Consider the following 576,716-nt stretch of genomic DNA (forward strand, 5'->3'; position numbering starts at 1 on the left):
TAGGTTACAATGGATTGCAACAGGTTACGGTAAGTTACAATGGATTGCGGTAGGTTATAATGGGTTATGATAGTAGATTACAATGAATTACAGTAGGTTACAATGGGTTGCAACAGGTTACAATGGGTTGTGGTAGGTTACACAACAGGTTACAGTAGGTTACGGTAGATTACAATGGGTTGCAGTAGGTTACAATTGGTTACAATAGGGTACAGTGTGCTACAGTGGGTTGCAACAGGTTATGAATTATGATGCAGATTGCAACAGGTTACAATGCGTTACAGTAGTTAGCTTATCTAAAATACCTATTCGATGGTAAAGTGTACCAAATCAAAATAAGATAGCTATATAGTATTATTATAATTGCAACATTGTTAGTGCGACTGTTCTATTAGGGTATCTTGATCTTGGCACAAATATTCAAACTTATTTATCTCACTTTCTTCATAGTGCACAGTTTCAAGCTGTATACTTCTATTTGCCCATTGGCTTTCTGTACTTCTGAATACAGTGTGAATGCATGATTGCTGTTTCTGGTGTAAATAAATTATAGTACAGTAGGTTGTGGACTCCAAATGGGCAAGTTTTAGTCAACAATGATGTATATGCTGAGCCTCAAATAATAATGATAGTGGTATCAAGATTAACACAACAATAGTAGAGATTAACTTTTCAGGGCACCATTGATAGTATCAATTCATACAGTACAATAGTACTGTATAGTAGGGACAATGAATGTGTGGGTGTGGTCCACAAAGAAAAATCTACCCAAAATTATCTTCAGAAATCCTTCACGGCCATTCCACAGTATTGGTCAGGTCTTCAGAATGACCCGAAACGTTTCTGACAAGGTGCTACAAAATAAAAAAAATTATATTAGGGAATTTTCTACTGCATCACTGCCTCACTACCTGCCTCACTGACGTGTTCAGTCAAGCATAGTGGAAAACTGGCTACAGCTACACCCTTGCTTCTTTGGCAGAAACGCTTCGAATTTTGTGGAGAAAAAACCTTTCACAATATTAAATACCTACGATGTGTGCGCTACTATCTTACTGTTTTATCTTTGATCCTTCTTTATCGTGGCCATCTCTCAAGGGTACGGCTTCCATCAAAGCACGTACACCACAGCACCCCAACATATTGGAATAAACGTGTAGCATCATTGTAGCAAGCACGTGATTTTAATGTTGGGATACACCTCGGGATATGCTGATGCCTGTTCAACATCGCAGGTCTGTTGGTAGCAGCCAACAGCCATAACGACCAGAGTTGGGGGTAGCTAGTTACTTTTGTAACTAAGTTACATAACTGATTGCTTTTAAAGTAACTAGTATAAAGTAACTAGTAATATAACTAGTTACTTGCTTTGTAACTAGTAACTTGTAACTGGGAGTAATTGTCTGGAAAGTAACTAAGTTACAATAGTAACTAATTACAATACATTGTAACTATAACTAATTATGCTTTAAAAGCAAGAGCACTTCAATTTTTGTGCCATATATGCTACAGCCACATTAAGTAGACAGATTCTGTGTACTGTTCCCTATGATCAACTTCAGCAACAGGTGTAGCAATACTTAAAACTGACCTGAAACACTGCTTGAAGGTTCTTAGTTTACTAATTTGTTAAGATGCCTTACTGTAGACATACTGATAGTAAAGTGTCAGTAGACTTAAGTATATGGAACATAATTATTTTACTAAGTTTTAAACTCTCAGTAAAACATCAGTGAATGCGGGTTTACTGAAAAACTACTAAAATAACAAACAATTAACTGTTCCATGTACTGGGGATATACCACTGTAGTAAACTAAGATACTTCAAGCAGTGAAATAGCCACAGAATTGTTATTTTAAGTGCACATATGAGTTGCATCCCTTAATGATGCATATCTGAACAAAATTCATGTTACAAAAGCTAAAAGCTAAAAACAAGTCATAATTTATACTACAAAAGTAACTAGTAACTAGAGTACTTAGTTACCTTTTGAAAAGTAACTGTAACTATGTTACATGGGATAAATGTAACATGTAACTAGTAACTAGTTACTTTTCTGAAGTAACTACCCCAACTCTGAGTAAGAGTGTTTTCATCTGATATTCGAATGGAGTTTTGGGTTTGATAAATGTTCATCAATGATAATTAAGAGAGGTAATGTGGTGGAGAGTGAAGGAATTGTGTTACCTATATACTTGAACCATCAAAGAGCTACCAATCGGCACATCTTATAAGTATCTTGGTGTATTGGAAGCAGAAGGATTCCAACATGATGAGGTGAAAAGTAAAGATAAGGAGGTATTGAAATCAAACAGAGGTTATGCTTAGTATTGAAATTAAGCTTAGTGGATGTAATCAGATCAGAACTTTAAATAGTTTTGCAGTGCCTGTAATTCGATACACTACTGGTATCATAGATTGGACAATAAATGAATGTACTGAGTTGGATAGACTGATCAAAAAGCAAATGACTTTATATAATGCACTACACCCACGAGCTGATGTGGACCATCTGTATGTAACACGTAAGAGTGGTGGAAGAGGATTACTCTCTGTTTCTGATGTTGTAACTCTGAAGAAACATTCACTGACTTCATATGTCAGTAAAAGCAAAGAACCTATCATGGTCAAAATAAGGGAATTCTCCTTACTTCATGATAAGTCCCTTGCCAATATGTCAAGATCAGCTGTGCTTGCAAGCCGCTGTGATCAGTGGAATAGTAAATCTATTCATGCCAACGGCCAAGATTAATGGATCAGTTGATAGCAGACTCTTTTAGTTGGCTTCAGCATGTACGTCTTAAACCCGTATCTGAAGCATTGATCAATACAGCCCAGGACCAGGCACTGACAACTCACAGGCTGGGTTCCACATTCTGGGTACAAGTAGCACTGATCTTTGTAGGAGATGCCAACAGTGGCTGGGTGCCCATCAGTATATAGCACAGACTATTTATTTATAGAGACACAATGCGCTGTACATTGGAACTTGTGTGGTGTGTATGGCTTTGCACATTCAGATCAGTGGTGGTGCCACCAGCCAGAACCTGTTTTAGACAATTCCAGCTAAGCTGCTCTACAATTTTAATATTTTTAATGATCATGGTATTGCTGCTAGATGACCTGATTTAGTTTTAATAGATAAGGTGTCCAAGTGTACCAAAATTATTGACATAGCTTGTGTGATGGATCGTCACATGGTTGACAAGCATGAAGAAAAAATTTAGAAGTATTTGGACTTGGCAATTGAGCTTCAGCTATTGTGGAACATCAAAGTTGAGATAGTGCCATTGGTTTTTGGTGCTTTGGATTCCTTACATGAAAAAACTTTTTCGAATTTTGAACTCCTCCAGTTAACTGAAATCAGCGTTCATCAATTACGGAAGACAGTGTTGTTAAGAACTAATAAGGTGTTAAGGAGACATCTTTCACTCTAAAGTTTGAGTTGAACTTGAGTGACTTTAATTCGAATCTCCTGTATGTATGTTTTAAAGGATATATTATGGTGTTAAATAAACATAATAATAATAATTGCAAACAGAAGCTTATTGAGAAGTCTCAAAATTATGTTTGTTAACAATCATAGGCAATTGAATTCTTCAAAAACTGATGATTTACAAAGAGAATTTAATGGGAAAAGCATTATTAAGTAGTTTTGGGAACAACTGTGGTCAAATGATGTGTATCACAACAAGGATGCTGAATGGCTTCTCACATTAAAGCAACTATTTGCTCAGTCAGTCCATCAACAAACTGAATTTACAATCATGTCTGTATCTGTGTCCCAAGCAATTAAAAAGTTTGTAACCACCCAATTTCGAGGCAAATACAAACAGTCAACATCAGATTTAGGGTGTAATCCCCGAAACAGAGTAAGCAGTTTTCTAGTTTGTCTGTCCAGGGCTCTAAGAGTATGAACTGGCCAATGCACAATTGCAGCCAAATATCTAAGAACAGGAAGGGCAAAGGAATTAGTTGCTCTGAATTTGTAGTGACCAAAAAGCTGTGAAGATAGAATCAGCTTTAAACAATGCTTATATTCAGACACTACTTTCTCTCAAACCAATCCATGATTAATATTGTGGTATACTTGTAGGTTTCACCATAAGTAAGACTTCTTATAATATCTCCAGAAGGAAGTTCCACTCCTAAGCATTACCCCCCTTAATTCCAATGTGTGCACATTTGCCTATTCCAAATAACATTCCTATGTCTGCACTAAATATATCCACAGTATTTAACAGTAACTTACTGTAATCTCTTCCTCAGTTTTAGCATATTATAGCAGATGGTTTATACCATAACCACTGGATAGCTTAATTGCATTCTAATGTACTCCTACGAAGTAACAAACTAAGTGGTTTATAAACATGTATATACATGCTCATGTAAATGAATTTACACATAATTTTGTGACTGGATTCAGATTGGGAAAATTTATTGCCTTGAAATTCGGTCAGTAGTGAGAACTAAGGAATGGAAAATTTTTCAGATTGAGATCTTAGTTGAACACCACGTTCATATATGTGTGTGTAAGACCCCTTTTCGCAAATCCAGTCACACTGGTTGTTTGCTATTATGATTGTATTTGCATGATTAATTACTGTATAAACTGTTGTAAATAAGTCTACCGGTAGAGATTGCCAAACACTGGAACCATATAGATGTAATTTTGGTACAAATTTTCACCTCTGTCAATGGTAATAATATATACTCCCGTTGATCAGAAATAATATTCAGGACAGCAGAACCAACCCATTTAGGCCTGACAGAGGAGCACCCCTTATGCTGTGATTATTAGACTTGCCATGGAAAACAAGAGTTGACTCAAAACCAAGGAAGCAAGATTATCATCACAAGCTAGCCCACTATAAGGTTCACCAGACCAAAAGGATGGCTCAGTTCTTAGACTAGCTAACAATTTTTTTTACTTTTTGCATGCATATAATATTATATATCCTGTGATGCATATACATGATATGTGACTGGGCCTGCGAAATAGGGCATGTGGGCACAAACTACACCCAATCACATAACAGGTTTTATATCTCAATGCTAGAATAAAATAGCTATATGGATTCTGTAACCTGTATTATAACAAGTTGATGTTGTGCTACTTCTAAAAACCAGTCACCATGCAGCTAGCTAACTCATCTGGAATTAACTATAGACAGTATATGCTGCTATGAATTAACCAACTATGTATTACTATTTTACAATAGGGTAGTTTTGGGTTGTACAATAATAGCTATTATTAACTAATTCTCGTATTTCGTAATTCATGAAATATTCTTAATTCGTTCAATTACGTTGCTATGCACTGCTAAGGAAGCGTTTGGTAAACAAACCGCTTTTACCAACATATTACGCACAGAAGTATCTTCTAAAGTGTGACTAACGTGTTTTTTCCATAAATTCTCTCGACAAAGCCTCAAAGCTGCTCTCCATTTCCGTTCACGTACGTTAGAGATACGCCCCCTTTCAACTCGAAGCGATAGGATATTCCTGATAGTGTACGAGGCCTGCACCGTTGTTTTTCAGTTGCTAAACGCCTGAAAACCTCAAGGGGAAGGTAGTCTGAGGAAAGTCGCCACATCCGTATTTCAGTCCTCCTAAAAGAAACCACCTCAGAACAAAGTTCACTTGTGCAGGAGTTTAATACAGGCTTCATTTCACTTTTATTTCTTACGTAAAAGCTGCTTTTACCATTATATAACGATTTTGCTCACGTGAGTGCGTACGGACAAACATAGATAGGTAGATAGGTAGGTAGATAGGCCTTTGGCCGGCTGTGGTCACGCACCTAGTTTAAAAAGTCTAATAAACATTAATTTAAATAAGTGTTGGAAATTGTGGGGCTATATGTGATGACAAAAAGGTATGAATCATGAAGTTTGAAAATGTAGGCATATTTTATGTACCCACATGCCCTGTTTATGCAGGCCCAGTCACATTTGTATATTACTGATCATGATCACTATTCCCATACACTGTCACATTTGTATAATACTGATCACTATTCCCGTACAATGTCACATTTGTATAATACTGATCACTATTCCCGTACACTGCCACATTTGTATAATACTGATCACTATTCCCATACACTGTCACATTTGTATAATACTGATCACTATTCCCGTACACTGTCACATTTGTATAATACTGATCACTATTCCCGTACACTGTCACATTTGTATAATACTGATCACTATTCTCGTACACTGTCACATTTGTATAATACTGAACACTATTCCCATACACTGTCACATTTGTATAATACTGATCACTATTCTCGTACACTGTCACATTTGTATAATACTGATCACTATTCCCATACACTGTCACATTTGTATATTACTGATCACTATTCCCATACACTGTCACATTTGTATAATACTGATCACTATTCCCGTACACTGTCACATTTGTATAATACTGATCACTATTCCCATACACTGTCACATTTGTATAATACTAATCACTATTCCCTTACACTGTCACATTTGTATAATACTGATCACTATTCCCATACACTGTCACATTTGTATAATACTAATCACTATTCCCTTACACTGTCACATTTGTATAATACTGATCACTATTCCCATACACTGTCACATTTGTATAATACTGATCAATATTCCCATACACTGTCACATTTGTATAATACTGATCACTATTCTCGTACACTGTCACATTTGTATAATACTAATCACTATTCCCTTACACTGTCACATTTGTATAATACTGATCACTATTCCCTTACACTGTCACATTTGTATAATACTGATCAATATTCCCATACACTGTCACATTTGTATAATACTGATCACTATTCTCGTACACTGTCACATTTGTATAATACTGATCACTATTCCCATACACTGTCACATTTGTATAATACTGATCACTATTCCCATACACTGTCACATTTGTATAATACTGATCACTATTCCCATACACTGTCACATTTGTATAATACTGATCACTATTCTCGTACACTGTCACATTTGTATAATACTGATCACTATTCCCATACACTGTCACATTTGTATATTACTCATCACCATTCCCATACACTGTCACATTTGTATAATACTGATCACTATTCTCGTACACTGTCACATTTGTATAATACTGATCAATATTCCCGTACACTGTCACATTTGTAATACTGATCACTATTCTCGTACACTGTCACATTTGTACAATACTCATCACTATTCCCATACACTGTCACATTTGTATAATACTGATCACTATTCCCGTACACTGTCACATTTGTATATTACTGATCACTATTCTCATACACTGTCACATTTGTATAATACTCATCACTATTCCCATACACTGTCACATTTGTATAATACTGATCACCATTCTCGTACACTGTCACATTTGTATAATACTGATCACTATTCCCATACACTGTCACATTTGTATAATACTGATCACTATTCCCATACACTGTCACATTTGTATAATACTGATCACTATTCCCGTACACTGTCACATTTGTATATTACTGATCACTATTCCCATACACTGTCACATTTGTATATTACTGATCACTATTCCCATACACTGTCACATTTGTATAATACTGATCACTATTCCCATACACTGTCACATTTGTATATTACTGATCACTATTCCCATACACTGTCATATTTGTATATTACTGATCACTATTCTTGTACACTGTCACATTTGTATAATACTGATCACTATTCTCGTACACTGTCACATTTGTATGTTACTGATCACTATTCCCTTACACTGTCACATTTGTATATTACTGATCACTATTCCCATACACTGTCACATTTGTATAATACTGATCACTATTCCCATACACTGTCACATTTGTATAATACTGATCACTATTCCCATACGCTGTCACATTTGTATATTACTGATCACTATTCCCATACACTGTCATATTTGTATATTACTGATCACTATTCTCGTACACTGTCACATTTGTATAATACTGATCACTATTCTCGTACACTGTCACATTTGTATGTTACTGATCACTATTCCCTTACACTGTCACATTTGTATATTACTGATCACTATTCCCATACACTGTCACATTTGTATAATACTGATCACTATTCCCATACACTGTCACATTTGTATAATACTGATCACTATTCCCATACACTGTCACATTTGTATATTACTGATCACTATTCCCATACACTGTCACATTTGTATAATACTGATCACTATTCCCATACACTGTCACATTTGTATATTACTGATCACTATTCCCGTACACTGTCACATTTGTATATTACTGATCACTATTCCCCTACACTGTCACATTAGTATATTACTGATCACTATTCCCATACACTGTCACATTTGTATATTACTGATCACTATTCCCTTACACTGTCACATTTGTATATTACTGATCACTATTCCCATACACTGTCACATTAGTATATTACTGATCACTATTCCCTTACACTGTCACATTTGTATATTACTGATCACTATTCCCATACACGGTCACATTTGTATATTACTGATCACTATTCCCATACACTGTCACATTTGTATATTACTCATCACTATTCTAGTACACTGTCACATTTGTATATTACTGATCACTATTCTCGTACACTGTCACATTTGTATATTACTGATCACTATTCTCGTACACTATCACATTTGTATATTACTGATCACTATTCCCATACACGGTCACATTTGTATATTACTGATCACTATTCTCGTACACTGTCACATTTGTATATTACTGATCACTATTCCCATACACTGTCACATTTGTATATTACTGATCACTATTCCCATACACTGTCACATTTGTATAATACTGATCACTATTCCCATACACTGTCACATTTGTATATTACTGATCACTATTCCCGTACACTGTCACATTTGTATATTACTGATTACTATTCCCGTACACTGTAACATTTGTATAATACTGATCACTATTCCCATACACTGTCACATTTGTATATTACTGATCACTATTCCCATACACTGTCACATTAGTATATTACTGATCACTATTCCCATACACTGTCACATTTGTATAATACTGATCACTATTCCCATACACTGTCACATTTGTATATTACTGATCACTATTCCCATACACTGTCACATTTGTATATTACTGATCACTATTCCCTTACACTGTCACATTTGTATATTACTGATCACTATTCTCATACACTGTCTCATTAGTATATTACTGATCACTATTCCCTTACACTGTCACATTTGTATATTACTGATCACTATTCCCATACACTGTCACATTTGTATATTACTGATCACTATTCCCGTACACTGTCACATTTGTATATTACTGATCACTATTCTCGTACACTGTCACATTTGTATATTACTGATCACTATTCTCGTACACTGTCACATTTGTATATTACTGATCACTATTCTCGTACACTGTCACATTTGTATATTACTGATCACTATTCTCGTACACTGTCACATTTGTATATTACTGATCACTATTCTGGTACACTGTCATATTTGTATGTGACAGTGTACGAGAATAGTGATCAGTATTCTACAAATGTGACAGTGTACGGGAATAGTGATCAGTAATATACAAATGTGACAGTGTACGAGAATAGTGATCAGTATTATACAAATGTGACAGTGTACGAGAATAGTGATCAGTAATATACAAATGTGACAGTGTACGAGAATAGTGATCAGTATTATACAAATGTGACAGTGTACGAGAATAGTGATCAGTAATATACAAATGTGACAGTGTAAGGGAATAGTGATCAGTAATATACAAATGTGAGTGTACGGGAATAGTGATCAGTAATATACAAATGTGACAGTGTATGAGAATAGTGATCAGTAATATACAAATGTGACAGTGTACGGGAATAGTGATCAGTAATATACAAATGTGACAGTGTACGAGAATAGTGATCAGTAATATACAAATGTGACAGTGTATGGGAATAGTGATCAGTATTATACAAATGTGACAGTGTACGAGAATAGTGATCAGTAATATACAAATGTGACAGTGTACGGTAATAGTGATCAGTAATATACAAATGTGATAGTGTATGACAATAGTGATCAGTAATATACAAAAGTGGCAGTGTACGGGAATAGTGATCAGTAATATACAAATGTGACAGTGTACGAGAATAGTGATCAGTAATATACAAATGTGACGGTGTACGGGAATAGTGATCAGTATTATACAAATGTGACAGTGTACGGGAATAGTGATCAGTTATATACAAATGTGATAGTGTATGACAATAGTGATCAGTAATATACAAATGTGACAGTGTATGACAATAGTGATCAGTAATATACAAATGTGGCAGTGTACGGGAATAGTGATCAGTAATATACAAATGTGACAGTGTACGAGAATGCGTGGAGATGAAATATGGATGATATTCGTGGGCTCTGCATGGAAGGGTTTGTCCACAAAATTTTTATTATATGTTAATGAAAACTCAAGTTTAAACAATCTCAATATGTATATAAATTAAGTAGTTACATACAGCTTTTAAAAGCAAATGCGATATTGACTATTTTATTAGAGTGATTGTTCTATTAGAGTGGTCGACTGCTCTATTAGAGTATCTCGATCTTGCATTGCATTTAATACAAGCACTGAATGAGCTACTCAGAGCACTTTATTTAGCTTCTTATTAGTGGTATTTAGTAAAATGTATAGCTAATGGACTTTTGCTACTGAAAATTTGGACTTGTATACTAAAATTGTGGACATTTTTACTGAATTGTGGGCCTTTTTCCAAGAGGGAGGTTCTTCAGAACCCACCGAACCCCCCTGGCTACGGGCCTGTTCTTGCATAAATACTTCTTCAAGTGATCCAATTTTAGATTGCCATGCATTATATTTTATGTTGTAATCATATCACCACTGCCTATATTTTAGTGATGGAAAATTAAGAATTCTGGGCCATTCTTCATGATAGGGATGTAACTGGTACCATACCACTAACTACTGGTACCACTGTACAATGCGCTTACCACTAGCCCAGGGAACCTAAGCAATCCTTGCCATGATTTTTGCTGTGACTGAGGAGTCGTATAAAAATATACATAGATGCTTAATTTAACTTCAAAATTATATACTCTTCTATTCTTTTTAGCTGGTTGCTATATTTGTGAATGATTGTGTATTTGTGTGACTGCTCTATTAGAGTATAGGTATCACTCTTTTTTAGAAGATTGTATGATTTTTCCTATAGCAACTCATAGCTTCTCAAATGCTTGTACATTCCTCCTTAGATCTATACTCTCTCTAATAAAACAGTCACTTTATAACCTATATATTACATGGTGGCCATCTGGATGAGATTTTGAGTTTAAATCACTCCATCTTCAACTGCCTACTTGTTCTGTTGAGATACTGAGCATGCACACTCAATATGATGGTCTCATGACTGTCCACCAGTATATTTACGTGATGATACGTTCACTTCATTACATACAAACTAGTGATGTGCGATATATCAAAAAATTATCGATTTCACGATAATTTTGTCGATATCGTTATCGTATTGATTTTCGATACTGCTTTAGCAGATTTCGATATTTATCGAAAAGGTAATATTTTGTGATAATTATCGAAATATCGAAGAACATTTCGATAAATCTACAGCATTTAGTGTGTGATTGCGCAATCACGCTAGAAATGAAGGTTGGTTCTGTACTATCTAGCCACTTTAAAAACTTGTGTGCCAGTTTTCTAGGCTTATTATTAGTTTTATGCAATAGTTTGTGTGTAAATTGTATTTCAAGCATATTTATAAATATCGGCCGCCCACGAAATTACACCACCCACACAATTAATAATTATCGAAAATCGTATCGAAATTTCGATATTTACTCCAATATCGTATCGATATAATATCGATACGATATTGGAGTAAATATCGAAATTTCGATATTTGCTTCGCCATTTTAGTCTGAAGAACAACAGATAGTATACTTATGTACCTAGTTAGCAGTGAAATATCACTAAAATGGCATATCTGAATGTCTCAATTTCACTCTGTGGGGTATGCCCCAGACCCCCTAAAATGCTTGTGCTTTGCACTTCGCAGAGTGTGCGAAGCAACTCCTCTCATTGGCAGAATCATGTATATAGTAGCAATTTCAACATATGTATGGCCTGACCAACTCAATTTTCCCTCCTCTGGCCCTGTGAAGGATCAAGGCTACAGGGAGTTAAAACTCCTAATTTTAGATATTTTGATAAATTTCCACCCCAAAAAGGCAATGGAATTTAATGCCTCTGCAGCTATATTCAAGTGAGAGTTAGTCCAACAAGTAACAGCAGTTAACAAATTATTCTGAAGGTGTTGATTGTTACATTGGTAGCTACCCTATAAATGGTGTGGATAGTCTGGTACTAGTCAGCTGGACCTATAATGAATATACAAACTATCCATGAGCAAGAGTTTATAATGTGTTAGGGAGAGTATCAAACTTCACTATTAATACCCTATGAAAAATGAGCCGTAAAGTAGCTCGCATAACTTTGTGTCCTATCGTAAATCTGACTGCTGTTGATTGCCCAGATTTAACGCCATCTTAGTTTGGTCTGCATGGAATCCCTATGGCTAAATTCCATCCAGACATGTTACTTTTACTATCAGAACTGTCATGAATTAAGACTTTAGCAATGTTACGCACAAATAGAGAAAGAGGCACTAGCAACAACCTGGGCCTGCGAGAAGTTTGTGGATTACCTGCTGGGAGCCAAGTTCACTATTGAAACAGACCACAAACCACTGGTGCCACTACTCAGTACCACATATTTTAAAGTCTTCCACCCAGAGTGCTCAGATTTCAACTGAGAATGAATCGGATTGATTATGACATTTGCCATGTCCCTGGTAAAAACTTGTACACAGCTGATGCCTTGTCATGAGCACCTACTTCAGAGCCTGAAAAGAACAGCAACGCATTTCAAGATGAACTAGAATCATTAGTGGAAGCAGTTACTGCTGCCCTCCCGGCAAGCGAGTCCAGACTAAAGGAATGCTCTGAACACCAGAAATCTGATCCAATCTTCTCTCTCATTCGCAGTTATTGTGCAGAAGGCTGGCCAGCAACATCACCAGCAACATCACCAACATACAACCGTTTTGGGAAGTCCATAGTGAGTTAACTGTTTGTAATGACTTATTGCTACGTGGTAGTTGTATTGTTGTACCAGTTTCACTGCAGGAACAGACCCTATGCAAGATACACCATGGTTACCAGGGTATTCAGAAATGCAGGGCAAGAGCCAATGGTGCTGTTTGGTGGCCAAGAATGTCGGAACAAATTTCTAACATTGTCTTCACTTGTCCTGAGTGTGTGAAACGATCCAGCCAAAGCCGAGAGCCAATGATCGCCACTGCCTTGCCAGACTACCTTTGGCAGATTGTAGGCTCAGACCTACTCCACCACAAAGGTACCACTTACCTCCTCATTGTAGACTATTTCTCCAGATATCCGGAGATTGTGAAGTTAACTGACACTACAGTTGAAGTTGATATCTATGGCTTTCCAGATCAGTTGGCTGTGTCTTTCTCTTGTACTGAGTTCCTCAGTGCATTGTGCCATACTATTCTGAGTACACTGTTCTTTCACTCTGTAGCTTCAGTCTCTCAATGTATATACATGCGCCCACTGTACTTATAATTAGTCACCAATCAACACAAATCACCGCGTTGTTTGAATGATGCCATAGGACTTAACAGGCTCATTTTTCACAGGGTATAGAGTAGTTCGATACTCTCCCTACACCATTATAAACTCTAGCTATGAGGGAGTCTGTATTTAGCGAATCACGGATCAACGGATCACGGATCGGCGGATCACGTGATATGCATGCTCAACTCGATTTTGAGCACTGGGAAATATTTATACCCTAGTGTAACATACAGCATACTGTAGAATTTATATTTTATCCACAGGTAGGAAGCCTGAAGAGATTTCAATCGATACTATATAACTATAATAATTAGAGCGCGCGCGTATTAAAAATTTAACACACGTAGCTACAGAGTAAGATTATTTTAATTCACCTTAAAACTGAATCACTGATGTATTCTTTACACCAACACAATACTCAATAGACTAGCTCTGTATTGCAAAAACAAACGACAAAGGATACGCTAGCGCACTCACGTGTGAATAGACGGGTTGCCTATTTAGGGCGTGTCCCTTGTGTAACGCGAGAAAACGCGACTTTCCGTTTTACGCATGATTACAATGTTGGTCAAGAAGTCAACAAAAAACCCATTTTTTAAAATAGTTTGACAAACGTTTTTGATTCTTCAAAGGTACAAGGTGAGTTAAAATCAGCCAGTCTATCATTCTAAGTAGTAGCAAAGTCTTACAAAGAATGTTTTCAGCGAGTTTTATCGCTTTCCAAAAACCCGAGATTGAGAGAAAATCATCTTCTCGCTCAGCCTTCACCTTACACGCTGGATATGTTATAGCTCGATCTTTTCTCTATAACATACTTTCTGTTCTGAAGGCTGGCTAACTCTTGCTTGCTAAAGTTAACCGAAACGTTCATTTTCTCCAATAGCCGTAATACATTTTTGACTTAGCAAACTCGGAAAGTATGTGGAAAATTTACGGCAAAACGACCACGCCTTAAAAAGGCAACCCGTCTATAGGCTTCTAATATGTTGGCGTGTATCCTTTGTCGTTTGTTTTTGCAATACAGAGCTAGTCTATTGAGTATTGTGTTGGTGTAAAGAATACATCAGTGATTCAGTTTTAAGGTGAATTAAAATAATCTTACTCTGTAGCTACGTGTGTTAAAATTTTAATACGCGCGCGCTCTAATTATTATAGTTATATAGTATCGATTGAAATCTTTTCAGGCTTCCTACCTGTGGATAAAATATAAATTCTACAGTATGCTGTATGTTACACTAGGGTATAAATATTTCCCAGTGCTCAAAATCGAGTTGAGCATGCATATCACGTGATCCGCCGATCCGTGATCCGTTGATCCGTGATCCGCTAAATACAGACTCCCTAGCTATGAAGGATAAATTTTTTTTGTCATGATTTCAGTTACCATATACCACCACACGGTCCAAATGTGTGACATACGTGACCACTCAGTGAAACAAAACTAAACAAAAAGCCGGCTAATGAAGGGGAGTTTGTAAAAGACGGAATAAGGAATAGCGGAATAACGGAATAACTCGCATCACAACGAACGGGCATTTATATGGCTTATGCAATGTTAGGGTGATTGTACTGTTACAGCTGTGAACTCATCCCTCGTAGATATCCTTACAATGTAGGGCGATTGCGTGTACTGTTACAGTTAAATAGACCTTGGAGAAGGAATCATAGGGACAGTATAACTGAAATGTTAGTGGAATTAAAATGGCCAACACTGGAAGATCGTAGGAAACAGGCACGTCTGATGCTGTTGTTTAAGTTTGTAAACAAATTAATTTATGTTCCAAATCAGTATCTGCCAGTGTTATCTCCTGCAACAAGTACCAGGGCAAACCATCCCTTGAAGCTATTACAGTTGTATGCCAGAACAAATCGATATAGTAACTCTTTCTTACCAAGATCAATACCAGACTGGAACAATTTAGATATGGAAGATCTTGACAATATAGACTTACTTACTTTCAAAAACCATTTGCAAAATGCATAGACACTAAAATTTTGTTTTTGTACATTAGCGATTTACCCAATGGGTTTTGCTAATCAATAATAATAAATAATAAATAAATAAATACAGCTGTGAACTACACTGCTTCGTCACTCATATATGTCCTAGCGAAATGATTACCATACGCTCTTACTACTACTGTATGTAGCTAAGCTAGAATATACAGTAGTTATCTATTAGTTTCGTTTTCGAGTCTTAATCCTTCCAGTGAGAGGGATGAAACAAAACGACTGCCACGCCCCCTTTGCTCATGACGTTGGTACCATACTTAACATACAGTACCCGCTTACGAAGTGCAAAATTACATTTGATTATGCTCTTACTAGCTACTACTGTATGTAAAGTATAGTACCAATGTCGCAAGCAAAAGGGGGTGTGACAGCCGTTTCGTTTCATCCCTCCACTGGAAGAATGAAGACTTAAAACGAAACTAATAGCTAACTACTGTATATTCTAGCTGTGCTAGCGCAATGATACTTAGCTACATACAGTAGTAGTAGTAGTAAGAGCGTATAGTAATCTCTTCGCTAGGACGGCTATGAGCGACGAAGCAATGTAGTTCACAACTGTAACAGTACACGCAATCGCCCTAACATTGCAAGGATATCTACGACGGATGAGTTCACAGCTGTAACAGTACAATCACCCTAACATTGCATAAGAAGCCACATCGTAACTTAAAAGTTATTCCGCTATTCCTTATTCCGCCTTTTACAAACTCCCATCCATTACATACCCATCTTATAACTACCAAATACTACTTAATTATAGTATAATCGTCACAGCGCAAGTGTAAGAAGAAAATGGCTTCGCCAATCAGCACCCAGTGTAGAGCTGGTGGAACACTACACAGAAACTATCGGAAATGTACTTGATCACTTTTTTTCCCACTCAACCACAAAAGAAAAGTCATTCTGGTCTACGTCAGTCATGTTCTTAATCTTTACAACTTAAATTACCGTATAGCGCAAAACATTGGTGGCGTAAAACTTTGGCGAATCGTCAAAACATGGTATTGGCGAAAAAAACTTTGGCGAAATGCTCCACTGACTATCCAAGTGGAAAACATTAGCGAAACTCGAGCCCGGCCAAATTCTCCGTAACATTCACTACACCGAACGGAGAACCTGAACTCCAACGCATATTATAATTTATAGTGTGGTATAGCCACACCCTCGCTCCGCGAGCCGCGAGGTCTAGTCTGTATCAAAACTATAACAGCTGTGTACAACCTTTGTGCCTCTATGAATATAACTATAGCTATATTAAATTCATATCCTTACAGGTCATGTAGCTGGGACTGTAACGTGACGGTGGGAAGTAAATAGAGTGTGTGATTGGCTCAACTGATCCTGCAGCATCCACATGGCGGGTTTCGACTTCATATTTTCTGTGGAATCTATGATACGCGGATACCATGAATACCAACTAATATGGAATGATCCAATAATTGGCGAGGAACTTGGATGTGAGCGTGAGCCTGGCAACAGTCATGATCCGTATGCTGTGGCCGAGAAGAAAGCAATAGGAGGAAGTGACCGAATTGTAGGTCATGTGCCAAGACGATTTGCTCGTTATTTATTAGGAGAGGCGGATTGCTCGTTTTTATAATTAATGGAGTTCGAAGGTACTCCTCGGATTTGCCTCAGGGTGGTCTAGAAATACCTTGTAAATTAATCTTCAAGTCCGTTAACGCCGATGAATGCCAGAAAGCTAAGAAACTGATCCAGTCCACACTGTCAGTGGAAGTGTTTGAAGTTTGTGCACCTACTCAACCTACCAATCAACAAGCATTGCCTGCAGCTGCAAATCAAGGACAGGAACGTGTGGTTTCCTCAGAGCAACCTTGCGAATTACCTGTTGTAATTGTACCTGAGCAGCATAATGAAGGTCCAGAAGAAGCGCCACCTCTGAGGAAAAGAGTTAAGTGTATTGACACACAAAGAATCACAATGGGAGAAGAGTTGTGTGATATTGAGATTAACTTTGCACAGCAACTATTGAAAGAACAGTTTTCGGGAACTGAATGGTTTAGTGTCGACATTATACCAAGACAGACGGTTACAAATGACAGAAAGTTTAGTCAGGAACAAAGTCCAGATCATACATTGTAAAGGCAGATGCCATTGGATAGTTGCCACAACATTGAATTGTCAGCTTGGTGAAGTCAGAGTTTATGATTCATTATTTCAATACTGTGACAAGGAAACAGAACATGTGATTGCTAATCTGTTCCAGGTATAGGGTCAGAGAAGCTCAAGATAACAGTCCCGCAGTCCCAAAAACAGAAGGGAGGGACTGACTGTGGGATTTTTGCCATAGCTTTTGCAACAGTTCTTGCATTTGGGATAAATTTAAGCAAATTACAGCTGAAGCAAGAATCAATGAGAGCACATTTGATCAACTGCTTTAACAAGCATCACATTTCCCCATTCCCACATACGTAATGTTGGCAGAACACTTTAGATACTGAGTTGTAGTATATTGTAAATAATTTCAGCCTTAATCTATTTACACTGTGACCAAACTACACTAGTTATACATGTCAATTGATTGTCATTAGTATATAATCAAATTGAAACTAATCAGATTAAAGTTACAGCAGAATGTCATTATATGCTAGGCACTATAAGCAGTGTTTGGTGCAACAGAATCTGCAGACGTCAAGCAGTTAGTGATCCCAGCTTCTTTGAACCCATTCTTTATTATTTCAGGCTTAGTCTAGAAGTAATTGTACATGGACTCAATCCATCCAGCACTTAATGGCTTAACTGTGGATAGTTTCAAATCTACTGCTTGCATTTCTGACTCTTCCTGTAGCTGAAAACACAGCTGCTTAGCATACCAATCTTGGAACCTGGAGCGCAAGAAATCCTTTGCTGCCTTATTGACACTTAAATCAAGTGGTTGTAATCTGTCCGTGCAATTTGCAGGGAGCAAAGCAACATTGATTGTGTAACTGTCAAGCAGTTTAAGCATAGAAGTGGTCTGTGCTTTGAAATTATCAAAAATGAGCAATGCAGATTGGTTGGATGATAAATTCAGTTCAGCTCGTTTTCTGTTAATATAAGGTACCAAAATCTTCTCAACATACTCTTTCATTGTGAATTCATTGGACCAATGGTTATCTGAATGGGTTATGTGCCACGAGGAAGGAAATTTATATTGAGGCAGACATCGAGTCGTTTTACCTTCATAAATTAATTGAGGTGGCAAGAAATCTCCTGACATTGACCCAGCAAATACTGCAGTAATCTGCCGTTTATCATCCTTAGCCACTACCTCAACTCTTCTTGCTCCTTGCTTTTCCATTGTCCAGGGAGTAACTGGTACATAATTAAGAGCAGTCTGATCAAAGTTAATCACAAGCTCTGCAGGAATGTCATCCATGGCAATGATGTTCTTAACGTCTAACAGGAAATCCTCTTTCACTTCTTTGAACCGTTCAACATCAACTTTAGCTTTACTGCAGGCTTTTCTCTTCACAAACCCCATCCGCTTCAGTAAATATTTTGCCCAGTCCTTTGATAACTCAATTTCATCTCCTTTTTCATTATCTGCAAGAAGATTTGCATCTTTGTACAACAAAATACCTTGTGCACTGCCGATGACTACAGAAGTATTAACGGCTAAGCACCGCCTCCTTACATCTTTGATGTATTCCTGTACTTGGGTATCTATATCAGCCCCTAGCAGCAAAGGCCGCCCTGTTTTCTTACGAGGCAACTCTTTTACCTCTTCTGGTTCTGTCTCTTTCGTGGGCTCTTCATCAGAATTTTCCGAGGCTACATCGGAGCCCTCATCTTTCGGCTTGGCCTTCTTTGATTTCGCCTTAGGTTTCAATGTGTCCTTGTACAAATCTTTCAAGCGTCTTGCTGTGGTTTCTTTGAGAGGAAGTTTCGGATATTTCTCAGCATAATACCTTAAAGTAGCTGTTACGCCATGTTCTGCAGCTCGCTTGCCTACTTCGTATCGTTGACCTGGTGTGAGATAAAAATATGGCGAACGATCACGTGGCACTTTGGTCGCCTCTGTAACTTTTGCATTAGCCAATTCTATAGCTTTAGCTGGAATTTTTCTATTGAGCGGCCCATCTGGATCAGGAAGATTCGGAGAAGACGATGATGGAGTCGGCACAGGTTTAAAGTATTTCAGAATACCAGCCATTCTAACGTTAACTCACGCAACACCTATACTATAGCTAGTCTGCATGGCGACTGGCGCGGTCACCCATCCACATAGAGTGGACTCGAGCCGGGTTCCTCTTTATGCGAAGGGGCGGCCGCACCAGACACAATTAAGGCTAAAACTTTGGAGGGTAAAACTTTGGCGAATGGAAAAATTATTCGCCAATGTTTTCCACCGCCAAAATTTTTCGCTATACGGTATGCAGTTAAGGCCTAATAAGGTAATGATCGATATCATAATCCATCCACACTCCTACACAAACAATTCCACTACTCACCACAACTTCCGCCAATTGTTCACCTCCTCCTTCACCGTAACCCTTCTTGTAGAACGATAAAGTTAGTACTCGTTAAGTCCACTACTTTGTTTAATGAATGCATGCCACGTATAGCGAACCGGACGATACGACCTCAGTAACTGCCTTGTCAACAGCAATTACATTTTGGGCACAACCAGCCTGCGACCGGTGATAATGGCGTCAACCTCATCTTCAACGGATACAGTTCCCAGCGGAAAAACCAGTAAGATATATATTCAACCACAGCGTAGGGAAAAGAAGCCTCATAACTGGAGAATTAATTTCCAAATTAGCGCCTACAGGCGCTTATTACCATGGCACAAAATTTTCGTAGCGCTTCGTGCCCGCGGACGCCGCATATTATTATACCACAATTGGTTCCAAAGATAGTATACCTGATTTTTAAAGGGTAACATATTTTACAATTTAGAGATATAGTAAATATTTGTCCACTGGCTGCTGGGCTCAGGTCTGGTTTGTAAACCCATGAAAACTTTATAACACAAACTACACTGTTGTTTGTTGAAAAATATTACCTACATGTAATCCAATCTGCATTGTACAAAATGATGATGTAATAGTGTAATAACATTCAATACTATAGGGGAGGACAGGCCTGAGGCACATGACATGTCCAAGTTTGTTGTTCAAAACTGTGCACCAAATTGGAGGGAACTAGGTGAAGCCCTAGGAATGTCACCAGAGATACTCAACATCATCTATACAGACCATCCTAACAGTTGTGAGGAAAGATGTAAAATGATGTTAAGGAAATGGTTACAAAAAGATCCCTCAGCAACATGGGGTAAACTGGTTGATGCTATCCATTCCTCTACTCCATCATCACCCATCACTACTGGAGGTACTAAACTATTAGAGTTGTCACAATTGTAGTGTGTATTGTATAGGTACAGTGATCTCCCAGTTGTCTCATCATGTGAAGGGAGTCTACAAGCAGACAAGGTTGGATGTTGGGAAGGACACTTGGCCTCCTGAACAACCTAAAGATTTCACTCCAGTAGTGTTAGTACATTATGAAGAACAACGTACCATGAAAGATGTCAACGTCATCACCGAAGCAGTCCACACTGGTCACATCAGTGATGTCATCTCTGCTGCTAATAGTCAACCAGTAACCAAACGTCATCAACTAGACAGTCATCAATCATTGAGAGAGGCTCTTCAAACTAGCAAGGTGACAAGAAATGTTGCTGACATACTGGAGCCTTTTGATCAGTGCGATGATCCACAAACAATCCTAATAGAAGGTGCTCCAGGTATTGGGAAATCAATACTCATGAAACACATTTCTTACTGTTGGGCAGAGGGAGAAGTGATGAAGAAGATTCAACTGGTGTTGTTGGTCTGTCTCAGGGATCCTGGTGTTCAAAAGATGGCTTCACTCCAAGATCTCATTCAGTCTTTCTGTGAACGCAACAATGATCCTGCTAAAATTATACAGTGTGTTGAATCTGTCTCTCAGGACAATGGCAGGACAGTTGGTATCCTCCTTGATGGCTATGATGAACTCCCTGAAGGTCTGAGAGAGAGCAGTTTAATAGCTGACATCATAAATCGTAAAGTGTTACCTGAGTGTGGGTTGATAGTATCATCTCGTCCTCATGCTTCACAACACCTCCATAACAAGGCCACTCTCAAAGTTGACATTCTGGGTTTTACTGAAACAGAACGAGAACACTTCATTCAACAATCACTGAAGACACAACCTCATAAAATACCACAACTCACCAACTATCTCCATCAACACACCACCATCAATAGCCTTTGCTTCACGCCGTTTCATCTTCTTGTTCTACTGTTCCTCTTTAAGAAGGGATATCCCCTACCAAACAATTCTACTGAACTGTACAAGCTATTCATTAGCCTTACCATCTGCCGACACCTTGCCAAATATGGTAACACTGTCACTCAGCCTATCACAGATCTCAACAATCTTCCAGATCCCTGTGGCAAGATAATGCAACAATTATCAAAGCTTTCCCTACAGGCATTAAATAACAATCAACTAATAATCACCTTGGAGCAAATCAAGTCTGTCTGTCCACAGCTGGAGGCTATACCAGGAGCCATCAATGGTTTTGGTCTCTTACAAGTCGTAGAACACATAGACATCTTCAATGCAACAAAAACGTTCAATTTTATCCACTTTTCAGTACAAGAATACCTCGCGGCTCACTATGTCGCCAACCTCCCACTCGACGAAGAGCGATCCATCCTCGAAGAGCATTTCTGGAGCGATATCCATTACAACATGTTCAACCACTACGTTACACTTACCAAAGGACAACGTCCATCATTCAAGCTGTTCCTTCGTAGTGGAAACGAGGCGATCACCATCGACGATAAATTCCTCGAAGATAAACTACAGCGTCTTCGCTTCTACAGAATCTTCTACGAGGCTGGCGATATTTCAACTTGTAAAACTATCGAAGAAAAGTTTACTGATAAAATAATCAGCCTACCAGGCACTACTCTATCACCTAATAACTTAGAAGATCTAACAACATTACTAACCTGCTCGTCCTGTAGAAACTGGAAGAAGCTTGATTTGTACAGCTGCCATGTTCAAGATTACGGACTCCGATTACTACACCGTAGTCTACACCATTCAAACATCACAATAGATGACCTCAGGTTGGGCATCAATGACCTTTCTTCATCCTCAGGCAGCTCCCTCAGTGATATCGTCATCACCTGTAAGGTGAAAGTGTTGAATATTAGCAGTAACAAAGCTGTTGGGGAAACACCACACTTCTTCACCACCCTACTAACACATCCTTCATGTGTGATAGAGGGACTGTACATGCACAATAACAACTACTCCACCACAAGATGGGCCATGGAGTTGTTCTCTTCACTGAGGGAGAACAAGACAGTGAAGGAGCTGAGGATTGATGGCAACAACATTTCTGATGATGTGTGTGGTGTGATCTGTGATGTGCTGCATGTCAACAATACTCTGAGGGGGCTGGATATGTGGCGTAACCCAATTACTGGACAAGCCTCACAACTGATCCTGGATGCCCTCAAAAACAATAATACATTAAAACAGCTACGACTACCCTCCTACCCTGAGGACATCAAGAAGGAGATTACATCACTACAACAAGTTGTTAATGAGAAGAGAAGAAGACGAGGTAGTGACGTAAAGCTGGAAATTGTGATTTGGTAGAAAATTTCTCGTGTTATTACTAAATTGTATTTACCCGCCATTTTTGTTATTATTTGATTAGTTGATTAGATGTTTTGTGGTTAATGAGACATGTTCACTACACCCACAGGGTATTTCCTTCATTATTAACGATTAGCTGGTTGGTAATGAAACTATTAACTTTGCATTGGGTTAGTTGTATTTTAGTGATCAAGATGCTGAACTGTGATCAAGTTGATAATCAACAAGATCAATACGATGATCAACGAGATAAAGATGACAATTGATCTAATATAATACGAGCCAATGGCTAGCTTGATTAGTTTAAAGTACTACTAACTAGTTGGGTATTATTTAAACTAAGTAGTTGTCATGGTAACACTCAACAGATGTAATCCTCTAAAGACAACACTACCAAATACCGCTCTGCTGGTTATTGCTGAGTTGCAAATTTTTGCGGAACAGCTAAAATAGCCTCCATCATAATTATGTGTTTGAAATGATACACAATTGATTTCTCCATATTTCTTTGGATACTACAGCAATGTTACCAAAGTTTAAAATGCAGAATGTTTATACCAAAACTCATAGCTAAATGTTCTTGTCTGATATATTGGAATTTCAGTATTTTTGAGAATTTGCAAAAATTAATTTGGACTAAAATTGAACCATTGCACTACTCATCCTAAATCATTGTTCATTATACGGGTTGTTCTAAAGACCTGTTCAGTAAATAAAGAATATTGATATTTTATTGACAGCAATATCAGTAATTAGAAGTAACAAAAAATTGTCAATTTAGTCCAATCTTCTTCTAGCTGCTGTATCTTCAGCCTGGCTGTACTGAGTCCTATCCTCTATTCTGCAACAACAACAAAAGCCTTTTACTCAAAGAACTATTCAAACAACACTCTTACCACTGGCTATAGACAGACTGAATTCCTGTTAAAAAGATCCTTTTATCCTATCTGTTGACCTGTCATATGACATCACTTTTGTAGATTCTAGGTCATTTTATAAGGTTTCATCTACACATGTTGATGACTCAGTTTCTGTAAACAAATTAATGTTACCATTTTCTTCATCCTCCCCCTCATTGTCATGATCCACATGACAAGTTTTTAGGTTAAATTACAACTTTAAAGTTAATTGACACATACTGAATTTATCGATTAATGTTCCATAATTTTGGTCACTTTAGTACTTATGTATACGTAAATATTCTTAATCCATCTCTAGTGGGCAGACCTTTACAATAGGCCTTATGTACTGTTTGTCCCCAACCTGTAGCTTGAGTGATTGAACATGCTGGTCTTTACTACGATACACTTCCAATACTCTTCCAAGAGGCCACTGACCACGAGGGGTATCTGAGGACACTAGCAACACTGTATCTCCAGGCTTGACATCTGCTTTTAACCTGAACCACTTCTGTCTAGGACTTAAGCTGGGTATCCACTCTTGGAGCCACCTATTCCAAAAATGTCTCACTAATTCTTGTATCCGCCGCCAACGTTTCTTAGGATTAAATCCCACTTCATCAATTACCTCTGGAGCAAATTGCCCTCCAACTTGGCCATGTAAGAAATGGTTTGGTGTGAGGGAAATGTTGTCCTTAACACTGGCTGACTGATAGGTCAGTGGTCGTGAATTGATTAGTGCTTCTGCTCCACAAAATGCTGTCATCAGCTCTTCATCATTTACCTCAGCATTTTTCAAAATTGCTGTGATGGCTCTCTTTGCTGATTTTATCATAATTTCAAAGACACCTCCAAAATGTGGAGCATAAGGTGGATTAAATGTCCACTTAATTCCCCTATCAGCTACAGCTGCTTTAGTTTTTGGATCCTTGTACAACTCACACAATTCCTTATTTGCTTCCACAAAATTTGTTCCATTATCCGACAGCATTTCCTCTGGGATACCTCTTCTATTAACCATTCTGCTTAAAGCATTTACAAAGGAGTCCACATCTAAACCATATGCCATTTCTAAATGTATGGCTCTGGAAGCCAAACAAGTAAACAAACACAAATACCTCTTTTGTCGTGGCCTTCCTCTTCCTTGCATTGTCATGAATGGTCCCCCAAAATCAACAGCTGTCTTGGTAAAGGCTCGTAACGATGTAGTAAGTCTGTTTTGTGGTAACGGTGCCATAATCTGTTGAGCTACCTTAGCTTCTCTTCTTTTACAAATGGCACACTTTCTTTCCCACTCTATAATTTCTTCTCGTGCAGAAATGATCCATAATCTAGTGGACAATAAAGATAAAGTTTGATTTGTACCAGCACAATGATTCCCTAGTTCATGATGGTGCTTGACTATGAGCTTCGTTACCCGATTCTTGCGAGGCAGAATTATGGGATACCTTATAGCATATGGAAGGAACTCTGCATATGTCAATTGTCCATCTGACCTCATCACACCTTCACTACCCAGTTTTGGGCAGAGTCCTAGTAACTTGCTGCTTGTGGGCAATTGTTTATGATTCGCCAAAGACAAATACTCTTCCTTAAACACTTTCCTTTGCATCTCTTTGATTATGTAATGCTCAGCATCTGACATCTCTTCTGCACTTAACTCTACTTGATCTAACTTACTCTCTTTTCTACAGTTGTTTATAAATCTCAAAATCCAAGACACAACTCTAGTCAGCCTTCTCCAACTTGAGAATCTGTTTGGCTGTAGCCTCCCAGTGCACACACCATCATTCAATAGTGTAGCAGTAGACGATAAATGCGTAGCAATATATGTACTTGGATTCTTACGTATAACATATTTTCTCTTCAATTCTGTCGTATCATTATCTGAATTGAATACCATGTTAAGCTGCGGCCAATTGCTCTGACTGTCGGACAAAAATGCTGGTCCTTCCCACCAGGTTCTCAACTCTGATATCTCTTCCAATGTAGTACCTCTTGTTAAATAGTCAGCAGGATTTTCTTTTGTGAGTACATATCTCCACTTATCTGGACTAACAGATGCTTGAATTTCTCCAATCCTGTTTGCTACAAATGGCTTAAATTGTCGGCTGTGCCCTTTTATCCACCACAACACACTGGTACTGCCTGTCCAGAACGTTATAAACTGTTTGTCAATATTCAATGCTTCTGACACAGATAAAGCCAATCTCTTCCCTGTCACTGCCCCCATTAATTCTAAATGGGGAATGCTTGTTGACTGTAAAGGAGCTACTTTGGTTTTAGATGTTACAAATGAGACTGATACCTTTCCATCACTGTATTCTGATTTCATGTAAACAACTGCTCCATAAGCATCCTGAGATGCATCAACAAACACATGTAATGAAACAGATACAACATTTCTACTTAACTGAAGGCTTCTAGGAACCTTGATCTTAGTCAACATAGTTAACTCACTAAACCACGATATCACCTTGGATGACAACTCATCAGGTAGGGTGTCGTCCCAATCTAAACCATAAATCCAAATTTCCTGTATCAAAATCTTGGCTCTGATAATACATGGCGACAAAAATCCAAGGGGATCAAACAGGGTCGCTATTAACTTTAGAAAACTTCTTTTAGTTGGTGTAATTACCCTTTCATTGACCTGTGACTTAAAAGTAAACACATCATCATTAGCTAGCCACAAAACACCCAAAGTTTTTACTGGTAAAGATTTATCACTGTCCAAATTCATTTCAGATGCTCTGCACTGTGTAGGAATACTTTCCAACACCTTCGGAGAATTTGACAACCATTTGTGAGTGTGCATGCCTGCCTTATCCCACAAGTCAGACAATTCCTTATATATAAAGCTCAATCCCTTCTGTTTCACTACTTACTGAGTCCATACTATCATCCATGTATGTTGATTTTAATATAACTTCTGCCGCTCTAGGATACAGTTTTTCATAAACCCTTGCATGATGTTGAGAGACAATTTGGGCTTAAAAAGGTGATGAGTTTATCCCAAACACTAAGCGATTAAATTGATATTCAGTTGGTTTCTTCTTAACATCCATGTCTCTCCATAAAAATTGATGATATTAGTGCAGCGGCATACCAAAACTATTGTGCACTTTTTGATAAAGCACCAAAATTGGTACACATGTAGATTCTTACCTAACAATTGTTTTTTGATATGGAGGCACTCACTCATGGTAGTCATAGCAACAATTTACAAAATGGCTGCCATGCAAATGATTTCAAACATACTATTAGGTGTTTCAGTGCTACCAATAAAAGTTCATGGCAGCAATTCTGTACAAAAGTGACTGTATTTCCTCTAGTAGAACCATACTAAATCTTTACTAATGTAAATAATGCAAATATTGGTCATTTTATCTTATTTTTATTGGACTACTACTGTACGATTGATTATTGTAGTTACAAATAATAATATTATAAACTCTCTGAGTGTGTAATACAAAATTGAACTTTGCTCAGTTTATTGGATATTCTCCCTCACACTTGCAGAGAGCAGTGCATTGAACTTACAACAGGTCAGCTCATAACAGGTTTTCAGTGCATCTTGAAGAGTGCGGTCCAGTGTGGTCCATATAGGCCACCATCTGTACCCCCAACTACTTGGAGAAAGAAGCACAGGGTCGGGGCAACCCCTTGGAAGGCAACGTGTTTGACATGCTGCTCCAGAGCAGCGCATGTTGGTGGAATCCTCTTCCCAGATGCTGTATTTGCAAAGAGCTTCTTCCTAGCCTAGTTAACATCAGTGCAGGTGCTTGTTCGGTCATAGATAAGAATGACAAACCTCTCAATTACATGCATAGTCTGTTCTGTAATCTCAGTTGGTGCATGTGCTAGCTCCAGCAGTGTATTAGTAAGTTCCAGGAAAGAATTCCACATAGGTTTTCTTGCCAACAAATACTGACATGGTGTCACATCCAGCTAGTGCACGAAACAGAGAAAGAGCACACGTTCTCTGATCCCAGACGAGCTTCAATTTGATTGGTTGCGCCTGATCCAAATGCTACCCAAAGTTCATGTTTAGCTGGTAGAGTTTCAGCTACCATCACTGCCAACACCACAACATCTGTATCAACAGTACATACTAGTATTTGATGATAGCCATGTTGTTTTCTTGTGTAGAACTGTGACAGTAAGATGAATGGCATCTATCTGTTACGCATGTGTTTAACACTGTTATACTTCAAATTCTGGGCAATGGAAAGTACTGCTGGTGTTGAAAATTCACACAAAGTTGGTCCTTGATACTTGGGCCTTCCAACACCATACTTACTAGTGAAAGCAGCGAGTGTGCATGGTACAGACCTTTCCTGACAAAATGATCCAGTGATGGTGCAGTGGGAGTTAAACATGTGTCTGTGCAGATGTGCTAGATGAACAGCTTCGCTGTTACTGTCTTGGTCACAGACTCTGTCAAGTGCAGCACCAATATCGTTATCAAATACAAGCATAACATCTCTCCTCTTACTATGAGCTTGCATATCTGGAAAATGTGCAAACAGTCTTTACTTCAATTGGGTTGTACATGTCTGCATTCCTTTGTCACTCATGACTCCAAACTATTGTATTTTAGACATGTAGAGTTGTGCTAGATCAGTGAGTTTGAAAACTAGTGAAATGCTTGCTTCCAAACAAACTTCTTCTATATACATTACAAGCTCAGCATACACGATTCCTAATACTTCATCATCTTTGCTACTTATTTGTTGCTGAGCAGCCTGCACCTTGCTTGCACAGTTGTACAGATCCAATAAACACTTGGTGTGGTACTTAGCTTCCAAGGCTACCATGTCACCTAAACTCAGAGAAAACTGTCTCCAGTGAGTTTAGCACACTTGTATACATATTGGTCCACTTGAAAGTTGTCACCTCATGTAGGTCATCAATACTTGGTCCACCTTCTTCACCACAGAAAAAAAACACAATTCCCCACCAGACTTAAGTAAAGACTGTAATATACTACACTAGTGTGGAGCATCATCTATTTCTGGGCTTTGATGCTCCCTATTTCCTGCTCTTTGTAGTATTTGGTTGTTTTAATGGAGCCTACATGTCTTATGTCATTTAGCCTTATTGTAATCATAGCTGCTTCAATACCTTGTCCTTCATTCAGTCTGTTTAATGGCAAGGTCCTTGGTAACTTTTCCAATTCATCAAACTCGACCAGGTTTTCAGCAAGTGATTGATATCCCTTTCAAATGTCATTCCTTTTTGAAATCGAAAGAGAAGTTCTGCTGTCACTTCCTGACATATAACACAAAACTCCTGGTTTGTACCAGCTGGCCGTTGAGCAATATATAAGTTTAAACTTCTTGGAGGATGAAATGGTTGTGTTGACAAGCTAAGCAACACTGGGTCCAATGGAACTAAGAATGGCCTAATACACAATGGTGCAATGATATAATATTGGGTGCATACTTATACATATGCACACAAACCTGCTAACTTTTGAACTTTCAAACTGAACTAAAACACTGCTGAGCTGTTCAATTAGAAAAGGTACCATGTGCTTTGACAGTGCTCCATTTAGCATAGATGCCATCTGTTCTCTATGCATATATGATAATTTATGTTTGCTTGTTATCAGGGGTGGCTCCAGTGGGGTTTCTGAGGTTTCCAGAAACCTGTCACTTTCAGATTGAGATGCTCTAATCGAGCAGTCGATCACTCTAATCGAGCAGTCGATCACTCTAATAAAGCAGTCACGGTACTTAGAACAGCAGTGTAGCAAGCTTTATAGCTACAAATAAGCTTTATGTACTTTATTAGTGATATTTTATATAGTTAGTGGAGGGCAGTTATTCTCAGCAGCTGATTACCTTTTTTTTGGTCTTTACCCAAACATCTAACTGTGCTCTTGATCAGAAACCAGTCACCTAAAATCTTGGAGCTGTCTATGGTTATTGTGTAGTTGTTTACATGTTTATTTGGTTATTGTGTACTGATGTGGCAAAGTTTTTAGCTGTTTCAACAAAAAATAGTGTTTTCATAGCAGCCATTTTGTAAACAGTTGCTATGGCCACCATGAGTACATTTGTGGGTGCCTCCATATCCAAAACTGATTATTAGGTATTAACCTACCTATGTACCAAATTTGGTGCTTTTATCAAAAAATGCACAATAGGCTTGATATGTTGGATTATGCCGCTGCACTATATGGCCTATCCTTAGGATACAATTCTACTCTTAAATACATTTCTGTGATGTCGCAAGCTAAAGCAATGGGATACCTTCTGGACCGGAGTAAAACATTAAACAAGTCATTCTGTAATTTGGGACCTTGGTGTATAACATCATTTTAGGGCAACATTATTGTACTTAGCTGAAGCATCAAATACTATTCGTACCTCTGTGGTTGATCGATCCTTCTTCACAACAGGAAAGTGAGGTAAGTACAATCTCACTGCTTGGTTATCCTCCATTAAAGGTACCTTTGTTACATATCCCTTTTCAAGATGTTTACCAATTATCTTCTTGTATTCTTCAGCAATTTCTGGTTCTCTAAACAATCGTCTCTCCAAATTGTATAGTCTCTTCTCTGCCATCTCGTAATGGTTTGGTAAGTTAATAAATTCTTCCTTCCAAGGAATAGCGACTCTATAACAACCACTGTTGTAGGCTATAGATGTTTCTGTCATATTTAAAACCAGATTATCCTCAGCTTTCAATATTGAAAATTCTTCTGTCTCACTAGTATCAACTTCCCAAAACTTTTGTAACATCAAATTTACCTTTTCAGTATCTGTCTGACCTACAGAAAAGAAGGTACAAGCAAAGTTATTACTCAGTTTTGTTTGTTTATTGTCATCCATGGCACCGATACATGTCCAACCTAATGGGGTAAGACGTGCCACTGGCTGGCCAGGTGCTCCACGAATATCTTTGAATGAAAAATGGAGGTCTGCACAATCAAGGCCAATCAACACATCCACTGTTGGTCGTGATCCTAGTTTAGGAAATTCCAAATGTTGTAAATGAGCCCATTTTGCAGCACATGTTTTCCAATCAATGGCCTTCAACTCCCCAATAACTCTGTCTGCTGTAAGGGCAGTAATTGTCACAGCAGCTCTTCCATCCAAACTTTCAATAGTACATTCCACAGGAGATGTTTCAAAAGCTTCAACATGACCATTTAATACGCTAACATTAACCTTTTGTAACTGTCCTTGTAGGCCAAGTTCTGCTGCAACATCTGAGTTGATGTAAGTTTTTGTACTAGCATCATCCAATAATGCGTTCACCTTAATCTTTCTATTACCATTTCTCAAATACACTGGAATTGTCCTCAGAGCAATGGTACCTGGGTTTGTTGCAATTGTGGTGTATGATTCGTTTTGACCTGGGTCACTAGTAGCTTTTGGCTCCCCCTCATTTGGAGCACAAATCGTCTTCTCACTGGCCACATCATGTTTACTCAGTAACTGTAGTTCTTCCTTCCCATGTACCACTCCTTTATTTTGACTACTGGAACGAGGACCTCGATCTTTGTGTAGTAATCTATGATGAACTTCTTTGCAGTTGTCAATTCCACATATTCTTGTTCGGTTACAATACTGTCCCAAGTGACCATCGCCTAAACAACGGAAGCACAATTTACACTGTTTAGCACAGTCCCACCTGTTCTGTAAATCCATCTGTTTAAAGTCAGGACATGCCCATGCTCCATGGGGTTTACTGCACACCCTGCAGACTCTTGAACTCTGTCTGTCTTCACTAGTAACCTGCTTGACATTGGATTTACCAAAGAAACTATACGGTACATCTTTCTTAAATTTCTTAACTTCATACCTTCCTGATTTAACTGTGGAAAATCCATGGACTGCTTCCAGGGCTTTTGTTTGAAACTCTACTTCCTGGATAACCCACTCTCAAACCTTCAACTGACTCTCGTTTGTGGTTTTCAAATATCCACCTATGATAACCTGATAACATTGTTGTGGGTAGCTTCTTCTGTAATTTCAAATATAACAGGCCATCATTAAGTTCTTCAAAGCGATTGGCTTCCTTTAGGTTAACAATGGTAACATCTAATAAATCTGCAAACTTTTCTATATCTCTGTGACTGCCTGGATTAATAGGCCTTTAGTTATCCACTTCTTCCAAATACAAAACTATTTGGCGACGCTGTCCTCCGAACTTTCTTTCTAGCCTCTCGATCCTTAGCAGTGTGGTATGCTGTTGCCGAATGTCCCAAACTATCAATGGCTTTTAGTGCCTCCCTGCCAGACACTGCCTCAACTGTAGCAGTTTGTACTCTGGTGTAGCAGGAGCATTGTCCACACAAGCTGTAAATGCAGCTTTCCAATTTTGATAAGTCTTTTGTTACCTGAAAAAACTGGGATTGTTACTCTTTTTAGCTGTTTCCACAAATCTAACCCAATAAGCCCGGGGTCTGTACAATTATTCTGACTAGCATTACTCACGGAAACTGACTCAGGACAGCTTCTCTCTTGTGGTGGCTGGTGATCTGGAGGAGCTTCTTGTTGAGGCAGCCCAGGTTCCTTTCTATTTGACTGTTGTCTATCTTCTTTCTGTTGTTGTAATCTGTTTAGGAACTTGTCATACCTCCTAGGTGTGCTTAGTGAATCAAAGACTTCCTGCGCTCGATTCTGCACATTGCTATATTCTATTTCAATCTTTTCAATTTCATCACTAAGCTTGTCTGCACTCTTACTATCTTTGTCTAACTTGTACTTGTCATATAACCTCTCCATAACACTCATAGCACATCCTAAAGCTACATCTAACTCCTCACAAATACCTTTTATTTCTACACTGTCTGTATCCTCTCTCTGAATTACTGTCAATAAACACCTTCTAACCTTTGTAAACCCTGTCTTTGCTGTTGCCTTTTCCCTCTTTAAGTCACTTACTGTTTGTTCAAGCTGTGTGGTCTGAAATCCTCCATCAGAAAGGCCATTCTCTGGCAGTAAAGAAGCTTCTTCTTCTTGACCTTTTTCCTGACCTTCACTCATCCTTAACCATCCTCTGCTACCAGAAAGTTCCTTGTTCTAAAGACCTGTTCAATAAATAAAGAATATTGATATTTTATTGATAGCAATATCAGTAATTAGAAGTAACAAAAAATAGTCAATTTAGTCCAACCTTCGGCTAGCTGCTGTATCTTCAGCCTGCCTGTACTGAGTCCTATCCTCTATTCTGCAACAACAACAAAAGCCTTTTACTCAAAGAACTATTCAAACAACACTCTTACCACTGGCTATAGACAGACTGAATTCCTGTTAAAAAGGTCCTTTTATCCTATCTGTTGACCTGTCATATGACATCACTTTTGTAGATTCTAGGTCATTTTATAAGGTTTCATCTACACATGTTGATGACTCAGTTTCTGTAAACAAATTAATGTTACCCTTTTCTTCACGGGTATTAGTTCTATTTGTCCTATGGCAACTCTCAAACACATCCTTTAAAAAATGCTTAAACACATTAAGAAATAATTTTTTTTTAAATAAGTTAGCTACAACTTTCAGCTTCTTCACCCTCTTGTTACACAATAAGATATTGTTAACTGTGTTACCTCTGAGACACAATTCCAAACTTAAACAAGAAATTGTTTCATTACCAACTGACTAACACCCTTCACCCTCAAAGTGTAGTACTAAACAATTAGCTACTCACCTTAATGTATTCAAACAAACAACAATTAAACTATCACTACTAACACTAGTCTAACTACTAGACCTAATAGTAATAATGAACAATAACTCCAACAAGTATTAGTGTAGTAAAACTCCACAAACTTGTACAATACTACCTAACTATACACTTTAGAAAGTTTCTAGAACAAATTTTCAATTTTTTATCCTCTTAACCACTTGCTATGTCACTAGACTAAACTAAACACTCAACCAAGGGGTAGCCAATGTATTGGGACTCTCGTACACTATCTGAGAAATCCAATTAGAAATCCATTAAATATTTAGAAATCCCAAACCCCGATTCACGTACAAAATAGGTTATTCTCCTTTTCATCCGTTTATGAGTTCAATTAGGGTTGCCGCTTTATACAACGTTTCAAATTGACAGTGCAAAGTACACCTGTGTCTCATCTGAAGTTCCCAGTAACTCTCTCAGGAGTTTCTTTGCAAAAACCCGAGGAAAAAACGTTACCGAAAATAGAATTAACAAATATATTTTAAATAAAGAAATATTTTTGAAATACTTAAATATTTGGACTCTCGTACACCATGTTGGGCTTTTGCGTGGGCGCTGGCTACCCCTTGCACTCAACTTTTACCAACGTAGTAACGAAAATGAAATCCAGCTGGTTTGTGTTGCTAAGCCCGCTCAAATAAAACTAGTATGACCGGTTAGGCTAGTTTAAGTAAATTACGTCATGAACATATACGGCTATGCGTACATGCGTGTGCTCGTCCAATAATGAAGTATTTAGTCACACATTTTAAAACACTCTAATAGAACGTTCACCAATCTGTCGGTATATGAGAGAGAAAACCATCAATTATGAAGTGATGAAAGTACATAAATTACAGAGTATACAAATTACAGAAAGTGTGATAGTCCTCGGTCACATGCGACCGTGTGTATGGTCCTACGGAAGAACGTGCATGGGCATGGCAAGGGTGTGAATATAAAAATAAAATAAAAAGAAGCTATATAAATTAGCTAATACTAGTCACATCCAGCCACTCTTTATTATTCCTAGCCAAAAATATCCTCTCAGAGGCTAGAATACTTTGGTAGGCAGCATCATCTAAACATTTCCTTACAGTAGATTTGTGGTAGGGTTGGAAAATTTGATGAAATTCAGGTAGTCTAACGTTAGTATGCAATTGGAGGGGAACGGGAGATTGCTTGGTAAGTCTAGACCTAGGTCTGTGGTAGGAAACTAGGAGATCACGTGATACTGTGAGAGATTGTCTTCATGGTCTCGAAAGAGAACCCATGCAGGCAGTGGCGTAGCCAAACCCGGGCAAGCCAGGGCATTGCCCGGGCATCAGACTTCTTTGCCCCACCATCAGCTCCTAGAGTAATTATAAAAACGTGGGCTGGATAGCTCGAGATTTTGCTAAAGTTACTTAACTAAGCAACCAGAATGATTCCATCTATCAACCATTTATCATACTACGACAGATTAAGACATCTAAACATACCATCTTTACAACACCGTAGACGAAGGGGTGATTTGATATATTTGTACCAAATTCTCAAAGGCAGTTATGATATAGAAAATCATTTATTTACCCCATCCACTTCTACTGTAACAAGAGGTCACACAAGGAAATTATTCAAACATCACACTAATTCATATACAAGATCTAATTTTTATAGTAACAGAGTAATCAATGACTGGAATTCATTACCCCAATCTATTGTTGATTCTCCCTCTGTCAATGATTTTAAAACACTGCTGGACAGACACTACAGTAATTGCTTATTTGATTTTGTATAGTAATTAGAATAGCTAAGTACATAATAATTATTAATTTTGTTATGGATGTACAGGCATAAGCCTTTATCCTTAAAATACAAATACAAATACAACTAGTCACTGTACAAGAATAAGTATAGCACAACTTATACAACACTCACCGTGCCATTTTCGCTGATGGTTTCCTTCTTTTTGGCTAAACAGAGATGGGGTTATCCAAGGAACTAAATTGGCCATCTTTACAAGAACGCAAAAAGCAAGCACGCCTCATTCTATTGTACAAGATAGTTAATCATTTATTATTGGTCCCAAATCGCTGTCTGCCATCATTAAATCAAACTGCTACCAGAGCCCATCATGATCAGAAATTTAATCATATACAATCTTCAGTAAACACGTATCTCTATTCATTCCTACCCAGAACTATTTCCCATTGGAATGATCTATGTATCCCAAATCTATCTACCATTAATCTTGAAACATTTAAACAAGCAACTACTCCTACTTTATAACTGTAACTTAGCACTTATTGTATTTATTGTAGCTTAGCACTCACTGTAATTTAGTACTCATTGTAATTCTAGCACTTATTGTAACTTACCACTTACTGTAATTTAGCACTAGTTGTAATCTAGCACCTATTGTAACTTAGCACTTATTGTAACTTAGTACTAATCATTATTGTAACTTAAATTATAGGCACTTATGTTATTGTAACTTAAACTAGGCACTTATGTGTACGTACCTTGTACATTAGCGTAAAAATCCTGTTGGGTGTTTGCTAATCAATAAATAAATAAATAAAAATAAATAAACTATCATAGTCTCCACATATTAGTAATATAGCTGCTAAGGCCAATAGAACATTAAACTTCTTGAAACGCAATCTGAGTTACTGTTCATCTAACATCAAAGCAACAGCCTACCTTACGATAGTACGACCGTCAATGGAATATGCTGCAGTCATCTGGGACCCATACCACCATAACAATATTCAACAGCTAGAGAAAGTACAGCGTAGGGCAGCTAGATGGGTCCTAAATGATTTCAATCAATTCAGCTCAGTCACAGCTATGTTACAGCATCTTTCTTGGCCAAGCCTTCAGCTGAGACGTAAAATATCCAGATTACAAGCACTTTTTAAAATTATACATCAAGATTATTCACTGTCAATTCCTCCTTATTTTATTTCAATGACAAGATCCACCAGACTATATCACCCACATCGTTTTATTCTACCAAACTCATCCACCTATTCATACCAACAGAGCTTTTTCTCCAGATCAATTAGGGATTGGAACAACTCACCATCTTCCATCATTGAGAGCAACAATATTGACTCTTTTTCAGCGGAACTGCAAACATTGTATGGAACTCAATAACTGCAATCTTTGTAACTACGTAGCTAAATTCATTTTATGATTGCTTTTTTTTCCTGAGCATATCAGCTGTGCTGTCTGCTCAGTAACAATAATAATAATAATAATAAAAGCAGAAACAGTATACATCATTACACTTCGAAACTGAACGTAGGGAAACACGAACCCCTAGGGATATGTGTGTGGGGAACGCCTACCGGGGAAACATATATCACTGTGTGACTTGTAGATCGATGGCCAGTTAGTGATTGTGTGCGGGGAAACACGAATCCCTAGACTGCTCTATTAGAGTAGTTACATGACTGCTCTATTAGAGTATCTCGATCGTTTTTTGATGCAGTGGGAGATGAAAGTGAACTGTTGCTGAGGGTTTAATAGCTATAGATGGTGTTAGTTAAGTGCAACTGCATGCATGCTACTGAAATATGGCGGTATATAGTTGTTTGCTATGACAAATTGTCAGTGCAACAATGTTTATGTATTTGCTCTTCTCCTCTCTAGTGTATACTACATGATCTCATCTGTCGAAACCCCAGAAACCCATCTAGATCCGCTGTCACAGTGATATGTGTTTCCCCGAGTTTTGTGTTTCCCGCACACATATCACTAGGCCCTAGTGATATGTGTGCGGGAAACACAAAACTCGGACACAAATCCCGCACACATATAAAGAAATGTTTAAATGTTGTAGAAGAACCATCGCTGGATACAGAAGCTGAACTAATTTGGGCCAAAATTACACTGTTGAACCGATGTCCTATTCATGTATGTATATTCTATCGCCCACCAAATACTGATTCATATCCCATAGAACAACTCCGTTTATCTATAACCAACTTACTGAACCGATCAAACTCTCCACCGAACATCCTACTAATAGGAGATTTTAATTTTCCAGGTATTTCCTGGAGTACTGGTTATGGCCAAGTTAGTGTACCAACTTATGGAAGTGGACTGAATAACTTGTTCATAGATGTAATTAATGACGCTGGTCTTGAGCAGTTTGTACAGCTTCCAACACGTCAGAATAGTGTATTGGACTTAGTATTTTCTTCTTACCCAAGAATTTCTGATCTTGACATTGTACCTGGTATTTCTGATCATGATGCTATAATATTTGATTTTGACATAATTAATAAACCAACATCAAGTAGAAACCAACACAAAGTTGCTTTATACCATAAAGGAGATATTCAATCAATAAAAGATGATCTCATAACCTTTAGAAATGCTTTCCTGCTCAGTAACCCTCAGTCTAGATCTGTTGATCAGCTATGGCAAGAGTTTAAGCAAACAGTTCACAAGGCTGTTCTTGATCATGTTCCACACAAAGTAAATAAATCAAGTAATAGACTGCCATGGATAAATAGACAAATGAAAAAGGATATGAAAGTTCGAAAACGTTTGTACAACAAAGCTAAAAGAACCGCTTTACAATCTGATTGGGATGCTTATCGTAAATTAAAGAATTCTATAAATTTGAAAGTGAGAGCAGCACACAATAACTATTACAGCAGATTATTTAATAACTCCTTCAGTGGAAATCGTCGACAATTTTGGAAATACATCAGAGCCAAAAAACAAGATAAACATGATATTCCGACATTACTTATAGGTGACCAAACAATCCATCATGCAAAAGACAAAGCAAATGCTTTGAATAATCACTTTAAATCTGTGTTTACAAAGGAAAACTTGTTAACAATGCCTACTATGGATAGTAATACTGAAGTACCCAACATGACTGATATATCTATCTCACAATCTGGAATACACAAGTTACTTATAACACTTGATACAAATAAAGCTAGTGGTCCAGACCGTATATCCCCTTACATCTTGAAGTATTGTGCAGATGAAATAACACCAATATTACACATAATTTTCAATCATTCTCTGTCAACTAACTCATTGCCATCTGATTGGTTAAAAGCCAATATATGTCCAGTATTCAAGAAAGGTAACCACAATAGTGTTAGTAATTATCGCCCCATATCTTTGACCTCCATTTGTGCAAAGGTTATGGAACACATTATATATCATTCCATCATCAACCATCTAAACGAAAACAACATATTAATTGAAAATCAACATGGGTTCAGATCTAATCATTCATGCATAACTCAACTAATTACTCTTACAGAAGACATATCCTTCGCTCTAGACCATCAGAAACAAATAGATATCATCCTATTGGATTTTTCTAAAGCATTCAATACAGTACCACACCAACGCTTAATGACCAAACTAAGATATTATGGAATTAATGGCAGTACTTATAACTGGATCCAAACTTGGCTTACCCAACGTACTCAGTGTGTTGTTTTAAATAGTGAATCCTCTAGTCCAGTGTCGGTGATATCTGGGGTACCACAAGGCACAGTTCTTGGACCTCTAATGTTCTTATTGTATATAAATGACATAACTAAAGACATCAACTCACCACTCCGCCTGTTCGCTGATGATTGCTTGCTTTATAGAGTTATCAATAGTGTAGAAGACATCAACAGACTTCAAGAAGATTTAAATAAACTGTCAGAATGGGCCGATACTTGGCAACTTAAGTTCAATATTAGTAAATGTACAGTTATACGTTGCACGAGATCCTTATCACCACTCACTTACGACTACACACTTCACAGTCACATACTAGATATATCTGATCAACATATGTACCTAGGAGTCTTAATTCATAAATCACTGTCTTGGTCACCTCACATATCAAATGTTGTCAATAAAGCATCTAGAACACTCAATTTCTTAAAACGCAATCTAAACAAATGTTCAAAACAAGTTAAAGAATCAGCTTACCTAACAATGGTGAGACCACAACTAGAGTATGCATCTGCTGTCTGGGATCCCTACCACGTTGGAGATATTTCAGAGTTAGAGAAAGTACAATGAAGAGCAGCGCACTGGGTGTTGAATGACTATGGCAGATTCAGTTCAGTTTCTCTAATGTTGGATCAGCTGAAATGGCCTACATTACAAATTCGTCGGAAATTATCTAGGTTACAAATATTGCATAAGATACACTACCAACAGTTATCACTCCAAATTCCTCATTATTACTTACCAAAAACACGACCAACAAGACAATACCACCATCTTCACTATATTTTACCTACCTCATCCACCATGGCATACCAAAACAGCTATTTCTCAAGAACAATAAACGAGTGGAACATACTACCAACTGACACAATTGAAATTGCAGATACTGATCTATTTACAGCTAGACTCCAATCATATTATTGTACCTAATGTATTTGTTTATGTGATTCCTGAGCACACCAGCAGGGCTGACTGCTCAGTAAACAATAATAATAATAATAATAACACAAATCCCGTACACTGTCACATTTGTATAATACTGATCACTATTCCCGTACACTGTCACATTTGTATAATACTGATCACTATTCCCATACACTGTCACATTTGTATAATACTGATCACTATTCCCTTACACTGTCACATTTGTATATTACTGATCACTATTCCCGTACACTGTCACATTTGTATAATACTGATCACTGTTCCCGTACACTGTCACGTTTGTATAATACTGATCACTATTCCCGTACACTGTCACTTTTGTATAATACTGATCACTATTCCCGTACACTGTCACATTTGTATAATACTGATCACTATTCCCGTACACTGTCACATTTGTATAATACTGATCACTATTCCCGTACACTGTCACATTTGTATAATACTGATCACTATTCCCGTACACTGTCACATTTGTATAATACTGATCACTATTCTCGTACACTGTCACATTTGTATAATACTGATCACTGTTCCCGTACACTGTCACATTTGTATATTACTGATCACTATTCCCATACACTGTCACATTTGTATATTACTGATCACTATTCCCGTACACTGTCACATTTGTATATTACTGATCACTATTCCCGTACACTGTCACATTTGTATAATACTGATCACTATTCCCGTACACTGTCACATTTGTATAATACTGATCACTATTCCCGTACACTGTCACATTTGTATAATACTGATCACTATTCCCTTACACTGTCACATTTGTATATTACTGATCACTATTCCCATACACTGTCACATTTGTATAATACTGATCACTATTCCCATACACTGTCACATTTGTATAATACTGATCACTATTCCCATACACTGTCACATTTGTATATTACTGATCACCATTCCCATACACTGTCACATTTGTATATTACTGATCACTATTCCCATACACTGTCACATTTGTATAATACTGATCACTATTCCCATACACTGTCACATTTGTATAATACTGATCACTATTCCCATACACTGTCACATTTGTATAATACTGATCACTATTCCCGTACACTGTCACATTTGTATAATACTGATCACTGTTCCCGTACACTGTCACATTTGTATAATACTGATCACTATTCTCGTACACTGTCACATTTGTATAATACTGATCACTGTTCCCATACACTGTCACATTTGTATATTACTAATCACTATTCCCATGCACTGTCACATTTGTATAATACTGATCACTATTTCCGTACACTGTCACATTTGTATATTACTGATCACTATTCCCGTACACTGTCACATTTGTATAATACTGATCACTATTCCCGTACACTGTCACATTTGTATATTACTGATCACCATTCCCGTACACTGTCACATTTGTATAATACTGATCACTATTCTCGTACACTGTCACATTTGTATAATACTGATCACTATTCCCGTACACTGTCACATTTGTATAATACTGATCACTATTCTCGTACACTGTCACATTTGTATAATACTGATCACTGTTCCCATACACTGTCCCATTTGTATATTACTGATCACTGTTCCCATACACTGTCACATTTGTATATTACTGATCACTATTCCCATACACTGTCACATTTGTATATTACTGATCACTATTCTCGTACACTGTCACATTTGTATAATACTGATCACTGTTCCCGTACACTGTCACATTTGTATAATACTGATCACTATTCTCATACACTGTCACATTTGTATATTACTGATCACTATTCCCGTACACTGTCACATTTATATAATACTGATCACTATTCTCGTACACTGTCACATTTGTATAATACTGATCACTGTTCCCATACACTGTCACATTTGTATATTACTGATCACTGTTCCCATACACTGTCACATTTGTATATTACTGATCACTATTCCCGTACACTGTCACATTTGTATAATACTGATCACTATTCCCGTACACTGTCACATTTGTATAATACTGATCACTATTCTCGTACACTGTCACATTTGTATAATACTGATCACTGTTCCCATACACTGTCACATTTGTATATTACTGATCACTATTCCCATACACTGTCACATTTGTATATTACTGATCACTATTCCCGTACACTGTCACATTTGTATAATACTGATCACTATTCCCGTACACTGTCACATTTGTATAATACTGATCACTATTCCCGTACACTGTCACATTTGTATAATACTGATCACTATTCCCTTACACTGTCACATTTGTATATTACTGATCACTATTCCCATACACTGTCACATTTGTATATTACTGATCACTATTCCCTTACACTGTCACATTTGTATATTACTGATCACTATTCCCATACTCTGTCACATTTGTATAATACTGATCACTATTCCCATACACTGTCACATTTGTATAATACTGATCACTATTCCCATACACTGTCACATTTGTATATTACTGATCACTATTCCCATACACTGTCACATTTGTATATTACTGATCACTATTCCCATACACTGTCACATTTGTATAATACTGATCACTATTCCCATACACTGTCACATTTGTATATTACTGATCACTATTCCCATACACTGTCACATTTGTATATTACTGATCACTATTCCCATACACTGTCACATTTGTATAATACTGATCACTATTCCCATACACTGTCACATTTGTATAATACTGATCACTATTCCCATACACTGTCACATTTGTATATTACTGATCACTATTCCCATACACTGTCACATTTGTATAATACTGATCACTATTCCCATACACTGTCACATTTGTATATTACTGATCACTATTCCCATACACTGTCACATTTGTATAATACTGATCACTATTCTCGTACACTGTCACATTTGTATATTACTGATCACTATTCCCGTACACTGTCACATTTGTATAATACTGATCACTATTCCCATACACTGTCACATTTGTATATTACTGATCACTATTCCCATACACTGTCACATTTGTATAATACTAATCACTATTCCCATACACTGACTTATTCATACTTTGAGATAACAAATTGTAGCTATTTTAAGTTCATACCAAATTTGTAAAAGTTTAACTGTCCTATATACTACGAGTACTCATGAAACCCATGAAAACTGTTCTGCTAAACTAGACATTTCAAGTAGCATGTTTTGCGTTAGCTACCTACCTCTTCATAGTTTATTGTTGATTATTAATACCATACAGTGACATATTCATAACTTGAGGTGAAAAAATTGTGTTCAATTAAGTTTGAATAAAGCATGTGGAAGTTGCAAGTTTAACTGTCCTATATACATCTTTCCACGAAACTCATACACTGATTTAAAACAAGAAGACTTAGAGGCTTTGTAATTTCATATTGCTGTGATTAATTATAATAACTCAAAACATGTTATTTAAAATGTCAAACTTTAAATATTTTATATCAGTTTCTGATGCTATATATGATTGTTTATACCGCTACTTCTAATAAGAGAGCTTACATGTCAATATATAAGAATAAGCTATATATGACCGGATCTGCAAAGAAGGATCTTATAGCCTTTCTAAATTCCTACGTTTGACTACTCATAACTCCTTGAGTATTTATCCTGTCACATTCATATTATGCAATGAAATATCGTTAGAGTATTATGTGACAACATTTCAGGGTGGCACAATTCATACACACAATTGGAAAGGCTATAACACCCCTTTCGCAGATCTGTCTTTGTTAGGCTCATCAACTACAGTTTAAATTCATTTATTGATCTTGCCTTCACTACTCTGCAGGGAAGTACATTCCAATCTTTAGTAATTCTTTGAGAATGAGAATGTTGTCTCACTATGCTGTTTGAAAAGGGTTTGAATAACTTGTAGGGATGTCCTCTTCAGGGCCATAGCCAGACTTTTATCTGGGTAGGTTCTTTTTGAAGAAAAGTGAGCTTTTTATATGGCATGATTCAGATTATATTATGGTGTGTGCATCCAGTATGCAAAGCATGCTAAATCTATGGGGTCTGTGGGGCATGCCCCAGGAACCTTTTGAATATAGATACTAAAAGGTTGAATTTAGTGGCATTTTAGTCAGTAAAATATAATTTTTAGGTAAGTTCAAGACCAGCTATATGGATGACATTTGGAAACATATCTCTATTGCTACACTGTCTGTACATGCATGTATCTAAATATAATATATTGGAATGTCACAGTGAATAAGAATGAGAAAGATTGAACATTCTGTCATGATAATTAGGGGCAGTGGAGCAGAACAAAGAGTGTCTTAAACAATGAAATTTACACATTGCATGGAGTTGAAATATGGATGATATTCGTGGGCTCTGCGTGGAGAGGCTTGTCCACCAAATTTTTATTGTATTTTAATGAAAACTCAAGTTTAAACAATCTCAATATGTTTTTGTAAATAAATTAAGTAGTTACATACAGCTTTTAAAAGCAAATGTAATTGAGACTATTTTATTAGAGTGATTGTTCTATTAGAGTAGTTGATTGCTCTATTAGAGTATCTCGATCTTGCATTGCATTTAATACAAGCACTGAATGAGCTACTCAGAGCACTTAATTTAGCTTCTTATTAGTGGTATTTAGTAAAATGTAGCTAATGGACTTTTGCTACTGAAAATTTGGACTTGTATACTAAAATTGTGGATTTTTTACTGAATTGTGGGCTGAGGGCGGTTCTTCAGAACCCCCCCCCCCCCAAACCCTCCTGGCTACGGGCCTGCTCTTGCATAAATACTACTTCTTGTGATCCAATTTTAGATTGCCATGCATTATATTTTATGTTGTAATCATATCACCACTGCCTATACTTTAGTGATGGAAAATTAAGAATTCTGGGCCATTCTTCATGATAGATGTAACTGGTACCATACCACTAACTACTGGTACCACTGTACGATGTGCTTACCACTAGCCCAGGGAACCTAAGCAATCCTTGCCATGATTTTTGTTGTGACTGAGGAGTTGTACAATAAATACATAGATGCTTAATTTAACTTCAAAATTATATGTGACCATAATATTTTGGAAAACCATAGCTACATCTTGGCACATTCTAAATTTGTGGGAATACTCAATTGAAGATCTCAGCAATTTTTTTAAAATTAACGTTTTTGCATATTCTGATAAAACAACTATTAAGCCTTCTTACTGTGAAATTTCACATCCATAGCTTCTTTATTCTAGGAGATATACTCAATTATATCAGGCCATGTAGTAGTTTCACAATGCGTGGGACAGCAATTATCTTACAAATTGGGTGATTTGTTCATTCCCAAAACCAAACATTTTCTTGTCTTTAGACAATAATACATGTGATTTAATTGTGGAAAAGCACAAGGAAAACATGATTAAACTCTCAAAGATCTCTTTTCATCCATTTTAAATTGTGAGAAAGAAGATATTTGTCAACAAAGTGATTGCCATAATTTGTAACACCTAATTACTATGCAGTACTATAAACTGATAATGAAAAGTTAGTTTGTTCTGTATTAGATAGTAAATTAGCCATATCTCTGGAATGCTTCAATGTATCATCACAAAATTTCACGCAAGGTAGATAACCACTCAGTGCTTCATTGTAGCTATAAAAACGAAAATTGATCTATGTGCCCAAATGTATGGTTTTCCAAAATAGGGTCACATATATACTCTTCTATTCTTTTTAGCTGGTTACTATATTAGCGAATGATTGTGTATTTGTGTGACTGCTCTATTAGAGTATAGGTATCACTCTTTTTTAAAAGATTGTATGATTTTTCCTATAGCAACTCATAGCCTCTCAAATGCTTGTACATTGCTCCTTAGATCTATACTCTCTCTAATAAAACAATCACTTTATAGTGAAATACTCTAATAGAGCATTCACTGATTGAATGTTCCAAGCATAATGCAAGCATTCAAAAGTTATTGAAATTTTCGTTTGAGTTTTCCCAAAAAAATTGCATGTGGCTAAAACAGTGTCAACAACATACATTGTAGTTTGACTCCAGTAATAGTTTGGGAGTAATTGTAACAAATACTGCACTTTATGCATGGCTTCCCTATAAGACTATGGCAAAAAAAATTGATTGGCTATAAATGTTGTGTCAAGCATTTGAACAAAGATTTAGAAATTTTTTTAGCAGGTGCAAGCAGTAGTGCTACAAATTTCAGGATAGTGTGTAATTGCTATTAAATGTTTTCAACGTGTACATAATATATGTTATAGTTTCAGCACCTCCCATCTTCCTAAGCAATGCAATGACTTTTAATATACATCATATAACTAATTTCATTACATAAAACATAATAATAATTATACATTAACCATGATAGTTACAGAAATACATAAACATATTTATTCATAATTTACAATGCAATTAGAATAACTAGATTCAGCTGACCACAATGAAAAAATGTTTGTGCGACGTTCAATAAAAAAATTGTCTATTTTAAATGATATACCATCTGTACTCTTGGACAACATGAAACTTCCACAAGTAAATAAGTTTCTGTTAGCAAATTTCTTCTTCAGTATCATTTCCATATCCTTCAATATAATGTCTTTGTTTGGAGATTTGATCCTGATAGCATAAATGTGAAATGTCAGAAGTTTAGGAGAATTACCTATCAGAGTGATAATGCCACCACTAGAAAATGTACCAGCACACAGAACTACATGTACCAGTCCACCATGAGTTGATACTGACTGCATGAAGATGTCAGGGATTGATAGAGTATCTAGGTGAAATGACTTAATGCACAACTCTTCCAAGTTGTTATTTTTGGTGGATAATTTGTGTGAGAATTTTGAATTCCAGCCTGCATGCACAAAATACTTGAGCTTTGAACAACTATTAATCATGACTTCAACATTATTAGACATATTCCCTACAATGCAATGAACTAGTGAGGGAAAGTTGGAAAATACTGACAACTCTCGTTTCTTAACCCTACCGTCAAAATGTATTTCCAATGCTTTCAAATTTATGCATTCTTGAAACAAGTGAATCATTTTTTCTTTACCTTGTTTATCTTCTACCCAACGGATATTTGTTATCATATAGTGTTCAATAGCCAGGTAGGTCAACCTCATATCAACCAGGATTTCCCACAACTGTAGAGCTTGTGTTGCATCATCTACTGGAAGTGTCAGTAAATTCAGTCCTTGAAGGTTTTTACAATGAGTAGATATTGCATACAATCCTTGCAATCTATCCAAACAGGCATCATTCCCTAGTAAGTTAAGATGTTCTAAATTAGGACAAGCAATCGCTAGTTGTTCAAGGTGACCAGGACATAATAATAGTGATCGTGAAGCATCAAAATGTGTAACAAAACTAAGACCAGTAATATCACGGCTAAAATGATCACATAAAATATAATCTTTGAGGCCGATCATCACTGCCTTATGAATCACCTTACCACCATGATCAGAATCAATGAATATAATATCCATTTCTTCCAATCCCAACAACCCATACTTACTGGGTTTCACACGTGGCAAGGAACATGATTGACCAAACTGTAACTTAAAGTCTGGTAGTGCTGGATAAAGATCCATGGGAACTTTCACATTACTAAAGAGTTTAAGACAACCAGTGTGGCCAGTGGGTGAACAAGGATTCAAAAGGTGCCAAAGTTCTACTAACTTTACTAGTGGAATACACTGTATGACAACTACGTTCAATGTCTGTGGCTGAAACCCATGCACTCATTATCCACTTCTCTATCCATAAATCTAGATCTTTTTCAAATGGAGAATTTTTCCCTCGACTTTTCCTAAAACATGATTCTTCTGGTAATCTGACTGTAAGTTCTTTCAGTCCATTACAAATCTGTAATAGTAGGTGAATCTCACTTGTCCACAGAATATCTAGGCTCCATAATATTTCCATATTTTTCATAACCTTTCTCAATTGGTTGCAGTTCAATGTACTAGTTGGAATACTAAGTTCTACGAGGTTATTACTAGTGTTGCACCGATAATCGGTTCAATAATCGGTATCGGGCCGATATTGGTTACTAGCCGATTAATCGGTTTTGATTAAATCAAGGCCGATGTTAATCTCCACTGTGCTGTGTAGTATAATGATGTGGGGGAGGCTAGACATAAGTTATTTGGCATTTTAATTAAGTTATGTGTGAATGGTTTAGCGGTGACTACAAGCCATGCCCATAATAAACTGTCAGGGTTTAGGCCATGCCCAACAATAAATTGAGGTTTTTAGGTTTCTATGTAGTACCAGCCACTTGTCTCAACTGTATATAGCAGTAGTAAAATGTACTTAAAACCTGTTTACCATGAGTAACTTTTACTTGTGGTATACATCTAACTTTACATTTTAGCCTAGAATGAGCTGTATATCAATGGTTATGTCACTAATATGAGCCATTTAATAATGATGAGGATGAGTGTTAGTGTTATTGGTGTACATCGGATCGGTTATCGGTATCGGCTAATTCTGTTGCTTAATATCGGTTATCGGAATAATTGGCTAATTTGGATATCGGTGCAACACTAGTTATTACAATGTCGTAAACTTTTTAATAGGGTGGGCACCACGTGATCAGGAAAAGACAACCTCTTGACGTATTTTCCACAAGACTTTAGAACGTTCTTCACACAATGTTTCTCGCGAATGTCAAAATGTGGCCAAATTAGCTCCCTCCACAATAACGGGGTTTCGCAAATACTTAGAAATCTTCTTGAAACATATCTCAATTTCACCACGTCACGGACACAAGTCAAAAACGAAATAATATGAACTAGTAACTCATTGGGAAGAGTTACAATGTTCAGAAGGGCTCCTTTCGACTCTACGTTCTGATCCATCATGTCCATGGTAGCTACTAAGTCTACGTGTTTCCCCAACACCTTGCTGAATCTTGTTATAAAGAAATCTTGCTACACTTAAACTTCCGGTATATGCCCATGACTTCAACATTATTAGACATATTCCCTACAATGCAATGAACTAGTGAGGGAAAGTTGGAAAATACTGACAACTCGCGTTTCTTAACCCTACCGTCAAAATGTATTTCCAATGCTTTCAAATTTATGCATTCTTGAAATAAGTAAATCAGTTTTTCTTTATCTTCTACCCTTCTTGTTATACATAGTTCAATAGCCAGGTAGGTTAACCTCATATCGACCAGGATTTCCCACAACTGTAGAGCTTGTGTTGCATCATCTACCGTAAGCGTCAGTAAATTCAGTCCTTGAAGGTTTTTACAATGAGTAGATATTGCATACAATCCTTGCAATCTATCCATACAAGCTTCATTGCCTAGTAAGTTAAGATGTTCTAAGTTAGGACAAGCAATCGCTAGTTGTTCAAGGTGACCAGGACATAATAATTGCAACCGTGAAGCATCAAAATGTGTAACAAAACTAAGACCAGTAATATCACGGCTAAAATGATCACGTAAAATACAATCTTTGAGGCTGATCATCACTGTCTTGTGAATCACCTTACCACCATGATCAGAATCAATGAATATAATATCCATTTCTTCCAATCCCAACAACCCATACTTACTGGGTTTCACGAGTGGCAAGGAACATGATTGACCAAACTGTAACTTAAAGTCTGGTAGTACTAGATAAAGATCCATGGGAACTTTCACACTACTAAACAGTTTAAGACAACCATGCAGTATGGCCAGTGGGTGAATGAGGATTCAAAAGGTGCCAAAGGTCTACCAACTTTACTAGTGGAATATACTGTCCACCAACTACGTTCAATGTCTGCGGCTGAAACCCACTCATTACCCACTTCTCTATCCATAAATTTAGGTCTTTTTTAAATGGAGTTTTACTAAAACATGATTCTGCTGGTAATCTGACTGTAAGCTCTTTCAATCCATTACAAATCTGTAATAGTAGGTGAATCTCACTTGTCCACAGAATATCTAGGCTCCGCAATATTTCCATATTTTTCATAACCTTACTCAATTGGTTGCAGTCCAATGTACTAGTTGGAATACTAAGTTCTACGAGGTTATTACAATGTCGTAAAATTTTTAACTGGGTGGGCGCCACGCGATCAGGAAAAGACAATCGCTTGACGTATTTTCCACAAGACTTTAGCACGCTCTTCACACAATGTTTCTCGCGAATATCAAAATGTGGCCAAATAAGCTCCCTCCACATAGACGGGGTTTCACAAATACTTAGAAATCTTCTTGAAACTTATCTCAATTTCACCATGTCACGGACACAAGTCAAAAACAAAATAATATGAACTAGTAACTCATTGGGAAGAGTTACAATGCTCAGAAGCGCTCCTTTCGACTCTACGTTCTGATCCATCATGTTACTGAATCTTGTTCAGCACAGAAATCCTGCAACACTTGAACTTCCGGTACAGAAATCACGTGATCACCTCACAACTGTTGTGAGTGATCACAGGAGTTACTAAAACGATTTATTACTCTATTCTTCACTTTAAGTTTGGGTAGTATAATATTGGGATTTAGTGCGATAGGGCCTTTAATGTCCGGGCAGTTGTTGAGTTTTGCAACTATGTTTGAAAAGAGTTTACCTCTTGTCTTTGTTGTGGTAGGTGGGATTTGTGATTGGTTATTAGGAGTTAGTCGTTTAGTATTCCGCGGGGTTTATATATTTTTATATGAAGCTTGGCATTTTAATTTGGTTATAAATAATTTTATGAGTATGTGATTAGGATATCATTTATATAAGTTCTTGGATTGTGGAGGATTTGAAGTATTGGGTTCGGAGGGTGGTAAGAAAGTATTTATTAAATTAACACAAGTTAATAGTTATATACAATCTGGTCGAGTGTACCATTATTTGTTCCTGATGGGCCTGGGTGGTCTTATTGTTGGAACATTGTTTTTAAATAAGTAAAATGCCAAATATGAATGGCAAATGAATGACTGCTTTATTACTCTATTCTTCATGTTATTGAATATCACACTTTCTGATGGGAATGTTGAGCATCAGTTAACGGCTTAATATATAAGCTCATGTGACGACTTCTCTACTAGCTGTAACTGCATGAATTAAAATATTATAGCTACGTAAAATGTACATAATGTACAGAACTGATGACTTTGATGAAGATTTTTACAGAAAGTTAGTTAATTGTATGATCTGTTAATAAATGGATGTAGTATGTATACGCTTCTTATAAATTGCTCCATACAAAGTGCAAAGTCTATACTGTATAGCCCTGAGTATTATTGTTAATACTGTTACTACAAAGTCTGTAACCATGGGATTAGTGTGAGTATATTTTTAAATCTGTGACCATGAGGCAAAAAATTGTACTTCAGGAGCTTGCACCAAGATGCATCTAAAGTTATTGTTTGTCACTCCTGAAACATAATTATGGTACTGATTTGATAAAGGCACATTTATTGAATATTTGCATGTACTCAGTAAATAATGCCACAGCTGGTACATTCAATAAGGAAACCTTATAGGCATCACAAAACGTTTCCATAATAATTATTTTGTGCTTATGAAAATTTATTTATACAGTTTTTGCTGATTGCATGTTATATGATTGTATTTGCTTTATTAATACTGTATAAAAAACTGATGTAAACTAGTCTACTAGTAGAGATTTCCACACACTGGAACCATGCATACATGTAAAAAGTACAAATTTTCTCTGCCACATTGTCATGGTAATTACCTATACTGTAGTTGATCGGAAATAAAATTTAGGAAGTGGAATCCTCCCATGAAGGCCAGACAGAGAAGAACCACTTATGCAATGATTATTAGACTTGCCATGGCCACCAAGGGTTTGGCTCAAAACTAAAGTTATCATCACAAGCCGCATAATATAAACCTTTTATTTGATTCACCAAAATAGAAAAAATGGTTGAACTAGTATGTGTTTAGTAGGCGTAGCTCAGTACTGGTGTAGTTCAGTGCTGAAGTAGCTCAGTACTGGTGTAGCTCAGTACTGGAGTAGCTAGCTGCTATTCACAGCACAAAATTAATGTTTGCTAACAAAATAACAATATACTTCAATTTATTATAACTGTGTAAGCTACTTTTATTAGCTGTTATCTTACTATTTTTGCATGCATATAATATAATTGGAATATCAAACATGATTAGTATATTATTGATCACTTATCCCATACACTGACATGTTCATAACAAATTGTAGCCATTTTAAGTTTGAATAAAACAAGCCAAAATTGTAAAAAGTTAACTGTCCTATGTACTATATATAACGTCTGCTCATGAAACTCATAACAACTGTAACATAAGGTTTGACATTTTAAGTAACATGTTTTAAGTTAGCTACCTCTTCATAGTTTGTTATTGGTCACTAATCCCATTCAGTGACATATTCATAACTTGAGGTGACAAAACTGTAGCTGCATTTAAGTTTGGATAAAACATGTAGAAGTTGCAAGTTTAACTGTCCTACATCTGCTCATGAAAATCATGTAGTGATTTGAAACAATAAAATATGTAAAGTTTGACATTTAAAGAACATATTACAGGATTATGAAAAAGCAAAAAGCCTATATAATTATAAGTGGTGATACTTTGAATGCTAATACAAATACTTTTAGTAAAATAGCTTCAAGTCAATATAAAATATAAAAATAAGTTATCTTTGTTGTGCATACTCATCAAGGCAAATGTAGGCTGACATAATTTTTCATTGCAATCAACATCTTGATATAATTAATTTACTGAATGCAAGGAGTGTCTTGTATATTCTATTATTTATTATTTTATTTACCTATACTGTACAACTTCAGAAATGAAGAAAAATGTACAGACAAATCACACAAAAAAATAATAATAATTCAATACAATAAGTAAATTATAATTTAATTATAGATTTAAATACTTCAAGTGAATTAGAGTCTTTAGCTAGGTTAGGTAAATCATTCCAAAGTGAAATTGTTGCTGGAAAAAATGAGGACTGATATGAGGTCTTTGATGCTTGCAATGATAGGAGGTTAAAAGGATGATAATTTCTTGTACTGGAATATGTTGCAAAGTTAGTATACAAATCAAATGGGATATCAATTTCATTGTGGATAATTTTGTACATCATGGATAATCTTAATTTTAATCGTCTGCTTTCAAGTGATTCCCAGTCCAGCTGGTCCATAAGGTTAGTTACGCTAACAGTAGGGTCACGTGTGTATGTATTGGTCACAAACCAGGCTGCTCTTCGTTGTATCTGCTCTAACCGGGATATTAAGGTAGACTGCAAGGGTGCCCACACTGTTGCAGCATATTCGAGTTGGGAATGAATAAATACGGTGTATGCTAATTTCTTAGCATGGATTGAGGCACATGAGATATTACGTTTGAGAAATCCCAATGTTTTGTTGGCTTTAGCTGTTATGTAGTTGACATGCATGTTCCATTTTAGGTCTGATTGGATGATGACACCTAAGTACTTGCAACTGTCAACTTGGGACAAGGGAGAGTTATCCATGTAATAGGTTCTTGAGATAGTATAAAGCTTACTTAGGGTTACACTCATGCTGTGACATTTATCTACGTTGAGTTTCATTTGCCATATCAAGGCCCATTCCATAAAGGAGTTAATGTCGCTTTGGAGTAAAATAGCATCTTCTGTACATTTAATTTGTCTGTAAAATAATATTAGACAACTCAATAACTTAACATTAGCAGTTACCATCAACACTCATGCAGTATATATTCTCATACTATTATAATAAAATCACTTGCCAATAGCATAAAATGTAACTGGGCCTGCTAAAACAGATGAACACACGGGAACATAAAATTTGCCAAAATTTTAAACCTTCATGACTTACGTATGGCTTTATGCCATTGTGTTATGGCCATGTTATTTTCAACGTCACATACAGTACATATTAATTATGTAATAATATTTTTCTGATAGCAAAATGCATAATAAATAATATTGTGACTGCAGCTGCATGTAGAAAAGGAGGTCTTTTTAATTGCACTGAGTTGGTAGCACATAGCTACATATACAACTTGGTTTGTGAATAAGTACTGTCTTGAAATTAAATTTTGGTTATAGTACGTATATGGTACATCACTACCTTTTGTCGCAGTTAACTCTGCTTTACTTGGACATGCAACTATTAACTTTTTTTGATGGGATATCATTTAGGGCAATGCATTCCATAGTGTCAGATGTGTGTAGTACAGTGGGTCAATAAAATAATTATATTGCTAGCATTGTCTACCAGGGTTAGTGTGAGAAACAAACATATACATGGAAATGTTTGAATAGAACATGAAGTATAGCACTACAAGAATATTCTTGACTGTTTGCTAGAGGTATGATAGTTATCCCAGTAGTACATAATAAATCTTATATAGGACATGTCTGAATACAAGACTTTGAGTTAACACAATAGCTTTAACGATTCATATCGTGCTGCCTAGTAACGTTTTCAAAATGGTGATTACATGTACATACAGTAACCACTTGGACTATCATAATTATTGTAATAAAGATCCACTAGTGTTGGTAGTTGCTCACATAACATTAATTCATATTAAAGATACAACAAAACATTGTTAATAAGTAACATGCATCAAGTTTCAAAACAAGACTATTACTGGTATACGTACGTAGCTATTTAAATTGTTCAGTGTTCATACAATACATTACTCTTTTAATACACACATGTGTTCAGATTGATTAGTAGGTCAAACATGTCTTCTAACTGCAAGTTCAGGAGTTGGAGTTGTTCTTTTCTTGCATGAAAACTTAGCACGGACATTGCGGGATGTTAGAAACAAAAGAAACAAGATCACTTGTTCTGCTATTACTCCAACAGGGATAAAATAATATACTGCTTCGAATGAAGCCTGAACTGCTATAAAGATGGTTAAACCAATAGCATTGATCATACCAGCTATTAATGCTAGAGTGATAACAACACGTATGTTGACTAGTTTGCAGCAAATTTTGCTCAGTTTAAAATAAAACACAATTCCTATAAGTAATGTGATGATCACAAATGCTTTTGGCACTGCAAGTACAATTAGAAAGTAACTTATGTTGTACGCTGAACAAGAATGTGATACAAATTCAAATGACTTGGGATTAGACACTATTATTCCCAGCACAAGGCACACAGCTGCTGTGCAGAATACAAATATGACATACATGATCAAAATGCAATGCCTCTTCATTGTTCCTTGTGATTGTAGTTGATAACTTTTATACATGATGTAAACAAAGTGAACAAAGTAAGCAATCTTGGCAGCCTCATAAGCATAGAGTAGATAGACTGTTAGCAATAAAAATGCTGGACAAGCTTTTTCAATAGTGCTGTAACCACGGTTGTTAAAAGTTACAACATCATGAATGTTCCATGTTACATAAACAGCTGTATATGCTATTACAATAATAGATATCATCATGACCAATAATCCAGGTATGGCACGCAACTCCCTCACAACTGAGTGTAGACACACATTAGCAATTGTTATTGGTATAACGAGTATGTACATTACTATGAATAATATGTTTATCTGTAAATGAAAATGAAAATAGCAGAAGTTAATATTACGTATTGATGGAAGAATAAATGCCACTGAGATGTTACTTATAACTGTAGTACATGTTATGAGGCCATGATCACTGCTGTCATTAACATCCAAGATTAAATAAGTGTCATTATAGTAAATGTGGTATCCATTGAAATACCAATCATAACAAACATAAGACTCATTTATTGCTATTAACTCAACACTGTCATCATCCTGCATCATCATCATGACACAGTCATTGCCATTCACAGAAACAATGAATGATACAATCACTAAATAAACTCTCAATAATGCAGCTGCCATTGATTCTACAGTCAAACACAATAATTGATTATAATAATATTTGTGTGTTTGCGTATACAATGTCAATGTACTGCACTGTAAAATAAATGTCACAACATTTCGTGGTGTATCCTAGTGAAGCTCACTGATTGGTCAGTGACCATTACTGGGAAATGCCGCTAAATTAATACCACTAATATTGCGCAGTTAAGGATGCATTAAGGATATTTATTTAAGCTACACCCCACTGTATAATACTGTATTTGTATGAAGGGACATAGCCAGGATTTTCTGAAATGGGGTTCGGATTTGAAGTACATGAGGAGGGGCTGGGTGCTTTTCCTGAACCATACTTGAACTAAAATGACCCATATACAAAATGTGCCCTTGGGCAATAACATAAAAGGTGGTGTTCTTGCATCTAACTAGCTAAACCCTACACAGTGCTGTTTATGCAGCTTATACTGTAGAAACTATAAACCTATTGTAATACTAACTAATCATCACTTCCAGATGGAAACATACTGACAGCCAACTTCACTAAACTTTCTTAACACTCCACAACTGAGTCCCTTAGTTGGCAATACTTTCTTCCGGATACTACATTATTCTTGGCCAGGTTGATGAATGAGCTACACGCATGTTGTTGTTTTATTCCAGGGTTTTATACAGAGAATTTTCATTTAACCGTTAATATTTAGCTGGTCATTACTATTTAAAAAGCAAAACACTAAGAAAAAATTGTGAAACAAAAACTTATAAGAAAAGAAGGAAAAAATTTTGACACAACCGAGGTTCAAACCAACACATACAGGTTTGGAGTACCTACCCTATATACCACTGATGCTTGTTAGCTACTCCTCTTGTTTTGTACTATTTAAATGTTACAAATATAAAATACTATATAGTCTAAGCCCCTAACCTAATGGCTAAATACTGTGCCCCAATCCTAGATGCGCGTCTTCCTATTCCGAAGAGCACTGTTCCTAATCCTAGGAGCACTTTACTAATCCTAGGAGCACTTTTCCTAATCCCAAGGGTGCCGTTCCTAATCCAGGGGGCACTGTTCCTAATCCAAGGGGGCACAGTTCCTAATCATACAACCATATTTCTTAACTACAGAATCGAATTCCTAATGAGGGAAGATGTTTTGCGTTGATTTCCCTTTAGCAAACATTTTTGTCTAAGCTTCACTGTCAGTTCAATCTTGGGTCAATAGACCAGTACGTTATTTAATGAACTTTCGGTTTAGTATCCACTGCCAAAACATAGACCTTGGAAATGGCTTTGATGATAATATCATCATGAAAGTATGACAACATACAAGAGAAAATGAGGGCCCAGACTGAGGGGTACCAAGTTGAAATAACAAGGGCCCTGGCAAGGCATAAATACACAAAAAAAACACACACACACACATTACAACAACACCAAGACACAATAAATTAGTCCAACAGATCAGTAACATTCCATGACATTGAGGATCTGGCAGTGAAGATCCTGTAAGAACAAGCTTTTGCTGCTTGCTGAAAGATACCACGAATAGATTGTTTTGATTGATGGTACACTTCTGACAATTTTGCTACTGTTGCTGGCATAAAATGGCCTAAACAGCTAACTTCAACCATCACAAGCTCAACGGAAGAGTTGTAGCTACGTATCTTGTAGCAGTGGGCCATGGCGATCTTGTTTTCTATGCTAGAGTTTCCAATGTAAAAATTCAACTTCTTCAAAATAATTTGCTAACTGCTGTTACATGTTGGACTAACTCTCACTTGAATACAGCTGCAGTGGCAATAAATTCCATTGCCTTCTTGGAATAGAAATCAATCGAAATATCTGCAAAATCCGACATTTAGAGCTGTAACTCTCAGAAACCTTGATCCTTTATCGCAATACTGGACTCGGTTCAACCTTCCTCTGTGAGTAAACTTTCACCTAAAAACATTGGTAGTTTGATTGGTGAGGTAGGTTTCCTGTCGCTGCATCATTTGAGTACGATTTTGGACTCCAAAAACGGGTTTTCATCTACGGACACCAAACGACTGATAGCCTAAACTTCCTTATTAGGCCCCTATTTGGTGATTATTAGTTTCTCATCCACTGCCCACATCCTTCTTAAGCTACCGCATGGTAAGCCATTATTTACTCTGTGCATGCTCAGAAGAACACGTGATACCAAACTGATATAATTTTTTTTGTTGATGAACGCTACAATGCGCTATATATCACCAGGAGAACCGTTGTTTTCCTTAGCAAATTGCTGCAGTGCCAGTTGCAATCGTACTCTATCGACTTTATCACAGCAGGCTTTCAGTTGGCTGTCGAAAAACAGTTGACTATCACAAATAGTAGAATCAGCTGGTGAAGGAAATGTAAGAAATACAATTTGGACAAGGTCTGTACATCAGTGTGTTAATAATATAAAATAATGGCAAAATGGTAATACCCTCCCGCCCGCATCATAATAATTAGAAAGGCTGGATGAGAAACTAATAATCACCGAATAGGGGCCTTATTGTTATTGTTATTGTACTGCTTTACAGTAACCAGCACTGAAGGTCTGACAGCAACATGTGCTGCAGCCTTTAGAATTCTCCTAACCTAATAAAGTGATACCTGAGCCTAAGACTTAAAATTACTGACCAAATAAAGTGTAACAGAAAACAGCCTCACACCACAGTAGTAATCAGCCATCAACAAAGAAGTCACATACAAAGTTTGGTTAAGTTATGACGTCTCTAACCATCTGGGTGAACGTGATATAGGGCAAAATTTGCCGGTAATCACACCTTCACTACATAACTTGTCCACTCAACTGTTTAAAAATAGATATCTCGGTGTAAAACAACTGTATGACCCATAAAGTATAACTAATAGCAAAGTTATCGTGGCTGCAGTTCAGCTACAAACGCACTTAGCCTATTCCGGCAATCAGGCTCATGTGACTATCTAGGCTTGGGTGTGGTCAGTAATGATACACTGCCTACATTTATTTGTTTATTATTACTGGGCAGGCAATATTTGTATTGAGGGATAAAATCACAGTGGTCGTAGCACTGCATAAGACATCAAGTGTTGAAATGGCAGAAATCACGCGAGCTTAATTTGTAATTTCCTTAGCGCCATTAAATTTTATTTTACGATTCCTGACGAAGATAACCTCACTTCTAGCTGTACTTTAGGGATCATACTGTTGTTTTACGTCAAGATTTAAGCAGTTGAGTGGGCAAGTTATGTAGTCAAGGTGTGATTTGCGGCTAATTTTGCCCTATATCACGCTCATCCAGATGGTAGAGATATCACAACTTAACGAAACTTCGTATGTGACTTTTTTGTCGATGGATGATTACTACTGTGGTGTGAGGAAGTTAGGACTATCAGTCGTTTGATGTCCGTAGAAGAAAACTCGTTTTTGGAGCCAAAAATCGTGCTCAAATGATGCAGTGACAGGAAACCTACCTCACCAATCAAACTACCAATGCTTTTAGGTGAAGGTTTACTCACAGAGGAAGGTTGAACTCAGGGCCGCCCAGAGAAATTAAGGGGCCCAGGGCAAAGAGTTAAAGTGGGGCCCTTGACCCAAGTTGTAAGGTGGAGACCAAAAAAAAAAAGAAGGTCACAACCTGCTGGCAATGACAATAACTACCCATCACCAACCATATCAAGACACACGATAGTGTGTCGTGCGGCCCAAGAAGCCGACGCGCCACACCGTGAGTATATTAACAGGAAGAAAGAAATCGCAATTTTCACACCTATGTAGCTCTGTGATCCCTTAACCGATTGGAACCAAAGTTGCTAGAGACGTGCCGCCCAGTTAGGGGAGTCTACATACCAAATTTGAAGAAAATCGCTCCTGCCATTTCCGAGATACGAGCGAACAAAATTTCGTTTTAATTTCTTCGTTTTTTTCTTCTACTTCATTTCGCACACTTCGCAAAATCCGCCATAAAACACGAATGCGTGCTCGGATTGGGCTGAAATTTGGCACACTTAAAGGGCTCATTAAGGCGGATCTGTGTACCAACTTTGGTAGGAATCCGATGAACATTCATGGAGTTATGACCGATTATTTGCGTAAAATAAGGTCGACGGTCTGTCACGCCTACAGGGTAAACCCCTTGGAGGAATCAGTTGAAAATTGATATGTAGATGGAGCAACCATCGTAGGAGTGCCTTTTTGTGGTTTGAAAGGAATCGGAATAAAGACCATGGAGATATGACACAAAACCCAACCTGTGTCAAAATTACGCGATCGATTTTTATGAATAAAAAAACTATTAGTTTTCGTGTCTACCAGGCAAACCGCTTAGAGCAACGAGCTGAAAATCAGTATGTAGCTGGAATAATCATCATGGAAAGTTCTTGCAGTAGTACAGAAGAATCGGATTACAATTCACTGAGTTATGATTCGAAAGGCAACTATGTGCAGCAAATGCGAGATCGAGATACTCTAATAGAACAGTCACCCTAATAAAGCATTCAGCTGCATTTATAATTTACTCAGTTATATTACATTGCAAGTTATTCTGTAGGGAATTCAGCTACAAACAAGTCACTCTGTAGTCAGACCAGGTAGAGGAAGGTACCTAATAGAGAGTTCAGCTACAAAGAAGCCATCATGTAGAGAGTTCAGCTGAAATAAATCACCCTGTAGAGAATTCAGCTACAAACAAATTGCCCTGTAGAGAGATCAGCTAGAAGAAGTTACCTTGTAGAGAGTTCAGTTACAAAGAAACAATCATGCAAAGAGTTTAGATGCAAACAAATCACCCAGTACTCAGAAAGTTCCGCTATGAACAGATCACACTATAGAGAGTTCAGTTAGAAACAAGTCATCCTGTAGAGAGATCAGCTAGAAGAAGTCACATTGTAGAGAGTTCAGTTACAAAGAAACAATCATGCAAAGAGTTTAGCTGCAAACAAATCACCCAGTAAAAAGTTCCGCTATGAACAGATCACACTGTAGAGAGTTCAGTTAGCAACAAGTCATCCTGTAGATAGATCAGCTAGAAGAAGTCACTTTGTAGAGAGTTCAGCTACAAACAAATCACCCTGTAGATAGTTCAGCTAGAAACAAGTCACCCTGTAGAGAGATCAGCTAGAAACAAGTCACCCGTAGAGAGTTCAGCTAGAAGAAGTTACATTGTAGAGAGTTCAGCTACAAAGAAACTACCATGTAGAGAGTTCAGCAGCAAACAAATTGCCCTGTAGAGAATTCAGCTACAAACAAATCACCCTGTAGAAAGATCAGCTAGAAGAAGTTACCTTGTAGAGAGTTCAGCTAGAAACAAATCACCCTGTAGAGAGTTCAGCTACAAACAAGTCACCCTGTAGAAAGATCAGCTAGAAGAAGTTACCTTGTAGAGAGTTCAGCTAGAAACAAATCACCCTGTAGAGGGTTCAGCTACAAACAAGTCACCCTGTAGAGAGTTCAGCTAGAAGAAGTTACATTGTAGAGAGTTCAGCTACAAGAAACTACCATGTAGAGAGTTCAGCAGCAAACAAATTGCCCTGTAGAAAATTCAGCTACAGACAAATCACCTTGTAGAAAGATCAGCTAGAAGAAGTTACCTTGTAGAGAGTTCAGCTACAAACAAATCATCCTGTAGAGAGTTCAGCTAGAAACAAGTCACCCTGTAGAGAGATCAGCTAGAAACAAGTCACCCTGTAGAGAGTTCAGCTAGAAGAAGTTACATTGTAGAGAGTTCAGCTACAAAGAAACTACCATGTACACAGTTCAGCTGCAAACAAATTGGCCTGTAGAGAATTCAGCTACAAACAAATCACCTTGTAGAAAGATCAGCTAGAAGAAGTTACCTTGTAGAGAATTCAGCTACAAACAAATCACCCTGTAGAGAGTTCAGCTAGAAACAAGTTACACTGTAGACAGATCAGCTAGAAACAAGTCACCCAGTAGAGAGTTCAGCTAGAAGAAGTCACATTGTAGAGAGTTCAGCTACAAAGAAACTACCATGTAGTAGAGAGTTCAGCTGCAAACAAATTGCCTTGTAGAGAATTCAGCTACAAACAAATCACCCTGTAGAAAGATCAGCTAGAAGAAGTTACCTTGTAGAGAGTTCAGCTACAAACAAATCACCCTGTAAAGAGTTCAGCTACAAACAAACCACCCTGTAGAGAGTTCAGTTACAAACAAGTCACCCTGTAGAGAGATCAGCTAGAAACAAGCCACCCATAGAGAGTTCAGCTAGAAGAAGTTACATTGTAGAGAGTTCAGCAGTTTAGCTGCAAACAAATCGCCCTGTAGAGAATCCAGCTACAAACAAATCACCCTGTAGAAAGATCAGCTAGAAGAAGTTACCTTGTAGAGAGTTCAGCTACGAACAAACCACCCTGTAGAGAGTTCATCTACAAACAAGTCATCCGGTAGAGAGATCAGCTAGAAGGGTCACCTTGCAGAGAGGTCAGCTACAAAGAAATCACCCTGCTTCATCTTTTCTTCTTCCTGTAGTAAAGAAAAAATGACAGGTTAAAAAGCCCTAAAGCTGGCCATAGGCCGGTTTTGGGGTATACAAATACAAAAAGAATTGAAATCTAATCCAAAACAGCCAAGCTGTAAAAAAAGAGTGCGGCCCTGAGAAAGGCTATGGTGAAAAAAGATGTGAAATCCAAGGTGGCGGCCAAGAAATGGCTGTGATGGTAGGTTAATGGTAAAAATTTTAATAACAACAATTCAGGTGAATTTGGTGCCGCTTGGTCTTGGCACAAAATTCACCTGAATTGTCGTTATTAAAATTTTTACCATTAACCTACCATCAAAGCCATTTCTTGGCCGCCACCTTGGATTTCACATCTTTTTTCACCATAGCCTTTCTCAGGGCCGCACTCTTTTTTTACAGCTTGGCTGTTTTGGATTAGATCTCCTTATCTATAAGCTTGCTACACTGCTCCTCTGAAGAATACTGTGACTGCTCTATTAGAGTATTTAGATCTGACTGCTCTATTAGAGTATATCGATCTTTTAAACAGGTATTCAGGCCCCTCCTGGGGCCCCTTTCAGGCTGGGGCCCGGGGCAAAATGCCCCAGTTGCCCCCCCCCTGTGGACGGCCCTGGTTGAACTTCAATATTGCGATAAAGGATGAAGGCTACTGAGAGTTACAGCTCGTAATGTCGGATTTTCAGATATTTCGATCGATTTCTACCCCAAGAAGGCAATAGCCGCTGCAGCTGTATTCAAGTGAGAGTTAGTCCAACATGTAACAACAGTTAGCAAATTATTTTGAAGAAGTCGAATTTTTACATTGGAAACCCTATCTATGCCATAGAAAACAAGATCGCTGTGGCACTGCTACAAGATAGCTACAACTGTTCCATCACATTATTATAACTTCTGTAGTTACTAATACCAAGCACCACTTTTTAGCTGCTAGCCATAGACTATGGCTAGCAGTTAAAAAGTGGTGCTTGGTATTAGTAACTACAGAAAGTAGTTATTATTATTATTTATCTAATTTGTCAAAATGACTGGGTGGCACCAAAAGGCATAGCCGGTACAAGGGTGCTTCCCTAAACACATACAATAATGTCGGGTGAGACTAACAGCTTATTATAATAACTAACTTGCACACAAGACACTACACTAACCGTATTTGGCTTCCTGCTCCTAGATGTATGTAGTTAGTTGACGAAACTTCAAAGTCACCGAGCCAACGTGAAAGTAAGAAATACTTGTAACTCTCAAATTTATTAAACTGTGAGAATACTGGGCCGCACTGGTATGGCTGCGAATCAAAAAGATGGGCTGGTCTGAGATTTCCAGAAACTCATCGAACAAGTCGATCGTATACAGTGGCGGATCTAGATGGGTTTCTGGGGTTTCGATAGATGAGATCATGTAGTATACACTAGAGAGGAGAAGAGCAAATGCATAAACATTGTTGCACTGACATTTTGTCATAGCAAACAACTATATACCACCATATTTCAGTAGCATGCATGCAGTTGCACTTAACTGACACCAACTATAGCTATTAAATCCTCAGCAACAGTTCACTTTCATCTCCCACTGCATTAAAAACGATCGAGATACTCTAATAGAACAGTCATGTAACTACTCTAATAGAGGTATCAAAGCTACAGCTTGTAGTCACCATATTCGCCCTATATTTAGCTATAGCATTTACAGTTTAAAGCATTGGATTTACTGTAATTGGTAACTAAAAGTAGTCTAAATCCGATCTCAGAGCTTCTAAAATCTCAAAAATTTCCGGAGAAATGTCATCAGATGTCTTATTCAGCTATACCAACTTTCAGAAACCCTCTTTTAAAAATCCTAGATCCACCACTGGTATAGCTAGCTACCGGTCAATCAGCTATGTAACTGGAGCAAAATTGTTCTTGATTTTATATAGACTAGCTAGCTACACAATTGTACATGTTGCACAACCCGAGGCTCAACTGCATGCCTAGACCTCGGCCTAAATAGCTATGGATGGCGCAATGGATTAAACAGCTCTAAGAAATCACATACCATTGGACAGCAATTTGCTAACATAGACAAATAAGGATTGACATATTTAAACAATGATAAAATTATTATACTAAGAATTGTCACAGTCCATCACACAAAAATCAACCACCAGCTGCTGACACACTGTAGACATCATCATCCGTTTCACTTGATTGTACCACCAACAAACACCACCACCTACATGACATTCAAGTTACTTTCCAAGAACCATCCGGGAATGGAATTCACTGCCACTGCAATTAATTGAAGTTTATACTTTAGCCACATTTTCAGACTTGATTGTGCAGCTATAATTTATAATTATTTGGGCTTAATCAGCTTTGCTGTCTGTCCTTCCCCCAAATAATAATAATAATAATAAAACAAACAAGTGGGGCCTGAAGTGGTGACAAACTACAGACCAATTACCTGCCTCTAAAGTTTTTGGAAATTAGCTACCTCTATGTTGTCTATTGCAATTGTAAACCATCTGAATAGAAATCAAGTTTGGCCTTGGGAACAAAAGGGATGTAGATGGAGAAGTAAAGGAACAAAAGATCATTTATTAGTGGACAAATTAGAGATGTTTTTGACTAAAACATGACACTGAAATTTACGGATGACATGGATTGACTATCGTAAAGTATATGACTCTGTACCCCATTCATGGATTGTTGAAATTCTTGCTACGTACAAAGTTGCTACTAACATTCAGCACTTTTTGAAGATTAGTAAATTAATGGTATGTTGTCACGGAGGACTACACTTTAAATAGGTATGCTCTTGGCCAGGTGGAAATAAAGAAGAGGATTTTCCAGGGCGATGCACTGTCTCCTCTTATCTTTGTGATGTGCTTGTTTCCTTTAACTGATTTGCTGCACACACTTAATAAGGAATTTGTTATCGATGGTATTGTTGTCTCACACTTATTGAGATGATTTGAAGTTGTATACTAAGTTAACAGATGAGATGTTGGCTTTGATAAATACACTAAGAGTGTTTTCATCTGATATTCAAATGGAGTTTGGGTTCGATAAATGTTCATCACTGATAATTAAGAGAGGTAATGTGGTGGAGAGTGAAGGAATAATTATTGTGTTACCTATATACTGGAACCATCAAAGAACTACCAATCGCCACATCTTATAAGTATCTTGGTGTATTGGAAGCAGAAGGATTCCAACATGATGAGGTGAAAAGTAAAGGTAAGGAAGTATTGAAATCAAACAGAGGTTACGCTTTGTATTGGAATATAAGCTTAGTGGATGTAATCAGATCAGAACTTTAAAAGTGCCTGTAATTCGATACACTACTGGTATCATAGATTGGACAATAAATGAATGTACTGAGTTGGATAGACTGATCCGAAAGCAAATGACATTATATAATGCACTACACCCACGAGATGATGTGGACCGTCTGTATGTAACACGTAAGAGTGGTGGCAGAGGATTACTCTCTGTTTCTGATGTTGTAACTCTGGAGAAACATTCACTGACTTCATGTGTCAGTAAAAGTAAAGAACCTATCATGGTCAAAATAAGGGAATTCTCCTTACTTCATGATAAGTCCCTTGCCAATATGTCAAGATCAACTGTGCTTGCAAGCCACTGTGATCAGTAGTATAGTAAATCTATTCATGGCCAATGGCCAAAATTAATGGATCAGTTTATAGCAGACTCTTTTAGTTGGCTTCAGCATGTATGCCTTAAGCCAGTATCTGAAGCATTGATTAGTACAGCCCAGGACCAGGCACTGATGACTCACAGGCTGGGTTTCCACATTCTGGGTACAGGTAGCACTGATCTTTGTAGGAGATGTCAACAGTGGCTGGGTGCCCATCAGTATATAGCACAGACTATTTATTTATAGAGACACAATGCAATGGCTTCAGCTGTACATTGGAACTTGTGTGGTGTGTATGGCTTTACACATTCAGATCAGTAGTGGTGCCACCAGCCAGAACCTGTTTTAGACAATTCCAGCTATAAGCTGGTCTACAATTTTAATATTTTTACTGACCATGGTATTGCTGCTAGATGACCAGATTTAGTTTTGATAGATAAGGTGTCCAGGTGTACCACAATTATTGACATGGCTCGTGTGATGGATCGTCACATGGTTGACAAGCATGAAGAAAAAATTGAGAAGTATTTGGACTTGGCAATTGAGCTTCAGCTATTGTGGAATACCAAAGTTCAGATAGTGCCATTGGTCTTTGGTTCCTTACATGAAAGTGTTTCGAATTTTGAACTCCTCCAGTTAACTGAAATCAGTGTTCATCAATTACGGAAGACAGTGTTGTTAAGAACTGATAAGATGTTAAGGAGACATCTTTCACTCTAAAGTTTGAGTTGAACTTGAGTGACTTTAATTCAAATCTCCTGTATGTATGTTTTAATGTATATATGCACTGTTAAAAAAAGGTGTTTGCAAAACACCTTTTGGGGTGCTATTGTGTTAATTTTATTAACTAAACCAGGTGTACATAAACACCAAAGGGTGTTGAGAAACACCAAGAAGTGTTAAAAATTGAATTAGTGCAGCTGCAGTGCAAACACCCAAGGGTGTTCCTACTACATCAAAGCAGGTGTGGGTGTTTAGGTAACACAGCAACATGGGTGTTTGAGAACGCCCAGCTTTAACAGTGTGGTGTTTGATAAACATAATAATAATAATTGCAAACAGAAGCTTAAGAAGTCTCAAAATTATGTTTGTTAGCAATCATAGGCAATTGAACTCTTCAAAAACTGATGATTCACAAAGAGAATTTAATGGGGAAAGCATTAAGCAGTTTTGGGAACAACTGTGGTCAAGTGATGTGTATCACAACAAGGATGCTGAATAGCTTCTCACATTAAAGCAACTATTTCAAGTCAGTCCATCAACAATTAAGCTGAATTTACAATCAAATCTGTATCTGTGTCCCAAGCAATTAAAAAGTTTGCAAACTGGAAGGCACCAGGTAGTGATGCTGTCTATGTTATTTGGCTGAAGCATCTGCCAAGTTTACATCAATGAATTGCTACCCAGCTCCAGCAGGTTTTTGTTGAGGGTCCCTGAATTGGTAAATTCATTAACAGTTTGACTCTCAATTAACAGTTTGACACTTGGTAAATTCATTAACAGTTTGCCACTCACGAAGCTATCCAGATTTCTTCACTTCAATGGTTGGTTCATCACTGCTTTGCTGAACAAAGTGAAACAAGCTGCAGTGTTCTTCATACGCAATATCTTCACAAGAAAGAAGCCTGCGACCACTCGATTTGTGTGGCAAATACAAACGGTCAACATCAGATTTAGGGTGTAATCCCAAAACAGAGTAAGCAGTTTTCTAGTTTGTCTGTCCAGGACTCTAAGAGTATGAACTGGCCACTGGGATCAACTGTGGTCAAGTGATGTGTATCACAACAAGGATGCTGAATGGCTTCTCACATTAAAGCAACTATTTGCTGAGTCAGTCCATCAACAAGCTGAATTTACAATCATATCTGTATCTGTGTCCCAAGCAATTAAAAAGTTTGCAACCACCCAATTGCGTGGCAAAGACAAACAGTCAACACCAGATTTAGGGTGTAATCCCCGAAACAGAGTAGCAGTTTTCTAGTTTGTCTGTCCAGGGCTCTAAGAGTATATGAACTGGCCACTGACGACGCTTATATTCAGACGCTACTTTCTCTCGAACCAATCCATGATTAATATTGCGGTTTTCCATGACACCAAAATACTTGTAGGTTTCACCATAAGTAAGACTTCTTATAATATCCCCAGAAGGAAGTTCCACTCTTAAGGATTACCCCTCTTAATTCCAATGTGTGCACATTTGCCTAATCCAAATCACATTCCTATGTCTGCACTAAATATATCCATAGTATTTAAAGTAACTGTCACATTTGTATATTACTGATCACTATTCCTGTACACTGTCACATTTGTATAATACTGATCACTATTCCCATACACTGTCACATTTGCACATTTGTATATTACTGATCACTATTCCCGTACACTGTCACATTTGTATAATACTGATCACTATTCCCTTACACTGTCACATTTGTATAATACTGATCACTATTCCCGTACACTGTCACATTTGTATATTACTGATCACTATTCCCATACACTGTCACATTTGTATATTACTGATCAATATTCCCATACACTGTCACATTTGTATATTACTGATCAATATTCCCATACACTGTCACATTTGTATAATACTGATCAATATTCCCGTACACTGTCACATTTGTATATTACTGATCACTATTCCCATACATTGTCACATTTGTATAATACTGATCACTATTCCCGTACACTGTCACATTTGTATAATACTGATCACTATTCACATACACTGTCACATTTGTATATTATTGATCACTATTCTCGTACACTGTCACATTTGTATATTACTGATCAATATTCCCATACACTGTCACATTTGTATAATACTGATCAATATTCCCATACACTGTCACATTTGTATAATACTGATCACTATTCCCGTACACTGTCACATTTGTATAATACTGATCAATATTCCCTTACACTGTCACATTTGTATATTACTGATCAATATTCCCTTACACTGTCACATTTGTATAATACTGATCACTATTCTCGTACACTGTCACATTTGTATAATACTGATCACTATTCCCTTACACTGTCACATTTGTATATTACTGATCAATATTCCCGTACACTGTCACATTTGTATAATACTGATCACTATTCCCTTACACTGTCACATTTGTATAATACTGATCACTATTCCCATACACTGTCACATTTGTATAATACTGATCACTATTCCCTTACACTGTCACATTTGTATATTACTGATCATTATTCCCATACACTGTCACATTTGTATATTACTGATCACTATCCCGTACACTGTCACATTTGTATATTACTGATCAATATTCCCATACACTGTCACATTTGTATATTACTGATCACTATTCCCATACACTGTCACATTTGTATATTACTGATCACTATTCCCATACACTGTCACATTTGTATAATACTGATCACTATTCCCTTACACTGTCACATTTGTATATTACTGATCACTATTCCCGTACACTGTCACATTTGTATAATACTGATCACTATTCCCGTACACTGTCACATTTGTATATTACTGATCACTATTCCCATACACTGTCATGTTTGTATATTACTGATCACTATTCCCGTACACTGTCACATTTGTATATTACTGATCACTATTCCCATACACTGTCACATTTGTATAATACTGATCACTATTCCCTTACACTGTCACATTTGTATATTACTGATCATTATTCCCATACACTGTCACATTTGTATATTACTGATCACTATTCCCTTACACTGTCACATTTGTATAATACTGATCACTATTCTCGTACACTGTCACATTTGTATAATACTGATCACTATTCCCTTACACTGTCACATTTGTATATTACTGATCAATATTCCCTTACACTGTCACATTTGTATAATACTGATCACTATTCCCGTACACTGTCACATTTGTATAATACTGATCACTATTCCCTTACACTGTCACATTTGTATAATACTGATCAATATTCCCATACACTGTCACATTTGTATAATACTGATCAATATTCCCTTACACTGTCACATTTGTATAACACTGATCACTATTCCCGTACACTGTCACATTTGTATAATACTGATCACTATTCCCGTACACTGTCACATTTGTATAATACTGATCAATATTCCCATACACTGTCACATTTGTATAATACTGATCACTATTCCCGTACACTGTCACATTTGTATAATACTGATCACTATTCTCGTACACTGTCACGTTTGTATAATACTGATCACTATTTCCTTACACTGTCACATTTGTATAATACTGATCACTATTCCCATACACTGTCACAATTGTATAATACTGATCACTATTCCCTTACACTGTCACATTTGTATAATACTGATCACTATTCCCGTACACTGTCACATTTGTATAATACTGATCACTGTTCCCATACACTGTCACATTTGTATAATACTGATCACTATTCCCATACACTGTCACATTTGTATAATACTGATCACTATTCCCTTACACTGTCACATTTGTATAATACTGATCACTATTCCCGTACACTGTCACATTTGTATATTACTGATCAATATTCCCTTACACCGTCACATTTGTATAATTCTGATCACTATTCCCGTACACTGTCACATTTGTATAATACTGATCAATATTCCCTTACACTGTCACATTTGTATAATACTGATCACTATTCCCGTACACTGTCACATTTGTATAATACTGATCAATATTCCCATACACTGTCACATTTGTATAATACTGATCACTATTCCTTTACACTGTCACATTTGTATAATACTGATCACTATTCCCTTACACTGTCACATTTGTATATTACTGATCAATATTCCCTTACACTGTCACATTTGTATAATACTGATCACTATTCCCGTACACTGTCACATTTGTATAATACTGATCAATATTCCCATACACTGTCACATTTGTATAATACTGATCACTATTCCCGTACACTGTCACATTTGTATAATACTGATCACTATTCCCGTACACTGTCACATTTGTATAATACTGATCAATATTCCCATACACTGTCACATTTGTATAATACTGATCACTATTCTCGTACACTGTCACATTTGTATAATACTGATCACTATTCTCGTACACTGTCACATTTGTATAATACTGATCACTATTCCCATACACTGTCACATTTGTATAATACTGATCACTATTCCCTTACACTGTCACATTTGTATAATACTGATCACTATTCCCTTACACTGTCACATTTGTATAATACTGATCACTATTCCCTTACACTGTCACATTTGTATAATACTGATCACTATTCCCTTACACTGTCACATTTGTATAATACTGATCACTATTCCCGTACACTGTCACATTTGTATAATACTGATCAATATTCCCATACACTGTCACATTTGTATATTACTGATCAATATTCCCATACACTGTCACATTTGTATAATACTGATCAATATACCCTTACACTGTCACATTTGTATAATACTGATCAATATTCCCTTACACTGTCACATTTGTATAATACTGATCACTATTCCCATACACTGTCACATTTGTATAATACTGATCAATATTCCCTTACACTGTCACATTTGTATAATACTGATCAATATTCCCTTACACTGTCACATTTGTATATTACTGATCACTATTCCCGTACACTGTCACATTTGTATAATACTGATCACTATTCCCGTACACTGTCACATTTGTATAATACTGATCACTATTCCCGTACACTGTCACATTTGTATATTACTGATCACTATTCCCGTACACTGTCACATTTGTGTAATACTGATCACTATTCCCGTACACTGTCACATTTGTATAATACTGATCAATATTCCCTTACACTGTCACATTTGTATATTACTGATCACTATTCCCATACACTGTCACATTTGTATATTACTGATCACTATTCCCATACACTGTCACATTTGTATAATACTGATCACTATTCCCATACACTGTCACATTTGTATAATACTGATCACTATTCCCATACACTGTCACATTTGTATAATACTGATCAATATTCCCTTACACTGTCACATTTGTATATTACTGATCACTATTCCCATACACTGTCACATTTGTATATTAATACTGATCACTATTCCCATACACTGTCACATTTGTATAATACTGATCAATATTCCCGTACACTGTCACATTTGTATAATACTGATCACTATTCCCTTACACTGTCACATTTGTATAATACTGATCACTATTCCCGTACACTGTCACTTTTGTATAATACTGATCACTATTCCCATACACTGTCACTTTTGTATAATACTGATCACTATTCCCATACACTGTCACATTTGTATATTACTGATCACTATTCCCATACGCTGTCACATTTGTATAATACTGATCACTATTCCCGTACACTGTCACATTTGTATAATACTGATCACTATTCCCGTACACTGTCACATTTGTATAATACTGATCACTATTCCCGTACACTGTCACATTTGTATAATACTGATCACTATTCCCGTACACTGACTTATTCATATCTTGAGGTGACAAATTGTAGCTATTTTAAGTTCATACCAAAGTTGTAGAAGTTTAACTGTCCTATATACTACGAGTGCTCATGAAACCCATGAAATCTGTTCTGCTAAACTAGAAATTTCAAGTAACGTGGTTTGTGCTAGCTACCTACCTCTTCATAGTTTATTGTTGATCACTAATACCATATAGTGACATATTCATAACTTGAGGTGAAAAAATTGTGTTCAATTAAGTTTGAATAAAACATGTGGAAGTTGCAAATTTAACTGTCCTATATACATCTTTCCACGAAACCCATACACTGATTTAAAAACAAGGAGACTTAGAGCCTTTATAATTTCATATTGCTGTAATTAATTATAATAACTCAAAACATGTTATTTAAAATGTCAAACTTTACATATTTTATATTTCTGATACTATATATGATTGTTTATACCAATACTTCTAATAAGAGAGCTTACATGTCAATATATAAGAATAAGCTATATTTGCAAAGAAGGATCTTATAGCCTTTCCAAATTCCTAAGTTTGACTACTCATAACTCCTTGAGTATTTATCCTGTCACATCCATATTATGCAATGAAATATTGCTAGAGTATTATGTGACAACATTTCAGGGTGGTACCATATTCACAATTCATACACACAATTGGAAAGGCTATAACACCCCTTTTTGCAGATCTGGTCACATTTCTCTTTGTTAGGCTCATCAACTACAGTTTAAATTCATTTATTGATCTTGCCTCCACTACTCTGCAGGGAAGTGCATTCCAATCTTTAGTAATTCTTTGAGAATGAGAATGTTGTCTCACTATGCTGTTTGAAAAGGGTTTGAATAACTTGTAGGGATGTCCTCTTCAGGGCCATAGCCAGACTTTTATCTGGGTAGGTTCTTTTTGAAGAAAAGTGGACCTTTTATATGGCATGATTCAGATTATATTATGGTGTGTGCATCCAGTATGCAAAGCATGCTAAATCTATGGGGTCTGTGGGGCATGCCCCAGGAACCTTTTGAATATAGATACTAAAAGGTTGAATTTAGTGGCATTTTAGTCAGTAAAATAACAATTTTTAGGTAAGTTCAAGACCAGCTATATGGATGACATTTGGAAACATATATCTATTGCTACTGTAATTATACTGTCTGCACATGTATGTGTGTAAATATAATATATTGGAATGTCACAGTGAATAAGAATAGGAAAGATTGAGCGTTCTGTCATGATTAACAGGGGCAGTGGAGCAGAACAAAAGGTGTCTTAAACAATGAAATTTACACATTGCATGGAGTTGAAATATGGATGATATTCGTGGGCTCTGCGTGGAGAGGTTTGTCCACCAAATTTGTATTATATTTTAATGAAAAAACTCAAGTTTAAACAATCTCAATATGTTTTTGTAAATAAATTAAGTAGCTTTTAAAAGCAAATGTAATTGAGACTATTTTATTAGAGTGATTGTTCTATTAGAGTAGTTGATTGCTCTATTAGAGTATCTCGATCTTGCATTGCATTTAATACAAGCACTGAATTAGCTACTCAGAGCACTTAATTTAGCTTCTTATTAGTGGTATTTAGTAAAATGTAGCTAATGGACTTTTGCTACTGAAAATTTGGACTTGTATACTAAAACTGTGGATTTTTTACTGAATTGTGGGCTGAGGGCAGTTCTTCAGAACCCCCCCAAAAACTCCTGGCTACAGGCCTGCTCTTGCATAAATACTACTTATTGTGATCCAATTTTAGATTGCCATGCATTATATTTTATGTTGTAATCATATCACCACTGCCTATACTTTAGTGATGGAAAATTAAGAATTCTGGGCCATTCTTCATGATAGATGTAACTGGTACCGTACCACTAACTACTGGTACCACTGTACGATGTGCTTACCACTAGCCCAGGGAACCTAAGCAATCCTTGCCATGATTTTTGTTGTGACTGAGGAGTCGTACAAATAAATACATAGATGCTTAATTTAACTTCAAAATTATATGTGACCATAATATTTTGGAAAACCATAGCTACATCTTGGCACATTCTAAATTTGTGGGAATACTCAATTGAAGATTTCAGCAATTTTTTTTAAAATTAACGTTTTTGCATATTCTGATAAAACAACTATTAAGCCTTCTTACTGTGAAATTTCACATCCATAGCTTCCTTATTCTAGGAGATATACTCAATTATATCAGGCCATGTAGTAGTTTCACAATGCGTGGGACAGCAATTATCTTACAAATTGGGTGATTTGTTCATTCCCAAAACCAAACATTTTCTTGTCTTTAGACAATAATACATGTGATTTAATTGAGAAAAAGCACAAAGAACACATGATTAAACTCTCAAGAATCTCTTTTCATCCATTTTAAATTGTGAGAAAGAAGATATTTGTCAACAAAGTGATTGTCATCAATTTGTAACACCTAATTACTATGCAGTACTATAAACTGATAGTGAAAAGTTAGTTTGTTATGTATTAGATAATAAATTAGCCATATCTCTGGAATGCTTCAATGTATCAACACAAAATTTTCACACAAGGTACATAACCACACAGTAGCTATAAAAAATAAAATTGATCTATGTGCCCAAATGTATGGTTTTCCAAAATAGGGTCACATATATACTCTTCTATTCTTTTTAGCTGGTTGCTATATTAGCGAATGATTGTGTATTTGTGTGACTGCTCTATTAGAGTATATGTATCACTCTTTTTTTAAAAGATTATATGATTTTTCCTATAGCAACTCATAGCCTCTCAAATGCTTGTACATTGCTCCTTAGATCTATACTCTCTCTAATAAAACAATCACTTTATAGTGAAATACTCTAATAGAGCATTCACTGATTGAATGTTCCAAGCATAATGCAAGCGTTCAAAAGTTATTGAAATTTTCGTTTGATTTTTCCCAAAAAAATTGCATGTGGCTAAAACAGTGTCAACAACATACATTGTAGTTTGACTCCAGTAATAGTTTGGGACTAATTGTAACAAATACTGCACTATATGCATGGCTTCCCTATAAGACTATGGCACAAAAAATTGATTGGCTATAAATGTTGTGTCAAGCATTTGAACAAAAAGATTTTGAAATTTTTTTAGCAGGTGCAAGCAGTAGTGCTACAAATTTCAGGATAGTGTGTAATTGCTATTAAATGTTTTCAACGTGTACATAATATATGTTATAGTTTCAGCACCTCCCATCTTCCTAAGCAATGCAATGACTTTTAATATACATCATATAACTAATTTCATTACATAAAACATAATAATAATAATTATACATTAACCATGATAGTTACAGAAATGTATATACATATTTATTCATAATTTACAATGCAATTAGAATAACTAGATTCAGCTGACCACAATGAAAAAATGTTTGTGCGACGTTCAATAAAAAAATTGTCTATTTTAAATGATATACCATCTGTACTCTTGGACAACATGAAACTTCCACAAGTAAATAAGTTTCTGTTAGCAAATTTCTTCTTTAGTATCATTTCCATATCCTTCAATGTAATGTCTTTGTTTGAAGATTTGATCCTGATAGCATAAATGTGAAATGTCAGAAGTTTAGGAGAATTACCTATCAGAGTGATAATGCCACCACTAGAAAATGTACCAGCACACAGAACTACATGTACCAGTCCACCGTGAGCTGATACCGACTGCATGAAGATGTCAGGGATTGATAGAGTATCTACGTGATATGACTTAATGCACAACTCTTCCAAGTTGTTATTTTTGGTGGATAATTTGTGTGAGAATTTTGAATTCCAGCCTGCATGCACAAAATACTTGAGCTTTGAACTATTAATCATGACTTCAACATTATTAGACATATTCCCTACAATGCAATGAACTAGTGAGGGAAAGTTGGAAAATACTGACAACTCGCGTTTCTTAACCCTACCGTCAAAATGTATTTCCAATGCTTTCAAATTTATGCATTCTTGAAACAAGTGAATCAGTTTTTCTTTAGCTTGTTTATCTTCTACCCAACGGATATTCGTTATCATATAGTGTTCAATAGCCAGGTAGGTTAACCTCATATCAACCAGGATTTCCCACAACTGTAGAGCTTGTGTTGCATCATCTACTGGAAGTGTCAGTAAATTCAGTCCTTGAAGGTTTTTACAATGAGTAGATATTGCATACAATCCTTGAAATCTATCCAAACAAGCGTCGTTCCCTTGCAAGTTAAGATGTTCTAAATTAGGACAAGCAATCGCTAGTTGTTCAAGGTGACCAGGACATAATAATAGTGATCGTGAAGCATCAAAATGTGTAACAAAACTAAGACCAGTAATATCACGGCTAAAATGATCACATAAAATATAATCATTGAGGCTGATCATCACTGCCTTGTGAATCACCTTACCACCATGATCAGAATCAATGAATATAATATCCATTTCTTCCAATCCCAACAACCCATACTTACTGGGTTTCACGCGTGGCAAGGAACATGATTGACCAAACTGTAACTTAAAGTCTGGTAGTGCTGGATAAAGATCCATGGGAACCTTTACACTACTAAAGAGTTCAGACAACCAGTATGGCCAGTGGGTGAATGAGGATTCAAAAGGTGCCAAAACTCTACTAACTTTTTTAGTGGAATACACTGTACGACAACTACATTCAATGTCTGTGGCTGAAACCCACTCATTACCCACTTGTCTATCCATAAATCTAGATCTTTTTCAAATGGAGAAGTTTTGCTAAAACATGATTCTGCTGGTAATCTGACTGTAAGCTTTTTCAGTCCATCACAAATCTGTAATAGTAGGTGAATCTCACTTGTCCACAGAATATCTAGGCTCCGCAATATTTCCATATTTTTCATAACCTTACTCAATTGGTTGCAGTTCAATGTACTAGTTGGAATACTAAGTTCTACGAGGTTATTACAATGTCGTAAACTTTTTAACTGGGTGGGCGCCACGTGATCAGGAAAAGACAACCGCTTGACGTATTTTCCACAAGACTTTAGAACGCTCTTCACACAATGTTTCTCGCGAATATCAAAATGTGGCCAAATTAGCTCCCTCCACAATAACGGGGTTTCGCAAATACTTAGAAATCTTCTTGAAACATATCTCAATTACATCACGTCACGGACACAAGTCAAAAACGAAAAAATATGAACTAGTAATTCATTGGGAAGAGTTACAATGCTCAGAAGCGCTCCTTTCGACTCCACGTTGTGACCCATCATATTATTATTATTATTATTAGCACTTTACAGTGACCAGCACTGAAGGTCTGACAGCAACATGTGCTGCAGCCTTAGGATTACCTAACCTACAAGGACCTTAGACCTAGTGACTTAACTATGGTAGCTACTTAGTCTACGCGTTGCCCAAATTACTGAATCTTGTTATAAAGAAATTCTTGCGACACTTGAACTTCTGGGGATCAACTGCCCGTCAGTACCTAAAGTCGTCTTGAGACTCAAGACGACTTGAGTTTCTTAAGACGACTTGAGTGAATCTTATATTCGCGATCTAAAATTTTGCGATTGACTACCTTGCGCGTTTTATCGATATAATCAATAATTTTCTCTGAGCACTTCTAAAGCCTCAATACAATATCGTAAGTATTTTATGGCTTCAATTTTTCAGTTTCTCAAGACGACTTCAGTTTCTCAAGACGACTTCAGCTTCTCAAGACGACTTCAGCTTCTCAAGACGATTTCAGCTTCTCAATACGTCCAAGACGACTTCAGCTTCTCAAGACGACTTCCGCTTCTCACTGAGCTTCTGAAGGTGACTCGAGTTTCTATAGATGGATTTTAATGGTGGATGTTTTATTAGAGTATTTGACTGTTCTGTGAGATAGAATATTTAGACTTTGAGCAGTTTCTTGTGCCCCCTACACCATCTTTGAGTCCATTAATGAGTTGCTTTGGTTGAAAAGCATTAAACCATGCATTATTTAGCATGTTCAAGTATTGGGAATCATACCATTACTGGAGAACTTAGCAAATACTGGACTGCTAGAAATGACCTAACTGTTTGTGATTCTTTACTTCTTTTCAGAGCTCGTATTGTTGTCCCTGCAAATCTGCAACATGACACCTTATGCAAAATCCATCAAGGCCAATAAGGGATAGAGAGATGCCGTCAACTAGTAGCAACCTCAGTGTGGTGGCCAGTAGTATCTTCACAATTGGAACAATTTATAAAGCAATGTCCTACTTGCGTGAAACTTACACCACCAGCCAGAGAACCAATGCTCAGCTCAGTGCTACCTAAGTACCCCCGGCAAAAAGTGGCTACTGACTTATTTGAACTGAACAAACAATCCTATCTCTTAGTAGTAGATTACTACTCACGCTTTCTGGAGGTGATCAAGCTAAGCTCTACCACTTCATCAAGTATTGAAAGTGCAATAAAGAGTATTTTTGCTTGACATGGTATCCCCCAAACCGTCATAAACGATAATGGTCCTCAATATGACTCGACTGAAATGAAAGAGTTTTCGTCAGCTTATGGCTTTAAGCATGTAACATCAAGCCCCTACTATCTGCAAAGTAACGGTTTAGCAGAACGCGTGGTGAAGACAGTTAAGGGCCTCCTACACGACACTTCAGATATGGCACTCAGTGTCCTAAGCTACAGAGCTACTCCACTACCATGGTGCCATTTGAGTCCTGCTGAACTCCTGATGGGCAGGCGGCTTAGGACAGAACTACCGCAAGTTGCCAACTAGCTAGTTCCTAACTGGCCACATTTTCAAGGCTTTGTGGAGAAAGATAGACTGCACAAAGAACAACAAAAAGAGAATTATGACCACAGTCACAGGGTGAAAACAGCAGCTATCCTTCCTGAAAACACTGATGTGTGGGTAAACACACAAGGCAGAAATGTTCCAGGAACTGTTGTTACCACTGCCACCACCCCTAGATCTTATATTGTTACTATGCCATCTGGGGCGATTTGACGAAACCGCATAGAGCAACGTTCAGAAGAAGCAATGACCCAATCACACCAACCAGACAATGACAACAGAAGAGTTACCAGATCTCAAACTGGAACACAGATAAGACCACCTAACAGACTCACATATTCTTGAGACTTTTGAAAGGGAGATGTGGTGTGAACTATGTATTACTGAACGACATGCACATAGACTTTGTATGTAACCTTTCAAGTGTATGTATTAGCTAGCTATAATTGACTTATACTGTAATGATGTATGACATCATTTGTAGCTGTATGGTTGCCTCTATATATATTGTGTGTTGTACTTCTATATATCATTCTCATTAGTAACTATCTATTGGCGACAACTGCGAGTTACACTACGTTAGCATCACACTACATATGGTATGCATCCAAGGGTTCTTAAAGAAGCTGTAGCTCAGTTATGTTTCCCATTTACAGTTTTATTTTAACGATCATTAGATGAGGGTTTCTTACCTGAAGACTGGAAAGCAGCAAAAGTAATTCCTATTTTCGAAAAAGGAGAAAAGTCTAATCCCGGAAACTATCATCGAATAAATTTAACATCTGTATAATTATAGTATGTAAGGTTTTGAGTCTATTATTAGAGAAGAAATTATTAATGTCATGTCAGCCTACAATCTTCTCTCAAACACACAGTATGGCTTTTTACCAAAGAGATCATGTATGTCTCAACTTCTAATAGTAATGAAATTCTGGACAGATGAAATTCAAAAGGATAACCCAGTTGATGTTATTTATATCAACTTATAATAAACTTCGATAAAGTACCCCACGAGAGACTCCTCATTACGTTAAAGGCATATGGGATTACAGAAAACTATTAACATGGATACGATCATTTCTCAAGCAGCGGAAACAACAAGTATCAGTAAATTTTTAATGGTATTGAATCTGACTGCATTAATGTAAAGTGTGGAGTCCCACAGGGATCTGTTTTAGGCCCTATTTTCATTATCATGTATATTAATGACTTACCCAGTGTTCTAACAAATCCTTGTTTACTTTTTGCTGATGACACCAAAGTGTATAGCTGTATTACAAATGATAATGCCATTGAAAGACTACAACATTACATTGTTACGCTAGAAAAATGGTCAGAGGTGTGGAAGATGCCTATTAACATCTTAAAATGTAAAATTTGGGATATTCTAACCCAAATCATAATCTATTCTATGGGTGGTAGACATATCAAACAAACCACTTGTAGTACACATTCCTCAATTATGCTTAGCCATGCAGCATATTTTATCAACATTTAGTGGCAAATTAAATCCTTGCATTGCAGTAAAACTTTCAAATGCAATTGTGTTCATTTTCAGCTGGAGTTAACTGGACATCATAACACAGATGCCAACAATTTGCTGACTACAAGTTCATTTAGCTATATAGCTACCAATATTATGGCATGTCACTTTCCAGTGCTGGTTCTTTAGCTACAGTGCTCACTACAAGTGGCCAGCACAGCATTTAACTAAACCACTTCCAGATTCAATCCTGGGAGGGAAAATTTTCATTTTTTCTGGGAGTGGGGGCATGCTCTCAAACAGACTAGAGCATGGTACAGTACTAAGCAAAAAATCCCTACTTCATATCTTTAAATTTTACTGTTATATATGGTAACGCTCAAAATATTTGAAAGACCCAAACCTGAAATCTCAACCAGCAACCCCCCTTGATTTATTTCTGTACCAGTATCTGCCACTATGGATTTGCAATTTGTTTTATTAATTAATGAAGATTGTTGGGGATAGAACAATTTTGTATTCTACGTACAGGCCACCTTCGGTATACGCAAGAGACTGATTGAATTGCAATGTGAAATATGTGTATACAAAGTCTCCTAATATGTGCTAGAATTTATATAATTATTTTAATAACTGTCAATTTTATACACTTCGTTGCTTTATTAGAGTATCTACGTGACTGCGCATTTTGACAAGAAGAAACAGCCCGGTTGGGCTGTTTTAATTCAAAAATAACATCAAGAATAAGTCACAGACACACACATGTACACTTATCCATTCAGCAAGCCTTGCTACTTTTTATCCTGGGATTCTCCTTGTAAACTTCACTATGCCTGTGAAACACAATAATATAACAACAATATGAACAAAATGGCAAATTTCAGTTTTGTCTGAAATATACTTACTGTTTCCTCTCTACTCGATACTCACTAGTGGACCTATACTCCTTGCAAAGAATCACCAGATGGTTGTTTTGAGTTGAAGAATGTGCTTTCCAAGGTGGTTTTTGGTGCGTGTTCTATTAGGGTTTTTGCAAAAAAAACATGGGTGATCCCTATTATTAACCACTATCGTGGTCCTTGATAGTATTTTCATTTAAATGTAAAATGGCTTTAAAAATGCAAATTTAAATGCTAAAACCAATAATACTGCAACTTTTATCCAAGATTTTTCCAAACTTATTTTCAACAGGAGGGGCTGTGCTCCCCCAGGCCCCACCTTTGAATTGCTTACGTATGCATGTTAGACTGAGACTGCACAAGAAGTTATCGACCATTCAACGAAGCATATGATTAAGAGTTCATAATTTTAGTAGTAGGAGAGAGTGTCTGGTCTAACTGAAATACATTCACCAAACACACTGCATTAAATAACTCAGTCTTTTCTCAAAATTAATAAAGGCTTGACCTTATCAACACCAATCAACAGTTCTCTATCACCAGTAGAGGTATTAATCTGAACTTAACACAGTGTGTTTGTACAGGTCATACTCCCATACAAATACCTATTATGAACTCTTGGTATGATGACCCACCAACAATATATCTAAGTTAATTGACTGGATGTGGTTATTGCAGCAATATATATATACTATTAGTACTCGACTTTGAAGATCATCTCACCTCAGCATTACATAATGAATAAATTTGGCAACCCTTATAACCATACCTGCTAGTTTTGGCTGGATACCTTCTTCCTTCATTACATGCAGAGTTTATCAATTTTTATTAAGCAGCGATAGAGCTCAGGCTCAGAAATGTTAATAGTCCACTAAAATAGAACCTGGGAGTAACTTCAATAAGGCATATTGCAAAAAAATACTGATGTACAAGTTATATCAAGACACACGGTAGTGTGTTGTGCGGCCCAAGAAGCCGGCGCGCAACACCTGTGAGTATATTGACAGGAAGAAAGAAAACGCAATTTTCGCACCTCCGTAGCTCTGTGGTGCCTTGATGAAACAATACGATTTTTGCTGTGGACACTCCCTCCACCTTCAGCACTCCACATTCAAAATTTGAGCGAAATCGCTTCAAGCGTTCCCGAGATATGCGACTTCAAAAATTGGCTTAGTTTCTTCGTTTTTTTCTTCTTATTTTTCTTCCTCTTTTCGCACACTTACAAAAACTGCTATAAAACGCGAACGCAATATCCGATTGCCTTGAAATTTGGCACACTGAAGGAGGGTATAACGGCGCATCACTGTACCAACTTTGGCTGAAATACGATAAACAGCAAAAGAGTTATGAGCGATTATTCACGAAAAATAACACCAATATGTTGTCACGCCTACAGGGTAAACCGCGTATGGGAAGAAGCTGAAAATCGGTGGGTGAATAGGTTAACTATTGAACCTCAAACCTTTTGTGGTTTGAAAGAAATCGAGCTAAAAACCAGGAAGATACCACGAAAAAACCAACAGTGTGTAACAATTACGCAATTGAGATTAGCTAATAAAAAACTACTACTTGCCACGCCTACCAGATAAACCGCTTGGGGTAATGCTTTGAAAATCGCTGTATAGATGGAGCAATCATCTTAGAAAGGCTCTTCAATGGCGTAGAAGAATCAGACTTAAAGCCACGGAGTTATAACACGAAATCCAACTTGGTGCAGCAAGTGCGAGATCGAGATACTCTAATAGAGCAGTCACCCTAATAGAGCAGTCACCCTGAAGAGAATTCAAGAGATCAGCAAGAAACAAGTAACCTGTATAGAGATCAGCTACAAACAAGTTACCCTGTAGAGAGATCAGCTACAAACAATTCACCCTGTAGAGAGATCAGCTAAAAGAAGTTACCTTGTAGGGAGTTCATGCAACTATGGAAAGAGATAGTTCAGCTAGAAGAAATCACCTTGTAGAGTTCAGCTACAAAGAAACTACCATGTAGAGAGTTCAGTTACAAACAAATCGCCCTGTAGAGAGATCAATAGAAGAAATTACCTTGTAGATAGTTCAGCTACAAAGAAACCATCATGTAGAGAGTTCAGCTACAAACAAATCTCCCTGTAGAGAGATCAGCTAGAAGAAGTTTCCTTGTAGAGAGTTCAGCTACAAACAAATCACCCTCTAGAAAAATCAGCTAGAAGAAGTCACCTTGTAGAGACTTCAGTTACAAAGAAACCATCATGTAGAGAGTTCAGCTACAAACTAGTGACCTTGTAGAGACATCAGCTAAAAGAAGTTACCTTATAGAGAGATCAGCTACAGAGAAACCATCATGTAGAGAGTTCAGCTGCAAACAAATCTCCCTCTAGAGAGATCAGCTAGAAGAAGTTTCCTTGTAGAGAGTTCAGCTACAAACAAATCACCTAGTAGAAAGATCAGCTAGAAGAAGTTACCTTGTAGAGAGTTCAGCTACAAAGAAACCATCATGTAGAGAGTTCAGCTGCAAACAAATCACCTGTAGAGAGTTCAGCTACAAACAAATCTCCCTGTAGAGAGATCAGCTAGAAGAAATTACCTTGTAGAGAGTTCAGTTACAAAGAAACCACCATGTAGAGAGTTCAGCTTCAAAGAAATCACCCTGTAGAAAATTCATCCACAAACAAATTGCCCTGTAGAAAGACCAGTTAGAATAAGTTACTTTGTAGAGAGTTCAGCTACAAAGAAACCATTCTGTAAAGAGCTCAGCTGCAAACAAATCACCTGCACAGAATTCAGCTACAAACAAATCACCCTGTAGAGAGATCATCTAGAAGAAGTTACCTTGTAGATAGTTCAGCTACAAACAAATCACCCTATAGAGAGATCAGCTAGAAAAAGTTACCTTGTAGATTATTCAGCTACAAACAATTCACCCTGTAGAGAGAGCAGCAAGAAGAAGTCACCTTGTAGAGTGTTCAGTTACAAAGAAACCACCATGGAGAGTTCTGTAATAAATATATGTATTATATATATATAATTTGTACATTTACTGATAAAATCAGAAATATTTAAGTACATCTGCTTCATCTTTTCTTCTTCCTGTGGTAAAGAAAAAAAGACAGGTTAAAAAAGTCCCAAAGCCGCTATGGCCACCTTTGGGGTATAGAAATACAAAAAGAAATGAAATCTAATCCAAAACAGCCAAGCTGTAAAAAAAACAGTGCGGCCCTCAAAAAGGCTATGGTGAAAAAAGTTGTGAAATCCAAGGTGGCGGCCAAGAAATGGCTGTGATGGTAGATTAATGGTAAAAATTTTAATAACGGCAATTTAGGTGAATTTTTTGCCAAGACCAAGCGGCACAAAAATTCACCTGAAATGTCGTTATTAAAATTTTTACCATTAATCTACCATCACAGCCATTTCTTGGCCGCCACCTTGGATTTCACAACTTTTTTCACCGTAGCCTTTTTGAGGGCCGCACTGTTTTTTTACAGCTTGGCTGTTTTGGATTAGATATTGATTACTCTAAATGTCTATAGTCATGCCTATTACAATTTGCAGGGATATGTTAGAACTAGTCAGATGGCAACTGATAATGCTGATTCACTGCAGATAAGTTGTGGAAGGTCAGAGCTAAGCAAGATACTTTTTGCTTTTTCCCGTTAGCAATATTAAAGCTGTTGTCTTTTTTATATGTTATCAATGAACTTTGCTCTGTAGTCTAAGAGTATTATTGTGCTATGCTAAACTGTTTAGCCTAATTTCAGAAGACCTATACAATTTTGATATTTTCATTATGCAGAACCAAAGATGATGCAATAGTTATCACTGATATTGAAGAATGCGACAACCAGTGCTCTTCATCAACTGGCATTCCTGGATCACTCACAGGTAGAACATACTTTGACCTCTTCTACAACAACTTTGACCTCTTCTACAATTTCCTGTGAGGTCGTGCCCCCACACCCCATCCTAGATAGAGCACGCATGCTTTGCATGTACCCAAGCTGTATCAAACAGTTACCATGCCTCTCAGCCCCCTCACTTAAAATTTGTTGCTACGCCCCTGGTGGAGGGCATTTCCATTGCAAAAATCTTCTTGTTTCATAAAAGCAAGATGCATAGATTATGTATGCGTGATAATTGCATTATCGTTCTTCCTGTTAATAACACACTGGTGTGGCGTGCCGGCTTCTTGGGCCGTGCGACGCACCATCGTGTAACTTGATAGATACTTTGTATTATGATTCAGAAGCTAAAAAATGTATTAGCTATGTATCTTAAATAGGTACTTACTCTGAATGTATGCTTATGCACACATACATAGTGCATGCACAATAGCCTCAAGTTTCGCTATAATGTTGCGATTTAGAGCTAGCCCCATTACTATTTACAATTAGCCCAAAGTCTCTTTCAACTCGTCTTTTGGTCACTACTAGCTAGCCCCCTTTAGCATCTGGTTTGCATAACATATACCTTGAAGCCTCTTGTATGCATACTATAATATCTTATGTGTCAATGTATATATAAATAATTTATTACAGGACTAAAGGAATTCATGGAATGCATAACAGGGAGTGCTAGCACCTACAACAAGAAAGTCATGATAAAATTTGATGAACCTGATGAGTATGGTGCAATAGCCATTGGTACATGCGGCTCGGAGTTGTCACTTCCAAAGGGAGTGTTCACAGCTGAAGACTACACCATTTTAAAATGGCACTGGATGCTGCAATAGCTGGTCATGAAAATTTAAAATTTAATATGGCATAAGCATCTGAACATTGCCTGCAATAATTCTTGTACAATCCGCTAAGCGTACTATTATTTTGCAAACATAATGGTCACCATGATTTGTAAATACATAGCTATATAACATGTTTAGTAAAATTGTGCTGCAAGTAAGAAATTATCACATTAAAATTATACTACACTTTTTATCTTGTCATTATGAGGGAATAAATGCATATGGTTTCCTACAATTAGTGGTTGCAGGTTTCAAAGGAAGCATCATACTTGTAGCAGCTATATACATCTATAATTGTACGTAGGTCAATGACATGGTTAAATCACAAATTATAGATGGAAAATCAAGACAAATAGTAATATGTTGTGTGTTGAGCAGCCAAGAATTCCAGTGTACTGATGCACTGGACCTTTGTTCATACACATTAGAACCATTCCCAATACTTGAACATGTTAAATATTGCATGGTTTAATGCTGTTCAACCAAAGCAACTCATTAATGGACTCAAAGATGGTGTAGGGGGCACAAGGAGAATGTGTCTACTCACCATCCTCAAACTAAAGAAATATTTCATTCAAATTCGAGATACTCTAATACATAGAACAATCAAGTATTCTAATAGAACTAAAACAGGTTATCACCTGCAATTATAGAGAATCAACTAAGTGCAAAAATTATGAGGCCAAGTGTGCCTATAACATGGTGCTGCAAATGATAGTATATATCGAGCATTGGCTGTCCTTTGGATACCATAACTATACGACACAAAACACTTTATAGTCATACTGTAAACTACTCATGGAAACCACCACTGTGTAACTTGTCCCTACACTAAACTCATGTTTAACAAATACCAGTCAGAAAGCATAATTTACTACTACAGATATTTGTACACAAAAACTACTCTGTACAAGAATTTCAGTATTATAAATTATAGCCCATAGCTTATGGGGACACAGCCCCCCGCTGCTTCTCCCATAGATACCCTGTTCATATATACCTACTACCCTTGTGCACCCCCTCTTTCTAAGCTCTGGATCCGTCCCTGTCCTCTATGTACTATTTCTTTAGGGTGACTCCCTAGAAAAAATTCTAAAATGTTCATAAAAAGTAGTGGCAACGCTACCAGGTTGGAGGGCCCTGGCTTTTGTGTGGTTTAATGGCTTGCTTAAGACTAAATCGAGAACATGGTAAACAGTGCCCTTCACAATGTTTTAAAGGAGCTTATACTCAATATGATACAGGTGCGTTTTTAGATCCAGGCTAGGTCTGAGGCAAGTTGGTCAAAATTTATGGTGATGTCTACTGACAGTATGTATGTACTTCTTTAGAGAAGTCTGGGTGTATCAGTAATAATCAATTTGGATTTTGTGATAACCATTCTACTGTTACCCTGCTGTTGTCTGTTATACATGTCTAGAGTTCATATTTAGAATGTCACAGCACCACTCATTGTGTCTTTTTGGACTTTGCTACAGCTTGCAACTCAGTGCCTCATGTCTTAAACTTCATTAGGCATCACTGGCCATGCAGTTGTTGCAATGGATTCGATCTTTTCTAACTTGCCAATACCAATGAGTGGTCATCAATGGTAGCTATTCCGACTGGCTCCCTGTTATATCAGGAGTGCCACAAGGCTCTGTACTTGGCCCTCTTTTGCTCATATTATACATAGATGATTTACAGAATGTTGTAAGCCACTTCATTGGCTTTAAAACTATTTGCAGATGATGTTGTGTTGTATATATAGAGAGTCATCTATTTCTGGCTGTTAGCAAATTTTCAGATGTAAATACACTAGTTTAATTGTTCAGCTTTTTGGAGAGGAGATATAGCCTTGTTACAATTTGAATAAGCGATGGCATCCACTCATATTTTAATGTTTAGAGCACAGTTAACAAATAATGATACAACTCAACTGTCTATTGTATGATGTGTAGCAAAATTTCTGGTATATAGTTGCCAGGCTGATGCAAGGTAGCAAATTCAGCCATTACTGGTTACTGATATTAACACTTATTCCCTGGCCTACAAAGAAATATAATTATGTGAACTTTTAGGGGACAAAATCTAGCATTAATAATTTCATGGCAAATTAGACATGCAATGGTACGCACTTAGAGAATGCTTGTATATTGGCAAGGTGTGTATATTATAATATTCAAGGTTCTATTCTGCTAAGACCACCCTCCCCCTAAATTTTACTATGTGCAAGCTAGTAGATGTTTAGTACAGGTGCAATTCATACAAGGGCAGTGGAAAGAGTAAGGGGAATAGCCAATCTCTTTATTGAAGAATCAATGAGAGGAAATAAAAATTATATTAGAAACTGCTCAAAGTCTAAATATTCTATCTCACAGAACAGTCAAATACTCTAATAAAACATCCACCATTAAAATCCATCTATAGAAACTCGAGTAGCCTTGAGAAGCGGAAGTCGACTTGAGAAGCTGAAGTCGTCTTGAGAAGCTGAAGTCGTCTTGAGAAGCTAAAGTCGTCTTGAAAAACTCAAGACGTATTGAGAAGCTGAAGTCGTCTTGAGAAACTCAAGACGTCTTGAGAAACTGAAGTCGTCTTGAGAAACCGGAAAATTGAAGCCATAGTATACTTACGATATTGTATTGAGGCTTTAGAAGTGCTCAGAGAAAACTATAGATTATATCGATAAAACGCGCGAGGTAGTCAATCGCAAAATTTTAGATCGCGAATATAAGATTCACTCAAGTCGTCTTAAGAAACTCAAGTCGTCTTGAGTCTCAAGACGACTTTAGGTACTGACGGGCAGTTGATCCAACTTCTGGTACATGCCCATGTCTGTCTGTATAGCGAATACGCGAAAGATCGTGCCAAACAATATATAAACCAGAATGAACAGGCCCAACAATTACTGTAACCGCTAGTCTGGCGGCGCCCGCCCCTTTTCATAGAGTAAGGGTCTGGTATGCTTAGTATAGTGGAGTTGTACCGGATTACCAAAAACTGGTGCAACCAATCAGAACGCTCCACGTTTAATCAGCGCATTTTTGTGTATGTTACGTCAAAAGAAGGAATCAAATGCCCTAACAGTACTGAAGAAACAAAAGGAGTTAGCTAATAAAGAACAAAGAGAAGAAAGTGTTATATCGGGAAGGGCTTTTCGCCTTGTTTGATAAGCGAAAAAACCATGTTACGCTCTGATTTCCTAGGTAGGGAGACATGTGTCTTTTATAAAAGTAGACCAATCCACTTTCGCCTGTGTAAAGGCGAAGAAAGTTCAATATCTCTGCCACAGTTTTGGGTGAGGCACTTCCGTTAAGGCCATTTTCGTTACGTCATTACATTCAAATTAAATTCCTCCAGAACAACTCGGTGATACTAAGCATACCAGACCCTTACTCTATGCGAAGGGGCGGGCGCCGCCAGACTATGTAACCGCAACCTCGACCACATCATGCTTAGCAACAGTCAGCAGTAGATAGTAGCATAGATTATAGACACACCCCAATCTATGATAGTAGCTAGTAAAATAGTGACAATTCTGTATTTCTTGTAAACAATGTATGGTATAGCTGACTTACTAAATACTGGTATTGGTATGCTCTGCCTAATGGTCAGAGTATAGGTTATGGTCAGGCTGTCGTATGTATAATACAACTAGTCATAGCTGAGGAACACTTTTCTTACTTGCTCCAGTTACATGATTCGTGTTGACCTTAACTGATTTGTTTAGTTTACGATAGAGGTTATGTTATTTCAGGGCCGCCAAGGGGGGGTACTGAGGCATTTTGCCCCGGGGACCCTGCCTGAATGGGGCTCCATTAATGTCTATACATTATTTTCAAAACAAAGCCGAAAAATTGAATTAATGATTTTGATATTAAACACATAAACTCATTAATAACACTACCTCATTATAATGGCCACTTACAAAGACTACCTCTTTACATAGAGCTCAACATTGCTGCTTATTACTGTATGCAGTTAGTTCACTAGCGGGATGACCTAATTGTTTTCCTTCATCTTTTTGTATTTACACTTTACAAAATCCAGTATAATCCCATAATTCCCATTTCATCTATCAATTGCTCTGAAATGTGGCATAATTTAAGAGTGAACTTTCATACCAAATCTGGTGCAAATCTGATTACAGTTATGGAAAATTATCTGTACAGAAAGACCTATTTTGTCATGCTTGCTATGGGAATAGCTTGTTGTGTATAACTCAATCATCATAGCTCAACACTAACGGAAGTTGCAAGGAAAAGCCAACACAATGTTAAGTTGAAATATTCTAAAAGAACAGTCACTGAGTAGCAAAAAGCACAAAATATTTTTCCAGATTCCAACATTCATAATTATCTAACTCCTGAGCCCACTAAACCGTTGTTGTCATCTGTTAATGTCAGTCACTTTAACATTGATCAGGGGTATATTTATGACTGCTCTATTAGAGTATTTTGTCTGAGATGTATGTTCTATTGGAGTATTTGAACAGGGCTCTGTATATAAATGAATGGGCTTTGATTATCAGTGGTGGTGGTTCAAGGGGTTGCAATGGTTTTAGCTAAACCCCCCTCTGAAAATAGTGCGTCTTAAATTTATTTACGATTTGTCGTGTGGGTGATAAAATCACCAAGAGTTATACACAGTGTATTATTAGGACCTTTTCTACTGGCAAAACGTCACACTTCTGCCTTTGAAATCACCATTACGGCATTGAAAAGCAGGTAGTAGTGACCTTTTCTTTTTTGGATCACCGCTGACCTCCTAGATGCTTATCTTTTACCATAATGGAATACAGAACTTCAACTGTTCAGTTGCTACATCCAAGATCATGGGACTTGTTTAATGTATGCATGTCATAAGCTAAAAAAACAGCACCTTGACATCCTCCTTGGACACGTATACATCAGTGGTCATTACACATTGTGAAGTAAAGTGGCTGGACATTTCAACTGCTAGTAAAACAGAATTTTTGTTGTCATCCCTATTGACTACATGCTAAATGCACTAATCAAGCTAAAGAACAGCTAGTCTCTACAAAGATGTTGTTCGCTAGCCATAGTAATCATATACAGAGATAACTAGGCCTGCATCAAATATATTGCCAGCATGTATGAAAAGCACAATACACTAGAGTGCTATGCCAAGCATATTAGGTGGATATTTCAAATTATAGAGCTTAATACCATGAAAAACAGATCACTACTTCCTAATAGATCACTTTGTAGTGAAATACTCTAATAGAGCATTCACTGATTAAGATATAAGTAAAAATTTTGGGAAATTCCTCAAAGCAATTTGGGCAAAAGTTTGAGCACATTTCACTATCCTATACACTTCAATAATACACATACACTATTTTTTACTTCTTCTTTAGCGTAATTGTGTGTCTTGTGCCATTTTTGACTATTAATGTGTTCTTACAAAATTATGATCATGCATGGATAAAAGGGAATACATACAATTAATACTTACAACTCTACAGAATTCCAGCAACAAAGAATTTTAACTGTGTAGCTTTATTACGTTACTGTATAGGCTAGGGCTACCATCACACTTATTGATACCTACACAAAACTGAATTATAAATATAACATAATCAACACCACACTGTCATTAACCCATAGTAGTAGGTTGCAGTCGGTACTATATGAGCACCATGATCAACAAAACCTAGATCAATGTAAGCAATATCATAACAAAATCAATATCAACACAATCAACATAATACACAGATCAATATAAGTGATATAGTGGTAGTCCAATATAATAATTATTTGATATACATTATAGCAGTAGTAGTCAATGGATTAGTGTGGTCATGTAAGTGATGTAGCCGGCTGTGTAGGCGTATCATGTCCGTTTAGTGCCCCTCCCACCTGATGATAGTGGCTTTCGTTTACTGGTACTAGGTGCACTAAAATATAAAGATATAATTATTATGAATTAGTGAGTGGGTATTACAATACACGATATATACTGGTGTTGTATCAGCTATACTGTGCTCCCTCGGTTATCTGACCCCCTTGGGACCAAGATGTGTTCAGATAATCAAAGCCCATTCTTTTTTATATACAGAGTCCAGTTCAAATACCCAAGTGTTCAGATAATCGAGGGAGCACTATAATACCAAATCAGGACACAGTGAAATCAAAGAAATAAAAGTAGTGAAACGAGGGAGGTCACCTACACCTGAAGATATACCAGTGGACAGTGTTGGGAGTAACGCGCTACTTATGTAACGCGTTACATAATATTATTACTTTTGTGGTAACTTAAGTAATATAACGAAATACGCTATAAAAAAACAGGTAATATAACTCAAGTTACTTTACTAGCAAATGTAACGCGTTACCTAAGTAATATAGTCAGTGTAATGAGTCTAATATTACGTAATATTATTACTACAAGTAACGAAGTTACTAATCTCATAAGTAATCCACTGAGTAACGCCTAGCCACAACAAAGTAATGAAGCCTACTGAATGAAGCTTCTTCACCAGCTTCTTACTTATAACCAAGATTTGCACATTGTCCAACAACGCCATCATGGCACGTGATAAGGTGGTAGTTTCACACGTGATAGCTTAAAGCTGTGGACACAAAGTAATGTAATATGTAATATTATTATAGTTACTTTATTTTATGGGTAATATGTAACTGTAACTAAATAGTTCAGTTGCAAGTAATATGTAATATGTAACTAGTTACTTTTACAAAGTAACTTGCCCAACACTGCTAGTGGACATCACATGAATAGCAGGGATTGAATGTCCTTCAGTGTAGGCAATTTGAACCCATACATATGTAGCCTGTTCCCAGCATTACAAATCAAGAACACAATGAGAAGGACCTCTGTAATAAATCCAGTCACAACGAAACTCCAGTTACATATGTAGGGAAGCCATCGCAGGGCCTGTTTTGGAAATGATCTGACAAATTGGTTGAACATACTCAATAGTACTGTACAAAATCTTTCAAAGACATTGGTCAGTAACGGTACATCTGACCATGATTTCAGGCTCTGCATACCCTGAATTGACACCTTGCACTGCCAAGCAAAGTTATTGTACTTTGGGTGAAAAGATCAAAGTGAAAAGTGTACTTTTGTTTCCATATTGTACACCTGGCTGCACACTTCAAAGCTGGCAGGGTGCTGTATTTGTTTCAACTGTGCTGTATTTGCCCAAGTGTGCTGTATTTGCCCAAGTGTGCTGTATTTTCCCTTTGATCCCAATACAGCACTGTTGAAACAGTAAACAAGTTGACCAAAGTATGACCAATGCCAGACACATTATTGCATTCCTTTCACCAAACCACTGCAATGTTATGAAGCCATTCAACAATTATGACATATAAAACACATAGAACACCTAAATACAAGTGGGCGAATTACCCTGAAAGCCATTCTTAGCAAATGCAGTTAGGGAAGGAACAGAGCACATGGCATTATCAACACTACAAAATGACTCCTGTCCACGTTGTAAAGCCAGTTGGAACACAATAAAAGTTAATTCGCTTCCAGTTGCCTTTGTGGTATCGTTCCCAGCACCACACCATGGCTTCTATAATGCACTCTCACCAGCTAAACACGATAGCAAGCCCCCCTTTTACAAAGTTACAGACTTACTCATGGGCATTAACCTAGGCCTCAACTGAGAAAGAAGCAGTTGGCCACTTCCTGTCGTTCTTGGCAGCTCAAATTCGCCGTACTGAGCTAGCTAGCTTCATCACACTGGTGCAGGCGAGTATGAATGAACTTACGCAGATAGGCACTGACCTCCTGCTACTTGGCGTCTCCCCCACTCTTCGCAGCCACTACTTTAGTACAATAAACCAGTTAAAGCACCACCACTGCTCGTGCAATATGGAAAAATAGCACTCGGGCACGGTCTCGAATCTAATACAGCACTCGGCTTCGCCTTGTGCTGTATTAGTCTCTCGCCCACAACCTCGTGGTATTTTTTTCCATATTGCAGTGCTTTAACTAGTATATAAATAGGACACAAAGGAGGACACAGGTAAGTCCATAAAGCATGTAATACATACTGTGGCATGCCAAAAGATACCTGTTGGGCTGAAGTGTCGAACAGTGATAAAATCAAATACATAGCCTTAGTTATGCTTGGCATCAGAAAATTCCACTGAATATAAAATTTTCAGCAAATCTATTGGAAGCGTTTCACTGTACTAAAGGCATTAGTTATACAGTGCCTAACCAATACTGCCAAGCCACCATGAAGATATTGAAAGGTGGTTTCTGGTAAATATTTTTTGTATGAAAAAGTGAAACTTCCATTATCCTCAATACACAGCACTACCATATTGTATGAGAACTACTTTATGATAAAAATCAAAGGGGATTTCCTAACATAACTGTTCTGTACATCTTATAGCTTTGTATCTATACCTTCTAGTAGAGACTTTGTCATCCTTGGGTTTAGTTTTCCTCAATTCTGATGGAGAACTTCTAGGAGAAGATGTTAAACCTTTTGTATCAAGTGATGGTTGGGACTTTGTCTCTGATGGAACTGGTGTCTTGGTTCCTCTAGTAGAACCTACACAATGTATATAAGATGTACAACAATACCATATAGGGGTGTCAGAATAAAAGTGATAAGGTTTAGTCCAGGCAATTTTAAGTGTTTAGACAAATGAAATGAGGCCATACACTTTAATACAAAGTACAGTTGAAATACTCTAATAGAACATACACTTGTACTCAAAATACTCCAACAGTAAAGAAATTTCCAATTTTGGATAAACGAGGGTACAGATAAACAATGCTCAGATAACTGATGAGTGTCTACCATATTATCACACCACAACATCCACACTTGACAATTAATAACAAAATTACTAGGCACAATTATTTACAGTACACTACTACAAAGTACAAACCATGAAACGTTTCCCTCTTCTGTAATCCAGGACTACCTGACACAGGTGTGACAATCTTTGGTATAGTAACAGCCTTCTTGATCACAGCAGGACTAGTACCACCACTGCCACTGGACCCTCCAGCACTAGTAGAGGGGCCGGTGGTACTAGGTGATGGCAGGGTGGAGGTGAGGGAGTTGGATAGACCACTAGCTGGTGGAGACATTGCTCGTCTGGTAGAGGTTGGAGTAGTGTTTGCCGATGAAGTCGTCCTCAATGGAGCTGTGTATAGATAGTACATTTCAATGTAAATGTGATCCTCTATTGTATAGTACCAGGAGCTCATCGAGTCCGTAGGACGAGGGAGCATGTAACTCCGTAAACGGCGAAATTCAAACATGGCGTCGCAATTTATTAATAGTAATTTAAACAGTAACCGTATAAGGATAAACACATACCGCGCATGCTCGCTAAATCCATTACTACTGGCACAATACTGTAGTCTTCTTGCTCCAGCAGTGAGCGATGAAACTCGATTCCTTCAGTATTTACTGCAGATACTCTGTGCTGCCGCCATGGACTGATAGCCGGCCCACTTACATTACACGGTAAGCAAGAATGTTTCCTAACAGTCTCCAAAACATCTTGTCACTATTTCACTCCGTTAGTTAAGCCCTTTCCTCGATGTTTCCTTCCTTGCCATCTCTTTCACGAATTAATCCAGGCGCTGCATATTTGTGGCATGATTATTACGTAATTCTTTACCCTACGATACAACTTTTACTATATAAGGAATATACTATGTTAAGATATGTCCGCCATGTTTGAATTTTGCTGTTTACGTTGTGAGTATGCGGAGTTACATGCTCCCTCGTCCTACGGACTCGATGAGCTCCTGATAGTACATATACAGAAATCTCTATGGTACATAAATTTCACAGTTAATAAAGCTACCATGAAATTTTACCATGTGAAATTTTATGAGTGTTACACATGTAGTGAAGAAATGACCACAACATCTAGTCTGATATTAAAGTAGGTGTGGCTCACAAAAGAAGCTAGCCTACTGAAACGCTAGACTATCCCTTACACAGAGACTACCACTACTGTGCTACTTAGTTCAGACGAGCTTTAGCAATCTGTAAGACATGTGTAAGACTCTCCGTAGCCATGTGGTAGAGTATTAAAGTCATTGAATTTTGCAGCAGCGGCCTGTGACTGTTAAGTGAAATTTAAAAAGTACAAATCCTGGGCAAAAACATGAAAATCCTGACTAAATGCATAACTGTAAAATATAAATACCACAAACATTTTTGGATATATGGTGTTTCAGTTGAGGTCTTACTAAATATACATTGTAGTACCAATTGAGCCTTATTAACCAAAAACCTTTTGTGGGATTAAGAATCAGTCAGTGGCCGTACCAATGATATACAGTAAACTTTAGCACTGTATGATATCAACCAGCAGGGAAACAAGATAGTCTGGCTAAAGAAGTACCCCCTTACTTTTCCACAGAATTAAAATTTCCTTTTTCATAATGCGTGATCAGGTTACATGTAACCTGCAGGAGGACCATCCGGGTATCTCTCTAAAGTTCCACGGTGACCCCAATATAGAGCTGGGCAGTATTTCAATATATTGGTAATATTGTGATATTGAACTACACAATATATTGTATAGAGGTAAATTATAGAGCCACAATATTACCATCTAGACAATATAATCGCCAATATCGCCTATATCACCTAATTAAATCTGGCTAGTGGTTGTGTTTCTTGCACTTGCTATATACCTACGGGAAAGGCAATTCAATTATGGGCAAATTCCAGCTGTTGTCTGGTACCATTTCACATTCTATGATATAATATGATGCAATGATGTGTTATGTAATGTTACTAGTCTCGCTGCTTGACAAATTTAATTATACTCAATATTTAATCATATCATGAATATAAGCTTGTCAATATATCGAATAGCATTATTTTCAGTAACGTCCAGGACTACGGCCCAATACCGCTAAGCAATACAAGGACAATTAAGCATTTGCTTCCCCAGATAACATCAGGTACCCATTAAAGTTACAGCTGAGTGAGCTGCTTTCCCAGTCAGCATCAAGTCCCCAATATACAGCTGGCTAGACTGGAGCAACGCGAGTGAAGTTTCTTGTTCAAGAAAACTACAATACCAAACCAGGCATCTATCTTGGAACCTTTCAATTACTAGGCCGATGCTCTAGCTACTTATGCAGTTTCACACAAGCAAACTTGACATAGTATGTACTCATTGAGCTAAAAACATTTAATAACTCATTGATGCAATTACACATGATCTTGAAATTTGGCTCATTTGTACATAGTACTGCTTGACCTCCTAAAATCTTTTCATTTAAATGTCTGACATAATATTTGAAACCAAACTTTTTTTTTTGCCATACATTGCCTATATGGAAGCCATAAAACTGCAGTGTCCATTACAGCCCTTTCCCGAACTTGTAATGGAGCCATGTCTTTTATTGACTCCTTTGCTGTCACCATTAATCATCTGGTTGGCTGAAATGTATACTCTCTTGAGAAAAAATCCACTTTTAATTTTTAGCTGTTTTTCAGGATCCAGCTCAACTTATATATGTGACCGTCTCAGCAAAAACCCGACTTGTTCGCACAATTAAAAAAAAGTTTTTTATTCACTCAGCATTATTGGCAGTGTCCACGGAATGGATCACCAAAGTTTCAGCCTTCTGTGGTGTGTAGTTTTGAAATTATAGCACTAGACAGTAGGTAGATAATCGATTTGTACAACGACTATACTGAAAATAAACTACAGGTGCTTACATTCGCAGTCTTAACTTCCGTTTGAATTAGTCTACAACATTGCAATTTGGCTTAAAATGTTCACCATGGATCAGCACATCAACCAAGGTATAGTATTAGCCCTGTAGATACTTGCGCATATGGATATGAAGGCGGTTTGGTAGAAGAAACAACGTCGATCTTATTACGTTTACCGCATCATAAACAAACGCACGTGACACACATACTGTTGAAGTTACAGAAACAAAACAAAGATTTTCAAACTCTCCATGAGCAGGCGAATAAGATGGTATATAGTTTTAATCAATTTGAGTCTTCCTTCTTTAAATACTGGCCCGATAAAAACTTGTGTATTTTTCTTTGTAGCATGCGTAATTTTACGAAATATTTTTAAATTTCGTTTTTCTCAATAAGCATGCCTGTGCGAACAAGTCGGGTTTTTGCTGAGACGGTCACATATACTAGGCATATTAAAAATAAGAAATAGGGATCGTTGAAAAGCCATGAAACAAGAAAGGATCGCTGGGGTGGTAATGTAAACCACAAATCCCTATTTTGACTCTAAATAAATGCTCCATTTGAGTATAAAGAGTCAAAATAGGGATTTGTGGTTTACATTACCACCCCAGTGATCCCTTCTTGTTTTGTGGCTTTTCTATTTCTTATTTTAAATTTTAATTTTTAATATGTCTAGTTTGTGTAATTTTTTCCAAATCCATTTATGGATTATAAGTTAATTGACACATTAGTATAGTAAGCTAACAGAGATTCCTCAGTTTAAAAGGTTAACTCATTAGATATGTTAATGCAATATTAATTTTGTAATCTATGATAAGGACTGTATTTTCATCCTGATTTGTACACACACAAAATATAAGGCAGGATATATTAATTCCTAGTCAACTCAGTGTTTCAGTAATCATCGTCATACTTTGTGCCATTGCTGAAAACACAAGCTAGCTACCTGTCAGAAGAATTACTGATTGTGCACCTATCATACAGGAGACTTGAAGAACAAGAAGATGTCTTAGGTGTTTATTCTAACAGAAGGACAAGAATGAAGCTCTATGATACAAGATATAAGAATGCTAACTGTTAGTGTTTTAATTCCAGTAGAGTCCTATTTTTTTTTTCAAAAGAGAAGATAAATTTTCATGTGTTATAACGATGTATACATCAAGCACGTGCATTATAGGTGTAGAGTTGTCTAGCAGAATAGGTAGTGAAGAGATAGCTATACATTGTAGCTGTAGTGCTATTATTGTAGCTATGACACTTTACAACACCTTTGTGTAAATGCACATATGAACAAGGCTGCATGCAGCAGTAACCATGTGAGTTGGTGTTAATCAAGCTAAATAGGAGGAGATGGCTAGACTTGGCCGAAAAGTCTTCCTATGCAGGTGTCTGCATGTACAAATCACAATGTCACTACTAGTGGCCAGTCTTACATGATTACCAGGGATTTGGCAGTCATACCCATGCAAGACTACTTTAAACTGGCATATTGAGTTCCAATTGCCAGGACTTAGACTGGGCTCTAGCCCTGGAAAGCCTAGGTGTAGCCTGCTAGCAGCAGTGCATCATAAAGTGGAACACCATAGGTATAGTCAGCAAAGTCTGGTTAGCATGTGGTCATAAATGTTTGCAACTGTCAATGTCACTAGCTGATCAGAGAATGTGTTAGAGTAAGCACACAGTAGCCAGTTACAATGACATAAGCACAGTAGCACACAATCCTCCCATATAAGACTGTCAGGCTTCACACTCTGTAAGTTGTTTATGACATGGATACCATATGGGAGGGTAGTTGATGATATGTGGTTAGACCACAAAACATTCTTAAATGGTAGGGTTGTAATAAACACCCCACCCAACCTTTTTTGTTGTGAAAAGCAGCCATGATATCAGCGCTACCATTTACTTCCACCTATAATGGACAAACAAAGCACTCACTGTGATGGCTAGGAAGAACAAACTGGATACCTTAATTGATTTTGTTAATTGTTATTAACAAAATTAAGTTAATTTCTTGAATTGACTTAATTTTGCTAATAAAATCTATTTAACATTGCACAATTCTCCCCACTGCTGCCCTTATTTTAAAAAATAAAGAGTTCTTTTATCGAATGTGGCTCTCGCTACGCATCTTTGGCTGGTACTGAATTTTTGTATTCTGAATCCACAAATTGATAATTTAAATTAGCAATTTATGGATTCAATGAATACAAAATGGACAATCAAAGATTATCCATTTTGTATTCTGATTTAATAAATTAGCCAAATTTAGTTTAATTTAATAATTAAACTAAATTTGGGTAACTGACTTGAAAAATGTATTTCAATCATGCACACTTGAACGGCTTCTCATTGCGAAGACTGGAAGCTCACTAGAGACCCTATCATGGCAATCTTGTAAGGTGAAAGAGTGCTGCACAACCTCAATCTGCCATCTATTAACGTTATAAAGACTATAGGGTCATTCCATACCAAATCAACCAAAAAAAATCCGGACCCCTTCGGATTTTCGTGAAATTTGGTATAGACATGGACTCTACTAAGAAACTTTCTCACACCAAAATTTGGCCAATTCTATTGATCTCCCTTTAAGATATGACCGCTCAAAGTTTATTAGAAAATATTACAGCAGCTTATACAGGTTTAATAAAATGGCCATAACTTTGTCAGTGATTTCCACAGAACCTTTCTGTTTAGAGTTTTGGAATGCTTATTAAATTCTCTTTCCAGTGGTATATAATTCATTATAATTACTCAAAGGAAAAGGTCAAACCACAAAAATGTGACTTTTTCCTTTGGTCTTAATTATTTCAAAAACGGATATTTTAATTGCTTTTATTTTTTGTTGAAATATTCTTCTAATAGCTTTCTTTCATGGCGGTAAGTTAGAAGTTGGGATGACAAGTAGATCATGAGTTATGGCTACATACATAATTCTTATTGATGTTTACATGCTACAGGGAGTATAACTATGAACACTACTATAACAATACAAACCTTTTAAATTCAATTGTAGTATGGAATGATTGGAATCTCATCGGAATGTGGTCAAGTTATATGACACATACAGTTGGAAGCATAGTACACAGGTATAATCACGAGATTAAACAGAAGTATTAATACTCTCCATTGCTGAAGTACCCATTTTATGGCAATTTTGATAACTGGTGAAAATACCGTCAAAAGTCCATAGCTAATAGAGATTTTGTACCATATATTGGGAAGGTTTGGTACCCCGACTAAGTTTGGTGAAGAAAATATTTCGACAAAATTGTGAAACTTCATAATAGGAGGGTTTTAAAGTAACCAAATTTGCCGAACAATTTCTCCGCTAAGCTTTTCTGTTATTATTTTGTATAGTGCTTGTCTGACATGCATAGGCTAGGCATAGTAACCGGGGGAGGGGGGTGGGAGGAAAAGGGGAGCTAGAGCCCCCTAATGATTTTCTATGTTTATTGTGCAAAAAGATCGAAGACTCTAATAGAATAGTCAGTTGTTGTTTTAGAGCAGTCATTGTATCAAATTGCCCTCAGAATTGATATCAGAAGGCAAAATTTTCCTGTGGGGGCATGCTCCCAGGCCCCCCTAGAGGGGTTGTGTTCGCATGTTTATACTGTCCTTTACAACCACCTGGAAAAGAGCCCCCCCATCGAAAAATATTCAGCTACGCCTATGACATGTATAATTTCTTTTGCGGGATCTGTTTGTAATGTTTTTTGATGTAATAACTATACTTCATAAAGTCACAAGGAAAACTCCAGATGGGGAACAACACAGACTATAGCATTGCCTTGTCGTCAGAGATACTATAGCAATTTAGGTGGTAGAGTACAGACTGTCTGTGGGATCAAGACCTCTATATATTTACTCTGTATATCGACATGAATTTTCAAAAATGTATTGCACCAGTAACACTTAGAAGCTGTACCACTGGAAAACTTCATATATGGACATCAACATAGACAAAGCATTATTGCATATTTCAAAACCAAAAGATAAACTTGTAAAAGAATATTTTCTTTGTCTGAAATTTGAGTATCAGTGGGTTATATTTATTGCTGGACATATGTACAGTAGTTCACCTTCAGACACTGTATTCTGATCAGTCTTTATTGACTGTAAAACACCAGTGATGGTACTATATATGTCCAGCAATGAATGGAATCCATGCTCTGATATACTGGAATACTTAACAACAAATCCTACCGTTTCACTGTGTTGCTTTTCATGAACTAATGAATGAAATTTAGACCACTTACCTTAGATTATCATATTTTTATATATATTTACTGAAAAGAAGTTGGATCTCTATGCAAGTATGTAGTTTTTGATGTGTATTTAGCTTTTCACATAACTGCTTGCATAACTTATTCTAAAGCGGTAATCAAAATGCCCTGTAACTTTTTTTTTGCTGTACCAGTGGTGAACACTAAATGTTGTAAGTGTACTGTAGGATAACTTAAACTGTCACTGACTTGATGCATTTTTCATGAAAAATCAGGAGCTGTAGGTGCACCTCATACTCAATTTGCAAAAATTCAAGAAATTGGTTTATGTACATTATCAGTGTCCAATTGTGTGTAACTACTCCAAATTTCATGGTCATACCACATTCTATTACTGAGTTACAAAATTTTAAACACATTACCAGATTTTGGAACAGTACACTAATCCCCTCTGAAGTTTTCTTTGCACTGGCACTTTCTTGTGATTTTATGAAATGTAGCTGTTATGTCAAAAAAAACTTTGCATACAGATCTTACAAAACAAATTATACATGTAAAAGACGCTATACGAGAAGTTTGGCATGGGAGTTGTTTGGCAAAGAAATGAAAACTAAAACCCTTTTCCTTACCAAACTTACAGTACCATAAGATAATTTACCACCAAACCTCCCCAATATAATTATGGTATACAACCTCTATTATGGACGATATTTGCACCAGTTGTCATAACTGCATGATATATGTAACATGGGTATAATATTGGTGTGCCTCAGCAATGGAGAGTGTTAATACTTCTGTTTAATGTTGTGATTATACCTGTGTACTATGCCTCCAACTGTATGTGTCATACAACTTGACCACATTCCGACGAGATTCCAATCATTCCATACTACAATTGAATTTAAAAGGTTTGTATTGTTATAGTAGTGTTCATAGTTATACCCCCTGTAGCATGTAAACATCAATAAGAATTATGTATGTAGCCATAACTCATGATCTACTTGTCATCCCAACTTCTAACTTACCGCCATGAAAGAAAGCTATTAGAAGAATATTTCAACAAAAAATAAAAGCAATTAAAATATCCGTTTTTGAAATAATTAAGATCAAAGGAAAAAGTCACTTTTTTGTGGTTAGACCTTTTCCTTTGAGTAATTATAATGAATTATATACCACTGGAAAGAGAATTTAATAAGCATTCCAAAACTCTAAACAGAAAGGTTCTGTGGAAATCACTGACAAAGTTATGGCCATTTTATTAAACCTCTGTAAGCTGCTGTAATATTTTCTAATAAACTTTGAGCGGTCATATCTTAAAGGGAGATCAATAGAATTGGCTAAATTTTGGTGTGAGAAAGTTTCTTAGTAGAGTCCATGTCTATGCCAAATTTCATGAAAATCCGAAGGGGTCTGGATTTTTTTTGGTTGATTTGGCATGGAATGACCCTATAGTAGAACAATACACATCCCTGAGCACACAAGATCCCGTAATTTTGTTCTTCTACGGCTTCTTCCGTCAGGCAATGGCAAAGAAGAATTAGAAATTTATCGAGGTGGAGGCCGGTTAGTGGTCTGTGGAGTATGGGTTAATAATTAATGGGTCATGGACACGCGGAAAGACTCTGAGTAAGGCTGTGTAGTTTTTTATCGCGAAAAAATGGAAGCCTTGAGCTGTACACGAGTGAAACAAAATAATAATATTATGAATAATAATATGAACCAATTCGCATAAAATTTGCAATTTTTGAATGCTTCCAAAATTTCGTCTAGATCATTTTACTACTATGTCACCATTTGTCTGAGTTCAGTGTTTGATAATAAGCCTTCTGAATGTTGTTTTATGCTCGAGTCCACTTTCTAAGGCTGGTGTTAGGTGACTGCTCTATTAGGATTTTCAAAATTCCACTGCGATCCGTATTATGAACCCACTATCGTGGTTCGTGATACTATACTACACTCACACCACACATAATAGACCAGCTAGTATACCTGATGTAGTAGACACAATTGGTGAGCCAGGTAGTGAATGGTTAGAAGGTTTCCTATTAAATGCTGGGCTGGTCTTGATCGGCTTCACTGTACAAGTGATAACATACATATACACTTATTGCACATAGCCTCATATAAGGTAGTCCTATAAACAATGTCATTATATACAATAAATAGCTAGAACAAGCCGACAAGGTTTCTATAACACTTAGAGAGACCCAAGCCCACATCATCTGAAGTACTCTAAATACCATAGAAACCAATGTTGGCTCATTCTTAAAAAAGGAAGCGGAAAACTGACTGCTAGTATTGACATTCATCCCTCAAGTTTATTGTGTGTTACAGCATGACACAGGTGTAACAATGACTAGATCAACACTAATGATGCCTGCCTTGTGCAGAAAGTAAGCTGACAGTAAGGGCATTTCATGAATGTAGTGAACAAGACCACAAGGCTAATAACCCCACCACAGGTTTCCATTGTATTTAGTAATCTCAAACATCAAAAGAAACACTGAATAAAATGTTCAAACTATGATATTTAATTGAACAATGCACACTCTATTAGAGATTATAGAACTTTGCGTGGGCAAGATCAAAGGAAAAAGTGTACTTTAAATTTCACAAAGTACACTCTCAGCCAGCCAACAGTACTTCATGACCACAAAGAGTGCTTTATTCGTTCAATAAAGCACTCTTTGCGGTGCAATAAAGCACAGTTGCCTACATGCCTTAGTGCAGGCTAATAGCCTGCGGGGCTCATGCCAGTACGACTAATCACCCACGCCGGTGAAGGCTGATAGCCTCGCCACGTTGAGTGATCAATCACCCCCAGCCAATACAAATTCTACCACTGGATTGCTTTATAGATGTACCTAAATACTTCGATGATGGGTTGGAGAAGGTAACATTGCTGTTACGTTTGTTAATGTAAACGGACAAGTCCTGGAGATATCACAGAAATATTTCGCCATGTGACTCACAATAGAATCGATTGTGGGTTGATCATTTAGAGCATTTGCCTTGCTCATGCTATACGTATGAAAAATAAAGCACTCGGTGCTTGGCCTCGATGCTAATAAAACACTCAGCTTTGCCTTGCGTTTTATTAGCAGCTCGGCTGTGCACCTCGTACTTTATTTTTCATATAGCACTCGAGGCAATGCTTTAACATATACATGCAGGACCCACTGAGCAAAAATCTGACTTGTATGCATTTTCCTCGAATTTTATTCTTTAAGACTTTTTGCTGCCTAGAGAGAAAAACTGATGAGCTGTTATGTTAAAGTTTTAGCCTTATCTGGTAAGTGATAGACAACAAGAAAAGCAAAACAATTGATTTGCACAGTGTGCATATGAGAAAAATTATTGGCATTTATTCAATCGATCATAAGTCTCAGGTTCAATGGGCTACAGAGTTGGGACTTGTGTTATTACAAACTGAGGCATAGTTTTTGGAGCAAGAAGGTTTTTCAAGCTCTTAGAAACAGAGATGATAAAGATACATTTTACAGCAACATAATCAAACACACGTAACTCGCGTTTGCTTTGTGGTGCAGAAGAGAAAAAAAGATATTCTTACTCACCATGAAGAGGCAAGTTCATTGGCATATTATATATATTTTAGTTTTCCTTCACTGTTTACTGAAGTGATTAAAACATGCGTAAAATTATTTATGTAGCATACGTCTATTACCCAATGTATTTCAATGGCATTTACCTCAAAAACAGAATTACACAACCAAGTCAAGTTTTTGTTCAGCAGGTAACATATTGCATCATTAACAAGTTTTAGGAAGTTTAAGTTCCATTAGGGATCATAGAAAGAATTAGAGAAATAAGGGAGATCACCTACACATGCAGATATACTAGTGAACACCAATCCCTACTTCAGCCTATACCCATGACCAACGACTGACTTAGGGATTAAATGTCCACTAGTATATCTGCAGGTGTAGGCAACCTCCCTGTGTTTCCCTAATTCTTTCTGTGATCCCTAATCGAACATAATAATAGTGCTTGTTTACTGTTATGGCTGGTGAACCCACGCATACCGCACCAGAAGAAAGGATGGTACCAGAATTAACGTTTCATCTGAATAAAACTATCAATTACTAACTTGAGTGAAGTAGCCATTACTCTTCACCTTCAACTATGCTCAGCCCAGTACACAGTGCTACAAATGAAGAACAGTTAGAGAAGTGCTTCTGCAGTCAATCCAATCTCCATGGATAATTTTCGTTTATAAGTGTAGGGAAACTATCGAGCTACTGTGAATCAACACCTAGGACTGTCAGCAAAAACAAATGGGACACAAAGGAGGACAAAGGTACGTAATTAAGTCCATAATGCATGCATTGTACGTACTGTGGTATGCCAAATGGCACCTCTCGGGATGAAGTGACATTGAACAGTGAAACAATTAAGCCCGCATCCTTAGCCACGCTTATGTGAAGGCATTATTAGTCATGCAGTGAGTTAGTCAGTAGACAATTCCACTTCAACTACTAAATTTTTAAAACTTCTGTAGCAACATTTAGGAAGTGTTTCAGGTTATACTGAAGGCACTTTTGGGCTTAATGATACCTAACCAATATTGTCAAGGCACCATGAAGGTAATGTGAGGCTGGGGATATTTCTGGCCAGAAAAGCTCAAACCTTCATGATCCCATAATACACACATACACAAACTTACTCAAGACACTTACATGTGAAACGTTTGGTAGGAGGATTTTTCTGCTTGTCCTTACTAGTGGCAGATTGTTTACCCTTCGATGAGTTATCTGGTTCCTTTGCTTCTTGTTCCTCCTATAACACAGAATCTAGTATCAGTACCATATACATGTGTGTGTATGTTGTGCGTGTGTGTTGTGTGTCTGTGTGTGCCAGAGTTCTGCCCACACTGGTCAACAGTGGTTCAAAGCGACCAGTACCTCTAAAAACCGACTAGTACCTTCTTAAATCCGACCAGTACAGTTCATACATATATCACTGATACACATACAATATACCCTAATATAACACACAGCATATCAGTTCATGTTAACTTTAGGCCACCACTCAGGAACTTCTGGGCAAAACCCTGGTGTGTGTCTGTGTGTGTGTACGTGCGCATGTATGTGTATGTGTGCGTGTGTGTACAATGTGGAGTTTGAAGTATACAACGGATGCCACTCTGGGATATCTCAGGGGAAAAAATCGTTAGCAACATCTATAAATATGTACGAAGTCATGTTTCAGGCCTGGTTCTATGCATACAATCTAAAGGACTACACTACAGCACATCTTTACACAACACTTACTGCTAAGAGTAATAATTTCTCCTCTTGTTCTTTCTTCTGATCCAAAAGATCCTCCTCCATAAATGTTGTCTTACGTGATAACTACAATAATACACAATGACATATGATACACTGTAAATAGACTGAGCCTGTCATAACAAGGAATAGAACATCAATTATCAATGGCCACATATGATAATATTATACAATGAACAAAACTTTCTTGTCAGTTATCTGGTAGGAACATGTCCACAATAACCATCATCAAATAAAATATCCACCACTACGGATTCTTACACAAGTTAAAGACCCACAATTCTGTCCACCACTATTCTATACCACAGCACATCCCTAAATCAGATGAAGTAGTGCACACAGTGGCAATACAGCAAAATTAAAAAGCCTTCAGACAAACCCCCAGATGTGTGTGCGTTTGCACGCGCGCGTGTGAGTGCGTACATGTGTGTGGTCACTGTGGTGTTTGAGTGAAGCAACACAATATTCAAATTGTAATAAAACAATCTCATTACCCTTCATTGTTTCAGTTCAGCATAACTTCTTTATTACCGGTAACATTATAGGAGAAATGTACACAAATTGTTTACATAACATGTACACAACACTATTATACACACTAACAGTTTCAACAGCCACTTCAATCCTGTTCAACTCGGGCAGTGTTAGTCGTACAGTATGAGACACATCAGTGTCATGTTCCAGAGAGTAGAGTTTCCTGACAGTTTGGTCAAGTTGTTGTAGCAGCACTCTGTCTGATGGTAACTTCAGTGATCTCTTAACATTAGGCAGTAGATAACTAACAGATAATCTCACATTGGGTACTGGATCCTGTAGAAACATGTAGTGTTGAGTTATAATTATTTCACAGCAATCGTAGAATGTCTTCGTCATTGACACGAGTTCTACATACAACTGCTAGTTTAGTATGACTGGCTTATATCCAAGTGAATTTGATGTCTACTGGGCAATAACTACCGTACGGTTCCAAACTCCAGTAAATTCTTTGAAGTATGGCTTCATTGGGATACAGTGCAACGTATTTCTTCAGTACAGTAAGTAAATGTCTACCCAATGATTATTTACAGTTCTACCATATTGTTACAGTTACTAAATATTACTACAAAACCTGGTGTACTTACTATTATTATTAGATACTACAACTTACCCCAGCTAGTTCTAGTAGTGATTCACAAAAGTGTTGTTTGAAGAAGCTCTTGGAGAATAGCTCCAATACAAACTTACAGATGTCCACATACAACAATCTCAACTTGTGTTTATTGGAGTGAGCACACTCTACAAGAATAACATAGTCATGAATGATAAACATCATATAGTGATGTGTGATACATAAAGTGTTCCCCCCATTATATGAACTCATTGGGCTCTGGGTGAGTTCAGATAATCCAAAAGTACAGATAATAGAAGCCCATTCATTTGTATACACAACTCTGTTCAAATACTCTAATAGAACAGTCACTTCCACCATAGATAATGTATGCGTTCCTAATGGATTGGGAACACCTGTTAAATTATTTTACTATCCTAGTATGGTGCGCCAATACATTAGGAAATGTACTGAGTGGCTGTTTGGCTTTCTCTGGCTTGTTTGAAGGCCAACTTGAAGGTGTGGATATTCCTATTACGTAGTTTATTGTGTTGTGTACTGATCAAGAACACAGCGTGTCTGTGGACATTGGGAGAAACATTGTTAGCGACAGGTGACAATGGCAGGTATGCACCAGCTAATGTTTCAGTAGCAGTACTATTAGCCAACTTCTCGTCACCGCATTTACACAACCAAAGAAAAGTGTGATACATTTTATGCTACAGTACTGCTCAGCTTGAGCTAAAGAATTGTACAAAGTAGTACATGGTTTTTGAAGTTTTATCGAAACAGTGGAAATATACAGCAAAGCAGTGAATATCTAGCTAGCCTGCCTGCTACAAGTGGTGTAAACAGCAGCAAAGAAACAATGCTGCACTTTCTATTTTTTCAGGAAATTTGCACAACAGTTTTGAAACACCATATTTCACCTGAATTATTTCTTATGCTGTTGTTTACTACTCTCCGGCATCCCTACCCAGTCCAGCCTCCAATTAGTGTAGGTGGTAACTAACCCAGCTGTAAACAACAAACACTAATTTGCTGGTTACAAGAACAGCGAAATCTTCCACCTGTCGAGGCCATAAAGTTTACCCGCAACAGCGTAATGAGGATGGCTTGTGATGTCACTATGTAAATAATACAGGCATTTCCAATCCATATGACATACATTATCTGTGCTTCCACAGTTCGGATAACAGAAAGTAAACGATGGCCAGATAATAAAGGGACTATTGTATTATACTCTGGCTGTAATGCAATATTGATATGCTCATGTATCTATCTTTTGATTGTGCAATGATGGAAACATGAAGATCTGCAATTTAACAGTGTAGCTTAGTTGTATACCAGCTTCCTGAGCTAGTTAGACAATGGTGTAGTGGAGTAATAGCTGGTAATAAACCATGAAAACTTATTGGCCAACCACGCATTTAATAACCACGCATTTAATATAAACTTCTGTATTTTGCACTATAACACAATAGCTGGGTTGTTTACCACTTTCCTGTTCTCCTTTAATTGTTTGATTGCAGTGGAGTATAGCTGATGCTTGGATATGAAAACATATTTATTAGCAGCCGTGAATGTTTAATTAGTTTTAGAAAAATGTACCACATCATGTAACCTATTGGTGACTACACAGCTGATAGATACAGATAAGCTCTTGATCTGTGCTCGTGTAATATAATTATATTTATTTGCAAATGACAGGAACTGGTGGTCAACCCTGAGATGATTATGGTAATGACTATATTTAAGCTTCACTGCTAGTTTCCTTCCACCAAAGCTTCCTTCTATATATACGGTATGTACATATGAACACACACACACGCACGCACGCACGCACGCACGCACGCACGCACGCACGCACGCACGCACGCACACACACACACAACAACAACAAACCTTCAATGATCCGATGACACAGCTCTTCTCTCTGTTCTTGTTTACGATTGTTTCTGATGATCATACACAATGTCTGTGAGGCTGCGTGTTTCACTGGCAGAACACACTACACAATGAAGAGTATTAACTGTCATGTACAGTAGGATCCACCTTAAAATCAGGTCACTGTACGACATGTGTACACTAATACAAATGGGAGCATGGACAAGTGTCCTGATTATCAAGATGTTCTGATTTCAGAGGTATAATTGTGTGTACAAAACAGATAAGTGTCAAAATATCAAGGTGTCGTTATTAGTGAGGTTCCCAGATATCAGAGTGTTATGTCATCTGGAAGAAGTCCATTGCTGTACAAACATATATACATATGTACATTTATATACATCACAGAATCAAGACGCCCACATATCTAAACTTCAGAATGCTAGTGATGACAAAACACTGTACTATACTTGTCCATCTAGTACCACACAGTACAGAGGTAAACTTACAGTACAGAGGTAAACTTACACTAGAGCAAACATATCTGAATAGGAGAGGTACAAATTTGGAGTAGATCTGGTCTGAGGTCAAACAGTGTACTAGACAACTAAACTGTTTCAACAAGTCACTGTGTAGCCTCCACTTGCAGTTGTTCTTAGCACAAGTCTGCTCCATAGCTAATAGTCCTGGTATGAACTCTGTGAGACCTGGGGCCTGTAAGGAAATGTGATACTTGTGATAATGAGTGTATGTTTACCAATGACAGTGGAACCTGAATAATGTGGACACCTTTTGTTGTGTCTTTGAGTGTCCACATTAACAGGTTCAAGTGGAATATGGACCAACCAATAGTGTCCTGAATATCAAGGTGACCAGGCTAGTGAGACTTCAACTATGGATTACTTCTATGCTCATGTACACACTACACACACTACGCTACACACACAACACACACACACGTACGCACACACACACTACACACAAACACACACTACACACAAACACACACTATGCTACACACACGCGCACTATACACAAACACACACACACTACACACACACACGCACTATACACAAACACACACACTACACACACACACATTACAAGCATACACACTCTACACACACACACACACATACGCACACGCAAACACACACACGCACACATTGCGCGCACGCACACACTGCATGCACGAACGAACACACACACGCACACTGCACGCATGCACGCACACACACACTACACACACCTTTGTAGTTACAGACAAATTGGCTGCATTAGCAAACTCAAGCATAGCTTGTGGAAGATGTTCAATCAGTCCTTCTAGGGTAGTCAGTGACTTATCCTTCATCAACTTGATATAAAGTGAAGCAATCTTCATAGCATCACAACGGAGAATTGCAGCTACCTACAATGAGACAGACAATATAACAAGTGTTACAGTCCCGTAGGTAACATCCCTAACACTCCTACCAACAACACGAAAAATGTTACTTAACCTTTTTGACTACCTCAAAATAGTGACCATGTTATATAATGTAAACATTGCTACTACAGGACAGTGTATTTTTTAAGAATGCATTTTTTTCCAGATGCAGGAATTGGTACATTCTTGTACAACACAGCGAAAAACTTAGTCTTAACATGATATTATTAAAGATGGTGTACAAATTACTATGTACGTATGAGTCTATTTGTAAATGTTAAGTGATCAAGCGTACCTCATGTATACCATGAGCTATTGATTGTCGAACACTAAGATTATCATCTGCTGCAAGTTTGTTAAGAATTCCCAATAAATCACGTGAAAATTTTTCTTTCCCATGAAACATCACCATAGCCTGTCAAGGAAAAGAAAAATGTCTACACACATAATAAATATTATTGCAACACACATGTTTTGTATGAACATGTTAGTACATAACTTACAGGTATGTTATAGGCACAGTAATGTCTCAGTTCAGACTCCATGTCATCATTAGTTGGTGATAATGATACACATGACACCTACACAATACACACATACAAACAGAAGGTAAAACACATAATATTAACCACGATGTATGTAGTACGTCAGTCCAATGTAAACTTGGAAGATCATGTGCGTTGTATATGTTCTGATGGAAAAATTTAATAGCGAATCGAACATAACTTGTTGTAAGATGATAGGAGCAACCACTATCGAGCTATGGATCATTTTATAAAATGTTTGCATGTTTCCTTACCGAAAAGTTACTAACATGGATGGCTAGTTTTAGCCTCACCGTTTAGCGTTAGGGTAAAACCCTAGGTATCATTTTAAATCTTTGTTTCATCACAAGTAGAATGATATAAATTACGTAGCAATAGAACAGGTTCTTCAATAGTTACAGTTCTTTGTGCAAGGCATGCGTATTAAGGTTAAATCCAGTTTTCTGGATTTAGCGGGTTTAAGGGTTAAAGTGTGAAAGTATCCCTTAATACAAACTGACCTGGAATATCAGGACACCTTGATCATCAGGACAATTGGACACTTTTGATCAGTAAATCCACAATCGAAATTAAAACATGCGGTTAGAATTTGAAACACGGGGACGTGACTTGCTGGTGTTCATTTACAGTGTTCATTTAACATCCTCCTAGTAGCCCAGTGAACAGACTTTAATAAATGCATTATTGCAGGCTGTAAGAAGTTATCCCACCTAGTGTTGCCATGCTTACCAATACCGTACACACATTTCTCAAGGTTAAAGTAAGTGTCAAGATTAAGTAGGTGACCTCAAGTGTCCACATTAACAAGTTCAAGTGTAAAATGGACACCTTTGCAGTAGGTCCTGATTATCAAGGTGTCCTGATTATCAAGGTGTCCTGATTATCAAGGTGTCCTGATTTTCCAAGTTAGTTTAATAGCGCCTTGCTTGTCTACATCGAAAATGACTGTTCAATTAGAGTATTTGGATATATTCTATTAAAGTATTTAAACGAAATGAAATGGTCTTCTAACAATACACTAATCTGAACACTGCTATTGTCTGCTGGAGGTTATCTACACCTAATTCAATCACAGCTATGGAGATTAAATGATAGCTGATGACCTCGTTGCTTTTTTTTATTTCTATAATCCTACTCAAATATAAAATTTCTCTTGTTTACTTTTTCTAACAACTGGTGAACCAACATATACCACATCAAAGGAGCTAGCAAGACATATAATAAAAATCAATTACATGACTTAATGCACACCCCAAAATATTGTTATTGGAAGTATTGTGTCCATCTGATTTGTTCTGCCCGTTGTAGGGTATTACAATCAATCCAGTCACTACAGAAACGTGTTTCCCAACCATCAATTACTGAGAACTGAAGTGGCTATTTTACTTTGATCTCAAGTATGTTTTACCCATTACAAATGAAGACAAATGAAGAACAGTACGAGAAGCATCACCACTGGTCACTACGGAAATTACGGACAATTTTTGTGATAGCCAGCTGCACAGAATCCATTTTGCATACCACAAATCCACATCTACACAGTAGTGGAGAAAGAAATGGGACACAAAGGAGGACAAAGGTAAGTCCATGATACAAGCACTGTAGCTGCTGTGGCTAACAAAAAAACACATCTCAGGCCGAAGCAATGTCAAACAATGAAGAAATTAATAATGTAGCATTAACCATAGTTGAGTTAAGGCATCAGTTAAATATTCAGTCAGTAGGAAATTCAATAAATATCCATAGAAACTCACTCTGAAGGCTGTTATTAGATTATGTATAATCAATACTACCAAGCTGGAATTATGAAGATGTGAGGTTGTTGAAAACTCAAACCTCCTTGATCCCTACCACCAGGAGCTCATAAACTACTACTATTACACACTACTAAGATATTGTATGATTACACTAAACAATATTATAGTCACTTACAGGAGTTGATGTAGCTAGTGCAGTAGATTCCTTATTATCAGATAAAGTAGCATTAACAGTTTTACAATAGAAGTGTATAAACCATAACTTCTCATTATCATCAAGGTGACCTGTAACAATGGACACATGTGTTGAATTGGTGAAAACTAAACTGTATTTCATGACCTTGTTAAAACATAATAAAGAGGTCTTATTGAGGTGCTAAGGGTTTGTAGGACATGACTAAAACATAGCACACACTGGAAAGCAGACTTGTAAATGGACTGGCCTAAAGCCACAGTATAGCAAACCAAAAACCTATCAACAAACATCTTACACAAACCATGTTCTAATATACATTTAGTTAGAGGTGTACTGATATGGATTTTTGGCATGTACCGATATCCGATATTGATGCCACCAAAAGAAGCCGATAACTGATAGTCGATCCGATATTTGCATTACAGTTTTAAGCAAGCAAAAGTGTACATTTACCTACCCTACAACAACATGTACATGTATTCATTGCTATACTCTGCCTATGGTGGTAGCTTGTGTTTCTATTGTGCAATCCAGACAATTAGGACCCACAAACATTTTTATGTATACTCCCATGAAGCTTTAAACAGATATTTCTACATTACTCCACATTCTAATGGCTTGTGAGAAAGCTGGTACAGCAAGTTTCCTTGGTTATCTGTGACCCTTCTTTTTATTACAAGGTACTCTTTATGTGTAAAGACTGTAATAAGCTTTGCAACAACAAACACTAGAATCTTGTGTATTTATATGGCTTCTCGTAGCATAGCATAGCGCTTATTGCAGAATGAACAATAAGCCACTGGCACTAAAGAGCCACATGAATAACATAGAAAACCAATGCATAATCCGTTTATGTACAAACTATTACTAGTGTATAAATATCGGTAGCGATGTTGGTTCTCTTCCTGTTCTGAAAAATAACCATATCAGTGGCTGATATTTTAGCTGATCTGATTATCGGTACACCTCTACATTTAGTTATATGTGTATGTCTAGTGTACACAGAGCTAAAATGAATGTGTGTGGGCACCATCAAACCTAAAGGTAACCAGTGGTAAAGAGAACAAAGAGCCCCCAAGTACATACTGTTATCTAATCACAACAATTATTATAGGTAATTCACCTAGTAATCTATACCACTTCATTATATCCCATATATGGTAATGTTATTGTATCATGTGGTTAACGCAATTATTAACTTAAAATTTCACACATTCATACAGTACACAGTTAAGGATGGTCAAAATGTACTGAGTGCTACTATGTACAGTAAATGTCATCATCTGAAGTCCATTTCATATGACAGTTCCGTAAAACTGTACTGAAAATGGCTCCATTATTTTTGACTTCTTGTTGCTGCACTACACACACACGCACAATGCCATAACACACATTCTACAACTGAGACACACACACAGACACACATAGTAATAACAAAGGGGTTACTGATTAGTATTAATTGCAAGTTATTTCAGTTGACACAACTTAATAGCACCTCAAAGACACACTAGCTTTCATGCTTAACTTCAAACTATCAACACATAAGGTGATTAATGGCTGTTTAAAGCTACTTAATCTAACAAAAATCTGTTACATAATTATGATAGATGTGATTATTATAACCAACTGATATGGCCTTGGGGCCTGAGAGAATAAACAACATTTTCACTACCAACAAGTATTGTCTGGTAAAATCTTTCCACGAACCACAGGCAGTAGCCTACTACACATTCAGGTATTTTGTGGATGTACACATGAATGCATACACACAGCTACAAGTCACATACACAATACAGGCACGCACACTATACCTTTCAGTAGATCACAGATTCTGCCGATTTGAAAAGCTACAGCTTTAAAACAATCATCTTGATTGGTGAAGGACTGATCAAAGAACTTGTGAAACAATGGAACAATAGTATCCTTAATGTAATCTGTGTTGAGAGTACAATAATAACAAAACCTCTGACAGTGCTACACATGTACATTCACACAGGTATATACAGTATGTCAAAGCAGCACTATAAATTTTTGATAATATGGGCGTCCAAAAACGTCTGCGAATATTTTAGAAACAGTCTTTAAAAAAGGTTTTAAGAAAGTAATTAAAGACTACTTGTTGAAAAACCTTAAAAGAAAGTTGATAAGAAGGTACGCTAAAATAACTTTAATTCACGAGAAACTTTGGTTCAAGAGCTGTGATTTGTTCTGTAAGTCGTAATTTCACAACTACAATCTGGAAATTCCTTACACAGTACCCCTATGAACCTGTCAACAATATATGTGTGTTTCGGCCCATTCGCACTGCTCACTTTCGAGATGTTAACGCTACACCCCATAATTTAACCGGGATTGGTCATGGGGAGTTTGTTCCATTACATCCTTAACTTAAATTTTGAGAAGGCTCAGCCCCACTCTAGCCACCATCATAATATGTTACACTATTCACTTACTTTTATCAAAGAAGTCTAGTAGATCTACCATGGTCTCTAGTGATGCTATCCTAACTGAGCTCTCCTCGTCTCGGGATAGTTCAATCAGCTCATGAAGGATACATGACTTGGACAAACTGAAACTACAACAACAAATAAAACATGTGATATACATGTGCCACTGATGGTATATTCCACGTGTAGACAAAAAGTACCGTATTGCCTCGAATTATACCTGGTCTCGTATAAACGCCTGTTCCCGTTTAGTCGCCGGGAATATACAGCATCATAACAAATAAACGCCTGGGTCTCAGAATAAATGCTGGGTCTCAAATAAACATCTAGTGCAGTCATTATATTTAGCAATTCCGGGTAGTGTTATAAACTATGAAGTGAAGAACGTTTTATAGAATTCATTTTCAGCTTGAATCTGTGAAATATGCTGAGGGAAACATCAAGGAGAGTCCAGGAGAGTACAACACCAAGGTGTGAAGTGGACTCGTGAACGCTGATCAGGTATATAAACACCGGTCTCATATAGTCACCAGGGTAAAAAGTTTCTTGAAAGAAATAAATGCCCGGGCTGTATTTCAAGACAATACAGTAAGTAATAAGGAAAACTATTACACACTTACCCTAAGCTCCTTGCTATAGGGTCTAATTGATGACACATACAAGATCGTACTTCAAAGTCAACATCTTGACATAGTGAAGTAGCCAATGGTAACAGGTCCTGTTTGATCCTGTGATAAGTGAGTAGAGGAGACACGAGTAAATGACATACACACATACCCACGTACTCTAATGGACATACACAAAGACAGACTCACTCACCAATAAACATCAACCTTCTTTGATGCACAGACTTGTCCTATAATCCTACAACTTGCTAATCGTGAAGCAACGGTTTGTGATAGTTGTCCTTTAGCCAGTGCTATACTGACCACCTGATGGGTAAGTTATATTGTAATACAAAATTACACATTTAGCATAATACAACATTTTTACGGTGTAAAGGTTGAGCGGTAAGGTCAAAATCATAACCAATGTTTACACAGTAGATGTAAATGTTTCTATTTTACCGGTGCTTCATTCAGTTGGGAACGGTGACAAAATGCTACTGAAACAGTGCAAAATGCGAAAGGAATGCTACACAAACTACTAAGAATCATTGCCTGTACTTTGGTAGTTAGCTTTACTTTATGTACACTTATGATATAACCATTTTCTGTCTTACAGGTCAACTAGAAAGACGTCTTCACGAGTCTAGGAATGTAACTTGCATCTTTTTACCAACTGTTCAGTATAACAATCCTACATGTGATACTACACACACTACACACAAGGACACACTCACATCGCCCTTGATAATCTCCTTAGTAAGACAACTGATAGACTCTAACAGTACCATCATCCAGATCTTGTTGATGGCTACAGTATTTACATACAATAATTGCACACATGGCATATTATAGCATTCCAATCCCATGCAAGTTAACTGCTATAAACTATGTCTGATTATAATGTGGGCTAGCTGAAAATATCATTAACGAGACTTTGTGATCTATATATGAGATCACCAGTTATAATGTAAGGGTGAGAGAAGCTGCACACTTCAAAGTATGCAGGTCTGACCAGGCCACCGTATTAATTCTGTCTTGTCCAAAATATGTCTTTTGATGTAGTACAAGAGCTCACCAAAGCAGTCACAATACAACAAGGTATTTAACAATGTCTAATAGCAGACAATATTAGAGGATATGTCATATGTAAGATAATCACACAAGCAAGCAAGGAACCAGGTGTCAAGGCTATCTATGTGTTGTGCTGAGAAAGTTTGTAACAGCCAGAAAATACAATATTATTCTTAGAATATGACATCCCACCATGCTTCATACTGCGAGTCACTGGACAAATTGATCACAGCTATCTTAGCACCACTTTACACAGCAATTACACTGACTGATAACAAGACTTAATAATAGTGTATGAATTGATCATGTTGTATATAATGGCTAAATAGCAGATAGCTCTCACAAAACATCGTCTCACATATACTTGATGTCAGTTACAGCTGTTGGTTTTCCTCAGTCACCATGGCTATGCTAGCGAGGCCAGGGTTCAGTACAAAGGACAAACAAATAAAGAATTCAGATAAAATATGTCTACTTACTGTGACACAGTCAGCGACTGTACAAGCAGTTTACCATCATACATTTGCAGTATACTTAGCTCCATGCTGGAGAACTTAGTAAATACTTGTAACCTTTATACTGGACACTACTTGTAAAGAAATAAGGAAATTTAGTAAACATTTATAACACTGTACCAGACATTGTTGACTGTAGGCCTCTCTTGCTATGTGGGGCTCACTCAGGCTCGTCCCAACTACCATATCCTAGTCCTGTCACACTTATTGTATTGCTATAACTAGCATAATACTATGATTGGTCAGAGTGGTCAGGAATGTGCCAAATTTATTTTGTGAAATATGTCGATTGTTTTTGGACAAACACACATCAACAGGTTCACTTACACACATCTCTGCTTTCAATTCCCTTCAATATTGATGGTAGGAATGAGGTGATATATAAATGACTAGGAACTAATTCCTTCTTCACTGCTGTTACAAAACTGTTAGCAGCTGCCTCATTCACTGCACTACTAGCACTCTTGAGAATGTCCTGTATGTAATCAAACAATTAGTATATGTACCTCAAACATGGTATATAATGTACTTCTCAGGGAAACAATTTCAAAGAATACAATAAATGTTACATGGGATATATACAGCAAGACCTCTACATCATAAAGAAAAAAAACCACCTAACTACATACTTTTTCACCTGTGAAGTAAACAACCTCTTCATTAGTAGAGAATTTTGGTATACATTTGGTCCAATGTATGCAGATTTTTTCATTTAAATATAATAATATGTTTTTATCTGAACATTTGTGACAATAGTGCGATAGAATTATCCTAATACAATAAGACCCCTCTACAATGGACACTTGGAACTTTGGGCTTGTTTTTGTAGTGTAGGAATTTCAAGTCAATGTTATAATGTTGAAATACAATACTAAATCAATATTTCTACTACAAAATACTTACCATTAATTGTGGCACCACTCGACACATGGCATCAACATTGTAGTGTTCCAGTAGACAAGGTAGCTGGTTAATAGCACAGATCTGCTGCACTTCTTGGCCAGTAGTTATCAACAGTTGTGCCCTATCAATGTCTGAAAGGCTCTCATCAATTGTTAGCTTTGCTATTTCCTCTGGTGACTGCATTTAAAAAAAAAAAAAACAAGACAGTTTAAAACGCACTGTATGCAACACTACACCACAACAAGGCTGTGAAAATAATCAAAAACATTCTGTCAATTCTCGAGTACTGGCTTCACGCCGCTTTTAGCACTAATAAACAAAGCAGTACACCGCTCACCTTCGTAAGAGTCTTAACGGTCTTCTCAAGACGAACGTCTTCATCTTCAAAGTTGAAATTTGTGTCAGGGAAAGCTTTATTCCAATCCATTCTTTTTAGTGCGCACCTAGAGACCAAAGTAATAGTTCATAATAGGAACGTAACACCACTCTGCTAAACCATAAACGTACAAAACGTCACATTACAATAACGGAAAACACTTTACACTCACAAACGACATCATTAAATAAAATTCGAGCTAAAACTCTGACAATGAAAACTGCGTTTTACACAAATGCTTTGTTGCACTTACTTCTACACCCGAACCAGTGAAACAACATCTCTATAAACCCACAACACGAGTTCTACTCTCAAACTGAGTCAAACAACACAAGATAAGTTACGCCTACTTGGTAAATAAATTCTTTATGCGCGTATCACAGTAGCAATTACCCGGTAATAGGCGCAACTAATTTATTACCGCTCAACGCTCACACACTTCCGCACACACTCGTTCACACATTTGCTACGCGTGAGGCAATCGCATTGCATTGTTATCTAGCTATAAGAACTGCAGGGGTGGATCAGCCTCTGAGTGCAGGTGGTTTCAAATGCAGTATAGCTAGCTAGCAATTTTATGGGAATCCCTTGAACACAGAAGAACAAAGTCCACCATTATCATGTTCTACAAAATCATTGTTTCAGCTGACTTTCCCAATCATCTTCATTGAAGCTTGTACCATGCAGGACAAGAGGTCACACTGATCAAATGAGATTTAATATGTATATTCCTGCTATCTTCTATCACTCCTTCTTACAGCTATTCCACTATGGAACTCTCTGCCAGAAGAAACAGTTAACTCTCCTAGCTTATATATATATGTTCATCTGTTAACTAATTAAGTGTACGCTACGGTTAACTTGATATGCATGGCACTCATTGAGTCTTGCATATAACAATACTATTATTTATTGAGATTTGCAAAGGTATGAGATCAAATACTTCATATAGCTCCACCTCTTTAGCCTGCAGAAGCAAGCCGGCATAAACAGCCTATATATATCACTATCTAACATAGCAGATTGCTATTAAATTGTCAAAAGATTGCTTTAGGTGAAAATTGCTACCAGATTTGATCTCTAGCCCTCAAAACTTTCTGAGGGGAGCATGCCCCCAGGCCCCCTAGATTTAAGTGCACATGCAACAGAAAAATTAATTTGAAAACCTGTCAGAAAAAAAATCCAGTGAGAGGGGATCTCATTCATAAGTAAGCTTTGAAATCTCATTCATTTTAGCCTGACGGTGTCACTCCAAGCCCGCTCCAAGTGTAGCTCTTTTCTAAATAATAATATAATAATCTGCATACATCCATCAAGTATAGGAAAAACTTTTAAATAGAACATCTTAACTACCACTATCCCACTAGGAACTCGCAAGGAATGCTACTGCATGAAAGCCTCTATATCAGGGAGTCAGAAACATGTTACCAAAACTCTAGATCTGTGGAATGCAAAAAATAATTAATCCAGACCAGGTGGTGACTTGATCCACAGACAGCTTGCAGTCTAACCACACAGCCTGGGATTCAGGATTTCATCCCAGAACTTAAACAAAATTGACTTCTCGTGTGTCATTAGGGTGGTTTCATATCCCACCGAAGACATGCAAGATAGTTATCGAAAGCATAGGAGTCAGAAACATGTCACTAAAACTCTGCTGAAATAAAATCCCAGTCTGAGATCAAGTGGTGAGACTGGTGACTTGATCCAGCTTATATAGTTATGGATATGTGTGCACTTGATCATGCATGCAATTGCATGAATAAAGATAATAAGGAAAAATACCCCTGACGGGTTGGCAGATCTAAGGAACACCTCCTTCCAAAAGTTTTCGGACAAGGATTCAATATTTTATAAATAGTAGAAAACACACCAGTTCTACGATTCCGGCTATATATGTATAGTGGCAATATGTTTAGGTTTGGGTTCCATTACTATACAAGCTATATATAATATAGCTAGCTATAGCTACACTATTTGTGTTGTATTTAAAATGGTAGTTAAACTATATAGCAGCACTAGCATAGCAGATACCACCCTGACAAATTGCAAAACATGATCTGACCCTCAGAATTCTGCATGCAGAATTTCTTTTGATTTCCACTGTATTATAGCTACATAGCTGGTTCTCAAATTTTGTCCATATAGTTATTAGATTACATGTATTACCACAGTACATCATCATGATCACATCATTGTACAACACCTTATAATTACATTATCTACTTTCGTTACAGAAAACACAGCAACAAGTTTGGCTTCCACATGCACACGTCCAATTCTTTGGCTTTAACCAACTGTAACTTAAATAATTAATAGTATGCTGTTGACCTAAAATTTTCACAAAGTAAGTAATGTGTAGTTATATTACTAGTTACTTGTAAAGTAACTAGTTACAAAGTAACAAAGTTACCCCCAACTGTTTTCTCGTATATGTTACAGTTATATCATGTGACTGGATCTGCGAAAAAGAGTCTTATAGCTTTTCCAAATTTCTAAGTTTGACGTTTCATAGCAGAGCTCATCATGTATTTAACCTATATTGTCTTAAAACATCCTGGAATATATAGTGCTATATTAGGAGTGTAAAGTGACCAAATTTCAGGCTGGTACCATACTCACAAGTCAAGTTATGGATTGCCAAGTACATGCAATACGAAAGACTATAAGACCCCTTTTTGCAGATCTGGTCACATATTACAACAGGAGTATATATTATATAGAATATCATTATTATTAATATTCGCATAAGAGCCAATTGCAACAGTCTCAGCTATCTGAGCAATCCCGTCTAATGAGACCTCTTCCAAATGTGTTGGGGGTCTCAGGGGAAACAATGGTGGCATTGTCGTCTAGCCCTTCCATCTCCTTTTCTAATCCTGGAGAGTCTGACATTGCTTATAAGTGGGTAAAAATGTGTATATTGTATTCAAACAAACAATTATAACGGATGCTAATTTAGTCTGTAAATGTGTTAATATTATTGATTGTTGTTGTGTGTAAAAAAATAAAGATTAACACTCAGCAATAATAAACTGTTCATCTGAGTGGAAGTGTATGATTCATATAGAAAAGTTTTAGTCAGCCACTATAATATAACGTAATTTGCTTTTTTTTCGTTGTAAAATAATTATTTTTTCATATGCAAAATTTGTACGAAGATTTCTTGCAAGAAAATTTTTTTACCAGATTGAACTACTCTAATAGAGCAGTTATTTATGTAAATCATACGAAAATAATTTTACATGAAAACTTTTATCACAAAAATAAAGTGAATTACGGTATATGAAATTAAGAGGCGAAGCAGAGGACAAGTGTAGCTAAAAGATATTTTATAACTGGTATGATAGCTATGGCTTCAATTGCACATTAATTTTAGTGCTAACAATTAATTTGCTGTGTAATATTATATGACATTTATGCTGTTTGCAATTAATACTTGTTTTTTGTCAAAGCTAGAAAAAGGCCATTAATTAATTAATAACAATTTAGCTACTAGAGTGTGTGGCAATTATTTTCCCAAGCAATAATATTATTTTATTGCAGGTATAATTCTGTTAAAGTATGGCTTCACTATAATAAGCTAGTGTTTGATGCATAATATATATTATTAAGCTATACTACCATTATACGTAAAAAGTTTCAAGGTGGAAAACTTTCATGGATGAGCTATATACTATGGCAAGATTCGTAGGAAAATTTGTGTAGCTAGGCAGTCACAATAGTTAATTATATGCATAATTTGGAGGAAATTTTCATAGGTGAAAGGTGATCTACTACGTATACGGTATAATATAACTCCTACTGTGGGCAAGAATAACAATTGTGTTATAAAAATCTTGGAATTACTTTATCTTAATTGCTCCCATCAGGTCTCCAATATGTCCTAACAGTATCCGTTAGATCTGCCCTACAGTGCAGTAAACATGTAGTATTTACAAAATCTATTCATTCAACCAAATTAAAAGTAGAGATATCTACACAATAATTTAGATAGTAATAACAGAAGAAGTGCTGCTTTACCAGGTGCTAAATTCAATTTCTAAGTTTATGTCACATCCTTGCCTTTTTCGTTTTTCAATAACAACTTGTTGCAATGCTGTAATCTTCTTAGTAATATCTTCAGGGTATTTGGAAATTTCTAAGTATTCTAGTGTATTATTGTCTTTAAGAGCATCCAGGATCAGTTGTGAGGCATGTCCACTAATTGGGTTACCACTGATATCAAGTTTCTTCATCGTACTGTTGACAGCTAATGCTCCACACAAGACATCACACACACCATCAGAAATGTTATTCATACCAATCCACAGCCACTTCACTGTCTTATTTTCCTTCAGTGAAGAGAATAAGTTGATGACCCACATTGTGGAGGAGTAGTTCATGTTGTACATGTACAAAGTTTCTAGTACAGTTAGAGAATCTGATAGTACTTTTGCAAAGAATTGTGTTTCCCCAACTGTTTGATTATAGCTTATATCTAACCATTTCACCTTATAGGGAATGATGATATCACTGAGGGAACTGTCAGAGGATGAAGAAAGGTCGTTGTTTTGCAGCCAAAGCCATCCTATTGTAATGTCACTGTGTTGTAGATATCGGTGCAGTAACTGCAGTCCATAGTCTTGAATATGAGATCCATTAAAGTCAAGCAACTTCCAGTTACTACAGGATGAGCCAGTTAGTAACGTTGTTATATCTTCTAAGTTATTAGGTGATAGGGTATACATTGTGTATGAAAAGCTTATTACTGGTAGAGTAAAAGTCTTCTCAATAGAGCAACACATTACAATGTCGCCAGCCTCATAAAAGCATTTGTATAGGCGAAGACATTGCAGTTTGTCCTCAAGGAATTTATCATCAATAATGATTGTATCTTTTCCACTACGAAGGAAATACTTGAATGCAAGGTGTTGACCTTCAGTAAGCGAAACATAAAAGTTAAACATATTATAATGGGTATCACTCCAAAAATACTCTTCAAGAATGGAGAGCTCTACACCTGGTGAAAGGCTGGCAACATAGTGAGCGGCAAGGAACTCCTGCACTGAGAAATGAATGAAGTTGAAGGAGTGAGTTTTACTCATCAAACCAAAATATTCCACAGCTTGAAGAAGACCAAATCCATTAGGGTAGTCAGCAATTGCTGGACAGTGTTCCTTGATCTCAGCCAGTGAGAAAACTAGTTGGTTTTTGTCTAAAGCTTTGAAGGAAAACTTTGAGAACTGCTTGATGATGCCATCATAAGGTTGTGGTAAGCTGTCAAGATCTCTGATGTCTTCTTGCAGAGTCAGTCGCAACTTCGCAAGATGTCTACAAATGGTGAGGCAGACAAATAATTTATACAGATCACTGGAACGAGTTGGAAGAGTAGCTTGCTGTTTATAGAGGAACAGAAGGATGGTTAAGCTGAAAGGGACAAAACACAGACTAGCAATGGTGGGGTGAGTTATGAGGTATTTGTTAAGATGTGAGATTTTCTCTTCTTGTCCCTCTAGTGATTGTTGAATAAAGTGGGCTTGGTCTTCTTCAGAGAAGCCTAATATCTCTACTCGATAAATGACATTGTCACGAAGATGTGTTGAGGCATGAGGACGAGAGGAGACCACTACGGCACTAGCTGGTAATACCTTGTGTTGCAGTATCTCAAAAACAAAACTGTTCTGTCTCAAGTCAGCTGGAAACTCATCGTAACCATCAAGGAGAACAGTGACAGATTTTCCACCATCTTGTAGCAGGTTAGCAGCGAAAGTTGAAGCAAGGTGCTTAGCTTCCTTCCTGTATCTGTAGAAATGGTGGACAAGACATTCAAGTGATTTCATTTGTTGTACAGCAGGGTCTCGAAGGCAAAGAAGAAATAAAAAGTCACTCTTAGATAATAACACATTACTAGCCCACAGGTATGAGATTTGTTTCAGTAACACTGACTTGCCTATGCCAGGAGATCCTTCTACTAAAATTGTACGTGGATGTCCACTATTGAAAGACTGTTCTAACTGGGAGAGAACCTCCTGTAGATCTTTACTAGTTTTACTACTAGTTTTTGAAATATATTGGTCAATGTTACCCTTTGCTATTTCAGCTGTCTCCTTCTTAGATCGTTGACCCTCTTGATGGACCAGGACAAGTGGAGTGAAGTGTTTAGGTTGTTCAGGTGGCCACTGATCATGTTCACTGATAAACCTTGTATTGATGTAGTAGGTCTTCAGGTAAGAAGAGAGTACACTGCCTCCTATGGTGATGTATGTGTGATGTCACTGATTCTAATATATTAATACAGCCTACCTACGACATTAAGACAATCATCAGTTAGAGATGGTCTGAGGAGGTTGACGGCATCATCCAGTTTACCCCAAGTTGCTGAGAGGTCCTTTTGCAGCCATTTCATCAGCATTGCTATACAACCTTCCATTGCTCGATTAACATAGTCTTTAGAAATGACACCAATTTCATAATCTTTCAACCCAAGGATTACACCAAGAGCCTCCCAGTGAACTGCATATTGTGGGATGATTTTGATGAAGAGGTCACCCAGCTCTGGTCTATCATTGCCTGGGGGATACAAGGATTGATGGCTAAAGAGTATCGCTATATAAATTCACATGTGGCTAGCTAAGCTAACTCACTTGATTTTCCATCTGGTATAACAGTAAAGCTGACAGCCATCACTGATGTTATATGTTAATTCAGCAAGATGAAATCTATACAAGAGTGGTCAGCATTACTGATCAGTTTGTTGTTTTCAGTTGTAAAATTAATACACATCAGCTTTCATTAAATGTTTTTATATTCTAGATGTGTTACCCATAGAAAAAAAAACTTTAAAAAAGATGTGTAAAACTCAATTAATTAATATCCAAATACAGTGGTTGCTCTATTATCCAAACTCATTGGGCCCTGAGTGTATTCAGATAATTGAAAAGTTCAGATAATAGAAGTCCATTCATTTATATACAGATCCTTGTTCAATTACTCTAATAGAACATACACCTTTGTCAAAATGCTCTAATAGAACAGTCACCTCCACAGTTTGGATAATTGAATAGTTTGATAATTGATGGCCGGATAATCAAGGAACCAATCTACAATCATAAAAGTTATTAATCATTGCAGCAAAAGGCTCAAGTGTGCACATAAAAAAAATTATGATTTCAACTAATAATGCTTCCCACATTAAACCTTTATGTGCTATATCAAGACACACGGTAGTGTGTCGTGCGGCCAAGAAAGCTGGCGACCACACTGTGAGTATATTTACAGGAAGAAAAAAAACAGCTTCCTCATGCGTGCATAGCTCCATGGCCCCTTCTCCAAAGCACACTATTTTTGCATTATAGCTGTCCCCCAAGTAGGGTACACCACACAGCAAATTTGATTAAATTCGTAATAGCCATTTGCGAAATGCAAACATGCAACTCGATTGCCTTGACCTTTGGCACAAATGAAGAGCGTGTAATGGTGGATTCATGTACCAAGTCTGTTGTGAATCTGAGTAATATTCAAGGAGTTATGAACATTTATTCACCTAAAAAAGATCAAACTTCTGTCACGGCTACAGGGTAAACCAAGTATAGAAATAACTTGAAAATCGATGTGTAGATAGGCTGATCATCGTAGCAGTGCCTTTTCAATAGAGCTACAATGACAAAGTTATAAAGCAAAAACTAAGCAAGTGTAAAATCGTGAGATTGAGATACTCTAATAGAGTAGTCACTGCAGGGTAAAAAAGGTGTGCAAAAAATGTCTAAAAAAACTTACCAGAGTTCGAACCAGGGACCTCCATACCTAACACCTGCATCCTTAACCATTGAACTGCTGCTACCTTGGCTGATCACCTCACTGAAATTTCTAGTTGAAATCTGCTTATAATCAGACATTTGTAATTTCATAGATCTACCAATAGAAGTACTAGATTGTTCTAGAACATTCTATGTATGTGAAGTCCTCAAAAAAATGTGCACTCTATTAGAGTATTACAACAATATTATCAAATATTGAATTAAAAATCATGCAATGAAATACATTTATAAGTCTGTTCAATAATCATCATTGTATCTACATAGAAAAAAAGAAATGTGAGTAAAAAACAAACCTCTAAGTCAGCCATAGGCTGGCTTTGGGGCCTTATAAAGTACAAAAAGAAATGAAATCCACACAAAACAGCCAAGCTATGAAAAAACGGTGCGCCCTTAAAAAGCCAGGGTGAAAAAAGTTGTGAAATCAAAAGTAGCGGCCAAGAAATGGCTGCAATGATGTTAATGCTAATAAATTTTAACAATGCACACAGCCATTATTTAAATTTCTTTTAGCATTAACATCATTGCAGCCATTTCTTGGCCGCTACCTTTGATTTCACAACTTTTTCACCCTGGCTTTTTAGGCTGCATCATTTTTTCACAGCTTGGCTGTTTTTGTGTGGATACATGTATACACACCATATATACAAATGCTATTAGGCATAGTATGTTACCATTATAATTTAGACACCAAAAACAAAAACAAAAAAATTGTCACTATGGGGATTCTCAGTTTACGTCGGATGAGTTCCAGCAGTGTATGAAGGCTAACGGCATCAAACATATTCGAAGTGCTCCATACCATGCTGCCTCCAACGGTGAAGCTGAACGGTATGTATAAACTTTTAAGAAGTCAATGAAAGCAGCCAGAGGAGACCCAGGAATCTTACACCTCAGTTCCTACTGTCATACAAAAGTACCCCACATAGTACCACTGGTTTGTCACCAGCTGAGCTTTTCCTCTCAAGACATGATTTCATTTGCTATGTCCTTCTGTTGAGACTAAGGTGATCTGACCAGAAGGCTTCTGACAATAAAGAACCTTAGGGGTGAGCCAACTTGGTTGCAAGGCATAATCTTCAAGAAGACTGGTCCTACGTCTTTCCAAGTTAGTGTCAATGACCAGATATGGAGGCGCCATGTTGACCAATTGCATCTGAATGAGGGCATAGCTACCAATTCTGAGCCTTCTCCAGAAAGTGACTTTGATTTTCCTATACCAAGTGTAGTGGACACTAACAATAATTTTGAAGAGACTATTACTGTCAACAGCCAACCAAGTGAAGCTTAATCTGTGCACGAGAACATAATAAAGGTCATCAAATTTGTGCCAAGTCAATGGTTAAGGGCAAAAAAATATCAACCTACAATCGAAAAGTATTGGAATAACGTCACTAAATCACAAGTCAAAGAGTGAGAAGGGTTCTTAGTCACAGATTTCAGCGAGTCAAGACTTTGACCGCATCCGCAGATTTACCTACAGCAAGTAGCTATGTGACACCCCCTTGCAAGGAATCACAGTGTGAAATAGGAAATTAGGATGTGGAAAATGGTTAGAATCAGATACCCAAACAGCTTTTACCTTGCCATGCGCACAGTGTAGTTCTCTAAAAGAGTTGCACACTGCCTGAGAACTCATATGCTATTTGTTTTGTTGCTATTTGTCTCTTGTTTTGTATGCTTTTTGCTTTGTTATGTTTTGATCACTAATGATGGCTCTCGTCCCAACAACCAAGCCGCCCAGGCGGGCTGATAAGGATAGCAACTCTCTTTCTAAGGATCCAAAGGCCGACTTTGTACAGACAGGAAACAAACTTCATCAAGACATTGTAATGCGGGAGACTGACACTCACTTACGGGCATCACTGCACAACAGTAGGCGCACAGTAAAACATTCGTTAAAATGACTATATAGACTGTTCTCCAAATGACGTCACAAAATAAAATGACTGTGGCGATTGGAGGTATTCTAACAATTGATTTGATTTTTAATTTAACCTCACAGTAATCGACATAGCCGTTCTTCCTCACCGGAGCATTACACACATACAGGGTTACACATAAAGACAAGGTGACACATACAAAAAAAACTATTATTACACGTAAAAATACAATTAACTATTCACTACACAACAAGAATAGCAGCCGGAAGGTTTGATGATAACAAGATGTCATCAGGTAACCGTCCCACCATTGTGCAGCAGCATGTCGAAAAAGTTTATAATTTTGAGTGAGAGTTCCAATGGGGCTTAATAAGATTCAAATCACTGTTCAATCCTGGAAGAAGATATTGACCTAAAACTAACAGGTACAGTTATAAGGGTATAAATCTTCTCTAACGCCAGGTTAGAATTTTTCAGCTGGTTTTCAAAGTTTAGAAGAAATACTAGAGTAAACGGGGGGGGGAGGGGTATCCGAACAAACTTTTAGGTACTACGAGATTTATCGTCTGTATCGCAAAAGTGTATGGCTTTTTCCAAATACTGAATAAAATTTATTTATAGAGGGTTACTTTGTATCTCCATGGTTTTTCTTAAATGCTTTTAGAATCTACGCAGATCCCAATCAATTTCCAACTTTGCACGCGTAAGCAGGGCTGGGGGAAGCAACATAATACTGATCAGGCAAAATTCATTTGGGTGGACAAAATATATCCCCAACCTAGTCAGTTGAACTGTTGATGTACAATATTGGTCAGGCTATTGCCTGGGCTGCCTGGGTGGCTCCCCCAGCCCTAGCAGTAAATGGGTTGGCTATGTCGTGATCTCGTATGAATTCAAATAAAACACTTTCAATCAATTCTTTGGTCAGCCCAAAACCCAACTCACCCAATGCGATGCATGTTGTGGCTATTTCTCTCTCTACATCCCTAGATAGTACTGTTGGACCTCCCCTTCACATCTTACTGGTCTTGCCACTGACATGATCATGTAGAGTGCTTGGAGCCACTCTGTATTTCAAAGCAACAGCTCTAATACTGCTGTCGGTGCCGCCCTGGTGCTCTTCTATAGCTCGAAGCAAATTCTCTTTACTGTAAACCATAGCAATTCAAACTTTGTACATCCGCATAAGGCCGTGGCATTTCCATACTGATGATTTTTTAAATTTTATTTAATCAGGGAAAATAGCATCAGGGAAAATAGCATCAGCCAAAAAGGCTGTTTTTCAGCTACAGTATGCCCTGAGAACACAAATACAATATGAGTAACTTACAGTACATACATACATACACAAAACAAAGTTACAACATGCAATACAATTTCTTAAATTCTGACACAGTTTTAGCACCATAAAGTGCTGGTGGTAATCTGTTCCAGATGGCTGTTCCCTGTAGGCCAATGACCGTTTGCCAAAATTAGTTCGAACACTGGGAACATATAACCTGTGTACGTTTCTACCAGAGCGACCAGTGACATCTACAGCAAACGAAAAAATCCATGTAAATAAGGAGAATTCTTGTTAACAATCTTAAAAACAAGAAGAGCAGTATGAAAAGTACGCCTTTCAGTTAGAGACAATCGCAAATTAAAGCATGTAACATACTTGGCCTGTCAAGGAGAAGCTGTGCTAGTATTCCGTTTCCCACTATTTATCAGACATGGTGGCTCCCTTAACTCTGAATTGAGCACGCTAGAAATTTGAACGAACTTCACCTAAAAGTTTGAGAGCAAAATTTGTGCGCACCGGTAAGAAAGAAGCGAGCTGCCACTTGAATGGAGCTCGCTTTGTTACTTTTACACGTTACCAAAGAAAGCTTGAAGATGAACGTTGTAGAGGTCTAAACGATCAAATGACCGAGAAATATAAATGTTAACATCGTACACAGAATCTTAAAAAAAAAATTGTATCCGGATAACCACTTGTATAAATTTCATTTTAGCTAATTTTTACTTACATGTATGTTAATGTGTATGTAATTATATTGTATGTTATGCATGGGCACTGCTGAAAAGCAGTAGTTTTCTACTGATGCAGTCTTCCCAAAAAGAAAAAAAAATACCTGTCAGGACACCCCCCGTTTACTCTAACTTACTGTTTCTTTGCTGTAATAACCAAACCTGGTAGTTTCGCCTCGATATCTTGTTTATTAGCTTCTACGTCAATCTTCGAAAAATCTCGATCGCCATTGGTGATAATACTCGAAAATATAAGAGTCCCCCAAATAGAAAATTCGTGTGACGTCATTTGGAATACGGTAGGCTATAGAATGCACACCTTAGACAAAATCGGACAAAATATACCCTAATACAACAGTTACGACAGTTCCTCGGTCGGGACACACATGTAACCTGGTATAAACTACTGACTAAAAGGAGTAACTGGGTATACTATCTATGCTGAAGGTGAGCCTGTGGCAGTCGTTTCACTTTCATTTCTTGAACAAGTGTCTTAATGTATTCTTTTGTGTGTTCACTTGTATTGTGCATGGGTTTTGTATAGTTTTTCACTATGACTATCGCGCAACAACGTATTTCTGGAAACTTCAATCCTTTTCTTCAGACAGGACAGGAGGTAACAGGAACAGTAAATTTTATTTGTTCTACCATAGTTCTACCGATGGTTTCAGTGGCGGATCCAGCCCCCCCTTCAAGAAATTGCATACAAGATCGAGATACTCTAATAGAGCAGTCAATTACTCTAATAAAGCAGTCACAATGTTCATGAGGCAGTGTAGCTTACCTATGAAGCTATAAATAGGATTTTATTTTACATAACAGACGTGATATAGTCGGTAAGGATAACTAGCTATTATTGTCGTGACCTTTTTTTTTTTGGTCTTCGACTGGTTTTCAGCAAGTTTTTTTGGTCTTCAACTGTTTTTCAGAAAGGTGCCCCCCCTCTTTCCAAACTCTGGATCTGCCCCTGGGTTTATTGTGTAAGCTATAGAGCGGTTGCACAAATAATTACATTAGACGCGCTTTAAAAAACGTGTGGCAAGAATCCATTGCCACAATGCATGAAAACTGCGTATTCAATTCTACTGCCACAACGCAAGTACGGATAGCTTAGATACTACAGTGTTACATTCACCTATTATAAGGTATTAATATACTAGAAGGACGAGAGCGTAGCTGGTCTGGTTTCTGGAATTACGATAAAATTCTACTTTTTGCTAGCACGCTCACAAAGCCAGATGCCTATTCACGTTTACCAATGTGTTAAAAGAGTTTTTCTGACACAATTATGAAGAAAGAAAGCAGTTTAGCCTCGCCATTTCAACTTACGGGTGAACCTGTTTCAAAAGTGCGTGAGCGAATATACACTATTTTTGCCATGTAGCCACAAAGCGGACCGGCTATGTTCTCACTACTCTAGTATGTTAGTACCTGATAGCAGACGATTTTCAACACCGACGTAGTTTGGCTGTTAGTCACTCTACAATAACAGGAAAATGAAACACGCAATTTTCCCAGCACCTGGCTGTACAAATGCCACACATTTCAGTTGGAACGCTGCACCTGTGACGTCACATGCAACCGCTCTATGTAACTATGGTGTTAATATTAAAACTTTACAGTATAATGTTACCATTACCATAGATAATAGAGTACTTAAAAGGGATAGGAAACGCAATAACGTGACATCACAAAATGCGTACATTTCTATTGGAATTCCATGTAGTACGTCACGAACATACTCGTTACGCTTGCTGCGCTTGTATCAAAGAGAAACAAATTGTTGTAACGACAGAATTTTGTAACCAACGACTGTGAAACTTTGCTACAGTGAACTCAAGTAAGCAATCGAGGGAACTAGGATGGTACCAACCCTCAAGGAAGTTATACGCAAAATTAAAAGGAGATTGAAAGTGAAAGAAACCACACTTTAAACCACTTAACTTTCTTCGTAAATATATTCTATTCTTTTAACTGTGATAAACTTATTCCTTACCATTTAACAGAGGGAACCAGAGGAAATATCGGAGCAAAACAGGAACTGTTGCTTGAAGAAACGACTAAGTATCTTCCATTTTTTACCAAAAGTTTAAACCACCTTGCAGTACAACGCAACGGTAAAAGACTGTGTTGATGACACGCCTAGCTTACCACAAGATTCGAAAGTGGAACCGGCTATAAAAGAAGCGGTATCGACGAAGCATGAAGGTACTATGAACGAAAGTATGACAACGTGTAACAATCACGGTTAATGCGATACGCTTTGTTACAAAATCTAATGTCTGAATTCTCTCGCCAAAATCTCTCACATAGGCCTAAATACTTGCTGTAGTCTGTTGGATTACTATTTACGCTGCTTAGAACACTAATTCCCATGCTTGAGCACAAAACTGTCTTGTCCTTTCAAGTCACGCGTAACGGAAATCAAACCGGAAATCACTTGCGTTTCCTATCCCTTTACTCTATTATCTATGCCATTACACACTGCTCCAAATAATTTTGTACGATCACTAAAGTGCCTGTGTGCTTTAATGTGCTCACTTTAATGTAGTGTTACATGTATAACATACACATGCTCAGTCATGTGTATATACATTCAACTTTACCAGCTAGCATTGGAGGATGATAGCAGGAGGTAGAACCTGTACCAAGCTTAAGCCCGGGAGCTTAACATTATCTGTATGAGGCTACCTGTATAATAGAGTACTTTGTTGTACATGGTGTAATAGCCTGAATTTAAATGTGTTGTAACAAACTTGTACCTGTTATTGTAAACATGTTATTTCCAGCCTGACATTGTAACCTTAACCTTTGTGATTGTTAGTATAAATAAGCTGTAATAGTGTGTTGTATTCTCTTCACAGATGATGCTGAGAGTTACAATAAGAGTGCGTTCAGTGGAGTGTTACACATGGCATACAGTGCAGTAGATAAAACAGCAACCATTGTAGAAAGGTATACTTATACATTGTTATAAAACAGCTGTTGGGTCAAATATAAAGTCTACTTCTGTTTCTAGATCTTCACCAGAGCTACAATTGTCGCTATCTGTTGCATCATCATCATTATTGCTGCTGCTGCTGCTGCTGCTGCTGCTGTTGTCTGAATCATCTTGATGCTGTGGCTATGTCACTGGTAAGTTTGTACATCCTTCACATGCACAACTTGGTCCACAATGACTAGACCTTCGTTTTCACCCACAGTTATTTGTCCTATCTTGCAGCTGCACCCTTTAGTTAAAAAGGAGATTGTTCTCTTTATCCTTTCCATTACCTTACTAGCCTCCCACTCAATCCATAGTGGTCCCCATCTTTGATCCATCCATTGTGTTCTGGTGGTAGCAGGGAAGAGTAAACTTCATAGTGGATTGAATTTTGCCACATCTGGTGTACCCAACTGGACCTCAGCCAGTGTCACCATAAAGACATATAGATTGGGACACAGTCTTCCTCACTTATAATCCTATTACTAACTGCCTCTCTTATTTTTCTTTTTTTTTATACCCAAATTTTGTGTCTTTCTGATACTGGCAGGATATCATCCACTGAATTATATAACTGTTAAGGTGTTGTGTGTCCATATTTGGTTATGAATGTGGCTGTGTGATTTTTGAAGTAACAGGTCCCCACAAGATGTACAAATGATAAAAATCCTATCATATTGGTAGGATTGGTGTGGTGTAACCTTTCAACAACATTACCACCTGAAATAAAACTGGCATATTGTGTGAAATTGTTGATTATTGTAGCTGTAGGTCTGGGTCTCTTTGAAAACTATAGTATATACATGTTGAGCTGGTTCCTCAAAAACATTTAATAACTCGTGGATGATACAATTACACACGATCTTGAAATTTGGCTCATTTGTAGTACAGCTTGACCAGCTAAAAATATTTCAAAATCTTTGCCTGACAATATTTATAGCCAATCAAAATGTTTGCAATACATTAATTGGGAAGTCATAGAAGTGCTGTGTCCATATAGTCCTTTCCCAAACTTGTAATGGAGCCAAATGGTATGGGTCTGTTGTTGACACCTTTGCTGTTACCACTAATCATATGGAATATTAACTGTGTTGAGAAAAAATCCACTTTTAACTTTTAGCTGTTTTTCAGAATTCAGTTCAACTTGTACATACAGTAGCTGTAGGTTTTTAAGAATCAGATATATTTGTCGACTGCATTAGTGCTGTGAACCAGTATGCGAAAAACTGGTATTAACCAATATTGTCTAGGTCAGCCAATTACCAGTTAAGAAGCCTTTAAACTGGTTTTGCCCACCCACTTTATATACCATAAATTACCCCTGCTGACGACCTCAAAGCATGTGTAAATATGTGATTGCAATGATTGCTATTGTAAGACAGGATGTTGATGGTCACCTTGGTACCAGCAGGCATGTAGAGTACCATTGGTATGTCTACCAATACCACTGTATTTATACAGAAACCAGTTAACAGGTTAACTGCCAGTTATTGGTTACCAGTTAACTGGTTTTGAATTGTTATCAGGTTCACAGCTCTATACTGCATGGTGGACATTGAGCTGTATGTTGTTCTCAGGTATACTTCACCCAATGTTGTAGACATCTGTGTCTTGTGAGCATATGAGGACCCTTGTTGCACTAGTCTGAGTAGTGTGTTGCCAAATTCTATAAGGCATTGGTGGTATAAGATGGTACTTTCTCTAGTAGCATAACAGAAGTTATTAGCCAATCAAATTCATCAGAAAACACCCACCTGTTATGAGCTGTTGTTGGTTATGTACTAAGTGTTGGACCATCTGTAAGAAATATAATCCAATTGATTCCACTATTGCTCTTTTACAAGTTGAACATTCCAAGAACTCTAGCCACCCTTGAGGAATATGAGAATTAATGTTAAAGGATCATGTGATGATGTTGTTGTTATGGTGCCTGACCTGTTCAAACTGTTTGGATTAAACTTGTTTACTGTTGGGATATCAAATACTAGGTGGACTTCAACATTACCCATTTTGATGTATTCCAGAACATGTTGATTGTACATAAACTTGCTGTAATCAGCCATAGTTGTTGTTCTCCTCATTGGCTTAGTATGAACGTCACATCGATAATGACTGCTTGAGGTAGCCATGGTAACGACTAGCAATATTTCAAAAAAATTGGAATTTATAACTAGAGTAGGGACCATAGCACATCGATAAAAAGTACTGAAACAAGCTGGAGTAGTGCACAATATTAAATCACAGTAAAACAATAAGAAGTGTTATATCCCTACTGTGCTCAAGATACCATAATGGAAATGCACAGTAGGGATATATATAACACTTCTTATTGTTTTACAGTGATTTAATATCATGGACTACTCCAAATTGTTTCAGTACTTTTTATTGATGTGCTATGGTCCCTACTCTATAAATTCCAAATGTTTTGAAATACTTGCTTGTTAACTATTTTTGTAAATTATGCTATTATGATTGGTGACGCATACTGCATTTGAAATGGTGCCACACGCCCCAGCTATATTGTCTGAAAAGTAAAATATCCATTACACTTTGTTGTCAGCTACGTTCGACCCGTTAGACAGCAGTACGAATCAAGAGCTGTTTTATAAACATCTCTGAAATCGAAGTAGCCACTATGAAAAATACAGATGATATTTGTTACGAAGGGAAGCCATCACATGCTACCACCAAATCGACACTTTGCTGTCAGCAAAGATGAATGGAACACAAAGGAGGACACTGGTTAGTTCATGAAGAATGCATTGTACGTACTGCGGTATGCCAAAAGGCACTCCTCGGGTTGAAGCCATGTTGAACAGTGAAAAATTCAAGTCCGTAGCCTTAGCTGTTATCGAGTTACGCTTGTCTGAAGGCATCAGTCAGTCAGCCAGGTAGTCAGTAGAAAATTACATAGCAACTTGTTGAAAGCATTTTGGGTCGATCTGAAAGCTTGTTTGGGCTTAGTTTTACTTAACCAATACTGCCTGATCATAGTCTGGGAAAATTGAGGCTGGTTTAATGGTGATGTTATTTCGTGGGCCACACCTACTCCTTTGTGGTCCCTACTATACACTGTGATAACCTCTGGTTGTGCTGACTGGTAATGAAGTTGTAGCTTTTCTGTCCAGTTGCTTTTATTTGATTTGTGTGGACAGCCATCTTTGTCTACTAATAACATATGGTATTGCTCCTCACCAGAATCAAATGACAACGTATCATTATACCACTGCAGCCAGTGTCGCAAACATTTAATGATTTGTCTGTCCTCTTGCTCTTTGCGTGTCATTTTCTTTTTTTAGTTTTAGTAAAAGATATCGTCAGCAGCTTTTGACGCCAGAGCGGAGCATTTGTATGGCTGGGTGATTCTAGTAGTTTAGTGCTAATGTATTGCCATTAAGCCACTGTTCCTATCTCAAGAAAAGTCATCGTATCTACGGATTGCTCAGGAGTAGCTATTTGGCCGCTGAAAACATTGACAACAACTCGACTTGTTCTCCTACTCCCCACTTCGTAACTTACTGCTTTCCCACAAGACTACTGGATATTTTCTTCCCAGTGCTGAGTGTGAGGAGTACTAGTACTGATGGTTGAATAATAAACTGCTTTTTCTTGAATCTCTCGTATATGTGAGAAGTTCTTGAATACTTTGATCCTTCAGTTAATGATGTTTTTTGGTAAGGGTATTTTGGCCGAGTTACAGCACTTTTCATATATTTATACACATCTCATGTGCTTCATCAAAAGCTACTGAATGAAATGTTCTTCCTATATTGGTCACGGTAACCCCACCTTCTATCAAACACTGTAATAAATGAGTTGGGAAATGTTTTATTTGTGTTAAATGTCTGGAGATGATCCATCAGCAAATAGCAGGACCATTCTCTTAAGGCTAGCCAGACATAAATTCCAATTGTTGCTACAAATTGCAAAATACAATGTGACAAATCGGTGACAGTTAATAAACAAAAAATCAGCCCACAGATGCCAAACCTTGTCATTCTCAGCCATTTAATACACTTATTCCTTGAAACAGGATGCGATTTCTTGTAATAGTACTCCAGTGTGTACCATCAACTGTTGTATTGACCAAGACTCTTCAAGTGTTGTAGTAAAACACACTTTACATTATCAATAAAGTAGGATGGATCTGAATTAGTGATATATGTATGTATGAAGCATTTCCCTATAGTATGTTTCCCACACTTGTGGTAAACAACAATGTGTTGTAAAACTACTACAGGACTCCAGGGACTCTGGGAGCCACAACTCACTGCTAGTTCTCTCAAACTACACCTTAATAATCTGTTCATATGTGTCATGGTGAAAGGTAGAAAATACCAGGGCCATTCTCTTGAGACTAGCCAAATGTAAATTTTTAATTGATGATATGAATTGCTAAATACAACGCGACAAAAACACACTTTACATTATCGATAAGGTACTGAATTAGTGATATGTGTATGTAGCATTTCCCTATAGAGTGTTTCCCACATTTGTAGTAAAAACAATGTGTTCTTTTAAAATTACTACAGGACTCCAGGGACTCTGAAAGCCACAGCTCACTGCTAGTTCTCTCAAACCTCATGATAGTACACCTTCATTATTACAGGCTGATAATTGTTCAGTGTAAGTCAATCTCCTGGGAAAACAATTAATTTCTAGTCTGTACTGCTGTATAATATTTATTAGGTACTGGTAGGTTTTTCCATCACCAACTAGATCAACCCAGCCATCCTGCTCCTTGATGTTAAACTTCTCTATATAGTAGATCTTCAGTAACTATTCACATTGTCTCATCACTGTCTGGATTATTGTTCACTAGTTTAACAAATCTGAGATGACTATCTTCACACTATCACTGTTTTCTAAATGCATCTTAAATCACTAAGGCTGCAGTTAAAATCCTGACAGCGATGAGCCACGTACTCCAATGTAATGTAGGAAAAAAGATTTATGGCTAATCAGCAGCAGCCTTCTTTACCCTCCTCAAAATCCTCCATAGTCAAATGTCTGGGTATGTTGTAGCCGTGTGTCACTACTGGTGGTGTCTTTAACAAGTGATGATGTTAACTGTCTTACTGCTACTGTACGTGGTCTCTTTGGTCCTAGTTTGCCAACGTTAGGAGGTGAACTGCCTGGTGATTTCTTAAAGGCCCATTTAGAGACTGCATAGAGAATCTGTGGTTTGCGGTGCTTCATGTTAATCTGGTTTTGGTGGAAGGACGGCGGCAGTCACACACATGTTTTATTGTGGTAAACTTCTAACATAGAACTATTTGTACTGTAGTAACATGGTAGCTATGCTGTTGGTTCCCACAATTAACAGCTGTGTAGTTTTGTAGCATGTCCAAATTATCAACAGAAGCTACTGTAAATACTGCTGGAGATAGTTCATCTCCCACAATCTACATGTTGGTTGTTTGTATGTCAGCATGCTGAGTAGCAAACGTATTGTATGTGTGTCAGGTGAATTAGTCTATTGAGAAATCGTAACAGCTGTTGAGATCGTCCATAAATTTCAACAGCGTCTGCCACCACCATATCACGTTATGTAACAAATATTTATTGCAAGTTATTAATTATATGTACAGCAGAAAGCTCAGCACAAAGAGTACGCCAGTTCAAATAATCTTCCTCCTGGTTCCATTGAAAACACTTTGTCAGCACTTTTGCTGTGTCCTTATCCATGTTGCAGTCCTTTCAAAAATTTTTGCCAAGGACTTAAATGATTTCTCTGACTTCAAGCCATGATAAAGGAGACATACTGGGTAGCTAGTGTTGAAATCTGACTATCATGCAATACAGGGATACAAAATATGCAAATAATTTTAATAACAAAAGAGTGTTGTTATTGATGATTATCATTAGAAATTTCAGTAAAACATTTATAGCTAGTACATGTATTCAGGGACTGATCCATGGAGGAGGTCTAGGGGGGTGGAGGGGGTAGCTAGCCATGCAATGGCCTTGCAGCCACTCGGATATAGTATAATTGCTATCCTTTAAAAGGTCTTACATTATAACTTGGACAAATTGACAATCTTGTCTACTCCTGCTCCTTCGATTACAAACAATTTTCCTGAACTTTCTGTATGTTCTAGATTTCTTGTCCAGGTGATGGTTCTTTCACATATTACTGCCTTGAATTGATTCACTTCCTCTCTCTTTAAGCATTGGAAAATCCCATGTTGTCTTTTCTGATGATAAAATACTTTACATGTTGGCTCTAGTTCCAAAACTTTGTCTAACCACTTTAAAATTCTTGTTTTTGATTTCTTTGTTGTATCTCCTATCAGCATAGTAAATATTCTACACAACATAAATAATTGTTCAGTTTGTTACCTCTTCATAATGGTGGATCTGTTCTAGATCTTCTATCCATGTATCTCATGTTGTAGCATTAGCAATAAACACTAATCCTGGGTCATCAGGTACGTAGTACTACTTCTTCCTGAAGGGAATAAACAACTTGTACTAAGCAATATGATAAAGTTATAGGGTCTTTTGTAATATAATTCATCACCATAATGAACATTGCATCACAGGAAATATATAAGTTTCTCCTCCATCTTCTTGATGTCCGTAAAGAAATTCCACCAAGAATTCATCTACTTGTGGCCTCAAAGATCCCACTCACCATAAATAACAGTTCATTTTTTTTACCTCATCTTAATGGTGGATCTGTTCTACTGTTCATGTATCACATGACATGGTGAGGTCTTCTTGTGTTTACAATAAACAGTAATCTAGGTACTTCTTTCTGAAGGGAATAAAAACATGTACTACACAATACACAGCACAAGAATACACTGTTTTAAATGGTCATACAAATTAGCTACTATCCCTTAAATGGTCCCTTATCATAACATGGTACGTATATTATCGATAACTCCTTGTATAACTTCAAACACTTTCCCAGCACTATGGTCGTTTCTAAAGTTCCTTGTCCATGGTCTAATTTGTTCAGATATCTCTGCTAAGAAAGTTGCTGATTCATCTTGTTTCAGTCTTTGAAAAGTTCCATACTCTCTTTGTCCATTGTAGTATACTTTGCAATGATTACTATCCGATACAACTTTATCCAAAACTTTGTCTAGTTTTATTTTATTATATACCTCATCTTAATGGTGGATCAATTCTTTCAAGTGATATATCAATTCCTCCTCTTGTGTTTACAATAATTACAACTCCGAGGTCATCATAAACATGTACTTCTTCCTGAATGGAATAAAAAGCTTGTACTAAGCAATATGTTAAAGTTGTAGGGTCTTTTGCAATATAATTCATAACCATGAATTTCTCATCCACGTTGCAGTCCTTTCAAATATTTCTGCCAAGAATATAAATGATTCCTCTCACTTCAAATGCTGAAAAATGCCACATTCCCTCTTTCGGTTATAGAATACTTTGCATTGTTGACTGTCTGGTACAACTAGGTCTAACACTTATCCAGCCACTTGTGAATTTTCTTTTTTGATTCACTTGGTGTATCTCCTATGAGAGTAGTAAAGATTGCACACAACATAAATAACAGTATGTTGTATGTTGTAACTGTGTGGCACTACTGGTGGTATCTTTAACAAGTGATGTGTTAACTGTCTTACTGCTACTGTACGTGGTCTCTTTGGTCCTAGTTTGCCAACGTTATGAGGTGAACTGCCTGGCAATTTCTTAAAGGCACATTTAGAGACTGCACTGGGAATCTGTGGTTTGCAGTGCAACATGTTAATCTGGTTTCGGTGAAAGGACAGCAGCAGTCACACACATTTTTTATTGTGGTCTTCTAACATAGAACTATTTGCACAGTAGTAACATGGTAGCTATGGTGTTGGTTCCCTCAATTAACAGCTTTGTAGCATGTCAAAATTACCAACAGAAGCTACTGTAAATACTGCTGGAGATAATTCATCCCACAAACTATGTGTTGGTTGTTTGAATGTCAGCATGTTGAGTAACAAACCTATCGTGTGTGTGTCAGGTGAACTAGTCTATTGAGAATTCATAACAGCTGTCGACAACCTCTGCAAATTTCAACAGCATCTGCCACCAAATCACGTTACATAACATAAATTATTTATTGGAAGTTATCAATTGTATATACAACAGAAAGCTCAACACAGAACACAATAATCAAACTTGGTCAAATTACTACTCCTTAAATGGTCCTGTATTGTAACTTGGTATAATTGATAATTGGTCTATTCCTCCTGGTTCCACTGAAACACTAATTTCCCAGCACTTTTGCTGTGTCCTAAGTTTCTCATCCATGTTGCAGTTCTTTTAGAAATTTCTGCCAAGAATTTAGATGATTCCTCTCACTTCAAGCCGTGAAAAAGGAGATATACTGGGTAGCTAGTGTTGAAATCTGACTATCATGCAATACAGAGATACAAAATATGCAAATAATTTTAATAACAAAAGAGTGTTGTTATTGATGATTATCATTAGAAATTTCAGTAAAACATTTATAGCTAGTACATGTATTCAGGGACTGATCCATGGAGGAGGTCTAGGGGGTGAATTGCACTTCAAACACTTTACCAGCACTTTGGCTGTGTCCTAAGTTTCTTGTATATGGTGCACTTCTTTCTGAAATTGCTGCCAAGAATGTGGATGATTCATCTTGCTTCAATCTATGAAAAATGCCATATTCCCTCTTTCCATAATAGAATACTGTACATGATGACTATCCAATACAACTTGCACCAGAACTTTGTCTATATAGCCACCTATGATTTTTTTTTTGGATTCGGTTGATTGACTACTTCCTCAAGGGAATACAAATCATGTACTAAACAATATACTAAAGTTATAGGGTCTTTTGTAATATAATTAATGATCATAAATTTCTTGTCCATGTTGCAGTGGTTCTTTCAAATATTTCTGCCAACAATAGTGGTAACATGGTAGCTATGGTGTTGGTTCCCACAATTAACAGCTGTGTAGCTTTGTAGCATGTCAAAATTATCAATAGAAACTACTGTAAATACTGCTGGAGATAGTTCATCCCACAAACTACTTGTTGGTTGTTTGGATGTCATCATGTTAAGTAACAAACTAAACCTATCGTGTGTGTCAGGTGAACTAGTGTAGCATAGTCTATTGAGAATTCATAACAGCTGTTGAGACCCTCCACAAATGTCGACAGCATATACCACCACATCATGTATCTATTAGTTGTTTAGGATTTGTACAAAACTGTAACATGTTCAGCAAATTGAATGTTCTCACTTTTTAAGGTGTTTATATCTCTTCCTCCCAATGTAGGGTGTTTTCCCTCACGTACTGTTGTAGTGATGGAATTGACAAAATCAAGGAGTAATGGATTGATGTTTTCAAGTTCACCATCAACATCAAATGATATTGGATCATTTTTCCTTGTAGTGGATTGTCTATCAATCTCTTCATGGATCAAATCATTATAATGTGAAGGATTACTAATAGATCAACACCATATATGGTAAAGAATTATGTCACATTTCATGTGTACACATTTATACAACCTGTAGGTATTAAGATGAGTAATCAGTTGATGTAATAATCGTTTACCAGAGAACAGCAAGTGGCTGTCTTCAGTGTCTATGGTTACCTGTGTAGACTTGATGAAACCAGTAAACTCTGAATCATATGATTGCCAAAACATCCTTCAAGCTCATGAAATGTAAAACGACTTTTTCCATTAGTAAGTTGTATAGGACAGCTTCAAGGACAGCTTTGGTTAGTTTATTAGTGGTATTACCACTGTACTTACTACTAACCCATTCTTCTATAGACTGTTGTAGTGCTGTGTTGTTGCCATATGTGTGGTGGTTAAAGATTCTATGATGGAACAATGAATCCTGTAGCAGGTAAAGCATGTATAGTCATTTGGTTCATAGAATCCTCACAACAATAAGTCATACTCCTTAGATTTAAAAAATTTGATTGTGGGTTTTAAATATTAGAAACATTCGAATAACCCGTAGTTTTTCATTGAAAACATTCGAATGTTCAATTCTAGCATTTGTTTATACACTAGCAATAGTGCAGACGCTATGAACATTTGTCAAATGGTCAAAATGTTGCACTTGCTTGTTGAAATACTCTTTGATAAAGACAGTAAAGTGAATGTAAAGTAGTAGTTTTATCACTGTAATCAACCTCACACCTGTGCTAGCTGTGTGTAGCATTTTTGGCTTTACATACACCTGACTGTAGACAACAGGCTGTTAACTAAGTGTAAACAATAGCAAAGTAAAACAATAGCAAAGTACATGTTAACAACTTGACACCTGGTGCCTGTGGTGTCCTGAATGCCTCATAATAAGGTTGTCTGTACAGAACAAATGACCCACCTGTGCATTTAGTGTGGAGTAATTCTGATAATTTGTCATTTACATGTCCTCAGCCGGCCTTAGGCCAGCTGTGGGCGCGTCTGGTCTACTAAAATTGTTTTCATAAAGGTTGTGTGTGTGTGTGTGTGTGTGTGTGTGTGTGTGTGTGTGTGTGTGTGTGTGTGTGTGTGTGTGTGTGTGTGTGTGTGTGTGTGTGTGTGTGTGTGTGTGTGTGTGTGTGTGTGTGTGTGTGTGTGTGTGTGTGTGTGTGTGTGTGTGTGTGTGTGTGTGTGTGTGTGTGTGTGTGTGTGTGTGTGTGTGTGTGTGTGTGTGTGTGTGTGTGTGTGTGTGTGTGTGTGTGTGTGTGTGTGTGTGTGTGTGTGTGTGTGTGTGTGTGTGTGTGTGTGTGTGTGTGTGTGTGTGTGTGTGTGTGTGTGTGTGTGTGTGTGTGTGTGTGTGTGTGTGTGTGTGTGTGTGTGTGTGTGTGTGTGTGTGTGTGTGTGTGTGTGTGTGTGTGTGTGTGTGTGTGTGTGTGTGTGTGTGTGTGTGTGTGTGTGTGTGTGTGTGTGTGTGTGTGTGTGTGTGTGTGTGTGTGTGTGTGTGTGTGTGTGTGTGTGTGTGTGTGTGTGTGTGTGTGTGTGTGTGTGTGTGTGTGTGTGTGTGTGTGTGTGTGTGTGTGTGTGTGTGTGTGTGTGTGTGTGTGTGTGTGTGTGTGTGTGTGTGTGTGTGTGTGTGTGTGTGTGTGTGTGTGTGTGTGTGTGTGTGTGTGTGTGTGTGTGTGTGTGTGTGTGTGTGTGTGTGTGTGTGTGTGTGTGTGTGTGTGTGTGTGTGTGTGTGTGTGTGTGTGTGTGTGTGTGTGTGTGTGTGTGTGTGTGTGTGTGTGTGTGTGTGTGTGTGTGTGTGTGTGTGTGTGTGTGTGTGTGTGTGTGTGTGTGTGTGTGTGTGTGTGTGTGTGTGTGTGTGTGTGTGTGTGTGTGTGTGTGTGTGTGTGTGTGTGTGTGTGTGTGTGTGTGTGTGTGTGTGTGTGTGTGTGTGTGTGTGTGTGTGTGTGTGTGTGTGTGTGTGTGTGTGTGTGTGTGTGTGTGTGTGTGTGTGTGTGTGTGTGTGTGTGTGTGTGTGTGTGTGTGTGTGTGTGTGTGTGTGTGTGTGTGTGTGTGTGTGTGTGTGTGTGTGTGTGTGTGTGTGTGTGTGTGTGTGTGTGTGTGTGTGTGTGTGTGTGTGTGTGTGTGTGTGTGTGTGTGTGTGTGTGTGTGTGTGTGTGTGTGTGTGTGTGTGTGTGTGTGTGTGTGTGTGTGTGTGTGTGTGTGTGTGTGTGTGTGGTCTGTACACATCCACTTGAGCAAAATCATTAAGTGAATAAAGATCAGCCTGTAGTTTGTGGTAGTCATCTACTGTTCTGATGGTAGTATAAAGCAAAACATCATCTGCGTATAACTTTATCTTACATCTGGTAAAAGCAGCTTTTACGTGAGAGGTAAAAGTGAAATTAAGTCTGTAATAAACTTCTACACAGGTAAACTTTGCTCTGAGGTGGTCTCTGGTCTGAAATACAGGTGTTGCAACTCTCCTCAAACTTTGTGAATTACCTTCCCTTCAGGTTTTCCAGACGTTTAACAACTGAAAAACAACGGTGCGAGCCTCGTAGACTACCAGGAGTAGCCTATTCCAATGAGTTGGGAAGTGGGCATATCCTCTATGTTTGCAAACAAATATGAAGGGCAGCTTTGCGGCTTTGCCGAGAGAATTTGTGGGATAAAAGCACGATAGTCAAACTACTGTATAAAACAGTTTAGAAGATACCTCTGTGTGTACTATGTTGGTAATAGCAGTTTGTTTAACAAGCACTTCCTTAGCAGTGCATAGCAATGTAATCGAAGAATTACAAAAATTCATGAATTGCAAAATCTGAGAGTTACAATAAATTCATAATATTATGTATATTGCACAACCAAAAACCTTCACAGAATGCAGCTTCTATACATTGCCTAAAGGCATGTGTTTGAAGCGTCAACAACCAATTGTAACCTCAACTCGTATTCCTTCTAAGAAAATTCAATGTTCCCATATACCAGCTTTCTTGACAACTTCATCAAGTCAATTGTAGACATTTTGACAAGACTCAACTGTAGTTATTCCTAAACAAATTACTAGATACGTGTAGTTTCATATGTTGAATCAACAGAGGATTTTCTGAGGCTGCTCCTTCAGCAATAACCAAGCATTGATGCACTAGGTTCGAAAAGCAACACACACCATGCAAGCACACAGGAAGGTAATCATCTTTCAATATTCGCACACTTTTGGAACTCATCCTAGGTGAAATAAAGAAAGGGTGTGTTACTCAAGTCATCACAAATTACGTTTTATCACCTCGGTTTAGTTGTGCGGTTTTTACCGTATAGAGGGAAACTTTGGCAGGGATAACTTTCGCGAATTTGGTGATCCGCTACAAATTCACCAAAGTTTAACCCTCCAATTACTCGTAGCACCTGAGATTAGCATCTCTATAGATATAGATTGGCTTCAATTTGTCAAATGCAATGTAGTTTGTTATTCATCAAAGTTTCCCTCTATACGGTATTCACCCTGGGGGTTAATATTGACTGCCCTATAGCTATGCATATATGAACATTGATCAATTGGAGTACTACATGTAGTGCAGTGGATTGCTAGAGTGACTGAGTAACTTGATTGAGTGACTGCTGTGTGATCTTTTCACTTAGAGTGCATGACTGCTCTATTAGAGTATACTTTAAGTGACTGCTTTATTAGAGTGTTTTGATCATTTTAGCAAATCGGGATCTGAACAATGCTCCCTAGAATTCGTATACTTTCCCAGTAGCTAAAGAGTATAATTTTTGAAAAACTTTCCAGAAATTTTTGAAAGTTTTGAGAAATTTTCAAGAAACTTATGTTATAAATCATGAAAGTTTTGAAACAAGAAACTTTAAAGAAATTTCCAGTAAACTTTCAAGAAATGTCCCGGAACTGGAGTTTTGCTTTCGCTGTGAATGCCCACTCAGCACAGATTAGTAAACTGGCGACTCAGTCTATAGACAACATAAACATTTAACAATAACACTAAGCCATGCTTGTACCCCTGTATGGTTGTTGATTCCCCCGGGCTGCAACATAGTTATCATGCACGTTGCAAGAACAGTTTTACCTAACTGCAAACTTGTCACATCTACCCAGATCTTCTTCCATTCATCTGGATTCTCCTTAGTCCTAAAGCCAACTAGGAAATTGCTTTTGTCCGTCTTTCATTAGTCTGTACCATTAGATGTCTAATAAAACGTTTACTTTATATCCAGTACTGTTGTCCACTGGGTAGCTTCACCAGATTGAAGCATATATTTAGACACTTGACCAGCACTCAAAATGTTATCACGTGATGCCCAGTGTTACATAGAGTTTATTAATTGGCAAAGGAATCTTGGCAAGTTCAAGTATATGCATTTTGATTATAGAAATTGTTGGAAGTATTACAAAGTGATAGCAAGTGTGTATTTTTAGTCTGTAGTAATTACGGGCGCACGCGCAGGAGAGCGCCAGGCTTGCTACAGAAATTTTGAGGTTTGACACATGTGGATACTAGTCAGTGTAAATTTGAATGTATAACTGAACTGCTAGTCCAGCCATGCCTATTAGCTACTCGGTGAATTTGAGATGGAGGGTAATCTGGATGGTTTTGGGCAAAAAGAAGAGCATAGACGAAGCCAGACTCTACAGTATATGGGTTGTACTTGCCAAGTTATGAAGCATGTTGCCAGCCAGAGAAGTGATGAAGAGAGAGCAACATACATGGCTGAGATCTCCAAGTATGATCCAGCAATGATCATCTCGACTGATGAGACTGATTGTGATAGGCGTCACAGTACAAGGAAATGTAGCTACAGCATTGGAGGATTAACGCCAAAACACTAAAGTTACTAAAGTTATAGGGTCTTTTGCAATGTAATTCATAATTCATGTGCTGTATAGAAAACCATCCCTAACATGTCTACAATTACTTAATCTGGGGGCTTTGGGTGGTCCGTAGCTATATACATGTCTTGGTGTACTATAGATCATCTAAAACATACAAGTACAGCTACACACGACAAGTTACTTCATTGAGAAGATTTATAACAAATCATCTTATGAAATTACTTTACATAATATAAATAATTTATTGCAAGTTATCAATTGTATATACAACAGAAAGCTGAACACAACTTCATCCTGGTTCTGCTACAAACACTTTCCCACCACTTTCACTATGTCCTAAGTTTCTTGTCCATGTTGCAGTTCTTTCAGAAATTTCTGCCAAGAATTTAATTGAATACTCTCATTTCAAACCTTGAAAAATGCTCTTTAGATTGTAATATACTTTATAACAATGACTATTCAATACTACTTGCTTGAAAACCTTGTCAAGTGAGTTGAGATTATTGTTATCAGCTGGTGTGTCTCCTATCAGAATAGTAAAGATTCCACACATTATAAACATCAGTTTCATTTTGTTATCTCTTCGTAATGGTGGATCAATTTGAGTGATATATCACATGGCACAGTGAGCACCTTTAGAATTTATGGTGATCATGAGTCCGTGATCATCAGGTACTTCTTCCTGAAGGGAATAAACAGCTTGTACTAAGTTATAGGGTCTTTTGTAATATAATTCATCACCACAATGAACATTGCATCACAAGAAAGAACAAGTCACACACGGGCACAGCTGAGGAGACATTGTCATGAGGGATCAGGTTATCCAAGGAGCAACTTTGTGAGCTGTCTGCACAGCATCTAGCAACGTTCTACTTCTGCCATGATGGTTACTACTGGCAGCCATAATGGCATGCAATGGCCTAAACTGCCTCTGATACAGTATTATTCACCTGTAGTAATGCAATAATATAAATAAACAAAAAACTAACCTTGTGTTCACAGTGGTCACTGAGTAGTACACATGTGGTGTTGGTGGTGAGTGACACTGTGGCTAGACCAAATACTCTTTGCACACTGCTAATCGATTAAGAGCCCGATGGGGTGCATAAGGAACCAGAATTATGTGATTCATCACCATGTAAGTGGCTAAGAGACAGTAGAGAGGAGCTGTGGAGTTTCATACTGTTGTATAGCAGATAGAATGGAATGGTCAATTTGGTGAAAGTTTTAGTAAAGGTCTACTGATGATTTGTAGTACCTGACTGTCTATAAGTTTCATTTTTATTGTGTACATTTAAATATTCCCACACCTGTGGATGACTGGCCCTGGGCCCAGGTGGCCCAGGTTCTGGCTACTCCCCTGAACCAGTGACAGGTCCAGATTTTAAGCTGATAGTCCTAAATGTCTTAGTATAGTTACACTGTACACCATTTAGGGAAAGAGTCGTTATCATTTTTTTATTATTATTATTATTATTATTATTAACACTTTACAGTGACCAGCACTGAAGGTCTGACAGCAACATGTGCTGCAGCCTTAGGATTACCTAATTTAATTGCAAGGACTTAGACTTAATGGCTTATAGCTGAAAAGGTGTAACAGAAAAGGGGCCAAAGTAAGGAAAAAAAATCCCTCCAACCCCAGGATTCGAACTGCAGGTCACCCAATGTCTAGTCGGGGCATCTAGTTATAGCTTTGTACAGTGAAGCAGACAATAGCATGATAGCTCTTGTTGTCGCAAGTTTCTAGTTCATCTTCTTGATGTCCGTAAAGACATTTCTTCAAAGAATTCATTTACTTGTGACCTCATGTGGCAAAATATTCATATTCTCTCTTATGACTATAGTAAACTTTACATGGACTACTGTACATTACAGGTTAGTCCAAACTTTTGTTAGCTGCTTTAAAATTCTTTTTTTGAAATAGCTGGCCTATGAGAATAGTAAAGATTGCATACAACATAAATAACAGTTTCATTATGCTATCTCTTTGTAATGGTGGATGTGTTCTAGTGATATATCACATGACACAGTGAGCTCCTCTTGTATTTATAATAATTATGAGTCCCTGATCATCAGGTACTTCTTCCTGAAGGGAATAAACAGCTTGTACTAAACTATAGGGTCTTTTGTAATATAATTTATAACATTACATCACAGGAAAAAAGGCATCAGACATATCAGTAACTGTATACTGTAACTGTATCTTAAAATTATTCTTTTGTAAAAAAACCTCGCAATACAACAAAACCTTTGGTATATTGTTATATAAGTGTATTACTAAGTAAGGAGTCCCTGTTATATTGTAGTAACACCGCATGAAATTTTGCTGAAAATGTCATATTCTTCTCCTTCTCCTCCTCCTCCTTTACATACTCATTCCCTTTTTTAACTTGTATATCTTACACTGTGATTATTCCACAGCTTTGGTTTTGCTATCACAAGTTCTTTGGCTAGATAAGTTTCTTCAGTACAAATCTTGGAACTCCACCTCTCTTGCGAGAGCCACCATAAGTGATTTTCTCAAAGTTTGATTCATTCACTCTTGTACTTCATGGGACAATCTTTGATATGTGATTAAACATATGGAGTAGTTTCGCTTTATTATGACCTGCCGTTTTTCTGGGAAGTGGTGAGTTAATTTCCACACTTGTGCTCATAGGACAGTAACGTCGCCTACACTAATTGCTGATTTATTTTGCGGTCTTTTAGAACCCTATCTTAAATTCAAGACAACTCTAACTACAGTAGCGTTTATTTACAGTTGCTGAACTCAGTGCAAATTCGGCCATAAACGTCAACGCTAGGTGAACATGAACAGTGTAGTAACCTCAATGAACTTGTTATCACGCGTGCTATTCTTGTAAGTGTTTGATGTTCAGTTGTTATGGGTCTGAAGTAGCTAACACAGCCCACAACACAGCTTTGTTTTTGCATTTCAAGGTAGGTTTTAGGTGTGCGTTCTATTAGAGTTAGTCGTTCATGTAAATAACTCACAGTAGTTGCGCGCCCTACTTTCCTTGGCTGCACGACTCACTACCGTGATTCTTGATTAGGGATCATGGAGGTTTGGGCTTTTCTGGCCAAAAAATATTATCCTAAAGTCAGCCTGACAATGCCTTCATGGCACCTTGGCAGTGTTGGTTAGGTATAACCAATCCCAAGATGCAACACTAAATCTCTACAGGCTTGATTTTTCACTGTTTGATGTCACTTCAGCCCAACAGGTGCCTTTTGGCATTACTTTGGCATTACTGCAGTTCGTACATACGTAAGCACACACTGTGTTGTACATACAATGCAGTTCTTTTTGCTGACAAAGACAATACAAGGTTTCCACACATGGTAGCATGGTACGGCTTCCCTGTGGATGACTATTACACTTATCACCCATATTATCTGTAGTGACTGGATTGATTGTAGAGATGTTTCTCCTATTGTCAGGACCAGCCTTAAGAGTAGTCAGCCGCTAGCTAGGGCCCCGGGGCTAAGAGGCCCCCCAAAGCTCCAAAACTGTGGCTCCAGTTCTCATAATGCAAATTCAGTATATAAACTACACAACTTGTACTTTTAAGAACACATACACTGTATACAACTTGTCGCTTGAGGAATGCATCTCCAATATCACGTGATAGCTAATCTATATAGTAATGAACAGTATTAATTTAAAGCAATAATTATACTGGAATGTATTCGTGGCTGCACACATGCAGTACATTAAGAATTCATCAAATGTCATTAGCTTTCCACTGCAATGGGTAAAGAGGCAAGAAATCATGTGATTGTGTTGATTTAAATCGTCAGGTCTCAAGTGGCGGTGAGGTTGTTCGTTTCCATTAATATCTATTATGTTATAAGTAGAGTCTGTTGGGTGGAGAGATCACGAGATCAGGCATCACCAGATGGGCTACTCTGTGTCACAGTATGGTTGTGGTTTGATTACTGCTAGCGGCAAGACTCTGCAAAGATTGAAGATGATCAATAGCGTATAATAATAAGTTACGATTTTACACAATCACATTTAATGTAGTTAGAGATACAATACACTACAGAAACAGCAGTGTATACATACATGTAGATGGCAGCTAGTATTACAACAGTTAATGCTAAGCTAGTATAGGATATTCTTTACATAACAAGTATGTTGGACATACCCCTATATGGGCTAAAGATGTTTGTATAGGCATATTGCATGGAAAGTGGCTAAGAACCACTTCATCTGGGGAGGCCACCCAGAATACTTTGCTTAGGCCCCAGAATCTCTAAGGCTAGCCCTGCCTTTTGTTCTTCATTTATAATGCTGTGTGGCAGGTTGACTATTGGGGTACACATTCAAATGCAAAATTAATTTAATGGCATACCTGGTGCCTGACTTGCTTGTAATGTGGTATTAGTGGGTTCATTAATTATAAAATAGTGACTAACAAGTTGAAAGAAAATTAGGAACGTTGGGGATTAAAGTGAAATAACTAATAACAAGAGGTTGTCTATACCTGAAGATATACCTGTACTAATGGTCATTAATTTAGAGATTTAGTGTCCACTATATATCCTCAGGTTTATCCACTATATATCTTTGATCCCTTAAAATTTCTGTGTTTCTTAATAATTGCAGTCACAATGTATGTCACAACTGCCAAATATTGGGAATCGCCAGTTGTTATGAGACATGACTAACAGTGGAACAATGGTATACAGTATATATTTATGTGTGTATACAACCGCCCCTACAAAGAGAAAGTGCAATACAAAGAAAAATGGTCATAAAAGTACAACATAGAGGTGTGTGTGTGTGTGTATAAATAATTAAGCTACAAATGACAACACTTAAATGGCTAAGCTCCATGAGGAACCGATTTATAGACTTCATTTTACAATAGGTTGTGATCCATGCACAATAGCACTAGACCAACTTTGGTACATGATAAATCAAAATGCCGAAGAGAAACTAGTAGAGCCAAAATCTTTTTCATAGCTTGATAGGGTGAGCATCACCAGCATCAATGTTGTGACAAACAGCTGTTGTCCTACCCAGAACATCGCAAAGAACTCCTAAGCAGCTTAGTTACACTTGACTTCAACTTGTTACTTAATTGGAGAGAGTGACTGAGCTCTTAAGTATCATATCTCTCTCCACTGTGTTTGATAAAAAATAATGAGGTCTTACTTTAAAGGAGTATTTTGTTTACATTGTGAAGCCATTCAAGTTGATGATGCAATATTACTAAATTGATGTAATAATAAAAGTACTGGGTGAAGAAGCTTCAATCTCATAATATTGCAGCTGTTATAGAATATGATATAACTAGATACACCTGACATGTTCAATGCTGCACAACAACTAGTGTTTATGTATCACAACATGGAGTGTTACCATCCTCATCATCCAATTATCACAAATTGTCTACTCTGCTGTTGTGCAGCTGGAAACATGTCAACCTCACTTTTATCTTACCTTTTTAATTTTGATCTCATGCACTTTTTTTTATTGGTGTACTAGTTCTTAGTCAGGCAGGATTCAAGATTGCATATAGGATCCAAGATTGTATAGTATAAGTCACCTATTATCAAACAGTACATATTATCGAATTTACACACTAGGCGAGCTACTCAACTTAGCAAAACCAGTAAACACTAACTAAAGACTTTTTGAGCTGTATGGACCACCAATACAACATTTACAACAGTTTTCTTCAGTGGTTTTTATTGGTAAAGGGCTCCAGAGGCTCTAGTGGATATGTGGTGGCACTAAGCAAGCAAAATTACAATTATTTTAACAAACGTTTGTAACTTCACCATAACAGCGTGAGAAGTTACAGAATGGTCTACTTTCAGTTTGGCCAGTCAATAGAGAAGTATTTTTTCTTCCTGAATACCAAGTTTTAAGTAAATCAAACCAACAAGCCTCAAGTTATGAGCAGAACAGTACTCCTATAACAACCATGGTTTCAGTGTAACTTCAAGGCCGGAGGAGACGGTCCGGTTGGTCAGGCCTGAGCCGGACCAATAATCTGGAGTTGAACCAACTAGCTGACCAGCTCGAACTACATTACTCTCGTGCAATCCTTGGACGATCACATCTACATGTAGCTACGTACATTTTACAGATGTTATTGAAAATGCATGACACGAGTAGTTACCTAGTTTCTCAGCCTAACTAAAGCACAGAAGTACACGTATAGTACCTCCAATTACCTTACAGTACAGCATAGCATTCGTATCGTTCGTACAGAAATGATTGTGGGTTCTACGTACAGTATCACGTGTGCTGACAGTTGGCATTTATCACGTGTAAAGCAGGTGCCTTCTTTGATTCTAAACCAGCACACTTATATCACAATTCAGTCTTCATAAAATAATCATTAGCATTCCTTGGCTTGTCTCTCTTGGCTTCTTTTACTGGGCGAAGGGCTGGCAGTGACAAACCCGGCAGATGACTCATTCCGCGGCAAGAAGCTGTACACCCATACATTACATGGTGACCATCTGGATGAGATGTTGAGTAGAAATCACTCCTCTTCAACTACCCACTCGTCCTGTCAAGATACTGAGCAAACTCTCAGTCTCACCCACATCGCGCCATTTTTGAATACTGTTTGGTCTCGTGACTGTCCACCAGTATATTTACGTGATGAAACGTTCACTTCATACAAACCAGTATAGTAGTATACTGTATTTTTGTAGCTGTGTAGCTTTTTATTGTAGCTGTGTGAATTCACTGTGTAGTAATTACATCCCAGCTGCATGGGTTCCCTGTGAAATTTGGGGGGAAATTTGCAAGTTGCTAGCTAGTTTTACTTTAAAATTTAGCATCAATTTTAAGGTATTTTCAAGCCTTTAAATTGCAAAAATTCTGCAGCTCCTGGGGGTTGCACCCCCAGACCCCCCTTGAACTTCTAATTGCTAGTTATAATTAAATGAACCATACAGCAAGTTTCATGCTGTGTCCCCTGTATGTCAGGTCTACAATTATACATAGTATAGAAAGTCTGAAGAACAACAGATAGGCTTGAGCATATTTATATAGCTAGCTAGCCAGCAGTGAAATATCACTAAAATTGCATATCTGAGTGTCTAATTTTCAAAAATTTCCTATGGGGGCATGCCCCCAGACCCCCTAGAATACTCATGCTTCACACTTCGCAGAGTGTACTTCGCACACTATGCAACAGCTCCTCACTCATTGGCATGTATATAGTAGCAATTTTAACATTATAGTCAATGGCCTGACCAATTCAATTTTCCCTCCTCCGGCCCTGAACTTGAATAACTTATGAATGGTGTATTCAATCTCCATAAAATTTCTGTTACAGATTGCTATTCAGTAGTTGGATATCCCATAGAAACCTCAAAGTGACAGGGTAATTCCCTAGTATGTTATTCATTGGAATGTGCAAAATGTTCAAAAATGATCATTTAGTGAAGTACAGCTGTTTGATAATTCGTACCAGTGTTTGAGGAGTGGTAAATGATAGGCTCTACTGTTTCACACATAACTCACAATGTGTTGGTGTGATTTGCGTACAACTTGGTATCCAGAGAGACCAAAGGCTGCTCTGTTGAATAGTCCAAACCAGAAGTCTGTGTGTTATTGTGGTAAGGAATTATTAGTAATTATTGAAATGTGTTCGATAAAATTATGACGACTTGCGCTACCTGATCCAGGATTGCCTTTTAAATGATTAGAGACTTTCTATTAGGGATGCTACGACATTATGTCATATTTCACGGAGATTTGTGTCACGACATAACTAATTCTTAGTTTTTCAACGCATTTTACTTATGAAATGATTTATGTTTACAAAATATCAACTTAAATATTGGTGGTATCTGTACAACTATGGCATTAACAACAACTTATTTGTATTTTTCTTCTACCATCTACTACATTACAATGAATGACAAAGGTGTGCATCATTAAGAAATATTCATGTCATGACAAAGAAACATATCATGGAACTCTATGTCACGACATGTCGGTATGTCACGACTATCATGTCATCCCTACTTCCTGTATAGTAGATATATCTCTGGTTGAGGAATCACCACATGTATAGTATGCATGGGTAAAAGTGAAGTAGTAAAAATAGTAATAAATAACTACCTTATAGTAATTAGTTATTATGATCACAATTATGATGTCTGACCTAAAAGTACGTCAATTCATAAATATTATATGTAGGAATATGTTCAAAGCCTATACAGGCCACTAATTGTAATCACCCATGTATATTTGCTATTGTCCACAGGTATAGCTACTGTATTCAACATTGACAGCAACTTCTTGATAAAGGTCAGCAGCCAGGTGCTAGCCACCTAAGAAGCAGCTAGCTACAACAGTAATATGCAATAACTATTTTGTTTATAGCTGGTGAATATTAATTACTTGTAAATGTATTGTATATCTGATATGAATAAAATTAATACATGATGCATTAAGCATAACTGGCTCACTATGCGAATGTTTAAAACAACTGATTAGGGATCTGTAATACATATCAATGTGGCAATATCTTGATACAGAAAATATAAGTATCACGATACTGTACTTAGAAATATCGATATATGTGACCGGGTTTGCGAAAATAGGGCATGTGGGCACAACTACACCCCATCACATAACATGTCATATCTCAGTATTGGGATAGAATAGTTTCATTCTGTAACTTGTGTTGTAAAGCCAACTAAATGTTTAATAAGTGCTGAAAAGTTCATGGTTACAGAGTCATGGAATACAAAGTTATGATATGTTGAACTTTGCAAAAGGAGGCAATTTTTATGTGCCCACATGCCCTATTTTCGCAGGCCCGGTCACATATCAAGGTTTGCTAGTAGAACAGTGAGTGATTGCTCTATTACTGTAACAGTGATCTCTCAGATACTCAAACAGAAAGCCTCTCTATTACCTATGCTATTATGTGCAGTGTTGTGAGAAGCCATACAACAATGCATGTTTAAGTGCTGCTGTTATGGCTAAAATATTCTTACCCAGGTCTTCTGAAAACAGTAGTTGTTATACTTTAAGAATAAAGAACTGCATCTCTAAGCAGTAAACAATCTGCTGTATATAACAGCCATCTTGACAACTCATGAAAATGCAGAGTAATCTGGACAAGCCTTTGTGGGAGCATGCATTGAACTGTTTGTGGTATATAGCTAATTGTCTGGGTAGTGTATAGAGGCCACATTACCATAGGCATCTAGATAGAGATGTACTTTTTAACAACATAAGGATGTGTTGTTTTTTCCATACTAAAAATGAATCATCATAACACACTAGCTAATTGTCAAATCTATACATCTGTCATTTATTTACATTCTCTAAATACAGATATCTGTATACTAGGGCTGAAACGGATAGTAGTTTTTTCTATCCGGATATCCTGAACAAAATGTTTCCAGATATCCTACGGATAGTGACATCATCACTTGCTATAATAGCATTGTATATTTTGTTGTGAACATGTTTGTTTTACTAGTACTTTAGAATAAAACATAACACTTAAATGAAAGTTTGTAATAATGTTTAACTGGATCAAGGAAACATTAACATAAAATTGCTTCAAATTATTAGAAATTATCCTGATGGCATTAAATCACTATCTGGATAATTCGGATATCTGTTTCAGCCCTACTGTATACACAATGAATGCAGAATTGGTGTTGGCTTTTTAATTAAGAATTATAGTACAGGTAAATTGGAATATATTGTTACAACTATTAGCTAGCTAGTACCAGTCATATCTACAACCATGACCACTTCATTATAGTATTAAGACTTAACAGTGCAAGTACTGAGGGTCTGTAGAACTCCTTGTCCTACAGCCTGTGTAAAGTTGTTATAGTATTGTGATACGGTATCGTTTCAAACAGTTTATTGATGGCGATACATGATACATAAAATTCACAGTATCACAGAACACTACAACTGATACACTCCACTGACACACGTGTGTGTAGCTATATGTAGTTATACATATGTACCGATAGGCAGTACATAACTAAAGCTGTTTCTATTAGTTCAGTGTTATATGTGACCGGGCATGTGGGCACAAAGTACACCCCATCACTCTACCGGTCATATCTCAGTACTGGAATGGTATTCTTGCATTCTGTAACTTGCATCATGCTGCCAATTAATTGCCTACTAAGAGCTGAAAATTGCAATGCCATAGCATAATGATACAAAAAGTTATGGGTGATTAACGTGTGAAAAAGGCAAAAATCATGTGCCCACATTCCCTATTATCGCAGGCCCAGCTCATTCTTTTAACCAAATTACTAGTGTATTTTTTAAATTTACCAATACTAGTGATGGTGAGACACTTAGCATGCTGTCATAAAGCTTACTATTTAAATTTCAATCAAACAAAACTTGGTCAACTAACCAATAAGTTGGTACAAGAAAAAGAATCACCTGGGATGCATGATTGAGGCATGATAAGATTGAACTCAAGATTGATTTTGTGAAGTACCTCCACTCCACCTACAGAATTGATACTTACACAAGGGAGCAAAATTTTAATTTCATACCGATAAAATTTCTCATAGACAGATATGCAATATTGCAATATATTGCAATATTAGTCTATATCAGTAGGAAAAATAACTTAAAATCTCCACTTTGCAATTGTAAGTTGTATAAATGTATGACACCACCTACCCCAGGTGGGTGGGGAATTGACATTGTTACCCAAGTTGTGCCCAGGATGTGCAATAACGCCTCATGCACAATAACTTTGTTCCAAACAAACCACAACATACATACGTTATATAGATTACCACAAACATATACTATAATATACAGCAACTATAACGATGCATGTTACAATAATAATTGTGACCGATTGCAAGCCTGTGAAAATAGCTAGGCATGTGGGCACATAAAATTTGCCTACTTTTTAAAATTGTAATAATGTATAACTTGTTGTGTGATTAAGTTATGGCCATGTACTTTTTACCACTTATTCAAAATTTAGTTGGCTTTATAATGCTAGTTACAGAATGTAAATATGTGGTCCCTGTGGCAAGATATAACCTGTTATGTGGTGGGTTGTAGTTTGTGTCTTGTTTGCTTTATCTGAATGGTCAGTCTGTGTGAAAATCTAGATCTCCAGAAACAACAGATACAAGCATCTTCTATTTGGCCTGCATGAAACCCTCAAATCAATGTCACTTCCCACCCACCCACCCAACCCGGGTCATAAAGTTGGTGTATTTAGATCAATTTTAAGACACACAATAACTACATGTATGTATGTACTACATTGAGTTTTATGTATAATGTAATTCTCAGTTTAAATCTTATGATTGGGCCCCAGGAGCATGAAAGTGGTAGCTGTGCAACAACAGTTTTGTAGTACCAATATTCTTTTTCATAACTAGAGCAGTTAGGAAAGGAGTACAAGTGGAGTATTATATTATACCCATTCAGGGGCAGATCTAGGATTTCAGAAGGGGGGGGGGGGGGGTGCTAACATGGACATTTATATATGTGGCAAGAAACTTGATACAACTAGTGTGAGAAGCACACTCAGCATGCAGAGCATGCTCTATCTAGGGGGGTCTGGGGGCATGCCCCCACAGGAAAAGTTTGCAAATTTGGTCTATTGAGATTGAATTTGGTAGAATTTTTGAGTGAAAAATGATGTCACTTTGTTTATGCGATACCATTATTCCCCTACAGCTTGTCAATGTAACTAAAGCACATAACCATGTAGCTAAAATTCAACCTTAGACTAACATCTTAAAGAACTAGTAGTGGAAACATATGGTATCAGCTGCACATGATCAAATTTTGTGTTTGGAAGTATAGCATAATTTATAGTCTCATGGCTCAAACTACATTAACTGTCCAAACAGTGGAGAGGGTAAGTGTGAGTGGAGAGGGCAAGTAGACTGACTCACCAGTGTACTGCATGTGCACTCAGCTGTATAGAATTCTCCAGCTAGGGGTGCTCTAGATCTGGTGGCATATATACTCTCAGATCCCTTGGAAATTTTGGAAAATGGCTATCACAAGATTGAATCTAGAAACTATTTTTAACCAAGGTGGGTACAAGATGAAAACGTTCAGTTGGAAGTAATTTTAATTAAAAAACAGAATTATACACTGTTTCTTGTTATTGAATTTAAGAAAATGTATAATAGTGGCTTGTCAAAGAGTGTATAGGTACGTAAGGCCAAGGAGAATATTTAGCACACAGGATTGGATCTACTTCATATATAGCCACTGTTCTGTGGTGCTATTTTAATCTAACTGTTAAAATGATGGATCCATCCATCACCATAATTTGTTTTACAACTAGTCTACAAATATAACTAGTTTTTGGTCACAACTAACCTCTTTTTAGCACACAATGATCATGACAACATAAATGTTGCAGTATCATTTAAGCTTAAAGTTGAGCTTCAAGGGATTTGATAGTACAAACTCCAGAAGCTGCTAGATTTAGACAAATGTAGCATAAGATTTGATCAAGTAAGGAAAACAAAAACGAACAGCTCTCAGATGTTGCAGCCTTGTGATCTTTTATCATGTAATGGTAAGAAATTCACTATTATTATTATACTATTGTTGTACTTGCAAGAGAAGCATTTCAACCCAAGAATCAAGTTTGTAGAGGAGCCTAAAAAACTTAAACTATTTGACAGAAAAGGTTATTTTCAGAATAGATTTTCAATTAATGATGTTTATACAATTTATAGTACATTAAAGGTATAAATCTTTTACCTAAAGTGATGGGTATATCACAGGATGTTTGGATATGGAGGATATGGAGGGTGAGGGTAGCAGTGCAAGGTCTAGAAGAATAGGTTTAATTTCAGCTTGCATTCTGGTAACTTCTTGAAAATTATAGTTTTAATGATGAATGTTCTATTAGAGTAGTTGACTGTTCTATTAGAGTATTTCGGATTTAGCAGCTTCTAAGGTAAGACTTATTCCAGAAATATAATTTGAACCACTCTTAGTAATTCTTGGATAAGATTAGCTATTCCCCTTGCTTTTTTCATTGCCCAAACATGCGTATAAAATGCAACTGCACCTGTACTACAACTTCTAGAAGCTTCCTAGCTTGCTCATTGCAAAATTTTGGAGGGGGGGAGGGGGGGTGCTTCATCCCCCCAAGCACCCCTCCTAAATCCGCCCTTGCCATTACGTGCATAATCCCACACTTGAGTAGCCTATAGCCTGACCTTCTGGAGATGGAAGAACGCAGTCTTGTAATGCCACAACATTTGAATTATTGTACCACACCAATATTATTCTCATTATGAATTTTACAATGTAATGCTATCAGGGGATACTGGAAGAATGTGATTGATTTTAATTTTAGCTCAAATATTTGGCATAGCTATTCTTCCATACAAGGGTATACAAAGTATTGCACAACAATAATAACCACACAGAAGCACAACACAAACAATATAGACCAGCCATTATGATCAGAACAACCAACATTGAGATATCTGACTCATGACTCATCTTTGACATTCCTGAAGTTTGAATAATTTGTGTTATAGCTCTATTATGTAGTTCATTGTGAATCCTTTTTTGTAGAGTCTGTATTGAGCAGTGGCTGGCAGAGACTATACACCTGACTACTCCCACAATGTTGTTCATATATATCCACATCTTTCCTTGGAATAAAATTAGGTATAAAATACATACTTTGTAATCACATGTCAAACTTCCTTCATCTTGGATACTGAACATTGCAGTAGTAAGCTTTTCACATTAAACCCTTGTGATCATTATTAAATATCTTTATAGCAAAACACTTTAAATTACTTGGCAGATGGCATGTAATTTTAACTTAATTAAATGTTTCATGTGTATATTGTATTTTTGTTACTATATACACCAGTACATGTATACATGTATACATGTATTGGTGTATTCTTTTTATTTTATCTTGCACTCCAACAAGGGAGAATGGCTTTAGCCGATTGTTGTGAGGTTAAATTATAAATCAATCAATCAATATGCATGACCTGATTTTAGAAATATATAGATATCCACACTTATATGTGTCACCACTAAAGCACTTATCCACCCAGTAAAATATTTCACATAATTTCTTGTAATTCAGGATAATGACTACTGATCTAATCACTGTGAAGTTGAGAAGATGTTTGTAATGAATAGTGAAAAATTAGCTATTATGTGTTCAAGTGCTACTATAGCATAGTAAAGTACTTTTAGTCTTAAACAAGGAACAAGTTTTATAATTGTAGGTGGTTATAATTATTACTTTTAGTAATAGTTTCAATTTTTCGTAAACATTAAGTAATACTTTTAGTTTTATGTAGTATAAGTTTCAATGTAAAAATTGGGGGCACTTTCATAGTTTTATATACTTTCAAAATATCATAAAAACTTCAGTTTTAGATAACTAAAACTAAAAGCCCCAACTATAACTATTTAGTTAACTAAAACAACACTATTGCTCGCACATTGTATCCATATGCATGGCTTTATGACTCATGCATGGTGTATTATAGCAATCCATATCTTTGCTACATTTCATCATCCACTTCACAAAACCTAGCTTACATCTCATACACTTGACACTTCCCACAACTGTAAGATTATTTGCCTCATGCTAAGGTACTTGGCAATTACCCTTACTGATAAACTGTTTCAATTTAATTACACTAAGCTTATTTTATAATACATGTTTATAGAGTTATTAGATGGATTGATAAGTACAGGACACCTGTATGCTTGTTTGTATAATGTTGGACTATAACTGTAGTACATAGATAATACCTAAGTGTTACAATGTGTTGTGTGTATAGTGTAGACTATAATTGAATTTCTATACTTAGCAATAAATTATTGCCAGAGTAAAATTTTAAGTCCTATATCACATCTTCGGCTTGCTCGCTTCTCATTTCCAGATTGCTGAAGTAATTTCCTAATGTCCTTAGTGTATGCTGAAACATCTAGTAAATGTAATGTATCATTATACTGAAGAGCTTTCATAATCAATCTTAAGCATTCCTCAGTAAGTGGGTTGCCCCAAATATACAGGACTGTTAGAGTAGCATTGATAGATAATTCTTCACAAATCACACTACAGACATCATCAGAGATATTGTTATCACCAACCCAAAGATGAGTCAATTTGCTGTTGTCCTGCAGTGAAGTATACAGTTGCACAGCCCATCTAGTGGAAGAGTAGCTGTTATAAAATATATTTAGCTTTTCATCACACTTAAAGTATTTTAGTAAAAAATTGGGGTGTTTCCCCAACATGTTAATTTACTGTTGCTAATAGCCAACTCTTTCACCTTACAAGTGATGATGATATCACTGAGGAAACTGTCTGAGGATGAAGAAAGATCGTTGGAATTCAACAAGACTTCTATTGTTATGTTACACTTTTGGACATAACGGTGTAGTAATCAGAGTCTGTAATCTTGAATATAATGTGTCTCCCTTCCAGTTTTTACAGGATAAGCAGGTTAATAATGTTGCTACATCTTCTATTGCTGCAACTTCTAAGTTAGTAGACAATTGGGACAAAGGGAGCCAAATTCTTCACTAAATTCCTCCTGAATAATACTACACATTTCGTTGTCACCAGTTTTTGTAATGATAAAATTCCAGCTGTTTACAAAGGAGGAAACACAAGTTAATAGTAGATGTAAATGGCAGAAGATGAGATCTCATAGTTTCAGATAGCTGATGAAAAGTAACAAGTTTATGTTAAGTAGGTTATATCATGTAATGACATTAATAGAGAATTATTAATATTTGTGGAGCTGCTTTATGGTAGGACAATTTAACTCTTGCATATAGTCATTCCAACAAGTGATTACACCTGGTGTGGATGTCCAACAGGTAACCTTATACATTGTATAAACTCCAGTGTTAATGTGTTTAGTAGTGTGTGGATGACAAACAAGATGGGCATATTCCAACATGTAACATGAGTGATGCATTAATTTGTATGTAATAGATTTAAAAGTAGAAGAGTTGTAGAGACAGTGATGAAGGGACCCTTAGGCCTATGTCCAGCATAATAACAAGCATAATAGGCTAGAGTGCTATGCCAGCACAATGCTAGCATGCTAGGTGGATATTTCAAACTAGGGAACTTAATCACATTAAAATAGACCAATACTCCCTAATAGAGTCATCAGTGGAAACTGCAAACTGCAATAGAGCAATCAAATGTATTGTACACTGGTGTAATTTAAAAAAAAAAATTAAAACATGGGAATATATAGATCACTGAAAAAAGAAAAGAAACAAGAGTCAAACAAGCCAGCACCAGGGGCATATATAGCCAGGGTTTTTTTAAGGGGGGTTCCAACAGCAGTATTGGGTTAGCAGAAATAGGGGTCTGAGGGCACAGCCCCCAACCACTAAGAGGCTTTCAATATTTTAATGCATCAAAACTCAGCAAATTACTATATTTTATGCAAAAGTACATTAATTATAAAGCATATTATAAGTGCCCCTGGGATGAAGCTAGTACTAGATAAAGCTACCTAGTGGAAACAGACAGCATAACACATAGAAACACATATAGTAATCTGTAAGTGATGGTTATCTCACTGGTATAGGAACCATGAATCCACTGATACAAATGACATGACTTACAATCAAAACATTATAACTATACAAATATGCATAGCATGAATCATTTTGCATAACACAAGTGATAAATTACTGGGGTTCTATATCTTTAAACACTGCACACCAAAGCTACAGCAGTATAAGGTTATGCTCAGTTTTGCATTTAATGTTAGAATATCTGAAAAGCTTCACTAATGAAGTTCCTTAACATATGGATATTTACATGCATGTTCTATTAGAGTATACCTGACTGCTCTATTAGAGTATAGCTATACCTGACTGCTCTATTAGAGTATATACCTGACTGCTTTATTAGAGTATATCGATCTTTTTAACAAGTTTTGAAGAGGGCTCATGTTACCTCTGTAAATCCTTCTCTGAGAGATTAATATAAGCTGTATAAATTGTTGTGCTGTGCCATTACAACATTTTGTCCTGCCACACTAAATGGTGTTTTATTTATTAATGCTTTATAGTACACACACACAAGCATGAGCTCAGGTACACACATAGATACAAGATTGACAATACATATGGTGTACTAAAGGTCTGTAGGCTTGTGCATACAGCCAAAAGTAGTAATTATAAGATGATAAACAAGATCACATGATAAATTGTCTAAAGCAGTGTGTAGTTAATCGAGAAATGATCGGTAACACACCGACTACAGGGACAGAGTGTATGAGGATTGAGGGGGTCATAGTTATGAATAAAATGATTCCAGAAGTGGGACTTGACTCTGTTCTTGATAGTGTCAATAGACAGATTAATGCCAATTAATGGAAGCGCATTCCATTACTGACAGAAACCTTACAAGAGTCCTACTTGCAGAAGTCTAAATTTTATAGGGGGGTTTTGGAACCCCTCACAGAGGACTCATGCAAATAAACATTCTCAGTGCTTATCTGCCCCTGATTTAAGAAACCAACTGTTTTTTCATTGGCATATCCATTGAGTCCAAATAGAGATCTCTGTGTGTTTAACATGCTGGCTTGTTTGACTCTTGTTTCTTTAATTTTTTCAGTGATTTCTATTCTCATGTTTTATTTTTAACAATTATTTTTACACTAGTTTGTTATAATCAATTATGGATAGCTATAATGTGATAGTAAGAGGTGTTGGTGGTGCTTTATATTGCTACACATGTATATCAAGTCAGTCATCATGTACATTAGATGTTTAATAGTTATCGAATACTATCAGTGTTAACAAACACCAATGTATAGTGTCTATTGAATGCACATTGTACTATACAGCTTAGATATATCCAACTATAGGCAACGTATAGCATGCTGTGGTTAGCAGTAGTATGGCTTCAGCTAGGTGTTCACAATAAGCCAATACCCAGTGGTACACAACAACATTGAATAAACTTAATAAATTGTGGTTGAAATATGCGTAATGTCAATTATGCTTTGAAAATTACCTATTATGCTATTGAGCAGTGCTCAAAAATCCAGCCTATTATGCTCAAAGTTATGTTCTAGATTATGTCTGAGAGCTGACTGTTCTATTAGAGTAGCTATATCTGCATTTCCTGACTGACTGCTGTATTAGAGTAGTGACTGCTCTATTAGAGTATCTTGATCTTATTTCCATAAAGTGTGAATAATCAGTCAAGAAATATAATACTGCAAGGTTTTTGATATGAAATGCAGTAATAATGCACAATTTGTTCACGTTGACAGCAATTTTAGTGTGCATTGCACAGTTTAATTAAAATTCTTGAAAATTGTCCTATTATGCTGGCATAATGTTTGACGCATTTGCTAGCCTATTATGTTTGAAATTACGCCTGCATATTCGGCACAAACCTAAATTAATTAACACGTAAATTTGAATAGATTGGATAGCTACTTATTAACGCATATTTCTCTTGCAGAGAAGATCAATGGCAAAGTGAACCTACAAGTAGCAAATTTGCTTGAAAGTGGATGTTGGCATTGCAATATGCATTTAATAGGTCATGGATGTGAAGAAAGACATAGGAAGAAAAGTTATGCTGTCTTTATCCCCAAAAGGTACTCACATTTTGCTTTAGCCTTGTGGAAAAAATAATACGGAAGATGATGGCAGATTTCATATGCAGTTCTTTTAAAAAAGTACTTTTATCAGATCCTTTTGACTTCATCTTTACTAGTGAACCTAAAATTCTTCCAAATTAACTTCTACGGTTTCTTTTGTGGTTGGAATAGATGTCTAAGGTGGTGTTTACTGGAGTGCTCTATTAGGAATTTGGAAAAACATAGATAATCTCTATTATGAACCACTACCGTGGTATTATAATAGAACAGTCACTTTATAGTGAAATACTCTAATAGAGCATTCACTGGTTAAAGTGTTCCAAAATAATTGTAAGAAATGTTGCTAACCTAGGAGCATAATGTAAGCATAATGAGAACACCGAAAAGAAAAATATATGAAATTTTGGGAAGGTATTTGACTGAGACCTAGAAGGGAGTTAAGTGATCGTAGCTAGAACAAATATTTGCATTGTTGGAAACTTCATTCCAATTGAATTTAGGCCATTAGATTACTGATTTCATACTACAGGAAAATTGTATGATGTATGGTAGCGGCATGGGATAATAGCTACTATAAAGTGGCTAACATATGAAGGGTACAGGTAACAGTATTGTAGTCACTTCATGATGCATGGTAGTGTCATGTGATACTAGCTACTATAAAGTGACTATCATATGAAGGGTACAGGTAACAGTATTGTAGTCACTTCATGATGTATGGTAGTGTCATGTGATACTAGCTACTATAAAGTGGCTATCATATGAAGGGTACAGGTAACAGTATTGTAGTCACTTCATGATGTATGGTAGTGTCATGTGATACTAGCTACTATAAAGTGACTATCATATGAAGGGTACAGGTAACAGTATTGTAGTCACTTCATGATGTATGGTAGTGTCATGTGATACTAGCTACTATAAAGTGACTATGATATGAAGGGTACAGGTAACAGTATTGTAGTCACTTCATGATGTATGGTAGTGTCATGTGATACTAGCTACTATAAAGTGACTATCATATGAAGGATAACAGGTAACAGTATTGTAGTCACTTCATGATGTATGGTAGTGTCATGTGATACTAGCTACTATAAAGTGGCTATCATATGAAGGGTACAGGTAACAGTATTGTAGTCACTTCATGATGTATGGTAGTGTCGTGTGATACTAGCTACTATAAAGTAACTATCATATGAAGGGTACAGGTAACAGTATTGTAGTCACTTCATGATGTATGGTGGTGTCATGTGATACTAGCTACTCTAAAGTGGCTATGGTATAGGTAACAGTATTGTTAAGATTAAAGTTGAAGTCTCAACTCCCAGAAACTGTAAAATGTTTATATCTAATAATAAAAGTGATAAAATGTAGTCACAGCTATAGCAGAGTGACAACTACATGAATGAAAGATTATCAATTTTCACCAGTGGACTTGTGATAAACTATATAATCATAGCACTTGAATATTGTAGGGAAATGATCTGGTCTAACTTATTCACATTGTGGTTATTATTGAGTATCTTCTTTGAGTTGTGTAGTTCAAAAGATGTTGTAGGTTAGTTGTTCACATTGGTGAAGAGCACTATATGTTAATATACATCCCCTCAAATGTAATAACACTAGTAGAAGGATAACTTATAATTGGTCAGGTATAGAATATCTGGTAGCAGGAGTCTAGGGGTGTTGCCGCCCCACACGGTATAGCTTGTTAACATTAATTTCACAATAATAATAATAATTATTATATTGTTACGAAACAGATCAAAAAATTAGCCTGCATTTATAGCTAAAATTGAAAGTATTCACTATAATTCATAGCTACAAGCTTTTGTCAAATGGTCTTACACAGCACAAATATTTATACATATACCATGAGTTAACTTTTGATACTGCAAAGATAACATTTTAACATGGCAACAAAATTTAGAGTGAGGGGGCTAAATAATGGAAACTTATTGATACAACTTACATTCATAAACACTCAATATGTCAAACAAGTTCATTGCCTGCTTAGTGCTTATACGCTGTATAAATCATTAGTGGCTAGTTGACTGTTCTATTAGAGTATATTTCGATTTTAGTAGCTTCAATTTCATACGGTGGAGAACCACTGCTGGTAAGTTGTACTAGCAGCCCAACAAGAAATACGTTACTTATGAGCATAACATATTCTATGACTGCATGGACTATATAGCTACAGTTTATAGTGTAAATTCTTGCGTGTTAGTTTGACCATCTCACATTGTCACTTAGAAGAGATTATCCCTTTCCCTTACTGTCCTTCCCTTTACTGTTTATTCTTCTGATGGTCAATTATTATACTTAAAATGTAGTTACACCTGTACAGCTTCTACTAGCTTTATAGTGAGCACATATAGCAGCTATAGTTTAAAAATATTTGAAGGGGCTCCTCTTAATTGTCTTTTACCACATATTGCAGTTTAGACGTCTACAGCATGCACATCTGTATAGACCATGGCTAATATTTTTCGCTGATGAGCAGTATTCTCCTTGGGTTCATTTTCCGGACCAAGAAGACAATCTTTCTCAGTATCACGTGATCTCCTAGTTTTCTACTACAGGTCTAGGTCTAGATTTACCAAGCAATCTCCCGTTCCACTCCAATTGCATGCTAACGTTAGACTATCTTATTACCGACAGATTGGTGAACGTTCTATTAGAGTGTTTTAAATTTCGTAACGAAACACTTCATTATTGGACTAGCGCACGCGTATGCGCATAGCCGTATATGTTAGTGACGTAATTTACTTAAACTAGTCTAACCGGTCATACTAGTTTTATTTGAGCGGGCTTAGCAACACAAACCAGCTGGATTTCATTTTCGTTACTACGTTAGTAAAAGTTGAGTGTTTAGTTTAGTCATAGATAATATAGTCCTTGGTAAGGACTATATTATCTATGGTTTAGTCTAGCGACGCAGCAAGTGTTTAAGAGAATAAAAAGTTGAAAATTTGTTCTAGAAACTTTCTAAAGTGTATAGTAAGGTAGTAGCTATTGTACAAGTTTGTGGAGTTTTACTACACTAACACTTGTTGGAGTTATTGTTCATTATTACTATTAGGTCTATTAGTTAGACTAGTATTAGTAGTGATAGTATAATTGTTGTTTGTTTGAATACATTAAGGTGAGTAGCTAATTGTTTAGTATTACACTTTTATGGTGAAGGGAAGGTTGTGATAGTCAGTTGGTAATGAAACAATTACTTGCTTGGAATTGTGTCTGACACAAATAAAAATATCTTATTGCGTAAAAGGAGGGTGAAGAAGTTTAAAGTTGTAGCTAGCTTAATTTTTTTGAAAATTATTTCTAAACGTTTTCTTTTAAGGATAGAACTTAATATGTTTGAGAGTCGCCATAGGTCAAATAGAACTAGTACTCGTGTAATTAATGAACAATGATTTGGGATGAGTAGTCCAATGATTCAGTTTTAGTCCAAACTTCGCGAATTCTCAAATATATTATCACGGACTAAAATTCCTATATATCCATATTTTTGCTAGGAGTTTTGCCTTTGATAACATTGCTGTAGTATCCAAAGAATTACGGAGAAATCGTTTATGTTTCATAATTCAGAAGCAACATAATTATGTTGGAGGCTATTAATTAGCTTTTCGCAAAAAATTAACAACTCGGTAATAACCAGCTGAATGGTATCTGATAGTGTTGTCTTCAGAGTATTACACTTGTTGAGTGTTACGATGATAACTACTTAGTTTAAATAATAATCAACTAGTTAGTAGTAACACTAAAACTAATCAAACTAGCTTAGATCAATGGTTGATTGTCATTTTGATCTCGTTGATCTTGTTGATTATCAACTTGATCACAGTTCATCATCTTGATCACTAAAATACAGCTAGCTCAATGCCAAGTTAATAGCTTCATTATGCACCTATCAATGTTAAGCCCCACTACCCCCCTCCCGGGCTTACTAAGGGATTAGTAGGGGATTTTCACCGATTTGATCAGAAATTTTGCCCCACTAGTGGGGCATTTGACCGTTCGAAATTTTAGGTGTTTGCTTTAGCTTGTGAGCTATAAGAATTGATCTGTTTCCTAAAGTTTATTCCAGCGATACTACATGGAGATTTGACCACTAGTTGTTCCCCAGTGGGTGGAGAATTTGATTTTTCAAAAAGTCAAATCCCCACCATTTCCCCCACTACGCCCGGGAGGGGGGAGGTGGGGGATAACATTGATAGGTGCATTACCAACCAGCTAATCATTAATAATGAGGGAAGTACCCTGAGGGTGTAGTGAACATGTCTCGTTAACCACAAAACATCTAATCAACTAATTTAATCAAATAATAACAATAATGGCGGGTAAATACAATTTAGTAATAATACAAGAAATGTTCTACAACCACAAAAACATAACTATCAGCTTTACGTCACATCCTCGTCTTCTTCTCTTCTCATTAACAACTTGTTCTAGTGATCTAATCTCCTTCTCGATGTCCTCAGGGTAGGAGGGTAGTGATAGCTCTTCTAATGTATCATTGTTCTTGAGGGCATCCAGGATCAGTTGTGAGGCTTGTCCAGTAATTGGGTTATCATACATATGCAGCACCCTCAGGGTATGGTTCACACGCAGCACATCACAGATCACACCACACTCATCATCAGAAATGTTACCATTAATCATCAGCCTCTTCACTGTCTTGTTCTCCCTCAGTGAAGAGAACAACTCCATGACTGGTCTTGTGGTGGAGTAGTAGTTATCGTACATGTACAGTTCCTCTATCACACATGAAGGATGTGTTAGTATGGTGGTGAAGAAGTGTGGTGTTTCCCCAACAGCTTTGTTCTGGCTAATACCCAACCCTTTCACCTTACAGGTGATAACGATATCACTGAGGGAGCTGTCTGAGGATGAGGAAATGTCATTGTTGTCCAACCCGAGGTTATCTATTGTGATGTTGGAATGGTGTAGACTACGGTGTAGTAATCGGAGTCCGTAATCTTGAATATGGCAGCTGTCCAAATTAATCATCTTCCAGTTTCTACAGGACGAGCAGGTTAGTAATGTTGTTAGATCTTCTAAGTTATTAGGTGATAGAGTAGTGTTCCTTAAGGTGATTATTTTATCAGTAAACTTTCCCTCGATAGTTTTATAAGTTGAAATATCGCCAGCCTCGTAAAAGATTCTGTAGAAGCGAAGACGCTGTACCTTATATTCGAGGAATTTATCGTCGATGGTGATCGCCTCGTTTCCACTACGAAGGAACAGCTTAAACGATGGACGTTGTCCTTTGGTAAGTGTAACGTAATGGTTAAACATGTTGTAATGGATATCGCTCCAGAAATACTCTTCGAGGATGGAGCGCTCTTCGTCGGATGGGAGGTTGGCGACATAGTGAGCCGCGAGGTATTCTTGTATTGAAAAGTGGATAAAATTGAACGTTTTCGTTGCATAGAAGATGTCTATGTGCTCTACGACTTGTAAGAGACCAAAGCCATTGATGGCTCCTGGTATGGCTTCCAGCTGTGGACAGACAGACTTGATTTGCTCCAAAGTGATTATTAGTTGATTGTTATTTAATGCTTGTAGGGAAAGCTTTGATAATTGTTGTATTATCTTGCCACAGGGATATGGAAGGTTGTTGAGATCTGTGATAGGTTGCGTGACAGTGTTACCATATTTGGCAAGGTGTCGGCAGATGGTAAGGCTAATGAATAGCTTGTACAGTTCAGTAGAATTGTTCGGTAGGGGATATCCCTTCTTAAAGAGGAACAGTATAACAAGAAGATGAAATGGCGTGAAGCAAAGGCTATTGATGGTGGTGTGATGATGGAGATAGTTGGTGAGTTGTGGTATTTTGTGAGGGTGTGTCTTTAGTGATTGTTGAATGAAGTGTTGTCGTTCTGTTTCAGTAAAACCCAGAATGTCAACTCGGAGATTGGCCTTGTTATGGAGGTGTTGTGAAGCATGAGGACGAGATGACACTATCAACCCACACTCAGGTAACACTTTACGATTTATGATGTCAGCTATTAAACTGTTCTCTCTTAGGCCTTCAGGGAATTCATCATAGCCGTCAAGAAGGACTGCAAGGGACTTTCCGTTATCTTGTTGTAGACATTGAATACAAGTGGCAATATCTCCTTCAGAGTGAGTGATATGTGTCAGGAAGGACTGCAAAAGCTGTTGAAGTGATCTCATCTTTTGAACACCAGGATCCCTGAGACAGATCAACAACACCAGTTGAATCTTCTTCATCACATCTCCCTCAGCCCAACAGTAAGAAATGTGTTTCATCAGTATTGATTTCCCAATACCTGGAGCACCTTCTATTAGGATTGTTTGTGGATCATCACTCTGATCAAAAGGCTTCAGTATATCAGCAACATTTCTTGTCACCTTGCTAGTTTGAAGAGCCTCTCGCAATGGTTGATGACTGTCTAACCAACGACGTTTGGTTACTGGTTGACTACTAGCAGCAGAGATGACATCACTGATGTGACCAGTGTGGACTGCTTTAGTGATGATGTTGACATCTTTCATGGTACGTTGTTCTTCATAATGTACTAACACTACTGGAGTGAAATCTTTAGGTTGTTCAGGAGGCCAAGTGTCCTTCCCAACATCTAGCCTTGTCTGCTTGTAGACTCCCTTCACATGACGAGATAACTGGGAGACCACTGTACCTGTACAATACAAACTACAATTATGACAACTGTAATAGTTTAGTACCTCCAGTAGTGATGGATGATGATAGAGTAGAGGAATGGATAGCATCAACGAGTTTACCCCATGTTGCTGAGGGATTTTGTTGTAACCATCTCCTTAACATCACTTTACACCTCTCCTCACAACTGTTAGGATGATCCGTATTGATGATGTCAAGTTGTGACGATGTCACTTTTAGGGCAAGTCCCAACTCCCTCCAGTTTGCGGCACAATATGGGACAACATGACTGTTTATGTCTCGTTCCTCAGGTCTCTCATCTCCTGTAATATTTAATTGTTGTAGTTGCTATTCAGTAAATATATGTGTGATTTGCATAGCCAAAATATTCTAAGGGGCAAATGTTAAAAAAAAAAAAAATTGTGGATTGATTATTTACAAACAATTACAAAGCATAAGTATGGAGGTCTACAGACTATTAGCCCAAAAGCCAGGAAATTACCGACATTTAGACTAAAGGGCATGTGGTATCTGCTTGTAGCAAGAGTACATAATATTTATGTGTAGGCCCATATATAAATATTATGTACTCTTGCTTGTAGGTACCATTTAAAATGTAATGGCACTTAGTCATAGTGGTGTTTATTGAATAAGCGCCCCTAAAAAGAAATAAAAGGTTTATACCGTACGCAAGGAAATTGGGTATCACTCTTTTCACCCTATTTCATAACCCTACAGAACTTAGAAAAATAACGGTGAACCAAAAAGGCAGTATTTAAGAGGGATCGAACCCAGGATCCCAGTGTGATGGCCCAGTGTGCTACCGATTACGCTACCGCTGCTAGCTCCCTTCTTTTGTATCTTATAAATGTGACTAACGAAATAAGCTGTATATAGTAAGAAGAACCTAAGGCCACTCCAATTGGTAATTATGTTTCTGGTCAACCGCCCGCATCCTTTTTTGGAGAATGTTAAATTTCAGAAATACACGAGATACATGGGTAAAATTCCCGCATCAGCTTTTTGAAAAACCTGGATTTCAGAAACAAATATTGGGCTGCAACAAGTATGCTAATTCTAACCATAATTTGTATTTTATCAGTGAAAACCTGCAAGAAATGGACATAGTGCATAGTACAGATCGATATACTCTAATAGAACAGTCAGTAAATCACAAAAGTACTCTAATTGAGTAGTCACTTCATTGTTGCTTTGTTGCTGAATTCCGCCCGCCCGCACCTAGGACTCATTTTCAAAGGACCAGAAACATAACTAAGGTAAGTGCGGGTAATTCCGGACAGCTGCTAATTCCGGACACTTAGATCGTTCTCAACAATGGTAGAATCCCTCGGCCTATAATTTGGTATGCTAATGCAGTATCCTATGGCCTATCTACAAACCAAAATTGAAGCGAATCCGTTATTCCATTGCGAAGTTTGACGCGAATTTGTAGCGCAATCACGGGTAATTTTGTTCAAAAACTTTGAAAATGTTGTCAGCCCAAGCTCATATTTTCGATTTTCAAAGATTTATAGAAAGACCATACCCTCAGCTAATTGCACACCAAAAACCGTAAGAATCCATGCAGCACAGGCGGAGTGGCAGTCGATTTATCAGCAGCTGTTCGGTTGAAATACAAAGAAAATAATCGCGAATTACATAAACTTTTAAAAATACGCACTGCTGCTTTCTCCCAAATGATATGAACTTTCTACTTGATTTATAAGCTGCAAATGAGTGGTACTTTAGTCTGCATACTTGTAAAAGAGAATTGGTAACCTGTGGAAGGCTCTACTTGCTTGTTTTTCGAAGTGTCCGGAATTAGCCGCACGTTGCATTTTTACACGCTGTTAAATTTTGGTTCATAACTCCTCAGCAGTTCATCGTATCGAAACGAAACTTGTACTGCAGATGCACCATAAGATAGGCTTTACAACGATTCCTAGAGTTTGTCTTAACTCGTTGTGAGTCCAATGTTAGATCGATTTTATCAAAGAGTGTCCGGAATTACCCTCATTTACCTTACCAATTGGAGTGGCCTAACCCTGAAGGTGAAGAAGAAACCAAAGCTGAATTCTAACGCTAACACTACTAGACGCTTCCCCTAAAGTCTACTACTCGCGGCAACTACTAGATGCGTGCCCTAAAGTCGAAGAGAGAGAGCAACAACTACAGTGGGAAGTCTGGATGCTTTTGAGCTTAATATTACGTAAGGGTTATGAAAGGTGGTGAAAAGAGTAAAACCCCAAGGAAATTTTGACGTCAAAAAACTTTGACGAATCGGTTTAATTCGTCAAATATTTATAAGCGCCCTTAAAAGTACAGGTTTTGCCTACAATTTTTTGATTTTCGTCAACATTTTATTCGTCAAATCTGCTGAAGTCTGAATTCGTCAAATTATTATTATTATTATTATTATCAATTTTTCCAAAGATGGGTAACACAAAAGGCAATACTACCTGTACAAGGTGATCCCCAACACAGAACATACATTCACATGTACAATTACACACAAACAAATACAAAAGGAACATGAACTACTTAATATTTACAAAATCAATAAACCTAATTACAAAAAAAGATAATGTTTTAACCTAGTCTTAAAACTGCCAGCAGTCCTTTGAGATAAAATTTCAAAAGGAATTGAGTTCCAAAGAAAGGGTGTGGTCACAAAAAATGAGTGCCGAAATGCGTTGATAGTTGACGCAAGATTTAATGTCAAAGTTTTCCTACGTCAAAATTTCCTTGCGTACGGTAGTTCCGTGCGAGGTTCTGTGAGGCAAGACTTACTGCCTTTTCCGCTTGGAATGGATTCCAGTGAGATCCGGGAAGTTGACGCCATTAAGAAGAGATCACGTTGTGTTAAGTGTCGCTCAGGTCTGTTTATCGTTGACTAAAATGATCGCCGTAGCCACTCAATACAGGTTCTTTACCCTAAAGGATAATCATTAATATAGATTCATTACGTAATGAAGATCACTAACCTTCCATTACGATTATCATCATAGATATTAGATACACCGTTATCATAAAGGAGTAGAACAATTGGCGGAAGTTGTGGTGATGTGATGGAGCTAATAGTTTGTGTAGGAGTGTTAATGAATAATCAACATCGTCTATTACCCAAGGTTATCTTCTTATCGTCCTCTGTGACTATGTTATATGTAGAGTGTATTGTGTGTTTGTGGTGGTGTGTAACTGTGTCTGTGGTGGTGTGTAACTGTGTCTGTGGTGGTGTGTAACTGTGTCTGTGGTGGTGTGTAACTGTGTCTGTGGTGGTGTGTAACTGTGTCTGGTGGTGTATAACTGTGTCTGTGGTGGTGTGTAACTGTGTCTGGTGGTGTGTAACAGTATCTGGTTGTGTAACTGTATCTGGTTGTGTAACTGTGTCTGGTTGTGTAACTGTGTCTGGTTGTGTAACTATGTCTGTGGTGGTGTGTAACTGTATCTGGTTGTGTAACTGTGTCTGTGGTGGTGTGTAACTGTATCTGGTTGTGTAACTGTGTCTGTGGTGGTGTGTAACTGTATCTGGTTGTGTAACTGTGTCTGTGGTGGTGTGTAACTGTATCTGGTTGTGTAACTGTGTCTGTGGTGGTGTGTAACTGTATCTGGTTGTGTAACTGTGTCTGTGGTGGTGTGTAACTGTGTCTGTGGTGGTGTGTAACTGTATCTGTGGTGGTGTGTAACTGTATCTGGTTGTGTAACTGTGTCTGGTTGTGTAACTGTATCTGTGGTGGTGTATAACTGTATCTGTGGTGGTGTGTAACTGTGTCTGTGGTGCATGGTGTGTAACTGTGTCTGTGGTAGTGTGTAACTGTGTCTGTGGTGGTGTGTAACTGTGTCTATGGTGGTGTGTAACTGTGTTTGTATGATGTGCAGGGGAAATGCAATTAAATTTGCTCCTTATCTGATAAGTGCTTTTAGAGTTGTAGCGTTGGACACGATATAAGCGCTTCTGAAATTTATTACTGTTAATTACATATTTCTAATATGTGATGAGGAGGAAGTGATAGAAGAAATGTTTAGCAATATCCACACACCACGTTACCTTGTGCTTCACAGAAAATTCTTATTGCAGGCGAGTGTGCAAGTTTCTATTTCTTCGTTCGATTCTCTGTGAGGCCAAGCTAGCAGCGGTGTCCGCTTTTGTTTTTCAATACCCTGGGACTTGCTATGGGAGGCTATGTTAGTATGCACTTTGCTTTCTTCAACAATTGCTGTGCTTAAATACACGTACATGATGTATTTACACATCAATTCCACCTTCAAATGCTTACACATGTGATCCCCGTAGATTTCAAAAGCAATTTACATGCCTGGAGTAGTGGGATAGAGTTGGGTAGATCGGCTGATCAATAGACTAAACTTGAAGTGTGCTCTTGAATGTAATTTGTGAAAACTTTGGTGAGTACTTGGTTAAACTTTCAATACAAAATGTATGTGCTCACGTGTGCATGTCCAACCTCCTCTGGTTGTAGTGATAGACAACAAGGAGCAATTGATTTATACAGTGTCTATATGAAAAACAGTTAATCAATCATGAGTGTTGAGTACAATGGGGTACAGAGTATAGCTGGGATAAGTATTGTTTTTGGCCTAAATAATGTATACACCCATGCTATTAAGCAAAAAGCTTAGAAAAGGCAACAATAATAAAGTTATGATTTACCTCAACTAACCAAACACACATACATTTGCTTCATGGTAAAGAAGGTATTCTTACTTCCCATGAAGAGATCAATGAATTGATATAGTATGTTAGAAGTTTAGACTCTATTTAGGCTGTTTTGAGTGGGCAGTAAATCTCATATACTCCACCTTGTTGTCTAATATACTCCATGCCTTCAGGCACAATATAACATATGCTCAAAATCCAATCAGTATATATGCAGTGATGTAATGAGGGTGCATATTTTGTCGTGTGAGCATACACAGTTGCCATGGCGCTGGTATTATTGCAATAAAACCAGCAGCTTTTTCCAAGCTTACAGCAGAAACAGCCATGGATGAGATAAGTAATCTGAGTGTAATGTAAAATAGAGTCTAAAGTAGTTATACGGGCACAATGTGGAGTCTGAAATTCAAAGGCACAAATCTGTAGTGCATGGGCAAAGTGAGAGTGTTACAGATTTGAGCTTTTGGGTATATAAATTTCATAGAGCCTGTATCACTACATTGTGTCTTCTTTCACTGTTTACTGAAGCGATTAAAACACGCGTAAAATTATTTTTGTAGCAGATATCTTTTTCAATGACATTTCAAAAACAGAATTATCCAAACAAGTTGCTCAGCAGGTTACATATAACGATTGTATGTTATAGTGAAATTGTTGTTTAGATGTGTTAGTCCATAGTACTAGCATGTCACATGTATGTGTTAATTGATTTCCTGCTTGTTCCATTTCATGATGGTTGACACTACACACATATCAGATGTAGTGAATCGTGTTATAGCAGGATTATTGGTAGTACCTGTCAGTAATATTTTACACCCCTTAAATGAGTTATTAGCGATATATGAACGATCTTATATTGATCACACATCAGATACAGAAAAGAATTGGTAGAAATATCCCAGCTGTCTCCCTGATAGAGTGTATGAGAACAGTGTGGAATTAACAGTGAAAATTACAACAAATAACTTAGTACACAGTCACAATTGTGACCCAGTCTGGGAAAACCGGTCTTATCACCCATGTCAGGAGATTCGATTTTTTACAATTCCACAATCAAAATCAGTTAGACTTGAGTGGTCTGGTTTTGCTGGCTGCTTATCCCAAGCCCAGTGGAAATCCGTATGTGTGGTGTAGGGCCTTAATGAAGCTCTGGTCAGCCTGGGAATGGCTGTATGTGGCTGTACAACTCTGTGATGTTGAATAAATACATCTGCTGTGAATTTCCTTTTATTTTAGTCAATTTTGAGACCTGAATGGCCCATAACTTAATAGTATTAGCCTAATTCATCCCAAAATGTTCCTTTTCAATTTTTAAACAGCATCTTTCCTGCCTTCCAGGCCTCCCCCCCTGCCTCCCACCCCTTTTGGAGCTCGCCTGATACAGCCAACCACGGTTTTAAAAACTATCTAAAATGGTGGGAAACTTAGCTGTTGACTACTTCAGTGAATGATCTGGAAGGTAATAAATTGTTTGTAAAACGTGTGAATTTAAAACCGGCGTTTCTCAATACTTTTGGAAGGGCTGGTTTTCCCAGACTGGGTCACAATTATTTTAATACTTCATTAAATGTATTTGTTATATCATTGCTAGGAGACAAGCTGGTTACCATTAGTTACTATGACCACAATGTGCTGGAGTTCACCAAGGAGGCATGCCATGCTGTTGTTGTCATCATGAACATCAAGGTGAGTTCTGTTTGATGCGAAGTGTAATCATAACTAAACCATCCCATAGTTTAACATTCTACCAGAATCTCCACTACATAAGAGTTACACCATCTCCATCCCAGCAAAATTGTTGTCCCACAATTGAAGGATGTTATGTTAGTAATAGTTCTCATTGTAGGTCTGTGTGTATGTATGTATCTGTATGTATGTGTATGTCTGTGTGTATGTGTACACTGTGCTGTATGTGTCCATCTAGTTGTGTATGTCCTTATGTCCCTCTGTATGTCTGTGTGTCTGTATTTATGCGTGTGTGTTGTGTGTATCTGTAATATGTGTGTGTATGTGTTTCCTTCTGTATTATGTGTGTCCGTTTGTATGTGTGTGTATTTCTGTTGTGTGCACGTATATGTGTATATGTCTGTGTGTCTGTATTTATGTGTGTATGTCTTGTCTGCAGTGTGTGTTGTGTCTATGGCAATACATACATGTTTGTGTGTATGTATGTGTGTATGTACTGTATGTATATGTGTCCGTCTCTGGTTGTGTATGTCTGTGTATCCATCTGTGTGTGTAGCGTAGTGTGTAGTATGTGTGTGTGTGTGTGTGTGTGTGTGTGTGTGTGTGTGTGTGTGTGTGTGTGTGTGTGTGTGTGGTGTGTGTGTAGTGTGTGTGTGTGTGTGTGTGTGTGTGTGTGTGTGTGTGTGTGTGTGTGTGTGTGTGTGTGTGTGTGTGTGTGTGTGTGTAGCATGTGTGCGAGTGTGTGTGTGTGTGGCATGTGTGCAAATGTGTGTGTGTGTGCGTGCGTTTGAGCTATTCATCAGTTTCACCTATGAGACATGGCTCTTCCTCTTCTTGGTTACTAGACCTAGGATTAGCCTATTAGTCTGAGTAGTGTACAGGTTACCTTGACAACTGGGTAGAACTGTTGGTTGTGTGTGCAATAGTTCAGTCATATCTTAAACCAGATTATCCTGCTGATCATGTATAATGGTTTTTAGATGGATCTTGTGTCTACATTCATGGCAGTGAAGCTAATGCTTTTGGTTAGAAATTGTGTCATTGCTGATGCTAGTAATGTGGGTGTGTTTGTTGATAACCATGCTAAGGTAAGCATCATGTGACCTCACATGACATCACATGACCTCACACAGGCAATATAATGATATCGATGACAACAAACTAGCTGGAGTATGGATTAAGAACTATACTAGTCCAATATTCCATAGTAATGCCATACATCACGGCAAAGATGTTGGGTTCTTTATATTCCAAGATGGACAGGTAAATAACATGGGTAATCCCCCTGGTGATAAGGGATAACCCCTAATTTCCCCCAGGGCATACTAGAAGACAATGACATCCACACAAACAGGATAGCTGGTATAGAGATCAAACAAGATGCTAATCCAATAGTGATGAAGTGTAACAGCTGTTGAGATCGTCCATAAATTTCAACAGCATCTGCCACCACCATATCACGTTATGTAACAAATATTTATTGCAAGTTATTAATTATATGTACAGCAGAAAGCTCAGCACAAAGAGTACGCCAGTTCACTTTTGCTGTGTCCTTATCCATGTTGCAGTCCTTTCAAAAATTTTTGCCAAGGACTTAAATGGTTTTTCTGACTTCAAGCCATGATAAAGGAGATATACTGGGTAGCTAGTGTTGAAATCTGACTATCATGCAATACAGGGATACAAAATATGCGAATAATTTTAATAACAAAAGAGTGTTGTTATTGATGATTATCATTAGAAATTTCAGTAAACATTTATAGCTAGTACATGTATTCAGGGACTGATCCATGGAGAAGGTCTAGGGTGGTGGAGGGGGTAGCTAGCCGTGCAATGGCCTTGCAACCACTCGGATATAGTATGATTGCTATCCTTTGAAAGGTCTTACATTATAACTTGGACAAATTGACAATCTTGTCTACTCCTGCTCCTTCGATTACAAACAAGTTTCCTGAACTTTCTGTATGTTCTAGAATTCTTGTCCAGGTGATGTTTCTTTCACATATTGGTGCCTTGAATTGATTCACTTCCTCTCTCTTTAAGCGTTGGAAAATCCCATATTGTCTTTTCTGATGATAAAATACTTTACAGCGTTGACTCTCTGGTACTACTAGTTCTAATACTTTATCTAACCATTTTAAAATTCTTGTTTTTGATTTCTTTGTTGTATCTCCTATCAGCATAGTAAATATTCTACACAACATAAATAATAGTTCAGTTTGTTACCTCTTCATAATGGTGGATGTGTTCTAGATCTTCTATCCATGTATCTCATGTTGTAGCATTAGCAATAAACACTAATCCTGGGTCATCAGGTACGTAGTACTACTACTTCCTGAAGGGAATAAAAAGCATGTACTACACAATATACACAACGTAAACAATACACTGTTTTAAATGGTCATACAAATTAGCTACTATCCCTTAAATGGACCATTGTCATAACATGGTATGTATTATCGATAAACAACGTTCTAGCACTTTGCACTTTGGGAGAGTGTTCGTAGTGTGACTTCAAACACTCTCCCATCATTTTGGTCATTTCCTAAGTTCCTAGTCCATGTTCTACTCTCTTCCAAGGAAGTTGCTGATTCATCTTGCTTCAGTCTGTGAAGATTTCCATATTGTTTTCTTCCATTATAAAACACTTCACAACGTTGGCTATCTGATATAACTATGTCTAGAACTTTGTCCAGCCACTTTAAAATTCTTTTCTGGATTCCTTTGATGTTGCTCCTATCAGAATAGTAAGGATTCCACGCAACATAAATATCAGTTTCATTTTGTTATATACCTCATCTTAATGGTGGATCAATTCTTTCAGTGATATGTCACATTACACAGTGAGCTCCTCTTGTGTTTGCAATAATTACAACTCCGAGGTCATCATAAACATGTACTTCTTCCTGAAGGGAATAAAAAGCATGTACTAAGCAATATGTTAAAGTTGTAGGGTCTTTTGTAATGTAACACTTATACCATAATATAAATAATTTATTACAAGTTATTGTACATACAACAGAAAGCACAACATAGAGAACACACTGGTTGAAATGGTCAAATTACTACTCCTTATATGGTCCTGTATCATAATGTGGTATGATCGATACTTGGCCTCTTCCTGTTGGTTGTACTTCATACTTTACCAACACTTTGGCCATGCCTTAACTCTTAAGTGTCTTGTCCATGGTGTACTTCTTTCTGAAATTGCTGCGATGATTCATCTTTTTTCAATCTATGAAAAATACCATATTCCCTCTTTCCATAATAGAATACTTTACAACGATGACTATCTGATATAACTTGCACCAGAACTTTGTCTAGCCACCTATGAATTTTTTTTGCTTCAGTTGATGTTGCTCTCTCTCCTTAATGGTGGATCTATCCTTTTAGAAATATAGTTCATAGCATGATGAGCTCTTCTTGCATTCACAACAAACACCAATCCTGGATCATCTCATCAGGTACTTCTTCTTGCAAGGAATACAAAGCTTGTACTAAGCAATATACTAAAGTTATAGGGTCTTTTGTAATGTAATTCATGACTATGAGTTTCTCATCCATGTTGCATTTTATTCTAACATTTCTGCCAAGAATATAGATGATTCTTCTCACTTCATTCTATGAAAAATCCCATACTCTATCTTGTGATTGTAGTATACTTTACAACGATGACTCTCCAATACAACTCGCTCTAAAACTTTATCCAGCCACTTAAGAATTTTTTTTCCGATTCAGTTGGTGTTTGTGTCTCCTATCAGATTAGGATTGATTGTAGAGATGTTTCTCCTATTGTCAGGACCAGCCTTAAGGGTAGGCAGCTGTTAGCTAGGGCCCCGGGACTAAGGGGGCCCGTAATGCTCCAAAACTAGGGCCCCAGTTCTCAAAATACAAATTCAGTATATTAAACTACACAACTCTTACTATTAAGAAGATACACAACTCGTCACTCGAGGAACAAATCACATGATAGCTAATCTATATAGTAATGAACAATATTAATTTAAAGCAATAATTATATTGGAATGCATTGGCGGTTGCACTATACATTAGGAATATGTCATTAGTTTTCCACTGCAATGGGTAAGGAGGCAAGAAATCATGTGATTGTGTTGATTTAAATCATCAGGTCTCGAGTGGTGGTGAGGTTGTTCACTTTCAATTACTTAAGTGTGATGAAGGATGATCAAGTAGTCACTTTGTACACATGTGAGTTGAAGCACACACTGATTTTCTGGGGTTCACAGTGGTACACTGAGATAATCAGGGATAGCTGTGTAGCTCTACTGGTGGTGTCTTTGATTGTAACTTCTTACTGTTACTGTACGTGGTCTCTTTGGGCCAACCTTATAAGGTGAACTGTCTGACGATTACTCAAAGGCACATTTAGAGACTGGAATTGCAGGTCCCTGCCGAATCTAGGGTTTGCGGTGCAGCATGTTGATCTGGTTCACTAAATGTGTTTGGTGGAAGGATGGCGGCGGTTGTAAACATTATTTCATTGTGGTAAACTTCTAATATAATTGTACCACTGTAGTACCATGGTAGCTATGCTGTTGGTTCCCACAATAAACAGCTGTGTAGCTTTGTAGCATGTCAAAATTATCAACAGAAGCTACTGTCTGGAGATAGTTCATCCCACAAACTATGTGTTGGTTATTTGGATGTCATCATGTTGAGTAACAAACCTATCATGTGTGTGTCAGGTGAACTTGTGTAGCATATAGTCAATTGAAAATTCGTAACAACTGTCGAGACCATCCACAAATTTCAACAGTATCTACCACCAAATTATGGAACAATAGCAGTTATTTAGGATTTGTACAAACTGTAACGTGTTCAGCAAATTGAATGTTCTCACTTTTTAAGGTGTTTATATCTCTTCCTCCCAATGTAGGGTGTTTTCCCTCACGTACCGTTGTAGTGATGGAATGAACAAAATCAAGCAGTAGTGGATTGATGTTTTCAAGTTTACCATCAACATCAAATGATATTGGATCATTTCTCCTTGTAGTGGATTGTCTATCAATCTCTTCATGGATCAAATCATTTATAATGTGAGCTGTTGTATGTGATACTGAATATTTATCTGACTGATTGCCAGTAGGTTTAACATACATAACTGTGATGTCATCAGTGGAACTATTGGCACTTAAAGCTCATGAAAGGATTACTAATAGATCAACACCATATATGGTAAAGAATTGTGCCAAACTTCATGTGTACACATTTTTACAACATGTAGATGAGTAATCAGTTGATGTAATAATCATTTACCAGAGAACAGCAAACAGCTGTCATCAGTGTCTATGGTTACCTGTGTAGACTTGATGTTACCAGTAAACTCTGCTTGTAATAACACCCTACAGGCCCATTAAAGCAAAATGGCCTTCTCCATTAGTAAGTTGTGTGCTACATATAGGGCTTCAAGGATAGCTTTGGTTAGTTTATCAGTGATATTATCATTGTACTTACTACTAACCCATCTTCTATTGACTGTTGTAGTGCTGTGTTGCTGCCATGTGGGGTGGTTAAAGATTCTATGATGGAACAATTGAGTCCTGTAGCAGGTTAGGCATATGTAGTCACTTGGTTTAATTACAACATTTTGACCAGTAGTATTTGCCAAGTGTTTAGACACTTTCATATCATCTGGACTGTGGATAAAAATGATTTAATTATAATGTATGCCTTATAATAACATATGACCCACCTGTTTGTTCAGTGTGGAATAATTTTGTGGTTTGTGGTAAACATGGGTTGGATTAATCTTTCATTTTCCACATTCTCACACTGAGGATTATTACATCTTTTTACAGGGAGAAGACTATTTCAAGATTACTCTCAGCTACTACTTTCCATGATGGAATGTGTTCCTGCTTTTGGCCATGTCACTTGACCTCCACTAAGTGTCTCCTACACACCAGTGTACTGTCATTGAGGGACTTTCCCTAGTGTTTCACAAAGTAAGTATGCTCCATATTATGTACATTCTTTTTAAACCAGTCACATGTCCTCGGCCGGTCTTAGGCCAGCTGTGGGTGCCTGGTCTACTAAAATTGTTTTCGTAAAGGTAGTGCGCGTGTGTGTGTGTGTGTTTGAGCAAAATCATTAAATGGTAAAAGCAGCTTTTACGTGAGAAGTAAAAGTGCAATTAAGTTTGTATTAAACTTCTACACAGGTAAACTTTGCTCTGAGGTGGTCTCTGGTCTGAAATACAGGTCTCCTCAGACTTTGTGAATTACCTTCCCTTCGGGTTTTACAGGCGTTTAACAACTGAAAAACAACGGTGCAGGCCTCAGTAGACTACCATGAATAGCCTATTCCTTTGAGTTGGGAAGGGGCATATCCTCTATTTATACAAACAAATATGAAGGGCAGCTTTGCGGCTTTGTCGATAGAATTTGTGGGATAAAAACACGATAGTCAAACTACTGTATAAAACAGTTTAGAAGATACCTCTGTGTGTACTATGTTGGTAATAGCGGTTTGTTTAACAAGCGTTTCCTTAGCAGTGCATAGCAATGTAATCGAAGAATTGCAAAAATTCATGAATTGCAAAATCTGAGAGTTACAATAAATTAATATTGTTATGTATATTGCACAACCAAAAACCTTCACAGAATGCAGCTTCTATACATTGCCTAAAGGCATGTGCTTGAAGCGTCAACAACCAATTGTAACATCAACTCGTATTCCTTCTAAGAAAATCAATGTTCCCATATACCAGCTTTCTTGACAACTTCATCAAGTCAATTGTAGATAGTTTGACAAGACTCAACTGTAGTTATTCCTAAACAAATTACTAGATACGTGTAGTTTCATACGTTGAATCAACAGAGGATTTTCTGAGGCTGCTCCTTCAGCAATAACCAAGCATTGATGCACTACTCTTGGTAGGTTCGAAAAGCAACAGCACACAGGAAGCTAATCATCTTCCAATATTCGCACACTTTTGGAACTCATCCTAGATGAAATAAAGAAAGGGTGTGTTACTCAAGTCATCACAAATTGCGTTTTATCACCTCGGTTTAGTTGTGCGGTTTTTACCGTATAGAGGGAAACTTTGGCAGGGATAACTTTCGCGAATTTGGTGATCCGCTACAAATTCACCAAAGTTTAACCCTCCAATTACTCGTAGCACCTGAGATTAGCATCTCTATAGATATAGATTGAGCTTCAATTCGTCAAATGCAATGTAGTTTGTTATTCATCAAAGTTTCCCTCTATACGGTATTCACCCTGGGGGTTAATATTGACTGCCCTATAGCTATGTATATATGAACATTGATCAATTGGAGTACTACATGTAGTGCAATGGACTGCCAGAGTGACTGAGTAACTTGATTGAGTGACTGCTGTGTGATCTTTTCACTCAGAGTGCATGACTGCTCTATTAGAGTATACTTTAAGTGACTGCTTTATTAGAGTGTTTTGATCATTTTAGCGAATCAGGATCTAAACAATGCTCTGTAGAATTTGTATACTTTCCCAGTAGCTAAAGAGTATGAAAGTTTAGAGAAACTTTCCAGAAATTTTTGAGAAACTTTCCAGAAATGTTTTAGAAAGTTTTGAGAAATTTTCAAGAAACTTTTGTTATAAATCATGAAAGTTTTGAAACAGGAAACTTTAAAGAAATTTCCAGTAAATTTTCAAGAAATGTCCCTGAACTGGAGTTTTGCTTTCGCTGTGAATGCCCACTCAGCACGGATTAGTAAACTGGCTACTCAGTCTATAGACAACATAAACATTTAACAATAACACTAACCCATGCTTGTACCCCTGTATGTTTGTTGATTCCCCCGGGCCGCAACATAGTTATCATGCACGTTGCAAGAACAGTTTTGCCTAATTGCAAACTTGTCACATCTACCCAGATCTTCTTCCATTCATCTTCCACTTGGTAATATTCTCTCACTGCTGCCACACGTGTTGCTTATAACGAGTTTATATGTTCTGTTAAGGACTTCTTCTTTTTTACTCTTCTGTATGTCTGACACAATGCTTTAGCATACTTTACAACCAACATTGTTGTATACTGAAACAATGTGGATTCTCCTTAGTCCTATAACAGACTGGGAAATTGCTTTTGTCTGTCTTTTATCAGTCTGTACCATTAGATGTCTAATAAAATTATTACTTTATATCCATCCACTGGGTGGCTTCACCAAATTGCAGCATATATTTAGACACTTGTCCAGTACTCAAAATATTATCACGTGATCCCCGGCGTTACATAGAATTTATTAAATTGGCAAAGGAATCTTAGCAAGTTCAAGTATATGCATTTTGATTATAGCAATTGTTGGAAGTATTGCAAGATGATAGCAAGTGTGTATTTTTAGTCTGTAGTAATTACGGGTGCGCGCCCAGGTGAGTGCCGCTATTTCCAGGCTTGCTACAGTGGTTTTGAGGTTTGACACATGTGGATACTACTCATTGTAAATTTGAATGTATAACTGAACTGCTAGTCTAGCCATGCTCAGGGGATTTTGAGATGGAGGGTAATCTGGATGATTTTGGGCAAAAAGAAGAGCATAGACGAAGTTTCAGAGTTGTGCTGCATTAGTATTCAACTATTAGGTGATATATCAGGAGGTTGAAACAAATTAGTGAAGTGAAGCCATCTGATTACCAGCACGGACTATGTAAGCTACTTAGCAATTGCGATCGGCTCACTTCGCTATGAATTATACAGGACCCAGATCTATATTTACACGAGATTCAAAGCAGTCTGCTTGTTGATGTTGGCAAGCGTGTAAGCATAGCAACTATATTCCAGACCCTACAGTATATGGGTTGTACTTGCCAAGTTATGAAGCATGTTGCCAGCCAGAGAAGTGATGAAGAGAGAGCAACATACATGGCTGAGATCTCCAAGTATGATCCAGCAATGATCATCTCGACTGATGAGACTGGTTGTGATAGGCATCACAGTACAAGAAAATGGAGCTACAGCATTGGAGGATTAACACCAAAACACTAAAGTTACTAAAGTTATAGGGTCTTTTGCAATGTAATTCATAATTCATGTGCTGTATAGAAAACCATCCCCAACATGTCTACAATGACTTAATCTTGGGGCTTTGGGTGGTCCGTAGCTATATACATGTCTTTGGTGTACTATAGATCATCTAAAACATACAAGTACAGCTATACACGACAAGTTACCTCATTGAGAAGATTTATAACAAATTATCTTATGAAATTACTTTACGTAATATAAATAATTTATTGCAAGTTATCAATTGTATATACAACAGAAAGCTCAACACAACTTCCTCCTGGTTCTGCTACAAACACTTCCCACCACTTTTGCTATGTCCTAAGTTTCTTGTCCATGTTGCAGTTCTTTCAGAATTTTCTGCCAAGAATTTAATTGAATACTCTCACTTCAAGTCATGAAAAATGCTCTTTGGATTGTAGTATACTTTATAACAATGACTATTTGATACTACTTGCTCGAAAACCTTGTCAAGTGAGTTGAGATTTTTTTATCAGCTGGTGTTTCTCTTATTAGAATAGTAGTAAAGATTCCACACAACATAAATATCAGTTTAATTTTGTTACCTCTTTGTAATGGTGGATCAATTTGAGTGATATATCTCATGGCTCAGTGAGCACCTTTAGTATTTATAATAATTATGAGTCCCAGATCATCAGATACTTCTTCCTGAAGGGAATAAACAGCTTGAACTAAGTTATAGGGTATTTTGTAATATAATTCATCACCATAATGAACATTGCATCACAGGAAAGAACAAGTCACACACAGGCACAGCTGAGGAGACATTGTCATGAGGGATCGGGTTATCCATGTGAGCTGTCTGCACAGCATCTAACAACGTTCTACTTCTGCCATGATGGTTACTACTGGCGGCCATAATGGTATACGATGCAATGGCCTATACTGCCTCTGATACAGTGAACCTGTAGTAATTCAACATTATAAATAAACAAATACTAACCTTGTATTCACAGTGGTCACTGAGTAGTACACATGTGGTGTTGGTGGTGAGCAACGTAGTGGCTAGACCGAATACCGCTAATCGATTAAGTGCCAGCTGGGGTGCATAAAGAACCAGGATCATGTGATTCATCACCATGGAAGTGGCTAGGAGACAGTAGAGAGGAGCTGTGGAGTTTCACACTGTTGTATAGCAGATAGAATGGAATGATCAATTTGGTGAAAGTTTTAGTAAAGGTCTACTGATGATTTGCAGTACCTGACTGTCTGTAAGTTTCATTTTTCATTGTGTACATTTAAATATTCCCACACCTGTTGATGACTGGCCCAGGTGGCCCAGGTTCTGGCTACTCCCCTGAACCATAGTGACAGGTCCAGATTTTAAGCTGATAGTCCTAAATGTCTTAGTATAGTTACACTGTACAACATTCAGGGAAGGAGCTGACAATTAATGTTATCGTCTAGCTATAGCTTTGTACTGTGAAGCGACAATAGCATGATAGCTTTCTAGTTCATCTTCTTGATGTCTGTAAAGAAATTTCTGTGAATAATTCATTTACTTCTTGTGGCCTCATGCGGCAAAAAAAATCATATTCTCTTATGACTATAGTAACTTTACATGAATCACTGTCCATTACAGTTTGGTTCAAAACTTTGTGTAGCCACTTTGAAATTCTTTTTGTTTTTTAATTGTAAAGATTGCACATTTATTACCTCTTCATAATGGTGGATCTAGTAATGTATCACATGACACAGTGAGCTCCTCTTGTATTTATAATAATTATGAGTCCCTGATCATCAGGTACTTCTTCCTGAAGGGAATAAACAGCTTGTACTAAGTTATAGGGTCTTTTGTAATATAATTCATGTGCTGTATAGAAAACCATCCCCAACATGTCTACAATTACTTAATCTTGGGGCTTTGGATGGTCAGTAGCTATATACATGTCTTTGGTGTACTATAGATCATCTAAAACATACAAGTACAGCTATACACGACAAGTCCCAAAAGGTGCTGCATTGTAACGTAGTATAATTGGTAATTCGCCTCTTCCTCCTGGTTCCACCGAAAATACTTTCGTAGCACTCTCACTGTGTCCTAAGTTTCTTGTCCATGTTGTAGTTCTTTTGGAAATTTCTGCCAAGAATTTAATTTAATCCTCTTGCTTCAATTCAAGTCTTGAAAAATGCTCTTTGGATTGTAGTATACTTTATAACAATGACTATTCAATACGACTTGCTCCAAAACCTTGCCAAACCACTTGTGATTTTTTTTAACAGCTGGTGTTTCTCCCATCAGAGTAGTTAAGATTCCTCACAACATAATATCGTTTCATTTTTATTACCTCGCTGTAATCATTGGTATATCCTACATCTTGTATATCTCATGGCCTAATGTGTTTTGGTCACATTGACAATAAACACTAATCCTGGGTCATCATCAGTTGCTTCTTCCTGAAGGGAATAAAAAGCATGTAGTAAGCAATACGTTAAAGTTATAAGGTCTTTTGCAATATAATTCATAACCATGAATTTCTCATCCACGTTGCAGTCCTTTCTAATATTTCTGCCATGACTGTAGATGATTCCTCTCACTTCAAATGCTGAAAAATGCCATATTCCCTCTTTCGGTTGTAGAATACTTTGCATTGTTGACTGTCTGGTACAACTAGGTCTAACACTTATCCAGCCACTTGAGAATTTTCTATTTTGATTCACTTGGTGTATCTCCTATGAGAGTAGTAAAGATTGCACACAACATAAATAACAGTATGTTGTATGTTGTAGCTGTGTGGCACTACTGGTGGTATCTTTAACAAGTGATGTGTTAACTGTCTTACTACTACTGTATGTGGTCTCTTTGGGCCAACTTTGTGAGGTGAACTGCCTGGCAATTTCTTAAAGGCACATTTAGAGACTGCACTGGGAATCTGTGGTTTACGGTGCAACATGTTAATCTGGTTTTGGTGGAAGGACAGCAGCAGTCACACAAATTTTTTAATTTTGGTAAACTTTTAACATAGAACTATTTGCACTGTAGTAACATGGTAGCTATGCTGTTGGTTCCCATAATTAACAGCTGCATAGCTTTGTAGCATGTCAAAATTATCAACAGAAGCTACTGTAAATACTGCTGGAGATGGTTCATCCCACAAACTATGTGTTGGTTGTTTGGATGTCAGTGTGTTGAGAAACAAACCTGTCGTGTGTGTGTCAGGTGAACTAGTCTATTGAGAATTCATAACAGCTGTCGAGAACCTCTGCAAATTTCAACAGCATCACCACCAAATCACATTACGTAATATAAATTATTTATTGCAAGTTATCAATTGTACATACAACAGAAAGCTCAACACAGAATACACTGGTTCAAATAATCAAACTTGGTCGAATTACTACTCCTTAAATGGTCCTGCATTGTAACTTGGTATAATTGATAATTGGCCTCTTCCTCCTCGTTCCACTGAAAACACTAATTTCCCAGCACTCTTGCTGTGTCCTAAGTTTCTTATCCATGTTGCAGTTCTTTCTGAAATTTCTGCCAAGTATTTAGATGACTCCTCTCACTTCAAGCCATGAAAAAGGAGATATACTGGGTAGCTATTGTTGAAATCTGACTGTCATGCAATGTAGGGTAACAAAATATGCAAATTATTTTAATAACAAAAGAGTGTTGTTATTCATGATTATCATAAAAAGAATTTCAGTAAAACATTTATAGCTAGTACATGTATTCAGGGACTGATCCATGGAGGAGGTCTAGGGGGGTGGATGGGGTGGCTAGCCTTGCAATGGCCTTGCAGCCACTCCGACATGCATAAGTTTTAGAGTCGATAGACTCTGTCTTTTGATGCTCTGAAATTCTGTCTATTGGCTAGCTTTACACTCAGATATAATATCTTACTGTCCATTAAAATTGGTAAAATAATTTATTTGAGTTATTTATAATAATTATTGGAGAGCACAACCCAAAGATAAATGATCAAATTACTATCCTTAAATGGTCTTGTATCATAACTTGCTATAGTCGATAATTGGCCTGTTCCTGATGGTTGTACTATTAAAATTTCTTGTCCATGATATAGCCACTTCTTTCTGAGAATTTGCCAAGAAATTAGCTAATTCCTCCTGCTTCAATTTATGAAAAATACCATGTTCCCTCTTTCCATAATAGAATACTTTACTATGACGACGACTGTTTGATTCATTTTCCTCCAGAACCTTGTCTAACCATTTATGAATTTTTTTTAGATGCCGTTGTTGTCTCTCCATTTTGTTACCGCTTCTTAATGGTGGATCAATCCTATATAACGCATAATAATATAATTGCTATCCTTTAAAAGGTCCTATAATATAGCTTGGACAAATTGACTACTCCTGCTCCTTCGTCATCAGGTAGTACTACTTCTTCCTGAAGAGAATAAACAACTTGTACTAAGCAATATGATAAAGTTATAGGGTCTTTTGTAATATAATTCATCGCCATAATGAGCATTGCATCACAGGAAAGATATAAGTTCTCCTCTATCTTCTTGATGTCCGTAATGAAATTCCACCAAGAATTCATTTACTCCTTGTGGTCTCAAAGATTCCACTCAACATAAATAACAGTTCATTTTGTTACCTCTTCTTAATGGTGGATCTATTCTTCTATTCATGTATCGCTCTTCTCACAATAAACAGTAATCCAGGTACTTCTTCTTGAAGGGAATAAAAAGCATGTACTAAGCAATATGTTAAAGTTATAGGGTCTTTTGTAATGTAACACTTATACCATAATATAAATAATTTATTACAAGTTATTGTACATACAACAGAAAGCACAACATAGAGAACACACTGGTTGAAATGGTCAAATTACTACTCCTTAAATGGTCCTGCATCATAATGTGGTATAATCAATAATTGGCCTCTTCCTGTTGGTTGTATTTCAAACACTTTACCAGCACTTTAGCTGTGTCTTAAGTTTCTTGTCCATGGCGCTCTTCTTTCTGATATTGCTGCCAAGAATTTAGATGATTCCTCTCACTTCAAGCCATGATAAAGGAGATATACTGGGTAGCTAGTGTTGGAATCTGACTATCATGCAATACAGGGATACAAAATATGCAAATAATTTTAATAACAAAAGAGTGTTGTTATTCATGATTATCATTAGAAATTTCAGTAAAACATTTATAGCTAGTACATGTATTCAGGGATGGAGGAGGTCTAGGGGGGTGGAGGGGGTGGCTAGCCATGCAATGGCCTTGCAGCCACTCGGATATAGTATAATTGCTATCCTTTAAAAGGTCTTACATTATAAGTTGGACAAATTGACAATCTTGTCTACTGCTCCTTTGACTACAAACAATTTTCCTGAACTTTCTGTATGTTCTAGAATTCTTGTCCAGGTGATGGTTCTTTCACATATTGCTGCCTTGAATTGATTCACTTCCTCTCTCTTTAAGCATTGGAAAATCCCATATTGTCTTTTCTGGTGATAAAATACTTTACATGTTGGCTCTAGTTCCAAAACTTTGTCCAGCCACCTTAAATTTTTTGTTTTTTTCGATTTATTTGGTTATCTGCTATCAGTATAGTATAGATTCTACACCACATAAATAACAGTTCAGTTTATTACCTCTTCATAATGGTGGATCTATTCTAGATCTTCTATCCATGTATCTCATGGTGAGTTTTTGTAACATTAACAATAAACACTAATCCTGGGTCATCAGGTACGTAGTACTACTTCTTCCTGAAGGGAATAAACAACTTGTACTAAAGAATATGATAAAGTTATAGGGTCTTTTGTAATATAATTTTTCACCATAATGAGCATTGCATCATAGGAAAGAAAGAAGTTTCTCCTCCATTATCTTGATGTCCGTAAAGAAATTCCACCATGAATTCATTTACTTCTTGTGGTCTTCATTTTGTTACCTCCTCTAAATGGTGGATCTATTCTACTGTTCATGTATCACATGACATGGTGAGCTCTTCTTGTGTTCAATAAACAGTAATCCAGGTACTTCTTTCTGAAGGGAATAAAAATCATTTACTAAGCAATATGTTAAAGTTATAGGGTCTTTTGTAATGTAACACTAATACCATAATATAATAATTTATTGCAAGTTGTTGTACATACAACAGAAAACACAACATAGAGAACACACTGGTTGAAATGGTCAAATTATTACTCCTTATATGGTCCTGTATCGTAATGTGGTATAATGCATAATTGGCCTCTTCCTGTTGGTTGTACTTCAAACACTTTACCTGCACTTTCGCTGTGTCTTAAGTTTCTAGTCCATGGTGCACTTCTTTTGGAAATTGCTGCTAAGGAAGTAGATGATTCCTCTTGCTTCAATCTATGAAAAATGCCATATTGCCTCTTTCCTTAATAGAATACTTTACAACGATGACTATCTGATACAACTTGCTCCAGAACTTTGTCTAGCCACCTATAATTTTTTTGGATGCCGTTGGTGTTGCTCTTTTCTTAATGATGGATCTATCTTTCTAAAAATATAGTTCATAGCATGATGAGCTCTTCTTGCATTCACAACAATTATTAATCCCGGATCATCAGGTACTTCTTTCTGCAGAAAATGAAAAGCTTGTACTAAATAAACTAATGCCTTTTGTAATATAATTTTATGATCATACATTTCTTGTCCATGTTGCATTCTTTTTTCAAATATTTCTGCCAAGAATGTAGATGATTCCTCTCACTTCAATCTATGAAAAATCCCATACTCTATCTTGCAGTTGTAGCCTACTTTACAGCTAGTACAACGATGACTTTCCGTTACAATTCGCTCTAAAACTTTATCCAGCCACTTAAGAATTTTTTTCTGATTCAGTTGGTGTTTGTGTCTCCCATCAGATTAGGATTGATTGTAGAGATGTTTCTCCGATTGTCAGGACCAGCCTTAAGGGTAGTCAGCTGCTAGCTAGGGCCCTGGAGCTAAGGGGGCCCCTACTGCTCCAAAACTGGAGCCCCAGTTCTCAAAATACAAATTCAGCATATAAAACTATACAACTCTTACTGTTAAGAAAATATACAACTCGTTGCTCGAGGAACACATCTACAATATCACGTGATAGCTAATCTAGTAATGAACAATATTAATTTAAAACAATATTTGTACTGGAATGTATTGGCAGTTGCACATATACATTAGAAATTCATCAAATGTCATTAGCTTTCCACTGCAATGGGTAAAGAGGCAAGAGATCATGTGATTGTGTTGATGAAGGATGATCAAGTAGTCACTTTGTACACATGTGAGTTGAAGCGCATACTGATTTTCTGGGGTTGTACACTGAGACAATCAGGGATAGCTGTGTGGCACTACTGGTGGTGTCTTTGATTTTAATTCTTGCTGCTACTGTACGTGGTCTCTTTGGGCCAACCTTATGAGGTGAACTACCTGGCGATTGCTCAAAGGCCCGTTTAGAGACTACATTGCAAATCCCTGCTGAATGTGTGGTTTGTGGTGCAGTATGTTGGTCTGGTTCACTAAATGTGTTTGGTGGAAGGATGGTGACGGTTGTACACATATTGTCATTGTGGTAAACTTCTAACATAACTGTACCACTATAGTAACATGGTAGCTATGCTGTTAGTTCCTACAATTAACAGCTACATAGCTTTGTAGCATGTCAAAATTATCAACAGAAGCTACTGTAAATACTGCTGGAGATAGTTCATCCCACAAACTATGTATTGGTTGTTTGTGTGTGTCAGGCAAACTAGGATTCGTAACAGCTGTCAAGACCCTCCGCAAATTTCAGCAACATCTGCCACCAAATCATGTACCAATAGCAGTTGTTGAGGATTTGTACGAAACAGCAAATTCACTTTTTAAGGTGTTTATATCTCTTCCTGCCAATGTAGGGTGTATTCCCTCACGTACTGTTGCAGTGATGGAATTGACAAAATCAAGGAGTAATTGGTGTTTTCAAGTTCACCATCAACATCAAATGATATTGGATCATTTCTCCTTGTAGTAGATTGTCTATCAATCTCTTCATGATTGAAAGGATTACTAATAGATCAACACCATATATGGTAAAGAATTGTGCCAAATTTCATGTGTACACATTTGTACAACATGTAGGTATTAAGATGAGTAATCAGCTGATGCAACCATTTACCAGCCTAAAAGTCCATGAAAGCAAAACGGCCTTTTCCATTAGTAAGTTGCGTGCTACATATACTGTAGGACAGCTTCAAGGATAGCCTTGGTTAGTTTATCAGTGATATTATCATTGTACTTACAAACCAATTCTTCTGTAGACTGTTGTAGTGCTGTGTTGCTGATATGTGGGGTTGTTAAAGATTCTATGATGGAACAATGAGTCCTGTAGCAGGTAAAGCATATGTAGTCGCTAGGTTTAATCACAGCATTTTGACCAGTAGTATTTGACAAGTGTTTAGACACTTTCATAGCATCTGGACTGTGAGGACAAAAAATGATTTTAATTTTGATGTATGCTTTATAATAATGTATGACAAATGACTCACCTGTATGTTCAGTGTGGAATAATTCTGATAATTTGTCATTTGTGGTAAACATGGGCTGGATTATTCTTTCATTTTCCACATTCTCACACTGAGGGTTACTACATCTTTTTACAGGGAGAAGACTATTTGAAGAAGGTTCAAGATCACTCTCAGCTACTACTTTCCATGATGGAATGTGTTCCTGCTTTTGGCCATGTCACTTGACCTCCACTAAGTGTCTCCTACACACCAGTGTACTGTCATTGAGGGACTTCCCAAATTGTTTCACAAAGTAAGTATGCTCCATATTATGTACATTCTTTTTAAACCAGGCGCATGCCCTCAGCCGGCCTTAGGCCAGCTGTGGGCACACCTGGTTTACTAAAATTGTTTTCGTAAAAGTGTGTGGTGTGTGTGTGTGTGTGTGTGTGTGTGTGTGTGTGTGTGTGTGTGTGTGTGTGTGTGTGTGTGTGTGTGTGTGTGTGTGTGTGTGTGTGTGTGTGTGTGTGTGTGTGTGTGTATTTTTCTATCTATGTTTGTTCATACACATCAAAATCATTAAATGGTAAAAGCAGCTTTTACGTAAGAAGTAGAAGCAAAATGAAGTTTGTATTAAACTTCTGCACAGGTAAACTTTGCTCTGAAGTGGGTTCTGGTCTGAAATACAGGTGTGGCAACTCTCCCCAGACTTCGTGAATTACTTTCCCTTTTTGTTTTACAGGCGTTTAACAATTGAAAAACAATGGTGCAGGCCTCATAGACTATCAGGAATAGTTGGAAAGGGGGTGTATCTGTAGTGATTTCATACTGTGATTGCATTGACTTGTTTATTTTGGCTGTTGTATCTATTCACGTATTCATGTAGTAACACTTTGCGAATATGCTTAGTCTCCCACAGGTTAACCATCTGTCTCAGTATTGTTAAAGTGTTGTAGTTAATAAACGGTCTTTGTTAGTTTTGTACTTTACCTTTTAACTTGTATAAATAACCCTGTATGTTTGTACCATTTCATTCTGTACTGTACTATGATATTGAGTTTAACTGTGAAGTCGTGAATGTGTGCGCTCCGGCTATCTACTTAACTTGCAGTTATTACAGTGGTGACGAAGCTATGGCAGCTACAGTTGCAGGGATTCATGGAACTATTGGGGAATTCAATTCTACTCAGGAGGACTGGACCTCGTATGTTGAGAGACTACAGCAGTACTTCGCAGCAAATGACGTAGCAGAAAGCAAACAGAGGGCTGTACTTCTTAGTGCTTGTGGAGTAGCTACTTACTGTCTCATCGAAAATTTTTTGGCTCCAGAGAATCCTGCAGACAAATCATGCTCAGCTAGTCAAACTGATACAGGATCACCATAATCCGACACCTTCTTTGATAGTGGAACGCTTCCAATTCAACTCCCGTAATCGCCAACAGGGCGAGTCAGTAGCAAATTTCATAGCAAAACTGCGACATCTAACCAGATATTGTAAGTTTGGAGGTGCTTTAAATGACATGCTATGTGACAGATTGGTGTGTGGCATAGCTAGAGAATGGCCGCATACAATGCCGATTACTTGCAGAGCCCAACTTGACCGTGGACAAAGCTGTGGAGATTTCAATTGCCATGGAGTCGGCAGATCGCAATGCAAAGGACTCCCAAAAGACTCAGCTACCTGCAGTGAATGCTGTTCGACCACCTGTAAAAACTCACTTCAAAGCCCCACCCCAACCTACAGGTAATATGTCATGCACACGAGTGGTAGAGTGCTACCGATGCAGAGGACCACATCTTGCAAAAGAGTACCAGTTCGGAAACACTGAGTGCCATCTGTGTAAAAAGAAAGGACACTTAGCACACATTTGCCGCAGCAAGAAGGCAGACACAGGCAAACCTCCACAACAAAGGAAGAAAGCTAAAAGAGCTTATTCACAGAAAACCCATTCAGTGGTAGCTACAGAGACAGCAGAGAATGACACTAACGCTTCTGCATACACTTTATTTAATGTTTCTAGCTCTCCTTCTGAACCGTATGTTGTTACAGTGCAGATTAATGGGGCTGAGCTACCAATGGAAGTAGACACAGGAGCCTCATTAACTCTTAATAGCCAAGAGCACTTTTGACAAATTATGGGAAGCTCAAGCAGCCCCACCCCTTCAGTCCACCAACAACAAATTCAGAACTTACACTGGGGAATACATTGAGGTACTGGGTGTTGCTAACATTGATGTATCTTTTCAGGAGCAGAATCACAACCTGCAGCTCTACTAGTGGTTGCAGAAATGGTCCTAGTCTTTTGGGCCGTGATTGGTTGAGCAAGATCCGCTTGAACTGGGCAGAATTGTACCACACTCAGCAACCAACCCTTACCTTATAAGACCTTCTGGATAAGCACAAGACTGTGTTCAATTCAACATTGAGAATGGTGAGAGGGGTCACTGCTAAATTTCATGTTGATCCACAGGCTAGACCCAAATTCTACAGACCACGATCAGTACCCTATGCCATGAGAGAGAAGGTTGTGGTAGAACTGGAACGCCTTTCATAAACAGGGCATCATTGAGCCAGTACAATTTTCTGACTGGGCAGCCTCAATTGTGCCAGTCCTGAAGCCAGATGGTAGTGTCCGTATTTGTGGTGACTACAAATTGACAGTGAATTCATGATCAGTTGCCAAACTTGACACTTATCCACTACCACGTATAGATGATTTGTTCGCATCATTGTCTGGTGGGAAATACTTTTTAAAGCTTGATCTGGCTCAGGTCTACCTACAACTACCCTTGGATGAAGATTCAAGGAAGTATGCGACCATAAACACACAGAAAAGGCTCTACCAGTACACCAGACTTCCTTTTGGAGTAGCCTCAGCTCCTTCCATTTTCCAAAGAACAATGGAAAACTTACTTCAAGAAGGTCTGCATTTTTTGGATGATATTCTAATAACAGGAGCCACTGAAACAGAACATCTGAACAATTTACATGAAGTTTTGACTCACCTGGAGTAAGTAGGTATGCATTTAAGGAAGGATAAGTGTGCATTTTTACTTCCTCAGGTGGAATACTTGGGACACCTAATCTCCCAGAGTGGTCTACATCCTACAAAGGAAAAAGTCAGAGCTATTGTTGAAGCTCCTGCCCTGCAGAATGTTTCCCAGCTGAAGTCCTTCCTGGGAATGTTAGACTATTACAGCAATTTTTTAGTACCACTTTACAGTCTTCTACACAAGAACACAACTTGGCAGTGGGAAACGCCACAACAAACTGCTTTCAAAGATGCAAAGAAACTGTTAACCTCTTCTCAGGTACTTGTACATTATGATTCACATAAACCTGTCTAGTATAGTCCCACCATTTTTTACAGTAACAGTACTGTTGACCATGTTCAACACCGTACGCCAAGGATCCATTAACTCGAACGAAATGATTAGCATTATGATTAGAAATTTCAGTAAAGCATTTTTAGCTAGTACCGCTATAATTCATGGACTAATCCATGTAGGAGGTCTAGGAGGTGGATGTGGTGGCTAGCCATTCAATGGCGTTGCAGCCACTCAAACACGCATAAGTTTTAGAGACTGTCTATATTTTAGAGTTTATAGACTCTGCCTTTTGTTACTCTAAAATTCTGTCTATTGGCTAGCTTTACACTCAGATATAATATCTTACTGTCCATTAAATTGATATTACTCAGACATGTCTACTCTTGGGTGGTACGTACATGCCTTGGTGCACTATAGATCATCTAAAACATACAATGCCAGTATAGCATATACCTGGCCAGTCACTTTCTTGTTGTGATTGAGAAGATATAACAAGTTATCTTATGAAATTACTCATAAACATACAGCACATAACACAAAGAACACACAGTATTATAATCATTACCATGATTACTTAGTCAAATTACTACCAGTTCAACATCATATTTCATTGTGATTGACAATGAGCCTCTCCCTCCTACACTCACTACAAACACCTTTCCAACACTTTCACCATGTTGCAAGTTTCTCCTCCATCTTCTTGATGTCCGTAAAGAAATTTCCGCCAAGAATTCATTTACTTATTGTGGCCTCATGCGGCTAAAATTTCCATGCATATTCCCACTTATGACTATAGTCACTTTATGTAGACCACTGTCCATTACAGTTTGGTGTAAAAAAATTTGTCTAGCCACTTTAAAATTCTTTTCTTTTCCTGATTGAGCTGGCTTGTCTTCTACGTATTAGAATAGTAAAGATTCTACGCAACATAAATACCAGTTTCATTTAATTACCTCTTCATAATGGTGGATCAATCTTTGAGTAATTTACCGCATGACACGGTGAGCTTTTCTTTCATTTATAACAATTATGAGTCCCTGATCATCAGGTACTTCTCCTTGAAGGGAATAAAATGGTCCTGCATTGTAACTTGGTATAATTGATAATTGGCCTCTTCCTCCTGGTTCCACTGAAAACACTTTCCCAGCACTCTCGCTGTGTCCTAAGTTTCTTGTCCATGTTGCAGTCTTTTCAGAAATTTCTTCCAAGTATAGAGATAATTCCTGTTGCCTCAAGCTTTGAAAATTTCTTTACTCTGTCTTATGATTGTAGTATACTTTGACTTTCTGATACACTTTGCTCTAGAACCTTATCAAGCCACGTATGAATTTTGTATTAGATTGAGCTGGTGTGTCTCCTATCAGAATAGTAAAGATTCCACACAACATAAATATCAGTTTCATTTTGTTACCTCTTCATAATGGTGGATCTATTCTAGTGATATATCACATGACACAGTGAGCTCCTCTTGTATTTATAATAATTATGAGTCCCTGATCATCAGGTACTTCTTCCTGAAGGAATAAACAGCATGTACTAAACTACAGGGTTAATATAATTCATCACCATAATTAACATTGCATCACAGGAAAGAACCAAGTCACACACAGGCACAGCTGAGGAGACATTGTCATGAGGGATCGGGTTATCCAAGGAGCAACTTTGTGAGCTATCTGCACAGCTGGCTTGAACTTGATTTGGTGGCTTCTTATTGCTTGTTAACCAATCTAGCAATGTTCTCCTTCTGCCATGATGGTTACTACTGGCAACCATAATGGCATACAATGGCCTATGCTGCCTCTGATACAGTATTATTCACCTGTAGTAATTCAATAATATAAATAAACAAAAAAAACTAACCTTGTGTTCACAGTGATCACTGATTAGTACACATGTGGCGTCGGTGGCGAGCAACGCCGTGGCTAGACCAAATACTCTTCGCACACTGCTAATCAGCCAGCTGGGGTACATAAAGAACCAGAATCACATGATTCATCACCGTGGAAGTGGCTAGGAGACAGTAGAGAGGAGCTCTGGAGTTTCACACTGTTGTATAGCAGATAGAATGGAATGATCAATTTGATAAAGTTTTAGTAAAGGTCTACTGATGATTTGTAGTACCTGACTGCCTGTAAGTTTCATTTTTCATTTAAATATTCCCACACCTGCTGATGGGTGGCCCGGGTTCTGGCTACTCCCCTGAACCGTAGTGGCAGGTCCAGATTTTGAGCTGATAGTCCTAAATGTCTTAGTATAGTTACACTGTATATCATTTAGGGAAAGAGCTGACAATTAATGTTATCATCTAGTTATAGCTTTGTACAGTGAAGCAGACAATAGCATGATAGCTCTTGTTGTCGCGTCCATCTTCTTGCTGTCCGTAAAGAAATTTCTGCGAAGAATTCATTTACTTCCTGAGGCCTCATGCAGCTAAATATTTCATATTCTCTCTCTTATGACTATAGTAACTTTACATGAACCACTGTCCATTACAGTTTAGTCCTAAACTTTGTGTAGCCACTTTAAAAAAAAATTTTTTTTATTGAGCTGGTGTGTCTCCTATTAGAATAGTAAAGATTCCGCACAACATAAATATCAGTTTAATTTTGTTACCTCTTCATAATGGTGGATCTGTCCTTCTGTAAATGTAGTTCATAGCATGATGAGCTCTTCTTGTATTCACAACAAATATTAATTCCGGATCATCAGCTGCTTCTTCCTGAAGGGAATAAACAATATACTAAAGTTGTAGGATCTTTTGCAATATGATTCATCACCATGAGTTTCTTGTCCATGTTGCAGTTCTTTCATATATTTCTGCCGAGAATGTAGATGATTCCTCTCACTTCAAATGATGAAAAATGCCATATTCTCTCTTTTGTTTATAGAATACTTTACATTGTTGACTCTCTGGTACAACTAGATCTAACACTTTATCCAGCCACTTGAGAATTTTATTTTTCGATTCACTTCCTATGAGAATAATATAGATTCTGCACAACATAAATATCAGTTTAATTTTGTTACCTCTTCATAATGGTGGATCTGTTCTAGTAATGTATCACATGACACAGTGAGCCCCTCTTGTATTTATAATAATTATGAGTCCCTGATCATCAGGTACTTCTTCCTGAAGGGAATAAACAGCCTGTACTAAGTTATAGGGTCTTTTGTAATATAATTCATCACCATAATTAACATTACATCACAGGAAAGAACAAGTCACACTCAGGCACAGCTGAGGAGACATTGTCATGAGGGATCGGGTTATCCAAGGAGCAACTTTGTGAGCTGTCTGCACTGCATCTAGCAACGTTCTACTTCTGCCATGATGGTTATTACTGGCGACCATAATGGCATGCAATGGCCTATGCTGCCTCTGATACAGTATTATTCACCTGTAGTAATTCAATAATATAAATAAACAAAGAACTAACCTTGTGTTCATAGTGGTCACTGAGTAGTACACATGTGGCAAGCAACGCCGTGGCTAGACCAAATACTCTTCACACACTGCTAATCAGCCAGCTGGGATGCATAAAGAACCAGAATCACATGATTCATCACTATGGAAGTGGCTAGGAGACAGTAGAGAGGAGCTCTGGAGTTTCACACTGTTGTATAGCAGATAGAATGGAATAATCAATTTGGTGAAAGTTTTAGTAACGGTCTACTGATGATTTGCAGTACCTGACTGTCTGTAAGTTTCATTTTTCATTGTGTACATTTAAATATTCCCACACCTGTTGATGACTGGCCCTGGGCCCAGGTGGCCCAGGTTCTGGCTACTCCCCTGAACCATAGTGACAGGTCCAGATTTTAAGCTGATAGTCCTAAATGTCTTAGTATAGTTACACTGTACATCATTCAGGGAAAGAGCTGACAATTAATGTTATCATCTAGTTATAGCTTTGTACAGTGAAGCAGACAATAGCATGATAGCTCTTGTTGTCGCAAGTTTCTTGTCCATCTTCTTCATGGCTGTAAAGACATTTCTTCAAAGGATTCATTTACTTCTTGTGGCCTAATGTGGCAAAAAATTTATATTCTCTCTTATGACTATAGTAAACTTTACATGGACTACTGTACATTACAGGTTAGTCCAAACTTTTGTGTAGCTGCTTTAAAATTCTTCTTTTTTTGAAATAGCTGGCCTATGAGAATAGTTAAGATTGCATACAACATAAATAACAGTTTCATTATGCTATCTCATCTTAATGATGGATCTATTCTAGTGGTATATCACATGACACAGTGAGCTCCTCTTGTATTTATAATAATTATGAGTCCCTGATCATCAGGTACTTCTTTCTGAAGGGAATAAACAGCTTGTACTAAACTATAGGGTCTTTTGTAATATAATTGATAACATTACATCACAGGAAAAAAGGCATCAGACATATCAGTAACTGTATACTAAAACAAAAACACCTTTAAAATTATTCTTTTGTAAAAAAACCTCGCAATACAACAAAACCTTTGATATATTGTTATTAAGAGTAAGGAGTCCCTGTTATATTGTAGTAACACTGCATGAAATTTTGCTGAAAATGTCACATTCTTCTCCTTCTTCTCCTCCTCCTTTGGATACTCATTCCCTTTTTTAACTTGTATATCTTACACTGTGATTATTCCACAGCTTTGGTTTTGCTATCACAAGTTCTTTGCCTAGATAAGTTTCTTCAGTACAAATCTTGGAACTCCACCTCTCTTGCGAGAGCCACCATAAGTGATTTTCTCAAAGTTTGATTCATTTACTCTTGTGCTTCATGGGACAATCTTTGATATGTGATTAAACATATGGAGTAGTTTCGCTTGATTATGACCTGCCATTTTTCTGGGAAGTGGTGAGTTAATTTCCACACTTGCTCTCATGGGACAGTAATGTCGCCTACGCTAATTGCTGATTTATTTTGCGGTCTTTTAGAACCCTATCTTAAATTTAAGACAACTCTAACTACAGTAGCGTTTATTTACAGTTGCTGAACTCAGTGCAAATTCGGCCATAAACGTCAACGCTAGGTGAACATGAACAGTGTAGTAACCTCAATGAACTTGTTATCACGCGTGCTATTCTTGTAAGTGTTTGATGTTCAGTTGTTATGGGTCTGAAGTAGCTAACACAGCCCACAACACAGCTTTGTTTGTGCATTTCAAGGTAGGTTTTAGGTGTGCGTTCTATTAGAGTTAGTCGTTCATGTAAATAACTCACAGTAATTGCGCACCCTACTTTCCTTGGCCGCACAACTCACTACCGTGAGTCTTGATTAGGGATCATGGAGGCTTGGGCTTTCTGGCCAGAAATATTATCCTAAAGTCAGCCTGACAATGTCTTCATGGCACCTTGGCAGTGTTGGTTAGGTATAACCAATCCCAAGATGCAACACTAAATCTACAGGCTTGATTTTTCACTGTTTGATGTCATTTCAGCCCAACAGGTGCCTTTTGGCATTACTTTGGCATTACTGCAGTTCGTACATACGCAAGCACACACTGTGTTGTACATACAATGCAGTTCTTTTTGCTGACTAAGACAATACGAGGTTTCCACACATGATAGCATGGTATGGCTTCCCTGTGGCTGACTCACACTTATCACCCATATTATCTGTAGTGATGGATTGATTGTAGAGATGTTTCTCCTATTGTCAGGACCAGCCTTAAGAGTAGTTGTCAGGACCAGCATTAAGAGTAGTCAGCCGCTAGCTAGGGCCCCGGAGCTAAGAGGCCCCCCAAAGCTCCAAAACTGGGGCCCCAGTTCTCAAAATGCAAATTCAGTATATAAATTACACAACTCGTACTTTTAAGAACACATACACTGTATAGAACTTGTCACTTGAGGAATGCATCTCCAATATCACGTGATAGCTAATCTATATAGTAATGAACAGTATTAATTTAAAGCAATAATTATACTGGAATGTATTCGTGGCTGCACACATGCAGTACATTAAGAATTCATCAAATGTCATTAGCTTTCCACTGCAATGGGTAAAGAGGCAAGAAATCATGTGATTGTGTTGATTTAAATCGTCAGGTCTCAAGTGGCGGTGAGGTTGTTCGTTTCCATTAATATCTATAATGTTATAAGTAGAGTCTGTTGGGTGGAGAGATCACGAGATCAGGCATCACCAGATGGGCTACTCTGTGTCACAGTATGGTTGTGGTTTGATTACTGCTAGCGGCAAGACTCTGCAAAGATTGAAGATGATCAGTAGCGTATAATAATGAGTTACGATTTTACACAATCACATTTAACGTAGTTAGAGATACAATACACGTAGATGGCAGCTAGTATTACAACAGCTAATGCTAAGCTAGTATAGGATATTCTTTACACAACAAGTATGTTGGACATAGCCCTATATGGGCTAATGATTTTTGTATAGGCAAATTGCATGGAAAGTGGCTAAGAACCACTTCATCTGGGGAGGCCACCCAGAATACTTTGCTTAGGCCCCAGAATCTCTAAGGCTAGCCCTGCCTTTTGTTCTTCATTTATAATGCTGTGTGGCAGGTTGACTATTGGGGTACACATTCAAATGCAAAATTAATTTAATGGCATACCTGGTGCCTGACTTGCCTGTAATGTGGTATTAGTGGGTTCATTAATTATAAAACAGTGACAAACAAGTTGAAAGAAAATTAGAAACGTTGGGGATCAAAGTGAAATAACTAATAACAAGAGGTTGTCTATACTTGAAGATATACCTGTACTAATGGTCATTAATTTAGAGATTCAGTGTCCACTATATATCGTCCACTATATATCTTTTATCCCTTAAAATTTCTGTGTTTCTTAATAATTGCAGTCACAATGTATGTCACAACTGCCAAATATTGGGAATCACCAGTTATTATGAGACATGACCAACAGTGGAACAATGGTATACAGTATATATTTATGTGTGTGTATACAACCGCCCCTACAAAGAGAAAGTGCAATACAAAGAAAAGGGTCATAAAAGTACAACATAGAGGTGTGTGCATGTGTGTATAAATAATTAAGCTACAAATGACAACACTTAAATGGCTAAGCTCCATGAGGAACTGATTTATAGACTTCATTTTACAATGAGTTGTGATCCATGCACAATAGCACTAGACCAACTGTGGGACATGATAAATCAAAATGCCGAAGAGAAACTAGTAGAGCCAAAATCTTTTTCATAGCTTGATAGGGTGAGCATCACCAGCGTCAATGTTGTGACAAACAGCTGTTGTCCTACCCAGAACATCGCAAAGAATTCCTAAGCAGCTTAGTTACACTTGACTTCAACTTGTTACTTAATTGGAGAGAGTGACTGAGCTCTTAAGTATCATTTCTCTCTCCACTGTGTTTGATAAGAATAAATGAAAAATAATGAGGTCTTACTTTAAAGGAGTATTTTGTTTACATTGTGAAGCCATTCAAGTTGATGATGCAATATTACTAAATTGATATAATAATAAAAGTACTGGATGAAGAAGCTTCAATCTCATAATATTGCAGCTGTTATAGAATATAATATAACTAGATACACCAGACATGTTCAATGCTGCACAACAACTAGTGATCATGTATCACAACATGGAGTGTTACCATCCTCATCATCCAATTATCACAAATTGTCTACTCTGCTGTTGTGCAGCTGGAAACATGTCAACCTCACTTTTATCTTACCTTTTTAATTTTGATCTCACCATTTTATTGCACTTTTTTTATTGGTGTACAAGTTCTGAGTCAGGCAGGATTCAAGATTGCATATAGGATCCAAGATTGTATAGTATAAGTCACCTATTATCAAACAGTACATGTTATCGAAATTTATACACTAGGCGAGCTACTCAACTTACCAAAACCAGTAAACACTAACTAAAGACTTTTTGAGCTGTATGGACCACCAATACAACATTTACAACAGTTTTCTTCAGTGGTTTTTATTAGTAAAGGGCTCCAGAGGCTCTAGTGGATATGTGGTGGCAGTAAGCAAGCAAAATTACAATTATTTTAACAAAGGTCTGTTACTTCTCACCATAACAGTGGTGAGAAGTTACAGAATGGTCTACTTTCAGTTTGGACCAATCAATAGAGAAGTATTTTTTATCCCTGAATACCAAGTTTTAAGTAAATCAAACCAACAGGCCTCAAGTTATGAGCAGAACAGTACTGCCTATAACAACCATGGTTTCAGTGTAACTTGAATAACTTATGAATGGTGTATTCAATCTCCGTAAAATTTCTGTTACAGATTGCTATTCAGTAGTTGGATATCCCATAGAAACCTCAAAGTGACAGGGTAATTCCCTAGTATGTTATTCATTGGAATGTGCAAAATGTTCAAAAATGATCATTTAGTGAAGTATAGCTGTTTGATAATTCGTACTGGTGTTTGAAGAGTGGTGAATGACAGGCTCTACTGTTTCACACATAACTCTCAATGTGTTGGTGTGATCTGCATACAACCTGGTATCCAGAGAGACCAAAGGCTGCTCTGTTGAATAGTCCAAACCAGAAATCTGTGTGTTATTGTGGTAAGGAATTATTAGTAATTATTGAAATGTGTTCGATAAAATTATGACGACTTGCGCTACCTGATCCAGGATTGCCTTTTAAATGATTAGAGACTTCCTATTAGGGATGCTACGACATTATGTCATATTTCATGGAGATTTGTGTCACGACATAAGTAATTCTTAGTTTTTCAACGCATTTTACTTATGAAATGATTTGTGTTTACAAAATATCAACTTAAATATTGGTGGTATCTTTACAACTATGGCATTAACAACAACTTATTTGTATTTTTCTTCTACCATCTACTACATTACAATGAATGACAAAGGTGTGCATTATTAAGAAATATTCATGTCATGACAAAGAAACATATCATGGAACTTTATGTCACGACTATCATGTCATCCCTACTTCCTGTATAGTAGATCCCATCCAAAAACAGCTTATAGCTGTAAAAAAAGTGCGCGTCCAAGTAAAGCAGAGTTAACTGCGACAAAAAGTAATGATATCATAATGCGGCCATGTGCGAGGTGTGCAAGTTGTAATATTAGCTAATCAGATAATACAATGTTATTGTTAAAGTGTTAATGAGAACTATGTGATGCTGCTAGTTTTGAAGTGTGTGAGCATCTTCATAAATGCCACATAAATTTAATTCTCAATAAAGCAATGTGTATAGATTCTCTGATAGTAATAAATAGTTTGAGTTTGGCCACCTTTCCTTTGTTCGTAGCATTGCTGTATACAGGAAAGGCGGCCAAACTCAAACTATTTATTACTATCAGAGAATCTATACACATTGCTTTATTGAGAATTAAATTTATGTGGCATTTATGAAGATGCTCACACACTTCAAAACTAGCAGCATCACATAGTTCTCATTAACACTTTAACAATAACATTGTATTATCTGATTAGCTAATATTACAACTTGCACACCTCGCACATGGCCGCATTATGATATCATTACTTTTTGTCGCAGTTAACTCTGCTTTACTTGGACGCGCACTTTTTTTACAGCTATAAGCTGTTTTTGGATGGGATTTCAATACTTTTTGTTAGAATAAGCAATGCACTGTTGATAACAGTAGGTGAGTCAGTAGTTTCCATGGTTTTGACAGAAACCCCAGATTACAGTGACAGAATATTAAAATATAACTGTAATTTTAGTGGCCAGGGCCGCCCACATTGGGGGTAACTGGGGTATTTTTCCCCCTACCACAGCCTGAAAGGGGCCACTTGAATACCTGTTTAAAGAAAGATCGATATACTCTAATAGAGCAGTCAGGATCTAGACCCTTCCTTGCCCCTGGGCCCCTCTTTAACTCTTTTCCCTGGGCCCTCTAATTTCTCTGGACGACCCTGTTAGTGGCATGCAACTGCAGTCAACTAACACCCATTTTAACTAGTAAACCCTTAACAACACTTTGCCTTTCATCTTGTACTGCATTGAAACGATCAAGATACTCTATTAGAGCAGTCACAAAACAGCTGTAACACAGCCATAGGCGGCGGAAAGGGGGGGGGGGGGCTTAGCCCCCCCTCAGAATGATATCACACCGAAATTATCTTTCTTGGAGTGGGGCTGAAAACCGTGATAAAGATCGAGATACTCTAATAGAGCAGTCACTCTAATAAAGTATTCAGTGTGTAGCGAGCTATGTAAAGATTTTTATGTAGTTTATCAGCTAGAAATGGTAGCTGGTGAGGTGGAAGCTCTTGTCAGTTGGTTGCGACCTTTTTTTTTTTTTTTTTTTTTTTTTTTTTGGTCTCACCTTACTAAACTATAGAAATAAGTCTGGGTCAGCCCAGCCCCCCTCATATCAACTACTTGCTCCACCGCTGAACACAGCAATCAATATTTAGCATAGTTACAACTTCTGCTTAGCATCGGATTGTATAGTTTAAATTACTAGCTACTTACAGACTTTACAATATAAAAATATGGCACTTGTAGAAATGTGACTGTTTTATTAGAGTATCTCGATCTACTTCAAGCATTGACTAATTCAAGTGAAGAAGCTACGCCCCTGCCAAGAGATCTTGTGAAATGAAATGAGAATAGTAAAGAAAAGGCAAGTATGTACAGAGACAATAGAGGGGCGCGTAATTATGTCCTGTTGTAAATAAACGCCTTTAAAATTTATATTACTACTAAATAAACGCACCAGAATAGGCTTGTGTGGCTGTTGTCTCCAAGGTTGTCTCATTATTTGTCTTTTCGTGTTGAAGGGATTTAGTCGCAATTGGTGAGTTTAACTATACATGTATTTGTGTTGTAAAACTTAATTGTAAAAAGTAGTGTTGCACCGATATGCATATTTTCACTTTTACCGATACCGATGTTTCACTCATTCCTGTAGCCGATATGCCGATATTTACCGATATTCTTCTATTCTGTAGGTCAGGGGAGAAGGAGCAAAAATCATCTAAAGTTTATGTGCGTGTATAACATAATTTAATTACTTGCGTGGGCGGCCAATTCTACAATGTTTGCTACCAGTGTGCCACTAACCCCTTACATGGAAATGAAAGCCAAGTAGTTATAAAACACCTAAGTCAGCTTCTCAAACGGAGTTTTGGTGGGATTCCAGACCCTTTCCAAATAGTGATTGGTTGATTGCGTGGGCGGCCGATAAATATACACAGCCTATTATAGCCTTGCAGCCACACTATTCACACATAAACAAGCCTTATTAGTTATAAACAGGTACAGCAAATAAATGTTTACCACTTACCACTGCATTCACTGCTTTCTTTTAATTCTGTCACATGTTTATTACTGTCGTTAATGATTGATTGTGGATTTAGGTTATCGGCAAATAACTTCCTCTTTGTAGCCGATACCGATACTTGCAAAATCACCTTATATCGGCTGTTACCGATTATTCAACCGATTATCGGTGCAACTCTAGTAAAAAGGCGATTAGCACATATCATGATAAACATGTATTTGTCACAGTAGAGTCTCTCACGAAGTCACGATTATTATGAGACATTGGACCAGGGTAAAAAATTTACTGCTATATTTAGAGGTTGTAGCGTTTGTATATCTTAGTATCTTAATAAATAATCCCCCATGATCACTAATCACTAATAGTACAGTGAAAACTGGTCATTATTCAGGCCGTAGGGACAAAATTTTCTAACCTTGCCTTTTAAAGAGGTGGCTGCATTATGCGGCCTTAAAAAAAGGTAAGAAGCATGCTGTTCTAACTGGCTATAGAGATGGATTTAGTGTATGACAGCGTATGAGACAGTGAGTGCTGGCAGCAAGGGGGCAGCCAATCTGTTAGAGCACCAAAAGCACTGCTTCAGACATAGGCAGTTGACTGTCAGCCCCAAGTGTAAAAAGTTTCACTGTTGGTCCTTATAAGCTCCTGATGAAGAAAGTGATGAAGTCATTATCCATAGGATATATTTTTCAGAGTATCCATTTCAGTTCTACAATATAGTAGCCAAGCATAAGATGAACATAACACAGCATTCCAGTAGTTTAGTGGTGACCACAACACTGCCTGAGTTAAACTGTGGTGAGATTTGAGACTACCAGAAGCCCTGGAATGTCTTCAACACATGAAATACCAAATATCTAATGCCTGGCTTTCATCCACAGTGGACCTGTCTTGGTGGCCACTTGTACAGAAGGGAAACAGCTAGTTGCCACACCCCTTAATTATCAATTTGTAAAATCGTTAGCAAAATTGTGTGTGCGAGCAAGTGCGATGTGGCAGTGCCGTGCATATGGTTGCTGCCTAGCAGTGACACATCACGAGTATTGAAGTCACAATGCGTTACTGTATCATCCATCTAAATACAATCTCTGAATGTGTCATTTTGTGTAGAGAGCAATCTTCCACAAGAAGTGACCTGCAGGTTTCAGTGTATATTGTTAACCATTAATATTGTTCACAATATTGTGAACTATATGTACAGTGAAACCTCACTTAGTGGCCACCTCTTTAATAAGACCACCTCATTATATTGGCCACCTCTAGTAGGTCCCAAATATAGCTAAGCATTACTTATGACCTCATTAATAAGGCCACCTTGTTATTCAGGCCAAATTTTTTGGTCCCACAGCCTGCCATATTAATGAGGTTTCATTGTACTTATGTGAATTTTTATTTTTTGTAACTTTTCTTCAGGTTTACTGATGGGCACTATGAAGCATTGTTGACTGGTACGTGTATAATGTGGTGACTTGAAATGCTAAAACAGTACGTAGCGTGTCTTGTATGTACATGTAATGTGTTGTAATGTGTCCACACATCCACACATCTTAGAAATAAATGTAATTGTATTCTCTATAAATAGTCAGTTCCATTGTGCCACTGGGTCATAAGTTGGTTGAGTATGGATCATCCAGGGCACTTGAGTCACATTTTGTCCTGGCCAAGTGGATCTCATCCACTGACAGAATATACAGGATCAGATCACGTGTATAAATTACGGTGGAACTTGTTTATTGCCACCTTCACTCATTCAGCAGGTAACAGTGTATAAATTCTCAATTGGAATTGGCTTTTCAAGAGTGGTTGTCTTTCTATACTAGTGGCCATTAAGATAGGTTGTACTGATAGAGTGTACATACTAGAGATGCAACAATATCCTCCACTTAGTGTCGTTTGATAGTGATGCAATGGAGACTATGTATTATTGCATTTAAATACTATACTATTATATTGCAACTCTAGCACGTATTTATAACAGGAATGTTTGTTAACCGTTTAGACATACTGGAGCCACACCCACTCATCTGGATTCTACAAATGGAGTCATACCAACTTGTTGTCATCATACTCACTCGTTACTCCCATTGTGTTTGGATGAATATACATGCCGTCATGTGAGACTTGCTACCATGGCGGGCCACTGGAAAACATTTGCATAGCAGTTATATTACAGTCATTATTGTACAATTCTTACATTATTGTTGTGAAAAGTGTTTGGTATTCATGTGTCTCCTCTGTATGTTGTAATTACATGTGTAATTTTGTGTGGGGGTGCTATAAAATGCAATAATGCATGGTGACAATTGTATTAGGCGATTTTGCACACTTCCTTTTAAGCTAGCTACATGTGCTAATTACTCACAGCTTGTGTCAACAACTGGTAACCGCAGTTGTACTCTTGTGTCATTCTTTAAGCCGCGCCCTTAGAGGACAAATTATGTGGGGGCGACTAATTTCAAAACGAAGGATGGTATGCAGCACCATAGATTAGCTATATCTATGGACTATAATCTATGGCAGCACACTTCTTGGTGGCTATATGTACTGATTAACTACATAGAGCGCCAGTTCATCAATACCCAGAGACCGCAGTTGTGCTCTGCGTCATTCTTTAAATTCCGAGTAAAATTCTTAGAGAGCAAATGACGTGGGGGCGACTAAATTCAAATTTCAAACTAGCCATTCTCGAAAACAAATGTTTCAATCTGAACGAAACTTTCAGAACAGTTTAAAGACACATTGCCCTACATGCCAAGCGAGTATTGCGGAAAACAACAATCTGGGATTTGTATTTGGCCTCTAGGTCGACTGAGGACGACTGAAACTTCGTTTGGTGCTGAAATCACGACTGTAGGGTAATCATGTATGGTGAAATCGATGATGTGAATCTTGAGGTGATTGAGTGAATACTGAAGCGATAACAGGGCGATCAATGTTCGGAATGCACAAAGGAACGCAAGGCATACACCTGCGGTTGCGTCTAACCGCATGCGATAAAAAAAAAAATTAAAAAAAAAATGAAACGTCCCCTTTCATGTCGGCAATCTCGATCACGAAACAATCGGCATGGATTTGCTTCACTGCTTGTGTGGTAGTTACTAGTGACACGATGAGTTCAACTCCAGAGTTTCAGAGGGATAGCGTAAGTGACGGGTGGATTACAGGAAGGCCAAATTTGAGAACGTTCGTTCTTGTAAAATCCTCACGTAGTGGTCGCGTCATTTATTGTCTGCGGCGCGCGTTTCTGCTTTACTGGCCGCGCGACTCACTACCGTGAGTCTTGATATATCTCTGGTTGAGGAATCACCACATGTAGTAAAGGTAAATGTAGTAGTAAAAATGGCAATAAATAACTACCTTATAGTAGTTAGTTATTATGATCACAATTATGATGTCTGACCTAAAAGTACGTCAATTCATAAATATTATATGTAGGAATATGTTCAAAACCTATACAGGCCACTAATTATAATCATCCATGTATATTTGTTATTGTCCACAGGTATAGCTACTGTATTCAACATTGACAGCAACTTCCTGATAAAGGTCAGCAGCCAGGTGCTAGCCACCTAAGAAGCAGCCAGCTACAACAGTAATATGCAATAACTATTTTGTTTATAGCTGGTGAATATTAATTACTTGTAAATGTATTGTATATCTGATATGCATAAAATTAATACATGATACATTAAGTATAACTGGCTCATTATGCAAATGTTTAAAACAACTGATTAGGGATCTGTAATACATATCAATGCGGCAATATCTTGATACAGAAAATATAAGTATCACGATACTGTACTTAGAAATATCGATATATGTGACCGGGCCTGCGAAAATAGGGCATGTGGGCACAAACTATACACCCCATCACATAACATGTCATATCTCAGTATTGGGATAGAATAGTTTCATTCTGTAACTTGTGTTGTAAAGCCAACTAAATCTTTAAGTGCTGAAAAGTTCATGGTTACAGAGTCATGGAATACAAAGTTATGATATGTTGAACTTTGAAAAAGTAGGCAATTTTTATGTGCCCACATGTCCTATTTTCGCAGGCCCGGTCACATATCAAGGTTTGCTAGTAGAACAGTGAGTGATTGCTTTATTACTGTAACAGTGATCTCTCAGATACTCAAACAAAAAGCCTCTCGATTACCTATGCTATTATGTGCAGTGTTGTGAGAAGCCATACAATAATGCATGTTTAAGTGCTGCTGTTATGGCTAAAATATTCTTACCCAGGTCTTCTGAAAACAGTAGTTGTTATACTTTAAGAATAAAGAATTGCATCTCTAAGCAGTAAACAATCTGCTGTATATAACAGCCATCTTGACAACTCATGAAAATGCAGAGTAATCTGGACAAGCCTTTGTGGGAGCATGCATTGAACTGTTGTGGTATATAGCTAATTGTCTGGGTAGTGTATAGAGGCCACATTACCATAGGCATCTAGATAGAGATGTACTTTTTAACAGCATAAGGATGTGTTGTTGTTTTTTTTCATACTAAAAATGAATCATCATAACACACTAGCTAATTGTCAAATCTATACATCTGTCGTTTATTTACATTCTCTAAATACAGATATCTGTATACTAGGGCTGAAACGGATAGTAGTTTTTTCTATCCGGATATCCTGAACGAAATCTTTCCAGGTATTCTATGGATAGTGACATCATCACTTGCTATAAAAGCATTGTATATTTTGTTGTGAACATGTTTGTTTTACTAGTACTTTAGAATAAAACATAACACTTAAATGAAGATTAAGTAAGTTTGTAATAATGTTTAACTGGATCAAGGAAACATTAACATAAAATTGCTTCAAATTATTAGAAATTATCCTGATGGCATCAAATCACTATCTGGATAATACGGATATCTGTTTCAGCTCTACTGTATACACAATGAATGCAGAATTGGTGTTGGCTTTTTAATTAAGAATTATAGTACAGGTAAATTGGAATATATTGTTACAACTATTAGCTAGCTAGTACCAGTCATATCTACAACCATGACCACTTCATTATAGTATTAAGACTTAACAGTGCAAGTGCTGAGGGTCTGTAGAACTCCTTGTCCTACAGCCTGCATGTGTAAAGTTGTTATAGTATTGCGATACGGTATCGTATCAAACAGTTTATTGATGGCGATACATGATACATAAAATTCACTGTATCGCAGAACACTACAACTGATACACTCCACTGACACACGTGTGTAGCTATATGTACCGATAGACAGTACATAACTAAAGCTGTTTCTAATAGTTCAGTGTTATATGTGACCGGGCCTGCAAAAATAGGGCTTGTGGGCACAAAGTACACCCCATCACTCTACCGGTCATATCTCAGTACTGGAATGGTATTCTTGCATTCTGTAACTTGCATCATGCTGCCAATTAAATGCTTACTAAGAGCTGAAAATTGCAATGCCATAACATAATGGTACAAAAAGTTATGGGTGATTAACGTGTGAAAAAGTAGGTAAAAATCATGTGCCCACATGCCCTATTATCGCAGGTCCAGCTCATTCTTTTAACCAAATTACTAGTGTATTTTTTAAATTTACCAATACTAGTGATGGTGAGACACTTAGCATGCTGTCATAAAGCTTACCATTTAAATTTCAATCAAACAAAACTTGGTCAACTAACCAATAAGTTGGTACAAGAAAAAGAATCACCTGGGATGCATGCATGATTGAGGCATGATAAGATTGAACTCAAGATTGATTTTGTGAAGTGCCTCCACTCCACCTACAAAATTGATACATACACAAGAGGGAGCAAAATTTTAATTTCATACCGATAAAATTTCTCATAGATATGCAATATTGCAATATATTGCAATATTAGTCTATATCAGTAGGATAACTTAAAATCTCCACTTTGCAATTGTAAGTTGTATAAATGTATGACACCACCTACCCCAGGTGGGTGGGGAATTGACATTGTTACCCAAGTTGTGCAATAACGTCTCATGCACAATAACGTTGTTCCAAACAAACCACAACATACATACGTTATATAGATTACCACAAACATATACTATAATATACAGCAACTATAACGATGCATGTTACAATAATAATTGTGACCGATTGCAAGCCTGTGAAAATAGCTAGGCATGTGGGCACATAAAATTTGCCTACTTTTTAAAATTGTAATAATGTATAACTTGTTGTGTGATTTAAGTTATGGCCATGTACTTTTTACCACTTATTCACAATTTAGTTGGCTTTATAATACTAGTTACAGAATGTAAATATGTGGTCCCTGTGGCAAGATATAACCTGTTATGTGATGGGTTGTAGTTTGTGCCTTGTTTGCTTTATCTGAATGGTCAGTCTGTGTGAAAATCTAGATCTCCAGAAACAACAGATACAAGCATCTTCTATTTGGCCTGCATGAAACCCTCAAATCAATGTCACTTCCCACCCACCCAACCCGGGTCATAAAGTTGGTGTATTTAGATCAATTTTAAGACACACAATAACTACATGTATGTATGTACTACATTGAGTTTTGTGTATAATGTAATTCTCAGTTTAAATCTTATGATTGGGTCCCAGGAGCATGAAAGTGATAGCTGTGCAACAACAGTTTTGTAGTACCAATAATCTTTTTCATAACTAGAGCAGTTAGGAAAGGAGTACAAGTGGAGTATTATATTATACCCATTCAGGGGCAGATCTAGGATTTCAGAAGGGGAGGTGCTAACATGGACATTTATATATGTGGCAAGAAACTTGATACAACTAGTGTGAGGAGCACACTCAGTATGCAGAGCATGCTCTATCTAGGGGGGTCTGGGGGCATGCCCCCACAGAAAAAGTTTGCAAATTTGGCCTATTGAGATTGAATTTGGTAGAGATTTTGAGTGAAAAATGATGTCACTTTGTTTATGCGATACCATTATTCCCCTACAGCTTGTCAATGTAACTAAAGTACATAACCATGTAGCTAAAATTCAACCTTAGACTAACATCTTAAAGAACTAGTAGTGGAAACATATGGGTATCAGCTGCACATGATCAAATTTTGTGTTTGCAAGTATAGCATAATTTATAGTCTCATGGCTCAAACTACATTAGCTGTCCAAACAGTAGAGAGGGTAAGTGTGAGTGGAGAGGGCAAGTAGACTGACTCACCAGTGTACTGCATGTGCACTCAGCTGTATAGAATTCTCCAGCTAGGGGTGCTCTAGATCTGGTGGCATATATACTCTCAGATCCCTTGGAAATTTTGGAAAATGGCTATCACAAGATTGAATCTAGAACTATTTTAAACTAAGGTGGGTACAAAATGAAAGCATTCAGTTGGAAGTAATTTTAATTAAAAAACAGAATTATACACTGTTTCTTGTTATTGAATTTAAGAAAATGTATAATAGTGGCTTGTCAAAGAGTGTATAGGTACGTAAGGCCAAGGAGAATATTTAGCACACAGGATTGGATCTACTTCATATATAGCCACTGTTCTGTGGTGCTATTTTAATCTAACTGTTAAAATGATGGATCCATCCATCACCATAATTTGTTTTACAACTAGTCTACAAATATAACTAGTTTTTGGTCACAACTAACCTCTTTTTAGCACACAATGATCATGAAAACATAAATGTTGCAGTATCATTTAAGCTTAAAGTTGAGCTTCAAGGGATTTGATAGTGCAAACTCCAGAAGCTGCTAGATTTAGACAAATGTAGCATAAGATTTGATCAAGTAAGGAAAACAAAAACGAACAGCTCTCAGATGTTGCAGCCTTGTGAACTTTTATCATGTAATGGTAAGAAATTCACTATTATTATTATACTATTGTTGTACTTGCAAGAGAAGCATTTCAACCCAAGAATCAAGTTTGTAGAGGAGCCTAAAAAAACTTAAACTATTTGACAGAAAAGGTTATTTTCAGAATAGATTTTCAATTAATGATGTTTATACAATTTATAGTACATTAAAGGTATAAATCTTTTACCAAAAGTGATTGGTATCTGGCAGGATGTTTGGTACAATGGTGAGGGTAGCAGTGCAAGGTCTAGAAGAATAGGTTTAATTTCAGCTTGCATTCTGGTAACTTCTTGAAAATTATAGTTTTAATGATGGATGTTCTATTAGAGTAGTTGACTGTTCTATTAGAGTATTTTGGATTTAGCAGCTTCTAAGGTAAGACTTATTCCAGAAATATAATTTTGAACCCTCTTAGTAATTCTTGGATAAGATTAGCTATTCCCCTTGCTTTTTTCATTACCCATACATGTGTATAAAATGCAACTGCACCTGTACTACGGCTTCTAGAAGCTTCCTAGCTTGCTCATTGCAAAATTTTGGAGGGGGGGGGGGTGCTTCAGCCCCCCAAACACCCCTCCTAAATCTTCCCTTGCCATTACATGCATAATCCCACACTTGAGTAGCCTATAGCCTGACCTTCTGGAGATGGAAGAATGCAGTCTTGTAATGCCACAACATTTGAATTATTGTACCACACCAATATTATTCTCATTATGAATTTTACAATGTAATGCTATCAGGGGATACAGGAAGAATGTGATTGATTTTAATTTTAGCTCAAATATTTGGCATAGCCATTCTTCCATACAAGGGCATACAAAGTATTGCACAACAATAATAACCACACAGAAGCACAACACAAACAATATAGACCAGCCATTATGATCAGAACAACCAACATTGAGATATCTGACTCATGACTCATCTTTGACATTCCTGAAGTTTGAATAATTTGTGTTATAGCTCTATTATGTAGTTCATTGTGAATCCTTTTTTTGTAGAGTCTGTATTGAGCAGTGGCTGGCAGAGACTATACACCTGACTACTCCCACAATGTTGTTCATATATATCCACATCTTTCCTTGGAATAAAATGAGGTATAAAATACATACTTTGTAATCACATGTCAAACTTCCTTCATCTTGGATACTGAACATTGCAGTAGTAAGCTTTTCACATTAAACCCTTGCGATCATTATTAAATATCTTTATAGCAAAACACTTTAAATTACTTGGCAGATGGCATGTAGTTTTAACTTAATTAAATGTTCCATGTGTATATTGTGTTTTTGTTACTGCATACACCAGTACATGCATACATGTGTACATGTACTGGTGTATTCTTTTTATTTTGCACTCCAACAAGGGAGAATGGCTTTAGCCGATTGTTGTGAGGTTAAATTATAAATCAATCAATCAATATGCATGACCTGATTTTAAAAAATCAGTCACATTTGAAATATATAGATATCCACACTTATATGTGTCACCACTAAAGCACTTATCCACCCAGTAAAATATTTCACATAATTTCTTGTAATTCAGGATAATGACTACTGATCTAATCACTGTGAAGTTGAGAAGATGCTTGTAATGAATAGTGAAAAATTAGCTATTATGTGTTCAAGTGTTACTATAGCATAGTAAAGTACTTTTAGTCTTAAACAAGGAACAAGTTTTATAATTGTAGGTAGTTATACTAATTTTAGTAATAGTTTCAATTTTTCATAAACATTAAGTAATACTTTTAGTTTTACGTAGTATAAGTTTCAATGTAAAAATTGGGGGCACTTTCATAGTTTTATATACTTTCAAAATATCATAAAAACTTCAGTTTTAGATAACTAAAACTAAAAGCCCCAACTATAACTATTTAGTTAACTAAAACAACACTATTGCTCGCACATTGTATCCATATGCATTGGCTTTATGACTCATGCATGGTGTATTATAGCAATCCATATCTTTGCTGCATTTCATCATCCACTTCACAAAACCTAGCTTACATCTCATACACTTGACACTTCCCACAACTGTAAGATTATTTGCCTCATGCTAAGGTACTTGGCAATTACCCTTACTGAAAAACTGTTTCAATTTAATTACACTAAGCTTATTTTATAACACATGTTTATAGAGTTATTAGATGGATTGATAAGTACAGGACACCTGTATGCTTGTTTGTATAATGTTAGACTATAACTGTAGTACATAGATAATACCTAAGTGTTACAATGTGTTGTAATGTTGTGTATAGTGTAGACTATAATTGAATTTCTATACTTAGTTATAAATTATTGCCAGAGTAAAATTTTAAGTCCTATATCACATCCTCGGCTTGCTGACTTCTCATTTCCAGATTGCTGAAGTAATTTAATTTCCTAATGTCCTTAGTGTATGCTGAAACCATAGGCGGATCTAGGAGACACTGTCAGGGGGGGCCAAGGGGGGGGCAAGAAGTTTTAGTGCACAACAGTGTTTATTCTACTATGAGCTACGGGGAAATTCTAGAACACAAGTTATATTCATTTGCATAACCTTATTCAGCATATAGCTGGATGAACGATGGACATACAGTTTGTAAAACTGTAGTTGGAGAAAATTTTAAAAATCAGACCTCCCAGGTTTGAATTTCAGAGCATTTTTGATAATGCTTAGCTTAAAAAGTGTATGATTTGCAATGCGTACAAAGATTGGTTAGCCTATCTGAGATAACTTGTTTGATGGTAAAGTGTATACCAAATCAAAATAAGGAGTAGCTAACATTGTTACGATTTGTAAAATTTGTAAATTGATGACATCAGAATTGCGACTATTCTATTAGAGTAGTGACTGCTCTATTAGAGTATCTCGATCCTTGCACAAAATTCAAATTTATTTGCCTCACTTTCTTTACGGTGTACAGTTTAACTATAAATGTTAGGCACATTTATAAGCGTTGTCTTCTATTTGCCAATTGGCTTTCTATACTTCTAAATGCAGTGTGAATGCATGATTCTAGTTTCTGGTATACATATGGTACTGTAGGTCCAAGGGGGGCCAGAGAAGGGCCAGGGGGGGCACAGCACCCCTTGGCTCCCCCTCAGATCCGCCTATGGCTGAAACATCTAGTAAATGTAATGTATCATTATACTGAAGAGCTTTCATAATCAATCTTAAGCATTCCTCAGTAAGTGGGTTGCCCCAAATATACAGGACTGTTAGAGTAGCATTGATAGATAATTCTTCACAAATCACACTACAGACATCATCAGAGATATTGTTATCACCAACCCAAAGATGAGTCAATTTGCTGTTGTCCTGCAGTGAAGTATACAGTTCCACAGCCCATCTAGTGGAAGAGTAGCTGTTACAAAATATATTTAGCTTTTCATCACACTTAAAGTATTTTAGTAAAAAATTGGGGTGTTTCCCCAACATGTTTATTTACTGTTGCTAATAGCCAACTCTTTCACCTTACAAGTGATGATGATATCACTGAGGAAACTGTCTGAGGATGAAGAAAGATTGTTGGAATTCAACAACAAGACTTCTATTGTTATGTTACACTTTTGGACATAACGGTGTAGTAATCAGAGTCTGTAATCTTGAATATAATGTGTCTCCCTTCCAGTTTTTACAGGATAAGCAGGTTAATAATGTTGCTACATCTTCTATTGCTGCAACTTCTAAGTTAGTAGACAATTGGGACAAAGGGAGCCAAATTCTTCACTAAATTCCTCCTGAATAATACTACACATTTCGTTGTCACCAGTTTTTGTAATGATAAAATTCCAGCTGTTTACAAAGGAGGAAACACAAGTTAATAGTAGATGTAAATGGCAGAAGATGAGATCTCATAGTTTCAGATAGCTGATGAAAAGTAACAAGTTTATGTTAAGTAGGTTATATCATGTAATGACATTAATAGAGAATTATTAATATTTGTGGAGCTGCTTTATGGTAGGACAATTTAACTCTTGCATATAGTCATTCCAACAAGGGATTACACCTGGTGTGGATGTCCAACAGGTAACCTTATACATTGTATAAACTCCAGTGTTAATGTGTTTAGTAGTGTGTGGATGACAAACAAGATGGGTATATTCCAACATGTAACATGGGCAATACATTAATTTGTATGTAATAGATTTAAGAGTAGAAGAGTTGTAGAGACAGTAATGAAGGGACCCTTAGGCCTATGTCCAGCATAATAACAAGCATAATAGGCCGGAGTACTATGCCAGCACAATGCTAGCATGTTAGGTGGATATTTCAAACTAGGGAACTTAATCACATTAAAATAGACCAATACTCCCTAATAGAGTCATCAGTGGAAACTGCAAACTGCAATAGAGCAATCAAATGTATTGTACACTGGTGTAATTTTTTTTTAAAAATTAAAACATGGGAATATATAGATCACTGAAAAAAGAAAAGAAACAAGAGTCAAACAAGCCAGCACCAGGGGCATATGATTTTTTAAGGGGGGTTCCAACAGCAGTATTGAGTTAGCAGAAATAGGGGTCTGAGGGCACAGCCCCCAACCGCTAAGAGACTTTCAATATTTTAATGCATCAAAACTCAGCAAATTACTATATTTTATGCAAAAGTACATTAATTATAAAGCATATTATAAGTGCCCCTGGGATGAAGCTAGTACTAGATAAAGCTACCTAGTGGAAACAGACAGCATAACACATAGAGACACATATAGTAATCTGTAAGTGATGGTTATCTCACTGGTATAGGAACCATGAATCCACTGATACAAATGTCATGACTTACAATCAAAACATTATAACTATGCAAATATGCATAGCATGAATCATTTTGCATAACACAAGTGATAAATTACTGGGGTTCTATATCTTTAAACACTGCACACCAAAGCTACAGCAGTATAAGGTTATGCTCAGTTTTGCATTTAATGCTAGAATGTCTGAAAAGCTTCACTAATGAAGTTCCTTAACATATGGATATGGATATTTACATGCATGTTCTATTAGAGTATTCCTGACTGCTCTATTAGAATATAGCTATACCTGACTGCTCTATTAGAGTATATACCTGACTGCTTTATTAGAGTATATCGATCTGTTTAACAAGTTTTGAAGAGGGCTCATGTTACCTCTGTAAATCCTTCTCTGAAAGATGAATATAAGCTGTATAAATTGTTGTGCTGTGCCATTACAACATTTTGTCCTGCCACACTAAATGGTGTTTTATTTATTAATGCTTTATAGCACACACACACAAGCATGAGCTCGGGTACACACATAGATACAAGATTGACAATACATATGGTGTACTAAAGGTCTGTAGGCTTGTGCCTACAGCCAAAAGTAGTAATTATAAGATGATAAAAAAGATCACATGATAAATTGTCTAAAGCAGTGTGTAGTTAATCGAGAAATGATCGGTAACACACCGACTACAGGGACAGAGTGTATGAGGATTGAGAGGGTCATAGTTATGAATAAAATGATTCCAGAAGTGGGACTTGACTCTGTTCTTGATAGTGTCAATAGACAGATTAATGCCAATTAATGGAAGCGCATTCCATAAGCGACAGAAACCTTACAAGAGTCCTACTTGCAGAAGTCTAAATTTTATAGGGGGTTCTCGAACCCCTTGGAACCCCTCACCCCTTGGAACCCCTCACAGAGGACTCATGCAAATAAACATTCTCAGTGCTTATCTGCCCCTGATTTATGGAGAAAACAACTGTTTTTTCATTGGCATATCCATTGAGTCCAAATAGAGATCTCTGTGTGTTTAACATGCTGGCTTGTTTGACTCTTGTTTCTTTAATTTTTTCCGTGATGATCTCTATTCTCATGTTTTATTTTTAACAATTATTTTTACACTAGTTTGTTATAATCAATTATGGATAGCTATAATGTGATAGTAAGAGGTGTTGGTGGTGCTTTATATTACTACACATGTATATCAAGTCAGTCATCATGTACATTAGATGTTAAATAGTTATCGAATACTATCAGTGTTAACAAACACCAATGTATAGTGTCTATTGAATGCACTTTGTACTATACAGCTTAGATATATCCAACTATAGGCAGCGTATAGCATGCTGTGGTTAGCAGTAGTATGGCTTCAGCTAGGTGATCACAATAAGCCAATACCTAGTGGTACACAACAACATTGAATAAACTTAATAAATTGTGGTTGAAATATGCGTAATGTCAATTATGCTTTGAAAATTACCTATTATGCTATTGAGCAGTGCTCAAAAATCTAGCCTATTATGCTCAAAATTATGCTCTAGATTATGTCTGAGAGCTGACTGTTTTATTAGAGTAGCTATATCTGCATTTCCTGACTGACTGCTGTATTAGAGTAGTGACTGCTCTATTAGAGTATCTTGATCTTATTTCCATAAAGTGTGAATGATCAGTCAAGAAATATAACACTACAAGGTTTTTGATATGAAATGCAGTAATAATGCACAATTTGTTCACGTTGACAGCAATTTTAGTGTGCATTGCACAGTTTAATTAAAATTCTTGAAAATTGTCCTATTATGCTGGCATAATGTTTGATGTGTTTGATAGCCTATTATGTTTGAAATTATGCCTGCATATTCGGCACAAACCTAAATTATAAGGTTTTCAAATTAACACGTAAATTTGAATAGATTGGATAGCTACTTATTAACACATATTTCTCTTGCAGAGAAGATCAATGGCAAAGTGAACCTGCAAGTAGCAAATTTGCTTGAAAGTGGATGTTGGCATTGCAATATGCATTTAATAGGTCATGGATGTGAAGAAAGACATAGGAAGAAAAGTTATGCAGTCTTTATCCCCAAAAGGTACTCACATTTTGCTTTAGCCTTGTGGGAAAAATAATACGGAAGATGATGGCAGATTTCATATGCAGTTCTTAAAAAAAGTACTTTTATCAGATCCTTTTGACTTCATCTTTACTAGTGAACCTAAAATTCTTCCAAATTAACTTCTACGGCTTCTTTTGTGGTTGGAATAGATGTCTAAGGTGGTGTTTACTGGAGTGTTCTATTAGGAATTTGGAAAAACATAGATGATCTCTATTATGAACCACTACCGTGGTATTATAATAGAACAGTCACTTTATAGTGAAATACTCTAATAGAGCATTCACTGGTTAAAGTGTTCCAAAATAATTGTAAGAAATGTTGCTAACCTAGGAGCATAATGCAAGCATAATGAGAACACCGAAAAGAAAAATATATGAAATTGTGGGAAGGTATTTGACTGAGACCTAGAAGAGAGTTAAGTGAACGTGGCTGGAACAAATATTTGCATTGTTAGAAACTTCATTCCAATTGAATTTAGGATTACTGATTTCATACTACAGGAAAATTGTATGATGTATGGTAGCGGCATGTGATAATAGCTACTATAAAGTGGCTAACATATGAAGGGTACAGGTAACAGTATTGTAGTCACTTCATGTTGTATGGTAGTGTCATGTGATACTAGCTACTATAAAGTGACTATCATATGAAGGGTACAGGTAACAGTATTGTAGTCACTTCATGATGTATGGTAGTGTCATGTGATACTAGCTACTATAAAGTGACTATCATATGAAGGGTACAGGTAACAGTATTGTAGTCACTTCATGATGTATGGTAGTGTCATGTGATACTAGCTACTATAAAGTGACTATCATATGAAGGGTACAGGTAACAGTATTGTAGTCACTTCATGATGTATGGTAGTGTCATGTGATACTAGCTACTATAAAGTGACTATCATATGAAGGGTACAGGTAACAGTATTATAGTCACTTCATGATGTATGGTAGTGTCATGTGATACTAGCTACTATAAAGTGACTATCATATGAAGGGTACAGGTAACAGTATTGTAGTCACTTCATGATGTATGGTAGTGTCATGTGATACTAGCTACTATAAAGTGACTATCATATGAAGGGTACAGGTAACAGTATTGTAGTCACTTCATGATGTATGGTAGTGTCATGTGATACTAGCTACTATAAAGTGGCTATCATATGAAGGGTACAGGTAACAGTATTGTAGTCACTTCATGATGTATGGTAGTGTCATGTGATACTATAGCTACTATAAAGCGACTATGGTATAGGTAACAGTATTGTAGCCACTTCATGATGTATGGTAGTGTCATGTGATACTAGCTACTATAAAGTGGCTATCATATGAAGGGTACAGGTAACAGTATTGTAGTCACTTCATGATGTATGGTAGTGTCATGTGATACTAGCTACTATAAAGTGACTATCATATGAAGGGTACAGGTAACAGTATTGTAGTCACTTCATGATGTGTGGTAGTGTCATGTGATACTAGCTACTATAAAGTGACTATCATATGAAGGGTACAGGTAACAGTATTATAGTCACTTCATGATGTATGGTAGTGTCATGTGATACTAGCTACTATAAAGTGACTATCATATGAAGGGTACAGGTAACAGTATTGTAGTCACTTCATGATGTATGGTAGTGTCATGTGATACTAGCTACTATAAAGTGACTATCATATGAAGGGTACAGGTAACAGTATTGTAGTCACTTCATGATGTATGGTAGTGTCATGTGATACTAGCTACTATAAAGTGGCTATCACATGAAGGGTACAGGTAACAGTATTGTAGTCACTTCATGATGTATGGTAGTGTCATGTGATACTAGCTACTATAAAGTGGCTATCATATGAAGGGTACAGGTAACAGTATTGTAGTCACTTCATGATGTATGGTAGTGTCATGTGATACTAGCTACTATAAAGTGGCTATCATATGAAGGGTACAGGTAACAGTATTGTAGTCACTTCATGATGTATGGTAGTGTCATGTGATACTAGCTACTATAAAGTGACTATCATATGAAGGGTACAGATAACAGTATTGTAGTCACTTCATGATGTATGGTAGTGTCATGTGATACTAGCTACTATAAAGTGACTATCATATGAAGGGTACAGGTAACAGTATTGTAGTCACTTCATGATGTATGGTAGTGTCATGTGATACTAGCTACTATAAAGTGGCTATCATATGAAGGGTACAGGTAACAGTATTGTAGTCACTTCATGATGTATGGTAGTGTCATGTGATACTAGCTACTATAAAGTGGCTATCATATGAAGGGTACAGGTAACAGTATTGTAGTCACTTCATGATGTATGGTAGTGTCATGTGATACTAGCTACTATAAAGTGGCTATCATATGAAGGGTACAGGTAACAGTATTGTGGTCACTTCATGATGTATGGTAGTGCCATGTGATACTAGCTACTATAAAGTGGCCAGTGGCGGAGGAAGTAGTTGATATGAGGGGGGGCTGGGCTGACCGAGACTTATTTCTATAGTTTGGTAAGGTGAGACCAAAAAAAAAAAAAAAAAAAAGGTCACAACCAACTAACAAGAGCTTTCCACCTCACCAGCTACCATTTTTAGCTGATAAACTACATAAAAATCCTTTCATAGCTCGCTACACACTGACTACTTTATTAGAGTGACTGCTCTATTAGAGTATCTCGATCTTTATCACGGGTTTTCAGCCCGACTCCAAGAAAGATAAATTCGGTTTGATATCATTCTGAGGGGGGGCTTTAGCCCCCTAGCCCCCCCCCCTTTCCGCCGCCTATGAAAGTGGCTATGATAAAGGTAACAGTATTGTTAAGATTAAAGTTGAAGTCTCAACTCCCAGAAGCTGTAAAATGTTTATATATAATAATAAAAGTGATAAAATGTAGTCACAGCTATAGCAGAGTGACAACTACATGAATGAAAGATTATCAATTTTCACCAGTGGACTTGTGATAAACTATATAATCATAGCACTTGAATGTTGTAGGGAAATGATCTGGTCTAACTTATTCACATTGTGGTTATTATTGAGTATCTTCTTTGAATTGTGTAGTTCAAAAGATGTTGTAGGTTAGTTGTTCACATTGGTGAAGAGCGCTATATGTTAATATACATCCCTACAAATGTAATAACACTAGTATAAAAGGATAACTTATAATTGGTCAGGTATAGAATATCTGGTAGCAGGAGTCTAGGGGTGTTGCCCCTCATGGCGTAGCTTTGTTAACATTAATTTCACAATTATTATAATTATTATATTGTTACAAAACAGATCAAAAAATTAGCCTGCATTTATAGCTAAAATTGAAAGTATTCACTATAATTCATAGCTACAAGCTTTTGTCAAATGGTCTTACACAGCATACATATACCATGAGTTAACTTTTGATACTGCAAAGATAACATTTTAGCATGGCAACAAAATTTAGAGTGAGGGGGCTAAATAATGGAAACTTATTGATACAACTTACATTCATAAACACTCAATATGTCAAACAAGTTCATTGCCTGCTTATACGCTGTATAAATCATTAGTAGCTAGTTGACTGTTCTATTAGAGTATATTTCGATTTTAGTAGCTTCAATTTCATACGGTGGAGAACCACTGCTGGTAAGTTGTACTAGCAGCCCAACAAGAAATACGTTACTTATGAGCATAACATATTCTATGACTGCATGGACTATATAGCTACAGTTTATAGTGTAAATTCTTGTGTGTTAGTTTGACCATCTCACATTGTCACTTAGAAGAGATTATCCCTTTCCCTTACTGTCCTTCCCTTCACTGTTTATTCTTCTGATGGTCAATTATTATACTTAAAATGTAGTTACACCTGTACAGCTTCTACTAGCTTTATAGTGAGCACATGTAGCAGCTATAGTTTAAAAATATTTGAAGGGGCTCCTCTTAATTGTCTTTTACCACATATTGCAGTTTAGACGTCTACAGCATGCACATCTGTATAGACCATGGCTAATATTTTTCGCTGATGAACAGTATTCTCCTTGGGTTCATTTTCCGAACTAAGAAGACAATCTTTCTCAGTATCACGTGATCTCCTAGTTTTCTACTACAGGTCTAGGTCTAGATTTACCAAGCAATCTCCCGTTCCACTCCAATTGCATGCTAACGTTAGACTATCTTAGTACCTACAGATTGGTGAACGTTCTATTAGAGTGTTTTAAATTTCGTAACGAAACACTTCATTATTGGACTAGCGCACGCGTGTGCGCATAACCGTATATGTTAGTGACGTAATTTACTTAAACTAGTCTAACCGGTCATACTAGTTTTATTTGAGCGGGCTTAGCAACACAAACCAGCTGGATTTCATTTTCGTTACTACGTTAGTAAAAGTTGAGTGTTTAGTTTAGTCTAGCGACGTAGCAAGTGTTTAGAGAATAAAAAGTTGAAAATTTGTTCTAGAAACTTTCTAAAGTGTATAGTTAGGTAGTTTTGTAGAAGTTTGTGGAGTTTTACTACATAATACTTGTTGGAGTTATTGTTCATTATTACTATTAGGTCTATTAGTTAAACTAGTGATAGTAGTGGTGTTGTAATTGTTGTTGTTTGAATACATTAAGGTGAGTAGCTAATTGTTTAGTATTACACTTTTATGGTGAAGGGAAGGTTGTGATAGTCAGTTGGTAATGAAACAATTACTTGCTTGGAATTGTGTCTGACACAAATAAAAATATCTTATTGCGTAAAAGGAGGGTTATTATTATTATTATTATTATTATTATTATTAATGGACAAAAATTGCTTGGCAGTACAAGACTGTCAAGCTAGGCCGCAGGCCTTTGAGAGTGCCCATATCTTGTTGTTCTCCATAAATCATCAAGATTCTTCTTAAACAATGCCACAGTTGGTGCAGAAATAACATCTGCTGGAAGAGAATTCCACAAATTAACTACTCTGTTGGTGAAAAAATTATGCCTCACTAGCAGCCGAGATCGAAATTTAAAGAGTTTACGGTGGTGACCTCTGGTGGTATCCGTATTACTCAAAGTGAAAAATGAGGTAGGGTTGATGTCATAGTAAAGTAAAGAAGTTTAAAGTTGTAGCTAGCTTAATTTTTTTGAAAATTATTTCTAAACGTTTTTTTTAAGGATAGAACTTAATATGTTTGAGAGTCGCCATAGGTCAAATAGAACTAGTACTCGTGTAATGAACAATGATTTGGGATGAGTAGTCCAATGATTCAGTTTTAGTCCAAACTTCGCGAATTCTCAAATATGTTACCACGGACTAAAATCCCTATATATCCATATTTTTGCTAGGAGTTTTGCCTTTGATAACATTGCTGTAGTATCCAAAGAATTACGGAGAAATCGTTTATGTTTCATAATTCAGGAGCAACATAATTAGCTTTTCGCAAAAAATTAACAACTCGGCAATAACCAGCTGAATGGTATTTGATAGTGTTGTCTTCAGAGTATTACACTTGTTGAGTGTTACCATGACAACTACTTAGTTTAAATAATAATCAACTAGTTAGTAGTAACACTAAAACTAATCAAACTATCTTAGATCAATGGTTGATTGTCATTTTGATCTCGTTGATCATCGTATTGATCTAGTTGATTATCAACTTGATCACTAAAATACAGCTAGCTCAATGCCAAGTTAATAGCTTCATTACCAACCAGCTAATCATTAATAATGAGGGAAGTACCCTGAGGGTGTAGTGAACATGTCTCGTTAACCACAAAACATCTAATCAACTAATTTAATCAAATAATAACAATAATGGCGGGTAAATACAATTTAGTAATAACACAAGAAATGTTCTACAATCACTAAAACACAATTTTCAGCTCTACGTCACATCCTCGTCTTCTTCTCTTCTCATTAACAACTTGTTGTAGTGATCTAATCTCCTTCATGATGTCCTCAGGGTAGGAGGGTAGTGATAGCAGTTCTAATGTATTATTGTTCTTGAGGGCATCCAGGATCCGTTGTGAGGCTTGTCCAGTAATTGGGTTACCATGCATATGCAGCACCCTCAGGGTATGGTTCACACACAGCACATCACAGATCACACCACACTCATCATCAGAAATGTTGTTACCACTAATCCCCAGCCACTTCACTGTCTTGTTCTCCCTCAGTGAAGAGAACAACTCCATGACTGGTCTTGTGGTGGAGTAGTTGTTATCCCACATGTGCAGTTCCTCTATCACACATGAAGGATGTGTTAGTATGGTGGTGAAGAAGTATGGTGTTTCCCCAACAGCTTTGTTCTTGTTAATATTCAACACTTTCACCTTACAGGTGATGACGATATCACTGAGGGAGCTGTCTGAGGAGGAAGAAAGGTCATTGTTGCGCAACCAGAGGTCATCTATTGTGATGCTGGAATGGTGTAGACTACGGTGTAGTAATCGGAGTCCATAATCTTGAATATGGCAGCTTTCCAAATTAATGTTCTTCCAGTTTCTACAGGACGAGCAGGTTAGTAATGTTGTTAGATCTTCTAAGTTATTAGGTGATAGAGTAGTACCCCAGCTAAAGCTGATCATTTTATCAGTAAACTTTTCCTCAATAGTTTTACAAGTTGAAATATCGCCAGCCTCGTAAAAGATTCTGTAGAAGCGAAGACGCTGTAGCTCATCTTCGAGGAATTTATCGTCGATGGTGATCGCTTCGTTTCCACTACGGAGGAACAGCTTAAACGATGGACGTTGTCCTTTGGTAAGTGTAACGTAATGGTTAAACATGTTGTAATGGATATCGCTCCAGAAATACTCTTCGAGGATGGAGCGCTCTTCGTCGGATGGGAGGTTGGCGACATAGTGAGCCGCGAGGTATTCTTGTACTGAAAAGTGGATAAAATTGAACGTTTTCGTTGCATAGAAGATGTCTATGTGCTCTACGACTTGTAAGAGACCAAAGCCATTGGTGGCTCCTGGTATGGCTTCCAGCTGTGGACAGACAGACTTGATTTGCTCCAAAGTGATTATTAGTTGATTGTTATTTAATGCTTGTAGGGAAAGCTTTGATAATTGTTGTATTATCTTGCCACAGGGATATGGAAGGTTGTTGAGATCTGTGATAGGTTGCGTGACAGTGTTACCATGTTTGGCAAGGTGTCGGCAGATGGTAAGGCTAATGAATAGCTTGTACAGTTCAGTAGAATTGTTCGGTAGGGGATATCCCTTCTTAAAGAGGAACAGTAAAACAAGAAGATGAAATGGCGTGAAGCAAAGGCTATTGATGGTGGTGTGATGATGGAGATAGTTGGTGAGTTGTGGTATTTTGTGAGGGTGTGTCTTTAGTGATTGTTGAATGAAGTGTTGTCGTTCTGTTTCAGTAAAACCCAGAATGTCAACTCGGAGAGTGGCCTTGTTATGGAGGTGTTGTGAAGCATGAGGACGAGATGACACTATCAACTCACACTCAGGTAACACTTTACGATTTATGATGTCAGCTATTAAACTGTTCTCTCTTAGGCCTTCAGGGATTTCATCATAGCCGTCAAGAAGGACTGCAAGGGACTTTCCGTTATCTTGTTGTAGACATTGAATACAAGTGGCAATATCTCCTTCAGAGTGAGTGATGTGTGTCAGGAAGGACTGCAAAAGCTGTTGAAGTGATCTCATCTTTTGAACACCAGGATCCCTGAGACAGATCAACAACACCAGTTGAATCTTCTTCATCACATCTCCCTCAGCCCAACAGTAAGAAATGTGTTTCATCAGTATTGATTTCCCAATACCTGGAGCACCTTCTATTAGGATTGTTTGTGGATCATCACTCTGATCAAAAGGCTTCAGTATGTCAGCAACATTTCTTGTCACCTTGCTAGTTTGAAGAGCCTCTCTCAATGGTTGATGACTGTCTAACCGACGACGTTTGGTTACTGGTTGACTACTAGCAGCAGAGATGACATCACTGATGTGACCAGTGTGGACTGCTTTAGTGATGATGTTGACATCTTTCATGGTACGTTGTTCTTCATAATGTACTAACACTACTGGAGTGAAATCTTTAGGTTGTTCAGGAAGCCAAGTGTCCTTCCCAACATCCAGCCTTGTCTGCTTGTAGACTCCCTTCACATGACGAGATAACTGGGAGACCACTGTACCTGTACAATACAAACTACAATTATGACAACTGTAATAGTTTAGTACCTCCATTAGTGATGGATGATGATAGAGTAGAGGAATGGATAGCATCAACCAGTTTACCCCATGTTGCTGATGGATCTTGTTGTAACCATCTCCTCAACATCACTTTACACCTCTCCTCACAACTGTTAGGATGATCCGTATTGATGATGTCAAGTTGTGATGATGTCACTTTTAGGGCAAGTCCCAACTCTCTCCAGTTTGCAGCACAATATGGGACAACATGACTGTTTATGTCTCGTTCCTCAGGTCTCTCATCTCCTGTAATATTTAATTGTTGTAGTTGCTATTCAGTAAATATATGTGTGATTTGCATAGCCAAAATATTCAAAGGGGCAAATGTTAAAAAAAAAATTTTGTGTGGATTGATTATTTACAAAACATAATTATGGAGGTCTACAGACTATTAGCCCAAAAACCAGGAAATTACCGACATTTAGACTAAACGGCATGTGGTATCTGCTTGTAGCAAGAGTACATAATATTTATGTGTAGGCCCATATATAAATATTATGTACTCTTGCTTGTAGGTACCATTTAAACTGTAATGGCGCTTAGTATTAGTGGTGTTTATTGAATAAGCGCCCCTAAAAAGAAATAAAAGGTTTATACCGTACGCAAGGAAATTTTGACGAATCGGTTTATTCATAGATAATAGACACCCCATACTGGATTGGAAACTTCTAAGCGCCACCTAATCTATCCGCGCTTCGCGCCCTTTATACTATACACAGTACCGGGAGTATATTTTATAAGAACATGTTTTGCTTACTGGTGAGTAGTAAACCTACCGCTATGGAATATAAGGTTTGGCCTATTCATAGTGGGTGTACTGATGTGTATTAGGTAGAAGTTTGACAAGCGCGAAAGGTGATACTTGACTAAACTGGAGCGAATATACCATGAAACACATACCAGTACACGTAGCATTAGTTAGTAATAAGCATCAGCCTTAAACTAAACTTGTTCACCCCGCCATTTTCACAAACATGTTCATATACTTTTTATACGGAAAGCGCCTATACCAGTAGTAGGCCAATCGCCACCCAAGAAACAATCTACTAAACTTACTAGTTAAAGCAACCAAGCTGTATCCAGACAGTAAAACAGAATCTTCGAATGAAAAAGAGTGCTTGAAAACTTCAGGCGCGAAACGCGGATAGAACAGTAGTTTTGTATGGGCACTATACGTGTGCTTCCAATCCAGGTAGGGGTGTCTATTATCTATGGTTTATTCGTCTAATTTAAATTCGTCAAATATTTATAAGCGCCCTTAAAAGTACAGGTTTTGCCTACAATTTTTTGATTTTCGTCAACATTTTATTCGTCAAATCTGCTGAAGTCTGAATTCGTCAAATTTTTTTGCGTACGGTAGTTCTGTGCGAGGTTCTGTGAGGCAAGACTTACTGTCTTTTCCGCTTGGAATGGATCCCAGTGAAATCCGGGAAGGTGACGCCATTAAGAAGAGATCACGTTGTGTTAAGTGTCGCTCAGGTCTGTTTATCGTTGACTAAAATAACATTGATCGCCGTCGCCACTCAATACAGGTTCTTTACCCTAAAGGATAATCATTAATATAGATTCATTACGTCATGAAGATCACTAACCTTCCATTACGATTATCATCATAGATATTAGATACACCGTTATCATAAAGGAGTAGAACAATTGGCGGAAGTTGTGGTGATGTGATGGAGCTAATAGTTTGCGTAGGAGTGTTAGTGAATAATCAACATCGTCTATTACCCAAGGTCATCTTCTTATCGTCCTCTGTGATTATGTTATCTAATCCAAAACAGCCAAGCTGTAAAAAAAGTGTGCGGCCCTCAGAAAGGCTATGGTGAAAAAGATGTGAAATCCAAGGTGGCGGCCAAGAAATGGCTGTGATGGTAGGTTAATGGTAAAAATTTTATTAATGACAATTCAGGTAAATTTTGTGAAGCGGCACAAAAATTCACCTGAATTGTCGTTTTCTAGTCCATTTCATTCCTTTTTGTATTTGTATACCCCAAAGCCGGCCTATGGCCAACTTTGGGAATTTTTTAACCTATGTTTTTTTTCTTTACTACAGGAAGAAGAAAAGATGAAGTAGATGTACTTTAAATATTTTATCAGTAAATGTACAAATTATATATATGTGACCGGATTTGCGAAAAGGGGTCTTCCACACACATCCAATTTACGAACTTTGGCAGTTCATAATGTCAGATAGGAAAATAGTATTGCCTTGAAATTTGGACAGTGATGAGTAACAACATAGGTTAATGCATGAACAAAATTTCAGGTTAGTTTCTTCTTTGAGCACAAAGGTATGGTCATTCAAGTTCAAAGAATTGGATGTGTGTGGAAGACCCTTTTTCGTAAATCCGGTCACATATAATACATATGTGACCGGATTTGCGAAAAGGGGCCTTCCACACATCCAATTTGCCAACTTTGACAATTGATAACTTCAGATTGGAAAGAGCTATTGCCTTGAAATTTGGGCAGTGGTGATTTCTTTGCAGCTGAACTCTCTACATGATGGTTTCTTTGTACCTGAACTCTCTACAAGGTAATTTCTTCTAGCTGAGGGTGATTTGTTTGTAGCTGAACTATCTACAAGGTAACTTCTTCTAGCTGATCTCTCTACAGGGTGATTTGTTTGTAGCTGAATCTGTACAGGTGATTTGTTTGCAGCTGAGCTCTTTACGGTTTCTTTGTAGCTGAACTCTCTACAAAGTAACTTCTTCTAACTGATCTTTCTACAGGGTGATTTGTTTGTAGCTGAACTATCTACAAGGTAATTTCTTCTAGCTGATCTCTCTACAGGGTGATTTGTTTGTAGCTGAATTCTGTACAGGTGATTTGTTTGCAGCTGAGCTCTTTACAGAATGGTTTCTTTGTAGCTGAACTCTCTACAAGGTAACCTTTCTAGCTGATGTCTCTACAAGGTGACTAGTTTGTAGCTGAACTCTCTACATGGTGGTTTCTTTTTGTAACTGAACTTTCTACAAGGTGACTTCTTCTAGCTGATCTCTCTACAGGGAGATTTGTTTGTAGCTGAACTCTCTACAGGTGATTTGTTTGTAGCTGAATTCTGTGCAGGTGATTTGTTTGCAGCTGAGCTCTTTACAGAATGGTTTCTTTGTAGCTGAACTCTCTAAAAGGTAACTTCTTCTAACTGATCTTTCTACAGGGTGATTTGTTTGTAGCTGAACTATCTACAAGGTAATATCTTCTAGCTGATCTCTCTACAGGGTGATTTGTTTGGAGCTGAATTCTGTACAGGTGATTTGTTTGCAGCTGAGCTCTTTACAGAATGGTTTCTTTGTAGCTGAACTCTCTACAAGGTAATTTCTTCTAGCTGATCTCTCTACAGGGAGATTTGTTTGTAGCTGAACTCTCTACAAGGTAACTTTTCTAGCTGATGTCTCTACAAGGTGGCTAGTTTGTAGCTGAACTCTCTACATGGTGGTTTCTTTGTAACTGAAATTTCTACAAGGTGACTTCTTCTAGCTGATCTCTCTACAGGGAGATTTGTTTGCAGCTGAACTATGTACAAGGTAACTTCTTCTAGCTTATCTCTCTACAGGGAGATTTGTTTGTAGCTGAACTCTCTACAGGTGATTTGTTTGAAGCTGAACTTTCTAAATGATGGTTTCTTTGTAGCTGAACTCTCTACAAGGTAATTTCTTCTAGCTGATCTCTCTACAGGATGATTTGTTTGAAGCTGAACTTTCTAAATGATGGTTTCTTTGTAGCTGAACTCTTTAAAAGGTAACTTCTTATAACTGATCTTTCTACAGGGAAATTTGTTTCTGGCAGAATTTTCTACAGGGTGATTTCTTTGCAGCTGAACTCTCTACATGGTGGTTTCTTTGTAGCTGAACTCTCTACAAGGTAATTTCTTCTAGCTGATCTCTCTTCAGGGAGATTTGTTTGTAGCTGAACTATCTACAAGGTAACTTCTTCTAGCTGATCTCTCTACAGGGTGATTTGTTCATAGCTGAATTCTGTACTGGTGATTTGTTTGCAGCTGAGCTCTTTACAAAATGGTTTCTTTGTAGCTGAACTCTCTACAAGGTAACTTCTACTAACTGATCTTTCTACAGGGCAATTTGTTTGTGGCAGAATTTTATACAGGGTGATTTCTTTGCAGCTGAACTCTCTACATGGTGGTTTCTTTGTAGCTGAACTCTCTACAAGGTAACTTCTTCTAGCTGATCTCTCTACAGGGTGATTTGTTTGTAGCTGAACGATCTACAAGGTAACTTCTTCTAGTTGATCTCTCTACAGGGTGGTTTCTTTGTAGTTGAACTCTCTACAAGATAACTTCTTCTTAGACTAGCTGATCTCTCTACAGGGTGATTTGTTTGTAGCTGAACGATCTACAAGGTAACTTCTTCTAGCTGATCTCTCTACAGGGTGGTTTCTTTGTAGCTGAACTCTCTAAAAGGTAACTTCTTCTAACTGATCTTTCTACAGGGCAATTTGTTTGTGGCTGCATTTTCTACAGGGTGATCTCTTTGCAGCTGAACTCTCTACATGGTGGTTTCTTTGTAGCTGAACTCTCTACAAGGTAATTTCTTCTAGCTGATCTCTCTACAGGGAGATCTGTTTGTAGCTGAACTATCTACAAGGTAACTTCTTCTAACTGATCTTTCTACAGGGCAATTTGCTTGTGGCAGAATTTTATACAGGGTGATTTCTTTGCAGCTGAACTCTCTACGTGGTGGTTTCTTTGTAGCTGAACTCTCACCAAAGTAATTTCTTCTAGCTGATCTCTCTACAAGGTGATTTGTTTGTAGCTGAACGATCTACAAGGTAACTTCTTCTAGCTGATCTCTCTACAGGGTGGTTTCTTTGTAGCTGAACTCTCTAAAAGGTAACTTCTTCTAACTGATCTTTCTACAGGGCAATTTGTTTGTGGCTGCATTTTCTACAGGGTGATCTCTTTGCAGCTGAACTCTCTACATGGTGGTTTCTTTGTAGCTGAACTCTCTACAAGGTAATTTCTTCTAGCTGATCTCTCTACAGGGAGATCTGTTTGTAGCTGAACTATCTACAAGGTAACTTCTTCTAACTGATCTTTCTACAGGGCAATTTGCTTGTGGCAGAATTTTATACAGGGTGATTTCTTTGCAGCTGAACTCTCTACGTGGTGGTTTCTTTGTAGCTGAACTCTCACCAAAGTAATTTCTTCTAGCTGATCTCTCTACAGGGTGATTTGTTTGTAGCTGAACTCTCTACAAGGTAACTTCTTCTAGTTGATGTCTCTACAAAGTCACTAGTTTGTAGCTGAGCTCTCTACATGGTGGTTTCTTTGTAACTGAACTCTCTACAAGGTGACCTCTTCTAGCTGATCTTTCTACAGGGTGATTTGTTTGAAGCTGAACTCTTTACAAGGTAACTTCTTCTAGCTGATCTCTCTACAGGAAGATTTGTTTGTAGCTGAACTCTCTACATGATGGTTTCTTTGTAGCTGAACTCTCTACAAGGTAACTTCTTCTAGCTAATCTCTCTACAGGGAGATTTGTTTGTAGCTGAACTCTCTACATGATGGTTTCTTTGTAGCTGAACTCTCTGCAAGGTAACTTCTTCTATTGATCTCTCCACAGGACGATTTGTTTGTAGCTGAACTCTCTACATGGTGGTTTCTTTGTAGCTGAACTCTATACAAGGTGATTTTTTCTAGCTGAACTATCCATTTCCATAGTTGCATGAACTCCCTACAAGGTAACTTCTTCTAGCTGATCTCTCTACAGGGTGACTTGTGTGTAGCTGATCTCTATACAGGTTTCTTGTTTCTAGCTGATCTCTTGAATTCTCTTCAGGGTGACTGCTCTATTAGGATGACTGCTCTATTAGAGTATCTCGATCTCGCATATGCTGCACCAAGTTGGATTTCGTGTTATAACTCCGTGGCTTTAAGTCTGATTCTTCTACACCATTGAAGAGCCTTTCTAAGATGACTACTCCATCTATACAGCGATTTTCAAAGCAATACCCCAAGTGGTTTATCTGGTAGGCGTGGCAAGTAGAAGGTTTTTATTAGCTAATTTCGATTGCGTAATTGTTACACACTGTTGGTTTTTTCGTTGTATCTTCCTGTTTTTTAGCTCGATTTCTTTCAAACCACAAAAGGTTTGAGGTTCAATAGTTAACCTATTCACCCACCGATTTTCAGCTTCTTCCCATACGCGGTTTACCCTGTAGGCGTGACAACATATTGGTGTTAATTTTCGTGAATAATCGCTCATAACTCTTTGCCTGTTTATCGTATTCCAGCCAAAGTTGGTACCGAGATGCGCCTTTATACCCCCCTTCTGTGTGCCAAATTTCAAGGCAATCGGATATGGCGTTCGAGTTTTATAGCAATTTTTGTAAGTGTGCGACAAGAAAAAGAAAAAGAAGAAGAAGAAGAAGAAGAAGAAAAAAACGAAGAAACTGAGCCAATTTTTGCAGTCGCATATCTCGGGAACGCGCAAAGCGATTTCGCTCAAATTTGGAATGTGGAGTGCTGCAGTTGGAGGGAATGTCCACAGCAAAAATCGTCTTGTTTCATCAAGGAAGCACAGAGCTACGGATGTGCGAAAATTGCGTTTTCTTTCTTCCTGTCAATATACTCACGTTACGCGCCGGCTTCTTGGGCCGCACGACACACTACCGTGTGTCTTGATATGTAGAGTGTATTGTGTGTTTGTGGTGGTGTGTAACTGTGTCTGTGGTGGTGTGTAACTGTGTCTGTGGTGGTGTATAACTGTGTCTGTGGTGGTGTGTAACTATCTGGTTGTGTAACTGTGTCTGTGGTGGTGTGTAACTGTATCTGGTTGTGTAACTGTGTCTGGTTGTGTAACTGTGTCTGTGGTGGTGTGTAACTGTATCTGGTTGTGTAACTGTGTCTGTGGTGGTGTGTAACTGTATCTGGTTGTGTAACTGTGTCTGTGGTGGTGAGTAACTGTATCTGGTTATGTAACTGTGTCTGTGGTGGTGTGTAACTGTATCTGGTTGTGTAACTGTGTCTGGTTGTGTAACTGTGTCTGGTTGTGTAACTGTGTCTGTGGTGGTGTGTAACTGTATCTGGTTGTGTAACTGTGTCTGTGGTGGTGTGTAACTGTGTCTGTGGTGGTGTGTAACTGTGTCTGTGGTGGTGTGTAACTGTGTCTGGTTGTGTAACTGTGTCTGTGGTGGTATGTAACTGTGTCTGTGGTGGTGTGTAACTGTGTCTGTGGTGGTGTGTAACTGTGTCTGTGGTGGTGTGTAACTGTGTTTGTAAGATGTGCAGGGGAAATGCAATTAAATTTGCTCCTTATTTGATAAGTGCTTTTAGAGTTGTAGCGTTGGACACGATATAAGTGCTTCTGAAATTTATTACTGTTAATTACATATTTCTAATATGTGATGAGGAGGAAGTGATAGAAGAAATGTTTAGCAATATCCACACACCATGTTACCTTGTGCTTCACAGAAAATTCTTATTGCAGGTGAGTGTGCAAGTTTCTATTTCTTTGTTCGATTCTCTGTGAGGCCAAGCTAGCAGCGGTGTCCGCTTTTGTTTTTCAATACCCTGGGACTTGCTATGGGAGGCTATGTTAGTATGCACTTTGCTTTCTTCAACAATTGTTGTGCTTAAATACACGTACATGATGTATTTACACATCAATTCCACCTTCAAATGCTTACACATGTGATCCCCGTAGATTTCAAAAGCAATTTACATGCCTGGAGTAGTGGGATAGAGTTGGGTAGATCGGCTGATCAATAGACTAAACTTGAAAGTGTGCTCTTGAATGTAATTTGTGAAAACTTTGGTGAGTACTTGGTTAAACTTTCAATACAAAATGTATGTGCTCACGTGTGCATGTCCAACCTCCTCTGGTTGTAGTGATAGACAACAAGGAGCAATTGATTTATACAGTGTCTATATGAAAAACAGTTAATCAATCATGAGTGTTGAGTACAATGGGATACAGAGGATAACTGGGGCAAGTATTGTTTTTGGCCTAAATAATGTACACCCATGCTATTAAGCAAAAAGCTTAGAAAAGGCAACAATAATAAAGTTATGATTTACCTCAACTAACCAAACACACATACATTTGCTTCATGGTAAAGAAGGTATTCTTACTTCCCATGAAGAGGTAAATGAATTGGTATAGTATGTTAGAAGTTTAGACTCTATTTATTCTGTTTTGAGTGGGCAGTAAATCTCATATACTCCACCTTGTTGTCTAATACACTCCATGCCTTCAGGCACAATATAACATATGCTCAAAATCCAATCAGTATATATGCATTTTTCACATGCAGTGATGTAATGAGGGTGCATATTTTGTCGTGTGAGCATACACAGTTGCCATGGCGCTGGTATTATCGCAATAAAACCAGCAGCTTTTTCCAAGCTTACAGCAGAAACAGCCATGGATGAGATAAGTAATCTGAGTGTAATGTAAAATAGAGTCTAAAGCAGTTATACGGGCACAATGTGGAGTCTGAAATTCAAAGGCACAAATCTGTAGTGCACGGGCAAAGTGAGAGTGTTACAGATTTGAGCTTTTGGGTATATAAATTTCATAGAGCCTGTATCACTACATTGTGTCTTCTTTCACTGTTTACTGAAGCGATTAAAACACACGTAAAATTATTTTTGTAGCAGATGTCTTTTTCAATGACATTTCAAAAACCGAATTATCCAAACAAGTTGCTCAGCAGGTTACATATAATGATTGTATGTTATAGTAAAATTGTTGTTTAGATGTGTTAGTCCATAGTTCTAGCACGTCACATGTATGTGTTAATTGATTTCCTGATTGTTCCATTTCATGGTGGTTGACACTGCATACATATCAGATGTAGTGAATTGTGTTATAGCAGGATTATTGGTAGTACCTGTCAGTAATATTTTACACCCCTTAAATGAGTTATTAGCGATATATGAACGATCTTATATTGATCACACATCAGATACAGAAAATAATTGGTAGAAATATCCCAGTTGTCTCCCTGATAGAGTGTATGAGAACAGTGTGGAATTAACAGAGAAAATTACAACAAACAACTTAGTACACAGTCACAATTGTGACCCAGTCTGGGAAAACCGGTATTATCGCCCATGTCAGGAGATTCGATTTTTTACAATTCCACAATCAAAATCAGTTAGACTTGAGTGGTCTGGTTTTGCTGGCTGCTTATCCCAAGCCCAGTGGCAATCCGTACGTGTGGTGTAGGGCCTAAATGAAGCTCTGGTCAGCCTGGGAATGGCTGTATGTGGCTGTACAACTCTGTTATGTTGGATAAATACATCTGCTGTGAATTTCCTTTTATTATAGCTAATTTTAAGACCTGAATGGCCCATAACTTAATAATATTAGCCTAATTCATCCCATAATGTTCCTTTTCAATTTTTAAACAGCATCTTTCCTGCCTTCCAGGCCCCCCCGCCTCCCACCCCTTTTGGAGCTTGCCTGATACAGCCAACCACCGTTTTAAAAACTATCTAAAATGGTGGGAAACTTAGCTGTTGACTACTTCAGTGAATGATCTGGAAGGTAATAAATTGTTGTAAAACGTGTAAATTTAAAACCGGCGTTTCTCAATACTTTTGGAAGGGCTGGTTTTCCCAGACTGGGTCACAATTATTTTAATACTTCATTAAATGTATTTGTTATATCGTTGCTAGGAGACAAGCTGGTTACCATTAGTTACTATGACCACAGTGTGTTGGAGTTCACCAAGGAGGCATGCCATGTTGTTGTTGTCAACATGAACATCGAGGTGAGTTCTGATTGATTCGAAGTGTAATCATAACTAAACCATCCCATAGTTTAACATTCTACCAGAGTCTCCACTACATAAGAGTTACACCATCTCCATCCCAGCAAAATTGTTGTCCCACAATTGAAAGATGTTATGTTAGTAATAGTTCTCATTGTAGGTCTGTGTGTATGTATGTATCTGTATGTATGTGTACACTGTGCTGTATGTGTCCGTCTAGTTGTGTATGTCCTTATGTCCCTCTGTATGTCTGTGTGTCTGTATTTATGCATGTGTGTTGTGTATATTTGTCAATATCTGTGTGTTGTGTGTATCTGTAATGTGTGTATGTGTTTCCGTCTGTATTATGTGTGTCCGTTTGTATGTGTGTGTATTTCTGTTGTGTGCACGTATATGTGTATATGTCTGTGTGTCTGTATTTATGTGTGTATGTCTTGTCTGCAGTGTGTGTTGTGTCTATGGCAATACATACATGTTTGTGTGTATGTATCAATGGCGGATCCAGGATGGGGCATTTGGGGCAAATGCCCCCCCCCCCCCCCCCCCCCCTCTCACCTTGTGGAAGAGCCAGCCATACTTGTGATTAAAATACTAAACTTTATGTCAGGCCAAGATCAGTTTAGCTATGCAACTCATGAAAATATGCACATTTTACTAGCACTTATTACAGTTTCACCTGAAACGTAAGCAAACCAATGTCAAATTAGCTGTTAATTGTTATGCAGCACCTTCGTGAGTACTAAGCGCCTCTAAAATTAATTATCGTGTTGCTGTTGTTTAAGACGTTTGGAGCCTTTTAGCAGCTTTTAAGATTTCACAACCATTTTCAAAGGCAAAAATGGCAAAAAAAATCATCAGTGAGACACTACTAAGAGGTGATTATTTGCTGCTTCAAAAATGCAGCAACTAGTCAGAAAATCTGAATCTCTCCAACCACCTCCAACTTAGCCTGTTTGTGCCCCTCCCCTTACTGGCTCCTGGATCCGCCCCTGTGTATGTGTGTATGTACTGTATGTATATGTGTCTGTCTCTGGTTGTGTATGTCGTGTGTGTCCATCTGTGTGTGTAGTGTAGTATGTGTGTGTGTGTGTGTGTGTTTGTGTGTGTGTGTGTTTGTGTGTGTGTGTGTGTGTGTGTGTGTGTGTGTGTGTGTGTGTGCGTAGCATGTGTGCGAGTGTGTGTGTGTGTGTAGCATGTGTGCGAATGTGTGTGTGTGTGCGTGCGTGTGAGCTCTTCATCAGTTTCACCTATGAGACATGGCTCTTCCTCTTGTTGGTTACTAGACCTAGGATTAGCCTATTAGTCTGAGTAGTGTACAGGTTACCTTGACAACTGGGTAGGACTGTTGGTTGTGTGTGCAATAGTTCAGTCATATCTTAAACCAGATTATCCTGCTGATCATGTATAATGGTTTTTAGATGGATCTTGTGTCTACATTCATGGTAGTGAAGCTAATGCTTTTGGTTAGAAATTGTGTCATTGCTGATGCTAGTAATGTGGGTGTGTTTGTTGATAACCATGCTAAGGTCAGCATCATGTGACCTTACATGACATCACATGACCTCACACAGCCAATATAATGATATCCATGACAACAAACTAGCTGGAGTATGGATTAAGAACTATGCTAGTCCAATATTCCATAGTAATACCATACATCACGGCAAAGATGTTGGGTTCTTTATATTCCAAGATGGACAGGTAAATAACATGGGTAATCCCCCTGGTGATAAGGGATAACCCCTAATCCTCCCCCAGGGCATACTAGAAGACAATGACATCCACACAAACAGGATAGCTGGTATAGAGATCAAACAAGATGCTAATCCAATAGTGATGAAGTGTAGGATCCATCATGGTTGTACTGGTGGAGTGTATATACATGATAGGGTAAGTGTAACTGGTATTTGTGTATTTCATCTGGTATTTGTGTATTTCTTCTAATATTTGTGTATTTCATCTGGTATTTGTGTATTTCATCTGGTATTTGTGTATTTCATTGTGTAGTTGTGTATTTGCTATAGGTACCACTTGAAAGGTAATGGCACCTACTCGTAGTGGTGTATAAAATAAGCGATCCTCAAAAGAAATAAATTGATTTATAAATACGCTTAATTTTAGTTCCGTGAGGCTAGGCTAGGCTTATGGCCTTTTTTGCTTGGAATGGATTCCAGTGAGATCTGGCAAGTTGATGCCATTAAGAAGTGATCATGATCACCACTTCATTGTGTTAATTATCACTCAGGTCTGTTTATCATTGGCTAACTGATAACAGTGATCTGAACATTGATTGCCGATCACCACTCATGACAGGTTCTTTACACTAAAGGATACTCATTATGGATTCATTAGCTATGTCATGAAGATCACTAACCATCTATCATTATAGATATTAGATACACCGTTATCACAAAGAAGGAGTAGAACAGTCTGCGGTAATAGTTTGTGTAGAAGTGTAAGCGAATATTAACATCATCCAGCTATTATCCTGGATCATCTCATGTTATATATAAAGCGTATTTTGTGTTTGCGGTGGTGTGTAAACAAGAGCCCATAAGCACTACAAGGCTTAGGTACTTTGAGAAGATTAAATGAACACTGTAACTACAGTGGCATGAAGTGATGAACACCAGCAAGTCACTTCCCCGTGTTTCAAATTCTAACCATGTGTTTAATTTTGATTGTGGATTTACTCATGTGAGTCATATATGTTCTGATGGAAAATTTAATGGTGAATCGAACAGAACTTGTTGCAAGATGATAGGAGCAACCACTATCGAGTTATGGATCATTTTATAAAAGGTTTGCGTGTTTTCTTACCGAAAAGTTACTTATGTGCATGGCTAGTTTTGGCCTCACCGTTTAGTGTTAGGGTAAAACCCTAGGTATCATTTTAAATCCTAGTTACATCACAAGTAGAATGACATAATTTGCATAGCCTAGGACAGATTCTTTGAAAGTTACAGTGCTTTGTGCAAGGCATATGTATTAAGGTTAAATCCAGTTTTCTGGATTATGTGGGTTTAAGGGTTAAAGTGCAAAAGTGTCCCTTAGTACAATCTGACCTGGAATACCAGGACACCTTGATAATCAGAACAATTTGACACTTTTGATCATTTCCAAGTTTACATTGGACTAACGTACTAAATACATCGAGGTTAATATTATGTGTTTTGCCTTCTGTTTGTATGTGTGTATTGTGTAGGTGTCATGTGTATCATTATCACCAACTAATGATGACATGGAGTCTGAACTGAGACATCACTGTGCCTATAACATACCTGTAAGTAGTGTAGTGTAACACGTAACATTACATGGTAGTGATTTATGTATTACACATATCTATACAGTGGTCCCTCCATTATCTGACCATCAATTATCAGAGTGTTCTGTTATCCGAACTGTTAAAGTGACTGCTCTATTAGAGTATTTTGCCTAAAGTGTATGTTCTATTTTAACTGAACTCTACATAAATCTACGGGCTTCAGTTATCTGAACTTTTCCATTATCCAAACACACCTAGGGAGGGACCACTGTAATGGAGTATTGTGATAATACTCCAACTGTGATAATTATAAGGAAACGGGAAGAACAGGTTTTATTCAGCTTAGCAGTTCACATTGTGCTAGTATGTAGGCTGTTTATCTGTTTATAAACTTTGTAAGCTTACTAATTATGTGTCTGACAATATATCAACCACTGACTTAGGCTCTTTGAATTAAATCTGTACCACATGTAGCTCTGTTAGATACAGACATGCTGTTACTGCATATTGCCACTGCTCTCCCAAATCTATTGTTTACCCTTAGGATAAGGCTTAGCTTGTACCATAAAGATTACGGTGATATATTTCTAAGTGTGTTGTGTTTTTGTTCTCTTTACCTTTTACTGTAGGCATACATACATGTAGATGTGTACATATGTATGTATGTACGGTATCACTCAAATGTAACGTCGCACTCATTCGTGTCGCTCGATTGCAAGTGACAGGTGCCACGCCCTTTAATTAGCAATTAAAGGGCGTGGCACCTGTTTCCTTTGCGAGTATTCATCCTGGATGAATACTCGCGAAGGAAACAAGTGCCACGCCTTTTAATTAGCAAGTTTTTTTTAATTACTTGCAATCAAGCACAGTGCGAGTGAGTACAACGTTACATTTGAGCAGTACAGTGTACAATATAAGGGAAAATTATTGCTCGGACAGAATGGCCAATCAAAAGTAAATTTGATTGGCCATTTATGAAATTACATGGCCATAAGATAGAGGTGTACTAACCTAGTGTGCAAAGTACACCCTGCAGTGTGAAGCACAAACCTTCTAGGGGGGTCTGAGGGCATGCCCCCTCAGGAAATTTTTGAAAAAGGATCACTCTGAGATTGAATCTGAGACCACTTTCAGCTACTTATCACTGAACTTTATGCACATACATTTTACAGAGAATTAATTGTGTTTATTAGTAATACATGTACAAATTTGTGTTGCTGCATACATATTTTACAATAAAAAACTATGAATCAATGTATTGTACAGCCAGTTTATAGACTTAGCTAGGCTAAATGCTTTGTTACAAGTGGTGTTGAGTCAGCACAGATTGAATTATCAACTAGTAATTGCTAAAGTTTCTCTCGTGAATAGCAATAGATCAAAACTTACTCTCGAACTTTCCGTGTGCAGAACACTTTTATCACGTGACCTTTCCACTTTCTCCAGCCACTGCATCTCTACAGATTATAACCACGAAATGGCCATCTTATACTTAATATCGTACCTCCACTTCGCAAACATTACTTTCTTTTCTTCTCTTGGAAGGCACCACTCGTGTAGTCAGTGTAGTGATCGCTTCTTCACAACATCGACAGTAACCCACAATCGATAATTTGGGTAAATACGAGGTGCGGTGCTCTAGCTTACGCATGCGCATCGAGTCGATGCTTCGACGGGATCGAGACTTCACGTAGTGATTAAATAGCTTCGGTAAGGAAAGTTAACGATACGACAATAATAATAACTATAATATTACATGTTATAAAGACTAATAATAAAGAATTACAGTTGTAAAAAATTTGATCGGCACAAATGGCCGACCAACGGCTACATTGATCGGTCAACAGCATCACTTGGTCGGAAAATGGCCGAGGGCCGACTGTTATATTGTACTCTGCAGTACCATATGTTCTTACAGTATATGTCCATGCAAAATCATGTGTGTGTTGTAATAATACTATCATGTGTGTGTTGTAATAATACTATCATGTGTGTGTTGTAATAATACTATCATGTGTGTAGACATTTTTCTTTTCTTTAACAGGCTATGGTGATGTTTCATGGGAAAGAAAAAAATTAACATGATTTATTGGAAATCCTTAACAAACTTGCAACAGATGACAATCTTAGTGTTCGACAATCAATAGCCCATGGTATACATGAGGTATGTGTGTTTATCATCCTTGATCACTTAACATTACAAATACAGTCACAAATAGTGTACACATGTTAATAACTATTGTTACACCTCATTATTAAGGTCACCTCTAGTGACCATTATAGAGAAGTATATATAATATTTCACTACATGTAACCAATAGTCCATAATAACATTGTTACAGTAATAGAGTAGCTAGTGGTCACTTATCACTGGTTGTTATATTAGACTATATGTACTATAGCAAATGTTCTATATAGTAACTACTCTGTAACCTTCCACCTTTTGTAGCTTGTGAGAACCTGTGAAAGTCCTTAAACAATTTTATTGGGAGCTACTGTAGTTATGTACTGCTATGAGTTGTAATTCAACTATTGTAGGAGTTTCTATACCATCTTTAATAATATCATGTTAAGAATTAGTTTTTTGCTGTGCTGTACAAGAATGTACCAATTCCTTCATCTGGAAAAAAAGTACATTTTCCAAAAATAGATTGTCCTGTAGTAGCAATGTTTACATTATATAACATGGTCACTATTTTGAGGTAGTCAAAAAGGTTAAGTAACATTTTTCATGTTGTTGGTAGGAGTGTTAGGGATGTTACCTACGGGACTGTAACACTTGTTATATTGTTTGTCTCATTGTAGGTAGCAGCAATTCTCCGTTGTGATGCTATGAAGATTGCTCCACTTTATATCAAGTTGATGAAGGATAAGTCACTGACTACACTAGAAGGACTGATTGAACATCTTCCACAAGCTGTGCTTGAGTTTGCTAATGCAGCCAATTTGTCTGTAACTACAAAGGTGTGTGTTTGCGTGTGTAGTGTGTGTGCGTGTGTGTGTGTGTGTGTGTGGGTGCGTGCGTGTGTGTGTGTGTGAGTGCGTGCATGGGTGCGTGCGTGCGTGCGTGTGTGTGACACGTTCCTGTCAGTTTACTGACGAGGAAGTTTTGTTCATTGTATAATATCATTCATATGTGGCCATTGATAATTGATGTTCTATTCCTTGTTACGACAGGCTCAGTCTATTTACAGTGTATCATATGTCATTGTGTATTATTGTAGTTATCACGTAAGACAACATTTATGGAGGAGGATCAGAAGAAAGAACAAGAGGAGAAATTATTACTCTTAGCAGTAAGTATTGTGTATAGGTGTACTGTATAGTGTATTTTTAATTTTTTTAAATTTATTTATTAATGCTTTACAGCACAAGTGCTGGACACCTGGTCCTACAGCCTGCTCAAAGACTTTAGCTACATAATTTGTGTTTGAAAAGTTGGAGAAAGTGTAGTCCTTTAGAAGAACCAGGCCTGAAACATGCCTTCATATGTATAGACATTGTAATATTTTTTTCCTGCCATGCACCAGACCTCCCAGAATTACATCCATATTTGTTGTATACTTCAAACTCCATCATTGATAAAACCCCTTGATATGTTTTACTTCCCTTTCCCCTATGACCACCCCTTGTATTGTACACATATTGTATATGGTACTGATACTAGATGTGTGTTGTTATAGGAGGAACAAGAAGCAAAGGAACCAGATAACTCATCGAAGGGTAAACAATCTGCCACTAGTAAGGACAAACAGAAAAATCCTCCTACCAAACGTTTCACATGTAAGTGTCTTGAGTAAGATTGTGTACAGTGTGTGTGTGTGTGTGTATTATTTTACAACATATTCTCTAATAGAACACACATTATTTAGTTGAATATTATATGTACACTGTATTTAGAAATTTAATGCATTGTTTTGAAGTTACTAAATATAATGAAAACCTGTAGCAGGGCTAACCTGTGGTCTTGTTTACTAATGAAAATGGCAAGGCCAAAACAAAAGGTCCTTACTATCAGCTGACTTTCTCGACAAGACAGGCATCATTAGTGTTGATCTAGAAATTGATACACCAATGTAATAGAATATTGCTGACACAACAAACTCAAAGGATGGATGTTAATATATATAGAAGCCATAGTTTGGCACTTGCTTTATTTGCTTTGTGTAGGGGAATTTTGTACAGTAGTTAGAATGAACCAACATTGCATGGTTTCTGTGCTATTTAGATGAGGTGTGCCACCTAAAATTCTGCCTTAAAATTATCCTAGAGACATCTTACATGATTACAATCACCTCAAAGAAATAATAATGTTGCCCCATCAACATCAAATACAGCATTAAAAAAAGAAAACATTTACAAGTAACCGGATATAGAATTTTTTCTAAAATCAATGGAACTTGAATTTTGTCTGCCAACCCTTCATGCCCATAAAAAGATTAACAATAATCGAGTGCGGAGACCACTCCTCTTAATAATCTATTTACACGGTCACAATGACCACACTCCCTTTTTATTGGTCTAGCTGTATTTATAATGCTAGCACAGTGAAATATGAAATATTGAAATATGAAATCGTGACCCACACCCTGGTTGGTGATACTCTAATACAGCAGTCACTCTAATAGAACAGTTACAAGTGTATAGCTGTATGCTATAGCAAAAAACAAAAAACCTAACCAGTATATCAATTAAAAAATAATGAATTATCAAGCAATAAAAAGTAGTGAAATAAAAGAGATGAATGATGGTATTACAGCATAGAAGTAGCTTGGTGGGAATTTTCCTACTTTAGCATTGAACAAAATAATTGTTATATTATACTGATGTAGGGATTTTCCCATCATTCATCTCTTTTTTTCACTATGTTTTATCACTTGGATCTCTACTTCATTTTAAATTAATAATTTTTAATATATTAACTGGGGAAGCATTTGCTCAATTGGTATTGGGGCCATTGTGGAACTTTAGAGAGAGACCTCCTGTGGGTTACTAGTCCTGTCCCAGGAAGATTTGCATATGTGCCTGAGTGATGTACAATCATCCCAATGTTAGGCAGCAATAGTTATCTTTTGTATGACTGCTTTAGGCTTTGGTCTAGGTTTGTATATGATACTGATATAACCTGGTCCTGCATTATGAGACGTGAAGTTTTAATTCTCTGTATAGTAAGCAGTTACATCTCTAGCAAGACTGTAGTGTGTACTAGAGGTGTACCGATAATCGGATCGGTTATTGGAAAAACCATATATCGACTGTATTTTTATATATTGGTATCAGATCGGCAGCACGATTAAAAAAGCAGCAGATACAGATACGTGTATGTATTTAGAAATACATGCTCATGTACAACAAATGATATATACAAATGCATTGAATTGCATTTTCCTGCATTACAATGTTGTTATTACTGCTTCAGTGTACTGTCAGCTGTTGTTATAGCAATACTGCTGCCATAAACAAGCTAAATTAGTCCTTCACAATCAAATTCTAGTAAAAATTGCTACAAGGTAGACATGCTGTGCTATATCAGATCAACTACGTTTATCGGCTTGAAAATATTATCCAATATCAGCTATCGGAATATTGGCGAAATCTCATCGGTGCAACACTGGATACTACAATGTATATGTAGTTAACTACTGATAAAGTACCGTACACCTGGAAACTTTTGTGGTGTGTATATTTCAGTTATTTCCCTTGTCAGGATTTTTATGTTTTAAATTTCATCTCTTAGCCCCAGGATTTTTGCTGTTTAGATTTCACTTGAAAGTCATGAATCACTATTGCTCAATTCAAAGATTTTATTCTCAACCACATGGCTACGAAGGGTCTGGATTATTGTATTTCAAGTGTCATACCAACTGCTAAGGCATCTGAATGAGTAGTAGTGGTAATCCTTGTGTGAGAAACATGTCAACCTCAATTTTTATCTTACCTTTTTAATTTTGATCTCACCATTTTATTGCACTTTTTTTTATTGGTGTACTAGTTCTTAGGCAGGATTCAAGATTGTATATAGGATCCAAGATTGTATAGTATAAGTCACCTATTATCAAACAGTACATATTATCGAACTTTACACACTAGGCGAGCTACTCAACATACCAAAACCAGTAAACACTAACTAAAGACTTTTTGAGCTGTATGGACCACCAATACAACATTTACAACAGTTTTCTTCAGTGGTTTTTATTGGTAAAGGGCTCCAGAGGCTCTAGTGGATATGTGGTGGCAGTAAGCAAGCAAAATTACAATTATTTTAACAAACGTTTGTAACTTCACCATAACAGCGTGAGAAGTTACAGAATGGTCTACTTTCAGTTTGGACCATTCAATAGAGAAGTATTTTTTCTCCCTGAATACCAAGTTTTAAGTAAATCAAACCAACAGGTCTCAAGTTATGAGCAGAACAGTACTCCTATAACAACCATGGTTTCAGTGTAACTTGAATAACTTATGAATGGTGTATTCAATCTCCGTAAAATTTCTGTTACAGATTGTTATTCAGTAATTGGATATCCCATAGAAATCTCAAAGTGACAGGGTAACTCTCTAGTATGTTATTCATTGGAATGTGCAAATTGTTCAAAATTAGTCATTGAGTGAAGTACGGCTGTTCAATATTACGTACCAGTGTTTGAGGAGTGGTAAATGATAGGCTCTACTGTTTCACACATAACTCATAATGTGTTGGTGTGATTTGCATACAACTTGGTATCCAGAGAGACCAAAGGCTGCTCTGTTGAATAGTCCAAACCAGAAGTCTGTGTGTTGTTGTGGTAAGGAATTATTAGTGATTATTGAAATGTGTTCGATAAATGACGACTTGTGCTACCTGATCCAGGATTGCCTTTTAAATGATTAGAGACTTTCTATTAGGGATGCTACGACATTATGTCATATTTCATGGAGATTTGTGTCACGACATAAGTAATTCTTAGTTTTTCAACGCATTTTACTTATGAAATGATTTATGTTTACAAAATATCAACTTAAATATTGGTGGTATCTGTACAACTATGGCATTAACAACAACTTATTTGTATTTTCTTCTACCATCTACTACATTACAATGAATGACAAAGGTGTGCATCATTAAGAAATATTCGTGTCATGACAAAGAAACATATCATGGAACTTTATGTCACGACATGTCGTATGTCACGACTATCATGTCATCCCTACTTCCTAATATAGTAGATATATCTCTGGTTGAGGAATCACCACATGTAGTAAAGGTAAATGTAAAGTAGTAAAAATGGCAATAAATAACTATCTTATAGTAGTTAGTGTTATGATCACAATTATGATGTCTGTCCTAAAAGTACGTCAATTCATAAATATTATATGTAGGAATATGTTCAAAGCCTATACAGGCCACTAATTATAATCATCCATGTACTTTTGCTATTGTCCACAGGTATAGCTACTGTATTCAACATTGACAGCAACTTCCGGATAAAGGTCAGCAGCCAGGTGCTAGTCACCTAAGAAGCAGCTAGCTACAACAGTGATATGCAATAACTATTTTGTTTATAGCTGGTGAATATTAATTACTTGTAAATGTATTGTATATCTGATATGCATAAAATTAATACATGATACATTAAGCATAACTGGCTCATTATGTGAATGTTTAAAACAACTGATTAGGGATCTGTAATACATATCAATGTGGCAATATCTTGATACAGAAAATATAAGTATCACGATACTGTACTTAGAAATATCGATATTATCAAGGTTTGCTAGTAGAACAGTGAGTGATTGCTCTATTACTGTAACAGTGATCTCTCAGATACTCAAACAGAAAGCCTCTCTATTACCTATGCTATTATGTGCAGTGTTGTGAGAAGCCATACAACAATGCATGTTTAAGTGCTGCTGTTATGGCTAAAATATTCTTACCCAGGTCTTCTGAAAACAATAGTTGTTATACTTTAAGAATAAAGAACTGCATCTCTAAGCAGTAAACAATCTGCTGTATATAACAGCCATCTTGACAACTCATGAAAATGCAGAGTAATCTGGACAAGCCTTTGTGGGAGCATGCATTGAACTGTTTGTGGTATATAGCTAATTGTCTGGGTAGTGTATAGAGGCCACATTACCATAGGCATCTAGATAGAGATGTACTTTTTAACAGCGTAAGGATGTGTTGTTGTTTTTTTCGTACTAAAAATGAATCATAACACACTAGCTAATTGTCAAATCTAAACATCTGTCGTTTATTTACATTCTCTAAATACGGATATCTGTATACTAGGGCTAAAACGGATAGTTTTTTCTATCCAGATATCCTGAACCTACGGATAGTGACATCATCACTTGCTATAAAAGCATTGTATATTTTGTTGTGAACATGTTTGTTTTACTAGTAACAACTGTTGAGTGTTACGATGATAACTACTTAGTTTAAATAATAATCATCTAGTTAGTAGTAACACTAAAACTAATCAAACTAGCTTAGATCAATGGTTGATTGTCATTTTGATCTCGTTGATTATCAACTTGATCACAGTTCATCATCTTGATCACTAAAATACAGCTAGCTCAATGCCAAGTTAATAGCTTCATTACCAACCAGCTAATCAATAATGAGGGAAGTACCCTGAGGGTGTAGTGAACATGTCTCGTTAACCACAAAACATCTAATCAACTAATTTAATCAAATAATAACAATAATGGCGGGTAAATACAATTTAGTAATAACACAAGAAATGTTCTACAATCACAAAAACATAATTTCCAGCTTTACGTCACATCCTCGTCTTCTTCTCTTCTCATTAACAACTTGTTGTAGTGATGTAATCTCCTTCATGATGTCCTCAGGGTAGGAGGGTAGTAGTAGCAGTTCTAATGTATTATTGTTCTTGAGGGCATCCAGGATCAGTTGTGAGGCTTGTCCAGTAATTGGGTTTTCATACATATACAGCTTCCTCAGGGTATGGTTCACATGCAGCACATCACAGATCACACCACACTCATCATCAGAAATGTTGTTACCAATAATCCCCAGCATCTTCACTGTCTTGTTCTCCCTCAGTGAAGAGAACAACTCCATGACTGGTCTTGTGGTGGAGTAGTTGTTATAGGACATGTGCAGTTCCTCTATCACACATGAAGGATGTGTTAGTGTGGTGGTGAAGAAGTGTGGTGTTTCCCCAACAGCTTTGTTCTCGCTAATAACCAACAGTTTCACCTTACAGGTGATGACGATATCACTGAGGGAGCTGTCTGAGGATGAAGAAAGGTCATTGTTGCGCAACCAGAGGTCATCTATTGTGATGTTGGAATGGTGTAGACTACGGTGTAGTAATCGGAGTCCGTAATCTTGAATATGGCAGTTGAACAAATTAAGGTCCTTCCAGTTTCTACAGGACGAGCAGGTTAGTAATGTTGTTAGATCTTCTAAGTTATTAGGTGATAGAGTAGTGTTCCTTAAGGTGATTTTTTTATCAGTAAACTTTTCCTCGATAGTTTTACAAGTTGAAATATCGCCAGCCTCGTAAAAGATTCTGTAGAAGCGAAGACGCTGTAGCTCATCTACGAGGAATTTATCGTCGATGGTGATCGCCTCGTTTCCACTACGAAGGAACAGCTTAAACGATGGACGTTGTCCTTTGGTAAGTGTAACGTAATGGTTAAACATGTTGTAATGGATATCGCTCCAGAAATACTCTTCGAGGATGGAGCGCTCTTCGTCGGATGGGAGGTTGGCGACATAGTGAGCCGCGAGGTATTCTTGTATTGAAAAGTGGATAAAATTGAACGTTTTCGTTGCATAGAAGATGTCTATGTGCTCTACGACTTGTAAGAGACCAAAGCCATTGGTGGCTCCTGGTATGGCTTCCAGCTGTGGACAGACAGACTTGATTTGCTCCAAAGTGATTATTAGTTGATTGTTATTTAATGCTTGTAGGGAAAGCTTTGATAATTGTTGTATTATCTTGCCACAGGGATATGGAAGGTTGTTGAGATCTGTGATAGGTTGCGTGACAGTGTTACCATATTTGGCAAGGTGTTGGCAGATGGTAAGGCTAATGAATAGCTTGTACAGTTCAGTAGAATTGTTCGGTAGGGGATATCCCTTCTTAAAGAGGAACAGTAAAACTAGAAGATGAAATGGCGTGAAGCAAAGGCTATTGATGGTGGTGTGATGATAGAGATAGTTGGTGAGTTGTGGTATTTTGTGAGGGTGTGTCTTTAGTGATTGTTGAATGAAGTGTTGTCGTTCTGTTTCAGTAAAACCCAGAATGTCAACTCGGAGAGTGGCCTTGTTATGGAGGTGTTGTGAAGCATGAGGACGAGATGACACTATCAACCCACACTCAGGTAACACTTTACGATTTATGATGTCAGCTATTAAACTGTTCTCTCTTAGACCTTCAGGGAATTCATCATAGCCGTCAAGAAGTACTGCAAGGGATTTTCCGTTATCTTGTTGTAGACATTGAATACAAGTGGCAATATCTCCTTCAGAGTGAGTGATATGTGTCAGGAAGGACTGCAAAAGCTGTTGAAGTGATCTCATCTTTTGAACACCAGGATCCCTGAGACAGATCAACAACACCAGTTGAATCTTCTTCATCACATCTCCCTCAGCCCAACAGTAAGAAATGTGTTTCATCAGTATTGATTTCCCAATACCTGGAGCACCTTCTATTAGGATTGTTTGTGGATCATCACACTGATCAAAAGGCTTCAGTATATCAGCAACATTTCTTGTCACCTTGCTAGTTTGAAGAGCCTCTCTCAATGGTTGATTACTGTCTAGTTGATGACGTTTGGTTACTGGTTGACTACTAGCAGCAGAGATGACATCACTGATGTGACCAGTGTGGACTGCTTTAGTGATGATGTTGACATCTTTCATGGTACGTTGTTCTTCATAATGTACTAACACTACTGGAGTGAAATCTTTAGGTTGTTCAGGAGGCCAAGTATCCTTCCCAACATCCAGCCTTGTCTGCTTGTAGACTCCCTTCACATGACGAGATAACTGGGAGACCACTGTACCTGTACAATACAAACTACAATTATGACAACTGTAATAGTTTAGTACCTCCAGTAGTGATGGATGATGATGGAGTAGAGGAATGGATAGCATCAACCAGTTTACCCCATGTTGCTGATGGATCTTTTTGTAACCATCTCCTTAACATCACTTTACACCTCTCCTCACAACTGTTAGGATGATCCGTATTGATGATGTCAAGTTGTGACGATGTCACTTTTAGGGCAAGTCCCAACTCCCTCCAGTTTGTGGCACAATATGGGACAACATGACTGTTTATGTCTCGTTCCTCAGGTCTCTCATCTGCTGTAATATTTAATTGTTGTAGTTGCTATTCAGTAAATATATGTGTGATTTGCATAGCCAAAATATTCTAAGGGGCAAATGTTAAAAAAAAATTTTTTGTGGATTGATTATTTACAAACAATTACAAAACATAATTATGGAGGTCTACAGACTATTAGCCCAAAAACCAGGAAATTACCGACATTTAGACTAAACGGCATTTGGTATCTGCTTGTAGCAAGAGTACATAATATTTATGTGTAGGCCCATATATAAATATTATGTACTCTTGCTTGTAGGTACCATTTAAAATGTAATGGCGCTTAGTCGTAGTGGTGTTTATTGAATAAGCGCCCTAAAAAGAAATAAAAGGTTTATACCGTACGCAAGGAAATTTTGACGAATCGGTTTAATTCGTCAAATATTTATAAGCGCCCTTAAAAGTACAGGTTTTGCCTACAATTTTTTGATTTTCGTCAACATTTTATTTGCAAATCTGCTGAAGTCTGAATTCGTCAAATTTTTCCTACGTCAAAATTTCCTTGCGTGCGGTAGTTCCGTGCGAGGTTCTGTGAGGCAAGACTTACTGTCTTTTCCGCTTGGAATGGATTCCAGTGAGATCCGGGAAATTGACGCCATTAAGAAGAGATCATGTTGTGTTAAGTGTCGCTCAGGTCTGTTTATCGTTGACTAAAATAACATTGATCGCCGTCGCCACTCAATACAGGTTCTTTACCCTAAAGGATAATCATTAATATAGATTCATTACGTCATGAAGATCACTAACCTTCCATTACGATTATCATCATAGATATTAGATACACCGTTATCATAAAGGAGTAGAACAATTGGCGGAAGTTGTGGTGATGTGATGGAGCTAATAGTTTGTGTAGGAGTGTTAGTGAATAATCAACATCGTCTATTACCCAAGGTTATCTTCTTATCGTCCTCTGTGACTATGTTATATGTAGAGTGTATTGTGTGTTTGTGGTGGTGTGTAACTGTGTCTGTGGTGGTGTGTAACTGTGTCTGTGGTGGTGTGTAACTGTGTCTGGTTGTGTAACTGTGTCTGTGGTGGTGAATAACTGTGTCTGTGGTGGTGTGTAACTGTATCTGGTTGTGTAACTGTGTCTGTGGTGGTGTGTAACTGTATCTGGTTGTGTAACTGTGTCTGTGGTGGTGTGTAACTGTATCTGTGGTGGTGTGTAAATGTGTCTGTGGTGGTGTGTAACTGTGTCTGTGGTGGTGTGTAACTGTGTCTGTGGTGGTGTGTAACTGTGTCTGTGGTGGTGTGTAACTGTGTCTGTGGTGGTGTGTAACTGTGTTTGTATGATGTGCAGGGAAATGCAATTAAATTTGCTCCTTATCTGATAAGTGCTTTTAGAGTTGTAGCGTTGGACACGATATAAGTGCTTCTGAAATTTATTACTGTTAATTACATATTTCTAATATGTGATGAGGAGGAAGTGATAGAAGAAATGTTTAGCAATATCCACACACCGCATTACCTTGTGCTTCACAGAAAATTCTTATTGCTGGCGAGTGTGCAAGTTTCTATTTCTTTGTTCGATTCTCTGTGAGGCCAAGCTAGCAGCGGTGTCCGCTTTTGTTTTTCAATACCCTGGGACTTGCTATGGGAGGCTATGTTAGTATGCACTTTGCTTTCTTCAACAATTGTTGTGCTTAAATACACGTACATGATGTATTTACACATCAATTCCACCTTCAAATGCTTACACATGTGATCCCCTTAGATTTCAAAAGCAATTTACATGCCTGGAGTAGTGGGATAGAGTTGGGTAGATCGGCTGATCAATAGACTAAACTTGAAGTGTGCTCTTGAATGTAATTTGTGAAACCTTTGGTGAGTACTTGGTTAAACTTTCAATACAAAATGTATGTGCTCACGTGTGCATGTCCAACCTCCTCTGGTTGTAGTGATAGACAACAAGGAGCAATTGATTTATACAGTGTCTATATGAAAAACAGTTAATCAATCATGAGTGTTGAGTACAATGGGGTACAGAGTATAGCTGGGATAAGTATTGTTTTTGGCCTAAATAATGCACACCCATGCTATTAAGCAAAAAGCTTAGAAAAGGCAACAATAATAAAGTTATGATTTACCTCAACTAACCAAACACACATACATTTGCTTCATGGTAAAGAAGGTATTCTTACTTCCCATGAAGAGATAAATGAATTAGTATAGTATGTTAGAAGTTTAGACTCTATTTAGGCTGTTTTGAGTGGGCAGTAAATCTCATATACTCCACCTTGTTGTCTAATATACTCCATGCCTTCAGGCACAATATAACATATGCTCAAAATCCAATCAGTATATATGCATTTTTCACATGCAGTGATGTAATGAGGGTGCATATTTTGTCGTGTGAGCATACACAGTTGCCATGGTGCTGGTATTATCGCAATAAAACCAGCAGCTTTTTCCAAGCTTACAGCAGAAACAGCCATGGACGAGATGAGTAATCTGAGTGTAATGTAAAATAGAGTCTAAAGCAGTTATACGGGCACAATGTGGAGTCTGAAATTCAAAGGCACAAATCTGTAGTGCACGAGCAAAGTGAGAGTGTTACAGATTTGAGCTTTTGGGTATATAAATTTCATAGAGCCTGTATCACTACATTGTGTCTTCTTTCATTGTTTACTGAAGTGATTAAAACACGCGTAAAATTATTTTTGTAGCAGATGTCTTTTTCAATGACATTTCAAAAACAGAATTATGCAAACAAGTTGCTCAGCAGGTTACATATAATGATTGTATGTTATAGTGAAATTGTTGTTTAGATGTGTTAGTCCATAGTACTAGCACGTCACATGTATGTGTTAATTGATTTCCTGATTGTTCCACTTCATGGTGGTTGACACTACATACATATCAGATGTAGTGAATTGTGTTATAGCAGGATTATTGGTAGTACCTGTCAGTAATATTTTACACCCCTTAAATGAGTTATTAGCGATATATGAATGATCTTATATTGATCACACATCAGATACAGAAAATAATTGGTAGAAATATCCCAGCTGTCTCCCTGATAGAGTGTATGAGAACAGTGTGGAATTAACAGTGAAAATTACAACAAAAAACTTAGTACGCAGTCACAATTGTGACCCAGTCTGGGAAAACCGGTATTATCGCCCATGTCAGGAGATTCGATTTTTTACAATTCCACAATCAAAATCAGTTAGACTTGAGTGGTCTGGTTTTGCTGGCTACTTATCCCAAGCCCAGTGGCAATCCGTACGTGTGGTGTAGGGCCTTAATGAAGCTCTGGTCAGCCTGGGAATGGCTGTATGTGGCTGTACAACTCTGTGATGTTGAATAAATACATCTGCTGTGAATTTCCTTTTATTTTAGCCTATTTTGATACTTGAATGGCCCATAACTTAATAATATTAGCCTAATTCATCCCAAAATGTTCCTTTTCAATATTTAAACAGCATCTTTCCTGCCTTCCAGGCCCCCCCGCCTTCCACCCCTTTTGGAGCTCGCCTGATACAGCCAACCACGGTTTTAAAAACTATCTAAAATGGCGGGAAACTTAGCTGTTGACTACTTCAGTGAATGATCTGGAAGGTAATAAATTGTTGTAAAACGTGTGAATTTAAAACCGGCGTTTCTCAATACTTTTGGAAGGGCTGGTTTTCCCAGACTGGGTCACAATTATTTTAATACTTCATTAAATGTATTTGTTATATCGTTGCTAGGAGACAAGCTGGTTACCATTAGTTACTATGACCACAATGTGTTGGAGTTCACCAAGGAGGCATGCCATGCTGTTGTTGTCAACATGAACATCAAGGTGAGTTCTGATTGGTTCAAAGTGTAATCATAACTAAACCATCCCATAGTTTAACATTCTACCAGAATCTCCACTACATAAGAGTTAAACCATCTCCATCCCAGCAAAATTGTTGTCCCACAATTGAAGGATGTTATGTTAGTAATAGTTCTCATTGTAGGTCTGTGTGTATGTATGTATGTATCTGTATGTATGTGTACACTGTGCTGTATGTGTCCGTCTAGTTGTGTATGTCCTTATGTCCCTCTGTATGTCTGTGTGTCTGTATTTATGCGTGTGTGTTGTGTGTATCTGTAATGTGTGTATGTGTTTCCGTCTGTATTATGTGTGTCCGTTTGTATGTGTGTGTATTTCTGTTGTGTGCACGTGTATGTCTGTGTGTCTGTATTTATGTGTGTATGTCTTGTCTGCAGTGTGTGTTGTGTCTATGGCAATACATACATGTTTGTGTGTATGTATGTGTGTATGTACTGTATGTATATGTGTCCGTCTCTAGTTGTGTATGTCTGTGTGTCCATCTTTGTGTGTAGCGTAGTGTGTAGTGTGTGTGTGTGTGTGTGTGTGTGTGTGTGTGTGTGTGTGTGTGTGTGTGTGTGTGTGTGTGTGTGTGTGTGTGTGTGTGTGTGTGTAGCATGTGTGCGAGTGTGTGTGTGTGTGTAGCATGTGTGCGAATGTGTGTGTGTGCGTGCGTGTGAGCTCTTCATCAGTTTCACCTATGAGACATGGCTCTTCCTCTTGTTGGTTACTAGACCTAGGATTAGCCTATTAGTCTGAGTAGTGTACAGGTTACCTTGACAACTGGGTAGGACTGTTGGTTGTGTGTGCAATAGTTCAGTCATATCTTAAACCAAATTATCCTGTTGATCATGTATAATGGTTTTTAGATGGATCTTGTGTCTACGTTCATGGTAGTGAAGCTAATGCTTTTGGTTAGAAATTGTGTCATTGCTGATGCTAGTAATGTGGGTGTGTTTGTTGATAACCATGCTAAGGTAAGCATCATGTGACCTCACATGACATCACATGACCTCACACAGGCAATATAATGATATCCATGACAACAAACTAGCTGGAGTATGGATTAAGAACTATGCTAGTCCAATATTCCATAGTAATGCCATACATCACGGCAAAGATGTTGGGTTCTTTATATTCTACGATGGACAGGTAAATAACATGGGTAATCCCCCTGGTGATAAGGGATAACCCCTAATCCTCCCCCAGGGCATACTAGAAGACAATGACATCCACACAAACAGGATAACTGGTATAGAGATCAAACAAGATGCTAATCCAATAGTGATGAAGTGTAGGATCCATCATTGTTGTACTGGTGGAGTGTATATACATGATAGGGTAAGTGTAACTGGTATTTGTGTATTTCATCGGGTATTTGTGTATTTCTTCTAGTATTTGTGTATTTCATATGGGATTTGTGCATTTGCTATAGGTACCACTTGAAAGGTAATGGCACCTACTCGTAGTGGTGTATAAAATAAGCGATCCTCAAAAGAAATAAATTGATTTATAAATACACTTAATTTTAGTTCTGTGAGGCTAGGCTAGGCTTACGGCCTTTTTTGCTTGGAATGGATTCCAGTGAGATCTGGCAAGCTGATGCCATTAAGAAGAGATCATGATCACCACTTCATTGTGTTAAGTATCACTCAGGTCTGTTTATCACTGGCTAACTGATAACAGTGATCTGAGCATTGATTGCCGATCACCACTCATGACAGGTTCTTTACACTAAAGGATGCTCATTATGGATTCATTAGCTATGTCATGAAGATCACTAACCATCCATTACGATTATCATCATAGATATTAGATACACCGTTATCACAAAGAAGGAGTAGAACAGTCTGCGGTAATAGTTTGTGTAGAAGTTTAAGCGAATATCCAGCTATTATCCTAGGTCATCTCATGTTATATGTAGAGTGTATTTTGTGTTTGCGGTGGTGTATAAACAGGAGCCCATAAGCACTACAAGGCTTAGGTACTTTGAGAAGATTAAATGAACACTGTAACTACTGTGGCATGAAGTGATGAACACCAGCAAGTCACTTCCCCGTGTTTCAAATTCTAACCATGCGTTTAATTTTGATTGTGGATTTACTCATGTGAGTCATATATGTTCTGATGGAAAATTTAATGGTGAATCGAACAGAACTTGTTGCAAGATGATAGGAGCAACCACTATCGAGTTATGGATCATTTTATAAAAGGTTTGCGTGTTTTCTTACCGAAAAGTTACTTATGTGCATGGCTAGTTTTGGCCTCACCGTTTAGCATTAGGGTAAAACCCTAGGTATCATTTTAAATCCTAGTTACATCACAAGTAGAGTGACATAATTTGCATAGCCATAGGACAGATTCTTTGAAAGTTACAGTGCTTTGTGCAAGGCATATGTGTTAAGGTTAAATCCAGTTTTCTGGATTATGTGGGTTTAAGGGTTAAAGTGCAAAAGTGTCCCTTAGTACAAGCTGACCTGGAATACCAGGACACCTTGATGATCAGGACAATTTGACACTTTTGATCATTTCCAAGTTTACATTGGACTGACATACTACATACATCGGGGTTAATATTATGTGTTTTACCTTCTGTTTGTATGTGTGTATTGTGTAGGTGTCATGTGTATCATTATCACCAACTAATGATGACATGGAGTCTGAACTGAGACATCACTGTGCCTATAACATACCTGTGAGTAGTGTAGTGTAACATGTAACATTACGTGGTAGTGATTTATGTATTACACATATCTATACAGTGGTCCCTCCATTATCTGACCATCAATTATCAGAGTGTTCTGTTATCCGAACTGTTAAAGTGACTGCTCTATTAGAGTATTTTGCCTAAGGTGTATGTTCTATTTAACTGAACTCTACATAAATCTACGGGCTTCAGTTATCTGAACTTTTCCATTATCCAAACACACCTAGGGAGGGACCACTGTATTGGAGTATCGTGATAATACTCCAACTGTGATAATTATAAGGAAACGGGAAGAAAAGGTTTTATTCAGCTTAGCAGTTCACATTGTGCTAGTATGTAGGCTGTTTATCTGTTTATAAACTTTGTAAGCTTACTAATTATGTGTCTGACAATATATCAACCACTGACTTAGGCTCTTTGAATTAAATCTGTACCACATGTAGCTCTGTTAGATACAGACATGCTGTTTCAGCATACTGCCACTGCTCTCCCAAATCTATTGTTTACCCTTAGGATAAGGCTTAGCTTGTACCATAAAGATTACAGTGATATATTTCTAAGTGTGTTGTGTTTTTGTTCTCTTTACCTTTTACTGTAAACATACATACATGTAGATGTGTACATATGTATGTATGTACGGTATCACTCAAATGTAACGTCGCACTCATTCGTGCCGCTCGATTGCGAGTGACAGGTGCCACACCCTTTAATTAGCAATTAAAGGGCGTGGCACCTGTTTTCTTTGCGAGTATTCATCCTAAAAAGAAAACTCATCCAACGTCATCTAACGTCGCATTCATCCTGAATACTCGCAAAGAAAACAGGTGCCACGCCCTTTAATTAGCAAGTTTGCGAGTACTCATCCCAGGATGAATACTCGCAAAGGAAACAGGTGCCACGCCCTTTAATTAGCAAGTTTTTTTTAATTACTCGCAATCAAGCACAGTGCGAGTGAGTACAACGTTACATTTGAGCAGTACCATATGTTCTTACAGTACATGTCCATGCAAAATCATGTGTGTGTTGTAATAATACTATCATGTGTGTAGACATTTTTCTTTTCTTTAACAGGCTATGGTGATGTTTCATGGGAAAGAAAAAAATTTACATGATTTATTGGAAATCCTTAACAAACTTGCAGCAGATGACAATCTTAGTGTTCGACAATCAATAGCTTATGGTATACATGAGGTATGTGTGTTTATCATCCTTGATCACTTAACATTACAAATACAGTCACAAATAGTGTACACATGTTAATAACTATTGTTACACCTCATTATTAAGGTGACCTCTAGTGACCATTATAGAGAAGTATATATATATATATAACATTGTTACAGTAATAGAGTAGCTAGTGGTCACTTATCACTGGTTGTTATATTAGACTATATGTACTATAGCAAATGTTCTATATAGTAACTACTCTGTAACCTTCTACCTTTTATAGCTTGTGAGAACCTGTGAAAGTCCTTAAACAATTTTATTGGGGGCTACAGTAGTTATGTACTGCTACGAGTTGTAATTCAACTATTGTAGGAGTTTCCATACCATCTTTAATAACATCATGTTAAGACTTAGTTTTTTGCTGTGCTGTACAAGAATGTACCAATTCCTTCATCTGGAAAAAAAAGTACATTTTCCAAAAATACACTGTCCTGTAGTAGCAATGTTTACATTATATAACATGGTCACTATTTTGAGGTAGTCAAAAAGGTTAAGTAACATTTTTCATGTTGTTGGTAGGAGTGTTAGGGATGTTACCTACGGGACTGTAACATTTGTTATATTGTCTGTCTCATTGTAGGTAGCTGCAATTCTCCGTTGTGATGCTATGAAGATTGCTCCACTTTATATCAAGTTGATGAAGGATAAGTCACTGACTATACTAGAAGGACTGATTGAACATCTTCCACAAGCTATGCTTGAGTTTGCTAATGCAGCCAATTTGTCTGTAACTACAAAGGTGTGTGTAGTGTGCGTGTGTGTGTGTGTGTGTGTGTGTGTGTGTGTGTGTGTGTGTGTGTGTGTGTGTGTGTGTGTGTGTGTGTGTGTGTGTGAGTGAGTGTCTGTGTGTAGTGTGTGTGTCTGTGTGTGTGTGTGTGTGTGTGTGTGTGTGTGTGTGTGAGTGCGTGTGTGAGTGCGTGCGTGGGTGGGTGGGTGGGTGTGTAGTGTGTGTGTGTGTGTGTAGTGTGTGAGTGCGTGCGTGCGTGCGTGCGTGGGTGGGTGGGTGTGTGTGTGTGTGTGTGTGTGTGTGTGTGTGAGTGCGTGCGTGGGTGGGTGTGTGTGTGTGTGTGTAGTGTGTGTGTGTGTGTGTGTGTGTGTGAGTGCGTGCGTGGGTGGGTGGGTGTGTAGTGTGTGGGTGGGTGTGTGTGTGTGTGTGTGTGTGAGTGAGTGCGTGGGTGGGTGGGTGGGTATGTGTGTGTGTGTAGTGAGTGCGTGCGTGTGTGCGTGGGTGGGTGCGTGCGTGCGTGTGTGTGACACGTTCCTGCCAGTTTACTGACGAGGAAGTTTTGTTCATTGTATAATATCATTCATATGTGGCCATTGATAATTGATGTTCTATTTCTTGTTATGACAGGCTCAGTCTATTTACAGTGTATCATATGTCATTGTGTATTATTGTAGTTATCATGTAAGACAACATTTATGGAGGAGGATCCGTTGGATCAGAAGAAAGAACAAGAGGAGAAATTATTACTCTTAGCAGCAAGTATTGTGTATAGATGTACTGTATAGTGTAGTCCTTTAGAAGAACCAGGCCTGAAACATGCCTTCATATGTATAGACATTGTAATTTTTTTTTCCTGCCATACACCAGACCTCCCAGAATTACATCCATATTTGTTGTATACTTCAAACTCCATCATTGATAAAACCCTTGATCTGTTTTACTTCACTTTCCCCTAGGGATGCGGCGATTATGCCGGCATAATTTCGAGCATAATGGGTATGTGTGGGAATCAGGAATTATGCTAGCATTTTGAGGTGATTATAAAGCTTCAACAGTAGGAAAATCTTCAGACTGCACATTCCGTTAAAAAAGATCGAGATACTCTAATAGAGCAGTCAGAAACTCTAATAGAACAGTCACTGAGTGTTATTTACTCTAATAAAGAAGTCACGTTGACATGAAATACTCTAATGCAGCAACTAGCTAAAGAATTTGAGACTATTTAAAGCTTAAACATCAATGAAAATGGTCTGATACTGCAATATACTGGCATTATTAGCCAATTATGGGGGCATAATTTTGGGAATAATGGGCAATTCTCCAAAGCATAATAGGTGATTTTTTGAGCACTGCTCAAAAGCATAATGCTCGATTTTTGGAGCATAATAGCCGCATGCCTACTTTCCCCTACGACCATCCCTTGTATTGTACACATATTGTATATGGTACTGATACTAGATTGTGTGTTGTTATAGGAGGAACAAGAAGCAAAGGAACCAGATAACTCATCAAAGGGTAAACAATCTGCCACTAGTAAGGACAAACAGAAAAATCCTCCTACCAAACATTTCACATGTAAGTGTCTCAGATGAGTAAGATTGTGTACAGTGTGTGTGTGTGTGTGTATTATTTTACAATATATTCTCTAATAGAACACACATTATTTGGTTGAATATTATATGTATTTAGAAATTTTAATGCATTGTTTTGAAGTTACTAAATATAATGAAAACCTGTAGCAGGGGTTAACCTGTGGTGTTGTTTACTAATGAAAATGGCAAGGCCAAAACAAAAGGTCCTTACTATCAGCTGACTTTCTCGACAAGACAGGCATCATTAGTGTTGATCTAGAAATTGATACACCAATGTAATAGAGTATTGCTGACACAACAAACTCAAAGGATGGATGTTAATATATATAGAAGCCATAGTTTGGCACTTGCTTTATTTGCTTTGTGTAGGGGAATTTTGTACAGTAGTTAGGATGAGCCAACATTGCATGGTTTCTGTGCTATTTAGATGAGGTGTGCCACCTAAAATTCTGCCTTAAAAATTATCCTAGAGACATCTTACATGATTAAAATCACCTCAAAGAAGTAATAATGTTGCCCCATCAACATCAAATACAGCATTAAAAAAAGAAAACATTTACAGGTGGCCGGATATAGAATTTTTTCTAAAATCAATGGAACTTGAATTTTGTCTGCCAACCCTTCATGCTCATAAAAAGATTAACAATAATCGAGTGCGGAGACAACTCCTCTTAACAATCTATTTACACGGTCACAATGACCACACTCCCTTTTCATTGGTCTAGCTGTATTTATAATGCTATCACAGTGAAATATGAAATATTGAAATATGAAATCGTGACCCACACCCTGGTTGGTGATACTCTAATACAGCAGTCACTCTAATAGAACAGTTACAAGTGTATAGCTGTATGCTATAGCAAAAAACAAAAAACCTAACCAGTATATCAATTAAAAAATAATGAAGTATCAAGCAATAAAAAGTAGTGAAATAAAAGAGATGAATGATGGTATTACAGCATAGAAGTAGCTTGGTGGGAAAATCCCTACTTTAGCATTGAACAAAATAATTGTTATATTATACCAATGTAGGGATTTCCCCATCATTCATCTCTTTTTTCACTATGTTTTATCACTTGGATCTCTACTTCATTTTAAATTAATAATTTTTAATGTATTAACTGGGGGAACATTTGCTCAATTGGTATTGGGGTCATTGTGGAACTTTAGAGAGAGACCTCCTGTGGATTACTAGTCCTGTCCCAGGAAGATTTGCATATGTGCCTGAGTGATGTATATACAATCATCCCATTGTTAGGCAGTAATAGTTATGTTTTGTGTGACTGCTGGAGGCTTTGGTCTAGGTTTGTATATGATACTGATATAACCTGGTCCTGCATTATGAGAGGTGAAGTTTTAATTCTCTGTATAGCAAGCAGTTACATCTCTAGCAAGACTGTAGTGTGTACTAGAGGTGTACCGATAATCGGATCGGTTATTGGGAAAACCATATATCGACTGTATTTTTATATATTGGTATCAGATCGGCAGCACGATTAAAAAAGCAGCAGATACAGATATGTGTATGTATTTAGAAATACATGCTCATGTACAACAAATGATGTATACAAATGCATTGAATTGCATTTTCCTGCATTAAAATGTTGTTATTACTGCTTCAGTGTACTGTCAGCTGTTGTTATAGCAATACTGCTGCCATAAACAAGCTAAATTAGTCCTTCACAATCAAATTCTAGTAAAACTTGCTACAAGATAGACATGCTGTGCTATATCAGATCAGCTACGTTTATCGGCTTGAAAATATTATCCAATATCAGTTATCGGAATATTGGCGAATTCTCATATCGGTGCAACACTGGATACTACAAAGTATATGTAGTTAACTACCGATCAAGTACCGTATACCTGGAAACTTTTGTGGTGTGTATATTTCACAGTTATTTCCCTTGTCAGGAATTTCATCTCTTAGCCCCAGGATTTTTGCTTTTTAGATTTCACTTGAAAGTCATGGATCACTATTGCTCAATTCAAAGATTTTATTCTCAACCACAAGACTACGAAGGGTCTGGATTATTGTATTTCAAGTGTCGTACCAACTGCTAAGGCATCTGAATGAGCAGTAGCGGCACTCCCTGTGTGAGGCATAGTCTAGCCTTTTAATAGACCAGCGTCTTTCATGAGCCACGCCCACTTTAATATTGGGATGTGTGATACTGTTTGTAAGCACATTTGGAGCCATGCTAAGTTATCATTAACTTGCAGTAAGGTGAGTTGGAAGTTTATAGGTATGCATGGAGCCACACCCACTTACAGAAATTACTGTCTGTAAACTGAGAATGATGACAAGGTAGTAAAGACGAGAGGTGATTATCAAAGTGACTGATACTAAGAAGGCCAAACATCCTTGTACTAGTAGATGTGAACACTAAACATTCTAGTTATTTCTTCCTGCTCGTGTAGACTTTCATAAATTGTCACATGCTAAAATTTCATGGTAGCTTTACTAACTGTGAAATTATGTGCCACAAAAATTAAGTACCACAATAAAAAAATCTGTGTCTGTACTATTTATGCATACGATAGAGGATCACGTTTACACTGAAATTCACTATCTATACACAGCTCCATTGAGGATGACTTCATCGGCAAACACTCCACCATACGAGCAATGTCTCCGTGGTCTATCCAACTCCCTCACCACCACCCTGCCATCACCTAGTACCACCGGCCCCTCTACTAGTGCTGGAGGTTCCAGTGGTAGTGGTGGTACTAGTCCTGCTGCAATTATGAAGGCTGTTACTATACCAAAGATTGTCACACCTGTGTCAGGTAGTCCTGGATTACAGAAGAGGGAGACATTTCATGGTTTGTACTTTGTAGTAGTGTTCTGTAAATAATTGTGTCTAGCAATTTTATTATTAATTGTCAAAAGTGTTGACGTTGTGGTGTGAAAATATGGTAGACACTCATCAGTTATCTGAGCATCGTTTATCTGTACCCTCGTTTATCCAAAATTAGAAATTTCTTTTCTGTTGGAGTATTTTGAGTACAAGTGTATGTTCTATTAGAGTATTTCAACTGTACTTTGTATTAAAGTGTATGGCCTCATTTCATTTATCTGAACACTTAAAATTGGCTGGACTAAGCCTTATCACTTTTATTCTGACACCCTTATATGGTATTATTGTACATCTTATATACATTGTATAGGCTCTACTAGAGGAACTAAGACACCAGTTCCATCAGAGACAAAGTCCCAACCATCACTTGATACAAAAGGTTTAACATCTTCTCCTAGAAGTTCTCCATCAGAATTGAGGAAAACTAAACCCAAGGATGACAAAGTCTCTTCTAGAAGGTATAGATACAAAGCTATAAGATGTACAGAACAGTTACGTTAGGAAATCCCCTTTGACTTTTATCATCAAGTAGCTATCATGCAGTACGGTAGTGCTGTGTATCAAGGATGATGGATTTGATGTCCACTAGTATATCTTCAGGTGTAGGTGACCTCCCTTGTTTCATTACTTTTATTTCTTTGATTTCACTGTCTCCTAATTTGGTATTACAATGCACCCTCAATTATCCGAGCACTTGGGTATTTGAACAGGACTCAGTATATTGCTTTGATTATCTTAACACATCTTGGTCCCAAAGTGGTCAGATAACTGAGGGAGCACTGTATAGCTGATACAACACCAGTATATTTATTGTGTATTTCACTAATTCATAATAATTATATCTTTATATTTTAGTGCACCTAGTACCAGTAAACGAAAGCCACTATCATCAGGTGGGAGGGGCACAAAATGGACATGACACACCCACACAGCCGGCTACATCACTTACATGACCACACTAATCCATTGACTACTACTGCTATAATGTATATTGAATAATTATTATATTGGACTACCACTATATCACTTATATTGATCTGTGTATTATGTTGATTGTGTTGATCATGGCATTGATTGTGTTGATATTGATTTTGTTTATTATGACATTGATCTGTAGATTTTGTTGATCGTCTATGTATTGCTTAGGCGATCTGTTGATCATGGTGCTCATATAGTAATGATTGCAACCTACTGTTATGTTAATGACAGTATGACAATATGATATTGAATGTATAATTCAGTTTTGTGTAGGTATCAATGAGTGTGATGGTAGGCCTAGCCTATACAATAACCCAATAAAACTACACAGTTACATTTCTTTGTTGCTGGACTTCTGAAGAGTTGTAAGTGTAATTATGTATATAATCAAAAACAGCCAAGCTGTAAAAAAAAGGTGCGGCCCCCATAAAGGCCATGGTGAAAAAAGATGTGAAATCCAAGGTGGCGGCCAAGAAATGGCTGTGATGGTAGGTTAATGGTTACATTTTAATAACAACAATTCAGGTGAATTTGGTGCCAAGACCAAGCGGCACAAAATTCACCTGAATTGTCATTATTAAAATGTAACCATTAACCTACCATCACAGCCATTTCTTGGCCGCCACCTTGGATTTCACATCTTTTTTCACCATGGCCTTTATGGGGGCCGCACCTTTTTTTTACAGCTTGGCTGTTTTTGATTATATATCACTTCTTTTTGTATTTGTAGCCGGCCTATGGCTGGCTTTGGGGCTTTTTTAACCCATGTGTTTTTTTCTTTACTACAGGAAGAAGAAAAGAACTTAAAGAAGAATTTTAGTACTTCAATTATTTTTGATTTTATTAGTAATTATACAAATTATATACATATTATATTAATTACATGCTCATTATTCCCCACAGGATTTTTTTTGCAGCTGATCTCTCTACTGGGTGACTTGAAATGTAGCTGAACTATATACAGGATGGTTTCTTTGTAGCTGAACTCTCTACAAGGTAACCTCTTCTAGCTGGTCTCTCTACAGGATATTTTGTTTCTAGCTGAACTCTCTACAGGTGATTTGTTTGCAGCTAAACTCTCTACATGGTGGTGTCTTTATAGCCGAACTCTCTACATGATGGTTTCTTTGTAGCTGAACTCTCTATAAGGTGACTTCGTCTAGCTGAACTCTCTACAGGGTGATTTTTTTGTAGCTGAACTCTCTGCAGGGTGATTTGTTTGCAACTGAACTCTCTATATGATGGTTTCTTTGTAGCTGAACTCTCTACAAGGTGACTTCATCCAGCTGATCTCTCTACGGGGTGATTTGTTTCTAGCTGAACTCTCTACAGGTGAATTGTTTGCAGCTAAACTCTCTACATGGTGGTTTCTTTGTAGCCGAACTCTCTACAAGGTAACTTATTCTCTACAGGGTGATTTGTTATAGTTGAATTCTCTACAGGGTGGTTTGTATGAGGCTGAACTCTCCACATGGCGGTTTCTTTGTAGCTGAACTCTCTACAGAGTGATTTATTTGCAGCTGAACTCTCTACATGATGGTTTCTTTGTAACTGAACACTCTACAAGGTGACTTCTTCTAGCTGATCTTTCTACAGGGTGAATTGTTGTAGCTGAACTATCTACAAGGTAACTTCTTCTAGCTGATCTCTATACAGGGTGATTTGTTTGTAGTTGAATTCTGTACAGGTGGTTTCTTTGTAGCTGAACTCTGTACATGATGGTTTCTTTGTAGCTAAACTCTTTACAAGGTGACTTCTTCTAGCTGAACTCTCTACGGGGTAATTTCTTTGTAGCTGAACTCTCTATATGATGGTTTCTTTGTAACTGAACTCTGTACATGGTAACTTCTTCTAGCTGATCTTTCTACTGGGTGATTTGTTTGCAGCTGAACTCTCTACATGGTAGTTTCTTTGTTGCTGAACTCTCTACAAGGTGAATTCTTCTACCTGATCTCTCTACAGGGTGATTTGTTTGTAACTGAACTCTGTACAAGTGCGTTTTTGTGAGTGATCTCACTGCAGGTTGATTTGTTTGTAGCTGAACTCACTAAAGGGTGATTCTGCTTGTAGCTGAACTCCTTGCATTGTATCTAGTTTCTAGCTGATCTCTCTACAGGGTGATTTGTTTGTAGCTGATCTCTCTACAAGTTGATTTGGGTGTAGCTGATCTCTCTGCAGGTTGATTAATTTGCAGCCGATCTCTCTACAAGGTAATTTGTTTGTAGCTGAACTGTCTATAAAGTGATTTATTTGTAGATGATCTCTCTGCAGGTTGATTTGTTTTAGCTGAACTCTCTACAGGGTGATTTACTTGTAGCTGAACTCCTTACATTGTGACTAGTTTCTAGCTGATCTCTCTACAGGGTGATTTGTTTGTAGCTGATCTCTCTACAAGTTGATTTGTGTGTAGCTGATCTTTCTACTGGTTGATTTGTTTGTAGCCGATCTCTCTACAGGGTAATTTGTTTGTAGCTGAACTCTGTACAAGGTGCTTTTTTGTAGGTGATCTCACTGCAGGTTGATTTGTTTGTAGCTGAACTCACTAAAGGGTGATTTGCTTGTAGCTGAACTCCTTACATTGTGTCCAGTTTCTAGCTGATCTCTTTACAGAGTGATTTGTTTGTAGCTGAACTCTCTATAAGGTGATTTATTTGTAGCTGAACTCCTTACATTGTGTGTAGTTTCTAGCTGATCTCTCTACAGGGTGATTTGTTTGTAAATGATCTCTCTACAAGTTGATTTGTGTGTAGTTGATCTCTCTGCAGGTTGATTTGTTTGTAGCCGATCTCTCTATAGGGTAATTTGTTTGTAGCTGAACTCTCTATAAGGTGATTTGTTTGTAGTTGATCTCTCTGCAGGTTGATTTGTTTTAGTTGAACTCTCTACAGGCTGATTTGTTTGTAGCCGATCTCTCTACAGGGTAATTTGTTTGTAGCTGAACTCTCTACAAGTTGATTTGTGTGTAGCTGATCTCTCTGCAGGTTGATTTGTTTGTAGCCGATCTCTCTACAGGGTGATTGCTTGTAGCTGAACTCCTTACATTGTGTCTAGTTTCTAGCTGATGTCTCTACAGGGTGATTTTTTGTAGCTGAACTCTCTTCAGGGTGATTTGTTTCTAGCTGATCTCTCTACAGGTAGATTTGTTTTGATTTGTTCATTGCTGATCGCTCTAAAGGTAATTGATTTGTTGCAGTTGAACACCCTGCAAAGTGTTTTGTTTGTAACTGATCACTCTAAAGGGTATAGCTGAACTCTCTCCACAGTGACTTGTGTGTAGCTGAATTCTGTGTAACTGAATTCTCTAGAGAGTGACTTAATTGTAGCTGAATTCTCTACACAGTGCATGACTTGTTTATAGCTGAACTTTCTTCAGTGTGACTTGTAATGTTCTGAATCTCTATAGTGGTATATTTGCTTAACTCTCCACATGGTGACTGTCTTCTTGCTGAACTGTCTATAAGATTAACTGTTTGCAGCTGAACTCCCTACAGAATAACTTGTGAAGTAATAAAATTCTATAATGAAGTAAATAAATTAGCCGAATGCTCTATTAGGGTGACTGTTCTATTAGAGTATCTCGATCTCGCATTTGCTACACGGAGTTGGCTTTCGAATCATAACTCAGTGGTTTGTAATCCGATTCTACTGTACTACTGCAAGGACTTTCTATGAAGATTATTCCAGCTATACACCGATTTTCAGCTCATTGTCTAAGCGGTTTGCCTAGTAGGCGTGAAAACTAATCCTTTTTTTATTCATAAAAATCGATCGCGTAATTGTGACACAGGTTGGGTTTTGTGTCATATCTCCGTGGTCTTTATCTCGATTCCTTTCAAACCACCAAAAGGCACTCCTACGATGGTTAATGCATCTACATAGCAATTTTCAACTCATTCCATGAAGCGGTTTACCCTGTAGGCGTGACAACAAATCGATCTTGTTTTACGCGAATAATCGGTCATAACTCCTGAACCATTCATCGGATTTGTACCAAATTTGATGCTAGGATTCGCCGTTGGACTCCCTTTCTGTGTGCCAAATTTCAAGGCGATCGAAGCACGCGTTTGCTTGTTATAGCAATTTTTGCAAGTGTGCGAAAAGACGAAGAAGAAGAAGAAAAAAAACGAAACTTTGGCAGCTCGTATCTCGGAAATGGCTGGAGCGATTTCCTTCAAATTTGGAATGTAGACTCCCTTGACTGGCGGGCAACTGTGTAGCAAATTTGGTTCCAATCAGATAAGTGATCACCGAGATACAAAGGTGTGAAAATGACGTTTTCGTTCTTCCTGTCAATATACTCACGGTGTGGCGCGCCGGCTTCTTGGGCCGCACGACACACTACCGTGTGTCTTGATTCCCTTTTGAACCATGCATGATCATTTGCAGGAACATATTAAGGCCACCAATTGTAGATTCCTTGTTTCCTGTCACCCATCTGCATGGTAATTTTAGAGCCGCATGCAAATTTATTATTGTATTTGATAGTCAAGTGATCTAATTACTTTTATTTATAAGTAACTTGCTAGTGTGAGCATGTGGTGCATTATTGGAAAGGTAGTGAGTTTCTGATGTTTAGTGTCAAAAAGCATGGATAACTACGTAGGTTGAACCTTGGGCCGGATTACAAGCAATGGCCAATGGATCTATTCAATTGTAAGTAGCCATTGGTGAATAAGATACATTCAACGAAATCCCATAATCTGTAATTAACATGTGTGGAACATATGGAAATTCGTACTGTTGCAGTTGATGGCTAATTAGTGTTATAACCACAAGCATGATACACCCAGCCAGCAAACTCTAGCTATAAAAGCCTTTGAGATTTGGTGGCTGATTGCTCAGAGAAAATCAGGGGTCTAGCTGCAACACTTTGAATCTAACCTATGTGATTTGAATCTTGATGAATCCCAGTGAAATCACAACAAATCTTGCATCTCTGCTAAATCTAAGAGAAAAGGCAATTAGGAGTTAATGGGCTCCCTTTAATATCCTTGATATTAAATAATAGATTTTGACAATATAATAACCGACTCACCTGCATGGTATTTTTTGCCTGACTATAGGATGGGAAACAAGCAATTTACATGTTGGCCTAATACACTAACACCCTTTTCATATGGCCACCCAAAAGTCCAGGTTGAGTAACCCACCAGGTTCAACCCAGTTTCTGTTCACAAGCAATCATCACATGATGGTATTCATTGAGTGATAATTGTCTTCTATGCATTTTATGTATTCATTAAAAACCGCAACTCACTTTTGAAGCCATAAACTGAATTAAACCCGAGTTCAACCCTACTCCTTTGTAGGGTTGAACTCGGTTATGACTCCTGGGTTCAACCCGGGTTCAACCTGGTTATAGTGGTCATATGAACACGTTAACCCGGATTGAATGTGGGTTCAACCTGGTTTAAAGTGACCATATGAAAGGGGTATAATAGTCAAAAATGGCACAAGACACAATTATGTTAAAGATTAAGTGGTATAATAAAGTTAATTAAGGCTTGAGGAAAATATGCTCAAAATTTTGTCCAAAATTCTTTTCTACAGTTTCCCAAATTTTTCACCTATATTATGCTCTTCAGCTAGTGTTCCTTAATCCATGAATGCTTTATTAGAGTATTTCACTACAAAGTGACTGTTCTACGCTGTTAAAATGAAGAGTAAACCACAACTCTTAAAGAGTTCCCATAATAAGGAGGATTTAACACCCCTGGAGAGTAACCATTACTCTAAAAGAGTAACACGTGTTCTGAAGGTGGTGTCACTTACTCTTCAGAGTAATGGTTATTCTCTTCAGAGTGTTGGTAACTCTCCAAGGGTTTTAAATCCTCCTTACACTGGGAAGCCTTTAGAGTGGTGGTTACTCTTCATTTTAACAGTGTAGTGATCTGCAAGCTGTTTTTCATGGTCAATCATGGAATTAAGCTCTATTGTTTGAAATATCCACCAAATGTGCTGGCATAACATTCCAGCTTATTATGATGTCATATTTCTTTTGAATCAAACTGACTGGGGACCCATTAGCTATCTGTAACTAAAGTTAAAATTTTGCAAAAAAAAGTTTTCAAGTGTGCTATCTAATCTAGAGTAGTAATCTTCAACAAGCAAATAGTTGGAACCCTTTGTACTCAAAAAGGTCTGCAGGAACCCATTCCATGATCCCATATGGATAACTTGGCATGGTGTGGTCAGTGAGGGCTCTTTACGTATGATAGGTGGTGCTGTCAGTTTCTGGGAGGTAGAGCATGACCATATATAATGTCATGCTAGTGGTGGTCTAGGATTAATTTGTTGACAAGGAGTTATAGTAGGCTTAGCAATACAAAACAGCTGCATTACATTATTGTTATATACTAAAATTTGAGTGTACAATAATAATTATTACTTTGTTTAGTCTAGTAACATAGCAAGTGTTTAAGATGATAAAAGTTGCAAGTTTGTTCTAGAATTGTTATCAAGTATGTAGTTAGGCAACAGTTAAGCTCAGTTTCAATATGATCATGATAATAGTGTAAGTTTAAAAGAATTTAGCAACTTGTAAAAGCAAACCATTATAGCTATAATCAGCTAAAGCTGGAAGTAAGCCACACACATGTATGGCACACTTAATGCTTTGGATATAATTTAGAATTGAACAAAAAATTTTGTGTAATTTTACATAGGAAAATTGTTTTTACAGTGAATAGGGATGCGGCGATTATGCCAGCATAATTTCGGGCATAATAGGTATTTGTGGGAATCAGGAATTATGCTAACATTTTGAGGTAATAGATTGAGATAATCTAATAGAACAGACGCAGAATATTATTTACTCTAACGAAGCAGTCGCATTGAAATGAAATACTCTAATACAGCAACCAGCTAGACTATTAAATATCAATGAAAATAGTCTGATATGGCAATAAACTGCCTGGCTTTATTAGTCAATTATGGTGGAATAATTTGGGCGATTCTCAAAAGCATAATAGGTGAATTTTTGAGCACTGCTCAAAAGCATAATGCTCAATTTTTGAAATATAATAGCCTCATGCCTAACAATGAAGCTAATTATGCATGGCACTGTTTGTACTGATCAATGTTAGTTCATGACTACTCAATAAAACACAGTCACTGCTAGATATACCCAGTGAACAATGAATTGAATATGTCTCATTAAGCAAATTAATTTTATAACCACAAAACATTAATTAATAATAATTTTAATTTCATCAAATAATATAATGGTGGGTAAATACAATTAATAATAACAGAATAAAAGTTTTAAAATGTTCCAAACTCTATTTCCAGCTTTATGTCACATCCTTGTCTTCTTCGCTTGTCGTTAATAGCTTGCTGTAGTGATGTAATCTCCATGGTGACATCCTCAGGGTAATGTGGTAGCCATAGTTTTTCTATTGTATGATTGTCCTTGAGGGCATCCAGGATCAGTCGGGAGGCTTGTACAGTAATTGGGTTACTATAGATCCACAGATCCTTCAGGGTCTTATTGACAGGTAACATTTCACAAATCACGCCACACACATCATCAGAAATATTGGTAGCACTAATGTCCAGCTCCTGCACTGTCTTGTTCTCTTTCAGTGAAGAAAACAACTCCATGGCCCATTGTGTGGAGGAGTAGTTATTATGGTACATGTCCAGTCTCTCTATTGGACATGAAGAATATGATAGCATGGTGGTGAAGTGTGGTGTTTCCCCAACAGATCTGTTATTACCAATATCCAACCATTTTACCTTACAGGTGATAATGATCTCACTTAGGGAGCTGTCTGAGGATGAAGTAAGGTCATTGTTGGCCAACCGTAGCTCTTCTATGGTGATGTCAGTGTGGTGTACATTTTGGTGTAGTAATCGGAGTCCGTAATCTTGAATATGGCAGCCATTCAAGTCAAGCTCCTTCCAGTTTCTACAGGACGAGCAGGTTAGTAATTTTGCTAGATCTTCTAAGTTATTAGGTGATAGAGTAGTACTCATTAAGCTGACTTCTTTATCAGTAAACGTTCTCTCAATAATTTCACAAGTTGAATTATCACCAGCCTCCTGAAAGATTCTGTAGAAGCGAAGACGTTGTAGCTTGTGTTCACGGAATATATCGTCAATGGTGATCTCGTCACGAAGGAACCGCTTGAATGATGGATGTTGTCCACTGGTAAGTGCTGTGTAGAAATTAAATGTATTATAGAGTATATCACTCCAGAAATAAAAATCTTTGAGGATAGAGTACTCTTCGTCAGGTGTAACTATAGTGATGTAGTAAGCAGCAAGAAACTCCTGCACGGAGAAATGTACAAAGTTGAAGGAGCGACTTTTACTCATTAAACCAACATACTCCACAGCTTGAAGGAGACCTAAGCCATTAGGATGGTCAGTGATTGCTGGACAGTGTTCTTTGATCTCAGCCAGTGAGAATATGAGTTGGTTTTTGTTTAAAGCTTTGAAGGCAAATTTTGAGAATTGTTTGATGATGTCATTGTAAGGTTGAGGTAAGCCTGTAAGATCAGTGACTTCCTCTTCCAATAATATACCTGACTTTGCAAGATGTCTACAAACGGTCAGGCAAATAAACAATGTGTACAGATCAGTGGAACGAGTTGGAAGAGTAGCGTGTTCATAGAGGAACATAAGGATGGTCATATTGAATGGGACAAAACACAAAGTAGAAATGGTGGGGTGAGTTGTAAGGTATTTGTTAAAATGAGAGATTTTCTCTTCTCCCTTTAGTGATAGTTGAATGAAATGAATTTGGTCTTCTTCAGAGAAGCCTAATATCTCTATTCGACAAGTGGCATTGTCACGAAGACGCGTTGAGGCATGAGGACGAGAGGAGACCACTATGATACTAGCTGGTAATACCTTACGTTGCAACAAACGAGCAATGAAACTGTTTTGTCTCAAGTTAGCTGGCAACTCATCATATCCATCAAGGAGAATAGTGACAGATTTTCCACCATCTTGTAGTAGGTGAGATTCAGCTTCCTTGTCCTGGTTGTAGAAATGGCAGACAAGACACTCGAGTGATTTCATCTCCTGTACAGCAGGATCTCTGAGGTGAAGAAGAAATAGAAAGTCAGTGTTTGTCAATAAATCATTTCTGGCTCACAGGTATGAGATTTCTTTCAGTAACACTGACTCAGGAGAACCTTCTACTAAGAGGGTACGTGGTCGTCCACTATTGGATGGCTGTTCTAACTGGGAGAGAACCTCTTGTAGATCTTTAGTGGTCTTACTGCTAGTTGTTGAAATGAATTGTTCAATGTTACCTTTCATTGTAGCCTAATTGTCCAAACATATACTTTGCACCAGTTAAACATAGATCTTATTCATTTAATCCCTCAGTTCTTTTTGCTAAAAATTATTCCTGAGTTATTGCAGCATAATGGATGCTCTTCTGTGCTGTTAGTAAATATCTAATCCAAAACAGCCAAGCTGTAAAAAAAGTGTGCGGCCCTCAGAAAGGCTATGGTGAAAAAAGATGTGAAATCCAAGGTGGCGGCCAAGAAATGGCTGTGATGGTAGGTTAATGGTAAAAATTTTAATAATGACAATTCAGGTAAATTTTGTGAAGCGGCACAAAAATTCACCTGAATTGTCGTTATTAAAATTTTTACCATTAACCTACCATCACAGCCATTTCTTGGCCGCCACCTTGGATTTCACATCTTTTTTCACCATAGCCTTTCTGAGGGCCGCACACTTTTTTTACAGCTTGGCTGTTTTGGATTAGATTTCATTTCTTTTTGTATTTGTATACCCCAAAGCCGGCCTATGGCCAGCTTTGGGACTTTTTTAACCTATGTTTATTTTCTTTACTACAGGAAGACGAAAAGATGAAGTAGATGTATATACTTTAAATATTTTATCAGTAAATGTACAAATTATATATATAATACATATGTGATCGGATTTGCGAAAAGGGGTCTTCCACACACATCCAATTTGCCAACTTTGACAATTGATAACTTCAGATTGGAAAGAGCTATTGTCTTGAAATTTGGGCAGTGGTGATTTCTTTGCAGCTGAACTCTCTACATGATGGTTTCTTTGTAGCTGAACTCTCTACAAGGTAATTTCTTCTAGCTGATCTCTCTACAGGGAGATTTTTTGTAGCTGAACTATCTACAAGGTAACTTCTTCTAGCTGATCTCTCTACAGGGTGATTTGTTTGTAGCTGAATTCTGTATAGGTGATTTGTTTGCAGCTGAGCTCTTTACAGAATGGTTTCTTTGTAGCTGAACTCTCTACAAAGTAACTTCTTCTAACTGATCTTTCTACAGGGTGATTTGTTTGTAGCTGAACTATCTACAAGGTAATTTCTTCTAGCTGATCTCTCTACAGGGTGATTTGTTTGTAGCTGAATTCTTTACAGGTGATTTGTTTGCAGCTGAGCTCTTTACAGAATGGTTTCTTTGTAGTTGAACTCTCTACAAAGTAACTTCTTCTAACTGATCTTTCTACAGGGTGATTTGTTTGTAGCTGAACTATCTACAAGGTAACTTCTTCTAGCTGATCTCTCTACAGGGAGGTTTGTTTGTAGCTGAACTCTCTACAGGTGATTTGTTTGTAGCTGAATTCTGTACAGGTGATTTGTTTGTAGCTGAATTCTGTACAGGTGGTTTCTTTGTAGCTGAACTCTCTAAAAGGTAACTTCTTCTAACTGATCTTTCTACAGGGCAATTTGTTTCTAGAAGAATTTTCTATAGGATGATTTCTTTGCAGCTAAACTCTCTACATGATGGTTTCTTTGTAGCTGAACTCTCTACAAGGTAATTTCTTCTAGCTGATCTCTCTACAGGGTGATTTGTTTGTAGCTGAACTATCTACAAAGTAACTTCTTCTAGCTGATCTCTCTACAGGATGATTTGTTCGTAGCTGAATTCTGTACAGGAGATTTGTTTGCAGCTGAGCTCTTTACAGAATAGTTTCTTTGTAGCTGAACTCTCTACAAGGTAATTTTTCTAGCTGATGTCTCTACAAGGTAGCTAGTTTGTAGCTGAACTCTCTACGTGGTAGTTTCTTTGTAACTGAACTTTCTACAAGATGACTTCTTCTAGCTGATCTTTCAATAGGGTGATTTGTTTGTAGCTTCACTCTCTACAAGGTAACTTCTTCTAGCTGATCTCTCTACAGGGAGATTTGTTTGTAACTGAACTTTCTAAATGATGGTTTCTTTGTAGCTGAACTCTCTACAAGTTAACTTCTTCTAGCTGATCTCTCTGCAGGGTGATTTGTTTGTAGCTGAATTCTGTACAGGTGATTTGTTTGCAGCAGAGCTCTTTACAGAATGGTTTCTTTGTAGCTGAACTCTCTACAAGGTAACTTCTTCTAAATGATCTTTCTACGGGGCAATTTGTTTCTGGCAGAATTTTCTACAGGGTGATTTCTGTGCAGCTGAACTCTCTACATGGTGTTTTCTTTGTAGCTGAACTCTCTACAAGGTAATTTCTTCTAGCTGATCTCTCTACAGGGAGATTTGTTTGTAACTGAACTTTCTAAATGATGGTTTCTTTGTAGCTGAACTCTCTACAAGTTAACTTCTTCTAGCTGATCTCTCTGCAGGGTGATTTGTTTGTAGCTGAATTCTGTACAGGTGATTTGTTTGCAGCAGAGCTCTTTACAGAATGGTTTCTTTGTAGCTGAACTCTCTACAAGGTAACTTCTTCTAAATGATCTTTCTACGGGGCAATTTGTTTCTGGCAGAATTTTCTACAGGGTGATTTCTGTGCAGCTGAACTCTCTACATGGTGTTTTCTTTGTAGCTGAACTCTCTACAAGGTAATTTCTTCTAGCTGATCTCTCTACAGGGAGATTTGTTTGTAGCTGAACTATCTACAAGGTAACTTCTTCTAGCTGATCTCTCTACAGGGAGATTTGTTTGTAGCTGAACTCTCAACAGGTGATTTGTTTGAAGCTGAACTCTCTAAATGATGGTTTCTTTGTAGCTGAACTCTCTACAAGTTAACTTCTTCTAGCTGATCTCTCTACATGGTGATTTGTTTGTAGCTGAATTCTGTATAGGTGATTTGTTTGCAGCTGAGCTCTTTAAATAATGGTTTCTTTGTAGCTGAACTCTCTCAAGGTAACTTCTTCTAGCTGATGTCTTTACAGGGTCACTAGTTTGTAGCTGAATTCTATACATGGTGGTTTCTTTGTAACTGAACTCTCTACAAGGTAACTTTTTCTAGCTCATCTTTCTACAGGGTGATTTATTTGTAGCTGAATTCTGTACAGGTGGTTTGTTTGCAGCTGAGCTCTTTAAAGAATGGTTTCTTTGTAGCTGAGCTCACTACAAGGTAACTTCTTCTAGCTGATGTCTCTACAATGTCACTAGTTTGTAGCTGAGCTCTCTACATGGTGGTTTTTTTGTAACTGAACTCTCTACAAGGTGACCTCTTCTAGCTGATCTTTCTACAGGGTGATTTGTTTGAAGCTGAGCTCTCTACAAGGTAACTTCTTCTAGCTGATCTCTCTACAGGTAGATTTGTTTGTAGCTGAACTCTCTACATGATGGTTTCTTTGTAGCTGAACTCTCTCAAGGTAACTTCTTCTAGCTGATGTCTTTATAGGGTCACTAGTTTGTAGCTGAATTCTCTACATGGTGGTTTCTTTGTAACTGAACTCTCTACAAGGTAACTTTTTCTAGCTCATCTTTCTACAGGGTGATTTGTTTGAAGCTGAACTCTCTACAAGGTAACTTCTTCTAGCTGATCTCTCTACAGGGAGATTTGTTTGTAGCTGAAGTCTCTACATGATGGTTTCTTTGTAGCTGAACTCTCTCAAGGTAACTTCTTCTAGCTGATGTCTCTACAAGGTCACTATGTAGCTGAGCTCTCTACATGATGGTTTTTTTGTAACTGAACTCTCTACAAGGTGACCTCTTCTAGCTGATCTTTCTACAGGGTGATTTGTTTGAAGCTGAACTCTCTACAAGGTAACTTCTTCTAGCTGATCTCTCTACAGGGAGATTTGTTTGTAGCTGAACTCTCTACATGATGGTTTCTTTGTAGCTGAACTCTCTCAAGGTAACTTCTTCTAGCTGATGTCTTTACAGGGTCACTAGTTTGTAGCTGAATTCTCTATATGGTGGTTTCTTTGTAACTGAACTCTGTACAAGGTAACTTTTCTTGCTCATCTTTCTACAGGGTGATTTATTTGTAGCTGAATTCTGTACAGGTGGTTTGTTTGCAGCTGAGCTCTTTAAAGAATGGTTTCTTTGTAGCTGAACTCTCTACAAGGTAACTTCTTCTAGCTGATGTCTCTACAAGGTCACTAGTTTGTAGCTGAGCTCTCTACATGATGGTTTTTTTGTAACTGAACTCTCTACAAGGTGACCTCTTCTAGCTGATCTTTCTACAGGGTGATTTGTTTGAAGCTGAACTCTCTACAAGGTAACTTCTTCAAGCTGATCTCTCTACAGAGAGATTTGTTTGTAGCTGAACTCTCTACATGATGGTTTCTTTGTAGCTGAACTGTCTGCAAGGTAACTTCTTCTATTGATCTCTCCACAGGGCGATTTGTTTGTAGCTGAACTCTCTACATGGTGGTTTCTTTGTAGCTGAACTCTACAAGCTGATTTTTTCTAGCTGAACTATCTCTTTCCATAGTTGCATGAACTCCATACAAGGTAACTTCTTCTAGCTGATCTCTCTACAGGGTGACTTGTGTGTAGCTGATCTCTATACAGGTTTCTTATTTCTAGCTGATCTCTTGAATTCTCTTCAGGGTGACTGCTCTATTAGAATGACTGCTCTATTAGAGTATCTCGATCTCGCACTTGCTGCATCAAGTTGGATATCGTGTTATAACTCCGTGGCTTTAAGTCTGATTCTTCTACACCATTGATGAGCCTTTCTAAGATGATTACTCCATCTGTACAACGATTTTCAAAGCATTACCCCAAGCGGTTTATCTGGTAGGCGTGGCAAGCAGTCGTTTTTTTATTAGCTAATCTCGATTGCGTAATTGTTACACACTGTTGGTTTTTTCGTTGTATCTTCCTGGTTTTTAGCTCGATTTCTTTCAAACCACAAAAGGTTTGAGGTTCAATAGTTAACCTATTGACCCACCGATTTTCAGCTTCTTCCCATACGCGGTTTACCCTGTAGGCGTGACAACATATTGGTGTTATTTTTCGTGAATAATCGCTCATAACTCTTTGCCTGTTTATCGTATTCCAGCCAAAGTTGGTACCGAGATGCGCCTTTATATCCTCCTTCTGTGTGCCAAATTTCAAGGCAATCGGATATGGCGTGCGAGTTTTATAGCAGTTTTTGTAAGTGTGCGACAAGAAAAAGAAAAATAAGAAGAAAAAAAAAAAACGAAGAAACTGAACCAATTTTTGAAGTCGCATATCTCGGGAACACGCGAAGCGATTTCGCTCAAATTTGGAATGTGGAGTGCTGCAGTTGGGGGGCATGTCCACAGCAAAAATCGTCTTGTTTCATCAAGGAAGCACAGAGCTGCGGAGGTGCGAAAATTGCGTTTTCTTTCTTCCTGTCAATATACTCACGGGTGTTACGCGCCGGCTTCTTGGGCCGCACGACACACTACCGTGTGTCTTGATTTCTAATTATTCATGATTAACTATCACCTCTAATGAATAGGGATGTGAAAAATGTCACCAGAGATTCCATTGGGTACATTAATGAACTTTTATGTTAAATTAAAATTGATATACCAGGAATTTCTTACTTTATTAGCTACCATTTTGACCTAGCAGAAATCTGTGCAAATGTAAATATTGATTGTTAGATTCCTCGTGCTCTAAGCTTTCCAAAAATTTATAGGTTTGCTAATCCCCATAAAATTTTATGTTGTGAAATAAAATCAGGTGACCAGATGTAGAAGCCTTTGAAAAACAACAAACAGTGAAACAATGGGTAATCAAGAGGTAACAAAAAGGAGAACTATAAAAGAAGTAATTTACCCAGTAGACTCTCTTGAGCTTATTGAGGTTGGTTGTTGTTCATAGCTTTGTTAAAACGGTGTCTCCCTGTTATAGAATAGCAGAAGATGGACCTACTTGACATGGTCACTGTAATGAGGTGGTTTCATTAAAAAGGGCTCATTAATTAGATATAAAGATAGCACACCTTGGCAGTGACATGTTTGGGTGGTTCTATTTCTGAACCTCATCACACATCATCATCTGGTGTTACATAGTTTCTAAACTATAATGCATTCCTTTAGCACTAGGAAGAGTTCTCATCAGTAAAAAAGGTACTAGCTATACACATATTAATGAAACATACAGTGCACTCATAGTTTACAACTAATTCTGACAGTGGTAAATTAAGGTTTAAATCATGTTAGAGTATGGAACAGTGATTTGACTAACCTGTGTTTAAAAGGGAACTAAATTAGATTTTTAAATTTAAGAGAAAATTGCATGGTCTCCACATTTTCGTGGGGAAGTATAATATTTATGACACTGTACAAAGCATTCAAATTCCTGGAATGTGACACCACTGCACTCCATAATCCAGCACAAAATTTAATACAGCAGATTTCTCTTGCGTTTGAATGTTTTGTAGCCTGTACTGTGCATGTGCCAGGCTATGAAAGTAAAGGCAATCCCACAATATGGAATACAAAGTTTCAAACACAAGAGAAATCTGCTGTAAAACTTTAATGTGAAGGAATGGTACTGAAATATAGAGTATTGTTACCATGAAGTAAGTTACTAGGTACAAGTCCACTACATAAATGGTGAGATATTCTACTTAAGGTATTAGAACACTTGTCGCTCAATACTTTTTGTGCATTGCCCTCGGTTTTTTTAAAAACAACATTAAATCTGAAGGTGTAGCAGCTTTTCACCAGACTACTCTCAACATCACACTTGGTCTATATATTCTAGATGAACACACTTGGCAAACACTATAAGTTCAAGAAATTTAAAAATCAACAAGAAGTGATACATATGAAGAAGTCTGCTATATTGCATAGACATTATTTTTTGATAGCTTAGAGTGTTCTCTCCCAAATATCTGCCATTCAATTCGCCATAGAAAAAGTGACTTTTAACCTTAAAATGATGCACTTAATTTTCCTCTGATTTCCTGCTTCTATAGCTCATCTTAATCGCTATTCACTGCTCTTTCCAAATCTGGTTTGGAATCTGATGTATCTATCATGTGTTACACCTTCTATTGTATGCCCCCGAAATTCCCTATACAAAATGCATGGGGAAATTTGCTGCACCGGGTCGGTATAGTCCATTTTGACGCATCAAAATTTCCGTGAATTTAACCTGTTTTGGCATCATTGTACTTACAGAGTTGCCCTAAACGTGTCACACCTGGAAAGTTACTAAACAGACTCAAGGTAGGTAGTACAGTATTAAAATGGTTTTTCAATTGAAATGTATTGGACATGCCTGGCATTTTAGCCATGAACAAAGGTATAGTAAATGTCTGCAAACTTCTTGATACGGATGTCTGTTGATGTTGATGGTGCATGTCTCAATGCAATGAGGTTTGGAGAACACAAGTAACATTACAGTACACCATTTACTATTTTGGTGTCCTCGGACTCTCACACAAAAGGGGTGGTATTACTTAAACCCTGTGACTATATACAGCAGCCTATACCAGCTACGGAGATCATGATAGTGTGTTGTCAGTGTCTAGCCTCCAGGGATTATACTTATGTACTTACAATGTAACAAAGTACAAAGAGAATAAGTAGCGGTGACTGCTGCAGTCTGATTGGTGCATTGATTCAGGTACTGTGTGCGTGAAATCCCACCTTGATATTTTCGTCATTAATCACCAGTTACAACCACTTGTTTACATCTGAGCTTAGTAGCAACAGCACACCACTGACTTTTCGGTGCACGTGGCGCAAGTGCGCATAAAAGTAAAGTTTCCGGCTCTGAGTTTCCGGTATAGTACAGCATAACGTCAGTTAAGAGTGACCACGTGATCCGTTGGATGTCTGTGCATGGAACGCGAGCTCGACCCATATGCTCGAACCATCGAACGCAAGTCTACAAAGTAGGGTGAGTTTTAACAGGTGTCTTAATGTATTCCTTTGTGTTCACTTATGGTTTACGTATAGTTTTTTTTACTATGACTATCGCGCAACAGCGTATTTCTGGAAACTTGTGAAATCAGATTGTACGTGATGGCGCGAACACTATCTCAAACAATCCTTTTCTTCAGAGGACAGAAGGTAACAGGGACAGTAAGTTTTATTTGTCGTACCGATAGTTTATTGTGTAAGCTATCGATACTTTTCTTTTGCTTTTCTTTGGAACACTATTCCCATCCACATCAGTTTTACAGCTGCCAAATCGGACTGCACTGCGTCTGCTCTTCGTCGCTTTCTTTTACTGTAACTTTTAGTTGTACTTTTCACTGTTCTGTTTTGTATTTTACAACTGTGTGGGTAACCCTGTGTTTATGTTGTCTTTATGTGTGTGGGGAACACATTTGCAGGCCTTCTGTGTACTCATGTCTTGACAAAAATTGATAATCTATCTAATTATGGTGTTAATATTAAAATTTTACACTGCTCCAAATAATTTTGTACGATCACTAAAGTGCTTGTGTGCTTTAATGTGCTCACTTTAATGTAGCATTACATGTGTAACAAATTTTCAGACCCCCCTAGAATCCGAAGCGACTTACTTCACCCCCTCTAGGTTTATATTCTGGGTTAAGCCCTGACATGTGTAACATACACATGCTCCGTCATGTGTATACATTACCAGCTAGTGTTGGAGGATGAAAGTAGGAGGTAGAACCTGTACCAAGCTTAAGCCGGGGAGCTTAACATTATCTGTATGAGGCTACCTGTATAATAGAGTACTTTGTTGTACATAGTGTAATAGCCTGAATTTGAATGTGTTGTAACAAACTTGTACCTGTTATTGTAAACCTGTTATTTCCAGCCTGACATTGTAACCTTAACCTTTGTGATTGTTAGTATAAATAAGCTGTAATAGTGTGTTGTGTTCTCTCCTTCTGATGTTGAGAGTTATAATAATAGTGATTCTAATAGTAGTTTGTTCAGTGGAGTATTACACAATATACAGTACAGTAGATAATACAGCAACCATTATAGAAAGGTATACTTGTATTGTTATAAAACAGGTGTTGGATCAAATATAAACTCTACTTCTGTCTCTAGATCTTCACCAGAGCTGCTATTGTTATATCATCATCATCGTTGGTGCTGTTGCTGCTGTCTAACATCTTGATGCTGTGGCTATGTCACTGGTAAGTTTGTACATCCTTCACATACACAACTTGGTCCACAATGACTAGACCTTCGTTTTCACCCACAGTTATTTGTCCTATCTTGCAGCTGCAGCCTTTAGTTAAAGAGGAGATTGTTCTCTTTATCCTTTCCATAACCTCACTAGCCTCCCACTCAATATCATAGTGGTCCCCATCTTTGATCCATCCACTGTGTTCTGGTGGTAGCAGGGAAGAGTAAACATCATGGTGGATTGAGTTTTGCCACATCTGATGGACCCAACTGGACCTCAGCCAGTGTCACCATAAAGACATATAGATTGGGACACAGTCTTCCTCACTTATAATCCTATTACTAACTGCTTCTCTTATTTTTCTTTTTTTTTATACCCAAATTTTGTGTCTTTCTGATACTGGCAGGATATCATCCACTGAATTATATAACTGTTAAGGTGTTGTGTGTCCATATTTGGTTATGAATGCAGCTATGTGATTTTAAAGTAACAGGTCCACACAAGATGTACAAACGATAAAAATCCTATCATATTGGTAGGATTGGTGTGGTGTAAACTTTCAACAACATTACCACCTGAAATAAAACTGGTATATTGTGTGAAATTGTTGATTATTGTAGCTGTAGGTCTGGGTCTCTTTGAAAACTATAGTATATACACGTTGAGCTGGTTCCTCAAAAACATTTAATAACTCATGGATGATACAATTACACACGATCTTGAAATTTGGCTCATTTGTAGTACAGCTTGACCAGCTAAAAATATTTCAAATATCTGTGCTCCAATATCTGGTTAAGGCTTAGTTTTACTTAACCAATACTGCCTGATCATCGTCTGGGAAAATTGAGGCTGTTTTAATGGTGATGTTATTTCGTGGGCCACGCCTACTCCTTTGTGGTCCTTACTATACACTGTGATAACCTCTGGTTGTGCTGACTGGTAACGAAGTTGTAGCTTTTCTGTCCAGTTGCTTTTATTTGATTTGTGTGGACAGCCATCTTTGTCTACTAATAACATATGGTATTGCTCCTCACCAGAATCAAATGGCAACGTATCATTGTACAACTGCAGCCAGTGTCGCAAACATTTAATGATTTGTCTGTCCTCTTGCTCTTTGCGTGTCATTTTCTTCTTTTTAGTTTTAGTAAAAGATATCGTCAACAGCTTTTGACGCCAGAGTGGAGCATTTGTATGGCTGGGTGATTCTAGTAGTTCAGTGCTAATGTATTGCCATTAAGCCACTGTTCCTATCTCGAGAAAAGTCATCATATCTACGGATTGCTCATGAGTAGCTATTTGGCTGCTGAAAACATTGACAACAATTCTTGTTCTCCTACTCCACACTTCATAACTTACTGCTTTCCCACAAGACTACTGGATATTTTCTTCCCAGTGTTGTGTGTGAGGTGTACCATTACTGATGGTTGAATAATAAACTGGTTCCTTGAATCTCTCGTATATGTGAGAAGTTCTTGAGTGCTTTGATCCTTCAGTTTAATGATGTTTTTTGGTAAGGATATTTTGGCCGAGTTACAGCACTTTTCATATATTTATACACATCTCATGTGCTTCATCAAAATCTATTGCATGAAATTTTCTTCCTGTAATGGTCACAGTAAACCCACCTTCTTTCAAACACTGTAATACATGAGTTGGGAAATGTTTTATGTTTGCTAAATGTCCGGGAATAATCCATTTATATGGACAGCAAATAGCAGGGCCATTCTCTTAAGGCTAGCCAGACATAAATTCCAGTTGTTGCTACAAATTGTAAAATACATTGTGACATATCAGTGACAGTTAATAAACGAAAAATCGGCCCACAGATGCCAAACTTTGTCGTTCTCAGCCATTTAATACACTTATTCCTTGAAACAGGATGCGATTTCTTGTAATAGTGTTCCAGTGTGTGCCATCAACTGTTGTATTGACCAAGACTCTTCAAGTGATGTAGTTAAAACACACTTTACATTATCAATGAGGTAGGATGGATCTGAATTAGTGATATGTGTATGAAGCATTTCCCTATAGAGTGTTTCCCACACTTGTAGTAAAAAGTATAATGTGTTGTAAAACTACTACAGGACTCCAGGGACTCTGGGAGCCACAACTCACTGCTAGTTCTCTCAAACTACACCTTAATAATCCGTTCATATGTGTCATGGTGAAGGTAGAAAATACCAGGGCCATCCCCTTGAGACTAGCCAAACGTATATTTTTAATTGCTGATATGAATTGCTAAATACAACGTGACAAAAATACACTTTACATTATCGATAAGGTACTGAATTAGTGATATGTGTATGTAGCATTTCCCTATAGAGCGTTTCCCACATTTGTAGTAAAAACAATGTGTTCTTTTAAAATTGCTACAGGACTCCAGGGGCTCTGAAAGCCACAGCTCATTGCTAGTTCTCTCAAACCTCATGATAGTACACCTTCATTATTACAGGCTGATAATTGTTCAGTGTATGTCAATCTCCTGGGAAAACAATTAATTTCTAGTCTGTACTGCTGTATAATATTTATCAGGTGCTGGTATGTTTTTCCATCACCAACTAGATCAACCCAGCCATCCTGCTCCTTGATGTTAAACTTCTCTATATAGTAGATCTTCAGTAACTACCCACATTGTCTCATCACTGTCTGGATTATTGTTCACTAGTTTAACAAATCTGAGATGATTGTATCTTCACACTATCACTGTTATCTAAAAGCATCTTAAATCACTGAGAGTGCAGTTAAAATCCTGACAGAGATGAGCCACGTACTCCAATGTAATGTAGGAAAAAAGATTTATGGCTAATCAGCAGCAGCCTTCTTTACCCTCCTCAAAATCCTCCATAGTCAAATGTCTGGGTATGTTGTAGCCGTGTGTCACTACTGGTGGTGTCTTTAACAAGTGATGATGTTAACTGTCTTACTGCTACTGTACGTGGTCTCTTTGGTCCTAGTTTGCCAACGTTAGGAGGTGAACTGCCTGGTGATTTCTTAAAGGCCCATTTAGAGACTGCATAGAGAATCTGTGGTTTGCGGTGCAACATGTTAATCTGGTTTTGGTGGAAGGACGGCGGCAGTCACACACATGTTTTATTGTGGTAAACTTCTAACATAGAACTATTTGTACTGTAGTAACGTGGTAGCTATGCTGTTGGTTCCCACAATTAACAGCTATGTAGTTTTGTAGCATGAGCAAATTATCAACAGAAGCTACTGTAAATACTGCTGGAGATAGTTCATCTCCCACAATCTACATGTTGGTTGTTTGTATGTCAGCATGCTGAGTAGCAAACGTATTGTGTGTGTCAGGTGAATTAGTCTATTGAGAAATCGTAACAGCTGTTGAGATCGTCCATAAATTTCAACAGCATCTGCCACCACCATATCACGTTATGTAACAAATATTTATTACAAGTTATTAATTATATACAGCAGAAAGCTCAGCACAAAGAGTACGCCAGTTCAAATAATCTTCCTCCTGGTTCCATTGAAAACACTTTGTCAGCACTTTTGCTGTGTCCTTATCCATGTTGCAGTCCTTTCAAAAATTTTTGCCAAGAACTTAAATGGTTTTTCTCACTTCAAGCCATGAAAAAGGAGATATACTGGGTAGCTAGTGTTGAAATCTGACTATCATACAATACAGGGATACAAAATATGCAAATAATTTTAATAACAAAAGAGTGTTGTTATTGATGATTATCATTAGAAATTTCAGTAAAACATTTATAGCTAGTACATGTGTTCAGGGACTGATCCATTGAAGAGGTTTAGGGGGGGTGGATGGGGTGGCTAGCCATGCAATGGCCTTGCAGCCACTCGGATATAGTATAATTGCTATCCTTTAAAAGGTCTTACATTATAACTTGGACAAATTGACAATCTTGTCTACTCCTGCTCCTTCGACTACAAACAATTTTCCTGAACTTTCTGTATGTTCTAGATTTCTTGTCCAGGTGATGGTTCTTTCACATATTACTGCCTTGAATTGATTCACTTCCTCTCTCTTTAAGCATTGGAAAATCTCATATTGTCTTTTCTGATGATAAAATACTTTACATGTTGGCTCTAGTTCCAAAACTTTATCTAACCATTTTAAAATTCTTTTTTTTGGATTTCTTTGTTGTATCTCCTATCAGCATAGTAAATATTCTACACAACATAAATAATAGTTCAGTTTGTTACCTCTTCATAATGGTGGATCTGTTCTAGATCTTCTATCCATGTATCTCATGTTGTAGCATTAGCAATAAACACTAATCCTGGGTCATCAGGTACGTAGTACTACTTCTTCCTGAAGGGAATAAACAACTTGTACTAAACAATATGATAAAGTTATAGGGTCTTTTGTAATATAATTCATCACCATAATGAACATTGCATCACAGGAAAGAAATATAAGTTTCTCCTCCATCTTCTTGATGTCCGTAAAGAAATTCCACCAAGAATTCATAGCTACTTCTTGTGGCCTCAAAGATTCCACTCAACATAAATAACTATTCATTTTGTTACTTCATCTTAATGGTGGATCTGTTCGAGTAATGTATCACATGACATGGTGAAGTCTTCTTGTGTTTACAAAAAACAGTAATCCAGGTTCTTCTTTCTGAAGGGGATAAAAACATGTACTACACAATACACAGCACAAGAATACACTGTTTTAAATGGTCATACAAATTGCTACTATCCCTTAAATGGTCCCTTATCATAACATGGTATGTATATTATCTATAACTCCTTGTATAACTTCAAACACTTTCCCAGCACTATGGTCGTTTCTTAAGTTCCTTGTCCATAGTCTAATTTGTTCAGATATCTCTGCCAAGAAAGTTGCTGATTCATCTTTCTTGAGTCTTTGAAAAATTCCATACTCTCTTTGTCCATTGTAGTATACTTTGCAATGATTACTATCTGATACAACTTTATCCAAAACTTTGTCTAGTTTTATTTTATTATATGCCTCATCTTAATGGTGGATCAATTCTTTCAGTGATATATCACATTACACAGTGAGCTCCTCTTGTGTTTACAATAATTACAACTCCGAGGTCATCATAAACATGTACTTCTTCCTACAGAGAATAAACAGCTTGTACTAAGCAATATACTAAAGTTATAGGATCTTTTGTAATGTAATTAATGATCATAAATTTCTTGTCCATAATGCAGTTCTTTCAAATATTTCTGCCAAGAATATAGATGATTCCTCTCGCTTTAATCTATGAAAAATCCCATACTCTATCTTGTGATTGTAGTATACTTTACAACGATGACTCTCCGATACAACTCGCTCTAAAACTTTATCCAGCCACTTTTGAATTTTTTTTTGATTTAGTTGGTGTTTGTATCTCCTATCAGAATAGTAAACATTCTGTAGTGACTGGATTGATTGTACAGATGTTTCTCCTGTTGTTAGGGCCAGCCTTAAGGGTAGTTAGATGTTAGCTAGGGCCCCGGGGCTAAGGGGGCCCCCCAAATCTCCACAACTAGGGTCTCAGTTCTCAAAATACAAATTCGGTATATTAAACTACACAACTCTTACTTTTAAGAAGAGATACAACTTGTCACTCGAGGAACACATCGCTAATACTGATCACAGGATAGCTAATGTAGTAATGGACAATATGAATTTAAAGCAATAATTATACTGGAATGTATTGTCATTAGTTAGCTTTCCACTGCAATGGGTAAAGAGGCAAGAAATCATGTGATTGTGTTGTCAGGTCTCAAGTGGTGGTGAGGTTGTTCACTTTCAATTACTAAAGTGTGATGAAGGATGGTCAAGTAGTCACTTTGTACACATGTGAGTTGAAGCACACACTGATTTTCTGGGGTTCACAGTGGTACACTGAGATAATTAGTGATAGCTGTGTGGCACTACTGGTGGTGTCTTTGATTTTAACGTCTTACTGTTACTGTACATGGTCTCTCTGGGCCAACCTTATAAGGTGAACTGCCTGGTGATTGCTCAAAGACACATTTAGAAACTGCAATGCAAGTCCCTGCTGAATGTGTGGTTTGTGGTACAACATGTTGATCTGGTTCACTAAATGTGTTTGGTGGAAGGATGGCGGTGGTTGTAAACATTATTTCATTGTGGTAAACTTCTAACATAACTGTACCACTGTAGTAACATGGTAGCTATGCTGTTGGTTCCCACAATAAACAGCTGTGTAGCTTTGTGGCATGTCAAAATTATCAACAGAAGCTACTATTAATACTGCTGGAAATAATTCATCCCACAAACTACGTGTTGGTTGTTTGGATGTCAGCATGTTGAGTAACAAACCTATCGTGTGTGTATCAGGTGAACTTGTGTAGCATAGTCTATTGAGAATTCATAACAGCTGTTGATACCCTGCACAAATTTCAGCGGCATCTGCGACCAAATCATGATACATAACACATGCGAGTTATCAATTGTATATATAACAGAAAGCTCAACACAGAATATACTGGTTCAAATCATCAAACTTGGTCAAATTACTACTCCTTAAATGGTCCTGTATTGCAACTTAGTATAATTGATAATTGGCCTCTTCCTCCTGTTTCCACTACAAACACTTTCACAGCACTTTTGCCATGTCCTAAGTTTCTCATCCATGTTGCAGTTCTTTTAAAAAATTCTGCCAATAATTTAGATGATTCCTCTCAGTTCAAGCCATGAAAAAGGAGCTATACAGTGTTGAAATCTGACTATCATGCAATACAGGGATACAAAATATACAAATAATTTTAATAACAAAAGAGTGTTGTTATTGATGATTATCATTAGAAATTTCAGTAAAACATTTATAGCTAGTACATGTATTCAGGGACTGATCCATGGAGGAGGTCTAGGGGGGTGGATGGGGTGGCCAGCTATGCAATGGCCTAGCAGCCACTCCGACATGCGTAAGTTTTAGAGTCGATAGACTCTGTCTTCTGATGCTCTGAAATTCTGTCTATTGGCTAGCTTTACACTCAGATATAATATCTTACTGTCCATTAAAATTGGTAAAATAATTTATTGCGAGTTATTAATTGGAAAGCACAACACAAAGAATACACCAGTTCATATGATCAAATTACTACTCCTTAAATGGTCATGTGTCATATTTTGCTATAGTCGATAACTGGCCTGTTCCTGATGGTTGTACTATAAAAATTTCTTGTCCATGATGCAGCCACTTCTTTCCGAGATTTTTGCCAAGAAATTAGCTAATTCCTCCTGCTTCAATTTATGAAAAATACAATGCTCCCTCTTTCCATAATAGAATACTTTACTATGATGACGACTGTTTGATTCATCTTCCTCCAGAACCTTGTCTAACCATTTATGAATTTTTTTAGATGCCGTTAGTGTCTCCATTTTGTAACCTCTTCTTAATGGTGGATCAATCCTATATAACGCATAATAATATAATTGCTATCCTTTAAAAGGTCCTATAATATAGTTTGGACAAATTGATAATTGGCCTACTCCTGCTCCTTCGTCATCAGGTATGTAGTACTACTTCTTCCTGAAGGGAATAAAAAGCATGTACTAAGCAATATACTAAAGTTATAGGGTCTTTTGTAATATAACACTTATACCATAATATAATAATTTATTACAAGTTATTGTACATACAACAGAAAGCTCAACATAAAGAACACACTGATTGAAATGGTCAAATTACTACTCCTTATATGGTCCTGTATCGTAATGTGATCTATGAATGTTTGGCCTCTCCCTGTTGGTTGTACTTCAAACACTTTACCTGCACTTTCGCTGTATCCTAAGTTTCTTGTCCATGGTGCACTTCTTTCTGTAATTGCTGCCAAAAATCTATGAAAAATGCCATATTCCCTCTTTCCATAACAGAATACTTTACATGATGACTATCTGATACAACTTGCACCAGAACTTTGTCTACCCACCTATGAATTTTTTTTTGGATGCTGTTGGTGTTGTTCTCTTCTTAAGGATGGATATATCTTTCTAGAAATTTAGTTCATAGCATGATGAGCTCTTCTTGCATTCACAACAAAATTAATATTAATCCCGGATCATCAGGTACTTCTTTCTGCAGAAAATGAAAAGCTTGTACTAAATAAACTAATGCCTTTTGTAATATAATTTTATGATCATAAATTTCTCGTCCATGTTGCATTTTTTTTCATATATTTCTACCAAGAATGTAGATGATTCCTCTCACTTCAATCTATGAAAAATCCCATACTCTATCTTGCAGTTGTAGCCTACTTTACCGCTAGTACAACGTTGACTTTCCGTTACAATTCGCTCTAAAACTTTATCCAGCCACTTCAGATTTTTTTCTGATTCAGTTGGTGTTTGTATCTCCTATCAGATTAGGATATGTTTCTCCTATTGTCAGGACTAGCCTTAAGGGTAGGCAGCTGCTAGCTAGGGCCCTGGAGCTAAGGGGGCCCCTACTGCTCCAAAACTGGGGCCCCAGTTCTCAAAATACAAATTCAGCATATAAAACTATACAACTCTTACTATTAAGAAAATATATACAACTCGTTGCTCAAGGAACACATCTCCAATATCACATGATAGCTAATCTAATAATGAACAATATTAATTTAAAACAATACTTATACTGGAATGTATTGGCAGTTGCACATATACATTAGAAATTCATCAAATGTCATTAGCTTTGCACTGTAATGGGTAAAGAGGCAAGAGATCATGTGATTGTGTTGATTTAAATCATCAGATCTCAAGTGGCGGTGAGGTTGTTCTCTTTCAATTACTAAAGTGTGATGAAGGATGATCAAGTAGTCACTTTGTACACATGTGAGTTGAAGCACATACTGATTTTCTGGGGTTGTACACTGAGACAATCAGGGATAGCTGTGTGGCACTACTGGTGGTGTCTTTGATTTTAACTTCTTGCTGCTACTGTACGTGGTCTCTTTGGGCCAACCTTATGAGGTGAACTACCTGGTGATTGCTCAAAGGCATGTTTAGAGACTACATTGCAAATCCCTGCTGAATATGTGGTTTGTGGTGTAGTATGTTGATCCGGTTCACTAAATGTGTTTGGTGGAAGGATGGTGGTGGTTGTAAACATTTTGTCATTGTGGTAAACTTCTAACATAACTGTACCACTGTAGTAACATGGTAGCTATGCTGTTGGTTCCCACAATTAACAGCTGCATAGCTTTGTAGCATGTCAAAATTATCAACAGAAGCTACTGTAAATACTGCTGGAGATAGTTCATCCCACAAACTATGTGTTGGTTGTTTGGATGTCAGCATGTTGAGTAACAAACCTATCCTGTGTGTGTCAGGTGAACTTGTGTAGCATAGTCAATTGAAAATTCGTAACAGCTGTCGAGATCCTCCACAAATTTCAACAGCATCTACCACCAAATTATGGAACAATAGCAGTTATTTAGGATTTGTGCAAAATTGTAATGTGTTCAGCAAATTGAATGTTCTCACTTTTTAAGGTGTTTATATCTCTTCCTCCCAGTGTAGGGTGTTTTCTCTCATGTACCGTTGCAGTGATGGAATTGACAAAATCAAGGAGTAATGGATTAATGTTTTCAAGTTCACCATCAACATCAAATGATATTGGATCATTTCTCCTTGTAGTGGATTGTCTATCAATCTCTTCATGGATCAAATCATTCACAATGTGAGCTGTTGTATGTGATACTGCATATTTATCTGACTGATTGCCAGTAGGTTTAACATACATAACTGTGATGTCATCAGTGGAACTATTGGCACTTAAAGTCCATGAAAGGATTACTAATAGATCAACACCATATATGGTAAAGAATTGTGCCAAATTTCATGTGTACACATTTATACAACCCGTAGATGAGTAATCAACTGCATTTACCAGAGAACAGCATACAGCTGTTTTCAGTATCTACGGTTACCTGTGTAGATTTAATGCTATCAGTAAACTCTTTATCATATGATTGCAATAACACCCTACAGGTCCACGAAAACACAATGACCTTTTTCCATCAGTCAGTTGTGTGCTACATATAGGGCTTGAAGGATAGCTTTGGTTAGTTTATCAGTGATATTATCATCAAGACACACGATAGTGTGTCGTGCGGCCCAAGAAGCCGGCGCGCCACACCGTGAGTATATTAACAGGAAGAAAGAAAACGCAATTTTCATACCTATGTAGCTCTGTGAATCCTTATCCGATTGGAACCAAATTTGCTAGAGACGTGCCGCCCAGTTAGGGGAGTCTACATACCGAATTTGAAGAAAATCGCTCCAGCCATTTCCGAGATACGAGCGAACAAAATTTTGTTTTAATTTCTTCGTTTTTTTCTTCTTCATCTTCATTTTGCACACTTCGCAAAATTCGCCATAAAACACGAATGCGTGCTCGGATTGGGCTGAAATTTGGCACACTTAAAGGGCTCATTAAGGCGGATCTCCGTACCAACTTTGGTAGGAATCCGATGAACATTCGCGGAGTTATGACCGATTATTTGCGTAAAATAAGGTCGAAGGTCTGTCACGCCTACAGGGTAAACCCCTTGGAGGAATCAGTTGAAAGTTGATATGTAGATAGAGCAACCATCGTAGGAGTGCCTTTTTGTGGTTTGAAAGGAATCGGGATAAAGACCATGGAGATATGACACAAAACCCAACCTGTGTCAAAATTACGCGATCGATTTTTATGAATAAAAAAACTATTAATTTTTGTGTCTACCAAGCAAACCGCTTAGAGCAACGAGCTGAAAATCAGTATGTAGCTGGAATAATCATCATAGAAAGTTCTTGCAGTAGTACAGAAGAATCGCATTACAAATCACTGAGTTATGATTCGAAAGGCAACTAGGTGCAGCAAATGCGAGATCGAGATACTCTAATAGAACAGTCACCCTAATAAAGCATTCAGCTGCATGTATAATTTACTCAGTTATATTACATTGCAAGTTATTCTGTAGGGAATTCAGCTACAAACAAGTCACCCTGTAGTCAGATCAGCTAGAAGAAGGTACCTAATAGAGAGTTCAGCTACAAAGAAGCCATCATGTAGAGAGTTCAGCTCAAATAAATCACCCTGTAGAGAATTCAGCTACAAACAAATTGTCCTGTAGAGAGATCAGCTAGAAGAAGTTACCTTGTAGAGAGTTCAGTTACAAAGAAACAATCATGCAAAGAGTTTAGCTGCAAACAAATCACCCAGTAGAAAGTTCCGCTATGAACAGATCACACTGTAGAGAGTTCAGTTAGAAACAAGTCATCCTGTAGAGAGATCAGCTAGAAGAAGCTACCTTGTAGAGAGTTCAGCTACAAACAAATCACCCTGTAGAGAGTTCAGCTAGAAACAAGTCACCCTGTAGAGAGATCAGCTAGAAACAAGTCACCCGTAGAGAGTTCAGCTAGAAGAAGTTACATTGTAGAGAGTTCAGCTACAAAGAAATTGCCCTGTAGAGAATTCAGCTACAGACAAATCACCTTGTAGAAAGATCAGCTAGAAGAAGTTACCTTGTAGAGAGTTCAGCTAGAAGAAGTCACATTGTAGAGAGTTCAGCTACAAAGAAACTACCATGTAGAGAGTTCAGCTGCAAACAAATTGCCCTGTAGAGAATTCAGCTACAAACAAATCACCCTGTAGAAAGATCAGCTAGAAGAAGTTACCTTGTAGAGAGTTCAGCTACAAACAAATCACCCTGTAGGAGGTTCAGCTAGAAACAAGTCACCCTGTAAAGAGTTCAGCTAGAAGAAGTTACATTGTAGAGAGATCAGCTAGAAACAAGTCACCCTGTAGAGAGTTCAGCTAGAAGAAGTTACATTGTAGAGAGTTCAGCTACAAAGAAACTACCATGTACAGAGTTCAACTGCAAACAAATTGTCCTGTAGAGAATTCAGCTACAAACAAATCACCCTGTAGAAAAATCAGATAGAAGAAGTTACCTTGTAGAGAGTTCAGCTACAAACAAATCACCCTGTAGAGAGTTCAGCTAGAAACAAGTCACCCTGTAGAGAGTTCAGCTAGAAGAAGTTACATTGTAGAGAGTTCAGCTACAAAGAAACTACCATGTAGAGAGTTCAGCTGCAAACAAACAAATTGCCCTGTAGAGACAAACAAATCACCCTGTAGAAAGATCAGCTAGAAGAAGTTACCTTGTAGAGAGTTCAGCTACAAACAAATCACCCTGTAGAGGGTTCAACTACAAACAAGTCACCCTGTAGAGAGTTCAGCTAGAAGAAGTTACATTGTAGAGAGTTCAGCTACAAACAAATCACCCTGTAGAGAGTTCAGCTAGAAACAAGTTACACTGTAGAGAGATCAGCTAGAAACAAGTCACCCTGTAGAGAGTTCAGCTAGAAGAAGTCACATTGTAGAGAGTTCAGCTACAAAGAAACTACCATGTAGAGAGTTCAGCTGCAAACAAATTGCCCTGTAGAGAATTCAGCTACAAACAAATCACCCTGTAGAAAGATCAGCTAGAAGAAGTCACCTTGTAGAGAGTTCAGCTACAAACAAATCACCCTGTAGAGAGTTCAGCTACAAACAAGTCATCCGGTAGAAGCTAGAAGGACCACCTTGCAGAGAGGTTAGCTACAAAGAAATCACCCTGCTTCATCTTTTCTTCTTCCTGTAGTAAAGAAAAAATGACAGGTTAAAAAGCCCTAAAGCGGGCCTATGGCCGGCTTTGGGGTATACAAATACAAAAAGAAGTGAAATCTAATCCAAAACAGCCAAGCTGTAAAAAAACAGTGCGGCCCTGAGAAAGGCTATGGTGAAAAAAGATGTGAAATCCAAGGTGGCGGCCAAGAAATGGCTGTGATGGTAGGTTAATGGTAAAAATTTTAATAACAACAATTCAGGTGAATTTGGTGCCGCTTGGTCTTGGCACAAAATTCACCTGAATTGTCGTTATTAAAATTCTTACCATTAACCTACCATCACAGCCATTTCTTGGCCGCCACCTTGGATTTCACATCTTTTTTCACCATAGCCTTTCTCAGGGCCGCACTGTTTTTTTACAGCTTGGCTGTTTTGGATTAGATTGTACTTACTACTAACCCATTCTTCTATTAACTGTTGTAGTGCTGTGTTGCTGCCATGTGGGGTGGTTAAAGATTCTATGATGGAACAATTGAGTCCTGTAGCAGGTTAGGCATATGTAGTCACTTGGTTTAATTACAACATTTTGACCAGTAGTATTTGCCAAGTGTTTAGACACTTTCATATCATCTGGACTGTGGACAAAAATGATTTAATTATAATGTATGTCTTATAATAACAAATGACCCACCTGTGTGTTCAGTGTGGAATAATTTTGTGGTTTGTGGTAAACATGGGTTGGATTAATCTTTCATTTTCCACATTCTCATACTGAGGATTACTACATCTTTTTACAGGGAGAAGACTATTTGAAGAAGGTTCAAGATTACTCTCAGCTACTACTTTCCATGATGGAATGTGTTCCTGCTTTTGGCCATGTCACTTGACCTCCACTAAGTGTCTCCTACACACCAGTGTACTGTCATTGAGGGACTTTCCCTAGTGTTTCACAAAGTAAGTATGCCCCATATTATGTACATTCTTTTTAAACCAGTCACATGTCCTCGGCCAGCCTTAGGCCAGCTGTGGGTGCCTGGTCTACTAAAATTGTTTTTGTAAAGGTTGTGTGTGTGTGTGTGTGTGTGTGTGTGTGTGTGTGTGTGTGTGTGTGTGTGTGTGTGTGTGTGTGTGTGTGTGTGTGTGTGTGTGTGTGTGTGTGTGTGTGTGTGTGTGTGACTGTGTGTGTGTGTGTGTTGAGCAAAATCATTAAATGGTAAAAGCAGCTTTTACGTGAGAAGTAAAAGTGCAATTAAGTCTGTATTAAACTTCTACACAGGTAAACTTTGCTCTGAGGTGGTCTCTGGTCTGAAATAAAGGTCTCCTCAGACTTTGTGAATTACCTTCCCTTCGGGTTTTACAGGCGTTTAACAACTGAAAAACAACGGTGCAGGCCTCAGTAGACTACCAGGAATAGCCTATTCCTTCGAGTTGGGAAGGGGCATATCCTCTATGTATACAAACAAATATGAAGGGCAGCTTTGCAGCTTTGTCGAGAGAATTTGTGGGATAAAAACACGACAGTCAAACTACTGTATAAAATAGTTTAGAAGATACCTCTGTGTGTACTATGTTGGTAATAGCGGTTTGTTTAACAAGCGTTTCCTTAGCAGTGCATAGCAATGTAATCGAAGAATTGCAAAAATTCATGAATTGCAAAATCTGAGAGTTACAATAAATTAATATTGTTATGTATATTGCACAACCAAAAACCTTGACAGACTGCAGCTTCTATACATTGCCTAAAGGCATGTGCTTGAAGCGTCGACAACCCATCGTAACATCAACTCGTATTCCTTCTGAGAAAATTCAATGTTCTCTTATACCTGCTTTCTTGACAACTTCATCAAGCCAATTGTAGACGTTTCGACAATGTAGTTATTCCTAAATAAATTACTGGATATGTGAAGGATAAACATATGGGAAATCTTTCATACGTTGAATCAACAGAGGATTTTCTGAGGCCGCTCCTTCAGCAATACCCAAGCAGTGATGCACTACTTTTGGTATTGGTTCAAAATACAACACACACCACGCAAGCACACAGGAAGGTAATCATCTTCCAATATTCGCACACTTTTGGAACTCATCCTAGACGAAATAAAGAAAGGGTGTGTTACTCAGTCGTCACAAATTACGTTTTATCACCTCGATTTAGTTGTGCGGTCTTTACCGTATAGAGGGAAACTTTGGCAGGGATAACTTTCGCGAATTTGGTGATCCGCTACAAATTCACCAAAGTTTAACCCTCCAATTACTCGTAGCACCTGAGATTAGCATCTCTATAGATATAGATTGAGCTTCAATTCGTCAAATGCAATGTAGTTTGTTATTCATCAAAGTTTCCCTCTATACGGTATTCACCCTGGGGGTTAATATTGACTGCCCTATAGCTATGCATATATGAACATTGATCAATTGGAGTACTACATGTAGTGCAATGGACTGCCAGAGTGACTGAGTAACTTGATTGAGTGACTGCTGTGTGATCTTTTCACTTAGAGTGCATGACTGCTCTATTAGAGTATACTTTAAGTGACTGCTTTATTAGAGTGTTTTGATCATTTTAGCGAATCGGGATCTGAACAATGTTCCCTAGAATTCGTATACTTTCCCAGTAGCTAAAGAGTATAATTTTTGAGAAACTTTCCAGAAATATTTGAAAGTTTTGAGAAATTTTCAAGTTATAAATCATGAAAGTTTTGAAACAAGAAACTTTAAAGAAATTTCCAGGAAATTTTCGAGAAATGTCCCGGAACTGGAGTTTTGCTTTCGCTGTGAATGCCCACCCAGCACAGATTACTAAACTGACTACTCAGTCTATAGACAACATAAACATTTAACAATAACACTAAGCCATGCTTGTACCCCTGTATGGTTGTTGATTCCCCCGGGCTGCAACATAGTTATCATGCACGTTGCAAGAACAGTTTTACCTAACTGCAAACTTGTTACGTCTACCAAAATCTTGCATTCATCTTCCACTTCTTGGTGATATTCTCTCACTGCTGCCACTAGTGTTACTTATAATGAATTTATATGTTCTGTTAAGGACTTTACTTCTTCTTTTTTACTCTTCTGTACGTCTGGCACAGTGCTTTAGCATACTTCACAACCAACATTGTTGAATACTGAAACAATGTGGATTCTCCTTAGTCCTAAATCCAACTGGGAAATAGCTTTTGTCCGTCTTTCATTAGTCTGTACCATTAGATGTCTAATAAAACGTTTACTTTATATCCAGTACTGTTGTCCACTGGGTAGCTTCACCAGATTGGAGCATATATTTAGACACTTGACCAGCACTCGAAATGTTCTCAGTGATGCCCAATGTTACATAGAGTTTATTAAATTGGCAAAGGAATCTTGGCAAGTTCAAGTATATGCATTTTGATTATAGAAATTGTTGGAAGTATTACAAAGTGATAGCAAGGGTGTATTTTTAGTCTGTAGTAATTACGGGCGCACGCCCAGGAGAGCGCCAGGCTTGCTACAGAAATTTTGAGGTTTGACACATGTGGATACTAGTCAGTGTCAATTTGAATGTATAACTGAACTGCTAGTCCAGCCATGCCTATTAGCTACTCGGTGAATTTGAGATGGAGGGTAATCTGGATGATTTTGGGCAAAAAGAAGAGCATAGACGAAGCCAGACCCTACAGCATATGGGTTGTACTTGCCAAGTTATGAAGCATGTTGCCAGCCAGAGAAGTGATGAAGAGAGAGCAACATACATGGCTGAGATCTCCAAGTACTGTATGATCCAGCAATGATCATCTCAACTGATGAGACTGGTTGTGATGGGCGTCACAGTACAAGGAAATGGAGCTACAGCATTGGAGGATTAACGCCAAAACACTAAAGTTACTAAAGTTATAGGGTCTTTTGCAATGTAATTAATAATTCATGTGCTGTATAGAAAACCATCCCCAACATGTCTACAATTACTTAATCTTGGGGCTTTGGGTGGTCCGTAGCTATATACATGTCTTGGTGTACTATAGATCATCTAAAACATACAAGTACAGCTACACACGACAAGTTACCTCATTGAGAAGATTTATAACAAATTATCTTATGAAATTACTTTACATAATATAAATAATTTATTGCTATAAATAATTTATTGCAAGTTATCAATTGTATATACAACAGAAAGCTGAACACAACTTCCTCCTGGTTCTGCTACAAACACTTTCCCACCACTTTCACTATGTCCTAAGTTTCTTGTCCATGTTGCAGTTCTTTCAGAAATTTCTGCCAAGAATTTAATTGAATACTCTCATTTCAAGCCTTGAAAAATGCTCTTTAGATTGTAATATACTTTATAACAATGACTGTTCAATACTACTTGCTTGAAAACCTTGTCAAGTGGGTTGAGATTATTGTTATCAGCTGGTGTGTCTCCTATCAGAATAGTAAAGATTCCACACATTATAAACATCAGTTTCATTTTGTTACTTCTTCGTAATGGTGGATCAATTTGAGTGATATATCACATGGCACAGTGAGCACCTTTAGAATTTATGGTGATTGTTCTAAAGACCTGTTCAATAAAGAATATTGATATTTTATTGACAGCAATATAAGTAATTAGAAGTAACAAAAATAGTCAATTTAGTCCAATCTTCTGCTAGCTGCTGTATCTTCAGCCTGGCTGTACTGAGTCCTATCCTCTATTCTGCAACAACAACAAAAGCCTTTTACTCAAAGAACTATTCAAACAACACTCTTACCACTGGCTATAGACAGACTGAAATTCTGTTTAAAAGGTCCTTTTATCCTATCTGTTGACCTGTCATATGACATCACTTTTGTAGATTCTAGGTCATTTTATAAGGTTTCATCTACACATGTTGATGAATCAGTTTCTGTAAACAATTTAATGTTACCCTTTTCTTCATCCTCCCCCTCATTGTCATGATCCACATGACAAGTTTTTAGGTTAAATTACAACTTTAAAGTTAATTGACACATACTGAATTTATCGATTAATGTTCCATAATTTTGGTCACTGTAGTACTTACGTATATGTAAATATTCTTAATCCAGCTCTAGTGGGCACAATAGGCCTTATGTACTGTTTGTCCCCAACCTGTAGCTTGAGTGATCGAACATGTTGGTCTTTACTACGATACACTTCCAATACTCTTCCAAGAGGCCACTGACCACGAGGGGTATCTGAGGACACCAGCAACACTGTATCTCCAGGCTTGACATCTGTTTTTAACCTGAACCACTTCTGTCTCGGACTTAAGCTGGGTACCCACTCGTTGGAGCCACCTATTCCAAAAATGTCTCACTAATTCTTGTATCCGTCGCCAACGTTTCTTAGGATTAAATCCCACTTCATCGATTACCTCTGGAGCAAATTGCCCTCCAACTTGGCCATGTAAGAAATGGTTTGGCATGAGGGGAATGTTGTCCTTAACACTGGCTGACTGATAGGTCAGTGGTCGTGAATTGATTAGTGCTTCTGCTCCACAAAATGCTGTCATCAGCTCTTCATCATTTACCTCAGCATTTTTCAAAATTGCTGTGATGACTCTCTTTGCTGATTTTATCATAATTTCAAAGACACCTCCAAAATGTGGAGCGTAAGGTGGATTAAATGTCCACTTAATTCCCTTATCAGCTACAGCTGCTTTAGTTTTTGGATCCTTGTACAACTCACACAATTCCTTATTAGCTGCCACAAAATTTGTTCCATTATCCGACAGCATTTCTTCTGGGATACCTCTTCTATTAATCATCCTGCTTAAAGCATTTACAAAAGAGTCCACATCTAAACCATATGCCATTTCTAAATGTATGGCTCTGGAAGCCAAACAAGTAAACAAACACAAATACCTCTTTTGTCGTGGCCTTCCTCTTCCTTGCATTGTCATGAATGGTCCCCCAAAATCAACAGCTGTCTTGGTAAAGGCTCGTAATGATGTAGTAAGTCTGTTTTGTGGTAACGGTGCCATAATCTGTTGAGCTACCTTAGCTTTTCTCCTTTTACAAATGGTACATTCTCTTTCCCACTCTATAATTTCTTCTCGTGCAGAAATGATCCAAAATCTAGTGGACAATAAAGATAAAGTTTGATTTGTACCTGCACAATGATTCCCTAGTTCATGATGGTGCTTCACTATGAGCTTTGTTACCCAATTCTTGCGAGGCAGAATTATGGGATACCTTATATCATATGGAAGGAACTCTGCATATGTCAATCGTCCATCTGACCTCATCACACCCTCACTATCCAGTTTTGGGCAGAGTCCTAGTAACTTGCTGCTTGTGGGCAATTGTTTATGATTCGCCAAAGACAAATACTCTTCCTTAAACACTTTCCTTTGCATCTCTTTGATTATGTAATGCTCAGCGTCTGACATCTCTTCTGCACTTAACTCTACTTGATCTAACTTACTCTCTTTTCTACAGTTGTTTATAAATCTCAAAATCCAAGACACAACTCTAGTCAGCCTTCTCCAACTCGAGAATCTGTTTGGCTGTAGCCTCCCAGTGCACACACCATCATTCAATAGTGTAGCAGTAGATGATAAATGCGTAGCAATACATGTACTTGGATTCTTACGTATAACATATTTTCTCTTCAATTCTGTCGTGTCATTATCTGAATTGAATACCATGTTAAGCTGCGGCCAATTGCTCTGACTGTTGGACAAAAATGCTGGTCCTTCCCACCAGGCTATCAACTCTGATATCTCTTCCAATGTAGTACCTCTTGTTAAATAGTCAGCAGGATTTTCTTTCGTGGGTACATATCTCCACTTATCTGGACTAACAGATGCTTGAATTTCTCCAATCCTGTTTGCTACAAATGGCTTAAATTGTCGGCTGTGCCCTTTTATCCACCACAACACACTGGTACTGTCTGTCCAGAACGTTATAAACGGTTTGTCAATATTCAATGCTTCTGCCACAGATAAAGCCAATCTCTTCCCTGTCACTGCCCCCATTAATTCTAAACGGGGAATGCTTGTTGACTGTAAAGGGGCTACTTTGGTTTTAGATGTTACAAATGAGACTGATACCTTTCCATCACTGTATTCTGATTTCATGTAAACAACTGCTCCATAAGCATCCTGAGATGCATCAACAAACACATGTAATGAAACAGATACAACATTTCTACTTAACTGAAGGCTTCTAGGAACCTTGATCTTAGTCAACATAGTTAACTCACTAAACCACGATGTCACCTTGGATGACAACTCATCAGGTAGGGTGTCGTCCCAATCTAAACCACAAATCCAAATTTCCTGCATCAAAATCTTGGCTCTGATAATATATGGAGACAAAAATCCAAGGGGATCAAAAAGGGTCGCTATTAACTTTAGAAAACTTCTTTTAGTTGGTATAATTACCCTGTCATTGACCTGTGACTTAAAAGTAAACACATCATCATTAGCTAGCCACAAAACACCCAAAGTTTTTACTGGTAAAGATTTATCACTGTCCAAATTCATTTCAGAGGCTCTGCACTGTGTAGAAATACTTTCCAACACCTTCGGAGAATTTGATAACCATTTGTGAGTGTGCATGCCTGCCTTATCCCACAATTCAGACAATTCCTTATAAAGCTCAATCCCTTCTGTTTCACTACTTACTGAGTCCATACTATCATCCATGTATGTTGATTTTAATATAACTTCTGCCGCTCTAGGATACTGTTTTTCATAAACCCTTGCATGATGCTGAGTGACAAGTTGGGCTAAAAAAGGTGATGAGTTTATCCCAAACACTAAGCGATTAAATTGGTATTCAGTTGGTTTCTTCTTAACATCCATGTCTCTCCATAAAAATTGATGATATGGCCTATCCTTAGGATACAATTCTACTCTTAAATACATTTCTGCGATGTCGCAAGCCAAAGCAATGGGATACCTTCTGAACCAGAGTAAAACACTAAACAAGTCATTCTGTAATTTGGGACCTTGGTGTATAACATCATTTAGGGCAACATTATTGTACTTAGCTGAAGCATCAAATACTATTCGTACCTTTGTGGTTGATCGATCCTTCTTCACAACAGGAAAGTGAGGTAAGTACCATCTCACTGCTTGGTTATCCTCCATTAAAGGTACCTTTGTCACATATCCCTTTTCAAGATGTTTACCAATTATCTTCTTGTATTCTTCAGCAATTTCTGGTTCTCTAAATAATCGTCTCTCCAGGTTGTATAGTCTCTTCTCTGCCATCTCGTAATTGTTTGGTAAGTTAATAAATTCTTCCTTCCAAGGAATAGCGACTCTATAACAACCATTGTTGTAGGCTATAGATGTTTCTGTCATATTTAAAACCAGATTATCCTCAGCTTTCAATATTGAAAATTCTTCTGTCCCACTAGTATCAACTTCCCAAAACTTTTGTAACATCAAATTTACCTTTTCAGTATCTGTCTGACCTACAGAAAAGAAGGTACAAGCAAAGTTATTACTCAGTTTTGTTTGTTTATTGTCGTCCATGGCACCGATACATGTCCAACCTAATGGGGTAAGACGTGCCACTGGCTGGCCAGGTGCTCCACGAATATCTTTGAATGAAAAATGGAGGTCTGCACAATCAAGGCCAATCAACACATCCACTGTTGGTCGTTATCCTAGTTTAGGAAATTCCAAATGTTGTAAATGAGCCCATTTTGCAGCACATGATTTCCAATCAATGGCCTTCAACTCCCCAGTAACTCTGTCTGCTGTAAGGGCAGTAATTGTCACAGCAGCTCTTCCATCCAAACTTTCAATAGTACATTCCACAGGAGATGTTTCAAAAGCTTCAACATGACCATTTAATACGCTAACATTAACCTTTTGTAACTGTCCTTGTAGACCAAGTTCTGCTGCAACATCTGAGTTGATGTAAGTTTTTGTACTAGCATCATCCAATAATGCGTTCACCTTAATCTTTCTATTACCATTTCTCAAATATACTGGAATTGTCCTCAGAGCAATGGTACCTGGATTTGTTGTAATTGTGGTGTATGATTCGTTTTGACTTGGGTCACTAGTAGCTTTTGGCTCCCCCTCATTTGGAGCACAAATCGTCTTCTTACTGGCCACATCATGTTTACTCAGTAACTGTAGTTCTTCCTTCCCATGTACCACTCCTTTATTTTGACTACTGGAACGAGGACCTCGATCTTTGTGTAGTAATCTATGATGAACTTCTTTGCAGTTGTCAATTCCACATATTCTTGTTCGGTTACAATACTGTCCCAAGTGACCATCACCTAAACAACGGAAACACAATTTACACTGTTTAGCACAGTCCCACCTGTTCTGTAAATCCATCTGTTTAAAGTCAGGACATGCCCACGCTCCATGGGGTTTACTGCACACCCTACGGACTCTTGAACTCTGTCTGTCTTCATTAGTAACCTGCTTGACATTGGATTTACCAAAGAAACTATACGGTACATCTTTCTTAAATTTCTTAACTTCATACCTTCCTGATTTAACTGTGGAAAACCCATGGACTGCTTCCAGGGCTTTTGTTTGAAACTCTACTTCCTGGATAACCCACTCTCTCAAACTTTCAACTGACTCTCGTTTGTGGTTTTCAAATATCCACCTATGATAACCTGATAACATTGTTGTGGGTAGCTTCTTCTGTAATTTCAAATATAACAGGCCATCATTAAGTTCTTCAAAGCGATTGGCTTCCTTTAGGTTAACAATGGCAACATCTAATAAATCTGCAAACTTTTCTATATCTCTGTGACTGCCTGGATTAATAGGCCTGAAGTTATCCACTTCTTCCAAATACAAAGCTATTTGGCGACGCTGTCCTCCGAACTTTCTTTCTAGCCTCTCCTTAGCAGTGTGGTATGCTGTTGCCGAATGTCCCAAACTATCAATGGCCTTTAGTGCCTCCCCTGCCAGACACTGCCTCAACTGTAGCAGTTTGTACTCTGGTGTAGCAGGAGCATTGTCCACACAAGCTGTAAATGCAGCTTTCCAGTTTTGATAAGTCTTTTTGTCACCTGAAAAAACTGGGATTGTTACTCTTTTTAGCTGTTTCCACAAATCTAACCCAATAAGCCCGGGATCTGTACAATTATTCTGACTAGCATTACTCACGGAAACTGACTCAAGACAGCTTCTCTCTTGTGGTGGCTGGTGATCTGGAGGAGCTTCTTGTTGAGGTAGCCCAGGTTCCTTTCTATTTGGCTGTTGTCTATCTTCTTTTTGTTGTTGTAATCTATTTAGGAACTTGTCATACCTCCTTGGTGTGCTTAGTGAATCCAAGACTTCCTGCGCTCGATTCTGCGCATTGCTATATTCTATTTCAATCTTTTCTATTTCATCACTAAGCTTGTCTGCACTCTTACTATCTTTGTCTAACTTGTACCTATCATATAACCTCTCCATAACATTCATAGCACATCCTAAAGCTACATCTAACTCCTCACAAATACCTTTTATTTCTACACTGTCTGTATCCTCTCTCTGAATTACTGTCAATAAACACCTTCTAACCTTTGTAAACCCTGTCTTTGCTGTTGCCTTTTCCCTCTTTAAGTCACTTACTGTTTGTTCAAGCTGTGTGGTCTGAAATCCTCCATCAGAAAGGCCATTCTCTGGCAGTAAAGAAGCTTCTTCTTCTTGACCTTTTTCCTGACCTTCACTCATCCTTAACCATCCTCTGCTACCAGAAAGTTCCTTGTTCTAAAGACCTGTTCAATAAAGAATATTGATATTTTATTGACAGCAATATAAGTAATTAGAAGTAACAAAAATAGTCAATTTAGTCCAATCTTCTGCTAGCTGCTGTATCTTCAGCCTGGCTGTACTGAGTCCTATCCTCTATTCTGCAACAACAACAAAAGCCTTTTACTCAAAGAACTATTCAAACAACACTCTTACCACTGGCTATAGACAGACTGAAATTCTGTTAAAAAGGTCCTTTTATCCTATCTGTTGACCTGTCATATGACATCACTTTTGTAGATTCTAGGTCATTTTATAAGGTTTCATCTACACATGTTGATGAATCAGTTTCTGTAAACAATTTAATGTTACCCTTTTCTTCAGTGATCATGAGTCCGTGATCATCAGGTACTTCTTCCTGAAGGGAATAAACAGCTTGTACTGCACAGCATCTAACAATGTTCTACTTCTGCCATGATGGTTACTACTGGCGGCCATAATGGCATACAATGGCCTAGCTATGCTGCCTCTGATACAGTGAACCTGTAGTAATTCAACATTATAAATAAACAAATACTAACCTTGCATTCACAGTGGTCACTGAGTAGTACACATGTGGTGTTGGTGGCGAGCAACGCAGTGGCTAGACCGAATACTGCTAATCGATTAAGTGCCAGCCAGCTGGGATGCATAAAGAACCAGGATCATGTGATTCATCACCATGGAAGTGGCTAGGATACAGTAGAGAGGAGCTGTGGAGTTTTACACTGTTGTATAGCAGATAGAATGGAATGATCAATTTGGTAAAAGTTTTAGTAAAGGTCTACTGATGATTTGCAGTACCTGACTGACTGTAAGTTTCATTTTTCATTGTGTACATTTAAATATTCCCACACCTGTGGATGACTAGGCCCAGGTGGCCCAGGTTCTGGCTACTCCCCTGAACCATAGTGGCAGGTCCAGATTTTAAGCTGATAGTCCTAAATGTCTTAGTATAGTTACACTGTACATCATTTAGGGAAAGAGCTGACAATTAATGTTATCATCTAGTTATAGCTTTGTACAGTGAAGCAGACAATAGCATGATAGCTCTTGTTGTCACGTCCATCTTCTTGCTGTCCGTAAAGAAATTTCTGCAAAGAATTCATTTACTTCCTGTGGCCTCATGCAGCTAAATATTTCATATTCTCTTATGACTATAGTAACTTTACATGAACCACTGTCCATTACAGTTTAGTCCTAAACTTTGTGTAGCCACTTTTTTTTAAAAAAAAATTTTTTTATTGAGCTGGTGTGTCTCCTATCAGAATAGTAAAGATTCCTCACAACATAAATATTTGTTACCTCTTCGTAATGGTGGCTGGAAATGTAGTTCATAGCATGATGAGTTCTTGTATTCACAACAAATATTAATTCCGGATCATCAGCTGCTTCTTCCTGAAAGGAATAAACAATATACTAAAGTTATAGGGTCTTTTGCAATATAATTCATCACCATGAGTTTCTTGTCCATGTTGCAGTTCTTTCAAGTATTTCTGCCAAGAATGTAGATGATTCTTCTCACTTCAAATGATGAAAAATGCCATATTCTCTCTTTTGTTTATAGAATACTTTACATTGTTGACTCTCTGGTACAACTAGGTCTAACACCTTATCCAGCCACTTGAGAATCTTCTTTTTCGATTCACTTCCTATGAGAATAATATAGATTGCACACATTATAAACATCAGTTTCATTTTGTTACCTATTCATAATGGTGGATCTATTCTAGTGATATATCACATGACACAGTGAGCTCCTCTTGTATTTATAATAATTATGAGTCCCTGATCATCAGGTACTTCTTCCTGAAGGGAATAAACAGCCTGTACTAAGTTATAGGGTCTTTTGTAATATAATTCATCACCATAATGAACATTGCATCACAAGAAAGAACAAGTCACACACAGCACAGCTGAGGAGACATTGTCATGAGGAATCGGGTTATCCAAGGAGCAACTTTGTGAGCTGTCTGCACAGCATCTAGCAACGTTCTACTTCTGCCATGATGGTTACTACTGGCAACCATAATGGCATGCAATGGCCGTAACTGCCTCTGATACAGTATTATTTACCTGTAGTAATGCAATAATATAAATAAACAAAAAACTAACCTTGTGTTCACAGTGGTCACTGAGTAGTGTGGTGTTGGTGGTGAGTGACACTGTGGCTAGATCAAATACTCTTCGCACACTGCTAATCGATTAAGTGCCAGCTGGGGTGCATAAGGAACCAGAATTATGTGATTCATCACCATGTAAGTGGCTAGGAGACAGTAGAGAGGAGCTGTGGAGTTTCACACTGTTGTATAGCAGATAGAATGGAATGATCAATTTGGTGAAAGTTTTAGTAAAGGTCTACTGATGATTTGCAGTACCTGACTGTCTGTAAGTTTCATTTTCATTGTGTACATTTAAATATTCCCACACCTGTTGATGACTGGCCCTGGGCCCAGGTGGCCCAGGTTCTGGCTACTCCCCTGAACCATAGTGACAGGTCCAGATTTTAAGCTGATAGTTCTAAATGTCTTAGTATAGTTACACTGTATATCATTTAGGGAAAGAGCTGACAATGTTATCATCTAGTTATAGCTTTGTACAGTGAAGGAGACAATAGCATGATAGCTCTTGTCGTTGCAAGTTTGTAGTTCATCTTCTTGATGTCTGTAAAGAAATTTCTATGAATAATTCATTTACTTCTTGTGGCCTCATGCGGCAAAAAAAATTCATATTCTCTCTTATGACTATAGTGACTTTACATGGACTACTGTCCATTACAGGTTAGTCCAAACTTTTGTGCAGCTGCTTTGAAATTCTTCTTTTTTTGAAATAGCTGGCCTATGAGAATAGTAAAGATTGCATACAACATAAATAACAGTTTTGTTATGCTATCTCATCTTAATGGTGGATCTATTCTAGTGATATATCACATGACACAGTGAGCTCCTCTTGTATTTATAATAATTATGAGTCCCTGATCATCAGGTACTTCTTCCTGAAGGGAATAAACAGCTTGTACTACACTATAGGGTCTTTTGTAATATAATTTATAACATTACATCACAGGAAAAAAGGCATCAGACATATCAGAAACTGTATACTAAAACAAAAACACCTTTAAAATTATTCTTTTGTAAGAAAACCTCGCGATACAACAAAACCTTTGGTATATTGTTATATAAGAGTAAGGAGTCCCTGTTATATTTTAGTAACACCGCATGAAATTTTGCTGAAAATGTCATATTCTTCTCCTTCTCTTCTTCTCCTCCTCATCCTCCTTTGCATACTCATTCCCTTTTTTAACTTGTACATCTTACACTGTGATTATTCCACAGCCTTGGTTTTGCTATCACAAGTTCTTTGGCTAGATAAGTTTCTTCAGTACGAATCTTGGAACTCCACCTCTCTTGCGAGAGCCACCATAAGCGATTTTCTCAAAGTTTGATTCATTCACCCTTGCACTTCATGGGACAATCTTTGATATGTGATTAAACATATGGAGTAGTTTTGCTTGATTATGACTTGCCGTTTTTCTGGGAAGTGGTGAGTTAATTTCCACACTTGTGCTCATAGGACAGTAACGTCGCCTACGCTAATTGCTGATTTATTTTGCGGTCTTTTAGAACCCTATCTTAAATTTAAGACAACTCTAACTACAGTAGTGTTTATTTACAGTTGCTGAACTCAGTGCAAATTCGGCCGTAAATGTCAACGCTAGGTGAACATGAATAGTGTAGTAACCTCAATGAACTTGCTATCACGTGTGCTATTCTTACAAGTGTTTGATGTTCAGTTGTTATGGGTCTGAAGTAGTTAACGCAGCCCACAACACAGCTTTGTTTGTGCATTTCAAGGTAGGTTTTAGGTGTGCGTTCTATTAGAGTTAGTCGTTCGTGTAAATAACTCACAGTAGTTGCGCGCCTTACTTTCCTTGGCCGCACGACTCACTACCGTGAGTCTTGATTAGGGATCATGAAGGTTTGGGCTTTTCTGGCCAAAAATATTATCCTAAAGTCAGCCTGAAAATGTCTTCATGGCACCTTGGCAGTGTTGGTTAGGTATAACCAATCCCAAGATGCAACACTAAATCTACAGGCTTGATTTTTCACTGTTTGATGTCACTTCAGCCCAACAGGTGCCTTTTGGCATTACTTTGGCATTACTGCAGTTCGTACATACGTAAGCACACACTGTGTTGTACATACAATGCAGTTCTTTTTGCTGACAAAGATAATAGAAGGTTTCCACACATGGTAGCATGGTACGGCTTCCCCGTGGATGACTATTACACTTATCACCCATATTATCTGTAGTGACTGGATTGATTGTAGAGATGTTTCTCCTATTTGTCAGGACCAGCCTTAAGGGTAGTCAGCCGCTAGCTAGGGCCCCGGGGCTAAGAGGCCCCCCAAAGCTGGGGCTCCAGTTCTCAAAATGCAAATTCAGTATATAAAACTACACAACTCGTACTTTTAAGAACACATACACTGTATACAACTTGTCGCTTGAGGAACGCATCTCCAATATCACGTGATAGCTAATCTATATAGTAATGAACAGTATTAATTTAAAGCAATAATTATACTGGAATGTATTCATGGCTGCACACATGGAGTACATTAAGAATTCATCAAATGTCATTAGCTTTCCACTACAATGGGTAAAGAGGCAAGAAATCATGTGATTGTGTTGATTTAAATCTTCAGGTCTTGAGTGGTGGTGAGGTTGTTGGTTTCGATTAATTAAGGCGAGCCTGAGCGAGCCCCACACTAGCTGGTCAAACCCGTGTGTACGAGCGTCAAGTATACGGACATAGTGAACGATCAAATGCGGCGATCATCGTATGTACGAGCGTCACGTTTACGATGATGAACGAGAATGTAACGGTAGAACGTATGTACGAGCGTCACAAACACGGATGGCAAACGAGAATGTAGCGGTCCAAGGTATGTACGAGCGTCACGTATACGGATAGCGAACAAGAATTTACCAGTCCATGCTACCACGTGTGCAGATTGTGCCACATGGCAAGTAATGTGGAGACTGGTGAAGCACGAGAATAGAGGCTACGAAGAAGGAGAGAGCGCGACCGAATTCGCAGACAGACAGAAACACCTGAACAAAGAGATGCAAGGTTTAATATAATCAGTTTACAACTCTAGTAGAATTACTCAACCATTTTGTATAGATTGGCTAGGCGCAGAGAGTATGATAGGAATAGATGTACTACTATAAGATTACAGCAGAGTCAGTCAGAAATAGAAGAGAGCCTCAGGACAAGAAGAGAGCAGGCTAGGACAACAAGACGGACCGAAACTGCTGAAGAAAGAGAATCAAGGTAAATTTGCAGGACAGTACTTTGATTTTATTCCTACATGTACTGGTACTTCTGCTACTTCATACAGACCGGCAAATGTCAGTATCAACATCAATTGATCAGGCTCGCCCCACAATGCTTTTATCCTTTGTCTAGTATCTATAATGTTGTAAGTAGAGGCTGTTGGGTGGAGAGATCATGAGATCAGGCATCACCAGATGGGCTACTCTGTGTCACAGTATGGTTGTGGTTTGATTACTGGTAGTGGCAAGACTCTGCAAAGATTGAAGATGATCAATAGCGTATAGTAATAAATTATGATTTTACACAATCACATTTAACGTAGTTAGAGATACAATACACTGTAGAAACAGCAATATATACACACACGTAGATGGCAGCTAGTATTACAACAGCTAATGCTAAGCTAGTGTAGTATATTCTTTACACAACAAGTATGTTGGACGTAGCCCTATATGGGCTAATGATTTTTGTGTAGGCATGCTGCATGGAAAGTGGCTAAGAACCACTTCATCTGGGGAGGCCACCCAGAATACTTTGCTTAGGCCCCAGAATCTCTAAGGCCGGCCCTGCCTATTGTTCTTCATTTATAATGCTGTGTGGCAGGTTGACTATTGGGGTACACATTCAAATGCAAAATTAATTTGATGGCATACCTGGTGCCTGACTTTCCTGTAATGTGGTATTAGTGGGTTCATTAATTATAAAATAGTGACTAACAAGTTGAAAGAAAATTAGAAAAATTGGGGATCAAAGTGAAATAACTAATAACAAGAGGTTGTCTATACTTGAAGATATACCTGTACTAATGGTCATTAATTTAGAGATTCAGTGTCCACTATATATCGTCAGGTTTATCCACTATATATCTTTGATCCCTTAAAATTTTTGTGGTTCTTATTAATTGCAGTCACAAGGTATGTCACAACTACCAAATATTGGGAATCACCAGTTGTTATGAGACATGACCAACAGTGGAACAATGGTATACAGTATATATTTATGTGAATAAATACCCACACGACCGCCGCTAAAATGAGAAAGTGCAATACAAAGAGAACAGGTCATAAAAGTACAACATAGAGGTGTGTATATAAACAATTAAGCTATAAATGACAAGTAAGTATACAGTTATAGGTCACTAGTTATTCTTAAATGGCTAAGCTCCACGAGGAACCTCTGATTTGTAGACTTCATTTTACAATGGGTTGTGATCCATGCACAATAGCACTAGACCAACTGTGGGACATGATAAATCAAAATGTTGAAGAGAAAGTAGTAGAACCAAAATCTTTTTATGGAGCTTGATAGGGTGAGCATTACCATCGTCAATGTTGTGACAAACGGCTGTTGTCCTATCCAGAACATCGCAAAGAATTCCTAAGCAGCTTAGTTACACTTGGCTTCAACTTGTTACTTAATTGGAGAGAGCGACTGAGCTCTTAAGTCTCATATTTTTCTCCACTGTGTTTGATAAGAATAAATGAAAGATAATGAGGTCTTACTTTAAAGGAATATTTTGTTTACACTGTGAAACCATTCAAGTTGATGATGCAATATTACTAAATTGATATAATAATAAAGTACTGGGTGAAGAAGCTTCAATCTCATAATATTGCAGCTGTTATAGAATATGATATAACTAGATACACCGGACATGTTCAATGCTGCACAATAACTAGTGTTCATGTATCACAACATGGAGTGTTACCATCCTCATTATCCAAGTGCTACATACCAGTTGTCACTAATTGTCTACTCTGCTGTTGTGCAGCTGGAAACATGTCACCCTCACTTTTATCTTACCTTTTTAATTTTTATCTCACCATTTTATTACACTTTTCTTTATAATTGGTGTACAAGTTCTGTTTCAAGATTGCATATAAGATCCAGAATTGTATAGCATAAGTCGCCTATTATCGAACGGTAAGTATTATCGAATTTAACACACTAGGTGAGCTACTCAATATACCAAAACCATTAATCACCAACGACTTTTTGAGCTGTATGGACCACCAATACAACATTTACAACAATTTTCTTCAGTGGTTTCTATTGGTAAAGGGCTCCAGAGGCTTTAGTGGATATGCGGTGGCATGAAGCGAGCAAATGCAAGATTACAATTATTTTAACAAACATCTGTAACTTCTCACCATAACAATGCATGTACTTTCAGTTTGGATCATTCAATAGAGGAGTCTTTGTTCTCCCTGAATACCAAGGTTAAAGTAAATCAAACAAACAGGCCTCAAGTTATGAGCAAAACGATATTGCCAATAACCCATGAATGGTGTATTCAATCTCCGCAAAATTTCTGTTACAGATTTTTATCTGGTAGTTGGATATCCCATAGAAACCTCAAAGTGACAGGGTATTTCCCTAGTGTGTTATTCATTGGAATGTGCAAATTGGTCATTGAGTGAAGTACGGCTGTTTGATACTTTGTACTGGTGTTTGAGGAGTGGTAAATGACAGGCTCTACTGTTTCACACATAACTCACAATTTGTTGGTGTGATTTGAATACAACTTGGTATTCAGAGAGACCAAAGGCTGCTCTGTTGAATAGTCCAAACCAGAAGTCTGTGTGTTATTGTGGTAAGGAATTATTAGTGATTATTGAAATGTGTTCGACAAATGACGACTTGCACTACCTGATCCAGGATTGCCTTTTCAATGATTAGAGACTTTCTATTAGGGATGCCACGACATTATGTCATATTTTATGGAGATTTGTGTCACAACATAAGTAATTCTTAGTTTTTCAACGCATTTTACTTATGAAATGATTTATGTTTACAAAATATCAACTTAAATATTGGTGGTATCTTTACAACTATGGCATTAACAACAACTTATTTGTATTTTTCTTCTACCATCTACTACATTACAATGAATGACAAAGGTGTGCATCATTAAGAAATATTCATGTCATGACAAAGAAACATATCATGGAACTTTATGTCACGACATGTCGGTATGTCACGACTATCATGTCATCTCTACTTCCTATATAGTAGATATATCTCTGGTTGAGGAATCACCACATGTAGCTAGTGTGGGTAAATGTAAAGTAGTGAAAATGGTAATAAATAACTACCTTATAGTAGTTACTATTATGATCACAATTATGATGTCTGACCTAAAAGTACGTCAATTCATAAATATTATATGTAGGAATATGTTCAAAGCCTATACAGGCCACTAATTATAATCATCCATGTACTTTTGCTATTGTCCACAGGTATAGCTACTGTATTCAACATTGACAGCAACTTCCGGATAAAGGTCAGCAGCCAGGTGCTAGCCACCTAAGAAGCAGCTAGCTACAACAGTAATATGCAATAACTATTTTGTTTATAGCTGGTGAATATTAATTACTTGTAAATGTATTGTATATCTGATATGCATAAAATTAATACATGATGCATTAAGCATAACTAGCTCATTATGTGAATGTTTATAACAACTGATTAGGGATCTGTAATACATATCAATGTGGCAATATCTTGATGCAGAAAATATAAGTATCACGATACTGTACTTAGAAATATCGATATAATTATCAAGGTTTGCTAGTAGAACAGTGAGTGATTGCTCTATTACTGTAATAGTGATCTCTCAGATACTCGAACAGAAAGCCTCTCTATTACCTATGCTATTATGTGCAGTGTTGTGAGAAGCCATACAATAATGCATGTTTAAGTGCTGCTGTTATGGCTAAAATATTCTTACCCAGGTCTTCTGAAAACAGTAGTTGTTATACTTTAAGAATAAAGAACTGCATCTCTAAGCAGTAAACAATCTGCTGTATATAACAGCCATCTTGACAACTCATGAAAATGCAGAGTAATCTGGACAAGCCTTTGTGGGAGCATGCATTGAACTGTTTGTGGTATATAGCTAATTGTCTGGGTAGTGTATAGAGGCCACATTACCATAGGCATCTAGATAGAGATGTACTTTTTAACAGCATAAGGATGTGTTTTTTTTCCATACTAAAAATGAATCAACACACTAGCTAATTGTCAAATCTATACATCTGTCATTTATTTGCATTCTCTAAATACAGATATCTGTATACTAGGGCTGAAACGGATAGTAGTTTTTACTATCCGGATATCCTGAACAAAATCTTTCCAGATATCCTACGGATAGTGACATCATCACTTGCTATAAAAGCATTGTATATTTTGTTGTGAACATGTTTGTTTTACTAGTACTTTAGAATAAACTATAACACTTAAATGAAGATTAAGTAAGTTTGTAATAATGTTTAACTGGATCAAGGAAACATTAACATAAAATTGCTTCAAATTATTAGAAATTATCCTGATGGCATCAAATCACTATCTGGATAATACGGATATCTGTTTCAGCCCTACTGTATACACAATGAATGCAGAATTGGTGTTGGCTTTTTAAATAAGAATTATAGTACAGGTAAATTGGAATATATTGTTACAACTATTAGCTAGCTAGTACCAGTCATACCTACAACCATGACCACTTCATTATAGTATTAAGACTTAACAGTGCAAGTACTGAGGGTCTGTAGAACTCCTTGTCCTACAGCCTGTGTAAAGTTGTTATAGTATTGTGATACGGTATCGTATCAAACAGTTTATTGATGGCGATACATGATACATAGAATTCACTGTATCACAGAACACTACAACTGATACACTCCACTGACACACATGTGTGTAGCTATATGTAGTTATACATATGTACCGATAGGCAGTACATAACTAAAGCTGTTTCTAATAGTTCAGTGTTATATGTGACCGGGGCTGCGAAAATAGGGCATGTGGGCACAAAGTACACCCCATCACTCTACCGGTCATATCTCAGTACTGGAATGGTATTCTTGCATTCTGTAACTTGCATCATGCTACCAATTAAATGCTTACTAAGAGCTGAAAATTGCAATGCCATAGCATAATGGTACAAAACGTTATGGGTGATTAACGTGTGAAAAAGTAGGCAAAAATCATGTGCCCACATGTCCTATTATCGCAGGCCCAGCTCATTCTTTTAACCAAATTACTAGTGTATTTTTTAAATTTACCAATACTAGTGATGGTGAGACACTTAGCATGCTGTCATAAAGCTTACTATTTAAATTTCAATCAAACAAAACTTTGTCAACTAACCAATAAGTTGGTACAAGAAAAAGAATCACCTGGGATGCATGCATGATTGAGGCATGATAAGATTGAACTCAAGATTGATTTTGTGAAGTGCCTCCACTCCACCTACAAAATTGATACATACACAAGGAGCAAAATTTTAATTTCATACTGATAAAATTTCTCATAGACAGATATGCAATATTGCAATATATTGCAATATTAGTCTTTATCAGTAGGAAAAATAACTTAAAATCTCCACTTTGCAATTGTAAGTTGTATAAATGTATGACACCACCTACCCCAGGTGGGTGGGGAATTGACATTGTAACCCAAGTTGTGCCCAGGATGTGCAATAACGCCTCATGCGCAATAACTTTGTTCCAAACAAACCACAACATACATACGTTATATAGATTACCACAAACATATACTATAATATACAGCAACTATAACGATGCGTGTTACAATAATAATTGTGACCGATTGCAAGCCTGTGAAAATAGCTAGTCATGTGGGCACATAAAATTTGCCTACTTTTTAAAATTGTAATAATGTATAACTTGTTGTGTGATTACGTTATGGCCATGTACTTTTTACCACTTATTCAAAATTTAGTTGGCTTTATAATGTTAGTTACAGAATGTAAATATGTGGTCCCTGTGGCAAAATATAACCTGTTATGTGATGGGTTGTAGTTTGTGCCTTGTTTGCTTTATCTGAATGGTCAGTCTGTGTGAAAATCTAGATCTCCAGAAACAACAGATACAAGCATCTTCTATTTGGCCTGCATGAAACCCTCAAATCAATGTCACTTCCCACCCACCCAACCCGGGTCATAAAGTTGGTGTATTTAGATCAATTGTAAGACACACAATAACTACATGTATGTATGTACTACATTGAGTTTTGTGTATAATGTAATTCTCAGTTTAAATCTTATGATTGGGCCCCAGGAGCATGAAAGTGGTAGCTGTGCAACAACAGTTTTGTAGTACCAATATTCTTTTTCATAACTAGAGCAGTTAGGAAAGGAGTACAAGTGGAGTATTATATTATACCCATTCAGGGGCAGATCTAGGATTTCAGAAGGAGGGGTGCTAACATGGACATTTATATATGTGGCAAGAAACTTGATACAACTAGTGTGAGAAGCACACTCAGCATGCAGAGCATGCTCTATCTAGGGGGGTCTGGGGGCATGCTCCCACAGAAAAAGTTTGCAAATTTGGCCTATTGAGATTGAATTTGGTAGAAATTTTGAGTGAAAAATGATGTCACTTTGTTTATGCGATACCATTATTCCCCTACAGCTTGTCAATGTAACTAAAGTACATAACCATGTAGCTAAAATTCAACCTTAGACTAACATCTTAAAGAACTAGTAGTGGAAACATATGGTATCAGCTGCACATGATCAAATTTTGTGTTTGGAAGTATAGCATAATTTATAGTCTCATGGCTTAAACTACATTAGCTGTCCAAACAGTAGAGAGGGCAAGTGTGAGTGGAGAGGGCAAGTAGACTGACTCACCAGTGTACTGCATGTGCACTCAGCTGTATAGAATTCTCCAGCTAGGGGTGCTCTAGATCTGGTGGCATATATACTCTCAGATCCCTTGGAAATTTTGGAAAATGGCTATCACAAGATTGAATCTAGAAACTATTTTTAACCAAGGTGGGTACAAGATGAAAGCGTTCAGTTGGAAGTGATTTTAATTAAAAAACAGAATTATACACTGTTTCTTGTTATTGAATTTAAGAAAATGTATAATAGTGGCTTGTCAAAGAGTGTATAGGTACGTAAGGCCAAGGAGAATATTTAGCACACAGGATTGGATCTACTTCATATATAGCCACTGTTCTGTGGTGCTATTTTAATCTAACTGTTAAAATGATGGATCCATCCATCACCATAATTTGTTTTACAACTAGTCTACAAATATAACTAGTTTTTGGTCACAACTAACCCCTTTTTAGCACACAATGATCATGACAACATAAATGTTGCAGTATCATTTAAGCTTAAAGTTGAGCTTCAAGGGATTTGATAGTGCAAACTCCAGAAGCTGCTAGATTTAGACAAATGTAGCATAAGATTTGATCAAGTAAGAAAAACAAAAATGAACAGCTCTCAGATGTTGCAGCCTTGTGAACTTTTATCATGTAATGGTAAGAAATTCACTATTATTATAATACTATTGTTGTACTTGCAAGAGAAGCATTTCAACCCAAGAATCAAGTTTGTAGAGGAGCCTAAAAAAACTTAAACTATTTGACAGAAAAGGTTATTTTCAGAATAGATTTTCAATTAATGATGTTTATACAATTTATAGTACATTAAAGGTATGATTGGTATCTGGCAGGATGTTTGGTACAATGGTGAGGGTAGCAGTGCAAGGTCTAGAAGAATAGGTTCAATTTCAGCTTGCATTCTGGTAACTTCTTGAAAATTGTAGTTTTAATGATGGATGTTCTATTAGAGTAGTTGACTGGAGTATTTCGGATTTAGCAGCTTCTAAGGTAAGACTTATTCCAGAAATATAATTTTGAACCCCTCTTAGTAATTCTTGGATAAGATTAGCTATTCCCCTTGCTTTTTTCATTGCCCAAACATGCGTATAAAATGCAACTGCACCTATACTACGGCTTCTAGAAGCTTCCTAGCTTGCTCATTGCAAAATTTTGGAGGAGGGGGTGCTTCAGCCCCCCAAGCACCCCTCCTAAATCCTTCCTTGCCATTACATGCATAATCCCACACTTGAGTAGCCTATAGCCTGACCTTCTGGAGATGGAAGAATGCAGTCTTGTAATGCCACAACATTTGAATTATTGTACCACACCAATATTATTCTCATTATGAATTTTACAATGTAATGCTATCAGGGGATACAGGAAGAATGTGATTGATTTTAATTTTAGCTCAAATATTTGGCATAGCCATTCTTCCATACAAGGGCATACAAAGTATTGCACAACAATAATAACCACACAGAAGCACAACACAAACAATATAGACCAGCCATTATGAACAGAACAACCAACATTGAGATATCTGACTCATGACTCATCTTTGACATTCCTGAAGTTTGAATAATTTGTGTTATAGCTCTATATGTAGTTCATTGTGAATCCTTTTTTTGTAGAGTCTGTATTGAGCAGTGGCTGGCAGAGACTATACACCTGACTACTCCCACAATGTTGTTCATATATATCCACATCTTTCCTTGGGATAAAATTAGGTATAAAATACATACTTTGTAATCACATGTCAAACTTCCTTCATCTTGGATACTGAACATTGCAGTAGTAAGCTTTTCACATTAAACCCTTGTGATCATTATTAAATATCTTTATAGCAAAACACTTTAAATTACTTGGCAGATGGCATGTAATTTTAACTTAATTAAATGTTTCATGTGTATAATTATTATTGTGTTTTTGTTACTGTATACAAGTATACATGCATTGGTGTATTCTTTTTATTTTATCTTGCACTCCAACAAGGGAGAATGGCTTTAGCGGATTGTTGTGAGGTTAAATTATAAATCAATCAATCAATCAATGACCTGATTTTAGAAATATATAGATATCCACACTTATATGTGTCACCACTAAAGCACTTATCCACCTAGTAAAATATTTCACATAATTTCTTGTAATTCAGGATAATGACTACTGATCTAATCACTGCGAAGTTGAGAAGATGTTTGTAATGAATAGTGAAAAATTAGCTATTATGTGTTCAAGTGCTACTATAACATAGTAAAGTACTTTTAGTCTTAAACAAGGAACAAGTTTTATAATTGTAGGTGGTTATAATTATTACTTTTAGTAATAGTTTCAATTTTTCGTAAACATTAAGTAATACTTTTAGTTTTACGTAGTATAAGTTTCAATGTAAAAATTGGGGGCACTTTCATAGTTTTATATACTTTCAAAATATCATAAAAACTTCAGTTTTAGATAACTAAAACTAAAAGCCCCAACTATAACTATTTAGTTAACTAAAACAACACTATTGCTCGCACATTGTATCCATATGCATGGCTTTATGACTCATGCATGGTGTATTATAGCAATCCATATCTTTGCTACATTTCATCATCCACTTCACAAAACCTAGCTTACATCTCATACACTTGACACTTCCCACAACTGTAAGATTATTTGCCTGATGCTAAGGTACTTGGCAATTACCCTTACTGATAAACTGTTTCAATTTAATTACACTAAGCTTATTTTATAATACATGTTTATAGAGTTATTAGATGGATTGATAAGTACAGGACACCTGTATGCTTGTTTGTATAATGTTGGACTATAACTGTAGTACATAGATAATACCTAAGTGTTACAATGTGTTGTAATGGTGTGTGTAGTGTAGACTATAATTGAATTTCTATACTTAGCTATAAATTATTGCCAGAGTAAAATTTTAAGTCCTATATCACATCTTCGGCTTGCTCGCTTCTCATTTCCAGATTGCTGAAGTAATTTAATTTCCTAATGTCCTTAGTGTATGCTGAAACATCTAGTAAATGTAATGTATCATTATACTGAAGAGCTTTCATAATCAATCTTAAGCATTCCTCAGTAAGTGGGTTGCCCCAAATATACAGCACTGTTAGAGTAGCATTGATAGATAATTCTTCACAAATCACACTACAGACATCATCAGAGATATTGTTATCACCAACCCTAAGATGAGTCAATTTGCTGTTGTCCCGCAGTGAAGTATACAGTTGCACAGCCCATCTAGTGGAAGAGTAGCTGTTATAAAATATATTTAGCTTTTCATCACACTTAAAGTATTTTAGTAAAAAATTGGGGTGTTTCCCCAACATGTTAATTTACTGTTGCTAATAGCCAACTCTTTCACCTTACAAGTGATGATGATATCACTGAGGAAACTGTCTGAGGATGAAGAAAGATCGTTGGAATTCAACAACAAGACTTCTATTGTTATGTTACACTTTTGGACATAACGGTGTAGTAATCAGAGTCTGTAATCTTGAATATAATGTGTCTCCCTTCCAGTTTTTACCGGATAAGCAGGTTAATAATGTTGCTACATCTTCTATTGCTGCAACTTCTAAGTTAGTAGACAATTGGGACAAAGGGAGCCAAATTCTTCACTAAATTCCTCCTGAATAATACTACACATTTCGTTGTCGCCAGTTTTTGTAATGATAAAATTCCAGCTGTTTACAAAGGAGGAAACACAAGTTAATAGCAGATGTAAATGGCAGAAGATGAGATCTCATAGTTTCAGATAGCTGATGAAAATTAAAGTAACAAGTTTATGTTAAGTAGGTTATATCATGTAATGACATTAATAGAGAATTATTAATATTTGTGGAGCTGCTTTATGGTAGGACAATTTAACTCTTGCATATAGTCATTCCAACAAGGGATTACACCTGGTGTGGATATCCAACAGGTAACCTTATACATTGTATAAACTCCAGTGTTAATGTGTTTAGTAGTGTGTGGATGACAAACAAGATGGGCATATTCCAACACGTAACATGGGCAATACATTAATTTGTATGTAATAGATTTAAAAGTAGAAGAGTTGTAGAGACAGTGATGAAGGGACCCTTAGGCCTATGTCCAGCATAATAACAAGCATAATAGGCTGGAGTGCTATGCCAGCACAATGCTAGCATGCTAGGTGGATATTTCAAACTAGGGAACTTAATCACATTAAAATAGACCAATACTCCCTAATAGAGTCATCAGTGGAAACTGCAAACTGCAATAGAGCAATCAAATGTATTGTACACTGGTGTAATTTAAAAAAAAAAAATTAAAACATGGGAATATATAGATCACTGAAAAAAGAAAAGAAACAAGAGTCAAACAAGCCAGCACCAGGGGCATATATAGCCAGGGTTTTTTTAAGGGGGGTTCCAACAGCAGTATTGGGTTAGCAGAAATAGGGGTCTGAGGGCACAGCCCCCAACCGCTAAGAGGCTTTCAATATTTTAATGCATCAAAACTCAGCAAATTACTACATTTTATGCAAAAGTACATTAATTATAAAGCATATTATAAGTGCCCCTGGGATGAAGCTAGTACTAGATAAAGCTACCTAGTGGAAACAGACAGCATAACACATAGAAACACATATAGTAATCTGTAAGTGATGGTTATCTCACTGGTATAGGAACCATGAATCCACTGATACAAATGACATGACTTACAATCAAAACATTATAACTATACAAATATGCATAGCATGAATCATTTTGCATAACACAAGTGATAAATTACTGGGGTTCTATATCTTTAAACACTGCACACCAAAGCTACAGCAGTATAAGGTTATGCTCAGTTTTGCATTTAATGTTAGAATATCTGAAAAGCTTCACTAATGAAGTTCCTTAACATATGGATATTTACATGCATGTTCTATTAGAGTATACCTGACTGCTCTATTAGAGTATAGCTATACCTGACTGCTCTATTAGAGTATATACCTGACTGCTTTATTAGAGTATATTGATCTTTTTAACAAGTTTTGAAGAGGGCTCATGTTACCTCTGTAAATCCTTCTCTGAGAGATTAATATAAGCTGTATAAATTGTTGTGCTGTGCCATTACAACATTTTGTCCTGCCACACTAAATGGTGTTTTATTTATTAATGCTTTATAGTACACACACACAAGCATGAGCTCAGGTACACACATAGATACAAGATTGACAATACATATGGTGTACTAAAGGTCTGTAGGCTTGTGCATACAGCCAAAAGTAGTAATTATAAGATGATAAACAAGATCACATGATAAATTGTCTAAAGCAGTGTGTAGTTAATCGAGAAATGATCGGTAACACACCGACTACAGGGACAGAGTGTATGAGGATTGAGGGGGTCATAGTTATGAATAAAATGATTCCAGAAGTGGGACTTGACTCTGTTCTTGATAGTGTCAATAGACAGATTAATGCCAATTAATGGAAGCGCATTCCATTACTGACAGAAACCTTACAAGAGTCCTACTTGCAGAAGTCTAAATTTTATAGGGGGGTTTTGGAACCCCTCACAGAGGACTCATGCAAATAAACATTCTCAGTGCTTATCTGCCCCTGATTTAAGAAACCAACTGTTTTTTCATTGGCATATCCATTGAGTCCAAATAGAGATCTCTGTGTGTTTAACATGCTGGCTTGTTTGACTCTTGTTTCTTTAATTTTTTCAGTGATCTCTATTCCCATGTTTTATTTTAACAATTATTTTTACACTAGTTTGTTATAATCAATTATGGATAGCTATAATGTGATAATAAGAGGTGTTGGTGGTGCTTTATATTACTACACATGTATATCAAGTCAGTCATCATGTACATTAGATGTTAAATAGTTATCGAATACTATCAGTGTTAACAAACACCAATGTATAGTGTCTATTGAATACACATTGTACTATACAGCTTAGATATATCCAACTATAGGCAACGTATAGCATGCTGTGGTTAGCAGTAGTATGGCTTCAGCTAGGTGTTCACAATAAGCCAATACCCAGTGGTACACAACAACATTGAATAAACTTAATAAATTGTGGTTGAAATATGCGTAATGTCAATTATGCTTTGAAAATTACCTATTATGCTATTGAGCAGTGCTCAAAAATCCAGCCTATTATGCTCAAAGTTATGTTCTAGATTATGTCTGAGAGCTGACTGTTCTATTAGAGTAGCTATATCTGCATTTCCTGACTGACTGCTGTATTAGAGTAGTGACTGCTCTATTAGAGTATCTTGATCTTATTTCCATAAAGTGTGAATAATCAGTCAAGAAATATAATACTGCAAGGTTTTTGATATGAAATGCAGTAATAATGCACAATTTGTTCACGTTGACAGCAATTTTAGTGTGCATTGCACAGTTTAATTAAAATTCTTGAAAATTGTCCTATTATGCTGGCATAATGTTTGACGCATTTGCTAGCCTATTATGTTTGAAATTACGCCTGCATATTCGGCACAAACCTAAATTAATTAACACGTAAATTTGAATAGATTGGATAGCTACTTATTAACGCATATTTCTCTTGCAGAGAAGATCAATGGCAAAGTGAACCTACAAGTAGCAAATTTGCTTGAAAGTGGATGTTGGCATTGCAATATGCATTTAATAGGTCATGGATGTGAAGAAAGACATAGGAAGAAAAGTTATGCTGTCTTTATCCCCAAAAGGTACTCACATTTTGCTTTAGCCTTGTGGAAAAAATAATACGGAAGATGATGGCAGATTTCATATGCAGTTCTTTTAAAAAAGTACTTTTATCAGATCCTTTTGACTTCATCTTTACTAGTGAACCTAAAATTCTTCCAAATTAACTTCTACGGTTTCTTTTGTGGTTGGAATAGATGTCTAAGGTGGTGTTTACTGGAGTGCTCTATTAGGAATTTGGAAAAACATAGATGATCTCTATTATGAACCACTACCGTGGTATTATAATAGAACAGTCACTTTATAGTGAAATACTCTAATAGAGCATTCACTGGTTAAAGTGTTCCAAAATAATTGTAAGAAATGTTGCTAACCTAGGAGCATAATGAGAACACCGAAAAGAATAATATATGAAATTTTGGGAAGGTATTTGACTGAGACCTAGAAGGGAGTTAAGTGATCGTAGCTGGAACAAATATTTGCATTGTTAGAAACTTCATTCCAATTGAATTTAGGATTACTGATTTCATACTACAGGAAAATTGTATGATGTATGGTAGCGGCATGGGATAATAGCTACTATAAAGTGGCTAACATATGAAGGGTACAGGTAACAGTATTGTAGTCACTTCATGATGTATGGTAGTGTCATGTGATACTAGCTACTATAAAGTGACTATCATATGTGACCGAATTTGCGAAAAGGTACCTTTTCCACACATTTGATATACCAGCAAACAAAATGATGTAACATTTGACTCCTTATACTGATTACTTGCTCTTAGTATCAAAATGTAGCCAGATACTGTGGCTACATTCATTGAAACTTTCAAGCAATTATAGGCCATAATCAAAAGGTTATGAAGCTTTAAAGTTCAAAAAAGTGGTCAAATTTTGTGTGTGAAAAAGGTACCTTTTCGCAAATCCGGTCACATATGAAGGGTACAGGTAACAGTATTGTAGTCACTTCATGATGTATGGTAGTGTCATGTGATACTAGCTACTATAAAGTGGCTATCATATGAAGGGTACAGGTAACAGTATTGTAGTCACTTCATGATGTATGGTAGTGTCATGTGATACTAGCTACTATAAAGTGACTATCATATGAAGGGTACAGGTAACAGTATTGTAGTCACTTCATGATGTATGGTAGTGTCATGTGATACTAGCTACTATAAAGTGGCTATGGTATAGGTAACAGTATTGTTAAGATTAAAGTTGAAGTCTCAACTCCCAGAAGCTGTAAAATGTTTATATCTAATAATAAAAGTAATAAAATGTAGTCACAGCTATAGCAGAGTGACAACTACATGAATGAAAGATTATCAATTTTCACCAGTGGACTTGTGATAAACTATATAATCATAGCACTTGAATATTGTAGGGAAATGATCTGGTCTAACTTATTCACATTGTGGTTATTATTGAGTATCTTCTTTGAGTTGTGTAGTTCAAAAGATGTTGTAGGTTAGTTGTTCACATTGGTGAAGAGCACTATATGTTAATATACATCCCCTCAAATGTAATAACACTAGTAGAAGGATAACTTATAATTGGTCAGGTATAGAATATCTGGTAGCAGGAGTCTAGGGGTGTTGCCGCCCCACACGGTATAGCTTGTTAACATTAATTTCACAATAATAATAATAATTATTATATTGTTACAAAACAGATCAAAAAATTAGCCTGCATTTATAGCTAAAATTGAAAGTATTCACTATAATTCATAGCTACAAGCTTTTGTCAAATGGTCTTACACAGCACAAATATTTATACATATACCATGAGTTAACTTTTGATACTGCAAAGATAACATTTTAACATGGCAACAAAATTTAGAGTGAGGGGGCTAAATAATGGAAACTTATTGATACAACTTACATTCATAAACACTCAATATATCAAACAAGTTCATTGCCTGCTTATACGCTGTATAAATCATTAGTGGCTAGTTGACTGTTCTATTAGAGTATATTTCGATTTTAGTAACTTCAATTTCATACGGTGGAGAACCACTGCTGGTAAGTTGTACTAGCAGCCCAACAAGAAATACGTTACTTATGAGCATAACATATTCTATGACTGCATGGACTATATAGCTACAGTTTATAGTGTAAATTCTTGTGTGTTAGTTTGACCATCTCACATTGTCACTTAGAAGAGATTATCCCTTTCCCTTACTGTCCTTCCCTTTACTGTTTATATCTTCTGATGGTCAATTATTATACTTAAAATGTAGTTACACCTGTACAGCTTCTACTAGCTTTATAGTGACCACATATAGCAGCTATAGCAGTGGCGGATCCAGGGGGGTTTCATTGGTTTCCACGGAAACCCCCTTTGAAAAATGATTGCGTAACAATTAAATGTTTTAATTATCGCGGCGTGCGTCTCGATCGAGATACTGTAATTAGAGCAGTCACAGTAGCTACTAAAGTAGTGTGTAGGAAGTTTTTAATATATTTTATGTACTATTACTAGGCTGTGACCTTTTTTTTTTTTTTTTTTTTTTTTTGGTCTCACCTTACCAAACCAGACGATGTAGTGCAAACGTTTGCGTATCTCATGTCAATATATATCTCCACCTTCTAAACTGGAAACCCCCTTTATAAATTCCTAGATCCGCCACTGTATAGTTAAAAAATATTTGAAGGGGCTCCTCTTAATTGTCTTTTACCACATATTGCAGTTTAGACGTCTACAGCATGCACATCTGTATAGACCATGGCTAATATTTTTCGCTGATGAACAGTATTCTCCTTGGGTTCACTTTCTGGACCAAGAAAACATTCTTTCTCAGTATCACGTGATCTCCTAGTTTTCTACTACAGGTCTAGGTCTAGATTTACCAAGCAATCTCCCGTTCCACTCCAATTGCATGCTAACGTTAGACTATCTTACTACCGACAGATTGGTGAACGTTCTATTAGAGTGTTTTAAATTTCGTAACGAAATACTTCATTATTGGACTAGCGCACGCGTGTGCGCATAGCCGTATATGTTAGTGACGTAATTTACTTAAACTAGTCTAACCGGTCATACTAGTTTTATTTGAGCGGGCTTAGCAACACAAACCAGCTGTATTTCATTTTCGTTACTACGTTAGTAAAAGTTGAGTGTTTAGTTTAGTCTAGCGGCGTAGCAAGTGTTTAGAGAATAAAAAGTTGAAAATTTGTTCTAGAAACTTTCTAAAGTGTATAGTTAGGTAGTATTGTACAAGTTTGTGGAGTTTTACTACATAATACTTGTTGGAGTTATTGTTCATTATTACTATTAGGTCTATTAGTTAGACTAGTGTTAGTAGTGATAGTATAATTGTTGTTTGTTTGAATACATTAAGGTGAGTAGCTAATTGTTTAGTATTACACTTTTATGGTGAAGGGAAGGTTGTGATAGTCAGTTGGTAATGAAACAATTACGTCACAGGAAATCCAGAACAAAGGTACGCCATCAGAATCATTCCGTACATAACGCTTTCTCGTTGCAGCACGCCGAGCCGTTCCAACGCTTCCCGCTTGTCCGTTCCTTCGACGAGAATGGGACACCTTTCAGCACGGAAAGCCGTTCCAGCGTCAGTGGTACTATTGTGTCCATTGTTGAGAAATTCCGTGTCCACTGTACAGCAACTGCCACAGCACTCCCGTTCTGGTGTTCAATGTTTACGATCGTATACGAAAAACAATTACTCCGTTTTACGTAATTATTTAAATTTAATGGAATTCAGTAATTATAACTGCAAATCAAATATATACATAAAGCAAATCAAATATTTACATCACTGAAATGAGTTAGTAATCGTAAATTGTTCTATGCGCTTTGATCATCGTCAAGCAAACCTGGAATGTCACCTGCATCCAACCTACAGTAAACATATACAGTGATAATAAGTTTGCCGAGTGTAAATACATAAATACCTGTAAGAACTAGTAGCACTTGTAAGGGTATCATCACTGTCCAGCTGAACATTGCTATTTTGCAAAAAGTATCATGAACGTTCAATAAACAGGTTTGTATTACCTTGAAGAATGTTGTCCGAATGTTGGAAACATCAATTCCCTATAAGATAAACACACTGAACTAATCTGTGATCATATGCCACTTACGAAGACATAGAACGAGGCGTCGAATGAGGTGTTGAACGACATCTGCTGCATAAAAAGGAAAAAGTAAGCATATAAACAGACTTGTACAGTATGCCCAAATAGTTAACCCCCAGGATGGCATCGAGGTTAGGTGTATCCAATCTCTGTGTGTTTACTGAGGGCCTTCTACGTGTTCTATGAATATCCTGTACATTGTGCAATAGAAGGAAATGGGTCACCAGTCAATTTTGCTTTGTCTTGTGCCATGTGAGCTACCACTAAGTAACGATAATGTTACAAAGAGTGGCAGGAGATACTATATAATTATGGCTATGTAGACAGCAATAGTGGAAGCTCTCTTTAAGGTTACGGGATACCGTAAAATACCTGCACACACGCGTGACCATCTACAGGGATTTTTCTACTGTACAGCAATGTATCACCCTACTACGTACTTGAAGTGCAGTTTTATACTGCATTCACCTTTGAAGCTATTTACCGAGAGTGTTAGCCATAGAGAATCCACTAGGGCATGTCACAACAATGAAAATCTTCTAGCCAAAAATCGTCGTACTTGAACCCTATTTCATTTATTTACTAATTCATAATAATAACCTTGAGAGACAGACGAGAGCTTTTTCTAATTGATTACACCATTGTTCCAGCGCAAGTCGTTATGGTAGATGCTGAAGCCATTCTGATATTTATAAAATTTGTGCTCAGCCACTCGAAGGTGATATTCAAAAATTGGCTCGTTGGTCCCTAGACATTAACTTATTTTAGTGATCTCAACCACTAAAATAAGAGCAGCGACATGGACAATCGAAAATTTTGGCTAGAAAATTCACAGTTCACCAGTCTCCTATTTCTATGATGTCACTAAAACCACACACAAATATGTGCGCCACAGAGACTTCGCGCAAAACACAAATCCTCTATATAATGAAGCAATTTCTACTCTACTTACTTTACCACTACTTCCAGTATCCCGTAACCTTAAGTACATTTTTGGACTAGTGCTGATTCAATGAAAAGCTATGTGCCACTCTGCAAGAGCAGTTGTACTATAACATGGTAACAGGACTGGCTGCCCTAGTGTGGTACGTACTCTACCCTAGTGTGGTATGTAATCTACCGTAGTGTGGTACGTACTCTACCCTAGTGTGGTACGTAATCTACCGTAGTGTGGAACGTACTCTATCCTAGTGTGGTACATACTATAGTACGTTCACGTTGAGCTGGAACCTGAAAATCAGCGAAAAATTAAAAGTCGATTTTTTCTCAAGTCAAATAACATTTCAGCCAACCAGGTGATTGGTGATGGCAGTTAAGTTGTCAACAACAGACAGAAGTGGTTTGACTACAAAACAAGTTTGGGAAAGGGCCGTAATGGAACCTGCACTTTTAAGGGTTTACCCATAGGAAATGTATGGGGGAAATTTTGATTGGCTGTAAATGTTGTGTTAAGCATTCGAATCAACCAATTTCGAAATATTTTTAGCGGCAAGGAGTACTACAAATGAGCCAAATTTCAAGATCTTGTGTAATTGCATTCATGAGTTATTAAATGTTTTTGAGGATCCAGCTCAACGTGAACGTACTATAGAGTTGCACAGTTAATTGGATCGGCTATCGGTTATTGGCTGTATATTGACCTTGTTTTTCAATATCAGGTGTGGTAGTAGCAATTGGCATTGGCACACAAGTAATAAGATGTATTCCCAGCAGGTAGGTAAACATGAACATAAACATGGCTGTATGGGGATTGATTTAACATAATAGTTATACTATGGTCCATGAGGGGTTATCCCGATATATAAGCCCAAGCGACAGCAATTGACAATTTACGTCAATCTACACATATACCACCAAAATCAATTACTACATTAAATTCGGTATTTTCAGAAAGCCACAACGGTACCTGAAAAATACCTTTTAACTACTAACAACTAAATACCTTTTAACTACTAACAACTAAATACCTTTTAACTACTAACAACTAAATACCTTTTAACTACTAACAACTAAATACCTCCCAACCCTTGTACACGTCACAAATTGTGACCGGGCCTGTGAAAACAGGGCATGTGGGTACAAGTACACCCATCACATTGTTGGTCACATCTCAGTCTTGGAAATGGATATTTAGATTCTGTAACTTGCATCACAACCCTTTGGCCTCTGAAATAATAAATAAAACGGTTGCATGATACGTGAACGCCACTATAGTGGCTCTTACATATGCATGCATTCAAAGACACGCATCTCATAAACGAAATATCCTATTCATGAATGGATTTCACCATGTTACTCCTTGGTAAACACCCAACAATTTGAGTGTTATTTGGAAGTGTTAGAAGAATTGAGTGCAAAGTTACTTTTCTACCTAAAATATGGGACAGAAGAAGCAAGCAAAGGTTAGTAACTGTTACATATTATTGTAGATCTATGAATAGGGAATGCTTTAACGTCAACCACATTGGAATAGGTGGTTCTGTCATGGAGTAACAATGGCTAGAGTTTTGTGTCGATAATGCATAATTACGTAAAATTTATTTCGTTCTTAATAACCAAAGCCACTATAGTGGCGTTCGGGATCAAAGGGTTAAACGCTTGTTACATGTGGAAAACTTTACTGCTATAGCATAATGGTATACAACATTATGAACGATTGAAATGTGAAAAAGTAGGCAAAATCCTGTTCCCACATGCCCTGTTTTCACAGGCACAGTCACAATTACAAAATCACCGCTTCCTTACCGGCTGGGAGTTACTGCATTACTCTGACTAACAGCACTCCTATATTTGTAAGAAACAATATCTCGTGAAATATTTAATTTCTTTTACTCACCGAATTGGTGTTACTGTACTACTTCGATTAACTGTACTACTCCTACTGTATTTGTAACAATTTAAATGTTCTAATCATTAATAAAGCTTACCCTGAACTGTGTGTATGCCTATTGTGGTCATATGGAATTGCCATCTGAGGTGTTCTGTAGTGGAGCAATCGTATCATGTGGTAATAAGATACAAATTTCCTACCTGGGTACTGACTCATAGTTACTATGGCTCCTACAGGAAACATAAGAATCAGTACAAAGCATTCATCTATTTCTAGAATCCCTTATACATTGGCTAAATAACAGCAAACAAAAAAATTTTACAGACATACAGGAGATGGTGCACAAATCTTGCCCACAAAATCTATAAGGTTTATGCAAAGAGATTGCGGCGTGTTCACATGTAACCAGTGGATCATGAAGCCAAAATTGGTTGGCCAATACATTAATGTTGGTAAGTGGTTCAATAGCAAAATGTGGCTGACTAAACTAAGTTTGAATGGCCATCGTCCAATGACCAACTGTTATTTTGTACTCTGTAACGTAAAACTCTAACTAGAATTAAGATCAATGAATAGAATTCGGTTAGTTGTTAGGTTACTCATGACCTTAGCACTTGATTACGTAAGCCGTCGTAAATAGTGTTGCACCGATTATCGGTTTAATAATCGGAAATCGGTTTATCGGCCACATTTTTGCAATATTGGTATCGGTAATTATTAGCTGATTAATCGGCCAATTAAATTTTACAGAACTTGATGGTATTTTTTCAAAAAATAGTATTAAAACAGTGTTTTTAAAATGGTAATTTTGTCAAATGTATGTGGAATTTTGGTAAACATAAACATCGGATCAGTTATCGGTATCGGCCATTATATGAATTTCAATATCGGTTAATCGGATAATCGGCAAAATGTCTTATCGGTGCATCACTAGTCGTAAAGCCCTGCACTCAAATTTGAGGTAATGGAATCTACTTTGTCACCTTTTTGTGCATTTGTAACATACCTGTGCTGCTCTTCTCTAGTATACTGACTCCTACCATTATTAAGGGTCCAATGTTATTCACTTATAATATTCATGGTTACAAACCGCTGAATGGTGCTGCTCTGTTCATTCCTACACACGTACAAGTATATGCAATGCACTTATAACAAATAATATTAGTACCTCCATTGCACACTATTACCAGGTGGTGTTCTGAAAGAAATTTGGTGTTCATTGTTGGCAAACAACAAGAAAATGTATCTTGCCTGTTAGTAGAGCTATGAGGAGCCATCACTGGATGACTGTAGAGGAACTATATATTATGGTATACAATTTTAGTTTATCTTACCTGTTAGGTGGTTCCACACCAGATGGACTCCTACAGGTTCATTCAACATATAAGATAATCATCATGTAAAAATGTAACGCATACCCTCCAAAGGATCTGGCACTGCCACTTCTGCTCAGGTATGCCCTTATGGACAAAAGAGGCAATTGTCAGTAAATTTCAGGTATTTTACGCACCCATTGATTGCCCACTTCACTGGATTGCGTGGTATTGGTGTAGTTGAAGGAGTGCTAGCAACTCTCTCTTTACTAGTAAACTGGCCAGGTCTTCTATTACTACTGTTATACCGCTGGTCCAACACTTCTTTTGCTTCCCTTAAAGCTTGAAGAAAATTAGCAATAATTATACACATGTCCATTGACGTAAAATTTTCTATTTGCTAGGTGTTACTGTGACAGTTTAGTTAATAGTTAGACAATATACAAGCCTACATACTTTCAGATTGCCAGGGTATATGGTGCTGCCTTATGACTCCAGTTGTCTCATCTTCGCTTTCCTCTGTCATATATACCGCAGCTAACTCACCCCACATTCTCTCTTCTCTGTCCGTCTCTGTATACTTCCCTCTTCTTTTGTACAGCTAAAGAAGGAAAACTGAAAAATTCAGCAAGATAATGAATTAAACATACTCCAGTTTGGTAGCTCTTCCTTTTCTTCATTTTCAAATTTTTTTGTACCTGCTCTCTTCTTTCCGGCCTACTATCATTATAAACCCTGCGACGGGATTCATAACAGCGATGAGCCCCACCTACACATATACATAATAGAAGTGTGCACACATCTAGAGCATATAGAGCCTTAACAACATGTATGCACACTTCATTACCTTACTTCATTCTGAGCAAGTATGAAGGCAACTATTTTGAATTTCTTAACAACCACAAGTCATGATGGGCACATCTCAACAGGCCATCGGTGTGGCAAATGTCGGAAGTACCACATCAAAAATAAACGTTACCCATGCTGAAACAAAACAACATGCAAGACATTCACTGAAAAACAAAACACAGAATTTAGTGACCACATGTCAAGATGGGCGCATCTCAACAATTTGCTGTCATCAGGTGGGTGCACCCGTACGAGCAAAGGTCTAAACAAAGAAAAAAACATACACTTATAACATCACATCTACACAATAAAGAAACAGGGAATTTAGTGACCACATGTCAAGATGGGCGCATCTCAACAATTTGCTGTCATCAGGTGGGTGCACCCGTACGAGCAAAGGTCTAAACAAAGAAAAAAACATTCACTTATAACATCACATACTACACAATAAAGAAACAGGGAATTTAGTGACCACATGTCAAGATGGGCGCATCTCAACAATTTGCTGTCATCAGGTGGGTGCACCCGTACGAGCAAAGGTCTAAACAAAGAAAAAAACATTCACTTCTAACATCACATACTACACAATAAAGAAACAGGGAATTTAGTGACCACATGTCAAGATGGGCGCATCTCAACAATTTGCTGTCATCAGGTGGGTGCACCCGTACGAGCAAAGGTCTAAACAAAGAAAAAAACATTCACTTCTAACATCACATACTACACAATAAAGAAACAGGGAATTTAGTGACCACATGTCAAGATGGGCGCATCTCAACAATTTGCTGTCATCAGGTGGGTGCACCCGTACGAGCAAAGGTCTAAACAAAGAAAAAAACATTCACTTCTAACATCACATACTACACAATAAAGAAACAGGGAATTTAGTGACCACATGTCAAGATGGGCGCATCTCAACAATTTGCTGTCATCAGGTGGGTGCACCCGTACGAGCAAAGGTCTAAACAAAGAAAAAAACATTCACTTCTAACATCACATACTACACAATAAAGAAACAGGGAATTTAGTGACCACATGTCAAGATGGGCGCATCTCAACAATTTGCTGTCATCAGGTGGGTGCACCCGTACGAGCAAAGGTCTAAACAAAGAAAAAAACATTCACTTATAACATCACATACTACACAATAAAGAAACAGGGAATTTAGTGACCACATGTCAAGATGGGCGCATCTCAACAATTTGCTGTCATCAGGTGGGTGCACCCGTACGAGCAAAGGTCTAAACAAAGAAAAAAACATTCACTTCTAACATCACATACTACACAATAAAGAAACAGGGAATTTAGTGACCACATGTCAAGATGGGCGCATCTCAACAATTTGCTGTCATCAGGTGGGTGCACCCGTACGAGCAAAGGTCTAAACAAAGAAAAAAACATTCACTTCTAACATCACATACTACACAATAAAGAAACAGGGAATTTAGTGACCACATGTCAAGATGGGCGCATCTCAACAATTTGCTGTCATCAGGTGGGTGCACCCGTACGAGCAAAGGTCTAAACAAAGAAAAAAACATTCACTTCTAACATCACATACTACACAATAAAGAAACAGGGAATTTAGTGACCACATGTCAAGATGGGCGCATCTCAACAATTTGCTGTCATCAGGTGGGTGCACCCGTACGAGCAAAGGTCTAAACAAAGAAAAAAACATTCACTTCTAACATCACATACTACACAATAAAGAAACAGGGAATTTAGTGACCACATGTCAAGATGGGCGCATCTCAACAATTTGCTGTCATCAGGTGGGTGCACCCGTACGAGCAAAGGTCTAAACAAAGAAAAAAACATTCACTTATAACATCACATACTACACAATAAAGAAACAGGGAATTTAGTGACCACATGTCAAGATGGGCGCATCTCAACAATTTGCTGTCATCAGGTGGGTGCACCCGTACGAGCAAAGGTCTAAACAAAGAAAAAAACATTCACTTATAACATCACATACTACACAATAAAGAAACAGGGAATTTAGTGACCACATGTCAAGATGGGCGCATCTCAACAATTTGCTGTCATCAGGTGGGTGCACCCATACAAGCAAATTAAGGTCAACAAAACTAATACCACATAATATATACTACACAACAAAATAAACATGACCACATGCCAGCACTATGACAAACAGCCCATAAACCACAGACGTCGGATTTCTTTGCTAGTATAGGTGTTCCCCTCCCTGGACTGTATCTGCTCAACTAGTAACTCGGTGACAGAGGTGTTATGAGAACTTCTAAAACTGTAATGACACAATTATATAAACTATATAACTACTACAGCACAATCCTTACCATTCGGTGTTATTATAACCATTCTGATCCATACTATTATGGAGTTGATGCACAATTCGCTATAAGAAATTAATTACAATGTTAAGCAACACAGAGCATAAATATGCAAGTTACAGTACAGATTTAATGCAAGGTCGTACTTACATGCAAGTTATGGTAATCACGACTATACTCTAACTCCAGTGCTCAAATTTATCATTCGCTCATATTACTTGTGATGGAGCAAACCCTTATGTACCATCTACCACACATGAGTTATGATGGCAAAGAATTCTTCAGTCTAGCACTCCAGTAAATTTCCACTCATCAGCGTGATTATTGCTGTCTTATTTATGGTACAACGAGCACTGACTGGTGGTTTGATTGCACATGCCAGCAAGAATGTTATTGTAACAAAATACGACATGTCCAAAGCTAATAGCACCTAACCGAGCCATAATATTATCGCATACACATAATCCCTTTTCAATTTCATATCTGTAAGTGTCGTAGCATTAAACCTGTATGTACACACTGTAGCATGAACTGTACTTGTACATTGCTGCTCACAAGTTAAAGCCACAAACACACAATTACAACTTACTGAAAGACCATCAGGTAACTTGTTCATACTCTTAGATTTGCTGACGGAGCCATTACCAGCTCGAACCTGTTCAACATCTTCCTTCAGCACTGCCATTTCGGACCTCATCTTCTTGACGTCATCGCTAATGTCTTGAAAGATAAGCATAGCTGACTGGTACTCTTGCTGGTTTACATACTGCTCGAGATTGTCATGCTGGGGATTACCGTCAAATCTACCACCATTAAATTCGTATCTTTCATCAGTTGCTGTCGAAACACTGCCGTAGAATTGCGCGGACATCTTGTACACGAGGTGATCACGTGAGTTTCTTTTCTGCTCTTTATCTAGAGTTCGGTGACAGGGTGATGTCCGAGGTGATGTCGCAGTGTCCAGCAATACGTGTACAGAATAAAAAAAGGCCAACTGCAGAAGACGAAGGTTCTGATGACTTAGACGGAAATGTGACTGATGGTCAGTTAAGTTACTATTTATAGCTACTGTTGAGTTTGTAAAGATCAGCTCAGTAGTAGTGCTGTGAGACGAGAGTTATGTCTTATTCGGTTAGGCCACTTTGGTGTTGTTTCCAGGATCCTTGAACAAGAACTTTACTCACTTAGCTCCAATCTGGACCTGGTGGCCTGGTGCTAATAGGGGAAGTAGCCCACCCAGCTGTAATATCAATGGGTACCTGGTGTAAACTGTGAAAAACAACTTTAAATTCCATGTCTCGTTTCGATATCACAGGCAAGGGTTCTGCCTCATGTGAAGTAAAATTGCCCCCTAAAGGGTAAATTGCTGGCCCTACTCTAGAGAATTTCCAGCACTAAATCCTTGCACTCGAGTTGGTGGGCGTGGCTACTTAGTGTGTGTATATATGTTGAGGGTTCAGCTGGCCTTCCCAGTGGAGTTCTACAACTGGAAAACAGTGGCATAGCCAGCCATCCATATTAACCAGAGTTTTGTTGTTTCGTATAAGCAACATGCAGGTTAACCTGAAATCCAACTGTACTATGGATTGCTAGATTGACTTCCAATAACATGGGCTTACTTTGGGATTACCCCTTCTATGCCATTCATTAGTGCTGAACCAACCGGATCGGTTATTGGAAAAATCATACTGTATGGCTCCAAATTTTCATACCATAAAATTTTCGTAAAATGTCTTATTTTTATGAGTATGTAAATTTTCGTAAAAATAAATTGTTAATTTCAAGCACTTTACGCTTTAAAAAAATCGTCAGGTATTAATCAGGATAGAGTAGCACACGCCAGGTTCCCTTTTTGTGCTGAAAGGCTGAGGAAATCCCGTAGGCATGCTGCTCAGTTTCATGCAAGCATACCTCGCTTATTTAAAGGCGTGGCACCCATTTTACTAGCGTCTCACGGATAAATCAGTGCCATAACTACTTTTAATTAGCAATTTTAATACTCCCGAAGAGCAAGACAACATTACATTACATTTGGGCATTGCCATACTTTTGATACACGTCGCTGCTACCATTGGTGAGCTACAACACACTGAACATTTAAAACCGGCTTTTCTCAATACTTTAGAAAGGGTGATAAGACCCTTTTTCCCAGACTGGGTCACATATGTCACCCACTTGTTTTTTGTATGGTGGCACTATAACAGGTATATAGCTAATACATGAATTCATGCTCACTAAACGGCACTGAATACCTTGGTTTCTTGTGCTGCAGCACTAAAAATTGTGGATACATTAGCTGAAATATAGGCAGCAAGGTTTATCAGCTTGGAAATTAATAGAGTAATACCCACTAAAGATAGTTTATTAGTTAGACATCTGAGTGCAATTGTGAAATCAGCATTTAACATTATAGTATGGATTGTTTTGTTTGTTTTGACCGGTACTTATTCTTGCAAAGATAACAGAACCATGCAAAAATGTTAAATTTGTTGTATGTTTGCAGGGAAACGTCCACGAATTAGAAGAGCAAATACAGTTGCAGAGAAACAGAAGATGAAAAGGGACAGGAAGGCTAGAAAGCGACAGAGAAAAAAGTGTGGTGCTGCAGAAGTTGTTAAACAGTTATATCGAGCCAAGTTAGATCATGACAAGACCAAGAATCAGTTGGCATTCAATCAAAAGCTTGCTCAACTTTATTGGGATCGTTGGCGGCATGAAGTACAAGAAAGGAAATGCCGTCGAGTATTACCCTTACGTGTAAATCTACCGGTTATACCAAGGTCTTCTTTACATGACACTGAGAAAGGTGTGGTTGGTCGTGGATCTTTTGGTGTGGTGAAGCATATGATGTATAGGGGCATTGATGTTGCTGTTAAGACATTTGACAGTGATTGTAGCAATGATTCTGTAATATGTGAGGCCAGCTTCCTATCAAAATTGCAGCACCCAAACTTGCCACTGTTTTTTGGGTGCAACACAGTTGAACAACCTCCGTACATCGTTGTGCAATTTTATGGAATTTGTGGTAAATCTATTACCATACATAAAGAGCTGGCATCACCTATTTACATTACTACTGTGGAAGAATGGCTTCTGTTGTGTAAGCAGCTTTCTGAAACAGTAAAATATCTACACGATGCAGTACATTGTCTACACAATGACATCAAGAGTGACAATGTTCTTTTAACTGATGGACAGGTCACCAACCAAAGCAGCGGGAATTATAGTGTGGTCCTCATTGATTTTAACAAGGCCACCAGACTTAGTGATGGGAAGCAATATACCTTATCCCCATATGAGAAGACACTTCACTACACACACCACCCACACTTGGCACCAGAGGTTATTGAAGGTACTTCAAAACAAACATGTGCCAGTGACATGTTTGCTGTGGGAAGACTACTTAAGCAAATAGCCAAAAGGATGCAACATAATACAAGTGACGATACTGCAGTGTGGAGTAGATTGCAATCAATAGCATCACATTGTACTTCCCAACATGCCGAATCAAGGCCTTCTGCTGAATTTCTTGCTGATGATATCAAGAAACTTTTAACCATCACATAATATAGCATTAATATTACATTATGAAGCAGCAAACCATAAATAAAGTAAAATGAACATGTGATATTTAGCCATATAATTGTCACATTAAGTATACTACATACAAAACTTCATAGAGACAGGAGATGCTATTAAAACACGTTCAGTTATTTCTCCGAAGTCAATCGGTAACTCACCACTGGCACACCTAAATGCTATGCGTTGAATTGGCATAAAACAACACCCATCTTCAACTTCATTTAATGTTGACGACACTATAGCGGACTTGCCAAACCAGTTATAAAGCGGGTGTTTCTGTTTCCAAGTCACATAACAGAACAAATGTGTCTTATCTGTGTTGTTATAATCTAACTTAATAGAGTGTTTTAGAAAATACTTGATAATTCCTGCTCGGCAAGCAGAGTAATCAATGTTGGAAAGAGAACTTCCACTTCCAGGCCAATAGGCCATTATAACTTCTCCAGATCCCAACAGCTCATCTCCTAGTAAAACTTTTTTGTAATGCATGTACAGTAATGAAAAATGTGTTGTAGTTTGTCTGGGATAAAGCTGACCATACACTTGTTGCAACTGGCTGACCTCTACCCTAGATAGCACCTTTTCGCCCATTGGTGGAAGGGGTTTAATGTATGTTGACTGCATGAATTCAAATGAAATTGATGTTAAGTCTACAACTGTGGAAAGTCTTACCAAACTCAGCACGTCAGCATGGTCAGTACAGCCTTCTGTTTCGTGTATTGAGCCTCTACTCTGGTCCGAATCAAGCAGTAACACATCACTAAACACGTTGTCTTGTGTAGATAATCGTTTAATTTTCTGATGCCTTACAAACTTTAACATGATTTGTTCCTCGATGTTTTTATTATTGGTGTGGTAAGTGCCAAGCATACCATTTAGTCTTTCAAAAGCAAAGGCCCAAAAAGCATGTATAGGGCCAAAGTTTAGAAAGCAATCCTTAAGGTGCATGTGAAGATGTTGGTTGGGAGAACAAGGATGACTGCCATAGAGCCTTTGAAAAGTTCTACAAAAAAGAACCAGATAATTATCAGCCTGGGATACTGCATCTAGTGATATAATGCGTGTAAGCATCAGTCGACAAGCATTAACAAATATCAGCCAGCAATTCAGATCTTCGGTTTGTAGAACTCCTTTTAATACAATCGGCGAAATTATTGTGGTCCACGTACGCCATTGATCAGCAGTAAACCCAGAAAATGTACTCGCGATCTTAATGGGTATACGGCCTACATCATAAGGAAACTTAAGGAGGGCAGCTTTCTCCTGTATTACCTGCAGATCTTGCTGTGTTAACCTATCAGTCTTGATCCAAATTGACATTACATGCTTGGCTGTGCCAAGCAGCAAGTTGTGCATCGGGTCTATCGCCACAAACGATACTGGATCAAACAAAGGCAGATCAATTAGAACCGAGTATCTTATACCAGTACTGGACTCTAGATATTCACGAGCTGACTTGGTTTGACACTTTAACCACTCTGAACATACATTCTTGTGATGATCTTTGGTACGCATTTCCCAGTCACTCCTGTTGTATCCGGAAAAATCAGGTTTTCTTCCGAATGATTCAGTAGGAAATTCTTTAAGGCATTTATTACAGCCAAAACGAGCAGAATGGCCCAAAAATCCACATAGCTTTCTAGTGGCTGGTATATCACAGACAACACTTCCAATACAGAGTCTGACATAAACACTTTTCAGAAAGGGATGTTTTGTCGGTATCATCCAACCTTTATAGGCATCATTAAGTTCTTTCACCAGTGGAGCAACAAAAGAATTCATTGTCAATTTTGGTTCCTTTGGCCCAGGAATTATCCCACACAATATAATGTTCTCTATTTTGTACCGCATGTTCCTTGGCAGATTAAGCACTACCAAATACAGCACACCAACAGAATACTTAGTTCTAGTGAAAGGTTGGAACCAATCTGTGTTCAGCGATAGCAGCAAATTTCCTGGGAATTTGAGGAAATTAGAAAACTTGTCTGAATTAAAATCTCGCCATATAGCTCCATCATACACATCTGCCAATATATCAACTGGAACAGTTTCACATCTTTTTCGCCAGTGGTCACAGATAGTCAAAAAACTTGGATTAGCTACTAAATCAGTGATCGCAATTTTTAGACTTTGGTACGGAAATGTTTTCAGTGGCACATAACGAGTCTTTCCAGAGTCCCGCACTTTTATTTCCTTTAGCAGTGGTGCATTACAAGGTACTCGCTGATCTCTGTGAGGGTGATTAGGGAATGCAACAGATCTGCACTTAAGTGGTCCTCTAGTTGTTACACATTCATCATAGTTATAAATGGAGCTGCATGATGTGCAAACAACAAAAACATTGAGATTGTGTGCATCAAGCCCTACATACTTCAGTAGTCCATTATAAGAATTAGGTACCTGATCACAAGCATCATTGAGATCAGCATAGTTGAGCTGGCCACTTAACAAATGAAGCAATTTTTTTACAACTACCATCATAGCTTTAATAGCAGAATCGGAAACACGAAAAATCATCTGCCACATAATTAGTTGCAAAAAGAATAACTTCACAATGGGATTAATAGGATTCTCCTGACTTATAGGATTTCGGTGTACCCCAATGGTTCCAATATCACTCTCATTCCACACTTCTTGGTAAGCTTCTTCCTGAAACAACACACACACCCAGCTGTAAATCCATTATAATGACATTGCATACATAAACAAATTATAGTGCTGGGTAATTGTTGATATAATGTATAGCTAAACAAAGAAGGCAATCCACGAAATTATAGAATAGCATGAAAAGCATGAATATTAATTCGAACAAGTCGATATGCTACTTCTAAAACCAGGTGCCATGCAGTCAGCTTTCTATTAGCAGAATTTTTAAAATATATATTGTATTATAACTTAATTTTTGGTAATTATTTATTTCTAATTCATGAAAGTTAATTTTCGTAATTCAATGAATTACGTGGCTATGCACTGGCTAGCAACATTTCTTAAATAAAATATTTAACTAACATCTTACGTACAGAAGTATCCTCTAAACCATTTAATAGCTTGACTAAACTGTTGTTTTTACAAAATTCTCTCGACAAAGCCTCTTTTCTGCTATCACTGTTGGAAGGGATACTCCCCCTTTCAACTAAGGAATTCGTTATATCTGGTACCCTAGGAGGCCAGCTGTGTTGTTTCAAGGCTACTAGACATCCACTGAAGCCCTTTAGGAAAGGCCTTTACTGTGCCCTTTTAAACTCGTTTCACCCGTATTTCAAACCGGCAAGTATTAACAGTCTTAACCTAAAGCTTAGAGGTATAATACAGGCTATATATGGCTGTTGTTTACAACATAAAGGCTGTTTTCAGCAAACAAAGTTTTGCTCGTGTGGGTGCGGAAAGACAAACAAATATACAAATACACAAACAGACATACAAACACACACACTTTTTAGGAAACAATTTCAGTACACCAGGCACACGCCCACAGCTAGTTTTCGGTCGGCTGTGGGCGTGCGCCTGATTAAAACTGTATCATGATATTAAGCCTTTACACCATTGTTAGTGGATGTAACACTTCCAAATGGCTACTAAACAATTGTATTGATGAACCATGCACTTGTTTCTTGACAGTAAATAATATGGATAGAATAGAGATATGACTTTGCTTACAAGCAAGATGATTTCCCAAATAAAAGAGCATGAAGCATTGAGTATAATTATGCACTATAACTCTATAGTTATCATAAACACGTTACAGCATCATGCACTCTGCACATACATATATATACCTCTAAGCATTCATCATCATCTTCTGATTCAAAAAACTCTTCATCTTCACTAGCCATATAAGATCCATCTATAATAAAATAATCTAGCTGAACGGTGCATGTACTTGGCAATGATTGAGTACTTCAACCTTCAACTATACTGTAGCATGCAATAACAAAGAAAAACAAAAGTTTAAAGGATTGTTGAAGAAAACAAACAAGCAAAGACTGCTTAAATGGTAAAACTGGCTCACCACTGCTGACCCAGTGATCCAGATACCAATCAAGGCAGATATGACCTGGATTACTAAAGTGGAGATGCGCATAGAAGTCACAGCCTGGCCGATGTACGACACTTTGTGGTGAGTAGACTCAATTTCAATGCTGATGGTAATTAATGTAGACCACAAATGCATATTTTGACTCAATCAAAATGTTGCCTCAGGGATCACTGGGTCAAAATAGGGATTTGTAATTAACATTAATTACCACCTCAGCGATCCTTTCTTGTTCGTTGTTCGTTGGTTTCTTTCCCTTGTTTGAAAATTTATTCTTTTGTATCAGTTTTGCTAATTAATACACTTTCTCAATCCATTTATGGAAAGTAAACACACACCACACACTGCACAGATGAACACATGTAGCTATGCCATGCAAATTATTGCACATGTAGGAAACATGGATATAGTCATAAAGAGCCATGTGACCTGGAAGTAAAAGTTGTATTACTATTAAAAACCAGGTGCCATGCAAGATTTAGTTGCTAAGATGGTAGCGTTCTGCATTGAATGGCTAATGTAACACACCGTAAAAAAATTGCTAATCAAATAATGTATATTGTAATTCACGGAATAAAATAATGTATTTTGTAATTCACAAATTACATGAAACATGTTGCTATGGATGCATATTTTAATCAGACTATTTTTAACACGCGCCACACAGAACTACGTATCTTCTTAACTGTAATTATTCTTTAATTTTCATTCACGTAAGTACATGCAAGTCACACTCACTTTCAAAATGAGCACGTAAACACCTACGTACTGGGAGCATATACGAGGCCTACTGCCATGTTTTTCAGTATGCAGAACAACTAGAAGGTTTATTAGGAAGCCAGTCTCGAAGTCTGAGGAGAGTAGCTATGGCCCAGTTTTAAACCCGGAAAAGAAACCACCTTTGAGCCAGGTGCAATACTTGATTACTGGCTGCTGTAAAAGTTTGCTCACGTATGGGTGCAGAAAGCAAAACAAACACATACATAGGTACATATAATGCACACACACATTTTGGGAAACCATTTTAGCGCCTGCCCACAGGCCGGTTATATATGTGCACTTAACATTTCCGACTACAAAGTCATTATAACAATCCAGATGACAGTACCAGACAGTCTGGCACTGCATGCACAAGTATATCACAACATTCCATATAGTTAGGGTAGTTATTAGAAGATGTTCTATCTGTTAGTGGTGACCCTGATAAATTAAGGCAGCTACACATGTGGAATAGCTTTTAATTAGCCATGTGTAGCAACGTCTTTGTAATTAAGCCACAAAAACTTACTTACCCTCCTGACAACGTGCGGGCAGACGGGCAGGTATTTATTATTGACTAGATAAATAATAACAGTTATTTTGGCCTTGGGAGGACAGCATCAGATAATGCTACTTTTCATCTCCACACCTGTATTATATAGAGCATACATGAGTACCGTATACGCTGAATATTTGGCGAGCGTAAACTTTGGCTATTTGGAAGAAACAGCGTATTGGCGGACATTTAGTTTGGCGAATTGTACAAACAATCTACCAAGCAAACTAAGACAATGGAAAGCTAACTGCTGTTGGCGGTCAATTAAATTGGCGGTCGATGCTAATTTCGCCAAACCGCCAAATTAAAATCACCGCCAAATATTCAGCGTATACGGTATGTGCTTTATTTATTTACTATGCAAAAAACCTCAAATATGAGTATGTTTGCATATACAATTTGTTCAGTTTGTCTGTAAACGTGTCTAAGTTAGGGGAGGTAACCACATCGGCTGGCAGAGTTCCAATCACGGATGGCGGCAGGTAGGAAAGAGTGTTGGAAAGAATTAATTCTTGTTTGGATTTGTCTGAATCTTAGTTGATGGCCTCTTGTAGATGTTTCAGAGGGTAATAGATAAGAGTTGAAGTCAATTTCTACTAAATTGTTGAGAATTTTGTAAAACATTATCAATCTGGACAAATTTCTTCTATTTTGTAACCTATTACATTCCAATTTATGTAGCAGCTCAATGGCTAGGGGGAATATTTCTTGCCCAAGGAAACAATAGTAGTATAAAGACCCAGCCAAGAATTGACAAACCTAGGCATCAACCAGGCTGATGCCCAGACAACTGGGCTAAGATCACCTCAAGCCCTTGTCTTCACGACGACAATTTATACAGCACAGCTAGTGTAGTGCACTACGATAAACCGAGAAGAATTACATAAATTCTTCAACTAGACTATTGGCTGACAGAAATTTGCGCATACATCAATACTTGGACACGAAATTAGTTATGAAACTGAACAAACCTTCCGGTGTGGATTCATGCATCTCCTCGTCCATGTCTCCCATAGCAGGTTCGACGCTGTCCATATTAAACGTACTATCCTGTAACTCCGGCTGGGCGGGACGTAATGGCTTAGTGCTGTTGGATTTCCACCTCCTTAATCGAACCTTGCTCCATTCACGTTTTTGCTCATCGTAAAACTGTTGCTTGTGGCGGTAAAATGTTGTATTAGGAACAACAAGTTGGCAATGGGGGCAGTATTTGTCCCTGTTCCTCGACGATTCAGAAGTCGCAGACTCTTGATTACCACATTGCACGGTCTGAGGTTCAGCCATCTATGATCAGCCTTAATAAATTATATTATGCGCTTTAAAGGCTGTATGCGCGTAATCCTCAGCTAATCATAATGGAAGAACGGAGAAACGTGATAGTTCAGGGAAACTGGTAGGACAATAGCACGGATATCGATACTACCTGTGACAATGGGAACCAGGAACAATGCACGAATTTCACCGTGCAAGCGTAAAGAACGGTAAGTGAAGAATGTACGTACTTGTGTTGATAATCTCCTGTGTATACTTGCTTGGAATTGTGTTTGACACAAATAAAAATATCTTATTGCGTAAAAGGAGGGTGAAGAAGTTTAAAGTTGTAGCTAGCTTAATTTTTTTGAAAATTATTTCTAAACGTTTTCTTTTAAGGATAGAACTTAATATGTTTGAGAGTCGCCATAGGTCAAATAGAACTAGTACTCGTGTAATGAACAATGATTTGGGATGAGTAGTCCAATGATTCAGTTTTAGTCCCCAAACTTCGCGAATTCTCAAATATATTATCACGGACTAAAATTCCTATATATCCATATTTTTGCTAGGAGTTTTGCCTTTGATAACATTGCTGTAGTATCCAAAGAATTACGGAGAAATCGTTTATGTTTCATAATTCAGAAGCAACATAATTATGTTGGAGGCTATTAATTAGCTTTTCGCAAAAAATTAACAACTCGGCAATAACCAGCTGAATGGTATTTGATAGTGTTGTCTTCAGAGTATTACACTTGTTGAGTGTTACCATGACAACTGCTTAGTTTAAATAATAATCAACTAGTTAGTAGTAACACTAAAACTAATCAAACTAGCTTAGATCAATGGTTGATTGTCATTTTGATCTCGTTGATCATCGTATTGATCTCGTTGATTATCAACTTGATCACAGTTCATCATCTTGATCACTAAAATACAACTAGCCCAACGCCAAGTTAATAGTTTCATTACCAACCAGCTAATCGTTAATAATGAGGGAAGTACCCTGAGGGTGTAGTGAACATGTCTCGTTAACCACAAAACATTTAATCAACTAATTTAATCAAATAATAACAATAATGGCGGGTAAATATAATTTAGTAATAACACAAGAAATGTTCTACTATGGCCAAAACACAATTACCAGCTTTACGTCACATCCTCGTCTTCTTCTCTTCTCATTAACAACTTGTTGTAGTGATCTAATCTCCTTCTTGATGTCCTCAGGGTAGTAGGGTAGTCGTAGCCATTCTAATGTATTATTGTTCTTGAGGGCATCCAGGATCAGTTGTGAGGCTTGTCCAGTAATTGGGTTATCACTCATATCCAGCTCCCTCAGGGTATGGTTCACACACAGCACATCACAGATCACACCACACTCATCATCAGAAATGTTGTTACCATAAATCATCAGCCTCTTCACTGTCTTGTTCTCCCTCAGTGAAGAGAACAACTCCATGACTGGTCTTGTGGTGGAGTAGTTGTTATAGCGCATGTACAGGTACTCTATCACACATGAAGGATGTGTTAGTGTGGTGGTGAAGAAGTGTGGTGTTTCCCCAACAGCTTTGTTATAGCTAATATCCAACCATTTCACCTTACAGGTGATGATGATATCACTGAGGGAGCTGTCTGAGGATGAAGAAAGGTCATTGTTGATCAACCAGAGGTTATCTATTGTGATGTTGGAATGGTGTAGACTACAGTGTAGTAATCGGAGTCCGTAATCTTGAATATGACAGCTGTCCAAATTAATCCTCTTCCAGTTTCTACAGGACGAGCAGGTTAGTAATGTTGTTAGATCTTCTAAGTTATTAGGTGATAGAGTAGTGCTTGCTAGGCTGATTTCTTTATCAGTAAACTTTTCCTCGATAGTTTTACAAGTTGAAATATCGCCAGCCTCGTAGAAGATTCTGTAGAAGCGAAGACGCTGTAGCTCATCTTCGAGGAATTTATCGTGGATGGTGATCGCCTCGTTTCCACTACGAAGGAACAGCTTAAACGATGGACGTTGTCCTTTGGTAAGTGTAACGTAATGGTTAAACATGTTGTAATGGATATCGCTCCAGAAATACTCTTCGAGGATGGAGCGCTCTTCGTCGGATGGGAGGTTGGCGACATAGTGAGCCGCGAGGTATTCTTGTATTGATAAGTGGATAAAATTGAACGTTTTCGTTGCATAGAAGATGTCTATGTGCTCTACGACTTGTAAGAGACCAAAGCCATTGGTGGCTCCTGGTATGGCTTCCAGCTGTGGACAGACAGACTTGATTTGCTTCAAAGTGATTATTAGTTGATTGTTATTTAATGCTTGTAGGGAAAGCTTTGATAATTGTTGTATTATCTTGCCACAGGGATATGGAAGGTTGTTGAGATCTGTGATAGGTTGCGTGACAGTGTTACCATATTTGACAAGGTGTCGGCAGATGGTAAGGCTAATGAATAGCTTGTACAGTTCAGTAGAATTGTTCGGTAGGGGATATCCCTTCTTAAAGAGGAACAGTAAAACTAGAAGATGAAATGGCGTGAAGCAAAGGCTATTGATGGTGGTGTGATGATAGAGATAGTTGGTGAGTTGTGGTATTTTGTGAGGGTGTGTCTTTAGTGATTGTTGAATGAAGTGTTGTCGTTCTGTTTCAGTAAAACCCAGAATGTCAACTCTGAGAGTGGCCTTGTTATGGAGGTGTTGTGAAGCATGAGGACGAGATGACACTATCAACCCACACTCAGGTAACACTTTACGATTTATGATGTCAGCTATTAAACTGTTCTCTCTTAGGCCTTCAGGGAATTCATCATAGCCGTCAAGAAGGACTGCAAGGGACTTTCCGTTATCTTGTTGTAGACATTGAATACAAGTGACAGTATCTCCTTCAGAGTGAGTGATGTGTGTCAGGAAGGACTGCAAAAGCTGTTGAAGTGATCTCATCTTTTGAACACCAGGATCCCTGAGACAGATCAACAACACCAGTTGAATCTTCTTCATCACATCTCCCTCAGCCCAACAGTAAGAAATGTGTTTCATCAGTATTGATTTCCCAATACCTGGAGCACCTTCTATTAGGATTGTTTGTGGATCATCACACTGATCAAAAGGCTTCAGTATGTCAGCAACATTTCTTGTCACCTTGCTAGTTTGAAGAGCCTCTCTCAATGGTTGATGACTGTCTAACTGACTACGTTTGGTTACTGGTTGACTACTAGCAGCAGAGATGACATCACTAATGTGACCAGTGTGGACTGCTTTAGTGATGACTTTGACGTCTTCCATGGTACGTTGTTCTTCATAATGTACTAACACTACTGGAGTGAAATCTTTAGGTTGTTCAGGAGGCCAAGTGTCCTTCCCAATATCCAGCCTTGTCTGCTTGTAGACTCCCTTCACATGACGAGACAACTGGGAGACCACTGTACCTATACAATACAAACTACAATTATGACAACTGTAATAGTTTAGTACCTCCAGTAGTGATGGAGGATGATAGAGTAGAGGAATGGATAGCATCAACCAGTTTATCCCATGTTGCTGAGGGATCTTGTTGTAACCATCTCCTTAACATCACTTTACACCTCTCCTCACAACTGCTAGGATGATCCGTATTGATGATGTCAAGTTGTGACGATGTCACTTTTAGGGCAAGTCCCAACTCCCTCCAGTTTGCGGCACAATATGGGACAACATGACTGTTTATGTCTCGTTCCTCAGGTCTCTCATCTCCTGTAATATTTAATTGTTGTAGTTGCTATTCAGTAAATATATGTGTGATTTGCATATTCTAAGGGGCAAATGTTAAAAAAAATTTTTTTTGTGGATTGATTATTTACAAACAATTACAAAACATAATTGTGGAGGTCTACAGACTATTAGCCCAAAAACCAGGAAATTACCGACATTTAGACTAAACGGCATGTGGTATCTGCTTGTAGCAAGAGTACATAATATTTATGTGTAGGCCCATATATAAATATTATGTACTCTTGCTTGTAGGTACCATTTAAAATGTAATGGCGCTTAGTCGTAGTGGTGTTTATTGAATAAGCGCCCCTAAAAAGAAATAAAAGGTTTATACCGGTAGTTCCGTGCGAGGTTCTGTGAGGCAAGACTTACTGTCTTTTGCGCTTGGAATGGATTCCAGTGAGATCCGGGAAGTTGACGCCATTAAGAAGAGATCACGTTGTGTCGCTCAGGTCTGTTTATCGTTGACTAAAATAACATTGATCGCCGTCGCCACTCAATACAGGTTCTTTACCCTAAAGGATAATCATTAATATAGATTCATTACGTCATGAAGATCACTAACCTTCCATTACGGTTATCATCATAGATATTAGATACACCGCTATCATAAAGGAGTAGAACAATTGGCGGAAGTTGTGGTGATGTGATGGAGCTAATAGTTTGTGTAGGAGTGTTAGTGAATAATCAATATCATCTATTACCCAAGGTTATCTTCTTATCGTCCTCTGTGACTATGTTATATGTAGAGTGTATTGTGTATTTGTGGTGGTGTGTAACTGTGTCTGTGGTAGTGTGTAACTGTCTGTGGTGGTGTGTAACTGTGTCTGGTGGTGTGTAACTGTGTCTGTGGTGGTGTGTAACTGTGTCTGGTTGTGTAACTGTGTCTGTGGTGGTGTATAACTGTGTCTGTGGTGGTGTGTAACTGTATCTGGTTGTGTAACTGTGTCTGGTTGTGTAACTGTATCTGGTTGTGTAACTGTGTCTGGTTGTGTAACTGTCTGTGGTGGTGTGTAACTGTATCTGGTTGTGTAACTGTGTCTGGTTGTGTAACTGTGTCTGTGGTGGTGTGTAACTGTATCTGGTTGTGTAACTGTGTCTGTGGTGGTGTGTAACTGTATCTGTTTGTGTAACTGTGTCTGTGGTGGTGTGTAACTGTGTCTGTGGTGGTGTGTAACTGTATCTGGTTGTGTAACTGTGTCTGTGGTGGTGTGTAAATGTATCTGGTTGTGTAAATGTATCTGGTTGTGTAACTGTGTCTGTGGTGGTGGTGTGTAACTGTGTCTGTGGTAGTGTGTAACTGTATCTGGTTGTGTAACTGTGTCTGTGGTGGTATGTAACTGTGTCTGTGGTGGTGTGTAACTGTGTCTGTGGTGGTGTGTAACTGTGTCTGTGGTGGTGTGTAACTGTATCTGGTTGTGTAACTGTGTCTGTGGTAGTGTGTAACTGTGTCTGTGGTAGTGTGTAACTGTGTCTGTGGTGGTGTGTAACTGTGTCTGTGGTGGTGTGTAACTGTGTCTGTGGTGGTGTGTAACTGTATCTGGTTGTGTAACTGTGTCTGTGGTAGTGTGTAACTGTGTCTGTGGTAGTGTGTAACTGTGTCTGTGGTGGTGTGTAACTGTGTCTGTGGTGGTGTGTAACTGTGTTTGTATGATGTGCAGGGGAAATGCAATTAAATTTGCTCCTTATCTGATAAGTGCTTTTATAGAGTTGTAGCGTTGGACACGATATAAGCGCTTCTGAAATTTATTACTATTAATTACATATTTCTAATAGGAAGTGATAGAAGAAATGTTTAGCAATATCCACACACCATGTTACCTTGTGCTTCACAGAAAATTCTTATTGCAGGCGAGTGTGCAGTTTCTATTTCTTTGTTCGATTCTCTGTGAGGCCAAGCTAGCAGCAGTGTCCGCTTTTGTTTTTCAATACCCTGGGACTTGCTATGGGAGGCTATGTTAGTATGCACTTTGCTTTCTTCAACAATTGTTGTGCTTAAATACACGTACATGATGTATTTACACATCAATTCCACCTTCAAATGCTTACACATGTGATCCCCGTAGATTTCAAAAACAATTTACATGCCTGGAGTAGTGGGATAGAGTTGGGTAGATCGGCTGATCAATAGACTAAACTTGAAGTGTGCTCTTGAATGTAATTTGTGAAAACTTTGGTGAGTACTTGGTTAAACTTTCAATACAAAATGTATGTGCTCACGTGTGCATGTCCAACCTCCTCTGGTTGTAGTGATAGACAACAAGGAGCAATTGATTTATACAGTGTCTATATGAAAAACAGTTAATCAATCATGAGTGTTGAGTACAATGGGGTACAGAGTATATCTGGGATAAGTATTGTTGTTGGCCTAAATAATGCACACCCATGCTATTAAGCAAAAAGCTTAGAAAAGGCAACAATAATAAAGTTATGATTTACCTCAACTAACCAAACACACATACATTTGCTTCATGGTAAAGAAGGTATTCTTACTTCCCATGAAGAGATCAATGAATTAGTATAGTATGTTAGAAGTTTAGACTCTATTTAGGCTGTTTTGAGTGGGCAGTAAATCTCATATACTCCACCTTGTTGTCTAATATACTCCATGCCTTCAGGCACAATATAACATATGCTCAAAATCCAATCAGTATATATGCATTTTTCACATGCAGTGATGTAATAAGGGTGCATATTTTGTCGTGTGAGCATACACAGTTGCCATGGCGCTGGTATTATCGCAATAAAACCAGCAGCTTTTTCCAAGCTTACAGCGGAAACAGCCGTGGATGAGATAAGTAATCTGAGTGTAATGTAAAATAGAGTCTAAAGCAGTTATACAGGCACAATGTGGAGTCTGAAATTCAAAGGCACAAATCTGTGGTGCACGAGCAAAGTGAGAGTGTTACAGATTTGAGCTTTTGGGTATATAAATTTCATAGAGCCTGTATCACTACATTGTGTCTTCTTTCACTGTTTACTGAAGCGATTAAAACACGCGTAAAATTATTTTTGTAGCAGATGTCTTTTTCAATGACATTTCAAAAACAGAATTATGCAAACAAGTTGCTCAGCAGGTTACATATAATGATTGTATGTTATAGTGAAATTGTTGTTTAGATGTGTTAGTCCATAGTACTAGCACGTCACATGTATGTGTTAATTGATTTCCTGATTGTTCCACTTCATGGTGGTTGACACTACATACATATCAGATGTAGTGAATTGTGTTATAGCAGGATTATTGGTAGTACCTGTCAGTAATATTTTACACCCCTTAAATGAGTTATTAGCGATATATGAACGATCTTATATTGATCACACATCAGATACAGAAAATAATTGGTAGAAATATCCCAGCTGTCTCCCTGATAGAGTGTATGAGAACAGTGTGGAATTAACAGTGAAAATTACAACAAAAAACTTAGTACGCAGTCACAATTGTGACCCAGTCTGGGAAAAACTTTGCTCTGAGGTGGTTTCTGGTCTGAAATACAGGTGTTGCAACTCTCCTCAGACTTTGTGAATTACCTTCCCTTCAGGTTTTCCAGGCGTTTAACAACTGAAAAACAACGGTGCGAGCCTCGTAGACTACCAGGAGTAGCCTATTCCTTTGAGTTGGGAAGTGGGCATATCCTCTATGTTTGCAAACAAATATGAAGGGCAGCTTTGCGGCTTTGCCGAGAGAATTTGTGGGATAAAAGCACGATAGTCAAACTACTGTATAAAACAGTTTAGAAGATACCTCTGTGTGTACTATGTTGGTAATAGCAGTTTGTTTAACAAGCACTTCCTTAGCAGTGCATAGCAATGTAATCGAAGAATTGCAAAAATTCATGAATTGCAAAATCTGAGAGTTACAATAAATTCATAATATTATGTATAGTGCACTACCAAAAACCTTCACAGAATGCAACTTCTATACATTGCCTAAAGGCATGTGCTTGAAGCGTCAACAACCAATTGTAACATCAACTCGTATTCCTTCTAAGAAAATTCAATGTTCCCATATACTAGCTTTCTTGACAACTTCATCAAGTCAATTGTAGACATTTTGACAAGACTCAACTGTAGTTATTCCTAAACAAATTACTAGATACGTGTAGTTTCATATGTTGAATCAACAGAGGATTTTTTGAGGCTGCTTCTTCAGCAATAACCAAGCAGTGATGCACTACCCTTGGTAGGTTCGAAAAGCAACACACGCCTCACAAGTACACAGGAAGCTAATCATCTTCCAATATTCGCACACTTTTGGAACTCATCCTAGATGAAATAAAGAAAGGGTGTGTTACTCAGTCATCACAAATTGCGTTTTATCACCTCGGTTTAGTTGTGCGGTTTTTACCATATAGAGGGAAACTTTGGCAGGGATAACTTTCGCGAATTTGGTGATCCGCTACAAATTCACCAAAGTTTAACACTCCAATTACTCGTAGCACCTGAGATTAGCATCTCTATAGATATAGATTGAGCTTCAATTCGTCAAATGCAATGTAGTTTGTTATTCATCAAAGTTTCCCTCTATACGGTATTCACCCTGGGGGTTAATATTGACTGCCCTATAGCTATGCATATATGAACATTGATCAATTGGAGTACTACATGTAGTGCAATGGACTGCCAGAGTGACTGAGTAACTTGATTGAGTGACTGCTGTGTGATCTTTTCACTTAGAGTGCATGACTGCTCTATTAGAGTATACTTTAAGTGACTGCTTTATTAGAGTGTTTTGATCCTTTTTGGCGAATCAGGATCTGAACAATGCTCCCTAGAATTTGTATACTTTCCCAGTAGCTAAAGAGTATAATTTTTGAGAAACTTTCCAGAAATTTTTGAAAGTTTTGAGAAATTTTCAAGAAACTTATGTTATAAATCATGAAAGTTTTGAAACAAGAAACTTTAAAGAAATTTCCAGGAAATTTTCGAGAAATGTCCCGGAACTGGAATTTTGCTTTCGCTGTGAATAACCACCCAGCACAGATTAGTAAACTGGCTACTCAGTCTATAGACAACATATTAAACATTTAACAATAACACTAAGCCATGCTTGTACCCCTGTATGGTTGTTGATTCCCCCGGGCCGCAACATAGTTATCATGCACGTTGCAAGAACAGTTTTACCTAACTGCAAACTTGTTACGTCTACCAAAACCTTGCATTCATCTTCCACTTCTTGGTGATATTCTCTCACTACTGCCACTAGTGTTACTTATAATGAATTTATATGTTCTGTTAAGGACTTTACTTCTTCTTTTTTTTACTCTTCTGTACGCCTGGCACAATGCTTTAGCATACTTCACAACCAACATTGTTGAATACTGAAACAATGTGGATTCTCCTTAGTCCTAAATCCAACTGGGAAATAGCTTTTGTCCGTCTTTCATTAGTCTGTACCATTAGATGTCTAATAAAACGTTTACTTTATATCCAGTACTGTTGTCCACTGGGTAGCTTCACCAGATTGGAGCATATATTTAGACACTTGACCAGCACTCAAAATGTTCTCACGTGATGCCCAGTGTTACATAGAGTTTATTACAGGTTTTTGCAATTGAATTCGGCGACTTTGCAATTGAATTCGTCCCGTTTGCAATTGAGTTCGTCGCTTTTGCAATTGAATTCGTCCCGTTTGCAATTGAATTCGTCCCGTTTGCAATTGAATTCGTCGCTTTTGCAATTGAATTCGTCCCGTTTGCAATTGAATTCGTCGCTTTTGCAATTGAATTCGTCGCTTTTGCAGTTAAATTCGTCCATAACAAGAATGGCAGCTGGAGCAAACATGAAAACATGATGTAGCAGCTGCTACAAGAACTTGTTCAAGTACAACAGTAGTAAACAACTCTTTATAAGGCAATAATTCTTCCTCTACAGCCTCTCCAACAACATTCCAAACTCTACTGAGCCATTCGCGATGGGTGTGGTCACTCGCGAGCAAGCTAATTAACTTGTCAGACAGCTATCAACTTCGCGTACTACCAGCTTCAATTACCTTCTAGTGTCTCAAATGTAACTCTCCAAGGCATAAATAGTTCATCTCTTAATGAACGGGTTGGTTTCTTGAAGCCGTTTTGTTTATGACGAATTGTAATGCAAACGCGACGAATTCTATTGCAAAACCGACTAATTCAACTGCAAAACCGACGAATTCAATTGCAAAACCGACGAGTTCAATTGCAAACGGGACGAATTCAATTGCAATACCGACAAATTCAATTGCAATACCGACGAATTCAATTGCAAACGGGACGAATTCAATTGCAAAGGCGATGAATTCAATTGCAAAAACCTGTAAATTGGCAAAGGAATCTTGGCAAGTTCAAGTATATGCATTTTGATTATAGAAATTGTTGGAAGTATTACAAAGTGATAGCAAGTGTGTATTTTTAGTCTGTAGTAATTACGGGCGCACGCCCAGGAGAGCGCCAGGCTTGCTACAGAAATTTTGAGGTTTGACACATGTGGATACTAGTCAGTGTAAATTTGAATGTATAACTGAACTGCTAGTCCAGCCATGCCTATTAGCTACTCGGTGAATTTGAGATGGAGGGTAATCGGGATGATTTTGGGCAAAAAGAAGAGCATAAACGAAGCCAGACCCTACAGTATATGGGTTGTACTTGCCAAGTTATGAAGCATGTTGCCAGCCAGAGAAGTGATGAAGAGAGAGCAACATACATGGCTGAGATCTCCAAGTATGATCCAGCAATGATCATCTCGACTGATGAGACTGGTTGTGATAGGCGTCACAGTACAAGGAAATGTAGCTACAGCATTGGAGGATTAATGCCAAAACACTAAAGTTACTAAAGTTATAGGGTCTTTTGCAATGTAATTCATAATTCATGTGCTGTATAGAAAACCATCCCCAACATGTGTACAATGACTTAATCTTGGGGCTTTAGGTGGTCCGTAGCTATATACATGTCTTGGTGTACTATAGATCATCTAAAACATACAAGTACAGCTACACACGACAAGTTACTTCATTGAGAAGATTCATAACAAATTATCTTATGAAATTACTTTACATAATATAAATAATTTATTGCTATAAATAATTTATTGCAAGTTATCAATTGTATATACAACAGAAAGCTGAACACAACTTCATCCTGGTTCTGCTACAAACACTTTCCCACCACTTTCACTATGTCCTAAGTTTCTTGTCCATGTTGCAGTTCTTTCAGAAATTTCTGCCAAGAATTTAATTGAATACTCTCATTTCAAGCCTTGAAAAATGCTCTTTAGATTGTAATATACTTCATAACAATGACTATTCAATACTACTTGCTTGAAAACCTTGTCAAGTGAGTTGAGATTATTGTTATCAGCTGGTGTGTCTCCTATCAGAATAGTAAAGATTCCACACATTATAAACATCAGTTTCATTTTGTCACCTCTTCATAATGGTGGATCTATTCTAGTAATGTATCACATGACACAGTGAGCTCCTCTTGTATTTATAATAATTATGAGTCCCAGATCATCAGGTACTTCTTCCTGAAGGGAATAAACAGCTTGTACTAAGTTATAGGGTCTTTTGTAATACAATTCATCATCATAATGAACATTGCATCACAAGAAAGAACAACTCACACACAGGCACAGCTGAGGAGACATTGTCATGAGGGATCGGGTTATCCAAGGAGCAACTCTGTGAGTTGTCTGCACAGCATCTAGCAACGTTCTACTTCTGCCATGATGGTTACTACTGGCAGCCATAATGGCATGCAATGGCCTAAACTGCCTCTGATACAGTATTATTTACCTGTAGTAATGCAATAATATAAATAAACAAAAAACTAACCTTGTGTTCATAGTGGTCACTGAGTAGTACACATGTGGTGTTGGTGGTGAGTGACACTGTGGCTAGACCAAATACTCTTCGCACACTGCTAATCGATTAAGTGCCAGCTGGGGTGCATAAGGAACCAGAATTATGTGATTCATCACCATGTAAGTGGCTAGGAGACAGTAGAGAGGAGCTGTGGAGTTTCATACTGTTGTATAACAGATACAATGGAATGGTCAATTTGGTGAAAGTTTTAGTAAAGGTCTACTGATGATTTGTAGTACCTGACTGCCTGTAAGTTTCATTTTCATTGTGTACATTTAAATATTCCCACACCTGTGGATGACTGGCCCTGGGCCCAGGTAACCCAGGTTCTGGCTACTCCCCTGAACCATAGTGACAGGTCCAGATTTTAAGCTGGTAGTCCTAAATGTCTTAGTATAGTTACACTGTACACCATTTAGGGAAAGAGCCGTTATCATTATTATTTTTTTATTATTATTATTATTATATAGCACTTTACAGTGACCAGCACTGAAGGTCTACAGCAACATGTGCTGCAGCCTTAGGACGACCTAACCTAATTGCAAGGACTTAGACTTAATGGCTTATAGCTGAAAAGGTGTAACAGAAAAGGGGCCAAAGTAAGGAAAAAAAATCCCTCCAACCCCAGGATTCGAACTGCAGGTCACCCAATGTCTAGTCGGGGCATCTAGTTATAGCTTTGTACAGTGAAGCAGACAATAGCATGATAGCTCTTGTTGTCGCAAGTTTCTAGTTCATCTTCTTGATGTCCGTAAAGACATTTCTTCAAAGAATTCATTTACTTGTGACCTCATGTGGCAAAAAATTCATATTCTCTCTTATGACTATAGTAAACTTTGCATGGACTACTGTACATTACAGGTTAGTCCAAACTTTTGTGTAGCTGCTTTGAAATTCTTCTTTTTTTGAAATAGCTGGCCTATGAGAATAGTAAAGATTGCATACAACATAAGTAACAGTTTCATTATGCTATCTCATCTTAATGGTGGATGTGTTCTAGTGATATATCACATGACACAGTGAGCTCCTCTTGTGTTTATAATAATTATGAGTTCCTGATCATCAGGTACTTCTTCCTGAAGGGAATAAACAGCTTGTACTAAACTATAGGGTCTTTTGTAATATAATTTATAACATTACATACAGGAAAAAAGACATCAGACATATCAGTAATTGTATACTAAAACAAAAACACCTTTAAAATTATTCTATTGTAAAAAAACCTCGCAATATAACAAAACCTTTGGTATATTGTTATATAAGAGTAAGGAGTCCTTGTTATATTTTAGTAACACCGCATGAAATTTTGCTGAAAATGTCATATTCTTCTCCTCCTCCTCCTCCTCCTTTGCATACTGATTCCCTTTTTTAACTTGTATATCTTACACTGTGATTATTCCACAGCTTTGGTTTTGCTATCACAAGTTCTTTGGCTAGATAAGTTTCTTCAATACAAATCTTGGAACTCCACCTCTCTTGTGAGAGCCACCATAAGCAATTTTCTCAAAGTTTGATTCATTCACTCTTGTGCTTCATGGGACAATCTTTGATATGTGATTAAACATATGGAGTAGTTTCGCTCAATTATGACCTGCCATTTTTCTGGGAAGTGGTGAGTTAATTTCCACACTTGTGCTCATAGGACAGTAACGTCACCTACACTAATTGCTGATTTATTTTGCGATCTTTTAGAACCCTATCTTAAATTCAAGACAACTCTAACTACAGTAGTGTTTATTTACAGTTGCTAAACTCGGTGTAAATTTGGCCATAAACGTCAATGCTAGGTGAACATCAGTGTAGTAACCTCAATGAGCTTGTTATCACACGTGCTATTCTTGTAAGTGTTTGATGTTCAGTTGTTATGGGTCTGAAGTAGCTAACACAGCCCACAACACAGCTTTGTTTGTGCATTTCAAGGTAGGTTTTAGGTGTGCGTTCTATTAGAGTTAGTCGTTCGTGTAAATAATTAACTCACAGTAATTGCGCGCCCTACTTTCCTTGGCCGCACGACTCACTACCGTGAGTCTTGATTAGGGATCATGGAGGCTTGGGCTTTCTGGCCAAAAATATTATCCTAAAGTCAGCCTGACAATGCCTTCATGGCACCTTGGCAGTGTTGGTTAGGTATAACCAATCCCAAGATGCAACACTAAATCTACAGGCTTGATTTTTCACTGTTTGATGTCACTTCAGCCCAACAGGTGCCTTTTGGCATTACTTTGGCATTACTGCAGTTCATACATACGTAAGCACACACTGTGTTGTACATACAATGCAGTTCTTTTTGCTGACAAAGACAATACAAGGTTTCCACACATAATAGCATGGTATGGCTTCCCTGTGGCTGACTCACACTTATCACCCATATTATCTGTAGTGACTGGATTGATTGTAGAGATGTTTCTCCTATTGTCAGGACCAGCCTTAAGAGTAGTCAGCCGCTAGCTAGGGCCCCGGGGCTAAGAGGCCCCCCAAAGCTCCAAAACTGGGGCCCCAGTTCTCAAAATGCAAATTCAGTATATAAATTACACAACTCGTACTTTTAAGAACACATACACTGTATACAACTTGTCGCTTGAGGAATGCATCTCCAATATCACGTGATAGCTAATCTATATAGTAATGAACAGTATTAATTTAAAGCAATAATTATACTGGAATGTATTCGTGGCTGCACACATGCAGTACATTAAGAATTCATCAAATGTCATTAGCTTTCCACTGCAATGGGTAAAGAGGCTAGAAATCATGTGATTGTGTTGATTTAAATCGTCAGGTCTCAAGTGGCGGTGAGGTTGTTCGTTTCCATTAATATCTATAATGTTATAAGTAGAGTCTGTTGGGTGGAGAGATCACGAGATCAGGCATCACCAGATGGGCTACTCTGTGTCACAGTATGGTTGTGGTTTGATTACTGGTAGTGGCAAGACTCTGCAAAGATTGAAGATGATCAATAGCGTATAATAATAAATTATGATTTTACACAATCACATTTAACGTAGTTAGAGATACAATACACTGTAGAAACAGCAATATATACATACACGTAGATGGCAGCTAGTATTACAACAGCTAATGCTAAGCTAGTGTAGTATATTCTTTACACAACAAGTATGTTGGACATAGCCCTATATGGGCTAATGATTTTTGTATAGGCATGCTGCATGGAAAGTGGCTAAGAACCACTTCATCTGGGGAGGCCACCCAGAATACTTTGCTTAGGCCCCAGAATCTCTAAGGCCGGCCCTGCCTATTGTTCTTCATTTATAATGCTGTGTGTCAGGTTGACTATTGGGGTACACATTCAAGTGCAAAATTAATTTGATGGCATACCTGGTGTCTGACTTTCCTGTAATGTGGTATTAGTGGGTTCATTAATTATAAAATAGTGACTAACAAGTTGAAAGAAAATTAGGAACATTGGGGATCAAAGTGAAATAACTAATAACAAGAGGTTGTCTATACTTGAAGATATACCTGTACTAATGGTCATTAATTTAGAGATTAAATGTCCACTATATATCGTCAGGTTTATCCACTATATATCTTTGATCCCTTAAAATGTCTGTGTTTCTTAATAATTGCAGTCACAATGTATGCCACAACTACCAAATATTGGGAATCGCCAGTTGTTATGAGACATGACCAACAGTGGAACAATGGTATACAGTATATATTTGTGTGTGTATACAACCGCCCCTACAAAGAGAAAGTGCAATACAAAGAAAAGGGTCATAAAAGTACAACATAGAGGTGTGTGCGTGTGTGTATAAATAATTAAGCTACAAATGACAACACTTAAATGGCTAAGCTCCATGAGGAACTGATTTATAGACTTCATTTTACAATGAGTTGTGATCCATGCACAATAGTACTAGACCAACTGTGGGACATGATAAATCAAAATGCCGAAGAGAAACTTGTAGAGCCAAAATCTTTTTCATAGCTTGATAGGGTGAGCATCACCAGCGTCAATGTTGTGACAAACAGCTGTTGTCCTACCCAGAACATCGCAAAGAATTCCTAAGCAGCTTAGTTACACTTGACTTCAACTTGTAACTTAATTGGAGAGAGTGACTGAGCTCTTAAGTATCATATCTCTTTCCACTGTGTTTGATAAGAATAAATGAAAAATAATGAGGTCTGGAGTATTTTGTTTACATTGTGAAGCCATTCAAATTGATGATACAATATTACTAAATTGATATAATAATAAAAGTACTGGATGAAGAAGCTTCAATCTCATAATATTACAGCTGTTATAGAATATGATATAACTAGATACACCGGACATGTTCAATGCTGCACAACAACTAGTGTTCATGTAACACAACATGGAGTGTTACCATCCTCATCATCCAAGTGCCACATACCAATTATCACAAATTGTCTACTCTGCTGTTGTGCAGCTGGAAACATGTCAACCTCACTTTTATCTTACCTTTTTAATTTTGATCTCACCATTTTATTGCACTTTTTTATTGGTGTACTAGTTCTTAGGCAGGATTCAAGATTGCATATAGGATCCAAGATTGTATAGTATAAGTCACCTATTATCAAACAGTACATATTATCGAACTTTACACACTAGGCGAGCTACTCAACATACCAAAACCAGTAAACACTAACTAAAGACGTTTTGAGCTGTATGGACCACCAATACAACATTTACAACAGTTTTCTTCAGTGGTTTTTATTGGTAAAGGGCTCCAGAGGCTCTAGTGGATATGTGGTGGCACTAAGCAAGCAAAATTACAATTATTTTAACAAACGTTTGTAACTTCACCATAACAGCGTGAGAAGTTACAGAATGGTCTACTTTCAGTTTGGACCATTCAATAGAGAAGTATTTTTTCTCTCTGAATACCAAGTTTTAAGTAAATCAAACCGACAGGCCTCAAGTTATGAGCAGAACAGTACTCCTATAACAACCATGGTTTCAGTTTAACTTGAATAACTTATGAATGGTGTATTCAATCTCCGTAAAATTTCTGTTACAGATTGTTATTCAGTAGTTGGATATCCCATAGAAATCTCAAAGTGACAGGGTAACTCCCTAGTATGTTATTCATTGGAATGTGCAAATTGTTCAAAGTTAGTCATTGAGTGAAGTACGGCTGTTCACTATTACGTACCAGTGTTTGAGGAGTGGTAAATGATAGGCTCTACTGTTTCACACATAACTCACAATGTGTTGGTGTGATTTGCGCACAACTTGGTATCCAGAGAGACCAAAGGCTGCTCTGTTGAATAGTCCAAACCAGAAGTCTGTGTGTTGTTGTGGTAAGGAATTATTAGTGATTATTGAAATGTGTTCGATAAATGATGACTTGTGCTACCTGATCCAGGATTGCCTTTTAAATGATTAGAGACTTTCTATTAGGGATGCTACGACATTATGTCATATTTCATGGAGATTTGTGTCACGACATAAGTAATTCTTAGTTTTTCAACGCATTTTACTTATGAAATGATTTATGTTTACAAAATATCAACTTAAATATTGGTGGTATCTGTACAACTATGGCATTAACAACAACTTATTTGTATTTTTCTTCTACCATCTACTACATTACAATGAATGGCAAAGGTGTGCATCATTAAGAAATATTCATGTCATGACAAAGAAACATATCATGGAACTTTATGTCACCACTATCATGTCATCCCTACTTCCTGTATAGTAGATATATCTCTAGTTGAGGAATCACCACATGTAGTAAAGGTAAATGTAAAGTAGTAAAAATGGCAATAAATAACTACCTTATAGTAGTTAGTTATTATGATCACAATTATGATGTCTGATCTAAAAGTACGTCAATTCATAAATATTATATGTAGGAATATGTTCAAAGCCTATACAGGCCACTAATTATAATCATCCATGTACATTTGCTATTGTCCACAGGTATATCTACTGTATTCAACATTGACAGCAACTTCCGGATAAAGGTCAGCAGCCAGGTGCTAGCCACCTAAGAAGCAGCTAGCTACAACAGTAATATGCAATAACTATTTTGTTTATAGCTGGTGAATATTAATTACTTGTAAATGTATTATATATCTGATATGAATAAAATTAATACATGATGCATTAAGCATAACTGGCTCACTATGCGAATGTTTAAAACAACTGATTAGGGATCTGTAATACATATCAATGTGGCAATATCTTGATACAGAAAATATAAGTATCACGATACTGTACTTAGAAATATCGATATATGTGACCGGGCCTGCAAAAATAGGGCATGTGGGCACAAACTACACCCTATCACATAACATGTCATATCTCAGTATTGGGATAGAATAGTTTCATTCTGTATTTAACTTGTGTTGTAAAGCCAACTAAATCTTTAATAAGTGCTGAAAAGTTCATGGTTACAGAGTCATGGAATACAAAGTTATGATATGTTGAACTTTGAAAAAGTAGGCAATTTTTATGTGCCCACATGCCCTATTTTCGCAGGCCCGGTCACATATCAAGGTTTGCTAGTAGAACAGTGAGTGATTGCTCTATTACTGTAACAGTGATCTCTCAGATACTCAAACAGAAAGCCTCTCTATTACCTATGCTATTATGTGCAGTGTTGTGAGAAGCCATACAATAATGCATGTTTAAGTGCTGCTGTTATGGCTAAAATATTCTTACCCAGGTCTTCTGAAAACAGTAGTTGTTATACTTTAAGAATAAAGAACTACATCTCTAAGCAGTAAACAATCTGCTGTATATAACAGCCATCTTGACAACTCATGAAAATGCAGAGTAATCTGGACAAGCCTTTGTGGGGCATGCATTGAACTGTTTGTGGTATATAGCTAATTGTCTGGGTAGTGTATAGAGGCCACATTACCATAGGCATCTAGATAGAGATGTACTTTTTAACAGCATAAGGATGTGTGTTTTTTTTTCATACTAAAAATGAATCATCATAACACACTAGCTAATCGTCAAATCTATACATCTGTCATTTATTTACATTCTCTAAATACAGATATCTGTATACTAGGGCTGAAACGGATAGTAGTTTTTTCTATCCGGATATCCTGAACAAAATCTTTCCAGATATCCTACGGATAGTGACATCATCACTTGCTATAAAAGCATTGTATATTTTGTTGTGAACATGTTTGTTTTACTAATACTTTAGAATAAAACATAACACTTAAATGAAGATTAAGTAAGTTTGTAATAATGTTTAACTGAATCAAGGAAACATTAACATAAAATTGCTTCAAAGTATTAGAAATTATCCTGATGGCATCAAATCACTATCTGGATAATACGGATATCTGTTTCAGCCCTACTGTATACACAATGAATGCAGAATTGGTGTTGGCTTTTTAATTAAGAATTATAGTACAGGTAAATTGGAATATATTGTTACAACTATTAGCTAGCTAGTACCAGTCATATCTACAACCATGACCACTTCATTATAGTATTAAGACTTAACAGTGCAAGTACTGAGGGTCTGTAGAACTCCTTGTCCTACAGCCTGTGTAAAGTTGTTATAGTATTGTGATATGGTATCGTTTCAAACAGTTTATTGATGGCGATACATGATACATAAAATTCACTGTATCACAGAACACTACAACTGATACACTCCACTGACACACGTGTGTGTAGCTATATGTAGTTATACATATGTACCGATAGGCAGTACATAACTAAAGCTGTTTCTAATAGTTCAGTGTTATATGTGACCGGGCCTGCGAAAATAGGGCATGTGGGCACAAAGTACACCCCATCACTCTACCGGTCATATCTCAGTACTGGAATGGTATTCTTACATTCTGTAACTTGCATCATGCTGCCAATTAAATGCTTACTAAGAGCTGAAAATTGCAATGCCATAGCAGAATGGTACAAAAAGTTATGGGTGATTAACGTGTGAAAAAGTAGGCAAAATCATGTGCCTACATGCCCTATTATCGCAGGCCCAGCTCATTCTTTTAACCAAATTACTACTGTATGTTTTAAATTTACCAATACTAGTGATGGTGAGACACTTAGCATGCTGTCATAAAGCTTAGTATTTAAATTTCAATCAAACAAAACTTGGTCAACTAACCAATAAGTTGTTACAAGAAAAAGAATCACCTGGGATGCATGCATGATTGAGGCATGATAAGATTGAACTCAAGATTGATTTTGTGAAGTGCCTCCACTCCACCTACAAAATTGATACATACACAAGGGAGCAAAATTTTAATTCATACCGATAAAATTTCTCATAGACGGATATGCAATATTGCAATATTAGTCTATATCAGTAGGAAAAATAACTTAAAATCTCCACTTTGCAATTGTAAGTTGTATAAATGTATGACACCACCTACCCCAGGTGGGTGGGGAATTGACATTGTTACCCAAGTTGTGCCCAGGATGTGCAATAACGCCTCATGCACAATAACTTTGTTCCAAACAAACCACAACATACATACATTATATAGATTACCACAAACATATACTATAATATACAGCAACTATAACGATGCGTGTTACAATAATAATTGTGACCGATTGCAAGCCTGTGAAAATAGCTAGGCATGTGGGCACATAAAATTTGCCCACTTTTAAAAATTGTAATAATGTATAACTTGTTGTGTGATTAAGTTATGGCCTGTACTTTTTACCACTTATTCAAAATTTAGTTGGCTTTATAATGCTAGTTACAGAATGTAAATATGTGGTCCCTGTGGCAAGATATAACCTGTTATGTGATGGGTTGTAGTTTGTGCCTTGTTTGCTTTATCTGAATGGTCAGTCTGTGTGAAAATCTAGATCTCCAGAAACAACAGATACAAGCATCTTCTATTTGGCCTGCATGAAACCCTCAAATCAATGTCACTTCCACCTACCCAACCCGGGTCATAAAGTTGGTGTATTTAGATCAATTTTAAGACACACAATAACTACATGTATGTATGTACTACATTGAGTTTTGTGTATAATGTAATTCTCAGTTTAAATCTTATGATTGGTCCCCAGGAGCATGAAAGTGGTAGCTGTGCAACAACAGTTTTGTAGTACCAATATTCTTTTTCATAACTAGAGCAGTTAGGAAAGGAGTACAAGTGGAGTATTATATTATACCCATTCAGGGGCAGATCTAGGATTTCAGAAGGGGAGGTGCTAACATGGACATTTATATATGTGGCAAGAAACTTGATACAACTAGTGTGAGAAACACACTCAGTATGCAGAGCATGCTCTATCTAGGGGGTCTGGGGGCATGCCCCCACAGAAAAAATTTGCAAATTTGGCCTATTGAGATTGAATTTGGTAGAAATTTTGAGTGAAAAAGGATGTCACTTTGTTTATGCGATACCATTATTCCCCTACAGCTTGTCAATGTAACTAAAGTACATAACCATGTAGCTAAAATTCAACATTAGACTAACATCTTAAAGAACTAGTAGTGGAAACATATGGTATCAGCTGCACATGATCAAATTTTGTGTTTGGAAGTATAGCATAATTTATAGTCTCATGGCTCAAACTACATTAGCTGTCCAAACAGTAGAGAGGGTAAGTGTGAGTGGAGAGGGCAAGTAGACTGACTCACCAGTGTACTGCATGTGCACTCAGCTGTATAGAATTCTCCAGCTAGGGGTGCTCTAGATCTGGTGGCATATATACTCTCAGATCCCTTGGAAATTTTGGAAAATGGCTATCACAAGATTGAATCTAGAAACTATTTTTAACCAAGGTGGGTACAAGATGAAAGCGTTCAGTTGGAAGTGATTTTAATTAAAAAACAGAATTATACACTGTTTCTTGTTATTGAATTTAAGAAAATGTATAATAGTGGCTTGTCAAAGAGTGTATAGGTACGTAAGGCCAAGGAGAATATTTAGCACACAGGATTGGATCTACTTCATATATAGCCACTGTTCTGTGGTGCTATTTTAATCTAACTGTTAAAATGATGGATCCATCCATCACCATAATTTGTTTTACAACTAGTCTACAAATATAACTAGTTTTTGGTCACAACTAACCTCTTTTTAGCACACAATGATCATGACAACATAAATGTTGCAGTAACATTTAAGCTTAAAGTTGAGCTTCAAGGGATTTGATAGTGCAAACTCCAGAAGCTGCTAGATTTAGACAAATGTAGCATAAGATTTGATCAAGTAAGGAAAACAAAAACGAACAGCTCTCAGATGTTGCAGCCTTGTGATCTTTTATCATGTAATGGTAAGAAATTCACTATTATTATTATACTATTGTTGTACTTGCAAGAGAAGCATTTCAACCCAAGAATCAAGTTTGTAGAGGAGCCTAAAAAAACTTAAACTATTTGACAGAAAAGGTTATTTTCAGAATAGATTTTCAATTAATGATGTTTATACAATTTATAGTACATTAAAGGTATAAATCTTTTACCAAAAGTGATTGGTATCTGGCAGGATGTTTGGTACAATGGTGAGGGTAGCAGTGCAAGGTCTAGAAGAATAGGTTTAATTTCAGCTTGCATTCTGGTAACTTCTTGAAAATTATAGTTTTAATGATGGATGTTCTATTAGAGTAGTTGACTGTTCTATTAGAGTATTTCGGATTTAGCAGCTTCTAAGGTAAGACTTATTACAGAAATATAATTTTGAACCCCTCTTAGTAATTCTTGGATAAGATTAGCTATTCCCCTTGCTTTTTTCATTGCCCAAACATGCGTATAAAATGCAACTGCACCTGTACTACAGCTTCTAGAAGCTTCCTTGCTTGCTCATTGTAAAATTTTGGAGGGGGGTGCTTCAGCCCCCCAAGCACCCCTCCTAAATCCGCCCTTGCCATTACATGCATAATCCCACACTTGAGTAGCCTATAGCCTGACCTTCTGGAGATGGAAGAACGCAGTCTTGTAATGCCACAACATTTGAATTATTGTACCACACCAATATTATTCTCATTATGAATTTTACAATGTAATGCTATCAGGGGATACAGGAAGAATGTGATTGATTTTAATTTTAGCTCAAATATTTGGCATAGCCATTCTTCCATACAAGGGCATACAAAATATTGCACAACAATAATAACCACACAGAAGCACAACACAAACAATATAGACCAGCCATTATGATCAGAACAACCGACATTGAGATATCTGACTCATGACTCATCTTTGACATTCCTGAAGTTTGAATAATTTGTGTTATAGCTCTATATGTAGTTCATTGTGAATCCTTTTTTTGTAGAGTCTGTATTGAGCAGTGGCTGGCAGAGACTATACACCTGACTACTCCCACAATGTTGTTCATATATATCCACATCTTTCCTTGGGATAAATTAGGTATAAAATACATACTTTGTAATCACATGTCAAACTTCCTTCATCTTGGATACTGAACATTGCAGTAGTAAGCTTTTCACATTAAACCCTTGTGATCATTATTAAATATCTTTATAGCAAAACAGTTTAAATTACTTGGCAGATGGCATGTAATTTTTACTTAATTAAATGTTTCATGTGTATATTGTGTTTTTGTTATGTATACATGACTACATGTATACATGTATACACCAATACATGACTACATGTATACATGTATTGGTGTATTCTTTTTATTTTATCTTGCACTCCAACAAGGGAGAATGGCTTTAGCCGATTGTTGTGAGGTTAAATTATAAATCAATCAATCAATATGCATGACCTGATTTTAGAAATATATAGATATCCACACTTATATGTGTCACCACTAAAGCATTTATCCACCCAGTAAAATATTTCACATAATTTCTTGTAATTCAGGATAATGACTACTGATCTAATCACTGTGAAGATGTTTGTAATGAATAGTGAAAAATTAGCTATTATGTGTTCAAGTGCTACTATAACATAGTAAAGTACTTTTAGTCTTAAACAAGGAACAAGTTTTATAATTGTAGGTGGTTATAACTATTACTTTTAGTAATAGTTTCAATTTTTCGTAAACATTAAGTAATACTTTTAGTTTTACGTAGTATAAGTTTCAATGTAAAAATTGGGGGCACTTTCATAGTTTTATATACTTTCAAAATATCATAAAAACTTCAGTTTTAGATAACTAAAACTAAAAGCCCCAACTATAACTATTTAGTTAACTAAAACAACACTATTGCTAGCACATTGTATCCATATGCATGGCTTTATGACTCATGCATGGTGTATTATAGCAATCCATATCTTTGCTGCATTTCATCATCCACTTCACAAAACCTAGCTTACATCTCATACACTTGACACTTCCCACAACTGTAAGATTATTTGCCTCATGCTAAGGTACTTGGAAATTACCCTTACTGATAAACTGATTCAATTTAATTACACTAAGCTTATTTTATAATACATGTTTATAGAGTTATTAGATGGATTGATAAGTACAGGACACCTGTATGCTTGTTTGTATAATGTTGGACTATAACTGCAGTACATAGATAATACCTAAGTGTTACAATGTGTTGTGTGTATAGTGTAGACTATAATTGAATTTCTATACTTAGCTATAAATTATTGCCAGAGTAAAATTTTAAGTCCTATATCACATCTTCGGCTTGCTCGCTTCTCATTTCCAGATTGCTGAAGTAATTTAATTTCCTAATGTCCTTAGTGTATGCTGAAACATCTAGTAAATGTAATGTATCATTATACTGAAGAGCTTTCATAATCAATCTTAAGCATTCCTCAGTAAGTGGGTTGCCCCAAATATACAGGACTGTTAGAGTAGCATTGATAGATAATTCTTCACAAATCACACTACAGACATCATCAGAGATATTGTTATCACCAACCCAAAGATGAGTCAATTTGCTGTTGTCCCGCAGTGAAGTATACAGTTGCACAGCCCATCTAGTGGAAGAGTAGCTGTTATAAAATATATTTAGCTTTTCATCACACTTAAAGTATTTTAGTAAAAAATTGGGGTGTTTCCCCAACATGTTAATTTACTGTTGCTAATAGCCAACTCTTTCACCTTACAAGTGATGATGATATCACTGAGGAAACTGTCTGAGGATGAAGAAAGATCGTTGGAATTCAACAAGACTTCTATTGTTATGTTACACTTTTGGACATAACGGTGTAGTAATCAGAGTCTGTAATCTTGAATATAATGTGTCTCCCTTCCAGTTTTTACAGGATAAGCAGGTTAATAATGTTGCTACATCTTCTATTGCTGCAACTTCTAAGTTAGTAGACAATTGGGACAAAGGGAGCCAAATTCTTCACTAAATTCCTCCTGAATAATACTACACATTTCGTTGTCACCAGTTTTTGTAATGATAAAATTCCAGCTGTTTACAAGGAGGAAACACAAGTTAATAGCAGATGTATATGGCAGAAGATGAGATCTCATAGTTTCAGATAGCTGATGAAAAGTAACAAGTTTATGTTAAGTAGGTTATATCATGTAATGACATTAATAGAGAATTATTAATATTTGTGGAGCTGCTTTATGGTAGGACAATTTAACTCTTGGATAGAGTCACTCAAACAAGGGATTACACCTGGTGTGGATGTCCAACAGGTAACCTTATACATTGTATAAACTCCAGTGTTAATGTGTTTAGTAGTGTGTGGATGACAAACAAGATGGGCATATTCCAACACGTAACATGGGCAATACATTAATTTGTATGTAATAGATTTAAAAGTAGAAGAGTTGTAGAGACAGTGATGAAGGGACCCTTAGGCCTATGTCCAGCATAATAACAAGCATAATAGGCTGGAGTGCTATGCCAGCGCAATGCTAGCATGTTAGGTGGATATTTCAAACTAGGGAACTTAATCACATTAAAATAGACCAATACTCCCTAATAGAGTCATCAGTGGAAACTGCAAACTGCAATAGAGCAATCAAATGTATTGTACACTGGTGTAATTTAAAATAAAAAATTAAAACATGGGAATATATAGATCACTGAAAAAAGAAAAGAAACAAAAGTCAAACAAGCCAGTACCAGGGGCATATATAACCAGGATTTTTTAAGGGGGGTTCCAACAGCAGTATTGAGTTAGCAGAAATAGGGGTCTGAGGGCACAGCCCCCAACCGCTAAGAGACTTTCAATATTTTAATGCATCAAAACTCTGCAAATTACTATATTTAAAAAAATCAAAACTCAGCAAATTACTATATTTTATGCAAAAGTACATTAATTATAAAGCATATTATAAGTGCCCCTGGGATGAAGCTAGTACTAGATAAAGCTACCTAGTGGAAACAGACAGCATAACACATAGAAACACATATAGTAATCTGTAAGTGATGGTTATCTCACTGGTATAGGAACCATGAATCCACTGATACAAATGACATGACTTACAATCAAAACATTATAACTATACAAATATGCATAGCATGAATCATTTTGCATAACACAAGTGATAAATTACTGGGGTTCTATATCTTTAAACACTGCACACCAAAGCTACAGCAGTATAAGGTTATGCTCAGTTTTGCATTTAATGTTAGAATGTCTGAAAAGCTTCACTAATGAAGTTCCTTAACATATGGATATGGATATTTACATGCATGTTCTATTAGAGTATTCCTGACTGCTCTATTAGAATATAGCTATACCTGACTGCTTTATTAGAGTATATCGATCTGTTTACAAGTTTTGAAGAGGGCTCATGTTACCTCTGTAAATCCTTCTCTGAGAGATGAATATAAGCTGTATAAATTGTTGTGCTGTGCCATTACAACATTTTGTCCTGCCACACTAAATGGTGTTTTATTTATTAATGCTTTATAGTACACACACACAAGCATGAGCTCAGGTACACACATAGATACAAGATTGACAATATATATGGTGTACTATAGGTCTGTAGGCTTGTGCCTACAGCCAAAAGTAGTATATAATTATAAGATGATAAAAAAGATCACATGATAAATTGTCTAAAGCAGTGTGTAGTTAATCAAGAAATGATCGGTAACGCATCGACTACAGGAACAGTGGTAGTGCAGTGTATGGAGATTGAGGGGTCAAAGTATTGAATAAAATGATTCCAGAAGTGGGACTTGACTTTGTTCCTGATAGTGTCAATAGATAGATTAATGCCAATTAATGGAAGCGCATTCCATAAGCGACAGAAACCTTACAAGAGTCCTACTTGCAGAAGTCTAAATTTTATAGGGGGTTCTCGAACCCCTTGGAACCCCTCACCCCTTGGAACCCCTCACAGAGGACTCATGCAAATAAACATTCTCAGTACTTATCTACCCCTGATTTATGGAGAAACCAACTGCTTTTTCATTGGCATATCCATTGAGTCCAAATAGAGATCTCTGTGTGTTTAACATGCTGGCTTGTTTGACTCTTGTTTCTTTACTTTTTTCAATGATCTCTATTCCCATGTTTTATTTTTAACAATTATTTTTACACTAATTTGTTATAATCAATTATGGATAGCTATAATGTGATAGTAAGAGGTGTTGGTGGTGCTTTATATTACTACACATGTATATCAAGTCAGTCATCATGTACATTAGATGTTAAATAGTTATCGAATACTATCAGTGTTAACAAACACCAATGTATAGTGTCTATTGAATGCACTTTGTACTATACAGCTTAGATATATCCAACTATAGGCAGCGTATAGCATACTGTGGTTAGCAGTAGTATGGCTTCAGCTAGGTGTTCACAATAAGCCAATACCCAGTGGTACACAACAACATTGAATAAACTTAATAAATTGTGGTTGAAATATGCGTAATGTCAATTATGCTTTGAAAATTACCTATTATGCTATTGAGCAGTGCTCAAAAATCCAGCCTATTATGCTCAAAATTATGTATGTTCTAGATTATGTCTGAGAGCTGACTGTTTTATTAGAGTAGCTATATCTGCATTTCCTGACTGACTGCTGTATTAGAGTAGTGACTGCTCTATTAGAGCATCTTGATCTTATTTCCATAAAGTGTGAATAATCAGTCAAGAAGTATAACACTACAAGGTTTTTGATATGAAATGCAGTGATAATGCACAATTTGTTCACGTTGACAGCAATTTTAGTGCACATTGCACAGTTTAATTAAAATTCTTGAAAATTGTCCTATTATGCTGGCATAATGTTTGACGCATTTGCTAGCCTGTTATGTTTGAAATTACGCCTGCATATTCGGCACAAACTTAAACTATAAGGTTTTCAAATTAACACGTAAATTTGAATAGATTGGATAGCTACTTATTAACACATATTTCTCTTGCAGAGAAGATCAATGGCAAAGTGAACCTGCAAGTAGCAAATTTGCTTGAAAGTGGATGTTGGCATTGCAATATGCATTTAATAGGTCATGGATGTGAAGAAAGACATAGGAAGAAAAGTTAGGCAGTCTTTATCCCCAAAAGGTACTCACATTTTGCTTTAGCCTTGTGGAAAAATAATACGGAAGATGATGGCAGATTTCATATGCAGTTCTTTTAAAAAAGTACTTTTATCAGATCCTTTTGACTTCATCTTTACTAGTGAACCTAAAATTCTTCCAAATTAACTTCTACGGCTTCTTTTTGTGGTTGGAATAGATGTCTAAGGTGGTGTTTACTGGAGTGTTCTATTAGGAATTTGGAAAAACATAGATGATCTCTATTATGAACCACTACCGTGGTATTATAATAGAACAGTCACTTTATAGTGAAATACTTTAATAGAGCATTCACTGGTTAAAGTGTTCCAAAATAATTGTAAGAAATGTTGTTAACCTAGGAGCATAATGAGAACACCGAAAAGAATAATATATGAAATTTTGGGAAGGTATTTGACTGAGACCTAGAAGGGAGTTAAGTGATCGTGGCTGGAACAAATATTTGCATTGTTAGAAACTTCATTCCAATTGAATTTAGGCCATTAGATTACTGATTTCAAACTACAGGAAAATTGTATGATGTATGGTAGCAGCATGGGATAATAGCTACTATAAAGTGACTATCATATGAAGGGTACAGGTAACAGTATTGTAGTCACTTCATGATGTATGGTAGTGTCATGTGATACTAGCTACTATAAAGTGACTATCATATGAAGGGTACAGGTAACAATATTGTAGTCACTTCATGTTATATGGTAGTGTCATGTGATACTAGCTACTCTAAAGTGGCTATGGTATAGGTAACAGTATTGTTAAGATTAAAGTTGAAGTCTCAACTCCCACAAGCTGTAAAATGTTTATATCTAATAATAAAAGTGATAAAATGTAGTCACAGCTTTAGCAGAGTGACAACTACATGAATGAAAGATTATCAATTTTCACCAGTGGACTTGTGATAAACTATATAATCATAGCATTTGAATGTTGTAGGGAAATGATCTGGTCTAACTTATTCACATTGTGGTTATTATTGAGTATCTTCTTTGAATTGTGTAGTTCAAAAGATGTTGTAGGTTAGTTGTTCACATTGGTGAAGAGCACTATATGTTAATACACATCCCCTCAAATGTAATAACACTAGTATAAAAGGATAACTTATAATTGATCAGGTATAGAATATCTGGTAGCAGGAGTCTAGGAGTGTTGCCCCTCATGGTGTAGCTTGTTAACATTAATTTCACAATAATAATAATTATTATATTGTTACGAAACAGATCAAAAAATTAGCCTGCATTTATAGCTAAAATTGAAAGTATTCACTATAAATCATAGCTACAAGCTTTTGTCAAATGGTCTTACACAGCACAAATATTTATACATATACCATGAGTTAACTTTTGATACTGCAAAGATAACATTTTAACATGGCAACAAAATTTAGAGTGAGGGGGCTAAATAATGGAAACTTATTGATACAACTTACATTCATAAACACTCAATATGTCAAACAAGTTCATTGCCTGCTTATACGCTGTATAAATCATTAGTAGCTAGTTGACTGTTCTATTAGAGTATATTTCGATTTTAGTAGCTTCAATTTCATACGGTGGAGAACCACTGCTGGTAAGTTGTACTAGCAGCCCAACAAGAAATACGCTACTTATGAGCATAACATATTCTATGACTGCATGGACTATATAGCTACAGTTTATAGTGTAAATTCTTGTGTGTTAGTTTGACCATCTCACATTGTCACTTAGAAGAGATTATCCCTTTCCCTTACATTCCTTCCCTTTGCTGTTTATTCTTCTGATGGTCAATTATTATACTTAAATGTAGTTACACCTGTACAGCTTCTACTAGCTTTATAGTGACCACATAATATATAGCAGCAATAGTTTAAAAATATTTGAAGGGGCTCCTCTTAATTGTCTTTTACCACATATTGCAGTTTAGACGTCTACAGCATGCACATCTGTATAGACCATGGCTAATATTTTTCGCTGATGAACAGTATTCTCCTTGGGTTCACTTTCTGAACCAAGAAGACAATCTTTCTCAGTATCACGTGATCTCCTAGTTTTCTACTACAGGTCTTGGTCTAGATTTACCAAGCAATCTCCCGTTCCACTCCAATTGCATGCTAACGTTAGACTATCTTACTGCCGACAGATTGGTGAACGTTCTATTAGAGTGTTTTAAATTTCGTAACGAAACACTTCATTATTGGACTAGCGCACGCGTGTGCGCATAGCCGTATATGTTAGTGACGTAATTTATTTAAACTAGTCTAACCGGTCATACTAGTTTTATTTGAGCGGGCTTAGCAACACAAACCAGCTGGATTTCATTTTCGTTACTACGTTAGTAAAAGTTGAGTGTTTAGTTTAGTCTAGCGACGTAGCAAGTGTTTAAGATAGTAAAAAGTTGAAAATTTGTTCTAGAAACTTTCTAAAGTGTATAGTTAGGTAGTATTGTACAAGTTTGTGGAGTTTTACTACATAATACTTGTTGGAGTTATTGTTCATTATTACTATTAGGTCTATTAGTTAGACTAGTGTTAGTAGTGATATAATCTCGCGGCGCCCGACCATAAAAAGAAGGTCTGGTGAAACTGTGTACAAAAAGTTTGGCGCTGCCGGAATGTTGGAAGCTCCAATCAGATCGCTCCATTTCAAATTGATTATGATTTCAAAAGATTCGCGGCTTACGGTTAATTACATCCGGTGACTCTGTCGCTTCAACTCATTGAGAAAACAGCCATACAATTCTGTTGGGTTCGTTTTAATGTTGAATAAATAAAGTAGCGCTATTAGTTTGGTGATGCTGTAAGCGGATTTGGTTGAATGGATGTTGTGACGTAATCAGTGCTCTTACGTAACACGTAAAACGTCATCCAATAAACATTCCAGAGCTCAAACTTTTTGTACACAGTTTCACCAGACCCTCTTTTTAGGGTCGGGCGCCGCGAGACTAGTAGTGATAGTATAATTGTTGTTGTTTGAATACATTAAGGCAGGGCCTGAGGAGGGAAAATTGGGTTGGTCAGGCCATTGACTATAATGTTGAAATTGCTACTCTATGCATGCCAATGAGAGAGGAACTGTTGCAGAGTGAGAGCATTCTAGGGGGGTCTGGGGGCATGCCCCCACAGGAAATTTTTGAAAATTAGACACTCAGATATGCAATTTTAGTGATATTTCACTGCTAGTTAGCTATATAAATATGCTCAGGTCTATCTGTTGCTCTTCAGACTTTCTATACTATGTATAATTGTAGACCTGACATAGCTATGGCAGGGGACACAGCATGAAACTTGCTGTATGGTTCATTTAGTTATAGCTAGCAATTAGAAATTCAAGGGGGGTCTGGGGGTGCAACCCCCAGGAGCTGCAGAATTTTTGCAATTTAAAGGTTTGAAAATGCCTTAAAATTTATGCTAAATTTTAAAGTAAAACTAGCTAGCAAATTGCAACTTTCCCCCCAAATTTCACAGGGAACCCATGCAGCATGGCTCCCTTTAGCTAGGATATAATTACTATACAGTGAATTCACACAGCTACAATAAAATGCTACACAGCTGTATACTACTATACTGGTTTGTATGAAGTGAACGGATCATTACGTAAATATACTGGTGGACAGTCACGAGACCAATCAGCATTCGAAAATGGCGCGATGTGGGTGAGACTGAGAGTTTGCTCGGTATCTCGACAGGACGAGTGGGTAGTTGAAGAGGAGTGATTTCTACTCACCCAGATGGCCACCATGTAATGTATGAGTGTGCAGCTTCTTGCCGAGGAATGAGTCATCTGGTTTGTCACTGCCAGCCCTTCGCCCAGTAAAGGAAGCCAAGAGAGACAAGCCAAGGAATGCTAATGATTATTTTATGAAGATTGAATTGTGATATAAGTGTGTTGGTTTAGAATCAAAGAAGGCACCTGCCTTACACGTGATAAATGCCAACTGTCAGCACAAGTGATACTGTACGTAGAACCCACAATCATTTCTGTACAAAACGATACGAATGCAATGCTGTACTGTAAGGTAATTGGAGGTACTATACGTGTAGTTCTGTGCTTTAGTTAGGCTGAGAAACTAGGTAACTACTCGTGTCATGCCTTTTCAATAACATCTGTAAAATGTATGTAGCTACATGTAGATGTGATCGTCCAAAGATTGCATGAGAGTAACGTAGTTCGAGCTGGTCAGCTAGTTGGTTCAACTCCAGATTATTGGTCCGGCTCAGGCCTGACCAACCGGACCGTCTCCTCCGGCCTTGTAAGGTGAGTAGCTAATTGTTTAGTATTACACTTTTATGGTGAAGGGAAGGTTGTGATAGTCAGTTGGTAATGAAACAATTACTTGCTTGGAATTGTGTCTGACACAAATAAAAATATCTTATTGCGTAAAAGGAGGGTGAAGAAGTTTAAAGTTGTAACTAGCTTAAAATTATTTCTAAACGTTTTTTTTTTTTAAGGATAGAACTTAATATGTTTGAGAGTCGCCATAGGTCAAATAGAACTAGTACTCGTGTAATGAACAATGATTTGGGATGAGTAGTCCAATGATTCAGTTTTAGTCCCCAAACTTCGCGAATTCTCAAATATATTATCACGGACTAAAATTCCTATATATCCATATTTTTGCTAGGAGTTTTGCCTTTGATAACATTGTTGTAGTATCCAAAGAATTACGGAGAAATCGTTTATGTTTCATAATTCAGAAGCAACATAATTATGTTGGAGGCTATTAATTAGCTTTTCGCAAAAAATTAACAACTCGGCAATAACCAGCTGAATGGTATTTGATAGTGTTGTCTTCAGAGTATTACACTTGTTGAGTGTTACGATGATAACTACTTAGTTTAAATAATAATCAACTAGAGTAAGCAATCTATTGTCGGACACCATCTATAATCGGACACTTTTTCTCAGAAACTACCAAGCCGAATCTTCTGAATTTTGCCACAGATAAACTTCACACTTAGCCTAGCAATGTACCAAAATTTGGGCTGGAAAGCTTTTGTGGTTGCTTTGCTACAGCCGATTAAAGTGACTGTCCGAAAACCTCTAATATCGAAAGTTTACCTCTTTTATAGGACACCGCCCAGCAATCCTCCACTAAAAGATGAAATTCCTCACAACCACCACTGACTGTTAGGGGAATACATATACTTTCTAAGCAGCCATAGTTTGTTTCATTCCTCCACTCGTAAGCGGAGCTACAACCATTAATATTCGGGTGTGTCGCGACCTCTATAATCGGACAGGGCAGAATTTCATTTCACGCGGTTTTATCACTTCAAAGCTACCTTTTAGGTATAATTATTCATGAAAATGAAAAGTGTGGTACAAAATCTAATAGGATTTCCAAGGAGTCGTAAAATTTTACCATTTTAGCGATCAGTATATGCTACTGTGGGACTCCACAAAATGACTTATGAACTGTTCCAAAGAACTTTTAGCACAGAAATACAAGGGTGTAGCACAAAGGGGAGGGGCTAAAGTCCCTCCACTTCCAATTATCAAGATATACTCTAATAGAGCAGTCAACTACTCTAATAGAACAGTCATATGTTCAAATAAGTATTTAGATACATTTTTGAATAAAATTTCAACCTTGGTACATCAAAATGAATTTCAGAAGGCTAATTTTCAAAGCTTTTTTGGGAGTAATGCTCCCAGACCCTCTTGATAGTGCATGCTTTAGATGATGATAAGTGTATACTTATCACACTGCAAACCGTATGAACCAGCTACCATTCTAGCTTGTAAATCTCTTATGCACCTTATTTCTGCTATATCCCTTGCAGCCATGCATGTCACACATACTATACAATGTGCTCAATGAAAGGTATGATTTTGCTTAATTAAAAATAAGACATGCATGCATGTGTATATAGCTAATTTGCAGGTGGAAAACAAAACTTGTACATTGCTAAGAACTCCTATCATCCAGTCAAGAAATTGGGTCACATATAAGAGATGCAAAGAATGACATCACATGTTCATGTCCTGGAGTAACAACCAGCAAGGATGACTATCACTATATATTTGCCATTTCTGCAAACAACCATCCCAGCAGTTAATTACGATCCAGATTGGAGCTAATTGTGTGCTTTTAACCTACATTATACACTTGTCACAGCTATATCTATATAGTGCACATGTCATGCCTTTCTTTGGTTCATTTTAAAAATCTGTAATATTTTCTAGCTAATTACTAGCTGTATAGCTATATCACAGTGAGTGCATGTAGCTAGTTATTTATTTCATACAAAACTACCTTTTGTTTAGCTTGTTGCAAAGCATGTGTGACATACATGGCTGTAAGAGCAGATAGCAAAAGTTAATTAGGTGCATGAAAGGCTTAAGTAGCATGGCTGGTAGAGAGTGAGAAGCATTCTTACCATGCAAAGCATGTTCTATCAAGGGAGTCTGGGGGAATACCCCCAACAGGAAGAAATTCTGCCCTGTCCGATTGTAGAGGTCGCGACACACCCGAATATTAATGGTTGTAGCTCCGCTTACGAGTGGAGGAATGAAACAAACTATGGCTGCTTAGAAAGTACATGTATTCCCCTAACAGTCAGTGGTGGTTGTGAGGAATTTCATCTTTTAGTGGAGGATTGCTGGGCGGTGTCCGATAAAAGAGGTAAACTTCCGATATTAGAGGTTTTCGGACAGTCACTTTAATCAGCTGTAGCAAAGCAACCACAAAAGCTTTCTAGCCCAAATTTTGGTACATTGCTAGGCTAAGTGTGAAGTTTATCTGTAGTAAAATTCAGAAGATTCGGCTTGGTGAAAAAGTGTCCGATTATGATGGTGTCCGACAATAGATCGCTTACTCTAGTTAGTAGTAACACTAAAACTAATCAAACTAGCCTAGATCAATGGTTGATTGTCATTTTGCTCTCGTTGATCATCGTATTGATCTTGTTGATTATCAACTTGATCACAGTTCATCATCTTGATCACTAAAATACAGCTAGCTCAATGCCAAGTTAATAGCTTCATTACTAACCAGCTAATCATTAATAATGAGGGAAGTACCCTGAGGGTGTAGTGAACATGTCTCGTTAACCACAAAACATCTAATCAACTAATTTAATCAAATAATAACAATAATGGCGGGTAAATACAATTTAGTAATAACACAAGAAATGTTCTACAATCAGTAAAACACAATTCTCAGCTCTACGTCACATCCTCGTCTTCTCTTCTCATTAACAACTTGTTCTAGTGATCTAATCTCCTTCTTGATGTCCTCAGGGTAGGAGGGTAGTCGTAGGTATTCTAATGTATTATTGTTCTTGAGGGCATCCAGGATCCGTTGTGAGGCTTGTCCAGTAATTGGGTTATCATGCATATGCAGCACCCTCAGGGTATGGTTCACACACAGCACATCACAGATCACACCACACTCATCATCAGAAATGTTGTTACCCATAATCCCCAGCCACTTCACTGTCTTGTTCTCCCTCAGTGAAGAGAACAAATCCATGACTGGTCTTGTGGTGGAGTAGTTGTTATTGTACATGGCCAGTGTCTCTATCACACATGAAGGATATGTTAGTATGGTGGTGAAGAAGTGTGGTGTTTCCCCAACAGCTTTGTTTCTGCTAATATCCAACACTTTCACCTTACAGGTGATGACGATATCACTGAGGGAGCTGTCTGACGATGAAGAAAGGTCATTGTTGTCCAACCAGAGGTCATCTATTGTGATGTTGGAATGGTGTAGACTACGGTGTAGTAATCGGAGTCCGTAATCTTGAATATGGCAGCTGCCCAAATTAATAATCTTCCAGTTTCTACAGGACGAGCAGGTTAGTAATGTTGTTAGATCTTCTAAGTTATTAGGTGATAGAGTAGTGAACGGTAGGCTGATTTCTTTATCAGTAAACTTTTCCTCGATAGTTTTACAAGTTGAAATATCGCCAGCCTCGTAGAAGATTCTGTAGAAGCGAAGACGCTGTAGCTCATCTTCGAGGAATTTAAGGTCGATGGTGATCGCCTCGTTTCCACTACGAAGGAACAGCTTAAACGATGGACGTTGTCCTTTGGTAAGTGTAACGTAATGGTTAAACATGTTGTAATGGATATCGCTCCAGAAATACTCTTCGAGGATGGAGCGCTCTTCGTCGGATGGGAGGTTGGCGACATAGTGAGCCGCGAGGTATTCTTGTATTGAAAAGTGGATAAAATTGAACGTTTTCGTTGCATAGAAGATGTCTATGTGCTCTACGACTTGTAAGAGACCAAAGCCATTGGTGGCTCCTGGTATGGCTTCCAGCTGTGGACAGACAGACTTGATTTGCTCCAAAGTGATTATTAGTTGATTGTTATTTAATGCTTGTAGGGAAAGCTTTGATAATTGTTGTATTATCTTGCCACAGGGATATGGAAGGTTGTTGAGATCTGTGATAGGTTGCATGACAGTGTTACCATATTTGGCAAGGTGTCGGCAGATGGTAAGGCTAATGAATAGCTTGTACAGTTCAGTAGAATTGTTCGGTAGGGGATATCCCTTCTTAAAGAGGAACAGTAAAACTAGAAGATGAAATGGCGTGAAGCAAAGGCTATTGATGGTGGTGTGATGATAGAGATAGTTGGTGAGTTGTGGTATTTTGTGAGGGTGTGTCTTTAGTGATTGTTGAATGAAGTGTTGTCGTTCTGTTTCAGTAAAACCCAGAATGTCAACTCGGAGAGTGGCCTTGTTATGGAGGTGTTGTGAAGCATGAGGACGAGATGACACTATCAACCCACACTCAGGTAACACTTTACGATTTATGATGTCAGCTATTAAACTGTTCTCTCTTAGGCCTTCAGGGAATTCATCATAGCCGTCAAGAAGGACTGCAAGGGACTTTCCGTTATCTTGTTGTAGACATTGAATACAAGTGACAGTATCTCCTTCAGAGTGAGTGATGTGTGTCAGGAAGGACTGCAAAAGCTGTTGAAGTGATCTCATCTTTTGAACACCAGGATCCCTGAGACAGATCAACAACACCAGTTGAATCTTCTTCATCACATCTCCCTCAGCCCAACAGTAAGAAATGTGTTTCATCAGTATTGATTTCCCAATACCTGGAGCACCTTCTATTAGGATTGTTTGTGGATCATCACACTGATCAAAAGGCTTCAGTATGTCAGCAACATTTCTTGTCACCTTGCTAGTTTGAAGAGCCTCTCTCAATGGTTGATGACTGTCTAACTGACTACGTTTGGTTACTGGTTGACTACTAGCAGCAGAGATGACATCACTGATGTGACCAGTGTGGACTGCTTTAGTGATGACGTTGACGTCTTCCATGGTACGTTGTTCTTCATAATGTACTAACACTACTGGAGTGAAATCTTTAGGTTGTTCAGGAGGCCAAGTGTCCTTCCCAATATCCAGCCTTGTCTGCTTGTAGACTCCCTTCACATGACGAGACAACTGGGAGACCACTGTACCTATACAATACAAACTACAATTATGACAACTGTAATAGTTTAGTACCTCCAGTAGTGATGGATGATGATAGAGTAGAGGAATGGATAGCATCAACCAGTTTATCCCATGTTGCTGAGGGATCTTGTTGTAACCATCTCCTTAACATCACTTTACACCTCTCCTCACAACTGCTAGGATGATCCGTATTGATGATGTCAAGTTGTGACGATGTCACTTTTAGGGCAAGTCCCAACTCCCTCCAGTTTGCGGCACAATATGGGACAACATGACTGTTTATGTCTCGTTCCTCAGGTCTCTCATCTCCTGTAATATTTAATTGTTCTAGTTGCTATTCAGTAAATATATGTGTGATTTGCATAGCCAAAATATTCTAAGGGGCAAATGTTAAAAAAAAAATGTTTGTGGATTGATTATTTACAAACAATTACAAAACATAATTGTGGAGGTCTACAGACTATTAGCCCAAAAACCAGGAAATTACCGACATTTAGACTAAACGGCATGTGGTATCTGCTTGTAGCAAGAGTACATAATATTTATGTGTAGGCCCATATATAAATATTATGTACTCTTGCTTGTAGGTACCATTTAAAATGTAATGGCGCTTAGTCGTAGTGGTGTTTATTGAATAAGCGCCCCTAAAAAGAAATAAAAGGTTTATACCGTACGCAAGGAAATTTTGTCGTCTAAAAAATTTGACGGATCGGTTTAATTCGTCAAATTTAAATTCGTCAAATATTTATAAGCGCCCTTAAAAGTACAGGTTTTGCCTACAATTTTTTGATTTTCGTCAACATTTTATTCGTCAAATCTGCTGAAGTCTGAATTCGTCAAATCATAGATATTAGAGTACACTCTAATATCTATGGTCAAATTTTTCCTACGTCAAAATTTCCTTGCGTACGGTAGTTCCGTGCGAGGTTCTGTGAGGCAAGACTTACTGTCTTTTCCGCTTGGAATGAATTCCAGTGAGATCCGGGAAGTTGACGCCATTAAGAAGAGATCACGTTGTGTCGCTCAGGTCTGTTTATCGTTGACTAAAATAACATTGATCGCCGTCGCCACTCAATACAGGTTCTTTACCCTAAAGGATAATCATTAATATAGATTCATTACGTCATGAAGATCACTAACCTTCCATTACGGTTATCATCATAGATATTAGATACACCGCTATCATAAAGGAGTAGAACAATTGGCGGAAGTTGTGGTGATGTGATGGAGCTAATAGTTTGTGTAGGAGTGTTAGTGAATAATCAATATCATCTATTACCCAAGGTTATCTTCTTATCGTCCTCTGTGACTATGTTATATGTAGAGTGTATTGTGTGTTTGTGGTGGTTTGTAACTGTCTGTGGTGGTGTGTAACTGTGTCTGGTTGTGTAACTGTGTCTGGTGGTGTGTAACTGTATCTGGTTGTGTAACTGTGTCTGGTTGTGTAACTGTGTCTGGTTGTGTAACTGTGTCTGGTGGTGTGTAACTGTATCTGGTTGTGTAACTGTGTCTGGTTGTGTAACTGTGTCTGTGGTGGTGTGTAACTGTATCTGGTTGTGTAACTGTGTCTGGTTGTGTAACTGTGTCTGGTTGTGTAACTGTGTTTGTGGTGGTGTATAACTGTGTCTGTGGTGGTGTGTAACTGTGTCTGGTTGTGTAACTGTGTCTGTGGTGGTGTGTAACTGTATCTGGTTGTGTAACTGTGTCTGTGGTGGTGTGTAACTGTGTCTGGGTGTGTAACTGTATCTGGTTGTGTAACTGTGTCTGTGGTGGTGTGTAACTGTGTCTGTGGTGGTGTGTAACTGTATCTGGTTGTGTAACTGTGTCTGGTTGTGTAACTGTGTCTGTGGTGGTGTGTACCTGTGTCTGTGGTGGTGTGTAACTGTGTCTGTGGTGGTGTGTAACTGTGTCTGGTTGTGTAACTGTGTCTGTGGTGGTGTGTAACTGTATCTGGTTGTGTAACTGTGTCTGTGGTGGTGTGTAACTGTATCTGGTTGTGTAACTGTGTCTGGTTGTGTAACTGTGTCTGTGGTGGTGTGTAACTGTATCTGGTTGTGTAACTGTGTCTGTGGTGGTGTGTAACTGTATCTGGTTGTGTAACTGTGTCTGGTTGTGTAACTGTGTCTGTGGTGGTGTGTAACTGTATCTGGTTGTGTAACTGTGTTTGGTTGTGTAACTGTGTCTGTGGTGGTGTGTAACTGTATCTGTGGTAGTGTGTAACTGTGTCTGTGGTGGTGTGTAACTGTATCTGGTTGTTTAACTGTGTCTGTGGTAGTGTGTAACTGTGTCTGTGGTGGTGTGTAACTGTGCCTGTGGTGGTGTGTAACTGTGTCTGTGGTGGTGTGTAACTGTGTCTGTGGTGGTGTGTAACTGTGTCTGTGGTGGTGTGTAACTGTGTCTGTATGATGTGCAGGGGAAATGCAATTAAATTTGCTCCTTATCTGATAAGTGCTTTTAGAGTTGTAGCGTTGGACACGATATAATACTTTATTAAATGTATTTGTTATATCGTTGCTAGGAGACAAGCTGGTTACCATTAGTTACTATGACCATAATGTGTTGGAGTTCACCAAGGAGGCATGCCATGCTGTTGTTGTCATCATGAACATCAAGGTGAGTTCTGATTGATTCGAAGTGTAATCATAACTAAACCATCCCATAGTTTAACATTCTCCACTACATAAGAGTTACACCATCTCCATCCCAGCAAAATTGTTGTCCCAAAATTGAAGGATGTTATGTTAGTAATAGTTCTCATTGTAGGTCTGTGTGTATGTATGTATCTGTATGTCTGTATGTCTGTGTACACTTTCTGTATGTGTCCGTCTAGTTGTGTATGTCCTTATGTCCCTCTGTATGTCTGTGTGTCTGTATTTATGCGTGTGTGTTGTGTGTATTTGGCAATATGTGTGTGTTGTGTGTATCTGTAATGTGTGTGTATGTGTTTCCGTCTGTATTATGTGTGTCCGTTTGTATGTGTGTGTATTTCTGTTGTGTGCACGTATATGTGTATATGTCTGTGTGTCTGTATTTATGTGTGTATGTCTTGTCTGCAGTGTGTGTTGTGTCTATGGCAATACATACATGTTTGTGTGTATGTATGTGTGTATGTACTGTATGTATATGTGTCCGTCTCTGGTTGTGTATGTCTGTGTGTCCATCTGTGTGTGTAGCGTAGTGTGTAGTGTGTGTGTGTGTGTGGTGTGTGTGTAGTGTGTGTGTGTGTGTGTGTGTGTAGCATGTGTGCGAGTGTGTATGTGTGTGTGTAGCATGTGTGCAAATGTGTGTGTGTGCGTGCGTATGTGTGTGTGTGCGTGCGTATGTGTGTGTGTGCGTGCGTGTGAGCTCTTCATCAGTTTCATCTATGAGACATGGCTCTTCCTCTTGTTGGTTACTAGACCTAGGATTAGCCTATTAGTCTGAGTAGTGTACAGGTTACCTTGACAACTGGGTAGGACTGTTGGTTGTGTGTGCAATAGTTCAGTCATATCTTAAACCAGATTATCCTGCTGATCATGTATAATGGTTTTTAGATGGATCTTGTGTCTACGTTCATGGTAGTGAAGCTAATGCTTTTGGTTAGAAATTGTGTCATTGCTGATGCTAGTAATGTGGGTGTGTTTGTTGATAACCATGCTAAGGTAAGCATCATGTGACCTCACATGACATCACATGACCTCACACAGGCAATATAATGACAACAAACTAGCTGGAGTATGGATTAAGAACTATGCTAGTCCAATATTCCATAGTAATGCCATACATCACGGCAAAGATGTTGAGTTCTTTATATTCCAAGGTGGACAGGTAAATAACATGGGTAATCCCCCTGGTGATAAGAGATAACCCCTAATCCTCCCCCAGGGCATACTAGAAGACAATGACATCCACACAAACAGGATAGCTGGTATAGAGATCAAACAAGATGCTAATCCAATAGTGATGAAGTGTAGGATCCATCATGGTTGCACTGGTGGAGTGTATATACATGATAGGGTAAGTGTAACTGGTATTTGTGTATTTCATCTGGTATTTGTGTATTTCACCTTGTAGTTGTGTATTTCATCTGGTATTTGTGCATTTGCTATAGGTACCACTTGGAAGGTAATGGCACCTACTCGTAGTGGTGTATAAAATAAGCGATCCTCAAAAGAAATAAATTGATTTATAAATACACTTAATTTTAGTTCCGTGAGGCTAGGCTAGGCTTACGGCCTTTTTTGCTTGGAATGGATTCCAGTGAGATCTGGCAAGTTGATGCCATTAAGAAGAGATCATGATCACCACTTCATTGTGTTAAGTATCACTCAGGTCTGTTTATCATTGGCTAACTGATAACAGTGATCTGAGCATTGATTGCCGATCACCACTCATGACAGGTTCTTTACACTAAAGGATACTCATTATGGATTCATTAGCTATGTCATGAAGATCACTAACCATCCATTACGATTATCATCAGATATTAGATACACCGTTATCACAAAGAAGGAGTAGAACAGTCTGCGGTAATAGTTTGTGTAGAAGTGTAAGCGAATATTAACATCATCCAGCTATTATCCTAGGTCATCTCATGTTATATGTAGAGTGTATTTTGTGTTTGCGGTGGTGTGTAAACAGGAGCCCATAAGCACTACAAGGCTTAGGTACTTTGAGAAGATTAAATGAACACTGTAACTACAGTGGCATGAAGTGATGAACACCAGCAAGTCACTTCCCCGTGTTTCAAATTCTAACCATGTGTTTAATTTTGATTGTGGATTTACTCATGTGAGTCATATATGTTCTGATGGAAAATTTAATGGTGAATCGAACAGAACTTGTTGCAAGATGATAGAAGCAACTATTATCGAGTTATGGATCATTTTATAAAAGGTTTGCGTGTTTTCTTACCGAAAAGTTACTTATGTGCATGGCTAGTTTTGGCCTCACCGTTTAGCGTTAGGGTAAACCCCTAGGTATCATTTTAAATCCTAGTTACATCACAAGTAGAATGACATAATTTGCATAGCCATAGGACAGATTCTTTGAAAGTTACAGTGCTTTGTGCAAGGCATATGTGTTAAGGTTAAATCCAGTTTTCTGGATTATGTGGGTTTAAGGGTTAAAGTGCAAAAGTGTCCCTTAGTACAAGCTGACCTGGAATACCAGGACACCTTGATGATCAGGACAATTTGACACTTTTGATCATTTCCAAGTTTACATTGGACTGACATACTACATACATCGGGGTTAATATTATGTGTTTTACCTTCTGTTTGTATGTGTGTATTGTGTAGGTGTCATGTGTATCATTATCACCAACTAATGATGACATGGAGTCTGAACTGAGACATCACTGTGCCTATAACATACCTGTGAGTAGTGTAGTGTAACATGTAACATTACGTGGTAGTGATTTATGTATTACACATATCTATACAGTGGTCCCTCCATTATCTGACCATCAATTATCAGAGTGTTCTGTTATCCGAACTGTTAAAGTGACTGCTCTATTAGAGTATTTTGCCTAAGGTGTATGTTCTGTTTAACTGAACTCTACATAAATCTACGGGCTTCAGTTATCTGAACTTTTCCATTATCCAAACACACCTAGGGAGGGACCACTGCATTGGAGTATCGTGATAATACTCCAACTGTGATAATTATAAGGAAACGGGAAGAACAGGTTTTATTCAGCTTAGCAGTTCACATTGTGCTAGTATGTAGGCTGTTTATCTGTTTATAAACTTTGTAAGCTTACTAATTATGTGTCTGACAATATATCAACCACTGACTTAGGCTCTTTGAATTAAATCTGTACCACATGTAGCTCTGTTAGATACAGACATGCTGTTTCAGCATACTGCCACTGCTCTCCCAAATGTATTGTTTACCCTTAGGATAAGGCTTAGCTTGTACCATAAAGATTACAGTGATATATTTCTAAGTGTGTTGTGTTTTTGTTCTCTTTACCTTTTACTGTAGACATACATGTAGATGTGTACATATGTATGTATGTACGGTATCACTCAAATGTAACGTCGCACTCATTCGTGCCGCTCGATTGCGAGTGGCACCTGTTCCCTTTGCGAGTATTCATCCTAAAAAGAAAACTCATCCAACGTCATCTAACGTCAAACTCATCTAACATCGCACTCATCCTGAATACTCGCAAAGAAAACAGGTGCCACGCCCTTTAATTAGCAAGTTTGCGAGTACTTATCCCAGGATGAATACTCGCGAAGGAAACAAGTGCCACGCCCTTTAATTAGCAAGTTTTTTTTTAATTACTTGCAATCAAGCACAGTGCGAGTGAGTACAACGTTACATTTGAGCAGTACCATATGTTCTTACAGTACATGTCCATGCAAAATCATGTGTGTGTTGTAATAATACTATCATGTGTGTAGACATTTTTCTTTTCTTTAACAGGCTATGGTGATGTTTCATGGGAAAGAAAAAATTTACATGATTTATTGGAAATCCTTAACAAACTTGCAACAGATGACAATCTTAGTGTTCGACAATTAATAGCTTATGGTACACATGAGGTATGTGTGTTTATCATCCTTTATCACTTAACATTACAAATACAGTCACAAATAGTGTACACTTGTTAATAACTATTGTTACACCTCATTATTAAGGTGACCTCTAGTGACCATTATAGAGAAGTATATACAATATTTCACCACATATAACCAATAGTCCATAATAACATTGTTACAGTAATAGAGTAGCTAGTGGTCACTTATCACTGGTTGTTATATTAGACTATATGTACTATAGCAAATGTTCTATATAGTAACTACTCTGTAACCTTCTACCTTTTGTAGCTTGTGAGAACCTGTGAAAGTCCTTAAACAATTTTATTGAGAGCTACTGTAGTTATGCACTGCTATGAGTTGTAATTCAACTATTATAGGAATTTCTATACCATCTTTAATAATATCATGTTAAGAATTAGTTTTTTGCTGTGCTGTACAAGAATGTACCAATTCCTGCATCTGGAAAAGTACATTTTCAAAAAATACACTGTCCTGTAGTAGCAATGTTTACATTATATCACATGGTCACTATTTTGAGGTAGTCAAAAAGGTTAAGTAACATTTTTCATGTTGTTGGTAGGAGTGTTAGGGATGTTACCTATGGGACTGTAACACTTGTCATATTCTTTGTCTCATTGTAGGTGGCAGCAATTCTCTGTTGTTATGCTATGAAGATTGCTCCACTTTATATCAAGTTGATGAAGGATAAGTCACTGACTACACTAGAAGGACTGATTGAACATCTTCCACAAGCTATACTTGAGTTTGCTAATGCAGCCAATTTGTCTGTAACTACAAAGGTGTGTGTAGTGTGTGTGTGTAGTGTGTGTGTGTGTGTGTGTGTGTGTGTGTGTGTGCGTGCGTGCGTGCGTGCGTGCGTGGGTGGGTGCATGCGTGCGTGTGTGTGACACGTTCCTGCCAGTTTACTGACGAGGAAGTTTTGTTCATTGTATAATATTATCATATGTGGCCATTGATAATTGATGTTGTATCATATGTCATTGTGTATTATTGTAGTTATCACGTAAGACAACATTTAGAATGTACGCATAGAATCAGGCCTGAAGCATGCCTTCGTACACATAGACATTGTAATGATTTTTTTCTGCCTTGCACCGGATCTCCCAGAATTATATTCATGTTTGTTGTATACTTCAAACTCCATCATTGATAAAAACCCTTGATCTGTTTTACTTCCCTTTCCCCTATGACCATCCCTTGTATTGTACACATATTGTATATGTTACTGATACTAGATTGTGTGTTGTTATAGGAGGAACAAGAAGCAAAGGAACCAGATAACTCATCGAAGGGTAAACAATCTGCCACTAGTAAGGACAAGCAGAAAAATCCTCCTACCAAACATTTCACATGTAAGTGTCTCAGATGAGTAAGATTGTGTACAGTGTGTGTGTGTGTGTGTGTGTGTGTGTGTGTGTGTGTGTGTGTGTGTGTGTGTGTGTGTGTGTGTGTGTGTGTGTGTGTGTGTATTATTTTAGAACATATTCTCTAATAGAACACACATTATTTAGTTGAATATTATACGTATTTAGAAATTTTAATGCATTGTTTTGAAGTTACTAAATATAATGAAAACCTGTAGCAGGGGTTAACCTGTGGTCTTGTTTACCAATGAAAATGGCAAGGCCAAAATGAAAGGTCCTTACTATCAGCTTACTTTCTTGACAAGACAGGCATGATTAGTGTTGATGTAGGAATTGATACACCAATGTAATAGAGTATTGCTGGCACAACAAACTCAAAGGATAGATGTTAATATATATAGAAGCCACAGTTTGGCACTTGCTTTTTTTGTTTTGTTTCGCTCTTCCTTAATTTGCTTTGTGTAGAAGAAATTTTGTGCAGTAGTTAGAATGAACCAACATTGGTTTCTATGCTAAGTGTGCCACCTAAAATTCTGCCTTAAAAATTATCCTAGAGACATCTTACATGATTAAAATCACCTCAAAGAAATAATGATGTTGTCCCATCAACATCAAATACAGCATTAAAGAAAAAACAACATTTACAGGTGGCCGGATATAGAATTTTTTTTAAATCAATGGAACTTGAATTTTTGTCTGCCAGCCCTTCATGCCCATAAAAAGATTAACAATAATCGAGTGCGGAGACAACTCCTCTTAACAATCTATTTACACGGTCACAATGACCACACTACCTTTTCATTGGTCTAGCTGTATTTATAATGCTATCACAGTGAAATATGAAATATTGAAATATGAAATCGTGACCCACACCCTGGTTGGTGATACTCTAATACAGCAGTCACTCTAATAGAACAGTTACAAGTGTATAGCTGTATGCTATAGCAGAAAACAAAAAACCTAACTAGTATATCAATTAAAAAATAATGAAGTATCAAGCAATAAAAAGTAGTGAAATAAAATAGATGAATGATGGTATTACAGCATAGAAGTAGCTTGGTGGGAAAATCCCTACTTTAGCATTGAACAAAATAATTGTTATATTATACCGATGTAGGGATTTTCCCATCATTCATCTCTTTTTTCACTATGTTTTATCGCTTGGATCTCTACTTCATTTTAAATTAATAATTTTTAATATATTAACTGTGGAAGCATTTGCTCAATTGGTATTGGGGGTCATTATGGAACTTTAGAGAGAGACCTCCTGTGGGTTACTAGTCCTGTCCCAGGAAGATTTGCATATGTGCCTGAGTGGTGTACAATCATCCCATTGTTAGGCAGTAATAGTTATGTTTTGTATGACTGCTGGAGGCTTTGGTTGCTTGCTTGTGACTAGGTTTGTATATGATACTGATATAAGCTGGTCCTGCATTATGAAAGGTGAAGTTTTAATTCTTTGTATAGCAAGCAGTTACATCTCTAGCAAGACTATATAGTGTGTACTAGAGGTGTACTGATAATCGGATTGGTTATTGGAAAAACCATATATATATCGACTGTATTTTTTATATATTGGTATCAGATCGGCAGCACGATTAAAAAAGCAGCAGATACAGATATGTGTATGTATTTAGAAATACATGCTCATGTACAACAAATGATGTTTACAAATGCATTGAATTGCATTTTCCTGCATTAAAATGTTGTTATTACTGCTTCAGTGTACTGTCAGCTGTTGTTGTAGCAATACTGCTGCCATAAACAAGCGAAATTAGTCCTTCACGATCAAATTCTAGTAAAACTTGCTACAAGATAGACATGCTGTGGTATATCAGATCAGCTACGTTTATCGGCTTGAAAATATTATCCAATATCAGTTATCGGGATATTGGCGAATTCTCATATCGGTGCAACACTGGATACTACAAAGTATATGTAGTTAACTACTGATCAAGTACCGTATACCTGGAAACTTTTGTGGTATGTATATTTCACAGTTATTTCCCTTGTCAGGAATTTCATCTCTTAGCCCCAGGATTTTTGCTTTTTAGATTTCACTTGAAAGTCATGGATCACTATTGCTCAATTCAAAGATTTTATTCTCAACCACATGACTACGATTATTGTATTTCAAGTGTCGTACCAACTGCTAAGGCATCTGAATGAGCAGTAGCGGTACTCCCTGTGTGAGGCATAGTCTAGCCTTTTAATAGACCAGTGTCTTTCATGAGCCACGCCCACTTTAATATTGGGATGTGTGATACTGTTTGTAAGCACATTTGGAGCCATGCTAAGTTATCATTAACTTGCAGTAGGGTGAGTTGGAAGTTTATAGGTATGCATGGAGCCACACCCACTTACAGAAATTACTGTCTGTAAACTGAGAATGATGACAAGGTAGTAAAGACGAGAGGTGATTATCAAAGTGACTGATACTAAGAAGGCCAAACATCCTTGTACTAGTAGATGTGAACACTAAACATTCTAGTTATTTCTTCCTGCTCGTGTAGACTTTCATAAATTGTCACATGCTAAAATTTCATGGTAGCTTTACTAACTGTGAAATTATGTGCCACAAAAATTAAGTACCACAATAAAAAAATCTGTGTCTGTACTATTTATGCATACGATAGAGGATCACGTTTACACTGAAATTCACTATCTATACACAGCTCCGTTGAGGATGACTTCATCGGCAAACACTCCACCATACGAGCAATGTCTCCGTGGTCTATCCAACTCCCTCACCACTACCCTGCCATCACCTAGTACCACCGGCCCCTCTACTAGTGCTGGAGGTTCCAGTGGTAGTGGTGGTACTAGACCTGCTGCAATTATGAAGGCTGTTACTATACCAAAGATTGTCACACCTGTGTCAGGTAGTCCTGGATTACAGAAGAGGGAGACATTTCATGGTTTGTACTTTGTAGTAGTGCTCTGTAAATAATTGTGTCTAGCAATTTTATTATTAATTGTCAAAAGTGTTGACGTTGTGGTGTGAAAATATGGTAGACACTCATCAGTTATCTGAGCATCGTTTATCTGTACCCTCGTTTATCCAAAATTAGAAATTTCTTTTCTGTTGGAGTATTTTGAGTACAAGTGTATGTTCTATTAGAGTATTTCAACTGTATTTTGTATTAAAGCAGTTTCATTTATCTGAACACTTAAAATTGGCTGGACTAAGCCTTATCACTTTTATTCCGACACCCTTATATGGTATTATTGTACATCTTATATACATTGTGTAGGTTCTACTAGAGGAACTAAGACACCAGTTCCATCAGAGACAAAGTCCCAACCATCATTTGATACAAAAGGTTTAACATCTTCTCCTAGAAGTTCTCCATCAGAATTGAGGAAAACTAAACCCAAGGATGACAAAGTCTCTTCTAGAAGGTATAGATACAAAGCTATAAGATGTACAGAACAGTTAAGTTAGAAAATCCCCTTTGATTTTTATCATCAAGTAGCTATAATACAGTATGGTAGTGCTGTGTATCAAGGATGATGGATTTGATGTCCACTAGTATATCTTCAGGTGTAGGTGACCTCCCTTGTTTCACTACTTTTATTTCTTTGATTTCACTGTCTCCTAATTTGGTATTACAATGCACCCTCAATTATCCGAGCACTTGGGTATTTGAACAGGACTCAGTATATAAATGAATGGGCTTTGATTATCTGAACACATCTTGGTCCCAAAGTAGTCAGATAACTGAGGGAGCACTGTATAGCTGATACAACACCAGTATATTTATTGTGTATTTCACTAATTCATAATAATTATATCTTTATATTTTAGTGCACCTAGTACCAGTAAACGAAAGCCACTATCATCAGGTGGGAGGGGCACAAAATGGACATGATATGCCTACACAGCCGGCTACATCACTTACATGACCACACTAATCCATTGACTACTACTGCTATAATGTATATCAAATAATTATTATATTGGACTACCAGTATATCACTTACATTGATCTGTGTATTATGTTGATTGTGTTGATATTGATTTTGTTTATTATGATATTGCTTACATTGATCTGTAGATTTTGTTGATCGTGGTATTGATTTTGTTGATCGTCTATGTATTGCTTAGGTGATCTGTAGGTTTTGTTGATCATGGTGCTCATATAGTAATGATTGCAACCTACTGTTGTGTTAATGACAGTATGATATTGAATGTACAATTCAGTTTTGTGTAGGTATCAATGAGTGTGATGGTAGCCCTAGCCTATACAATAACCCAATAAAACTACACAGTTACATTCCTTTGTTGCTGGGCTTCTGAAGAGTTGTAAGTGTAATTATGTATTCCCTGTTGAACCATGCATGATCATTTGCAGGAACATATTAAGGCCACCAATTGTAGATTCCTTGTTTCCTGTCACCCATCTGCATGGTAATTTTAGAGCCGCATGCAAATTTATTATTGTATTTGATAGTCAAGTGATCTAATTACTTTTATTTATAAGTAACTTGCTAGTGTGAGCATGTGCACTGCTTGAAGTATCTTAGTTTACTACAGTGGTATATCCCCAGTATATGGAACAGTTAATTGTTTGTTATTTTAGTAGTTTTTCAGTAAACCCGCATTCACTGATGTTTTACTGAGAGTTTAAAACTTAGTAAAATAATTATGTTCCATATACTTAAGTTTACTGACACTTTACTATCAGTATAACTACAGTAAGGCATCTTAACAAATTAGTAAACTAAGAACCTTCAAGCAGTGGTGGTGCATTATTGGAAAGGTAGTGAGTTTCTGATGTTTAGTGTCAAAAAGCATGGACACCTATATACGTAGTTTGAACCTTGGGCCGGATTGCAAGCAATGGCCAATGGATCTATTCAATTGCAAGTAGCCATTGGTGAATGAGATACATTCAACGAAATCCCACAATCTGTAATTAACATATGTGAAATCACAACAAATCTTGCATCTCTGCTAAATCTAAGAGAAAAGGCAATTAGGAGTTAATGGGCTCCCTTTAATATCCTTGATATTAAATAATAGATTTTGACAATATAATAATCGACTGGCCTGCATGGTGTTTTTTGCCTGACTAGGATGGGAAACAAGCAATTTACATGTTGGCCTAATTATACACTAATAGTCAAAAATGGCACAATATGTTAAAGATTAAGTTAATAGTGTATATGTGGTATAATCAAGTTAATTAAGGCTTGAGGGAAATATGCTCAAAATTTTGTCCAAAATTCTTTTCTAGAGTTTCCCAAAATTTTCACCTATATTATGCTCTTCAGTGTTCCTTAATCCATGAATGCTTTATTAGAGTATTTCACTACTACAAAGTGACTGTTCTACGCCGCAGAGTAAACCACAACTCTTAAAGAGTTCCCATAATAGGAAGAATTTAACACCCCTGTAGAGTAGCCATTACTCTAAAAGAGTAACATGTGTTCTGAAGGTGGTGTCACTTACTCTTCAGAGTAATGGTTATTCTCTTCAGAGTGTTTGTAACTCTCCAAGGGTTTTAAATCCTCCTTACACTGGGAAGCCTTTAGAGTGGTGGTTACTCTTCATTTTAACAGTGTAGTGATCTGCAAGCTGTTTTTCATGGTCAATCATGGAATTAAGCTCTATTGTTTGAAATATCCACCAAATGTGCTGGCATAACATTCCAGCTTATTATGATGTCATATTTCTTTTGAATCAAACTGACTGGGGACCCATTAGCTATCTGTAACTAAAGTTAAAATTTTGCAAAAAAAAGTTTTCAAGTGTGCTATCTAATCTAGAGTAGTAATCTTCAACAAGCAAATAGTTGGAACCCTTTGTACTCAAAAAGGTCTGCAGGAACCCATTCCATGATCCCATATGGATAACTTGGCAAGATGTGGTCAGTGAGGGCTCTTTACTTATAATAGGTGGTACTGTCAGTTTCTGGGAGGTAGAGCATGACCATATAAAATGTCATGCTAGTGGTGGTCAAGGATTAATTTGTTGACAAGGAGTTATAGTAGGCTTAGCAATACAAAACAGCTGCATTACATTATTGTTATATACTAAAATTTGAGTGTATAATAATAATTATTACTTTGTTTAGTCTAGTAACATAGCAAGTGTTTAAGATGATAAAAGTTGCAACTTTGTTCTAGAATTGTTATCAAGTATGTAGTTAGGCAACAGTTAAGCTCAGTTTCAATATGATCATGATAGCTAATAATGTAAGTTTAAAAGAATTTAGCAACTTGTAAAAGCAAACCATTATAGCTATAATCAGCTAAAGCTGGAAGTAAGCCACACACATGCATGGCACACTTAATGCTTTGGATATAATTTAGAATTGAATTTCGTGTAATTTTACATAGGAAAATTGTTTTTACAGTGAATAGGGATGCGGCGATTATGCCAGCATAATTTTGGGCATAATAGGTATTTGTGGGAATCAGGAATTATGCTAGAATTTTGAGGTAAAAGATTGAGATAATCTAATAGAACAGACGCCGAATATTATTTACTCTAACAAAGCAGTCACATTGAAATGAAATACTCTAATACAGCAACCAGCTAGACTATTAAATATCAATGAAAATAGTCTGATATGGCAATAAACTGCCTGGCATTATTAGTCAATTATGGGGGCCCATCCTATCATTCCGGAATTATTCTCACAAAATTGGTGCAGACCCATATTCTCAAACTTATGCCGACATATATTACATGGGTGCAGGCCTAATTTTTTGACAGAGATACATACTAATAATTGTTATTAGATGAATGGAAACATTGACAACATGCATTACTATTGAAGTAGTAACCTCTATAAACTCACTTTAAAAACAGATTAGAATAGAAGGTGACACATGCACATGATGTGCCTTGAAGAATTCGTTTGCAATTTCTACAGGTAAATTTACAGTGGTAAGATAACCCCCTAACTTCAGTAAAAAGATTTACAATTTATAGCCCAATATTCTGGTATTATTAATAGTGGCTGAACTGTCACCAAATTCATGTACACCACACGAAAAGTCCACTTTTCCATCTAATAACCTAAAGTCTGGCTACAGCCCTGTAGTGGTAGAATGAAATGTATCTCTTGATGTGCGCAAGTGAGCGTGGGCAGTTTAAGAGATTATTGAAATTGGCTTGTTGTGTCAGTGAGAACTAAGCTAACATGTATTTAATGACAGGCTTACAAGTAATTGCTTCATGCTAAAATGCTAGTGCTATTGCAACAATTTAGCTGTGTGGTACAGATGAAACTTTAAACATACAAGTAGAAGGAAATATGAAAATTTGAAGTTGGATTTGGGATCAAAAAGTAGGGAATTGCTATATAAGGAGTAGTGAAAGAAGAGAGGTGACCCTATACATCTGCGTATAAACTAGTGGACATTTAATCCCTATACTTCATTCAGTCTGTAACCATGACTGACTTAGGTTCACTGCAGCATATAGGCAACCTCTCTTTTTCACTACTGAGACTGGGATTAAACATAAGACTGTATAATTATGACTGGTGAACCTGTGCATATACTATATCAAAAGGAAGAAGGGAACCTGCCAAAATAATTATATGTCGGGTCACATGCCCCAACTATCAATTATGAAGCAAAAATGGAGGTAGCCATTACACTTCATATTCAACTACGCTTTTTCCATTACACAGCGTTGCAAATGAAGAACAGCATGAGAAGTGTCTTGACTATTAATCATATTGCTATGGAAAATACTGGCGATAAGCTTATACACTGCCACAGTTAGGCCATATCATGCTATATAGTGTAAACTGGCACCTTGCATTGTCAGCAAAGAGAACTAGAACACAAAGCAGACAAATACAAGCCCATGATACATGTATTGTATGTCTGTAACTGGCAATATCAAGTCCGCATGTCAAGTTATACTTGGCTGTGCCTAACCAATGCTGCTTAGCTGTCATGAAGGGAAATTGAGACTGGTTTTAGGGTGATACTTTGAACTGGAAAGCTCCTGCATGATCGCTATATCACACTGTATAATGCATCAAAAATGACAACAGTATAACAGTACTGATGATTGTTAGGCTCACATCTTCGAATTATCTGTATTAGATATTAATACATAATACGTATATGTATGTAGATATATAGCAGTGATGTCTTTATACATAGCAATATTAGCCCTACATCTCAATGTTAATAATTCACTTTGTTTCATGCAATAACTGTCTGCCAGATTAAGTTTCTTAGCACTTTAGAGGCTGTATTCTATATGGGTATGAGAACATAGAAGTAGTGTTTGTTGCAAATAAGAGGCTGACATATGGAGAAATTTGCACCACATGACTGATATTTTCAAACTGCTAATTGACTAACATGTAGGTATCTGTATAAATGTAAGCTGCATTGATTTTCACTGATCTCCATGTTCTCAGCTTTCTAATAATAATTATGTAGGTCCATAAATTTTGAGCAAAATTATCTTTGACTGTGTCAATGCATGCCACCAACTGGTACAAAAGTGCTCTTGGATCTATATAGTCAGGGTGAATTTAAATCATAGTTGCCAATTGCTAATTTTCAAAGTTACCTTTTAAATGAGAATATTTTATGCAATTTACAATTATTCTTTCAAACCTAGTATTAACTGTTCTTCTGAAAATTAAGCCTAACATAAGCACACTAGCTAAGATCTTCACAAAAGTGACTGCTACATTAGAAATATGGACTCAAAGATGACTGCTTTATTGCAATATGTGACTGCTCTATTAGAGTAACTTGATCTTCTGTGCCGTTTTTAGGCTTGAACTGTTTCAGTGGAATCCAAACATATACTTTGCACCAGTTAAACATAGATCTTATTCATTTAATCCCTCAGTTCTTTTTGCTAAAAATTATTCCTGAGTTATTGCAGCGTAATGGATGCTCTTCTGTGCTGTTTGTAAATATTTCTAATTATTGATGATTAACTATCACCTCTAATGAATAGGGATGTGAAAAATGTCACCAGAGATTCCATTGGGTACATTAATGAGCTTTTATGTTAAATTAAAATTGATATACCAGGAATTTCTTACTTTATTAGCTACCATTTTGACCTAGCAGGAATCTGTGCAAATGTAAATATTGATTGTTAGATTCCTCGTGCTCTAAGCTTTCCAAAAATGTATAGGTTTGCTAATCCCCATAAAATTTTATGTTGTGAAATAAAATCAGGTGACCAGATGTAGAAGCCTTTGAAAAACAACAAACAGTGAAACAATGGGTAATCAAGAGGTAACAAAAAGGAGAACTATAAAAGAAGTAATTTACCCGGTAGACTCTCTTGAGCTTATTGAGGTTGGTTGTTGTTCATAGCTTTGTTAAAACTGTTATAGAATAGCAGAAGATGGACCTACTTGACATGGTCACTGTAATGAGGTGGTCTTATTAATGAGGTCACTGATAAAGTACACCTTAGCTATGTTTAAGACCTACTTGACATGGTCACTGTATAATGAGGTGGTTTCATTAAAAAGGGCTCATTAATTAGATATAAAGATAGCACACCTTGGCAGTGACATGTTTGGGTGGTTCTATTTCTGAACCTCATCACACATCATCATCTGGTGTTACATAGTTTCTAAACTATAATGCATTCCTTTAGCACTAGGAAGAGTTCTCATCAGTAAAAAAGGTACTAGCTATACACATATTAATGAAACATATAGTGCACTCATAGTTTATAACTAATTCTGACAGTGGTAAATTAAGGTTTAAATCATGTTAGAGTATGGAACAGTGATTTGACTAACCTGTGTTTAAAAGGGAACTAAATTAGATTTTTAAATTTAAGAGAAAATTGCATGGTCTCCACATTTTCGTGGGGAAGTATAATATTTATGACACTGTACAAAGCATTCAAATTCCTGTAATGTGACACCACTGCACTCCATAATCCAGCACAAAATTTAATACAGCAGATTTCTCTTGCGTTTGAATGTTTTGTAGCCTGTACTGTACATGTGCCAGGCTATGAAAGTAAAGGCAAGTCCACAATAGGGAATACAAAGTTTCGAACACAAGAGAGAAATCTGCTGTAAAACTTTAATGTGAAGGAATGGTACTGAAATATAGAGTATTGTTACCATGAAGTGAGTTACTAGGTACAAGTCCACAACATAAATGGTGAGATATTCTACTTAAGGTATTAGAACACTTGTCGCTCAATACTTTATGTGCATTGCCCTCGATTTTTTTTAAAAACAACATTAAATCTGAAGGTGTAGCAGCTTTTCACCAGACTACTCTCAACATCACACTTGGTCTATATATTCTAGATGAACACACTTGGCAAACACTATAAGTTCAAGAAATTTAAAAATCAACAAGAAGTGATACATATGAAGAAGTCTGCTATATTGCATAGACATTATTTTTTGATACCTTAGAGTGTTCTCTCCCAAATATCTGCCATTCAATTCGCCATAGAAAAAGTGACTTTTAACCTTAAAATGATGCACTTAATTTTCCTCTGATTTCCTGCTTCTATAGCTCATCTTAATCGCTATTCACTGCTCTTTCCAAATCTGGTTTGGAATCTGATGTATCTAACATGTGTTGCAGGTTATTACACCTTCTATTATATACCCCCGAAATTCCCTATACAAAATGCATGGGGAAATTTGCTGCACCGGGTCGGTATAGTCCATTTTGACGCATCAAAATTTCCGTGAATTTAACCTGTTTTGGCATCATTGTACTTACAGAGAGTTGCCCTAAACGTATCACACCTGGAAAGTTACTAAACAGACTCGAGGTAGGTAGTACACAGTATTAAAATGGTTTCAAGTTTCAATTGAAATGTATTGGACATGCCTGGCATTTTAGCCACGAACAAAAGTATAGCAAATGTCTGCAAACTTCTTGATACGGATGTCTGTTGATGTTGATGGTGCATGTCTCAATGCAATGAGGTTTGGAGAACACAAGTAACATTACAGTACACCATTTACTATTTTGGTGTCCTCGGACTCTCACACAAAAGGGGTGGTATTACTTAAACCCTTCGCTATATATGTACTGAGTGTGCCAAAATACAGCAGCCTATACCAGCTACGGAGATCATGATAGTGTGTTGTCAGTGTCTAGCCTCCAGGGATTATACTTATGTACTTACAATGTAACAAAGTACAAAGAGAATAAGTAGCGGTGACTGCTGCTCTGATTGGTGCATTGATTCAGGTACTGTGTGCGTGAAATCCCACCTTGATATTTTCGTCATTAATCACCAGTTACAACCACGTGTTTCGAGCTCGACGTGTTTACATATGAGCTTAGTAGCTACAGCAGTCCCAGCAACGCCACTGACTTTTCGGTGCACGTGGCGCAAGTGCGCATAAAAGTAAAGTTTCCGGCTCTGAGTTTCCGGTATAGTACAGCATAACGTCAGTTGTGGTTTAAAAGAGTGACCACGTGATCCGTTGGATGTCTGTGCATGGAACGCGAGCTCGACCCATATGCTCGAACCATCGAATGCAAGTCAACAAAGTAGGGTGAGTTTTAACAGGTGTCTTAATGTTTTCCTTTGTGTTCACTTATGGTTTACGTATAGTTTTTTTTACTATGACTATCGCGCAACAACGTATTTCTGGAAACTTGTGAAATCAGATTGTACGGGAGGGCGCGAACACCATCTCAAACAATCCTTTTCTTCAGACAGGACAGAAGGTAACAGGGACAGTAAGTTTTATTTGTCGTACCGATAGTTTATTGTGTAAGCTATCGATACTTTTCTTTTGCTTTTCTTTGTAACACTATTCCCGGCATTCATATTTTACAGCTGCCAAATCGGACTGCATTTACGTCTGCTCTTCGTCGCTTTCTTTTGCTGTAACTTTTAGTTGTACTTTTCACTGTCCTGTTTTGTATTTTACAACTGTGTGGGTAACCTGTGTTTATGTTGTCTTTATGTATGTGGGGAACACATTTGCAGGCCTTCTGTGTACCCATGTCTTGACAAAAATTGATAATCTATCTAATTTTAGACTACAACAAGTTTGATACTGAAATTTGATTGGCTGAAAACGTGGTCTCTAAATCTCGTAGAGCCACGGTCATGTCCAATAGAGACCACGCTCTGAGGCGATACGAAACACGATAATTACGCGCCTGTAACATTGGCAACGCATGGGCATTTAAATGGCTAGTAACAGCCGTACTGAATTAGAGGGAGGTGTAATGGGCTTGTTTGTACTAATCAACACTACATTACTTGCTTACAAGCAGCTGTCGAGGCACAACAACAGCAACAATGAGTTGTAGTCCACTCGCTGAGTCCAGTACTTCGATACATAGCACGCGCCTGTAACATTGGCAACGCATGGGCATTTAAACGGGTAGCAACAGCCAAGTTGTGCCACGCTGAGGTCCCGCCATGTCGGGAGGTGTAGAGGGCTTGTTTAAAATCTCCACTTTGCAATTGTAAGTTGTATAAATGTATGACACCACCTACCCAGGTGGGTGGGGAATTGACATTGTTACCCAAGTTGTGCTCAGGATGTGCAATAATGCCTCATGCACAATAACTTTGTTCCAAACAAACCACAACATACATATGTTATATAGATTACCACAAACATATACTATAATATACAGCAACTATAACGATGCGTGTTACAATAATAATTGTGACCGATTGCAAGCCTGTGAAAATAGCTAGGCATGTGGGCACATAAAATTTGCCTACTTTTTAAAATTGTAATAATGTATAACTTGTTGTGTGATTAAGTTATGACCATGTACTTTTTACCACTTATTCAAAATTTAGTTGGCTAGTTACAGAATGTAAATATGTGGTCCCTGTGGCAAGATATAACCTGTTATGTGATGGGTTGTAGTTTGTGCCTTGTTTGCTTTATCTGAATGGTCAGTCTGTGTGAAAATCTAGATCTCTAGAAACAACAGATACAAGCATCTTCTATTTGGCCTGCATGAAACCCTCAAATCAATGTCACTTCCCACCCACCCACCCAACCCGGGTCATAAAGTTGGTGTATTTAGATCAATTTTAAGACACACAATAACTACATGTATGTATGTACTACATTGAGTTTTGTGTATAATGTAATTCTCAATTTAAATCTTATGATTGGGCCCCAGGAGCATGAAAGTGGTAGCTGTGCAACAACAGTTTTGTAGTACCAATATTCTTTTCATAACTAGAGCAGTTAGGAAAGGAGTACAAGTGGAGTATTATATTATACCCATTCAGGGGCAGATCTAGGATTTCAGAAGGAGGGGGGGGGGGGGGTGCTAACATGGACATTTATATATGTGGCAAGAAACTTGATACCACTAGTGTGAGAAGCACACTCAGAGAGCATGCTCTATCTAGGGGGGTCTGGGGGCATGCCCCCACAGAAAAAGTTTGCAAATTTGGCCTATTGAGATTGAATTTGGTAGAAATTTTGAGTGAAAAATGATGTCACTTTGTTTATGCGATACCATTATTCCCCTACAGCTTGTCAATATAACTAAAGCACACAGCCATGTAGCTAAAATTCAACCTTAGACTAACATCTTAAAGAACTAGTAGTGGAAACATATGGTATCCGCTGCACATGATCAAATTTTGTGTTTGGAAGTATAGCATAATTTATAGTCTCATGGCTCAAACTACATTAGCTGTCCAAACAGTAGAGAGGGTAAGTGGGAGTGGAGAGGGCAAGTAGACTGACTCACCAGTGTACTGCATGTGCACTCAGCTGTATAGAATTCTCCAGCTAGGGGTGCTCTAGATCTGGTGGCATATATACTCTCAGATCCCTTGGAAATTTTGGAAAATGGCTATCACAAGATTGAATCTAGAACTATTTTAAACTAAGGTGGATACAAGATGAAAGCATTCAGATGGAAGTAATTTTAATTAAAAAACAGAATTATACACTGTTTCTTGTTATTGAATTTAAGAAAATGTATAATAGTGGCTTGTCAAAGAGTGTATAGGTACGTAAGGCCAAGGAGAATATTTAGCACACAGGATTGGATCTACTTCATATATAGCCACTGTTCTGTGGTGCTATTTTAATTTAACTGTTAAAATGATGGATCCATCCATCACCATAATTTGTTTTACAACTAGTCTACAAATATAACTAGTTTTTGGTCACAACTAACCTCTTTTTAGCACACAATGATCATGACAACATAAATGTTGCAGTATCATTTAAGCTTAAAGTTGAGCTTCAAGGGATTTGATAGTGCAAACTCCAGAAGCTGCTAGATTTAGACAAATGTAGCATAAGATTTGATCAAGTAAGGAAAACAAAAACGAACAGCTCTCAGATGTTGCAGCCTTGTGATCTTTTATCATGTAATGGTAAGAAATTCACTATTATTATTATACTATTGTTGTACTTGCAAGAGAAGCATTTCAACCCAAGAATCAAGTTTGTAGAGGAGCCTAAAAAAACTTAAACTATTTGACAGAAAAGGTTATTTTCAGAATAGATTTTCAATTAATGATGTTTATACAATTTATAGTACATTAAAGGTATAAATCTTTTACCATAAGTGATTGGTATCTGGCAGGATGTTTGGTACAATGGTGAGGGTAGCAGTGCAAGGTCTAGAAGAATAGGTTTAATTTCAGCTTGCATTCTGGTAACTTCTTGAAAATTATAGTTTTAATGATGGATGTTCTATTAGAGTAGTTGACTGTTCTATTAGAGTATTTCGGATTTAGCAGCTTCTAAGGTAAGACTTATTCCAGAAATATAATTTTGAACCCCTCTTAGTAATTCTTGGATAAGATTAGCTATTCCCCTTGCTTTTTTCATTGCCCAAACATGCGTATAAAATGCAACTGCACCTGTACTACAGCTTCTAGAAGCTTCCTAGCTTGCTCATTGCAAAATTTTGGAGGGGGGGTGCTTCAGCCCCCCAAGCACCCCTCCTAAATCCGCCCTTGCCATTACATGCATAATCCCACACTTGAGTAGCCTATAGCCTGACCTTCTGGAGATGGAAGAACGCAGTCTTGTAATGCCACAACATTTGAATTATTGTACCACACCAATATTATTCTCATTATGAATTTTACAATGTAATGCTATCAGGGGATACAGGAAGAATGTGATTGATTTTAATTTTAGCTCAAATATTTGGCATAGCCATTCTTCCATACAAGGGCATACAAAGTATTGCACAACAATAATAACCACACAGAAGCACAACACAAACAATATAGACCAGCCATTATGATCAGAACAACCAACATTGAGATATCTGACTCATGACTCATCTTTGACATTCCTGAAGTTTGAATAATTTGTGTTATAGCTCTATATGTAGTTCATTGTGAATCCTTTTTTTGTAGAGTCTGTATTGAGCAGTGGCTGGCAGAGACTATACACCTGACTACTCCCACAATGTTGTTCATATATATCCACATCTTTCCTTGGGATAAAATGAGGTATAAAATACATACTTTGTAATCACATGTCAAACTTCCTTCATCTTGGATACTGAACATTGCAGTAGTAAGCTTTTCACATTAAACCCTTGTAATCATTATTAAATATCTTTATAGCAAAACAGTTTAAATTACTTGGCAGATGGCATGTAATTTTAACTTAATTAAATGTTTCATGTGTATATTGTGTTTTTGTTACTGTATACACCAATACATGTATACATGTATACATGTATTGGTATATTCTTTTTATTTTATCTTGCAGTCCAACAAGGGAGAATGGCTTTAGCCGATTGTTGTGAGGTTTGATTATAAATCAATCAATCAATATGCATGACCTGATTTTAGAAATATATAGATATCCACACTTATATGTGTCACCACTAAAGCACTTATCCACCCAGTAAAATATTTCACATAATTTCTTGTAATTCAGGATAATGACTACTGATCTAATCACTGTGAAGTTGAGGAGATGTTTGTAATGAATAGTGAAAAATTAGCTATTATGTGTTCAAGTGCTACTATAGCATAGTAAAGTACTTTTAGTCTTAAACAAGGAACAAGTTTTATACACTGCTTGAAGGTTCTTAGTTTACTAATTTGTTAAGATGCCTTACTGTAGTTATACTGATAGTAAAGTGTCAGTAAACTTAAGTATATGGAACATAATTATTTTACTAAGTTTTAAACTCTCAGTAAAACATCAGTGAATGCAGGTTTACTGAAAAACTACTAAAATAACAAACAATTAACTGTTCCATATACTGGGGATATACCACTGTAGTAAACTAAGGTACTTCAAGCAGTGATAATTGTAGGTGGTTATAGTACTTTTAGTAATAGTTTCGATTTTCGTAAACATTAAGTAATACTTTTAGTTTTACGTAGTATAAGTTTCAATATAAAAATTGGGGGCACTTTCATAGTTTATATACTTTCAAAATATCATAAAAACTTCAGTTTTAGATAACTAAAACTAAAAGCCCCAACTACAACTATTTAGTTAACTAAAACAACACTATTGCTCGCACATTGTATCCATATGCATGGATTTATGACTCATGCATGGTGTATTATAGCAATCCATATCTTTGCTGCATTTCATCATCCACTTCACAAAACCTAGCTTACATCTCATACACTTGACACTTCCCACAACTGTGATATTATTTGCCTCATGCTAAGGTACTTGGCAATTACCCTTACTGATAAACTGTTTCAATTTAATTACACTAAGCTTATTTTATAATACATGTTTATAGAGTTATTAGATGGATTGATAAGTACAGGACACCTGTATGCTTGTTTGTATAATGTTGGACTATAACTGCAGTACATAGATAATACCTAAGTGTTACAATGTGTTGTAATGGTGTGTATAGTGTAGACTATAATTGAATTTCTATACTTAGCTATAAATTATTGCCAGAGTAAAATTTTAAGTCCTATATCACATCTTCGGCTTGCTCGCTTCTCATTTCCAGATTGCTGAAGTAATTTAATTTCCTAATGTCCTTAGTGTATGCTGAAACATCTAGTAAATGTAATGTATCATTATACTGAAGAGCTTTCATAATCAATCTTAAGCATTCCTCAGTAAGTGGGTTGCCCCAAATATACAGGACTGTTAGAGTAGCATTGATAGATAATTCTTCACAAATCACACTACAGACATCATCAGAGATATTGTTATCACCAACCCAAAGATGAGTCAATTTGCTGTTGTCCCGCGGTGAAGTATACAGTTGCACAGCCCATCTAGTGGAAGAGTAGCTGTTATAAAATATATTTAGCTTTTCATCACACTTAAAGTATTTTAGTAAAAAATTGGGGTGTTTCCCCAACATGTTAATTTACTGTTGCTAATAGCCAACTCTTTCACCTTACAAGTGATGATGATATCACTGAGGAAACTGTCTGAGGATGAAGAAAGATCGTTGGAATTCAACAACAAGACTTCTATTGTTATGTTACACTTTTGGACATAACGGTGTAGTAATCAGAGTCTGTAATCTTGAATATAATGTGTCTCCCTTCCAGTTTTTACTGGATAAGCAGGTTAATAATGTTGCTACATCTTCTATTGCTGCAACTTCTAATTTAGTAGACAATTGGGACAAAGGGAGCCAAATTCTTCACTAAATTCCTCCTGAATAATACTACACATTTCGTTGTCACCAGTTTTTGTAATGATAAAATTCCAGCTGTTTACAAAGGAGGAAACACAAGTTAATAGCAGATGTAAATGGCAGAAGATGAGATCTCATAGTTTCAGATAGCTGATTAGGGACCCGCCGATTATGCTCATAATTTTACCTATTATGCTATGCTGCACTGCTCAAAAATTTACCTATTATGCTTAAATTTATGCTCAATACTTACCCATTATGCTCAAATTATGCCCAATTATTTATGCCTCAGTTCTCATGCTCTGCTAATAATTTCCAATCTATGGATAAATAATAAGTGGCTGAAGCACAAACTTACTTGTCAAAATGCATATCACAGAAAAGATCGATATACTCTAATAGAACAGTCAGCTATGTGATTGTTCTATTAGAGTTACTGACTGTTCTATTAGAGTATATCGATCTTTCTGTGATAGCTATTTTGATAAGCAAGAATTCATACTATTACACAAATATTCTACCTATTATGCTAGCATTATGCTCAATGCTTTCAGACACCTATTATGCTCATAATTATGCCAGCATAATCGGCGGGTCCCTATAGCTGATGAAAAGTAACAAGTTTATGTTAAGTAGGTTATATCATGTAATGACATTAATAGAGAATTATTAATATTTGTGGAGCTGCTTTATGGTAGGACAATTTAACTCTTGCATATAGTCATTCCAACAAGGGATTACACCTGGTGTGGATGTCCAACAGGTAACCTTATACATTGTATAAACTCCAGTGTTAATGTGTTTAGTAGTGTGTGGATGACAAACAAGATGGGCATATTCCAACATGTAACATGGGCAATACATTAATTTGTATGTAATAGATTTAAAAGTAGAAGAATTGTAGAGACAGTGATGAAGGGACCCTTAGGCCTATGTCCAGCATAATAACAAGCATAATAGGCTGGAGTGCTATGCCAGCACAATGCTAGCATGTTAGGTGGATATTTCAAACTAGGGAACTTAATCACATTAAAATAGACCAATACTCCCTAATAGAGTCATCAGTGGAAACTGCAAACTGCAATAGAGCAATCAAATGTATTGTACACTGGTGTAATTTAAAAAAAAAATTAAAACATGGGAATATATAGATCACTGAAAAAAGAAAAGAAACAAGAGTCAAACAAGCCAGCACCAGGGGCATATATAGCCAGGATTTTTTAAGGGGGGTTCCTACAGCAGTATTGAGTTAGCAGAAATAGGGGTCTGAGGGCACAGCCCCCAACCGCTAAGAGACTTTCAATATTTTAATGCATCAAAACTCAGCAAATTACTATATTTTATGCAAAAGTACATTAATTATAAAGCATATTATAAGTGCCCCTGGGATGAAGCTAGTACTAGATAAAGCTACCTAGTGGAAACAGACAGCATAACACATAGAGACACATATAGTAATCTGTAAGTGATGGTTATCTCACTGGTATAGGAACCATGAATCCACTGATACAAATGTCATGACTTACAATCAAAACATTATAACTATACAAATATGCATAGCATGAATCATTTTGCATAACACAAGTGATAAATTACTGGGGTTCTATATCTTTAAACACTGCACACCAAAGCTACAGCAGTATAAGGTTATGCTCAGTTTTGCATTTAATGTTAGAATGTCTGAAAAGCTTCACTAATGAAGTTCCTTAACATATGGATATGGATATTTACATGCATGTTCTATTAGAGTATACCTGACTGCTTTATTAGAGTATATCGATCTGTTTAACAAGTTTTGAAGAGGGCTCATGTTACCTCTGTAAATCCTTCTCTGAGAGATGAATATAAGCTGTATAAATTGTTGCTCTGTGCCATTACAACATTTTGTCCTGCCACACTAAATGGTGTTTTATTTATTAATGCTTTATAGTACACACACACAAGCATGAGCTCAGGTACACACATAGATACAAGATTGATAATACATATGGTGTACTAAAGGTCTGTAGGCTTGTGCCTACAGCCAAAAGTAGTAATTATAAGATGATAAAAAAAATCACATGATAAATTGTCTAAAGCAGTGTGTAGTTAATCGAGAAATGATCGGTAACACACCGACTACAGGGACAGAGTGTATGAGGATTGAGGGGGTCATAGTTATGAATAAAATGATTCCAGAAGTGGGACTTGACTCTGTTCTTGATAGTGTCAATAGACAGATTAATGCCAATTAATGGAAGCGCATTCCATAAGCGACAGAAACCTTACAAGAGTCCTACTTGCAGAAGTCTAAATTTTATAGGGGGTTCTCGAACCCCTTGGAATCCCTCACCCCTTGGAACCCCTCACCCCTTGGAACCCCCCACAGAGGACTCATGCAAATAAACATTCTCAGTGCTTATCTGCCCCTGATTTATGGAGAAACCAACTGTTTTTTCATTGGCATATCCATTGAGTCCAAATATAGATCTCAGTGTGTTTAACATGCTGACTTGTTTGACTCTTGTTTCTTTACTTTTTTCAGTGATCTCTGTTCTCCTGTTTTATTTTTAACAATTATTTTTACACTAGTTTGTTATAATCAATTATGGATAGCTATAATGTGATAGTAAGAGGTGTTGGTGGTGCTTTATATTACTACACATGTATATCAAGTCAGTCATCATGTACATTAGATGTTAAATAGTTATCGAATACTATCAGTGTTAACAAACACCAATGTATAGTGTCTATTGAATGCACTTTGTACTATACAGCTTAGATATATCCAACTATAGGCAACGTATAGCATGCTGTGGTTAGCAGTAGTATGGCTTCAGCTAGGTGTTCACAATAAGCCAATACCCAGTGGTACACAACAACATTGAAAATTGTGGTTGAAATATGCGTAATGTCAATTATGCTTTGAAAATTACCTATTATGCTATTGAGCAGTGCTCAAAAATCCAGCCTATTATGCTCAAAATTATGTTCTAGATTATGTCTGAGAGCTGACTGTTTTATTAGAGTAGCTATATCTGCATTTCCTGACTGACTGCTGTATTAGAGTAGTGACTGCTCTATTAGAGCATCATGATCTTATTTCCATAAAGTGTGAATAATCAGTCAAGAAGTATAACACTACAAGGTTTTTGATATGAAATGCAGTAATAATGCACAATTTGTTCACGTTGACAGCAATTTTAGTGCGTATTGCACAGTTTAATTAAAATTCTTGAAAATTGTCCTGTTATGCTGACATAATGTTAGACGTATTCGTTAGCCTATTATGCTTGAAATTACACCTGCATATTCGGCACAAACCTAAATTATAAGGTTTTCAAATTAACAAGTAAATTTGAATAGATTGGATAGCTACTTATTAACACATATTTCTCTTGCAGAGAAGATCAATGGCAAAGTGAACCTGCAAGTAGCAAATTTGCTTGAAAGTGGATGTTGGCATTGCAGTATGCATTTAATAGGTCATGGATGTGAAGAAAGACATAGGAAGAAAAGTTATGCAGTCTTTATCCCCAAAAGGTACTCACATTTTGCTTTAGCCTTGTGGAAAAAATAATACGGAAGATGATGGCAGATTTCATATGCAGTTCTTTTAAAAAAGTACTTTTATCAGATCCTTTTGACTTCATCTTTACTAGTGAACCTAAAATTCTTCCAAATTAATTTCTACGGTTTCTTTTGTGGTTGGAATAGATGTCTAAGGTGGTGTTTACTGGAGTGTTCTATTAGGAATTTGGAAAAACATAGATGATCTCTATTATGAACCACTACCGTGGTATTATAATAGAACAGTCACTTTATAGTGAAATACTCTAATAGAGCATTCACTGGTTAAAGTGTTCCAAAATAATTGTAAGAAATGTTGCTAACCTACGAGCATAATGCAAGCATAATGAGAACACCGAAAAGAATATTATATGAAATTTTGGGAAGGTATTTGACTGAGACCTAGAAGGGAGTTAAGTGATCGTGGCTGGAACAAATATTTGCATTGTTAGAAACTTCATTCCAATTGCATTTAGGCCATTAGATTACTGATTTCATACTACAGGAAAATTGTATGATGTATGGTAGCGGCATGGAATAATAGCTACTATAAAGTGGCTAACATATGAAGGGTACAGGTAACAGTATTGTAATCACTTCATGATGTATGGTAGTGTGATGTGATACTAGCTACTCTAAAGTGGCTATGGTATAGGTAACAGTATTGTTAAGATTAAAGTTGAAGTCTCAACTCCCAGAAGCTGTAAAATGTTTAAATCTAATAATAACAGTGATAAAATGTAGTCACAGCTATAGCAGAGTGACAACTACATGAATGAAAGATTATCAATTTTCACCAGTGGACTTGTGATAAACTATATAATCATAGCACTTGAATGTTGTAGGGAAATGATCTGGTCTAACTTATTCACATTGTGGTTATTATTGAGTATCTTCTTTGAATTGTGTAGTTCAAAAGATGTTGTAGGTTAGTTGTTCACATTGGTGAAGAGCACTATATGTTAATATACATCCCCTCAAATCTAATAACACTAGTATAAAAGGATAACTTATAATTGATCAGGTATAGAATATCTGGTAGCAGGAGTCTAGGGGTGTTTCCCCTCATGGTGTAGCTTGTTAACATTAATTTCACAATAATAATTATTATTATATTGTTACAAAACAGATCAAAAAAATTAGCCTGCATTTATAGCTAAAATTGAAAGTATTCACTATAATTCATAGCTACAAGCTTTTGTCAAATGGTCTTACACAGCACAAATATTTATACATATACCATGAGTTAACTTTTGATACTGCAAAGATAACATTTTAACATGGCAACAAAATTTAGAGTGAGGGGGCTAAATAATGGAAACTTATTGATACAACTTACATTCATAAACACTCAATATGTCAAACAAGTTCATTGCCTGCTTATACGCTGTATAAATCATTAGCAGCTAGTTGACTGTTCTATTAGAGTATATTTCGATTTTAGTAGCTTCAATTTCATACGGTGGAGAACCACTGCTGGTAAGTTGTACTAGGAGCCCAACAAGAAATACGTTACTTATGAGCATAACATATTCTATGACTGCATGGACTATATAGCTACAGTTTATAGTGTAAATTCTTGTGTGTTAGTTTGACCATTTCTCATTGACACTTAGAAGAGATTATCCCTTTCCCTTACTGTCCTTCCCTTTACTGTTTATTCTTCTGATGGTCAATTATTATACTTAAAATGTAGTTACACCTGTACAGCTTCTACTAGCTTTATAGTGACCACATATAGCAGCTATAGTTTAAAAATATTTGAAGGGGCTCCTCTTAATTGTCTTTTACATCATATTGCAGTTTAGACGTCTACAGCATGCACATCTGTATAGACCATGGCTAATATTTTTCGCTGATGAACAGTATTCTCCTTGGGTTCACTTTCTGAACCAAGAAGACAATCTTTCTCAGTATCACGTGATCTCCTAGTTTTCTACTACAGGTCTAGGTCTAGATTTACCAAGCAATCTCCCGTTCCACTCCAATTGCATGCTAACGTTAGACTATCTTATTACCGACAGATTGGTGAACGTTCTATTAGAGTGTTTTAAATTTCGTAACGAAACACTTCATTATTGGACTAGCGCACGCGTGTGCGCATAGCCGTATATGTTAGTGACGTAATTTACTTAAACTAGTCTAACCGGTCATACTAGTTTTATTTGAGCTGGCTTAGCAACACAAACCAGCTGGATTTCATTTTCGTTACTACGTTAGTAAAAGTTGAGTGTTTAGTTTAGTCTAGCGACGTAGCAAGTGTTTAGAGAATAAAAAGTTGAAAATTTGTTCTAGAAACTTTCTAAAGTGTATAGTTCGGTAGTATTGTACAAGTTTGTGGAGTTTTACTACATAATACTTGTTGGAGTTATTGTTCATTATTACTATTAGGTCTATTAGTTAGACTAGTGTTAGTAGTGATAGTATAATTGTTGTTTGTTTGAATACATTAAGGTGAGTAGCTAATTGTTTAGTATTACACTTTTATGGTGAAGGGAAGGTTGTGATAGTCAGTTGGTAATGAAACAATTACTTGCTTGGAATTGTGTTTGACACAAATAAAAATATCTTATTGCGTAAAAGGAGGGTGAAGAAGTTTAAAGTTGTAGCTAGCTTAATTTTTTTGAAAATTATTTCTAAACGTTTTCTTTTAAGGATAGAACTTAATATGTTTGAGAGTCGCCATAGGTCAAATAGAACTAGTACTCGTGTAATGGACAATGATTTGGGATGAGTAGTCCAATGATTCAGTTTTAGTCCAAACTTGGCGAATTCTCAAATATATTATCACGGACTAAAATTCCTATATATCCATATTTTTGCTAGGAGTTTTGCCTTTGATAACATTGCTGTAGTATCCAAAGAATTACGGAGAAATCGTTTATGTTTCATAATTCAGAAGCAACATAATTATGTTGGAGGCTATTAATTAGCTTTTCGCAAAAAATTAACAACTCGGCAATAACCAGCTGAATGGTATTTGATAGTGTTGTCTTCAGAGTATTGCACTTGTTGAGTGTTACCATGACAACTACTTAGTTTAAATAATAATCAACTAGTTAGTAGTAACACTAAAACTAATCAAACTAGCTTAGATCAATGGTTGATTGTCATTTTGATCTCGTTGATCATCGTATTGATCTTGTTGATTATCAACTTGATCACAGTTCATCATCTTGATCACTAAAATACAGCTAGCTCAATGCCAAGTTAATAGCTTCATTACCAACCAGCTAATCATTAATAATGAGGGAAGTACCCTGAGGGTGTAGTGAACATGTCTCGTTAGCCACAAAACATCTAATCAACTAATTTAATCAAATAACAATAATGGCGGGTAAATACAATTTAGTAATAACACAAGAAATGTTCTACAATGGCCAAAACTCAATTTCCAGCTCTACGTCACATCCTCGTCTTCTTCTCTTCTCATTAACAACTTGTTCTAGTGATATAATCTTCATGATGTCCTCAGGGTAGGAGGGTAGCCCTAGCAGTTCTAATGTATTATTGTTCTTGAGGGCATCCAGGATCAGTTGTGAGGCTTGTCCAGTAATTGGGTTATGATACATATGCAGCACCCTCAGGGTATGGTTCACATGCAGCACATCACAGATCACACCACACACATCATCAGAAATGTTGTTACCATTAATCACCAGCCCCTTCACTGTCTTGTTCTCCCTCAGTGAAGAGAACAACTCCATGACTGGTCTTGTGGTGGAGTAGTTGTTATTGTACATGGCCAGTCTCTCTATCACACATGAAGGATGTGTTAGTATGGTGGTGAAGAAGTGTGGTGTTTCCCCAACAGCTTTGTTTCTGCTAATATCCAACACTTTCACCTTACAGGTGATGACGATATCACTGAGGGAGCTGTCTGACGATGAAGAAAGGTCATTGTTGTCCAACCTGAGGTCATCTATTGTGATGTTGGAATGGTGTAGACTACGGTGTAGTAATCGGAGTCCGTAATCTTGAATATGGCAGCTGCCCAAATTAATCATCTTCCAGTTTCTACAGGACGAGCAGGTTAGTAATGTTGTTAGATCTTCTAAGTTATTAGGTGATAGAGTAGTGAACGGTAGGCTGATTTCTTTATCAGTAAACTTTTCTTCGATAGTTTTACAAGTTGAAATATCGCCAGCCTCGTAAAAGATTCTGTAGAAGCGAAGACGCTGTAGTTTATTTTCGAGGAATTTATCATCGATGCTAATCGCCTCGTTTCCACTACGAAGGAACAGCTTAAACGATGGACGTTGTCCGTTGGTAAGTGTAACGTAATGGTTAAACATGTTGTAATGGATATCGCTCCAGAAATACTCTTCGAGGATGGAGCGCTCTTCATCGGATGGGAGGTTGGCGACATAGTGAGCCGCGAGGTATTCTTGTATTGAAAAGTGGATAAAATTGAACGTTTTCGTTGCATAGAAGATGTCTATGTGCTCTACGACTTGTAAGAGACCAAAGCCATTGATGGCTCCTGGTATGGCTTCCAGCTGTGGACAGACAGACTTGATTTGCTCCAAAGTGATTATTAGTTGATTGTTATTTAATGCTTGTAGGGAAAGCTTTGATAATTGTTGTATTATCTTGCCACAGGGATATGGAAGGTTGTTGAGATCTGTGATAGGTTGCGTGACAGTGTTACCATATTTGACAAGGTGTCGGCAGATGGTAAGGCTAATGAATAGCTTGTACAGTTCAGTAGAATTGTTCGGTAGGGGATATCCCTTCTTAAAGAGGAACAGTAAAACAAGAAGATGAAATGGCGAAAAGCAAAGGCTATTGATGGTGGTGTGATGATGGAGATAGTTGGTGAGTTGTGGTATTTTGTGAGGGTGTGTCTTTAGTGATTGTTGAATGAAGTGTTGTCGTTCTGTTTCAGTAAAACCCAGAATGTCAACTCGGAGAGTGGCCTTGTTATGGAGGTGTTGTGAAGCATGAGGACGAGATGACACTATCAACCCACACTCAGGTAACACTTTACGATTTATGATGTCAGCTATTAAACTGTTCTCTCTTAGGCCTTCAGGGAATTCATCATAGCCGTCAAGAAGGACAGCAAGGGACTTTCCGTTATCTTGTTGTAGACATTGAATACAAGTGGCAATATCTCCTTCAGAGTGAGTGATATGTGTCAGGAAGGACTGCAAAAGCTGTTGAAGTGATCTCATCTTTTGAACACCAGGATCCCTGAGACAGATCAACAACACCAGTTGAATCTTCTTCATCACGTCTCCCTCAGCCCAACAGTAAGAAATGTGTTTCATCAGTATTGATTTCCCAATACCTGGAGCACCTTCTATTAGGATTGTTTGTGGATCATCACACTGATCAAAAGGCTTCAGTATGTCAGCAACATTTCTTGTCACCTTGCTAGTTTGAAGAGCCTCTCTCAATGGTTGATGACTGTCTAGTTGATGACGTTTGGTTACTGGTTGACTACTAGCAGCAGAGATGACATCACTGATGTGACCAGTGTGGACTGCTTTAGTGATGATGTTGACATCTGTCATAGTACGTTGTTCTTCATAATGTACTAACACTACTGGAGTGAAATCTTTAGGTTGTTCAGGAGGCCAAGTGTCCTTCCCAACATCCAGCCTTGTCTGCTTGTAGACTCCCTTCACATGACGAGATAACTGGGAGACCACTGTACCTGTACAATACAAACTACAATTATGACAACTGTAATAGTTTAGTACCTCCAGTAGTGATGGATGATGATAGAGTAGAGGAATGGATAGCATCAACCAGTTTACCCCATGTTGCTGATGGATCTTTTTGTAACCATCTCCTTAACATCACTTTACACCTCTCCTCACAACTGTTAGGATGATCCGTATTGATGATGTCAAGTTGTGACGATGTCACTTTTAGGGCAAGTTCCAACTCCCTCCAGTTTGCGGCACAATATGGGACAACATGACTGTTTATGTCTCGTTCCTCAGGTCTCTCATCTCCTGTAATATTTAATTGTTTTAGTTGCTATTCAGTAAATATATGTGTGATTTGCATAGCCAAATTATTGTAAGGGGCAAATGTTAAAAAAAATTTTTTTGTGGATTGATTATTTACAAACAATTACAAAACATAATTATGGAGGTCTACAGACTATTAGCCCAAAAACCAGGAAATTACCGACATTTAGACTAAACGGCATGTGGTATCTGCTTGTAGCAAGAGTACATAATATTTATGTGTAGGCTCATGTATAAATATTATGTACTCTTGCTTGTAGGTACCATTTAAAATGTAATGGCGCTTAGTCGTAGTGGTGTTTATTGAATAAGCGCCCCTAAAATTCGTCAAATATTTATAAGCGCCCTTAAAAGTACAGGTTTTGCCTACAATTCTTTGATTTTCGTCAACATTTTATTCGTCAAATCTGCTGAAATCTGAATTCGTCAAATTTTTCCTACGTCAAATTTCCTTGCGTACGGTAGTTCTGTGCGAGGTTCTGTGAGGCAAGACTTACTGTCTTTTCCGCTTGGAATGGATTCCAGTGAGATCCGGGAAGTTGACGCCATTAAGAAGAGATCACGTTGTGTTAAGTGTCGCTCAGGTCTGTTTATCGTTGACTAAAATAACATTGATCGCCGTCGCCACTCAATACAGGTTCTTTACCCTAAAGGATAATCATTAGTATAGATTCATTACGCCAAGAAGATCACTAACCTTCCATTACGATTATCATCATAGATATTAGATACACCGTTATCATAAAGGAGTAGAACAATTGGCGGAAGTTGTGGTGATGTGATGGAACTAATAGTTTGTGTAGGAGTGTTAGTGAATAATCAACATCGTCTATTACCCAAGGTTATCTTCTTATCGTCCTCTGTGACTACGTTATATGTAGAGTGTATTGTGTGTTTGTGGTGGTTTGTAACTGTCTGTGGTGGTGTGTAACTGTATCTGGTTGTGTAACTGTGTCTGTGGTAGTGTGTAACTGTGTCTGTGGTGGTGTGTAACTGTGTCTGTGGTGGTGTGTAACTGTGTTTGTATGATGTACAGGGGAAATGCAATTAAATTTGCTCCTTATCTGATAAGTGCTTTTAGAGTTGTAGCGTTGGACACGATATAAGTGCTTCTGAAATTTATTACTGTTAATTACATATTTCTAATATGTGATGAGGAGGAAGTGATAGAAGAAATGTTTAGCAATATCCACACACCATGTTACCTTGTGCTTCACAGAAAATTCTTATTGCAGGCGAGTGTGCAAGTTTCTATTTCTTTGTTCAATTCTCTGTGAGGCCAAGCTAGCAGCAGTGTCCGCTTTTGTTTTTCAATACCCTGGGACTTGCTATGGGAGGCTATGTTAGTATGCACTTTGCTTTCTTCAACAATTGTTGTGCTTAAATACACGTACATGATGTATTTACACATCAATTCCACCTTCAAATGCTTACACATGTGATCCCCGTAGATTTCAAAAGCAATTTACATGCCTGGAGTAGTGGGATAGAGTTGGGTAGATCGGCTGATCAATAGACTAAACTTGAAGTGTGCTCTTGAATGTAATTTGTGAAAACTTTGGTGAGTACTTGGTTAAACTTTCAATACAAAATGTATGTGCTCACGTGTGCATGTCCAACCTCCTCTGGTTGTAGTGATAGACAACAAGGAGCAATTGATTTATACAGTGTCTATATGAAAAACAGTTAATCAATCATGAGTGTTGAGTACAATGGGGTACAGAGTATATCTGGGATAAGTATTGTTGTTGGCCTAAATAATGTACACCCATGCTATTAAGCAAAAAGCTTAGAAAAGGCAACAATAATAAAGTTATGATTTACCTCAACTAACCAAACACACATACATTTGCTTCATGGTAAAGAAGGTATTCTTACTTCCCATGAAGAGATAAATGAATTGATATAGTATGTTAGAAGTTTAGACTCTATTTAGGCTGTTTTGAGTGGGCAGTAAATCTCATATACTCCACCTTGTTGTCTAATATACTCCATGCCTTCAGGCACAATATAACATATGCTCAAAATCCAATCAGTATATATGCATTTTTCACATGCAGTGATGTAATGAGGGTGCATATTTTGTCGTGTGAGCATGCACAGTTGCCATGGCGCTGGTATTATCGCAATAAAACCAGCAGCTTTTTCCAAGCTTACAGCGGAAACAGCCGTGGATGAGATGAGTAATCTGAGTGTAATGTAAAATAGAGTCTAAAGCAGTTATACGGGCACAATGTGGAGTCTGAAATTCAAAGGCACAAATCTGTAGTGCACGGGCAAAGTGAGAGTGTTACAGATTTGAGCTTTTGGGTATATAAATTTCATAGAGCCTGTATCACTACATTGTGTCTTCTTTCACTGTTTACTGAAGCGATTAAAACACGCGTAAAATTATTTTTGTAGCAGATGTCTTTTTCAATGACATTTCAAAAACAGAATTATGCAAACAAGTTGCTCAGCAGGTTACATATAATGATTGTATGTTATAGTGAAATTGTTGTTTAGGTGTGTTAGTCCATAGTACTAGCATGTCACATGTATGTGTTAATTGATTTCCTGATTGTTCCACTTCATGGTGGTTGACACTACATACATATCAGATGTAGTGAATTGTGTTATAGCAGGATTATTGGTAGTACCTGTCAGTAATATTTTACACCCCTTAAATGAGTTATTAGCGATATATGAACGATCTTATATTGATCACACATCAGATACAGAAAATAATTGGTAGAAATATCCCAGCTGTCTCCCTGATAGAGTGTATGAGAACAGTGTGGAATTAACAGTGAAAATTACAACAAAAAACTTAGTACGCAGTCACAATTGTGACCCAGTCTGGGAAAACCGGTATTATCGCCCATGTCAGGAGATTCGATTTTTTACAATTCCACAATCAAAATCAGTTAGACTTGAGTGGTCTGGTTTTGCTGGCTACTTATCCCAAGCCCAGTGGCAATCCGTACGTGTGGTGTAGGGCCTTAATGAAGCTCTGGTCAGCCTGGGAATGGCTGTATGTGGCTGTACAACTCTGTGATGTTGAATAAATACATCTGCTATGAATTTCCTTTTATTTTAGCCTATTTTGATACTTGAATGGCCCATAACTTAATAATATTAGCCTAATTCATCCCAAAATGTTCCTTTTCAATATTTAAACAGCATCTTTCCTGCCTTCCAGGCCCCCCCGCCTTCCACCCCTTTTGGAGCTCGCCTGATACAGCCAACCACGGTTTTAAAAACTATCTAAAATGGCGGGAAACTTAGCTGTTGACTACTTCAGTGAATGATCTGGAAGGTAATAAATTGTTGTAAAACGTGTGAATTTAAAACCAGCGTTTCTCAATACTTTTGGAAGGGCTGGTTTTCCCAGACTGGGTCACAATTATTTTAATACTTCATTAAATGTATTTGTTATATCGTTGCTAGGAGACAAGCTGGTTACCATTAGTTACTATGACCACAATGTGTTGGAGTTCACCAAGGAGGCATGCCATGCTGTTGTTGTCAACATGAACATCAAGGTGAGTTCTGATTGCTTCGAAGTGTAATCATAACTAAACCATCCCATAGTTTAACATTCTACCAGAATCTCCACTACATAAGAGTTAAACCATCTCCATCCCAGCAAAATTGTTGTCCCACAATTGAAGGATGTTATGTTAGTAATAGTTCTCATTGTAGGTCTGTGTGTATGTATGTATCTGTATGTATGTGTACACTGTGCTGTATGTGTCCGTCTAGTTGTGTATGTCCTTATGTCCCTCTGTATGTCTGTGTGTCTGTATTTATGCGTGTGTGTTGTGTGTATCTGTAATGTGTGTATGTGTTTCCGTCTGTATTATGTGTGTCCGTTTGTATGTGTGTGTATTTCTGTTGTGTGCACGTGTATGTCTGTGTGTCTGTATTTATGTGTGTATGTCTTGTCTGCAGTGTGTGTTGTGTCTATGGCAATACATACATGTTTGTGTGTATGTATGTGTGTATGTACTGTATGTATACGTGTCCGTCTCTGGTTGTGTATGTCTGTGTGTCCATCTTTGTGTGTAGCGTAGTGTGTAGTGTGTGTGTGTGTGTGTGTGTGTGTGTGTGTGTGTGTGTGTGTGTGTGTGTGTGTGTGTGTAGCATGTGTGCGAGTGTGTGTGTGTGTGTAGCATGTGTGCGAATGTGTGTGTGTGCGTGCGTGTGAGCTCTTCATCAGTTTCACCTATGAGACATGGCTCTTCCTCTTGTTGGTTACTAGACCTAGGATTAGCCTATTAGTCTGAGTAGTGTACAGGTTACCTTGACAACTGGGTAGGACTGTTGGTTGTGTGTGCAATAGTTCAGTCATATCTTAAACCAGATTATCCTGTTGATCATGTATAATGGTTTTTAGATGGATCTTGTGTCTACGTTCATGGTAGTGAAGCTAATGCTTTTGGTTAGAAATTGTGTCATTGCTGATGCTAGTAATGTGGGTGTGTTTGTTGATAACCATGCTAAGGTAAGCATCATGTGACCTCACATGACATCACATGACCTCACACAGGCAATATAATGATATCCATGACAACAAACTAGCTGGAGTATGGATTAAGAACTATGCTAGTCCAATATTCCATAGTAATGCCATACATCACGGCAAAGATGTTGGGTTCTTTATATTCTAAGATGGACAGGTAAATAACATGGGTAATCCCCCTGGTGATAAGGGATAACCCCTAATCCTCCCCCAGGGCATACTAGAAGACAATGACATCCACACAAACAGGATAACTGGTATAGAGATCAAACAAGATGCTAATCCAATAGTGATGAAGTGTAGGATACATCATTGTTGTACTGGTGGAGTGTATATACATGATAGGGTAAGTGTAACTGGTATTTGTGTATTTCATCGGGTATTTGTGTATTTCTTCTAGTATTTGTGTATTTCATATGGGATTTGTGCATTTGCTATAGGTACCACTTGAAAGGTAATGGCACCTACTCGTAGTGGTGTATAAAATAAGCGATCCTCAAAAGAAATAAATTGATTTATAAATACACTTAATTTTAGTTCTGTGAGGCTAGGCTAGGCTAGGCTTACGGCCTTTTTTGCTTGGAATGGATTCCAGTGAGATCTGGCAAGCTGATGCCATTAAGAAGAGATCATGATCACCACTTCATTGTGTTAAGTATCACTCAGGTCTGTTTATCACTGGCTAACTGATAACAGTGATCTGAGCATTGATTGCCGATCACCACTCATGACAGGTTCTTTACACTAAAGGATACTCATTATGGATTCATTAGCTATGTCATGAAGATCACTAACCATCCATTACGATTATCATCATAGATATTAGATACACCGTTATCACAAAGAAGGAGTAGAATAGTCTGCGGTAATAGTTTGTGTAGAAGTGTAAGCGAATATCCAGCTATTATCCTAGGTCATCTCATGTTATATGTAGAGTGTATTTTGTGTTTGCGGTGGTGTGTAAACAGGAGCCCATAAGCACTACAAGGCTTAGGTACTTTGAGAAGATTAAATGAACACTGTAACTACTGTGGCATGAAGTGATGAACACCAGCAAGTCACTTCCCCGTGTTTCAAATTCTAACCATGCGTTTAATTTTGATTGTGGATTTACTCATGTGAGTCATATATGTTCTGATGGAAAATTTAATGGTGAATCGAACAGAACTTGTTGCAAGATGATAGGAGCAACCACTATTGAGTTATGAATCATTTTATAAAAGGTTTGCGTGTTTTCTTACCGAAAAGTTACTTATGTGCATGGTAGGGGTGGGCGGTATACCGGTATTTAGTTGTTGTGCAATATATTTTTAAAACCGATTAACTAAATATTTAACATTTAAAAATACCGCATACCGATATACCTAAAATACCGGAAATAACCGGTTCACGAACGGTATACGTATTATTCCAGCTGGTGCTAGTTGCTTGTACGGTATGGCAGAACTTGTTAATAAAACCGGAACGAAGAGTGTAGCATGGGATTATTTCGGTTTAGAGAAAGGTGCTGATGGGAGAGTGGTTGACGATGGAAGTGCCGTTTGTCGTCTTTGTCGTAAACGCGTGTTGGCTAAACATGGAAACACCTCGAATTTGTTTTCACATTAAAGAATAATCACTCAATAGTGTACAAAGAGGCTATGGACGCAGTGAAAGCTAAGGAGGACTCCACTGAACGACGAGCAAGATGCGTTCCACCGGTTAATCAACCTACTTATCAAGAAGCGATGGTCCGCTCACAGCCATACGATCGGAAGGGAAAGAAATGGAAGGAACTAAGCGATTCTATTACTTATTTCATAGCCAAAGACTGCTTACCTATTAATACCGTCGAAGGTGCTGGCTTTAGAAAAATGGTTAAAACTTTTGATTCACGCTACGACATTCCAAGTCGCAATCATATTTCAAGAATAGCTTTACCAAGCCTCCATGCCACCGTGAAGCAGCAAGTTAAGCAAGAAATTAGCTCGATAAGCCATTTTTCATCAACAACAAATATGTGGTCAAGTGTGGGGATGGTACCTTATATCAGTTACACCATACACTACATCAATGATGAATGGCAGCTGTGTAATAAGTGCTTACAGACCCAATACTTACCTGAGGATCACACAGGAGCTAATTTGGCAGAAGCAATGAAAGCAGCATTGGAGACTTGGAGCTTGGATGTTGTTAACCAAATTTGCCTTACAACAGACAATGGTAGCAACATCATTTCTGCTGCGAGGATCTTGGACTGGCTAAGGCTTCCCTGTTTTGGCCACAACTTACACCTTGCTGTCACTAAATCTGTGCAAGATGACAGTCGATGCAGTCGGGCACTTGGTGTGTGTAGGAAAATTGTCAGTTCTTTTTCAATGAGCTGGAAGAGGAAAAGGGAACTGACAAAAGCTCAGATTAACATGGATGTCAAGCAGCATTCCTTAGTTGCAGTAAGTAAGGCAAACATGTGAAGTATGTTTCAATGTTTGTACAAACATGTTTGTACAAATTAAAAAATGAAATATTTCTCTCACCTGTAGGACTGCCCTACCAGGTGGGGTTCAATGTCAAAAATGGTATCAAGAATTTTGGAACAGAAGGAGCCTATCAGATTAGTGCTGAGCAGTGACCGCACTACTAGCCATCTGGTACCTACTTGGCAGGACCTTGATGTTCTGGAATCAATTGATAGTGCAGTCTCACCACTGTCTGGTTTGACAGACATCTTATCAGGGGAGCAGTATGCTACAGTGTCAGCTGTCATCCCAATGCTGTATTTGTTGGAAAGTGACTTGCTGAAGGAAGGTGCTGAAGATACAGCATTAACTAGGGATATCAAGCATCGTATTGTTGATGACATCAAAGGCCGCTATAGCAGATTAAATGACACCGTGAATGAAATTCTTCAAGTAGCTACATTTTTAGATCCTCGCTTCAAGGTAAAATACTTTGAACATGTGCAAGAAGTTGAGTTGATGTCCATTAAGCAGAAAGTGACTGATGATGCTTTAGAAGTTTGCCACGAACTACAAGAAGTACAGCAGAATAGTTCTAGAGCAGAATCATCTAGAACACAAGACGTTGCACACTCTTCTCTCCAGCCATCAGCCCCAAAGAAGAAACGTAACCTTGGAACTTTGTTCAAGGACTTTGAGTTTAGGATTAGAGAAAAAGAACAAGAGCATGCTTCCCCTGTCAATCAAGAGGAGCAGCATAGACAGATTGTGATGAAGGAAATAGATGGATATCTGTCAGGACACAGGCTAGATTTTGAAGAGGATCCACTGATGTGGTGGAAAAGGCAGCAGTTTAACTTTCCAGTACTTGCAAAGCTTGCACAAAAGTATTTGTGTGTTTGTGCCACCAGTTCGGCATCAGAGAGGCTGTTTAGCACAGCAGGAAATGTTGTCTCACCGTTCAGAGCTACTATGAAACCTGACAAGGTTGATATGCTAGTCTTTTTATCAAAAAACTTGTAAGTTTTTTGGCATCTATAAAAGTATTAGCTTTTTATTGTACAACTTTTTGATGATGAAAGACTAGCTTATCAACCTTATAGAACTCATCAAGACAAATAATATTGTTAATTGTGATTGTATACAGTTTACAGTATGACATTATAATTGTGAATAATTAAAACTTGTTCAACTGCATTCCAAATCCTAAAAAGAAGAAGAAACACAGTTAAGCATTAATTGTGGATAATAGTCAGTATCTTGCTTGTACATATTTAGTAGGTATTTAGTAATACCGCAATATTTATAATCAAAATACCGTGGTATGATATTGATCAATACTGCCCACCCCTAGTGCATGGCTAGTTTTGGCCTCACCGTTTAGCGTTAGGGTAAAACCCTAGGTATCATTTTAAATCCTAGTTACATCACAAGTAGAATGACATAATTTGCATAGCCATAGGACAGATTCTTTGAAAGTTACAGTGCTTTGTGCAAGGCATATGTGTTAAGGTTAAATCCAGTTTTCTGGATTATGTGGGTTTAAGGGTTAAAGTGCAAAAGTGTCCCTTAGTACAAGCTGACCTGGAATACCAGGACACCTTGATGATCAGGACAACTTGACACTTTTGATCATTTCCAAGTTTACATTGGACTGACGTAATACATACATCGAGGAGGTTAATATTATGTGTTTTACCTTCTGTTTGTATGTGTGTATTGTGTAGGTGTCATGTGTATCATTATCACCAACTAATGATGACATGGAGTCTGAACTGAGACATCATTGTGCCTATAACATACCTGTGAGTAGTGTAGTGTAACATGTAACATTACATGGTAGTGATTTATGTATTACACATATCTATACAGTGGTCCCTCCATTATCTGACCATCAATTATCAGAGTGTTCTGTTATCCGAACTGTTAAAGTGACTGCTCTATTAGAGTATTTTGCCTAAGGTGTATGTTCTATTTAACTGAACTCTACATAAATCTACGGGCTTCAGTTATCTGAACTTTTCCATTATCCAAACACACCTAGGGAGGGACCACTGTATTGGAGTATCGTGATAATACTCCAACTGTGATAATTATAAGGAAACGGGAAGAAAAGGTTTTATTCAGCTTAGCAGTTCACATTGTGCTAGTATGTAGGCTGTTTATCTGTTTATAAACTTTGTAAGCTTACTAATTATGTGTCTGACAATATATCAACCACTGACTTAGGCTCTTTGAATTAAATCTGTACCACATGTAGCTCTGTTAGATACAGACATGCTGTTTCAGCATACTGCCACTGCTCTCCCAAATCTATTGTTTACCCTTAGGATAAGGCTTAGCTTGTACCATAAAGATTACAGTGATATATTTCTAAGTGTGTTGTGTTTTTGTTCTCTTTACCTTTTACTGTAAACATACATGTAGATGTGTACATATGTATGTATGTACGGTATCACTCAAATGTAACGTCGCACTCATTTGTGCCGCTCGATTGCGAGTGACAGGTGCCACGCCCTTTAATTAGCAAGTTTGCGAGTATTCATCCCAGGATGAATACTCGCAAAGGAAACAGGTGCCACGCCCTTTAATTAGCAAGTTTGCGAGTATTCATCCCAGGATGAATACTCGCAAAGGAAACAAGTGCCACGCCCTTTAATTAACAAGTTTTTTTTTAATTACTCGCAATCAAGCACAGTGCGAGTGAGTACAACGTTACATTTGAGCAGTACCATATGTTCTTACAGTACATGTCCATGCAAAATCATGTGTGTGTTGTAATAATACTATCATGTGTGTAGACATTTTTCTTTTCTTTAACAGGCTATGGTGATGTTTCATGGGAAAGAAAAAAATTTACATGATTTATTGGAAATCCTTAACAAACTTGCAGCAGATGATAATCTTAGTGTTCGACAATCAATAGCTTATGGTATACATGAGGTATGTGTGTTTATCATCCTTGATCACTTAACATTACAAATACAGTCACAAATAGTGTACACTTGTTAATAACTATTGTTACACCTCATTATTAAGGTGACCTCTAGTGACCATTATAGAGAAGTATATATGTATATATAACATTGTTACAGTAATAGAGTAGCTAGTGGTCACTTATCACTGGTTGTTATATTAGACTATATGTACTATAGCAAATGTTCTATATAGTAACTACTCTGTAACCTTCTACCTTTTATAGCTTGTGAGAACCTGTGAAAGTCCTTAAACAATTTTATTGGGGGCTACAGTAGTTATGTACTGCTACGAGTTGTAATTCAACTATTGTAGGAGTTTCTATACCATCTTTAATAACATCATGTTAAGACTTAGTTTTTTGCTGTGCTGTACAAGAATGTACCAATTCCTTCATCTGGAAAAAAAAGTACATTTTCAAAAAATACACTGTCCTGTAGTAGCAATGTTTACATTATATAACATGGTCACTATTTTGAGGTAGTCAAAAAGGTTAAGTAACATTTTTCATGTTGTTGGTAGGAGTGTTAGGAATGTTACCTACGGGACTGTAACACTTGTTATATTGTCTGTCTCATTGTAGGTAGCTGCAATTCTCCGTTGTGATGCTATGAAGATTGCTCCACTTTATATCAAGTTGATGAAGGATAAGTCACTGACTATACTAGAAGGACTGATTGAACATCTTCCACAAGCTATGCTTGAGTTTGCTAATGCAGCCAATTTGTCTGTAACTACAAAGGTGTGTGTAGTGTGCGTGTGTGTGTGTGTGTGTGTGTGTGTGTGTGTGTGTGAGTGAGTGTGTGTGTGTAGTGTGTGTGTGTGTGTGTGTGTGTGTGAGTGAGTGTGTGTGTGTAGTGTGTGTGTGTGTGTGAGTGCGTGGGTGGGTGGGTGTGTAGTGTGTGTGTGTGTGTGTGTGTGTGTGTGTGTGTGTGTGTGTGTGTGTGTGCGTGCGTGCGTGGGTGGGTGTGTAGTGTGTGTGTGTGTGTGTGTGTGTGTGTGTGTGTGTGTGTAGTGTGTGTGTGAGTGCGTGCGTGGGTGGGTGGGTGGGTGTGTAGTGTGTGTGTGTGTGTAGTGTGTGTGTGTGTGTGTGTGTGTGAGTGCGTGCGTGCGTGGGTGGGTGGGTGTGTAGTGTGTGTGTGTAGTGTGTAGTGTGTGGGTGTGTGTGTGTGTGTGTGTGTGTGTGTGTGTGTGTGAGTGAGTGCGTGCGTGGGTGGGTGGGTGGGTGGGTGTGTGTGTGTGTGTAGTGAGTGCGTGCGTGTGTGCGTGGGTGGGTGCGTGCGTGCGTGCGTGCGTGTGTGTGACACGTTCCTGCCAGTTTACTGACGAGGAAGTTTTGTTCATTGTATAATATCATTCATATGTGGCCATTGATAATTGATGTTCTATTTCTTGTTATGACAGGCTCAGTCTATTTACAGTGTATCATATGTCATTGTGTATTATTGTAGTTATCATGTAAGACAACATTTATGGAGGAGGATCCGTTGGATCAGAAGAAAGAACAAGAGGAGAAATTATTACTCTTAGCAGCAAGTATTGTGTATAGATGTACTGTATAGTGTAGTCCTTTAGAAGAACCAGGCCTGAAACATGCCTTCATATGTATAGACATTGTAATTTTTTTTTTCCTGCCATACACCAGACCTCCCAGAATTACATCCATATTTGTTGTATACTTCAAACTCCATCATTGATAAAACCCTTGATCTGTTTTACTTCACTTTCCCCTAGGGATGCGGCGATTATGCCGGCATAATTTCGAGCATAATGGGTATGTGTGGGAATCAGGAATTATGCTAGCATTTTGAGGTGATTATAAAGCTTCAACAGTAGGAAAATCTTCAGACTGCACATTCCGTTAAAAAAGATCGAGATACTCTAATAGAGCAGTCAGAAACTCTAATAGAACAGTCACTGAGTGTTATTTACTCTAATAAAGAAGTCACGTTGACATGAAATACTCTAATGCAGCAACTAGCTAAAGAATTTGAGACTATTTAAAGCTTAAACATCAATGAAAATGGTCTGATACTGCAATATACTGGCATTATTAGCCAATTATGGGGGCATAATTTTGGGAATAATGGGCAATTCTCCAAAGCATAATAGGTGATTTTTTGAGCACTGCTCAAAAGCATAATGCTCGATTTTTGGAGCATAATGCCTACTTTCCCCTATGACCATCCCTTGTATTGTACACATATTGTATATGGTACTGATACTAGATTGTGTGTTGTTATAGGAGGAACAAGAAGCAAAGGAACCAGATAACTCATCAAAGGGTAAACAATCTGCCACTAGTAAGGACAAACAGAAAAATCCTCCTACCAAACATTTCACATGTAAGTGTCTCAGATGAGTAAGATTGTGTACAGTGTGTGTGTGTGTGTGTGTGTATTATTTTACAATATATTCTCTAATAGAACACACATTATTTGGTTGAATATTATATGTATTTAGAAATTTTAATGCATTGTTTTGAAGTTACTAAATATAATGAAAACCTGTAGCAGGGGTTAACCTGTGGTGTTGTTTACTAATGAAAATGGCAAGGCCAAAACAAAAGGTCCTTACTATCAGCTGACTTTCTCGACAAGACAGGCATCATTAGTGTTGATCTAGAAATTGATACACCAATGTAATAGAATATTGCTGACACAACAAACTCAAAGGATGGATGTTAATATATATAGAAGCCATAGTTTGGCACTTGCTTTATTTGCTTTGTGTAGGGGAATTTTGTACAGTAGTTAGAATGAGCCAACTTTGCATGGTTTCTGTGCTATTTAGATGAGGTGTGCCACCTAAAATTCTGCCTTAAAAATTATCCTAGAGACATCTTACATGATTAAAATCACCTCAAAGAAATAATAATGTTGCCCCATCAACATCAAATACAGCATTAAAAAAAGAAAACATTTACAGGTGGCCGGATATAGAATTTTTTCTAAAATCAATGGAACTTGAATTTTGTCTGCCAACCCTTCATGCCCATAAAAAGATTAACAATAATCGAGTGCGGAGACCACTCCTCCTAACAATCTATTTACACGGTCACAATGACCACACCCCCTTTTTATTGGTCTAGCTGTATTTATAATGCTATCACAGTGAAATATGAAATATTGAAATATGAAATCGTGACCCACACCCTGGTTGGTGATACTCTAATACAGCAGTCACTCTAATAGAACAGTTACAAGTGTATAGCTGTATGCTATAGCAAAAAACAAAAAACCTAACCAGTATATCAATTAAACAATAATGAAGTATCAAGCAATAAAAAGTAGTGAAATAAAAGAGATGAATGATGGTATTACAGCATAGAAGTAGCTTGGTGGGAAAATCCCTACTTTAGCATTGAACAAAATAATTGTTATATTATACCGATGTAGGGATTTTCCCATCATTCATCTCTTTTTTCACTATGTTTTATCACTTGGATCTCTACTTCATTTTAAATTAATAATTTTTAATATATTAACTGGGGAAGCATTTGCTCAATTGGTATTGGGGTCATTATGGAACTTTAGAGAGAGACCTCCTGTGGGTTACTAGTCCTGTCCCAGGAAGATTTGCATATGTGCCTGAGTGGTGTACAATCATCCCATTGTTAGGCAGCAATAGTTATGTTTTGTGTGACTGCTGGAGGCTTTGGTCTAGGTTTGTATATGATACTGATATAACCTGGTCCTGCATTATGAAAGGTGAAGTTTTAATTCTTTGTATAGCAAGCAGTTACATCTCTAGCAAGACTGTAGTGTGTACTAGAGGTGTACCGATAATCGGATCGGTTATTGGGAAAACCATATATCGACTGTATTTTTATATATTGGTATCAAATCGGCAGCACGATTAAAAAAGCAGCAGATACAGATATGTGTATGTATTTAGAAATACATGCTCATGTACAACAAATTAAGTATACAAATGCATTGAATTGCATTTTCCTGCATTAAAATGTTGTTATTACTGCTTCAGTGTACTGTCAGCTGTTGTTATAGCAATACTGCTGCCATAAACAAGCTAAATTAGTCCTTCACAATCAAATTCTAGTAAAACTTGCTACAAGATAGACATGCTGTGCTATATCAGATCAGCTATGTTTATCGGCTTGAAAATATTATCCAATATCAGTTATCGGAATATTGGCGAATTCTCATATCGGTGCAACACTGGATACTACAAAGTATATGTAGTTAACTACTGATCAAGTACCGTATACCTGGAAACTTTTGTGGTATGTATATTTCACAATTATTTCCCTTGTCAGGAATTTCATCTCTTAGCCCCAGGATTTTTGCTTTTTAGATTTCACTTGAAAGTCATGGATCACTATTGCTCAATTCAAAGATTTTATTCTCAACCACATGGCTATGAAGGGTCTGGATTATTGTATTTCAAGTGTCGTACCAACTGCTAAGGCATCTGAATGAGCAGTAGCGGCACTCCCTGTGTGAGGCATAGTCTAGCCTTTTAATAGACCAGCATCTTTCATGAGCCACGCCCACTTTAATATTGGGATGTGTGATACTGTTTGTAAGCACATTTGGAGCCATGCTAAGTTATCATTAACTTGCAGTAAGGTGAGTTGGAAGTTTATAGGTATGCATGGAGCCACACCCACTTACAAAAATTACTGTCTGTAAACTGAGAATGATGACAAGGTAGTAAAGACGAGAGGTGATTATCAAAGTGACTGATACTAAGAAGGCCAAACATCCTTGTACTAGTAGATGTGAACACTAAACATTCTAGTTATTTCTTCCTGCTCGTGTAGACTTTCATAAATTGTCACATGCTAAAATTTCATGGTAGCTTTACTAACTGTGAAATTATGTGCCACAAAAATTAAGTACCACAATAAAAAAATCTGTGTCTGTACTATTTATGCATACGATAGAGGATCACGTTTACACTGAAATTCACTATCTATACACAGCTCCATTGAGGATGACTTCATCGGCAAACACTCCACCATACGAGCAATGTCTCCACCAGCTAGTGGTCTATCCAACTCCCTCACCACAACCCTGCCATCACCTAGTACCACCGGCCCCTCTACTAGTGCTGGAGGTTCCAGTGGTAGTGGTGGTACTAGTCCTGCTGTGATCAAGAAGGCTGTTACTATACCAAAGATTGTCACACCTGTGTCAGGTAGTCCTGGATTACAGAAGAGGGAGACATTTCATGGTTTGTACTTTGTAGTAGTGTTCTGTAAATAATTGTGTCTAGCAATTTTATTATTAATTGTCAAAAGTGTTGACGTTGTGGTGTGAAAATATGGTAGACACTCATCAGTTATCTGAGCATCGTTTATCTGTACCCTCGTTTATCCAAAATTAGAAATTTCTTTTCTGTTGGAGTATTTTGAGTACAAGTGTATGTTCTATTAGAGTATTTCAACTGTATTTTGTATTAAAGCAGTTTCATTTATCTGAACACTTAAAATTGGCTGGACTAAGCCTTATCACTTTTATTCTGACACCCTTATATGGTATTATTGTACATCTTATATACATTGTGTAGGCTCTACTAGAGGAACCAAGACATCAGAGACAAAGTCCCAGCCATCACTCGATACAAAAGGTTTAACATCTTCTCCTAGAAGTTCTCCATCAGAATTGAGGAAAACTAAACCCAAGGATGACAAAGTCTCTTCTAGAAGGTATAGATACAAAGCTATAAGATGTACAGAACAGTTACGTTAGGAAATCCCCTTTGATTTTTATCATCAAGTAGCTATCATACAGTATGGTAGTGCTGTGTATCAAGGATGATGGATTTGATGTCCACTAGTATATCTTCAGGTGTAGGTGACCTCCCTTGTTTCACTACTTTTATTTCTTTGATTTCACTGTCTCCTAATTTGGTATTACAATGCACCCTCAAGTATCCGAGCACTTGGGTATTTGAACAGGACTCAGTATATAAATGAATGGGCTTTGGTTATCTGAACACATCTTGGTCCCAAAGTAGTCAGATAACTGAGGGAGCACTGTATAGCTGATACAACACCAGTATATTTATTGTGTATTTCACTAATTCATAATAATTATATCTTTATATTTTAGTGCACCTAGTACCAGTAAACGAAAGCCACTATCATCAGGTGGGAGGGGCACAAAATGGACATGATATGCCTACACAGCCGGCTACATCACTTACATGACCACACTAATCCATTGACTACTACTGCTATAATGTATATCAAATAATTATTATATTGGACTACCACTATATCACTTATATTGATCTGTGTATTATGTTGATTGTGTTGATATTGATTTTGTTTATTATGATATTGCTTACATTGATCTGTAAATATTGTTGATCGTGGTATTGATTTTGTTGATCGTCTATGTATTGCTTAGGTGATCTGTAGGTTTTGTTGATCATGGTGCTCATATAGTAATGATTGCAACCTACTGTTGTGTTAATGACAGTATGATATTGAATGTACAATTCAGTTTTGTGTAGGTATCAATGAGTGTGATGATAGCCCTAGCCTATACAATAACCCAATTAAACTACACAGTTACATTTCTTTGTTGCTGGGCTTCTGAAGAGTTGTAAGTGTAATTATGTATTCCCTTTTGAACCATGCATGATCATTTGCAGGAACATAGGCCACCAATTGTAGATTCCTTGTTTCCTGTCACCCATCTGCATGGTAATTTTAGAGCCGCATGCAAATTTATTATTGTATTTGATAGTCAAGTGATCTAATTACTTTTAATTATAAGTAACTTGCTAGTGTGAGCCTGTGGTGCATTATTGGAAAGGTAGTGAGTTTCTGATGTTTAGTGTCAAAATGCATGGATAACTACATAGGTTGAACCTTGGGCCGGATTACAAGCAATGGCCAATGGATCTATTCAATTGTAAGTAGCCATTGGTGAATGAGATACATTCAACGAAATCCCACAATCTGTAATTAACATGTGTGGAACATATGGAAATTCGTACTGTTGCAGTGGATGGCTAAATTAGTGTTATAACCACAAGCATGATACACCCAGCCAGCAAACTCTAGCTATAAAAGCCTTTGAGACTGATTGCTCAGAGAAAATCAGGGGTCTAGCTGCAACACTTTGAATCTTGATGAATCCCAGTGAAATCACAACAAATCTTGCATCTCTGCTAAATCTAAGAGAAAAGGCAATTAGGAGTTAATGGGCTCCCTTTAATATCCTTGATATTAAATAATAGATTTTGACAATATAATAACCGACTCACCTGCATGGTATTTTTTGCCTGACTATAGGATGGGAAACAAGCAATTTACATGTTGGCCTAATACACTAACACCCTTTTCATATGGCCACCCAAAAGTGGGTTCAACCCAGGTTGAGTAACCCACCAGGTTCAACCCAGTTTCTGTTCACAAGCAATCATCACATGATGGTATTCATTGAGTGATAATTGTCTTCTGTGCATTTAATGTATTCATTAAAAACGCAACTCGCTTTTGAAGCCATAAACTGAGTTAAACCCGAGTTCAACCCTACTGCTTTGTAGGGTTGAACTCGGTTATGACTCCTGGGTTCAACCCGGGTTCAACCTGGTTATAGTGGTCATATGAACACGTTAACCCGGGTTGAATGTGGGTTCAACCTGGTTTAAAGTGACCATATGAAAGAGGTATAATAGTCAAAAATGGCACAAGACACAATTATGTTAAAGATTAAGTGGTATAATCAAGTTAATTAAGGCTTGAGGGAAATATGTTCAAAATTTTGTCCAAAATTCTTTTCTATAGTTTCCCAAAATTTTCACCTATATATTATGCTCTTCAGTGTTCCTTAATCCATAAATGCTTTATTAGAGTATTTCACTACAAAGTGACTGTTCTACGCTGTTAAAATGAAGAGTAAACCACAACTCTTAAAGAGTTCCCATAATAAGGAGGATTTAACACCCCTGGAGAGTAACCATTACTCTAAAAGAGTAACATGTGTTCTGAAGGTGGTGTCACTTACTCTTCAGAGTAATGGTTATTCTCTTCAGAGTGTTGGTAACTCTCCAAGGATTTTAAATCCTCCTTACACTGGGAAGTCTTTAGAGTGGTGATTACTCTTCATTTTAACAGTGTAGTGAGTGATCTGCAAGCTGTTTTTCATGGTCAATCATGGAATTAAGCTCTATTGTTTGAAATATCCACCTAATGTGCTGGCATAACATTCCAGCTTATTATGATGACATATCTGTAACTAAAGTTAAAATTTTGCAAAAAAAGTTTTCAAGTGTGCTATCTAATCTAGAGTAGTAATCTTCAACAAGCAAATAGTTGGAACCCTTTGTACTCAAAAAGGTCTGCAGGAACCCATTCCATGATCCCATATGGATAACTTGGCAAGGTGTGGTCAGTGAGGGCTCTTTACTTATAATAGGTGGTACTGTCAGTTTCTGGGAGGTAGAGCATGACCATATAAAATGTCATGCTAGTGGTGGTCTAGGATTAATTTGTTGACAAGGAGTTATAGTAGGCTTAGCAATACAAAACAGCTGCATTACATTATTGTTATATACTAAAGTTTGAGTGTATAATAATAATTATTACTTTGTTTAGTCTAGTAACATAGCAAGTGTTTAAGATGATAAAAGTTGCAACTTTGTTCTAGAATTGTTATCAAGTATGTAGTTAGGCAACAGTTAAGCTCAGTTTCAATATGATCATGATAGCTAATAATGTAAGTTTAAAAGAATTTAGCAACTTGTAAAAGCAAACCATTATAGCTATAATCAGCTAAAGCTGGAAGTAAGCCACACACATGTATGGCACACTTAATGCTTTGGATATAATTTAGAATTGAACAAAAAATTTCGTGTAATTTTACATAGGAAAATTGTTTTTACAGTGAATAGGGATGCAGCGATTATGCCAGCATAATTTTGGGCATAATAGGTATTTGTGGGAATCAGGAATTATGCTAGAATTTTGAGGTAAAAGATTGAGATAATCTAATAGAACAGACGCCGAATATTATTTACTCTAACAAAGCAGTCACATTGAAATGAAATACTCTAATACAGCAACCAGCTAGACTATTAAATATCAATGAAAATAGTCTGATATGGCAATAAACTGCCTGGCATTATTAGTCAATTATGGGGGCCCATCCTATCATTCCGGAATTATTCTCACAAAATTGGTGCAGACCCATATTCTCAAACTTATGCCGACATATATTACATGGGTGCAGGCCTAATTTTTTGACAGAGATACATACTAATAATTGTTATTAGATGAATGGAAACATTGACAACATGCATTACTATTGAAGTAGTAACCTCAGATTAGAATAGAAGGTGACACATGCACATGATGTGCCTTGAAGAATTCGTTTGCAATGTCTACAGGTAAATTTACAGTGGTAAGATAACCCCCTGACTTCAGTAAAAAGATTTACAATTTATAGCCCAATATTCTGGTATTATTAATAGTGGCTGAACTGTCACCAAATTCAGCCTTTTGACATATACTTCAAAAGCATTTATCATTTTGAGAGGGCACGCCCTCAGACCCCTAGCTGATCACCCCTGATGTACACCACACGAAAAGTCCACTTTTTTAATCTAATAACCTAAAGTCTGGCTACAGCCCTGTAGTGGTGGAATGAAATGTATCTCGTGATGTGCGCAAGTGAGCGTGGGCAGTTTAAGAGATTATTGAAATTGGCTTGTTGTGTCAGTGAGAACTAAGCTAACATGTATTTAATGACAGGCTTACAAGTAATTGCTTCATGCTAAAATGCTAGTGCTATTGCAACAATTTAGCTGTGTGGTACAGATGAAAATTTAAACATACAAGTAGAAGGAAATATGAAAATTTGAAGTTGGATTTGAGATCAAAAAGTAGGGAATTGCTATATAAGAAGTAGTGAAAGAAGAGAGGTGACCCTATACATCTGCATATAAACTAGTGGACATTTAATCCCTATACTTCATTCAGTCTGTAACCATGACTGACTTAGGTTCACTGCAGCATATAGGCAACCTCTCTTTTTTACTACTGAGACTGGGATTAAACGTAAGACTGTATAATTATGACTGGTGAACCTGTGCATATATTATATCAAAAGGAAGAAGAGAACCTGACAAAATAATTATATGTCTGGTCACATGCCCCAACTATCAATTATGAAGCAAAAATGGAGGTAGCCATTACACTTCATATTCAACTACGCTTTTTTCATTACACAGCGTTGCAAATGAAGAACAGCATGAGAAGTGTCTTGACTATTAATCATATTGCTATGGAAAATACTGGCAATAAGCTTATACACTGCCACAGTTAGGCCATATCATGCAGGGCCGCCCACAGGCAGGGGGGGCAACTGGGGCATTTTTCCCCGGGCCCCAGCCTGAAAGGGGCCCCAGGAGGCCCCCCTGAATACCTGTTTAAAAGATCGATATATTCTAATAGAACAGTCAGATCTAAATACTCTAATAGAGGAGTCACAGTATTCTTCAGAGGAGCAGTGTAGCAAGCTTATAGATAAGGAGATATGGTTGGTAATGGGTAGTTATTGTCATTGCCAGCAGGTTGTGACTTTTTTTTTTTTTTTTTTTTGGTCTTCACCTTACAACTTGGGTGAAGGGCCCCACTTTAACTCTTTGCCCTGGGCCCCTTAATTTCTCTGGGCGGCCCTGATATCATGCTATATAGTGTAAACTGGCACCTTGCATTGTCAGCAAAGAGAACTAGAACACAAAGCAGACAAAGACAAGCCCATGATACATGTATTGTATGTCTGTAACTGGCAAAATCAAGTCCGCATGTCAAGTTATATTTGGCTGTCAGTCAGTGTAAAATTCTGTTAAATAGAAAATTTTTTAAATGCTATAGAAAGAGTTTGGGGTTAGTGTGAAGACATTTTTGAACTTGGCTGTGCCTAACCAATGCTGCTAAGCTGTCATGAAGGGAAATTGAGACTGGTTTTAGGGTGATACTTTGAACTGGAAAGCTCCTGCATGATCGCTATATCACACTGTATAATGCATCAAAAATGACAACAGTATAACAGTACTGATGATTGTTAGGCTCACATCTTCGAATTATCTGTATTAGATATTAATACATAATACGTATATGTATGTAGATATATAGCAGTGATGTCTTTATACATAGCAATATTAGCCCTACATCTCAATGTTAATAATTCACTTTGTTTCATGCAATAACTGTCTGCCAGATTAAGTTTCTTAGCACTTTAGAGGCTGTATTCTATATGGGTGTGAGAACATAGAAGTAGTGTTTGTTGCAAATAAGAGGCTGACATATGGAGAAATTTGCACCACATGGACTGATATTTTCAAACTGCTAATTGACTAACATGTAGGTATCTGTATAAATGTATGATTTTCACTGATCTCCATGTTCTCAGCTTTCTAATAATAATTATGTAGGTCCATAAATTTTGAGCAAAATTATCTTTGACTGTGTCAATGCATGCCAACAACTGGTACAAAAGTGCCTATATAGTCAGGGTGAATTTAAATCATAGTTGCCAATTGCTAATTTTCAAAGTTACCTTTTAAATGAGAATATTTTATGCAATTTACAATTATTCTTTCAAACCTAGTATTAACTGTTCTTCTGAAAATTAAGCCTAACATAAGCACACTAGCTAAGATCTTCACAAAAGTGACTGCTACATTAGAAATATGGACTCAAAGTTGACTGCTTTATTGGAATATGTGACTGCTCTATTAGAGTAACTCGATCTTCTGTGCCGTTTTTAGGCTTGAACTGTTTCAGTGGAATACAAACATATACTTTGCACCAGTTAAACATAGATCTTATTCATTTAATCCCTCAGTTCTTTTTGCTAAAAATTATTCCTGAGTTATTGCAGCATAATGGATGCTCTTCTGTGCTGTTTGTAAATATTTCTAATCATTCTTGATTAACTATCACCTCTAATGAATAGGGATGTGAAAAATGTCACCAGAGATTCCATTGAGTACATTTATGAACTTTTATGTTAAATTAAAATTGATATACCAGGAATTTCTTACTTTATTAGCTACCACTTTGACCTAGCAGAAATCTGTGCAAATGTAAATATTGATTGTTAGATTCCTCGTGCTTTAAGCTTTCCAAAAATGTATAGGTTTGCTAATCCCCATAAAATTTTATGTTGTGAAATAAAATCAGGTGACCAGATGTAGAAGCCTTTGAAAAATAACAAACAGTGAAACAATGGGTAATCAAGAGGTAACAAAAAGGAGAACTATAAAAGAAGTAATTTACCCAGTAGACTCTCTTGAGCTTATTGAGGTTGGTTGTTGTTCACAGCTTTGTTAAAACGGTGTCTCCCTGTTATAGAATAGCAGAAGATGGACCTACTTGACATGGTCACTATGAGGTGGTCTTATTAATGAGGTCATGAAGTACACCTTAGCTATGTTTAACATGGTCACTGTAATGAGGTGGTTTCATTAAAAAGGGCTCATTAATTAGATATAAAGATAGCACACCTTGGCAGTGACATGTTTGGGTGGTTCTATTTCTGAACCTCATCACACATCATCATCTGGTGTTACATAGTTTCTAAACTATAATGCATTCCTTTAGTACTAGGAAGAGTTCTCATCAGTAAAAAAGGTACTAACTATACACATATTAATGAAACATATAGTACACTCATAGTTTATAACTAATTCTGACAGTCGTAAATTAAGGTTTAAATCATGTTAGAGTATGGAACAGTGATTTGACTAACCTGTGTTTAAAAGGGAACTAAATTAGATTTTTAATTTAAGAGAAAATTGCATGGTCTCCACATTTTCGTGGGAAAGTATAATATTCATGACACTGTAAAGCATTCAAATTCCTGTAATGTGACACCACTACACTCCATAATCCAGCACAAAATTTAATACAGCAGATTTCTCTTGCGTTTGAATGTTTTGTAGCCTGTACTGTACATGTGCCAGGCTATGAAAGTAAAGGCAAGTCCACAATATGGAATACAAAGTTTCGAACACAAGAGAGAAATCTGCTGTAAAACTTTAATGTGAAGGAATGGTACTGAAATATAGAGTATTGTTACCATGAAGTAAGTTATTATAGGTACAAGTCCACAACATAAATGGTGAGATATTCTACTTAAGGTATTAGAACACTTGTCGCTCAATACTTTTTGTGCATTGCCCTCGATTTTTTTTAAAAACAACATTAAATCGGAAGGTGTAGCAGCTTTTCACCAGACTACTCTCAACATCGCACTTGGTCTATATATTCTAGATGAACACACTTGGCAAACACTATAAGTTCAAGAAATTTAAAAATCAACAAGAAGTGATACACATGAAGAAGTCTGCTATATTGCATAGGCATTATTTTTTGATAGCTTAGAGTGTTCTCTCCCAAATATCTGCCATTCAATTCGCCATAGAAAAAGTGACTTTTAACCTTAAAATGATGCACTTAATTTTCCTGATTTCCTGCTTCTATAGCTCATCTTAATCGCTATTCACTGCTCTTTCCAGATCTGGTTTGGAATCTGATGTATCTATCATGTGTTGCAGGTTGTTACACCTTCTATTATATGCCCCCGAAATTCCCTATACAAAATGCATGGGGAAATTTGCTGCACCGGGTCGGTATAGTCCATTTTGACGCATCAAAATTTCTGTGAATTTAACCTGTTTTGGCATCATTGTACTTACAGAGAGTTGCCCCAAATGTATCACACCTGGAAAGTTACTAAACAGACTCAAGGTAGGTAGTACACAGTATTGAAATGGTTTTTCAATTGAAATGTATACGTATTGGACATGCCTGTTCCAGATGGCATTTTAGCCATGAACAAAAGTATAGCAAATGTCTGCAAACTCCTTGATACGGATGTCTGTTGATGTTGATGGTGCATGTCTCAATGCAATGAGGTTTGGAGAACACGAGTAACATTACAGTACACCATTTACTATTTTGGTGTCCTCGGACTCTCACACAAAAGGGGTGGTATTACTTAAACCCTGCGCTATATATGTACTGAGTGTGTCAAAATACAGCAGCCTATACCAGCTACGAAGATCATGATAGTGTGTTGTCAGTGTCTAGCCTCCAGGGATTATACTTATGTACTTACAATGTAACAAAGTACAAAGAGAATAAGTAGCGGTGACTGCTGCTCTGATTGGTACAATGATTCAGGTACTGTGTGCGTGAAATCCCACCTTGATATTTTCGTCATTAATCACCAGTTACAACCACGTGTTTACATCTGAGCTTAGTAGCTACAGCAGCAGGGCCGTCCAGAGAAATTAAGGGGCCCAGGGCAAAGAGTTATAGTGGGGCCCTTGACCGGCAAGTTGTAAGGTGAAGACCAAAAAAAAAAAAAAAGGTCACAACCTGCTGGCAATGACAATAACTACCCATCACCAACCATATCTCCTTATCTATAAGCTTGCTACATTGCTCCTCTGAAGAGTACTGTGACTGCTCTATTAGAGTATTTAGATCTGACTGCTCTATTAAGAGTTTATCGATCTTTTAAACAGGTATTCAGGGGGCCTTTCATGGGGCCTCCTGGGGCCCCTTTCAGGCTGGGGTCCGGGGCAAAATTCTCCAGTTGCTCCCCCCCCCCCCCCCCTGTGGGCGGCCCTGTACAGCAGTCCCAGCAACACCACTGACTTTTCGGTGCACGTGGCGCAAGTGCGCATAAAAGTAAAGTTTCCGGCTCTGAGTTTCCAGTATAGTACAGCATACAACGTCAATTGTGGTTTAAAAGAGTGACCACGTGATCCGTTGGATGTCTGTGCATGGAACACGAGCTCGACCCATATGCTCGAACCATCGAACACAAGTCAACAAAGTAGGGTGAGTTTTAACAGGTGTCTTAATGTATTTCTTTGTGTTCACTTATGGTTTACGTATAGTTTTTTACTATGACTATCGCGCAACAACGTATTTCTGGAAACTTGTGAAATCAGATTGTACGGGAGGGCGCGAACACCAAACAATCCTTTTCTTCAGACAGGACAGAAGGTAACAGGGACAGTAAGTTTTATTTGTCGTACCGATAGTTTATTGTGTAAGCTATCGATACTTTTCTTTTGCTTTTCTTTGTAACACTATTCCCGGCATTCACATTTTACAGCTGCCAAATCGGGCTGCACTTACGTCTGCTCTTCGTCGCTTTCTTTTACTGTAACTTTTAGTTGTACTTTTCACTGTTCTGTTTTGTATTTTACAACTGTGTGGGTAACCCTGTGTTTATGTTGTCTTTATGTGTGTGGGGAACACATTTGCAGGCCTTCTGTGTACCCATGTCTTGACAAAAATTGATAATCTATCTATCTAATTATGGTGTTAATATTAAAATTTTACACTGCTCCAAATAATTTTGTACGATCACTAAAGTGCCTGTGTGCTTTGATGTGCTCGCTTTAATGTAGCGTTACACGTGTAACATACACATGCTCAGTCATGTGTATATACATTACCAGCTAGTGTTGGAGGATGAAAGTAGGAGGTAGAACCTGTACCAAGCTTAAGCCGGAGAGCTTAACATTATCTGTATGAGGCTACCTGTATAGTAGAGTACTTTGTTGTACATAGTGTAATAGCCTGAATTTAAATGTGTTGTAACAAACTTGTACCTGTTATTGTAAACCTGTTATTTCCAGCCTGACATTGTACCCTTAACCTTTGTGACTGTTAGTATAAATAAGCTGTTGTATTCTCTTCTGATGTTGAGAGTTACAATAATAGTGATTCTAATAGTAGTTTGTTCAGTGGAGTATTACACAATATACAGTACAGTAGATAATACAGCAACCATTATAGAAAGGTATACTTGTATTGTTATAAAACAGGTGTTGGATCAAATATAAACTACTTCTGTCGCTGCTATTGTTATATCATCATCATCATCATCATTGTCACTGCTGCTGCTGTCTAACATCTTGATGCTGTGGCTATGTCACTGGTAAGTTAGTACATCCTTCACATACACAACTTGGTCCACAATGAATAGACCTTCGTTTTCACCCACAGTTATTTGTCCTATCTTGCAGCTACAGCCTTTAGTTAAAGAGGAGATGTTCTCTTTATCCTTTCCATAAACTCAGTCAGAGGAGATTATGATGGTGGGTCAACTGACATTTACTGAGCATACAAGGAATTTGTCCTAGCAACCAAATTTAAGTCGTACAATGATTGTCTGATCATGGACAGGAATAGTTAGTGGTATGCAATATCAAGATTTTTATTTCGATACGATATTGGGGTAAATATCGAAATTTCAATACGATTTTCGATAATTTTTAATAGTGTGGATGGTGTAATTGCGTGGGTGGCGATATTTATAAATATGCTTCAAATACAATTTACATATAAACTATTGCATAAAACTAATAATAAGCCTAGAAAACTGGTAGACAAGCTTTTAAAGTGGCAGTATCAAAAATTGATACGACAACGATATCAACAAAATTATCGCAAAATCGATATTTTTTCTATATATTGCACATCACTAGACAGGAATGGAAAGAGGGATGAAAATGATCAATAGAACATTGCTAATATTAGCTCATTATCTAACTAAATCTCACCAAAACATTATTATTTGTACTGCTTGAATGGTATAGTGTTGCTGGATTATTCCACAAAATGATCAAAATACTCTAATAGAGCAGTCAAACAATTTTGTTACCACAATTAGCAATTAAACTAATACTGCGATTTTCAAAACACACTTAACTAATTAACTAGCTACTTTGACAAAGGTAAATATTTACAAATCATATTTATAAGACAGTGACTTAGCTGCAGAGCTTTGGAATGCTGTACCCACAACCTCAGATGACTGAGAAGTAACATGTTGTTGTTATTTGAAGGGCTGGATAAATCACATTGCCAGGGCTAGCTAGGCTGTATGTCTATATCCCCAGTAATCATCTAATCATTACTTCGTTTTTCTAGTTGGTTGTCATATTACGCTGTATGTTGTATGCAAGCAATAATGATAAGTCTGTTAGTCTGTATGTTTGTACCATTATTCCATTTGTGTGTGTAACTATTAGTTGGAAGGGACGATCATTATGGTGTATGCATTAGGTCTATAGCAGTGTCTTCACTCCTCTCAGTCCTCTGCTCATGTGCTACTTCTGCTTGTACACATATTTGAAGTAAAAAACATCATGCATTTAAATGTAATTTAGATAATCATATTTGCCAATCTAAGTATCTAACCAAGATATATCCCTTCCATTCCTTGCAATGTCCGACCATCTTAGGCTCATGTCCAGCTGACTAACAGTTTGTTAGGACAGATATCCTTGCAGTCTTTGAAGACCTCAGTAGCCTGCCACTGAATATCATAGTGGTCCCCATCTTTGATCCATCCACTCTGTTCTGGTGGTAGCAGGGAAGAGTAAACTTCATGGTGGATTGAATTTTACCACATCTGATGGACCCAACTGGACCTCAGCCAGTGTCACCATAAAGACATATAGATTGGGACACAGTCTTCCTCACTTATAATCCTATTACTAACTGCTTCTCTTATGTTTTTGTACCCAAATTTTGTGTCTTTCTGATACTGGCAGGATATCATCCACTGAATTATATAACTGTTAAGGTGTTGTGTGTCCATATTTGGTTATGAATGTGGCTACATATGTGATTTTTTAAGTAACAGGTTCCTTCATATAATGTACAAATAATAAAAATCCAATATCATTAAGAATCAGATATTTTTTGTCTACTTCATGGTGGACATTGAGCTGTAAGTTGTTCTCAGGTATACTTCACCCAATGTTGTAGACATCTGTGTCTGGTGAGCATATGAGGATCCTTGTTGCACTAGTCTTGCCAAATTCTATAAGGCATTGGTGGTATAAGGTGGTACTTTCTCTGTTAGCAGACTAGAAGATATTAGCCAATCAAATTCATCAGAAAACACCCACCTGTTATGAGCTGTTGTTGGTTATGTACTAATTAGTGTTGGACCATCTGTAAGAAATATAATCCAATTAATTCCACTATTGCTCTTTTACAAGTTGAACATTCCAAGAACTCTAGCCACCCTTGAGGAATATGAGAATTAATGTTAAAGGATCATGTGATGATGTTGTTATGGTGCCTGACCTGTTCAAACTGTTTGGATTAAACTTGTTTACTGTTGGGATATCAAATACTAGGTGGACTTCAACATTACCCATTTTGATGTATTCCAGAACATGTTGATTGTACAAAAACTTGCTGTAATCAGCCATAGTTGTTGTTCTCCTCATTGGCTTAGTATGAACGTCACATCGATAATGACTGCTTGAGGTAGCCATGGTAATGACTAGCAATATTTCAAAAAAAATTGGAATTTATAACTAGAGTAGGGACCATAGCACATCGATAAAAGGTACTGAAACAAGCTGGAGTAGTGCACAATATTAAATCACAGTAAAACAATGAGAAGTGTTATATCCCTACTGTGCTCAAGATACCATAATGGAAATGCACAGTAGGGATATAACACTCGTTTTACAGTGATTTAATATCATGGACTACTCCAAATTGTTTCAGTACTTTTTATTGATGTGCTACGGTCCCTACTCTATAAATTCCAAATTTTTTGAAATACTTGCTTGTTAACTATTTTTGTAAATTATGCTATTATGATTGGTGACGCATACTGCATTTGAAATGGCGCCACACGCCCCAGCTATATTGTCTGAAAAGTAAAATATCCATTACACTTTGTTGTCAGCTACGTTCGACCCGTTAGACAGCAGTACGAATCAAGAGCTGTTTGAAAAGCATCTCTACAACCCACGCATACCGAAAGAAAGGGTTGGTGCCGTGTATCCCAGTTATATCAGTTATCGTCTGAAAAGTGAAGTATCCATTACTCTTTGTTGTTGGCTATGTTCAACCCGTTACACAGCAGTATGAATCAAAAACTGTTTTATAAACGTCTCTGCAATCGAAGTAGCCACTATGAAAAATACAGATGATATTTGTTACGAAGGGAAGCCATCACATGCTACCACCAAATCGACACTTTGCTGTCAGCAAAGATGAATGGGACACAAAGTTGGACATTGGTTAGTCCATGAAGAATGCATTGTATGTACTGCGGTATGCCAAAAGGCACTCCTCGTGCTGAAGCCATGTTGAACAGGGAAAAAATCAAGTCCGTAGCCTTAGCTGTTATCGAGTTACGCTTGTCTGAAGGCATCAGTCAGTCAGTCAGGTAGTCAGTAGAAAATTCCATAGCAACTTGTTGAAAGCGTTTTGGGTCGATCTGAAAGCTTGTTTGGGCTTAGTTTTACTTAACCAATACTGCCTGATCATAGTCTGGGAAAATTGAGGCTGTTTTAATGGTGATGTTATTTTGTGGGCCACGCCTACTCCTTTGTGGTCCCTACTATACACTGCGATAACCTCTGGTTGTGCTGACTGGTAACGAAGTTGTAGCTTTTCTGTCCATTTGCTTTTATTTGATTTGTGTGGACAGCCATCTTTGTCTACTAATAACATATGGTATTGCTCCTCACCATAATCAAATGACAACGTATCATTGTACCACTGCAGCCAGTGTCGCAAACATTTAATGATTTGTCTGTCCTCTTGCTCTTTGAGTGTCATTTTCTTCTTTTTAGTTTTAGTAAAAGATATCGTCAGCAGCTTTTGACGCCAGAGTAGAGCATTTGTATGGCTGGGTGATTCTAGTAGTTTAGTGCTAATGTATTGCCATTAAGCCACTGTTCCTATCTCGAGAAAAGTCATCATATCTACGGATTGCTCAGGAGTAGCTATTTGGCTGCTGAAAACATTGACAACAATTCTTGTTCTCCTACTCCACACTTCATAACTTACCGCTTCCCACAAGACTACTGGATATTTTCTTCCCAGTGTTGTGTGTGAGGTGTACCATTACTGATGGTTGAATAACAAACTGATTCCTTGAATCTCTCGTATATGTGAGAAGTTCTTGAGTGCTTTGATCCTTCAGTTTAATGATGTTTTTTGGTAAGGGTATTTTGGCCGAGTTACAGCACTTTTCATATATTTATACACATCTCGTGTGCTTCATCAAAAGCCACTGCATGAAATTTTCTTCCTATATTGGTCACGGTAACCCTACCTTCTTTCAAACACTGTAATAGATGAGTTGGGAAATGTTTTATTTGTGTTAAATGTCTGGAGATGATCCATCAGCAAATAGCAGGGCCATTCTCTTAAGGCTAGCCAGACATAAATTCCAATTGTTGCTAAAAATTGCAAAATACTATGTGACAAACCAGTGACAGTTAATAAACAGAAAATCAGCCCACAGATGCCAAACCTTGTCGTTCTCAGCCATTTAATACACTTATTCCTTGAAACAGGATGCGGTTTCTTGTAATAGTGTTCCAGTGTGTACCATCAACTGTAGTATTGACCAAGACTCTTCAAGTGATGTAGTTAAAACACACTTTACATTATGAATGAGGTAGGATGGATCTGAATTAGTGATATATATATATATATATATATATACGTATGAAGCATTTCCCTGTAGTGTGTTTCCCACACTTGGTAGTAAAACACAATGTGTTGTAAAACTGCTACAGGACTACAGGGACTCTGGGAGCCACAACTCACTGCTAGTTCTCTCAAACTACACCTTAATAATCCGTTCATATGTGTCATGGTGAAAGGTAGAAAATACCAGGGCCATCCCCTTGAGATTAGCCAAGCGTATATTTTTAATTGCTGATATGAATTGCTAAATACAACGTGACAAAAACACACTTTACATTATCGATAAGGTACTGAATTAGTGATATGTGTATGTAGCATTTCCCTATAGAACGTTTCCCACACTTGTAGTAAAAACAATGTGTTCTTTTAAAATTGCTACAGGACTCCAGGGACTCTGAAAGCCACAGCTCACTGCTAGTTCTCTCAAACCTCATGATAGTACACCTTCATTATTACAGGCTGATAATTGTTCAGTGTATGTCAATCTCCTGGGAAAACAATTAATTTCTAGTCTGTACTGCTGTATAATATTTATCAGGTGCTGGTATGTTTTTCCATCACCAACTAGATCAACCCAGCCATCCTGCTCCTTGATGTTAAACTTCTCTATATACCGTATATCAATTAAATTTGGCGGTGAACTAAATTTGGTGAATTGGTGATTCGTCACTAAACCGCCAAATTTAAATTTCATCAATATTATTTTCAAACCTTGGGTCAAGCAGTTGTTGAAGTAGGTTTTCAACAAACCTTCGTGGATACTGCTGAAACTGGCAAATTAGTGTGGTTCCACACATGCAAATGGGTGTGACTTACCATAGATAATACCTCACCTATATTATCTATGGGCTTACTGACTAGACTAGAACTCGTAGTCGATTAGTGGGCGTGGTTCCACGCAAGCTTGCAGACATGAATTCGTGCACAGAAATGGGTGAGTATGCCTACAGACAGCAAATAATGGTGTGGCTATGAAAGAAATTGGAGCACAGATATTCGAGTACAGTAGGCGTGTATGGAAGCAGAACCCGAATATTCTTTAAAGCGAGTCAGTACAGTATAGTACTTATGCCATTCACCAATTTTTCAGTGAGAGCATTTCGCCAAATTAAAATTTCGCCATCTGCAATTTTATAGCAAATCGCCAAATATTAGTTTCGCCAATATTTGTTGTCATACGGTAGTAGATCTTCAGTAACTATTCACATTGTCTCATCACTGTCTGGATTATTGTTCACTAGTTTAACAAATCTGAGATGACTATCTTCACACTATCACTGTTATCTAAAAGCATCTTAAATCACTAAGGGTGCAGTTAAAATCCTGACAGCGATGAGCCACGTACTCCAATGTAATGTAAGAAAAAAGATTTATGGCTAATCAGCAGCAGTCTTCTTTACCCTCCTCAAAATCCTCCATAGTCAAATGTCTGGGTATGTTGTAGCTGTGTGGCACTACTGGTGGTGTCTTTAACAAGTGATGATGTTAACTGTCTTACTGCTACTGTACGTGGTCTCTTTGGTCCTAGTTTGCCAACGTTAGGAGGTGAACTGCCTGGTGATTTCTTAAAGGCACATTTAGAGACTGCATAGGGAATCTGTGGTTTGCGGTGCAACATGTTAATCTGGTTATGGTGGAAGGACGGCGGCAGTCACACACATTTTTTATTGTGGTAAACTTCTAACATAGAACTATTTGTACTGTAGTAACATGGTAGCTATGGAGTTGGTTCCCACAATTAACAGCTGTGTAGCTTTGTAGCATGTCAAAATTATCAACAGAGGCTACTGTAAATACTGCTGGAGATAGTTCATCTCCCACAATCTACATGTTGGTTGTTTGGATGTCAGCATGCTGAGTAGCAAACGTATTGTGTGTGTCAGGTGAATTAGTCTATTGAGAAATCGTAACAGCTGTTGAGATCGTCCATAAATTTCAACAGCATCTGCCACCACCAAATCACGTTATGTAACAAATATTTATTGCAAGTTATTAATTATATGTACAGCAGGAAGCTCAGCACAAAGAGTACGCCAGTTCAAATAATCTTCCCCCTGGTTCCATTGAAAACACTTTGTCAGCACTTTTGCTGTGTCTTTATCCATGTTGCAGTCCTTTCAAAAATTTTCGCCAAGGACTTAAATGATTTCTCTGACTTCAAGCCATGAAAAAGGAGATATACTGGGTAGCTAGTGTTGAAATCTGACTATCATGCAATACAGGGATACAAAATATGCGAATAATGTTAATAACAAAAGAGTGTTGTTATTGATGATTATCATTAGAAATTTGAGTAAAACATTTATAGCTAGTACATGTATTCAGGGACTGATCCATGGAGGAGGTCTAGGGGGGTGGAGGGGGTAGCTAGCCATGCAATGGCCTTACAGCCACTCTGATATAGTATAATTGCTATCCTTTAAAAGGTCTTACATTATAACTTGGACAAATTGACAATCTTGTCTACTCCTGCTCCTTCGACTACAAACAAGTTTCCTGAACTTTCTGTATGTTCTAGATTTCTTGTCCAGGTGATGGTTCTTTCACATATTGCTGCCTTGAATTGATTCACTTCCTCTCTCTTTAAGCATTGGAAAATCCCATATTGTCTTTTCTGATGATAAAATACTTTACAGCGTTGACTCTCTGGTACTACTAGTTCTAATACTTTGTCTAGCCACTTTAAAATTCTTGATTTTGATTTCTTTGTTGTATCTCCTATCAACATAGTAAAGATTCCACACTACATAAATAATAGTTCAGTTTGTTACCTCTTCATAATGGTGGATCTGTTCTAGATCTTCTATCCATGTATCTCATGTTGTAGCAATAAACACTAATCCTGGGTCATCAGGTACGTAGTACTACTTCTTCCTGAAGGGAATAAACAACTTGTACTAAGCAATATGATAAAGTTATAGGGTCTTTTGTAATATAATTCATCACCATAATGAACATTGCATCACAGGAAATATATAAGTTTCTCCTCCATCTTCTTGATGTCCGTAAAGAAATTCCACCAAGAATTCATCTACTTCTTGTGGCCTCAAAGATCCCACTCAACATAAATAACAGTTCATTTTGTTACCTCATCTTAATGGTGGATCTGTTCTAGTAATGTATCACATGACATGGTGAGGTCTTCTTGTGTTTACAATAAACAGTAATCCAGGTACTTCTTCCTGAAGGGAATAAAAAACATGTACTACACACTATACACAATGCAAACAATACACTGTTTTAAATGGTCATACAAATTAGCTACTATCCCTTAAATGGTCCGTTGTCATAACATGGTATGTATTATCGATAAACAACGTTCTAGCACTTTGCACTTTGGGAGAGTGTTCGTAGTATGACTTCAAACACTCTCCCATCACTTTGGTCATTTCCTAAGTTCCTAGTCCATGTTCTACTCTCTGCCAAGGAAGTTGCTGATTCATCTTGCTTCAGTCTGTGAAGATTTCCATATTGTTTTCTTCCATTATAAAACATTTCACAACGTTGGCTATCTGATATAACTATGTCCAGAACTTTTTCCAGCCACTTTAAAATTCTTTTTTGGATTCCATTGATGTTGCTCCTATCAGAATAGTAAGGATTCCACTCAACATAAATATCAGTTTCATTTTGTTATATACCTCATCTTAATGGTGGATCAATTCTTTCAGTGATATATCACATTACACAGTGGTCTCCTCTTGTGTTTACAATAATTACAACTCCGAGGTCATCATAAACATGTACTTCTTCCTGAAGGGAATAAAAAGCATGTACAGTGGAACCTGTGTCACGGTCACCTGGATTAAGCGGTCACCTCTGCATAACGGCCATGGTCACGAGGTCCCAAATATTTTCCCATACAAATGTATGCATTGTGGTCTGCATTAAGCGGTCACCTGTCTAACGCGTATAACGGCCAACCAACAATTTGCCTATGAATCACTGTATACATAACTTCTCCATCGTATAGCGGTCGCTACCTTTTATGGTGGCTTGTTAAGCCAATTTCCTGGTACCACGGCACCGTTTCAATTAATGCGCAATTATCATACTTCCTGCCTTTCAATGAATACTATATAATCAATCAGGCTTTATTGCTTAAGCGTATTCAATAGCTATAACCAACATTCATAGACTCACCTTACCCTTTCTGTACTAAATATTCAGTCTGTATTGCGGTTGGCGCGAGCCTCTTACTAATAATTACTCATTTAAAACGGTCATAGCCACTAAAATGCTGCTGACCACCTTATGCAGGTTTTCTCTATAACAGCCACCTGTATATAAAGGCCAGATATATCTGGTCCTAAGGTGACCGTTATAGACAGGTTCCACTGTACTAAGCAATATGTTAAAAGTTATAGGGTCTCTTGTAATGTAACACTTGTACCACAATATAATAATTTATTACAAGTTATTGTACATACAACAGAAAGCACAACATAGAGAACACACTGGTTGAAATGGTCAAATTACTACTCCTTAAATGGTCCTGTATCATAATGTGGTATGATCGATACTTGGCCTCTTCCTGTTGGTTGTACTTCATACTTTACCAACACTTTGGCCATGTCTTAAGTTGGTGCACTTCTTCCATGGTGCACTTCTTTCTGAAATTGCTGCGATGCTTCATCTTTCTTCAATCTATGAAAAATGCCATATTCCCTCTTTCCAAAATAGAATACTTTACAACAATGACTATCTGATACAACTTATACCAGAACTTTGTTTAGCCACCTATGAATTTTTTTTGCTTCAGTTGATGTTGCTCTCTCTCCTTAATGGTGGATCTATTCTTTTAGAAATATAGTTCATAGCATGATGAGCTCTTCTTGCATTCACAACAAACACCAATCCTGGATCATCTCATCAGGTACTTCTTCTTGCAGGGAATACAAAGCTTGTACTAAGCAATATACTAAAGTTATAGGGTCTTTTATAATATAATTCATGACTATGAGTTTCTCATCCATGTTGCATTTCATTCTAATATTTCTGCCAAGAATTTAGATGATTCTTTTCACTTCATTCTATGAAAAATCCCATACTCTATCTTGTGATTGTAGTACACTTTACAATGATGACTCTCCGATACAACTCGCTCTAAAACTTTATCCAGCCACTTAAGAATTTTTTTCCGATTCAGTTGGTGTTTGTGTCTCCTATCAGATTAGGATTTGATTGTAGAGATGTTTCTCCTATTGTCAGGACCAGCCTTAAGGGTAGGCAGCTGTTAGCTAGGCCCCCAGGGCTAAGGGGGCCCGTAATGCTCCAAAACTAGGGCCCCAGTTCTCAAAATACAAATTCAGTATATTAAACTACACAACTCTTACTATTAAGAAGATACACAACTCGTCACTCGAGGAACAAATCACGTGATAGCTAATCTAGTAATGAACAATATTGATTTAAAGCAATAATTATATTGGAATGCATTGGCGGTTGCACTATACATTAGGAATATGTCATTAGCTTTGCACTGCAATGGGTAAAGAGGCAAGAAATCATGTGATTGTGTTGATTTAAATCATCAGGTCTCGAGTGGTGGTGAGGTTGTTCACTTTCAATTACTTAAGTGTGATGAAGGATGATCAAGTAGTCACTTTGTACACATGTGAGTTGAAGCACACACTGATTTTTTGGGGTTCACAGTGGTACACTGAGATAATTAGGGATAGCTGTGTAGCTCTACTGGTGGTGTCTTTGATTGTAACTTCTTACTGTTGCTGTACGTGGTCTCTTTGGGCCAACCTTATAAGGTGAACTGTCTGGCGATTACTCAAAGGCACATTTAGAGACTGAATTGCAGGTCCCTGCCGAATCTGAGGTTTGCGGTGCAGCATGTTGATCTGGTTCACTAAATGTGTTTGGTGGAAGGATGGCGGTGGTTGTAAACATTATTTCATTGTGGTAAACTTCTAACATAATTGTACCACTGTAGTAACATGGTAGCTATGCTGTTGGTTCCCACAATAAACAGCTGTGTAGCTTTGTAGCATGTCAAAATTATCAACAGAAGCTACTGTCTGGAGATAGTTCATCCCACAAACTATGTGTTGGTTGTTTGGATGTCATCATGTTGAGTAACAAACCTATCATGTGTGTGTCTGGTGAACTTGTGTAGCATAGTCTATTGAGAATTCGTAACAGCTGTCGAGACCATCCACAAATTTCAACAGCATCTACCACCAAATTATGGAACAATAGCAGTTATCTAGGATTTGTACAAAACTGTAACGTGTTCAGCAAATTGAATGTTCTCACTTTTTAAGGTGTTTATATCTCTTCCTCCCAATGTAGGGTGTTTTTCCTCACGTACCGTTGTAGTGATGGAATTGACGCAATCAAGCAGTAATGGATTAATGTTTTCAAGTTCACCATCAACATCAAATGATATTGGATCATTTCTCCTTGTAGTGGATTGTCTATCAATCTCTTCATGGATCAAATCATTATAATGTGAGCTGCTGTATGTGATACTGAATATTTATCTGACTGATTGCCAGTAGGTTTAACATACATAACTGTGATGTCATCAGTGGAACTATTGTCACTTAAAGCTCATGAAAGGATTACTAATAGATCAACACCATATATGGTAAAGAATTGTACCAAATTTCATGTGTACACATTTATACAACCTGTAGATGAGTAATCAACTGCATTTACCAGAGAACAGCATACAGCTGTCTTCAGTATCTACGGTTACCTGTGTAGATTTAATGCTACCAGTAAACTCCTTATCATATGATTGCAATAACACCCTACAGGCCCACGAAAACACAATGACCTTTTTCCATCAGTCAGTTGTGTGCTACATATAGGACAGCTTGAAGGATAGCTTTGGTTAGTTTATCAGTGATATTATCATTGTACTTACTACTAACCAATTCTTCTATAGACTGTTGTAGTGCTGTGTTGCTGCCATGTGGGGTGGTTAAAGATTCTATGATGGAACAATTGAGTCCTGTAGCAGGTCAAGCATATTTTTCTGTTACACCTTTTCAGCTATAAGCCACTAAGTCTAAGTCCTTGAAATTAGGTTAGGTAATCCTAAGGCTGCAGCACATGTTGCTGCAGACCTTCAGTGCTGGTCACTGTAAAGCATTAATACAATAAATACTTTAGGATTAAGGAAGAAAATCCATCCCTCCTGGAGGAGACTGAGTGTGGCCCCGACTAGACATTGGGTGACCTGCAGTTCGAATCCTGGGGTTGGAGGGATTTTTTTTCCTTACTTTGGCCCCTTTTCTGTTACACCTTTTCAGCTATAAGCCATTAAGTCTAAGTCCTTGAAATTAGGTTAGGTAATCCTAAGGCTGCAGCACATGTTGCTGCAGACCTTCAGTGCTGGTCACTGTAAAGCATTAATACAATACAATACAATATGTAGTCACTTGGTTTAATTACAACATTTTGACCAGTAGTATTTGCCAAGTGTTTAGACACTTTCATATCATCTGGACTGTGGACAAAAATGATTTAATTATAATGTATGCCTTATAATAACAAATGACCCACCTGTGTGTTCAGTGTGGAATAATTTTGTGGTTTGTGGTAAACATGGGTTGGATTAATCTTTCATTTTCCACATTCTCACACTGAGGATTATTACATCTTTTTACAGGGAGAAGACTATTTGAAGAAGGTTCAAGATTACTCTCAGCTACTACTTTCCATGATGGAATGTGTTCCTGCTTTTGGCCATGTCACTTGACCTCCACCAAGTGTCTCCTACACACCAGTGTACTGTCATTGAGGGACTTCCCCTAGTGTTTCACAAAGTAAGTATGCCCCATATTATGTACATTCTTTTTAAACCAGTCACATGTCCTCGGCCAGCCTTAGGCCAGCTGTGGGTGCCTGGTCTACTAAACTTGTTTTCGTAAAGGTAGTGGGCGTGTGTGTGTGTTTGAGCAAAATCATTAAATGGTAAAAGCAGCTTTTACGTGAGAAGTAAAAGTGCAATTAAGTCTGTATTAAACTTCTACACAGGTAAACTTTGCTCTGAGGTGGTCTCTGGTCTGAAATACAGGTCTCCTCAGACTTTGTGAATTACCTTCCCTTCGGGTTTTACAGGCGTTTAACAACTGAAAAACAACAGTGCAGGCCTCAGTAGACTACCAGGAATAGCCTATTCCTTCGAGTTGGGAAGGGGCATATCCTCTATGTATACAAACAAATATGAAGGGTAGCTTTGCAGCTTTGTCGAGAGAATTTGTGGGATAAAAAACGATAGTCAAACTACTGTATAAAATAGTTTAGAAGATACCTCTATGTGTACTATGTTGGTAATAGCGGTTTGTTTAACAAGCGTTTCCTTAGCAGTGCATAGCAATGTAATCGAAGAATTGCAAAAATTCATGAATTGCAAAATCTGAGAGTTACAATAAATTAATATTGTTATGTATATTGCACAACCAAAAACCTTGACAGACTGCAGCTTCTATACATTGCCTAAAGGAATGTGCTTGAAGCGTCGACAACCCATCGTAACATCAACTCGTATTCCTTCTGAGAAAATTCAATGTTCTCTTATACCTGCTTTCTTGACAACTTCATCAAGCCATTGTAGACGTTTCGACAAGACTCAACTGTAGTTATTCCTAAATAAATTACTGGATACGTGAAGGATAAACGTATGGGAAATCTTTCATACGTTGAATCAACAGAGTATTTTCTGAGGCCGCTCCTTCAGCAATACCCAAGCATTGATGCACTACTCTTGGTAGGTTCAAAAAACAACACACACCACGCAAGCACACTGGAAGGTAATCATCTTCCAATATTCACACACTTTTGGAACTCATCCTAGATGAAATAAAGAAAGGGTGTGTTACTCAGTCATCACAAATTACGTTTTATCACCTTAGTTTAGTTGTGCGGTCTTTACCGTATAGAGGGAAACTTTGGCAGGGATAACTTTCGCGAATTTGGTGATCCGCTACAAATTCACCAAAGTTTAACCCTCCAATTACTCGTAGCACCTGAAATTAGCATCTCTATAGATATAGATTGAGCTTCAATTCGTCAAATGCAATGTAGTTTGTTATTCATCAAAGTTTCCCTCTATACGGTATTCACCCTGGGGGTTAATATTGACTGCCCTATAGCTATGCATATATGAACATTGATCAATTGGAGTACTACGTGTAGTGCAATGGACTGCCAGAGTGACTGAGTAACTTGATTGAGTGACTGCTGTGTGATCTTTTCACTCAGAGTGCATGACTGCTCTATTAGAGTATACTTTAAGTGACTGCTTTATTAGAGTGTTTTGATCATTTTAGCGAATCGGGATCTGAACAATGCTCCCTAGAATTCGTATACTTTCCCAGCAGCTAAAGAGTATGAAAGTTTAGAGAAACTTTCCAGAAATTTTTGAGAAACTTTCCAGAAATGTTTGAGAAAGTTTTGAGAAATTTTCAAGAAACTTTTGTTATAAATCATGAAAGTTTTGAAACAGGAAGCTTTGAAATGTCCCTGAACTGGAGTTTTGCTTTCGCTGTGAATGCCCACTCAGCACAGATTAGTAAACTGGCTACTCAGTCTATAGACAACATAAACATTTAACAATAACACTAAGCCATGCTTGTACCCCTGTATGGTTGTTGATTCCCCCGGGCCGCAACATAGTTATCATGCACGTTGCAAGAACAGTTTTACCTAATTGCAAACTTGTCACATCTACCCAGATCTTCTTCCATTCATCTTCCACTTGGTAATATTCTCTCACTGCTGCCACACGTGTTGCTTATAATGAGTTTATATGTTCTGTTAAGGACTTCTTTTTTACCATTCTGTACGTCTGACACAATGCTTTAGCATACTTTACAACCAACATTGTTGAATACTGAAACAGTGTGGATTCTCCTTAGTCCTATAACAGACTGGGAAATTGCTTTTGTCTGTCTTTTACCAGTCTGTACCATTAGATGTCTAATAAAATTATTACTTTATATCCTGTACTGTTATCCACTGGGTGGCTTCACCAAATTGCAGCATATATTTAGACACTTTTCCAGCACTCAAAATATTATCACGTGATCCCCGGCGTTACATAGAGTTTATTAAATTGGCAAAGGAATCTTGGCAAGCTCAAGTATACACATTTTGATTATAGCAATTGTTGGAAGTATTGCAAGATGATAGCAAGTGTGTATTTTTAGTCTGTAGTAATTACGGGTGCGCGCCCAGGCGAGTGCCGCTATTGCCAGGCTTGCTACAGTGGTTTTGAGGTTTGACACATGTGGATACTACTCATTGTAAATTTGAATGTATAACTGAACTGCTAGTCTAGCCATGCTCGGTGGATTTTGAGATGGAGGGTAATCTGGATGATTTTGGGCAAAAAGAAGAGCATAGACGAAGTTTCAGAGTTGTGCTGCATTAGTATTCAACTATTAGGTGATATATCAGGAGGTTGAAACAAATTAGTGAAGTGAAGCCATCTGATTACCAGCACGGACTATGTAGCAATCGCGATCGGCTCACTTCGCTATGAATTATACAGGACCCAGATCTATATTTACACGAGATTCAAAGCAAGCAGTCTGCTTGTTGATGTTGGCAAGCGTGTAAGCATAGCAACTATATGCCAGACCCTACAGTATATGGGTTGATCTTGCCAAGTTATGAAGCATGTTGCCAGCCAGAGAAGTGATGAAGAGAGAGCAAGATACATGGCTGAGATCTCCAAGTATGATCCAGCAATGATCATCTCGACTGATGAGACTGGTTGTGATGGGCGTCACAGTACAAGAAAATGTAGCTACAGCATTGGAGGATTAATGCCAAAACACTAAAGTTACTAAAGTTATAGGGTCTTTTGCAATGTAATTCATAATTCATGTGCTGTATAGAAAACCATCCCCAACATGTCTACAATTACTTAATCTTGGGGCTTTGGGTGGTCAGTAGCTATATACATGTCTTGGTGTACTATAGATCATCTAAAACATACAAGTACAGCTACACACAACAAGTTACCTCATTGAGAAGATTTATAACAAATTATCTTATGAAATTACTTTACGTAATATAAATAATTTATTGCAAGTTATCAATTGTATATACAACAGAAAGCACAACACAACTTCCTCCTGGTTCTGCTACAAACATTTCCCACCACTTTTGCTATGTCCTAAGTTTCTTGTCCATGTTGCACTTCTTTCAGAATTTTCTGCCAAGAATTTAATTGAATACTCTCACTTCAAGTCATGAAAAATGCTCTTTGGATTGTAGTATACTTTATAACAATGACTATTTGATTCTACTTGCTCGAAAACCTTGTCAAGTGAGTTGAGATTTTTTTATCAGCTGGTGTTTCTCTTATTAGAATAGTAGTAAAGATTCCACACAACATAAATATCAGTTTAATTTGTTACCTCTTTGTAATGGTGGATCAATTTGAGTGATATATCTCATGGCTCAGTGAGCACCTTTAGTATTTATAATAATTATGAGTCCCAGATCATCAGGTACTTCTTCCTGAAGGAAATAAACAGCTTGTACTAAGTTATAGGGTATTTTGTAATATAGTTCATCACCATAATGAACATTGCATCACAGGAAAGAACAAGTCACACACAGGCACAGCTGAGGAGACATTGTCATGAGGGATCGGGTTATCCATGTGAGCTGTCTGCACAGCATCTAACAACGTTCTACTTCTGCCATGATGGTTACTACTGGCGGCCATAATGGTATACGATGCAATGGCCTATGCTGCCTCTGATACAGTGAACCTGTAGTAATTCAACAATATAAATAAACAAATACTAACCTTGTATTCACAGTGGTCACTGAGTAGTACACATGTGGTGTTGGTGGCGAGCAACGCAGTGGCTAGACCGAATACTCTTTACATACCGCTAATCGATTAAGTGCCAGCCAGCTGGGGTGCATAAAGAACCAGGATCATGTGATTCATCACCGTGGAAGTGGCTAGGAGACAGTAGAGAGGAGCTGTGGAGTTTTACACTATTGTATAGCAGATAGAATGGAATGATCAATTTGGTGAAAGTTTTAGTAAAGGTCTACTGATGATTTGCAGTACCTGACTTTCTGTAAGTTTCATTTTTCATTGTGTACATTTAAATATTCCCACACCTGTTGATGACTGGCCCTGGGCCCAGGTGGCCCAGGTTCTGGCTACTCCCCTGAACCATAGTGACGGGTCCAGATTTTAAGCTGATAGTCCTAAATGTCTTAGTATAGTTACACTGTACAACATTCAGGGAAGGAGCTGACAATTAATGTTATCGTCTAGCTATAGCTTTGTACTGTGAAGCGACAATAGCATGATAGCTTTCTAGTTCATCTTCTTGATGTCTGTAAAGAAATTTCTGTGAATAATTCATTTACTTCTTGTGGCCTCATGCGGCAAAAAAAAAATCATATTCTCTGATGACTATAGTGACTTTACATGAACCACTGTCCATTACAGTTTGGTTCAAAACTTTGTGTAGCCACTTTGAAATTCTTTTGATTTTTTAATTGTAAAGATTGCACATTTTATTACCTCTTCATAATGGTGGATCTATTCTAGTAATGTATCACATGACACAGTGAGCTCCTCTTGTATTTATAATAATTATGAGTCCCTGATCATCAGGTACTTCTTCCTGAAGGGAATAAACAGCTTGTACTAAGTTATAGGGTCTTTTGTAATATAATTCATGTGCTGTATAGAAAACCATCCCCAACATGTCTACAATTACTTAATCTTGGGGCTTTGGATGGCCAGTAGCTATATACATGTCTTGGTGTACTATAGATCATCTAAAACAAAGTACAGCTACACACGACAAGTTACCTCATTGAGAAGATTAGTCATAAATTATTTTATGAAATGACTTTACGTAACATAAATAATTTATTGCAAGTTATTAATTGTACATACAACAGAAAGCTCAACACAAAGAATACACTGGTTGAAATGGTCAAACTTGGTCAGATTACTCCCCCCCCCTCGAAAGTTCCTGCATTGTAACGTAGTATAATTGGTAATTGGCCTCTTCCTCCTGGTTCCACCGAGAATACTTTCCTAGCACTCTCACTGTGTCCGAAGTTTCTTGTCCATGTTGTAGTTCTTTTGGAAATTTCTGCCAAGAATTTAATTTAATCCTCTTGCTTCAATTCAAGTCTTGAAAAATGCTCTTTGGATTGTAGTATACTTTATAACAATGCCTATTCGATACAACTTGCTCCCAAACCTTGCCAAACCACTTATGATTTTTTTTTAACAGCTGGTGTTTCTCCTATCAGAGTAGTTAAGATTCCACACAACATAATATCGTTTCATTTTTATTACCTCGCTGTAATCATTGGTATATCCTACATCTTGTATATCTCATGGCCTAATGTGTTTTGGTTACATTGACAATAAACACTAATCCTGGGTCATCATCAGCTGCTTCTTCCTGAAGGGAATAAAAAAGCATGTACTAAGCAATACATTAAAGTTATAAGGTCTTTTGCAATATAACTCATAACCATGAATTTCTCATCCACGTTGCAGTCCTTTCAAATATTTCTGCCAAGAATGTAAATGATTCCTCTCACTTCAAATGATGAAAAATGCCATATTCCCTCTTTCGGTTATAGAATACTTTGCATTGTTGACTGTTTGGTACAACTAGGTCTAACACTTATCCAGCCACTTGAGAATTTTCTATTTTGATTCACTTGGTGTATCTCCTATGAGAGTAGTAAAGATTGCACACAACATAAATAACAGTATGTTGTATGTTGTAGCTGTGTGGCACTACTGGTGGTATCTTTAACAAGTGATGATGTTAACTGTCTTACTGCTACTGTACGTGGTCTCTTTGGGCCAACTTTGTGAGGTGAACTGCCTGGCAATTTCTTAAAGGCACATTTAGAGACTGCACTGGGAATCTGTGGTTTACGGTGCAACATGTTAATCTGGTATTGGTGGAAGGACAGCAGCAGTCACACACATTTTTTAATTTTGGTAAACTTCTAACATAGAACTATTTGCACTGTAGTAACATGGTAGCTATGGTGTTGGTTCCCATAATTAACAGCTGCATAGCTTTGTAGCATGTCAAAATTATCAACAGAAGCTACTGTAAATACTGCTGGAGATGGTTCATCCCACAAACTATGTGTTGGTTGTTTGGATGTCAGTGTGTTGAGAAACAAACCTGTCGTGTGTGTGTCAGGTGAACTAGTCTATTGAGAATTCATAACAGCTGTCGAGAACCTCTGCAAATTTCAACAGCATCGCCACCAAATCACATTACGTAATATAAATTATTTATTGCAAGTTATCAATTGTACATACATCAGAAAGCTCAACACAGAATACACTGGTTCAAATAATCAAACTTGGTCGAATTACTACTCCTTAAATGGTCCTGCATTGTAACTTGGTATAATTGATAATTGGCCTCTTCCTCCTCGTTCCACTGAAACACTAATTTCCCAGCACTTTTGCTGTGTCCTAAGTTGCTTGTCCATGTTGCAGTTCTTTCTGCCAAGAATTTAGATGATTTCTCTGACTTCAAGCCATGATAAAGGAGACATACTGGGTAGCTAGTGTTGAAATCTGACTATCATACAATACAAGGATACAAAATATGCAAATAATTTTAATAATAAAAGAGTGTTGTTATTGATGATTATCATTAGAAATTTCAGTAAAACATTTATAGCTAGTACATGTATTCAGGGACTGATCCATGGAGGAGGTCTAAGGGGTGGATGGGGTGGCTAGCCATGCAATGGCCTTGCAGCCACTCTGACATGCACAAGTTTTAGAGTCGATAGACTCTGTCTTCTGATGCTCTGTAATTTCTTGTCCATGATGCAGCCACTTCTTTCCGAGATTTTTGCCAAGAAATTAGATAATTCCTCCTGCTTCAAATACCACGTTCCCTCTTTATATTATTCTATGACAACTATTTGATACAACTTCCACCAGAACCTTGTCTGGCCATCTATGAATTATTTTTGGATGCCGTTGGTGTCTATCTGTTTTGTAACCTCTTCTTAATGGTGGATCAGTCCTCTTCTTAATGGTGGATCAGTCCTCTTCTTAATGGTGGATCAGTCCTCTTCTTAATGGTGGATCAGTCCTCTTCTTAATGGTGGATCAGTCCTTCTAGTAATATAATGCATAATGTAATATAATTGCTATCCTTTAAAAGGTCTTACATTATAACTTGGACAAATTGACAATCTTGTCTACTCCTGCTCCTTCGATTACAAACAATTTTCCTAAACTTTCTGTATGTTCTAGATTTCTTGTCCAGGTGATGGTTCTTTCACATATTGCTGCCTTGAATAGATTCACTTCCTCTCTCTTTAAGCATTGGAAAATCCCATATTGTCTTTTCTGATGATAAAATACTTTACATGTTGGCTCTAGTTCCAAAACTTTGTCTAACCACTTTAAAATTCTTCTTTTTGATTTCTTTGTTGTATCTCCTATCAGCATAGTAAATATTCTACACAACATAAATAATAGTTCAGTTTGTTACCTCTTCATAATGGTGGATCTGTTCTAGATCTTCTATCCATGTATCTCATGTTGTAGCATTAGCAATAAACACTAATCCTGGGTCATCAGGTACGTAGTACTACTTCTTCCTGAAGTGAATAAACAACTTGTACTAAGCAATATGATAAAGTTTTAGGGTCTTTTGTAATATAATTCATCACCATAATGAACATTGCATCACAGGAAATATATAAGTTTCTCCTCCATCTTCTTGATGTCCGTAAAGAAATTCCACCAAGAATTCATCTACTTCTTGTGGCCTCAAAGATCCCACTCAACATAAATAACAGTTCATTTTGTCACCTTCTCTTAATGGTGGATCTATTCTACTGTTCATGTATCACATGACATGGTGAGGTCTTCTTGTGTTTACAATAAACAGTAATCCAGGTACTTCTTTCTGAAGGGAATAAAAAACATGTACTACACACTATACACAATGCAAACAATACACTGTTTTAAATGGTCATACAAATTAGCTACTATCCCTTAAATGGTCCCTTATCATAACATGGTACGTATATTATCGATAACTCCTTGTATAACTTCAAACACTTTGGTCGTTTCTTAAGTTCCTTGTCCATGGTCTAATTTTTTCAGATATCTCTGCTAAGAAAGTTGCTGATTCATCTTGCTTCAGTCTTTGAAATATTCCATACTCTCTTTGTCCATTGTAGTATACTTTGCATTGATTACTATCTGATACAACTTTATCCAAAACTTTGTCTAGTTTTATTTTATTATATATATATCTCATCTTAATGGTGGATCAATTCTTTCAGTGATATATCACATTACACAGTGAGCTCCTCTTGTGTTTACAATAATTACAACTCCGAGGTCATCATAAACATGTACTTCTTCCTGAAGGGAATAAAAAGCTTGTACTAAGCAATATGTTAAAGTTGTAGGGTCTTTTGCAATATAATTCATAACCATGAATTTCTCGTCCACGTTGCAGTCCTTTCAAATATTTCTGCCAAGAATGTAAATGATTCCTCTCACTTCAAATGCTGAAAAATGCCATATTCCCTCTTTCGGTTATAGAATACTTTGCATTGTTGACTGTCTGGTACAACTAGGTCTAACACTTATCCAGCTACTTGAGAATTTTTTTTTTTGATTCACTTGGTGTATCTCCTATGAGAGTAGTAAAGATTGCACGCAACATAAATAACAGTATGTTGTATGTTGTAACTGTGTGGCACTACTGGTGGTATCTTTAACAAGTGATGATGTTAACTGTCTTACTGCTACTGTACGTGGTCTCTTTGGTCCTAGTTTGCCAACGTTATGAGGTGAACTGCCTGGCAATTTCTTAAAGGCACATTTAGAGACTGCACTGGGAATCTTTGGTTTGCAGTGCAACATGTTAATCTGGTTTCGGTGAAAGGACAGCAGCAGTCACACACATCTTTTATTGTGGTAAACTTCTAACATAGAACTATTTACACTGTAGTAACATGGTAGCTATGCTGTTGGTTCTCTCAATTAACAGCTTTGTAGCATGTCAAAATTATCAACAGAAGCTACTGTAAATACTGCTGGAGATGGTTCATCCCACAAACTATGTGTTGGTAGTTTGGATGTCATCATGCTGAGTAACAAACCTATCGTGTGTGTGTCAGGTGAACTAGTCTATTGAGAATTCATAACAGCTGTCGACAACCTCTGCAAGTTTCAACAGCATCTGCCACCAAATCACATTACATAACATAAATTATTTATTGGAAGTTATCAATTGTATATACAACAGAAAGCTCAACACAGAACACAATAATCAAACTTGGTCAAATTACTATTCCTTAAATGGTCCTGCATTGTAACTTGGTATAATTGATAATTGGTCTCTTCCTCCTCGTTCCACTGAAAACACTTTCCCAGCACTTTCACTATGTCCTAAGTTTCTTGTCCATGTTGCAGTTCTTTTAGAAATTTCTGCCAAGAATTTAGATGATTCCTCTCACTTCAAGCCATGATAAAGGAGACATACTAGGTAGCTAGTGTTGAAATCTGACTATCATGCAATACAAGGATACAAAATATGCAAATAATTTTAATAACAAAAGAGTGTTGTTATTGATGATTATCATTAGAAATTTCAGTAAAACATTTATAGTTAGTACATGTATTCAGGGACTGATCCATGGAGGAGGTCTAGGGGGTGAATTGCACTTCAAACACTTTACCAGCACTTTGGCCGTGTCCTAAGTTTCTTGTATATGGTGCACTTCTTTCTGAAATTGCTGCCAAGAATGTGGATGATTCATCTTGCTTCAATCTATGAAAAATGCCATGTTCCCTCTTTCCATAATAGAATACTTTACATGATGACTATCCAATACAACTTGCACCAGAACTTTGTCTATATAGCCACCTATGATTTTTTTTTGGATTCAGTTGATTGACTACTTCCTCAAGGGAATACAAAGCATGTACTAAACAGTATACTAAAGTTATAGGGTCTTTTGTAATATAATTAATGATCATAAATTTCTTGTCCATGTTGCAGCAGTTCTTTCAAATATTTCTGCCAACAATAGTAGTAACATGGTAGCTATGGTGTTGGTTCCCACAATTAACAGCTGTGTAGCTTTGTAGCATGTCAAAATTATCAATAGAAACTACTGTAAATACTGCTGGAGATAGTTCATCCCACAAACTACTTGTTGGTTGTTTGGATGTCAGCATGCTGAGTAACAAACCTATCATGTGTGTGTCAGGTGAACTAGTGTAGCATAGTCTATTGAGAATTCATAACAGCTGTTGAGACCCTCCACTAATGTCGACAGCATATACCACCAAATCATGTATCTATCAGTTGTTTAGGATTTGTACAAAACTGTAACATGTTCAGCAAATTGAATGTTCTCACTTTTTAAGGTGTTTATATCTCTTCCTCCCAATGTAGGGTGTTTTCCCTCACGTACTGTTGTAGTGATGGAATTGACAAAATCAAGGAGTAATGGATTGATGTTTTCAAGTTCACCATCAACATCAAATGATATTGGATCATTTCTCCTTGTAGTGGATTGTCTATCAATCTCTTCATGGATCAAATCATTATAATGTGAAGGATTACTAATAGATCAACACCATATATGGTAAAGAATTGTGCCAAACTTCATGTGTACACATTTTTACAACATGTAGATGAGTAATCAGCTGATGTAATAATCATTTACCAGAGAACAGCAAGTGGCTGTCTTCAGTGTCTATGGTTACCTGTGTAGACTTGATGAAACCAGTAAACTCTGAATCATATGATTGCCAGAACATCCTTCAAGCTCATGAAATGTAAAACGACTTTTTCCATTAGTAAGTTGTATAGGACATCTTCAAGGACAGCTTTGGTTAGTTTATTAGTGATATTACCACTGTACTTACTACTAACCCATTCTTCTATAGACTGTTGTAGTGCTGTGTTGTTGCCCTATGTGTGGTGGTTAAAGATTCTATGATGGAACAATGAATCCTGTAGCAGGTAAAGCATGTGTAGTCATTTGGTTCATAGAATCCTCACAACAATAAGTCATACTCCTTAGATTTAAAAATTTTGATTGTGGGTTTTAAATATTAGAAACATTCTAATAACCCGTAGTTTTTCATCGAAAACATTCGAATGTTCAATTCTAGCATTTGTTTATACACTAGCAATAGTGCAGACGCTATGAACACTTGTCAAATGGTCAAAATGTTGCACTTGCTTGTTGAAATACTCTTTGATAAAGACAGTAAAGTGAATGTAAAGTAGTAGTTTTATCACTGTAATCAACTTCACACCTGTGCTAGCTGTGTGTAGCATTTTTGGCTTTACATACACCTGACTGTAGACAACAGGCTGTTAACTAAGTGTAAACAATAGCAAAGTACATGTTAACAACTTGACACCTGGTGCCTGTGGTGTCCTGAATGCCTCATAATAAGGTTGTCTGTACAGAACAAATGACCCACCTGTGCATTTAGTGTGGAGTAATTCTGATAATTTGTCATTTGTGGTAAACATGGGTTGGATTAATCTTTCATTTTCCACATTCTCACATAGAGGATTACTACATCTTGTTACAGTTAGGGAGAAGATTATTTGAAGGTTCAAGATTACTCTCAGCTACTACTTTCCATGATGGAATGTGTTCCTGCTTTTGGTCATGTCACTTGACCTCCACTAAGTGTCTCCTACACACCAGTGTACTGTCATTGAGGGACTTCCCCTAGTGTTTCACAAAGTAAGTATGCCCCATATTATGTACATTCTTTTTAAACCAGTCACATGTCCTCGGCCGGCCTTAGGCCAGCTGTGGGTGCCTGGTCTACTAAAATTGTTTTCATAAAGGTTGTGTGTGCGTGTGTGTGTGTGTGTTGTCTGTACACATCCACTTGAGCAAAATCATTAAGTGAATAAAGATTAGCCTGTAGTTTGTGGTAGTCATCTACTGTTCTGATGGTAGTATAAAGCAAAACATCATCTGCGTATAACTTAATCTTACATCTGGTAAAAGCAGCTTTTACGTGAGAAGTAAAAGTGAAATTACGTCTGTAATAAACTTCTACACAGGTAAACTTTGCTCTGAGGTGGTTTCTGGTCTGAAATACAGGTGTTGCAACTCTCCTCAAACTTTGTGAATTACCTTCCCTTCAGGTTTTCCAGGCGTTTAACAACTGAAAAACAACGGTGCGAGCCTCGTAGACTACCAGGAGTAGCCTATTGCTTTGAGTTGGGAAGTGGGCATATCCTCTATGTTTGCAAACAAATATGAAGGGCAGCTTTGCGGCTTTGCCGAGAGAATTTGTGGGATAAAAACACGATAGTCAAACTACTGTATAAAACAGTTTAGAAGATACCTCTGTGTGTACTATGTTGGTAATAGCAGTTTGTTTAACAAGCGTTTCCTTAGCAGTGCATAGCAATGTAATCGAAGAATTGCAAAAATTCATGAATTGCAAAATCTGAGAGTTACAATAAATTCATAATATTATGTATATTGCACAACCAAAAACCTTCACAGAATGCAGCTTCTATACATTGCCTAAAGGCATGTGCTTGAAGCGTTAACAACCAATTGTAACATCAACTCGTATTCCTTCTAAGAAAATTCAATGTTCCCATATACCAGCTTTCTTGACAACTTCATCAAGTCAATTGTAGACATTTTGACAAGACTCAACTGTAGTTATTCCTAAACAAATTACTAGATACGTGTAGTTTCATATGTTGAATCAACAGAGGATTTTCTGAGGCTGCTCCTTCAGCAATAACCAAGCATTGATGCACTACTCTTGGTAGGTTCGAAAAGTAACACAAGCCACACAAGCACACAGGAAGGTAATCATCTTTCAGTATTCGCACACTTTTGGAACTCATCCTAGATGAAATAAAGAAAGGGTGTGTTACTCAAGTCATCACAAATTGCGTTTTATCACCTCGGTTTAGTTGTGCGGTTTTTACCGTATAGAGGGAAACTTTGGCAGGGATAACTTTCACGAATTTGGTGATCCGCTACAAATTCACCAAAGTTTAACCCTCCAATTACTCGTAGCACCTGAGATTAGCATCTCTATAGATATAGATTGGCTTCATTTGTCAAATGCAATGTAGTTTGTTATTCATCAAAGTTTCCCTCTATACGGTATTCACCCTGGGAGTTAATATTGACTGCCCTATAGCTATGCATATATGAACATTGATCAATTGGAGTACTACATGTAGTGCAATGGACTGCCAGAGTGACTGAGTAACTTGATTGAGTGACTGCTGTGTGATCTTTTCACTCAGAGTGCATGACTGCTCTATTAGAGTATACTTTAAGTGACTGCTTTATTAGAGTGTTTTGATCATTTTAGCGAATCGGGATCTGAGCAATGCTCCCTAGAATTCGTATACTTTCCCAGTAGCTAAAGAGTATAATTTTTGAGAAACTTTCCAGAAATTTTTGAAAGTTTTGAGAAATTTTCAAGAAACTTTTGTTATAAATCATGAAAGTTTTGAAACAAGAAACTTTAAAGAAATTTCCAGGAAATTTTCGAGAAATGTCCCTGAACTGGAGTTTTGCTTTCGCTGTGAATGCCCACTCAGCACAGATTAGTAAACTGGCTACTCAGTCTATAGACAACATAAACATTTAACAATAACACTAAGCCATGCTTGTACCCCTGTATGGTTGTTGATTCCCCCGGGCCACAACATAGTTATCATGCACGTTGCAAGAACAGTTTTGCCTAACTGCAAACTTGTTACGTCTACCAAAATCTTGCATTCATCTTCCACTTCTTGGTAATATTCTCTCACTGCTGCCACTAGTGTTACTTATAATGAATTTATATGTTCTGTTAAGGACTTTACTTCTTTTTTTTACTCTTCTGTACGTCTGGCACAATGCTTTAGCATACTTCACAACCAACATTGTTGAATACTGAAACAATGTGGATTCTCCTTAGTCCTAAAGCCAACTGGGAAATTGCTTTTGTCCGTCTTTCATTAGTCTGTACCATTAGATGTCTAATAAAACGTTTACTTTATATCCAGTACTGTTGTCCACTGGGTAGCTTCACCAGATTGGAACATATATTTAGACACTTTACCAGCACTCAAAATGTTCTCACGTGATGCCCAGTGTTACATAGAGTTTATTAAATTGGCAAAGGAATCTTGGCAAGTTCAAGTATATGCATTTTGATTATAGAAATTGTTGGAAGTATTACAAAGTGATAGCAAGTGTGTATTTTTAGTCTGTAGTAATTACGGGCGCATGCCCAGGAGAGCGCCAGGCTTGCTACAGAAATTTTGAGGTTTGACACATGTGGATACTAGTCAGTGTAAATTTGAATGTATAACTGAACTGCTAGTCCAGCCATGCCTATTAGCTACTCGGTGAATTTGAGATGGAGGGTAATCTGGATGATTTTGGGCAAAAAGAAGAGCATAGACGAAGCCTGACCCTACATACAGTATATGGGTTGTACTTGCCAAGTTATGAAGCATGTTGCCAGCCAGAGAAGTGATGAAGAGAGAGCAACATACATGGCTGAGATCTCCAAGTATGATCCAGCAATGATCATCTCGACTGATGAGACTGGTTGTGATGGGCGTCACAGTACAAGGAAATGTAGCTACAGCATTGGAGGATTAACGCCAAAACATTAAAGTTACTAAAGTTATAGGGTCTTTTGCAATGTAATTCATAATTCATGTGCTGTATAAAAAATCATCCCTAACATGTCTACAATTACTTAATCTTGGGGCTTTGGGTGGTCAGTAGCTATATACATGTCTTGGTGTACTACAGATCATCTAAAACATACAAGTACAGCTACACACGACAAGTTACCTCATTGAGAAGATTTATAACAAATTATCTTATGAAATTACTTTACATAATATAAATAATTTATTGCTATAAATAATTTATTGCAAGTTATCAATTGTATATACAACAGAAAGCTGAACACAACTTCATCCTGGTTCTGCTACAAACACTTTCCCACCACTTTCACTATGTCCTAAGTTTCTTGTCCATGTTGCAGTTCTTTCAGAAATTTCTGCCAAGAATTTAATTGAATACTCTCATTTCAAGCCTTGAAAAATGCTCTTTAGATTGTAATATACTTTATAACAATGACTATTCAATACTACTTGCTTGAAAACCTTGTCAAGTGAGTTGAGATTATTGTTATCAGCTGGTGTGTCTCCTATCAGAATAGTAAAGATTCCACACATAATAAACATCAGTTTCATTTTGTTACCTCTTCGTAATGGTGGATCAATTTGAGTGATATATCACATGGCACAGTGAGCACCTTTAGAATTTATGGTGATCATGAGTCCGTGATCATCAGGTACTTCTTCCTCAAGGGAATAAACAGCTTGTACTAAGTTATAGGGTCTTTTGTAATATAATTCATCACCACAATGAACATTGCATCACAAGAAAGAACAAGTCACACACGGGCACAGCTGAGGAGACATTGTCATGAGGGATCGGGTTATCCATGTGAGCTGTCTGCACTGCATCTAACAATGTTCTACTTCTGCCATGATGGTTACTACTGGTGGCCATAATGGCATACAATGGCCTAGCTATGCTGCCTCTGATACAGTGAACCTGTAGTAATTCAACAATATAAATAAACAAATACTAACCTTGTGTTCACAGTGGTCACTGAGTAGTACACATGTGGTGTTGGTGGCGAGCAATGCAGTGGCTAGACCGAATACTGCTAATCGATTAAGTGCCAGCCAGCTGGGATGCATAAAAAACCAGGATCATGTGATTCATCACCATGGAAGTGGCTAGGAGACAGTAGAGAGGAGCTCTGGAGTTTTACACTATTGTATAGCAGATAGAATGGAATGATCAATTTGGTGAAAGTTTTAGTAAAGGTCTACTGATGATTTGCAGTACCTGACTCTGTAAGTTTCATTTTTCATTGTGTACATTTAAATATTCCCACACCTGTTGATGACTGGGCCTGGGTGGCCCAGGTTCTGGCTACTCCCCTGAACCATAGTGGCAGGTCCAGATTTTAAGCTGATAGTCCTAAATGTCTTAGTATAGTTACACTGTACATCATTTAGGGAAAAAGCTGACAATTAATGTTATCATCTAGTTATAGCTTTGTACAGTGAAGCAGACAATAGCATGATAGCTCTTGTTGTCGCGTCCATCTTCTTGCTGTCTGTAAAGAAATTTCTGCAAAGAATTCATTTACTTCCTGTGGCCTCATGCAGCTAAATATTTCATATTCTCTCTCTTATGACTATAGTAACTTTACATGAACCACTGTCCATTACAGTTCAGTCCTAAACTTTGTGTAGCCACTTTTAAAATTTTTTTTTATTGAGCTGGTGTGTCTCCTATCAGAATAGTAAAGATTCCTCACAACATAAATATTTGTTACCTCTTCGTAATGGTGGATCTGTCCTTCATAGCATGATGAGTTCTTCTTGTATTCACAACAAATATTAATTCCGGATCTTCAGCTGCTTCTTCCTGAAAGGAATAAACAATATACTAAAGTTATAGGGTCTTTTGCAATATAATTCATCACCATGAGTTTCTTGTCCATGTTGCGGTTCATTCAAATATTTCTGCCAAGAATGTAGATGATTCTTCTCACTTCAAATGATGAAAAACGCCATATTCTCTCTTTTGATTATAGAATACTTTACATTGTTGACTCTCTGGTACAACTAGGTCTAACACCTTATCCAGCCACTTGAGAATTTTCTTTTTCGATTCACTTCCTATGAGAATAATATAGATTGCACACATTATAAACATCAGTTTCATTTTGTTACCTCTTCATAATGGTGGATCTATTCTAGTAATGTATCACATGACATGGTGAGGTCTTCTTGTATTTATAATAATTATAAGTCCCAGATCATCAGGTACTTCTTCCTGAAGGGAATAAACAGCCTGTACTAAGTTATAGGGTATTTTGTAATATAATTCATCACCATAATGAACATTGCATCACAAGAAAGAACAAGTCACACACAGGCACAACTGAGGAGACATTGTCATGAGGGATCGGGTTATCCAAGGAGAAACTTTGTGAGTTGTCTGCACAGCATCTAGCAACGTTCTACTTCTGCCATGATGGTTACTACTGGCAGCCATAATGGCATGCAATGGCCTAAACTGCCTCTGATACAGTATTATTTACCTGTAGTAATGCAATAATATAAATAAACAAAAAACTAACCTTGTGTTCATAGTGGTCACTGAGTAGTACACATGTGGTGTTGGTGGTGAGTGACACTGTGGCTAGACCAAATACTCTTCGCACACTGCTAATCGATTAAGTGCCAGCTGGAGTGCATAAGGAACCAGAATTATGTGATTCATCACCATGTAAGTGGCTAGGAGACAGTAGAGAGGAGCTGTGGAGTTTCATACTGTTGTATAGCAGATAGAATGGAATGATCAATTTGGTAGAAGTTTTAGTAAAGGTCTACTGATGATTTGCAGTACCTGACTGCCTGTAAGTTTCATTTTTATTGTGTACATTTAAATATTCCCACACCTGTGGATGACTGGCCCTGGGCCCAGGTAGCCCAGGTTCTGGCTACTCCCCTGAACCATAGTGGCAGGTCCAGATTTTAAGCTGATAGTCCTAAATGTCTTAGTATAGTTACACTGTACACCATTTAGGGAAAGAACCGATATCTTTTTTATTATTATTATATAGCACTTTACAGTGACCAGCACTGAAGGTCTGACAGCAACATGTGCTGCAGCCTTAGGATTACCTAACCTAATTTCAAGGACTTAGACTTAATGGCTTATAGCTGAAAAGGTGTAACAGAAAAGGGGCCAAAGTAAGGAAAATAAATCCCTCCAACCCCAGGATTCGAACTGCAGGTCACCCAATGTCTAGTGGGGGCATCTAGTTATAGCTTTGTACAGTGAAGCAGACAATAGCATGATAGCTCTTGTTGTCGCAAGTTTCTAGTTCATCTTGATGTCCGTAAAGACATTTCTTCAAAGAATTCATTTACTTGTGACCTCATGTGGCAAAAAATTCATATTCTCTCTTATGACTATAGTAAACTGTACATGGACTACTGTTCATTACAGGTTAGTCCAAACTTTTGTGTAGCTGTTTTAAAATTCTTTTTTTGAAATAGCTGGCCTATGAGAATAGTAAAGATTGCATACAACATAAATAACAGTTTCATTATGCTATCTCATCTTAATGGTGGATGTGTTCTAGTGATATATCACATGACACAGTGAGCTCCTCTTGTATTTATAATAATTATGAGTCCCTGATCATCAGGTACTTCTTCCTGAAGGGAATAAACAGCTTGTACTAAACTATAGGGTCTTTTGTAATATAATTTATAACATTACATCACAGGAAAAAAAGGCATCAGACATATCAGAAACTGTATACTAAAACAAAAACACCTTTAAAATTATTCTTTTGTAAAAAATCCTCGCAATACAACAAAACCTTTGGTATATTGTTATATAAGAGTAAGGAGTCCCTGTTACATTTTAGTAACACCGCATGAAATTTTGCTGAAAGTGTCATATTCTTCTCTTTCTTCTTCTCCTTCTTTGCATACTCATTCCCTTTTTTAACTTGTATATCTTACACTGTGATTATTCCACAGCCTTGGTTTTGCTATCACAAGTTCTTTGGTTAGATAAGTTTCTTCAGTACAAATCTTGGAACTCCACCTCTCTTGTGAGAGCCACCATAAGCGATTTTCTCAAAGTTTGTTTCATTCACTCTTGTACTTCATGGGACAATCTTGGATATGTGATTAAACATATGGAGTAGTTTCGCTCGATTATGACCTGCCATTTTTCTGGGAAGTGGTGAGTTAATTTCCACACTTGTGCTCATAGGACAGTAACGTCACCTACACTAATTGCTGATTTATTTTGCGATCTTTTAGAACCCTATCTTAAATTCAAGACAACTCTAACTGCAGTAGTGTTTATTTACAGATGCTAAACTCGGTGTAAGTTTGGCCATAAATGTCAACGCTAGGTGAACATGAACAGTGTAGTAACCTCAATGAACTTGCTATTACGCGTGCTATTCTTGTAAGTGTTTGATGTTCAATTGTTATGGGTCTGAAGTAGCTAATGCAGCCCACAACACAGCTTTGTTAGTGCATTTCAAGGTAAGTTTTAGGTGTGCGTTCTATTAGAGTTAGTCGTTCGTGTAAATAACTCACAGTAATTGCGCGCCCTACTTTCCTTGGCCGCATGACTCACTACCGTGAGTCTTGATTAGGGATCATGGAGGCTTGCATGGGCTTTCTGGCCAAAAATATTATCCTAAAGTCAGCCTGACAATGCCTTCATGGCACCTTGGCAGTGTTGGTTAGGTATAACCAATCCCAAGATGCAACACTAAATCTACAGGCTTGATTTTTCACTGTTTGATGTCACTTCAGCCCAACAGGTGCCTTTTGGCATTACTTTGGCATTATTGCAGTTCGTACATACGTAAGCACACACTGTGTTGTACATACAATGCAGTTCTTTTTGCTGACAAAGACAATGCAAGGTTTCCACACATGGTAGCATGGTATGGCTTCCCTGTGGCTGACTCACACTTATCACCCATATTATCTGTAGTGACTGGATTGATTGTAGAGATGTTTCTCCTATTGTCAGGACCAGCCTTAAGAGTAGTCAGCCGCTAGCTAGGACCCCGGGGCTAAGAGGCCCCCCAAAGCTCCAAAACTGGGGCCCCAGTTCTCAAAATGCAAATTCAGTATATTAATACCATACCTGTTTCACTGCCCGTACAAAAGTCTCAATAGTAGCAGTGAAATTTATCCCGTATTTCACTGACAGCAGTGAAAAAGTTGTAATTGCAATTTCATTGGCTATAATTTATGTTAACAATGTAGCGCCAATTAATGTCGACGCGTGTTTAGTACATAGTGACAAATTGCGTACATAGCAAAGCTAATGCACGAGTATGGTATTAACTGGGAATAGCATGGGTAGCAGTGAAATTTGGAATAAATACCACTCTTGTTGTATCGGAAATGGTAAATTTCACTCGGCTTCGCCTCGTGAAATTTATCCCCATTTCCAATACAACACTCGTGATATTTATCCCAAATTTCACTGCTACCCATGCTATTACTAGTACAAATTACACAACTCGTACTTTTAAGAACACATACACTGTATACAACTTGTCGCTTGAGGAATGCATCTCCAATATCACGTGATAGCTAACCTATATAGTAATGAACAGTATTAATTTAAAGCAATAATTATACTGGAATGTATTCGTGGCTGCACACATGCAGTACATTAAGAATTCATCAAATGTCATTAGCTTTCCACTGCAATGGGTAAAGAGGCAAGAAATCATGTGATTGTGTTGATTTAAATCATCAGGTCTCAAGTGGCGGTGAGGTTGTTCGTTTCCATTAATATCTATAATGTTATAAGTAGAGTCTGTTGGGTGGAGAGATCAGGCATCACCAGATGGGCTACTCTGTGTCACAGTATGGTTGTGGTTTGATTACTGCTAGCGGTAAGACTCTGCAAAGATTGAAGATGATCAATAGCGTATAATAATAAGTTACGATTTTACACAATCACATTTAACGTAGTTAGAGATACAATACACTGCAGAAACAGCAGTGTATACATACACGTAGATGGCAGCTAGTATTACAACAGTTAATGCTAAGCTAGTATAGGATATTCTTTACATAACAAGTATGTTGGACATAGCCCTATATGGGCTAATGATTTTGGTATAGGCATATTGCATGGAAAGTGGCTAAGAACCACTTCATCTGGGGAGGCCACCCAGAATACTTTGCTTAGGCCCCAGAATCTCTAAGGCTAGCCCTGCCTATTGTTAATGCCGAAGAGAAACTAGTAGAGCCAAAATCTTTTTCATAGCTTGATAGGGTGAGCATCACCAGCGTCAATGTTGTGACAAACAGCTGTTGTCCTACCAAGAACATCACAAAGAATTCCTAAGCAGCTTAGTTACACTTGACTTCAACTTGTTACTTAATTGGAGAGAGTGACTGAGCTCTTAAGTATCATATCTCTCTCCACTGTGTTTGATAAAAAAATAATGAGGTCTTACTTTAAAGGAGTATTTTGTTTACATTGTGAAGCCATTCAAGTTGATGATGCAATATTACTAAATTGATATAATAATAAAAGTACTGGATAAAGAAGCTTCAATCTCATAATATTGCAGCTGTTATAGAATATGATATAACTAGATACACCGGACATGTTCAATGCTGCACAACAACTAGTGTTTATGTATCACAACATGGAGTATTACCATCCTCATCATCCAATTATCACAAATTGTCTACTCTGCTGTTGTGCAGCTGGAAACATGTCACCCTCACTTTTATCTTACCTTTTTAATTTTGATCTCACCATTTTATTGCACTTTTTTATTTCTTAGGCAGGATTCAAGATTGCATATAGGATCCAAGATTGTATAGTATAAGTCACCTATTATCAAACAGTACATATTATCGAACTTTACACACTAGGCGAGCTACTCAACTTACCAAAACCAGTAAACACTAACTAAAGACTTTTTGAGCTGTATGGACCACCAATACAACATTTACAACAGTTTTCTTCAGTGGTTTCTATTGGTAAAGGGCTCCAGAGGCTCTAGTGGATATGTGGTGGCACTAAGCAAGCAAAATTACAATTATTTTAACAAACGTTTGTAACTTCACCATAACAGTGTTGAGAAGTTACAGAATGGTCTACTTTCAGTTTGGACCATTCAATAGAGAAGTATTTTTTCTCCCTGAATTCCAAGTTTTAAGTAAATCGAACCAACAGGCCTCAAGTTATGAGAAGAACAGTACTCCTATAACAACCATGGTTTCAGTGTAACTTGAATAACTTATGAACGGTGTATTCAATCTCCGTAAAATTTCTGTTACAGATTGTTATTCAGTAGTTGGATATCCCATATAAATCTCAAAGTGACAGGGTAACTCCCTAGTATGTTATTCATTGGAATGTGCAAATTGTTCAAAATTAGATCCAGAGAGACCAAAGGCTGCTCTGTTGAATAGTCCAAACCAGAAGTCTGTGTGTTGTTGTGGTAAGGAATTATTAGTGATTATTGAAATGTGTTCGATAAATGACGACTTGTGCTACCTGATCCAGGATTGCCTTTTAAATGATTAGAGACTTTCTATTAGGGATGCTACGACATTATGTCATATTTCATGGAGATTTGTGTCACGACATAAGTAATTCTTAGCTTTTCAATGCATTTTACTTATGAAATGATTTATGTTTACAAAATATCAACTTAAATATTGGTGGTATCTGTACAACTATGGCATTAACAACAACTTATTTGTATTTTTCTTCTACCATCTACTACATTACATGTATACATACCAGTACATGTATACATGTATACATGTACTGGTATATTCTTTTTATTTTATCTTGCACTCCAACAAGGGAGAATGGCTTTAGCCGATTGTTGTGAGGTTAAATTATAAATCAATCAATCAATATGCATGACCTGATTTAAAAAAATCAGTCACATTTGAAATATATAGATATCCACACTTATATGTGTCACCACTAAAGCACTTATCCACCCAGTTGAGAAGATGTTTGTAATGAATAGTGAAAAATTAGCTATTATGTGTTCAAGTGCTACTATAACATAGTAAAGTACTTTTAGTCTTAAACAAGGAACAAGTTTTATAATTGTAGGTGGTTATAATTATTACTTTTAGTAATAGTTTCAATTTTTCGTAAACATTAAGTAATACTTTTAGTTTTACGTAGTATAAGTTTCAATGTAAAAATTGGGGGCACTTTCATAGTTTTATATACTTTCAAAATATCATAAAAACTTCAGTTTTAGATAACTAAAACTAAAAGCCCCAACTTTAACTATTTAGTTAACTAAAACAACACTATTGCTCGCACATTGTATCCAAATGCATGGCTTTATGACTCATGCATGGTGTATTATAGCAATCCATATCTTTGCTGCATCTCATCATCCACTTCACAAAACCTAGCTTACATCTCATACACTTGACACTTCCCACAACTGTAAGATTATTTGCCTCATGCTAAGGTACTTGGCAATTACCCTTACTGATAAACTGTTTCAATTTAATTACAGTAAGCTTATTTTATAATACATGTTTATAGAGTTATTAGATGGATTGATAAGTACAGGACACCTGTATGCTTGTTTGTATAATGTTGGACTATAACTGCAGTACATAGATAATACCTAAGTGTTACAATGTGTTGTAATGGTGTGTATAGTGTAGACTATAATTGAATTTCTACACTTAGCTGTAAATTATTGCCAGAGTAAAATTTTAAGTCCTATATCACATCTTCGGCTTGCTCGCTTCTCATTTCCAGATTGCTGAAGTAATTTAATTTCCTAATGTCCTTAGTGTATGCTGAAACATCTAGTAAATGTAATGTATCATTATACTGAAGAGCTTTCATAATCAATCTTAAGCATTCCTCAGTAAGTGAGTTGCCCCAAATATACAGCACTGTTAGAGTAGCATTGATAGATAATTCTTCACAAATCACACTACAGACATCATCAGAGATATTGTTATCACCAACTCAAAGATGAGTCAATTTGCTGTTGTCCCGCAGTGAAGTATACAGTTGCACAGCCCATCTAGTGGAAGAGTAGCTGTTATAAAATATATTTAGCTTTTCATCACACTTAAAGTATTTTAGTAAAAAATTGGGGTGTTTCCCCAACATGTTAATTTACTGTTGCTAATAGCCAACTCTTTCACCTTACAAGTGATGATGATATCACTGAGGAAACTGTCTGAGGATGAAGAAAGATCGTTGGAATTCAACAACAAGACTTCTATTGTTATGTTACACTTTTGGACATAACGGTGTAGTAATCAGAGTCTGTAATCTTGAATATAATGTGTCTCCCTTCCAGTTTTTACCGGATAAGCAGGTTAATAATGTTGCTACATCTTCTATTGCTGCAACTTCTAAGTTAGTAGACAATTGGGACAAAGGGAGCCAAATTCTTCACTAAATTCCTCCTGAATAATACTACACATTTCGTTGTCACTAGTTTTTGTAATGATAAAATTCCAGCTGTTTACAAAGGAGGAAACACAAGTTAATGGCAGATGTAAATGGCAGAAGATGAGATCTCATAGTTTCAGATAGCTGATGAAAAGTAACAAGTTTATGTTAAGTAGGTTATATCATGTAATGACATTAATAGAGAATTATTAATATTTGTGGAGCTGCATTATGGTAGGACAATTTAACTCTTGGATAGAGTCACTCAAACAAGGGATTACACCTGGTGTGGATGTCCAACAGGTAACCTTATACATTGTATAAACTCCAGTGTTAATGTGTTTAGTAGTGTGTGGATGACAAACAAGATGGGCATATTCCAACATGTAACATGGGCAATACATTAATTTGTATGTAATAGATTTAAAAGTAGAAGAGTTGTAGAGACAGTGATGAAGGGACCCTTAGGCCTATGTCCAGCATAATAACAAGTATAATAGGCTGGAGTGCTATGCCAGCACAATGCTAGCATGTTAGGTGGATATTTCAAACTAGGGAACTTAATCACATTAAAATAGACCAATACTCCCTAATAGAGTCATCAGTGGAAACTGCAAACTGCAATAGAGCAATCAAATGTATTGTACACTGGTGTAATTAAAAAAAAATTAAAACATGGGAATATATAGATCACTGAAAAAAGAAAAGAAACAAGAGTCAAACAAGCCAGCACCAGGGGCATATATAGCCAGGATTTTTTAAGGGGGGTTCCAACAGCAGTATTGAGTTAGCAGAAATAGGGGTCTGAGGGCACAGCCCCCAACCGCTAAGAGACTTTCAATATTTTAATGCATCAAAACTCAGCAAATTACTATATTTTATGCAAAAGTACATTGATTATAAAGCATATTATAAGTGCCCCTGGGATGAAGTTAGTACTAGATAAAGCTACCTAGTGGAAACAGACAGCATAACACATAGAAACACATATAGTAATCTGTAAGTGATGGTTATCTCACTGGTATAGGAGCCATGAATCCAATGATACAAATGTCATGACTTACAATCAAAACATTATAACTATACAAATATGCATAGCATGAATCATTTTGCATAACACAAGTGATAAATTACTGGAGCTCTATATCTTTAAACACTGCACACCAAAGCTACAGCAGTATAAGGTTATGCTCAGTTTTGCATTTAATGTTAGAATGTCTGAAAAACTTCATATGGACATGGATATTTACATGCATGTTCTATTAGAGTATACCTGACTGCTCTATTAGAGTATATACCTGACTGCTTTATTAGAGTATATCGATCTGTTTAACAAGTTTTGAAGAGGGCTCGTGTTACCTCTGTAAATCCTTCTCTGAGAGATGAATATAAGCTGTATAAATTGTTGTGCTGTGCCATTACAACATTTTGTCCTGCCACACTAAATGGTGTTTTATTTATTAATGCTTTATAGTACACACACACAAGCATGAGCTCAGGTACACACATAGATACAAGATTGACAATACATATGGTGTACTAAAGGTCTGTAGGCTTGTGCCTACAGCCGAAAGTAGTAATTATAAGATGATAAAAAAGATCACATGATAAATTATCTAAAGCAGTGTGTAGTTAATCGAGAAATGATCGGTAACACACCGGCTACAGGGACAGAGTTGAGGGGGTCATAGTTATGAATAAAATGTTTCCAGAAGTGGGACTTGACTCCGTTCTTGATAGTGTCAGTAGACAGATTAATGCCAATTAATGGAAGCGCATTCCATAAGCGACAGAAACCTTACAAGAGTCCTACTTGCAGAAGTCTAAATTTTATAGGGGGGTTCTCGAACCCCTTGGAACCCCTCCAGAGGACTCATGCAAATAAACATTCTCAGTACTTAACTGCCACTTATTTATGGAGAAACTACTGTTTTTTCATTGGCATAACCATTGAGTCCAAATAGAGATCTCTGTGTGTTTAACATGCTTGCTTGTTTGACTCTTGTTTCTTTACTTTTTTCAGTGATCTCTATTCCCATGTTTTATTTTTAACAATTATTTTTACACTAGTTTGTTATAATCAATTATGGATAGCTATAATGTGATAGTAAGAGGTGTTGGTGGTGCTTTATATTACTACACATGTATATCAAGTCAGTCATCATGTACATTAGATGTTAAATAGTTATCGAATACTATCAGTGTTAACAAACACCAATGTATAGTGTCTATTGAATGCACTTTGTACTATACAGCTTAGATATATCCAACTATAGGCAACGTATAGCATGCTGTGGTTAGCAGTAGTATGGCTTCAGCCAGGTGATCACAATAAGCCAATACCCAGTGGTACACAACAACATTGAATAAACTTAATAAATTGTGGTTGAAATATGCGTAATGTCAATTATGCTTTGAAAATTACCTATTATGCTATTGAGCAGTGCTCAAAAATCCAGCGTATTATGCTCAAAATTATGTTCTAGATTATGTCTGAGAGCTGACTGTTTTATTAGAGTAGCTATATCTGCATTTCCTGACTGACTGCTGTATTAGAGTAGTGACTGCTCTATTAGAGTATCTTGATCTTATTTCCATAAAGTGTGAATAATCAGTCAAGAAATATAACACTACAAGATTTTTGATATGAAATGCAGTAATAATGCACAATTTGTTTACGTTGACAGCAATTTTAGTGCGCATTGCACAGTTTAATTAAAATTCTTGAAAATTGTCCTATTATGCTGGCATAATGTTTGACGCATTTGTTAGCCTATTATGTTTGAAATTACGCCTGCATATTTGGCACAAACCTAAATTATAAGGTTTTCAAATTAACACGTAAATTTGAATAGATTGGATAGCTACTTATTAACACATATTTCTCTTGCAGAGAAGATCAATGGCAAAGTGAACCTGCAAGTAGCAAATTTGCTTGAAATTGGATGTTGGCATTGCAGTATGCATTTAATAGGTCATGGATGTGAAGAAAGACATAGGAAGAAAAGTTATGCAGTCTTTATCCCCAAAAGGTACTCACATTTTGCTTTAGCCTTGTGGAAAAAATAATACAGAAGATGATGGCAGATTTCATATGCAGTTCTTTTAAAAAAGTACTTTTATCAGTCCTTTTGACTTCATCTTTACTAGTGAACCTAAAATTCCTCTAAATTAACTTCTAAGGTTTCTTTTGTGGTTGGAATAGATGTCTAAGGTGGTGTTTACTGGAGTGCTCTATTAGGAATTTGGAAAAACATAGATGATCTCTATTATGAACCACTACCGTGGTATTATAATAGAACAGTCACTTTATAGTGAAATACTCTAATAGAGCATTCACTGGTTAAAGTGTTCCAAAATAATTGTAAGAAATGTTGCTAACCTACGAGCATAATGCAAGCATAATGAGAACACCGAAAAGAATATTATATGAAATTTTGGGAAGGTATTTGACTGAGACCTAGAAGGGAGTTAAGTGATTGTGGCTGGAACAAATATTTGCATTGTTAGAAACTTCATTCCAATTGAATTTAGGCCATTAGATTACTGATTTCATACTACAGGAAAATTGTATGATGTATGGTAGCGGCATGGGATACTAGTTACTATAAGGTGACTATCATATGAAGGGTACAGGTAACAGTATTGTAGTCACTTCATGATGTATGGTAGTGTCATGTGATACTAGTTACTATAAGGTGACTATCATATGAAGGGTACAGGTAACAGTATTGTAGTCACTTCATGATGTATGGTAGTGTGAAGTGATACTAGCTACTCTAAAGTGGCTATGGTACAGGTAACAGTATTGTAGTCACTTCATGATGTATGGTAGTGTGAAGTGATACTAGCTACTCTAAAATGGCTATGGTACAGGTAACAGTATTGTTAAGATTAAAGTTGAAGTCTCAACTCCCAGAAGCTGTAAAATGTTTATATCTAATAATAAAAGTGATAAAATGTAGTCACAGCTATAGCAGAGTGACAACTACATGAATGAAAGATTATCAATTTTCACCAGTGGACTTGTGATAAACTATATAATCATAGCACTTGAATGTTGTAGGGAAATGATCTGGTCTAACTTATTCACATTGTGGTTATTATTGAGTATCTTCTTTGAATTGTGTAGTTCAAAAGATGTTGTAGGTTAGTTGTTCACATTGGTGAAGAGCACTATATGTTAATATACATCCCCTCAAATGTAATAACACTAGTATAAAAGGATAACTTATAATTGGTCAGGTATAGAATATCTGGTAGCAGGAGTCTAAGGGTGTTGCCCCTCATGGTGTAGCTTGTTAACATTAATTTCACAATAATAATAATTATTATATTGTTACAAAACAGATCAAAAAATTAGCCTGCATTTATAGCTAAAATTGAAAGTATTCACTATAATTCATAGCTACAAGCTTTTGTCAAATGGTCTTACACAGCACAAATATTTATACATATACCATGAGTTAACTTTTGATACTGCAAAGATAACATTTTAACATGGCAACAAAATTTAGAGTGAGGGGGCTAAATAATGGAAACTTATTGATACAACTTACATTCATAAACACTCAATATGTCAAACAAGTTCATTGCCTGCTTATATGCTGTATAAATCATTAGCAGCTAGTTGACTGTTCTATTAGAGTATATTTCGATTTTAGTAACTTCAATTTCATACGGTGGAGAACCACTGCTGGTAAGTTGTACTAGCAGCCCAACAAGAAATACGTTACTTATGAGCATAACATATTCTATGACTGCATGGACTATATAGCTACAGTTTATAGTGTAAATTCTTGTGTGTTAGTTTGACCATCTCACATTGTCACTTAGAAGAGATTATCCCTTTCCCTTACTGTCCTTCCCTTTACTGTTTATTCTTCTGATGGTCAATTATTATACTTAAAATGTAGTTACACCTGTACAGCTTCTACTAGCTTTATAGTGACCACATATAGCAGCTATAGTTTAAAAATATTTGAAGGGGCTCCTCTTAATTGTCTTTTACCACATATTGCAGTTTAGACGTCTACAGCATGCACATCTGTATAGACCATGGCTAATATTTTTCGCTGATGAACAGTATTCTCCTTGGGTTCACTTTCTGAACCAAGAAGACAATCTTTCTCAGTATCACGTGATCTCCTAGTTTTCTACTACAGGTCTAGGTCTAGATTTACCAAGCAATCTCCCGTTCCACTCCAATTGCATGCTAACGTTAGACTATCTTACTACCGACAGATTGGTGAACGTTCTATTAGAGTGTTTTAAATTTCGTAACGAAACACTTCATTATTGGACTAGCGCACGCGTGTGCGCATAGCCGTATATGTTAGTGACGTAATTTACTTAAACTAGTCTAACCGGTCATACTAGTTTTATTTGAGCGGGCTTAGCAACACAAACCAGCTGGATTTCATTTTCGTTACTACGTTAGTAAAAGTTGAGTGTTTAGTTTAGTCTAGCGACGTAGCAAGTGTTTAAGAGAATAAAAAGTTGAAAATTTGTTCTAGAAACTTTCTAAAGTGTATAGTTAGGTAGTATTGTACAAGTTTGTGGAGTTTTACTACATAATACTTGTTGGAGTTATTGTTCATTATTACTATTAGGTCTATTAGTTAGACTAGTGTTAGTAGTGATATAATCTCGCGGCGCCCGACCATAAAAAGAGGGTCTGGTGAAACTGTGTACAAAAAGTTTGGCGCTGCCGGAATGTTGGAAGCTCCAATCAGATCGCTCCATTTCAAATTGATTATGATTTCAAAAGATTCGCGGCTTACGGTTAATTACATCCGGTGACTCTGTCGCTTCAACTCATTGAGAAAACAGCCATACAATTCTGTTGGGTTCGTTTTAATGTTGAATAAATAAAGTAGCGCTATTATAGTTTGGTGATGCTGTAAGCGGATTTGGTTGAATGGATGTTGTGACGTAATCAGTGCTCTTACGTAACACGTAAAACGTCATCCAATAAACATTCCAGAGCTCAAACTTTTTGTACACAGTTTCACCAGACCCTCTTTTTAGGGTCGGGCGCCGCGAGACTAGTAGTGATAGTATAATTGTTGTTGTTTGAATACATTAAGGCAGGGCCGGAGGAGGGAAAATTGGGTTGGTCAGGCCATTGACTATAATGTTGAAATTGCTACTCTATACATGCCAATGAGAGAGGAACTGTTGCACAGTGTGCGAAGCACACTCTGCGAAGCACGAGCATTCTAGGGGGGTCTGGGGGCATGCCCCCACAGGAAATTTTTGAAAATTAGACACTCAGATATGCAATTTTAGTGATATTTCACTGCTAGTTAGCTATATAAATATGCTCAGGTCTATCTGTTGCTCTTCAGACTTTCTATACTATGTATAATTGTAGACCTGACATAGCTATGGCAGGGGACACAGCATGAAACTTGCTGTATGGTTCATTTAGTTATAGCTAGCAATTAGAAGTTCAAGGGGGGCCTGGGGAGCAACCCCCAGGAGCTGCAGAATTTTTGCAATTTAAAGGTTTGAAAATGCCTTAAAATTTATGCTAAATTTTAAAGTAAAACTAGCTAGCAAATTGCAACTTTCCCCCCAAATTTCACAGGGAACCCATGCAGCATGGCTCCCTTTAGCTAGGATATAATTACTATACAGTGAATTCACACAGCTACAATAAAATGCTACACAGCTGTATACTACTATACTGGTTTGTATGAAGTGAACGGATCATTACGTAAATATACTGGTGGACAGTCACGAGACCAATCAGCATTCGAAAATGGCGCGATGTGGGTGAGACTGAGACAGGACGAGTGGGTAGTTGAAGAGGAGTGATTTCTACTCAACATCTCATCCAGATGGCCACCATGTAATGTATGAGTGTGCAGCTTCTTGCCGAGGAATGAGTCATCTGGTTTGTCACTGCCAGCCCTTCGCCCAGTAAAGGAAGCCAAGAGAGACAAGCCAAGGAATGCTAATGATTATTTTATGAAGATTGAATTGTGATATAAGTGTGTTGGTTTAGAATCAAAGAAGGCACCTGCCTTACACGTGATAAATGCCAACTGTCAGCACAAGTGATACTGTACGTAGAACCCACAATCATTTCTGTACAAAACGATACGAATGCAATGCTGTACTGTAAGGTAATTGGAGGTACTATACGTGTAGTTCTGTGCTTTAGTTAGGCTGAGAAACTAGGTAACTACTCGTGTCATGCCTTTTCAATAACATCTGTAAAATGTACGTAGCTACATGTAGATGTGATCGTCCAAAGATTGCATGAGAGTAATGTAGTTCGAGCTGGTCAGCTAGTTGGTTCAACTCCAGATTATTGGTCCGGCTCAGGCCTGACCAACCGGACCGTCTCCTCCGGCCTTGTAAGGTGAGTAGCTAATTGTTTAGTATTACACTTTTATGGTGAAGGGAAGGTTGTGATAGTCAGTTGGTAATGAAACAATTACTTGCTTGGAATTGTGTCTGACACAAATAAAAATATCTTATTGCGTAAAAGGAGGGTGAAGAAGTTTAAAGTTGTAACTAGCTTAAAATTATTTCTAAACGTTTTTTTTTTTTTAAGGATAGAACTTAATATGTTTGAGAGTCGCCATAGGTCAAATAGAACTAGTACTCGTGTAATGAACAATAATTTGGGATGAGTAGTCCAATGATTCAGTTTTAGTCCCCAAACTTCGCGAATTCTCAAATATATTATCACGGACTAAAATTCCTATATATCCATATTTTTGCTAGGAGTTTTGCCTTTGATAACATTGTTGTAGTATCCAAAGAATTACGGAGAAATCGTTTATGTTTCATAATTCAGAAGCAACATAATTATGTTGGAGGCTATTAATTAGCTTTTCGCAAAAAAATTAACAACTCGGCAATAACCAGCTGAATGGTATTTGATAGTGTTGTCTTCAGAGTATTACACTTGTTGAGTGTTACGATGATAACTACTTAGTTTAAATAATAATCAACTAGAGTAAGCAATCTATTGTCGGACACCATCTATAATCGGACACTTTTTCTCAGAAACTACCAAGCCGAATCTTCTGAATTTTGCCACAGATAAACTTCACACTTAGCCTAGCAATGTACCAAAATTTGGGCTGGAAAGCTTTTGTGGTTGCTTTGCTACAGCCGATTAAAGTGACTGTCCGAAAACCTCTAATATCGAAAGTTTACCTCTTTTATCGGACACCGCCCAGCAATCCTCCACTAAAAGATGAAATTCCTCACAACCATGCACCACTGACTGTTAGGGGAATACATATACTTTCTAAGCAGCCATAGTTTGTTTCATTCCTCCACTCGTAAGCGGAGCTACAACCATTAATATTCGGGTGTGTCGCGACCTCTACAATCGGACAGGGCAGAATTTCATTTCACGCGGTTTTATCACTTCAAAGCTACCTTTTAGGTATAATTATTCATGAAAATGAAAAGTGTGGTACAAAATCTAATAGGATTTCCAAGGAGTCGTAAAATATTACCATTTTAGCGATCAGTATGCTACTGTGGGACTCCACAAAATGACTTATGAACTGTTCCAAAGAACTTTTAGCACTGAAATACATGGGTGTAGCACAAAGGGGAGGGGCTAAAGTCCCTCCACTTCCAATTATCAAGATATACTCTAATAGAGCAGTCAACTACTCTAATAGAACAGTCATATGTTCAAATAAATATTTAGATACATTTTTGTTTCAACCTTGGTACATCAAAATGAATTTCAGAAGGCTAATTTTCAAAGCTTTTTTGGGAGTAATGCTCCCAGACCCTCTTGATAGTGCATGCTTTAGATGATGATAAGTGTATACTTATCACACTGCAAACTGTATGAACCAGCTACCATTCTAGCTTGTAAATCTCTTATGCACCTTATTTCTACTATATCCCTTGCAGCCATGCATGTCACACATACTATGCAATGTGCTCAATGAAAGGTATGATTTTGCTTAATTAAAAATAAGACATGCATGCATGTGTATATAGCTAATTTGTAGGTGGAAAACAAAACTTGTACATTGCTAAGAACTCCTATCATCCAGTCAAGAAATTGGGTCACATATAAGAGATGCAAAGAATGACATCACATGTTCATGTCCTGGAGTAACAACCAGCAAGGATGACTATCACTATATATTTGCCATTTCTGCAAACAACCATCCCAGCAGTTAATTACGATCCAGATTGGAGCTAATTGTGTGCTTTTAACCTACATTATACACTTGTCACAGCTATATCTATATAGTGCACATGCCATGCCTTTCTTTGGTTCATTTTAAAAATCTGTAATATTTTCTAGCTAATTACTAGCTGTATAGCTATATCACAGTGAGTGCATGTAGCTAGTTGTTTATTTCATACAAAACTACCTTTTGTTTAGCTTGTTGCAAAGCATGTGTGACATACATGGCTGTAAGAGCAGATAGCAAAAGTTAATTAGGTGCATGAAAGGCTTAAGTAGCATGGCTGGTAGAGAGTGAGAAGCATTCTTACCATGCAAAGCATGTTCTATCAAGGGAGTCTGGGGGAATACCCCCAACAGGAAAGTTGAAGAATAGTCTTCTGAAATTGATTTTGGTAACAAAGGTGACTGAATTTTACTAAAACCTGAATCTAAATGTTTGTTTGGACACATGACTGCTCTATTAGAGTAGCTGACTGCTCTATTAGAGTATATCTTGATAATTGGAAGTGGAAGGGCTTTAGTCCCTCCCCTTTGTGCTACATCCATGCATTTCAGTGCTAAAAGTTCTTCGGAACAGTCCATAAGTCATTTTGTGGAGTCCCACAGTAGCATACTGATCGCTAAAATGGTAAACTTTTACGACTCCTTGTAAATCCTATTAGATTTTGTACCACACCTTTAATTTTCATGGCTAATTATACCTAAAAGGTAGCTTTGAAGTAATAAAACCTTGTGAAATGAAATTCTGCCCTGTCCGATTGTAGAGGTCGCGACACACCCGAATATTAATGGTTGTAGCTCCGCTTACGAGTGGAGGAATGAAACAAACTATGGCTGCTTAGAAAGTACATGTATTCCCCTAACAGTCAGTGGTGGTTGTGAGGAATTTCATCTTTTAGTGGAGGATTGCTGGGCGGTGTCTGATAAAAGAGGTAAACTTCCAATATTAGAGGTTTTCGGACAGTCACTTTAATCGGCTGTAGCAAAGCAACCACAAAAGCTTTCTAGCCCAAATTTTGGTACATTGCTAGGCTAAGTGTGAAGTTTATCTGTAGTAAAATTCAGAAGATTCGGCTTGGTAGTTTCTGAGAAAAAGTGTCCGATTATAGATGGTGTCCGACAATAGATCGCTTACTCTAGTTAGTAGTAACACTAAAACTAATCAAACTAGCTTAGATCAATGGTTGATTGTCATTTTGCTCTCGTTGATCATCGTATTGATCTTGTTGATTATCAACTTGATCACAGTTCATCATCTTGATCACTAAAATACAGCTAGCTCAATGCCAAGTTAATAGCTTCATTACCAACCAGCTAATCATTAATAATGAGGGAAGTACCCTGAGGGTGTAGTGAACATGTCTCGTTAACCACAAAACATCTAATCAACTAATTTAATCAAATAATAACAATAATGGCGGGTAAATACAATTTAGTAATAACACAAGAAATATTCTACAATCAGTAAAACACAATTCTCAGCTCTACGTCACATCCTCGTCTTCTTCTCTTCTCATTAACAACTTGTTCTAGTGATCTAATCTCCTTCTTGATGTCCTCAGGGTAGGAGGGTAGTCGTAGGTATTCTAATGTATTATTGTTCTTGAGGGCATCCAGGATCCGTTGTGAGGCTTGTCCAGTAATTGGGTTATCATGCATATGCAGCACCCTCAGGGTATGGTTCACACACAGCACATCACAGATCACACCACACTCATCATCAGAAATATTGTTACCCATAATCCCCAGCCACTTCACTGTCTTGTTCTCCCTCAGTGAAGAGAACAAATCCATGACTGGTCTTGTGGTGGAGTAGTTGTTATTGTACATGGCCAGTGTCTCTATCACACATGAAGGATGTGTTAGTATGGTGGTGAAGAAGTGTGGTGTTTCCCCAACAGCTTTGTTTCTGCTAATATCCAACACTTTCACCTTACAGGTGATGACGATATCACTGAGGGAGCTGTCTGACGTTGAAGAAAGGTCATTGTTGTCCAACCAGAGGTCATCTATTGTGATGTTGGAATGGTGTAGACTACGGTGTAGTAATCGGAGTCCGTAATCTTGAATATGGCAGCTGCCCAAATTAATAATCTTCCAGTTTCTACAGGACGAGCAGGTTAGTAATGTTGTTAGATCTTCTAAGTTATTAGGTGATAGAGTAGTGAACGGTAGGCTGATTTCTTTATCAGTAAACTTTTCCTCGATAGTTTTACAAGTTGAAATATCGCCAGCCTCGTAGAAGATTCTGTAGAAGCGAAGACGCTGTAGCTCATCTTCGAGGAATTTATCGTCGATGGTGATCGCCTCGTTTCCACTACGAAGGAACAGCTTAAACGATGGACGTTGTCCTTTGGTAAGTGTAACGTAATGGTTAAACATGTTGTAATGGATATCGCTCCAGAAATACTCTTCGAGGATGGAGCGCTCTTCGTCGGATGGGAGGTTGGCAACATAGTGAGCCGCGAGGTATTCTTGTATTGAAAAGTGGATAAAATTGAACGTTTTCGTTGCATAGAAGATGTCTATGTGCTCTACGACTTGTAAGAGACCAAAGCCATTGGTGGCTCCTGGTATGGCTTCCAGCTGTGGACAGACAGACTTGATTTGCTCCAAAGTGATTATTAGTTGATTGTTATTTAATGCTTGTAGGGAAAGCTTTGATAATTGTTGTATTATCTTGCCACAGGGATATGGAAGGTTGTTGAGATCTGTGATAGGTTGCGTGACAGTGTTACCATATTTGGCAAGGTGTCGGCAGATGGTAAGGCTAATGAATAGCTTGTACAGTTCAGTAGAATTGTTCGGTAGGGGATATCCCTTCTTAAAGAGGAACAGTAAAACTAGAAGATGAAATGGCGTGAAGCAAAGGCTATTGATGGTGGTGTGATGATAGAGATAGTTGGTGAGTTGTGGTATTTTGTGAGGGTGTGTCTTTAGTGATTGTTGAATGAAGTGTTGTCGTTCTGTTTCAGTAAAACCCAGAATGTCAACTCGGAGAGTGGCCTTGTTATGGAGGTGTTGTGAAGCATGAGGACGAGATGACACTATCAACCCACACTCAGGTAACACTTTACGATTTATGATGTCAGCTATTAAACTGTTCTCTCTTAGGCCTTCAGGGAATTCATCATAGCCGTCAAGAAGGACTGCAAGGGACTTTCCGTTATCTTGTTGTAGACATTGAATACAAGTGACAGTATCTCCTTCAGAGTGAGTGATGTGTGTCAGGAAGGACTGCAAAAGCTGTTGAAGTGATCTCATCTTTTGAACACCAGGATCCCTGAGACAGATCAACAACACCAGTTGAATCTTCTTCATCACATCTCCCTCAGCCCAACAGTAAGAAATGTGTTTCATCAGTATTGATTTCCCAATACCTGGAGCACCTTCTATTAGGATTGTTTGTGGATCATCACACTGATCAAAAGGCTTCAGTATGTCAGCAACATTTCTTGTCACCTTGCTAGTTTGAAGAGCCTCTCTCAATGGTTGATGACTGTCTAACTGACTACGTTTGGTTACTGGTTGACTACTAGCAGCAGAGATGACATCACTGATGTGACCAGTGTGGACTGCTTTAGTGATGACGTTGACGTCTTCCATGGTACGTTCTTCTTCATAATGTACTAACACTACTGGAGTGAAATCTTTAGGTTGTTCAGGAGGCCAAGTGTCCTTCCCAATATCCAGCCTTGTCTGCTTGTAGACTCCCTTCACATGACGAGACAACTGGGAGACCACTGTACCTATACAATACAAACTACAATTATGACAACTGTAATAGTTTAGTACCTCCAGTAGTGATGGAGGATGATAGAGTAGAGGAATGGATAGCATCAACCAGTTTATCCCATGTTGCTGAGGGATCTTGTTGTAACCATCTCCTTAACATCACTTTACACCTCTCCTCACAACTGCTAGGATGATCCGTATTGATGATGTCAAGTTGTGACGATGTCACTTTTAGGGCAAGTCCCAACTCCCTCCAGTTTGCGGCACAATATGGGACAACATGACTGTTTATGTCTCGTTCCTCAGGTCTCTCATCTCCTGTAATATTTAATTGTTGTAGTTGCTATTCAGTAAATATATGTGTGATTTGCATAGCCAAAATATTCTAAGGGGCAAATGTTAAAAAAAAAATGTTTGTGGATTGATTATTTACAAACAATTACAAAACATAATTGTGGAGGTCTACAGACTATTAGCCCAAAAACCAGGAAATTACCGACATTTAGACTAAACGGCATGTGGTATCTGCTTGTAGCAAGAGTACATAATATTTATGTGTAGGCCCATATATAAATATTATGTACTCTTGCTTGTAGGTACCATTTAAAATGTAATGGCGCTTAGTCGTAGTGGTGTTTATTTGAATAAGCGCCCCTAAAAAGAAATAAAAGGTTTATACCGGTAATTCCGTGCGAGGTTCTGTGAGGCAAGACTTACTGTCTTTTGCGCTTGGAATGGATTCCAGTGAGATCCGGGAAGTTGACGCCATTAAGAAGAGATCACGTTGTGTCGCTCAGGTCTGTTTATCGTTGACTAAAATAACATTGATCGCCGTCGCCACTCAATACAGGTTCTTTACCCTAAAGGATAATCATTAATATAGATTCATTACGTCATGAAGATCACTAACCTTCCATTACGGTTATCATCATAGATATTAGATACACCGCTATCATAAAGGAGTAGAACAATTCGCGGAAGTTGTGGTGATGTGATGGAGCTAATAGTTTGTGTAGGAGTGTTAGTGAATAATCAACATCGTCTATTACCCAAGGTTATCTTATCGTCCTCTGTGACTATGTTATATGTAGAGTGTATTGTGTGTTTGTGGTGGTGTGTAACTGTGTCTGTGGTGGTGTGTAACTGTATCTGGTTGTGTAACTGTGTCTGTGGTAGTGTGTAACTGTGTCTGTGGTAGTGTGTAACTGTGTCTGTGGTGGTGTGTAACTGTGTCTGTGGTGGTGTGTAACTGTGTCTGTGGTGGTGTGTAACTGTGTTTGTATGATGTGCAGGGAAAATGCAATTAAATTTGCTCCTTATCTGATAAGCGCTTTTAGAGTTGTAGCGTTGGACACGATATAAGCGCTTCTGAAATTTATTACTGTTAATTACATATTTCTAATATGTGATGAGGAGGAAGTGATAGAAGAAATGTTTAGCAATATCCACACACCATGTTACCTTGTGCTTCACAGAAAATTCTTATTGCAAGGCGAGTGTGCAAGTTTCTATTTCTTTGTTCGATTCTCTGTGAGGCCAAGCTAGCAGCGGTGTCCGCTTTTGTTTTTCAATACCCTGGGACTTGCTATGGGAGGCTATGTTAGTATGCACTTTGCTTTCTTCAACAATTGTTGTGCTTAAATACACGTACATGATGTATTTACACATCAATTCCACCTTCAAATGCTTACACATGTGATCCCCGTAGATTTCAAAAGCAATTTACATGCCTGGAGTAGTGGGATAGAGTTGGGTAGATCGGCTGATCAATAGACTAAACTTGAAGTGTGCTCTTGAATGTAATTTGTGAAAACTTTGGTGAGTACTTGGTTAAACTTTCAATACAAAATGTATGTGCTCACGTGTGCATGTCCAACCTCCTCTGGTTGTAGTGATAGACAACAAGGAGCAATTGATTTATACAGTGTCTATATGAAAAACAGTTAATCAATCATAAGCGTTGAGTACAATGGGATACAGAGTATATCTGGGATAAGTATTGTTTTTGGCCTAAATAATGTACACCCATGCTATTAAGCAAAACGCTTAGAAAAGGCAACAATAATAAAGTTATGATTTACCTCAACTAACCAAACACACATACATTTGCTTCTTTTTAAAGAAGGTATTCTTACTTCCCATGAAGAGATCAATGAATTGATATAGTATGTTAAAAGTTTAGACTCTATTTAGGCTGTTTTGAGTGGGCAGTAAATCTCATATACTCCACCTTGTTGTCTAATATACTCCATGCCTTCAGGCACAATATATGCATTTTTCACATGCAGTGATGTAATGAGGGTGCATATTTTGTCGTGTGAGCATACACAGTTGCCATGGCGCTGGTATTATCGCAATAAAACCAGCAGCTTTTTCCAAGCTTACAGCAGAAACAGCCATGGACGAGATAAGTAATCTGAGTGTAATGTATGTATGGTTGACACTACATACGTATCAGATGTAGTGAATTGTGTTATAGCAGGATTATTGGTAGTACCTGTCAGTAATATTTTACACCCCTTAAATGAGTTATTAGCGATATATGAATGATCTTATATTGATCACACATCAGATACAGAAAAGAATTGGTAGAAATATCCCATCTGTCTCCCTGATAGGTGTATGAGAACAGTGTGGAATTAAATGTGAAAATTACAACAAAAAACTTAGTACACAGTCACAATTGTGACCCAGTCTGGGAAAACCGGTCTTATCGCCCATGTCAGGAGATTCGATTTTTTACAATTCCACGATCAAAATTAGTTAGACTTGAGTGGTCTGGTTTTGCTGGCTGCTTATCCCAAGCCCAGTGGCAATCCGTATGTGTAGTGTAGGGCCTTAATGAAGCTCTGGTCAGCCTGGGAATGGCTGTATGTGGCTGTACAACTCTGTGATGTTGAATAAATACGTCTGCTGTGAAATTCCTTTTATTTTAGCCATTTTTGAGACCTGAATGGCCCATAACTTAATAATATTAGCCTAATTCATCCCAAAATGTTCCTTTTCAATTTTTAAACAGCATCTTTCCTGCCTTCCAGGCCCCCCCACCTCCCACCCCTTTTGGAGCTCGCCTGATACAGCCAAACACGGTTTTAAAAACTATCTAAAATGGTGGGAAACTTAGCTGTTGACTACTTCAGTGAATGATCTGGAAGGTAATAAATTGTTGTAAAACGTGTGAATTTAAAACCGGCGTTTCTCAATACTTTTGGAAGGGCTGGTTTTCCCAGACTGGGTCACAATTATTTTAATACTTCATTAAATGTATTTGTTATATCGTTGCTAGGAGACAAGCTGGTTACCATTAGTTACTATGACCAAAATGTGTTGGAGTTCACCAAGGAGGCATGCCATGCTGTTGTTGTCATCATGAACATCAAGGTGAGTTCTGATTGATTCGAAGTGTAATCATAACTAAACCATCCCATAGTTTAACATTCTACCAGAATCTCCACTACATAAGAGTTACACCATCTCCATCCCAGCAAAATTGTTGTCCCACAATTGAAGGATGTTATGTTAGTAATAGTTCTCATTGTAGGTCTGTGTGTATGTATGTATGTGTATGTCTGTGTGTATGTGTACACTGTGCTGTATGTGTCCGTCTAGTTGTGTATGTCCTTATGTCCCTCTGTATGTCTGTGTGTCTGTATTTATGCGTGTGTGTTGTGTGTATTTGTCAATATGTGTGTGTTGTGTGTATCTGTAATGTGTGTGTATGTGTTTCCATCTGTATTATGTGTGTCCGTTTGTATGTGTGTGTATTTCTGTTGTGTGCACGTGTATGTCTGTGTGTCTGTATTTATGTGTGTATGTCTTGTCTGCAGTGTGTGTTGTGTCTATGGCAATACATACATGTTTGTGTGTATGTATGTGTGTATGTACTATATGTATATGTGTCCGTCTCTGGTTGTGTATGTCTGTGTGTCCATCTGTGTGTGTAGCGTAGTGTGTAGTGTGTGTGTGTGTGTGTGTGTGTGTGTGTGTGTGTGTGTGTGTGTGTGTGTGTGTAGCATGTGTGCGAATGTGTGTGTGTGCGTGCGTGTGAGCTCTTCATCAGTTTCACCTATGAGACAAGGCTCTTCCTCTTGTTGGTGACTAGACCTAGGATTAGCCTATTAGTCTGAGTAGTGTACAGGTTACCTTGACAACTGGGTAGGACTGTTGGTTGTGTGTGCAATAGTTCAGTCATATCTTAAACCAGATTATCCTGCTGATCATGTATAATGGTTTTTAGATGGATCTTGTGTCTACGTTCATGGTAGTGAAGCTAATGCTTTTGGTTAGAAATTGTGTCATTGCTGATGCTAGTAATGTGGGTGTGTTTGTTGATAACCATGCTAAGGTAAGCATCATGTGACCTCACATGACATCACATGACCTCACACAGGCAATATAATGATATCCATGACAACAAACTAGCTGGAGTATGGATTAAGAACTATGCTAGTCCAATATTCCATAGTAATTCCATACATCATGGCAAAGATGTTGGGTTCTTTATATTCCAAGATGGACAGGTAAATAACATGGGTAATCCCCCTGGTGATAAGGGGTAACCCCTAATTTCCCCCAGGGCATATTAAGACAATGACATCCACACAAACAGGATAGCTGGTATAGAGATCAAACAAGATGCTAATCCAATAGTGATGAAGTGTAGGATACATCATGGTTGTACTGGTGGAGTGTATATACATGATAGGGTAAGTGTTGTATTTGGCATTTGTGTATTTCATCTGGTATTTGTGTATTTCATCTGGTATTTGTGTATTTCATCTGGTATTTGTGCATTTGCTATAGGTACCACTTGAAAGGTAATGGCACCTACTCGTAGTGGTGTATAAAATAAGCGATCCTCAAAAGAAATAAATTGATTTATAAATACACTTACTTTTAGTTCCGTGAGGCTAGGCTAGGCTTACGGCCTTTTTTGCTTGGAATGGATTCCAGTGAGATCTGGCAAGTTGATGCCATTAAGAAGAGATCATGATCACCACTTCATTGTGTTAAGTATCACTCAGGTCTGTTTATCATTGGCTAACTGATAACAGTGATCTGAGCATTGGTTGCCGATCACCACTCATGACAGGTTCTTTACACTAAAGGATACTCATTATGGATTCATTAGCTATGTCATGAAGATCACTAACCATCCATTACGATTATCATCATAGATATTAGATACACCGTTATCACAAAGAAGGAGTAGAACAGTCTGCGGTAATAGTTTGTGTAGAAGTGTAAGCGAATATTAACATCATCCAGCTATTATCCTAGGTCATCTCATGTTATATATAGAGCGTATTTTGTGTTTGCGGTGGTGTGTAAACAAGAGCCCATAAGCACTACAAGGCTTAGGTACTTTGAGAAGATTAAATGAACACTGTAACTACAGTGACATGAAGTGATGAACACCAGCAAGTCACTTCCCCATGTTTCAAATTCTAACCATATGTTTAATTTTGATTGTGGATTTACTCATGTGAGTCATATATGTTCTGATGGAAAATTTAATGGTGAATCGAACAGAACTTGTTGCAAGATGATAGGAGCAACCATTATCGAGTTATGGATCATTTTATAAAAGGTTTGCGTTTTTCTTACCGAAAAGTTACTTATGTGCATGGCTAGTTTTGGCCTCAACGTTTAGCGTTAGGGTAAAACCCTAGGTATCATTTTAAATCCTAGTTACATCACAAGTAGAATGACATAATTTGCATAGCCATAGGACAGATTCTTTGAAAGTTACAGTGCTTTGTGCAAGGCATATGTGTTAAGGTTAAATCCAGTTTTCTGGATTATGTGGGTTTAAGGGTTAAAGTGTAAAAGTGTCCCTTAGTACAAACTGACCTGGAATACCAGGACACCTTGATGATCAGGACAACTTGACACTTTTGATCATTTCCAAGTTTACATTGGACTGACGTACTACATACATCGGGGTTAATATTATGTGTTTTACCTTCTGTTTGTATGTGTGTATTGTGTAGGTGTCATGTGTATCATTATCACCAACTAATGATGACGTGGAGTCTGAACTGAGACATTACTGTGCCTATAACATACCTGTGAGTAGTGTAGTGTAACATGTAACATTACATGGTAGTGATTTATGTATTACACATATCTATACAGTGGTCCCTCCATTATCTGACCATCAATTATCAGAGTGTTCTGTTATCCGAACTGTTAAAGTGATTGCTCTATTAGAGTATTTTGCCTAAAGTGTATGTTCTATTTTAACTGAACTCTACGGGCTTCAGTTATCTGAACTTTTCCATTATCCAAACACACCTAGGGAGGGACCACTGTATTGGAGTATCGTGATAATACTCCAACTGTGATAATTATAAGGAAACGGGAAGAACAGGTTTTATTCAGCTTAGCAGTTCACATTGTGCTAGTATGTAGGCTGTTTATCTGTTTATAAACTTTGTAAGCTTACTAATTATGTGTCTGACAATATATCAACCACTGACTTAGGCTCTTTGAATTAAATCTGTACCACATGTAGCTCTGTTAGATACAGACATGCTGTTTCAGCATACTGCCACTGCTCTCCCAAATCTATTGTTTACCCTTAGGATAAGGCTTAGCTTGTACCATAAAGATTACAGTGATATATTTCTAAGTGTGTTGTGTTTTTGTTCTCTTTACCTTTTACTGTAGACATACATGTAGATGTGTACATATGTATGTATGTACGGTATCACTCAAATGTAACGTCGCACTCATTCGTGCCGCTCGATTGCGAGTGACAGGTGCCACGCCCTTTAATTAGCAAGTTTGCGAGTATTCATCCCAGGATGAATACTCGCAAAGGAAACAGGTGCCACGCCCTTTAATTAGCAAGTTTGCGAGTATTCATCCCAGGATGAATACTCGCAAAGGAAACAAGTGCCACGCCCTTTAATTAGCAAGTTTTTTTTTAATTACTTGCAATCAAGCACAGTGCGAGTGAGTACAACGTTACATTTGAGCAGTACCATATGTTCTTACAGTACATGTCCATGTAATATCATGTGTGTGTGTTGTAATAATACTATCATGTGTGTGTTGTAATAATACTATCATGTGTGTGTTGTAATAATACTATCATGTGTGTGTTGTAATAATACTATCGTGTGTGTTGTAATAATACTATCATGTGTGTGTTGTAATAATACTATCATGTGTGTGTTGTAATAATACTATCATGTGTGTGTTGTAATAATACTATCATGTGTGTGTTGTAATAATACTATCATGTGTGTGTTGTAATAATACTATCATGTGTGTGTTGTAATAATACTATCATGTGTGTAGACATTGTTCTTTTCTTTAACAGGCTATGGTGATGTTTCATGGGAAAGAAAAAAATTTACATGATTTATTGGGAATTCTTAACAAACTTTCAACAGATGACAATCTTAGTGTTCGACAATCAATAGCTTATGGTATACATGAGGTATGTGTGTTTATCATCCTTGATCACTTAACATTATAAATACAGTCACAAATAGTGTACACTTGTTAATAACTATTGTTACACCTCATTATTAAGGTCACCTCTAGTGACCATTATAGAGAAGTGTATATATATATATAACATTGTTACAGTAATAGAGTAGCTAGTGGTCACTTATCACTGGTTGTTATATTAGACTATATGTACTATAGCAAATGTTCTATATAGTAACTACTCTGTAACCTTCTACCTTTTGTAGCTTGTGAGAACCTGTGAAAGTCCTTAAACAATTTTATTGGGGGCTACTGTAGTTATGTACTGCTATGAGTTGTAATTCAACTATTGTAGGAGTTTCTATACCATCTTTAAAAATATCATCTTAAGAATTGGTTTTTTGCTGTGCTGTACAAGAATGTACCATTTCCTGCATCTGGAAAAAAGTACATTTTCCAAAAATAGATTGTCCTGTAGTAGCAATGTTTACATTATATCACATGGTCACTATTTTGATGTAGTCAAAAAGGTTAAGTAACGTTTTTCATGTTGTTGGTAGGAGTGTTAGGGATGTTACCTACGGGACTGTAACACTTGTTATATTGTTTGTCTCATTGTAGGTAGCTGCAATTCTCCGTTGTGATGCTATGAAGATTGCTCCACTTTATATCAAGTTGATGAAGGATAAGTCACTGACTACACTAGAAGGACTGATTGAACATCTTCCACAAGCTATGCTTGAGTTTGCTCATGCAGCCAATTTGTAACTACAAAGGTGTGTGTAATGTGTGTGTGTATAGTGTGTGTGTGTGTGTGTGTGTGTGTGTGTGTGTGTGTGTGTGTGTGTGTGTGTGTGTGTGTGTGTGTGTGTGTGTGAGTGCGTGCATGTGTGCGTGGGTGGGTGCATACGTGCGTGTGTGTGACACGTTCCTGCCAGTTTACTGACGAGGAAGTTTTGTTCATTGTATAATATTATCATATGTGGCCATTGATAATTGATGTCCTTATGACAGGATCAGTCTATTTACAGTGTATCATATGTCATTGTGTATTATTGTAGTTATCATGTAAGACAACATTTATGGAGGAGGATCTGTTGGATCAAAAGAAAGAACAAGAGGAGAAATTATTTACTCTTAGCAGTAAGTATTGTGTACAGATGTACTGTATAGTGTATTTTTAATTTTTTAAAATTTATTTATTAATGCTTTACAGCACAAGTGCTGGACACCTGGTCCTACAGCCTGCTCAAAGACTTTAGCTACATAATTTGTGTTTGAAAAGTTGGAGAAAGGTGTAGTCCTTTAGAAGAACCAGGCCTGAAACATGCCTTCATATGTATAGACATTGTAATGATTTTTTCCTGCCATGCACCAGACCTCCTAGAATTACATCCATATTTGTTGGATACTTCAAACTCCATCATTGATAAAACCCCTTGATCTGTTTTACTTCACTTTCCCCTATGACCACCCCTTGTATTGTACACATATTGTATATGTTACTGATACTAGATTGTGTGTTGTTATAGGAGGAACAAGAAGCAAAGGAACCAGATAACTCATCGAAGGGTAAACAATCTGCCACTAGTAAGGACAAGCAGAAAAATCCTCCTACCAAACGTTTCACATGTAAGTGTCTCAGATGAGTAAGATTGTGTACAGGGTGTGTGTGTGTGTGTGTGTGTGTGTGTATTATTTTAGAACATATTCTCTAATAGAACACACATTATTTAGTTGAATATTACACGTATTTAGAAATTTTAATGCATTGTTTTGAAGTTACTAAATATAACGAAAACCTGTAGCAGGGGTTAACCTGTGGTGTTGTTTACTAATGAAAATGGCAAGGCCAAAACAAAAGGTCCTTACTATCAGCTGACTTTCTCGACAAGACAGGCATCATTAGTGTTGATGTAGGAATTGATACACCAATGTAATAGAATATTGCTGACACAACAAACTCAAAGGATGGATGTTAATATATATAGAAGCCATAGTTTGGCACTTGCTTTATTTACTTTGTGTAGGGGAATTTTGTACAGTAGTTAGAATGAGCCAACATTGCATGGTTTCTGTGCTATTTAGATGAGGTGTGTAGACAATACTATCATAAATACTATCATGTGTGTAGACATTGTTCTTTTCTTTAACAGGCTATGGTGATGTTTCATGGGAAAGAAAAAAATTTACATGATTTATTGGGAATTCTTAACAAACTTTCAACAGATGACAATCTTAGTGTTCGACAATCAATAGCTTATGGTATACATGAGGTATGTGTGTTTATCATCCTTGATCACTTAACATTATAAATACAGTCACAAATAGTGTACACTTGTTAATAACTATTGTTACACCTCATTATTAAGGTCACCTCTAGTGACCATTATAGAGAAGTGTATATATATATATAACATTGTTACAGTAATAGAGTAGCTAGTGGTCACTTATCACTGGTTGTTATATTAGACTATATGTACTATAGCAAATGTTCTATATAGTAATGTTCTATATAGTAACTACTCTCTACTCTCAACTACTCTACTCTGTGTATAGATCCGAAGCGACTTACTTCACCCCCTCTAGGTTTATATTCTGGGTTGAGCCCTGACATGTGTAACATACACATGCTCCGTCATGTGTATACATTCAGCTAGTGTTGGAGGATAAAAGTAGGAGGTAGAACCTGTACCAAGCTTAAGCCGGGGAGCTTAACATTATCTGTATGAGGTTACCTGTATAATAGAGTACTTTGTTGTACATAGTGTAATAGCCTGAATTTAAATGTGTTGTAACAAACTTGTACCTGTTATTGTAAACCTGTTATTTCCAGCCTGACATTGTAACCTTAACCTTTGTGACTGTTAGTATAAATAAGCTGTAATAGTGTGTTGTGTTCTCTCCTTCTGATGCTGAGAGTTATAATAATAGTGATTCTAATAGTAGTTTGTTCAGTGGAGTATTACACAATATACAGTACAGTAGATAATACAGCAACCATTATAGAAAGGTATACTTGTATATTGTTATAAAACAGGTGTTGGATCAAATATAAACTCTACTTCTGTCTCTAGATCTTCACCAGAGCTGCTATTGTTATATCATCATCATCGTTGGTGCTGTTGCTGTCTAACATCTTGATGCTGTGGCTATGTCACTGGTAAGTTTGTACATCCTTCACATACACAACTTGGTCCACAATGACTAGATCTTCGTTTTCACCCATAGTTATTTGTCCTATCTTGCAGCTGCAGCCTTTAGTTTAAAAGGGGATTGTTCCCTTTATCCTTTTCATAACCTCACTAGCCTCCCACTCAATATCATAGTGGTCCCCATCTTTGATCCATCCACTCTGTTCTGGTGGTAGCAGGGAAGAGTAAACTTCATGGCGGATTGAATTTTGCCACATCTGATGTACCCAACTGGACCTCATCCAGTGTCACCATAAAGACATATAGATTGGGACACAGTCTTCCTCACTTATAATCCTATTACTAACTGCTTCTCTTATTTTTCTTTTTTTTTATACCCAAATTTTGTGTCTTTCTGATACTGGCAGGATATCATCCACTGAATTATATAACTGTTATGGTGTTGTGTGTCCATATTTGGTTATGAATGCAGCTATGTGATTTTTAAAGTAACAGGTCCACACAAGATGTACAAACGATAAAAATCCTATCATATTGGTAGGATTGGTGTGGTGTAAACTTTCAACAACATTACCACCTGAAATAAAACTGGCATATTGTGTGAAATTGTTGATTATTGTAGCTGTAGGTCTAGATCTCTTTGAAAACTATAGTATATACACGTTGAGCTGGTTCCTCAAAAACATTTAATAACTCATGGATGATACAATTACACACGATCTTGAAATTTGGCTCATTTGTAGTACAGCTTGACCAGCTAAAAATATTTCAAATATCTGTGCTCCAATATCTGGTTAAGGCTTAGTTTTACTTAACCAATACTGCCTGATCATCGTCTGGGAAAATTGAGGCTGTTTTAATGGTGATGTTATTTCGTGGGCCACGCCTACTCCTTTGTGGTCCTTACTATACACTGTGATAACCTCTGGTTGTGCTGACTGGTAACGAAGTTGTAGCTTTTCTGTCCAGTTGCTTTTATTTGATTTGTGTGGACAGCCATCTTTGTCTACTAATAACATATGGTATTGCTCCTCACCAGAATCAAATGGCAACGTATCATTGTACCACTGCAGCCAGTGTCGCAAACATTTAATGATTTGTCTGTCCTCTTGCTCTTTGCGTGTCATTTTCTTCTTTTTAGTTTTAGTAAAAGATATCGTCAACAGCTTTTGACGCCAGAGTGGAGCATTTGTATGGCTGGGTGATTCTAGTAGTTCAGTGCTAATGTATTGCCATTAAGCCACTGTTCCTATCTCGAGAAAAGTCATCATATCTACGGATTGCTCATGAGTAGCTATTTGGCTGCTGAAAACATTGACAACAATTCTTGTTCTCCTACTCCACACTTCATAACTTACTGCTTTCCCACAAGACTACTGGATATTTTCTTCCCAGTGTTGTGTGTGAGGTGTACCATTACTGATGGTTGAATAATAAACTGGTTCCTTGAATCTCTCGTATATGTGAGAAGTTCTTGAGTGCTTTGATCCTTCAGTTTAATGATGTTTTTTGGTAAGGATATTTTGGCCGAGTTACAGCACTTTTCATATATTTATACACATCTCATGTGCTTCATCAAAATCTATTGCATGAAATTTTCTTCCTGTAATGGTCACAGTAAACCCACCTTCTTTCAAACACTGTAATACATGAAATGTTTTATGTTTGCTAAATGTCCGGGAATAATCCATTTATATGGACAGCAAATAGCAGGGCCATTCTCTTAAGGCTAGCCAGACATAAATTCCAATTGTTGCTACAAATTGTAAAATACATTGTGACATATCAGTGACAGTTAATAAACAAAAAATCAGCCCACAGATGCCAAACGTTGTCGTTCTCAGCCATTTAATACACTTATTCCTTGAAACAGGATGCGATTTCTTGTAATAGTGTTCCAGTGTGTGCCATCAACTGTTGTATTGACCAAGACTCTTCAAGTGATGTAGTTAAAACACATTTTACATTATCAATGAGGTAGGATGGATCTGAATTAGTGATATGTGTATGAAGCATTTCCCTATAGTGTGTTTCCCACACTTGTAGTAAAAAGTATAATGTGTTGTAAAACTACTACAGGACTCCAGGGACTCTGGGAGCCACAACTCACTGCTAGTTCTCTCAAACTACACCTTAATAATCCGTTCATATGTGTCATGGTGAAAGGTAGAAAATACCAGGGCCATCCCCTTGAGACTAGCCAAACGTATATTTTTAATTGCTGATATGAATTGCTAAATACAACGTGACAAAAACACACTTTACATTATCGATAAGGTACTGAATTAGTGATATGTGTATGTAGCATTTCCCTATAGAGCGTTTCCCACATTTGTAGTAAAAACAATGTGTTCTTTTAAAATTGCTACAGGACTCCAGGGGCTCTGAAAGCCACAGCTCATTGCTAGTTCTCTCAAACCTCATGATAGTACACCTTCATTATTACAGGCTGATAATTGTTCAGTGTATGTCAATGTCCTGGGAAAACAATTAATTTCTAGTCTGTACTGCTGTATAATATTTATCAGGTGCTGGTATGTTTTTCCATCACCAACTAGATCAACCCAGCCATCCTGCTCCTTGATGTTAAACTTCTCTATATAGTAGATCTTCAGTAACTATTCACATTGTCTCATCACTGTCTGGATTATTGTTCACTAGTTTAACAAATCTGAGATGACTATCTTCACACTATCACTGTTATCTAAAAGCATCTTAAATCACTGAGGGTGCAGTTAAAATCCTGACAGCGATGAGCCACATACTCCAATGTAATGTAGGAAAAAAGATTTATGGCTAATCAGCAGCAGCCTTCTTTACCCTCCTCAAAATCCTCCATAGTCAAATGTCTGGGTATGTTGTAGCCGTGTGTCACTACTGGTGGTGTCTTTAACAAGTGATGATGTTAACTGTCTTACTGCTACTGTACGTGGTCTCTTTGGTCCTAGTTTGCCAACGTTAGGAGGTGAACTGCCTGGTGATTTCTTAAAGGCCCATTTAGAGACTGCATAGCGAATCTGTGGTTTGCGGTGCAACATGTTAATCTGGTTTTGGTGGAAGGACGGTGGCAGTCACACACATGTTTTATTGTGGTAAACTTCTAACATAGAACTATTTGTACTGTAGTAACGTGGTAGCTATGCTGTTGGTTCCCACAATTAACAGCTGTGTAGTTTTGTAGCATGAGCAAATTATCAACAGAAGCTACTGTAAATACTGCTGGAGATAGTTCATCTCCCACAATCTACATGTTGGTTGTTTGTATGTCAGCATGCTGAGTAGCAAACGTATTGTGTGTGTGTCAGGTGAATTAGTCTATTGAGAAATCGTAACAACTGTTGAGATCGTCCATAAATTTCAACAGCATCTGCCACCACCATATCACGTTATGTAACAAATATTTATTGCAAGTTATTAATTATATATACAGCAGAAAGCTCAGCACAAAGAGTACGCCAGTTCAAATAATCTTCCTCCTGGTTCCATTGAAAACACTTTGTCAGCACTTTTGCTGTGTCCTTATCCATGTTGCAGTCCTTTCAAAAATTTTCGCCAAGGACTTAAATGATTTCTCTGACTTCAAGCCATGATAAAGGAGATATACTGGGTAGCTAGTGTTGAAATCTGACTATCATGCAATACAGGAATACAAAATATGCAAATAATTTTAATAACAAAAGAGTGTTGTTATTCATGATTATCATTAGAAATTTCAGTAAAACATTTATAGCTAGTACATGTATTCAGGGACTGATCCATGGAGGAGGTCTAGGGGGGTGGAGGGGGTAGCTAGCCATGCAATGGCCTTGCAGCCACTTGGATATAGTATAATTGCTATCCTTTAAAAGGTCTTACATTATAACTTGGACAAATTGACAATCGGTCTACTCCTGCTCCTTCGGCTACAAACAATTTTCCTGAACTTTCTGTATGTTCTAGAATTCTTGTCCAGGTGATGGTTCTTTCACATATTGCTGCCTTGAATTGATTCACTTCCTCTCCCTTTAAGCATTGGAAAATGCCATATTGTCTTTTCTGATGATAAAATACTTTACAGCATTGGCTCTAGTTCCAAAACTTTATCTAACCACTTTAAAATTCTTTTTTTTTGATTTCTCTGTTGTATCTCCTATCAGCATAGTAAATATTCTACACAACATAAATAATAGTTCAGTTTGTTACCTCTTCATAATGGTGGATCTGTTCTAGATCTTCTATCCAATGGCATGTATCTCATGTTGTAGCATTAACAATAAACACTAATCCTGGGTCATCAGGTACGTAGTACTACTTCTTCCTGAAGGGAATAAACAACTTGTACTAAGCAATATGATAAAGTTGTAGGGTCTTTTGTAATATGATTCGTCACCATAATGAACATTGCATCACAGGAAATATATAAGTTTCTCCTCCATCTTCTTGATGTCCGTAAAGAAATTCCACCAAGAATTCATTTACTTCTTGTGGCCTCAAAGATTCCACTCATCATAAATAACAGTTCATTTTGTTACCTCATCTTAATGGTGGATCTGTTCTACTGTTCATGTATCACATGACATGGTGAGGTCTTCTTGTGTTTACAATAAACAGTAATCCAGGTACTTCTTTCTGAAGGGAATAAAAACATGTACTACACAATACACAGCACAAGAATACACTGTTTTAAATGGTCATACAAATTAGTTACTATCCCTTAAATGGTCCCTTATCATAACATGGTACGTATGTTATCGATAACTCCTTGTATAACTTCAAACACTTTGGTCGTTTCTTAAGTTCCTTGTCCATGGTCTAATTTTTTCAGATATCTCTGCTAAGAAAGTTGCTGATTCATCTTGCTTCAGTCTTTGAAAAATTCCATACTCTCTTTGTCCATTGTAGTATACTTTGCAATGATTACTATCCGATACAACTTTATCCAAAACTTTGTCTAGTATTATTTTATTATATACCTCATCTTAATGGTGGATCAATTCTTTCAGTGATATATCACATTACACAGTGAGCTCCTCTTGTGTTTACAATAATTACAACTCCGAGGTCATCATAAACATGTACTTCTTCCTGAAGGGAATAAAAAGCTTGTACTAAGCAATATGTTAAAAGTTGTAGGGTCTTTTGCAATATAATTCATAACCATGAATTTATCGTCCACGTTGCAGTCCTTTCAAATATTTCTGCCAAGAATGTAAATGATTCCTCTCACTTCAAATGCTGAAAAATGCCATATTCCCTCTTTCGGTTATAGAATACTTTACATTGTTGACTGTCTGGTACAACTAGATCTAACACTTATCCAGCTACTTGAGAATTTTCTTTTTTGATTCACTTGGTGTATCTCCTATGAGAGTAGTAAAGATTGCACACAACATAAATAACAGTATGTTGTATGTTGTAACTGTGTGGCACTACTGGTGGTATCTTTAACAAGTGATGATGTTAACTGTCTTACTGCTACTGTACGTGGTCTCTTTGGTCCTAGTTTGCCAACATTATGAGGTGAACTGCCTGGTGATTTCTTAAAGGCACATTTAGAGACTGCACTGGGAATCTGGTTTGCAGTGCAACATGTTAATCTGGTTTCGGTGAAAGGACAGCAGCAGTCACACACATTTTTTATTGTGGTAAACTTCTAACATAGAACTATTTGCACTGTAGTAACATGGTAGCTATGCTGTTGGTTCCCTCAATTAACAGCTTTGTAGCATGTCAAAATTATCAACAGACGCTACTGTAAATACTGCTGGAGATAATTCATCCCACAAACTATGTGTTGGTTGTTTGGATGTCAGCATGTTGAGTAACAAACCTATCCTCTGTGTGTCAGGTGAATTAGTCTATTGAGAATTCATAACAGCTGTCGACAACCTCTGCAAATTTCAACAGCATCTGCCACCAAATCACGTTACATAACATAAATTAGTTATTGGAAGTTATCAATTGTATATACAACAGAAAGCTCAACACAGAACACAATAATCAAACTTGGTCAAATTACTACTCCTTAAATGGTCCTGTATTGTAACTTGGTATAATTGATAATTGGCCTCTTCCTCCTGGTTCCACTGAAACACTAATTTCCCAGCACTTTTGCTGTGTCCTAAGTTTCTTGTCCATGTTGCAGTTCTTTTAGAAATTTCTGCCAAGAATTTAGATGATTTCTCTGACTTCAAGCCATGATAAAGGAGATATACTGGGTAGCTAGTGTTGAAATCTGACTATCATGCAATACAGGGATACAAAATATGCAAATGATTTTAATAACAAAAGAGTGTTGTTATTGATGATCATCATTAGAAATTTCAGTAAAACATTTATAGCTAGTACATGTATTCAGGGACTGATCCATGGAGGAGGTCTAGGGGGTGAATTGCAGTTCAAACACTTTACCAGCACTTTGGCCGTGTCCTAAGTTTCTTGTATATGGTGCACTTCTTTCTGAAATTGCTGCCAAGAATGTGGATGATTCATCTTGCTTCAATCTATGAAAAATGCCATATTTCCTCTTTCCAAAATAGAATACTGTACATGATGACTATCCGATACAACTTGCACCAGAACCTTGTTTAGCCACCTATGAATTTTTTTTGGATTCAGTTGATTGACTACTTCCTCAAGGGAATGCACAGCATGTACTAAACAATATACTAAAGTTATAGGGTCTTTTGTAATATAATTAATAATCATAAATTTCTTGTCCATGTTGCAGCGGTTCTTTAATTAATTAATTATATTAATTATTATCAAATTTACCACAATGGAAGGCATACACAAAAGGCAAAGCCTGTACAAGGTGTCAGCCACAAAAAAGAACACTACAACTACAAAAATATATAACAAACAAATAATTACAAAACTGTACAACAATATAAAAACATCAATTAACACACACATAATGGTATAATGAATGCCGGAAGGATTTTGGATTTGGATCATTGAGGATGGTTAATGGTACAGAATTCCACAGAAAGACAGTGTTAACAAAGAACGAATAACGACGAGAGTTGTTTCAAATATTTCTGCCAACAATAGTAGTAACATGGTAGCTATGGTGTTGGTTCCCACAATTAACAGCTTTGTAGCATGTCAAAATTATCAACAGAAGCTACTGTAAATACTGCTGGAGATAGTTCATCCCACAAACTACTTGTTGGTTGTTTGGATGTCAGCATGTTGAGTAACAAACCTATCATGTGTGTGTCAGGTGAACTAGTGTAGCATAGTCTATTGAGAATTCATAACAGCTGTTGAGACCCTCCACAAATGTTGACAGCATCTACCACCACATCATGTATCTATCAGTTGTTTAGGATTTGTACAAAACTGTAACGTGTTCAGCAAATTGAATGTTCTCACTTTTTAAGGTGTTTATATCTCTTCCTCCCAATGTAGGGTGTTTTCCCTCACGTACCGTTGCAGTGATGGAATTGACAAAATCAAGGAGTAATGGATTAATGTTTTCAAGTTTACCATCAACATAAAATGATATTGGATCATTTCTCCTTGTAGTGGATTGTCTATCAATCTCTTCATGGATCAAATCATTTATAATGTGAGCTGTTGTATGTGATACTGAATATTTATCTGACTGATTGCCAGTAGGTTTAACATACATAACTGTGATGTCATCAGTGGGACTATTGGCACTTAAAGTCCATGAAAGGATTACTAATAGATCAACACCATATATGGTAAAGAATTGTGCCAAATTTCATGTGTACACATTTTTACAACATGTAGATGAGTAATCAGTTGATGTAATAATCATTTACCAGAGAACAGCAAACAGCTGTCATCAGTATCTACGGTTACCAGTGTAGACTTGATGCTACCAGTAAACTCTTTATCATATGATTGCAATAACACCCTACAGGCCCACGAAAACACAATGGCCTTTTTCCATCAGTCAGTTGTGTGCTACATATAGGACAGCTTCAAGGATAGCTTTGGTTAGTTTATCAGTGATATTATCATTGTACTTACTACTAACCCATCTTCTATTGAATGTTGTAGTGCTGTGTTGCTGCCATGTGGGGTGGTTAAAGATTCTATGATGGAACAATTGAGTCCTGTAGCAGGTCAAGCATATGTAGTCACTTGGTTTAAGTACAACATTTTGACCAGTAGTATTTGCCAAGTGTATAGACACTTTCATATCATCTGGACTGTGGACAAAAATGATTTAATTATAATGTATGCCTTATAATAACAAATGACCCACCTGTGTGTTCAGTGTGGAATAATTTTGTGGTTTGTGGTAAACTTGGGTTGGATTAATCTTTCATTTTCCACATTCTCACACTGAGGATTACTACATCTTTTTACAGGGAGAAGACTATTTGAAGAAGGTTCAAGATTACTCTCAGCTACTACTTTCCATGATGGAATGTGTTCCTGCTTTTGGCCATGTCACTTGACCTCCACTAAGTGTCTCCTACACACCAGTGTACTGTCATTGAGGGACTTCCCCTAGTGTTTCACAAAGTAAGTATGCCCCATATTATGTACATTCTTTTTAAACCAGTCGCATGTCCTCGGCCGGCCTTAGGCCAGCTGTGGGTGCCTGGTCTACTAAAATTGTTTTCGTAAAGGTAGTGGGCGTGTGTGTGTGTTGTCTGTACACATCCACTTGAGCAAAATCATTAAGTGAATAAAGATCAGCCTGTAGTTTGTGGTAGTCATCTACTGTTGTGATGGTAGTATAAAGCAAAACATCATCTGCGTATAACTTTATCTTACATCTGGTAAAAGCAGCTTTTACGTGAGAAGTAAAAGTGAAATTAAGTCTGTAATAAACTTCTACACAGGTTAACTTTGCTCTGAGGTGGTCTCTGGTCTGAAATACGGGTCTCCTCAGACTTTGTGAATTACCTTCCCTTCAGGTTTTCCAGGCGTTTAACAACTGAAAAACAACGGTGCGAGCCTCGTAGACTACCAGGAGTAGCCTATTCCTTTGAGTTGGGAAGTGGGCATATCCTCTATGTTTGCAAACAAATATGAAGGGCAGCTTTGCGGCTTTGCCGAGAGAATTTGTGGGATAAAAGCACGATAGTCAAACTACTGTATAAAACAGTTTAGAAGATACCTCTGTGTGTACTATGTTGGTAATAGCAGTTTGTTTAACAAGCACTTCCTTAGCAGTGCATAGCAATGTAATCGAAGAATTGCAAAAATTCATGAATTGCAAAATCTGAGAGTTACAATAAATTCATAATATTATGTATAGTGCACTACCAAAAACCTTCACAGAATGCAACTTCTATACATTGCCTAAAGGCATGTGCTTGAAGCGTCAACAACCAATTGTAACATCAACTCGTATTCCTTCTAAGAAAATTCAATGTTCCCATATACTAGCTTTCTTGACAACTTCATCAAGTCAATTGTAGACATTTTGACAAGACTCAACTGTAGTTATTCCTAAACAAATTACTAGATACGTGTAGTTTCATATGTTGAATCAACAGAGGATTTTTTGAGGCTGCTTCTTCAGCAATAACCAAGCAGTGATGCACTACCCTTGGTAGGTTCGAAAAGCAACACACGCCTCACAAGTACACAGGAAGCTAATCATCTTCCAATATTCGCACACTTTTGGAACTCATCCTAGATGAAATAAAGAAAGGGTGTGTTACTCAGTCATCACAAATTACGTTTTATCACCTCGGTTTAGTTGTGCGTTTTTTACCATATAGAGGGAAACTTTGGCAGGGATAACTTTCGCGAATTTGGTGATCCGCTACAAATTCACCAAAGTTTAACACTCCAATTACTCGTAGCACCTGAGATTAGCATCTCTATAGATATAGATTGAGCTTCAATTCGTCAAATGCAATGTAGTTTGTTATTCATCAAAGTTTCCCTCTATACGGTATTCACCCTGGGGGTTAATATTGACTGCCCTATAGCTATGCATATATGAACATTGATCAATTGGAGTACTACATGTAGTGCAATGGACTGCCAGAGTGACTGAGTAACTTGATTGAGTGACTGCTGTGTGATCTTTTCACTTAGAGTGCATGACTGCTCTATTAGAGTATACTTTAAGTGACTGCTTTATTAGAGTGTTTTGATCCTTTTTGGCGAATCAGGATCTGAACAATGCTCCCTAGAATTTGTATACTTTCCCAGTAGCTAAAGAGTATAATTTTTGAGAAACTTTCCAGAAATTTTTGAAAGTTTTGAGAAATTTTCAAGAAACTTATGTTATAAATCATGAAAGTTTTGAAACAAGAAACTTTAAAGAAATTTCCAGGAAATTTTCGAGAAATGTCCCGGAACTGGAGTTTTGCTTTCGCTGTGAATAACCACCCAGCACAGATTAGTAAACTGGCTACTCAGTCTATAGACAACATAAACATTTAACAATAACACTAAGCCATGCTTGTACCCCTGTATGGTTGTTGATTCCCCCGGGCCGCAACATAGTTATCATGCACGTTGCAAGAACAGTTTTACCTAACTGCAAACTTGTTACGTCTACCAAAACCTTGCATTCATCTTCCACTTCTTGGTGATATTCTCTCACTACTGCCACTAGTGTTACTTATAATGAATTTATATGTTCTGTTAAGGACTTTACTTCTTCTTTTTTTTACTCTTCTGTACGCCTGGCACAATGCTTTAGCATACTTCACAACCAACATTGTTGAATACTGAAACAATGTGGATTCTCCTTAGTCCTAAAGCCAACTGGGAAATTGCTTTTATCCGTCTTTCATTAGTCTGTACCATTAGATGTCTAATAAAACGTTTACTTTATATCCAGTACTGTTGTCCACTGGGTAGCTTCACCAGATTGGAGCATATATTTAGACACTTGACCAGCACTCAAAATGTTCTCACGTGATGCCCAGTGTTACATAGAGTTTATTACAGGTTTTTGCAATTGAATTCGGCGACTTTGCAATTGAATTCGTCCCGTTTGCAATTGAGTTCGTCGCTTTTGCAATTGAATTCGTCCCGTTTGCAATTGAATTCGTCCCGTTTGCAATTGAATTCGTCGCTTTTGCAATTGAATTCGTCCCGTTTGCAATTGAATTCGTCGCTTTTGCAATTGAATTCGTCGCTTTTGCAGTTAAATTCGTCCATAACAAGAATGGCAGCTGGAGCAAACATGAAAACATGATGTAGCAGCTGCTACAAGAACTTGTTCAAGTACAACAGTAGTAAACAACTCTTTATAAGGCAATAATTCTTCCTCTACAGCCTCTCCAACAACATTCCAAACTCTACTGCGCCATTCGCGATGGGTGTGGTCACTCGCGAGCAAGCTAATTAACTTGTCAGACAGCTATCAACTTCGCGTACTACCAGCTTCAATTACCTTCTAGTGTCTCAAATGTAACTCTCCAAGGCATAAATAGTTCATCTCTTAATGAACGGGTTGGTTTCTTGAAGCCGTTTTGTTTATGACGAATTGTAATGCAAACGCGACGAATTCTATTGCAAAACCGACTAATTCAACTGCAAAACCGACGAATTCAATTGCAAAACCGACGAATTCAATTGCAAACGGGACGAATTCAATTGCAATACCGACGAATTCAATTGCAATACCGACGAATTCAATTGCAAACGGGACGAATTCAATTGCAAAGGCGATGAATTCAATTGCAAAAACCTGTAAATTGGCAAAGGAATCTTGGCAAGTTCAAGTATATGCATTTTGATTATAGAAATTGTTGGAAGTATTACAAAGTGATAGCAAGTGTGTATTTTTAGTCTGTAGTAATTACGGGCGCACGCCCAGGAGAGCGCCAGGCTTGCTACAGAAATTTTGAGGTTTGACACATGTGGATACTAGTCAGTGTAAATTTGAATGTATAACTGAACTGCTAGTCCAGCCATGCCTATTAGCTACTCGGTGAATTTGAGATGGAGGGTAATCGGGATGATTTTGGGCAAAAAGAAGAGCATAAACGAAGCCAGACCCTACAGTATATGGGTTGTACTTGCCAAGTTATGAAGCATGTTGCCAGCCAGAGAAGTGATGAAGAGAGAGCAACATACATGGCTGAGATCTCCAAGTATGATCCAGCAATGATCATCTCGACTGATGAGACTGGTTGTGATAGGCGTCACAGTACAAGGAAATGTAGCTACAGCATTGGAGGATTAATGCCAAAACACTAAAGTTACTAAAGTTATAGGGTCTTTTGCAATGTAATTCATAATTCATGTGCTGTATAGAAAACCATCCCCAACATGTGTACAATGACTTAATCTTGGGGCTTTAGGTGGTCCGTAGCTATATACATGTCTTGGTGTACTATAGATCATCTAAAACATACAAGTACAGCTACACACGACAAGTTACTTCATTGAGAAGATTCATAACAAATTATCTTATGAAATTACTTTACATAATATAAATAATTTATTGCTATAAATAATTTATTGCAAGTTATCAATTGTATATACAACAGAAAGCTGAACACAACTTCATCCTGGTTCTGCTACAAACACTTTCCCACCACTTTCACTATGTCCTAAGTTTCTTGTCCATGTTGCAGTTCTTTCAGAAATTTCTGCCAAGAATTTAATTGAATACTCTCATTTCAAGCCTTGAAAAATGCTCTTTAGATTGTAATATACTTCATAACAATGACTATTCAATACTACTTGCTTGAAAACCTTGTCAAGTGAGTTGAGATTATTGTTATCAGCTGGTGTGTCTCCTATCAGAATAGTAAAGATTCCACACATTATAAACATCAGTTTCATTTTGTCACCTCTTCATAATGGTGGATCTATTCTAGTAATGTATCACATGACACAGTGAGCTCCTCTTGTATTTATAATAATTATGAGTCCCAGATCATCAGGTACTTCTTCCTGAAGGGAATAAACAGCTTGTACTAAGTTATAGGGTCTTTTGTAATACAATTCATCATCATAATGAACATTGCATCACAAGAAAGAACAACTCACACACAGGCACAGCTGAGGAGACATTGTCATGAGGGATCGGGTTATCCAAGGAGCAACTCTGTGAGTTGTCTGCACAGCATCTAGCAACGTTCTACTTCTGCCATGATGGTTACTACTGGCAGCCATAATGGCATGCAATGGCCTAAACTGCCTCTGATACAGTATTATTTACCTGTAGTAATGCAATAATATAAATAAACAAAAAACTAACCTTGTGTTCATAGTGGTCACTGAGTAGTACACATGTGGTGTTGGTGGTGAGTGACACTGTGGCTAGACCAAATACTCTTCGCACACTGCTAATCGATTAAGTGCCAGCTGGGGTGCATAAGAAACCAGAATTATGTGATTCATCACCATGTAAGTGGCTAGGAGACAGTAGAGAGGAGCTGTGGAGTTTCATACTGTTGTATAACAGATACAATGGAATGGTCAATTTGGTGAAAGTTTTAGTAAAGGTCTACTGATGATTTGTAGTACCTGACTGCCTGTAAGTTTCATTTTTCATTGTGTACATTTAAATATTCCCACACCTGTGGATGACTGGCCCTGGGCCCAGGTAGCCCAGGTTCTGGCTACTCCCCTGAACCATAGTGACAGGTCCAGATTTTAAGCTGGTAGTCCTAAATGTCTTAGTATAGTTACACTGTACACCATTTAGGGAAAGAGCCGTTATCATTATTATTTTTTTATTATTATTATTATATAGCACTTTACAGTTACCAGCACTGAAGGTCTACAGCAACATGTGCTGCAGCCTTAGGACGACCTAACCTAATTGCAAGGACTTAGACTTAATGGCTTATAGCTGAAAAGGTGTAACAGAAAAGGGGCCAAAGTAAGGAAAAAAAATCCCTCCAACCCCAGGATTCGAACTGCAGGTCACCCAATGTCTAGTCAGGGCATCTAGTTATAGCTTTGTACAGTGAAGCAGACAATAGCATGATAGCTCTTGTTGTCGCAAGTTTCTAGTTCATCTTCTTGATGTCCGTAAAGACATTTCTTCAAAGAATTCATTTACTTGTGACCTCATGTGGCAAAAAATTCATATTCTCTCTTATGACTATAGTAAACTTTGCATGGACTACTGTACATTACAGGTTAGTCCAAACTTTTGTGTAGCTGCTTTGAAATTCTTCTTTTTTTGAAATAGCTGGCCTATGAGAATAGTAAAGATTGCATACAACATAAGTAACAGTTTCATTATGCTATCTCATCTTAATGGTGGATGTGTTCTAGTGATATATCACATGACACAGTGAGCTCCTCTTGTGTTTATAATAATTATGAGTTCCTGATCATCAGGTACTTCTTCCTGAAGGGAATAAACAGCTTGTACTAAACTATAGGGTCTTTTGTAATATAATTTATAACATTACATACAGGAAAAAAGACATCAGACATATCAGTAATTGTATACTAAAACAAAAACACCTTTAAAATTATTCTATTGTAAAAAAACCTCACAATATAACAAAACCTTTGGTATATTGTTATATAAGAGTAAGGAGTCCCTGTTATATTTTAGTAACACCGCATGAAATTTTGCTGAAAATGTCATATTCTTCTTCTCCTCCTCAACCTCCTCCTTTGCATACTGATTCCCTTTTTTAACTTGTATATCTTACACTGTGATTATTCCACAGCTTTGGTTTTGCTATCACAAGTTCTTTGGCTAGATAAGTTTCTTCAGTACAAATCTTGGAACTCCACCTCTCTTGTGAGAGCCACCATAAGCGATTTTCTCAAAGTTTGTTTCATTCACTCTTGTACTTCATGGGACAATCTTGGATATGTGATTAAACATATGGAGTAGTTTCGCTCAATTATGACCTGCCATTTTTCTGGGAAGTGGTGAGTTAATTTCCACACTTGTGCTCATAGGACAGTAACGTCGCCTACACTAATTGCTGATTTATTTTGCGATCTTTTAGAACCCTATCTTAAATTCAAGACAACTCTAACTACAGTAGTGTTTATTTACAGTTGCTAAACTCGGTGTAAATTTGGCCATAAACGTCAATGCTAGGTGAACATCAGTGTAGTAACCTCAATGAGCTTGTTATCACACGTGCTATTCTTGTAAGTGTTTGATGTTCAGTTGTTATGGGTCTGAAGTAGCTAACACAGCCCACAACACAGCTTTGTTTGTGCATTTCAAGGTAGGTTTTAGGTGTGCGTTCTATTAGAGTTAGTCGTTCGTGTAAATAATTAACTCACAGTAATTGCGCGCCCTACTTTCCTTGGCCACACGACTCACTACCGTGAGTCTTGATTAGGGATCATGGAGGCTTGGGCTTTCTGGCCAAAAATATTATCCTAAAGTCAGCCTGACAATGCCTTCATGGCACCTTGGCAGTGTTGGTTAGGTATAACCAATCCCAAGATGCAACACTAAATCTACAGGCTTGATTTTTCACTGTTTGATGTCACTTCAGCCCAACAGGTGCCTTTTGGCATTACTTTGGCATTACTGCAGTTCATACATACGTAAGCACACACTGTGTTGTACATACAATGCAGTTCTTTTTGCTGACAAAGACAATACAAGGTTTCCACACATAATAGCATGGTATGGCTTCCCTGTGGCTGACTCACACTTATCACCCATATTATCTGTAGTGACTGGATTGATTGTAGAGATGTTTCTCCTATTGTCAGGACCAGCCTTAAGGGTAGTCAGCCGCTAGCTAGGGCCCCGGGGCTAAGAGGCCCCCCAAAGCTCCAAAACTGGGGCCCCAGTTCTCAAAATGCAAATTCAGTATATAAATTACACAACTCGTACTTTTAAGAACACATACACTGTATACAACTTGTCGCTTGAGGAATGCATCTCCAATATCACGTGATAGCTAATCTATATAGTAATGAACAGTATTAATTTAAAGCAATAATTATACTGGAATGTATTCGTGGCTGCACACATGCAGTACATTAAGAATTCATCAAATGTCATTAGCTTTCCACTGCAATGGGTAAAGAGGCTAGAAATCATGTGATTGTGTTGATTTAAATCGTCAGGTCTCAAGTGGCGGTGAGGTTGTTCGTTTCCATTAATATCTATAATGTTATAAGTAGAGTCTGTTGGGTGGAGAGATCACGAGATCAGGCATCACCAGATGGGCTACTCTGTGTCACAGTATGGTTGTGGTTTGATTACTGGTAGTGGCAAGACTCTGCAAAGATTGAAGATGATCAATAGCGTATAATAATAAATTATGATTTTACACAATCACATTTAACGTAGTTAGAGATACAATACACTGTAGAAACAGCAATATATACATACACGTAGATGGCAGCTAGTATTACAACAGCTAATGCTAAGCTAGTGTAGTATATTCTTTACACAACAAGTATGTTGGACATAGCCCTATATGGGCTAATGATTTTTGTATAGGCATGCTGCATGGAAAGTGGCTAAGAACCACTTCATCTGGGGAGGCCACCCAGAATACTTTGCTTAGGCCCCAGAATCTCTAAGGCCGGCCCTGCCTATTGTTCTTCATTTATAATGCTGTGTGTCAGGTTGACTATTGGGGTACACATTCAAGTGCAAAATTAATTTGATGGCATACCTGGTGTCTGACTTTCCTGTAATGTGGTATTAGTGGGTTCATTAATTATAAAATAGTGACTAACAAGTTGAAAGAAAATTAGGAACATTGGGGATCAAAGTGAAATAACTAATAACAAGAGGTTGTCTATACTTGAAGATATACCTGTACTAATGGTCATTAATTTAGAGATTAAATGTCCACTATATATCGTCAGGTTTATCCACTATATATCTTTGATCCCTTAAAATGTCTGTGTTTCTTAATAATTGCAGTCACAATGTATGCCACAACTACCAAATATTGGGAATCGCCAGTTGTTATGAGACATGACCAACAGTGGAACAATGGTATACAGTATATATTTGTGTGTGTATACAACCGCCCCTACAAAGAGAAAGTGCAATACAAAGAAAAGGGTCATAAAAGTACAACATAGAGGTGTGTGCGTGTGTGTATAAATAATTAAGCTACAAATGACAACACTTAAATGGCTAAGCTCCATGAGGAACTGATTTATAGACTTCATTTTACAATGAGTTGTGATCCATGCACAATAGTACTAGACCAACTGTGGGACATGATAAATCAAAATGCCGAAGAGAAACTTGTAGAGCCAAAATCTTTTTCATAGCTTGATAGGGTGAGCATCACCAGCGTCAATGTTGTGACAAACAGCTGTTGTCCTACCCAGAACATCGCAAAGAATTCCTAAGCAGCTTAGTTACACTTGACTTCAACTTGTAACTTAATTGGAGAGAGTGACTGAGCTCTTAAGTATCATATCTCTCTCCACTGTGTTTGATAAGAATAAATGAAAAATAATGAGGTCTGGAGTATTTTGTTTACATTGTGAAGCCATTCAAATTGATGATACAATATTACTAAATTGATATAATAATAAAAGTACTGGATGAAGAAGCTTCAATCTCATAATATTACAGCTGTTATAGAATATGATATAACTAGATACACCGGACATGTTCAATGCTGCACAACAACTAGTGTTCATGTAACACAACATGGAGTGTTACCATCCTCATCATCCAAGTGCCACATACCAATTATCACAAATTGTCTACTCTGCTGTTGTGCAGCTGGAAACATGTCAACCTCACTTTTATCTTACCTTTTTAATTTTGATCTCACCATTTTATTGCACTTTTTTTATTGGTGTACTAGTTCTTAGGCAGGATTCAAGATTGCATATAGGATCCAAGATTGTATAGTATAAGTCACCTATTATCAAACAGTACATATTATCGAACTTTACACACTAGGCGAGCTACTCAACATACCAAAACCAGTAAACACTAACTAAAGACTTTTTGAGCTGTATGGACCACCAATACAACATTTACAACAGTTTTCTTCAGTGGTTTTTATTGGTAAAGGGCTCCAGAGGCTCTAGTGGATATGTGGTGGCACTAAGCAAGCAAAATTACAATTATTTTAACAAACGTTTGTAACTTCACCATAACAGCGTGAGAAGTTACAGAATGGTCTACTTTCAGTTTGGAACATTCAATAGAGAAGTATTTTTTCTCTCTGAATACCAAGTTTTAAGTAAATCAAACCAACAGGCCTCAAGTTATGAGCAGAACAGTACTCCTATAACAACCATGGTTTCAGTTTAACTTGAATAACTTATGAATGGTGTATTCAATCTCCGTAAAATTTCTGTTACAGATTGTTATTCAGTAGTTGGATATCCCATAGAAATCTCAAAGTGACAGGGTAACTCCCTAGTATGTTATTCATTGGAATGTGCAAATTGTTCAAAGTTAGTCATTGAGTGAAGTACGGCTGTTCACTATTACGTACCAGTGTTTGAGGAGTGGTAAATGATAGGCTCTACTGTTTCACACATAACTCACAATGTGTTGGTGTGATTTGCGTACAACTTGGTATCCAGAGAGACCAAAGGCTGCTCTGTTGAATAGTCCAAACCAGAAGTCTGTGTGTTGTTGTGGTAAGGAATTATTAGTGATTATTGAAATGTGTTCGATAAATGATGACTTGTGCTACCTGATCCAGGATTGCCTTTTAAATGATTAGAGACTTTCTATTAGGGATGCTACGACATTATGTCATATTTCATGGAGATTTGTGTCACGACATAAGTAATTCTTAGTTTTTCAACGCATTTTACTTATGAAATGATTTATGTTTACAAAATATCAACTTAAATATTGGTGGTATCTGTACAACTATGGCATTAACAACAACTTATTTGTATTTTTCTTCTACCATCTACTACATTACAATGAATGGCAAAGGTGTGCATCATTAAGAAATATTCATGTCATGACAAAGAAACATATCATGGAACTTTATGTCACCACTATCATGTCATCCCTACTTCCTGTATAGTAGATATATCTCTAGTTGAGGAATCACCACATGTAGTAAAGGTAAATGTAAAGTAGTAAAAATGGCAATAAATAACTACCTTATAGTAGTTAGTTATTATGATCACAATTATGATGTCTGATCTAAAAGTACGTCAATTCATAAATATTATATGTAGGAATATGTTCAAAGCCTATACAGGCCACTAATTATAATCATCCATGTACATTTGCTATTGTCCACAGGTATATCTACTGTATTCAACATTGACAGCAACTTCCGGATAAAGGTCAGCAGCCAGGTGCTAGCCACCTAAGAAGCAGCTAGCTACAACAGTAATATGCAATAACTATTTTGTTTATAGCTGGTGAATATTAATTACTTGTAAATGTATTATATATCTGATATGAATAAAATTAATACATGATGCATTAAGCATAACTGGCTCACTATGCGAATGTTTAAAACAACTGATTAGGGATCTGTAATACATATCAATGTGGCAATATCTTGATACAGAAAATATAAGTATCACGATACTGTACTTAGAAATATCGATATATGTGACCGGGCCTGCAAAAATAGGGCATGTTGGCACAAACTACACCCCATCACATAACATGTCATATCTCAGTATTGGGATAGAATAGTTTCATTCTGTAATTAACTTGTGTTGTAAAGCCAACTAAATCTTTAATAAGTGCTGAAAAGTTCATGGTTACAGAGTCATGGAATACAAAGTTATGATATGTTGAACTTTGAAAAAGTAGGCAATTTTTATGTGCCCACATGCCCTATTTTCGCAGGCCCGGTCACATATCAAGGTTTGCTAGTAGAACAGTGAGTGATTGCTCTATTACTGTAACAGTGATCTCTCAGATACTCAAACAGAAAGCCTCTCTATTACCTATGCTATTATGTGCAGTGTTGTGAGAAGCCATACAATAATGCATGTTTAAGTGCTGCTGTTATGGCTAAAATATTCTTACCCAGGTCTTCTGAAAACAGTAGTTGTTATACTTTAAGAATAAAGAACTACATCTCTAAGCAGTAAACAATCTGCTGTATATAACAGCCATCTTGACAACTCATGAAAATGCAGAGTAATCTGGACAAGCCTTTGTGGGGCATGCATTGAACTGTTTGTGGTATATAGCTAATTGTCTGGGTAGTGTATAGAGGCCACATTACCATAGGCATCTAGATAGAGATGTACTTTTTAACAGCATAAGGATGTGTGTTTTTTTTTCATACTAAAAATGAATCATCATAACACACTAGCTAATTGTCAAATCTATACATCTGTCATTTATTTACATTCTCTAAATACAGATATCTGTATACTAGGGCTGAAACGGATAGTAGTTTTTTCTATCCGGATATCCTGAACAAAATCTTTCCAGATATCCTACGGATAGTGACATCATCACTTGCTATAAAAGCATTGTATATTTTGTTGTGAACATGTTTGTTTTACTAATACTTTAGAATAAAACATAACACTTAAATGAAGATTAAGTAAGTTTGTAATAATGTTTAACTGAATCAAGGAAACATTAACATAAAATTGCTTCAAATTATTAGAAATTATCCTGATGGCATCAAATCACTATCTGGATAATACGGATATCTGTTTCAGCCCTACTGTATACACAATGAATGCAGAATTGGTGTTGGCTTTTTAATTAAGAATTATAGTACAGGTAAATTGGAATATATTGTTACAACTATTAGCTAGCTAGTACCAGTCATATCTACAACCATGACCACTTCATTATAGTATTAAGACTTAACAGTGCAAGTACTGAGGGTCTGTAGAACTCCTTGTCCTACAGCCTGTGTAAAGTTGTTATAGTATTGTGATACGGTATCATATCAAACAGTTTATTGATGGTGATACATGATACATAGAATTCACTATATCACAGAACACTACAACTGATACACTCCACTGACACACGTGTGTGTAGCTATATGTAGTTATACATATGTACCGATAGGCAGTACATAACTAAAGCTGTTTCTAATAGTTCAGTGTTATATGTGACCGGGCCTGCGAAAATAGGGCATGTGGGCACAAAGTACACCCCATCACTCTACCGGTCATATCTCAGTACTGGAATGGTATTCTTACATTCTGTAACTTGCATCATGCTGCCAATTAAATGCTTACTAAGAGCTGAAAATTGCAATGCCATAGCAGAATGGTACAAAAAGTTATGGGTGATTAACGTGTGAAAAAGTAGGCAAAATCATGTGCCTACATGCCCTATTATCGCAGGCCCAGCTCATTCTTTTAACCAAATTACTACTGTATGTTTTAAATTTACCAATACTAGTGATGGTGAGACACTTAGCATGCTGTCATAAAGCTTAGTATTTAAATTTCAATCAAACAAAACTTGGTCAACTAACCAATAAGTTGTTACAAGAAAAAGAATCACCTGGGATGCATGCATGATTGAGGCATGATAAGATTGAACTCAAGATTGATTTTGTGAAGTGCCTCCACTCCACCTACAAAATTGATACATACACAAGGGAGCAAAATTTTAATTCATACCGATAAAATTTCTCATAGACGGATATGCAATATTGCAATATTAGTCTATATCAGTAGGAAAAATAACTTAAAATCTCCACTTTGCAATTGTAAGTTGTATAAATGTATGACACCACCTACCCCAGGTGGGTGGGGAATTGACATTGTTACCCAAGTTGTGCCCAGGATGTGCAATAACGCCTCATGCACAATAACTTTGTTCCAAACAAACCACAACATACATACATTATATAGATTACCACAAACATATACTATAATATACAGCAACTATAACGATGCGTGTTACAATAATAATTGTGACCGATTGCAAGCCTGTGAAAATAGCTAGGCATGTGGGCACATAAAATTTGCCCACTTTTAAAAATTGTAATAATGTATAACTTGTTGTGTGATTAAGTTATGGCCTGTACTTTTTACCACTTATTCAAAATTTAGTTGGCTTTATAATGCTAGTTACAGAATGTAAATATGTGGTCCCTGTGGCAAGATATAACCTGTTATGTGATGGGTTGTAGTTTGTGCCTTGTTTGCTTTATCTGAATGGTCAGTCTGTGTGAAAATCTAGATCTCCAGAAACAACAGATACAAGCATCTTCTATTTGGCCTGCATGAAACCCTCAAATCAATGTCACTTCCACCTACCCAACCCGGGTCATAAAGTTGGTGTATTTAGATCAATTTTAAGACACACAGTAACTACATGTATGTATGTACTACATTGAGTTTTGTGTATAATGTAATTCTCAGTTTAAATCTTATGATTGGTCCCCAGGAGCATGAAAGTGGTAGCTGTGCAACAACAGTTTTGTAGTACCAATATTCTTTTTCATAACTAGAGCAGTTAGGAAAGGAGTACAAGTGGAGTATTATATTATACCCATTCAGGGGCAGATCTAGGATTTCAGAAGGGGAGGTGCTAACATGGACATTTATATATGTGGCAAGAAACTTGATACAACTAGTGTGAGAAACACACTCAGTATGCAGAGCATGCTCTATCTAGGGGGTCTGGGGGCATGCCCCCACAGAAAAAATTTGCAAATTTGGCCTATTGAGATTGAATTTGGTAGAAATTTTGAGTGAAAAAGGATGTCACTTTGTTTATGCGATACCATTATTCCCCTACAGCTTGTCAATGTAACTAAAGTACATAACCATGTAGCTAAAATTCAACATTAGACTAACATCTTAAAGAACTAGTAGTGGAAACATATGGTATCAGCTGCACATGATCAAATTTTGTGTTTGGAAGTATAGCATAATTTATAGTCTCATGGCTCAAACTACATTAGCTGTCCAAACAGTAGAGAGGGTAAGTGTGAGTGGAGAGGGCAAGTAGACTGACTCACCAGTGTACTGCATGTGCACTCAGCTGTATAGAATTCTCCAGCTAGGGGTGTTCTAGATCTGGTGGCATATATACTCTCAGATCCCTTGGAAATTTTGGAAAATGGCTATCACAAGATTGAATCTAGAAACTATTTTTAACCAAGGTGGGTACAAGATGAAAGCGTTCAGTTGGAAGTGATTTTAATTTAAAAACAGAATTATACACTGTTTCTTGTTATTGAATTTAAGAAAATGTATAATAGTGGCTTGTCAAAGAGTGTATAGGTACGTAAGGCCAAGGAGAATATTTAGCACACAGGATTGGATCTACTTCATATATAGCCACTGTTCTGTGGTGCTATTTTAATCTAACTGTTAAAATGATGGATCCATCCATCACCATAATTTGTTTTACAACTAGTCTACAAATATAACTAGTTTTTGGTCACAACTAACCTCTTTTTAGCACACAATGATCATGAAAACATAAATGTTGCAGTATCATTTAAGCTTAAAGTTGAGCTTCAAGGGATTTGATAGTGCAAACTCCAGAAGCTGCTAGATTTAGACAAATGTAGCATAAGATTTGATCAAGTAAGAAAAACAAAAACAAACAGCTCTCAGATGTTGCAGCCTTGTGATCTTTTATCATGTAATGGTAAGAAATTCACTATTATTATTATACTATTGTTGTACTTGCAAGAGAAGCATTTCAACCCAAGAATCAAGTTTGTAGAGGAGCCTAAAAAAACTTAAACTATTTGACAGAAAAGGTTATTTTCAGAATAGATTTTCAATTAATGATGTTTATACAATTTATAGTACATTAAAGGTATAAATCTTTTACCAAAGTGATTGGTATCTGGCAGGATGTTTGGTACAATGGTGAGGGTAGCAGTGCAAGGTCTAGAAGAATAGGTTTAATTTCAGCTTGCATTCTGGTAACTTCCTGAAAATTATAGTTTTAATGATGGATGTTCTATTAGAGTAGTTGACTGTTCTATTAGAGTATTTCGGATTTAGCAGCTTCTAAGGTAAGACTTATTCCAGAAATATAATTTTGAACCCTCTTAGTAATTCTTGGATAAGATTAGCTATTCCCCTTGCTTTTTTCATTACCCATACATGTGTATAAAATGCAACTGCACCTGTACTACGGCTTCTAGAAGCTTCCTAGCTTGCTCATTGCAAAATTTTGGGGGGGGGGGTGCTTCAGCCCCCCAAGCACCCCTCCTAAATCTTCCCTTGCCATTACATGCATAATCCCACACTTGAGTAGCCTATAGCCTGACCTTCTGGAGATGGAAGAATGCAGTCTTGTAATGCCACAACATTTGAATTATTGTACCACACCAATATTATTCTCATTATGAATTTTACAATGTAATGCTATCAGGGGATACAGGAAGAATTTGATTGATTTTAATTTTAGCTCAAATATTTGGCATAGCCATTCTTCCATACAAGGGCATACAAAGTATTGCACAACAATAATAACCACACAGAAGCACAACACAAACAATATAGACCAGCCATTATGATCAGAACAACCAACATTGAGATATCTGACTCATGACTCATCTTTGACATTCCTGAAGTTTGAATCATTTGTGTTATAGCTCTATTATGTAGTTCATTGTGAATCCTTTTTTTTGTAGAGTCTGTATTGAGCAGTGGCTGGCAGAGACTATACACCTGACTACTCCCACAATGTTGTTCATATACTGCATCCACATCTTTCCTTGGGATAAAATGAGGTATAAAATACATACTTTGTAATCACATGTCAAACTTCCTTCATCTTGGATACTGAACATTGCAGTAGTAAGCTTTTCACACTAAACCCTTGTGATCATTATTAAATATCTTTATAGCAAAACACTTTAAAAAAATCAGTCACATTTGAAATATATAGATATCCACACTTATATGTGTCACCACTAAAGCACTTATCCACCCAGTAAAATATTTCACATAATTTCTTGTAATTCAGGATAATGACTACTGATCTAATCACTGTGAAGTTGAGAAGATGTTTGTAATGAATAGTGAAAAATTAGCTATTATGTGTTCAAGTGCTACTATAGCATAGTAAAGTACTTTTAGTCTTAAACAAGGAACAAGTTTTATAATTGTAGGTGGTTATACTAATTTTAGTAATAGTTTCAATTTTTCGTAAACATTAAGTAATACTTTTAGTTTTACGTAGTATAAGTTTCAATGTAAAAATTGGGGGCACTTTCATAGTTTTATGTACTTTCAAAATATCATAAAAACTTCAGTTTTAGATAACTAAAACTAAAAGCCCCAACTTTAACTATTTAGTTAACTAAAACAACACTATTGCTCACACATTGTATCCAAATGCATGGCTTTATGACTCATGCATGGTGTATTATAGCAATCCATATCTTTGCTGCATTTCATCATCCACTTCACAAAACCTAGCTTACATCTCATACACTTGACACTTCCCACAACTGTAAGATTATTTACCTCATGCTAACGTACTTGGCAATTACCCTTACTGATAAACTGTTTCAATTTAATTGCACTAAGCTTATTTTATAATACATGTTTATAGAGTTATTAGATGGATTGATAAGTACAGGACACCTGTATGCTTGTTTGTATAATGTTGGACTATAACTGCAGTACATAGATAATACCTAAGTGTTACAATGTGTTGTGTGTATAGTGTAGACTATAATTGAATTTCTACACTTAGCTATAAATTATTGCCAGAGTAAAATTTTAAGTCCTATATCACATCTTCGGCTTGCTCGCTTCTCATTTCCAGATTGCTGAAGTAATTTAATTTCCTAATGTCCTTAGTGTATGCTGAAACATCTAGTAAATGTAATGTATCATTATACTGAAGAGCTTTCATAATCAATCTTAAGCATTCCTCAGTAAGTGGGTTGCCCCTAATATACAGCACTGTTAGAGTAGCATTGATAGATAATTCTTCACAAATCACACTACCGACATCATCAGAGATATTGTTATCACCAACCCAAAGATGAGTCAATTTGCTGTTGTCCCGCAGTGAAGTATACAGTTGCACAGCCCATCTAGTGGAAGAGTTGCTGTTATAAAATATATTTAGCTTTTCATCACACTTAAAGTATTTTAGTAAAAAATTGGGGTGTTTCTCCAACATGTTAATTTACTGTTGCTAATAGCCAACTCTTTCACCTTCCAAGTGATGATGATATCACTGAGGAAACTGTCTGAGGATGAAGAAAGATTGTTGGAATTCAACAACAAGACTTCTATTGTTATGTTACACTTTTGGACATAACGGTGTAGTAATCAGAGTCTGTAATCTTGAATATAATGTGTCTCCTTTCCAGTTTTTACAGGATAAGCAGGTTAATAATGTTGCTACATCTTCTATTGCTGCAACTTCTAAGTTAGTAGACAATTGGGACAAAGGGAGCCAAATTCTTCACTAAATTCCTCCTGAATATTACTACACATTTCGTTGTCACCAGTTTTTGTAATGATAAAATTCCAGCTGTTTACAAAGGAGGAAACACAAGTTAATAGCAGATGTAAATGGCAGAAGATGAGATCTCATAGTTTCAGATAGCTGATGAAAAGTAACAAGTTTATGTTAAGTAGGTTATATCATGTAATGACATTAATAGAGAATTATTAATATTTGTGGAGCTGCTTTATGGTAGGACAATTTAACTCTTGCATATAGTCATTCCAACAAGGGATTACACCTGGTGTGGATGTCCAACTGGTAACCTTATACATTGTATAAACTCCAGTGTTAATGTGTTTAGTAGTGTGTGGATGACAAACAAGATGGGCATATTCCAACATGTAACATGGGCAATACATTAATTTGTATGTAATAGATTTAAAAGTAGAAGAGTTGTAGAGACAGTGATGAAGGGACCCTTAGGCCTATGTCCAGCATAATACAGCATAATAGGCTGGAGTGCTATGCCAGCACAATGCTAGCATGTTAGGTGGATATTTCAAACTAGGGAACTTAATCACATTAAAATAGACCAATACTCCCTAATAGAGTCATCAGTGGAAACTGCAAACTGCAATAGAGCAATCAAATGTATTGTACACTGGTGTAATTTTTAAAAAAATTAAAACATGGGAATATATAGATCACTGAAAAAAGAAAAGAAACAGGAGTCAAACAAGCCAGCACCAGGGGTATATATAGCCAGGATTTTTTAAGGGGGGTTCCAACAGCAGTATTGAGTTAGCAGAAATAGGGGTCTGAGGGCACAGCCCCCAACCGCTAAGAGACTTTCAATATTTTCATGCATCAAAACTCAGCAAATTACTATATTTTATGCAAAAGTACATTCATATTATAAGTGCCCCTGGGATGAAGCTAGTACTAGATAAAGCTACCTAGTGGAAACAGACAGCATAACACATAGAGACACATATAGTAATCTGTAAGTGATGGTTATATCTCACTGGTATAGGAACCATGAATCCACTGATACAAATGTCATGACTTACAATCAAAACATTATAACTATACAAATATGCATAGCATGAATCATTTTGCATAACACAAGTGATAAATTACTGGGATTCTATATCTTTAAACACTGCACACCAAAGCTACAGCAGTATAAGGCTATGCTCAGTTTTGCATTTAATGTTAGAATGTCTGAAAAGCTTCACTAATGAAGTTCCTTAACATATGGATATGGATATTTACATGCATGTTCTATTAGTATAGAGTATTCCTGACTGCTCTATTAGAATATAGCTATACCTGACTGCTCTATTAGAGTATATACCTGACTGCTTTATTAGAGTATATCGATCTGTTTAACAAGTTTTGAAGAGGGCTCATGTTACCTCTGTAAATCCTTCTCTGAGAGATGAATATAAGCTGTATAAATTGTTGTGCTGTGCCATTACAACATTTTGTCCTGCCACACTAAATGGTGTTTTATTTATTAATGCTTTATAGTACACACACACAAGCATGAGCTCAGGTACACACATAGATACAAGATTGACAATACATATGGTGTACTAAAGGTCTGTAGGCTTGTGCCTACAGCCAAAAGTAGTAATTATAAGATGATAAAAAAGATCACATGATAAATTGTCTAAAGCAGTGTGTAGTTAATCGAGAAATGATCGGTAACACACCGGCTACAGGGACAGAGTGTATGAGGATTGAGGGGGGTCATAGTTATGAATAAAATGATTCCAGAAGTGGGACTTGACTCTGTTCTTGATAGTGTCAATAGACAGATTAATGCCAATTAATGGAAGCGCATTCCATAAGCGACAGAAACCTTACAAGAGTCCTACTTGCAGAAGTCTAAATTTTATAGGGGGGTTCTCGAACCCCTTGGAACCCCTCACAGAGGACTCATGCAAATAAACATTCTCAGTGCTTATCTGCCCCTGATTTATGGAGAAACCAACTGTTTTTTCATTGGCATATCCATTGAGTCCAAATAAAGATCTCTGTGTGTTTAACATGCTGGCTTGTTTGACTCTTGTTTCTTTACTTTTTTCAGTGATCTCTATTCCCATGTTTTATTTTAACAATTATTTTTACACTAGTTTGTTATAATCAATTATGGATAGCTATAATGTGATAGTAAGAGGTGTTGGTGGTGCTTTATATTACTACACATGTATATCAAGTCAGTCATCATGTACATTAGATGTTAAATAGTTATCGAATACTATCAGTGTTAACAAACACCAATGTATAGTGTCTATTGAATGCACTTTGTACTATACAGCTTAGATATATCCAACTATAGGCAGCGTATAGCATGCTGTGGTTAGCAGTAGTATGGCTTCAGCTAGGTGTTCACAATAAGCCAATACCCAGTGGTACACAACAACATTGAATAAACTTAATAAATTGTGGTTGAAATATGCGTAATGTCAATTATGCTTTGAAAATTACCTATTATGCTATTGAGCAGTGCTCAAAAATCCAGCCTGTTATGCTCAAAATTATGTTCTAGATTATGTCTGAGAGCTGACTGTTTTATTAGAGTAGCTATATCTGCATTCCCTGACTGACTGCTGTATTAGAGTAGTGACTGCTCTATTAGAGTATCTTGATCTTATTTCCATAAAGTGTGAATAATCAGTCAAGAAATATAACACTACAAGGTTTTTGATATGAAATGCAGTAATAATGCACAATTTGTTCACGTTGACAGCAATTTTAGTGAGCATTGCACAGTTTAATTAAAATTCTTGAAAATTGTCCTATTATGCTGGCATAATGTTTGATGTGTTTGCTAGCCTATTATGTTTGAAATTACGCCTGCATATTTGGCACAAACCTAAATTATAAGGTTTTCAAATTAACACGTAAATTTGAATAGATTGGATAGCTACTTATTAACACATATTTCTCTTGCAGAGATGATCAATGGCAAAGTGAACCTGCAAGTAGCAAATTTGCTTGAAAGTGGATGTTGGCATTGCAATATGCATTTAATAGGTCATGGATGTGAAGAAAGACATAGGAAGAAAAGTTATGTAGTTTTTATTCCCAAAAGGTACTCACATTTTGTTTTAGCCTTGTGGAAAAAATAATACGGAAGATGATGGCAAATTTCATATGCAGTTCTTTTTAAAAAAAGTACTTTTATCAAGTCCTTTTGACTTCATCTTTACCAGTGAACCTAAAATTCTTCCAAATTAACTTCTATGGTTTCTTTTGTGGTTGGAATAGATGTCTAAGGTGGTGTTTACTGGAGTGTTCTATTAGGAATTTGGAAAAACATAGATGATCTCTATTATGAACCACTACTGTGGTATTATAATAGAACAGTCACTTTATAGTGAAATACTCTAATAGAGCATTCACTGGTTAAAGTGTTCCAAAATAATTGTAAGAAATGTTGCTAACCTAGGAGCATAATGAGAACACCGGAAAGAATAATATATGAAATTTTGGGAAGGTATTTGACTGAGACCTAGAAGGGAGTTAAGTGATCGTGGCTGGAACAAATATTTGCATTGTTAGAAACTTCATTCCAATTGAATTTAGGCCATTAGATTACTGATTTCAAACTACAGGAAAATTGTATGATGTATGGTAGCGGCATGGGATAATAGCTACTATAAAGTGGCTAACATATGAAGGGTACAGGTAACAGTATTGTAGTCACTTCATGATGTATGGTAGTGTTATGTGATACTAGCTACTATAAAGTGACTATCATATGAAGGGTACAGGTAACAGTATTGTAGTCACTTCATGATGTATGGTAGTGTGAAGTGATACTAGCTACTCTAAAGTGGCTATGGTATAGGTAACAGTATTGTTAAGATTAAAGTTGAGGTCTCAACTCCCAGAAGCTGTAAAATGTTTATATCTAATAATAAAAGTGATAAAATGTAGTCACAGCTATAGCAGAGTGACAACTACATGAATGAAAGATTATCAATTTTCACCAGTGGGCTTCTGATAAACTATATAATCATAGCACTTGAATGTTGTAGATAAATCTGGTCTAACTTATTCACATTGTGGTTATTATTGAGTATCTTCTTTGAATTGTGTAGTTCAAAAGATGTTGTAGGTTAGTTGTTCACATTGGTGAAGAACACTATATGTTAATATACATCCCCTCAAATGTAATAACACTAGTATAAAAGGATAACTTATAATTGGTCAGGTATAGAATATCTGGTAGCAGGAGTCTAGGGGTGTTGCCCCTCATGGTGTAGCCTTGTTAACATTAATTTCACAATAATAATACTTATTATATTGTTACAAAACAGATCAAAAAATTAGCCTGCATTTATAGCTAAAATTGAAAGTATTCACTATAATTCATAGCTACAAGCTTTTGTCAAATGGTCTTACACAGCACAAATATTTATACATATACCATGAGTTAACTTTTGATACTGCAAAGATAACATTTTAACATGGCAACAAAATTTAGAGTGAGGGGGCTAAATAATGGAAACTTATTGATACAACTTACATTCATAAACACTCAATATGTCAAACAAGTTCATTGCCTGCTTATACGCTGTATAAATCATTAGTAGCTAGTTGACTGTTCTATTAGAGTATATTTCGATTTTAGTAGCTTCAATTTCATACGGTGGAGAACCACTGCTGGTAAGTTGTACTAGCAGCCCAACAAGAAATACGTTACTTATGAGCATAACATATTCTATGACTGCATGGACTATATAGCTACAGTTTATAGTGTAAATTCTTGTGTGTTAGTTTGACCATCTCACATTGTCACTTAGAAGAGATTATCCCTTTCCCTTACTGTCCTTCCCTCTACTGTTTATCCTTCTGATGGTCAATTATTATACTTAAAATGTAGTTACACCTGTACAGCTTCTACTAGCTTTATAGTGAACACATATAGCAGCTATAGTTAAAAAATATTTGAAGGGGCTCCTCTTAATTGTCTTTTACCACATATTGCAGTTTAGACGTCTACAGCATGCACATCTGTATAGACCATGGCTAATATTTTTCGCTGATGAACAGTATTCTCCTTGGGTTCACTTTCTGGACCAAGAAAACAATCTTTCTCAGTATCACGTGATCTCCTAGTTTTCTACTACAGGTCTAGGTCTAGATTTACCAAGCAATCTCCCGTTCCACTCCAATTGCATGCTAACGTTAGACTATCTTATTACCGACAGATTGGTGAACGTTCTATTAGAGTGTTTTAAATTTCGTAACGAAACACTTCATTATTGGACTAGCGCACGCGTGTGCGCATAGCCGTATATGTTAGTGACGTAATTTACTTAAACTAGTCTAACCGGTCATACTAGTTTTATTTGAGCGGGCTTAGCAACACAAACCAGCTGTATTTCATTTTCGTTACTACGTTAGTAAAAGTTGAGTGTTTAGTTTAGTCTAGCGGCGTAGCAAGTGTTTAGAGAATAAAAAGTTGAAAATTTGTTCTAGAAACTTTCTAAAGTGTATAGTTAGGTAGTATTGTACAAGTTTGTGGAGTTTTACTACATAATACTTGTTGGAGTTATTGTTCATTATTACTATTAGGTCTATTAGTTAGACTAGTGTTAGTAGTGATAGTATAATTGTTGTTTGTTTGAATACATTAAGGTGAGTAGCTAATTGTTTAGTATTACACTTTTATGGTGAAGGGAAGGTTGTGATAGTCAGTTGGTAATGAAACAATTACTTGCTTGGAATTGTGTTTGACACAAATAAAAATATCTTATTGCGTAAAAGGAGGGTGAAGAAGTTTAAAGTTGTAGCTAGCTTAATTTTTTTGAAAATTATTTCTAAACGTTTTCTTTTAAGGATAGAACTTAATATGTTTGAGAGTCGCCATAGGTCAAATAGAACTAGTACTCGTGTAATGGACAATGATTTGGGATGAGTAGTCCAATGATTCAGTTTTAGTCCAAACTTCGCGAATTCTCAAATATATTATCACGGACTAAAATTCCTATATATCCATATTTTTGCTAGGAGTTTTGCCTATGATAACATTGCTGTAGTATCCAAAGAATTACGGAGAAATCGTTTATGTTTCATAATTCAGAAGCAACATAATTATGTTGGAGGCTATTAATTAGCTTTTCGCAAAAAATTAACAACTCGGCAATAACCAGCTGAATGGTATTTGATAGTGTTGTCTCCAGAGTATTACACTTGTTGAGTGTTACCATGACAACTGCTTAGTTTAAATAATAATCAACTAGTTAGTAGTAACACTAAAACTAATCAAACTAGCTTAGATCAATGGTTGATTGTCATTTTGATCTCGTTGATCATCGTATTGATCTCGTTGATTATCAACTTGATCACAGTTCATCATCTTGATCACTAAAATACAACTAGCCCAACGCCAAGTTAATAGTTTCATTACCAACCAGCTAATCGTTAATAATGAGGGAAGTACCCTGAGGGTGTAGTGAACATGTCTCGTTAACCACAAAACATCTAATCAACTAATTTAATCAAATAATAACAATAATGGCGGGTAAATATAATTTAGTAATAACACAAGAAATGTTCTATAATAACCAAAACTTAATTCCCAGCTTTACGTCACATCCTCGTCTTCTTCTCTTCTCATTAACAACTTGTTGTAGTGATGTAATCTCCTTCATGATGTGATAAGGGTAGCGGGGTAGGTATAGCAGTTCTAATGTATTATTGTTCTTGAGGGCATCCAGGATCAGTTGTGAGGCTTGTCCAGTAATTGGGTTACCCCTCATATACAGCTTCCTCAGGGTATGGTTCACACACAGCACATCACAGATCACACCACACACATCATCAGAAATGTTGTTACTATTAATCTCCAGCACCTTCACTGTCTTGTTCTCCCTCAGTGAAGAGAACAACTCCATGACTGGTCTTGTGGTGGAGTAGTTGTTATAGCGCATGTACAGGTACTCTATCACACATGAAGGATGTGTTAGTGTGGTGGTGAAGAAGTGTGGTGTTTCCCCAACAGCTTTGTTATAGCTAATATCCAACACTTTCACCTTACAGGTGATGACGATATCACTGAGGGAGCTGTCTGAGGATGAAGAAATGTCATTGTTGTCCAACCAGAGGTGATCTATTGTGATGTTGGAATGGTGTAGACTACGGTGTAGTAATCGGAGTCCGTAATCTTGAATATGGCAGTCGTTTAAATTAATTAACTTCCAGTTTCTACAGGACGAGCAGGTTAGTAATGTTGTTAGATCTTCTAAGTTATTAGGTGATAGAGTAGTGCTTGCTAGGCTGATTTCTTTATCAGTAAACTTTTCCTCGATAGTTTTACAAGTTGAAATATCGCCAGCCTCGTAGAAGATTCTGTAGAAGCGAAGACGCTGTAGCTCATCTTCGAGGAATTTATCGTCGATGGTGATCGCCTCGTTTCCACTACGAAGGAACAGCTTAAACGATGGACGTTGTCCTTTGGTAAGTGTAACGTAATGGTTAAACATGTTGTAATGGATATTGCTCCAGAAATACTCTTCGAGGATGGAGCGCTCTTCGTCGGATGGGAGGTTGGCGACATAGTGAGCCGCGAGGTATTCTTGTATTGAAAAGTGGATAAAATTGAACGTTTTCGTTGCATAGAAGATGTCTATGTGCTCTACGACTTGTAAGACACCAAAGCCATTGATGGCTCCTGGTATGGCTTCCAGCTGTGGACAGACAGACTTGATTTGCTCCAAAGTGATTATTAGTTGATTGTTATTTAATGCTTGTAGGGAAAGCTTTGATAATTGTTGTATTATCTTGCCACAGGGATATGGAAGGTTGTTGAGATCTGTGATAGGTTGCGTGACAGTGTTACCATATTTGGCAAGGTGTCGGCAGATGGTAAGGCTAATGAATAGCTTGTACAGTTCAGTAGAATTGTTCGGTAGGGGATATCCCTTCTTAAAGAGGAACAGTAAAACAAGAAGATGAAATGGCGTGAAGCAAAGGCTATTGATGGTGGTGTGATGATGGAGATAGTTGGTGAGTTGTGGTATTTTGTGAGGTTGTGTCTTCAGTGATTGTTGAATGAAGTGCTCTCGTTCTGTTTCAGTAAAACCCAGAATGTCAACTCTGAGAGTGGCCTTGTTATGGAGGTGTTGTGAAGCATGAGGACGAGATGATACTATCAACCCACACTCAGGTAACACTTTACGATTTATGATGTCAGCTATTAAACTATTCTCTCTTAGACCTTCAGGGAATTCATCATAGCCATCGAGAAGGACTGCAGTAGATCTCCCTTTGTCTTGGAAAACAACTTTGGCGCAAACAGTAGATAAGTAACTGGCATCAACATGACGTTCACAGAAAGACTGAAGGAGATCTTGGAGTGAAGACATCTTCTGAACACCGGGATCCCTGAGACAGATCAACAACACCAGTTGAATCTTCTTCATCACATCTCCCTCAGCCCAACAGTAAGAAATGTGTTTCATCAGTATTGATTTCCCAATACCTGGAGCACCTTCTATTAGGATTGTTTGTGGATCATCACACTGATCAAAAGGCTTCAGTATGTCAGCAACATTTCTTGTCACCTTGCTAGTTTGAAGAGCCTCTCTCAATGGTTGATTACTGTCTAGTTGATGATGTTTGGTTACTGGTTGACTACTAGCAGCAGAGATGACATCACTGATGTGACCAGTGTGGACTGCTTTAGTGATGATGTTGACATCTTTCATGGTACGTTGTTCTTCATAATGTACTAACACTACTGGAGTGAAATCTTTAGGTTGTTCAGGAGGCCAAGTGTCCTTCCCAACATCCAGCCTTGTCTGCTTGTAGACTCCCTTCACATGACGAGACAACTGGGAGACCACTGTACCTATACAATACACACTACAATTATGACAACTCTAATAGTTTAGTACCTCCAGTAGTGATGGATGATGATAGAGTAGAGGAATGGATAGCATCAACCAGTTTACCCCATGTTGCTGATGGATATTTTTGTAACCATCTCCTTAACATCACTTTACACCTCTCCTCACAACTGTTAGGATGATCCGTATTGATGATGTCAAGTTGTGACGATGTCACTTTTAGGGCAAGTCCCAACTCCCTCCAGTTTGCGGCACAATATGGGACAACATGACTGTTTATGTCTCGTTCCTCGGGTCTCTCATCTCCTGTAATATTTAATTGTTGTAGTTGCTATTCAGTAAATATATGTGTGATTTGCATAGCCAAAATATTCTAAGGGGCAAATGTTAAAAAAAATTTTTTTTTTGTGGATTGATTATTTACAAACAATTACAAAACATAATTATGGAGGTCTACAGACTATTAGCCCAAAAACCAGGAAATTACCGACATTTAGACTAAACGGCATGTGGTATCTGCTTGTAGCAAGAGTACATAATATTTATGTGTAGGCCCATATATAAATATTATGTACTCTTGCTTGTAGGTACCATTTAAAATGTAATGGCGCTTAGTCGTAGTGGTGTTTATTAAATAAGCGCCCCTAAAAAGAAATAAAAGGTTTATACCGGTAGTTCCGTGCGAGGTTCTGTGAGGCAAGACTTACTGTCTTTTCCGCTTGGAATGGATTCCAGTGAGATCCGGAAAGTTGACGCCATTAAGAAGAGATCACGTTGTGTTAAGTGTCGCTCAGGTCTGTTTATCGTTGACTAAAATAACATTGATTGCCGTCGCCACTTAATACAGGTTCTTTACCCTAAACATATCTATGCCCTAAAGGATAATCATTAATATAGATTCATTACGTCATAAAGATCACTAACCTTCCATTACGATTATCATCATAGATATTAGATACACCGCTATCATAAAGGAGTAGAACAATTGGCGGAAGTTGTGGTGATGTGATGGAGCTAATAGTTTGTGTAGGAGTGTTAGTGAATAATCAACATCGTCTATTACCCAAGGTTATCTTATCGTCCTCTGTGACTATGTTATATGTAGAGTGTATTGTGTGTTTGTGGTGGTGTGTAACTGTGTCTGTGGTGGTGTGTAACTGTATCTGGTTGTGTAACTGTGTCTGTGGTAGTGTGTAACTGTGTCTGTGGTAGTGTGTAACTGTGTCTGTGGTGGTGTGTAACTGTGTCTGTGGTGGTGTGTAACTGTGTCTGTGGTGGTGTGTAACTGTGTTTGTATGATGTGCAGGGAAAATGCAATTAAATTTGCTCCTTATCTGATAAGCGCTTTTAGAGTTGTAGCGTTGGACACGATATAAGCGCTTCTGAAATTTATTACTGTTAATTACATATTTCTAATATGTGATGAGGAGGAAGTGATAGAAGAAATGTTTAGCAATATCCACACACCATGTTACCTTGTGCTTCACAGAAAATTCTTATTGCAAGGCGAGTGTGCAAGTTTCTATTTCTTTGTTCGATTCTCTGTGAGGCCAAGCTAGCAGCGGTGTCCGCTTTTGTTTTTCAATACCCTGGGACTTGCTATGGGAGGCTATGTTAGTATGCACTTTGCTTTCTTCAACAATTGTTGTGCTTAAATACACGTACATGATGTATTTACACATCAATTCCACCTTCAAATGCTTACACATGTGATCCCCGTAGATTTCAAAAGCAATTTACATGCCTGGAGTAGTGGGATAGAGTTGGGTAGATCGGCTGATCAATAGACTAAACTTGAAGTGTGCTCTTGAATGTAATTTGTGAAAACTTTGGTGAGTACTTGGTTAAACTTTCAATACAAAATGTATGTGCTCACGTGTGCATGTCCAACCTCCTCTGGTTGTAGTGATAGACAACAAGGAGCAATTGATTTATACAGTGTCTATATGAAAAACAGTTAATCAATCATAAGCGTTGAGTACAATGGGATACAGAGTATATCTGGGATAAGTATTGTTTTTGGCCTAAATAATGTACACCCATGCTATTAAGCAAAACGCTTAGAAAAGGCAACAATAATAAAGTTATGATTTACCTCAACTAACCAAACACACATACATTTGCTTCTTTTTAAAGAAGGTATTCTTACTTCCCATGAAGAGATCAATGAATTGATATAGTATGTTAAAAGTTTAGACTCTATTTAGGCTGTTTTGAGTGGGCAGTAAATCTCATATACTCCACCTTGTTGTCTAATATACTCCATGCCTTCAGGCACAATATATGCATTTTTCACATGCAGTGATGTAATGAGGGTGCATATTTTGTCGTGTGAGCATACACAGTTGCCATGGCGCTGGTATTATCGCAATAAAACCAGCAGCTTTTTCCAAGCTTACAGCAGAAACAGCCATGGACGAGATAAGTAATCTGAGTGTAATGTATGTATGGTTGACACTACATACGTATCAGATGTAGTGAATTGTGTTATAGCAGGATTATTGGTAGTACCTGTCAGTAATATTTTACACCCCTTAAATGAGTTATTAGCGATATATGAATGATCTTATATTGATCACACATCAGATACAGAAAAGAATTGGTAGAAATATCCCATCTGTCTCCCTGATAGGTGTATGAGAACAGTGTGGAATTAAATGTGAAAATTACAACAAAAAACTTAGTACAAAGTCACAATTGTGACCCAGTCTGGGAAAACCGGTCTTATCGCCCATGTCAGGAGATTCGATTTTTTACAATTCCACGATCAAAATTAGTTAGACTTGAGTGGTCTGGTTTTGCTGGCTGCTTATCCCAAGCCCAGTGGCAATCCGTATGTGTAGTGTAGGGCCTTAATGAAGCTCTGGTCAGCCTGGGAATGGCTGTATGTGGCTGTACAACTCTGTGATGTTGAATAAATACGTCTGCTGTGAAATTCCTTTTATTTTAGCCATTTTTGAGACCTGAATGGCCCATAACTTAATAATATTAGCCTAATTCATCCCAAAATGTTCCTTTTCAATTTTTAAACAGCATCTTTCCTGCCTTCCAGGCCCCCCCACCTCCCACCCCTTTTGGAGCTCGCCTGATACAGCCAAACACGGTTTTAAAAACTATCTAAAATGGTGGGAAACTTAGCTGTTGACTACTTCAGTGAATGATCTGGAAGGTAATAAATTGTTGTAAAACGTGTGAATTTAAAACCGGCGTTTCTCAATACTTTTGGAAGGGCTGGTTTTCCCAGACTGGGTCACAATTATTTTAATACTTCATTAAATGTATTTGTTATATCGTTGCTAGGAGACAAGCTGGTTACCATTAGTTACTATGACCAAAATGTGTTGGAGTTCACCAAGGAGGCATGCCATGCTGTTGTTGTCATCATGAACATCAAGGTGAGTTCTGATTGATTCGAAGTGTAATCATAACTAAACCATCCCATAGTTTAACATTCTACCAGAATCTCCACTACATAAGAGTTACACCATCTCCATCCCAGCAAAATTGTTGTCCCACAATTGAAGGATGTTATGTTAGTAATAGTTCTCATTGTAGGTCTGTGTGTATGTATGTATGTGTATGTCTGTGTGTATGTGTACACTGTGCTGTATGTGTCCGTCTAGTTGTGTATGTCCTTATGTCCCTCTGTATGTCTGTGTGTCTGTATTTATGCGTGTGTGTTGTGTGTATTTGTCAATATGTGTGTGTTGTGTGTATCTGTAATGTGTGTGTATGTGTTTCCATCTGTATTATGTGTGTCCGTTTGTATGTGTGTGTATTTCTGTTGTGTGCACGTGTATGTCTGTGTGTCTGTATTTATGTGTGTATGTCTTGTCTGCAGTGTGTGTTGTGTCTATGGCAATACATACATGTTTGTGTGTATGTATGTGTGTATGTACTATATGTATATGTGTCCGTCTCTGGTTGTGTATGTCTGTGTGTCCATCTGTGTGTGTAGCGTAGTGTGTAGTGTGTGTGTGTGTGTGTGTGTGTGTGTGTGTGTGTGTGTGTGTGTGTGTAGCATGTGTGCGAATGTGTGTGTGTGCGTGCGTGTGAGCTCTTCATCAGTTTCACCTATGAGACAAGGCTCTTCCTCTTGTTGGTGACTAGACCTAGGATTAGCCTATTAGTCTGAGTAGTGTACAGGTTACCTTGACAACTGGGTAGGACTGTTGGTTGTGTGTGCAATAGTTCAGTCATATCTTAAACCAGATTATCCTGCTGATCATGTATAATGGTTTTTAGATGGATCTTGTGTCTACGTTCATGGTAGTGAAGCTAATGCTTTTGGTTAGAAATTGTGTCATTGCTGATGCTAGTAATGTGGGTGTGTTTGTTGATAACCATGCTAAGGTAAGCATCATGTGACCTCACATGACATCACATGACCTCACACAGGCAATATAATGATATCCATGACAACAAACTAGCTGGAGTATGGATTAAGAACTATGCTAGTCCAATATTCCATAGTAATTCCATACATCATGGCAAAGATGTTGGGTTCTTTATATTCCAAGATGGACAGGTAAATAACATGGGTAATCCCCCTGGTGATAAGGGGTAACCCCTAATTTCCCCCAGGGCATATTAAGACAATGACATCCACACAAACAGGATAGCTGGTATAGAGATCAAACAAGATGCTAATCCAATAGTGATGAAGTGTAGGATACATCATGGTTGTACTGGTGGAGTGTATATACATGATAGGGTAAGTGTTGTATTTGGCATTTGTGTATTTCATCTGGTATTTGTGTATTTCATCTGGTATTTGTGTATTTCATCTGGTATTTGTGCATTTGCTATAGGTACCACTTGAAAGGTAATGGCACCTACTCGTAGTGGTGTATAAAATAAGCGATCCTCAAAAGAAATAAATTGATTTATAAATACACTTACTTTTAGTTCCGTGAGGCTAGGCTAGGCTTACGGCCTTTTTTGCTTGGAATGGATTCCAGTGAGATCTGGCAAGTTGATGCCATTAAGAAGAGATCATGATCACCACTTCATTGTGTTAAGTATCACTCAGGTCTGTTTATCATTGGCTAACTGATAACAGTGATCTGAGCATTGGTTGCCGATCACCACTCATGACAGGTTCTTTACACTAAAGGATACTCATTATGGATTCATTAGCTATGTCATGAAGATCACTAACCATCCATTACGATTATCATCATAGATATTAGATACACCGTTATCACAAAGAAGGAGTAGAACAGTCTGCGGTAATAGTTTGTGTAGAAGTGTAAGCGAATATTAACATCATCCAGCTATTATCCTAGGTCATCTCATGTTATATATAGAGCGTATTTTGTGTTTGCGGTGGTGTGTAAACAAGAGCCCATAAGCACTACAAGGCTTAGGTACTTTGAGAAGATTAAATGAACACTGTAACTACAGTGACATGAAGTGATGAACACCAGCAAGTCACTTCCCCATGTTTCAAATTCTAACCATATGTTTAATTTTGATTGTGGATTTACTCATGTGAGTCATATATGTTCTGATGGAAAATTTAATGGTGAATCGAACAGAACTTGTTGCAAGATGATAGGAGCAACCATTATCGAGTTATGGATCATTTTATAAAAGGTTTGCGTTTTTCTTACCGAAAAGTTACTTATGTGCATGGCTAGTTTTGGCCTCAACGTTTAGCGTTAGGGTAAAACCCTAGGTATCATTTTAAATCCTAGTTACATCACAAGTAGAATGACATAATTTGCATAGCCATAGGACAGATTCTTTGAAAGTTACAGTGCTTTGTGCAAGGCATATGTGTTAAGGTTAAATCCAGTTTTCTGGATTATGTGGGTTTAAGGGTTAAAGTGTAAAAGTGTCCCTTAGTACAAACTGACCTGGAATACCAGGACACCTTGATGATCAGGACAACTTGACACTTTTGATCATTTCCAAGTTTACATTGGACTGACGTACTACATACATCGGGGTTAATATTATGTGTTTTACCTTCTGTTTGTATGTGTGTATTGTGTAGGTGTCATGTGTATCATTATCACCAACTAATGATGACGTGGAGTCTGAACTGAGACATTACTGTGCCTATAACATACCTGTGAGTAGTGTAGTGTAACATGTAACATTACATGGTAGTGATTTATGTATTACACATATCTATACAGTGGTCCCTCCATTATCTGACCATCAATTATCAGAGTGTTCTGTTATCCGAACTGTTAAAGTGATTGCTCTATTAGAGTATTTTGCCTAAAGTGTATGTTCTATTTTAACTGAACTCTACGGGCTTCAGTTATCTGAACTTTTCCATTATCCAAACACACCTAGGGAGGGACCACTGTATTGGAGTATCGTGATAATACTCCAACTGTGATAATTATAAGGAAACGGGAAGAACAGGTTTTATTCAGCTTAGCAGTTCACATTGTGCTAGTATGTAGGCTGTTTATCTGTTTATAAACTTTGTAAGCTTACTAATTATGTGTCTGACAATATATCAACCACTGACTTAGGCTCTTTGAATTAAATCTGTACCACATGTAGCTCTGTTAGATACAGACATGCTGTTTCAGCATACTGCCACTGCTCTCCCAAATCTATTGTTTACCCTTAGGATAAGGCTTAGCTTGTACCATAAAGATTACAGTGATATATTTCTAAGTGTGTTGTGTTTTTGTTCTCTTTACCTTTTACTGTAGACATACATGTAGATGTGTACATATGTATGTATGTACGGTATCACTCAAATGTAACGTCGCACTCATTCGTGCCGCTCGATTGCGAGTGACAGGTGCCACGCCCTTTAATTAGCAAGTTTGCGAGTATTCATCCCAGGATGAATACTCGCAAAGGAAACAGGTGCCACGCCCTTTAATTAGCAAGTTTGCGAGTATTCATCCCAGGATGAATACTCGCAAAGGAAACAAGTGCCACGCCCTTTAATTAGCAAGTTTTTTTTTAATTACTTGCAATCAAGCACAGTGCGAGTGAGTACAACGTTACATTTGAGCAGTACCATATGTTCTTACAGTACATGTCCATGTAATATCATGTGTGTGTGTTGTAATAATACTATCATGTGTGTGTTGTAATAATACTATCATGTGTGTGTTGTAATAATACTATCATGTGTGTGTTGTAATAATACTATCGTGTGTGTTGTAATAATACTATCATGTGTGTGTTGTAATAATACTATCATGTGTGTGTTGTAATAATACTATCATGTGTGTGTTGTAATAATACTATCATGTGTGTGTTGTAATAATACTATCATGTGTGTGTTGTAATAATACTATCATGTGTGTGTTGTAATAATACTATCATGTGTGTAGACATTGTTCTTTTCTTTAACAGGCTATGGTGATGTTTCATGGGAAAGAAAAAAATTTACATGATTTATTGGGAATTCTTAACAAACTTTCAACAGATGACAATCTTAGTGTTCGACAATCAATAGCTTATGGTATACATGAGGTATGTGTGTTTATCATCCTTGATCACTTAACATTATAAATACAGTCACAAATAGTGTACACTTGTTAATAACTATTGTTACACCTCATTATTAAGGTCACCTCTAGTGACCATTATAGAGAAGTGTATATATATATATAACATTGTTACAGTAATAGAGTAGCTAGTGGTCACTTATCACTGGTTGTTATATTAGACTATATGTACTATAGCAAATGTTCTATATAGTAACTACTCTGTAACCTTCTACCTTTTGTAGCTTGTGAGAACCTGTGAAAGTCCTTAAACAATTTTATTGGGGGCTACTGTAGTTATGTACTGCTATGAGTTGTAATTCAACTATTGTAGGAGTTTCTATACCATCTTTAAAAATATCATCTTAAGAATTGGTTTTTTGCTGTGCTGTACAAGAATGTACCATTTCCTGCATCTGGAAAAAAGTACATTTTCCAAAAATAGATTGTCCTGTAGTAGCAATGTTTACATTATATCACATGGTCACTATTTTGATGTAGTCAAAAAGGTTAAGTAACGTTTTTCATGTTGTTGGTAGGAGTGTTAGGGATGTTACCTACGGGACTGTAACACTTGTTATATTGTTTGTCTCATTGTAGGTAGCTGCAATTCTCCGTTGTGATGCTATGAAGATTGCTCCACTTTATATCAAGTTGATGAAGGATAAGTCACTGACTACACTAGAAGGACTGATTGAACATCTTCCACAAGCTATGCTTGAGTTTGCTCATGCAGCCAATTTGTAACTACAAAGGTGTGTGTAATGTGTGTGTGTATAGTGTGTGTGTGTGTGTGTGTGTGTGTGTGTGTGTGTGTGTGTGTGTGTGTGTGTGTGTGTGTGTGTGTGTGTGTGTGTGTGTGTGTGTGTGTGTGTGTGTGTGAGTGCGTGCATGTGTGCGTGGGTGGGTGCATACGTGCGTGTGTGTGACACGTTCCTGCCAGTTTACTGACGAGGAAGTTTTGTTCATTGTATAATATTATCATATGTGGCCATTGATAATTGATGTCCTTATGACAGGATCAGTCTATTTACAGTGTATCATATGTCATTGTGTATTATTGTAGTTATCATGTAAGACAACATTTATGGAGGAGGATCTGTTGGATCAAAAGAAAGAACAAGAGGAGAAATTATTTACTCTTAGCAGTAAGTATTGTGTACAGATGTACTGTATAGTGTATTTTTAATTTTTTTAAATTTATTTATTAATGCTTTACAGCACAAGTGCTGGACACCTGGTCCTACAGCCTGCTCAAAGACTTTAGCTACATAATTTGTGTTTGAAAAGTTGGAGAAAGGTGTAGTCCTTTAGAAGAACCAGGCCTGAAACATGCCTTCATATGTATAGACATTGTAATGATTTTTTCCTGCCATGCACCAGACCTCCTAGAATTACATCCATATTTGTTGGATACTTCAAACTCCATCATTGATAAAACCCCTTGATCTGTTTTACTTCACTTTCCCCTATGACCATCCCTTGTATTGTACACATATTGTATATGTTACTGAGACTAGATTGTGTGTTGTTATAGGAGGAACAAGAAGCAAAGGAACCAGATAACTCATCGAAGGGTAAACAATCTGCCACTAGTAAGGACAAGCAGAAAAATCCTCCTACCAAACGTTTCACATGTAAGTGTCTCAGATGAGTAAGATTGTGTACAGGGTGTGTGTGTGTGTGTGTGTGTGTGTGTATTATTTTAGAACATATTCTCTAATAGAACACACATTATTTAGTTGAATATTACACGTATTTAGAAATTTTAATGCATTGTTTTGAAGTTACTAAATATAACGAAAACCTGTAGCAGGGGTTAACCTGTGGTGTTGTTTACTAATGAAAATGGCAAGGCCAAAACAAAAGGTCCTTACTATCAGCTGACTTTCTCGACAAGACAGGCATCATTAGTGTTGATGTAGGAATTGATACACCAATGTAATAGAATATTGCTGACACAACAAACTCAAAGGATGGATGTTAATATATATAGAAGCCATAGTTTGGCACTTGCTTTATTTACTTTGTGTAGGGGAATTTTGTACAGTAGTTAGAATGAGCCAACATTGCATGGTTTCTGTGCTATTTAGATGAGGTGTGTAGACAATACTATCATAAATACTATCATGTGTGTAGACATTGTTCTTTTCTTTAACAGGCTATGGTGATGTTTCATGGGAAAGAAAAAAATTTACATGATTTATTGGGAATTCTTAACAAACTTTCAACAGATGACAATCTTAGTGTTCGACAATCAATAGCTTATGGTATACATGAGGTATGTGTGTTTATCATCCTTGATCACTTAACATTATAAATACAGTCACAAATAGTGTACACTTGTTAATAACTATTGTTACACCTCATTATTAAGGTCACCTCTAGTGACCATTATAGAGAAGTGTATATATATATATAACATTGTTACAGTAATAGAGTAGCTAGTGGTCACTTATCACTGGTTGTTATATTAGACTATATGTACTATAGCAAATGTTCTATATAGTAACTACTCTGTAACCTTCTACCTTTTGTAGCTTGTGAGAACCTGTGAAAGTCCTTAAACAATTTTATTGGGGGCTACTGTAGTTATGTACTGCTATGAGTTGTAATTCAACTATTGTAGGAGTTTCTATACCATCTTTAAAAATATCATCTTAAGAATTGGTTTTTTGCTGTGCTGTACAAGAATGTACCATTTCCTGCATCTGGAAAAAAGTACATTTTCCAAAAATAGATTGTCCTGTAGTAGCAATGTTTACATTATATCACATGGTCACTATTTTGATGTAGTCAAAAAGGTTAAGTAACGTTTTTCATGTTGTTGGTAGGAGTGTTAGGGATGTTACCTACGGGACTGTAACACTTGTTATATTGTTTGTCTCATTGTAGGTAGCTGCAATTCTCCGTTGTGATGCTATGAAGATTGCTCCACTTTATATCAAGTTGATGAAGGATAAGTCACTGACTACACTAGAAGGACTGATTGAACATCTTCCACAAGCTATGCTTGAGTTTGCTCATGCAGCCAATTTGTAACTACAAAGGTGTGTGTAATGTGTGTGTGTATAGTGTGTGTGTGTGTGTGTGTGTGTGTGTGTGTGTGTGTGTGTGTGTGTGTGTGTGTGTGTGTGTGTGTGTGTGTGTGTGTGTGTGTGTGTGTGAGTGCGTGCATGTGTGCGTGGGTGGGTGCATACGTGCGTGTGTGTGACACGTTCCTGCCAGTTTACTGACGAGGAAGTTTTGTTCATTGTATAATATTATCATATGTGGCCATTGATAATTGATGTCCTTATGACAGGATCAGTCTATTTACAGTGTATCATATGTCATTGTGTATTATTGTAGTTATCATGTAAGACAACATTTATGGAGGAGGATCTGTTGGATCAAAAGAAAGAACAAGAGGAGAAATTATTTACTCTTAGCAGTAAGTATTGTGTACAGATGTACTGTATAGTGTATTTTTAATTTTTTAAAATTTATTTATTAATGCTTTACAGCACAAGTGCTGGACACCTGGTCCTACAGCCTGCTCAAAGACTTTAGCTACATAATTTGTGTTTGAAAAGTTGGAGAAAGGTGTAGTCCTTTAGAAGAACCAGGCCTGAAACATGCCTTCATATGTATAGACATTGTAATGATTTTTTCCTGCCATGCACCAGACCTCCTAGAATTACATCCATATTTGTTGGATACTTCAAACTCCATCATTGATAAAACCCCTTGATCTGTTTTACTTCACTTTCCCCTATGACCATCCCTTGTATTGTACACATATTGTATATGTTACTGAGACTAGATTGTGTGTTGTTATAGGAGGAACAAGAAGCAAAGGAACCAGATAACTCATCGAAGGGTAAACAATCTGCCACTAGTAAGGACAAGCAGAAAAATCCTCCTACCAAACGTTTCACATGTAAGTGTCTCAGATGAGTAAGATTGTGTACAGGGTGTGTGTGTGTGTGTGTGTGTGTGTGTATTATTTTAGAACATATTCTCTAATAGAACACACATTATTTAGTTGAATATTACACGTATTTAGAAATTTTAATGCATTGTTTTGAAGTTACTAAATATAACGAAAACCTGTAGCAGGGGTTAACCTGTGGTGTTGTTTACTAATGAAAATGGCAAGGCCAAAACAAAAGGTCCTTACTATCAGCTGACTTTCTCGACAAGACAGGCATCATTAGTGTTGATGTAGGAATTGATACACCAATGTAATAGAATATTGCTGACACAACAAACTCAAAGGATGGATGTTAATATATATAGAAGCCATAGTTTGGCACTTGCTTTATTTACTTTGTGTAGGGGAATTTTGTACAGTAGTTAGAATGAGCCAACATTGCATGGTTTCTGTGCTATTTAGATGAGGTGTGTAGACAATACTATCATAAATACTATCATGTGTGTAGACATTGTTCTTTTCTTTAACAGGCTATGGTGATGTTTCATGGGAAAGAAAAAAATTTACATGATTTATTGGGAATTCTTAACAAACTTTCAACAGATGACAATCTTAGTGTTCGACAATCAATAGCTTATGGTATACATGAGGTATGTGTGTTTATCATCCTTGATCACTTAACATTATAAATACAGTCACAAATAGTGTACACTTGTTAATAACTATTGTTACACCTCATTATTAAGGTCACCTCTAGTGACCATTATAGAGAAGTGTATATATATATATAACATTGTTACAGTAATAGAGTAGCTAGTGGTCACTTATCACTGGTTGTTATATTAGACTATATGTACTATAGCAAATGTTCTATATAGTAATGTTCTATATAGTAACTACTCTCTACTCTCAACTACTCTACTCTGTGTATAGATCCGAAGCGACTTACTTCACCCCCTCTAGGTTTATATTCTGGGTTGAGCCCTGACATGTGTAACATACACATGCTCCGTCATGTGTATACATTCAGCTAGTGTTGGAGGATAAAAGTAGGAGGTAGAACCTTTACCAAGCTTAAGCCGGGGAGCTTAACATTATCTGTATGAGGTTACCTGTATAATAGAGTACTTTGTTGTACATAGTGTAATAGCCTGAATTTAAATGTGTTGTAACAAACTTGTACCTGTTATTGTAAACCTGTTATTTCCAGCCTGACATTGTAACCTTAACCTTTGTGACTGTTAGTATAAATAAGCTGTAATAGTGTGTTGTGTTCTCTCCTTCTGATGCTGAGAGTTATAATAATAGTGATTCTAATAGTAGTTTGTTCAGTGGAGTATTACACAATATACAGTACAGTAGATAATACAGCAACCATTATAGAAAGGTATACTTGTATATTGTTATAAAACAGGTGTTGGATCAAATATAAACTCTACTTCTGTCTCTAGATCTTCACCAGAGCTGCTATTGTTATATCATCATCATCGTTGGTGCTGTTGCTGTCTAACATCTTGATGCTGTGGCTATGTCACTGGTAAGTTTGTACATCCTTCACATACACAACTTGGTCCACAATGACTAGATCTTCGTTTTCACCCATAGTTATTTGTCCTATCTTGCAGCTGCAGCCTTTAGTTTAAAAGGGGATTGTTCCCTTTATCCTTTTCATAACCTCACTAGCCTCCCACTCAATATCATAGTGGTCCCCATCTTTGATCCATCCACTCTGTTCTGGTGGTAGCAGGGAAGAGTAAACTTCATGGCGGATTGAATTTTGCCACATCTGATGTACCCAACTGGACCTCATCCAGTGTCACCATAAAGACATATAGATTGGGACACAGTCTTCCTCACTTATAATCCTATTACTAACTGCTTCTCTTATTTTTCTTTTTTTTTATACCCAAATTTTGTGTCTTTCTGATACTGGCAGGATATCATCCACTGAATTATATAACTGTTATGGTGTTGTGTGTCCATATTTGGTTATGAATGCAGCTATGTGATTTTTAAAGTAACAGGTCCACACAAGATGTACAAACGATAAAAATCCTATCATATTGGTAGGATTGGTGTGGTGTAAACTTTCAACAACATTACCACCTGAAATAAAACTGGCATATTGTGTGAAATTGTTGATTATTGTAGCTGTAGGTCTAGATCTCTTTGAAAACTATAGTATATACACGTTGAGCTGGTTCCTCAAAAACATTTAATAACTCATGGATGATACAATTACACACGATCTTGAAATTTGGCTCATTTGTAGTACAGCTTGACCAGCTAAAAATATTTCAAATATCTGTGCTCCAATATCTGGTTAAGGCTTAGTTTTACTTAACCAATACTGCCTGATCATCGTCTGGGAAAATTGAGGCTGTTTTAATGGTGATGTTATTTCGTGGGCCACGCCTACTCCTTTGTGGTCCTTACTATACACTGTGATAACCTCTGGTTGTGCTGACTGGTAACGAAGTTGTAGCTTTTCTGTCCAGTTGCTTTTATTTGATTTGTGTGGACAGCCATCTTTGTCTACTAATAACATATGGTATTGCTCCTCACCAGAATCAAATGGCAACGTATCATTGTACCACTGCAGCCAGTGTCGCAAACATTTAATGATTTGTCTGTCCTCTTGCTCTTTGCGTGTCATTTTCTTCTTTTTAGTTTTAGTAAAAGATATCGTCAACAGCTTTTGACGCCAGAGTGGAGCATTTGTATGGCTGGGTGATTCTAGTAGTTCAGTGCTAATGTATTGCCATTAAGCCACTGTTCCTATCTCGAGAAAAGTCATCATATCTACGGATTGCTCATGAGTAGCTATTTGGCTGCTGAAAACATTGACAACAATTCTTGTTCTCCTACTCCACACTTCATAACTTACTGCTTTCCCACAAGACTACTGGATATTTTCTTCCCAGTGTTGTGTGTGAGGTGTACCATTACTGATGGTTGAATAATAAACTGGTTCCTTGAATCTCTCGTATATGTGAGAAGTTCTTGAGTGCTTTGATCCTTCAGTTTAATGATGTTTTTTGGTAAGGATATTTTGGCCGAGTTACAGCACTTTTCATATATTTATACACATCTCATGTGCTTCATCAAAATCTATTGCATGAAATTTTCTTCCTGTAATGGTCACAGTAAACCCACCTTCTTTCAAACACTGTAATACATGAAATGTTTTATGTTTGCTAAATGTCCGGGAATAATCCATTTATATGGACAGCAAATAGCAGGGCCATTCTCTTAAGGCTAGCCAGACATAAATTCCAATTGTTGCTACAAATTGTAAAATACATTGTGACATATCAGTGACAGTTAATAAACAAAAAATCAGCCCACAGATGCCAAACGTTGTCGTTCTCAGCCATTTAATACACTTATTCCTTGAAACAGGATGCGATTTCTTGTAATAGTGTTCCAGTGTGTGCCATCAACTGTTGTATTGACCAAGACTCTTCAAGTGATGTAGTTAAAACACATTTTACATTATCAATGAGGTAGGATGGATCTGAATTAGTGATATGTGTATGAAGCATTTCCCTATAGTGTGTTTCCCACACTTGTAGTAAAAAGTATAATGTGTTGTAAAACTACTACAGGACTCCAGGGACTCTGGGAGCCACAACTCACTGCTAGTTCTCTCAAACTACACCTTAATAATCCGTTCATATGTGTCATGGTGAAAGGTAGAAAATACCAGGGCCATCCCCTTGAGACTAGCCAAACGTATATTTTTAATTGCTGATATGAATTGCTAAATACAACGTGACAAAAACACACTTTACATTATCGATAAGGTACTGAATTAGTGATATGTGTATGTAGCATTTCCCTATAGAGCGTTTCCCACATTTGTAGTAAAAACAATGTGTTCTTTTAAAATTGCTACAGGACTCCAGGGGCTCTGAAAGCCACAGCTCATTGCTAGTTCTCTCAAACCTCATGATAGTACACCTTCATTATTACAGGCTGATAATTGTTCAGTGTATGTCAATGTCCTGGGAAAACAATTAATTTCTAGTCTGTACTGCTGTATAATATTTATCAGGTGCTGGTATGTTTTTCCATCACCAACTAGATCAACCCAGCCATCCTGCTCCTTGATGTTAAACTTCTCTATATAGTAGATCTTCAGTAACTATTCACATTGTCTCATCACTGTCTGGATTATTGTTCACTAGTTTAACAAATCTGAGATGACTATCTTCACACTATCACTGTTATCTAAAAGCATCTTAAATCACTGAGGGTGCAGTTAAAATCCTGACAGCGATGAGCCACATACTCCAATGTAATGTAGGAAAAAAGATTTATGGCTAATCAGCAGCAGCCTTCTTTACCCTCCTCAAAATCCTCCATAGTCAAATGTCTGGGTATGTTGTAGCCGTGTGTCACTACTGGTGGTGTCTTTAACAAGTGATGATGTTAACTGTCTTACTGCTACTGTACGTGGTCTCTTTGGTCCTAGTTTGCCAACGTTAGGAGGTGAACTGCCTGGTGATTTCTTAAAGGCCCATTTAGAGACTGCATAGCGAATCTGTGGTTTGCGGTGCAACATGTTAATCTGGTTTTGGTGGAAGGACGGTGGCAGTCACACACATGTTTTATTGTGGTAAACTTCTAACATAGAACTATTTGTACTGTAGTAACGTGGTAGCTATGCTGTTGGTTCCCACAATTAACAGCTGTGTAGTTTTGTAGCATGAGCAAATTATCAACAGAAGCTACTGTAAATACTGCTGGAGATAGTTCATCTCCCACAATCTACATGTTGGTTGTTTGTATGTCAGCATGCTGAGTAGCAAACGTATTGTGTGTGTGTCAGGTGAATTAGTCTATTGAGAAATCGTAACAACTGTTGAGATCGTCCATAAATTTCAACAGCATCTGCCACCACCATATCACGTTATGTAACAAATATTTATTGCAAGTTATTAATTATATATACAGCAGAAAGCTCAGCACAAAGAGTACGCCAGTTCAAATAATCTTCCTCCTGGTTCCATTGAAAACACTTTGTCAGCACTTTTGCTGTGTCCTTATCCATGTTGCAGTCCTTTCAAAAATTTTCGCCAAGGACTTAAATGATTTCTCTGACTTCAAGCCATGATAAAGGAGATATACTGGGTAGCTAGTGTTGAAATCTGACTATCATGCAATACAGGAATACAAAATATGCAAATAATTTTAATAACAAAAGAGTGTTGTTATTCATGATTATCATTAGAAATTTCAGTAAAACATTTATAGCTAGTACATGTATTCAGGGACTGATCCATGGAGGAGGTCTAGGGGGGTGGAGGGGGTAGCTAGCCATGCAATGGCCTTGCAGCCACTTGGATATAGTATAATTGCTATCCTTTAAAAGGTCTTACATTATAACTTGGACAAATTGACAATCGGTCTACTCCTGCTCCTTCGGCTACAAACAATTTTCCTGAACTTTCTGTATGTTCTAGAATTCTTGTCCAGGTGATGGTTCTTTCACATATTGCTGCCTTGAATTGATTCACTTCCTCTCCCTTTAAGCATTGGAAAATGCCATATTGTCTTTTCTGATGATAAAATACTTTACAGCATTGGCTCTAGTTCCAAAACTTTATCTAACCACTTTAAAATTCTTTTTTTTTGATTTCTCTGTTGTATCTCCTATCAGCATAGTAAATATTCTACACAACATAAATAATAGTTCAGTTTGTTACCTCTTCATAATGGTGGATCTGTTCTAGATCTTCTATCCAATGGCATGTATCTCATGTTGTAGCATTAACAATAAACACTAATCCTGGGTCATCAGGTACGTAGTACTACTTCTTCCTGAAGGGAATAAACAACTTGTACTAAGCAATATGATAAAGTTGTAGGGTCTTTTGTAATATGATTCGTCACCATAATGAACATTGCATCACAGGAAATATATAAGTTTCTCCTCCATCTTCTTGATGTCCGTAAAGAAATTCCACCAAGAATTCATTTACTTCTTGTGGCCTCAAAGATTCCACTCATCATAAATAACAGTTCATTTTGTTACCTCATCTTAATGGTGGATCTGTTCTACTGTTCATGTATCACATGACATGGTGAGGTCTTCTTGTGTTTACAATAAACAGTAATCCAGGTACTTCTTTCTGAAGGGAATAAAAACATGTACTACACAATACACAGCACAAGAATACACTGTTTTAAATGGTCATACAAATTAGTTACTATCCCTTAAATGGTCCCTTATCATAACATGGTACGTATGTTATCGATAACTCCTTGTATAACTTCAAACACTTTGGTCGTTTCTTAAGTTCCTTGTCCATGGTCTAATTTTTTCAGATATCTCTGCTAAGAAAGTTGCTGATTCATCTTGCTTCAGTCTTTGAAAAATTCCATACTCTCTTTGTCCATTGTAGTATACTTTGCAATGATTACTATCCGATACAACTTTATCCAAAACTTTGTCTAGTATTATTTTATTATATACCTCATCTTAATGGTGGATCAATTCTTTCAGTGATATATCACATTACACAGTGAGCTCCTCTTGTGTTTACAATAATTACAACTCCGAGGTCATCATAAACATGTACTTCTTCCTGAAGGGAATAAAAAGCTTGTACTAAGCAATATGTTAAAAGTTGTAGGGTCTTTTGCAATATAATTCATAACCATGAATTTATCGTCCACGTTGCAGTCCTTTCAAATATTTCTGCCAAGAATGTAAATGATTCCTCTCACTTCAAATGCTGAAAAATGCCATATTCCCTCTTTCGGTTATAGAATACTTTACATTGTTGACTGTCTGGTACAACTAGATCTAACACTTATCCAGCTACTTGAGAATTTTCTTTTTTGATTCACTTGGTGTATCTCCTATGAGAGTAGTAAAGATTGCACACAACATAAATAACAGTATGTTGTATGTTGTAACTGTGTGGCACTACTGGTGGTATCTTTAACAAGTGATGATGTTAACTGTCTTACTGCTACTGTACGTGGTCTCTTTGGTCCTAGTTTGCCAACATTATGAGGTGAACTGCCTGGTGATTTCTTAAAGGCACATTTAGAGACTGCACTGGGAATCTGGTTTGCAGTGCAACATGTTAATCTGGTTTCGGTGAAAGGACAGCAGCAGTCACACACATTTTTTATTGTGGTAAACTTCTAACATAGAACTATTTGCACTGTAGTAACATGGTAGCTATGCTGTTGGTTCCCTCAATTAACAGCTTTGTAGCATGTCAAAATTATCAACAGACGCTACTGTAAATACTGCTGGAGATAATTCATCCCACAAACTATGTGTTGGTTGTTTGGATGTCAGCATGTTGAGTAACAAACCTATCCTCTGTGTGTCAGGTGAATTAGTCTATTGAGAATTCATAACAGCTGTCGACAACCTCTGCAAATTTCAACAGCATCTGCCACCAAATCACGTTACATAACATAAATTAGTTATTGGAAGTTATCAATTGTATATACAACAGAAAGCTCAACACAGAACACAATAATCAAACTTGGTCAAATTACTACTCCTTAAATGGTCCTGTATTGTAACTTGGTATAATTGATAATTGGCCTCTTCCTCCTGGTTCCACTGAAACACTAATTTCCCAGCACTTTTGCTGTGTCCTAAGTTTCTTGTCCATGTTGCAGTTCTTTTAGAAATTTCTGCCAAGAATTTAGATGATTTCTCTGACTTCAAGCCATGATAAAGGAGATATACTGGGTAGCTAGTGTTGAAATCTGACTATCATGCAATACAGGGATACAAAATATGCAAATGATTTTAATAACAAAAGAGTGTTGTTATTGATGATCATCATTAGAAATTTCAGTAAAACATTTATAGCTAGTACATGTATTCAGGGACTGATCCATGGAGGAGGTCTAGGGGGTGAATTGCAGTTCAAACACTTTACCAGCACTTTGGCCGTGTCCTAAGTTTCTTGTATATGGTGCACTTCTTTCTGAAATTGCTGCCAAGAATGTGGATGATTCATCTTGCTTCAATCTATGAAAAATGCCATATTTCCTCTTTCCAAAATAGAATACTGTACATGATGACTATCCGATACAACTTGCACCAGAACCTTGTTTAGCCACCTATGAATTTTTTTTGGATTCAGTTGATTGACTACTTCCTCAAGGGAATGCACAGCATGTACTAAACAATATACTAAAGTTATAGGGTCTTTTGTAATATAATTAATAATCATAAATTAGTTATTGGAAGTTATCAATTGTATATACAACAGAAAGCTCAACACAGAACACAATAATCAAACTTGGTCAAATTACTACTCCTTAAATGGTCCTGTATTGTAACTTGGTATAATTGATAATTGGCCTCTTCCTCCTGGTTCCACTGAAACACTAATTTCCCAGCACTTTTGCTGTGTCCTAAGTTTCTTGTCCATGTTGCAGTTCTTTTAGAAATTTCTGCCAAGAATTTAGATGATTTCTCTGACTTCAAGCCATGATAAAGGAGATATACTGGGTAGCTAGTGTTGAAATCTGACTATCATGCAATACAGGGATACAAAATATGCAAATGATTTTAATAACAAAAGAGTGTTGTTATTGATGATCATCATTAGAAATTTCAGTAAAACATTTATAGCTAGTACATGTATTCAGGGACTGATCCATGGAGGAGGTCTAGGGGGTGAATTGCAGTTCAAACACTTTACCAGCACTTTGGCCGTGTCCTAAGTTTCTTGTATATGGTGCACTTCTTTCTGAAATTGCTGCCAAGAATGTGGATGATTCATCTTGCTTCAATCTATGAAAAATGCCATATTTCCTCTTTCCAAAATAGAATACTGTACATGATGACTATCCGATACAACTTGCACCAGAACCTTGTTTAGCCACCTATGAATTTTTTTTGGATTCAGTTGATTGACTACTTCCTCAAGGGAATGCACAGCATGTACTAAACAATATACTAAAGTTATAGGGTCTTTTGTAATATAATTAATAATCATAAATTTCTTGTCCATGTTGCAGCGGTTCTTTAATTAATTAATTATATTAATTATTATCAAATTTACCACAATGGAAGGCATACACAAAAGGCAAAGCCTGTACAAGGTGTCAGCCACAAAAAAGAACACTACAACTACAAAAATATATAACAAACAAATAATTACAAAACTGTACAACAATATAAAAACATCAATTAACACACACATAATGGTATAATGAATGCCGGAAGGATTTTGGATTTGGATCATTGAGGATGGTTAATGGTACAGAATTCCACAGAAAGACAGTGTTAACAAAGAACGAATAACGACGAGAGTTGTTTCAAATATTTCTGCCAACAATAGTAGTAACATGGTAGCTATGGTGTTGGTTCCCACAATTAACAGCTTTGTAGCATGTCAAAATTATCAACAGAAGCTACTGTAAATACTGCTGGAGATAGTTCATCCCACAAACTACTTGTTGGTTGTTTGGATGTCAGCATGTTGAGTAACAAACCTATCATGTGTGTGTCAGGTGAACTAGTGTAGCATAGTCTATTGAGAATTCATAACAGCTGTTGAGACCCTCCACAAATGTTGACAGCATCTACCACCACATCATGTATCTATCAGTTGTTTAGGATTTGTACAAAACTGTAACGTGTTCAGCAAATTGAATGTTCTCACTTTTTAAGGTGTTTATATCTCTTCCTCCCAATGTAGGGTGTTTTCCCTCACGTACCGTTGCAGTGATGGAATTGACAAAATCAAGGAGTAATGGATTAATGTTTTCAAGTTTACCATCAACATAAAATGATATTGGATCATTTCTCCTTGTAGTGGATTGTCTATCAATCTCTTCATGGATCAAATCATTTATAATGTGAGCTGTTGTATGTGATACTGAATATTTATCTGACTGATTGCCAGTAGGTTTAACATACATAACTGTGATGTCATCAGTGGGACTATTGGCACTTAAAGTCCATGAAAGGATTACTAATAGATCAACACCATATATGGTAAAGAATTGTGCCAAATTTCATGTGTACACATTTTTACAACATGTAGATGAGTAATCAGTTGATGTAATAATCATTTACCAGAGAACAGCAAACAGCTGTCATCAGTATCTACGGTTACCAGTGTAGACTTGATGCTACCAGTAAACTCTTTATCATATGATTGCAATAACACCCTACAGGCCCACGAAAACACAATGGCCTTTTTCCATCAGTCAGTTGTGTGCTACATATAGGACAGCTTCAAGGATAGCTTTGGTTAGTTTATCAGTGATATTATCATTGTACTTACTACTAACCCATCTTCTATTGAATGTTGTAGTGCTGTGTTGCTGCCATGTGGGGTGGTTAAAGATTCTATGATGGAACAATTGAGTCCTGTAGCAGGTCAAGCATATGTAGTCACTTGGTTTAAGTACAACATTTTGACCAGTAGTATTTGCCAAGTGTATAGACACTTTCATATCATCTGGACTGTGGACAAAAATGATTTAATTATAATGTATGCCTTATAATAACAAATGACCCACCTGTGTGTTCAGTGTGGAATAATTTTGTGGTTTGTGGTAAACTTGGGTTGGATTAATCTTTCATTTTCCACATTCTCACACTGAGGATTACTACATCTTTTTACAGGGAGAAGACTATTTGAAGAAGGTTCAAGATTACTCTCAGCTACTACTTTCCATGATGGAATGTGTTCCTGCTTTTGGCCATGTCACTTGACCTCCACTAAGTGTCTCCTACACACCAGTGTACTGTCATTGAGGGACTTCCCCTAGTGTTTCACAAAGTAAGTATGCCCCATATTATGTACATTCTTTTTAAACCAGTCGCATGTCCTCGGCCGGCCTTAGGCCAGCTGTGGGTGCCTGGTCTACTAAAATTGTTTTCGTAAAGGTAGTGGGCGTGTGTGTGTGTTGTCTGTACACATCCACTTGAGCAAAATCATTAAGTGAATAAAGATCAGCCTGTAGTTTGTGGTAGTCATCTACTGTTGTGATGGTAGTATAAAGCAAAACATCATCTGCGTATAACTTTATCTTACATCTGGTAAAAGCAGCTTTTACGTGAGAAGTAAAAGTGAAATTAAGTCTGTAATAAACTTCTACACAGGTTAACTTTGCTCTGAGGTGGTCTCTGGTCTAAAATACGGGTCTCCTCAGACTTTGTGAATTACCTTCCCTTCAGGTTTTCCAGGCGTTTAACAACTGAAAAACAACGGTGCGAGCCTCGTAGACTACCAGGAGTAGCCTATTCCTTTGAGTTGGGAAGTGGGCATATCCTCTATGTTTGCAAACAAATATGAAGGGCAGCTTTGCGGCTTTGCCGAGAGAATTTGTGGGATAAAAGCACGATAGTCAAACTACTGTATAAAACAGTTTAGAAGATACCTCTGTGTGTACTATGTTGGTAATAGCAGTTTGTTTAACAAGCACTTCCTTAGCAGTGCATAGCAATGTAATCGAAGAATTGCAAAAATTCATGAATTGCAAAATCTGAGAGTTACAATAAATTCATAATATTATGTATAGTGCACTACCAAAAACCTTCACAGAATGCAACTTCTATACATTGCCTAAAGGCATGTGCTTGAAGCGTCAACAACCAATTGTAACATCAACTCGTATTCCTTCTAAGAAAATTCAATGTTCCCATATACTAGCTTTCTTGACAACTTCATCAAGTCAATTGTAGACATTTTGACAAGACTCAACTGTAGTTATTCCTAAACAAATTACTAGATACGTGTAGTTTCATATGTTGAATCAACAGAGGATTTTTTGAGGCTGCTTCTTCAGCAATAACCAAGCAGTGATGCACTACCCTTGGTAGGTTCGAAAAGCAACACACGCCTCACAAGTACACAGGAAGCTAATCATCTTCCAATATTCGCACACTTTTGGAACTCATCCTAGATGAAATAAAGAAAGGGTGTGTTACTCAGTCATCACAAATTACGTTTTATCACCTCGGTTTAGTTGTGCGTTTTTTACCATATAGAGGGAAACTTTGGCAGGGATAACTTTCGCGAATTTGGTGATCCGCTACAAATTCACCAAAGTTTAACACTCCAATTACTCGTAGCACCTGAGATTAGCATCTCTATAGATATAGATTGAGCTTCAATTCGTCAAATGCAATGTAGTTTGTTATTCATCAAAGTTTCCCTCTATACGGTATTCACCCTGGGGGTTAATATTGACTGCCCTATAGCTATGCATATATGAACATTGATCAATTGGAGTACTACATGTAGTGCAATGGACTGCCAGAGTGACTGAGTAACTTGATTGAGTGACTGCTGTGTGATCTTTTCACTTAGAGTGCATGACTGCTCTATTAGAGTATACTTTAAGTGACTGCTTTATTAGAGTGTTTTGATCCTTTTTGGCGAATCAGGATCTGAACAATGCTCCCTAGAATTTGTATACTTTCCCAGTAGCTAAAGAGTATAATTTTTGAGAAACTTTCCAGAAATTTTTGAAAGTTTTGAGAAATTTTCAAGAAACTTATGTTATAAATCATGAAAGTTTTGAAACAAGAAACTTTAAAGAAATTTCCAGGAAATTTTCGAGAAATGTCCCGGAACTGGAGTTTTGCTTTCGCTGTGAATAACCACCCAGCACAGATTAGTAAACTGGCTACTCAGTCTATAGACAACATAAACATTTAACAATAACACTAAGCCATGCTTGTACCCCTGTATGGTTGTTGATTCCCCCGGGCCGCAACATAGTTATCATGCACGTTGCAAGAACAGTTTTACCTAACTGCAAACTTGTTACGTCTACCAAAACCTTGCATTCATCTTCCACTTCTTGGTGATATTCTCTCACTACTGCCACTAGTGTTACTTATAATGAATTTATATGTTCTGTTAAGGACTTTACTTCTTCTTTTTTTTACTCTTCTGTACGCCTGGCACAATGCTTTAGCATACTTCACAACCAACATTGTTGAATACTGAAACAATGTGGATTCTCCTTAGTCCTAAAGCCAACTGGGAAATTGCTTTTATCCGTCTTTCATTAGTCTGTACCATTAGATGTCTAATAAAACGTTTACTTTATATCCAGTACTGTTGTCCACTGGGTAGCTTCACCAGATTGGAGCATATATTTAGACACTTGACCAGCACTCAAAATGTTCTCACGTGATGCCCAGTGTTACATAGAGTTTATTACAGGTTTTTGCAATTGAATTCGGCGACTTTGCAATTGAATTCGTCCCGTTTGCAATTGAGTTCGTCGCTTTTGCAATTGAATTCGTCCCGTTTGCAATTGAATTCGTCCCGTTTGCAATTGAATTCGTCGCTTTTGCAATTGAATTCGTCCCGTTTGCAATTGAATTCGTCGCTTTTGCAATTGAATTCGTCGCTTTTGCAGTTAAATTCGTCCATAACAAGAATGGCAGCTGGAGCAAACATGAAAACATGATGTAGCAGCTGCTACAAGAACTTGTTCAAGTACAACAGTAGTAAACAACTCTTTATAAGGCAATAATTCTTCCTCTACAGCCTCTCCAACAACATTCCAAACTCTACTGCGCCATTCGCGATGGGTGTGGTCACTCGCGAGCAAGCTAATTAACTTGTCAGACAGCTATCAACTTCGCGTACTACCAGCTTCAATTACCTTCTAGTGTCTCAAATGTAACTCTCCAAGGCATAAATAGTTCATCTCTTAATGAACGGGTTGGTTTCTTGAAGCCGTTTTGTTTATGACGAATTGTAATGCAAACGCGACGAATTCTATTGCAAAACCGACTAATTCAACTGCAAAACCGACGAATTCAATTGCAAAACCGACGAATTCAATTGCAAACGGGACGAATTCAATTGCAATACCGACGAATTCAATTGCAATACCGACGAATTCAATTGCAAACGGGACGAATTCAATTGCAAAGGCGATGAATTCAATTGCAAAAACCTGTAAATTGGCAAAGGAATCTTGGCAAGTTCAAGTATATGCATTTTGATTATAGAAATTGTTGGAAGTATTACAAAGTGATAGCAAGTGTGTATTTTTAGTCTGTAGTAATTACGGGCGCACGCCCAGGAGAGCGCCAGGCTTGCTACAGAAATTTTGAGGTTTGACACATGTGGATACTAGTCAGTGTAAATTTGAATGTATAACTGAACTGCTAGTCCAGCCATGCCTATTAGCTACTCGGTGAATTTGAGATGGAGGGTAATCGGGATGATTTTGGGCAAAAAGAAGAGCATAAACGAAGCCAGACCCTACAGTATATGGGTTGTACTTGCCAAGTTATGAAGCATGTTGCCAGCCAGAGAAGTGATGAAGAGAGAGCAACATACATGGCTGAGATCTCCAAGTATGATCCAGCAATGATCATCTCGACTGATGAGACTGGTTGTGATAGGCGTCACAGTACAAGGAAATGTAGCTACAGCATTGGAGGATTAATGCCAAAACACTAAAGTTACTAAAGTTATAGGGTCTTTTGCAATGTAATTCATAATTCATGTGCTGTATAGAAAACCATCCCCAACATGTGTACAATGACTTAATCTTGGGGCTTTAGGTGGTCCGTAGCTATATACATGTCTTGGTGTACTATAGATCATCTAAAACATACAAGTACAGCTACACACGACAAGTTACTTCATTGAGAAGATTCATAACAAATTATCTTATGAAATTACTTTACATAATATAAATAATTTATTGCTATAAATAATTTATTGCAAGTTATCAATTGTATATACAACAGAAAGCTGAACACAACTTCATCCTGGTTCTGCTACAAACACTTTCCCACCACTTTCACTATGTCCTAAGTTTCTTGTCCATGTTGCAGTTCTTTCAGAAATTTCTGCCAAGAATTTAATTGAATACTCTCATTTCAAGCCTTGAAAAATGCTCTTTAGATTGTAATATACTTCATAACAATGACTATTCAATACTACTTGCTTGAAAACCTTGTCAAGTGAGTTGAGATTATTGTTATCAGCTGGTGTGTCTCCTATCAGAATAGTAAAGATTCCACACATTATAAACATCAGTTTCATTTTGTCACCTCTTCATAATGGTGGATCTATTCTAGTAATGTATCACATGACACAGTGAGCTCCTCTTGTATTTATAATAATTATGAGTCCCAGATCATCAGGTACTTCTTCCTGAAGGGAATAAACAGCTTGTACTAAGTTATAGGGTCTTTTGTAATACAATTCATCATCATAATGAACATTGCATCACAAGAAAGAACAACTCACACACAGGCACAGCTGAGGAGACATTGTCATGAGGGATCGGGTTATCCAAGGAGCAACTCTGTGAGTTGTCTGCACAGCATCTAGCAACGTTCTACTTCTGCCATGATGGTTACTACTGGCAGCCATAATGGCATGCAATGGCCTAAACTGCCTCTGATACAGTATTATTTACCTGTAGTAATGCAATAATATAAATAAACAAAAAACTAACCTTGTGTTCATAGTGGTCACTGAGTAGTACACATGTGGTGTTGGTGGTGAGTGACACTGTGGCTAGACCAAATACTCTTCGCACACTGCTAATCGATTAAGTGCCAGCTGGGGTGCATAAGAAACCAGAATTATGTGATTCATCACCATGTAAGTGGCTAGGAGACAGTAGAGAGGAGCTGTGGAGTTTCATACTGTTGTATAACAGATACAATGGAATGGTCAATTTGGTGAAAGTTTTAGTAAAGGTCTACTGATGATTTGTAGTACCTGACTGCCTGTAAGTTTCATTTTTCATTGTGTACATTTAAATATTCCCACACCTGTGGATGACTGGCCCTGGGCCCAGGTAGCCCAGGTTCTGGCTACTCCCCTGAACCATAGTGACAGGTCCAGATTTTAAGCTGGTAGTCCTAAATGTCTTAGTATAGTTACACTGTACACCATTTAGGGAAAGAGCCGTTATCATTATTATTTTTTTAT

The 576,716-nt window shown here is 37.2% G+C and overlaps 29 protein-coding genes and 10 long non-coding RNA genes across 93 annotated transcripts in view; 19 read left to right on the top strand and 20 right to left on the bottom strand.

Annotated features, from left to right (window-relative positions):
• Positions 1–20,222: 20,222 nt before the first annotated feature.
• On the top strand, positions 20,223–23,483 carry LOC136246275 (protein NLRC3-like). The gene is made up of 4 exons (XM_066037687.1): positions 20,223–20,260; positions 20,314–20,443; positions 20,825–21,082; positions 21,129–23,483. The coding sequence occupies exons 2-4, from the start codon at positions 20,395–20,397 to the stop codon at positions 23,411–23,413; spliced, it is 2,592 nt and encodes an 863-aa protein (XP_065893759.1). The 5' UTR covers positions 20,223–20,260; positions 20,314–20,394; the 3' UTR covers positions 23,414–23,483.
• A 1,133-nt stretch (positions 23,484–24,616) lies between these two features.
• On the bottom strand, positions 24,617–27,130 carry LOC136248229 (uncharacterized). The gene has a single exon (XM_066040039.1). The coding sequence runs from the start codon at positions 27,128–27,130 to the stop codon at positions 24,617–24,619; it is 2,514 nt and encodes an 837-aa protein (XP_065896111.1).
• An 11,910-nt stretch (positions 27,131–39,040) lies between these two features.
• Positions 39,041–40,461, bottom strand: LOC136247633 (uncharacterized). The gene is made up of 2 exons (XR_010697675.1): positions 39,578–40,461; positions 39,041–39,192 (listed from the first exon to the last, which is right to left on the bottom strand). It is a non-coding gene; the product is annotated as an uncharacterized lncRNA (long non-coding RNA).
• A 14,455-nt stretch (positions 40,462–54,916) lies between these two features.
• On the bottom strand, positions 54,917–64,632 carry LOC136246276 (uncharacterized). Of its 2 annotated transcripts, XM_066037689.1 has the most exons (3): positions 64,504–64,632; positions 63,841–64,100; positions 54,917–56,257 (listed from the first exon to the last, which is right to left on the bottom strand). In XM_066037689.1, the coding sequence occupies exon 3, from the start codon at positions 56,250–56,252 to the stop codon at positions 55,101–55,103; it is 1,152 nt and encodes a 383-aa protein (XP_065893761.1). In that variant the 5' UTR covers positions 56,253–56,257; positions 63,841–64,100; positions 64,504–64,632; the 3' UTR covers positions 54,917–55,100. The 2 variants fall into 2 exon arrangements, with proteins under 2 accessions (XP_065893761.1, XP_065893760.1); XM_066037688.1 differs by lacking the exon at positions 64,504–64,632 and having other exon boundaries at positions 63,841–64,282.
• A 27,732-nt stretch (positions 64,633–92,364) lies between these two features.
• On the bottom strand, positions 92,365–121,136 carry LOC136247634 (serine/threonine-protein phosphatase 4 regulatory subunit 4-like). 2 transcript variants are annotated; one of them, XM_066039405.1, is made up of 23 exons: positions 121,000–121,136; positions 120,708–120,813; positions 120,371–120,547; positions 119,795–119,942; positions 118,616–118,689; positions 118,093–118,205; positions 117,894–118,001; positions 117,280–117,401; positions 116,638–116,760; positions 114,806–114,915; positions 112,832–112,909; positions 112,624–112,743; positions 112,152–112,310; positions 111,431–111,616; positions 110,921–111,026; positions 109,076–109,203; positions 108,532–108,738; positions 107,914–107,994; positions 107,320–107,419; positions 104,612–104,698; positions 95,587–95,847; positions 95,096–95,243; positions 92,365–92,603 (listed from the first exon to the last, which is right to left on the bottom strand). In XM_066039405.1, the coding sequence occupies exons 2-23, from the start codon at positions 120,795–120,797 to the stop codon at positions 92,540–92,542; spliced, it is 2,790 nt and encodes a 929-aa protein (XP_065895477.1). In that variant the 5' UTR covers positions 120,798–120,813; positions 121,000–121,136; the 3' UTR covers positions 92,365–92,539. The 2 variants fall into 2 exon arrangements, with proteins under 2 accessions (XP_065895477.1, XP_065895478.1); XM_066039406.1 differs by lacking the exon at positions 104,612–104,698.
• Positions 121,137–124,590: 3,454 nt separating this feature from the next.
• On the bottom strand, positions 124,591–132,696 carry LOC136247644 (protein NLRC3-like). Of its 5 annotated transcripts, none has more exons than XM_066039425.1 (5): positions 132,576–132,694; positions 127,768–127,828; positions 127,373–127,447; positions 127,032–127,298; positions 124,591–126,978 (listed from the first exon to the last, which is right to left on the bottom strand). In XM_066039425.1, exons 3-5 carry the CDS (start codon positions 127,410–127,412, stop codon positions 124,766–124,768), a joined length of 2,520 nt encoding a protein of 839 aa, XP_065895497.1. In that variant the 5' UTR covers positions 127,413–127,447; positions 127,768–127,828; positions 132,576–132,694; the 3' UTR covers positions 124,591–124,765. The 5 variants fall into 5 exon arrangements, 4 of the variants coding, with proteins under 4 accessions (XP_065895497.1, XP_065895496.1, XP_065895498.1 ...); XM_066039424.1 differs by lacking the exon at positions 127,768–127,828 and adding an exon at positions 128,505–128,801 and having other exon boundaries at positions 132,576–132,688; XM_066039426.1 differs by lacking the exon at positions 127,768–127,828 and adding an exon at positions 128,505–128,801 and having other exon boundaries at positions 132,601–132,668.
• Positions 132,697–132,728: 32 nt separating this feature from the next.
• LOC136247645 (uncharacterized) lies at positions 132,729–145,272 on the top strand. The gene is made up of 6 exons (XR_010697683.1): positions 132,729–132,885; positions 135,303–135,393; positions 135,458–135,573; positions 144,689–144,881; positions 144,931–145,138; positions 145,194–145,272. It is a non-coding gene; the product is annotated as an uncharacterized lncRNA (long non-coding RNA).
• A 28,564-nt stretch (positions 145,273–173,836) lies between these two features.
• LOC136248230 (uncharacterized) lies at positions 173,837–175,439 on the bottom strand. The gene is made up of 4 exons (XM_066040040.1): positions 175,434–175,439; positions 174,997–175,279; positions 173,990–174,950; positions 173,837–173,912 (listed from the first exon to the last, which is right to left on the bottom strand). Exons 1-4 carry the CDS (start codon positions 175,437–175,439, stop codon positions 173,837–173,839), a joined length of 1,326 nt encoding a protein of 441 aa, XP_065896112.1.
• A 3,173-nt stretch (positions 175,440–178,612) lies between these two features.
• LOC136247637 (uncharacterized) lies at positions 178,613–182,962 on the top strand. Its single transcript, XR_010697679.1, has 6 exons — positions 178,613–181,065; positions 181,198–181,292; positions 181,342–181,429; positions 182,273–182,380; positions 182,426–182,555; positions 182,612–182,962. It is a non-coding gene; the product is annotated as an uncharacterized lncRNA (long non-coding RNA).
• Positions 182,963–186,227: 3,265 nt separating this feature from the next.
• Positions 186,228–186,671, top strand: LOC136246609 (uncharacterized). The gene is made up of 3 exons (XR_010696668.1): positions 186,228–186,349; positions 186,400–186,488; positions 186,538–186,671. It is a non-coding gene; the product is annotated as an uncharacterized lncRNA (long non-coding RNA).
• A 13,044-nt stretch (positions 186,672–199,715) lies between these two features.
• LOC136246278 (uncharacterized) lies at positions 199,716–202,143 on the top strand. Its single transcript, XR_010696350.1, has 2 exons — positions 199,716–201,745; positions 201,798–202,143. It is a non-coding gene; the product is annotated as an uncharacterized lncRNA (long non-coding RNA).
• Positions 202,144–212,316: 10,173 nt separating this feature from the next.
• Positions 212,317–216,900, top strand: LOC136247638 (uncharacterized). The gene is made up of 4 exons (XR_010697680.1): positions 212,317–212,810; positions 214,710–214,781; positions 215,296–216,617; positions 216,799–216,900. It is a non-coding gene; the product is annotated as an uncharacterized lncRNA (long non-coding RNA).
• A 16,833-nt stretch (positions 216,901–233,733) lies between these two features.
• On the bottom strand, positions 233,734–237,678 carry LOC136248231 (protein NLRC3-like). Its single transcript, XM_066040041.1, has 3 exons — positions 237,672–237,678; positions 236,068–236,325; positions 233,734–236,021 (listed from the first exon to the last, which is right to left on the bottom strand). The coding sequence occupies exons 1-3, from the start codon at positions 237,676–237,678 to the stop codon at positions 233,734–233,736; spliced, it is 2,553 nt and encodes an 850-aa protein (XP_065896113.1).
• LOC136247649 (uncharacterized) lies at positions 237,479–256,703 on the top strand. The gene is made up of 11 exons (XM_066039441.1): positions 237,479–237,815; positions 245,478–245,820; positions 245,870–245,980; positions 247,239–247,346; positions 247,392–247,521; positions 247,579–247,710; positions 249,026–249,103; positions 251,891–252,049; positions 252,310–252,381; positions 252,769–252,868; positions 256,509–256,703. The coding sequence occupies exons 4-11, from the start codon at positions 247,306–247,308 to the stop codon at positions 256,577–256,579; spliced, it is 783 nt and encodes a 260-aa protein (XP_065895513.1). The 5' UTR covers positions 237,479–237,815; positions 245,478–245,820; positions 245,870–245,980; positions 247,239–247,305; the 3' UTR covers positions 256,580–256,703.
• A 1,018-nt stretch (positions 256,704–257,721) lies between these two features.
• LOC136247646 (protein NLRC3-like) lies at positions 257,722–261,189 on the bottom strand. The gene is made up of 3 exons (XM_066039427.1): positions 260,978–261,189; positions 260,154–260,411; positions 257,722–260,107 (listed from the first exon to the last, which is right to left on the bottom strand). Exons 1-3 carry the CDS (start codon positions 261,027–261,029, stop codon positions 257,820–257,822), a joined length of 2,598 nt encoding a protein of 865 aa, XP_065895499.1. The 5' UTR covers positions 261,030–261,189; the 3' UTR covers positions 257,722–257,819.
• On the top strand, positions 260,883–274,460 carry LOC136247648 (serine/arginine repetitive matrix protein 1-like). 10 transcript variants are annotated; one of them, XM_066039430.1, is made up of 15 exons: positions 260,883–261,064; positions 261,118–261,321; positions 263,875–264,217; positions 264,267–264,354; positions 265,102–265,209; positions 265,255–265,384; positions 265,442–265,573; positions 266,850–266,927; positions 268,011–268,130; positions 268,747–268,905; positions 269,568–269,648; positions 270,369–270,468; positions 273,069–273,311; positions 273,657–273,804; positions 274,202–274,460. In XM_066039430.1, exons 5-15 carry the CDS (start codon positions 265,169–265,171, stop codon positions 274,263–274,265), a joined length of 1,296 nt encoding a protein of 431 aa, XP_065895502.1. In that variant the 5' UTR covers positions 260,883–261,064; positions 261,118–261,321; positions 263,875–264,217; positions 264,267–264,354; positions 265,102–265,168; the 3' UTR covers positions 274,266–274,460. The 10 variants fall into 10 exon arrangements, with proteins under 10 accessions (XP_065895502.1, XP_065895500.1, XP_065895508.1 ...); XM_066039428.1 differs by having other exon boundaries at positions 260,883–261,321; XM_066039436.1 differs by having other exon boundaries at positions 260,883–261,321; positions 264,123–264,217.
• Positions 274,461–281,587: 7,127 nt separating this feature from the next.
• On the bottom strand, positions 281,588–283,594 carry LOC136248232 (nucleotide-binding oligomerization domain-containing protein 1-like). Its single transcript, XM_066040042.1, has 2 exons — positions 283,428–283,594; positions 281,588–283,370 (listed from the first exon to the last, which is right to left on the bottom strand). The coding sequence occupies exons 1-2, from the start codon at positions 283,592–283,594 to the stop codon at positions 281,588–281,590; spliced, it is 1,950 nt and encodes a 649-aa protein (XP_065896114.1).
• A 7,652-nt stretch (positions 283,595–291,246) lies between these two features.
• LOC136247650 (uncharacterized) lies at positions 291,247–324,521 on the top strand. Its single transcript, XM_066039442.1, has 7 exons — positions 291,247–291,326; positions 291,387–291,511; positions 292,460–292,548; positions 302,009–302,173; positions 302,224–302,312; positions 305,887–306,043; positions 324,361–324,521. Exons 2-5 carry the CDS (start codon positions 291,452–291,454, stop codon positions 302,270–302,272), a joined length of 363 nt encoding a protein of 120 aa, XP_065895514.1. The 5' UTR covers positions 291,247–291,326; positions 291,387–291,451; the 3' UTR covers positions 302,273–302,312; positions 305,887–306,043; positions 324,361–324,521.
• LOC136247639 (uncharacterized) lies at positions 309,641–313,608 on the bottom strand. 2 transcript variants are annotated; one of them, XM_066039409.1, is made up of 3 exons: positions 313,096–313,608; positions 309,823–312,177; positions 309,641–309,767 (listed from the first exon to the last, which is right to left on the bottom strand). In XM_066039409.1, exons 1-2 carry the CDS (start codon positions 313,558–313,560, stop codon positions 310,216–310,218), a joined length of 2,427 nt encoding a protein of 808 aa, XP_065895481.1. In that variant the 5' UTR covers positions 313,561–313,608; the 3' UTR covers positions 309,641–309,767; positions 309,823–310,215. The 2 variants fall into 2 exon arrangements, with proteins under 2 accessions (XP_065895481.1, XP_065895480.1); XM_066039408.1 differs by having other exon boundaries at positions 309,823–313,608.
• LOC136248233 (uncharacterized) lies at positions 313,690–316,119 on the bottom strand. Its single transcript, XM_066040043.1, has 2 exons — positions 315,958–316,119; positions 313,690–315,902 (listed from the first exon to the last, which is right to left on the bottom strand). The coding sequence occupies exon 2, from the start codon at positions 315,721–315,723 to the stop codon at positions 313,690–313,692; it is 2,034 nt and encodes a 677-aa protein (XP_065896115.1). The 5' UTR covers positions 315,724–315,902; positions 315,958–316,119.
• A 13,621-nt stretch (positions 324,522–338,142) lies between the features above and the next one.
• LOC136247642 (uncharacterized) lies at positions 338,143–343,846 on the bottom strand. Of its 9 annotated transcripts, none has more exons than XM_066039418.1 (18): positions 343,521–343,846; positions 343,324–343,442; positions 343,130–343,274; positions 342,871–343,015; positions 342,779–342,820; positions 342,695–342,724; positions 342,612–342,647; positions 342,529–342,558; positions 342,451–342,477; positions 342,367–342,396; positions 341,561–341,590; positions 341,458–341,511; positions 341,367–341,408; positions 341,276–341,314; positions 338,537–338,578; positions 338,451–338,489; positions 338,348–338,401; positions 338,143–338,292 (listed from the first exon to the last, which is right to left on the bottom strand). In XM_066039418.1, exons 2-18 carry the CDS (start codon positions 343,351–343,353, stop codon positions 338,241–338,243), a joined length of 867 nt encoding a protein of 288 aa, XP_065895490.1. In that variant the 5' UTR covers positions 343,354–343,442; positions 343,521–343,846; the 3' UTR covers positions 338,143–338,240. The 9 variants fall into 9 exon arrangements, with proteins under 9 accessions (XP_065895490.1, XP_065895491.1, XP_065895489.1 ...); XM_066039419.1 differs by having other exon boundaries at positions 338,537–338,581; positions 341,367–341,411; positions 342,779–342,805; positions 343,521–343,845; XM_066039417.1 differs by having other exon boundaries at positions 341,367–341,411; positions 343,521–343,841.
• LOC136247640 (uncharacterized) lies at positions 343,616–356,097 on the bottom strand. Of its 3 annotated transcripts, XR_010697681.1 has the most exons (6): positions 355,742–356,097; positions 353,199–353,266; positions 346,608–352,071; positions 346,430–346,560; positions 345,847–345,905; positions 343,616–345,794 (listed from the first exon to the last, which is right to left on the bottom strand). XR_010697681.1 is itself a non-coding variant. In XM_066039410.1 (3 exons), the coding sequence occupies exons 1-3, from the start codon at positions 356,052–356,054 to the stop codon at positions 349,501–349,503; spliced, it is 2,952 nt and encodes a 983-aa protein (XP_065895482.1). In that variant the 5' UTR covers positions 356,055–356,097; the 3' UTR covers positions 346,598–349,500. The 3 variants fall into 3 exon arrangements, 2 of the variants coding, with proteins under 2 accessions (XP_065895482.1, XP_065895483.1); XM_066039410.1 differs by lacking the exons at positions 343,616–345,794; positions 345,847–345,905; positions 346,430–346,560 and having other exon boundaries at positions 346,598–352,071; XM_066039411.1 differs by lacking the exons at positions 343,616–345,794; positions 345,847–345,905; positions 346,430–346,560; positions 355,742–356,097 and having other exon boundaries at positions 346,598–351,939; positions 352,002–352,071; positions 353,199–353,264.
• On the top strand, positions 345,386–349,483 carry LOC136247641 (mitogen-activated protein kinase kinase kinase 7-like). The gene is made up of 2 exons (XM_066039412.1): positions 345,386–346,882; positions 348,344–349,483. The coding sequence occupies exons 1-2, from the start codon at positions 346,777–346,779 to the stop codon at positions 349,405–349,407; spliced, it is 1,170 nt and encodes a 389-aa protein (XP_065895484.1). The 5' UTR covers positions 345,386–346,776; the 3' UTR covers positions 349,408–349,483.
• Positions 356,098–356,858: 761 nt separating the features above from the next.
• LOC136248234 (protein NLRC3-like) lies at positions 356,859–360,379 on the bottom strand. The gene is made up of 5 exons (XM_066040044.1): positions 360,130–360,379; positions 359,482–359,739; positions 357,166–359,435; positions 357,027–357,075; positions 356,859–356,950 (listed from the first exon to the last, which is right to left on the bottom strand). The coding sequence occupies exons 1-5, from the start codon at positions 360,179–360,181 to the stop codon at positions 356,859–356,861; spliced, it is 2,721 nt and encodes a 906-aa protein (XP_065896116.1). The 5' UTR covers positions 360,182–360,379.
• A 30,622-nt stretch (positions 360,380–391,001) lies between these two features.
• LOC136247652 (protein NLRC3-like) lies at positions 391,002–394,568 on the bottom strand. The gene is made up of 3 exons (XM_066039445.1): positions 394,503–394,568; positions 394,310–394,452; positions 391,002–393,671 (listed from the first exon to the last, which is right to left on the bottom strand). Exon 3 carries the CDS (start codon positions 393,456–393,458, stop codon positions 391,083–391,085), a length of 2,376 nt encoding a protein of 791 aa, XP_065895517.1. The 5' UTR covers positions 393,459–393,671; positions 394,310–394,452; positions 394,503–394,568; the 3' UTR covers positions 391,002–391,082.
• LOC136247656 (uncharacterized) lies at positions 394,197–443,835 on the top strand. Of its 17 annotated transcripts, none has more exons than XM_066039470.1 (15): positions 428,735–429,198; positions 429,809–429,918; positions 431,539–431,655; positions 431,787–431,881; positions 431,931–432,018; positions 432,736–432,843; positions 432,889–433,018; positions 433,076–433,207; positions 437,027–437,104; positions 438,123–438,242; positions 438,859–439,017; positions 439,727–439,807; positions 440,521–440,620; positions 443,221–443,471; positions 443,808–443,835. In XM_066039470.1, exons 8-14 carry the CDS (start codon positions 433,154–433,156, stop codon positions 443,388–443,390), a joined length of 762 nt encoding a protein of 253 aa, XP_065895542.1. In that variant the 5' UTR covers positions 428,735–429,198; positions 429,809–429,918; positions 431,539–431,655; positions 431,787–431,881; positions 431,931–432,018; positions 432,736–432,843; positions 432,889–433,018; positions 433,076–433,153; the 3' UTR covers positions 443,391–443,471; positions 443,808–443,835. The 17 variants fall into 17 exon arrangements, with proteins under 17 accessions (XP_065895532.1, XP_065895533.1, XP_065895535.1 ...); XM_066039466.1 differs by having other exon boundaries at positions 428,735–428,994; positions 429,079–429,198; positions 429,809–431,655; XM_066039467.1 differs by having other exon boundaries at positions 428,735–428,941; positions 429,079–429,198; positions 429,809–431,655.
• LOC136247658 (uncharacterized) lies at positions 401,166–405,328 on the top strand. Its single transcript, XM_066039479.1, has 4 exons — positions 401,166–401,282; positions 403,953–404,195; positions 404,532–404,679; positions 405,086–405,328. Exons 1-4 carry the CDS (start codon positions 401,279–401,281, stop codon positions 405,147–405,149), a joined length of 459 nt encoding a protein of 152 aa, XP_065895551.1. The 5' UTR covers positions 401,166–401,278; the 3' UTR covers positions 405,150–405,328.
• Positions 428,042–429,130, bottom strand: LOC136247664 (uncharacterized). Its single transcript, XM_066039493.1, has 3 exons — positions 429,055–429,130; positions 428,855–429,004; positions 428,042–428,339 (listed from the first exon to the last, which is right to left on the bottom strand). The coding sequence occupies exons 2-3, from the start codon at positions 428,904–428,906 to the stop codon at positions 428,056–428,058; spliced, it is 336 nt and encodes a 111-aa protein (XP_065895565.1). The 5' UTR covers positions 428,907–429,004; positions 429,055–429,130; the 3' UTR covers positions 428,042–428,055.
• LOC136247653 (E3 SUMO-protein ligase ZBED1-like) lies at positions 434,249–436,996 on the top strand. Its single transcript, XM_066039446.1, has 2 exons — positions 434,249–435,293; positions 435,384–436,996. The coding sequence occupies exons 1-2, from the start codon at positions 434,502–434,504 to the stop codon at positions 436,320–436,322; spliced, it is 1,731 nt and encodes a 576-aa protein (XP_065895518.1). The 5' UTR covers positions 434,249–434,501; the 3' UTR covers positions 436,323–436,996.
• On the top strand, positions 443,828–444,595 carry LOC136247666 (uncharacterized). The gene is made up of 2 exons (XR_010697686.1): positions 443,828–443,946; positions 444,353–444,595. It is a non-coding gene; the product is annotated as an uncharacterized lncRNA (long non-coding RNA).
• A 16,425-nt stretch (positions 444,596–461,020) lies between these two features.
• On the bottom strand, positions 461,021–463,092 carry LOC136247667 (uncharacterized). The gene is made up of 4 exons (XR_010697687.1): positions 462,904–463,092; positions 462,402–462,513; positions 461,532–462,343; positions 461,021–461,478 (listed from the first exon to the last, which is right to left on the bottom strand). It is a non-coding gene; the product is annotated as an uncharacterized lncRNA (long non-coding RNA).
• A 1,973-nt stretch (positions 463,093–465,065) lies between these two features.
• Positions 465,066–478,515, top strand: LOC136247668 (uncharacterized). Of its 3 annotated transcripts, none has more exons than XR_010697689.1 (7): positions 465,066–465,222; positions 465,273–465,361; positions 466,391–466,547; positions 477,204–477,396; positions 477,446–477,645; positions 477,701–477,776; positions 478,338–478,515. It is a non-coding gene; the product is annotated as an uncharacterized lncRNA (long non-coding RNA). The 3 variants fall into 3 exon arrangements; XR_010697688.1 differs by having other exon boundaries at positions 478,361–478,515; XR_010697690.1 differs by lacking the exons at positions 465,066–465,222; positions 465,273–465,361 and adding an exon at positions 465,436–465,609 and having other exon boundaries at positions 478,361–478,515.
• Positions 478,516–501,403: 22,888 nt separating this feature from the next.
• LOC136247651 (protein NLRC3-like) lies at positions 501,404–504,769 on the bottom strand. 2 transcript variants are annotated; one of them, XM_066039443.1, is made up of 3 exons: positions 504,669–504,769; positions 504,476–504,618; positions 501,404–504,076 (listed from the first exon to the last, which is right to left on the bottom strand). In XM_066039443.1, exon 3 carries the CDS (start codon positions 503,861–503,863, stop codon positions 501,485–501,487), a length of 2,379 nt encoding a protein of 792 aa, XP_065895515.1. In that variant the 5' UTR covers positions 503,864–504,076; positions 504,476–504,618; positions 504,669–504,769; the 3' UTR covers positions 501,404–501,484. The 2 variants fall into 2 exon arrangements, with proteins under 2 accessions (XP_065895515.1, XP_065895516.1); XM_066039444.1 differs by lacking the exon at positions 504,669–504,769 and having other exon boundaries at positions 504,476–504,637.
• Positions 504,421–512,838, top strand: LOC136247660 (serine/threonine-protein phosphatase 4 regulatory subunit 4-like). 10 transcript variants are annotated; one of them, XR_010697685.1, is made up of 14 exons: positions 504,421–504,555; positions 504,609–504,812; positions 505,467–507,139; positions 507,189–507,276; positions 507,996–508,103; positions 508,149–508,278; positions 508,335–508,464; positions 508,562–509,243; positions 509,291–509,348; positions 509,752–509,829; positions 511,089–511,208; positions 511,823–511,977; positions 512,263–512,344; positions 512,734–512,838. XR_010697685.1 is itself a non-coding variant. In XM_066039482.1 (13 exons), exons 8-11 carry the CDS (start codon positions 508,411–508,413, stop codon positions 511,967–511,969), a joined length of 399 nt encoding a protein of 132 aa, XP_065895554.1. In that variant the 5' UTR covers positions 504,421–504,555; positions 504,609–504,812; positions 505,467–505,576; positions 506,797–507,139; positions 507,189–507,276; positions 507,996–508,103; positions 508,149–508,278; positions 508,335–508,410; the 3' UTR covers positions 511,970–511,977; positions 512,263–512,344; positions 512,734–512,833. The 10 variants fall into 10 exon arrangements, 9 of the variants coding, with proteins under 9 accessions (XP_065895554.1, XP_065895559.1, XP_065895557.1 ...); XM_066039482.1 differs by lacking the exons at positions 508,562–509,243; positions 509,291–509,348 and having other exon boundaries at positions 505,467–505,576; positions 506,797–507,139; positions 512,734–512,833; XM_066039487.1 differs by lacking the exons at positions 508,562–509,243; positions 509,291–509,348 and having other exon boundaries at positions 505,467–505,576; positions 507,045–507,139; positions 512,734–512,833.
• A 34,269-nt stretch (positions 512,839–547,107) lies between these two features.
• On the bottom strand, positions 547,108–549,258 carry LOC136248235 (protein NLRC3-like). Its single transcript, XM_066040045.1, has one exon. It carries the CDS (start codon positions 549,256–549,258, stop codon positions 547,108–547,110), a length of 2,151 nt encoding a protein of 716 aa, XP_065896117.1.
• A 149-nt stretch (positions 549,259–549,407) lies between these two features.
• On the bottom strand, positions 549,408–550,394 carry LOC136247665 (uncharacterized). Its single transcript, XM_066039494.1, has 3 exons — positions 550,324–550,394; positions 550,107–550,273; positions 549,408–549,705 (listed from the first exon to the last, which is right to left on the bottom strand). Exons 2-3 carry the CDS (start codon positions 550,156–550,158, stop codon positions 549,422–549,424), a joined length of 336 nt encoding a protein of 111 aa, XP_065895566.1. The 5' UTR covers positions 550,159–550,273; positions 550,324–550,394; the 3' UTR covers positions 549,408–549,421.
• Positions 550,395–551,696: 1,302 nt separating this feature from the next.
• Positions 551,697–558,508, top strand: LOC136247659 (serine/threonine-protein phosphatase 4 regulatory subunit 4-like). Its single transcript, XM_066039480.1, has 10 exons — positions 551,697–552,794; positions 552,844–552,931; positions 553,645–553,752; positions 553,798–553,927; positions 553,984–554,113; positions 555,401–555,478; positions 556,738–556,857; positions 557,472–557,626; positions 557,938–558,019; positions 558,409–558,508. The coding sequence occupies exons 5-8, from the start codon at positions 554,060–554,062 to the stop codon at positions 557,616–557,618; spliced, it is 399 nt and encodes a 132-aa protein (XP_065895552.1). The 5' UTR covers positions 551,697–552,794; positions 552,844–552,931; positions 553,645–553,752; positions 553,798–553,927; positions 553,984–554,059; the 3' UTR covers positions 557,619–557,626; positions 557,938–558,019; positions 558,409–558,508.
• Positions 558,509–561,323: 2,815 nt separating this feature from the next.
• LOC136247654 (serine/arginine repetitive matrix protein 1-like) overlaps positions 561,324–576,716 on the top strand; it is a 50,865-nt gene continuing 35,472 nt past the window's right edge. Inside the window, exon 1 of the mRNA XM_066039459.1 lies at positions 561,324–561,437. Coding sequence (XP_065895531.1) covers positions 561,327–561,437 — 111 coding nt within the window. The 5' untranslated portion in view covers positions 561,324–561,326. The remainder of the gene's footprint in view (positions 561,438–576,716) is intronic.
• The window catches only part of LOC136247670 (uncharacterized), an 11,255-nt gene continuing 5,659 nt past the window's right edge, over positions 571,121–576,716 (top strand). The window contains exons 1-2 of the long non-coding RNA XR_010697691.1: positions 571,121–571,165; positions 571,415–571,571. This is a non-coding gene — a long non-coding RNA (uncharacterized lncRNA). The remainder of the gene's footprint in view (positions 571,166–571,414; positions 571,572–576,716) is intronic.

The sequence above is a fragment of the Dysidea avara genome, chromosome 2 (assembly GCF_963678975.1).
Source record: "Dysidea avara chromosome 2, odDysAvar1.4, whole genome shotgun sequence".
In the NCBI taxonomy this organism is placed as follows: domain Eukaryota; kingdom Metazoa; phylum Porifera; class Demospongiae; order Dictyoceratida; family Dysideidae; genus Dysidea; species Dysidea avara.

Excerpts from the sequence above, each read along its gene's own strand:
- LOC136246275 (XM_066037687.1), top strand. The coding sequence starts at position 20,395 with ATGGCGTCAACCTCATCTTCAACGGATACAGTTCCCAGCGGAAAAACC. Across the intron at positions 20,444-20,824 it reads AGTTCCCAGCGGAAAAACCA|GGGAGGACAGGCCTGAGGCA; the intron begins GTAAGATATATA and ends TCAATACTATAG. Across the intron at positions 21,083-21,128 it reads ATCACCCATCACTACTGGAG|GTACAGTGATCTCCCAGTTG; the intron begins GTACTAAACTAT and ends TGTATTGTATAG.
- LOC136248229 (XM_066040039.1), bottom strand. The coding sequence starts at position 27,130 with ATGCACACTCACAAATGGTTGTCAAATTCTCCGAAGGTGTTGGAAAGT.
- LOC136246276 (XM_066037689.1), bottom strand. The coding sequence starts at position 56,252 with ATGGCAGCTGCATTATTGAGAGTTTATTTAGTGATTGTATCATTCATT.
- LOC136247634 (XM_066039405.1), bottom strand. The coding sequence starts at position 120,797 with ATGGATTGGAATAAAGCTTTCCCTGACACAAATTTCAACTTTGAAGAT. Across the intron at positions 118,206-118,615 it reads AGGAGATTATCAAGGGCGAT|GTGGTCAGTATAGCACTGGC; the intron begins GTGAGTGTGTCC and ends CTTACCCATCAG. Across the intron at positions 92,604-95,095 it reads GACAAAGTCTCTACTAGAAG|TGCACCTAGTACCAGTAAAC; the intron begins GTATAGATACAA and ends TTTATATTTTAG.
- LOC136247644 (XM_066039425.1), bottom strand. The coding sequence starts at position 127,412 with ATGGCTGTCAGCTTTACTGTTATACCAGATGGAAAATCAA. Across the intron at positions 127,299-127,372 it reads TATACCAGATGGAAAATCAA|GCAATGATAGACCAGAGCTG; the intron begins GTGAGTTAGCTT and ends TGTATCCCCCAG. Across the intron at positions 126,979-127,031 it reads TGATTGTCTTAATGTCGTAG|GAGGCAGTGTACTCTCTTCT; the intron begins GTAGGCTGTATT and ends ACATCACCATAG.
- LOC136248230 (XM_066040040.1), bottom strand. Across the intron at positions 174,951-174,996 it reads ATCATCCATCACTACTGGAG|GTACAGTGGTCTCCCAGTTA; the intron begins GTACTAAACTAT and ends TGTATTGTACAG. Across the intron at positions 173,913-173,989 it reads CCGAACAATTCTACTGAACT|ATCTCAACAACCTTCCATAT; the intron begins GTACAAGCTATT and ends AACCTATCACAG.
- LOC136248231 (XM_066040041.1), bottom strand. Across the intron at positions 236,022-236,067 it reads ATCATCCATCACTAATGGAG|GTACAGTGGTCTCCCAGTTA; the intron begins GTACTAAACTAT and ends TGTATTGTACAG.
- LOC136247649 (XM_066039441.1), top strand. The coding sequence starts at position 247,306 with ATGCTAGTAATGTGGGTGTGTTTGTTGATAACCATGCTAAG. Across the intron at positions 247,347-247,391 it reads TTGTTGATAACCATGCTAAG|CCAATATAATGATATCCATG; the intron begins GTCAGCATCATG and ends GACCTCACACAG. Across the intron at positions 249,104-251,890 it reads ACTGTGCCTATAACATACCT|GTAGCAGCAATTCTCCGTTG; the intron begins GTAAGTAGTGTA and ends GTCTCATTGTAG.
- LOC136247646 (XM_066039427.1), bottom strand. The coding sequence starts at position 261,029 with ATGGCGTCAATTTCCCGGATCTCACTGGAATCCATTCCAAGCGGAAAA. Across the intron at positions 260,412-260,977 it reads CATTCCAAGCGGAAAAGACA|CAGATGAGAGACCTGAGGAA; the intron begins GTAAGTCTTGCC and ends TAAATATTACAG. Across the intron at positions 260,108-260,153 it reads ATCATCCATCACTACTGGAG|GTACAGTGGTCTCCCAGTTA; the intron begins GTACTAAACTAT and ends TGTATTGTACAG.
- LOC136247648 (XM_066039428.1), top strand. The coding sequence starts at position 265,169 with ATGCTAGTAATGTGGGTGTGTTTGTTGATAACCATGCTAAG. Across the intron at positions 268,131-268,746 it reads TAGCTTATGGTATACATGAG|GTAGCTGCAATTCTCCGTTG; the intron begins GTATGTGTGTTT and ends GTCTCATTGTAG. Across the intron at positions 269,649-270,368 it reads AGAAATTATTACTCTTAGCA|GAGGAACAAGAAGCAAAGGA; the intron begins GCAAGTATTGTG and ends GTGTTGTTATAG.
- LOC136248232 (XM_066040042.1), bottom strand. The coding sequence starts at position 283,594 with ATGAAAGGTAACATTGAACAATTCATTTCAACAACTAGCAGTAAGACC. Across the intron at positions 283,371-283,427 it reads CTGAAAGAAATCTCATACCT|AGATCCTGCTGTACAGGAGA; the intron begins GTGAGCCAGAAA and ends TCTTCACCTCAG.
- LOC136247650 (XM_066039442.1), top strand. The coding sequence starts at position 291,452 with ATGGCGCGAACACTATCTCAAACAATCCTTTTCTTCAGAGGACAGAAG. Across the intron at positions 292,549-302,008 it reads ATGCTGTGGCTATGTCACTG|TGTAGGGTGTTTTCTCTCAT; the intron begins GTAAGTTTGTAC and ends TCTTCCTCCCAG. Across the intron at positions 302,174-302,223 it reads TGGATCAAATCATTCACAAT|GTTTAACATACATAACTGTG; the intron begins GTGAGCTGTTGT and ends GATTGCCAGTAG.
- LOC136247639 (XM_066039408.1), bottom strand. The coding sequence starts at position 313,560 with ATGGACGACAATAAACAAACAAAACTGAGTAATAACTTTGCTTGTACC.
- LOC136248233 (XM_066040043.1), bottom strand. The coding sequence starts at position 315,723 with ATGAGTGAAGGTCAGGAAAAAGGTCAAGAAGAAGAAGCTTCTTTACTG.
- LOC136247642 (XM_066039415.1), bottom strand. The coding sequence starts at position 343,353 with ATGAAGAAAAGGAAGAGCTACCAAACTGGA. Across the intron at positions 342,648-342,694 it reads GGTGTGGAACCACCTAACAG|TCATCCAGTGATGGCTCCTC; the intron begins GTAAGATAAACT and ends GTTCCTCTACAG. Across the intron at positions 338,490-338,536 it reads ACGCCTCGTTCTATGTCTTC|GGAATTGATGTTTCCAACAT; the intron begins GTAAGTGGCATA and ends TTTATCTTATAG.
- LOC136247641 (XM_066039412.1), top strand. The coding sequence starts at position 346,777 with ATGTCCGAGGTGATGTCGCAGTGTCCAGCAATACGTGTACAGAATAAA. Across the intron at positions 346,883-348,343 it reads AGACGGAAATGTGACTGATG|GGAAACGTCCACGAATTAGA; the intron begins GTCAGTTAAGTT and ends GTATGTTTGCAG.
- LOC136247640 (XM_066039410.1), bottom strand. The coding sequence starts at position 356,054 with ATGGCTGAACCTCAGACCGTGCAATGTGGTAATCAAGAGTCTGCGACT. Across the intron at positions 353,267-355,741 it reads GCATGAATCCACACCGGAAG|ATGGATCTTATATGGCTAGT; the intron begins GTTTGTTCAGTT and ends ATTTTATTATAG. Across the intron at positions 352,072-353,198 it reads ATGATGATGAATGCTTAGAG|GAAGAAGCTTACCAAGAAGT; the intron begins GTATATATATGT and ends GTGTTGTTTCAG.
- LOC136248234 (XM_066040044.1), bottom strand. The coding sequence starts at position 360,181 with ATGGCGTCAACTTCCCGGATCTCACTGGAATCCATTCCAAGCGCAAAA. Across the intron at positions 359,436-359,481 it reads ATCCTCCATCACTACTGGAG|GTACAGTGGTCTCCCAGTTG; the intron begins GTACTAAACTAT and ends TGTATTGTATAG. Across the intron at positions 357,076-357,165 it reads GAGGATGTGACGTAAAGCTG|TTGATTAAATGTTTTGTGGT; the intron begins GTAATTGTGTTT and ends TGATTAAATTAG.
- LOC136247652 (XM_066039445.1), bottom strand. The coding sequence starts at position 393,458 with ATGCTATCCATTCCTCTACTCTATCATCATCCATCACTACTGGAGGTA.
- LOC136247656 (XM_066039463.1), top strand. The coding sequence starts at position 396,963 with ATGCTAGTAATGTGGGTGTGTTTGTTGATAACCATGCTAAG. Across the intron at positions 397,359-398,641 it reads GAGTGTATATACATGATAGG|GTGTCATGTGTATCATTATC; the intron begins GTAAGTGTAACT and ends TGTATTGTGTAG. Across the intron at positions 439,808-440,520 it reads AGAAATTATTACTCTTAGCA|GAGGAACAAGAAGCAAAGGA; the intron begins GCAAGTATTGTG and ends GTGTTGTTATAG.
- LOC136247658 (XM_066039479.1), top strand. Across the intron at positions 404,196-404,531 it reads GAAGAGGGAGACATTTCATG|GTTCTACTAGAGGAACTAAG; the intron begins GTTTGTACTTTG and ends TACATTGTGTAG. Across the intron at positions 404,680-405,085 it reads GACAAAGTCTCTTCTAGAAG|TGCACCTAGTACCAGTAAAC; the intron begins GTATAGATACAA and ends TTTATATTTTAG.
- LOC136247664 (XM_066039493.1), bottom strand. The coding sequence starts at position 428,906 with ATGGCGTCAACTTCCCGGATCTCACTGGAATCCATTCCAAGCGGAAAA. Across the intron at positions 428,340-428,854 it reads CATTCCAAGCGGAAAAGACA|GAGATGAGAGACCTGAGGAA; the intron begins GTAAGTCTTGCC and ends TAAATATTACAG.
- LOC136247653 (XM_066039446.1), top strand. The coding sequence starts at position 434,502 with ATGGACGCAGTGAAAGCTAAGGAGGACTCCACTGAACGACGAGCAAGA. Across the intron at positions 435,294-435,383 it reads AGCAGCATTCCTTAGTTGCA|GACTGCCCTACCAGGTGGGG; the intron begins GTAAGTAAGGCA and ends TCTCACCTGTAG.
- LOC136247651 (XM_066039443.1), bottom strand. The coding sequence starts at position 503,863 with ATGCTATCCATTCCTCTACTCTATCATCCTCCATCACTACTGGAGGTA.
- LOC136247660 (XM_066039482.1), top strand. The coding sequence starts at position 508,411 with ATGAAGTGTAGGATACATCATGGTTGTACTGGTGGAGTGTATATACAT. Across the intron at positions 508,465-509,751 it reads GAGTGTATATACATGATAGG|GTGTCATGTGTATCATTATC; the intron begins GTAAGTGTTGTA and ends TGTATTGTGTAG. Across the intron at positions 509,830-511,088 it reads ACTGTGCCTATAACATACCT|GCTATGGTGATGTTTCATGG; the intron begins GTGAGTAGTGTA and ends TTTCTTTAACAG.
- LOC136248235 (XM_066040045.1), bottom strand. The coding sequence starts at position 549,258 with ATGAAAGATGTCAACATCATCACTAAAGCAGTCCACACTGGTCACATC.
- LOC136247665 (XM_066039494.1), bottom strand. The coding sequence starts at position 550,158 with ATGGCGTCAACTTTCCGGATCTCACTGGAATCCATTCCAAGCGGAAAA. Across the intron at positions 549,706-550,106 it reads CATTCCAAGCGGAAAAGACA|GAGATGAGAGACCCGAGGAA; the intron begins GTAAGTCTTGCC and ends TAAATATTACAG.
- LOC136247659 (XM_066039480.1), top strand. The coding sequence starts at position 554,060 with ATGAAGTGTAGGATACATCATGGTTGTACTGGTGGAGTGTATATACAT. Across the intron at positions 554,114-555,400 it reads GAGTGTATATACATGATAGG|GTGTCATGTGTATCATTATC; the intron begins GTAAGTGTTGTA and ends TGTATTGTGTAG. Across the intron at positions 555,479-556,737 it reads ACTGTGCCTATAACATACCT|GCTATGGTGATGTTTCATGG; the intron begins GTGAGTAGTGTA and ends TTTCTTTAACAG.